Raw genomic sequence first — 493449 nt, 5'->3', positions numbered from 1 at the left:
GTATAGTTAAACCAGTATATCTTTTGTATGCAGATAAACCCTTACATGAGGAATGAAATTTGTTAACAATATGGAGAGTGAATTACCATCATTGGGGGTGTGAGTTAACACCACCTCACTGAGTGAGATTCCTAGATTATAAAGTCAGAAAGGACTCTTGTGATTATCTGGTCTGACCTCCTACATAACACAGGCCAGGGCCTGCCTGAATTAATTCCTGGTTGATGAATGGGGCAGCCCATACCTCTGAGAGCTACTATTTCAGACTCTCTGCCAACATACCAGCTCTTCTGAGGTTTCTTTGCAACCCTAAAATCTAGAGATTTAAGTTTTTGTTTTTTGTTTTGTTTTTTTTTAATGAAAGCTAGCAATCTGACAAAAACGGTAATAATAGATCCATTGATACAACAACATGGCTTATGGGCCTGTTGTGGCTGTTTCCAAGCCTTGGCTAAAATTTGACATGGCTAATCTTAAATGGCAGTAAAATATGTAACATTTTTTCTTTCATATTATATAAGCAATGGGGAGAAGGATTGGAGGGTTTTACACATCAGACTCCCCCCCACCAAAAAAAACCCCAAAACACCCCAACACCTAAAATATAGGTCTTGGTTCAGTCATTGCAAAAGGGAATCAACATAATTTTTTCTGACTTCATGAACAGACCTGTATATTTCTTTCCCACTACATTGGCCCCCTTCATCGCTTTATGTGGTACTGTGATTCTTGTCAACATTTCATTTATTTCCAGTACAAAAAAGTAGAGCAGGCAAGCGCACAACAGTGAGGAAGTGTGTATGAGCTACCAATGGAAAGCACAAGAAGTTTTAAACTGACCCAAGATCCTTATCCTCCTCTCACTCATTGGGACCAGTTATTCTAATAGATGGAATAAACATTTACACAAAAACTCAAGGCACAAATGGCAGTGTGTGAGTGATGACAAGTGATGCGTTAGCAATTGCAGTTCTGACTTTCCTCTGGTTGTTTGGCTGGTAGGTTTTTCGTTTAGACACTTAGCGTTACTTTAGTGTTTGCTTATTTGTTTTCCTTAATGTAATATTTATTTAAATTCCTTAATTGTTAGTATTATTTATCCTAACTAACATCTCCCTTCTCTTAACATTAATAGGACATCAAACGGCGTGCCAGTAGTCCTCCATTACACAATAGGCTTCCATGGTCTTTGATCCATAGTCTGTCATTTGATCAGTGACTGTTTTAAATTAAATGTGAACGATTTTGCATATTAAAATAAAAGCATATAATGCACTGTATTAATGCTGTAGCTATCATATGAATGGGCCAATATCAGACAATGTCTGGACCTGTTGCATTCCCCAAATCCTGCTGAAATCAAATCAGTTCTACATATATCTGGGATCTACTGCACACAATCTGTCACTGGCTGCATGTGACTGCTTACCAAAAGGCTTTTCACAAAATACAAACATGCTTTGGTTTTGTTACCTGCTTCACCTTTTACATTTTAAACAACGCCATAAACAGTAAATCAAAGTTAAGCATAGGATTTTCCTTAGTGAGGGAATTTCCCATTTGGGGTGATCAGCACCTCAAAGAGGCCCCAGTTCAGGAAAGCACTTAAGCAAATGTGTTACAGTTAAGCATGTGCGTAAGTTCCATTGAAGTTAATGGGGTGTACCAAATATCACTGCTGTCCTGAAGTGGGGCCAGGATCAAGGTGAAAATTTGAAACAAGTACTTTATAGCTGTTTCAGAAATAATGTTTAATCAGTTATGCAGCCTGCACAGCTTTTCTTTCCACATATACCCCCTAGCTTTTTGAATGAGCTATGTTTCTTTACATTTTAGAGTAAATGCTTTCAGGGTTAGTTAAAAAAGTGAATGTGTCCTGTGTAACTCCTGGTTCCACTGAATACGGCAAAACTCTCATTGATTCAGTGGGGCCAGGATTTCACCTTAAGCATCCACTTGTTGCAGCTACCAAACCCTTTCCTATGTAAGTGAACTCCCCAAAGTAAATACCAGCTTCTTTTTGATGTCTGTAGAAAATTCACCTCTGATGTTGTGCTGGTCCCTGGCACAATGCGACTTCTAAGGCCTCTCAATAGACTATCAGGAGTTAAATATCAGAGGGGTAGCCGTGTTAGTCTGGATCTGTAAAAGCAGCAAAGAGTCCTGTGGCACCTTATAGACTAACAGACGTTTTGGAGCATGAGCTTTCGTGGGTGAATACCCACTTCGTCGGATGCATGTAGTGGACATTTTCAGGGGCAGGTATATATATGCAAGCAAGAAGCAGACTAGAGATAACGAGGTTAGTTCAATCAGGGAGGATGAGGCCCTCTTCTAGCAGCTGAGGTGTGAAAACCAAGGGAGGAGAAACTGGTTCTGTAGTTGGCAAGCCATTCACAGTCTTTTTTTAATCCTGAGCTGATGGTGTCAAATTTGCAGATGAACTGAAGCTCAGCAGTTTCTCTTTGAAGTCTGGTCCTGAAGTTTTTTTGCTACAGGATGGCCATCTTAAGATCTGCTATTGTGTGGCCAGGGAGATTGAAGTGTTCTCCTACAGGTTTTTGTATATTGCCATTCCTAATATCTGATTTGTGTCCATTTATCCTTTTCCATAGAGACTGTCCAGTTTGGCCGATGTACATAGCAGAGGGGCATTGCTGGCATATGATGGCATATATTACATTGGTGGACGTGCAGGTGAATGTACTGGTGATGGTGTGACTGATCTGGTTAGGTCCTGTGATGGTATCGTTGGTGTAGATATGTGGGCAGAGTTGGCATCGAGGTTTGTTACATGGATTGGTTCCTGAGTTAGAGTTACAATGGTGCGGTGTGCAGTTACTGGTGAGAATATGCTTCAGGTTGGCAGGTTATCTGTGGGCGAGGACTGGCCTGCCACCCAAGGTCTGTGAAAGTGTGGGATCATTGTCCAGGATGGGTTGTAGATCCCTGATGATGCGTTGGAGGGGTTTTAGCTGGGGACTGTATGTGATGGCCAGTGGAGTCCTGTTGGTTTCTTTCTTGGGTTTGTCTTGCAGTAGGAGGCTTCTGGGTACATGTCTGGCTCTGTTGATCTGTTTCCTTATTTCCTCGTGCGGGTATTGTAGTTTTGAGAATGCTTGGTGGAGATTTTGTAGGTGTTGGTCTCTGTCTGAGGGGTTAGAGCAGATGCAGTTGTACCTCAGTGCTTGGCTGTAGACAATGGATCGTGTGGTGTGCCCGGGATGGAAGCTGGAGGCATGAAGGTAGGCATAGCGGTCGGTAGGTTTTCGGTATAGGGTGGTGGTAATGTGACCATCACTTATTTGCACCGTGGTGTCTAGGAAGTGGACCTCCCATGTAGATTGGTCTAGGCTGAGACTGATGGTGGGGTGGAAGCTGTTGAAATCATGGTGGAATTTTTCCAGAGTCTCCTTCCCATGGGTCCAGATGATGAAGATGTCATCAATGTAGAGAAGGGGTGTGAGTGGACGAGAGCTGAGGAAGCGTTGTTCCAGGTCAGCCATAAAAGTGTTGGCATATTGTGGGGCCATGCGGGTGCCCATAGCGGTGCCACTGATCTGGAGATATATATTGTCATCAAATTTGAAATAGTTGTGAGGATAAAGGCACAGAGTTCAGCAACCAGTTGTGCTGTGGCATCATCAGGGATACTGTTCCTGACAGCTTGTATTCCATCTGTGTGTGGGATGTTTGTGTAGAGAGCCTCTACATCCATGGTGGCTAGGATGGTGTTTTCTGGAAGGTCACCAATGCATTGTAGTTTCCTCAGGAAATCAGTGGTGTCACGGAGATAGCTGGAAGTGCTGGTGGCATAGGGTCTGAGTAGAGAGTCCACATATCCAGACAGTCCTTCAGTGAGAGTGCCAATGCCCGAGATGATGGGACATCCAGGATTTCCGGGTTTGTGGATCTTGGGTAGTAGATACAATAACCCTGGTCGGGGCTCTAAGGGTGTGTTGATTTGTTCTGGTGTTAGTGTAGGGAGTGTCCTGAGTAGATGGTGCAGTTTCTTAGTGTATTCCTCAGTGGGATCTGAGGGAAGTGGCCTGTAGAATTTGGTATTGGAGAGTTGTCTGGCGGCCTCCTTTTGGTAGTCAGACCTGTTAAATGATTAAATGGTGCTTGTGCTGTCCCTCTGCATAAGGGTGAATTTCACCCCAGCAGTGCTGATTCTTCTACTTTTACTCAAGTGAGTAGTCCCTTACTACGCAAATAGTTCCACTGATTTTAAACATGAGTAAGGGCAGTACAATCAGACCCACAATAGGGAATACATGTCCGCTGCACATCAATACATGTTTTAGCAGATATTCATTCTGTCCCTGAAATCAAATGTTACAGTACTTCTGCCTTCAAAGATGAAACGTCTTTCATGGATGAAACATCCAGAATACTCTTCTACTGTAGTCGGTTCAGGAGGAAACAAAGTATGCGCAAGTTTATTGTTGTTCCTTTGTTTCAGTGCTGAGAATAACGCTCTAATACTAGGTTTCAGAGTAGCAGCCGTGTTAGTCTGTATCCGCAAAAAGAACAGAAGTATTTGTGGCACCTTAAAGACTAACAAATTTATTGTAGCATGAGCTTTCGTGAGCTACAGCTCACTTCTTCGGATGCATAGAATGGCATCGGAAATTGTTAAAATCACGGTGGAATTCCTCGAGGGCTTCTTTTCCATGAGTCCAGATGATGATGTCATCAATGTAGCGCAAGTAGAGTACGGTTTTAGGAAACGAGAGCTAAGGAAGTGTTGTTCTAAGTCAGCCATAAAGATGTTGGCATACTGAGGGGCCATGCAGGTACCCATAGCAGTGCCACTGACTTCCATCCCACCATCAACCTCAGCCTAGACCAATCCACACAAGCGGTCCATTTCCTAGACACTACTGTACTAATAAGCGATGGTCACATAAATACTACCCTATACCGGAAACCCACTGACCGCTATACTTACTTACATGCCTCCAGCTTCCATCCCGGACACACCACACGATCCATTGTCTACAGCCAAGCTCTAAGATACAACCGTATTTGCTCCAATCCCTCAGACAGAGATAAACACCTACAAGATCTCTATCAAGCATTCTTAAAACTACAATACCCACCTGCTGAAGTGAAAAAACAGATTGACAGAGCCAGAAGAGTACCCAGAAGTCACCTACTACAGGACAGGCCTAAAAAAGAAAATAACAGAACAGCACTAGCCATCACCTACAGCCCCCAACTAAAACCTCTCCAGCGCATCATCAAAGATCTACAACCTATCCTTAAAGATGATCCCTCACTCTCACAGATCTTGGGAGACAGGCCAGTCCTCGCTTACAGACAGCCTCCCAACCTGAAGCAAATACTCACCAGCAACCGCACACCATACAACATAAACACTAACCCAGGAACCTATTCTTGCAACAAAGCCCGATGCCAGCTCTGTCCACATATCCATTCAAGTGACACCATCATAGGACCTAATCACATCAGACACGCCATCAGGGGCTCATACACCTGCACATCTACCAACGTGATATATGCCATCATGTGCCAGCAATGCCCCTCTGCCATGTACATTGGCCAAACCGGACAGTCTCTATGCAAAAGAATAAATGGACACAAATCTGACATCAGGAATCATAACATTCAAAAACCAGTGGGAGAACACTTCAGCCTCTCTAACCACTCAGTGACAGACTTGAAGGTGGCAATTTTGCAACAAAAAAACTTCAAAAACAGACTCCAAAGAGAAACTGCTGAACTCGAATTAATATGCAAATTAGATACAATTAACTGTGGCCTAAACAAAGACTGGGAATGGTTGGGTCATTACACTAATTGAATCTATTTCCCTATGTTAAATTCTCCTCACACCTTCTATTGGCCATCTTAATTATCACTTCAAAAAGTTTTTTTTCCTCCTGCTCATCTCAATTGATTAGACTTTTCCTGTTGGTATGCATACTTCCACCTTTTCATGTTCTCTGTATGTATAAATATCTCCTGTCTGTGTGTTCCATTCTATGCATCCGAAGAAGTGAGCTGTAGCTCACGAAAGCTCATGCTCTAATACTAATTAACCTCTGTGCCACGATAGAAAACTATGTAAACATAACTTAACTCATGTAGCAAAACTAGTTGTACAAGGCACTATCAAAACCCATAAAATATCCAGGCTTCTGCCCAACAGGAGTTCATAGTCTACTTTGTAAAGCTACAGCACAGCTTATTAAGGAGGATGGGAGGGATGGGTGCTGACTCCAAGTGGGAGGAGATCAAAGCTGGACAGCTAAGCACAAGGCAGTTTTAAGAATGGCTGTGAAGTAGGAGAGGGAATTAGCCTTGCACACAGGAAATGGGACATTGCTCCAAGAAGAGAAGAGCAGCCTGAAAAAAAGACATCGTCAGCAGTGGGAAAAGGAGCACCTGGGAGAAAGGTTCAAAGAACATCGGCCTGCAGGAATGTACATGTTTGCACACACCCTACTTCAGATTTCTAAAAATAGAAAATGTACTTGGTTTTCAATGAAACTCACTTCTGCCAGATGCACGCTCAGTACTGCCTTTCTGTTTTCTTAATGGAGTTGTTTCCCATGGGTTTGTCATTTTAAAAAGGCAGGGCCTCACCCAACTGGAAATGTGTATATATAATGATACATCTACAAGCAGCATGTTGTCATCTTGTTGGCATTGCTAAAATGAAAAGTGAACAATAAAAGCTGTTAGGACAGACGTGACAGACACCTTAGCTAAAAAGAAGCTCTATTCAATTTGTCCAAGGTTATTTGACTCTTGCTTAACATTCAGAAGTCCAAGCATAGGACTAGAGTGAGTGTCTATCCCATCTCTTTGTGAATTTGCATGTCACTTAACTGTCTCATTGTATGAAGTAGACAATAGTAAAATAATACTTTTATTTAACTCACAAGCGTGTTGTGATGTATATAATTAGTTGTGTGAAGTGCCTTCGATTAGAAGTGATTTAGTAACAGGAACTTTAAGCATTTTTAAATACATGAGTTTTGTGTCCATGTAAGTGCTACTCTATACTTAAAACACTATGGCAGCACAGCTGCTCTGCTGCACCAATGTAGCCCTTCAGTGTAGACACTACCATTGCCGATGGGAGGGATTCTCCTGTCGACATTGATATTCCACCTCCCTGAGAGGCGGTGGCTAGGTCGACAGAAGAATTCTTCCGTCGATCTAGCACTGGCTACACGTGGACTTAGGCTGTCTTAACTACACCAATCGGGGTGTAGTTATGAGCGATTTAGTTATGCCAACTTAATTTTCTAGTGTAGACTAGGCCTCCATGTGCTTGTTCAGTAGAAACGGTGGCTTTTTGCAGCACTAACCATAGCAGGTTTTGGCTCAGAATTGACAGATCAGCTCAGTAGAAAATGTGCTAGGCCCTGATCTTGAAATGAGACTCCAGTGGGTTTACAGTGCATAAGGTTACACAGAAGTCTTTGCAGGACTGGGGTCCTAGTTTGCAATCAATGTAAATTACAAGAACGCTTTTATTTTTATATATTATTGTCATGTCTACTAACACAAAGCTTTTAGGCAGAAGTAACAGGCACACATGAGAAGGCAAATTGGAAATTATTGTTCCTAAAATATCAGTGTGGCTTTGGCATTGAAAAATGTTTCATAAAATGAGTATAAAAACTTCTATTTTTTAAGACTAGATTTAAAAAAAAAAAAGTACTCCTGATGGCATGGACTCTGTTAGAACCATAACAGATTGTACAGTTTAACACAGTCTCAATAAATCTTAATGATGCATGCCTCAGCAAGAGCAACAGAGAACTCAACAGTTTGAAAGAAAATAGGAAACAATAATCAATTATTTCAAAATAAATAACAGCCGTAACCCTGCTATGTGACTTTGCATTCACGTAACATTAATAGGTGTAGTACCTGTTTGTCGTAGATTTAAATGATTGGAAAATGGAAAAAAAGTTATGCTAATTACTGCCATATATTTTAATAAGAGGTTAAAATATCAGGCTGTGTTAGCTTTTTTTTTTTTATAAAAAGGCTTTTGTTTGTAACAACGTAATGTTAATTTCATTTTCAGTGCTTGGGGTAGCAAATACAATGCAGCTACTTATCGTTAACTGGTACAGAAATACAGTACAATCTGGATTTTTCCAAATGTCATGGGGGATTTGAATAGATTTGGATAATTGAGGGTTTTGATAATTGAGGGAGTTTTCATGTCAGAGGACATGACCTTATTTCAGATAACAGTAAGTTTGGGATAACTGCAGTTCAGATAATCACTGCCGGACTGGATACGGGAAATGCAAGGCTGCTTTTTGGCTGAGGAAAGAAGCCCATTGTTGCCTACTTTTCTATTCATCATTCAGGGCCTGTAAACTTGATATGGGAATTTGTTTCTTTACAAGACTGAGCTGGGTTTATTAGTCTTATCTTCAACCATCCATCCTATCAAGCCTCTATGTCTACAGTATATAGATTCCTATAATGTAAGTACAGTAGTTGCCATTAAATAGACAGCATTAGCCACATTCAGCATTATTCTGTATTCCAAGTATAGTGGGAAACTGCTGTAGTTTAGATACAGTGTCTGAGAACTCTTGGCAAATGTGATCTGAACTGTAGCAGTTTGCCCCTATACTGTACTTAGATTAGGAAATAGCTGTGGTAAGAAGTAAGAAGCATGGTAACTGTTGGCAAAAGTTTACTTTTCAGCAGAAGGCATTGTGAAACATACAGACATTCATTCAATAATATATCATTTTGTTTCCATGTGTGCTTCCCCTAGTTTAACACGTGCTTTTTTAAAAATAACTTCTCTGTTATCTCATAAATTAAATAGTAAGTCACCATTGGCTTTGACCCTCACACATTTTAAGAATTTCCTGAAACTATCTTCTAAAGCAATTTTTGTTCTGCAGAACAGCAGGATTTAAAATTGTTGGTTATATACTGGGACCCAAACCATCTTCTACAGAAGTCAATGGGGAAAATCCCATTGACATGCATGGGAGTGTAGTTTGGTATCAAGCTTTTACTGGGGTGATTTTTGATGTGGATGCATTGTTCATGAACGATGAAAGCAAAAGTGTGTTATGTAGGTCATCCCATAACTGCCCATAAAAACTTTAACTCCCCACTCTATCACGTATCTTATCTATTTAATGGATATTAGAGGAAAGGTATTTTTGTAATAGTTTTAGAGTTTTAAACACTTCTGTTGATACTCATTTTTTCATCCTTCTGCCTGCACAACCTGGTTGCCTTAGTTACCATGAGTTGTAGTAAGTAAAGCGAACCAGCTATACGAGGGGTGGGAAATAGCACAAAAAATAGATTTTTTCTACTGACCGGAATGTGAGTTCAAGGCTGATATTTTGTAACCTGATAGATTTTAGCCCTAAGAGGCAGACCCTCAGCTGGTATACCTTGTCTACGGAGCTATAACAATTTGCAACAGCTGAAGATCTTCCCACAGGCTACATACCATTCAGCTGTGATTCCCAACTCTCTAATGGGATACAGCATTGCATTGATTTGTAGGGATTTCTGGTCCACACCTCACTAAAAATACTTGGGCCAAGAACATCAAACTCAGTATTTAGCCACTGATTTTAATGGGAATTAGGCACCTAAATGCCTTTGAGGGTCTGGGCTTCAGTGGCCCTGACTCTCCTTCTCATCCCATACAAATAACCCCCATTGACTGCTCTAGAAGTTACTCATATTCCTCAGGGCCTGCAGTTTCTACCAGGGTAATTTTTAATCCTTGCTTTCACCTAATCTTCTGCCTATTTAAGACAAAGGATCTGAATTTCCTCTCACATTAGTTTTGTACCTAGTGGAACACCATTGATTGCACTGGAGTTACTCCTGATTGTCATTGGTGTAAGTAAATGGAGAATCAGGCCCAGTTTTCCCCTCATCTCCATTTTTTTTAAAGGGCAGTTGTAGGGGAGGCAGGAGGGAACTGCTCATGGTTTGGAATGATAGAAGTCTCATCTGAGTTAGGTTAGTGGGCACAGTGCAAGTGAGAAGGTTTAAGGTGCAAAGTGAATGCAGTTTATTCCCTGGTTTTCAGTTTATTCCATTCTTGCAGAAACAAAGGTATTTATTCCCTGGTTCACATGGCCAGTGTAGCATAAATAAGCTTGTGTGTGTATGTACACACCTCATCCAGTGCACTAGATGCCCCAATAACAAGCCACTCAGTACAGTCTTGAGTGAACTCTCAGAAAAATGATAAAAGACAAAGACACCTTATCACCCATGGACGACCATTTTTCCCCAAATGATCACTCCATATCTGACCCCTCGGATGGGTCAGGCCTGGGGTTTAAATTCATAACCTTGCTAGATACTAAAAGCCATGGTCTTAATACAGACACTGGATTTACGGCTTTTTATAACAATCTATAAACCCCCAACTGCCCTTTTTGTCCTATGACTGCCAAGCTATTAACTAGCAAGACAAGATGGGTGAGGTAGTATCTTTTATTGGACCAACTTCTTCTGAAGAGCTCTGTGCAAGGTTGAAAGCTTTTCTCTCTCACCAACAGAAGTTGGTCCAGTAAAAGATATTACCTCATCCATCTTGTTTCTCAAAAATCCTGGAACCAACCCAGCTGCACCACCACTGCAAGCTATTAACTGGCCTCTTCAACTTGAATGGTCTCTTACAATATGTTTTAACTACGTATGCTAAACAATCTGTTCCACCTTGAAGGCAGCTATGACACTGAGTGCCTTTTCCAGACCTGAAGAAGAGTTCTGTATAGCTAGAAAGGTTGTCTCTTTTCCTCAACAGAAGCTGGTCCAATAAAATATTCTCACTCTGTATATACACATAAAGAGAGAGAAATGCAGATCAGAGTATGATGGTTGACCTCCTAAGGCTTTTATGTTCAAAACAATATAAGTAGATGTAATATAGACAGGGTGATTTCTGTGAGAGTTGTGAATGTTTGCTAGTAAATAGAAGTCTCTCTCTTTTTTTAATTTCAAGTTAATTAAGGAAAAATCCATTCCAGAATATATCTAAATAGTGTTCAATTATATTTTTCTCATAGATCTTCCCCTTCACAACTCATCTGAAAGACTGCTAGCAGGTGAGGTAGGAGATACTTAATATTTATTTAATGAATACAGTGATTTAAATACTTGTAGACTGAATCTTTTTGGATTTATACATTGCAAAAGTCTGATTTTTGGCATCATGAAAAGGGAAATGACAGCAGTTTATTTGCCCAGTCTCTGAGAAGTTCTCACTCCATACACATCAATGCATTAATCAGCAATATAAAGTAGATCGTATTGCTTAATATATTAATATTTACCTGATATAGATTTTGTCCCTAAACAGTTTTTTAAATGTCTCAGCAAAGCTAACCAGATGTGTGACTATTATATACCGTAAACTGCTACACTGTAATTCAACAGTGAGGTAGGGTTGGGAAGAAATGAGCCATTTCCAGTAAGCTATCCCTTTCTTAGGTGTATAGCTAGATCTTCTTCATGATGTTGCTCAATAATTCTGACATGCGGCTATAGCTTTTGATTAAATTTTTCAACCTGACCACAACCACAGCCTTCAGAGATGACAGAGCTGGATTATGCTGCTTCCCCATGGAATGGGCCACTGACTCTCTATTTATCCTAACAAAAACTAAAAACCTGACTTTCCTTCTGCTTGAAACATGCCATACAAACCCCATAGCCTTACTAATGCTTTCCTAAGATGAACAAGGTATTGTTTTTTTTGCAGCCCCACAGAATACATTGAAAACTTACTCCTGTTTAATGAGATCAGAAAATGATTTAACTGTAGCTCACTATTTTAAAGTGACATCCCAATATGTTTAGTCTCCAAGGCCATGTTTATTCAGTATAAATATTTGGGTACATTTATTTTACAGGAACAGTAATAAACATCTGTGACTTCAGTGCCGGCTTTGCCCTTGACTGCATAATTAGTTCACATTGGTTGAAAATCATGCCAATTGTTTTTCTACAGACTGCTAACTGTTTATGACCGTGGTGTGCTGTCCCGGGTTACAGCTACAGCATTTGCTGGAAATTACTGTAAAACCTGGGCAATGTAGTAATGAGTTGACCGCACATGCTAAATTAAAGACCCCAAACAGTCTGCCCACAGTATTCTTGCCAGCAAGTTAAAGAAGTGTGGATTGCATGAATGGACTATATGGTGGATAAAAAGCTGGCTAGATTGTTGGGTTCAACATGTAGTGATCTGCTTGATCAAGCCATTGAGTGCCCCAGGGGTTGGTCCTGGGGCTGGTTTTGTTCAACATCTTCATTAATGATCTGGATGATGGGATGGATTGCACCTTCAGCAAGTTTGAAGATGACACTAAACTGGGGGGAGAAGTAGATATGCTGGAGGGTAGGGACAGGGTCCAGAGTGACCTAGACAAATTGGAGGATTGGGCCAAAAGAAATCTGATGAGGTTCAACAAGGACAAGTGAAGAGTCCTGCACTTAGGACAGAGGAATCCCTGCACGGCTACAGGCTGAGGATTGACTGGCTAAGTAGCAGTTCTGCAGAAAAGGACCTGGGGAGTACAGCGGATGAGAAGCTGGATATGAGTCAACAGTGAGCCCTTGTTGCCAAGAAGGCTAACAGCATATTGGGCTGCATCAGTAGGAGCATTGCCAGCAGATCGAGGGAAGTGATTATGCCCCTCTATTTGGCACTGGTGAGGTCACATCTGGAGTATTGCGTCCAGTTTAGGGCCCCCCACTACAGAAGGGATGTGGACAAATTGGAGAAAGTCCAGCAGAGGGCAACAAAAATTATTAGGGGTCTGGGGCACATGACTTATGAGGAGAGGCTGAGGGAACTGGGCTTATTTAGTCTGCAGAAGAGAAAAGTGAGGGGGGATTTGATAGTAGCCTTCAACTACCTGAAGCGGGGGGTTCCAAAGAGGACAGAGCTCGGCTGTTCTCAGTGGTGGCAGATGACAGAACAAGGAGCAATGGTCTCAAGTTGCAGTGGGGGAGGTCTAGGTTGGATATTAGGGAAAAGTATTTCACTAGAAGGGTGGTGAAGTACTGGAATGGGTTCCCTAGTGAGGTGGTGGAATCTCCATCCTTAGAGGTTTTTAAGGCCTGGCTTGACAGAGCCCTGGCTAGGATGATTTAGTTGGGGTTGGTCCTGCTTTGAGCAGGAGGTTGGACTAGATGATCTCCTGAAGTCTCTTCCAACCCTAATCTTCTATGATTCTATGAAAGTTATAAAGTTAGCTATCAGTTTTTATTAGCCATGGGTGAACTTCACGATAAGCTCTCAAATAAATGCCTCAAAACTTGGGCACGTATCCAGCCCCTTCAAAAATTATTCCAGCTTCTTGGATTCTGCAAAACTGGGGTGGACATCTCACAGGATCACCAGATCCTGTGAGATTTCTGGGATTTCCTGCTTCTGGCTAGAGATAGCAAAGGAAAAATCTCTCAAAATGTCCACTTTCAGTTGTGGCCAGAACCAGGAAGTGCAGAGGTATATTCTGTCTCTGTTTCCTTTGTCTGCATAGACCAGATGTTGCAAGATGACAGGCCATAGGGATGGTACCCTATTTAATTTTCATTATGCTGCTGCCACTGTACTTCTCTCTTATGTACAGGATATGGTGGTGTGCCATGTGTAAAGAACAGATTTCAAATTCCCCTGTCTCCCTCTTCTCCAAAGTCTGATGCTTTCCTCTTACTTTAATGTACAATCTTCATGCCCATTAGCTGGCTACAGTTTCCAAGCTGCTTTAAGGAACATTTTTATGGCAACAGTTATAATCCTCAAACCAGTCATTTTAGCTAAAAACCAAAGCAATTGAAGTCTCCATTAGTAGAAGGGACAGCTATAGATGCCAGTCAAACTAACTGGCAACATGAAGGGAATGATGGAGTGAAGCTGTTAGTTTCTCAAGTCACACTAGGGTAATCAACATATTTGCTGCTGTGTAGAACAGCTGTTGCAATCAGTGGATCAACTTTAGCAGCTGTCCAGCCAGTGGCAGAAAGTATACAGTCCAAACCAGATTCTAAGGTGCTGTAGAAGCTCAGGAATGGAGCTGACTGAGGTGGGAGCAGAGGTAAATGCAACATTTTTCTGTTTGTTTCCCCCATCACTCCCAAATTTGGATTCCCCCCCCCCCTGCTCAACAAATCACAGTTAGGTGAACTTAATAAATTTGAGCAGTAGCTCTGGCATCTGGCATTTACAAAGTCCAGGTGCCACATATGATTGCTCCTATCCTTTGTCTTTTGTTTCAGACTGTAGGTGGGTAATGCAGGTTTGGCTGCTTTGCATTTACTATGCTAATATTTACTGACAGTGCAACTCAAACAGGTTAGCCCCTTCTTTTTCCTCCTTCAGTTATTCGAATTCTTTCCGAACACCTGGCCCCACCTTGGTAAATAATACAAAAAGCATCTCCAAACATGTCACTGGCTTCAGTTCTGCTGGGTGATCCTAATTGTTCTGATGTAATCCTTAGTAATTTAAGGGCTGAAAAATGTAGTTATCCTCAGTGCTGAGGTTATTCACTTTCTCACAGTCCATGGGATATGTCTCAGCAGAACCTTACTATATATGGGCTGAATCATCTAAGGTGAGGAAGGGACAGTGGGAACAAGTCCTGAAAGGCAGAGGTCACTTTTTTTTGTAAGAAAGGGGAAATAACTGTTAGACGGCCACAGCAACTTAATGATTGAATGTGAATGATTCGAGATCCAAAAGAGCCTGGCTGAATCTTGTATGAAATGGTTTATGTAAAAAAATCAAGACAGACTTTCTGCTTGTGAAATTCTTACGTAGCACCATCCTGCTGCATTTAGAGACAGACCTGTCTCCAGACACCAGAACAGATACCTCCCTATTTCCCATTCCCAAAACAAATATTGGGGAACTTCAGATCTTGATTCAAATTTGGTGGCTGGCAGGCTGGCATACCCCATACCAAAACCCTAGCACTGAACACCTCTAAGCTTTCAAAAAATTCTGGTCCAGATCTAAACTTTGTGGCTCAAGATCCTTTCCTGGCCACTTTGGGACCTGAGGCTGCCTGGGAAACAATATGGAGCACAACCACCCAGTCCCAACAAAATTAACAATTTTTCACTCTAGGAAAGTTTCATAGACTTTGTCAGAAGGGACCATCATGATCATCTAGTCCAGTGGTTCTCAAACTATGGGGTGCGCCTCTCAAGGGAGGCGTGAGCTGTGTGCTTTTTTTTTTTTAAGAACTGCTTTGGCTGTCAGCCCCAGGTGGCTGGGGCTTGTATATGCCCGGCAGGTGGGGATAAAGGAGACAGCAGGAACCCCACCGCTCTGGGGCTGACAGCCAGAGAGCCCCACCACTCAGGCTCTCTCCTCCTCCGACCCCTGCAATCCCTCAACAGTAGGTAGCAGGGCTCCACTTGTCAGCCCTGGGATGGCGGCAGCAGCACAGAAGTAAGGGTGGCAATGGGGCACTAAGTCTGCTGTGAAAAGTGATAGTGACAAATATCAGTTTTCACATCACCATCCAACCTTACTTCTGTGCTGCTGCTGGCATGGTGCTGCCTTCAGAGCTGGGCAGCCAGCCAGCAGCTGCTGCTCTCCACTCTGCCTTGAGAGCCAGTGGCAGTATGGGTACTTGGGGTTTGGGGAAGGTGTAAATGACTACAAACACAAAGAAAGGAGGCACGATCAAATACGTTTGAGAATCTCTGATCTAGTCTGACCTCCTGCACATTGCAGGTCACAAAACCTCACCCCGCCTCCTCTCCTGTAATAGACCCCTAACCTCTCGCTAAGTTACTAAAGTCCTCAAATCGTGACTTAAAGACTTCAAGTTACAGAGAATTCACCATTTACACTAGTTTAAACCTGGAAGAGACCCAGGCCCCAGGCTGCAGAGGAAGGCAAAAAACCTCCAGGATCTCTGCCAATCTGATATGGGGGAAAATTCCTTCCTGACCTCAAATATGGCGATCAGTTAGACCCTGAGCATGTGGGCAAGACTCACCAGTGAGACACTTGGGAAAGTATTCTCTGAGACAGTGAGAAATGTTCCCAGGAAAAATCACCTTCTAGTTAGGATGTCTAGGAAATCTACTCTGAGTGTATAAAAGGGTGTATAAAGCCTGCCAGGCATTTTTATGAATGGAAAAAGATTGTGTCCTTTAATCTGTGATAAAGCAGGAAGGCAATAAACACAGAGGAAATGGGCATGTTAGAAAAATAACCTTAGGTCAGGTTCTGCTCAGATACCCTGGTGTAAATCAAGACTAATCCCCCTGAAGCCGGTGCAATTACTCCAGGTTTACACTGCTGTGACTGACAGCAGAATCTGGTCCCTTGTACTCATGTGGATCTAAACTAAAGTCATTTCTCAATGTCCATCAATTAAGGCTGTAAGTGGGTGGGGAAAACATCAACTGCATGCACTAAAGTACCGAGTCTCAACATTACCCTTTTCTGGTTTCGAAGGTCACACTTACCATGAGCTGCAGCTTTATATGTGGGCGATTTTTCTCACTAATTCTCCCACTCCATAGTAAAAACCTCCCATTTCTGGCTGTGTCATTGGGGCTGATGCATTAACAGTTTTGTCCTACAGAAAACAGTTTTTAGTTTTAACCTTGACCTCTTTCAAACACTACTCATTTAAACCTGACTCTCACTGCAGCTAATTAGAAAATGTGCGTACGGCCTAAAACCATTGATGAATGAAAAAATGATTCCTCAGTGGTGACTAATTGTTCGTAAGAAAGAGGGGGAAAAGGTGATCTTGCGGCACTGAAGTAATACAAATCAAGGACCCAGGCTTTCAGATCTACTGATTTTATTTATTTATTGTGCTTCCATTGACTTCAGTGGGCGTTTGGAAGTCAGAAATGCATGATTGGGCCTCAAATCAGTAAACACATAAAATGTACATATAATGCACCTTTTCCTCTAATTGAGCTTATTGGCAGTATAATACAAAAATGTTAAGACATCTCCTTGCTCTTTAATCTGTGAATACTCCAACAGTTTTCCCTTCATGTCACAAAAGTGCAGATTAACAACCCAAAAGCAATGGATTTTTTTTTTCAAAAGAGGTACAATGTACTTAGTCTGTAAGATCTGTCTATAAGTCTATAAGGGCTGTCTTTTTGTTCAGTATTTGTACAGCATTTAGCACAGCTGAGCCCTAGTCTAGGACTAAGGACCCTAGATGCTATGGTAATACCAGTAATTTCTGTCTCTGGTGGAAACCTAATATAAAACTCTAAGCGGTGTGTACCTGGGTGACTCTGATAGGATTATCCAGGGAAGGAGTCAGGTTTATGTTGGAAAGACCATAACTAGAGAGATTGATCTGAAGGGAAATGTGATACTGTATCAAAGTCCTGACTAGAATAAAGCCTTGAAACTCCAACTACTTGTTTACTCGTCGATCCCTGAGGATCAGAAAGCATTAATATATAGTCCTCTGCTTAGCTGCTCAGTTATCATTAGTGGATGGTGGAACAAAGAATATCCAAGAAGAGCGGAATGAGTTAAGCACCTGTGGAATGTGACTAGAATGACTAAGTAGCATTCTCATTCAGTCATCCTTATTGTAAAAATGATCAGTCATAAAACGGAAGGGACTGGCCACATTGGGAAATACCTATGGGAAACTAATAATCTATAGCTAAACCTGCTGTTCCAGCAGGAATTAAGGAAGATGTGTGCTATGGGTGGGGTGGGTATGAAGGCCGGATGGAAGAGGTACTGAGCCAGCTAAGAAGGCTGGGTCCATGTGATTCAAGTGTTTCAGTGCTCAGGAAATGCCAAATCCTTTTGATCTTTGAGCAGTTTGTGTCTCACTGAAGAGTCGCATTTTATTGAGAGGGTTAGCGGTAGCTGTAATAGCAGGGGAATGTGCATTGGGGTACATGTATATACACACATTTCTGTATCACTTAATTGCATCTCAAAAGACCTTTGGAGAGTCAAGATAAGTTGCTCTATACAGTCCAACTTACCCTTCCTGGAGGCGATTTCTCTACAGTTATATCAGTAATGCAGAATATGTGGCAACACCCAAATGCTTTTCATGTGGCCGCACAGCTGTTTTATCACCTGCAGTTTATGTAACTATGCTATCTTTCTGAACTGACTTGTAGTATAACTGGAAGTTCTCAATGGGCGTTGGCTTGGTCAGATACTGGCAAAAAAGTGTCATTGAATGGATAAGAGAAGGCTAGTCATTTAATATAGCAGTTCAAGATGTCACCTTCCCGTGACTGAATACAGCTCTCCCAAGGCCTGATCCGAAGCCCACTTAAGTTAATGGGAGTCTTTTAATTGATTTCAGTGGGGTGTGGCTCATTTCCCCACTGATCACATGCCTCTGGAATTTTAAAGGCACATCACATTGTGGACCTCACCTTTTTACATATCTTAGTACTATGCAAGCTGATAAGAGAAGGATGCTGACATCTTATCTCTGGTGACTCATTAATTCCTCTGCTTCTCTTATGCTTTAAACCCAAGGTCCCCCAGGTTGTCCTTTGCTGAACCCACTTAAATGCTCTAACTAATAAACACAAGAAGGAAGGTTTGAGTAGTGGGGGATCCTTCCACAGAGCCCTCCCCCGTAAAGATAAAGCAGGTCTCTCTTCATCAGACAAAAATCAGACTCATTCAATGAGTTGCTTATTTATTCTGGACAGCTTCATATGTCCCTATTAGTAAGGAAGGCCTTTTCTGGAACATTTTACCAGTGATGCTGATATAGTGATATTGAGACCTGTATAACACCCTGTGTGGACACTCTTATTCAGGCATTAGAGTGGCTTTGTGTGATTTAGCTTAAAGTTAACCCCCTTCCCAAGTGATATAAGGTAAACTGGAAAATGGCCCCCTTATACCAGAATAAGAATAACCACATGGGAACGGGGGACGATATCAGTAGAACTATTGGTTTACATTTGCCTCTCAAGTTGTACAGAAATAAATGCTTCCATGTAGCCAAGGCCTAAGGCAGCAATTCCAATGATGAAAACTCAGAGGCCAGTCCTCTGGCCTGAGGGGCAGCCTGATGCATCACAATTAGGTGTCCAAATATCAGGGTACTTCATCAGGGCTTGCCCATCCCCACTATGCCTCTAGCACTAGGAAATACAGCCAGATGCTGTGATTAGCAAGCAGGTTTCCCCAGGCATTTATGGTTGTTCTCAATGGAGGGTTAGGAGAAAGGGGGAGGTGACTGAAAGAATGGACCCAGGTTGCATTTCCTATCACTGGGGCTAGGAAGGAAGAAATGCCAAGCCCCTGACTCCAGGAACCCCTGCAGTACAAATAGAGCCTTACTAACCTGTTCCCATGGCATCTACTCTAGTTTCTAGCAGCCAGATTTCAATATCCTTATAGTGAGTACTACCTAATGCGACAAGCAGAATCCCATTTGCAACAAAAGAAGGAACCATAGGTAACAGATTCATGTTGTTTAGAATACTATTGGAAGATGCTCAGATACCATGGTAATGGGCACAGTGTAAGAACCTGAATAGCACAGAACAGAAGTCAATGGGACTAGCTGCAGAGCAAGGTGCCATTCAGTGTGAGTAAGGGTGGCAGAATCTGGTCCTAAGTGACTTGGTCGGCATTGCTATTCCTAGTCACTTCGAATTGGCTTTCAGGAAGATCTCTGACTCTTCTGTGTTCCCTCCTCTCGAATAAGATGCTGCTCAGCTGGCACTCTACTCACAGGGCGCCCTTGTGTTAAACCATTCCTTTGTGTGGTCTTTGGCATTATTTAAATGCTCTTTTTAGTGCTGATGGAAGATGCCAGATGGACACCCTTAGACAATGAAGTGTACATGGCAAGATACAGTGCAAGCTTCTCACACTGCCCCACATACCCTGTGCTGGAGGGACCACCTCTGCTGGGGAAAGGGTAATTCAGTCTTTGCCTTCTCTGCTGAGACAGTGATGGGGTGGGGAGGGTGTTTGGGGGTGTGTGTATGGACCTGTCCAGCAGAAAATGGACTTAGACTGCTGAAAGCTGATATATGAAACAATCTGGTCTAATGGCATTTAAGATGGGCTAGGTTATATGGGAGCTCATGGATATTCATGGCAGTGGCTGGAGCTAGACCTGCTATAGGCAGGCAGCATTCAAATTTTCCCCACACAGCTCTTCCCATGCATTTCAGTCCTGTCCTGCAACATCCCTGTTATTCCAATCTGGCAGCTCCAGTGTAGTCTTTTGAACAAGGTACGCTGGGTCACACAGGCACAATGAGATGTGTTAAGGATAGGTATAAGATCTTCATAGACAAAAATGAATGAGTTGCTAGCTCTGTGGGGCATGGGCTGTCTCTTTGTGGATGTACAGTGCCTAGTACATTAGGAGTCTGATCTTGATTGGGATCTACCATAGACATTATCAGAATACCAGCAATAATAAATAATCAACATCATGGGAAATGTCAGCAGCAGGATACATTTTTTGCCCGATAGGCCTGGAAATATTCATCTTGTACTGGGCTCCACTGTAGCAGAAATCTGGGAAGAAAGATCATTGCAAATCTGAGAATGATGAATATGCTGCTTTCCTGGAAGCTCTGTACATCATCCATAACAATGGCATGTCCATCCAGAATTTTCACACAGACAGTGTGACTCCATTCATTTATTACAAGAATTATTGTTGAGTTGGGAGGCTCACTTTAATGCATCAGCTGCTTGAGCCTTAGATGTGCAATAGTGCCAAAGCATCCCTTACAAGATGACCGCATAACCTAAAATGGTTTCTCTTCAGCAGCAGGAGGTACTCTTCCTTGAAAGGAAAAGAGTGTATCTGTAGCAATCTTTATACTCAATAGGTCAGACATCCTCAATTGGTGTAAATCAGTGTCATGCCATTGCTGAATGGAGCTCCATGCATTAGGTGAAATTTTCCTGGGGTGAGTTAGGTGAGTTCTCCACAGACATTTTCCTCATGCATCTCACATTGCATTGCTGACCCTCAGCTCCTCTCAACCTCAGATCTCCTTTCTCTCTCACACACACACATCCCATTGCAAAACTAGACAGAATGAAACACCATCAAAGGTCAAGTCTCAAGCCCTGGGTGGAGAACAGGAAAATTCAGAAAGCAATACACACACCGTTGTGTTGCCAAGGAGAAATAATACACACCCACACCAGAGAATGCTTGATGATTCATGCCATTTGTACAGCCATTCAGTGCAGTTCTTGCCCTTGGGCTAGGGGTTAGTCATGGAAAGCCACCAGCACTCCAGGAGGTGGTCACAGGATTTTACCATTTACTGGCACAGGGCAGTTTTGCCAGGTGGTGACAGTCCCTTTGGTTTCCTGTGCACAGACCATCATGTAATTCCAGGAGCCAAGCCAACTTGCCTTCCCAACTCACCGCCAGGTGTCTCACCCAAAGGAAGCAGGGGCTCTCCACAGCTGGAGAGCAGCCACAGGGAATGCTCTCACCTACCTAGCAGCCATTAAGCAGTGGCCACCTCTGCAAAATGACCACAGTTGAGTCAATGCCAAAAATGTTTCCTCCTCTTTTCTAAGACATCTATTTATTTAATAGATTTTTTTCACACAGCCACAGCCACACCAGTTTACATCAGCTGAGGACTTCCCATCCCCCTCCCCCTCCCCCCGGCAGCTCCATCAATGCTGTATGCATGGCTTTGTGGAGAGACCACACAATCTTGTTACTGCGTCCACTGTCTCTTCTCCCGCAAACTGACGTGTTGTCCACGTTTCCTTTGGATTGTAACCTTTCCAGCGCAGGGACTCTTGGCTATTTATTTGTAATGGGAGATGCCCTGCTCACTTCTGGACTCTGTAAAATAAAATGATAATCCATCTATTCAAAATTCAGCAACTCATCAATGCAGCAGAATCTGATAGCTAAACCATGATGCTGTGTTCTCAAAATGCTAGAGCAGCAGTTAAACCAGCAACAAATGTGCCACAAACCAAAAGCAACAACAAGCTAGATGGCTTCAGATCCTTGCACAGAATTATTCCCCACCCCAGCAGACCATCTCACCACAACACAATGAGGAGAACTAAGGCAGATGCTCACCAAATATGAAATCAGTGGCCATAAATAAAAGGTGGACTGGGCCTTGTTCTGCCCAGTTTCCAAACCCAGAGAAAGGCAATAGAGTAACTCTGATTAAGAAGAACTTAATACTGATAGGCAAAGGATTATAAGAAAGCTATTCCCTCAGATTATCTTGAATCATAAAAGATATTTCATCACAGAGAAATGAGGAAATAAATGAGCCTAACCCTGGGAGAAAGGAGAGAGCTGTATAACATCATGCTATGGAGCAATGAATCTGCAACTGGTTCAGGACTGGATGGTGCTGCTCAGACCTCAAGCGCAAACCCCAACCAGCAGCTAGTACCTACTACTCACAGACACCAGAGGGGGTGCATTTTTAAGGAAACATGTAAATGGCAGGCAGTGTAGAGAAAGTCTCCTTGAACTGAGTTCATTGTTCCACCAATGTCTTCCCACTCATTCAACCTCTCCCTGGCAGGCAACCACGTGGAATTTGTTCAACACATGGGCAAATCAGTTCCAGTAAAATAATCCCCCACACTGAAACTTTCGTTGCAGACTCAGCCCCTCTCTCTTCTCTGGCACCCCTTTCATTAGTCCCGTTTAAAAATTCATAAAGGAACCCTTCTTGTGACCGGCATTTTAAAATTAAAGATGGGCCTCAGCTATAAAGATTCAGATCTGAACTCCGTCAAAGTTTATTGGTGCTCGGATTTGTAGGCATCGTTATTTGTACAGCTGTTGCTTTAATTTGACCCATTCTAGCTAGGGTTGAAGTCCTGGCCCCAGTGAGGTCAATTGGCATTTTTGCATTGACTTTGATGGGATCTGGATTTCAGCCAGGGATAGTTGTAAAGCTTGAAACTGGATCAAGACCCCAGAACTGAACTTCAAGGTTGGGAGGCATTGGGATTTCAGCTGTTGCATCTGGCTCAGCTCTGAATTTGCTTCCAATCAGATATGAAAAGCAGGTTTGATTTCATGATGATGTTTTAAAAGAAACCCTGCTCCTCCATCTGGCACAAAATTCAAAGTCCAAGTGGCAGGATCTGTATGACTCAGCCCACCCACAGAACAGTTTCTGATACTACTGAAGCTGTGTTTGTATAGCATGTGACTCAGTTATTTCAAGCAAAGTACCTTGTACCTGATTTTTCTGGCTCTGCTTTAATGCTAATCTATGGCTCATATTGGCAATGTAAAATTTAGTTGTTTTATGTGCAGCCTTTTTCAAAGATGATTTACTGAGAACCAGTGATATGCATCTGGATGAAGTGGGAATCAAATTACTGACCCCCTGACTTTCATCAGAGCTCCACTGTGCTAGGCCAAAGAACTTACAGCCTAGATAGGCCTGGCACACTAAGGGCAGATGGGGAAACAGAAGCACACGAGGCCAAGTGACTCCCCTAAGGTCACAGAACAATAGAGTGGCAGACCTGGGAATAGAACCTGGATCCCCTGATTCTGCCCAGTGCCCTATTCACTGGATGAGGACCCCTCTCACATGGGGATTGTGCTGTCAGAATAGCTTCAGGCTCATATACATTTTAAGCCAATGAGTACATGTGATACAAGGAAAATCTTTGTTACTAAGGGCCAGATTCTGCCCTGGGATAAATGCACAGAAAGGGAACTTGTGGCATCTGGCTCTCTCGGAAGAGGTATTTTGGTATGTTACAGGAAGACATATTTCTCCAGCATATTTTATATTCACGATTGGCTGCCAGTGCTGTGCAGCTTCATGGTCTAATAAATCCTGGGATGTCCAAAGTGGCTGTGCCTTGTACCCAACCCCACTGAAGTTGAGGGCAAATCCACCCCTGGCCTCAAAGGGAGGAGACTCAGGCCCTGTGCAGTAGCTTCTGTGAAGGAACTGCCATTGGCACACTGAGGGCGAGGCATTCCAGCAAAGACTCCTTTTATTTCCAAGAGTAGGATGGCATAAAGTGACGACATATTTAATAGCAATACAGGGTGTGGGGAAAAAAAATCCCAGTGCAGGAGAACAGTCACTGGCTGAAGTTCTGAGATGATAAATGTCACGGATTTTAATAAATATACAGCTAGGAGTGGCCTCACTCAGTGAGTGATGGGATCGTTTTTCTACCAGCTGATTATATATATTTTACCAGATAAAATAGTAACAGTGTCAGTTAGTCTGCCAGGGGCAAACTACGGGCAGTACTGCAGGACTGTTTTAAGGGGAAGAAGCAGATTGTCAGCTGGTGTAAATCAGTGTAGCTCTATAAATGTCCAGGGTGCAGCCCTGTTTTACCCCAGTTGGGGTCCTCGCCCTAATTGTGATGCACTGTGTTCTAGAAGGCTTCATTTGGTTTGGGAACATGGATGCAAGCAGGGTACCTCAACGGCAGCCCAGGAGCATACAGCACAGCCTGAGAAGTGGGCTGCAGGGATGCAAAAGGAGCTTTAAGCCACCTTTGTGCTTTCTTGACTCTGGCACAGCTGCATGGTTTGAAGGGGGAGCTGCTTCTCTTCTGCAGCTGAAGCAGCGGGCCAGCTCCCGCTCCTCTCCCTGATTTTTGCTAGCAACACTCCCCTTCCTCCTGCATTAGTGAAGTGAGGACACTGTGTCCTGTTTCAATCTTCTTCAGACTCTGAGAGCTGAGTGCTGGTCTGAAGATCTGCTGGGTAAATTATGCCAGTCAGGGATTGTGGAAGTGCAGGGAAGCTCAACCATGCCCCCTACACACGCACCAGGACTGCAGTGAGGGCAGGTCCCAGACTTTACATAGACTTTAATGTCAGCAGAGACACCACACACATTAGGAGACCCTTCAGCTAGGGTGACCAGACAGCAAGTGTGAAAAATCGGGACAAGGGGTGTGTGTGTGGGGGGGGGGTGGGGTTTTAATAGGATCCTATATAAGAAAAAGACCCAAAAATCATGATTGTCCCTATAAAATCGGGACATCTGGTCACCCTACCTTCAGCTGTAATGCAAGGGAGAATCTGTGCAGTAGGGCCTAACAGAGACAAGATGCTGTGCTTCAGAGATACACAAGCAAGGAACAAATTGACACGAGGAAGTACATTGCCCCCTCATGTTTGGTCTTAAAAAGGTAACACACTGTACCTCTATTAGGGTCAGAAACAACCAGGCCCAAGACACATAAGGAAGAGTTCTTATTTCTGCTGGTTTGAAGTTACAGGACAGAATATTGGTTTTTTAAAGCTGTAGTTTTAAACATGTGCTACAATGCTTTGAAAGAAAAACTTCAGCCACTCAAAGAAGGCTTTGGATTAAAATTATGAAGCCAAATCTTCCTGTCTATCACTAGTCAGCCCTTGCTAGGGGACACAGCCTGAGTGCTCAGGTGGTAATGAGTATAATCTACATGGATTAGCTAGGCAAAATTCTCAGCCTCAGGAATTGTAGCTATGATTACTTAAAGTACATTTTTGTTCAGCCACTAGAGCTGTCAGTTGTAGAGCATTCCAGCCTGGGTGTAGCAAAGAAGGAACCAGGGAGACAAAGCTGGGATGCATGCGGTGTGGAAATCTCTTTGTTTTCATTAATAAACATTTCCTTTTTAAGAAAGCCTATGATAAAATATCATGACAGGGCTTGACTTTCCTTGCCCAAGTAAGGCATGATTAGAAAGCCATGTTTTTTCAAGGCTAATTATTGCTGAGTGAATATATGCACCATGTGTAATGTTTTTAATGACTATACCCGCTTTTTCACTCATGGAGTGTCTGTTTGCCTGAAATATATTTGTTATGCAAGTGCCTTTTCACGTGTTATTTGTTAACGCATGGGTTGATCACAAATCCTCACTATCCTGTGTCTTCACAACTATTTGAGATGGGGTAGAGTGTGGGCAGGAAGGGGAGGAGCGAGGGCAGGTCCTCAGGGGAGAGGTGGCGCTGGGACAGGATGAGGCGGAGCAAAGGTGGGGCCTCAGGGGAAGAGACAGAGTGGGGCGGGTTGGGCCTTGGGACAGCGTGGGGTGGAGCATCCTAGGGAAAACTACACGTCAGTGCCTATTGTCCCGTTCGGGCACTACTGTCCCTCCCTCTGATTAACTACATTTCTCAGGGGAGTGACGTTTTCACATCTGAGCGCGGTAGCTCGGCTGACATAGCTGGTAGTGTAGACCAGCCCTAAGAAAAAAGAACATGGCAGATTATGTGTAACAGCACGGCCTGGTGACACCTGCCATAAGGGTAACAGCTTGTACTAGAGTAACTGGCACCATCATTATGAATAGTGAGATCGGCAGATCCTGAAGCCAAGATATTCAAGCGGGCCTAGTGATTAGGTATGTCCAATTTGAGCCATCAAAGAGGGGCCTGATTTTCAGGAAGTTCTGAGCAGCTACGCTCTGAAATTAGGCCCTTCTAAGGAGACTCAGGGTAGACACCCAAAATCACTAGACTCTTGACCAGTTTGGTCAATAGCGATGGCACCAGCTCAGCCAGGTATAAGTGGTGAGGGCTCAGGGTCTCTGTGCTGCAGGAGGCTGGAGAGCCGGTACAGCTTGCTGCTTCTTGAAGGGGAACAATTCCCAGCCCCCAAAGGCCTAACCACAGCCTGCACACACACAGCTCCCTGTTGGGCTAGGAACACAGTTTAGAGGTGAGGCTTCCCTCTCCCCTACCTCAATCAGACATTGAAATTATTTCATTGTCTCACTTCATTAAAGCAAATTGGAGTCAAGCTGACGGGGAAGAGGCGGCACCTTGTGCAGCTTGCAGGGAAGATGAGAAAGCTCATCACAATTAAGGTGTCGGTTTGCTTTGTCTTAGTCCAACTTTTTAATCAGTGTTGGCTTTGAAATTAGACTCCCGGTTAAATGTAGTTTTCAGGCTTCTTGCTCTCAAGCAACACAACCTACTGGTTGAGCAGGGTCAGCCATTCTCCACCCTGACAGGCACCTCCACCATTGTGGGAAAAGGGGGATGGAGGTGCCTGCTCCCACCCACCAGTGTCCGCTTTGGGCTAAGTTGCTCATCTCCACACATAAACCTTTCCACTGCCCAGGCTAAGGGGCCATCACTTCTACTGGCAGTGCTGCTGATATTGGCGCACAGAATAGTGATGAAAGGCTCCAGGCACACATGCAGGAAAAGCTGTGCGTCCAAAGGGCTTTGCTGGCGTAGAGCCCAGACCCAGCTAGCGAGCACTAGGTTAGTTGTGTGTTTTGGTAGTTTGACTTATGCAGTACTGTGCTTGTCCAAGAAGGCCAGGTTCTGCGTGGCTGAAGGTTTTAGTGGGTGAATTCGTACACAGTGGAGCCAGTTATGTTATGCTCTAACACTGCAAAGGGGCCTTACACTGAGTCCCCCTGAGAATACCCCAGGCCAACACCTCAGCAGATGTACAGTGTAGCTCCATTGCAGTCAACTTACACCAGCGAACAATTTAAGTGCCTGTGTGCAGAGGGCTGGTCAGGGACAGGGTTAGATTATATCGGGCTACAGCTATTCTGTGCTTCCCAGAACACAGTGGGAGTCCTGGGAAGCAAAGTAGGTTAGAATCGTTCTGAGGCTGTTTGAATTTACACAGGGAGCCAGGCAGGAGAGCCACAGAACCCAGAGCAGAAGGATGATCTAAAGGCACCTTCCCCCAGCCCTGCACTTTTCTTGCCCACAAGTGAAGGAATGAAGTAAGTGAGAATCAGGCTCACGTGTTCTGTAATCCCATCTAACCAGGTCTCCTTATGTAATGTAACTGAGTGACCCAGACTCTTGGTACAACCTCAACTGTATAGCGAAAAATACTGAGCAGACTTTTTCCTCCCTAATACAGGGGCATGTAACATAAATTTATTGAGAGAGGCACATTTAATGGCAACTGCTTTCTTTTAAGAAATTAACATACTGTCAAATGCAGTGGACCAGCAGCTAAATTAACATGAGCAGAAATGACACACATCCTGCCTAAAGAAAGCCCCTGGCATTTTCTACCAGATGGAGCAGGGAATCCAGCACCGCCACTGACTCAACATGTGGCCTTGGGCACAACCTGTACGCTCCCTGCCTCAGTTTCCCAATCAGTAAAATGCAGGTAATACTTAGCTGCTTCTGGTGAAGCTTTTAATTAATGCTTGCAATGTGACTTGTGCTGCTCAGATGAAAGGCACAGCAGAAGTGAAAAGTATTACCTGTTTTTATTGGAGTCCACCTGACACAATTATCCACCCTAAATCAACTCCATGTCAGACTACTAAAATAAGGAGTATAACATTCTTGCAATTCCAATTCCTGGAATAATTCACCCCCCCCCCCCCCCCCCCCCGACTTTAGGGTTTGCATAGGGATCATCAATGGGCATGCTGTGAGCTTTTGCTGCTGGCTCCGGGCCTGTGGTCCAGCATTCCCCAGGGAAGGAAGGGGGTAAGGTAAAATTACCACAACCTATTCTAACATCCCAATAGCTTAGCAAGCTGAGATTCCATCAGTTTCAGTATATGATCTGCAAGTGCGAAGAACCGGAGAACCTTTGTGTGAGCGTGGCCATGAGTCCAACAAACCCGGCACTCTAGGTTTTTTTGTTTTGCTGGTGTGGATGTGGCCTGGGTATAGTCAAACACAATGGAAAACCACAAGTCAGGATTTCCTCCATTGTATTGTGTGCTCCAACCTCATTCTTGCCCTTTCTGCTTGTAAAAATTCCCTTCAGAACATTAATGGAATCACTGTTGTCTTGACAAAGCCTTTGAAACCAGTATGAAGCAAAGTAGAGCATGAAATAATTCATAATCACTCCCCTCTTCTTCTCACTGGGGCAGAAAGCCAAATCCTTAGCCTTTATATGCCAACATTATGAAAATATGAACAGTTTTTGCTTAACTTCAGCATCTCAGAAACAGCCACAGTTTACTCGACATCATGTGTGGTTCTTCACTCCCTGTGCAAGAAGACTCCTGGAAACAAAGACTGAAATGGGGGATGTGCTGGACCCAGGCTAAAGGGATTTCTAGCCTGTGTATGAAATGCCTGAGGCTTCTAAGCTGTAAAGCAAGAACAACTTGCCCTTGAAGATGCTGCAGCCTGCTTGTATCATGTCTCAGGGTGAGCACCTGCTAATTCAGTTCCAATCTATTTAGTATATTAAGCTTAGGTTGTGATTTTTGTTTATTTGCTAGGTAATCTGCTTTGAGCAGTTTGCTATCCCTTATAATCACTTAAAAGCTATCTTTTGTAGGTAATACATTTGTTTTTGTTTTAATCTAAACCAGTGAGTGTTGAGTGCTTGGGGAAAATCTCAGTTTGGTTACCACAAGTGTGCATTGTTCTCTTCACGTTAAACCCGTCTACTGGCCAGATTTGACCAGGGCAGGATGGTACTGCTCTCGGGTCTTAGGCTGAGAAGCTGGTGGTTAGAGAGCCTGCATATAACTGTAACTGGGTGTGTCCTTAGCTGTGTGAATGTTGGTGAAAGTGCAGGCTGGAGGGCTTTGCAGCTTGTCACAGCAGCACAGTGTGTGAGGGACCCCCAGGCTTGTGGGGCTCAGTGGTACCCCAGTTCCAAGGGGCACCCGTCACGCTTTTGGCCATCTTCTGTTTTTGGTGAGTGGTATAAAGTGAATTCTTGATAATTGCTGAACGCCATGCAAAACAACATGGAGTTTAACCACGAACTTAAAACTAGAAAAGAACTGCAAAGGTCGTGAAACGCAGAAGACTATGCTTTTAGCAATCATCCTGCTGCATGGCTCAGAAGTTACCTTCCTGACACCAGCCTTTCTAAACCCTGAGCCGAGCAGGTTTCAAACAACAGTTAGCTTAAACAGTACTGCAGGCACAGGTAGGCCTTGTGTACATTTACAGCTGACCTGCACTCAGAACCAGCTCAGGTGCCACTGTTATTAACAGCCACTCGTCCTAATAATGATTCAATTTGCTTGTGTAGAGAAAAAAACATTTTTTTTCTCAAGGTGCTGCTGTTTGCCCTATTTTATTCTACGCATTTGGGTATAAGGCTGAGATTGAAAAAATGCATTTGTTTTTTTTTTTAACCTTTTTGAAGAAGTAAGGTAATGTCAGAGGCAGATATAACTTAATTGGCTTGGCTTTGCATTGCATTAAAATGTCTAGACCAAGTCAACCAGGCCCCATTTGCCCCTTTTTTAGCTAGACATTTCCCTGTATAAATTCATGCTCCTAATGCAGTGGGGTACATTCCATCATTAAGTTTTGTCAATAACTTTGATTAGCCCCCTCCATCATGTCACCTGACCTGGAATCCATCTTTAACCTGGTGTCTTGCCACTGAGAAGAAAGGGGTGGGAACCCAGAGAGGGACAAAAGCTTCCCGCCTTATGCAAAAGATCTATAAAGGGGTGGAACAGAACAAAGGGAGGGGAGGAGCCATCATGAAGAATCCCCCAGCTACCACCTGAGCTGGAACAAGAGCTGTACCAGGGGAAAGGATTGTGCCCAGGCCTGGAAGGTGTCCAGCCTGAGGAAAAACTTACTAAAGCAGCTCTAAGGGTTAAATTATTTGCATATTTTATTTTGCTTGGTGGCTTACTTTGTTACTACTTGGAATCACTTTTATTAAATACAGAGAGTAGGATTTAAATCACTTTTTACTTATTAATTAACCCAGAGTATGTGTTAATACCTGGGGGGGGGAGCAAACAGCTGTGTATATCTCTCTATCAGCGTTATAGAGGGCGAACAATTTATGAGTTTACCTTGCATAAGCTTTATGCAGGGTAAAATGTATTTATTTGGGTTTAGACCCCATTGGGAGTTGGGCAGCTGAGTGTTAAAGCCAGGAACACTTCTGTAGGCTGCGTTCAATCAAGCCTGCAGCTTTGGGGCAAGTAATTCAGACCCTGGGTCTTTGTTGGAGCAGACGGGAGTGTCTGGCTCAGCAAGACAGGGAAAGCAGGGGCAAAAGTAGTCTTGGCACGTCGGGTGGCAGCTCCTGCGGGGGAGGGGGCGTGTTCTGTGCTCTAACCCATCTCTCACACACATTCTATAAAACGAGACCATCTGCTACAAAGCATAGCATATAAGCCAAATGGCAAGAGCCGTACCCAAATAAAGCTTAGTACTTAATGAAATAGGGCATCTGCAGCCCCTTTGAGACATCTGACAGGTATTACTGTTGCACAAATGTTAAAATGCACATAGCAAGCCCAAGGAGAGCACCTATTTAATGGTAGCATCCCTATTGCCATTCGCGGGAAGAGAGATGGAGCTCCATGTGCTAGCATCAGGCTACATTCTCCTTTTGCAAACGTAGTTCTTTTGGCTGTGTGATGCACTCTGCCTATAGTGGTACCTTTTGAAAGGTTATGACTGGGCCCAAGATGGGCCAATTGTTTTGATTGGTGTTGCATAATCACTTGCACCTTTCCTAGACTACAAAGGCAGGATCTTTCAGGATTCCTTTGTGCTTAACTTTTGTTGGGAGCCTGGGCAGGGAGCGAAGCGGATACAGCTGAGGATGGGGCATTTTAAGGAAGCATATATTGTTTGATAGTCTTTTGCAGAGAAAAATTGTCAACAGTTCCTAAGAAATAGTGTGTTACATACAGTCAAGCTGAGAACTGAAGCCCATGCTTGGGGTGCTTTTATTAGTCTGGGTTTGGCATCACAAGCTGTACAGATTCCCACGGTAAAAACCCTAGCGTAATATGAGTTGTGTAAGAGGTGAACATGCTGGTGGGTGGAGAGTAATTTTCTTGTGTAGGAGAGAGGTGAAGCAGCAGAGCAGAAAATTGGGCTACAAAGAAATCTGGCAGTCAATGAACAGCTCACTCTTTGCAAAAAGCTTCATTAGCAATAATTTGTGGGGGGGGGGCGGGGGTTGGCCACTTGTCCCATGTGAGTGACACTTTCTTATTGGAGAGCAGGAGGCTGCCACCTCGCACAAAAAGCACTGCCTTTTGGGACTAAGTTTGGGATGCCTTCCCCTGGCCTGTAAGAGGCTAGAACTATTTGGGATCAGAGCATGGCATGTGACAATAGCAAGTACAAAGACTGCTCTTAGTGCACTATTAATGTTACAAAGATAAAGCATCTAGGAATGCTAAGGCTCTCCAATTTATTTTCAAGGTCTGTCCATGTCACTTTAATTTCTAGTTAAACTTTGTGAGCAATGTGGTTGTGGAGTCGGAAGGTCTCAACTGCTCCAGTGTCTGTTTACATTTTGTAATTTTACATGGCATATTTGCATTTAAATGGTTGATCTGAATTCACTGCTCCATGGTTGTGGACTCACCTAGACAGCTAAAATGTTTGTTTTTATCTGTTCAGACCAATGGAGCATCTAGGCAGATACCCTCTCTGCAACAAGAAAAGGAACAAGGTGCTTCAGACAAAGATGTACCACACTTTAACAGACAATTACATAACATACCTATGAGAAAATTCATCATAGCCTCCGGCAGTCGATACTCTGCTAATATCTTGAAGTATAAACTTGTTTACTCAGCAACAAAGCCTGCCACTACACACATGTGATCCCAGCCATCCACACTGCCCTGGCTCCCTACCTAGTACAGGGTCATTGTCAAGGTTACGGTTCTCTATGTTCAATTCCCTGCATGGAATTGGCCTGAATTAGAATGGTCCTCTCCCACAGGAGGGAACACGTATAGCAGCACCGTTTAATTGAAACACTGGACTCGAGAGATCTTCATTTATTCTTAAAAATTTGAAGTGCTCTTCCTACTAGGACAGGTGGTATAGCTACAAATGTAAATTTAGTCTAGCTCCTGTACCTGGGATTTTTTTTTAATTCCCTACTGAATCTTTTTCTTGACTCTTAAGTTTTTTTGCTTCACTATTATCTGGTTAAAGTTAATGGAACACGCCTCTGACTCCTGGCCCTAGCCCCACTGAGACTAATTTAAACAAAGTTCCATGTACAGTGAAAATGATATTTTTACTGCCATAGTTGGCTGTGCACATAGCTAGCTATTTGTCCGTAGTAGGTAAGCTACTTTAAAATGACTTGAGGATAAGGCAGAACTCTGGTCCCTGCAGTGGCAATCTACAGGTACACAGATGATTACTTATTTTTGTTGAATAGAAGTTTAGAATTCAATAAGCAAATGTACCAAGATGCTGCAACAGGAGATTTTTCTTCATCCACTTTGTTTTTATTGAAAATGTTTATAAGGTGTGTTCAAAGTTGTAGCTCTCCCTTCTGACTGGACTTGGACCGAAGGTCTGATCTGGTCTAGCAATTCCTCACACAGATAGCAAAAACCTCATAAGTCAAGTACAATAGTTCATGGCCCTGTCTCCACCACTGCAGGATTATTCCCTGTAGTATATTTAATGTTTTGCCCATTTGAGATTTTTGTCTTGGATTTCACGTCCAAAGTTGCCCCAGCTGCCTCAAGGAATCCCCAAATCCTTGCCCAGACTCCTGCTGCTAGACAGGACAGTAGATGGGGGCAAAGGCTCTACTAAAATTATTCCCTACTGAATACACTCAGCCAGTTGCATGCTGTAGAACTTTGACCATGTGTTTCAATATTAGATGGGAGAATTGGTCCTCAGAGGACTAGCCTATTCTATGCTTGCAGCTGTTAGCTAGCTGAGTTGCTGCTGATTGTTATTCCTCTCACCCCAAATAACTCAGGAAAAGCAGCACAATATCAAGTAAAAGTTTTCCAAAAAGGTCCAATCTTTCACTGAGAACAAGCATAATTAGTTTTGGCCCTAAATTTAGGCTTTTCAAGGATTAGAGGCTGCAAACATTTTAGAATGGAATTCAGTATACTTAACGTACTACAAACAATGGTAAAATTCCATTTCTCTTTCCTTCTCAAACTCTTAGTGTATCCCATATTAAAAAAATTTTCCCCAAAGAGTTCAAGGCCAGAATGGTTCTTTATATCTAGTCTGACCTCCTGTACCTCAGAGGCCACTACATTTCAGTTACCCTTGAATTGAACCAAACAACAGGTGTTTGACTGAAGCCTATCTTCCAGAAAGGCATCTGTCTTGATCTGAACACAAGCTGGAGAATCGTTTCCCTTGGTAGTATGTTCCATTGATTAAACACCCTCACTTAAAAAATTTGAATGACTTCAATTTCCAGCCACTGACTCATTAGGACCCTTTTCTGGTGGACCTTAATCCCTTTAGTAACCTATTTCCCCCCTATAAAAGGTGCTTTTTAAATCTGCAGACCTGAAAAACTTGCACACAAGAATCCTAAGAGTTGTCTGAGACTTGATAATGTTAAATAAATCTTAGAACACCTAGGAAATGCCTGAAGACTCAAGTGTGCCAGTATTCAAAAGGGGCAAGTGCGATGACCTGGGTAACCATAGGTTGGCTATATTGACCTCAATCCCGGGCAAAATAATGGAAGGGCTGATACAGGATTCAGTTAATAAAGAACTAAAGTAAAAGAATACCGGTAATGCAAGTTAATATGGCTTTAGGTTTTGTCAAACCTGACTTCATTTATTGAAATTATAAGTTTTGCTAAAGGTAACTGTGTTGCTGTAATATACTTAGCCATTAGAAGGTGCAATACTCAAAACATTCTGATTACTGATCTTGTACAGTGCTAATTTAAGCACACACATGGCTTGGGAGCAGGCTAACTGACATCTCAAAGTAGAATGGGAATCATCGAAAGGGAGTGTTTCTAGTGGGGTTCTGATGCTATTCAAAATTTTGATCAATGATCTTCAGAGGAATATAAAATCACTGCTGATAAATTGTGAATGACAAAGGACAGGGGAGTCATACAGAGGGATCTGGATCACAGCATAAGCCACGTCTTTCTCCCCCCCCCCTTTTTTTGTTTTTAATTCAGCAAAATGCACAGTTCTGTATCTAGGAACTAGGAGTGCAGGCCATACCTACAGAATGGAGCCCTGGATCCTGGAAAGCAGGGACTGACCCCTAAAATCCTTGCAGAGTGGACAAGTAACTCTGTATGAGCTCTATGCAGCTGAGACAAAATGCTAATTCAATTCTTTGGATGCATGTACAGGAGGAGGGAGGTGGTTTACACACCTCTGTAGAGGACATGGGTGAGACAGATACTAGAATACTGTGTACATTGGTCTATATTTTTTAAAAGATGGTGCAGAAGAAAACCACAAACAATTTGAGGACTGGGGAAAATGCCTTCCAGAGACTTAGAGGTCAGTCTTAACAAAAATATTTGTTGATAAAATGATTGAGGTGACTGGATTACAGTGTGTAATGTTTGTTCCTAGCAGATATTTAACATCTTATTACTGACGGATAGAAATTACTTCCTTACCTGTATGAGTACATCATCCTGCTTCTTGCCAACCAGAACATTTTCTTTTTTAAAAAAAACCCCATACTTGTGTTTAGCATGAACAATTTTACCATCTCCATCTAGTAATGGCCTAAACCATTTCAGGATTTCTTTTGTTCCTAGCATACTTAAAGATATTAGAGGAAATTCCAGGGCTGGCAGAGATAAGGACAAAGTATTTAAACGTTCTTTTCAATATTTCATAACTTTAATTTTACATTGCTGTTTCTAATTGCAACCTTCACTTTGCCACTCTATCAGGATAGGCTTTTATCCAAAGTTGTCCTACCTTGATAGTGGAATCATGAGGTTTTTTGGGGGCCATCTAATAAATCCTTCTTAAAAGAACTCCCTAATATCTCTCACTCATTTTTAACACAGAAGAACATTTCAACCATGATGAATAAGAAACAATGCTATTGCATGGTTCCTTATTCATTTTTCCTCATGTGCATCAAGTTTGCTCACTTTTGCAAGTAAATACTTCACTTCTAGCCCAGTAGAACTTATCCTGGACTGTGGTGGACTATCAAGCTGGGTTTCCATCTCATGCATCACTGGTAATAAAGTTATTGTGGATCAAATTGTGTCCTCTGGCACCCATGCAACCTCAGTCTATAGTGGGAGTGGACAGGTGATGATGAGAGAATAACTAGCCCTCCAGAGTCTTTCCTGCTGGTGACTGGAAGAAAATATTCAGCTGGCATGTCAGAGCCTAAAGTGAGAGCTCTGGCAGTTAAGAAAAAAAATCTGCAAACTGAGCAAGTTTGATTATGCAAATGAGCAAGACAAAATATAGAACCCTTACAATAGCATGTATCATTTTTGTATCTGAAGTTATAAATATGATGTTATCTGTACTTCAAATGTAGTTACACCTGGGTAACGCCCATTAGAAATAGCCTCAAACCATCTCTAAATATTTGGATTTAGAGTAGGAAGCTGAACACTTTATACCAACTGTATTCTTGCATTAGGTGGTCATAAATTTTTGGCCATTTGGCACATCTCTTTTCATACTGCATACAGAAGCATGTAAAATAGGAAATCAAATGGGTGTGTTCAGTTAATACAGGAAAAATGAACAAGACAGCCACCACTTTCCATGTTTCACAACTTTAATAGAATATTTAACTAGTCTGTACAAATTGAAAACACTGTATTAAGTTACAAATGTGTAAGGTAAGGCTGGAGCACTCTCTACATGCCTGGTCACAGTGTTGATACAGCTGCTATTCAACTGCTGCCAGAGGTTGGCATTGGATGCTTAAACTAGAAATGTGCACCTGAAAGTCTGCACAACATAAGGTAGCTTTGAAGACTTGAGTTTTAAACAAAAGAAGAAACTGTGGAACAGAGTAATTTGAATGTTGCAAGTAAAACAGAACTTCAGATTTACTGAGTTAAATTTTGTTAATTTATATGTTCAGAATGAAAGCCCCTCCCATGCTTTTAAGCAATAAGACTACTGGAAATTTTCTGGTTCTTTGGCTGCAACTTCCATCAACAGCAATAATTTGGCCTATGTTATGATTTTCCCCCAAAAGAGCTGTCATTTTGAATGAAACATGTTCATTTCTTCTGTCTACTACCTTCAGAGAGACCAAATCAAATTTTCCTTGTACAAATACCCATATTTTATGCAAACAGGAAAATATTTTCAAGTATATTAAAAACTATTAAAAAAGCACTAATTCAGTCAAAGTACTTACAAACATGAATAAATAAATAGAAAGATGAACAACGACATAAATCTCGAATGACATCCCCATTAATGAATTACTTCAATTTAATTGGCTTTACTGAGATAATAAATATATTTGAAGCTGCTCAAGCACTAGTCTGATTTGTAGGTTGCAGGAAAATTTTATATTAAAAAGGAGAACTACTAGCAAAAGTCATACTGTTGTATTTGTTTTAGCTATCATAAATTTAATTTAATTTGTTAATTTAAGCTTCTCAGCACATGTGCTATTCCACAATTTCAATGTTTACCAAGAAAATGGATAGTCTTTACTTTGTAGTTTGGACTAGGTCCCTATGAATAGGGCAAAAGGCTCATCAGAAAGCCTACAGACAATTATTTAGCTACAGTGTACCAAAGGCTGTAGAGTGTGCTTTATTTAAACCTCATATTTCCCAAATGCAGTGAAGATACCACTGTACAAGTTAAGCAAAAAATAAGAAAAAAAAGTTAGTGAAAATCATGCACTTGAAAACAAATTAATTTTAAGCATTGTTAATAAGATTGTGCTGCAGCAATGGAATATCCTGAACTGCAGGCCAGGTATCCAAATATATTTATTTGTTACAAGTTGTTCAAATATCACTCTGAAGTGGTATTTCCTTATTATTGTTGTTTGCACTCAGCAGGTTGGCTGGAATCTTTCTGTTTGGAAAGGAAAGAAAAAAGTTAAAGGAAGAATCCTACAATGGTAGTTCACTCAGTGCAATTTGGTCATGCATCCTTTATAGGCAACTAAATAGATTACCGCCACAAAGTGTCTACTGGGGAGGAAAGCTACAGGTAAACATGGGCTAAATCACGAGGTGCTTAACTACAATTCCCATTGACATACAGTTGCTCAGCACTTCACAGATTATTCTATTATACTTATGTTCTTAAATGGTAGATAGAATACAAGAACTGCCAAAGTGGGTCAGACCAAAGGTCCATCTAGCCCATTACCCTATCTTCTGACTGTGGCTAATGCCAGAAGCCCCAGAGGGAATGAACAGAACAGGTAATCATCAAGTGATCCATCCCCTGTCACCCGCTTCTGGCAACACAGAAGAGTTTCAAAAACAAAAATTCTAAATAAGTGGCCTAGTTTTCAAAAGTGCTGGTGTCAATGGGAGATGCAGGGTGCTCACCATTTTTGAAAAAAATCAATTCACTTGTTTTTTCAAGTTTTTGGACGCTCTGTTGGAGATGATGGAATGTATTTAACAGGTTGTGTTCCCCTCAGATGCCTTCTGCATCATTAGCCAATAACTACTCAACTGTTTAACACTCATTCAGGCACTTCTTGCCAAATGTTAATCTGATTTATAAGAGCGTTCAGAAAGTAAAAGACCTATAGCCCTACAACAGCATAGGGAGTGAAACAACCTTGGGGGGGGGCAGTGGGAGAACCCCAACAAGAAAGGTGTGTTTATTAAATGCTCCAACACTACCACATAATGTAGCAGGATATTTTAATCTAAGCACATACTTCCCTTTATTTGTTTCTCTCATTACCTGCATCTACTATAGATACAGCGTTTGTGTTTTTATTGTTTTTTTGTGGTTTTTAACCACACACAAACATGCCTTTGTTGAACTCTACAGTAGGAAGGAAAATAGCTATAAGGAAGCCATCTTTCAAGAAAAGACACCACTTTGACTGTAAAATGATTTATACTTGTTAACGATTCCAAACCTGAACATTTCATATTGTAAAAAAGCAAGCATAGAGAATACATGTTACATTCATTATTCATCATCAGGTGCCCAAGTGCCTCTTCCTAACTATCTGGGTTTCCAAAGGACACCAAAGTTAATTAATCTGCATTAATATAGCCTTAAACATCAGGTGACTATCCTGTCAAGAAGGAATCCTCATACACTCAACACAGCAGCAAAGAAATGTTTTGTTTTTTAAAAAGTCTATTTGACAGATACTACTTTGTAATCACATGGTACTACTGTTTGATTAGATGTGGATAAGAGGGAGAACATGAACAACTTCTTAGCCATCAAAAAAGCCTATTTTTGAAATAAAGAACATTTCATGAAACAACTGCTTTGTAGTTGAGATAAATATCAAGTCAACTGACGGCAGTTTCCATTTCAAATAGACAGCAGAAACATCAGTTAAGAGCAAGATAGATTATGTCATTAATACTATCAGAATTGCAAACTTTGGCTAAATTTAACCCAAACACTTAAATGAGTAACTGATTAATTAAAGATTGTTTACAACATTATAATGGTTTAGAAACTATATTTTAATCCTACTTTAGATCTTTTTAATATAACAGCCTTTAAGCAGGTAGGAAAGGAAATATAAAGTATTGATGGTACTGCTTCCAAGAGGAAAAACAAACAACTATTTTATTTCAGTTTTATTCATGAAAACAAAACCCTTGTGTATTACATTTTCTAATAAAAATTATCCATGTTTTGTACCACTTTACAGCAATAAAGACATTTACAAAAAAAATGCTGTTGCTTAATTTCAACAGGATACATGAAATTGCATACATATTGAAAAGTTCCCTCTGTAGTAAGTTTCACATGTTAAAACGTAGATATTGTTCTACATGCTATACCATCACATTGAAAATCTGTTTGTATATCTCTAGGATAGTTGTTTTTCAATATACAGGAATACAGTGCTTTGGGCAAGGATGTCAAAAGCACCTAAAGTTCACTGAAAGATAGTGAGATATCTTAGGAGCTTAAATCCCATTTTAAAAAGTAGATAAGGTGCTTTTGAAAATTTTACCTGTTAAATGCAATTGAAATATAAATTATCTAAACCCCAGTATTTCACACAGTAAATTGCTTTATTTGCCTCCCTCACTAAACCCAGTCTCCAAGCACAGAAAGAAAAATGAGCGAGAGAGAGAGAGCGAGTGCGCATATGCAGGTGGTTAACAGATGTGGGTCTCCCAGACGAGGAGGTTCCAAGACAATCCCCATTTTCATAGAGAACACCCTGCCAGGAGGGACCCACACCCAAATGTGGGGGAATGTAGGGTTGGTTTAACTTGAGCACTATCTACATCTTTTGAAGTGTCATAGGGAGCAAAGTGATCTCTTAAAGAACCAGGACCAAAAGTATTTAGAGCTTTCCCTTCCTCTTTGAACTCCATCAGTGCAGCCAGTGGTTTGCTCCTGAGCTAAGGCTCTGTTCAGCAAACTGACAGAGATATTCTCCAAGTTTCACTTTCCAAATGGTCTCAGTGTGTGGCCCCACACAGAGAACATTACACTAGTCTAGCCTTGAAATGACAGAGGCATGGATAGCTGTACTAAGGTTCACATAAAACCATCTAAGTTGCACTTGCCTTGTCAGGTGCAGACGGAAAGTGATTTTCGTTACAGATACAGTTGCCTGGGAATCCAGTAGCAGCCTAGAAATCTAACAGTACTCTCAAATTGAGAAGCTGTTACAAATTGCAGCTCTTCTTCCTGCTACTGGTCTGCCCTGAGCCTCCCTTCCAAGTCTGTAGCCCCTTACCTCCTACGTGGTCACTACATGCAGACAGGTTTGCTGGACAGTAGCACCAGGAGGAATCAGTGCTGGCATGTGCTGAGCACTGGTCACAGGGAGGTTTGTGAGGCAGCAGTCAGAGGAGATAAATCCTAGCACCTTCCTTCCCTGGCTGCAGCCTTGAAAACCTGCCTGCTGGTGGCACCTTTCTTCCAGGATAGGTTGCTAATAAGCGGCACACTGCTGCCAATATCCAAATCCTATTAATACAGATGTTAATGGGATGGGATTGATTTCCAGTAAAACATTGCAATTAACCAGAAGTTGCATGGAGCAGTGAAATTGACAAGAATGACAGCCAGCAACCAATGTAAATAATGCACTGTCTACAGAGACACCGCTTAGCCCTAACTACACCAACATGAGAGACGTAGGGTTTGAGTTATGTCGGTGTAGGGCACTTACTTCGGCAAGAGCAAGGCTGTAGCCAATACACTGACATAGTTCGGTTGATATAAGCTGCCATACGTTGGCCTAGCTGTGTACTGTAGATCAGGACTGAGTTAGTCACTGAGCTCTACGTTCAAGGAGTGGTCCTCTGCTGTACTTGTAGCTCCAAATTTGCAGTGTGTTGGGGAAGAGAGGAAAGAACAAGACAGATCCAAGACACTGCAAACTTCCCTGCTCAAACTGCTTTCCCGGCTTCTTTAAATCCCCAAAGCATTGCAGACTAAACGCTTTTAAACTACACCCTTTCAGAACACTGAACTGATAAATTTAAATTCCAGCAAATATTTTAAGTAATGTCTCTGCTCATTAATTATAAAGTTCTGCTAGTTAATGTCAATGCCTCGATTCTCAATCCTTTGATTCATATTAGGAATACGTTTATTCAAAAGATATTACTGACTGTAGATGCTGTCATTCATCTTTCCACCACCGTTTAATGTTATCCTGTCTCAAAACCAATATATGTTGCTGGTTGATTCAAATAATATTCCATTCCTCCTCTCTAAATTTTTACCAATCTGCTTCTGGAAAGCATCCAGTGTAATACAATGGAGTAATCATTTTGTTCCACATTCTAGACTGACATGCATATCTGATAGCTGGTCATCCACTTATTTCTGTACCCTTAACAGCAACCTGGCCACCAAACTATTGTGGGATCAACAAAAGGTAGTGAGCACTAAATACTTGTTGTCAGAGTCAGGCACAGCAAGGAGAAAACCAGGCATTTAATCAATCATTGGAAGCCAGACTATGCATTAGAAGAGTTAACTAGCTCCCCACCATCCTCATAGCTCAGACATCACCTCAAGATGTCAAATCTTGGATGATCCTATTATCCCTCAATAAGTCACCCCAGGTATGATCCTAAGGAATGGAGGAAAAGCAAGCATCACAGCATCAAACAAACTGTAAGTAACTTCACAGTGAAGTGTATGTGAGGAACTGTGCTAGAGTATGGGAGTTCTTGAAGGTTCTGTTCATCCTATATATGGAAGACATCTTTCACAGGTCATCAAAACAGGTTTGCTGCTTAGTAATGGAGGCTTCTGCCAAGGTTGCTTTGAAGATGGAGTATTCTGAAGCATCAACTGTCCTCCTCTCAGGAGGGGAGACTTCAGCCCTGGAGTACTGATAGAACTATGCTTGTTATCTGAATTTAGCCAGTTAGCTATCCTTCTCCCCTCAGTGACATCATACTCACTCCTTCAACCAGTAAGCTGACAAGGGTGCTCCAAGGTACACACTGTACCAGTTACAAGACAACTAATTGGCTACTTATACAGCCTTTCTAAATCTAACACCTTTATACAACACCAACCCTTTGCACACTGCTTTACACAAGTTAAAGTGACATGGTTCTGCCTGAACACTAAATTAGACAAACTTAGGACATGTGAGTAGGCAACAAAAAAAGCAAATCAAAGCAAGAAAATCAAGCATATTCTGATATTTATATAGCAAATGAGCAATGTAAGAAGGGAGGGGTAGACAGGAATGGAAGTCAGTGGACAATCAGGCAAAAAGTGGATTTAGGAGGAGAGAGCTGAAGGAGAGCAAGGATTCTTGGTGCACAGAAATGGTAATGCCTTCCCAGGCATAGAGAACAGAGAGTGAACAAAAAGGAAGGCAGCAAGAAGAGTTGGCCAAGTGAAGGGGATAAGATGGGAGAAATGGAAGATAAATTTTTTGTACTGACAGGATTGGAGCCTTGCCAATCTTAAGTTTTATTCAGAAAGACGGGGTGCGACTGATGGGGAGATGAGAGTTGAGGAGTCCAGGTGAGTGTGAGAGAATACAACATGAATGAGTTTTGGCAGTGGGGGTAGGGGTTGGTTTTGAAAGCAATTAGATTTGTAGAGAACAAATCACAAGATAAGTTCAGTCTCGAAGCTGAGTGATAGTAAGTACAGTGGCGTTATAAATCATAGTCAAATCCAGGGTGTGGGGAGAACGGTAGGAGGAACGAGTCCAGTTTGTCATGTGTTTTGGAAAGCAGCAGGGCAGCTATGAGGAAACAAAAACAGAAAGGCACAAGCCTTAGGAAAGAGGGGGAAAAGGTAGATGAGAGAAAAATCCCATGTGAGCAGACAAGATCACTCAGGGCGAGGGGGCAGAAGGGAGCACCGGAGAACAGGAGAAAGAGGATCCAATGAAAGCGACACCAAAAGAAGGATAAGTGAACCAGGAAAGTAAAGAATCATGGAAGCCCAAGAAAGAAGATGATCTCTTGGAGAAGTGGGTAGCTGTCAGAGACAGCAGAGATTGATTATAGATAAAATACTTAGATTCAGAATAAGTCAGTGACTCATGAGGAGAGTTTCAACCAGAGTTGAGAAGGATTAAACTAGAGGAGAGTGTTAAATCTGTGTTTACAACACACTTGCAATCAATGAAAACCAACTAAAAGTCACACTAAAAAGACACAGTATAAACCCAGATACAAAGGAAAATATCTTTGTGACAAGTCTCAGAGGTATAACTTGTGTCCTGAGAATGTTGTATGTTCAGTATATAATGTTACCTTGGAGTGCTACAAAGTAAGCATAAACTTGCAACAGGGAGGCAAGGAGATAATCTAGATACAAATCTATTCTTAGGATACCATTCATGGGTATCCAGCCACAGATATTTCTACACTTTTCTGAACTGCAAATGAGACCTAAAACCTCAGTTTCGCCTAATTTTTACTTTAAAACCAGAAAGGTAGCTATAATCAAACCACATTGCATGTGCTACACATTGGAAGTTAGGTATGAATGGAATTCCACCTTACCTAGAAATGTATGAATGATAAACAGACTTAAATTACACCTAAATGGAAAAAAAATTGAAAGGAACTGTCAGCATGAAAGAAAGTGAAATGTACAAAATTATACAGGAGGCAACAACCACAATGTTCCGAGATAGCTTAAGACATGGTTCTGCAGAATACCACACTCCACAGGGCATGCTATTGAATACAGATCTACAGTACTGCAAATGTGTATGGCCACTGTCATTAAGAATACAGTGACTGGTATGATTCTCCCCTGAAGTATCTTTGACACCACTACTCCAGTACTAATGATTTTTAATTCTCAGCTCACCCATCATTGCCCTCCAGCTACTCTATTCAGAAGAGCCATGAAAACAGAGTGTGAAATATTGTTTCCACAAGTGCTATTCTTTCCCTATTCAAAGAAATATTTCATCAAGAGTACAGACTTCTTTTAATACTTATTACAAGAGACCGGATTGATTCCTGGCACAGAGGCTAAAAGCATTTAATAGTATAATGTGCTTATTGTGATAAATTCTGCAAGGCCTGGTGTATCAGTCCCATGATCTCAAATTGGAAGTTTTATATACTTATTGCCATTAAAGAAATGGAAAGATGCTACTTTAATAGCAAAATGAATAGAACAGTCTCCTCCCCCTTTTCATTACCTTTAGTTGCTAACTGTCTGGGTGACTGAATTATGGCTGAAAACTAGGTAAAAGGGGGAGCAGTGCCCATATCTTACTGAGTTTTAAACTAAGCCTTATATTTTGTACTAGCTCTCAGCTTTTCTTCTGGTTAAACACAATGACATGATGGCAGTGTGTGGGATTCAGCAAGGCAACCACAAAGAAAAGAGCAGAGTTACTATAGGAGAAAAATAGATGGAGCTAGCAAACAGACTTGTCAAAGAAACATTAATTCATTCTAAAACTAGACTTCAAACTGGTATAAGATTTCTACCTACACATCCTGTAAATTGGTTTCTTTGCAAATATTTAAATATTCACCTTTAATTTTACATAGGAAAGTGGTAAACATCAATCACATCTGCTCCCCAATGTAGATAAGGTAACATGTCTAATAAATACTATTATTTATGCAATTTATAACTTAAGGAGAATATTTAAGAAAACTTGCAGTTCAGAAATTAATTCTCTTCACAATACAAAAAGTGTAAAAACAGGAATGAAGAGAATGATAACATAGTATACTGATACGTTGTTCATGGTTACACTTTGTACAATTCTAATGTACTGTAAGTATATATGCCAAACAAAAAACTAACCTTAGGATCACTCTCTGTATCCTCCTCTTCCTCTCCCTCCTCTTCACCTTCCAATTCCTGTGATAAAAGGAAGAGAGATTAACAGGAATTAAAAATCAGATTAAAACAACTGCTTACGGTGCACAAAGCAAACTATACAGTGCCTTCTATTGCATTCCTGTGTGTGCGTCAGCTGTGGAAAATAAATCTACTTGGATTGGACGAGACAACCAGTCATCTGGTCCAGAAAGTCTCAAATGTCAGTGTGGATCTGAATGCAACATTCCTGTGGAAGTTACTGCAATTGCACAGATTTTTTTTTTTATTTTTTTTATTTTTTTTTAAAGTGCCTGCAACACAATTCTGAGTTTTGTACTTCTGGGAAAAAACAGCTAGTGTATCTGTCTGATTTTGTTTCTTCATTTCAACCCTTATCTCATCTCTTTCTTTGAACAGTCATGTACCCCACACACATGCTTCTTTACTACACCTGGATCCTTTCGGTTCCTCCTCTTGCACATGTCTAACCTCAAGTTGTTGTATCCTGATGGAGGCAGATAGGCTAGCTCTTTCTCATCTGTTTTTACAAGAGTTAAAGCTTTTCGCTGCAAAAAACTGGGACTCCTGTGGAAGCAGGGGAAAAGGAGGCCACCAGTCTAAGAATTGGTGATGTACTGCATTCCAGTACTTGATTAGGTCATATTACCATGGCATTTTCATGAAAAAAAGATTCTCAAGCACGTCATGGTGAAAGGGGCAAAAAGCAAATAATTAATATCTGTCAAAGGCACTGATTTGTCCCCAATGTTGCTTTTATGTTCATTTTAGTGCAGAGATTTTGTACAGAGCTTATCATCACTATGTTTGTGCTCTGGTAACACTGGAAAAAATTGATCACAGTGGTTGCCATAAGGCAAAACTGCCTGTGAACCTAATTAAACCCTTTATAACAATTCTTAATTAAAAGAATGTATTTAATTTGAGAGGACCAAGCCTCATCCCTGGAACAGTTAAAACAGACAGTTCGCAAGTCTTGTCCAGTGTGTCTCCCCAGCGTGTAACTAGGATTGTATTTTCCATTAGCCTTCCTTACAGCCCAAGGTTTAACTTGGTAAACCGGTACACAAAAGATTTTTCAGTGCAATGCAATCTTCACATCTGCCCACAAAACAATTTCAACATTAAGTCATGGTTAAAAAAATGGACGTGACAATCAATTACTCCTTTGTCAAATATTAAAGAGTTGCAACTGTATTTTGATAATACAGCTCTGAGATACTGGACATAATTGGAATGTGTGCTTTTATGGAATATACTTATGGCAAAAATTAGAATCTGTATAGATTTTACAGCTGCTTAACGTTAAGCTATAATGACTATTTTGTAGAGGAGTATGAACATGGCACTATGAAATACACACAGCCGTTTGTCCTATATGGGGCTAGATATTTCTATTTCAGAAAGGAGACTATGGATTAGTGATCTACAGTCAACACAATAGGCATCTCACCTCCTCTTCTCCTTCCTCTCCTTCTTCAAACTAAAACAAAAATAAAACGTTTAGGTTTGCAGAATGTTTTATGCAATTAGCTACAATAGGCATAGCAAATGCAAGCACTTAGAGTACTCTTCAAATAATCTCAAAACATTTTATTTACCTTCTAAAGCACTAATCCCATTTTACAGGTGTGGAAGGGGATACACAGAATTACTTCAAATCCTACACAGAGTTGGTGACAACATCCGAAGTCTATAATCAATGTCTCCCAACTCCCAGTTTATCCCATTCTCCTACTCATTGTAGCCTCTAAACAATGCTGCCTCCATGACAATTACCATTTAATCTTATATCAAGAAAATGGTGACACCAAATCCTGCAATATAGCTTTTCAGACATGTGTCTACTAGTAAGATATGCAGTTTCACTCACAACTTGCCTCAGCTCAGCAAGACAGTGACTGGGGTATAATCAGAAATTATATAGACAGAGAGAATATAAGTAAGTAAGTAAGTAAAGGAGGAGGCATAAGCCCTACTTTTAATTTACAAATTGAACTCATGGAATAAATACAAATAATGAATGCGTTTCTTGGGTAATGTACTTTTTTAACAAACTGAACATTGAAACAGCATTAAGGATAAACTTAAGAGTAAGAAATTTACGAATAAAGGATGCTATTACCATCTTGTGACTAGTATATTTATACTAATGCAAGTTTAAGCAGTATACTGGTGTTCTTTTCTGCTGCATTCATCAGGGTATTCAGCATAAGTGATTTTACATGGTTTTTTAATTTGGCTTTGTTTGAAGACAAGATACTACAAAAAAAATTCTCATTTCATAGCAGCATTTAAAATTATTTGCCTAAACCAAACTGGTAAAGGCAATATAGTTTAGAAATACACACATCTTTAAAGAAAGGCCAATCCTTCCTTAGTCCAGAAGCCTTCTCGTCTGCCTTGAGCTAGTGTTTTAAATGCTGTATCTCCTGTTTCCTCAAAAAAAAAAAAAGTGTGAAGTTGCCCACTCAAGAAAACCAAATTCTAGATGCTATATTGCTTCAGAGTCCAATCAAATGTGCTGCTACAGCTCAGCAAGCACAGTCACGGCCTGGTTCAGTTCTGTGGGCTACAACAATAAAGATACTGTGGTTGTTGCCTTGTCCAAAAGAACCCTCTTCCTGATTTCAGAAGTCCCAGGCAGTCAATGGAAGGGCAATGTGACCCTATTCAGCAAGTTCAGTGTATCTGCTTTTTCATTTATTTCACTCAAGAAAGTAATGGTATTTACTATTTCAGCCACAAGAATAATAGGCAGCTTTTATGTAGAGAAAGACATACAAGATAGGCGAGCAATATACATACGTTATCATCATCCTCTATTGCTTCCCCAGTGAAATAAAGCACAGCACGAGGGACTATCCTTTCACGGAAGAAGTGCCCAATTTCAAAGTCTGTGGCTAAAGTAAACTCTGAATCTTCATCCTGTAAAGCAAGTCAATCGGATTTTAGAGAATTACTACTGGAAACGCAACACTATGCAGACATAAATGCTGTTCATCATGGTTCAGGGATATCCTGTGGCCAACTTGATCTCTTACCAAGAAGGGCTGTTGTAATACAGAGATGCTGGGGATGAAGTGGAAGAATCAGAAGTGGAAGAAATGGGCTATTGGGGAAAGTGCTGGTGCCAATGATGTAAGTATGTTATTTTAAATCAAGCTGTAGCTCAGATTTCTTATTGGGCAAAAGTCAGACTAATGGAGAAATCTGTGTGTGATCACTGATGTATGCATTTGAGTAAAGCCTAGGAAGGGGAGCTTTAGGATGAACATATCGTAAGAGATTTCAAATCTTGTTAAAGTGAGACTTACCAATGACTCTCCATCCCCAGACACTACAAAGAGAGAAAGAGGAAAAAAATTCATGTAACACTGAAAAACCCAGTCCATCTGGTTGCTCAAGCTTGCAGGATGGGCTATGAAAAGTTAGCTATTCATACAAGTGTTGTGTGGATTAGTATTTGTTACATTAGAATTGTAAAGGCTGCAAGTGCTAGGTACTGTTAGCATTACCGAAAGGAAAACAATTCAGTTTCAGTCTAAGACCTTGTCTATACTATAGAGTTTTGTCGACAAAAGTCAGCTTTTGTTGACAAAACAGTGCAAGTGTACACACTACAATGCTCCACCGACGAAACTCTCCTGCTTTGCCGACAGATAAGGAAGCAACAAAGTAGGAGCAAGGAGGCTGTGTTTTGAGAGGTGCTCCAATTCTCAGAAGCCGAAAAACAAGAATGCAGGGCGTGGAGAAAGACGTTAAAAGAAACTTATAAAATAGCCAGGCAGGACAGAAAGGAGAGCCAGGAGTGAATGTTAATGGGCCAGGAGCAGATGATAAAAGTTATGGAGGAGAAAATGGAGATGTTGAAGTCCTTAATCAAACTTCAGGCAGAATTCATGTTTGCTCAGCACCCCCTGCAGCCGATAGAGAACTACTTTCCATGCCCTCTCCAACTCCTCTCACACATTCCTTGCAACTTCCCAACCTGTCTCGGTATCCCGTTCACCCCTTTGGACAGCTTCCAAAATTATAGCAACTACACACAGCTGTAAGAGCCTATACTGCCCTTCATTTGTTTTTCCCTTCCCACCAAGCCTTTTGTGCATGTGTTAATTGGTATTTAATAAAAACATACTCTGAAAGATAACCAATCTTTATTTGTCTCCTACACATGGTGGTTGCTGATGGAATTACTACACAGTGGCAATCTGATCATTTGCTGAGTACAAATCATGGTTAGGAATTAAAGTTTTCATGTAAGGCAGCAAGTTAAGGCATGGTAGAGTGCTGTACAGAAAGACATTATTGGAGCTCTTTGTCAAAATGGTGCCTCAAAGCCTCCCTGGTTCAAATAGCCTCCAATTGTGCCCCTTTAACAGCCCTGGTTTCTGGCTGCTCAAAATCAGCTGTATAGCGTGGAGGTGGATCACATGACACCAGGGGAAACTTTTCACCCATAGCCTCAAACATTATGGAGTGCACAGCAGGCTGTACTCCTGGGGGAATTCTGCGCCAAAAATGAAAAATTCTGCACACATTTTACAATTCTGCATATTTTATTAAAAACAATGTAATCATAGCAGTTTCAATTATTTTGGTAAATTATTTCAAAATACCTGTCAGCAAGTATGTCTGTAAGAACACAGACAACAAAAAAGATTCAGGAAAAGTTTTTTTGACAAATAGATTCCTTACTAGGCATATTAATATAGAACTGAGTAATAATTTAAACTACAGTAGAGAGCCGTATTTCCTGCACCCCTCAGAAGCAGTGCAAAGGCCTGGGGGAGTCAGGGGTAATGGAGGAGCTGAGGGAGAGAGAAGTAACTGCTGGGAAGGAGCCAGGGTTGTTGGGTATGGGTGGGAAAAGTATGAAATAGTTTTTTTTTGGGGGGGGGGGGGGAGGGAGGGATTGTTAGGGAGCATCCCCAATGCAGACCCCTAGCCTCTCCCATTCAGTCAGGCACATCTGCTCCTATCCCCGTGTGTCCCAGCATCCCCCTCAGCCAGTCCCCTTCCCTCATATCCATGTGTCTGTGCCCCCACTCAGCCATCCCCCTTTCCCCTTGTAGCTCTGCACCCTGCTTCCATGCTGATGATGCTCATTAAAAAAAATTATGCGTTAATTAAATTTTGACTGAACTCCTCGGGGAAGAATAGTATGTTTCCTGCTCTGTTTTACCTGCATTCTGCCATATATTTCATGTTATAGCAGTCTCAGATGACCCAGCATATGTTAGTCGTTTTAAGAACATTTTCACAGCAGATTTGACAAAATGCAAAGAAGGTACGAAGGTGAGATTTCTAAAGATTACTACAGCACTTGACCCAAGGTTTAAAATCTGAAGTGCCTTCCAAAAATCTGAGAGGGACAAGGTGGGGAGCATGCTTTCAGAAGTCTTAAAAGAGCAACACTCTGATGCGGAAACTAGAGAACCTGAACCACCAAAAAAGAAAATCAACCTTCTACTGGTGGCATCTGACTCAGATGATTAAAGTGAACATACGTTGGTCTGCACTGCTTTGGATCGTTATCGAGCAGAACCAGTCATCAGCATGGATACATGTCCCTTGGAATGGTGGTTAAAGCATGAAGGGACATATGAATCTTTAGAGCATCTGGCATGTAAACATCTTGTGATGCCAGCTACAACAGTGCCATGCGAATGCCTGTTCTCACTTTCAGGTGACGTAAACAAGAAGCGGGCAGCATTATCTCCCGTAAATGTAAACAAATTTATTTGTCTTAGCAATTAGCTGAATAAGAAGTAGGACTGAGTGGACTTGTAGGCTGTGAAGTTTTACATTGTTGTGAAAGTGCAACTTACAAATGTAGATTTTTTTTGTAGCATAACTGCACTCAAAAACAAAACAAAGACTGCACTACAGTACTTGTATGAGGTGAACTGAAAAACACTACTTTTATCATTTTTACAGTGCAATTATTTGTAAAGAAAATATAAAGTGAGCACTGTACACTTTGATTTCAATTACAGCACAGAATACAATGTATTTGAAAATGTAGAAAAAGTGCGATTAAAACCGATCAATTTTTTAAAATCATGATTAGCGTTAATTGTGAGAGTTAACTGTGATTAAATCAACAGCCATAATATATTTACACACATTCCATGTGCAAGTATTTTCTACTCCAGATATGAACTATGTATTATGAACAGTCTTGACAGAATTCAAGTTTAATTTTCTTTGTATAATTGAAGGTGTTGATTTTTAAGCTTTATTCCCCCAAAATTTTATCGATTTAGATTTTCAGTGGCACAAAATTACAGGGATCAACATCACATATGAAAATATATATTAAACATCCTTGAAATCAAATGCTAAGAAGTTCAAGCATCTTTTTTTACTTTGCCTATTTGTAAATTTCAATCAGTGGAAATAAATGTTTTCATCAGTTTGTGTGTTTACTATGAAATCCATATGCATTGACAAAAATCCAATCCAAGCCTAATTATGAAAGACTTGCAGAGACTATACAACATGTGCTGGTGCTTCCAAGGGAGTTAACCAGACACTTTACAAAACCATACATATCTACCAAAAAAAAAGCTATGATCATTTTGATCAGTGCATCATCTATGAAGTTCACATGATAAACATTTCTCAAACTCACATATTTAAAGAGAAGGTTGGAGGCTGCCATCGTAGACCAATCTCAAATAGTTGGACTCCTGTTTACAATCTAGTTAAGTATAGTTTAAACTATTAACAAATCTACTTTTTTTTTTAATACCTTCCAACTTAAGCAGTCTGCGGCATTAGGAGAATGTATGTGAGAATTATGCATACACTGTACTAAGCAAAATGTGTGCCATTTTCTTTGACCTTACAGCTCATCAGTATCAGTTTGCCAGCACCAAGATTTGGGAGGCATTTGAAGAAGCCACATATTTACTCCAGACAGACAGAATACACACTGGTATAACTTGCAGAAGGAATTTCTCTATGCTAACACAGTTCAAACCATCTTGAATGACATATGTAACAGAATGTAGTGGCCAAACTGGCACCCCAAACTAAATTCTCTTTGAATCATAATAGCACAAGTGAAACTTAAGTTATCCTAAATGAGCCACTGGAAATACTCCTATCATAGGGAAATCCCCTAGAGATAAAGCCAGCTAGCTCTCCACCAGTTGATTCTGCTCCAGAGGCAAGTTTGGGACATGTGGTGACGTAGCTGGAGTGTGTTCCAGCAACCCTGGGGTCAGCAAAATGGTCTCCAAAGCACCATTCCAGCCAGCATAAGTTTAGCACCTCTGTGGCTCCTCTAAATTGCAACAGAGGCCAATGTGGTCTTTGGATACCCACAGGGTCAAAGTAGAAAAGTAGCATAATGCAAAATCTGCACCGTTTTCCAGATTATGGAGCTCTGGCATGCCAAAGAATCTAGACCACTATATTTATATCCCCCTTCATCCCAAATCCAGCTACAACTCAGGCAGCTTGTGACTGTCTTATTTGCAGAAAGTGGATGTTTATATGAAAATAAAATAATTTTTGGTGGCATTTCTATTTACATCCTACATAATGTGATACACTGATGAAAAGCGCCATATAAGAGTAAGATATTATTATTACTCCTATTACTACAGTGGTTTCAAGGTATACAAATAGGTGTTCTAAAATATCAACTAGAGACTAAAAAGGAACATATTACACTAAAATTCTTTAAAGATATGGCAATCATAGGTATGTATTCTCTCTCTCTAGGGCAGATAAACATAACTGCAGAAAAACCCCTGGTGCAAACAGGGCTTAATAACCAGAAAAAGGAAAAGAGCACAAGGCCTCTTGAAGTTCACTAGCAATTTTGCTTAATTTGGTCAGATTAGCATTTGGATACAGTGATAGGCACTACAGCAAACCCTAACATAATTACAGTAGTTACATCCTGTTCACCCTGAAGGCTTAAGCGAGATCAGCCTATTGAACCAACTGAGACTGGATGTGAAATCTTCACACATTACATCTAGAATAGAAGTATAGAGCCACCTTGTGGTAAAAAGTAAACTATCCTTAAAATAGTAATATTCAAAACATGGGACAGCTAACAAAAGGAGTCCTGTCTATACTGTTCTTCTTCATCTAATAGTTCCCTGTAGAATTAGCTGATTATAGCTAGAGTAACTCATTTAACAGTTATAGTCAAGGCAAAATCTGAGTTTAGTTATTAGCAAACAGCTTTTTCGGGCTGATAAATAGCAGTTGTTTCGGGCTCCAGATATCTACACTGTCAAAAGTAGAGTGACAACACCCCATCTGTTTCACTACTCTAAAACTCTCCCAATATAGATCCCACTGCTTAGGACTGATTTAGCCACTCATTTGAAGATGTTTATATGCTACAACAGTCACATCATAAAAGCAGAGTTACGGATAACAGCCTAAATATAGCCAAGGTGAAGAAACTACTTTTATAAAACAGAGTTTGGGTAACTATGCAAATATCCAGATCTTTTTGCTGCTCAAACAAGCTTACCTTTTATGGGGCTGAAGAAGTTAAAAAAAGAGTCATTGGGTACTTGTTTGGTAATTGTTCGAACTGTGCCTCGACCCTTGTGTTTCTGCTTCTTCTTGATTGTTTTAACTGTAACATTTTTTCCTTTCTTCCATTCAATAGTACATCTAAAGACAGCACAAAGAATAAAGGCTTTAATGCAAAAAGACATTTGCGGGAGGAGAGGAAATAAGACATTTAGTGCAATAAAAAAAATCAAGGCAGATTGTTTGCAGTTGTAGAAAATTGAGACTGCTTTACAAAATGCTAAACCTATTTTGAACATATTGAACTTAATGTTGTAGTTACAAGGACTAATGTTTAATGTACAAACCAACATTTTCTTAAATGCAGGAGCCAAATGATCTGTTAACACCCTTTTGCACAATTCTGCCAATGACAAGACGCTATAAACTTTCTGCATCTGGCCAGGTAAGATTTCCTTTTTGTCAGGGAATCCCTAAGGTGGGGAAGTGGGGACATGGCCAGTGTCACTATGCTCCTGGCACATCCTCTTTGAGCTGCAGGCAGCCAAGCATAAGTTAAAAGACAGTTCAATATCTGCTCATACCAGGGATCAGAGTCCCAATACCCTAAGAATCAGGGTACTGTGAAGGAGACAGCCATCTTTACCGTCCCCTGGCCTAGTGGTGTGCAAAGCACAGCTTGGACTAAACAACCAAAGAATTGAGCCCAACGTATACTAAACGAGAAACTGCTTGCTGTTCAGGTCCTTGCTGCCAGAATGTCACCTGACTTGGTTCTCACTGCACCTCAACTGAGACTATATCTAGACGAAGTTTAGTCATGACTACGAGTGCCACTGAATGAGCTGAAAGTTCTGTCCTAACTGAAACAAACCCTTAATTAAAGAAGGTTGCTTGGCACACTCAGCCAACAGTTCAGTGGCCAAAAACATCTTGTTCCACAGATGATGTCTCAGAACAATTTGATAATTAGCTATTACATGGATGGGGTCAATGAACAATTGCTTTCTTGCTCTACTAATCCCAGTAACTAAGCGTGGCATCCATGAACATACTTAGGCATCTAAACCCGACTTTGGCTAAGTCTACACTACCGTGGTAAGTTGAGCAAGTTACACTACTCCAGCTACGTGAATCATCTAGCTGGAGTCGATGTAGCTTAAGTCGACTTACTGTGGTGTCTACACTGCACTGGGTTGATTGGAGACGCTCTCCCGTCAACTTACCATGCACTCTCTTCGTTCCTGGTGGAGTACTGGAGTCAACTGGAGAGTGCTCTGCCGTCAATTTAGCAGGTCTTCACTAGATCTACTAAATCAACCCCCAGTGCACCGATTGCAGCAGCGTTGATCCCTAGGTAGTGTAGACGTAGCCTTAGACACCTAGTCTCCCACCAAGTTCCAGTTTTGGCTCCACTGCGATCCACAAAATGGCCATCAAATCCTGTAGGCACCTAAGCTGATTCAATGCCTACATTTTTCAGAGTCAAAAGTTCCCTACTGCATATATTCCTGCCTGTGAGCATGCACGCTGCTGTCTTCCTTTAGGTATCTAGACACCCATCTCCTGACTAAGTCCCAGAATGATTCACAAACAGGGGAAGACAGGTGTTCAGCTGCTTAAGTCATGTGTAGGACCTGATCCAGTAGGCAAGCTCAGATGTCACCTACCAATCTGGGCCCCATTCAAAATCCAGCTGCAGGATAATCTTATAACTTTTAGTCCAGCAGATAAGAGCACTCATCTGGGATGTGAGAGCCCCACTTCAATTCCCCACTTTCTACCAGAGTGGGAGAAAGGATCTGAACAGAGGGGTCTCCCACCTCTCAGGAGAGTGCTCTAGCCATTGAGCTACGGGATATTCTGATATGACACAGCTCCCTGTTGAAAATGTTGCACTCTGAATAAATAATGAAAGTAGTTGGAGCTGGGGGCCTGGACCCAGGATCTTCCACCTCCCATGTATATGCCAGTGGTTAGGGCAGCAAGTGTCCCTCCTACTTTCTCTTATTTTCACCAGGGGACCCTGCATCAACTGTTTCCAAATACAATGTTTGCTTGCAATATTCTGAACATTTGAGGCACGTTGGCAGGGTGCCTTGGTTTCAGCATGCTTGTCAACATACCTCAATATTCCAGGGACCATCTCTTAAGAAGACTTAGAGGATACTCATATACATGACTAGGTTTGGCCGGATTGACATTTACCAATAAAAATGTAATTTTGCTGCACACGCAAACCAACAAAAAGAATATTGCCACTGATAAATTTACAGATAGCCAAAGAAAGAAAATGCTGCTTGAGAACTCAGTTGGATTTAGGATTTTTAATTTGTTTATTTTGACAATGATGATAATTTTTGCATTGATGGTTATAAAGATTTAACGTTTTGAACCTTAGCATCTACTGTCGATAACTTATTGTCTGGCCCCCCACATTGTCTGATCCCCCCATAATTTCCAAAAACCAAAATTTTAAATTAATAAGAATCAGGAAAAGATGTTTAAAAATAAATACTAATATCCATTTTTTTTTAATATATAAAAATCAAATTCTGCCAGGCCTATAAGTGACTATTGAAATTTTTTTTGCTGAACTTCAAGAATGCTAATTTAATGCCAATTGTGATGGTAGGGTTTTGAGGCAGGCAAATGCCCAATAAGGACTAAACTGAGACCAGCCATTAACTTTGAACCAAAACAACTTTTAACCACTACCTACCTGGACTGAATTTGAAAGACTTGTATCCTCACTACTAATCCCTTGAACTGGAGAGGCACAGTTTTAAATGCATATTATATTCCATCTGCACAGAATAAAACTGTTAGAGTTCACCATCTATACTACCAGTTTCATGCTTTCATCCACAAGACTTTCCTAGTATCAACCATTACCAAGCTAAAGAAAAGAGTCCTGGAGAATACAGACTAGAGGCTCCAAAAATATTTTTAAAAAACAGATTTTCCTTACCCCTCACAATCAACTATTTCAGGGCCTTCAAATGAAAAGGGATCAGTCTTGTCTGGCTCTGACTTCATCTTGTAGGTTTTTGTCAGGACTGAATTAGTAAAGTAGTCATTGGGCTCGAAGTGGAACTCTAATGAGAAAGACTAAAAGAACGTTCCATTATTGTTTTAAATTATACCTGATTTAACAAATAAATAAAACAAAAAACAAACCCAGTAGGACAACCAAATTCTGAACAAATACAGGTAAGAGGAAATTGAAAGAGCATGTGTTAAATACATATCTACTGACTACAGTAATGATTTTTTAAAGTACAATAACAGAAATAGGCTTGGATAATAGTCAAACTACATCAGTAAAGTTGTTTTAATGAAGCTTTTACAAATTATCTTCGTCTTACAGCTTTTAAGTTTGCATTTGAAAGAGACCCAATTTCATTTTATTTTACTGAACTAGGTTTGAAACCAGTTCAAAAGAATGCAGCTAGTCCTTCTGAATCTTTGATATCACACACAAGACTAAAGAATTGAATTTTTAAAAGTTACAAAAATAGTTTAAGATTCTAAATTACACCACCACATGGGAAGACTTCAAAAAGTTCTTCTCTGCTCATCTGGCAAGAGCTGGTGACTTCACAAACTCATGTTTAATTAAGATTACCGTAGTCTGTTAATGGTTTAGAATCTTAAAAGTGAACTGAATTGCTTCTTTAAAGTTAGTTTTTCTTCCTCATGGCATCTACAAATGTTTTTTAGCGGAACTCTTCACTTTAGCATTTCTTAAGATTCTTAGGTGTTCTGTGTCAACATATAATTTAAATAAAATTAAAGGGTGGAAGTACTGCTGATTTTTAACCTTTACCCGAAAAATATGCATTTTGTCTCATTAAGTTATTGAAAATAAATAACTGAAAGGTTCCATAGGAAACATGCAAGCTCCTGTACAAAACATGAATTTTAAACTTACATAGCTTTCTAGAGCCAAAATGTACAAGGCTATGCAATTCAAAATTAAACATGCACCAGTTTAGAAATTAAAAATAAAGTTGTTTAAGTTATGCATGAGCAAAAAGGCAACTAAACCTTAGTTTCTTCCCCATGTTCGGGTAACTCAGAAGCGCTAATATATTTAAAACTTTATCTAAAGATACCTCTGCAATTCCTCCTCTTGCACAGGTGCTCTGGGGAAGGGCTGTAAGATTGGCAGTTTTGGAGATGGAGAGAGTGCTTTTGGGAGTGCTGGGCTCCATGCTCTGAGTTAAGCCCAAGAGTGGATAGTTTATTTTCCATGGAAGCTTTTCCTCCTCAACCATGTCACAACATTCAGATCAAGTTATAAACTTTCTTTTTAAAAAGCAAGCTAGTGTAGTTCTTTGAAGATATGAAGAGTCCTCTTTTCTCTCCACAATCTAGCTCAGGGGTCGGCAAGAATCTTCATTTATTCAATCTAATTTAAGGTTTCGTGTGCCGATAATACATTTTAATGTTTTAGAAGGTCTTTCTATAAGTCTATAATATATAACTAAACTATTGTTGTAAGTAAAATAAATAAGGTTTTTAAAATGTTTAAGAAGCTTCATTTAAAATTAAATTAAAATGCAGAACCTCCGGACCGGTGGCCAGGACTCGGGCAGTGTGAGTGCCACTGAAAATCAGCTCACGTGATGTGTTCGGCATGCATGCCATAGGTTGCCTACACCTGCCCTAGCTTGTCTGCTGCATTTCCAGGATCATCTTTTTAGTGAGATAACTGAATAGACTCCCATTGGCACCAGCTAGTTGTTCATTTGCTAGCGTTGTTAATACATACAAAGGCTGCTTGGGGGGAAGAAATGGAGCAGTCTTGCTAGACCAGGGGAGGATAGAAAGGGAGACTAGAAACTAGACACAGATCCACTGGTTATTTTTGTACTCATGGTGGTTATACTTTGATCCGCTTTTTAAGAGCAACAGGGGTTGCATCTTACTGAGTCTGTAAAACTAAAAAGGAGAGGGGGAGACGTGTAAACTCTGAAGAGTTTATACAAACTCAGCCTGGGCTCTGAAAGTCAAACTTGACTATCACTAGTGATGACTAGAGCTGGGCAAAAAAAATGTTGGCAAGTAGTGAATTTGCCAGGAAATTCCTCGTGGGGGGACACAAACAATCCAGAAATTCACGTTGAATTCATTTAATAATTGTGGCTGAAAAAAATGGGAATGAAGAAATGGAATCTTAAAAAACCCTGTTCATTTCAAAATGAAACATTTTTGTATTTTATTTAGAAATTTAATTAATTTTTAAAAAAAATTGCAATGAATACCTATACAACCCCACTGAATGCAACTCATGTTACACAGGATAACTGATGGCCATCATCTGGCTGACAAAAATCTTTACTATAGTTGATTTGTGAAAACATTTGCAGGGCTGGCAGTGTTGTGCAACTAGAAGCAGAACTGAAATGGAATTAGACAACAATGGAATGCCAACAACACCCTTCCCTCCCCCACAAAAAATGTTAGTTTTCAGAATTACAGAATTAAGAAAGCCAGATATATAAAAAAATAAGAATGAAGTTAGAGCAATACTATTTTGTATGGCATCATTACATCTCTCCAGAATGATAGCTCAGAGCAATATATTAAATGCTCTGACATGTTTATAGTTTGAAACCTTCTCCAATGTTTGTTCAGAAAACCACTTACTGAAGTGATATTCTGAAAGTGAATCACTGTAGCTTGAGAGCATAGCACCTAGCTACAGGATCCTGATGGTCTTCTAGTCTTAACTATCTCCCCTACAAAATGTGACTAATTTTGCTAAATACTGAACATTAAGGTTTATTGAGGTAATTTGTGGGCAAGATGTATCTGACATATTTAAAATAAACTGAACAGAACAAGTTATAGTATGAACATGACTCCTCAGTATCAAGGTTTGATTATATTCCTTTAAAACTGCTTTTCTTAAACTGCAGCAACTATGCTAAAGTCACATTTGGTCAAAAACAAAAATTAATTAAAATTCCATTAATTTGCAGCTTATTGCGTCTGAAGCAGAGAAACTGTTTTATTAGAATCTGATAATTCAGAACATACTTAGGCAGTGAGTACTTTCTGCAATAAAAAGTCCCAAGTACTAAAGTTACACACACACAATGCTGTTCCTGTTACAAACTGGTGAGTCATTTTTCAGAAAGTCACTATTATAAAAGACCAAAGAGCAGTTTTCCTGTAAAGTGGGTAAGAGTTTCAGTGTCTTTTTATTAAGTTTGTCCCCAAATCTAGAAGAGACATTGAGTTCGTCAGTCTTCTATTATTGGATTTAATGTAGCACTGGAATGGAACCCATTACCAGGAAGATACTGTCAACAGGTTACGAACAGTGCAAAAGGCAAGAAAAGAAATCCATTGGTAAAATCTGACCAGCCCTAAAAACCACGTGTTATTGCAATTTTGTTTAAGCTATTTTAAACCACAGAAAATTAAGCTGAGTGACAGTATGATATTATCTACAGAACAGTTTTTATTAACATTCTCTGAACTACACTTTAAGAAATTTGCATAAACAAAATGAGAATCCTTTAAAGGGTTGTCTAGTTTGCTTCTGTGCTCAAACACAACCCACCAACTTTGTGATCTCGTGGTTGTATCTTAGGTTGGCAGGCAACAGATCATTGTGCATGTGGTATTGTACGCCCCTTTGTGACAAACTCACTCTTGCTTGGCATGCATCTTGGACCATTCTCCCTGCTTTGAGAGCACCTTACGTCTCTCACTAAAGTTATTAGCGTTGTCTGCTTCAATTATTGCTCCTTCCCTTATATTTTACTCCCTCAATTAGTCTGAGTTATTGTTTTATTTTACAGAGCCTGGGGCACCTCACAGAAGGAAGTTTGGGAAGGAATACTACATCAAATTATTCTCCAACTATTAAAGCTTTTGGGAAACCATCTTTTTTCCTACTTGTCCTGTAGTGAAGCAAGTCTGGTGTGTACACATACCTTTTATCATGGACAACTGCACTGTCACAACATTCAACAATATAAACAGTCACACAATGAAGTGTGAAGAGAGGCTGTGAGTAGAAGTTAAAATATTTGAGGAAAAAAATTAGACTAAAGTCAGTTTGCATGGATTTAAAAACCCAATGGAGTAATTTATTGGACAAACATCCTAGTGTAGCATTTTCAAACAACAGTAATGTATTAAGGCACAGGAATCAGAAAGACGTTTACTCTGTGGTAGCTGAGAGAAAACAAGATCACTTGTAAATTTGATTTTTCTAAAAATATTCTGACAGGACCCCATGTCTCAGCTACCTAACAAAACACAGCCAGCTCTAAGCTCTTAAGGTTTTTTTCCATTTAAGAGCAGTGATAATAGTACAGGAGACCAAACAAATACAAAAACAAGTTATGGGGTGTTAAGGCACCAAAATGGGATTTCCTTATGGAAACTGAATGCAAGCAATTATGTTTTGCAAATGTTGCTGCCTTGCAGATGTCCATGACAAATATCTTTCAGGCAAGCAGTGCAGGCCACTTCGCTTGATTCAAAAGAGGATTGTCATGACCTACTGTCAAGGCAATGACTTCTATTATAAACTGTCTCAAAAACTGTAGATTTACAGTTGAAGTCCATGAATACTTTCTGGTGTACTTGCCAATACTTCGGCTTCCTGATAACCTAGATGTTTTAAAGTTCAATCATGATGAGCCAGACATAACTGATTTAAGTTAATTTCTGCAGGTAAGTGCCAAATGATTCCCTTTGTGTGCTCATTTATAAACTCCACTAGTAGTTTAGCTTTTTCCTTGCACAGGTAAGATTACATTAGAAGTCTGACTTCACTTTTTTTTTTTTTTTTTTTTTTTTTAATAAAAACAGTTTGTCAAAGTACACATCTACACAGCAGCTCAGAGGTATAATTCCCAGCTCAGGTAGACTTAAGCATGCTAGCTCTGCTTGGGCTAGAAATGACAAATAGCAGTGCAGCCATGCAGCTATGGCAGCTCAGGCTAACCACACAAGTATGAATGCAGGAAGTTGAGTGGGACTATTTAAATGGGCTACTAAACTGCTGTGGCCACCCGGCTATTTTAGGCATTACATGAGCTTAGCTAGTGTGTGTACGTCTATTTGAGCTAGGAATCACTTATCTCAGCTGCTGTGTTGATATTAACTCTAAGGGTATATTTATCTGGAAAAAAATGGTTACTAAGTGCAGTTAAAAAAAATGAAATCTTTTGTTCAAACTTTCTGTATTTTTGCATCTGTACCATATTTTTCATTACTGCTTTAGATTAACAGAACTTAAGTCACGTTGATTTCCATTTTATTTGGGGAAGGTATAGTTTTTCTAATGTGATGAACAGTACACATGATTCTTTTTGAATAATGTTCACTAATTTGTCCAAGTATTAAATATTGCATAAGTAGCTGTTTCAATTTTTCAATATAAAAAATTAGTTCACTCTTTTAAACATAAATAAAGGGAAACAAGGGGAGGTAGAATAGAGTTGAAGGTGATGATAAAGATTGGCTAGAGTACAAGACAATAAAGGGCAACAACTAAAAATCTGTGCTCAGAACCTGAAGCTTGGCATCTTTGGTCAGAAAAGTATGCCCCATGTTTTCACACTGATGGTTGTAGGCAGGGAGGGATCAAAAACACATTGAACCATTGCCCATCACTATAGTGTACTATTTAAAAATAAATAAATAAATAAAATCAGACAATACTTACCATAGGCTGTCCAGGTTCAGAAAATTTCACTTTAATATCCTGCAGGTGTTTTAAGATTGGTTCATCATATTCCTAAACAGAAAAGAAAAAAGTTTGAGTAGGCAGTATTTTGAAAAGCAAATTCTCATCTAAACTTGCTCACTTCAGAGCAATGAACTATGCAGAACCTAATAACTGGATCACAAGTTTGTGATAAATTTGAAATTCAGATCCAAGTTCTTTGAAATTACTTTAAAACTGTCATTTGCCAAATTCTCGTTTGTTGAAATCTGTCATCTTATCTTTGAAGTTCAAGTTGCCATCTCCTGGGGTAGCATGTGACTGAAAATTAAACTTATTGGGAGATGAAAACTCCAATTACTACTCCACTACTAAGCAGAGACATAACATGACAGATGTATAAAAATGACTAGTTTTAGGGGATTATTCCAAAATATTAACAGAAAGTTAATAGGATAAATTATATAAGGGCAGAATGCAACAAAATGTAGCAAATATATAAGTCCAGTCCAATACAGGTACAGCCAGTTTAAGTACTCGCTCAAGATCCTTAAATTATACAACTACCTAAACATGTATGAAATAAAGTAGCAAAAACATATGGGAATAGTTGTTTTGAGAGTAGAATGTGAATATATGCGCTAATGGATACAGAACTAATTGCAATACCAGTTTCCAAACAGCTTAGATCTTATTTATCAAAAACTTTCACTTAGTAACAAGCAAGCAAACTACAAATTATCTTCAAGTGTTTTATTTGATAAAGACCATAAGAACATAAGAACGGCCGTACTGGGTCAGACCAAAGGTCCATCTAGCCCAGTATCTGTCTACCGACAGTGGCCAATGCCAGGTGCCCCAGAGAGAGTGAACCTAACAGGCAATGATCAAGTGATCTCTCTCCAGCCATCCATCTCCATCCTCTGACGAACAGAGGCTAGGGACACCATTCTTACCCATCCTAGCTAATAGCCATTTATGGACTTAGCCACCATGAATTTATCCAATCCCCGTTTAAACATTGTTATAGTCCTAGCCTTCACAATCTCCACAGGTAAGGAGTTCCACAAGTTGACTGTGCACTGCGTGAAGAAGAACTTCCTTTTATTTGTTTTAAACCTGCTGCCTATTAATTTCATTTGGTGACCCCTAGTTCTTGTATTATGGGAATAAGTAAATAACTTTTCCTTATCCACTTTCTCGACATCACTCATGATTTTATATACCTCTATCATATCCCCCCTTAGTCTTCTCTTTTCCAAGCTGAAGAGTCCTAGCCTCTTTAATCTTTCCTTGTATGGGACCCTCTCCAAACCCCTAATCATTTTAGTTGCCCTTTTCTGAACCTTTTCTAGTGCTAGAATATCTTTTTTGAGGTGAGGAGACCACATCTGTGCACAGTATTCGAGATGTGGGCATACCATGGATTTATATAAGGGCAATAATATATTCTCAGTCTTATTCTCTATCCCCTTTTTAATGATTCCTAGCATCCTGTTTGCTTTTTTGACCGCCTCTGCACACTGCGTGGACATCTTCAGAGAACTATCCACGATAACTCCAAGATCTTTTTCCTGACCCATTGTAGCTAAATTAGCCCCCATCATGTTGTATGTATAGTTGGGGTTATTTTTTCCAATGTGCATTACTTCACATTTATCCACATTATATTTCATTTGCCATTTTGTGAGATCTTTTTGAAGTTCTTCACAATCTGCTTTGGTCTTAACTATCTTGAGCAGTTTAGTATCATCTGCAAACTTTGCCACCTCACTGTTTACCCCTTTCTCCAGATCATTTATGAATAAATTGAATAGGATTGGTCCTAGGACTGACCCTTGGGGAACACCACTACTTACCCCTCTCCATTCTGAGAATTTACCATTAATTCCTACCCTTGTTCCCTGTCCTTTAACCAGTTCTCAATCCATGAAAGGACCTTCCCTTTTATCCCATGACAGCTTAATTTACGTAAGAGCCTTTGGTGAGGGACCTTGTCAAAGGCTTTCTGGAAATCTAAGTACACTATGTCCACCGGATCCCCCTTGTCCACATGTTTGTTGACCCCTTCAAAGAACTCTAATAGATTAGTAAGACACGATTTCCCTTTACAGAAACCATGTTGACTATTGCTCAAGAGTTTATGTCTTTCTATGTGTCTGACAATTTTATTCTTAACTATTGTTTCGACTAATTTGCCCGGTACAGACATTAGACTTACCGGTCTGTAATTGCTGGGATCACCTCTAGAGCCATTTTTAAATATTGGCGTTACATTAGCTAACTTCCAGTCATTGGGTACCAAAGCCGATTTAAAGGACAGGTTACAAACCTTAGTTAATAGTTCTGCAACTTCACATTTGAGTTCTTTCAGAACTCTTGGGTGAATGCCATCTGGTCCCGGTGACTTGTTAATGTTGAGTTTATCAATTAATTCCAAAACCTCCTCTAGTGACACCTCAATCTGTGACAGTTCCTCAGATTTGTCACCTACAAAAGCCGGCTCATGTTTGGGAATCTCCCTAACATCCTCAGCCGTGAAGACTGAAGCAAAGAATCCATTTAGTTTCTCCGCAATGACTTTATCGTCTTTAAGCGCTCCTTTTGTATTTCGATCGTCAAGGGGCCCCAGTGGTTGTTTAGCAGGCTTCCTGCTTCTGATGTATTTAAAAAACATTGTTATTGCCTTTAGAGTTTTTGGCTAGCCGTTCTTCAAACTCCTCTTTGGCTTTTCTTATTACACTCTTGCACTTGAGTTGGCAGTGTTTGTGCTCCTTTCTATTTGCCTCACTAGGATTTGACTTCCACTTTTTAAAGGAAGTCTCTCTCTCACTGCTTCTTTTACATGGTTGTTAAGCCACGGGGGCTCTTTTTTAGTTCTTTTACTGTTTTTCTTAATTTGGGGTATACATTGAAGTTGGGCCTCTATTATGGTGTCTTTAAAAAGGGCCCATGCAACTTGCAGGGATTTCACTTTAGTCACTGTACCTTTTAACTTTTGTCTAACTAACCCCCTCATTTTTGTATAGTTCCCCCTTTTGAAATTAAATGCCACAGTGTTGGGCTGTTGAGGTGTTCTTCCCACCACAGGTAAAGGATTCTCAAGAACTGCAAGCTCTTGGTTACTCATGTCTTCCTCAAGTATCATCTAGTAACTGGGGGAAAAAGGCAGGTGAAGTTAGCTTTTTCAAATGGAATTAGCTTACCTGAACTAATTCACTTAGCATATCTACATTTCTAAAGATTGTAAACCAGAAGTCTGGAATTCCTTTGGGATTTGACTCTTCTGCTGCGGCTGCTGCTTCTTTCTCTTCTATTACTACTTTGTTTTTGAGGTCTCCCTATGAAGTAAACATAGAAATGTTTAAGAAAAGCACAACCTCTTCCTAATTAAAAGCCTTCCTCACTTAGTATAAAAAGTACAATAGAACCTCAGAGTTACGACTACCAGAGTTACGAACTGACCAGTCAATCACACAACTCATTTGGAACCAAAAGTAAGCAATCAGGCAGCAGCGCGCACGCGCACACACACACACACACAGCAGCAAATACAGTACAGTACTGTTTTAAACTACTAAAAAAAGATAAAGCAGCATTTTTCTTCTGCATAGTAAAGTTTCAAAGGTGTATTAAATCAACATTTAGTTGTAAACTTTTCAAAGAACTACAATGTTTTGTTCAGAGTTACAAACATTTCAGAGTTACGAACAACCTCCATTCCCGAGGTGTTTGTAACTCTGAGGTCCTACTGCAGATGCTTAAAATGCTGTCAGATTCCTGAAAATCGTGACTTGAAAGTTCATGTTTAGAGATGGTTTTAAACCAAGATAGTCAATTCCACTTACAAATCAAATCAAACAGATCCGAAGTTTATTTACAACTGTCTTTCCATATTTGTAAATTTTAAAGTATGTACAACTGCTGGTAGTTTGGCACTAGTTTAAAGTGCTTTCAATTTCCATGGAATTCTTGACTAAAAGATACAAACATAACTTTCCAATTTCATTTGCTATACTCAGGATTTTTTAAAATACACTAAAATAATAAAACCTAAAGACAGGTACATGCCTAAACTAAGTAGATGTACACCTCTACCCGAATATAATGCAGTCCAATATAACGTGAATTTGGATATAATGCAGTAAAGCAGTGCTCTGGGGGATGGGGCTGCTTTACCGCATTATATCTGAATTTGCGTTACCGCAAGCGGTTCCTCTGCGCGCCCCCATTACTTGCTGTGGCTCTCCCTGGGGCCCCCCACCCCAGCTCCCCTCCGCTCCGCCTCCTCTCATGAGCACACCGCAGCTCTGCTTCTCCCCCTCTCTCTCAGGCTTGCCACGCCAATCAGCTGTTTTGCGCAGCAAGCCTGGGAGGGAGGAGAAGTGGAGCTGAGCAGTGTGCTTGTGGGAGGAGGCGGCGGAGGTGAGCTGGGGTTGGGAGCGGTTCCTCTACCCACCCTTACTTGCTGCAGCCCCCCTGCCCCAGCTCACCTCTGCCTCTGTCTCCGCCCACAAGCGCGCTGCTCAGCTCCACTTCTCCTCCCTCCCAGGCTTGCTGCACAAAACAGCTGATTGGTGCGGCAAGCCTGGGGGGTGGGGGGAAGGGGGGAAGCCGAGCTGCGGCGCGCTCATGGGAGGAGATGGAGTGGAGGTGAGCTGGGGGGGCACAGAGGAACCGCTCCCTGCTCCAGCTCAACTCTGCCTCCTCCCCTGAGTGCACCGCTCCACTCCCCACCCCCTTCCAGGCTTGCTGGGCCAAACAGCTGATTGCGGGGAAGAGGGGGAAGAGAGAAGCTGGGGCAAGGAGCAGTAAAAGCGGTTCCTCTCCCTACCCAGATGTAACGTGGTCTCAACTATAACACTGAGATTTTTGGCTCCCAAGGACCGCGTTATATTGGGGTAGAGGTGTACTGTTCTACAGGGCAAGAACCAGACCAATCCTCTCTTTCTCATTTTCACTGTGCTCTATCTAAAATTTAAATTGGTAGCTTGTGGGGCAGAGACGGTCTTTCCAAGTCTTCTAGGAAACAATGGCTGATGTAATAATGAAAAGTACCTACAGATTATGCTATCCAGGTTCTTCTCTTTGGGGCACAACTCCACAGTCTTCAAATATATTAAAAGATATATGAAAGCTGCTCATTGTAAGTTGAGAAAAAAATTTAATACTGAACTAAAATTCAGCATGGGATTGTGCTAATACATGTCCCTGCTACTATGTCCTCATCCTACAACACAGCAAATCCAGTTCCTGATCATGGAGAATTCTGCTGCTTTTCAGTAGCAAAGGTAGCATCACCAGAAGCACTTAGAATTGCCTCCAACAAGATCTATTATTTGAGTGATGAGTCAAGAGCAGAGAACAGCAATTTATTACAGTTACCAAAGGATTGTGTTTGGGCAATATTTATAGCAGTTCATAAGATTAACTGAACTTGTGTATATACATAAGAATAGGTAAACAGAAAGTCTCAGAAAGCATTACAAACTTCAATTGCTTGAGGACTGCTGGAAGTTACCAAAAAATGGTCCTTAACACATGCCAGTAATGTCATAAACTGCTGCCACTCATCCCATAGATTTAGAAACCTTGTAATTTGTGCCTGTGGTAGTACTGTGGATTACCATCAAAAACAATGAGTAGTAAATATAGACTGAGGGTAGTATTAATTTTGCACAGAGATAAGAATGACTAAAGAAAATGGAGAACAACTCAGGAAGAAAGGAAAAGTGTGTGTATGTATGAGTGAAAAGCACGACAAACTTCTTTAAATTTAAAAAAGTTTCTTCCCCTCAAAGGTTTTGAGCTTTGAGAGTCCCTAAAACTCATTAAATATAAATGGCATGTGCTGAAGCTATAGAAAGCCCTTCTTAAAACTCAGTATTTTCTACTACACACAGAATATATAAAAAGCATGCTGGCTGCTGGATCCTTACTGGAATAAAACTTGCTTTACAATACACTTTCCCGAAGTCTGAGATATCTATTTGTCAAATCTATATTCATAGCACTAAAAGCTAGTTATGTCCCCCAAAATAAAGAACAGCCAGCGAGCCAGTGAGCCAGCCTTCTATTACTTTGGTGATTTATGTAGCACTGGAATGGAACCCATTAGCAGAAAGATACTGTCAACAGGTTACGAACAGTGCAAATGATAAGGAACAAACAACCGTTAAACAGTATTGGTTGATGGCAATATACTGTCAAATTCAGTAAGTTTCTGAAATTTAATTTTAAAATGGCAAATTTGAGGCCAGAAGTGACCACCATGATCATCCAGCCTGACTTCTTGCACATTGCAGGCTACAGAACCTCACCCATCCACTCCTGTAGTAGGGACACAACCTCTGGATGAGTTACTGAAGTCCTCAAATCTTCATTTAAAGACTTCAAAGTTACAGAGAACCCATCATTTACTTTAGTTCAAACCAGCAAGTGACCAGTGCCCCAAGCTACAGAGGGAGGCGAAAAAACCCAAGGTCTCTTCCAATGTGACTTGGGGAAAAATTCCTTCCCAAACCCAAATATGACACTCAGCTATACCCTGAACATGTGGTCAAAATCCAGGACAGACACACATCTGGTAAAGTTACCTGTAGTAACTCAGAGCCCTCCCAATCTGGTGTCTTGTCTCCAACTGCTGGAGACACTGTCTACAATGGCATATGGGCAATCCATGATGGCTGTTCGCAATCTCATCATACCATCCCCTCCACAGACTTATCACCTTCAGTCTTACAATAGATTAAGTTTTTCCCCTCCACAACTCCCTTTAGAAGGCTATTCCAGAATTCCACTCCTCTGATGGTTAGAAACCTTTGTCTAATTTCAAACCTGATTTTACTGTTGGCTAGTTTCTATCTATCTATTTGTTCCTGTGCCAACACTGGCCCTTAACTTAAACAGGAAGGGACAGGAGCTAGGTCTTCTTATCTTAGGTATTTTTGCTTAAGTGAAAAATTAAAAGTAAACTGGATTATAATTTTAGAACACTGAATAAAGTTTGGGTTTGTCTATGTAAACATTTAGTTCACAGCAAGCTAGAGTAAGAATCTATGCCGCACTAGCTTTCCATGGACCAACTATCTGTGTGGACCCTGCTGACACGCATTAACTCGTTTGATAATATACTTTGATCTGGTCCTCTTGAAAAAGGATGATATCAAAGAGAATTAAACTGTTAATACATGTCAGCAAGGTCCACACAGATAATTGGTCCGTGGAAAGCTAGCGTGGCATAGATTCTTACTCTAGCTTGCTGTGAACTAAATGTCCATGGCGGACTAGAATGGGGTAGATTAAATTCACACCCCAACTTGCCAAGAACTAACTGTTCGTGTAGACAAGTCCTATATGTCATTGTGTTCAGTCCAGGCTTGTGCTTATTACAAGAGTTCTATAAGAAATCTAGATTTCAAAGAGATTAGATTTAAGACAGTATCTTTCAGGCTATATAAACAAACAAAATTAGTCCTTTATCAAATTTTCAAACTAATGATTAGCTTGTTTCTACTCACAGCTAGTTTTTCTTCTTCCTCATTTTCACTGTGCCACTCTGACTCTGCATCTGTAGGTTCAGTCTCACCAATGACAAAGTCCCTTCTCTGCACAAGAGAATTATACATTTAAGGGAGAAAATATTAAAGCAGTAATTAAGGTTACTCTGAACAATTCCCTGGGCTGCTATGAAAGGTTGGGCAAAATTACTGCCTCTGGCAAAATACAAAAACTAATTCTCTCGTAATGACTTCCAGCTTGCAAAACAATCCTTAAAAAAAACAAAACAAGGAAAACAATTGACTTACTAATAGGATAGATAAGTATCCCCAATTATTAGGGTAAGAGCATGAAGCTAACAGACAACTTATTAGGGTGGTTACCACATGTATTAACAGTAAGTTGCAACATAAATGAACTAAACAGGACTAGAGATACTTATGTTTAAAGTGAAATCAAAAAAGTGGAAGTCACAATTGTCTGTTTTGTACTTTACTACAATTTCAAATAGATACCACTGAATGTCAGCAAAAAACTTAGCTCACATACTTTGGCTATAAAAACAGTTGTCAAATACAGTTTTATTGTTCCTACTCTTGTATAGCAGTCAGGGTATGTCTGCAAATAAACCACTCTGCTGCTATAGCATTTCTGTGAAGATACTACCTATACTGACAGAAAGGCTTCTCCTGTCGACTTAGCACTGTCTACAATGGGGGTTAGGTTGGTTTAACTGCATAGCTCAGAGGTGTTGAATTTTCACACCCCTAGGTCAGTATAACCGTCACTTAATTTTCTAGTATAGACCAGGCATTAGCTGCACTTTTGCTAGAGACCCTTACACAACAGGGAAGCAAAAAAAGTTCTGTACAAAAGAGAAATCCTCAGCCACAGCAGAGGATCACAGCAATGGAGGAAAAATGGAGACTGCAAATATGGTATATGGTTCACTTTTTCACTGGCTCTGCACCAGACAAGTCCTCAACTTAACTTTGGAGTAGCCTAATGGCTGAGTTACACAGGCTGCCAACACCATCAAGAGGCTGAAAATGCAGCCAGAGACCAGCAGGGCTTAGTAAAGCACCAGCCACACACACTTGGCCAGCAGCAAGGAGAGCTAGTGCAAAACCAGTATACTAGCTCTATGTCACCAGAAGATTCCCCTACACTAGTATGAGCCTCCTTGGGCCAGATTCTGCCAATGCTCCAGAGTAGAGAAGCTGTGCGCCATCTGAGAACCTGTCGCACTATCAAAAACTGCAGTGTTTTTTATATGGTCAATATCAGGAAATTCAGAGTCACGGGTATCAATTGTAGGAGTTCGCAGCAGGCCACAAATACACTTTTCACATACAAGAGAAGTCCAATTACAATCCTATCGATTACACAGAAAAATGCATTAGCTATGCAAAGAAAATGAAGACATGAACAGAGGATGAAATTGTCTCCAAAGAGTTCATTATTATTTATATCTAACACGGTGAATGTTAAAGCTAAAATTTAGGTAAGAACCAAGAGTTGACATTAAAAACAAACAATCTGTTGTACTAAAGAATGTTCTCTACCAATTAAAGGAATTCTTCTGTCAAAGAGAAGAATCTTTGTCTACTTTGTGTAGATGTCTACATTTGAGAAAATGTACACCACCCTCCACCTCCAGAAAGGTTTTTGCTATTTTCTCATTATTGCATGTAAACAAAAGAAAGCATGGCTTATGAATATTGTCATAGCATCAATAGTTTTGTTTGTGTTATGGTTTTTTAAACAATTTTTAAAGTGAGGAGGCTGGGATATAGAAAAGTTGCTAAAATGTACTATCTAGTGCAGTTCTAATAAACCCAAGAGCCCAGGTATAGGATACACTCACTATATACCTTCTTTTACACCCAGCAACAAGTTCAGGGATTTTCAAGGTATTGCCTTGTTTTGTTGGCCCGTTTCATTCCTTTGTGAGGTTTTGTTTATATTTTAATATATAGTCAACTAGTCTGAGTGCCAGGCCTTGCAGAAGACCTAACTGACTGACTGGTGCTGGAGTAGTGATATCAAGAACATGCTTTGGATATGCTATTGCACCAGCTATAGAATCCTGTAAATAGGAAAACTGTCCATAAATCTTGGAGTTTTTAATACATTCAGAGGAATAGAAGAGTGTGCTTTACACAGCTCTCCAACAGTTCCCCTCTTTAGAGTTACGAAAGGAGTAATTAACCCCAGCCTTTATCACTGGAAGTACAGTTTTTACAATATGGAATGTCTGATAGGATGAGAAAAGAACAAGGGCTAGAGTTCTAGATTGGTAATCCAAGCTTCTCTTTAAGGCAGCTGGGGCGGGGGGAGAAGGGGGAAAGAGAAAGGAGAGATAATTTGTTTCTATTTGTTTTTATTTTACTCTTCTCTATTTACCTCCAAACAAAGGAAGTTTGAGAAAACAGCAGTTTTGAAAAAGATCTTTATAGTCTTCCTACCTTATCGAAGAGAGGTTGATAGAGGGCTGCATATTTTCTCTCTAAATCATGAACTTCTTCATAAAATTTAGCTTCTATATGGGCACACTTCACCTGGAGTTGTTTCAAGGCATCAATTCTTCTTTTTACTGCTTTTGGTAACCTAGAAATAAACAGCTCTGTAAGTCTAGAAAGTTAGCATCTTCACATCTAATAGTCATTGTGCATTATCCTGATATTATAGCTATACTATTTAGTCATAGGAAGGGTTGGTTTAGCCTTAACATCCCCCCACACGTTCCTTTTTTAACAGGGCATTTCAAAGCTTTATAAGAATCTTCTCTTATCCATGTTGTCCTTGATACTATTATCAGGGGTCTGAAACTCCTGGCCCGAGGGCCATCTGCAGCCCAAGAACCTCCCCACTGCAGCTGGCGGAGGAGAGATGCAGGCAGCCACGCTGCTGGCAATGTTCGCTACAGGCACCGCCCCACCATAGCTCCCATTCCCTGAGAGAGAGGGACAGAGATATCATCATTAGTTGCCGGGCAGAGTCAGCCATGGAGGCAGCATCATTTTTTCCTCCCACAATGAATATAAACAAGTCAAAATACCAAACAATTATCTGAAGCACACCTTGCTGCAATCTTGAAGGTTTCAACTGCTCAGTCACTGAGGCCAAACATCAACAAACTGACAGAACTGAAGCGTTGCCAGGTGTTTGGCAAACACTAAAAACTGAGGAGTACTTGTGGCACCTTAGATTAACAAATTTATTTGGCCATAAGTTTTCATGGGCTAAAACCCGCGAAAGCTTATGCCCAAATAAATGTTTTAATCTCTAAGGTGCCACAAGTACCCCTCACTGTTTTCGCTGATACAGACTAACACAGCTACCCCTCTGAAACTAAAAACTCTCTGGCAGAGGAAGAATTGTATAAAGTTTATGACAGTTTTATTATTTCTAAGAAATTAGAAATAAAAAATACAATATAAATGTTTTCTTTTCTGAACACCATCTTCAGTGACATTGGCCCGCTAGGAGGATTTGAGGACTGGCACTGACCCTAAGGTAAATAGAGTTTGAGATCCCTGCTATTATCTTCCATCCCCTAAACCAGGGGTAGGCAACCTATGGCACGCGTGCCAAAGGTGGCACATGAGCTGATTTTCAGTGGCACTCACATTGCCCGGGTCCTGGCTACCAGTCCGGGAAGATCTGCATTTTAATTTAATTTTAAATAAAGCTTCTTAAACATTTTAAAAACCTTATTTACTTTACATACAATTTAGTTATATATTATAGACTTATAAAAAGAGACCTTCTAAAAATGTTAAAGTGTATGACTGGCACACGAAACCTTAAATTAGAGTGAATATATGAAGACTTAGCACACCACCACTTCTAAAAGGCTGACGACCCCTGCCCTAGACCACCAACCCCCCATATATTTCAGATGGCAGAAAGTAACTTCTTTTTTCACATCTAAGTTTGTGCAATTACAATTATGTCAACCCTTCTATGGAAAATAATTGTGTATTTTGTAGAGAAAAGCATGTATTCATGGGCTGTACTCTGAAACATATAAATGTATATATTGACCAAACAAGGCCAAATTCCCAGATATGAACCAAACCTCCAAAAGCTTCCCTGAACAGATTAGCCTGTTCTCACACTCTCACGCAGAAGAGAATGTTTCAGAAGTGTCGAATCCTTCACTTTATATCCTAGTACTGACCCTAGAGAACCCAGTTCTAAAACCCAAGCATAATCCAGTGAAGAGAGATGATGACAGAAGCAATCTCAGAGAAGTCATCCATATCCCAGTTAAGGGGAATTGAAGATGGACATAAAGTCTGAATAGTGTTCAGTTTTAACTTACCACTAAACTGAACTACTCTCCTATCAGGATGCAATCTTAGATTAGTAGTTTATGGAACTGATCTAGAGCAATTTGGGTCCTCCTCTCTACAGTGGTGGCCATTGCACCATCTATTAAAGCAGCAACACACCATACTCTGACATTTCCATTTTCTGACTAAATAGTAACTCTGCTCTGTTATTTTTTCGGTCTTGCTGAAAGTGAGATATGCATTGTACTTACGTTTCAATATAGCTTGAAGGAGTATGAGACGAACTGTCAAGTCGCTCCTGCAGAGCTGCCAAGACTTGTGGATTTTGCATCACTTGATCTGCTAGCTTTTCTATGAAAATAAAAACATTCTTAATACAAATCTGAATACGTTTGGATTGATTTGGTGCTATATTTAATATTTTGGTAGCAACATTAAGCAATATTATTGAACCTCTGGATCATAACTATAATCACCACTGTACTGGAGTTTCAACAGCAGCAAAATTGGTTCAGGCTCAAACCAGAAAGAGAGAAGTGATATTGATGGGCAGGAAAATGCATACGGAGAATCCCAGAATCATAGAAACGTAGCACAGAAGGAACCTTAAGAAGTCATCAAGTCTAGTCCCCTGTGCTGTGGCAGGACCAAGTAAACCTACATCATCCCTGACCAGTGTTTGTACAACTTTTTAGAAACTTCCAATTATGGGGATTCCACAACCTCCCTTTGGAGCCTATTGCAGAGCTTAACTATCCTTAAACACAGAACTTTTTCCTAATTTAAATCTCGCTTCCTGCAGATTAAGCCAATTACTTTTTATTCTACCTTCAGTAAACATGGGGGAAAATTGATAATTGTCTTCTTTAACAGTACTTAATATATCTGAATACTTATCAGTCTTTTCTAAAGACTAAAAATGCCAAGGGTTCTGCCCCCCCCCCTCAAACTTTTCCTCATGCATCAGGTTTTCTACACCTTTTAGATTTTCTCTTCCTCTCCTCCAGACTCTGTACACTTTTTCCACATATTTCCTAAGATCTGGCACCCAGAATTGGACACAGTACTCCAGATGAGGCCTCACCAGTGCCAAGTAGAGTGGGACAATTACCTCCAATGTCTTGCATACCCCAGAATGATTAGTCTTTTTCACAGCTGCATCACATTGTTGATTTTCATTCAATTTGTGATCCACTATAACTCCCAGATTCTTTTCAGCAGTACCACCACTTTATTCCCCATTTTGTATTTGTGCAATTGAATTTTTTTTCTTGCTAAGTGAAGTACTTTGTACTTCTATTTATTGAATTTAATCTTGGGGAATTCAGACCAATTCTCTAATTTGTCAAGGTCCTTTTGAATTCTAATCATATCCTCCAAAGTGCTTGCAACCCTGCTTAGCTTGATGTAATCTGAAAATTTTATAGGCATATTCTCCTTTCCATTATCTATTCAGTATTTTCATTAATGACTTAGTTCCAGACCCACAACTGACCCCTTTGGGACCCCACTAGATATGCCATCCCAATTTGACAGCAAACCATTGATAACTAATCTTTGAGTATGTTCTATCCAACAGTTGTGCACCCACCTTATAGTTATTTCATGTAGACCACATTTCCTTAGTTTGCATCTGAGAATGACATGAGGATGCCAACTGCATCTTTTCCAGTTGAGAAGTATGGCCAACCTTTGCAATCAAGGTTCACAGCAGGAGTGATGGGGCATGGTGGATTCATAATTTTCCCTGAAGAGCATCTGGGACTTGCAAGTTCTTCTACCCTCCATTTAAGCCTGGCTCAAGAGCTTGAACTAGTCTTAAACAGGAGGTGGGAGTGGGAAGAACACAGAAAACTACTGTGTTATATTTTTGGCCAGGTTGCAAACTAACTGGGGCTTCCCTTTAAAATGGTCAAAAGCTGTGAGTAATGCAGAATGTAGCAGCCTAGCTTTTGAGCTTGGCAAGGTGCTATGAGCACTGGACTGGCCATTATTCATTTTCAAATACAATTCAAGATTCTGGCTACAATTTACCAGACTCCTCAGATGGTGTGGGAGCCAATTACCTGAAAGATCCTGTTTTCCCATGTCCCACTGTGGGAGTTCAGATCTAACTGCTCCCAAAGTTAAAATCTGCCATGGGAAGCACCAAGAGACTCTTAGTAGAAAAATCTATGCTTTTTATCTCTCTCTCTCGTGGCCTGCTCAAATTTAATAAGCTTCACATATAGTTTAAGACTGCCAAAGCCTTGGAAAGATTTTTGATACAATTTAATAGTAGGGATTGGTAGCCTGATATGAAGCATGGGGTTTAAGCATGCTGGCCTTTAAGCATAAAAGCTGCTTTTTTAAAAATACAGTTTTGAAAGCATTTTAGGTGCTTGGTGCTGGCTCCAATGTATTTCTAAATTTACCAAAAACACCTATGAAAGAAATTTAAGATTGCAAAGTCAAGCACCCAGATTATGCAATGCCAGTATTAAGGTTGCCTGTGCAACCTTAATGCATCCCACCGTGTGAGCACAGATGATGAAGTCTTTAATTTTGAATTTTAGAATCTGTTGAAAGATTCAGCCTAAATTTTTTTCCTGTCTTCACCAACAAAGGACATTCTTTGGCGAACAGATTTCAAGCATGTTCAAAATCCCATATAGTGAAGAACTAATCATAGGACTGGAAGAGATATCGAGAAGTCTTCTCGTCCAGTCCCCTGCAGTCATGGCAGGACTAAGTATTACCTGGGGCATCCCTGACAGATGATTGTCTAACCTGCTCTTAAAAATCTCCACTGATGGAGATTCCACAACCTCCCTAGGCAATTTATTCCAGGGCTTAGCCACCTTGACAGTTAGGAAGTTTTTCCTAATGTCCAGCCTAAACCTCCCTTGCTGCAATTTAAGCCCACTGCTTCTTGTCCTAACCTCAGCGGTTAAGAACAACCTTTTATGTACTTGAAAACTATTATGTCCCCTCTTTTCCAGACCAAACAAACCAATTTTTTCCAATCTTCCCTCATCGGTTATATTTTTCTAGACCTTTCATCATTTTTGTTGCTCTTCTGTGGACTTTCTTCAATTTGCCCCCATCTTTCCTGAAATGTGGCACTCAGAATTGGACACAGTACTCCAGTTGAGGGCTAATCAGCTTGGAGTAGAGCGGAAGAATTACTTCTCGTGTCTTGATTACAACTCTCCTGCTAAGACATCCCAGAACCATGTTCATTTTGGGGGGGGGGGGGGGCGGCAACAGTGTTACACTGTTGACTTATTTAGCTTGTGGTCCACTATGACCCCCAGATCCCTTTGTGCAGTACTCTTTCGTAGGCAGTCATTTCCAATTTTGTGTGTGTACAACTGATTGTTCCTTCCTAAATGGAGTATTTCGCATTTGTCCTTAGTGAATTTCATCCTATTTTCTTCAGACCATTTCTCCAGTTTGTCCAGATCATTTTGAATTTTAATCCTATCCTCCAAAGCACTTGAAACCCCTTCCAGCTTGGTATTGTCTGCAAACTTTATAACTGTACTCTCTAATCCATTATCTAAATCATTGATGACGATATTAGCAGAGCTGGAGATGGAATAGATCCCTGCGAGACCCCACTCATAATGCCCTTCCAGCATGACTGTGAACCATTGATAACTATTCTCTGGGAATGGTTTTCCAACCAGTTTTGCACCCACCTTATAATAGCTCCATCTAGGTTGCATTTCCCTAGATTGTTTATGAGAAGGTCATGTGAGACTAAAGTCAAGCTATACCACGTCTGACTGTTATATATACACACTATGTTAGATATACTATGCTGACTGTTACTTATCACCTTATTATCTTCTGGATGTTTGCAAATTGAATGCTTAATTATTTGCTCCATTATCTTTCTGGGTACAGAAGTTAAGGTGATTGGTCTGTAATTCCCTGGGTTGTCCTTATTCCCCGGGCTGTCCTTATTTCCCTTTTTATAGATTGGAACAGGGCAAATATAGTGCCAGACTTCTGGAATCTCTCCTGTGTTCCATGACTTTTCAAAGATAATTGCTAATAGCTCAGATATCGCCTCAGTCAGCTCCTTGAGTATTCTAGGATGCATTTCATCAGGCCCTGGTGACTTGAAGACCTCTAACTTGAAGTAATTTTTAACTTGTTCTTTCTCTATTTTAGCCTCTGATCCTAGCTCATTTTCACTGGCATTCACTATGTTAGACATCCAACCACCAACAACCTTCTTGGTGAAAACTGAAGCGAAGAAGTGATTAAGCACCCCTGCCATTTTCACATTTTCTGTTACTGTGCCCCGCCCCCACACTGAGTAATGGGCCTACACTGTCCTTGGTCTTCCTCTTGCTTCTAATGTATTTGTAGATGTGATGTGCACAAAAGACTGAACATTTTAAAATGTTTAAAGATATGCAACTAATGATCTTCAAACTCTGAAGAAACTTGCCAGAGCTTTACAAGCCAAGTCTGAAGTTTCTATTTTATCATTTTATTTAGTTGCAAAATGTCCTGATCAAAGATAAGGGTTTTCACATTTGAACAAAATTGGATCAACTGATTTGGTCAAAACTTAGAAATAGCCTCTCAGCCTTAACTACGGGTCACTACTAGAGCCTTAAAGAGACACATGCATACACCATTTTGGATGTAAACATTTTTGTAGTTGTATAGAAAAGGATTTAAGCATACAAGAGAAACAGGAGGCTTACCACTACTAGTATAACCTTATACAGTTACTTAGAATTCACACTTACCTTTTTTATCACTTGCATGTTTAGCAGCTTCCACAGAATCTGATGCAGCATCTTCTGCTTTACTAAAGAAGCCAAAGTTAGATTTACACACCAAAAGGTAACACCGGCTCAATATTTGCTACTACATCTAATTATGAAATCACTGAAAGTATTTTATATTACATATAAAAGAATGCTATTCTTAAAGAATGACGAACAACAGAAGTTAAAAATATGTAGATCCCATTAAAAGACATCTGTTGTCATCAGTACCTTGAGTTCAGATGTCTGAGACCTGGATATCAGAGTTTGGATATCAAGCTAATTGTTTTCTCTCATGAAAGTAAGAAGCTGAGGGAGCTGTAGAGTCAACACCTAACCCCGTTTGGAAGGCTCTCACATCGACTGAGTGACCCTGGAGCTGCATCCATCCTCCCTTGGCCACGAGGATGTTGTGACACGGTATTTGAGCAAGGCTTATTTGATTTTCATCTAAGAGTGGAGAGATACCTCACTATTTAAAGAGTTTGGAAGGAGAAATATAGGTAAAACTAATCATTCAAAGCCTCTCTGACCATAGGAATTAAATCAGAACACCCAAAAAGAACAAGAATTTCAGATAAACATATTTGGGGATTTGTTTATTGAAATTTGGATAACCTGAAATTCAGGAACAATCAGGGTTTACATTTAGAAGGAAAAAATCATATGAACCCATTAAAATCAAGTTCTGGGAGATGTGCTGGCTATAAAAGCTTCCCCAGCAACATAATTTGGACTTGAAGAGATCAAATGTAAATAGGTATGTCTCTTGATACCTGCAGGGCAGACTGGGCTTTGTCAATGGTTCCTTAACTTTAACAGAGTGAACCATATTTTATTAGAAGGTAAATCTGTGAACCATCTCCACTACAATTTGCGCTCATGTAGACTTCCTCACTCATTCACAACAGCATAACAACCTTGTTGCAGCTACAGCAATTACTTACATAGAAAAGTGATACAGAAAAAGGGAAGTATTTTTAGCCATCTTTTACTCAATTTAGCTGCTGTAGATAAAAAGGGCCCAGCACTATGTAGCTGGTCAGCAAGTGCTCTCCAAGCCACTGGTGGTTCACAGACCAGTCTGTGAATCCATTGAACAAATAATCTCTAAATTCAAATGCAAGAAAACATGTATTTTTACAATTTTTCATAAACTATTGTTTCTTAACTAGACTGTAAATTCTTCAGGGCAATGTGTCCGTATACTTGTAATGCACAATATGCAAGGCCCTACTTGAACTGCAGGATGATTATCAAAAAATTGTGGCTGAGTTGCAGACAACCCATGGGTAATTTCAAAAAAGTAATAATGGACCTTATTATTTGTGGTCCATTACTTTTCCACTGTTGGCCACCTGGTGCTCCTACTGTCAAAACTGCAGTGGAAGCCTAATACTGTGGAAATTGCAGATTCCACAATATCGCAAGTTAAGTAGGGCCTTGATACACTAGCACCTATGAAAGTAAAAAAAAATATGCCAGATGCAGTGTTTTATATTATTTCCCTACTCAGATGTAGGGAATATATTTCTAATTAAATAGTCAAAGAAGCCACTCTGATTACCACAGAATAAGAGAAATCTGAGAATCAGATTTGCCCTAAAGATGGTAAAAGGAGAGCTGTTAGGGCAAGTTAGTTAAAGCTGAACCTTTGCTATCAGTATGTGAATTTTGTTTCAGAGACCAGTGTATTTTTACTAAACTCTAGTTCACAAACTTAGTTTTAGAACATTAGATTTTGGTGGAAGCGAAGTCCTTCATGTGTAGGAATAATGTTTTGTGCATCATGTCCAGCTTTGTACAAGATCAAGGTCATGATATGTTCTTTTCCCTGAGGAACTTAAAATATAAGCAACATCTTAGTACAAAAGGGAGTAATTACACTGGGGACTCTCTCCCAATGAGGCAGGAGCAATGTTGGGACTCTACAAAAGTATACAATCCAGAAGAATTAAATACAGCACAGGGCCTCAAAGCTCAGATTATTTCCCTATCCCTGTAAAACCTCAGATCAAGAGGGATTTTTTCTGAATCGCAATAAAAGCAGTTACTTTTAACAAATTAGAAAAAAAAAGTTGCAATTTCAGTTTGTGCTCACCTTGCTCTTCTTAAAAAAATAAGACTAGCTTATCAGCAAACTGAAAAGTGCTTATACCACTTAAACTATTATGTTGATAAACTTTAGATGGACATTTAGATAACAAGGAAGTTATTTTAAGATAACTGTAATATATTTCATTCAGAGTCGAGACAATTACTCCTGGAGGAATTCTGCACCACAGCACATGCACAGAATTTATGTTCCCTGCAGATTTCTTTGCTTCCCTGCAGAAAAAAAGACTTTCTGATGGGGAAACAAAGGGAAGCCACAAGAGTGGTCATGCAACCCTCCCCTGCAGTAAGTTTCAGGTGCCCAGGGCAGTCGGCAAAGAGGTAAATCACCGTGGGGCAGGACTGGGGAAGACCCAGCGGATGGCTCCTACCCTGCGCTGGGCTCATCTGCTATTCCCAGCTGGGCTGGGGAGGAGGGGACTTCCTCTTCCCCTGCACAGCATCCGAGGCTGGGTCAGACCCACCCCCAGATTTCTCCCAAGCTGTAGTAAGCTCTGCATACTCCCCTGCTTCCTGCACTCATCGCTCCTCAGCTGCAGGGAGTGGGATCCCTGTACAGTGAGCTGCTCCCCCATTCGCCCAACCCCCATGCATCCAGACCCCTTCATACCCAGACCCTCCTGCTGAGGATCACCCCCACCCTCCTGCACTCAGAAACGCCCCCACAATGAGCCCCACTTTCCCTGCACCTGGAACACCCTGATGAGCCATCCGCACCCAGATCCCCACCGAGCCCCAACTAGTTGCACCTGGATCCTCATCCCCACTCTTCCCAGCATCTGGGCCCTCCACTGAGCCCCCGACACCCAGACCCCACTACTAAGCTCTTCCCCCGCCTCACCCAGACCCCCCGCACCTTCACCTGGACCCCACTACAGAATCCCATTACTGTTACCCCCAGAACCCTCCAACAAGCCCCTGTGCACCCAGATCCCCTTCCACACTCAGATCTTCCACTGAGTCGCCTGCACACCCCCCCCCCGAATCCTCTCAACGCACACCTGAATCCCCCCCACACTAGGATCCTGCTTTGCTGAGCCTGCCTGCCCACACCTGGAGGGGCCCTGGGGTGTTTCTGTAGGGCTGGCCCTGTCCTTGCACTATGTAAGGGTTGGGTTCAGCCTCACCGCTGAGTCTGGGTGGGTGGAGGCTGCACAGTGATCTCCCACCTCTGTGCAGCCAGTGGCCTGTGCTCCCCAATGCCATGCTGGAGCATCCACATTTATATGACAAATAAAATTGGCAGAATTTTTTAAATATTGTGCGCAGAATGCCCTCAGAAGTAGACAATACTAAGAACAGAGTGATTTTACACATGACCATTTGTGCAACATTCTTAGCTTCCTATGCACCAATTCATCTTCCTTTTTTGTGGGATAAAGCATTAATGATCTGGCTAGCCTTCTCTATTTTTGATTTGCCAAGTTTCATGAAAGAACCACTCACTAAGATACTGGCGAGCTCTGAAGATGGGTAAGTAGCAAACAATTTCTGTTTAGAACAGATATTGAGAGCATTCTGACTTACCTATTATCTGCCATCTGTATGCTTGTATCCTCCTACAAATTAAAATATAAAATGTTTAGGACACAAAATACTGTTCTCATATAAAATTATCAAAATCTGATTAAAACCTCAAGATGCTTGCAATACTAGCTGCAGGATCTGCTAAGGAACAGTTAACAGCCATAAGCAGGATCTTATGTACTGTACATCTTTCACCGGACTGGTCACACCGAGCATCACATCTGAATGTAAGTTTATCAGCAGCTGTTCTAGGATGTGAACTCATGGAGTATTTGTTTTTAAATTGCTAAATAGCTCTTTACATCCCTTAAAAGTAAGTATTTCAGCCTGTAATCTGTTTCTATGGCATCATAAAACCTGAGCTATATACTAAAAACAAGTGTTAAAGCCTAGGTTATGTATCAGTAAGATAGTTCTATTTGATAACCTCCATTTAGGTTCCCCGCTTCTTTTCTAAAACAGGATTTTTTCCTCTTATGTTACCCAGTACTTAGTCATCTCATTTACCTCCTGTCCCAAACAGGAGTGCACATATATATTCTCAAATACAAACATGACAAAGGGCAGTACAACTAAAGAGCTGAAATACTCCTGACTCGGAAGTTTTAATTATCAAGATTTCCCCTTTTTCCACTTCCTAGTCTTTTCCTCCCATACTCTTTCCTAACTTGAGAGGACAGAGAGCATGCAGTATTTCCAGCATTTTCTTCTATCTCTTGCCCCCACACTAAACCTCATACCTGGCCCTAAACACCAGTCTTATTCTCAGTCTCTCTGACCCAATGACTATTTGCATATTCATCCCAAGTGGAATAGCTTCAACAGGAGAGATTTAGAGAGCCCTACATCAGAATATCCCATAACTCAGTGATTAGAGGACTCTCCTGAGAGGTAGGAGACTCTTATTCATATCCTCTCCCTTCATGAGGCCGGGGGAGAGGGGGCGTGTGTGCGCTGAACCCACGTCTCCCACATTCCAGTTATGTGTTCTAACCAATGAGCTAGAAGTTAAGGTGGGCACAACCTCCCTCTTCCTTCTCCAGCAGACAGATTTTGAATTAAACCTGATCTGGTATGCAACCTCTGAGCACACCTACCTGATCAAGCCCCGCATGGGAGATAGATGGGAGAATGCCAATCTTCCCCTGGTTCGTGCACTGATCTGGGGATTAGGTTCAAGAAACCTAAAGTGAGGCAGCAATGCACATGTCCAGAGGCAGAAACTTCTGCACCTAGAGAATGTTTACCCTGAAAATTTAGGCACCAAATTTAGGCACCTACAGAAGTCAGCTGGAGTTTTATCACAGTAGAGCCTACAATTGTGACTTAGGAGCCAAAGGCTGGGATATAGGTGCCTAAGTACCTTTGTGGATTGGGGCCTAAGGCCCAGTTTGACTATTGCCATGTGTCAAGGAAGCTCTGAGGAAGGCCAATCTCCTACATGATAGGTATAACAAATTAACATCAAGACACCAACTGCTGCTGCAATATTCTAGTATCAAGCACTTACGTATCTCCTAGAAATTTGAGGTGTCAGAATTTAGAAGTTTGGGGCATTCACAGAATCCAAGGCCAGAAGGAATGTGACCAGCTAGTTTGATCTCTGATATAACACAGGCCACAGAATTTCCAAAAAAATTCCTACAGCATATTTTTTAGAAAAACTTTCAATCATGATTTAATAGTTATTTGTGATGGAGAACCCACCACTTCCATTGGTAAATTGTTTCAATGATTAGTTAGTCTCACCACTAAAAATTTATGCCTTATTTCCAATCTGAATTGTTCTAGTTTCAAATTCCAGTCATTGCATTGCATTATACCTCTCTCTGCTCCCAGGGGTTCTCAAACTTAATTGCACCACGACCCTCTTCTGACAACAAAAATTACTACATGATCCCAGGAAGGGGGACCGAAGCCTGAGCCCCACCATCCAGGACAGGGGAGGGAGGTGTCCAAAGCCAAAGACCAAGGGCTTCAGCCCCAGGTGGGGGGCCTGTGACCTGAACGCCACCCACTGCTGAAGCCCTGGGGCTTTGGTCTCAGGCCCCAGCAAGTCTAACGCCAGTCCTGCCAACCCAATTAAAACAGGGTTGTGACCCATTATGGTGTCCCAACCCACAGTTTGAGAACTGCTATGCTAGACTGAAGAGTCCATCATTAAATACTTATTTTGTGTGTAGATACTCACAGACTACAATCAAGTCACCCCTTAACCTTCTCGTTGTTAAGCTAAAAAGACAGACTCAATAGCTCAGTCACTAAAAGGTGTGTTTTCTAATCCTTGAACCATTCTCATGGCTCTTCTCTGAACTCTCTCCAGTTTATCAATGTCCTTCTTGAATTTCAAGCACCAGAACTGGACACACTATTCCAACAGCAGTTGTACCAGTGCCAAACAGACATAAAATAACCTCTTTATTCCTATTCAAGATTCCCATGTCTATACCTCCAAGCACTGCAGGAGGTCATGTTAAGTTACTTATCTACCAACCCCCTCAATTCTTTTTTCGGGGTCACTGCTTCCCAAGACAGAGCATGCCATCCTGTCAGTATAGCCTATATTCTTTGTTCCTAGATGTATACATTGACATTTAACCATATTAAACCGACATTGAGAAGCTGTGCTCAAACAAACGATCCAGATGACTCTGTATCAGTGACCTTTCCTCTTCCTTATTTACCACTCCCCCAGTAGTGTGTTATCTGCACACTTCAGTGATTTTATGTTTTCTTCCAGGTCATTAATAAAAGTTAAATAGTGCAGTAGGGCCAAGCACTGATTCCTGCAAGACCCAATAGAAACACACCCATCTGATGATATTTTCCATTTATAATTAAATTTTGAGACCTATTAGTTAGCCATCTTCAAATTCATTTGTGTGCATGTTAATTTTATATCATTCTAGTTTTTAAAATCACAGTGTCATGTGGTCCTAAGTCTAAGTATTACATTAACACTATTATCTTTATCAACCAAACTTGTAATCTCATTAGAAAAAAAGGTATCAAGTTAGTTTGATAGACTATTTTCCATAAAACCATATTGATTTGCATTAATTACATTACCATCCTCAAATTCTCCATTAACTGAGTTTTATATCAGCTGCTCCATTATGTTCCCAGGGATCAATGTCAGACTGACTGGACTATAATTAAGGCTACATTTTAGTCATGGGTATTTTTAGTAAAAGTCATGGACAAGTCACAGGCAGTAAACAAAAATTCATGGCCCGTGACCTGTCCATGACTTTTACTATATACCCCTAACGAAAACTTGGGCGGGGGGCTGCGGGTGCTTTGAGAGGAGCGGGGATGTGTGTGTATAGTCCAGGGGCACTGGCCCAGGACACTGCTGGTGCTGGAGGGTGTGGGGGGACAGGCCATGGCCTGGGACCCCTGCTGGTGCTGAAGGCAGTTGCCAGGGCTGGTAGGGGCTCCCTACCTGGCTCCAGGTGTCCTGGCTGCAGCTCCTAGGTGGTAGATAGAGCATGGGGCTCCACGCACTGGTCCCGCCAAAAGCACCGGCTATGCTGCTCCCATTGGCCAGGAACTGCACACACACTCCCGCCCCAACTCCCTGCCCCATCCCATACACCTAAACTGCTGTGCTTTGAGCCAACACCGGCTGCTGCAGAAGTCATGGAGGTCAAGTCATGGAATCTGTGACCTACAGGACAGACTCGTTGCCCTACCTGTAATTACCCAGGTCATCCTGTTTACTCTATTTAAAATCTGGAATATTAGCTTTATTCTAGTCTTCTGGAACTTTCCCAGTGTTTCAACACTTATTGAAGGGGGACTTTCAAACAGAGCTCTTCCAGTTAGAGAAAACTGAAGAGAAGGACAGAACACAAAAAATAGTACAACTTTTAGAACAAGCTCTTCCTACAGAGATCACAGAATTGCCTGTGAATTCTGGAAGAGTTAAGTATGATAGAGCCAGGTGTTTTCAAATGCAAGTCAGACAACCAATCAGAGTGCATTTCAATGAGAAAGTAAGTGATATCATGGAGTCTCCATGTTTACTGCCATAATTATTTCCATGATAAGTAAGCTCTGTTTACAGTTTTGTAACGGTTGGCACTCAAATATTGGAGCTTAGACTCAAGAGTTATTTCTTGGGCATCACCACCAATAAGCTTTGCAGGACAAGTTGTAGTCTCAGTTACCTCAAGCAAACCATTATCTTCAAATTATGCTATTAGTGACAGAATATTAAAACAAAGAAGAACAAAATAAAAAAAACCCACCCACCTCACTAGTCCTGGGAAACATGGTGTAATTAAAGTCTGCCTGGTGCAAACCAGACACGATATAGGTTAGCTGAAGCAGCATAGGAATGGAAATAATTGGGGAGTAGGGGAGGGTCTCATCCCATGTAGAGCCAAAAAACAAAGGTTCAGCCCCAGAAGGGAGGGCTTGTTCACCCCTAACAGGCACAGCTTTGAAAAAGGTCCTGCAAGCTGAACGTCAGGAGGCACCATCCCACAAGAGGGAATGCATTTTGAAAAAGAAAGCTTTCATTTTGTTTAAAAAATGATTTCTAGTCCTTACAGCTGCATGTAAACCAATACACAGAGGAAGAAACTGAGCCTGCTGCACTGGGAAGAGAGTGGTAAAATGAGGCCGCATCAGGACCAAACCACCCCTCCACTCAGTTAGCCACTGGATCCAGAATTGTGCAGGAGAGAACCCTCTCACTCTGGGTGCACTGGGACTCAGGTGGGGTCTCCCCTCTCCCACCTCACCATGTGGGCTGTATAAGAGTCAGCCCCAGAGACTCCAGCCAGTAGGGCAAAAGCAGCCAAAAAGCCAAAGCATACATGGGGGAAGTCAGGAATGAGAGGAGAGGTTGGATGAGGCAGCAGGGGGCAGTCAGGGGATAGGGAGCAAAGGGATGTGGATGGGGCAGGGGTCCTGGGGGGATGGGTTGGATGGGGCAAGAGTCAGAGGGCGAGAAGTGTGTGTGTGGGGGGTCAGATAGAGGGTAGGGGCTGGGCCACACCTGGCTTGGGGGGGGGGGGCACAGCCTCCCCTAACCAGCCCTTCATATTATTTCAGAAATCCGATGTGGCCCTCAGGCCAAAAAGTTTAGCCGCCCCTGACCTAGCTCAATAAGCCCTGAGTCTTGGTTGGCCCTTAGGCATCTGAGCCATCCCTAGCAACCACTCTGGGCCCCGTGCTTTGGGGAGCCCCACGGGCCAGCACCGCCTCCCCCAGCCTACCCTAAAAACAAAACACATCACAGACCATGAAATGTGGTCGTGTGTGCACTTTTACCCTAGACTATGCCAATCTCATGGGGGAGACCAGTGTGTCTCAAAGTGAGGGAGGGTCCTGACCCAAAAAGGAGTTGCCGGGGGGAGGGAGAAAGAGGTCATAAGCTTATTTTAAGGGGGATCGTGGTATTGCCACCCATACTTCTGTGCTGCCTTCAAGGCTGAGCAGCTGAAGAGTGGCAGCTGTGGGCTGTCAGCAGCCAACCATAGCAATGCCATACCCGTGTCACCCTTACTTCTGTGCTGCTGCGTTCAGAGCTGAGTGGCTGCTGACTGAGGGCCCAGCTCTGCAGAAGTAAAGATAGCAATGCCATACCCGTGACATCCTTACTCCTGTGCTGCTGCTGCTGGCTCTTCCTTCAGAGCTGGACTCCCACACTCCAGCTGCCCAGCTCTGAATGCACTGCCACTGCCTGCACAGTGCAGAAGTAAGAGTAACAGTACCACAACCCCTCCTACAATAACCTTGCCATCCCACCACCACAACTCCTTTTTGGGTCAGGACCCCTGCAATTACAATACCATGAAATTTCAGATTTAAATAACTATAATCATGAAATTTACTATTTTTAAAATCCTATGACCCTGAAATTGACCAATATGGACTGTGAATTTGTTAGAGCCCAGTTCATGGGTAAGCCAAACCACAAAAAAAAGTTATAATGTCTGTGTCAGACCTTTTATACATAACTTTGTAGGCAGCAACCTACTATCAACTTCATATTCCTGCTGTGGAAACTTAAGAGGAATAAAAACAGGGAATGGACAAAAATTCCTTAAGCTGGTTCACATAACCTCTTCTTTGCCCACATTTAAACTCCTTTTAAAGGCCTACTCTTGCCACACAGCAGGCAATAAGTCAAGGTGATTTGGATAATTTAACTGTTTTCTCCTTCCCCTAGTGTCTCTATACCTTTTCCTCTGTCCTTCTGCTGTGAAGGAGTCAACGTGCCAGGCCCAGGCCGCTTGAGGATATGAAATGCAGCTAGCATTTCATAGAGTAGGGTAATAAGACTGTTACGCACTCAGCATGCCTGGGGAGAGGCAGCAGCGTGTAAATGGGGCAGGGGAGTAGAAGAAGTGAAGTCCCTGCCCAGGGCACCCGGAGAAGAGACGAGCTGGCAGCGAGGTGAACAGAGCGGTGGGGAAGGAGCGCCCCCATGGCCCGGCCTCCCCGCAGGGGAGCAGAGCGGAGGCGCGCGGGGCCGGGGACCCTCACGCCAGGCCTACAATCACTGAGACGCCCGCCACAGCCGCCTCGCGAAGCCGAACTTTCCCGGGCCAGCGACAGAAGCTCCGCGCAACGTCGCCCGCTCGGAGCTAGGCCCGTCCGACTCCAGGGGGGAGCCCCGGGCCTCCCACGCCACTCCCGGAGCCCCACCCCAGGCTAGGGAGGCCGCCTCCGCCGCCCCAACCGCAAACAGGGAGGGCGGGCCTCGCCCCCAGGCAAGGGGCCTCCCGCGCCTAACGCTCCCCACAGCCTCCCACCTAGCTACTGCCGGGAAAGGACAAGGAGCTCAGCCCGGCCCCACCGGCCTCACCTGCCCGGGCCTCGCGTCTCCTCACGGCCCCACCAGCGGCGCTCAAGCTTCTCTCAGGCAGACCCAGTCGGGCTGCGCCGCCGCCAAGAAGGCCGCTTCCCATTGGGCGACGCTCAGGCAGCCCGCACAATAAAACCCACCTCGATTGGCCCGCAAGGAGCCACGGCCCTGCACGCGGGCCATGTTGACTATCCGGCGCAGGAGTGCTTAGCCAATCAAGGCGCGAGGGCAGCTTGGTGTGGGCGGGAGAAAGGGGATGGAGAGGTGAGCGCTCGCGGCTGCTCGCGCGCGCGTCCGTGTGTAAGGGGCGGGAGCACTGGCTCAGGGGGAGTTGAGAGCGTGCGCCTGGGTATTTAAAGGGACAGACGCGAGGAAATGGGGGGTGGGGAGAGGGCTTGGAAGTGGTTGTCAATTGCAGCTGTGTTGTGGGTGTTTGTTTGTCCTTGGCTGTGACTCACCCCGAGTACATTTCTGTCCCCAGTGATTGCAAGGAGAAGGGTTCAGGAAAACCCAGGTGAAATAAGGCCCCACATGTGTTATTTTATTGCCCTCAATGTTTGTGGCCTGACTCGGTGTCTTCAGTGGCTGGAGTCCATCAGCCTGAGGGGCTACGACGTCTAACTCCCTTCTGAGCAAGCGCTTGCCTAGCCCCCTCGCTTAGCTGTGGTAGGTAGGTGTGCGTAGCTCCCCTCTTGCACTTCCTGAGTTAACTGTATGCAGCAAGGTGCCTGCACACAGTGCTCCTGTTGTATAGGCCTGCACGAGTCTGAAGCCTCTTTTGATGCTGTGCTAGGAAAAATACAGTATAGTGAATCAGTAGCATTTAGTTACCACAGCTTCTGAGGTTGATGCTGTAAACCCTTACTGCTGCCCTATAGTGAGTACCACCTATGCAGTACCCCAGTGGGAGCACAGACTTCTATGGGATTATAATTATGTGATTTAGGGCTTGTCTACACTACCAGCTGGATCGGTGGCAGCGATGGATCCAATGTTGATCAATTTATCACGTCTAGTATAGATGCAATAAACCAACCACTGCTGAGTGCTCTCCCGTCAACTCTGGTACTTCACCAGAATGAGAAGCGCAAGCAGAGTTGGTGGGAAAGCATCAGCTGTCGACTTACCGCAGTGAAGACACCACAGTAAGTAGAGCTAAGTACATTGACTTCAGCTATACTATTCACGTAGCTGAAGTTGCGTATCTTAGATTGACCCCGTGTGGTAGTGTAGACAAGCCCTAAGAGTCGTCAGGATCTGGTATTTAAAATTTGATATTTAACATTTGGACATTACTTGTTTTTAGTGCAATTTTAATGCATTTCAGTGATCCATTTGTGTCAAGCCACGTGTTAAGATAACCTTATACAAATAGACACCTGCCTTTTGCTGCACCACCTGAATGTGTATGATCATAAAGATAGACAGGAAGGATAATGGTTAAGGCAAGCTCTGTTGCAGACTTCCTGTGTGAGCATGGTGAGCTCACTAAGGGTGTGCAAGTCAGAAGTGCTGATGATCCACAGCTTTACTTTAAGTGAGGGAGAGTCATGTTGGAAATCAGTCCAGAAGGCCTGAATATGACACTGAGAGTCAAGTATTGAACAGTTTGCAAATGCTTTTTAGAGGTGCTGAATACCTGTGCCTTCCATTGATTTCATTAGGAGCGGTCAGTGATCAGTTCCTCTGAAGATCAGGCTGTAAGAGTCTAAAAATTGAACACTCAAAATTAAAGGCATCTAAAGCAACCTAAAACATCCTATGTGTGTCCAATTTTCAGAAAGTGCTGAGCTCCCAATCTCTGAAAAGGAGTCTTCTTTAAGGTGTTTCAGGTTGGGCACCCAAAATCAATAGTCACTTGAAAATTTAGGCTTCAAGCTTTCTGTCTGTTTGTCAATCTGTAAATACAGGTATGATTCTTTCCCGTTGTGAAAATTAATTGGCTCATGTTTGTATAGTGCTTTGCAAGCATAAAGTGCTAAAAGTAATGGTATTAAGTAAGGGTACGTCTTCATTAGCAATGTTAAAGCGATGCCGTGGCAGCACTTTAACATGACAGTGTAGTCACGGCACCAGGGCTGGGAGAGAGCTCTCCCAGTGCTATAAAAAAACCACTCCAGTGAGGGGAGTGGCTACGCTGCCACTTTACAGCCCTGAAACTTGAAGTGCTCAGGGGGGTGTTTTTTCACACCCCTGAGCGAGAAAGTTTCAGCACTGTAAAGTGGCAGTGTAGACAAGGCATAAGTAACACACAAGGAACAATGCAGTTTTGGCTTTATGGGAATCATTTAGAGTTTATAGTAACCCTTCATTGTGTGGCAAAAATATGTAAACCTTAAACATCTGTGGGCCTCTCGCTGGGCACTTCTTTTACAGAAAGAACTGATTCAATCACTCAATCCTTTTGATTAAGCCTGAGGTTTTAGTAATTAATCTCCAGAGTCAGTTACCACATAATATAATTACTGATTAGATAGGTATCTTGGATGAATTCAGTTACTCTAGGGATTTAAAGATACAGCAATAATTGATGAAACTACAGTTACATTAAGTATTAATACTGTAGTTAGACAATGAGGCTAATGAGGAAATTAAATTCAAAGAGCTGAACTACTGCATGAATCCTGTAAGCTTGGGAAAGAGAATTCAGTTTAACGCGGACACAGTCAATCCGGGGGGTGGTGTGTGTGTGTGTAAATAGCACTTCTTTACATCTTTTTCTTCCTGTTCACCCAAACTGACCCTTTCCAGTCATTAACAAGTGTATGGGCCTAATTCTCTTCTCCATTTCACTGGCTTTACTCCAGGGTATTTCCATTCGTGTCATTTGATTTACTCTCAGTTCTCACTGGCATAAGTAACAACAGAATGAGGCCACATGTTTCTCTGACTCCCTGCAAATCTCTAATGATACAGTACTGTACAGAAAGGAGGATCTGGAGAGATCCCAGGTGTTCAGGCATTCACATTTAAAATTTCAGTTGTTTTATGACTCAGGGCTGTTTATGATTCTTCTAGATTTTTATAGCTGTTATTCATAAAAGCCCTGGAGAAGTATCCTCAATACTCTGCTAAAAGCATTTTTCAAATACATTATTTTATGCCAGAGCTTGTTCCCACTGAAGTCAATAAGAGTCTTTCCATGTAGGCTTTAGTGAGTGCAGAATCAGGCTGTTTATTTCTATTTCAATAACATGTCTATGGCTGTTATTCAGATTTTGTTCTAATACTGCATTCCTTGTGGAAAGAATGAATTTGATTGATGTGCAAGGGTGTATTTAACAATAAAGCAGTTACTCCTGTAAATGCTACTACCCCTCCTTTAAATTCCATTTTAGATTGGTTGTTAGACCATCTGTCCACAGCCTAAGTATTGAGGAGGACAGAATCTTGTAATACTTGTACTCCTACAAATGTTAAGCAAACTAATATATTTCAAGTACTTTTTCTCCTTGGGTGGTTTTTTAGTCCTCTCCCTCAAGCTGAGACCCCATTATATATGAATTATTGTACTGACAGCTGCCTAACCTTTTGTAACATGCTGGCACATTCTAGGACTCTGCATGGGGAAGCAAGGTCCTTCCTTCAAGTGATCCTGCATAAACATGTGGAGATACTTTGCAGAGTCACCTTGAGGCTGGAACAGATGTGTCCCGTTTAGATATATATAATATGAGGGCTAGGAGCATTTCTTTGATACAGAAGGGACAGTGGTCTTGCAGGGAAACACTAGCAACAGCCAAGCTGAGAGGGAAAGCACAGGCTGAGTCTTGTTTTACTTCAGTTATCAATAAAGCCAAACTCTAGGAAACCATTATGTTTGGATTTTCTATACAGTGTATACTCTGGTGAAATATGAAAGCAACTAGTGTTACTACCAATCAATTATACTAGTACAGCCCTAGATATTTGGAACTCATTTTTTTTGGATAACAATATTGTTCAGGATCTAGCAATAAACAAATCATAAAATTTTACTTGTATTCTTGTGTGTGCTTTGATCATCACTAAGTCAATGGCCTTAGCCTAATGTCACATCACATACATACTAAGTGGCAGTGATGAACCTGAAGCACTGTCACCTTAATGAGCATTAAGGCCTTCCTTACTGCCATTTGGTGGGCAGCTAGAAACAAACATAAAATGCTTTCATAAATAATTTTAAAGGGGTAATGTTAGAGTACAGACGTTTCTAACACTGTAGGTTCCTCAGCAAGATATGTTTAGCAATGCTTGACAAGGTGTTTCTCATCATGATTATCTATATATGATAGTATAAATTTAAGGTAACCCAATACTCTTGTTGACATTTGTTTGCTGTGCATAAACTAGGCAACATCTGTCTAGATTCACCTTTCTTTACTGGGCTTCTGCCATTGCTGCTGGAAACCTGTAAAACCCAGCACCCTTCACAAGTGATGATGATGGCCTAGGACCATTGCCTTGTATGGGAGAGATTAATTTTGTGGCAGCATGAATGATATGCTGGTTGTAAATAGCAGCCAGTCACATAGAGCTTCTCAGCAAAATTTGACACAATGGACCATGCATAAGATATTGTAGTAGTAACTAAGGGACGTTGCTGAAATGTCTGGCACTGCCTTTCAATAGTACAAGGCATTCCTAGAAGATGGAATCAATCAGTAATAGTGGACATGTGCCTCAAAATACTGAAAAATTCAGCATCCCTCGAGCTATCCTGTAATCCATGTAACAACATAGGAGGTTTACCAAGGGCTTGGCTACACTTACAAGTTGCAGCGCTGGGAGTTACAGCGCTGGTCATGCAGCTGTGGAAGGGCCAGCGCTGGAGTGTGGCCACACTGACAGCTACCAGCGCTGCAGTGTGGCCACACTTGCAGCACTTTCCAGCGCTGTATTGAGAGGTGCATTGTGGGCAGCTATCCCACAGAGCACCTCGTCCCGTTTTGGCGCCGTTTTGGCGCTGAGTATTGTGGGAAGGGGAAGGAAGTGTGCGGGTCATTCCGCTTCCTGTTTGCCAGCGCCCCGTGGTGCATCGCTTCACATCCCAGCATTCACTCTTTCCAGCAGCGTTTGGCGCCATTGTGAGTGTCTTTCTGTTACTCTCTGTGTGAATCGCGATTTCTGTGGCAAATGGAGCCCGATCTGCTGAGGACTCTGCTGATGAGTGTCACCAGCACAACACGTTTGGCAGTCCAGCTATTCCTTCAGCTCCAAAGTGACAGTGAGGATTCCGACGATGATATCAATATGGATTTGCCTGCCGCGTGTGACACTAAAGTGCTTGCGGCATTTACGGAAATGCTCAGCACCGTTGAACGCCGCTTTTGGGCTCGGGAAACAAGCACTGAGTGGTGGGATCACATCGTCATGGAAGTCTGGGATGACGAGCAGTGGCTGCAGAACTTTCGTATGAGAAAAGCCACTTTCATGGGACTGTGTGCTGAGCTCGCCCCCACTCTGCGGCGCAAGGACACAAGATTGAGAGCTGCCCTGACGGTGGAAAAGCGAGTGGCTATTGCAATCTGGAAGCTGGCAACTCCAGACAGCTACCGGTCGGTCGGGAACCAGTTTGGTGTGGGAAAGTCGACCGTGGGAATCGTTTTGATGCAAGTTTGCAAGGCAATTAATCGCATCCTGCTAAGAAAGACCGTGACTCTGGGGAGCGTGCAGGACATTGTGGATGGCTTTGCACACATGGGTTTCCCTAACTGTGGAGGGGCGATAGATGGGACGCATATTCCTATTCTGGCCCCCCCCCACCTGGCATCAGAGTACGTTAATCGGAAGGGGTATTTCTCTATGGTTCTCCAGGCGCTTGTGGATCACCGCGGGCGTTTCATTGACATTTACACAGGCTGGCCTGGAAAGGTGCATGATGCACGCATCTTTCGGAACAGTGGCCTGTTCAGGAAGATGCAGGCAGGGACTTTTTTCCCAGACAGGAAGATCACAGTAGGGGATGTCGAAATGCCCACTGTGATCCTTGGAGACCCCGCGTACCCGTTACTGCCTTGGCTCATGAAACCCTATACAGGGAAGCTTGACAGGAGCAAGGACCGGTTCAACTACAGGCTGAGCCGGTGCAGAATGACTGTGGAGTGTGCTTTTGGGCGTTTAAAAGCCCGCTGGCGTTGCTTGTATGGGAAGCTAGACTTGGGGGAAAGCAGCATCCCCGCGGTTATATGCGCTTGCTGTACCCTCCATAATATTTGTGAAGGGAAGGGTGAAACATTCAGTGAGGCATGGACCACCGAGGTTCAAGTCCTGGAGGCTGAATATGCACAGCCAGAGAGCAGGGCTAATAGAGAGGCCCAGCACAGGGCTACAAGGATTAGGGATGCCTTGAGGGAAGAATTTGAGGCTGAAAGCCAACAATAATGTTTGCTGCCTTGCATGGGAGTGAATTGCACTGCTTACACTGTTATTCTATTATCCATAATAATAATATGATTTGTAGTGCCTCTTTCTTTACTGGGCTAAGGTATCTTTCACTATCTGCTATAATAAAGACTGTTTTCAAAGCCAAGAATTGTTTTATTGAAAAGAAAAAAACTTCCTTGACAGACAGACAGACACACAACATTTCATGAACACAAGAGGGCAGGGGTGTGGGTTGGTGAACTGTACAGTCACAAGTTTGCATATGCCCTGTCTGGATTGCTGTTTAATGAATCCTGCACTTCAGGGTTCATATACTGCATGGTGATGGGGGTTGAATGCAGAGGGTAAGGGTGGTGGTAGGTATCAGGGCTGGTTGGGGAACATACAGGTGTTGGAGGCAGCTGGTGGTGGTAAGAACCTGGATGCTGGGGAAAGGTGGTTTGAGCTGACATTGGGGCACAAGGCACAAAGGACGGGGCGGGTGGGGGAGTAGCACGGTAGTGCTCTGCTTGCATGGCAACGAGTGACTCTATAGACTCCGCTTGGCGCTCCAGGATGCTTAGCAGCCGCTCCGTGGTTTTCCTCTTGGCCACTGCATTTCTCTTGCGTGTCCTGCTTTCTTTCTCTCGCCAATCCTTCAAGTCCTTACTCTCTCGAGCAGACTGATTAAGAACAGTTTTCAGCATGTCTTCTTTGCTCTTTCGGGGATTTTTTCTCAAATTTTGAAGCCTCTGTGATGTTGAACATCTGGGCAGTCCAGTAGTCAAGGTCACTGTAGAAACAGAAATGACAACATTTAACACGGGCAGCATTGTATCCACTATCTCCAGACATGAATTGTTACACTGAGGGAGTGAGTTCTTATTTAAGCATTCTTTTACCCACACGCATAACACTACAGAAGCCACGACATGGTGAGTGAGCAGTGCTTATATGGGGAGAAGTGGGGCTTGGGTGTAAGAGGGGAGCTGGTTGCTTCGGGTAATCTGGAGTGCTAGAGGGGTTGAGTGAAATGCAGATGCAGGGGTGATCTTATCTCCCTATCTCTTCACTAAAGAGTCTCCCAACATTTTTCACAGGACTTAATCCTGGAAGATGTTTCCCTACTGCGAGTCACTAGGGAACAGCGGGGGGCTCTTTTAGAGCAATGTGGATTCCGCCCGGGACCCTATGCGGCTTGCCTGTGTTCAGAAATGGTCCCCCCACCACTGGCAGAAGAGTGGCGCGGACGCGTCACCGTCACTGGGACAAGGGACACAGTGGCTCTGCCTATAAACCTGCGCAGGCATATTGCCCACGCTCTGGATGAAGCTTTTGCTGAGATAACTGAGGCAGATTACCGCGACGTGATAGACCACATCAACGGGCTATTCCACATCTAGAGGCTGGCATGCATGCAGCCTTAACCCCCCTTCCTCTCCAGAAACATTTCACCCAGAAAATAAAAGCCGCTTACCGGTAACACGCTCCTCTGCTTGTCCTTCTGCAACTGCTGGCTGCTGCGATTGGGTGCTTTCCTCCTGGCTTGAGAAGAGCTCCTGGCTGCATGCCTCCAGGGAATCTGCGGTTTCTTCCCCCATGCCAGGAGCTTCACTCGCGGTTTCCTCCCCCCCACACGCCTCCGCCTCCGCCGCCTCCTCCGCCTCCTCCTCCTGTCCCCCAGCCTGCTCAGAAGTGTCCATCGTTATCCTGGGATTGGCAGTGGGGTCACCCCCAAGTATCTCATCCATCTCCCTGTAAAAACGGCAGGTCGTGGGAGCAGCTCCGGATCGTCGATTCCCCTCTCGGGCTTTGTAATAGGCACTCCGCAGCTCTTTAATTTTCACCCTGCATTGTACTGCGTCCCGATCATGGCCCCGATCCAGCATGGCCCTTGATATCTGCTCAAAGATATCGTAATTCCTACGGCCGGAGCGCAGCTGTGCCTGAACAGATGCCTCACCCCAAACACTGATGAGGTCCTGCAATTCACCAGTGCTCCATGCTGGGGCTCGTTTGCCGCGTGGAGGCATGGTCACCTGTAACTGATTAAAACTGATTGCACTCCACACCTGGCTGCAGCAAACAGGAAGGAGATTTTTAAATTTCCCGGGGCATTTACAGGGCGGGTCACCTGAGCCAAGAGCAGTAGAGTGCAAACTGATGTGCAGAGTGGCTGAACAGGAATTCTGGGATACCTCCTTATTCCCTGGAGGACAGGTAAAGCGCTGGTGAGTGTCCACACCTGCTGGGCAGCGCTGGATCACCAGCGCTGCACTCCTTATACCCCTGCCGGGATGGGTTTTCAGCCAGCGCTGCAACCAGGGAGTTGCAGCGCTGGTTGTGCCCTGCAAGTGTGGACGGGGTGTTGTTGCAGCGCTGGAAAGCCTCCACCAGCGCTGCAACTTGTAAGTGTAGCCAAGCCCAGAGATAATGTCTAAATATGGACTAAAATAGCATCAACACAATTGTGTCTCTCTTACTCTGCATTGTTCAAGTTCAGCTTCAGGCATGGAGAAATGCGCAGATGCTGCTGCAAGCTGGGTACATCAGAGTTTCTTCATCCACAGCTCTGGGAAGACAAAAGCCTTTCTACTAGGTAGAAGTTGCTGGATGAGGAGGCACACCCTATAAAGCTTACTCCCTATGGAGGGGACTTGTTTATAGGTAGTGAGTAAAGTTAATACATTGCGGGTATTATTTTATGGAAAGCTGAGAGCCAGACACGGTAGCAGTGTGTTTCACTTGAGCAATCCCCTGTTGACCGCCAAACAGCAACATATATCATTGCAACAGTGAGGACTGAGTATTGTAATTTCCTCTCAACAGGTCACAGCAGGGTATTTCCATCACTTGCAGCTTGTTCAAAATGCAACAGTAAAGTGGCTTGCATGGTATGCAAAACCTGCACTCTTTAGATTGACCTTACGTTGAGCAAACTGGGCCCTACTTACATTCAAGATCTCCTCCTTGAACCTTGTTCTGTTGGATATTTATACTGAACTCTTAAGGCTCCTCAAGCTGCATCCCAAATCAGCAGACAACTGTACCTTTGTCAAAGTGCTCCTCTCTCAACCTCTGAGGTGACAGTGCGTACACAACTTGAAATTTGCATTCTCAGAATGCTAAATTCTCAATCTCTAAAAATCAGAACCCTTTCAGATGTCTCAGGTTGACCACCCAAAAATTGAGGCACCTAATCACTAGTCACTTTTGAACATCTTGTCTGAGCTATAGAATTCACATAAGATGGAATACAGGACTGAAAGTAAACAATATAGGGTGAGTCTTTAAAGACTCAGTCATCTGTTCAGACTTTGCAGTGTTTAACAGTGTTAGATGTCTTTAGTTCAGTAGAGTGCATAACTGCACTGTCCCAGGAGCAAACCAGACAGTGAATTGTAACATTGACAATTTTCCCCTAGCTTCCATGTTGCTCAGAGGAGGTTGAGAGTTATTTCACCCTGTTATGTGGAGCACCTTTGTTCCTCTGGCCAGTGAGAGGTGCGGGAAAAAGAGAGCAGGCCTCTTCCCACTCTCTGGCCCTGTCCATTCTCTCCCCACCCACAGTAAAGAGATGATTGGCCCCTACACTCATCTACATGACTGAAGTCAAGCTGAACTGGGCCAAGCAGGGAGGGACATTCTTGCCCTGTTTGGCCAAGTGAGGGCTGTGACAGTCCAACTTATGGAAATGACTGTTAGCTTATACCACAGATTTGTCTATAATTGGGCTTTTGAAAAACAACAACAGAAGCATCATACCTGAATTATTTATGGTACTTCCTGCCTACGTAATGTCATTGAAATCATTTGAGAAATATTTATGGTTCTTGCTGTGGGACAAATTCATCAGCTTTGCTGTAGGTCTCAGTTCTACTTGTTATGACATTAACTATTCCAAAGCACAAGCTACACTGGATATTAGTTAGCTAAAGAGCGACATGCATGAGAAATTACCCAGGGGCCTGAAGAGGTTATAACGAGCAAGAAACCTATGTGGATTTGCTGACTGAACAGTGTCTTCCCCAAGAGAAGTGTTCAATCTATAATGATTGTGACACAAACATCCTACAGGGTCTTTTTATTTTTAATAATAAAATTTTATTGACACTCTAAACTAGATGATATATTAATCCACGTAAACAAATAGTTTTAGCTTGTCCACAGTAGAACATGTAAACACAATACGAGCATCAATATATGCTCTTTACTGTTCCTATAATAACTCAGCTCTCGCCTTTATTTTAAAAAAGAAGAATGTCCTGGTTTTGTTCTCAATTTGCAGTTCCATTCTGAACCATTTGTAGATACTCCTTGTGAAGTTTTTCCTGTGCTTCATAAAGTTTCTTCAGTTTCTTCATTTGTCCTTTGCTGAGTTCTTTACCTTCTGTATCATGGGTAGGAAATCCCTGGAATATTAAGAACACTAATATCTTAGAAATTTTCATCCAGATACTTTGTTTGCCTTTGGTCAATCTGATAAAATCTAGTCATGAATTTATCATCTCTTTCCACCAGAATTATGCATTATTAATAGAAGGGAGTAACAGCATAATTAATATAAAACATTCTAAATGAATGAACATAGCACCATAGTAGAGGGCTTGTGTAAATCAGGAGTTTTAGGCCATTATTCAAGACATATCAGCTTATTATTAAACCCCAGATTTTAAAGCAAATGCAATACAATATTCCACATCATACTGAGACTGCTGTTAAGTTTCAGCCCAGATCTTATCTCCCCATGATTTGCGAACAGGGAGTCATCCGTGTGCTTGTTACACTTCTGCATGGCAGGGGCTCAGCTACCTATATAGCACTACTCCTGCTTGCCCGTAGAGGGCACTCAAGGGTTCACACTGGGGGGCAATGTATGTTGTCTTAGTGCTGGTCCAGCAGCTGCTACTCAGAAAAGGTAATACAGTTACCTTTCCCAGATAGCACCGGCCTTCACCCTTCAGGGAATGGGCAGAGAGAACCTGTTAGCATGGTCCTATGGAGCTGTGCTGTCAGAGAGAGGGAGAGGGGGCACAGTGGACAGAGGCCCACAGTCTCCATGCAAATGGTCTGGGTCTCCAACAGACCCCCTGAATCTGCCAGGTTTTGGAGTGGGAGGAGGGGGAGACAGGGTGTGTGCACAGTCTTTGCCTCCCAACCAAAAGTTTCTGCAATTTAATCCTTAAAATTTCTCTCTCAAAAGTCATAGAAGTCTTCCCCAGTAGCAGGATGGCCAGGAAGACAAAGACATGTTATGGAACCCCCCTAAAAGTTATGGCTCTTACATACACCCTTACACAGGACATCAGTGTTATACAATTCAGTGAACACTTAAGAGCATAAATCTGCTCCCATGAAATTAACTGATAATGCTCTATTGACTTCAGTGGGGAAATGATCAGGCACTTTAGTCAGTTATTAAGTTCTTACTTTTCAATTAGCATAAAGAAAATTTCCCCATATTTCTTACATTTTCATCGAACTTAGAGTATTTGTCAAGCTCTGATTTAAACATTGCATGTGGTGGAATCTTCATCTTTGCCAGTTTTGCTGCCTGCAATATAAAATATGCATTACAACTTTACAGTTAATTAGCATCCTAATGAATTACACTGTCACTTGTCCTTTTCTGAAAAGCTGTCCCTGAGTGTACATGAATTGATGCACAGAAGATCTAAATTGCAAATCAAGGAGACCCACATCACACTTGTCCATTTTGTGGAGAGAGAGGAATTATCAGTGAGGGACAACTCTATATAAATCTTGAACCTATCTGTCTGGGGGAATAAGTAATTAACTTAGTACTTTGTTGCAACAATTACTCAGTTAGGATCCAATTAAGACAAAAAACAAAACAAAACAAAACAAAAAACAAAGTGCTGTTTCCCCCTACAATAGCTCAGAATAGCCAGCTTATGTGGTGCAGAAGCCACATGTACTTTTTGTTTAATTTGAGCTCTTGTTGTATTTTAGGTACAAACATAATAAGTAAGCTATTTGGCAATGAGCTCATTGCAGATGTTTCCCTATGCCCAAGCAGAAATCCCATTGATTTGAATAGGGCTCCATGCAGGTCATAGCAGGATCAGGGCCCAAAATAACTAAACCATATTAAAGGAAAATTAAACTTTGGTTTTAATGAAAATGGTGGCCTCTCAAAATCATTAAAAGCAATGAAGTCATGAACAATTTAAAAAAGAATGGATAAATATGCTTGGAGATTCATGAAAAGGAAACATTCTATTTACAATTTTCCCTGTAGATCATACTTTGAAGGTTTACTTTCCTGTATTGCATTATTAGTGCGATTTGCATGGAAATAGGAGCTTTGCTCTTCAAGAGAGCATCTGGCTCCTGGTGCTTATTCCTCACCTGAAGTCTTAAGTGTTTGTGCTAATCACAATTAGATGCTATGGAGATGAATGTGTCTTCACAGAGAGTTAGACTTCAGGTGAAGCATAAGCAGCAGGAACAAATGGACTCTTAAGGAAAAAGATGCTGTTTTCATGCATATCTATGCAATAATAAAGAGAGGGAAGAAAATGTAAACGACACAGGCAGAAGCCTCTCTAAGTGAAATGTTCCTTAACTGCCAGAGCTCTAAAACGGTTGTGCATGATGTATCCTACTCACAGCTATGCATTAAAAATGCGCTACAAGATATTTTAAGAAGTACCTACCACCTCTGTTCAGATTTTGTGGTAAGTTTTTTTTATGGTGCCATCAGAGACGTGAACATCTAAGTGACCTAACTTGTAGGCACAAATAACTGTGGGCAAAAAACTGCCCACCCCATTAATTTTCACTCAAAAAAATATTAAATTAAATTAAAAAAAAATTGAGGGCCAGCTAAGGCTGGGCTGAAAATTTAGCCAACAGTGTATTGTTCCCTGCATAAGAATATAGCCATTAACGCACATCTTCAAAAACATAATGCCCATTTTAATGTAAATTAAAAAGATACTTGAATATTTACCTCCTGTTCTTGTTTTTTCCTAGATGCTTCTTCCTTCTTTCTTTTTTTCTCCTCTTCAATCTATAAAACGTCAAATTGAAAAACAGCATTACTTAATCAAAATTAAACCATTGCATTAGGTTATTTATTACTAATGTCAACTAAGTAGCTCTATGTTTTAGATATTTGATTATAGGCAAAGCTGGTAATGACACCTATAATTATGGTTGCTCAATGCATCTATTATAAGACCCTGTTTTCAGTTGCTTATACCTTTGTCAAACCAACTCTTCACACTGAAATTTTCCCTGCCTGGTTTCTGCCTCAGCCGGAATATTTTTGGGAAGTTTCAACAGAAGTGTTTCAGCCATTACTCAGAAAGAGATTAGGGATCAATACATTATTAGGCCCATATTAAATAATCTTTACAATTGTAATTGAGAAGCTCTAGTGTGCCATGCTCTGGCATGCTTTGAAAAAAGGCTTTGAAATTTGGGAGGAGGGTCATCTTTGTATCAGGGATGAGCCTTTTGCTATTCCCATGGAAAAAAATGTCCAAATCTGGCCAAGTTATAAATCTCTGAAAAATCTCAGTTTAGCCAAGCTCAGACTTGTTAGAGTCTGACAGCTAAATTCTCCAAGGATTCTTTCAGTACTGAGCATACTTCAGCAGGGGAGATGTATAGTCTAGCCAGGGAGCCCAGCCCACAGAAAAGCATTAGGGCACAAGGACCTGAACTGCAACTCCCATGTGGCACTATGACATTTCCTAATCAATGTATTCAAATTTTTGGCTGAAAAAAAACTTTCCATTTCTGATATTTTTGCCAGAGAGTCAAAAATTTTCCATGGAAAAAACACAACAAAATTTTCCAAACCAGATCTAGTCAGTATGACGCCAAATGATGGAATTGCCTTCCCCCCCCACTTTATTTTAAAACATAGAAGTTATACACAAAAAATTACGTCAAAAGACTATTAAGGTTGCAAGTCAAACACTCAAAAGTTAAGTATCAGAGGGGTAGCCGTGTTAGTCTGGTTCTGTAGAAGCAGCAAAGAATCCTGTGGCACCTTATAGACTAACAGACGTTTTGCAGCATGAGCTTTCATGGGTGAATACCCACTTCTTCTTGCATCCGAAGAAGTGGGTATTCACCCACGAAAGCTCATGCTGCAAAACGTCTGTTACTCAAAAGTTAGGAAATACTAGAATTAAGGTTCCTATGCAGCATTAATTCAGTCACCTTGTGGGTGTGCATTACAATTCAGTCTTACGATCACATGCTATTTTTTTTCCCACAGGAATCCTGCCTCATTCAGTGCTACGTTAATGAAGACTTAGCAATTTCATTCTGTTTTTATCAGCAGATGTCAAATCAGTACTGCTAACTATATGAAAATATTTACCTTTGCTTTATATTGACAAATATATCAGAATAATTTACTTATAGAAATTATTTTACCAAGGAGATAAAAGCATAAATAGGTCATATTCAGCACATCATAACTGTATAAAGGCTTTTGAAACTTTAAAAGGTATTTAAATCCCCCAAAGCATACTTTCAAGCAATTATCTCAAATTCCTTTTCTCAAGTGCCACTTGAGTTTTGCTATCAGTTTGGGTGTGTTATTTTCCATTTTGTTTGTATTAAAATTGTCATTTTTTACAAATCAGCAAGGAAATATGTAATGTCAGTAAGTACATGTGTTTTACTTTACATGTGCAAAATATTATAATACACAAACTAGTTTAACATAAAAGAATTTAAAACCTTTTTCTTTTCTTCTCTTTCTTTTAGTAAGGTCTCCCTATCTACCAATTTGACCACAGTTGGGAGTCCTGGAGAAACACAGAAAAATAAACACATAGCAGTTCCAACACATACATATCTGGTATCACAAACGATTCTCGAAACACATCCTGCAATAGTCTCTTCAAATTGTATTACTAAGTTAAATGCAAATACCACCAAATGACCATTTAAAAATGACTGAGGAGCTAAGCACCATACAAGGAGATGCAAATATACATTTTATCTGAATGCTTTTAAAAGTTTAAAAACTAAATCTGTTAAACCTCTGTGCATTCAGTAAGTCTGACAAGGATTTCTGATCATTCTTGATCATATTGACATTTTTCAATATCTTAGAAAAGAATTCACCAAATTTTAGCAACAGCTACAATTTACAATACAGACAGACAGTTTGTTACCTTCATGATCTTCAAATCGAACCCCAAGCTCAGGAAGAATGTCATCTCGAAGAGCATCACTCAACTGCAGTACTTCAGTTACTACAATGCACAGAAAAATTAAAAGTTCTGACAAATTTAAAATGAAAATTTATTTCTCTTCCACACTGCTATGTAGTTATATAATGCAAATAAAAAATTACTACAGATAGACCAGTTTCTTTTTTCCTTTTCTTTTCTTTTTTTTTTAAGTGATAGATGTAAGTAAGGTTATACTGAGCCAGAGGAAGAAACAACTTGTAAATCTCTTGACCCTGTGTGACAGAGAAGCATGTTTCTTCTAGATAGACCTGGAATTTGTCACCCCCTCCCAAGATGCTGCTAGTATGCCAAAAAAACAAGATATCTCAAGCTCTGTGATGTAACTGCTTAGAGGCCCAGGAGTCTCACAGTTGCTGTTAAACAGACCTCTAATCATGTGGCATTACAATGCATTATTTCTAGCCCTGAATATAATTCCTCATCTCAGCGTTTTAAGAAAAAGAGATACAGTATTTTGTGAATTTAGCCTCTTGTACCTTGTGAATTTGTCTCTTAAAATTACTTTAACATGCTACTAATGACTTCAACATTCCATACAAGGATGAAAAATAGCACTTTTGGTGTCCGACTTGTTCCTGTAAAAAGGAACATAGGAATTGCTATAGTACAGATTTGAGGTCCATCTAGTCCAGTATACTGCATCAGACAGTGGCCAAAACCAGATGTTTCAGAGAAATGTGGAAGAACCTCACAGTAGGCACTTGTGGGAAAATCTGCCCCCTCACATTAGGTCTCATCCAGGTCTCTAATAGTTAGACTGACTTAAGCTCAGAAGCATGAAGTTTAATATCCTTTCCAAAATGTTGCTGATATAATGACTTTAGATCTTCTTGATATCCATATAAATTGCCCAGTCTCTTTTTAAATCTTGCTAAACTGTTGGCCTCAACGACTTCTTGTGGCGGTGAGTTCTACAGTCTATTTATTCATTGTGTAAAAAATATAATCCTTTTATTAGTTTTGAATTTGCCACCTTATAATTGCATTGAGTGTCTCCTTACTCTTGAGTTCAGAAATCAAGAGACTTCCTCTGTACCTTTCAGTACAGCATATAGTTTGATCATGTCCCCTCATTTCCTTTCTCATCAAAATCATCAAAACCATTTCTTCCTTCACTTGATTAACCATTTAAACAATTTTGTGAAAGTGGAGCTATAATTTGAATACTTTATACACAAAAAGCTATAATCACTATTTTTTGCTAGTTACATCTAATTATCTTCTAGAATGTCAATAAGTATAATTTAAAAAAATCACTGCAAGTTATGTAAAACAATTGGACGTCATGACTGTAAGTCTCTTTCACAGAGGGCTAACTCAACTACACAGGGGTGAAACTGAGGCTATGTTTTGCCTAAATGTCTGATACCATTATTATTTGTAGTGCTGCAAAGCCCCAGTCAAGGATCGGGGCCCTGTTTTACTAGGTGCAGCTTACATGCAATACAACGACAGCCCCAACCCCAAACAGTTTACATTATACCCTAATGACATGACGTAACAGATGGATGAAACAAATATAACAGGTGGGGAAGGAAGGATGGGTTAACAGTACAGACGCGCCTCGGGTTACGCAAACCTGACTTATGCAAACCCGCATTTATGGAAAAAGTTCCATAAGTGGGGTTTGGGTTTGTTTTTTTTTGGTGCATAATTGTCAGGTATACGTCCTTGACTTAACGCAAAATTCGACTTACGCAAGGCGTTCCGGAATGAAACACTTGCATAAGTTGGGGAGTGTCTGTAATATACGTCATAAAGACTTGAAGCAGATCACCTATGTAGCCATTATCAGTTGATCATGTCAGTCAGGGGAAATAATTTAACATGCTTTAGTTTGAATTTAAAAGATTTTTAATAAAGAAATCTTAATTGTTGGAGCCTGAAATAACATTTTTGTTCAAATATATTTTGAATCTCCAGCCCCACCTAATGAAATATATATGAAGGCTCCCCTAATGTCTACTTCCAAGTGCTTAGTCAAATCCTCTAAAGAAACCCTGCTGAAGAATCTAGCAATGGAGGGGGAAAGAAATTTCAAAGACAGGCAGCTTAATGTTTAATATTGATTCACTAATTCAGATAAGACTTTAGCAAATCTTTATAGACATTTAGTTCCTAACACAACATTTTGGAGGTTAGATTAAAAGCATGTTTTTTTCTGGCAGGATTGCCTGAGTTTTAGTTTTGGCTCACAAAACAGGAAAGTGCAATCACTACTGAAAAAAACCAGAACTGACAAGAACAAATGCGACTTCACAGAACTTTATTTTAGCTTTTTGTATATTAAAAATCTCTAGATATTAAGTGCCTTTTGTCATTATCACTGCTTCCTGTCTACTCTCTCTTTCAGGCTGATTGCTAAATGAATGAAAACATGGCTTTATTTCACGGTAGCATTTCTTGGTAGCTCTATTTCCTATACTGAACTGCAGTTTCAGAATTTCTCACAGCAATGTTCCCTAAAGCAGCATTTCCTAACCTGGATGGCATTTCTTAACCTAGTCTATGATGGTGCGGGGCAGAGTGGAGTGGACAAGAAAGGGTTCAAGGCAGCTGGAAAAGCTGCACCCTGCCTGGAGCCACTTGACAGCTCTTTGTGAGTTTACTGCTGTGATTAATGCTCTAGGAAAATAATTGAAACCTCCTTGCTTTTGTGATATGTGGTCCTCTAATAAAAATAGCCACAGGAGTAGGTTGTGTACAGTACTACAGATATAGGAAGCGGTCTGTCACACTAAGCGTTGTGCTTGTCTCTGCTCTTATAACATAGCTCTGCTGCAAAAGCAGGTGTCCCAGCAACACAAAGCTATCAAAAGATGTCTCCTGCCCCAATTAGTTTGTAACTTGCTAGTGAGTGGCAGAATGAGTTGGCAGGGGAAAAATACACTAAAAGCTTCCCCAAGGAAAAAAGTAGAAGAGAATAAAATTGTAAGAAGTAAAGAAAAGGACATCACAAGAAAGGAGGGGATGAGTGGAACAGAGAGAGATGATGAAAAGAGAAAGTAGACAGAAATTAGAAAGGATACAGCAAGGAAGCTGAAGCTAGACAAATTCAGAGTAGAAATAGGGTGCACATTTTTTAACAGTGAGGGTAATTAACCATTAGAACAATGTGTCTAGAGATTGGACAGATTCTCCATCATTTGAAGTCTTTAAATCAAGACTGGCTATCTTTTTAAAAGATAAACAATGGTATGGGCTTGATGCAGAAACTACTTGGTGGAATCCTATCCTGTGTTATGCAGAACGTCAGACTAAATCATCAGAATGGTCCTTTCTGGCCTTAAATCCAGTGAACTCTGCCAAGGCATGGCATGAGGGTATGTAGGGAAGTGCCAGTCCATCTACCTGTTGCCTGAGGATTTCTAATAGGCGAAATCAGGAACCACTGCCCTACTGAATAACATCTATCCCACCTACACACAACAGGACAGTGGAGAAGCTATTTTCCTATATCCTTCTAATATCACACATTTTCAAAGCTGTGCTAAATAAAGGCATTGGCCACTTCTATGGAAAATCTTTCCCAAAGTGCTTTTCTATTCATTATCCATTTCACTCTTGCCTTCTCCAAGTCAGCCACTTGCAAAAGCACTGATTGATTTTAGGAGAATGTGATTTAGCTGAATTGGAAATTGACTAGGACAGCATGGCTAACATCTGTTTTCTTGCAGAAGTGCCATTGGATGTTAATGGCCACAAGTGATCAGGGTCTCAGATTTATCACTCATACAAAAATAGGTACCGATCAAAGACATAAGTAAAGAGAGGAAAAAACCTACATGTATTTACTCAGAGATAAAAGAAAGTGATGAAAAGAGGGAAATACATTGGTTACTTGAGAAGCAACAGAAGTGGTTCACACAACACCAAGAGCAAGTACAGAAATTAGAGCTTCTGGATGTATTTATGTTGCTGGCAATCCAAATTTAGTGTCCTTGTTTGATTCATAGTAAGCATTTTTTCCTAGAGGAGGATGATGGTGACAAGATTACTTGGGTCAACTTATATCTTGAGTTTTTAATAAGTAGGTTCTTCTCCCCCCCCACCCCCAGTAAATTGTTCTTGCACCCATGTTTCAGTAGGTTCAATATACTGAACAATACTTCCAAGTAGTTCTTAGTGGCTATATTGTATAAGAAACACTAACATTTGATGATAATTCTCAATACCTTGCACATACACCTCTACCTCAATATAACATGACCTGATATAACACAAATTCGGATATAATGTGGTAAAGTAGTGCTCCGGGGGGGCAGGGCTGTGCACTCCGGTGGATCAAACCAAGTTCGATATAATGCGGTTTCACCTATAACGCGGTAAGATTTTTTAGCTCCTGAGGACAGCGTTGTATCGAGGTAGAAGTGTACCAGGGAAAGTCTTCAGCATCCATTATGAGGCTTAGATAAGGGAATCAAAGTATCTAATTGGGATAATGTAAGCTATTATTTTTAGAGGGTCTATTTTCTTCAATTATTCACTGACACATATAGGTGCAGATGCACACCCCCTCACTGTCTAAACTACTAAAATCAGAGTCTTTGCCTTTGCTTGGTGTTATGAACCTGTGTCTCATCTGTTCTTTGCTTGAGGAGCTGGAATCAACCCTGGCCTTTGTATGCATATGAAAATGTTCCATTTTAAAAAGAACTGTTTGCTTTAGTCTGCAGCCTATCTCCAGTGAATTGTTTGTTTTTCTTTATCCTGGGTAGGTGGGCACAGCTGACCAAATTCATCTTTGGTGTAAGTCTAACAAAGTCAATGAGTGAGACCAGAGATGAGTTTAGCCCATTATCTGTTAATACTGAAAGGTGATGATGATATCTCGTGCACGGAATTAATATGCTAGATCTACTGACTGTATAATAAAAGCAATGTCTGCTTGAGTTATAAATATTTACCAGTCTGAACCTATGAATAATTAAAAATAAGAAGCAGAAGACGTCCTTCAGGGTAGAGGAGAATGAGGAATTTATACATGAGAAATTCATAATTTATAAGAGGAGGTTATCAACTGGTGCCTCTAGAAGTGTCAGCACAGTGGCTCCAGGCACTACCTTACGGCTGAACTGTGCCAATTCTCTATTTTAGCACCACCCCAGCAAGAGGCTTTAACTGACAGTGAGGAACTTGTTTATGGATCTCAGTCGCACCAACTGTAAATTGTCATTGTCACCAAAGATTGATGTTGTCCACAGAAGGGAATGGATAGGAAAACCAGATTTGGCCCTGTCTCAGTAACACTGCCCAGGTGCACATTGTTGATTAGGATGCTCCTAGCCTATCCATCACATCTGCTGTGAACTTCAAGGTAATGGGTTTCAAAAGCCAAACAGAACTGGGGGCAGGAACTAGTAAAATAAGTTTTTTGGTTGGTTGGTTGGGTTTTTGGGGGGGGGGGCGAGAGAAGAGGGGGGAAGAGAAGAGGGTTAATTCATAAGTCACCCTGAAAGATTAAATGAGCAATATACATTATAGCCAATAGTGAAGATAGAGGATGTACAGTAAAAAGGATGGAGGCGTAGTTCTACTTTTAGTCTATCTAATATATTAGGAAAATGGAGTAGGTTCTCCCAACTCTGTTCTGGCTGTAGAAAAGGAAGACCGCCACTATCTAGTAATACACTGGGACAGATTCCCTAATACCAAGATTTCAGTAATGGAAGACTTTACAGTAAGGTAATAGACTTAGCGGGGATCCAAGAAATAAGAATGAAGTTAAAAATATAGAGGACAAGCAAAAAGTCAAGCATTCTCTATCATTAAGAACCCCTGTGACACAGATCTGCAAATCTGCTATAATGTGTATGGTTTAAGAGGGAGAGATACAGGAACTTTGCAGTTGCCCAAATACTGAAACAAAACCTAAAGGCACATGATGTGAAGTTACTTCACACAATGGGATGAGTTAAAAACCCACCACGTTTCCTGGAAATTATGAAAATCATTTTATTTAGAATAATTTCTGCCCACTGTACACAAGCAAACAACACCATCGGTAGTTTTCTTTCCCCATTTATCATCATCAATAGAAACATTCAGAGGTTAATCAAGATTCCACTAAGAAGGAATAATGCAGGTTTCAGATTCAGATGTCTGCCAGTCTTGTGAAATGGATAAAGACTTCTTTTCACATGATGTTTGAATGTCCTACAATTAGGCCATTCTGGTTGAAGACAGAGTTTATTCAATAATGTTTGAATACACACTTTGTTATAGCTCCCTCTGGTCCTCTGACAAGATTCCCAGATTACAGGTGCTTGGGTTGTGGAATGCTTTGTGGCTTGCCTTACTGGCAAAAAAGTTACATTTATTTTTATAGTTAGTTTTATAAAAGACTCATACCTATTAACGCAAGCCTCTGGGTGCATTTACAAAATTAGAACACAATTATTCATATTAACATTATCCTGCCAGCAATTGGCTATAAAAAAAAAAGAAGACATTCCCTTAACTTACAACCTCAATTAAAAAAAAAAAAAAAGTATAAACTCAGAGGCAACACTCCCAACCACTAATCGAAACCATTTTAAAAGACCTATTTCAGGCAGAAGCCCTGTAAAATTAATAAATCTGAGTTCTGTTGGATCAACAAGGTAAATGAGTTCCAGAACTGGGTTTCTTCTCCTGAAAATATACTACCAGCAGCCCCTTGAGCAGAGGGGGGCAAACTACGGCCCGCAGGACTGTCTTGCCTGGCCCCTGAGCTCCTGGCCAGGGAGGCTAGTCCCCAGCCCCTCCCCCACTGTTCTCCCTCCCCTGCAGCTTCAGTTCACCCCGCCGCCGGCGCAATATTCTGGGCGGCGGGGCTGCTAGCTCTTGCCAGGCAGCACAGCTGCAGAGCTGGCCTGACCCGGTGCTCTGTGCTGCGTGGTGGCACGGCTGGCTCCAGCCGGGCAGCGCGTTTGCCTGTCCTGGTGCTCTGGGAGGCATGGCTGTAGCGCTGCCAGCCGCCGGTGCTCCAAGCAGCGGGGTAAGGGGGCAGGGCCAGGGGGGTTGGATAGAGGGCAGGGGAGTTCAGGGAGCGGGGGTGTGGATGGGGTCGGGGCAGTCAGAGGGTGGGGAACAGGAGGGTTGGATGGGGGCGGAGGGGGGCAGTCAGGAAGGACAGGAGGGGATGGATGGGGTGGCAGGAGGCAGTCAGGGGCAGGTGTTCCAGGGGCGGTCAGGTGACAGGGAGAAGGGGTTGTTGGATGGGGCGGGAGTCTCGGGGGGGGCTGGCAGGGGGCAAGAAGTGTGTGTGGGGTCAGATAGGGGGCAGGGCCACGCCTGGCTGTTTGGGGAGGCACAGACTCCCGTAACTGGCCCTCCAAACAATTTCGGAAACCCGATGTGGCCCCCAGGCCAAAAAGTCTGCCCGCCCCTGCCCTAGATATTCAAACCTCACAACTATTAGAGTGTGAATCGGTTGACCTCAATTTGTGAGGTTTTTTTGCATAAAGAAAAAATAAATTTTATGTATGTTTTCAATAGTAAAAAGCACTCAAACTCATCTTGTGAACTGAAGAACAAACTAAAGTAAATATATAAAACTTGAAACCAGTAAGACTATTTTTAAGATCAACTAGGCCAACATAAGTTTGTTGATTATATCTGAATGATCACATCAATGGAAGCATTTTTATGTTTGTAAGATATTTATTCTGTTTGTTCTGGCTAATACTTTTCAGTATGGGAACAGAATTAGAATTCCCTGCTAACTATTATCAATCTACTCAATCCAAGCCATTTTATTAAAAAAACAATCAATATTTCCTATTTTGCCTTCAAGACTCTCTCTCAGTCATGTATCAGAGGGGTAGCCGTGTTAGTCTGGTTCTGTAGAAGCAGCAAAGAATCCTGTGGCACCTTATAGACTAACAGACGTTTTGCAGCATGAGCTTTCGTGGGTGAAAGCTCTTGCATCTGAAGAAGTGGGTATTCACCCACGAAAGCTCATGCTGCAAAACGTCTGTTAGTCTATAAGGTGCCACAGGATTCTTTGCTGCTTCTCTCAGTCATGAAATTAGTTTCAAGAAAATCAGTATTAAATATATGTTGAAGATGCATAAAAACCCATGGGGAATAGTAGGCAGAACAAGAAATCCATTAGGAGCTCATCAACAAGCGAAAGCATAGAGAAATTAATAGAACAGCATTTGTAACATAATATAGCTCTGCTGCCAATACGCAAAGCAGCATCAAAGCTTCCAAGGAGAAGAAAAAAGTCCACAGCAACCTTCAGCAAACTCCCTATCAATACTTCAGAGAGATCACAAAATGCTATCTGGGGATTTGTGATCAGACTATGCTATCAAACCACAAACAAACAACTCAGCCTGTTTGTACTCAAACTGGTTGAGGGTTCCAATAAAAGGAATAATTACAATTTACACTTTTTACAGCGCGTAAGCCCTTCAGGACAGGGACTACATCTTCTTTTATGTTTGCAATCAACTAGCACACTGTGGGCACTACAGGAAACAGAACATTCACACTCCTCATGTTCCCTCTCCCAATGATATGAAATTCTGAATACTTTAACAATAGGTTAACATGAACATATCGAAAAGCATCAGAAAAAGATAATCATAAATTAAAAGAACATCTGGCAAAGATTTAAAGATTCAAACTAACTCTGGTTTACTTTTGTATACAGATAAGTGTGTATATGTATAGATAAATATGCCATTTTTATTCTCAAAGCAGAGACGCTATTTATGTAAATCAGATAATCAAAAAACAACATTTAATTTTTTCTCCCCCCCCCGCCTTGAAATCAGTTACAATAATGTTAGAAAAGTTAACCCTTACCTTTCTTTTCTCTGGCAATTTGTCGCACTCCTTCTCTGAAATCAGACAACACTTGTAGGTATGGCATCACTGTAGACTCAAGCTGCAGAACAAAATATTTCTATAATTAGTTAATAATTTAAATTCAAGCCATTTTCCTTAACTGTTTCATATGTATGCACTTATGGGGCCAAACTCTGCCCTGTTCTTCTCTGGAGCTAAAAGGGATATAATATAAAGTAGAAGCTAACTCTTCAGGGAAGATCCTCAACTGGTGAAAACTAACATAGCTACCACCATTGACTTCAACAGAGCTATGACTATTTAAAATCAGCTGAGGAACTGCACTTCATGTTTAACATTCTGTATCATTCTTGTAAGAGACACACACAATGTTTATTACGCACTTGAGCTGAAGTTTTTCTCAGACCTTAGGTTACACATACAGTATTTATTTCCTTTGAGTGTCTCCAAGAAAGAGAGATCACTTGCATCATTAGGCTCTGCTATGGCAAGAAAGTAATAGTAAATAAACTCAGATAATACCACTTGCAAAAAAAAACCCCCAAAAAACCAAACCAAAACAAAAAAAAACCACAGGAAGACTCCTGCTTGCAAGGCTAGTGAAGACCAGTGCTCTATCTGGGGAACAAGAGCTGTTGCTGTTCACACAACAGCACTGCACCTGGGCAGTTCTCTAGAAATCCCAAGTGCAGAATCCAAAAGTTTAAGAGAATTATCCTGAATGTTTCATTTCTTAAAGGGTAGGAAAAAAAGAGACAAAAACGTGAGCACATTTATTTTCCATGATATGTCTTCCATTCAGATGTTTCTCCCATCTGTTAAACCTTTTGTAGTCCTGTATATAAAGGAAGAGGTTTGCTGTTTAACTTTGGATGTTTGGTGCACTCAGTGTAGCTTTGCTGTATGCCAAATAAATGAACCTAACTGATGAGACTGGAGGTGAATGGAGTTCTTGGAAATGAGTGGAAAAGGTCTTGGGGTCTTTGTGTTACGGCCCCTACCCAGTTAAAAGGTGGAAATGCCTACGTGAAATGAGTTGATGGGCTCAGTCCAGATCCTCATGAACAAGAATCCACACTACAAAAACCACTATCACAATTGCTGGCAGTCTCAGCAGAAAGACCATGAATGGTGTAAGCCATGGAGAATGAACAACACTCCTGTTCCCACTATCTTTTCCTCACTGAAGCTAGCTTAAGGCACACAAGCAGGGTGGTATGGGGAACCATGCACTGCCACTACTTTTGCGCTATTCTCTTCTGTGGATACTGACGGAGGAGTTTGGCTTCCAGAGTAGCGAACCTGTCAAAAAAATCACTAAATTCACTTGAAAACCTAAGTCTTCCAGAATCTGGGTTTTTCAGATTGCAAAGTGGCAAGGATGGATTTTGAATGAATTACTGAACTGGAATGGGTTAGCATTGGATATATACTAGTCATAATTTTTAAAGTTTTCAAACAAAGATTATGACTTTGTTGAGAGAGTGCCTGTTTCAGTTTTTACTCATCCCCTCATGCTCAGTCATGGAGGAGAAGAATGTGGGCCTGAACAAAAGCCCACTGAAATCAATGGAAAGACTCTCAGTGACTTCAACAGGCTATGGATCAGGTCCCAGATGAAGTTATTGGACATTCAGCTGGATAACTTTGCTAAGAAGAACAAGAAACACCCTTGAAGGAAAGCTGCCAAAAGATTCAAGGAAAGTAGCAAATTTAAGGTGGACACTGTCAAAATCAAATCATTAGTAATATAATGGATGCTGGAAATGAAAGTCTATTTCATTAAAAAACAGACTATAGGCTTGTTCATGTGTGCTTGGCTGATGACTGACATTCATTTTTCATATTTAAAATCAACAGAGAGTGTTTGATTTACAAAAGAAGAGACAAAGAATTACATGGATTTTACAAACAGATGTTAAAACCCCTTCCAAGATCAACCTATTTCAATGCCTACTAACCTTGGCAGTATTTAACAGTTAAAGGCTTTGTTTGTTGTTCTGCACTAATGCCAGTCCTTCTACAAGGCACATTTGCTTTTAGCACTGTGAGGACTGTTTAAAAAATAAGTTTTGAATCTCACTTATGAAAGATTACTAACAAGGTCCTGGCTTTTCTGCTGGAATTTGAGATAATGGTGTTTGCTAATTCTGAACTAAATTAGAAATCCAATATTCATGATTTCTAATATGGAACAGTACCATTTTCTTCACACAGCCCTCTCTCCCATACAGTCTTGGAAAAGAGAAAAAGGTACAGAACTCCTAGTAAATATTTATTTGGACCACTGCTATAGCACTCAGTACTATAGCAATGGGGATCATATAAATACCTAGCTAGACAGAGACACAGTCTGGGTATTCATCATTCATCTGCCTCAACTCCAACAAAGGAAGTTTTTTTTCTTGGTGAGCTATAATGGGTGGCGTAGTTTTGTTTTGTTATTTTATACAAAGCTAGAATATTCTGCGAATGTTTTCATTGCTATTCTTTGGGGGAAAACAGAAAATACCTTTCTAAACGTATTTCTCTTAAATCTGAATGGTCTCATGTGACCATGTTTCGAAATACTGGCATCAGATGTCAAGCTAAAGGAAAAACACTTGAAAGATATAGTGCCATTTTTCAGGTTAGAGTTTGCTTCAGTGCAAAGACCACAATCACTGGCCTCCCCTCACTCTGGAGTGTTACTTCCCTATTGCCCCCCAAAGATTGCTCCTACATGACAGAACTTCATCAGCATCCCCCAGAAAGTATGTCCTAATTGCTCTCAGCAGAAATAGTACTACTGCAGTAGTACTGCTAGATGAACAGAACAAGGCTGCCTATAGAAGCCAGATAAATGTTGTTCCTTTAACTATCCATTAACTAACCATTATGCGTTACAAAGGGATCAGAAAGCGAGACTGAAATCAAAATCCAACTGCCTCCCTCCTAGTTTCTGGTGCACTTCAATGAGCCCTAATCAGTGTAATTTTGTGTTTTTATGTATAAATATTTTTATACATGTAGTACTTGTAATGAGACGTACTTTAGCAAGTACTATATGTAGTCAGAATAAGTTAGTAGAATGTACTCTGTTCTCCACTTACATTTATGTTTTGGCCATTTCCTCCAACAGGGAACCCAAGAGCGTCATCATTTTCTATGGCACCAAAGATCTAGTGAAGGAAAAGGAAATTAAAGACATTCATTCAATAGAAGTAGGCTAACTGAAATCAGACATACTGATGTTTGAAGAGGCCACAAGGCTCATCTGGTCCATATTCCGGCATCCTACTAGGAGAGTGCTCTTTATTCTTAAAGCATCTTAAATAGTTGACAGTCAAATGTTGCCTTAGTGATGTTGATTGTGCAACTTCACTGTCAACTATCCAATTTTCCATGTACTGGTTTTTCTGCCATTCACCAAATGCAAATGAATGTAAAACAAAATGATAAAGAACTATAGTTCCCCCCCAATACATCAAATGTTATGATTTTGTTTTTAAGCAACTGGCTCTTAAGAATCCTGCAAGATCTCCAGATTGACTGTACTGATCCATACATGTTTGGAAAATATTGCTGTAGCAGCTGCATAGTGTGATGGCAACTATTATTTTTTCATTTAATGTAAAATCTCACTATCACTTACCTTTAACATCTGAGTGAGATAAGAACTAATACTTTCTAGCAGCAGTCTATTTGGCATTTGCCTGGCAGTTTTCTTAGCAGCAATATAGGAATTGCTCTGGCTGACTAAAGATCGCATTTCTTCCAAGACAGTGCGAGTGTCAATGTTGTCACACAGTGCTTCATGAATGGCTGCCTTCTTGTCGTAAAAACTAAATCAGAGAAAAGCAGACAAGTTTACAATTTATACTGGTCATTATAACATGTATGTCAAAATTCCTGTGCTCCCATAAGAGGGGCAAAGGTGGGGAAAGATTTCCCTTTCTTTGGTCAGAGTTGATATCTGAAGAAGGAAAAACAGATGATTAAGAGACAGGTGTTGGCGTCCACTATATAGGTGATTTTGATAAAATATTTTACCTGCATAATAAAATATTACTTCTATACTGCTGCCAAAGTCTCAGGGAGGGTGAGTTATCTGACAAGTAATAGCTGACAGGACAAATCAGACCTAGCATAACTTCAGAGCTCACTTTTCTGTATGTTTTGCAGAAGCAGTACAATTCACTTGTTCAGTCTCTTCCCTTTTTCACTGCTTCATTATAGTGGTGTTTACTCTCACTATGTGCCAGCTGAGCGTTGTGTTAAATAAATTCCTATGCAATGCCACTAATTTGGGGAAACTTGTTCTGAAGCTACATGTTATGAAGCCATTCCAAGCAGGTATCATGAATAAGGCTATGATTTAGTTATGGGTATTTTTAGTAAAAGTAATTGACAGGTCATGGGCAATAAACAAAAATCCACAGCTTGTGACCTGTCCATGACCTTTACTATAAATACCCTTGACTAAATCTTAGCTTGGGGCCCCTGGGGTGCTGCTGCTCTGGGGCACTGCTTCTCTGGTGGGGCCCCCAGGGCCAGCCCCTCTGGCTGCTGCTCAGGCAGTCCACAGGGCCAGTGGCACTAGCCCCTGGCTCGGGTGGTTCCTGGGCCAGCAATCAGGGGCCGCTGAGCAGCAGCTGGAGCAGCAGCCCCCGGGTCCAGCTGCACCAGCCACTGCTCGGTTAGCTCCTGGGTCCAGGAGCCGCCAAGCAGCAGCTGCTCTGGCCACCCCCAGGGCTGCTGCTCCAGCTGCCCCCAGGGCCGCTGCTCGGGTGGTCCCCAGGGCCAGCTCCCCGAGCAGCGACTGGTGCGGCTGACCCTGGGGCTGCTCCAACAGCAGCTGAAACGGCTAGCTGTGGGGCTGCTCCAGAAGGAGCTGGTGTTGCTGTCCCTGGGGTCTCAATCATGAATATTTCCATGGAAACACTGTTTAAACTCTTCATGAATTGATTTGTAATACATATGGTATATGTCCCCCATTTCAGCGTCAGGCAAAAGAGAGATTTAAAGAAGTAGGTTTTTTTTTTTTAAACTTAAGATCCAAAAGGCATTATCTACTCGAAAGAGAAGGGAAAGGAGAAAGAAAAGGAGGTAGAGAAAGACAAGAAAAAGGAGGAAGGAAATGCTCTCTTCTCTCACTACTTCTCTTTTTCCTGTTCCTATCCTTTTTCTCCCTCCTGTGTCTAGTTCTCTCCTGTCTCAGGGTACATCCACACTACCCGCCCGGGTCGGCGGGTAGCGATCGACTTCTCGGAGTTCGATATATCGCGTCTCATCTAGATGCGATATATCGAACTCCGAACGCGCTCCCGTCGACTCCGGAACTCCACCACCGCAAACGGCGGTGGCGGAGTCGACGGGGGAGCCGTGGACTTCGATCCCGCGCCGTGAGGACGGGTAAGTACTTCGAACTAAGGTACTTCGAGTTCAGCTATGCTATTCGCGTAGCTGAACTTGCATACCTTAGTTCGAACCCCCCCCCCCCCTAGTGTAGACCAGGCCTCACTATCCATTACTCCACATTTTCTGTTTTGATTTTCTTCCCTTTAATAGTCAATTTGCCCCACCTGCCTGCTATACAAAGTTGAAAATTCAGAAGCAGCATTATCTGCTACTGAGAAACAGGTACCCATCTTTCCAGCACTGGGGACACAATGACTCTGGTAATTCCGAAGGACACGCTTAACTATATGTTGCTTTGACTTTAAAAAGAATCATGCACAAAGTTGTTTAAATTACAGCCCCTGAAGTGGGATTTCATTAAAATGTGAAGGAGGATTATCTAAATGGAACGAGACCATGATGTCAATATCACTATTTTGTTTTACTGGATTGAGGGGAAGGTCAAAAGTCAGAAACTTCTGAGTTCTTTTCTTTGCTCTCTGATTTTGGGCAAGTCACTTAACTTCCATTTGTCTCAGTTTCCCCACAGCACTTTGCATTTTCAAAGGTGTTGTAAGTGCCAAGTATTATTTTATTAATACAGCTGAAACACATTACATCAGCGTGATCTGCCCCTTCTCAGATAGGTGTATACTTAAGAAACTGATAGCCATATAACCTAGAGGAGATTCAAAACAGAAAGAAGTTCCCTTTCAGCACACACATACAAAGTGGCGTTCAAAAATTAGGCACCCAAGTAGCATTAATGTCAATAGAAGCGATGTGATTAATTCCATGTATTATATGCTGAAAAATACCTCATTAAACTGTTGCAAGGTTAAATTCATCAGCTTGTAAAGTGCTTCAAGATTCTCAGTGGAAGGTGCAGTAAGAGCATAAAGTATTATTATTAGATCCATTTTCAAGAAAAGAAAATGCCAGTTAGAAAAATGGGAACCTTAAGTATGCATATAAATGGCTATTCACATAGAAATTAAACGTAGCTCACTCACCTTTTACTCAGCTCTGTTTCTCGAAATTCCCATTTTTGAAACCGGCCTATCAAATCAACAGGAGCCCGAAGGATATCCTTTACATTTAAAAAGAACTCCTAAAAAATAAGGATGCAGTTTGAAATCAGCATAAGTCAGACACAACCTATGCATACTATACCAAAGTAAATTTTCAGTTAGCCATTTTAATACTTGTGCCTAGATACAATTTCAGTAAGGATCTGCTGCTACATACCTCCCAAAATAAGAAAAATACACTTATTTTGCATTATCCACTGTATCATATTATGAGCGTTAAGCTGCTCTTTGTCAAGGTTGTGACCTAACACAACATATTAGACATTATCAACAAACCATTTGCAATTTAATGTATTTAAACTATGATCTTTTTAGTTTGGAGTCCCTGTAACAATCTTGTCAGTTGTGAACAAAATGAGGTAATGATAACTTACACTTGTTATGAATCTCTCCTTTGCTTACTGTATTTCAGGTTGTGGAAATATGAATTGTGTTTTCTGGAAGAAAAGTCTTTTTGCAGTGTTTCTGATTCTAGTACATAATGCCTTTCCTTCTTTAGACTTGTGTATTTCCCTGAAGCAACAATTCATTCTAGTGTTGATGCAGTAAGTAATGTGTATTGCTTAATGCTTTTACAATCACCACAATAAACCGACTGTCATTAGCAGTAATTGATAGACCAAAACTAATTGCACACCACACTTTAAAAAACAAAACAGGGTGTCAAGTTACCAGTCATGAAAAGGCCAGGCTTAGCTGGAGTGATATGAGTTGCTCACAGCGCGCAGGTGCCATGCAAGTTTTTCCAGACAGCTCTGCAAATGCACCTCAGCCCTGTCATGCACCAGTCTTTTTGTCAGTAACTGGCCTGACTCAAAAAGACATTTCCGTTGTGCAGAACTGTGTGGAGGTTCTGAGATGTGTGTAAGTAGCGACAAGGAGCAGATACTGGCAGTGGTACTATTTTTTTTTTTTTAAAATAAAAGACACCAGATATATTCAGCACAACATGTATGATTCTTGTGCCACCTGGATAGCTAATTATCTCTTCACATTTTTCTCACTACTTTAGGTATTATTGGCATAAAAGGAAATGTGTCAGAAATATATGTAAAAAGAGGCAATAGCTAATGTATTTCACTAAGACAGCATTTCTAGAAGCTGTTTGGTTGGTTTTGTTTTCCAACCCACACAATTATGAGGGGTCTCAGATTGCTGCATGAAGAATTATAGATAGAGAGTAGCAGCCTTAACTCAAACAAATGTAAATAACTTATAACTTTAATGTAGTTATACTGGATAATGTGCTACTTTTTTTTTTTTTGATTTTCCATAACACACAAAAAAGTCATCACATTCACTACAGTAATATAAAAATGGGCCCGTCCTGAGAAGTGTTCTGAGCTCTGAGTTTCCACTGAGTTCAGTGGAGTTGAGTGCACTTAGCTCCTTTTGGGACTGGTTTACATTATTGGGGTATAGAATAGCACAAACGTTAAAGAATAAGGAAGAAGAGAGGAAAGCTTGCTTACATTCAGGAATTTCTCATACTGAATAGCTGATTCCATGGTGTTGTTTGAATAATCCAGCGTATCCTTCCAAGAGTGCATCAGGAAAGCCAGCCGTAACTGTCGTGCTATTAGGAATTTTAAGATGCAGATGGAAAATCATCATTATCTAATATACTTATATGGCCCCAAAATGATAGTATCTGAGCAACGCACCATCTTTAATGTACTTATCCTCACAATGTTGCTGTGAGGTATGGAAATACTGTTGTCTCCACTTTACACATTTAGAACCAAGGCACACAGAATCTCAGGGCCAGATTTGTAAAGGTACTTAGCTGCTGAAAGAAGCAGATAAGTGCCTAGTGGGATTTTCAAAGGCACCTTTTAAAATCCACTGGGTGTCTATCTCCATTTTTAAGAGGTTAAATGCCTTTGAAAAATCTGGACCTAAGAGACTTGCCCAAGATCACATGGGAAATACGTGGTGAAGTAGGGACTTGAAACCAGGTCTCCTAAGTCCTAGGATAGTGCCTTAACCATCCTCTCTTACCCACAAAATTGATTTTGCTTGAAATTGATTCCAATGCTCAGTATTCCTAAATGACTGTAGTATGAACTAAAAAGAATTGTTAAACACAAATTCAATTACAAAAAAAAAAAGCCCCCCACAAATACTAAACAACCCAAACTTGCCAATTCCCATTTTAATCAGAAAATGTACACAGTACAAGAAATAATGTTCAATTTATGGCTTTTTTTTTAAATTGCTACTTTTCTTGGCTTAATTTTCTTTAAAAATACATTTTACAAGCTTCATAAAAAAGTGTTTCTTCCACAAATAAGATTTTACCTGTATGTTTCTTCAGCGCATCTTTGATAGTAATGAAGTTTTTTAAAGATTTAGACATTTTACAGCCAGCAATTGTTAAATGACCAGTGTGCAAAAAATATCGAACCCAGTGATCATTTTCAAAGTATGCCTGCAGCAAAACCACAAACAGAAAGGATAAGTTTGTTTAAAAAAACAAAACAAAACAAAAAAAACCCACATACGTCCACACGCATAAGGTTTCTGAACAAGAAAAAATGTAACAAAACAAAAGCAAAACAAAAAGGATTTTCTGAAGGCACATTTCCTAAACATGATCAGGAATCATAAAATGTTACTCTTTTAGAGCAAAAATACTGTTCAGATTATGCCCCTAATTCTACAATTGGATCTGCATGGGCACATGCATCTGCCTGGAGCTCCACTGACTTCAGTGGACTCCAAACAGATGCAGACTCCCACTTGTGCAGATCCAGCTGCAGCATCGGATTCCGTGCATTTACCACATGACTTGCTGCACCCAACCTGAGAGTGAGAACTGTTTTTCTCTGACAATTTGTAACTACTGTAGTTATAAATACCCAAGATTACAGTAACCAAAGAAAAAGGAGGAAAAAAATCTGTTTTTCAGTTTTTTTCCTTTGTGCATTTATCACCACATTGGATATGATCAACTTCACTATTTTGTTGATAGTCACCAGATAAGGGAAACTGTACTTTAAGAGTTATGGGTTTCTGGGCTTTTCTGGTATAATTTTTGTATAATAGAAACTAAAGACAGATGGTGAACATGTCACCTACCTCAGACTGTGCCAATTCATTGTCATGGTGGGGGAATCGAAGATCAAATCCCCCTCCATGAATGTCCATCGACTCTCCCAGAATAGATCCAGCCATAGCAGAGCATTCAATGTGCCAACCTGGACGGCCCTGTTTAGAGATACACAAGTGACTTGAGTACAGATTAAATATTCTTTGTTATTGTTTTTCTAAAGAAACCCTTCTTAGGAGAAACTACTTTCTACCCACTCTTTGTCTGTTTCATTCCCTCATTGGTGTGTCCACTAATAAATACAAATAAATTAAAATGAAACAGAAGTACACATCTACCCCGCTATAACACGACCCGCTATAACACGGGTTCGCATATAGCGTGGTAGGAGCGGGGCTCCAGCGGCGCTTTAAAGGGTCCAGGGCTCTGGCTGCTGCAGGGAGCCCCGGACCCTTTAAATCACCGCCGGAGTCCTGCTGCTGCTACCCTGGGGCTGCGGCAGCAGGGCCCACTAGCGATTTAAAGGGCCATGGGCTGCTGCGGGGAGCCCCGGACCCTTTAAATCACCGCCGGAGTCCTGCTGCTGCTACCCTAGGGCTGCGGCAACAGGGCCCACTGGCGATTTAAAGGGCCATGGGCTGCTGTGGGGAGCCCCGGGCCCTTTAAATCACCGCTGGAGCCCTGCTGCTGCTACCCCAGGGCTGCGGCAGTGAGGCACGCAGGCGATTTAAAGGGCCCGGGGCTCTGGCTGCTGTGGGGCGCCCCGGGCCCTTTAAATCACCGCTGGAGCCCTGCCGCTGCTACCCCGGGGCTGCGGCAGCGGGGCTGGGCTGGCAATTTAAAGGGCCTGGGGCTCCCCGCGGCCGGAGCCCCTGGCTCATTAAATCACTGCTGCAGCCCTGCCACCGCTACCCCAATATAACAGCGTTTCACTTATAACACAGTAGGGATTTTTGGCTCCCCACGACCATGTTATATTGGGGTAAAGATGTATGAGGGAGAACAAATTTTTAATTATCATCCTTGATACGATACAAGAATAGTGTTGAACTTCAAAATCTCCCATACTGTGATAAATCATACATGCCAAATGCATCTATGAGCAGATGAATATACAGAACACAGTCCTGGGCCCTCTAATACTTTCAAAATAAAGTATTGCATTGAGGTAATGGTTTTGTCTTTCTTAACATCACAAGGGAAATTTGCATTTATTCAAGGGGTTGTAAGTCTTGGAACCCTTGCCTTAAAATGAGGCGTTCATTCTTATGCAAACTACTTTCAAATGAGTGGAACCTTCTCCCCATTCATTCCAACAGGCATTTTGATTTGAGTACAGAATACCAAACTGAAACTTTGGAAGGTTAATAATGGGAAAGTGGACAAGGTAGACAGATCCCCATGTCTAGAGGTACATTGATAATACTGATTTAACGGACAAAATTTCTGCACACAGACTTCTATTTGAGAAGTGGCTAATAACTGGCTAAGTACACTGTACAGGATATTATTAAATGAACACAGCAATGCTACTGAACAAAGTATTATTGCAATCTAGACTTCATTAAATGCAAGATGAGGCTGGATCATTTGTTGTACAGGCCAGTACAGAGGATATTCATAAGTTGTAGAATGATTAGCTTCTGTATTACGTGTGTGGTTTGAACACACTGATCCTTACCTTTCCCCAAGGGGAGTCCCATGAGGGCTCTCCTGGTTTGGAGGATTTCCACAAAGCAAAATCATTCGGGGAACGTTTCTCACTCAAACGATCAGCTGAGATACTGAGGTCACCTGTCGATGGAGAAAACTTTGTACACATTTACACTTTCTTTAAACATTAGCGTTACCTACTCCTGGCTCTGTTGTAGCTTTCAATGCAAAAAAACAAAAAACAAAAAAAAACCCACCACACTAAAAATTTACAATTGACAATAGTAATCCTTTGCTTTTTGATTAATCCTTCGTCACTCCTGAGACTACCAACAAAAGTGTCAGTTGTGAAGATTCTTAAGCCCTGAAATATGTGCTTCAACTGCTACTCATTCTCAGCATGCATAATCACAGCATTACAACCCCCAACACACACACACAAAATGTTAAGATTGCAAATTCAAGCAGTCGGAAGTTAGAAAATGCCAGAATAAAGGCCTGTGCAACCTTAATTCAGGTCCCTTTTGCATATGCATTATAATCTGTTCTTTCATTACATGATCACGTACTATTTTTTCCATAGCATCTCTGTCTCATTCAGGAGATGACACAGGATGGATGGTAATAACTGAATGTGTAGCTATTCAATATTTATTTTTATCCTTATCATTCAATGTGTGACCCCATGTACTATCTATTGAAGACCATTAAAACCTTGCACTGAAAATAGAATTATTAATTTCCTCATTGGCATCGTGCTTTGTTGCAAATTTTGGCATCACCCTCTTCCACAAGTTTTAATTAAAAAGGAGGGCTGCACCCATTTAGCTCAGCACAGTAACATGAATATTTACAATGCTAACGACAGTTCTCAATATATAAAAGTAATTTACATTTGAAGCAGGCAAGCTGTAACAAGAGCTGATCCAACCCCATTGCTGGTCACTGATTTCAGGAAAACAGCTAATTTGTAGAGCTGATCGGGAATTGTTCAACTAAATATTTTTACATCAAAAAATTCTGATTAGTTGAAACCAAAACTTTTTGCAGGAAAGGGTCAATTTTGACAAATTTCTAGACTCAAAATTGTTGGAAAAAAGTTTCATAGTTGTTGAAACACCCTATTTCAACACAGAATGAAAGATTCTGGTTTCCCAATTCAAAATGACTTTTTGTTTCAAAATTTAAACTAGAATAATTTTTTAGAATATAAAAAAAGTGGTCGAAATTGAAATGTTTTGACTGATGTAAACTGATTTTTTTTTTCTTTCAGATTTTTGGTTCATAATATGTTTTGAGATTGACTTCTTGTCCTGACTTGGGACATAAATTTGTTTCAAAATCTTAAAATTATTTGCAAGACAGGAAAATGGTTTCCAGCCCAACTCTACTCATTTGTGACACCAAAAATAAAAGAAGTGCAATGTGGAGACTAAAAAAATTTCCATTATGCTAATGGGCCTGAACCACGTCAATGGGAATGACTGATGTTGTGCATGTTGATAGTAACTTAAGTGAATATTGATTTTATTACCTTCACCCTCTTGAAGAGCTTTCTGATCACCTACAGCTTCAGGAACCAACTTAGCATAGGAGTGTTTCTCAGTGGCATCAAACTTCATTGTATCAAAGTACACAGACCCATTTGATACATAACTAGAAGGTTAAAAGAATTTAACAAAAGCTCTATCAATATAAAATTAAAACTCAGCAATAAGCATCTCTATCCACCCTATACAAGATCTTCAGCAGGACTACCTGAGGAGTATGGTACTTGAGGAGTATGTTCAACAGGAGTAAGGATGACAGAATTTGGTCTTAAGTTGTTAAAGTGCATGGTAAAAACTTTAGGTAAAAACTATAAAAAGCCAAGTTAAACAGGAAAGCCAATTAAAATTAATTTGTTAAATAAATGTTTTAGCAAGATATAAAAAGGACACTATTAGATATTTCTCCTTTATAAATGTTAACATTTCCTCCCATCTTTTGATTGTCTGCAATAACGTAACAATTACAAGTTATATTTATTTTCCAGGTTGTTTGCAGTGTTGTTATAACTGTGTTGGTCCCAGGATATTTGAGAGAGAACGTGGGTGAGATTCCTTTTATTGGACCAACTTCTGTTGGTGGAACAGACAGAGACAAGCTTTCGAGCAATGCTGAACTCTTTGGGTCCATTAAAAGATACTATCTTACCTACCTTGTCTCTCATTTATCCAATCAATTTTGTCCTCCTCTATTTAGCCAATTTATTTTGCATTGGCTTTAATTGGTCGTCCTTAGAATTTTTTCCCTCCTTCTCTGTTTCAAAACCACTAGGAGTGTGCAGCAATCAGAGCACAGGGCCAATTTTCCAGCAGACCTATGGCTTGAGCATAGGCACAAATACAGGTTTTGAGCACATGTATATTAGACACCCAATGGCAGTTTGAGCCATAGTGTATGAATTTTCCCTGCTGTTCTAGAAAAAAAAAATTGCTTTTTAAACTGTTCAGAGGTAAGATGTTTTTGTGATGAAAATCCTATCATACCTGCTTAAATCTGTACCTGCTTAAGCTACAAACAGAAAAAATGTTAAGTCGGGAAGCCTGGATATTTAGGCACCTATATAGAAGTGGCTTGATTTTCAAAAGGTACTAAGCAACAGCAAGAGTTGGGGAAGTCAGTGGGAGAAGCAGATCTGCACATGTGAAAAAAATCAAGCCACTTCTACTTAAGTGCCTAAATGAAGATTTAGTGGCCTATTTTACACTTCCATTTCTGAAAATTGTTGCCTAACACTATGGGTAAAATCCTGGTCCTGTTACAGTCAGGGTTTTACCATTGATTAAATGGGGCTGTAACTTCACCCTATATTTTTATGATGTGAAGTCTCCATTTGTAAAAGAACATGAAAACCACGGTAACAAAAAATTTTTTAAATCAGGTTTGAGATTATTTCTTGGATGTGAAGGAACAAGCTGATTATTTTTATCCCAAAGAAACACTGCTTGAATGCAGTCTTTTGTACCATTGCTTATAGAAACAGAGTAAGATGGCTCCACTGTATATTGTAGAACTATTATTTCAGTATTAGAGCTTTGCTTGGTTACACAATAATTGCAGCGATAATTCTGTAATGTTGCACAGAACCCATAACCCAGAATGGCACTTACCCATAACCATTATCCACAATCTTTTGAACAAATGCCACAATTTCCGGTACATATTCGCTGACCCGAGTTAAGACATCAGGAGGTAACACCTATAGATAAAGATAAATAGGCATTTATATATACTGCATTTCATACCACTTTTCATGCCAGAATCTCAATTAAACCGTGTCATCCTTGTGAGACAGGTAATAACTATTTTATAAGATGGAAAAAACTGAGGCAGTTAAGTGACTTGCTCAAAGGAACACAGACGTTCTAATGCCTAGTTTCCTACTCTGGGACTTGAAAGAGCTACTTCTTATCCCATCAGCCAAGTTACTAAAGGTCTGGCTGCTGCAGGAGATGAAAGTTGTTCAATTTGTGGCATCTATGGCTGTGCAGGGATTATTCCCCACCATGTTTCTAAGCTACCTGCCACATAGAAAAATAGCTTTCAGTTATCTGAACCTCCATATAGGCAACAGCATTCAGATACAAAATTCTCAGAGTGGGCTTGTTTATTGCCACCATCGAGTTAGTTAGAATTTCTTAGGCACCCAGTGATGGTGCACTGTCATGCTAAATGCTGATGTTTGTTAGCAGGGCCCCTGGTGGTGCAGTTAGTGACCCCAGCCATGTACTGTACCTCAAATTCCAGACTCAGCCTGGGACAACAGCATGGCGAAAGGCAGAAATTAGCAACATTGGAGGAAGGAAAATAGACCTTATTAATGAGTAAGGGAACGAGACACCCACCCCGATGTGTTTGCCCAGTTCATGTCAAGGGGAAGGGATGGAGTGTAGATATGCAGTATGAAGTGCCTGATCTCCAGATGGCTGAAACTATTGTTAACATGATGAGAAGAGGACAGCAGGGTCTTAAGGTGCTGATTTAATAGCCACCGGTTCATTGCAAGTTAAAGATCATCAATAAGGTGGTGGGCTAAGGCCTTCAATTACAATTGAGTTACTGAATTTTACTTCAGGGCCTTCTAAGGGTGCAGCCAGCAATACACATGCTTGGCACATACAAAGTTCAGAAGATGGAGCAGCTTGTTTACTTACATTGAGGGCTTCCATATCTTTATGATACTCCTCTTCCCAGAACTTTGGGAGGTTAGAGAATATGGAGTTGTCAGTCACCTGACTGCCAAACTTGGTGTCTAGCCACACGGACAGCACATCTTTTGCTTCTTCCAACAATTTCTATGAAAAGAAAATTATATACATAACAGTTCAGTGCAATACAAATCTAGAAAAAGTCTTATTTATGAGCCTAGACTGTAATGCCGTTTAACAGAAAATATGTTTTCACACTGTTAATTTGCCTGGGCATGAATATTCTTGCACCTATAATTCTTGGCAGCCATGTAGCCTTCCATGTGCTTGGAGTGAATAGAAGATGGGTACATAATTTATATCTGGAGAGTCTCAATGGTGTTCTGATAAAAGATACAGAGAAGTGCTGAGGGATTTGCATTTTGCTGAAGATCAAGAGAAATATCATGTAAATGAATAAAGATAATTCAGTAAAAAGAAGTGCACCCTAAATATCATTCAGGCTATTTTCTCTTTAGTTTTCTATTAACACTCTAATTACACCATACATTTTGAGACCAGATATATAGAATCAGCTTAAAAAGAATGCCTACTCCGGTGACATAATAGATTTGTTTTTAAAAACAAAAACATTTATAAAGGCACCCATCTTTTAGTGGCTGGATGAACTTTACATAAGTTGGACCAAAAAGGATTCATTTTACAAAGGCAGGGAGCTCACAGTCTGTGCCCCCAATAGTTATTGCACCAAACAGCTTGAAAGAGAGGCAATACCATCCAGGACTCTAATTACTAAGAGAAATTAGTTACAATATCTATTGTGTTTACTGGGGCTTATCCAAAGGACAATGAAGTCAATAGGAATCTTTCCATTTATTTTAATGGGCTTTGGCTCAGGCCCTCATCCAGAGGACAGATATTTCTGAAATAATTTGGAAACATCAATTCGGTGAACAAGAGGCATAAAATACTTGAGCAGCACAGCAATAAAACTGTCAAAGATATTTGCATATGCACTGTGGACAGATCTGTATGTACAACCATACAGATCTGAATCCCTTCCCAAGACAGAAATTCCATGAAAGAAGGCTAAAGATATATGAGTCCACTATTGTAGGGGAGAAAATCCTTTACGGAAAACTGGAAATAGCAGCTATCAAAAAAGATCATGAGGAGGTTCTGCAATGTCTGAGGCTGCTCTGAGTGGCATACGAAAACTATTTAACTGAGCTCAGTGATACAGTTTTACCGCGTTGAATGTTAAGTATTGGGAAATTCTTATTTATAAAATGTTTCAGAAAACTGTTACAAGCCAATGAGATTTAAAAGCCATTCATATTGACCTCAGCATGTTTGTTGATCTCTTCTCCGGGAAGTTTCTTTTGCACAGCTTCTTCTAGATGTTCCACAGCAGACTTCACTGCATTCTGAATTCTTTCCAGCATCTGCTTTTTATCTGGATCAGTGGTGTCATTTAACATAGCTGAAAAAGGCTACATTAAGAAATGTTCATGAAATAATGTACAGTAAAAAGAAAAAAAAAAATCTATCCAATAACTTTAACTGGATGACAGAACTATAAGCACTTTCTTCATGTTCTGTTGTGCTGCAAGAGCAGCTTATTCAACAGCTGTCTATTCCTCATGTAAAATATGTTCTAAGCACATAATTTCTTACTTGAGATGAGTAGTATGTTCCCCACATGCAGTCAGATTGAAATCTATGAGACTACTCAGAGAATAATGTACTGCTCAACATCAGTAAAGGAGCAATAATAAGGCCATCAGTTTTAACGGTCCAAAAGGATATGGAATATAAAATTCCATTCACATTTGACTGTCTAAATCTGAATTATCAGCTGTATCACAATACGGGTTCCTTGTAGATAGTTACAAAGTTGTAAAGATTAAAAATAACCACTATTTAGTACATTCCCTTAATCTCAACGGTCTCTACAAAGGTGAATAAGCACGATAAGCCCCATTTTATAGATGGGATAATTTTAAGCACAAAAAAGTTAAGTGACAAGTCGGTGACATACATAAAACGCAGCCCCCCCCCCCAGCTCTGTGCTTCAACTCATAAGGTTGAGAATCACTTATCTTTTTTCCAATTCATGACACACAAAAAGGCCAAAAACTCATCCTTAACCTACTGCATTCCCTAAATTGTAGCACCAACAGCTCGATGCTGTCAACGGCACAGTAGGCAGCATAATTCATGTTCCAACTTACTGCATAAAGAAAGTCTACATAAATACTTTTCATACGTGGCCTTTCCTTAAATTTGTGTTTTATTTGTCAGAAGCTCCAGTAATATTGCAGCAAACATCTGAATTTTCCTCAAAATAGTACATACATACATGCAGATTAGTTGTCTGGGGACAAAATTAGGCATGCATTTTGCACATGCAATTTTATGCCTAATGCATCAGAAAAGTCTTGTGTGTATTTAAAAAATGGTCACAAATTCTACAGATGTGAAGATGGCTGTTTATTTCCAGTAATACAGTATCAGAAGTTTTCCTGTGGATGGCCCTGATTCAGCAAGGTACTCTAAGCAAATGCCTAATTTTAAGCACATGAGCAGTCCTACATAGGTCAATGGCACTCCCCACATGCTTAAAGTACCTTACTGAATCAGAGCCTAAGTTACTAGCAGAGGAAAACTATGAGCTCACCTTTGAAGCAACTTGAACATCTTCAAATAGTTGGACTGCAGGTGGCTTCTTCTCTCTATATTGTTCAAAAAGATAATTTTGTCTTGCTCTCTTGATGATCTACAAGGCAAGAATATTAAAACATATTTCTAAAAAAGGCTAAGTCCAAATACCAATGTATTTTCCTACCACATACTTACTACCCTTCTAAATTCAATATACTACAAGAATTACATATCTAATTAACACCACTGAAGCACATCAAAGAAAGTAATCATGAAATTAAATGCATTAATAACCAATAAAATAAGTTTCCTTTGTAAAAAGGACAGATAATCTTAATTGTCTATAACCACATTCACTTACATATCATCTTTGAAGGATTAGATTTTTAAATCAGTATATGTTGGTACTGGTTGATTTCACCATGCACAAGGAAACTGACACAAAGTATTTCCATCCATGATAATCAACGTTTTTTAAAGATCGGCAAAGTAAGAAAAGTGCTGCTTAAGAACTTAGAGTTTGAGTTAAGAGTATTTACTTTTATATATTTTGACATCTGAAGTTGATAATTTTGGTTTTAATGGCTATAAAGCTTCAGCTTTCTGAATTTCAACATTTACTATCATTAAATAATTCTTGCCTGACCACCTCTCATTGTCTGGCTCGCCCCTTCCCACAACTGAAAATTAAAAATCAATAAAAACATTTAAAATGCTTCAAACTCACAATTCTGTACAACTGTGAAAATTTAAAATTTGATAAAAAAGGGGAAAATGTTTAAAAATAAACAGATACTATTCACTGAAGTTATATACAAACATTGAATTCTGCCAAGCCTACTTATACACAAAAGCAGCATGGATCTAAATTACTAGAGGTTTTGCTAAAGTCTAGCCACTATACTAAAACTGAATTAGATCCAGTGACTGAAAACCAATGTCTTTGTCACAGAGATTAGAATCAGGTTACATAGTGCAATTGAAGTTACTAGTCTAGGTGTCTAGCCTTACCAAATTGATAAAAACATACTATATGCATACTGACTCTGAATCCCTGGACTTGGTCAACTTATTGTCGTTTAGATGCACCTTTAAAGACACCTTACCTTATCATCAATATCTGTAATATTTATACAGTAGAAGACATCATATTTAAAGTAATCCCTCAACACTCTTCTCAGGATATCAAATGAGATGTATGACCTAAAAAATTCAAAAGGAAGAACTTACTTTTACTTAATGGATACCTCATATACACATCTATTATATGCAAGAACTATGTTAATGCAGCACTGAATGAGATTTTAAATCCCATAGTGTCAGTAAATTCCCAGCTGAAGTTCCCATAGCAACATTAACTTTTCCCCCACTACAAACAGGCTTTTCATTGCATGATAAATATAAACGGTAATTTTCTTTTTCCACCTTAGAGTACCCGAGTTGTTGTCTAGCAGTATGTCTAACTCACTGTAGTTGGCTTGACATATTCCTAGGGATTTTCAGCTTTGTTATTTAGTTGCTTACAACATAAACTGTTAGCTTTTTATCCAAGGCAGAAACTCTGTGGTACCTGGCATGTCCCATGTGAGAAGCATCATATACTGTTGGGCCACAGCAATACCATGTCACTTTTTTGCCATTCTGGGGCTGAAATACATCCTTAAATGGAAAGGAAGGTACAGTGAGCAGAAGAAATTGAAGACATATGGTCTCAGAGCAGCAACATCAGGAGCACAGGCATGTCAAGCAAATGTGATTATATGAATCTGGATTATAACACAACAATTACACTCTCAGTTTTACTGTAAGAAAAGAATGCTAACTTCACCACAGAAAAGAGATAACATACTTTGTCTTTTTTCCATTAGCTGCAGTCTATAAAATGTGATAAAGTCTAGACAGCCAGATGGGTCAGATCTTCATTTAACCCTTAGCAGATATTACCCATATATGCAAAGGGGAGAGCGAGGCCTAGTTTACATGGAGACTTTTTTCGGTATAACCTGAGGTGAGAATTTAGATCAATGTAGTTACACTAGTATAACTCTCAGTTTAGATGCTCTTATTCCCATATAAAAGAGTGGCTTTTTTTTTAATTTAGCTTATGGTGCTAAAGAATGTTTGTTTAGCTTAAAACCTAATAAACAAAAAAGCTACTCATACTAGAACAACAGTGTCCAGATGGAGCTGTTATATCAATACTGGTAAAACTTTCTCATGGGGACAAGCCCTAATAAGACAAATTCCAATTTGGTTCGGTTTTGTGTATGTTATGTTATGGGCTCTTGGGTGATGGAAGGCTGAAGTCATATATTATACCTGGAATATCACAGCACTTTTTACGTTTACAGACACATTTGACTAAACTAGGTGTCTTTGGCACATATTTAATAAGATTCAGCAAAATAATACATCTATTTTAATATGTCACAGAAACTTGTGAACAGATATGAAAACCATTTTAAAAATGTCAGTCAATTATATTTGTATCTCTACAGAAAACCCTGCAGTTTTTCCCTTCATTCACCTTGTTGCGAGTGAGGCTGTTGTAGAGGCAGAGTTTAGACTGTTTTGTTCCTTCTGGGGAAGACCAGTGGGGCTGTGTACGTTTGCCTTTACCTAGAAAAGAACGTAAAGACAACCTCAAGAATCTTTAAAGAGCATCATAACAGACATGGATAGTAAAGGATTTTCCACACGTTTTCAAAAACATCTACCTTAAATTATCTTAAAAGGAAAAAGTGTTTTTATAAATGTACAGAAACCGCTCCATTCAAAATAGCCCAAACTAATCATATTACATAGACCTTTCCATAGAGTTGGTATAAGGGATGTATTCAATTCCACACAAGTTTATTTTCTACTCTCTTGCTTGCCATCAGTTTATATCCCTTTTCAAATTAAAATCTAAAACACAGGAAAAAATTGCAGTACAGTGTGCATGAAAGCATGTACAAAGATTTTGAAATATAGTCAATCATTGAGGTAACTGTTTTCAAAAAGATCTGTAACAGTTTATCTTTGTGACACCACTGACCTTAATAAGACTGCATATCTTAAAACTCATGCAATATTTAGAAAAATTTCCACAAAGTCCAGAGCCAGTATCAAAGAACAGACATTTAGTGGGAGAAAGAGAAAAGGGCAGACCGCATAGCTTAGAAAGAACTTTGCCCTTTTATCACACATTGCTTCTCTGAACACCTTCATTTATTACAAATACATATCCAAGTGGAGCACATTCAGTAGAAGGCACAATCTGGTCTTTGAAGTATTTATTGCAGGGAGCTGAATCATTATGGTAAAAGAAGACGTATGATAAATTATGAGGCAAAATCCAGCCCTTACCTGAGGGCACTATGTTTTGAGGAAGGAGTGAGGAGGAGGGGGCCAGAGAGAGGATGAAGACCAGTGTACTACTAGCTACAGTCCTAATATTGTGTAGAGTGGGTCAGAAAATGGAATTTCCATACTGTGGGAATCAAGGGAGGCTCTAGCTTTTTTGCCGCCCCAGGCATGCGCTTGGAGTGCTGGTGCCTGGAGCCGCCCGCTGGTAGGAATTTCCAAATTTTAGTAATCTGTTTTCATTTCAAATCAGAATGAAAATTTGAAATTTCTAGTACAATTAAAACATTGAAACATTTCCATAATGTCAAAATACAAAATATTAAATATGATATTCAAATATATAAAATAATTGTAAGTATAAAAGTCAAAACAAAATGAAAATGAAACAAAAAAGTAGAAACACACCAAAATGCCAATATTACATGTTCTCATGTAACATTTCAAATTTCAATGAACTTGCATTTTCCAACAGAAAAATTCAGTAGACATTTTTCTGAGCAGGTCTAATACAGAGCTATCTTGCTTTTAGATAGCAGGATGGTTCAGGCCAAAGCACCGTAATGCACTGCCAGGGAATATTTAAGACTCCTTTAAAAAGAAGCATATCATATGTCCTAGCTTGCAGCATGCCAAGCGGGAGGCGTGGACACACCTCTAAACAGCTGACCATGATTCTTTGAGGATGTAGTGTATGCCCACTGGAGTGCTGGGGTAATAGCTGGGCACAACTCTTAGTATTTGTGAGGCAGGAAGGGTGCCCTGCTGCTTGCGCTGGGGAACTGGAGGGATTAGAAGATCTCACGTACTCCCTTTTCCTTGCCCACCTACACATAAGCACTGAGCAGAACCAGACTCTCTCTTTTCCATTATGTTTCTAAAATTTTTACAATCTTAGGTATTACACCTCTGATGTGCTTAAAAAACAAGTAGCAGAAGAGTATCATCCCCTCCAAGAAGTTGCAGTGTACTGTGCATCTGGCTGCCACTCTCCATACCACCTGGGGCTGTATTTCAGTGATATGAGGTGTGAATATTAAGTTAACACATATTCTTCCAGTTTTGATGCAAGTTAAACAGCAAAACAGAAAACTGAGAGATACAAGAAGTTCTCACCCCATTTACTTCAGTACTGTTGTTAAGAATTTGTATGGGATGCAATTTACTTGCAACTAAAATATTATCCAATTGTTTGTAACTTGTATTGTCAAAATGGCTTTCAAGTTTTGTCTCTTAGCATGCCCATCATTCACTCAGTTTCCCTGGAAACATTTTCCTGTGTGTATTGCAACTGAGAACCACAAAAATCAATTGCAAAAAGTTATTATATATAATCAGTTTATATATAATCCCCACTATCCTTTTGAACAATTGGGTAACTAGAAAAGAGAGGCTTAATTTAATAGACCAGACAAGGATAAAATATTTCATCTGTATTCTGTACACTGAGCTATATCATTAGTTCTAAGTATTTTACTGTAAATGAGATGCAAGTTAACATATACCTCAAGTACAAAACCTGCCTATCCATAAATAAGACCAAATACCAGAAGACAAGTGTTTACTCTTAGATTTACAAAGGTTACAATAACATGGATTACTGTGGTGAACGCAACAACAAAATTAATCATAGAAGAAAAAAAGATCCTATGTGCCAAAGTTGTCAGCTCATGATCCAGGAGCAATGATATATATAGACTATAATGGCAAAGTTCAAACATACACTTCCAATAAGAGATCAATGTACAGTCCCAGCCCATTCATCTATATGCTTCTTCCCATCACTTTGGTCTTCTCTAGGTTGAACCTAAGCGAGTTTGTTCTCATCCACATCCCTATCTCTGTTAGACACTAGGACAATACAAACAGCAATATCCAAGTTCTATGAAAAGGAGATGCAGCGCTGCATCTCCTTATCTGCCTATTGGACACTGTAAGACATAATATCTCACTATCTCACCAGTAGCCAGACATACCGTATTGTTCCGAGTATAGGCCGCTCCTGATTATAAGCCGCACCCTTAAAGTTTGGTGCTATTTTAAAAAAATTAAATTTTTAACTTTTTTTAACTTAAAGAAAATATACACATTAGTAGAACAGTAAAACAGTATTTTATTTAATGAATAGGAAGACATGTACCAGTATTTTTAACACTTTTAACACTTTTGGTAGTCCTGCTTTTGACGGCATATGTTATATACTCAGAAATATTGAAAACTATTTTGTAGTTATACTGTAAATAAAGAAGGGAAAAGGAATGGACAACAAGGAGACTGATGGGAACAGTTCTCACCCTCTCCCCTGCACAACAATCAACAACATTAGCAAATGTTCTTAGGGTTAGGAATCATGGCCACCCCCCCGAACTCCTGCCCCATCCAACCCCCCGCGTTCCTTGACACCTCCCCCCACCCCAGGGACCCCTGCCCCATCCAACCACCCCTTCTCTCTGTCCCCTGACAGCCCCTGGAACCCTTGCCCCTGACTGCCTCCCACCGCCCCATCCATCCCCTGATCCTTTCTAACTGCCCCACCAGGACCTTTGCCCCTATTCAATCCCCCTGTTCCCTGCCCTCTGACCCCCCCAACCCCTATCCACCCCCCACCCCGAACTCCCCTGCCCTCTCTCCAACACCCCCTCCCTGCCCCGTTACTGCGCTGCCTGGATGTGGCTGGCGGCACTACAGTCCGGCCGTGGCTGGAGCCAGGAGCCCCGGGATGCTGGGCCGGGGCAGGAGTCACGCGGACGGAGCCCGGAGCTGGAGGATGTGGCGGGAGCCGGACGGCCAGAGCCAGGTAGCTGGCCAGCCAGAGTAGGGCGGCCGGGAAGGGATGCGGGGCCAGGGCCGGGCGGCGGGGGACGCGGGGACGGGCGATGCGGCGCCGGGGGACGCGCGGCCGGGGCCGGCGGCAGGGGACGCGCGGCTGGGGCCAGCGCCGGGCGACGCGAGGCCAGGCAGGGCCGGCCAGAGAATTCCGGGGGCCCGGGGTCTTCGGCGGGGGGGAGGGGGGGGCCCTTCCATTCTGGGACCTGCCGAAGTGTCCCAAAGACCCGCCGCGGGGCGCCCCCGCCGCCGAATTACCGCCGAAGCGGGACCTGCCGCTGAAGTGCAGCCCGGTCTTCGGCGGTAATTCGGCGGCGAGAGGCCCCGCCGCGGGTCTTCGGGGCACTTCGGCGGCGGGTCCTGGAACGGAAGGGTCCCCCGCCACCGAATTACCGCCGAAGACCGGGCTGTACTTCGGCAGCGGGTCCCGCTTGGGCAGTAACTCGTCAGTGGGGGGTCCTTCCGCCCCGGAGCGGAAGGACCCCCCCCCCCGCAGACCAGGAGCAGAAGAAGCTCCTGCGCCCGGCCCCGCAAGAGTTTTCCGGGCCCCCCAGAGCGAGTGAAGGACACCGCTCCGGGGGCCCCGAAAAACTCTCGTGGGGGCCCCTGCTGGGCCTGGGGGCAAATTGCCCCCTTTGCCCCCCCCTCTGGGCGGCCCTGAGGCTGGGGCCGGCGGAGGCGGGTACACGGGGCTGGAGCCGGGCGGCGGGGGAGGCGGGGACGCGGCCGGGGTGGAGCCGGGCGGCAGAGGAGGCGGGGACGTGGCCGGCGGAGGCAGGTACGCGGGCCTGGGGCCGGAGCCGGGCGGCGGGGACGTGGCCGGGGCTGGAGCCGGGCGGCGTGAGGTCAGGGCCGGCGGAGGCGGGTACGCGGGGCCGGGGGAGGCGGGGACACAGCTGGAGCAGCCCAGAGCCCTCTGAGTCCCGGCCGCGGCTGGGATTTAAAGGGCTCTGGGCTCCCCGCCGCGGCGGGCAGCCCAGAGCGCTCTGATTCCCCACCGCGGCTGGGATTGAAAGCGCTCTGGGCTCCCCGCCGCGGCGGGCAGCCCAGAGCGCTCTGGCTCCCCGCCGCGGCGGGCAGCCCAGAGCGTTCTGATTCCCCGCCGCGGCTGGGATTTGAAGTATTTTTATTGTTTTTTTTTTCAAGTTCCTGATTATAGGCCGCACCCCTAATTTAAAGACTTAAATTAGGGGGGAAAAGTGCGGCCTATACTCGGGACAATACGGTACATCTTTAACAGGAGACCTTGGGAGAAGGCAGATTCATTACCTCCCTGTAAGATTTCTCAGACAGAAAGGCACAAACCTATGGAAGGGCTATCCTATCGCCACCCATAAAACTCTGGGTGAATCAACAAAGCCTTATAGTTAGTGCTATCAAAGACTACTGCCCGAGCCAACAAATCAGCCCAGGAACCTTCATTGTGTCTGTTGGTAGGTGGAAATCAGCCAACAAAACCAAACTTGTCTGTGCCAGACTAACAACTAATACCAGACTGGTAGGCATGCACAACACATATGATGACAGGATGCTACCGGGGTTAATTCAACACCACCTTCTCAATAACCTTGATCAAAAAAGACAGGGTGTTAACATGCAGCTATTGAAAAGCATTGTACAAGAGCTAAGTACTATGAATAATATAATAACTATTACAGGACTTCTTGAGCAGGGACCTCACTATAAAGCATTTGTTTAAGGGCATAGGAAAGCATCAGAGAAGAATGACAAACTCCCAAGAGGTTACACAATAACCTGGATTAACCAGTTCCAATTTCCTCACATGAACAGTAATTGTTTAATTACCAAGGAAAAGCTACATTCTTTTCAGAAATGATCATTTACCCGGTTTATAACACAGTTTACATTACTATAAACTTGTACAATATATAAAATCTATATTTCTGTAACTCTTTGTAAAAAAAATTGAATCGCTCCAATTGAGTGGACCCTCACACGGTCAAAACAAAAACTGTATACATCTCTGACAAAAAATATTACCAAAAAATCCTATTCTATGACTCTTATATAAGCCTCTTTCCCCCTTACTTTGCATTGCTATCCAATGTGGGGGGAAAGGATTACATTTGCTCTCAAGGAAGACTAGGAGACAAAGGGGGCAGGTGGCATGTTGCTTAGCTGTCTGAGTGGACTGAATGGGTTAATACAAACATTGGCCAACGCTGATCGACATCAATGGAAAACCCACAAAAAACAATGGAAAACCCAATCACCAGGACACTGACACCCAGCAACTAACAACCCAGAGGAGGAGGGTTTCCCCCACTTCTCCTGAGCAGAGCCCCAGCTCAAGAACAAAGTACTAAGAGGTGTGACGGGGGAAGGACAAGTGTGGGCTCTGGAAGAAGTTTGGGAGCTCGCTCATCTGGGAACAGACTAAGGAAGGAAGGAAGGAAGTCAGAGAGAAATATAGAGCCTGAAAATGGAGTTCACTACAGCTTGACTGGTGAATTGTGCTGGGCTGACCAGAATGGACTATGGTTTAGTCTTTATATTTCTATGCTAACCTAAGGACTTCCAGAGCTGTGCATCCAGTTGACTAATAAACCCTACTGTTTTGAAACCACTGTTTGAGTGTCACTGAAAATACTGTGTGATGTGCATTAGTCCCTGAAAAACATTCAAGTCCCTAACCCAGAGTCTATCTCAGTTGGACTTGTTCAGAAGGATGTGATGCATCAGAGGTGTGATGCAGAAGCGCTGAAGCCCGAACAGTTCAGTCTCAGGAAATCGTGAGGCTGTATGGCCTACCCTTAAGGAAGAGTGAGAGCCCCTGCGGGCTAGCACATTGAAGGGGTTCCTCCAAGAGACTGATGCAAAGCTTGAGGCATAGCACTGATCCTGTGGATCTATGACAATGTCTTATATCTAATGGTTAGGTTTTTTATTATTAAAAACACTGATAATTGATTTCTGTAACCAGAGAAACTATCAAACAAAACAAATAAGGAAATAGCTTCACTATTTCAAATACCTCTGGGTCCATCAATTATGCCACATTACTAGCTACACCCAGTGTAGAACTTTGTGGTCATTTGCTAATGATGTAATCTGGAGTGTGTGTTACACTGCTAGTGACACATCTCCGATCACCTAGCAGGAACAGATGGAATCACTCTGGAGTGTTTTTACTCCTTTTAATTTGGAAGGACTCAGATGGTAGTGATAGCAATTGTGAGCTCCAAGGGCCCTGTCGCACGAGGTGTTGACGGGTTCCATTTTGTTCTTATTTATGTCAATATAAGGTTACTAGGAGATTTTGTATGGAGCCAAGTGCTATGATATCTTCAGTATACTAATGGAACCCAATTTTCTGTCCATCTGACAGAAACAGCCACATTTATTCTACCATGGACCTTGCCACATTTATCCATGATTTTGCCATCTTGAAACTAGGTTACTGTAATACATTCTACATGGAGCTACACCTTGAAAACATCTGGAAACTTCAGCATCTGTTTAAGTGAAGCCTCATACCAGAAGCACATAACATAGTGCCACTGGAACTGTATGAATTGGCTGTGGGTTTCCAGGTGGAGTTCAAGATGCTTGGTTTCCCCTTTTAACTCCTAAACTCTATGGCACCTAATTATCCAAGGGACCACCTCTTCCACAGTTGTGATCTGCAGAGACACCTAACTTCCGTGATATAAAGGTGGGGGAAACTGTTGGCAAGGTGCTCTCAACTAGCTAGAGACATAAAGGGTAACAAGAAAACATTCTACAAATACATCAGAAGGAAGAGGAAGACCAAGGACAGGGTCCCCTTCCTACTCAATGAGGGGGAAAAACAATAACAGAAAATGTGGAAATGGCAGAGGTGCTTAATGACTTCTTAGTTTCAGTTTTCACCAAGAAGGTTGGTGGTGATTGGACATCTAACATAGTGAATGCCAGTGAAAATGAGCTAGCATTAGAGGCTAAAATAGGGAAAGAAAAAGTTAAAAATTACTTTGACAAGTTAGATGTCTTCAAGTCACCAGGATCTGATGAAATGCATCCTAGAATACTCAAGGAGCTGACTGAGGAGATATCTGAGTCATTAGCGATTATCTTTGAAAAGTCTTGGAAGACTGGAGAGATTCCAGAAGACTGAGAAAGGGCAAATATAGTGCCAATATATAAAAAGGGAAATAAGGACAGCCGAGGGAATTACAGACCAATCAGCTAAACTTCTGAACCCAGAAAGATCACTGGAGATTTTTAAGAGCAGGTTAGACAAACACCTGTCAGGGATGCTCTAGATAATACTTAGTCCTGCCATGAGTGCAGGGGACTGGACTAGATGACCTCTTGAGGTCCCTTCCAGTCCTATGATTCTAACGCTGGAATCTGCTTTCCCCCTTAGTCTGCCAGAGCCCAGATTTGTCATACTTGTGGACACTCTCCAAAGGCCATCCTTTTCTTCCTTGACCATTTGAGGATAAGGGGAGATTGAAGGGTTTATTTGTATACTTGCTGGTGGTTTGATTAGTAGAGCGTGTGCAGCTTGTTGTATGGGATTTAAATATTGTTTTGATATTGTGAAATTTAATATTGTGTAAAATCACTCATTGCATGGATGGGCAACTGTTGAGGTTCTCTGCAATCAAAATATATAAACAAAGTGTCTACTAATCTGTAACTTTCCCACCAAGTCCATGTCACTACTCACTTGTTTGAAGTTTACAAGGTTCAATTTTTTCATTGCTGCCACCATAGATTGCTTCTATGTGCCTATACCACCGAACAACATGGAAATGCTGGTCCATAGGTGGCCTTGAAAACTGTCTGAATACTTCCACATCTGCATGTGAAAATGTGAACCCCTGGATATAACTACGAGTGCTGAGGTACTTGTCCAAAGCCTTCAGCCTGGCTTCCTCTTCTCTAATGCTCAGAATGAAACTGTAGTTGGAAGCTGCAAAGACAGAGGCACAGGACATATGGTCAGAACTAAAGTAAAAAAGGCATATTGTGACCAAAAATATACCCAAAGCTAGTAGGGCAAATAATATCATTGAAACAACCAGATGTATACTAGAAACTGACAGCAAATTTGAGGGAAAATATTTTGTCAAATGTAATGAACAACCAGAAAAGGTTGTTATAAATGGTCTTTAAAAATATAAATATATATATATATATATATATATATATATATATATATATATATATATTATTAGGACTATTGTTTTTCCATGGTAAATTTCAGGGGGAAATCATGGCTCAGAGACAAAGGCACAGACCCAGGTCTTTTGCAGGAAAACAAAAATACAATTTATAACAGTTATAAGAGGATCTTCCATGCCTAGTGGGCTTAATCAGCACTTCACCCTCTTAGTCCACTAAAGCCCTCGTCCCACAAAGATTTACACATGAATGATTAACTTTATGCACCATGAGTAGTCATATTAATGTCAATGGAGTTACTCACAACATATAAAGGTTGTACTTAAATCTATAAAAGTATACTTAAATCTCTGCAGGACTGGGGCTTATGTGTGAGGTCCTAATTTGATGCTCACTTTCCCCTACTTGCTCTGACTGACAAGTGTTTGCAGAATGTTAAATTACAGCTATCAGTGCTACTTACTACCTGTATGTCCCCCGCATCAGTTTCTTTCCTCAAATGTGTATGTAATATGCATTAACATGCAACATGTAATATGCTACAGCTTTTTCTACCGCACCGCATCATTCTTCGGCGGCAATTCGGTGGCCAGTCCTTCCCTCCGGGAGGGACTAGCTGCTGAATTGCCGAAGAGCCGCCAAAGACCCAGACATGTCGCCCCTTTCCCTTGGCCGCCCCAAGCACCTGCTTCCTGTGCTGGTGCCTGGAGCCGGCCCTGTGCATTAAAATGAACAGGAGTTATATTAATTGACAGAAGACATGGTAGACTACCCCACATGTACCCCCATTCTTTCCTATGACTTACTCAGCTCATCTTCCATCATGCAAATGTAAAACAGGCTTTGTTTTATATAGTTTATTTTACAAGCACTAAGTAACTCTTATACTTAAAAGAGCATAGCACATTTACAAAGGGAGAAGTTCTGTGGTTTGAGAGGGACACTCACAATAAGGTACCATATAGCAGAGGTTCTCAAACTATGGTGCATGGACCACCAGTGATCCACAAGCTCCATTCAGGTGGTCCACAGACAGTTCCCTATAAATTGCATGCCTGAATGGCCGCACACAAGAGAATGAAGGGCCACCCACCTAATTAGTGGAGCCGCACAGGTGTGGCTCCACTAATTAGGTGCCTGGACCCTGGAGAAGACCCATATGTAAAGTGAGGTGGTGGCCTTGGGGGAAATAGAGGGTAGGTGGGAGGGGGCAGTGGGGTGAGAAGAGGGAGTGGGTAGAATTTGGGATGTGCAGGGCTGCGGCAGCCACAGAAAGAAGCGACTTTCCCCAGCTCCAAGGCTGCAGCTGCCAGGGAGAGATGGCCCTCCTTCCCAGCCTCAGTTCTGTGGCTGCTATGGCAGTGGAGAGACTCCCCCAGCCCTCCTTCCCAGGCCCAGCTCAGGAGCTGCTGAGGTGGAGGAGAGAGGGCACATCCATCGCATTAGAAAGGGAAGACTACTGATATTAAAATATGAGTTGTGTGCTTTTATTTGTAGAACAAAAAAACATTTATCATTAAGTTATTTTTATATAGTGCTTTTATCCAAAGTGCTTTACAATAGTTAGCTAATGGTACAAACCACATTTGGAAAGATCATTAAGTGGTTCGCTGAGACCTTCAGCAATTTTCAAGTGGTCCATGGAAAAAAAAAAAAGTTTGAGAACCACTGCTGTATAGAAAGCATTGCGATTTGCTCAGTGGCGTTTACAAAATCTGTGCTAGCACTCACATTAATACACAGCTTTAAATCTTTCCCTAACAATTTAGACTTTGTGATGCTTTCCATGTTCAAAACGCCGTACAAACATTAATGAACTGTCTCATGAGGTACGTAAGGGAAAAGGAAAAATCAATATGTACTCGGGATCATACAATGAGTTGGTCTCAGTGCCAGGATTAGAACACATGAGTTCCTGTCTCCAAATCCCATGTTCCAGGCCACTAAACCAATTTTTTACTTCTAAGACAGTATGGTAATCTTGTTCTACAAGGGAAGTTTCCATATAGCTTCTGTAGCACTAAGCTTATTGCCACAGCACAGCTTTTGAAGGGAAAAGCAATAGTTACAAGTGGGTGTAGGAACTCTGGAGGTGGGATTCTTCCAGATGTGTGCAAGTATTATCAGCTGAGACTGAGATTTTGTGTGTGGCCCATTTCCTATGGGGAATGAAATAATTGTTTCGCTTTAATGGAATATTTCATCTGCTCATTTGGTCCCTGCGAATGACCAGAAGCAATGCAGAACAGAGGCAGTTAGAATTATAAAACCAAGAGGAAAATATTAGTCAATTACACTTCTAAAACCATATCTAATACTGTATGTACTGTCTATTTACAACAAGCAACCTTTCGAGAAGACAGTAATATAAAGGGATGATGTATAAATGCTAGTGAGATAACAAGTGTATTTGACCCTTTAAAATATACACAGGATTTAATGCCAGATGTTTAAAGTTTAGTGCAATGAACAGAACCGGTGACAAAAAAAATCACAGTCACAACAGTTGCTTTGCATACTTCACTCTCTCTCTCTCAGAGTCAGCTCAATGCATTAAAAAAATTGCCCTCAAATTTAAGTCAATGCAGTATTATCCATGGTGGATAAGAAGTAAAAAGAAAAATGGATGTGTGTAGTTTTAAGTAGACAATATGTGCAATCTTATAAATGGAATTAAGATTGGCCAATAAACTAAATTTCTCTCTAAATGGTTCATGTTTATAAATATTGGAATATTTATTCTTATCTCTAGTAGATGCTTACAAAATGAAACATTCATTAATGTAAGATGGTAACTGGTCAATCTGTTTGAAATCTGAATCGCCAGATGAGCCCCATGATATATTTATTGTGTGTATGAAAGATCAGGAAAACAACATACATACATCTCAAAAAAACCTCGGAGGCAGCACTCTTTTTGACAAGTATTATTGCAGGTATGAACTTTAACTAATTTAAGGAGACTTGGTAAGTCTGAGTAATGATCTTTTTCCTCCACGCCCTGAAAACTTTTGGAAAGGGAAGTTGTATAGTATCCTGTGTCTTCTGTTTACACAAATGCATCAACTAACTGAGAGATACAAAAGCACATGCGTCCTTCTGAATGCAAGGGAATCTAGATGGCTTAGGGGATTGCTAATAAAATACAATTTTTTACTGTTAGGTTACTGTCTCAAATTCAACTAAAATTCAACAGTCATTACAATCTAATGATAGTTTGCTGACATATAAAATACACTGGTCTCTGTCAGGTTCATCCTGGTGGTCAACAGCTATACCAGAAGTCACCTCCACATTTACTATTCTTGGTGGCAGTCCCAAGTACAAGTGAATTAACACAAAGAATAAAACATCCCTCTCTCAAACTTAGATGTGATCCTTCCAGAACAAGGTTGAAGCATATTAGTGGGGCAGAATCGGAATGATTGCACTGCTAGGTTTCCATGCCATATCTTTTGTACAGATTGCAATCTGAAGTGTTCTGTGATCAGAACTTTTCAAGCAAAAAACAAAACAAACCACCACACCCATTTAAAGCCTGAACTATTTTTTAATTAAAAAAAAATCAGTGTACCAAGTTCAAATTTGATTTATACCACAATGAAAAAAGCTCACCATTCTATTCCCTAATGTATTAATGTCCATATTGAAAAAAAAATCAAATCTATTAAAATTCAACATGATAGGCAGCTTCTTCTCTACAGAAGAAGAAGAATGCTGCAGAAGCACTGAACACAGGATTAATACTCATCTGATTGGAATGATCCATTGGCAATTATTAAGTCACCCAAGGGTTGCTCTCTCTTTTTAAATATATACTTTGAACATCAGTAGTTGAGACAACATAACTTTTTACAAATTCTTATTTTTCTAACTATTAATATGTAGCAAATTTGAAATTTCCCCAATGTTAAAAAGTTTAGCACCACTTGCTTCATTGCAGAGACTAATAAAGCGCTACTTTTTGGTATGCTAATTAATATAGTTGTATGAACCCTCCATGTGATATAATTGTCAATGTGTTCTACTTTCCATATATGGAAAATTATGCCACCTAATGCTATATGACATTGTGACCTTGTATGGAATGTTGAAATAAGACACAAAGCCGATGACTAAGATATATTAGTTTCTACATACCATTTACATGAAAGATTAAAAACAACTACCTTGAAATCTTGTTAAGCAATCCATTAGTTAGATAGCTTTACTTAAATGATACCAGTGTCATCAGTTTCTCACTTTTGTAAGACAAGAATCCCACAAAGTGTATTTTCTCTTTCTCAGGCCTTTCTGCTGTCAAAAGCATTGTCAGCACAGCAGGGACAGAAAGGACATTAGAGAGGAAAAGAGTACCCACCCACAAATATATGGGGATCCCTTACTTCAGTGGAGTACCAGCTATTTTGGGCTCAGCACATTCAATGTCAGTGAACATTGTCAGTGATTTGTACAAGTCAAATAGACACAGTTTGAGAATCTCTGCTACAGAGAAGGTTGCTACAGAGAAGGTTGCTGTCTGCAAAGGCCTGGGCAATAGGAAATGATTACAAATATTCAGACAGATTCATAAAACTCTTATTTTATATACAATAAAAGACACTTTAAAGGTCTGGTTCTCTTATGCATTCTTTAGGGTGATTGGCACTTTAAAAATAGTATTTGTAAAAGTATAATTTGCTGTATTACTAATACCACTTCAGATTACTTGTTCACCATTTCCGCTGCCTGTTTACATTTTGCATATTACTCATCTTGGTCACTGAAAGGATTACAGGAGCCTTGCAAAAATGCTGCTCATCGGAGGCAAGTCATTTCCCCCTCTTCCCTCCCATTATCCTCAGCCATATGGTAAAAGTGGACGAGTAGACTGTGTGTCTGGCTTACTACATTTTCATAACAATTTTGCAACTGCTGGATTAAAGAATGTACACAAATAGAATGGAGGATATAGAAATTCATTCAGACAAACAGACGATATTTCAATGTAAATGATGTATATTGGGGGCATAAACTGTTTTCTGCCAATAGGGATTGTAAGATGGAAGGCTCAAAAAAGCAGGAGCTAACGTAAGTTTTATTTTTGTTTTTTAGTCAGTTTCACTTTCCAATTCTCATGAACTAATACAAAGGTTACCTCTACACTGCACACCACTTACAGCGGCCTGTACGATATGTGCAGTTACATGCCACAGTGAAAAGCTGACCACGTACACACTGCAGTGTGTAGTTACATGCATCGATGAAAGGCTCTGGCAGAGAGGAGGCTGTGGAGAAAGTCTCCCGCAGCTCCCTCACTCCATGCACCTTTCCCTGTGGTAGGAAAAGTCTCTAGCAGCTTCCTGCAGCAGAAAGGGCTCCAGCAGTGGGGAGGTAGCGGAACACTACACCACTAAAAATAGGCCCATAGATAGAGAGGCACTGCTTGGGCTTTAGAGAGTCATGTAGGGATACAGCTGAGTACATACCCACAGGTCTCAGGCATGCCCATACTCCATTTGCCTAAGTAGTGCCTCACCATCTACACTGCTATTTATACCCGTGCTAGGTTGGCAAGTAGTGTATGTATTCTAGACACCACCAAAAGGCATGTGCAGCATAGACTTACCTGAAGTTACAGTACTTTGGTGGAACACGGGAGGAGAATACTTAAATTCAAAACAAAAATTCATGAAAAAATGTTTAATAATATTAGACTATGCAAATATATATTCTGAAGTAAACAAAACTTAAATTTTAAAGAACTCAACAGTGGACTTTTAAGCAATAAGTAATACTGGTAGACCTTATAATAAACTGAACCAAAAGTTTTCAAGAAAGCTCATGCCTTGATATTTCAATTCTTCTTTTTTAAGCTACTGAAAATAAATCAGAAAAAGAAGAGGCCTACTAGCAGCCACTTGGTACATATGAGAATATTATTCTTACTTGTAAAACAGAACTACTGGTAATATTTTCACTAAGTGTGCAGGGGCCATCACTTTGTTTTATGTTTGTACAGTGCCTTGCACAATGGGGCTGCACTACAATATAAATAGTAAATAGTAACTTAAAAGCACAAAACTCTGAATTGTTCTACTAAAATAAACCCTGCTTTTTAAAAAAAACTTGGTGTTTTCAGAAGGATACCAGATGCTCCCCGGATAGAACAACTTCAATTACTCCAAGAGAACCTGAGCTGTTGCTCCCATATTAATTAGCAATGTCCTGCATATCCATGCCCCATATTTAAGCTTAGGCAATCCTACTATGCAAGACTTTTTGGTAATGTTGGCTGAAAAAAAAATTCTTCTTACAAAACCAAACATTTTTATTTAAAACCTTCTCTTGGAGAGGAGGCTTCCTGAAACGTAAGGGGCACAAAAAGTACCACAATATAGCTCACACAGGGAAAGTGTAGGATATATTCTGCAGAACAGGTCTTATGTAAGGGGTCTGGAATGCAGACTGTCACTCCTTCGTTTTTAAACATAATCATGTGTGCCAAGTTTATGCCTCGAACCAAACCCCATATTGCACTGATTCTTATAACCTGTAGAACCCATCATTAGAAGAGTCTGTCCCATTGACATACAGTACTATGATTAATGAACAGGAAAGAAAGCAACTTTAGGAGACAAAGGAGAAGGGACAACATGGGAATGTAAGGATATTTAACTTATATGAAAGGGTTTCCCAGCCACTTAGATATCAGTAATGGTACTTCAGGCTTGTATTGCTGGTATCCCAAGTTTTGCCTTGTACAGTAATAAGTCATCTCGTTGTGCTACCACTAACCCAACACACTTGCCTCAGAAGCTTAGGATCCATATGACTTGTTACACGATAGCATCTTCTCTAACCTTCCAAGGTGCAATTTCAAAGGCACAAACAACAGCTAGGCACCTAGGGTAGTTAGGTAACTAAATGCCATTCGTGCCTTTGAAAGCTGTATCTTTAAATCCAGTATCTTTATATTTCTCAGTCCCAACAACTAACAAGCCTTTGTATCTCACTACTGCTGATTTATATGGCAGGAAGATACCCGAGTGACCTTCACAAGAGCTAAACTAGGTCTTAGAGATCCTGAAACAGCACACAATTCATACTGCCCCTTCCTGACATATTAGAAAAAAAGTAAACATCAGATGTCACAAACCACGGCTAGAACACCTGCCACGGTCCCGGCCTTTGTAGGCTCACCCCAGTTTATAACAGGGCATTCCAGGTACTGCAGGAGCAAGGTGACATCCCAGCACAGCAACGTTTTGATTCGGGGCTAGGACAACACAGAGCTGCCACGGCACATTAGGGCAAAGTTACGCCTCGGGATGACCCAGAGCCGGGCACTGGTGGCACAACACGGTGGCACATCATGACACCCGGCTGCACCAGGAGGCTGTGACATCATGAGCCACGGTGACAGCAGGCGGCGGTGACATCATTACACCCGGCTATGGGTGCAATGACATCACGGCACGTTGCAGCAGCAGCAGGGCACTATGACATCACTGTGCAGCCCCAGCACCGGGCGGCGAGGACGCCGGGACACACGGCTCTGGCAGGGCACCAGGCGCGAGGACGCGGTGACCCGTTGCCATGGCACGGCGGACCTGCCCGACGGGACACCCCCACTGCCCTGCACCTGGGGCGGCCTTAAAGGGGCCGCTCCCGCCCGAGCCCGGGACCCGGCACTTACTGGGCTCCCCGCCGGCTGCCGCCATCCTGCTCCCTCCTCCTCCTCCTACTTCGCTCTGCCGCGTCTAGCCGACTCCTCTCACAGGCTGATGCAAGACCACGTCCGGACGGAAAACCATCGCTCCGCCTCTCTACGCCACTTCCGGTGACCGCAGGGTAACCGGGCAACGGGGAGAAACGCGCCTCCGAAGCCGCCAGAGTCACGTGACGGAGGCGGCCCAGCCGGCGGTACTAGAGCTTAGTGCGCGTGCGCGAATGGGATTGACCTTTCCTGTCTCTCCTGGCTAGCTGCCACCCCCCCCCATCCCGGGGCGGGGCTTGCGAGCTCCTTCCCTCCCTGGCCCAGCTCTGGGAGGCGGGGCTTGTGGGGCTCCTCCCCCTACCTCTGCTTGGTCCCCGCAAAGAGGGGGAGGGGCTGGCAAGGGTTACTGTGCTCCCCCATCCCTGCCTGAGAGCCTCCCCTGCTCTGTTTCCCCGCCCGACTGAGCTAATGGGGAGGGACCTGCACACACCCCAGGACAGGAGGCCATGCTCCCTGCAGGGTGAGCCGTGCTGCCGCCCCTTGGCATGCTGAACACCATGAGTCAGACCCAGGGCCTGTGCAAGGATGTTTCGCGCCCTAGGCGAAACTTCCACCTTGCGCCCCACCCTGCACCCCCACCCTGAGGTGCCCCCCTCAGGCAGCTCCCCACCCTCAGGCAGCCCCCCAGCCCCAGCTCACCCCTGCTCCAAGCACGAGCATCCCGAGCACGTCATCGCTGCTTCACTTCTCCTGCCTCCCAGGCTTGCGGCACCTAAGCTGATTGGCGCCACAAGCCTGGAGGCGGGAGAAGTGAAGCACCCACCGCATGCTCGGGGAGGAGGAGGAGGAGGCAGGGCAGGGGTGAGCTGGGGCAGGGAGTTCCTCTGCCTGCCGCCCCCCCCCCCCCTTATTTGCTGCAGGTGGCCCTCCCCATGCTCCCCTGCCCCAGCTCTGTCAGCCTAAATGCCGGTGGCGACCAGGGTGGCCAAAGATCCGGCCACTGCGGTCACTGCCGAAGAAAATGGCGCCTCCCAAATCCCAGTGCCCTAGGCAACCGCTTAGGTCACCTAAATGTTTGCACCATCCCTGGTCAGACCCCCTCCCTAGGGTGACCAGACAGCAAGTGTGAAAAACAGATGGGGTGGGGGGTAATGGGAGCCTATATAAGAAAAAGACCCAAAAATCGGGACTGTCCCTATACAATTAGGACATCTGGTCACTCTACCCCCTCCTCAGCCCCCAAACCTTGATATTGGCATAAAATAATGAGTTGTAAATAATAAATCGTGGGTTCCCTATATTTGCCTTCTGGCTGCTGAGCCTTAAGGCACCCTCAGGTCACATGTGCAAGGCAGCTTCTCTCTGCAACCACGAAAGCTAGAAACGTGCATGTATTTTAAAACAGAAGGTGGGAGTCTCTCTGAATCAGATGACTCCAGGAGCGGAGGTTTTAAGGAAAACACCAACTATCATAAGAGTTGGGATAAAATCACACAAGAGTTGGCACCACAGAGAATTCGTTTCTATTCATTCAATTTACCCATGCCACCATGGTTGCTATAATAATGACACAGTTGCCGTAAGGAGCTTAAGATAAGAGCTGGTAGAGGCTGAATTGTAGAAGGCACTTGGCTGACTCTAGATAGTTTGTGCACAGAAGAGCACTGTTGTAGGCAGCCCTAGCATTGCAGGAATACTTCAGTTCTGCAGATCCAAGCTGAAAGCCTAGGTTCATATTACATAGCTGCAAATTAATACAGCTAGAAGTCAAATGGATAGATGCACCATAATTAAAATACAGAGGAGTTAGGTGCAGTGCAGCAGGTTTTGCTGCACTCTGAGGGATCCAGCCTGCCAGGGTCATTGCTAGCAAGATACAGACTACTCTGTTCTAGAATGACAGCTTCCCTGTCCTTCTGTGAAAAGTTAAATACAAATCTGGATTTGAATAATCTACTCTCTTCTTCCAACGCATCAAGAAAACATGAACAAGAAATCTAGTTTAGTTTCAGCTTTATCTAAGAAGAGGGTATGATTCCTAGCCAACAGTAAAAAAATTGCTTTCCCTACCCTACCTATACTTGTCTGCCTTGGTAATCAAAGTAAGGAGTAGGCCATTGTTTCAACAGTGCTGATGTTACTTAGTTTCAGCTCTAGCCAAAGCATCACGATAAGCAAGCTAGTGGAGGGAAGCATTTATAAACCTCTAAACCAGTGGTTCTCACCCTATTTACAATTGTGGGCCACATATGCAGCTCTCTGTGTGTTATGCATCCACACAATATACACTACCTGTATGTCTCTGAGGATGTCACATGGGCTGCAGATGTATGTTGATTGGGCTGCAAGCCGCCCACAGGCAAAGGACCACAGCTCTAACCAGAGTATCATACATACTGTGATGTGTACATATACCCAAGGGTTACATTTGTAGCAATTGCCTAGATAGCAAAGGAATCTATTTATTGGATGATGTTACTACATCATTTGTACTACTTTATACCAGTACAATATGCAAGGACGCAGTGATGGAATTCAGATTTGTCTTGCTTTATTTACCCCTTAATAGTGTAACAATTCCTCAATATTGTAGTACTTCAGCAAAGCGAAAGTTAATAAATGGACTGAAACCTGAAGTGCATTAAATTCTGGTCTATCTGGTAACATGCTTTCTCCCTGTGGGCTGAAAAAAAAAAGAGATCCTAGAAGCATTATGAAGCTTATGAAATCTTGCAGCATTAGTGAAATAGTTTTGCACTGGCACAGATACATACATTGGTGCAGCTAAACCAGTGGCTAAAACACTAACGCAGACAGGCCTAAAAAAGAGGCCTTGGTAAAGAATTTGTGAATTTAATCAACAACAAAAAAAAGTCATCACTGAAGGATGTGAGATATTACACACAATCCCATAACCACAAAATAGTCACTAACCACTTCTTCAATTCAGTCCAAGGACAGGAAAAAGTAGATGATTAATCTGGCTACCTCAACATATTTAGCCCCAGAAAACAGAATTGCTCTAATACTACTAATTGCATTATTTTTAAAAGCACAGTTCCCAATTACTAAAAAAAATTCAAAATTAGAGATAGAATATTCATTCATAAATGACAGCACATTTAAAAGAGTGAAAATCTTTTAATAGCAAAATATTATAAAGTACATAAACAGGTTTGAAGTAGAAATTATATTTGCATAATTTTAAGATTTAGATTGGACAATAAAAATACAGCATTTAAATGTACTGTTAAAAAACATTTATAGACTGTTGTATGTATTTATTGCTTTTACTGTTTATTGGTTAGCTGAGCCCATTATAACAAAATGCACTTTGCAAATCCAAATTTCTACATCTAGGAACAAGGAATGCAGACAATATCTACAGAATGGGGAACGGTCTCCTGGAAATCAGTTACTATGAAAAGGATTTAAGGGCCACAGTAAAGAAACAACTGAACATAATCTCCCTGTGTGATGCTGTGGCAAAGGACCACTGTAAACTTTGGAAGCATAAACAGGATAGGGAGTAGAGCAGAGAGGTGATTTTACCTCTGTATACAGCACCGGTGAGACTGCAAAATACTGCATGTAGTTCTCATGTGCACACTTTAAAAAGGATGTTGAAAAATAGGAAAAGTTACAGAAAAGAGCCACAAAAAATATTCAAGGGCTAGAGAAAATGCTTTACAGTGGAAGACTTGAAGAGCTCTTTCTTATCAAAAAGATGAGATACTTGATTCCAGTATCCAAGTACCTTCACGCGGAGAAAATACCAAGTACTTTCTTATTTTGCCTTTCTCTACTAGATGAATCATGTCTAGAAGCTAAAGCTAGATAAATTCAAATTAGAAATAAGGCATAAATTCCTAACAGTGAGCGCAATTAGCCTTTGGAACAAATTATCAAGGGATATGGTGAATTCTTCATCTCCTGCTGTCTTCATTTCAAGACTGGATTGTTTTTTGAAGATACGCTTTAGCCAAACACAAGTTAATGGGCTCAATACAAAGGTAACTGGGTGAAATTTAATTACCCGAGTTATACAGGAGATCAGACTAGGTGGTTTAATGTTCACTTCTGGCCTAAAACTCTGTGAATCTCTTCACATTACAGTGTTCTCATAAGTACATTCTTCACTGCATATAAAAAAAACAACTTAAGATTCTGTTTGGTCCTGTTTATCAGTGCAGATAACAAAATACCAATATGCTTCAAAACCTTCAACACCAACAAATATCACTCCATCCAGTTACTGTGAGGTTCCCTTACACTTCTCATTTCCCAAGACATAACAGAGTTCAAAGTTTATTATATAGTTTAACGTACACTTATATTCTTTCCTCAACTGAACATGAAAAGGGTACCCAACTTTATTTAATGTCTTACAGCTCAGGACACATTCTCAGTGAACAGCTACTTGAATCCTTGTCACGTTTAACTAATGACAAGTAGAGCCTGCAAGAGACATTTGAGACTCGGCTATTCTAGATGACATGAGTTGCAGTGAAGATATCTGAACTCATTTCTCTATTTGTTTTACCAGTAGTTTTTATGCTGATATTTTCAAGTTTTCTTAAATCAACAATAAAAAAAATTGGCACCATGCACTAAAGTAAAGTTGTGTATAGAAACATGGGGGGTGGGGGGGATAGCTCAGTGATTTGAGCATTGGCCTGCTAAACCCAGGGTTGGGAGTTCACTTAGGGATCTGAGGCAAAATCAGTACTTGGTCCTGCTAGCGAAGGCAGGGGGCTGGACTTGATGATCATTCAGGGTCCCTTCCAGCTCTGTGAGATAGGCACATCTCCATTTATTTAGCTATAGAGTTTACAGATTGTTTTGGTTTTGGTTTTTTTTGTTGATAATAGTATACTCATTAGTTTTTGGCCTCTAGTATAGTTATAATATCCTTACTTATTAAATGGTTTACTATGTTTTCATGAGACCTTCTCAGTCCTATATTCCATAGGCTATCTAATAATTTAATAACGGAAGCCTCGTTTCCAAATTTGTTTCTCCAAATGATTAGCATCTGATAATATTGCTCTTCAATATTTTTTGGATGTTCAAACGTTGTTTTAGCAATTTCATTATCTGTTAGATGAGTTCTCATAAACGTGTTCCAGTCGCGTGGTGGCACTTCTTTTATAAAATAATAAAAACTTTCAATTAATGCTGGGGAAAAAAAAAAACCATCAGTGAATATTTTAAAATGACCATTTCTATAGATGCCTATGTACTCTTGAACTGGATTTATCTGAGAACCTATACATCTGCCATTTTACTACCTTTCCCCTTTGTAGTTTAACATTCCCTGGCACACAACAAGAGAGTATTTGAGCAATATACTCCATTTAGTCTCACACTGCATTGCTGGCCTATACTGTATCTGTTCAACCAGCTACTGATAAATTGGGAATACAAATAGAGAGGTATGTTTTACTTCGTATGGTAGCTATCTGTAGAAGATGAAATGCACCATTACATAGACTTCAGGAAACATCTAAAACCTGAAATTTTCTTATGCCATAATAAAATCATAACTAATTTGTTCTAAAGGGAATCATTTTATTCCTTTAATATACAACGTAGGTCTTGTCTACATAGTATGGCACTGTGCAGCAATGGGGTATGAATTGCTCTGTGCACCACCGTATTGCATGCTAACTGGCCCATGTAGATCCTGCTGGCATGCACTTAAAGTTCCTTAGTGTGGGTCAGATTGCACTATGTTGATGTGCATTAGGGACTTTTAGTGTGTGCCAGGAGGGTCTACATAGGCCACTTAGTGTGAAACAGCTGCACTTTAGAACTCACACCCTTCTGGTGCACATTGCTGCACTGTGTAAACAGGCCCCAAGTGTAGGATAGGAGCAGAGAGTATGATTTTAAAATCAAGCGGTACCCATATATTTTATGGAATCTGATTAGCATAACCAGTACTGGTTTGGTTAAAAACAAAAACCTGTGTATACTATTGAAGGTCAATACAATAAAAAGATTCAGTTCAACAGAAATGGTGAAGCCTGTCCTAAGTGAATACCCAAGGAACAGGTAACCAATTGGTTTCCTATTCAAAATAATCTTTTAAAAAGCTCAAAGATATCAATATGCATACTTCAAAGTGGTCTCTTAAAATGGGAGGTAGTCTATTGAAAATGGCCTTTGTACAGATTTCACTGTAGTTTTAAGGTCCTTGTTCACTTTTGATAGCTTTCTGACCACTCTTAGTTGTGTAGATGGATGGATAAAATTAATTGCTATCAGCAGATTTGGTCTGCCAAGGTAAGTCTGATATCACCAGTACTCTCAATCAGAACATGGTTTACTTCCTTCAGTGCCACACAATATACCAGTTCACTGGTATATTTACTGGTATCTGATACATCCTGGCATTTTATCTGTTTGAATGGTAAAGTTGCTGTACAAAAATCTGTTGTCCTTACACGACATGCTACAGATTACACTGCTGGTACATAAAATGGATTTTTTACTAGAGCATGGTTAGCTCTAAAAAGCAACTGTTCCTAAAGTTATTGACACACTCTGAATAGTGATCTTTAACAACATGAATATATGATGGTGGTTGCCGGTGATAGCAGGGAACTGGACTCTATGACCCATAACGTAACTTCTAGTCATATGTCGCATGTCTCTATGAATACATTATGAAAAAGCTATGTCCTTATGTAGATATAATTAATTGCTATGAAGTGTGTGGGATGAGAGAGGAGGTGTTTTGTTTTTAAAGCAATTTCTTAAAAGGACGAAAATAAATAAAATGCAGCAATCTGCAGAAGTGCTGATATAGTAAGCAGGACAAAATGTTTGTAAACATTTAAACAAATTAACATCTATTATTTTCTCATTCAGATGTCCCATAATTATGTACAATGAACTCAAGACAGAAAGTCACATATTGCCCAGTACTCTGCAGACTCTTACCAATTTTAGATCCCTAATAAGGTGGGCTACTTGAACTACTCACCTTCTTGAGAAAGCTCTTTCACTATTATATGAGGCCTGGCTTCAGAATCCCTGACCTGCAAGATAAACACCTATGTTTATTCAAACAGAACAAAACATTCTTTGCTCATTTACAATCGCTATCCTTGATGTGGTGATTTGATTTCACAGTATCTATAAAGGTAGGTATGAGAATTCAAAAGTTTCACAGAATAAACTCAAGTTCAAAAACCTGAATAAAATGTAAACAAAACTGCCCAGCCAGAAAATCCAGCTCTTCCACTAGCTAATAAGGGATGCAGCAGTATATCAGTCATAGTATTAACAAAAAAACACCTATCTTCCGTGTTGGTACTGAGCAGTGGAAAGAAGAGGATAGCAGACACTTAATTAAACAATGTTTCTAGGTTGACTGGATGAGTTACAGAAATTTCTGATACCACTTCAGCAAACATACAAATTTTTCCATACCTCCCTTTTAAAAATAAAGATAATGCAAAAGCATCTTTCATATCCTTCTGGGTGGTGGTGGGGTCTATTTTATTACCAATTCATTCTGTAAGCTAGGATGCTCTAGATGTTAAAAAGAAGAGGCTATTACATTGCTTCCATAAGATTACACAACAAATTTCATGACACGCTGAGCATTTCCCACTTACCATCTGAGATACGGACATCCCACCATTTGACTGTCCAGGGTAAGAGACAAAATTGGGCTTGTCTGGAGGCTTTACTGGTGCTGAATATCCTGCAGCCCTGTGGTAAGACTCTTCCCATGAGTTGTTTTCACCATTTAGTAGTAGGCCACTTCTCTCAGAAAATACAACACTGGTATCCTCAGGCAATTCATTTCTCAGTGCAGAATCAGGACTATTAACTGCTAAAACTAGTGGACTCTGAACAGAGTTTTGGATCTCTAAAATGGGTGCACTAGTGTTAGCATTCTCCATTTCAGGTGCAAAGAAAATTTCAGTGCTATCCTCAGACTCCTGTAAGGGATAAGAGTGATTTATTAAAGAGTGCTAATTAAGAGTGCTTTATTAAAGCATACATAGCTTTGTAGGCAAGCTCTCAAGAACCTTGCACTGGAAGAACATTTCATACATAGTGCTTCATTGCAAGCAAGCCATCCCACATAAAAATTCAGAAGCTAGTGTTAACAAGTGACAAACAGGAGCAGCTTTAATCACTAGACCTTTACAGAATAGCAAAGAAGTTACATGTGAGCTTCTGTAGTTAGGCAAGGGGAGCACCACATCTATTGAAAATAGGATTTATTTATTTTAGCACTAAATTTCACTCTCCAACCATGTAACCAACCCCATGCCAAGTGGGCTGAAGGGCAGGGAGGGGAGCTAGCTACATTTGGTATTAACGCTGAAGTTTAACAATTGCATTTAAAAATGTAAACATTGACTATTTCACTGCTGATCATTTTAACAGAGAGAGATCTGCTCTGGGCCTGCGAGAACATGAGCAGAATAGTTCCCCAGCTCTTACCACTGCCCCAGGTTAACCTGACTGTACTCTTTCTGCATCTTTATTGTAACCTATTTCTTTGCTAAACCTTTACAGAACACACAAAATAGCCCTGCAAGTTCAGAACAAAAACAATGACAAAACACAACTGGGTGCTCAGATAGTTGAGTCACTTACTATGGACCTCAAGTTTCACCCACAGTTTAAACTGACCGACTTTCCTAAGGCATCTTGCAGAATTGAGGGTTGTGGGTTTAAAAAAAAAAAACCAAAAACACTTGTCCTAGGAACAGCAGTTAATAAACAAATATCTTTGAACTATGTCTCTACTTACTATTATTTAAGTAAAAGTCTTTATTAAAAAGGTAGTCAAGAAGGTCTTATCTGTGCCTTCCAATGATATCTAGTATTAAACTTTAATCCAAATATAAAAATTGGAGCTCCTTACATACCACAATTCCCTATGAATTACAATTTTCCTTAAGCAGGTTGTCTTTAAGTAACATGTGCAGTTCTTGGCATCTCAATATCACAGTGATATTTATAATTGCAGGGTTCCAAGGAGAGCAGGAAAAATGATGGGGCTAATATTTGTCACAATACAAATAGGGTCTCCAAACACCAAGCATGAGTCAGGACCCCATACAGAGACTGACTTACGAGCAGAGATTAAGGGTAAAAATCTTGGTCACTTCATGAGTTCTATCAACCTCAAATGAAAACTACTCATGTAAGAACACAAGTTACATTTAATGTGAGAGAAAGAAGCTAAGCATTGACTAATGGTTGGGTGTGGAGGGAAGGATATAACTATCGATATACATTTGAAAAGTGTAAATGCTAATATGTAAGCAGAACTATTTAGGATATCACAAGAGGATATAACTAGAAATAATGGTATGTAGTTAACTTTTTCATTCATTTAATTATCAGGAAAAGCTTCCTGACAGAGCCATATTAGGGCTCTACAATATTCTTCCAAGGGAAGTACTGGAAGCTCCATCATATGAGGCATTTAAAGCTAAACAAGACACTAAAGAATACATTATATTGTAGAGAACAATCCAACATTAACAGGAGATGAACTAGATGACCTAAAAGTTTTCGGTTTTTGTATGAAGTGAAGAAAAGTGTCCCAATATACAACAGCAATCAGGGCAGAGAAAGAGACTAAGGTATGCGTCATCTATAGTTAAACAGATCTTTTAAATTAAAAATTGAAACTAATTTTTATGCAATTAACATACAGGTAAAAGATAAAAATGGCACGTGTCCAAAGGAAACTTACCACATCTTTTTCTGCATCTTTATTTTCTGAAACACACGAAGAATATAAATTAAACTCTCTCTATTAAAGTTATATTGTTTAAATATAGCTGAATTAGTACATTGATTACATTGCATAACTCTCTGACACAGATTCTCAATCTCAATCAGCAGTTTAAATGTAGGTAAGCTGTAGAGTAGACTGAGAAGTTCAAGGAACTGAAGGACTCCCTTCTGGCCAAATCTACTGGAGCACGAATGGATGGGGCATACTGTACATGGTAGATAGATATTAACCAAGAGTTCCATTTGGGGTCTAGTTCCACTTAATCTATTCAGAGTCTATGATCTTTAAAAAATTTTAGGCCTCAGTTCCAAAAGTTAGTCAGAGACCTGGTTTACATCTAAAACTTAGGTCAACCTAGCTATATCACTCAGGGGTATGAAAAATGTCATGCTCTGTGCAACACAATTAGGCCAAGCAAAACTCCCGCTGTAGATGCAGCTAGGATGGAAGCAGGCCCGCTGACAGCAGTTCCGGGTCTCAGGGCAGAACAGTCAATGGGCCCCCAAGCATGCACAAGCCACGCCTACGCGGACGCGGTCCGCCTGACATTTGGGTGGTGCTGCACCTGTGCTGGCTGGTGCCCAGTGAGCTGCCGGTTGCGCTGGCTGGGCGCGCTCTTCTGGCACGCCAGGGCTTCCTCGTGCCTGCCCAGTAGGGTTATCAACTATCTAACTGCACAAACCCAAAGATCCTTGCCCTGTCTCTCTCCTGAGACCACACCCCTGTCCTGCCCAAGGCCTCGCCCCCTGCTCACTCCAGCCCCCCTCCCTCCGTCGCTTGATCTCCACCACCCTCACTCACTTTCACCAGGCTAGAGCAGGGAGTTGGGGGGGGGGGGTGCAGGGTCGGGCTCTGGAAGGGAGTTGGGATGCAGACTCTAGGATGGGGGTTGGAGTGCAGGAGGGGCTGTGGGGTGCAAGCTCTGGGAGGAAGTTTGGGTGCGGGTTCTAGGCTGGGACAGAGGGTTGGGGTGCAGGAGGGGTGTAGGGTTGGGATCTGGAAGGGAGTTTGGGTGCAGGCTCTAGGTGGAGCAGGGGTGCAGGAGGAGGTCAGGGAGTCAGCACTTACCTTGGGCGGTTCCCAAAAGCGACTGACACACCCCTCTGGCAGCGGCTCCTAGGCGGGGGCCCAGTGGGTCTCCATGCGCCGCTGCCCACAGGCACCGCTCCCGAAGCTCCCATTGGCCACAGTTCCTGACCAATGGAGCTGCAGAGTCAGCTCTTGGGATGGGGGCAGCGCATGGAGACCCCCTTCCCCAGGGGCCACAGGGATAGGTCAGTCGTTTCCAGGAGCGGTGCAGAGGCTTGGAGGGAGGGCGGGCAGAAACCATAAAGACAACCTCCATTTTTACTTCATTTAGCTTTGGAAACTTGAGTCTGTATCTCAGGATATCCATAGAAAGGAATTTTAATTACCTTTATTTGTTTTATTATATGATATCCTTTTCTTAAATAAAAGGCACCCAGCCACAAAAGCAATGAACACAACGATGACCCCAGCAATCCAACCTGCAGTAGTTGCAGTCCCTGCAAAAAAAGCAAGCAAGCTTGAAATACTAAAGCCACCCATAAGACAGTTGACTTTGCAGTGTAAGAATGTTGATGCTGCACACAACAATGGAGACAAATGCCTGTGAAATGCAGCAGTTTGTTACAGTGACACTTCTAGTCTCCAGGGCCGCCCAGAGGGGGGGGCAAGAGGGGCAATTTGCCTCAGGCCCCGGGCCCAGCAGGGGCCCCCACAAGAGTTTTTCGGGGCCCCTGGAGCGGGGTCCTTCACTCGCTCCGGGGGCCCCGGAAAACTCTCACGGGGCCCAGGCCCCCGGAGCTTCTTCGCTCCCGGTCTTCGCTGGCGGGGGGTCCTTCCTCTCTGGGATAGAAGGACCCCCCCCCCCCCCCGCCGAATTACAGCTGAAGCGGGACCCGCCACCAGAGTGCAGCCGGGTCTTCGGCGGTAATTCGGCGGTGGGGGCGGGTCCCGCTTCGGCGGTAATTCGGCGGAGGGGGGTCTCCGCCGTGGGTCTTTGGGGCACTTTGGCGGCGGGTCCTGGAACGGGAGGACCCCCCGCCGCCGACTTACCGCCGAAGCGGAGGCCCCCTGCCGCTGAAGACCCCGGGCCCCTGGAATCCTCTGGGCAGCCCTGCTAGTCTCTGCCTCAAGAAAGCCACCATCTCTCAGATATTAATACATCATTAGAGTATCTAGGTGCTGGTCTGTGTCAGTGCAAATTAAAAGCTAGTAGAAGGGAATCTACAGGCTCTACAGGGGAAAAGATTTTCAGATTTATGCCACAATACAGATATTTTTCAGGTTTTAATATTTAACTGAGTATTTGAAGGGCATACTACCTATAGCTTTAAACTGTGTTAATGTGACACCTTGGAAAGGCACGTCCACTATGTAATCCTTTCCACCAAGACAAGTCCCCTGTACTAGTTTAAATATTACCACAAATATTGGTTGGTTACACAATCCACACTTGGAGTCTTTGTCTCCATCTAGTGGCTGCCAGTGTGAATTACGTAGGCTCATCAAACACTTAAAAGTGGGATTTCAAAGCCTCGCTTTTATAATCTGCTTCTGAATTATCTACAAAGAGTCAGAAAGTCATCAGACCTCCCTAAGCATAGTTTATACTGTACCTATGAGAGGATGGCCACACTCCAGGTCAGCTGTAGCATTGCATTTTTGTACAATTTCTTTCCCTTCTGGGCACCTAAAATTGATGATAAAAATATAATTATGTTACAAAATAAAATCTGTACTCATGCTCACTCCTACTCTCATAGGAATAATTTATATACATGGACAGAATGTGCAAATTAAAAAACAAAGTAGTCTGTTCTCACCAGTCACTAAGAAAGAGTACTTGAAAAACAGATGAAGAATAAAGGATGCTAGAAGATTATGTGGCACCACAGCAAAAACATATAAGTCCACGGGGAGAGATTAATGTACACAAATATTTATTCAAAAAAGGAAAAAAATACTGAGATGACGTGTTAACTAATCACGTACATAATTAGCCTCCTTCAATAGTTGGCCCCATGTTATAAAATTCTGGGTAGCTCTACTGACATTAGCTGTCCTAACTGGTAGCCCCCCAAAGCCTATTCAAATGTGGCAGGTGAAGGAATCAGGAAACGTGTTGGGAACATTTGTGTCCAGGCAGAAGCATCAAACAGGACAGCAATACTTATATACATACAGTTCTAAGCACTGATCCTGCAAACACTCAGGCGTGCGTTTAACTTCAAACACATGAGCAGCCCCATTGTCTTCAATGGGATTATTCACATGTCAAAAGGTAAACGTGGGTAAGCATTTAGAGGAGCTAGGTTCTACTTTTTACTGTACTATATGGAAGACAATGGCCTAAATCAGTTTTTGTACATACTTTGACTTGCATCTGTAACACATCTCACAGCCTAGAGTAGGACAGAAATAGCCTGGCTTGCACTGACATTCAGTATTGCTCATCGAAGTGCAGGTGCTCACTGTTACTTGATCTGAGAAAAAGAAGAATCATACAAGTTACATATGTAATCAAACTGAATTTGTGATTTCTTTTCTACCAAGCATAAGTTATTTTTAAAAAAAGAGTAAGTGTTCTTAAATCTATGAAAATAAGCAAGGGGACTGAGGCAACAGATTTTTCTGTGGAACAAAGAATATCAAAGATTTTGCCCACAGCAACCCAAATGTATTTACAGATCAGCCCAAGCTTTGTACTATACCTTCTTTGCACAGTTTACATCGTATGCATTCGTCTAGGCCATTTGCATAAGCAGTATAATCCTCTCCATCTGTGCAAGGGTAACAAATTCCTTCAGTATGTGGAACCTTGCAGTGTTTACTAACATAAGTGCCTGTATAAAGGGAGAAGCAGAAATTCAATAGTATAGCTGTATATCTCAAGTAGTATTAGGATACAGTTAACTGGATTCAAGCGTACTGCAACATGACTCCTTTCAGCCTCTCCTTGCAAGGAGTGGAGCTGAATGAGATTAAGTATACACAACAAAACCAGGAAGAACACTGAGGCTTTGGCTACACTTGCATTTCAAAGCCCTGCAAAGCGCTAAGTGTAGTCAAAGCGCCAGCGCTGGGAGAAAACTCTCCCAGCGCTGTCCGTACTCCACCTCCCTGTGGGGAATAACGGACAGCGCTGGGAGCGCGGCTCCCAGCACTGGGGCTTTGACTACACTGGCGCTTTGTAGCGCCGCAATTTGCAGCGCTGCAGAGGGTGTGTTTTCACACCCTGCTGCAGTGCTGCAAATTTGTAAGTGTAGCCAAGCCCTTAGATGTCAGTGGCCAGATAACATTAGAAAAACAAGTAAATAACTAGTAATGAGAGGCCAATAGGCTTGGGGGGTTTTCCTCCTTTATAGATAGAGGGAAAAATGTTTTACAAAATTTTCCATCAATAATATTTCCCTGTTTTTTTGTCATCTTTCTGATATGCTCTACTTATAAAGATGCCTGTATTTTATTTTTAAATGAAAGGTTTTAGCAATAAAATAACTGTTTCAATGTTTTTCTTAGTTCTATTTGGACACATTCACATCCCTATTTGTTAATAAGTAGTTTGTCATAGTTCAGCACAACGGTTTGTGCTCAGAACAGGCTAGGAATAGATTAGTGAAAGTGCCTCAGGTGAGACTGATGTGGTAGGTAGTGTGTAGGGAAGCTCACACAGCTCTGGCTAATGCTGTCTCTCTCTGAAACCAGTGTAATTAGCTCCTCACATTGAGTGAAATCCACCGCACACGAGGCCTACACTGCACTTAAATCCTACTTGTGGTTCCACTCTTGCAGTTCATACCATGTTGAGAGCACTCAGATAGACCGCTGTGCTCATCTGCTATCAATTGCACAATCAGGGCCTAAGTCCTTAAAACAGAGTTCAAATCACATTGCCTTGTTCAAGGTCTCTGCATAAGGGTGAATTTGATGTGAGTACTAAATTCACTCACAAGATTTAGAAAGCCACAGAGCAAACCTCATGAGATTATAACAAATTGAGGATAGAATGCTCCTTGGCACAAAGCCAAGTGAAAATGGCCCTATAAAGAATGAATGAATTTTACACCCATCTATCTCCAAGATGGACATGCAAATAGTTTACAAAATAAAGGAAGTTTTGCATGTAGTTTTAAAATACATAACATTTCTGCTGAGTGTAGGTATTGAGTGTTTGTATCTGACAAGCATTATTACAATTAGGTGATGCTGGGGGAATAAAACATGTGGTCAGCACATTGGTTCAGTAAGAGTTCAAACAAAGCTGCAGGGTGGATTTGATTTAAATAACTAGTCAGGAAGACTCGATTTAATCATGGTTTTCTTCATAAAAGTGTATTCTTATTGGTTGTTATAACCTTAATACATATTCTGCACAACTCAGAGATAGATGTAGGTTTCATTTTTAGAAAGTACACACTGTACATTTTTAAACTGATTTATTTTCAAAACTTTTCAGATTAGTTTTACAGCTATATCAGAAAACAAATGATTGTTTGGTTATTTCATTTCCCAAAGATAATTGAAGCAGATATTTATGAAGTCACTGGGAGGTGAACTATCTCCAATTCAACAGGTTAATCATTAGTATTTGGAGGATTTTCTTGCCATGTTGTATTAGGAGGAGAACATCAGACAGACAGACATCTAAATTGTTTTATTTAACTAAAACAGTAACGTTAAGTATTCTGGATTTTTTTCTTCAACAGCAAACATATAATATTTTAACAAAACAAGCACATGTCCCTCGCTTCTCACATTTATCTCCAGATTTCTTCTCCTTGTCCAGATCTATTCTGCCCCCAACAATCTTTTATTCACTGAACTTTTTGAAACTTTGCATTTTTAGAGAGAGGTAAGGGATTGACTCTGTGTACACAAATTTGCAGAGGGACAATAGAGTTGAGGTCTGTTAGTTCTCACCTCTATATATTATTTATTTATTTATTTGCTGTTAACAAGCATGTTACCTCTGACATAAATCCACAGTTTGGAGAACTGCAAAACTAAGCATCTCTGATGGGATCCTCTAGACTGAGCACAGAGTCCCATTGGGTAGATAGAAAAATTAACCTAAATAATCTATACAGAAGCCTGTGGAACCCCATAAGATTGAGTCCCTAATCCATGAACTATTGGAACTCATTTACAAAACTTTTCTTAAACATTACATGAATATATTGTCTCATACTACAGAATTAGAATTTATAATCCTTATTCCATGATAAGAGATCTTTGAGCTATAATGTATCTTAATTAAAACTATCTTTAGATATATTTTCTGAGGAAAAACCTATAAAAAATCATATTTAAATTAAAAAAAATCCAGTTTTTTAAATTAAAAAAAATAATTGATTTTTATCCACCCTGAAAAGCTGTAACAGCTTCCTTCAGTATTGACTTGGACTCTGCCTTTTATAGCATGCCCACGTTTCCTGACCGACTGCCAAGATCACCCAGCCACACCCTATTTTGTGAAAAACTGGACACCATTCTGAAGTGAGCTGCATTGCTGAATAGGAGGACGAACAGCATAAAATGGCCCTTAATGGCTTTTGCAACATGTATTGTTCTCTCATTGTTTTTATCTTACAGCACAAATACCAACCAGTACACACATCATCTCTGAAAAATGCTTTGTTAGCCAAGTGAACTTACAGATCATTAAGTGCTTACCAGCAGGACAGTATTTACAGCAGTAGCCTTGATGCAGATATTCTCCATCACCACAGCTGTGGCTGCTTGGTTCTGCTCTACTCTCAGATATTGCTGATGATTCAACCTATGGAAAATACATGGCAATATGTTGAATAAACAACCCCCCCCCCGACATTGTACATTCTCAGTGAGAGGCCTATGAACATATTGGGTTATTCTAAAGACTTCAACAAGAATAGAGGAAACACAAATTCCCTCTTGCTAAGTTTTCAAGTCATGCGTACCTGCAGCGGTTCAGTAAGGGTAAAACAGCATGATAGGGACATGAGCAAAGTAAGTAACAGAATACATTAAAAAAACCACCACCAAAACCCACCACACTGTAATCTCAAGGTGGGCTTTGTTTTTGCAAGAATGCTTAAAGGTGACCTGCAAAAGATTTTTTTTTTTTTTTAAAAGATTAGGCCTGTGCCCTTTACGGCCTATAAAGGAAGCCTGAAAGGAGTTCTGGGGTTTTAAGATTTCCTCCCCTCCCCCAACTTTGGAAGAGCCAGGAATATCAAGTTTGGTCTTTCTTGATTTTGCAGGACCACAGGGCAGGCCTGAGAGCATGTCTATTGTGTGCTCTGTTACCTCAGCAGAAGGCGCAACAGCAGTAACTCAAGTTAAATAAATGTTAAACAAAAGCAAAATGAAAGTGTCTGACGGTGTGATTAGAACTCCACATCTTTCTATTAGTTCACATTACCATTGCTTTAGTTCCCCAGTCTTCCAGCCTACCAAGGACCTCAATTTCCAGTGTGAAAAAACAAGGCAGAGAATTACAAGAGAAAAAAACATATCACAACTTTCAGGCCACCTTCACACAACATACAGCAGCAAAAAAGGCGCAAACCCCCAATTCTCTCCTCTTTACAAGTGACCTATAACACTTCTCCCTGCCTTTTTGTACTAATTATACAGTACACCCACATCTCAGGCCCATAACACATACTCAGAAACTGGATCCCTAGCAAAAGAAAATTAAATTTGTTACTAAATAAAATAAATAATAAATACACACTTCAGTAGTACCTTTCTCCTGAGGATCTACATGTTGACTTTAAAAAACACATTAATTAAAAATCCTTTCAACATCCTAAGCCAGGAGACAAATATGAATCCCTACTTTACAGTTAGGTAAACCGAGGCACTGAGCAATTTGTTTAGCAATTTGTCAATGACTCATGATTTTGATTTTCAAGAGGAAGGATGGCCCAGGAGTTAGTGTTCTAGCCCAGGATTCAGGAGACTGGGTTTAATTCCCTGCTCCAACACAGCCTTCCTATAGAACACTGGACTCAGTCTGTGTCTTGGGGCTGATCTACACTTCAGTATAGGACGCTTCCTACAGGAAGGGTAGTTAATACACCTCCTTGGGAGACAGTAACTAGTTTGATAGAAAAATTGTGTCTCCCTGTCACCTTGTGCTCCTTCATCTGTCTGTTGTATGCATGTATTTGTCTCATCACATATTTAGATTGTAAGCTCTTTGGGCACAGACCTTCCTTTTGTTATGTGTATGTGATGCAGAGCAAAAGGAGTCCCCGGTCCCTACTTGGAGCCTCTACAGCAGTGGTTCTCAAACTTTTGTACTGGTGACCCCTTTCACATAGCAAGCCTCTCAGTGCAACCCCCCTTATAAATTAAAAACACTTTTTAATATATTTAACACCATTATAAATGCTGGAGGCAAAGCAGGGTTTGGGGTGGAGGCTGACAGCTCACGACCCACCATGTAATAACCTTGCGAACCCCTGAGGGGTCCCCACCCCCAGTCTGAGAACCCCTAATTACAGCAAATACAAGCAGCATAGCAAGGCCAAGCTAAATTGTAGTAGGAACTGTAAAAACAGAATTTAGGGAGTTTACATTTAAAACAAAAAACAGGGATCATCCATCCCTGACCCCTTCCACTGAAAAATGCTTTATCACACTCCCTCTTTCTCTGAAAGAGCTTTCCTTTCAGAAACATACAGGATCAAGAGAACTTAGAAGTTCTTCTTTTATCACTGCAACAGCTACGGACACGCAGGAAAGGGCCAGTTTGGCATTCCAGAATGCAGCACAGTGGAACCAGGGGCAGGTTGAGACCAAATTTAGGGGGTTGCTGGTCTGAGCCCACATTGCTTCTGTGACTCAGATGTGCCTGACTTGTGAAAAGGGAAAAGTGTGACTCTGGCCAGTTCCTGGAGCTGGGAGGGCATGCATCGTGTCCTGGCAGGCTAGCACACATCACTGAGGTCTTCTGCAGCTGAGAATTGACTGGGGAATGGTCTGACCATTTGTGATTAAGGGCCAGGCCAGGATTAGGAGAAGCCAATTTCTTGTTTGATCTCCTCTGATTAGCAATCAAGCCAATTCCAGACACACCTTTGCTGTGATTCAGGAAAAAAAACCTAAAACTTTGATCGTCTCTCCTGGTCCCCTATAAAACCAAGCCCACGTGCCACATGACTAAAGTTGCCAACTAACACTCCAGGATAGTCCTGGAATCTCCAGAAATTAATGATTCATCTTTAATTACAGATTATGTCATGTGATGAAACCTCAGGTATTAGATCTCACAAAAATTGGCAACCCTCCCCATGGCATGGCTCCGGGCTCAGCATTTCAGAGATTTAGTTTCTGTTATTCAATAGATTTGAAAAGTTTTTCTTAAAGCAAGAGAGACCATCCCCGCCCCAAACACAGGACAGACTGCACCGGCAGCCGGGAAACACTTGGCCGCAGAAGATTCCTCCTTCCCCCCAACCAAACCCCCTTTTCCGCCCCCAAGCAGCGTCCCACCCCCGGCGCCCACAGCCGGCGGAGGGAACGATCCCGGGAGCTCAGCCAGCCCGGCAATGGGCCGAGGCAGGGGGCTGGGCGTTCCCCCGCTGCTGCTTGCGGGCAGCCCCCCTGCAGAGCTGTGGTGCCCGGCGATCAGCACGGCCCCCAAGGGACAGGACACAGGCGGAGCCGCCCCCCGCGCTGCCCCGCACTCACCCCCAGCAGCAGCAGGAGGAGGAGGAAGAAGCAGCGCCCGGCTCCCATAGCGCGTCCCGGCGAGCTGCCTGCCGGGCCTGGAATCACGGGAAATGGTAGCGGCCGCCCGGCTCCAGGGATGGGTCATGTCCTGGGCGGAGCCTGCGCCTCTCCCGCTGCTGCTCCTGATGCAATTAGTTCCCTTAGAACCTCCCCGCCAGAAGGGCGCTGGGCCGGCGGGGTGGAGCCCGTCCTGCTCCTGCCTCTAGCCCCAGGGACTCCAGCTTCCCCCCCCCCCCCCCGCTGCTTTTCTCTGAATCCGTTAAGTCACGGAGCGTTGAGTGATTTTCTTTGTGGCCTACCCCCTCCTTTGTAACTGCAGCAAACAGGCAAAATTAAGGATTCCCTCCTTGGCTGCCTTCATTTATAGACAGCCCCTCTCCCTCCCCCCCCCCCTCATTCCTAGCTCCTGAGCAGAGGTCTCAAGTTAAAATTGCCTTCCCCTTTTTCCACTATAGATATCCTGGCGAATATAATACACTCCTGGCATAAAAATGGCACCCATGGCTACTGCTAGCCCAAGAACACAGGGTGCAGGGAGCATTTTTTTCCAACATCAGAAATCCTTCTTTGTTAAACAGACCAATAAGTCATCCTAGCTGCTGAGAAAACAGGCTAAATGAGCAGGGTGGTATATGCTGAATTATACACTACCTTTAATGCAGCCCATCATAACTACTGATAAGCCCACAACCCTAATCAGAATAGGGGCATCATCATGCTACATGTTGAATGCACGTGTAGACAGATGCAGTCCCTGACTCAAAACGATGATAGTGTAAAAAGCATGCTGCAGTTGAGTTAACTGGGCCACCAATGCCATGTCCACACTTTAGGAAAAGAAAAAAAAAGTGTTAAAAGAAGATTGTTTATCTGTAAAATCCTAGTGTAGATAGGACACATTTTAGTTTCACTTCAGGGTAGCTGGTTGAAATGAACACGGCTACTTTTCCCTAGTGTAGATGCATCTAGAAATTAAGTCACAACACTGTTGCTGAGATCTTTTCACTAGGGGGAAAAAATGCCCCAAATCCAGATTTTGTGGCACTAAAGCCCAGGGTTACAGCTGCTTATAGCTGCAGTGAATTTGACCCCTGACCTTTAAGGTTGGAGCATATTCACTTAAAAAAAATTCACTAGATACTAAATACTAGCTACTTTTGTCAGATAGCAAGTACCAAACCAGAGACGCAAAGGTATATTGATCTCACATTACCTTGCTATGTGTAAATGGGGGAATGGTCCCGCTATTGCAGGGAACTTTCCTGGCTTCTGCACTATCCCGGTGAAATGGGCTAGCGGAAGGATTTGAGTCCTCGCTCCCACTTCCTTTACCCAGAGGCCTCCCTGCCCTTGAGGACTCCCCTTCCACTCTCATGTCTGGCAGAGTCCTTGTAACCCCAACAAGGCTGGGCCCCAGATTCCTGGGGGGGCTCTGCGGTACTCTCTCTGCACTGGACACTTCCCTGACCCACTCATCATTACATATAGTTTAAATCAAATACAATTTATCTAATCAGCAATTAATTTAAAACGGAATAAGGAAAAATGGGAAAAGTTAAAAGGAAAACATCACCCCGCTCTGTGGCAGGGAACATTACAAACAGTGTCTCTGGAATGTCAGGGCAGTTCAGTCTGTTCCTTGTAGGCCCAAGCCTCCTTCTCAGGCCCTGGCTGTGCTGCAGGGATGCTGTGGGATGGACACTTGCTCTGGTGGTGGCCACATGCTCTCAGGCTCTAGGTGGCAGGACCGTTCTTTCCAGCATTGCCCCCGCCCCATCAGGGTTACAATCCCCCTCCAAGTCAGGCCTGCAGGGCAGCTTGGCTGGGGCATCTCCCTCTGCTGGGCCCACTGCCCAGGGTCCCCCTTGCTCTCCCCAGCTGCTTACCACACCTGGCTCCGGACTGCTCCAGCTCCACTCTGCCTCAGCACGGCTGCTGCTGCTGCTCTGCTTCCAGCTCCCTGGGCTGCTTCTCTGGCCTTGGTTGCTACAGCTCTCCTCCAAAGACAGGTCTGCTCTGCGGGCTGCTTCTGTGACTCTGCTTCCAGCAGTGACCTGCTTCTCTGGCCCCTCTGGACAGGGCTGGCTCCAGGCACCAGCTTAGCAAGCAGGTGCTTGGGGTGGCCACTCCGGAGAGGGGCGGCACGTCCAGTTATTCGGCGGCGGGTCCCTCACTCCCGCTTGGAGCGAAGGACCTCCCGCTGAATTGCCGCAGATCGCGGTGGCTTCTTTTTTTTGGCTGCTTGGGGCAGCAAAACCCCTGGAGCGAGCCCTGTCTCTGGATCTGGCAAGCTCTGCTCAGGCCCCTGCTTTCTCCTTAGCTTAGCTCCACTCTGTCTGACTCAGGCAATTCCAGCTGACATGGAGGACAGGATGCCCCTGGCCTCCTGATTAGCCTGCCTGCCCTGTCAATCAGGCTGACCTGGAGCATTGGCCTCTCCCCATTGTTCCTGCGGACTGTCAGTCTCTGGGTCCTGATTTCCCATCGACCCTTCCCCTTTCTTTTGGCCCTGAGAGTTAGCCCACCAAAACACCCCCAATGAATGTTAGTCCCCTTACCTATGGCCCATGCAACTGTGATGTCTGTGGGAGAGGCCTATGCCCACCCATAAACAGGGTCATTAGAGTACAGGACTCCATATGACCACTTGTCTAAGATACTTATATGGCTCCCATTGCTGGAGGATTTGAATACCTCACAATTCACCATTTTTACAGCTGGAGGGGAGGAAAGAGGCTGAGTGACTTACCTAAAATCATTCAACATTTGTGGTAGAGCAGGGACTTGAACTCTAGTTTCCTAAATCCTGGGTTAGTGCCCTAACCATTGGACCACATTTCTTCTCTTCCTTATACACTTTTAATCTCCTCTTTACAAATTAAAGGCCTAATGCAACTCCTATTAAATTTAATGAGAAATGGCTCAAGCCCTAAGGCCACACATTTTGCAAACACTTAGGCAGAGCCAACCCCACTAGAGGACAGAGCTGTATTCTTTTAGTCCTTTTTGCACATTATCATAATTGTTTATTAAATTCCAAGCAGTTGCACTTGTACATTGCACTTGAAAACAAGGGGACTTCACAGCTGTTATTGATGGTAGGATTTGGCCTGCAAAACTTTTATTATGGATGAGCTGCTTCCCAGTTCTAAACTGCATGAGAAGATAAAAGTACACTAAAATGCCCTAATATTACTTTTCATTTTAAGCAATTCCTCTGGGCATATCAGGCAATTGTGAATCGCAGGAAAGGTGGTAGGCAAGGCATGGTTTCAACTGTGTCCATTTTGCCATTTAATTCGAGGGATTATCCTCTCTGAAGGTGGAATAAGTAGTGTAATATAATGTCATGGCTTTACTCCGATCATGTCTGCCTACAGTGGTTAGCCCCAGAAACAGTAACATCCTGAGATTTAAGGATAAAGGTGTTTCTCCTATAGTTTGTATGGAAGGGGCTTGTACTTTTACTAGAAGGACCTGCATTGGATCCTCATGGATGATCATGACAGGTATTTTCCATCTATGCTATTTACTAAAAATGGCTAATCTCCCATGCCCATATGAATGTTCCCTTTCTGATTTCCATCTACAGCAATTGCTTGTTGATTTTAATCCAGCTGCCGTTTTAGCAGGATGTATGATGTTTTTTCTGTTTATTTCAGTTTAAAAACAAAAACAAAATATTGATCCCATGTGGGAAACAGTGATAGATTTGGGAGACTTCCCCCCCACATCCCCTGGTGACGTGAAATTGGTGTATGTAGGTAACACTTCATTGGTTGCACTGCAAATCTCTTTGCAAGAACCTTTATATTACTGCTACTGGGACTAATAAAAATTAATAATAGGTTCTAATGGAATTCCTTGAGGGTGCATATTGTTTCTTAAAGTGGAAGAGTTCTAACAACTTCAAGCATTTGCTTACTCAGCACCCGCTAATGGCTTCCCAATCAGCACCCCTGCTCTTTGGTTCAGGCTGTTCTTGACATTCTTTTCCAAAACTTATGTCATAATCATATCCTGAAGACATAACACTCCTGCAACAGAGAACAGGTTTCTATCAGCACATTCCTCGCTAATCTAATGCAAGGTCTGGAAAGGAGATAAACACAAAACTATGAAAACATAAGAAAAGGGCACAAACAGCATTGACAGATGGGAGAGGCCAGATAAGTGCCTGCTGCTGAAAACGAAGAGCTTGGAGGCAGGTTGTTTGGAATGAACAACATTGTTTAGAAAGTGGACGCTGGAACTACACCTGTCTGTGAAGCAGCTAAGGCCAAGATTTTCAAGAGTGACTAGTGACCTTGGGAATCATTCAGGCAAGACTGAAACAATTAGTGTATGTCTTTAAACATTAAATATTAAAGCACTGCCACAGCTGTAAAAAAAACAAACAAACAAACAAAAACAAACCCTACCTCCATGAGGGGAGTAGCCACCAGTGCTGGTGCCCTGTCTACACTGGCAAGTTACAGTGCTGAAACTTGCAGTGCTCAGGGGTGTTTTTTCACACCCGAGTGAGAAAATTGCAGCGTTGTAAAGTGGCAGTGTAGACAAGGCCTTAGAGATGCTTGATTTTTGGAAAGCGCTGAGTTCCTGCCCTCTGAAAGCTGGCCTCCCTCATGGATATTAAGGCAAGAAGGGATCATTCTCATCAACTAGTCTGACCTCTTGTATGTCACAGGACATAGAATTTCAGTTACCCCCTGTATTGAACCCAATAACTTGTGTTTGGCTAAAGCATACCCTCCAGAAAGGCTCTAGTCTTGATTTAAAGAGATGAAGAGATTGAGAGTCCACCACTTCCCTTAGTAATTTATTCATAACGTTAAATCACTTAGAATTTGTGTATAATTTCTAATTTGAGTTTGTCTGACTTCAGCTTCCAGCCATTGGTTCTTGGTATGCCTTTCTCTGCTAGATGAAAGAGCCCTTTAGTACCAGGTATTTTCTCCCTGTGAAAGCATTTTTCAAGAAGGTGACAACTACGGTGGATCTTTAAGGTGTTTTGAGCAAGACAGACATCCAAAATTCACCTGTTACATTTGAAAAGCATGGCCTAATCTGAGAGTCAGACAAATATCAGATCATATAATTTTGCTATTCCCATTCCATGCAAGATAGAGAACATCCGCCAAACATTTCCATGAACACCATCCATGAGCTGTTGCTCCTCTTTCAGGGAGGAAGACAACTCATTGTGTCACTCAGAACTTAGCATGGAATGCTTTTCTCTTCTGTGTTCATATGGTAGCCAACTGTACATCTATTACTGTATACTATCTATTGGGAAAGCACGACATAACTCATGCATTGCATGAGTTAACTGCTACAAAATGAGAAAAATCCCAAACACAAATAATCCAAAGAAATTGTCATTGAAAGTTGTGTAATTTTATTTCAACATATCAAGCACGAACAGGTTTCCCCTAACTGGGGAACATGACAAGGAATGTAGTTAAAAATTTGGAAACATTTACATTTAAAGTTTGCCAGTCTGGCACCACCACTAAGTATTTTAAGGCTGTATATATAGCAGTACTTACCAATTGGAACTACTTCAGGCCAGAAAAGAAAGGCTTAGTACTGACTGCAATCTACAGAGAATATTGCAAATCTTTTAAAAAATGGTGTAAAATAGGAAGACTATTAACAGAGTTAACAACGCAGTGGCAAAACCCTTACCCTTCCTGACCTTTAATAATAGATGTGCCTACGATCAAACACATATTTGCTCCCTCTCCAAGGGGGCAATGGGAAATTTTAGAGGACTTCTATACAATTTTTGTGTTGTTATAATATAAAAACAGCCATATAGCGCAAAAAAAAAAGTGACCAAGATTTATAAACAAGCATGTCTGACATTTGACTCAGTGGGTCTAGTTCAGGACATTATCGGCTCTGTAACAGAATGAGGAGCTTTACTGAATGATTCCCTTTTCCTGAAGACGGCAATCGTGCATATTTACAATCTCTGTGCAATGGAGTGTGATGCACATTTTCAGGTCCAACTGTGTGTGTGCGCATGTGTGTCAACAGCAAGATCCTAGGAGAAACTCTGACCGATAACCAAGTGGTTGGATTTTTGGACCGTCGTCTGTTGTTCCCATCCCATAACTGAATGTACCCAATAGACATCTTGAAAATTGGCAATAAGAGCCCTTCCCACCTCCCCCAACCCTTAGAGCTATAAAGCAAGCCAATGGAACCATTCTAAAACCATGTGGATGTTTGCCATTATTGGGGCACCAATACTGCTTGGTAATTATTGATTGCATCAGAAAATGACAAGAAAATGACATAGAAAACAAATTGCACAATTAAAGCTACATTTGGCTTTAGCATTAAGGCCCGTACAGGTAAAGAGGTCCTTGAAGATGTACACGTACAAAGGCAAATGACAATCTGAAGGAACTGAACTCTGCTGGTTCCCTGGGTCCCCTTTTAGCCTGTCTCTTTCTTCCATCTCTGCTGCGTTGGTTTTAAAGTGCTTGGTGCCTCGATGGGCTCCTTGCATGAGTGTCCCCCTCCTGCAGCCAGTAACTTTTATTGCTGCCAAACGTAGTGCTTTTATTTGAAGACATAATTAATGAACAGTTGACATGTAAGAAAGACGCAAATGAGAAACCAACAGCGAGAGTCCAGGAGGAGGTTTTCGGAAGAGGCCTTCCTGTAGAAAGATTTTTTGTTCAGAGCAGTGAGGTTTCTGAAACAACAAGTAGTAATAAATCCATTTGCATGTAGGAAAGAATTTTACAGATATTCTTCCCCGCCCTACTGCACCCCGGACACACGTGAACTCTCAGCTACCGTTCCCAGTCCTGGAGATCCTACACAGGCAAGACTCCCCATGGCTTAAATTTACAAGCCTGTTTGATGAGTACAGGATTGGGCCCACATGCTTCTCTCTTAACAAAGGAATAATATGAATATTCTTTTCTCCTATCCTTTCTCTATCTTTTCTATATAGACCATCAGCCCCTTGGGACAGGGATTGTCTCACTATGTGCATGCAAGAACCCAGCACAATGGAACCCTGATGTCAGGTAGGGTCTCATGGTGCTACTTGTAATTCGAACAAATGACTATAAAAGGGTTGATTCCCATGCAACAGAAACAGTAGGAACAGAATTTTCAGAAGGGCTCAACACCTGGAAAATGCGGCCCACATTGTGGAACAGCCCAGGTCTAGCTTAGACACCAAAATAAATGGCTGGGTTTTCAAGCGATCTCAGCATGGTGAGTGCGGGGCTGTTCAGAAAATCTGGCCCGCTCACAATGGGAACTGCTGGGTGCCGAGCACTTCTGAGGCTCAGTGCCCTCAATTGGGGCCAGGTTACTTGAAAACCTAGCACTAGGAGTGAAAAAGGCAGCAAAGAACAGAGTGCAGTGCAAAATTCAGGAATTGACAACTCGTAAGACACTAAGTTCTGTGTACTTGCCAGGATTTAGTAATTCGAGAACACAGGTTTCTTGGCCTTGTCTACTGAAATAACACAATCTGCTGCATTTTATTCAAGCCTAAACAAACTTATTAGCTTTCCAAAGTCATCAGGAGGAGTATTGCCATTGGAAAAATCTTTACTAGTCTTATCAAACAGCCTAAAACAGAATTAGCTTCCCAAAGAGTGTCTGAATTGTCACTAACCCTCACACTTCTCCCTCTGAGCAGTACTTTTTGGAACCATTCTGATGGACAGAATCAGCCTTCAAAGCCAGATGGCAAGAGGCTGGGAAAGGCAGGAGGGCACAAGACATCTCCTCATTCTTGGATCCCCTCCACCCACAGCCAGAGATAATCCCATTCCCTGGCCTCTCCTGAATGCAGCAACTGGCTCCCTACCAGCCACCCCAAACATGGGAATGAGGCAGTAAGCCTATGGCCTCACCCAGAGGCGCCAACTTCCCTAGTTCCAGGGGGGAGGGGGCTCGACCCCCCCTCCGCACAACCCCCGCTCCACCCCTTCCCTCAAGCTCCCCCCCCCCCTTCACCCACCTCTTCCTGCCCCCGCTCCTCCCCCTCACCCCCAGCACCTCCTGAACGCCATTAAAACAGCTGATCGCAGCTGGCAGGAGGCACGGGGTCCGGGGAGGGGGAGGGGAGAGAGAGGAGACGCTGATCCATGGGGCTACTGGTGGGTGTTGAGCAGCCACTATTTTTTTCCATGGATTCTCCAGCCCCAGAGCACCCGTGGAATCAGCACCTATGACTCCACCCACTTCTGCACCCAGAGACTCTGCTGACCTGGCACCTGTTCCTATCCCAGTGAAGTCAATGGGAACTTTACAGTGGACTTTATTGGACCCAGGATCAACCCCTGGTACACAGGAGAATGAATGCAGCCCCCTATATAGTAGCAGCCATGTTCCCCCTGCATCCCTGGGAGCTCCATTTCCTTATACTCCTGCAGGGATGGAGTGGCAGCACCCTGACCCCAAGGCAAGTCAGAGTATAAGAGCCATAACAGACCCCTGCTGCAAACATGACCATTTCAGAAGGTGCAGCTCCAGTTTGCCAGTGCAGTAACCAGGTGTGATCACCAATCTCTCAAACATGGTCTAAAACAGAGACCTTATTAAAAGCATGAACTGAATCTGCCGAGATCCAATTATAGGCCCTCGGGCCTCTGTTTCTCCTGCAATGACTGAGGCTGTCAGAGGAGAAACAGTGAAAGCAGAGCAGCAAGATCGCTGTGCAGCTCCATCCCTACCTGGGGCTGCAAGTCAAATGTAGGCATGTTGGATTCCTTGACAATTAGGGCCTTCTATGGCCAGCTAGCAATCAGACTTCTAGCCAGTACCCTGGTGAGCTCCCCAGATGTCTGCATCTATGTAGCAGCTTTACAAGCTGGAAGATCTGTAATGCTCCCAGATGGGACTAAGAGAAGATCCTCTCAGTGTTTTATGTGAAGGCTTGCTAAGCCTTTTTTGGATTTTAATACGATACTTATTGTTATATCTTGAAACTGCACCCCTCTGAATTAACCAGACTCCAAAGGCCGGCTCAGAGGAGTTCAACACCAGAGGTTATTTTGGTCCTATTGAGATCATGCTGCTAATGAATGCAAATCGTTACCTGTGTATGTCCTGCTGGGCTTTCTGTAGGGATAAGACAGTCATGTGGATTTCCTTCAGGTGATTCATTTCCTTTCCGCACCGAGTACATGGACTTTCAAAACCTGCGACAAAACATTGCAGGGACAACCAGTTTTACCACACATCTCTGGCGATGGGGAGACCTCGGACACATGCCCCAAAATCCCCCAGCAAGTGAGCAGCTGTATGCAGTGAAGTACTTCAAATAAAGGGCACCGCTAACATGGACCTTAATGCTGAGTGGAATTTTCATCATGAAAACCAAGCCCCGGCGTGAGGCTGATATGAAGTCAGACTGGTATCCTCTCAGCACACAGAACCCCTCCCCCACAAATATCCCCAGCTTCCTCCTTTGTAGGGTCAGTGCAACTATATAGTGGTTTGCAACCCTCCTTCCCTGCTCTCATCTTCAAGGGCACTTTGCTAGCCCCTTCAACAAACCTAACAGGGGGTGGAGAGAGAATGGAGTAGTGGAAAAGTAGGCCTGCTCTCATCCTAAATCTAATGGTATTGAGTGGTCACAGTGCACATTTTTCTACAACGTTTCATGCCACAGAAATGATTGATATTGCTAAGTCAGCCCTTGGGAAGCCCTCAGAAGCGCTACAGCCTGTCACTGACATATGTGTTACTACTAGTGAGGAAGGACAGGACAGAAGACAGAAAAGGCGAGTGAGAGGTATTTCTAATACACTATCAGTAAAACAATGTCAAAGGAAGTCAATGGGCCAGATTCTGACACCTGTAATCAGACTGGGAAATACCTTAGCTCCTCAAAGCAATAAGGTGCTAAAATTTGAGCAAAGGTATTAAATCTGGCACAATGTTTGCCAAATACTTGCCATCATCGTCCGACAGCTCCTGCACAGACTCTGGTGTTGAACAGCTGCTCTCAGTGTTTTGGCTATGGTTGGATGGTTGGTCACTGGTTTTACGACGCCTGCAGTCTTTCGCAGATCTCTAAATCAGTGGGAGTTATTAAAAGGAACACTGTCAAAAATCTGACAACAATTTGACTAAGTGTTATCCAGTCTGGTAGGGAAAATTCTCTGGAGTCTAAGGGTTTGATCATGAGGGGGACTGAACACCTACTCAGAACCTTTCAGGATCAGATCCTAAATATCTGATTTTGAGAGAGAGAGAGAGAGAGAGAGAGGCCCCCCCCCCAAAGATTCCCAAAAGCTAAGATTTGTCAGTAACCACAAAATCCAGCAGGCCAAATTCATCCCCTAGTGTAACTTCAACAGGCTTTTACCAGGGATTAATTTGGCCTCCTGAATTTTGTGGTTCTCTTGCTGGCTCTGAATTATGTTACTAGTGCATAACAGGGATGGGCCCACACCAATAGCCTAGATCTGGATCCAAATCTCATGAGGGAGATTTTCAAAGGCACCCAAGAGATTTTAGGAGCACAAGTCCATTAGGAGTCACAGGTACTCGTGTTCTCATTTCCCACACACTTTCAAAAATTCTACCCCATCTCTCTAGAATAGGAGAACCAAAGCTATATAGCCAGACACCAGTGAACACAGAGTTTGAAATCCCGATCCAAATCTAAACTTCCCCAAATTTCAGAGGTGTTCAGATTCAGGCCATTATAAAAAGGCGTGAGCTATGTATCGAGATCCAGATTCAGGATTTTGGTATAGGCTGTATCTAACTAGTATTTAGCACTTCTATATAGCTCTTCACATTTCAGAAGCACTTTATAAACCATAAATAACTAACAAGAATAAAGCAGGGAGGTAGATATTGTTCCCTTTTGCAAATGGGGAAAATGGATAGACAGATTGCTAGGCTTGTCCAGAAGGAAGTAAGTGATAGAGTCAGGATTAGAATTTGAGTTCCAGGGCCTCAGTCCTCCGCTCAGACCCCGAGATCACATCCAGCCTAAAAAAGTGCTTTGTAAATATTGAACAGTGGAGTTCAGTTCAACCCCATTCATCACCCAACATAAGAAAAGAATCCAAGGTTTTAAAATTGGTAGTGGGGAAGATATTATCTAATACAAAAATCACACAGTGTCAATTAATCAAGGATTCTGATTTTATTTTGGATTAAATAAGAAGTGTTACCTATACCAGGCTCCAGGTGTCCTAGCATGTAATTAGTATTACAACAAATTCCAGCACAATTACAATGATCCCTCAAAACAGGAACTCACCCAGCCAGCCTCTTACCAAAAATATTAGCAGATTAGCACCTGGAGAAGGCACCAGGGAATTATCAGAGGCAAAGTACAGCCAGAGAAACAAGCCTCTAATGTCAGAGGCAGCCCTTGGATTTTGTGGTGTCTAAGAAAACATGGCAAATCAAAGCTGAGCACTTGATCAAAGAAATACAGGTATATGAAGAAAGACCCAAAGAAAAATATTTCCCAGAGAGGGGCTTTCTGGCTGAGTGCTGGTTACCTTGTGTCGTATAACTTGGTTGTTTATACACATGGTTTTGTGGGACGACATCCTTGTGGATAGGTGCCTCTCCATGGTTTGTAGTATCCCATCTTTCTCAAACTGGGCAATGTCATTTAAAGGGTCCCAGGGCCTTAAACTTTGGAAGCAAAAAGAAAATATTAAAACACAGAACTGCTGCAGGTTTATTAAAAGCAATGCATGAATTCCAAACATACAGGAGCAAATATTTAGCCATGGGCTTAACTGGTGTGCTCACAGAACCAAGGTAAGGGCAATTAGGCATTTATGAACAGAAGTTGCTTCCATCCTGGCCCATCTGTGTGTCTCAGCCCTGAGCCAGACACAGAGGTAACAAACCTAGAGCAGGAAGACAGGGAAGTCTTCAGGTTTCTAAGTCCTTGGTTTCTTTTCTTTGCCAAGGCTGCTAACAAGGGTGCTCATGAGAATCAACTGTGGTGGGGGTTTTGCAATATGGATGTGTCTTCAGGAGACTGACAACTCAGATCACAGAAGCTGCTGAACCTCCTGCAGCTGGTAACACACCTTCTCGTCACTACAGGTCTGTCCTCGATTTGGACCAATACACAGGAGATATTCCACTGATCTATCTACTTTCATTTTAAAGGACTGCACATTCAAGTACTCACTGGGGAGAATTCAGGAGGAAGGTTGCCTAGTCATGGTGCTGGGAAGGTGCAATCTAGTCAAGAGCAGGACCAGGTTCCCAAGCATCAGATAGAAGTGCAGCAGGCCAGTGTATGCTGTATGCATGTAGCACCTTCTATTTCTGACTGGACCCCAAGAAGCAATGTCTGCACTTAACCCATTATAGCCACACATATCACTATACATGCTTCGAGACACTCACTCTTCGTATTTGTAGTGCCATTCATTGGTAGCAGCATTGTGTCGGAAGAGCAGCGGCTTCCACTCCATGCCATTCTCCTTCCGCTCCCGTGAAGCATTCCTCTGCTCTTCTTCCAATACAAATTTCTCCTGAGTTGCCTTGTGTTGATCTCCTTTGTTTATTGCACTTGTTACGTGCTGCCAGAGTCTAGAAACAAACAGGGAATCAACTACAACTGCCTCAAAACCAGCACCACACTCAGACAGCTGGAGCCTTAAAAAAAAAAATGTTTGTCTAGTCCACTGAGAGGCACTAGGAGAATTATAATAGGTTTAGTCAGCCTGAGCTTTGACTTAAAATGGACTTTTATCAGGAGGATGAAAATGAATACAGTGTATAATGACTACCTTAAGAACTGTCCATCTTCTCCTCAGGTAAGATCACCTGAACACTGAAGATGGCAGTAATGCGTAGTACGGTAGTAATGCATAGTTGTCTGGGGCCAGTGGTAAGTTTAAAAGGTGACCATAGTAAAAAAGGAAAACCTTTTGCTGAACTGGCCCTTTTAATCATTTAAGCCTAGGAGACGGAGATTTGAGTCAGAGCAGCCTTGCAACCAAGACTAAATTCTAGGAGTTCATGTGGGGGAAAATGCACATGAAAAGGACTGCAGCTGTATATGCAAATTGGATAGTCACACATGAAAATGTGTATGCAGATGGTCTAAATAGACAAATATGTAATTCGCTGATTTGCACTTGCAAACACCATAAACTGAAGGCACAAATGTAGGTGTCCAATTGCATGCATATATTTTCCTGTGCAGAGGGCTTCTAACATACAAGATTTGGCCCTTGATGTTTTATTGACATCTCCCTCCCCTCCCACATTATTCCCTTCACCTTGGAAACACAAGTCAAATTGTGCCTCTCTTTCCACTGGAATCTAATAAATAATTCTGTTGCACTATAAGCTTGAAACAAACATTAGTAAAGGGCTGAATAACACTTAACACACTCTGGTCAGACAGATAATAGTTTATCCATTTTAGCCATCCAAAAACGGCAGGGAATAATCTAGTGATTAGACTTTTACTGTTTCCTCTCTATGTGGGTCTTTCACATAACAACAGGGGAGGGAAAGTTTTGTTTGTTTGTTTGTTTTAATACTACACACACATGCAGGAGAGTGATTCTACAAGCACAAAAATTGGCCTAAAGGCTTCCAGGGCAGGTGCAATATGTGAAGCTACCCATTGTTCTGTTGGGGTTTTTTTTTTTTTCTGGTCAACACAAGCTCTTGCCACGAGGACATGCAAGACCAGCAAAAGCAGCCAAGCATGCAGGTGCGCCACCATTTTAGCAACGGTGACAGGTGTAAGCTAGCAAAAAGTTCTGTCACCAAACTTTCTAGTATAGACATGGCCTCTTTTTCTGAGATGAGTCTATTTTAAACTGAGGGTGTTCTTTAATTTATGTTTGTAAAGCTCCCTGAGATCCTCAAGTGACACAGCATCTGTGTTCTGGAACGGTCCTCAGTTACACAGGTGATGGCACATTGCAAACACCTGGACTAGACAGATGTGCAGTGTTAGGTTTTCTATTTGCTGCTTGATGTGCAGTTCATATGCTGTATTGAGAACAAGTAGGACTTTCAGACAATCATGAGGAAGATGTGAGCATCCTTAGAATTCTGTGGACAGGAGGGGGAACATAAGGCAGAACTCTTGGAATCTGAATCCTATGGTTAGAGCACCCAGGATTCAGCGGAGACAGAGCAGCACACAGCTGAAAGATGCCAGTTGTCTGTCTGCTAGAAGCTGCACAATTACAAGGGTCCACCTCGGGGATTGATGGGTTTGCACCAGATTAGCTAAACAACAAACACTCCTCAAGGTTTTGTGGGATCAGGGCCTTTGTCTGGGTCCTCAGTGAGCAAGGTGCTGTACACAGAGTTTGTAATCTACACAGACTAGACAAAGGGCTGGAGGCACAGAGAGGGGAAGTGACCTGCCCAAAGTCACCCAGCAGGTCAGTAGCAGAGCCAGAAAATGAATCCAGGACTCCAATGTCCCAGCCTAGTGTTTCATCCCTGGGACCATTCTGCCTGTCAGTGGCAACTCAGCCCTGGGTTTCACCCTCTGTATTCTAGATTTCTGTTTGACACTGGCTAAGAAGAGGTACTGGGGTGGTCTGCTCATTTGTACAGAAGATTTGCATAGCAAGTTTTCCAATGAACATATAAGTATTCCTTAGAGTAACTAGTATCAGAGGGGTAGCCATGTTAGTCTGGATCTGTAAAAGCAGCAAAGAGTCCTGTGGCACCTTAAAGACTAACAGACGTTTTGGAGCATGAGCTTTCGTGGGTGAATACCCACTTCGTCGGATGCATGTAGTGGAAATTTCCAGAGGCAGGTATAAATATGCAAGCAAGAATCAGGCTAGAGATAACGAGGTTAGTTCAATCAGGGAAGATGAGGCTCTCTTCTAGCAGTTGAGGTGTGAACACCAAGGGAGGAGAAACTGCTTTTGTAGTTGGCTAGCCATTCGCAGTCTGTTTAATCCTGAGCTGATGGTGTCAAATTTGCAGATGAACCGAAGTTCAGCAGTTTCTCTTTGATGTTCACACCTCAGCTGCTAGAACAGGGCCTCATCCTCCCTGATTGAACTAACCTCGTTATCTCTAGCCTGATTCTTGCTTGCATATTTATACCTGCCTCTGGAAATTTCCACTACATGCATCCGATGAAGTGGGTATTCACCCATGAAAGCTCATGCTCCAAAACATCTGTTATGTCTATAAGGTGCCACAGGACTCTTTGCTGCTTTTACAGATCCAGACTAACACGGCTACCCCTCCAATACTAGAAGCACAAGGTGCATTGCTCTTGCTGAGTTACTGATCAAAGTCTTCCTGTATCCTAGGACTCCCAGCAGCTGAGATGGGAAGATGGCATTGTTCTAAAAATAATGCTACCATTACTCTTGTTCCAATAAGTCAGTGAGAAAAGGAAATGGCCTCCAGCTTTTTAGGACCTTTTACAGGGAAAACTGCCCATTCTTCTGATCTCAGAGAGAAGAACGTCCAGAGTTAGATCTGAACCAGATAGCAATAAGAAGCGAGTTTAAAGCACAAAGAGCAGGGAATCACATCAGTGGAGAGGTGAGCAGCTGTACCCTCTACCTTGTTTTTCTTGTTAGGGAGCCTATTGCAGGCACTGCAGATAAGGGTAACAGAGTGGAGTGGGTGCGGTCCTGACCTGGGAGCTGGAAGACCAGGGTTCTACTCCTGGTTTGGCCACTAACCTGCTGTGCAACCTTGGGCAAATCATTTCACCTCTGTGCGCCTTTGGTGCAGAGACTCTCTCACACTCTGCATTTGTATAGTGCAGTTGTACAGAACAATGGGGCCTCTAGGCACCACGGCTGGCTCCAGGCACTAGCGAAGGAAGCAGGTGCTTGGGGCGGCCAATGGAAAGGGGCGGCACATCTGGGTCTTCGGCGGCGGGTCCCTCAGTCCCTCTCTTTCTCTTTGAGCTGCTACCAATGGGCTTTATTTTTAATTATTATTTCTTTTTTTGCTTCGCTGCTTGGGGTGGCAAAAAAGCTGGAGCCGGCCCAGCTAAGCACCACTATAATATGAATAGTAATAGGTGTGAGCCTGTGTCCAATAGTCTCAGCCTTTTGATGTCTTGCAAAAATTAGGTTTTGGACCATGGTCTCCACTCTGTTATACCAGGAGTATTACTGGTGTAACTGCACCACACATCAATGTAGTGAAGAGTTAGGCCCAGATTTTTAAAGCTATGTAGGCACCAGTGTGCTCAGCATTGCCTAACTTCATTTTAGGAAGAGATTTAGGCTCCTGGGAGTTGACAGTCACGGCAGCACCTAAATAGCTTTAAAAATCTGAGCCTCAGAATAAAGGCATGAAGGGCCAGAAGCAGCAGGAAAAGTGAATTTTGTGACAAGGCCAGTTTTCTCCATCCCCTCAGAGAGCTGCAGATTCTACACAATCTGGGGCTTTTCATACTCTGCTGCACAACAGGATACGTGTCACGGACTGCAAAGCTTTCACATGGGCAGGTTATATTCAGGGCTGTGAGATGAATAACTGATTCAGTATTAGACTGTAATTCATTCATGCAGCCACCACCATAACAGCCGTTCCTCCTGCCCCCAAATACAACATGTTGCACATATTAGCCTTTGGCATGCTGAAGGGAGTCAGCCAGCTAGGCAGCTTTGGTGATACCCTGGTAAATAAAAACTACAAACTATTTGCTCCAAATTCTGAGATATTTTCTTTGTTTTGGGATGCAGGCAAATTATCTTTCACAATTTTTTTTGGTAAAAGTCTATGTTCTTTTGAAGTCAGCTTTATTTATTCAGTATTTATAGCACTAAATATAAGCTGCACGTGTGGACCTTATTGGTACAATACTTTCATTTCACAGATATTCCACTGCAATGGAGGCCTTGATGTACAGATGGCATTTCCTGACGTTCCTGCAAAGTGCATAGGGGCATTCGTTTGCATGCTGCCCCTGTATTTATGTATGCAGAGGTACATTTGCCTGTGTAATTCAGGTAGGCAGTTTCCTGATCAGCATGTTAAATGCTGGGTTTTGGATGAAAAATGGTGCCCCATTGGTGGAGGTCAATTGATGATTTTGGGGCTTACGCCTCTAATGTCTCTTAGATTTTCAAAGCCAGAAGGGGCCATTGTGATCACACAGTCTGTGTGAAATTCTATGGCCTGGGTTATGCAGGAGGCAAGAGATTCCTGTCTCTAGTCTACCAATTTGTGGTTGAAGCAGAGCACTTCTTTTAAAAAAAGATATCCAAACTTGATTTAAAGAACTCCAGATGAAGAATCTATCCTATCCCTTGGTATTCAGTTCCCATGGTTATAACATTTCTTTTCATGTTCTCTGGAGTCCTGAAAAAATTATCTTATTTTACTTGACAAAAGAGTGGCCTCTATCATTTCTGAAATCTATGACTTGGTCATGCTATCATTAATACTCCTCAGAAATAATACATCATTGCTAATACACAAGGAAAAGACAACATACAGCAGGGAAATATGCACAGGTTAAGCAAGGACATAATTCTTCCAGCATCTTGCTGGAGTCTCAGTGCCCTCTTATTTAGTTCCAACTGAATGAAGACCAGCAGGAAGCTCAGCACTCAGCAGGCTGGTTTCCAGCAACCTACCCACCTCTCTGATTCAAAGTCTGTTTGCTCTTCAAATAGCACAATGTGGCGTTTCAGTCTCTGCCTCCGCACTTCACTGGTTGGGTTCCAGAATATTTCAGTGTTCCCATTTTTCAGGTCATTTATATACACCTCCCCATCCTGAGAGGGAAAATGAAAGGCAAGGTTTAGTGACTGTAGGAACACACAGGCAAATAATCCTGAGGAACATTGGCAGAAGATTGGTGCCAGACTGGGGAGCGGGAGTTAGTTCAAAGGTCGGTTCCCTCCCCATCTCCAGACAGGTTCACTAAATGTTTTCTGAAAACTATCCAAGTGGAGCAGGGAGTTTACTGAAAATAAGAAACACTGGCTGAGTTCATCAGAGGGCAGAAGAGAAGGAACCACATTCCCCAGCTGGCCACATGTTCATCCCCACAAGACTATTTATATAGGTGCTAACATGGCCCCCCTCAGTTTAGCATCTGAACACAATTACAGGAGCCAAAGCTCAACATCAGGGAATTTCCTCTCCTTCCTTACCAACACTTTCTCCCTACCATCACTGCTGAAACCCCAAGAAAGTTGCACAGCAGAAACTACAAAACCGCACAGTGCAATTTTAATAGAAATAGGAAATGCACCACCAGCCTTCCATCCACATTCCCTGTCAATTTATTTGGAAACTAACTACTAATAGAGCTCCACCGCTTAGAGACTGATTAGGTGATGTCTTAGTGTCTCTGCCTAACGAAGTGATTTCGTAGGCCTGCCTACAGACAAAGCAACACTCCAAACAAAATGAACCAGACTGGTAATTTACACAGCACATAGTGAACAGCCTGACATCCACTAGGCTGGAGTGAATTATATATTACTGCATTTGCTGAACAGCATGAAGGTTGATGCCGTTCAGCCATCTGAACAAGGTGTGAATATTGTCCAGGCCATGTTTAGATCATGGATAGTTATTTCACCCATCACGGTCTATCCACCTGCCTTCCAGCTGCTTTCCTTCCCACACAATGGACCTTGGTACACCTATAACCTGCCTCCTAGGCTCAGCTTCATACCCACCTTATGCAAAGCTTCCAGCCACTTTCTGTCACAGATCCTCTTTCACCCCACGCTAACTCCCCCAGCCTCCTCCTCACCTTCAGATTCCTTCCAGAACCCTAACCCCTTCCATAGCCCTTCTCAGGTGAGACAAGATCTCAGTCTGGGAACCAATCCCCTGGTCAGGGAAGACCAGAGGAGTTAGTCCCAAGTCAGGATAATAGATCCCCAAGATACGCTCCGGCTGTGGAGCTTGGAGGAGGCAGCCACTAACAGTCTGAATGGCAGGTTTATAAGAGCTGTATCTACAAGTCCATTAAAAAAACAGGTGCATATCTTCTAACATGTGGCAGGTGCTGACAGCTTCCACTTGTACATCATACCCCAGAGCCTAGGGAAGCTTTGGGATTTGCTTCTTGACCCAGAACCAGCTCCTCTCCTTGTCTCCTGGGGATTGTGCTCCAAAGCATGGAATCAGCAGTGGCTTCTTTAAATTATGAGGTGGATGGACAAGAGACAGATTTTGCATAATGCTGGAGCAAAGCAGGCAGAGCTCGGAGAATAGGCTGATATTCTTATTTCCTGAACAATAACATCCCCTTCCCCCATGCCACCCCAACATACACACACATCACCCAAAACCAAAGGGCATTTTGCAGATTTGCTCTTTTGAAGCCATGGAGTTTACATAACACATTGTGCAAATTGTTCCTTGCAAAAGGCAAGGGAGGAACAAATCGTTTCAGGGTTGACGAAACCCAATTACAAACGCAGGAAGCCGAGCGGCATGCAAGTGGATGGCATTAGAGTCTAGGACAGCATGACTGTGTTATGTAATGTAATCAACAGCATTCACAGAAAACAGCATGGAGAATGTAATCTATAATCCAGCACTACTCAAAATTGCAGAGGCGCACACAGTGGTGATTAGAGTTGGAATTGAAAAAACACACCCCGCCCCATGGTGAAGAGTGAATACATTCGGACTAAATTTCAAATACTGCTTAACATTGCATTTGAGGGGACGGATGGTCCAGTGGTTGGGGTGCTAGCCTAGGTCTCTGGCGATCTGGGTTCAATTCCTCTACAGACTCTGGCGTGACCATTGCCAAGTCAGTCTCTCTCTCTCCCTCAGTTCCCCATCTGTGACATGGGGATAATAGCACTACCCTACCTCAGAGGGGTGTGGTGAGGATAAATGCATTAAAGATTGTGAGGCATTCAGAGATGCTGGTAATGGAGGCCAGACAAGTATCCTGATTGGTTTAGGGCTGGCAATTTGCCAGCTCTTGTCTGCTGCCATCAACATCTGCTCTGAGCTGATCCAAAATCACTGAAGTCATTGAAAAGACTCCAATGGGCTCCTAGAAGTCCAGGTACTCAGACTATAGTCACCTGCACTGAAGCCTGACTAGGTTACCAGAGGTAGTCAGGACCTGTTTTATGGCCCATTGAACTCCATCCTCCGCTGTTAACTATGAATGATGTGGGGTAAGGCAGAAATGTTTGTTTGAAATGGAGCCTGGTTCCAAACTATGAGAAAATAACAAAATGCTCTCAAAGTTTGCAAACTGTAATCCTCCCTCCTCCCCATGACCACATACAGTTATTTTAAAAAAAAAAGTTAGCAGTGCAGATTAAGATGCGTTACCCAGTGTCCATCAAGGCTTGCTAACACTTCTTCTCCTGATTTAATCTTCCCAGAGATTTGATTAATGCTTGTGCTGCCACCAAAGAAGGGCTGTTGAGGGGGGAAAAAAAATACAATCTGTCTGGATAAAACTGGAGGAGAGCCAAAAAACAAACAGTATGTAAGAACAAAGCTGAAAACTTGCTAGATTTCCTGTGTCACTGGGAGGAAAGACAAGAATTCCAGCATTTATACATTTACCAGTGTGCCCCATCCTATCTGCCTCTGATACTGAAGTCACTGCAGCAGACACAAGGGAAGGGGGACAGACTTTCAGGTATATTAACATCCAACAATGTCTATGCTGGGAATTTGCCCCAATTTCATCCATTGGTGTCTAGAGCCTGATCTAGCTTCACTCGCCAGTGTAAATTCCTAGTGCAGACCAAGTAAACTCCTCCAAAATTAAGTTTGCAATAGTGCAGCTTAAGCCCCGTGTCAAGCAGGTGTAAACAGCAGCAATACAAATAGTGGTTTTCCCTGTTTATAACAGGGTTTTGAACCAGAGCAACTATATCAGTGTCTGGCCACCAATGGCTGTAATAGGCACAAATCCTCAGTGTAGACAAGGCTTAGGTGGGTAATGCAAAAGGGTATTTCCAAAGATTCCTCAGAACAATAGAAAATTCCTTTTTGCATTGCACCTAGTTAACACAGGAAATGAAGGCAACAGAGTGACCAGCTGCTCCATTTCCACCACCCAATGATATTTCTTCATCAGTTCTAACTGCTGCTTTTCAACATTGTTTGCAAGTTGGAGCTACACAGGATTATTTTATACTGTAAAACATTCATTACTGCATCATCCATGAAAAAGGATTATTTGGTAATTAGTATGGCAGGAACGAACATATGTGATCCACCAGAGAACAGGCAAGCACCCAAATTAACAAGGGCACGAATCACATCTTTAATTACTCATAAGTCTATTGCAAATGTGGCTAAGGCTTTAAGAAATAGCCATAGTATAGTATATGTAAATATCTGACAAGCAAGCTACAGTGACCTCCCCAAACCAGATTTGGGCCATGGCAGACAATTTTTAAGCCAGTAAAGGCAGGGTCTACTTACACACTGAATCATTTCAGGGTCATAAGCATTAAGTTACATCAGGTACTTGGAGTTCAATTTTATATGTAGAGTGCCTGATGCAAAGCCCACTGAAGTCAATGGAAAGACTTTAACTTCAGTCTTTCCATGGGACTGATGCAAAAATCCACTGGTTTGAAACCCAATGGCAGCCCCACTGCTGAAAAGGTATTTGAGGAAGCTGCAGTGAACTGTGTAGCTATGCCAATACAAGTTGAAAACAGTAAAACATCATCCTTCCCTGAATCCCGCAGGGAGAATTTGTAATGGATTCAGCATTGGCTGGAAATCTGTAACAATGCACCAGCTCTGCCCTAAGGGATCTACCCCACCTTGTGAGACTTGCTGCCATCACAACTCTATTCCTTTGTATTTAGTTTGCAGCTAGGCAGAGATTGCTCATCAGAATAGGAAATGAACTGATGCTTTTTAAAAAAAATATTTCAGTGTCCCTGAAAAGTGACAGGCCACTGCCCTCTCCTTTAATCCTTTCTGAATGCCCACTTGTGTTAGGATGCCTACAAGAGTCCCCAGTGTTGCCTGCAAGCCACAAACTTTGACTTCACAGGTGACTTAAACTGCAAGCACAAATAACTGCATCCACAAAAATAGAATCTAGCCCTAAGGGTATGGCTACACTTCAGCGGGGAGTGCGCTTCCCAGCATGGGTAGACACACATGCACTAGCTCTGCTTGAGCTCACATGCTAAAACCAGCCGCGTAGCTGTGGCAGTACAGAGCAGCAGCTCAGGCTAACTGCCTGAATACCCATGCTGCTGCTACTGCACTGCTATGGTGAGCATGTTAGACATGCTGCCGGCCTGGGAAGCACTGTCCCAGCTGCAATGTAGAAGTACCCTAAGTAACTTGACCCAGGTCACACAGCAAATCAGTGACAGAATTGGATGTAAAACCCAAGTCTCCTGACTGCTGGCCCTATGCCTTAAATCACAAGACTACACTTCCTCCCTCAATAGGAACTTCCCATGATAAGATTCTGTGTGTGATTCCCAGATGTCTGGCACTGATAAGAAAGAACCGGAGAGCCTGAGACAGATCAAGGGCATTATGTCTATTACCTTTAGTTTGAACTCCAGCTCTGCCCTGTGGTTGCTTCTCTCACATTCAATAGTAACTTTCCCTCCAAGTTCCATTGTCATGGTACCGTATAAAATTCCTAAAACAAAACAATAGGATGTGATGTTTGCAGAGGCAATGGGCTGGTTTCTAAATGCAGACATTCTTATACATTCATAGATTCCGAGGCCAGAAGGGATCCTTGTGCTCATCTAGTCTCCGTAACACAGGCCACAGAACTTCTCCCAAATAATTCCTAGAGCAGATCTAGAAAAACATCCAAGCCTGACTGTAAAATTGTGACTGATAGAAAATCCCACCACAACCCTTTGGTAAATTGTTCCAATTGTTACTTACTCTCGCCGTTAAAAAATTATGCTTTTTTCCAGTCTGAATTTGTCTAGCTTCACCTTCTGGCCATTAGATTATGATATACCTTTCTCTGCTAGATTGAAGAGCCCATTATTAAATATTTGTTGCTCATGTAGATGCTTACAGAAAGCAATCAAGTCACCCCTTCCCCTTCTTTCTGTTAAGCTAAATAGATGGAGCTCCTTGAGTCTATCACTGTAAAGCATGTTTTCTAATCCTTTAATCTTTCGCGTGGCTCTTCTCTGATCCATACTATTTACACACAATATTGAATAGTAACCTCACTGTGGGTTTGGGCCGCTATTGTACTGTGGAATTCCAATTTCACAAACATTCACCTATACAAAAATGGATTCAGGGTGAAATAAGTAGAGAAGTTAATAAATAATCATAAAAAAAAATCCTCAAGTCTTTCTTAAAAAGCCAGAGAAGGGCATTAATTTAAGCTTTACATTTAAACATCAAAATTTCAATGATAAATACTTAAAAGCCAGGAAGTGTAAAAAGAGAAAATGTTCATTGTCACCTCACAAATAGTGCACACGACATATTCTGCATTACTAATTTCTGCATAGTGTTGATAGAAACATGCAACAGACTAATTCTGCCCTTAGCCATGCTTGGCAACTTCAAATTACTTTAGTGAGAGTTGCCATACCTCTGTAACAAATGAGTGTTGTGTAATCCTGTCACCAGTACAGGGCTTGATTAAATGCATTGATAGTCATAACAGTGTCCACTGACTTCATGTGGGACACGTGAGAGAGCAGAACTACCACAGAACTGACCCCAGAGTCATTAGGATTCCATAATATTATTCTGCATGCTTTCTTCAGACATAATATTTGAACTCAGTTCACATCCTACCTTTACAATGGGCATATGGCATTGTAATGATGTAGTCTTCATCCCTGTTTAGAAATGTAAGCTTGGCTTTCCCATCCAATAACGCAGAAAGTGAGTTACCTATAGATATAGGAGTACAGGTTAGCATACAAGAATATTTGTAAAACAAACGTCTCTGCTAATTCACTCATTTTCCAGTTCTTAAAAATGAGACTTCAATTTAATGTAGGATCACTAATTAAATGAAATAAATAAACCCTATTGATTCAGGGCATAAACCAGCCACTAATTAATGGGAGTGGAAGCCTATTTTAAAATACTCCACTACAGAGATTCTTGCACCTTCCTTTGAAGCAACAGGTACTAGCTACTGCCAGAGAGAGGAAACTGGACTTGGCAGACTGTTGGTCTGCCGTGGTAAGGCAATTCCTATGTTCTTATGCCATTTAGAGCTCAGTGGATTTTTTCTAAAGTCTTTATTATACAAGTTCTTCTAATTATGTATGATCCTGAACAAACCTGCCATAAACACTGTAAGGACAGCAGTGACTGGTCACAAATTCCAGCCAGTGTAACTACTTGATGGATGTTGTGTCATATGACAAGCTAGTTTAAATAATTCCATTATCTTTAGGCCCCAAAGTAGCAGTGTGCATACGAATATCTGCAGATCTGTAGATTCTGTTGTGGAACTTTAGGGCCCCACTCTTAGAAAGTTGAGATCAGAATCAGTTGTGTATTTACACGTGTACACAAGTCAGGTATTTTTTGTGCACTAATGGGTATATGTAAAAAGCCTGATTTGTGAGTACAATCACGGTAATTGCACATGTAAAGCAAGTGCACAACTGAGCACCCACAAATCCCTAAGAACCTTAAATTCTGGAGAAATCAGACCCTTACAGTCCTACAGTTCTATTTGAAAAATGCAGATGTGAAAAAATCTCAGCTGAGATCTCACTGCCAGTCTCATCTTGAAGAATCATTTGAGTTGTGAAGTATTGTGTTGTGGGCTAAGTTCTGTACTCACTTTACATGTACAACCTTGCTGAAGCAAATGGGCTTGTCATGTGTGTGACTGAGAGCAGAATTCGGACTTCTACCTATCGTTCCCTGTGTGGGCAACACAATTGAATGATTTGAATTTTTGCCAAGAGACACCATAGAACATCTGTTTTTGTAGATGACAGGTTCCCCAGAAAGTATCCATCTTGCCCTGCTTGGAGGAGGTAATTGGAAAATCCAGTGGAGCACTGATGACATTTTAGGCTATGCTGCTGACAGACTTTAACTGGGCATTTTCTCTGCTCTTAATCTTCAGTGTACACTGGCATGAGTAAGTCGTCCATCAGAGGAAGCAAAAGAAACCAGCATGTAACCTTAAGGGTGTTTGGGTTTGATATCTTACCATAAAACTTGGACTTGGCTAGAATGCTGCCAGAAATGCAGAAACCATCCTTCCTATTACTGACGTGAAAGGCTGACACTGGTGGGTGATGAGATACCTACAAGGAAAGAAGTGAAACTCTCAGCTTCCTCCATCATTAACAGTGCTCTCTGCATTCTATTCAGAGTGAAAGGTGAGTACCAGCCTTAAATGATGCAACAGTGAGTGTTTGCAGATGGACATTTTAAACCAGATGTCTAGAACAGGCACATTCTTGGGACTCTCTGATCTGCCCTAGGGAAGAATTAGCATTCTTTTTTGGCTTGTGGTGAGAAGGAGGAGGTTCCCACCGTATTATCCCCCTCCCACTACACCTAGTGAATCTAAAGCAATGATACCCAAACTGTGGCTCTAGAGCTACAAAAAGTTCTTTAGGGCTTTAAAAGAAATTCTTACGTAGTCCATGGGCCTGAAGGAAGTGCTTCATGTACTTATCTAGCCGATTAATGGAGCAGCGCTCCAAGTAGTCCCATGGAGGACTACAAATGAGAGATGGGGGGAAAATATTTCCCCCTCTATTTTGTTTCTCTACGTTTTGTATGCGAGATCAGTGTGGGCCAGATTTTTAATGGGTGCAGTGCAAGGTATTTGCAAGAGAGCTCAGCACCCAGCAGCTCCCATTAGAACACTCACAGCCAGATTTTCAAAGCAGTCAGCATCCAATGTGCTGAATGCTTTTGAAAATCTGGCCTTGTGTGTCTAGTAGTTTCTCCCTGTTTGTGCAAGTCTTTTTCATATCACCAGCAAAGAAGAAATATTTGTAGAATAGGCAAGTATGATCATAGGACCACAAAATTTGGCAGGGGGGGCTCAGGGACAGATGTAGTACATGACATTACTTTAAATTCTAGATTTTAAAATTGATATCCCCTCTGCTCCAAAATGCCTAGAAATAATGCTGTTTGCAGTTTTATAGCCATGTTGGTCCCAGGATATGAAAGAGGCAAGGTATGTAAGGGAATATTTATTGGACCAATTTATGTTGGTGGAAGGGACAAGCTTTTGAGTGTCATCACAGTGCTCTTCCTCAGGTATGGAGAAGGTAACCTGAGCATCCAAGGTAAACTCAAGGTGAAACAGATTGTTAAGCATAAGGGGTTCACATATGTTGCAGGAGACCACTGAAAATGAAGTGGGCAATTGGAAATAGTGCAGCTACGCACTGCAGCACAATTCAGAACATTGAGGTTTTTTCTTGTGTATTCATGCCATTGTCTAAATAACCTCCACAACAGGCACGTAGTAGCAAAAAGGTTAGAGATTTGAATTTTGATTTAGTTCTTGCCTATGAGAAAATGCTTCAATTAAGTAGAGAAAAAAAATTAAAGTTTAAAGCAAGTTAGGGGATTTAGATACCCAGTTTGATTGGGGATTCAAAATCCTTTGGAAGCTTTTTTTTTGGGGGGGGGCGGGAGACACAGCCTAGCAGCCTATCTCCTAAAGGGCTAAATCACTTCCATACTGACTGTCTTTCATCCATGAAGAATAAAGGGACAACTCCCCCCATTTACACTGCTGATGTCAGTGGGGCTGGACTGGTGTGAATCACATTGGATCAAATTCTACATTGATTTACAGGGCTGCCCAAAGGGGGGTGGGGGCAAGTGGGGCAATTTGCCCCAGGCCCCTGCAGGGCCTCCCACGAGAATATAGTATTCTATAGTATTGCAACTTTTTTTTATGGAAGGGGCCTCTGAAATTACTTTGCCCCAGGCCCCCTCAATCCTCTGGGCAGCCCTGGTGATTCATACTCTGTGTAGACACAAACCACACTAACTTGAACAGTATTCCATCAATCAGAAGAGAGTGATGTGGCAGGCAGGAAAAGAGGCTTTATAAACAGCCTGAAAGGTTACATGTTGAACTTCTACTGTTTGAATGGCAGCAGCCTGGCCCTGGTTTACACTTCTGAGCCTCTGGTGCCACAAACTAGATTCCCGTTACAACTTGTTCTTTTTCCGGTTCCACTCATCATATTAACAATCAGTATAGAAGGATTTTAGCTGTGAGAATCTCTAAAAAGCATATGGTGAAGCAAATGGCAAGCTAAAGATATCTGGAGAGGGGAAAAAAAAAAGACTAGTTTATGGCCATAACTCATTCTATATCCCTGTGCAAAAAACTCAGTCTCAGAGAAGGAGTAAGAAACACTGTTGCTCACACATGGGTTCAAGCAGTTCTTGTGCTTACAAAAGTCTGGATTGCAAACCAAGTTATTTACCTGTTCCGCGATGTAAAACGTGTGACTGTTTGTTTGTGGGTGAAACCAACAGCAGCGAAAGGTCTCTCCCAAAATGGGGTTATATGGCTTTTTTATTCCCTGTAAAATAAAGACACAAGTCTCATGCACGCACAGCTATGGGAATATTACAGCATGGAATGCATGCCTGGGAGCTGTGTTCTTCTTGGTATGGACATGGCCCCAGGACCCAAAAGTTACTACCAAGGAAAATTGATTATCCAATCTTACAAATGGGAGAAGAACAGAAAGAGCTATCAAGTGACTTTCCCAAGGTTCTACAGCAAATCAAATGGCAAAGTCAGTGACAGAACTCCAGCACGTCTGACTCTCATCCTCTGACTACTCTAACCACTTCCACCTGATCCACAGACTGATCTATAGCCTCTGCTAACTTGGACATTGAAATCTACTGATGAAAAAAAGTTACAGTACATCGTTATTACTACACACAGTAGGTATATGCAGATACAGAGACCTAATATGTTGTTAGAACTTGTGAAGAGAAAAAAGACTCCTGATATTGCACCATAAGAAGTGTTGACCCCAATTAACAGAGTGTTCTCTGTGGCACACAACCAGCCCTAGCTTCCTTTGTCCACTGCAAGAGCTCTGAGCCCATTTCTGATAAACTGCTGCTATTCCCTGGTCCCCCTCCCCCCCATGTCCCACGTAAATTCAGTTTTAAAATTAGTAAAATGCTAAGAACAACAAAAGGAGAAATGAATTATCAAGAGAAAGGCAAGAAAATAAATCCGAACTATACAAGCAATAAGTTTGAATGTTTACTATATCTACAAGGTTTATGCAATGTCTTACCTTTGGCTTCTTATAAAAGCCTGACAAATACCATCTCAAAACTTGCTTGATTCGACTGTATGGATCTTCTTCGAGTGCAGCTCTGTAGGAGAAGGGACACGGGATGTTTACTCAAAATGATTTTTGTACTGTTTACGTGTCTGATTCACCACTGTGTGACTCCAGTCTAATGCCATTGATTTTTCAGCATTGCACCAGCATAAAACTGAAGTAATGCAGCGATGAACCAGGCCCTACATGTCTTGACAAACACTGTGCTGCTTCTATTGAAGGGGAAAGTACACCACCCAGTGGATACTGGTTTCTTAGTGGTGTACGCAAGTCACACACACAAACTGTGGGATTTCTTGGAAGTGACTGGCAGGTACGTGCCCCACTAAAAATCCCAATGCAATAATCTCATCTTTAGGGCAATAATCTGGCTTTAGGGTTGCCACTTGATCCGAAATTGCATAGAGGTCGTAAGATAGTAACTGGTCCAGTCCTATTGCTCAAAATCAACCAACACCTCTAACTTCTTTGGAGAATCAGAAGTTTAGCTCTTGCCTGACCCCTTTAAATCTTCCCAGCTTTAGATGGGTCAGGAAGTGATCATGTGATGAAACTTTCCTCAGTGTATTTCCATTCCTCAGTGTATTTCCAACCTGATACAGAACTGGAAGTCTACTAAGAAGCAACATCCAGACTTCAAGATGCCTATCTGAATAAAACCTCCGACCTTCCTGAGGTTCACCTAGCCATCAGTAATAGCCAGGGTAAACACAGTCACCTAGCAAGCTGCATCTTACAAATGGTGTAACTGGATCTCGACAAATAAACTTGAAAATGCCCCGGGATTTTAAGAAAAGCTGAAAGCAACAGAATAATAAAGCACAAGCCATCCATGTGATGTTATACATGAATATTGCATATTTTCAATTTGTTACAACATACCAAGCATGCCCATTCAAAATATTTATTATTTTCCACTCTACCCTCCAAAAAACTACTCAGTTCAATGAAGTTAGAAGAACCCCTATTTATCTCCAAGTGCCACTAATTATATTGGTTTCAGGTGGTGGCAGGTTTGCTTAAACATATTCTCCTGTAAACTTTGTCCTACAAATCTCTTTCCACAGGTACACCAGAAGGTGGAGTAGTACTATTATTGCAGGCTTATAATAAGTAACAGCATCTCTGTCCATTCCAGCCCGTACTTGAGGGAAGGGTGCATAAGAAGCTTTGTCTAGAGTTTCCCCGTTTTCCTTACTTCCCCCCACATCCCTGGTTTCCACTGGGAACAGTCTGTTTTTAAAGGTCACTGATGTTGACCCCTGAACTAATTTACAGCTACGCAGATCAAACTAGAGACTCATGCATTATTTGGGAGGCTTCTCCAGTGTACAAATGGCCCAGCCAGAACCAGATTAATGCTCGCACACATGTTCACACAGCTGGGAAACACATCCCTGCTAAGCCTGCCGTAAGTGCTGCTTACTGGGAAAGTAGGTCAGCATGGTAGTAATAATCAGAGAGTTTGTTGAGGAAAGAACGTGGCTCCAGGATGAAGGTGGGCAGAACCACTCGGGACAAGTCCATGCCAGGCCGCAGCTGTTTCAACAGAATCCACATCAAGCTCTTGTTTTCTTCCGAGACTGTTTCTGTTTGAGAGGATTCGCCCGTCTAAATGAAAGAAAAAGTCAGCACAGAAGGTGATGGTTTTAGCAAAGCAAATATGCCTGGATGGCCCAAGGGAATTGAGAATGGTAAAATCCTCCATGTCAACAGTTCAAACCTGCCTTAGGTCAACAGGGAGCGAAAGTCATTACAGTGTGTAATGGTGGGTTGCGTAGAATGAGTGGTATTCTCACTCTTGACAGAAAAAAAAAACGGCAAAACCCACCATCTTGTTGACAATCTTAGCAGAGGGACCAATGGCTGAACAGACAATGGAGAGTGGAAGCGGTCCTTCACGATCGAAACATACTAGTGGGGCAAGCATGACACAACTTACACTGCCATGGTCCCTGTTGAGGCAGTCATGTGGAATTAATAAAGAACTATAGCCTGCAGGACTCTGTCCAGCACCTTTCACCACCAGAAGTCAGGGACCACGTACTGGTTTCGGTCACTCAGGTATTTCCCTTGATTTCAATGGAATCGCATGGGGTATCACTGAACAGGATGCACAGCCCACCAAGGAGCAGGATTAAAAGTTACACTGTGAAGTTTAACACTGATATTAGTTATCGGAGCTGGTACCCAAAGGCCACCCTAGGCATTAGAGTTAAATGAAGAAAGGGAACATAATGGTCTATTTATCTCATCAGGATTTGTGCTGCTTTTAGAGCCCCAGGCAATAGATTTCTACACAGGAATGAAATAGGTCCATTTCTGAAAATGCAATTTAGTTCTGGGGGACAATGTGTTTTTACACCCTGCAACAGCCAGCTTCTCAGGTGGTGAAAGTCAGTAGAGCTAATATACACCAGCAGCCGAGACTCTGCTCCCACACCTTCTGGATGCCAATCAGCCACTTACGCTGGCATTTGCTCCTGCCCCCCATAATGCATTACCAAACTCTCTGTACTGAATGCTACTATACAGCCTATCAATCCCTCCTTCCTACATTCTGTACGCGGACATTTACCCATCAGATCAAGCATCGGTTCTTTCCCAAGAGTTGCCCCAAATCTAGCGCTAGATACAGGGAAGCACATGACCTAACATGCCTTGGGAGGAATTATGCATTGATGAATGCCATGAAAACAGAACTTTAGGATGCACGCAACAGATCGGAGTGCAGCATCTCAAACTAGATTTGTAACACGTTATTTTAGTAAGTCACCTCACTTCTTGCATTAGAGCAAGGTTTGGAAAAAGTGAAAAGTAGTATTTTGGAAAATTTAGGAATGAGGAACAGTAAAGCCCTTTTTATTCCACTGATTTTTATGTTACCATCTTTCTGGTGACAGAGATTCATGCAGCTTAAGCCTTAGAGAAGAAATGGAAACCACTAGTTAACTTATTTCAGCAGTGCTAGCTAGGACTTCATAATTCTGGGTCTGTCAGCTTGTTTTTTATTTACCCAGCTTTTCAGGTGTGTATATCTTGGCAATACAAATTAATTCCAGATTGGACTTGATATACAAAGACTTAGCCTGAGAGTGAGTCATGGGGGGGTGGGGAGGAAGGGAGTAGGGGAGAGAAGCTTTCATACGTCTTATCTCAAAGCTTTCCAAATTAAGTTCTTTTTGCTGCCAGTCCATCTTATAAAGATGGGTAATTTTTTATATTATGGGACAAAATTTTGCAAGCATGAATTTATTCCTGCAACTGGTTTTGTGCTGCCGATTTCTAGCACAAACATGAAAGCTTAGTTAAGGCAAAGTTATGTAGAAGTGCATATATACATACCCCTCAACTGAGCTTCCATAACTTTGCTGAAAATTTACATAACCAAAAAAAAAATTATAGAACTTAGGCCATATCATCAAAGGTTTACACATCCTTTGTAGGGTAGAAAGCATGCATATATTTCAGGAGGATTGTGTTGTAAATTGGCTATATATTGGCTCAATCTCTCTGCCAAAGTTCCTCCCCCACTCTGAACTTTAGGGTACTGATGTGGGGATCTGCATAAACACTTCCAAGCTTAACTACCAGCTTAGATCTGGTTTCGCTGCCACCATCCAGATTCCTCAGTCTGGAACACTCCCTTTCCTTCTAAAACCTTCCCCTCCCTGGGTAGCCTTGAGAGACTTTTTCACCAAGTTCCTGGTGAACACCGATCCAACCCCTTGGATCTTAACACAAGGAGAATTTAACCATCCCCCCTCCTTTCCTCCACCAATTCCTGGTGAGTCCAGATCCAATCCCCTTGGATCTTAAAACAAGGAAAAATCAATCAGGTTCTTAAAAAGAAAGCTTTTAATTAAAGAAAGAAAGGTAAAAATCATCTCTGTAAAATCAGGATGGAAAATACTTTACAGGGTAATCAGATTCATATAGCCCAGAGGAACCCCCTCTAGCCTTAGGTTCAAAGTTACAGCAAACAGAGGTAAAATCCTCTCAGCAAAAAGGAACATTTACAAGTTGAGAAAACAAAAATAAGACTAACACGCCTTGCCTGGCTGTTGCTTACAAGTCTGAAATAGGAGAGACTGGTTCAGAAAGATTTGGAGCGCCTGGATTGATGTCTGGTCCCTCTTAGTCCCAAGAGCGAACAACAGCCAAAACAAAGAGCACAAACAAAAGCCTTCCCCCCACCAAGACTTGAAAGTATCTTGTCCCCTTATTGATCCTTTGGGTCAGGTGTCAGCCAGGTTTCCTGAGCTTCTTAACCCTTTAGAGGTAAAAGGATTTTGGTGTCTCTGGCCATGAGGGATTTTATAGTATTGTACACAGGAGGACTGTTCCCTTCCCTTTATAGTTATGACAATCTCAGACCCATCCCATACCAGCGCTGATAATGAAGTGCAGTATTGAAAGGAGGGGTGTACTTTACTCATCAGTGGCCCCATCTAGTTGAGATATTACACCTAGGTCCCTTTCACCTGTTTCAGGTGCAAGTCCAGCTAGAAAAAAGAAGATCAAGCACTCTCTCTAAACAGACACATGAAAAACGGCACCCAATTATCAAAGCAGCATGTGAACTATTTGAGGGCATACTGGGTGCCAAATCTGCTGCCAGAATTTGTCTCATTTTAGGCTACACTCAGCATGAAAGATACCCCTCCATACAATCAAAGTTTATTCCATTGTACTTGTGCTATAGCTTTGGTAGACATTTAAAATTAAAAAGGGCACCACATACTTTGGGCAGGTGAACTCTCCACCAGTGAATTGAGCAATTACAGTAAGTTGGGTCAAAAGTCCACTTCAAGAAGTGCCAAATTATCTACCCTGCTAACACCTTCATGACACTCTATCATGTGACACACACATTTTAGAAATGGTCTAAATACCGATTTCCATGGACAGAGCTAATTTCTCTTTGCTCCTGCTGCATATTCTTACTCTGGAGTCATAATACTTTGTGTAGTAATTGCTTGCTGTACATTAGGATTTGAAGTGAGCAAGACAGCAGGAGTAGTGACCAAACAGAAGAATGGCTGCTCCTGAACAACCTTTTCCACCCCCCCCTTCCAGTCACACCTCCTTAGCCATAAACAAGCGTGGCATGTCTCAAGCCATGAGACAGAGGCCTTGTCTACACTGGGAGTTTGTCATGATTCTGACCACTAGTGTAGCTGCACTGATGCAACCTACTAATATAGATAGGTGCAAATAGTGGTGTTACCTGTGTAGCTTATGTTTGCAAGAAACCAGGGTTAAACTGCACTGGTGCAAGTCACGGCTTGTAGCTATTTACCCCATCTATGCTAAAGGTTTGGACTGCTGCAGCTACGGTGCTGTCTGGCCAATGATGGCTGAAATCAGAGTAAATCCCCAGGGCAGACATCTCTAGAGCAAAATGCTTCTCTGTGATGCATCAACAGGAATCTACTTTCATTGTTTAAACAGTGGGCAACATTCCCATCTCAGCTTTCCTGGTGTAAATCCAGAGTAACACTTCTGGCTGCCAGCCTCCTCCAGCTGACTCTCACCCAATGCTGTCAACTCCATTGCTGTAACAAAGCTGCTCTAACATTATCTTCATCAAAGAAGTCACAGAGACCAAAGTCAACAAAAGTGCTCGTGTTGGACATGAATGCATTCTAATGCTAAACGGTGTGAAAAATTGATTCCTAAATGGCAGTTTCACATAGGAGACCAAGTGGCTCAGATGTTCTTTAGGACATACAAAAAGGTTCATTTTGTGCAACATGAATAAGAAAGAAAGTACCATATTTTGCACCAGGCAATGGACTGAAGCCTCCTAGTTAGTCAGGATACAGGCTTGGAATGATAACTCCCCTCCTGCACTGTAATGAGCTGTGGCAATGCTATATAGCTCCTTAATGCAATGCCCAGTTGAAGTGCTCACTGATCCTGGAAACATGCCAAAGGGCTAAATAGTGGAGCTGCTGTTCATAACACACACAATTGCTGAATAAGGACAATTCAACATAATTTGGCAGAAATCTTCAGATAGCATTACCTGTAAAATATCTGAACCCACAGAGCAGTTTTCGACTGTCCTGCATCAAGGAGGCTGAATACAATGGAGAGATGAACAATATGAACCCAAAGACATTTCAGTGGAATAGATAGAGTTCAGAACATTTTTTTACCTCCCCAAATTCCTCATAGATCTGTTCCATATAGGTCGTCCCTTTCCTTTCCCGGGAGATATCCCTGTGGATTTCAGACTGGTCACTCTCGCTTTCATTCGTCTTCCGGCTGTTCTCCTGAGTTTCATTCTCAGACTCCTCTATGTTGTCTCTCTCAGACTTGTCCGAAAAAGCATCATTTTCCACGTGGTGATTTTCCAGGGCTGATTCATTAAAACTGAAATACATGGTTTGTTACATTGCCTCAGTTTGATTTATGAAGCCAGATGATGAAAAGCATTTTAGCCAATATGAAAAAAGCCCTCATGATGCAAAATAAGGCTTGCAACCAGAAAAAGCAAAGGACAACAACTTGCTGAGTGGTTGGGTCTATACCATGGAAGCGGTAAAACATTTAGGTCACAAGTCTCCTCTCAGTCCACACTGTGGAGCTCCACTGCAGATGTCCATTTGTCCGCATAAGAAACTCCTATTGTCTTCAATTAAAACTCGACATACAGAATGAATGCAGTGACTGCTTCTTCAGACAGAGATCTGCAATGTGTCTCAGAGAAGAGAGATTTTTGCCTGCATAAGAACCTGCCACATGTTATGTGCTACTGGCTAAGGCAAAGGATGGTATAAAGGTATACATTATTTTCATCATCATCACCACCACCGCTACTACTCTATTTCAATAGAGGAAGATGCTAAGTCAAAACAATAAAGGTCAAGGGAACAGTCAATGGCAAATTTAATACTAATAAAAGGAAATACCCTCCCCCCCCTTCTCTGATGCACAATTAACCCATGGAACCCACCAGATATTGTTGAGTCCAAGAGATTAGTGGCATTCAAAACAAGGATTGGACATTTATGTGGAAAACAAGAATATCCAGAGTTATAGTAGTAAACAAAAAACAGGAGTTGGAAACGATACAAGCCTTCCTACTTCAGGGCATAATCCAACCTCCAAATAAAGAGGGTTAGGAGGAAATTCTTTGGGGCAGGTTATCTTATGAACGGCAGGGTTTCTTGCCCCTTCCTTTGAAGAAGCTAGTACTGGCCATAATCTCACAGCACAGATACTTGCTAGTTTGGCAGATCATTTGTTTGTTGCTGACAATTCAGGCTTGATTTATTTTCTTTGGGGTCAACAATCAGCACAATTTGTCAGTGTTCTGCATATGGTAGTTATGCTCCCTTCCCTTGTGAAAATCTTCTCCTTGGGGTGTGTGTACTTGAGAGAAAGGTTCACAATGTGGGCCAGTGTCAATGTTTGAGAAATAGCACATGCTTAATTTAACAGCATTTGTAAAAAGCCCAACTTCTGTTAATTATGATCTTCCTTTAATTTGTGAGAGGATTTAAACTTTCTGCTGGGGCAAGTCTTACTCCTTTTGTACTTCTCTTTCCTAACTAAAAAAATCCTTCTGCAATGACACTTTTCTGATATCTTAGTTATTCCAGAGCAGTGGAACAGGAGGGAGTTAATTCATCTGAAATTCCCCAAATATTAACTCTGCAGTAATTACCAAACCAGCCTGCTACACATCAGACCTCAATATACTCAGAGCTATAGCGCTACTCTGAGGAGCACAAAGGAAGACACATGCTATTTAGAGTGTATATTAAACTTGACAGATGGGGAGAATGAAATGGAGCCACACCAGTTCAAACAGGAAAATTTAAAAATCAGTAAATACATACATTAAAATCAAAAGCCAAATTATGGGTCTGATTCAAAATCCATTGAAATCAATGGAAAGACTCCTGTTGGCTTTCATGGGTTTTGGATCAAATCCCAGTGCAGAGATGTAATAACAGTGTTTAAAGGCAGCAGGAGACCTTTGCTCACTCAAACAAGAGTAAGCCCTTTGTTTCAGGGCTACATTACTGCCCTCCATCCACGTGTACTGTATCAAAGAGCAGTATGTGCATCTGAGCAGCATAGCATTGTTCATGATTTCTACTATGGCAGCGCCTGGGAACCCCAAGCAAGGGTCAAGGCATCATTGTACATAAAGTAAACAGTGTACATTGTACATAAAGTAAACAGTGCCTGTCCCAGAGACTTTACAATCAAGGTGTCAAACAGAACAAACCACAGTTAGAGAAGGCACACAAATGGGGGTGGGGGAAGCAACAACAAACAGACAGGCTTACGCATAGAAACAGAAGTCTCTATGCCTCTTAAAGCCTCATGCTTAACATCAAAACGGACTTCTGCAGGGTTATAGCCACCAATTTCCTACTTATTTCCAGGGAAGTCGAGAGGCTGTGACCCTGCTAGGTGCTTTGAAAGTTCACCCTCTTTCCGATTATTAAATAGATTGATTTCTGTTATTGTTGTCTCCTCTATTTCTTTCCCACCAAGACAGGAACAGAAACAGCCAATGGAAAAACACAGCATTGGCTCAAGAGAAGATTTTCCCCACAAGGGGAGGAATGCCCCCTCAAATATAGAACATCTGTCTCCATTTTATTTTTTGGCAGAGTAGTTTGACTAATTTGAAGATACAGTTAAATGTAATTAACTGGCCCCCTAATAACAGCGTGCCAACTTAATTGGGCAGGATTCCCTGAAGGGAAGGCATTTAATTAGAATGAATGAGTCCCTGTGAGTGGCAAACCAAGAATCTCCTCAACACTTGGATAGCTGGTTTTCCACGTACTCCCCTACCCACCCCATTTTGCACCGCTGCTGCTCTGGGGAATTTTTACCCTCGTTATGTAGCTGCCAAATTCTCCGAGGCTCAAAAAATTTTGAGAAAAACTGAATCCTATAGTAGAGCCACACAACGCACCAGAACTGAGAACAATCTACACTGTGCGCCAGGCTCTGAAGAGGGTTTGGCACCCACGAGTATGGCCTAGGGGCTGAGCTCTTTTGAAATTCTGGCCCTATGGGAAGCTGCTGAGTTCTGTAAATCAGGAGGCCCAAGTAGGGCCTTTAAAATTCAGCCAGTGAGCAGAGAATAGAGTAGCTGTTGTACATGCACGATTTATGTTTGAGTTCGAAGCTTAACGCAGTCTCTTCTTTATCCTATACTTTCTATTAACTGCAACTGTAGGTCTGAATGCACATTCCCAAGGCACCATTCTCCTTTCTGATCCAGACAGACACAGTAGTGGATTTATTTGTGGCATGACATAATAATGGTGCCCCTCAAGAGAAGGGGTAGCATATGGACTGTGAACTATCTAGGGTGGGGCCAGTCTCTTTTACTCGTCTGTACGGCACCTAGCACAATAGGACCCAAACTCTGGTTGAAGCCAGGGGCAGCTCCAGGTTCCAGCATGCCAAGCGCGTGCTTGGGGCGGCAAGCCACGGGGGGCGCTCTGCCGGCGCCGCGGAGGCGGCAGGCAGGCTGCCTCCGGTGGTTTGCCTGCGGAGGGTCCGCTGGTCCTGCGGCTTTGGCGGACCTGCCGCAGGTCCGCCGAAGCCGCGGGACCAGCGGCCCCTCCACAGGCAAACCGTCGGAGGCAGCCTGCCTGCAGTGCTTGGGGCGGCAAAATCCCTAGAGCCGCCCCTGGTTGAAGCCCCTAAGGACTAGTATTATATGAACAAACAAGCACAAACACACCCTCAGCCAAAACTGTAGTAAGTGCCAATAGTATTTCCATTACCAGCACATTGTATCTGATTTTAGTCTCACACAAGATTGGCATATGCACACGTCTGAAAGAAGGCACAAACTCTCTACCACTATATATCTCAGTGTTTCTTTGTACTTAGAACCTTACAGCCAACCCATCCCCATTTAAAGGCTAGCTATACAATACTCATTGGTTCACTACCAACTAAAAACCTCTCAGTGCAGGCACTATTATTTGTATACTTATTCCTAAAAAGAGAATAGGAGATCTGAGACATCAACATCAAAGGACAGACCCGTAAGATAAACACATATACGCACAATTAAATCTGCAAGTCCTAGTAACACATCCGATTTCCTGCTGCTCTGTCCCACCCCATGTTATACCTTGAAAGAACAAAAAAAAACCCAACCAAACAAACAAAAAAACCCACTCAGAACAAATGATCATTTTTTATGGTGCAAATTATAGCTGGGTATCAAAGGAAGTTCTGCTCAGCACTGAAGAACAATGGCATGCATGAAGTGCTGAAAATACAACAGGTCTGCAAAACAAGAGAACTACACATACATTGCTGCTTTGGGTCACCGAGCTTCAGACAAGTCTGTGTCCTGCCTTGTGATTAGCAAAGATACTTTCACATTCTGAAAAGGAACTGGATTCTCCGATTGTTATAATATTCTTATATCCATAGTGTGGTATTGTCTACAGGCCAACATGTTGCTAGTTGCTGCATGTACACATAGCAAGAGACAATCCCTGCCCCCAAAAGCTCACAGTCTTAACAGAAAAGAGAGACAAAGGGTAGGGACAAGACAAACACACAGGAAGGCAAAATGACTTGCCCAAGGTCACTCGACAACTCAGAGGCAGAACCAGGCTGGCTTTATGCCCAGAATCCTATCCGCTAGACCAGAGAGATTTTTAAGGCAACCTATCTAGCTGTAAGGCACCGATAAAACCCTCTGTGTTTACTCCAACAGTCTTTAAAGTGAAGTGCTATGAGATGCTACTGTAATATTACAAGTGTGGATAGGAAGATGGTTGCAGTGTTTTTTTAATGTAAATTTTATCTTATGATGCATTTGGGGAAGAGGCAGGAAACCACGAACCCACCAACTCAGTGGAGACAGCAGTTACGAAACTATAGCCATGGAGCATGTGTGCTCTCCTGAGTATAACACAGTACTACTATTAGCACTGAGAGTACCTCACTATAAGTAAAATCAGACTTGCGGCCATATCTACCAATTGGTGGACAGATGCTAGAGCGAGTAGGTCCAGTTAGCATACTCCATTTGTTGGCTGGACTCACTGGTAGATTGATAACCTCTATAAAGCCTATCCCCACCCCTACCCCAGGGCCATCCCTAGCTATTCTGGGGCCCTACACAGCCCCCCTCCCCCATGGCTGTGGGGGGGGGGTCCCAGGCCTCCACAAGGGTATGGGGGGCTGGCTGGAGGACAAGGGGGAACCAGCCCCCAGCACTCACTGGTGGCACGGCTAGGATCGGGGCCCTGCACTTCCCACTGCTGTGAGTGCAGGTCCAGCCCTGCTGCACATGGGCAGGAAGAGGCAGGGCTGGGACGGAGCAGGGCAGGGGCTTTGGGGAAGGGGTGGAGTGGGTGCAGGGTAGGAGCTGGAGCAGCACGCAGCTGTGCTGGGCACCAGGAAATTTGGTGCCCCAAGTTTCTGAGTGCCCCAAGTTTCCTGGTGCCCTACCCAGCTGTGTACTTTGCATATGGGTAAGGACAACCCTGCCTACCTCCATCAGCTTCAACAGAAGTTTCGCCCAACTAAGGCAAAACGGGTCCTTTGTTATGCACATTCACACAGCTGGAACTCTAACCAAGCCTTTCATAGTTTGTAGGCTATAGGACAACACCCAAAAGAGAGCTATTCCCCATCTCTCCCAAAAGATACCCAGATATTAGTGATCGGTGTGGTATAAGAACCTAGACAGAGACAAGTTAGACTATAGCCCCTCACCAAGCCAATGGTGGCTAGTGCGTATTCTGAAAAAATAATATGGTTAAAATGAGTCATGTGTATGAACCAACCAACACCTTTACATGTACAATAGCTAAAAGCACAGTCTTACTGGAAGAGCTCCTGGTCAGAGATGGTGGCCGTGTGCAACAGGTTATACAGCCCAGCATGTGAAGAATCAGAAGAGCAGTTCAGGTCTCCATCCTTCCCCTGTTTGGAGGCGCTGAGTCGGAAGAGACTGGAGCAACGCAGGGCAAGTTCCAGAGCATCCAACCAACATCGGCCTGTAGAACAACAGGACTTGTCTAAGCAAAGGAGGTCAGAGATGACAGCAAAAATGTTCATCTAAGGTTTCTCAAAAGCTTCTCATTTGAGAGTCAAGAGTTCTAATTAGTTTTCACTAATAGAGACATCAGGCAGAGTACTTTAAAGACATCAGGCACAGCGCCCCCTGTGGCTTGCCGCCCAAGCATGCGCTTGGCGTGCTGGGGCCTGGAACCACCCCTGACTGATAGAGGGCACACCATACTATAACTCACATCAGGCCTAACACGTTCATTGCTCCAACTCATTGTTAGAAACTATATCGAAAAGCTGTCACAGAAGGTATCATATGCAAACTGGTAACACACTGGTCATTAATATTATTGCACGTATATGTATGGGTGGTATACAAAGAATAATAGATGTCTGCTAGAAATACGTTCTTAAAATGTGTTTGGAAATCAGGGCATGAGCCCAGCCTATTCTAGGCAAAGAAAAGCTGTTTCGCCTGCTTCACTGTCTTTTCAGTGTAAATTTAGCAAGGTGAGGCCAGAAACAATGGAAGCACATTTATAGATAAGGTAAACAAAGCAATCCAACTAGCAAGTGGGAGAGAGGACCACTTCACGATCACAATGGGGGATGGAGATTGTTTCAGGAGCCAGGAAGGCTTCCTGGGGTACAGAGACAATGGGCTCTGGGAAATAGAAACAGAAAGCCATTTTTGGCATCCATCACCTGAGGGACACAAGAGGCCACAGCTCTTGAAATCGTAGAGGTGGATCCTTCAGCCAAGGGGGCTGAAGGCTCTGTGAACTGACTATTGTTGAGAAACCCACTTAGACAAAGATTGTAATTTGCTGAAGTTTTAGTCTCTAAAAAGCCTGTTTTGTTCGCAACCTTTCGTCTCTTTTCCACTCTTCCTTGAAATCACTTAAACCTATGTTCTTTGTTAAACTTTTTCTTGTTTTATTACAAAACCATCTCAGTGCTGTTATATTCAAGGGAAGTGTGGGGCTTCAGTTAACCTAACAGGCTTTGGAGGCAGCACACAACTTTTGAGAATGTCCAGTGAGACGGACTGGACACTGCAGAAAGCCATCAGTGGGAAACTCTGGAATTGAAGGGGTAACAGATTGTTCCCTGCAAGGCAAGGTTTGGATTGGTGGAGTCCTGAAGAGTTTGCTGGCCAAGTGGACAAGCTGGTGCACCAGGGAGCTGACACAGCAGCAGCAAAACTCACTCTTCCTGAGCCAAAATGGTAACACAGCAGCTGAGAGTTCTGGGTGACATCAACAAGAGGTCACAGAGGCTAGGACATTGGGCAAATCTGCAGCGCATTCAAGAACTGAGGTATCAAGAGAGGCACTCAGTAATTTTTAACATGTACAACAGAGAGCTTTTTATGCATCTCAAATTACATTACAGAATAATTAAAAATGTATTTGAGAAGCTGTAAAGAAAACAAAGGAGGACATAGCAATAGCAGTGGAAAATATTGTAACACATGAATTTCACGTTTAATTTTACAATGGATCAAATCCCACTCTCAGGATGCACTGCCATGCAGGAAAGCAGATGCTTAATTTCAAGCACACACTTAAATCTCATTGACTTCAACAGCTTTCATAAGCCGAATCTCCACTGGGCAAAATTTCCATTGACTTGAACAGAAACCAAGCCCTGCAGGGGTGGGCAAACTTTTTGGCCTGAGGGCCACATCGGTATTCCGAAACCATATGGAGGGCTGGGTAAGGAAGGCTGTGCCTCCCCAAACAGCCTGGCCCCCGCCCCCTACCACTTCCCACCCCCTGACTGCCCCCCTCAGAACCCCCAACCCATCCAAGGGCCAGGCAGAACAGTCCTGCGGGCTTGATGTGGCCCACGGACCATAGTTTGCCCACCTCTGCCTTAGGAGGACAGCAAATAGAGCTCAAAAAGGTCTGGGTCATTTGTATACAAAGAAATACTTATAACTCTACAAGGTTTCTATGTTTTGATGAATCACTTTTTGTAAAAGGCTACAGAAGGGTAGTAAGAGAAAGAAAGGAATGAAGATCTTGAATTCTAGATTAATACCAAACTGTAAAACATCAGAGCTCAGTAATTTTGTCTTATTTCATCCTTGAAATTCCTTCAGCACTGGCTTGCTGTTTAATAACACCATGCATAATGCTTAATAAATGCTCAGGCAGGGTCAGGACTGCTGTAAAATACAAAATAATATGAAATCAATTACAAGTATTGCATATCAAAGGCTTTACATGCAGAGATTTATTCTCTTTGCGCCACATGGAGGATTTACAAGGATAACTCATCAGTGTTAATGGGTGTTCTGAGCATAAATACACTGCCCCCGCACACACACCTGACTCAGCAAGATGACAATCAATTCAGCTTACTCCATGTGAGGAAAATGCACTGCAATTTAATCTTTTATTCTTCAGTCTTATGGGATGGAAACTGCGGTTTGCATTAGGAAACACTGCACATGCTATATTTATTGTGCATTTTGTTCATGCCAAGATTTTCAAAAATAGAGTTAAAAAGCTAGGAGCCTACATTCAAATATAGACCTTGAATGTGGTCTGGTTTACAAATCAGAAGCTCCCACTGATGTCAATGACACTTATTTAGGCCCCAACTCAGAAAAAAACCCTCTAAAGCATGTATGTAAAACCCACTGAAGTCAAGCACGTGCTTAAGACACATTACAAGATGACATGGCTTTAAGGATTTAACACGCAGTTTTACAAAAAGGTATTTAGACATTTCTGTAGATCCCACTAGGTGCCTCTCTGTACCTTTAGAAATCTGGCCTACAAGCATGAATTTAGCCAACCATTTCTGAAAATCTTTGTCTTAATACTCAAATGCAGAAACACCTAACAGTGTCATTCTTAAACCCAACTCGAAAGAGTATCTACTATAATAGCCCATCCTGCGTTAGCATTCAAACTTGTTACTCGCACACAAAGCATATCAATAATATTCAAAGAATGGCCACTTATTCACTTTAAGCTAAAAGTGCATTCAAGGGAGACCAATCAGGATAAAAGCTATAGCACGGCCCCTTGTCCATCGGGTGGTGGTGTGAATCTAGACTCAAATACCCATCACATAGTTAGAAGTGAGATGCGGCTTTTCCTCTGCAAAGAAGAAAGGGTCCATTCTCTGTAAATTAACCACAACTGTGCGCTAATTTCAGCGCATTACACTGAAAACATACAATCTATAATTTTTAGGACTTGCAGGCTAGTTAAACCTGTTTTATTACTGAAGAGCTGAACAGAACCTGTCATATGGAAGCGATATTACTACTTTTGTGTGCGCGCACATGTGCAATGAAAATGGAAGGTTTCTTTGCATTGACCTGTTTCCAGGTACTGGGTCCAAGCCATCTCACATTGAAATATGGAAAAACAGTATATCATCATGTAATTAAAGACAGAATGATAGTGCATATGCACACGGGGTCCAAATTAAGACTACACAGGCAACTTTAATTCTGGCATTTGCTAATTTTCTAGTGTTTGACTTTGCAACCTTAATAATATTCTTTTAGTGTAGTTATGTGTGGAAGATATATATACACACACACACACAGGGTTGAAGGCCATGAATTGATTCCTTAAGAGAAGCTGGGCCATGTTAGATAATAAGGCTCAGACCGTGACAGTGCTTAAAGGCTAGAGAGGTCTACTTCAAGATTTGGTGCTTTTAAAATTGTAACATGCAACAGCGCAATAAAAGTTTTCTAAAGTCAATAAATAAAATATGCTCTATTGTATTTGCAGTGGACAGTGCTTTGTTCTAAGCACAGGCTAAGATGAAAGACTATTCTCCAACTACAGTAGTTGGCAACATTTTTCATAGGATTTAAATGCAGATTATTAAAGTCCTTGTAATACAACTCCTCCTTTATGATAGAAATTATGCAAAAAGTATATGTTGCTTCAAAAATACCCATATTATCCCTTCTCTGGAGCAAAAGACTCTTTCCCAAGAACTCTCTCAAGAGTCTTGTAAGTGTTCTGAGCTTGATTTTACTTTCATTGAAGTCAATGGGTATTTTGTCAAAGGGCGCTGGGAAAGACCCTGATTGCAGGACCAGTTAGAAAGGATGGATGGAGCTAAAATTCAGTAAAACCATTTGAACCCTGGCCAACCAGGTCCCCAAGTGGCATCCTTAGCACCACATTAATGCACTGAAGCACTGCCACTGACCAACAGCCTTAGCGCTAAAGGCCTACAGCCCTGTAGCAGCCACACCCCAGGCCCCTGATTGGCTGGACAGACAGCACTCTCATTGGGTGCCTGGACTATATAAAGACCCCAACAGGAAGAGGGAGCTGTCTGAGCAACAAGTTGTTGCCTGCTGGTTGCCTTGTCACCTCGCCTCCCCAACCCACTGTCTTGGCCCCTTGGATTGGCTCTTCCAGCTACTGACCCCTGCGAGAGTTCCAACCATTGCCCTGTACTGCCTGTAAAACCAACTGACCTCCCAGCTACCCAACCACCTGCCAGGGTCGCCCAGAGGATTCAGGGGGCCTGGGGCAAAGCAATTTCGGGGGCACATTCCATTAAAAAAAGTTGCAATACTATAGAATACTATATTCTCATGGGGGCCTGGGGCAAATTGCCCCACTTGCCCCTCCTCCAGACGGCCCTGCCACCTGCACACACTTCACTGCTCTGGACAGCCACCCCTAAGCCCACCTCTGCCACCAGGCATTATAAACACAGACCATTCACATACCTTTTCATTCACACCTGAACCCACCCTCCACCCCACCCCACCCAAAAAAGACAGCTACCATAGCTGTATATGTACACTGCAGGTAGAACTGATCAAAACTAGCAACACAATGTCATGAAGAATTTGCCATTTTTTGATAAAATGTTTTTTCAAAATTGTAACCAGATCTGATAGTGGGCAATAAATGGAACAAAAATCCATTCCTGAGAGAAGAAAAATAATTCCCAAAACTAAAGTGTTAAACTCTAAAAACACGAAGGCAAATCTAAGACTACAACAAGTATATTTTGGATAGACACTAATTCACTTTTGAAATTCCAGAACAGTCATTTGCAACCTAAGAGAAGTCCTGGAGGATTACAAAGCACAAAGATGAAAGAAGAGGAATCTCCCTGGACTTCTGGCACTGACCTTACTTACACTCCATCTCTGGCACTCGTGTGCATAATTCTGCAATGGTTGCAGTAAAAACAGTGATGATTAATTAATTGCAATTAAAAAAAGAGCTTGAAAAAAAAACTGCAGTACAGCAAAGGCCCTTTGTTTTCAGTTTTTACTAAAAAATTCTTGGGTTTTTAAAAAAAGCTATTCAGTTTTTACTGGATTTTCACATGAATTTCGGACCACGCCTGAAAATGCTGATTACGTTGAGCAAATCCAGTCCATTGCATTAGGTAGATATCTTTGTGTTAAAATAAGCTGTTAAAGTAACACAATGTAGTGGAAGATGTACATATACGTGTACATACTGTTAATGACCTATTCATGAAATAAACCACAGCATTAAACTGCTTTTACTTTCAGTACACCTTATTTTTCTTTATTTGTTGCTTTTTTCTGCCCTCCTGTCCCCCAGTATTAATGCTGATATTTACCCAGAAAACTGGGAAATTAATATTTTGCACTGATTTTCACCCATTTTAAAATATTTGTAATAGACACTGAGAAATACCTGGGAAATTTTAAACAAAATAAAAACTGAAAACAAAGGATATTGGGTACAGCTATGGTTTTATTTGTATTCCAAACTACTCCCCCTAGTAATTGGGCCTAAGGAAGGTAACATGGGCTTGCATTTATTGCCTTTCCCTGCAATACCACAATTTAAATTTGATGCGAAATATTCTATACATTTCCCCATGCCTTTTGGCTCAGTAGGCGTGGTATCCAGACTAACTCTTAATGTCCATTTGAGACAAGTAATGAAATACAGCCATGTATATTCAGATCACTACCGTCCCCTGTAAAGATGCTCTAGACATAGCCCAGGATGCACTGCTCATATCAGAAGAAAGCTGATGCTACAGCTCTCAAAGCCTGGGGCTATACGTTTGGATGGGAGTGAGCAAGCAGCTCAAATAATCACTGGGTTTTTTTTAATAGGTGGAATGAATGATTAACAAAAACCCAATATCATCCTGAACAGCCCTCTAGCTCTATTCAACTCTTGGTCACAAAACACAGTAGGCATGTCCTAGTCATTCAACAGATCTATAACCAGGCTAATCAGATATCTTATAGGAAGGTCATGCAGTTAGAATATTAGCATCTTTTCACCTCTGAAGTCCTTCACAAACAATCAGCTACTATCAGTCACACAATCAAGATGACCCTAGGTCTTCATGTTTTGCATTATATGATAACAAATGGGATAACAGGTTCTCTCAGTGCTCATCATCAACTCCAATGTAAAAATCTGCTCTAGCCTGCAGCTTATTGCTATGCACTAAAGTTTCAGTCTGGGAGCACTTCCCCCCCCACCCCCCTCCACAAAACTGAGCACACAGGATGGCTGGGCTGAATCCCTTTTCCTGATTTTATTTAGAAGTCCTATTACCAAATGGCCATACAATACTCCAGGGAGTGCATCATGAGAAGAATATCACACTTCTTGGGTGGTTAAAGTCATCCAGTTTCTGGCCTTGTTCCTCACACCTATTTGATTGATGCCTCTAACAATCAGCCAGCAATGTACTGTTATCTGACAACTGTCTATTGTTTACACACAGTTAGGAACAGTGACCTGGCTCTACCCAGACTCAGGAGCCTTAGAGACATGCAGGATCCAGTGGTTGGGTCCACTCAACAGTCTGTACAGAGAGGGGGATTGGGCCATGTTATGACAACTTTTATCAGTACACTAAAGTCACTCACAAGAAGAAATCTTCACTGTGTAGCTTATTTACATAATAGCTAGCCTCCAGAATATAAAATTCCTTTTCCGGAAATGTCAAAAGGAAGACTCATATTTGTAGATGTTGAGCCTTGTGGGCTGTTTTGACCTTCCAGAGGTCTCCAAATACAACCATATGTGAGAAAACAAGGCAGTCAGATTGCTACTGGACTTTATGGAATGTGAAATTTACTGTAGATTAGTGGCACTTCCATGGGCTGTCCATAAGCTAGGGCCTTAAATCCTACCAACAGCCTGTCACAGATGGTGCAGCAGAAAAATGTATTCTGAAATTGTAAAAGGAAAAACAGGACACCAAGCTGCTGATTGTGATGTAGCTGAATGTCTGGACTGTTCGCTAAACCGATCATGTAACTCAGTACTCTAGAAAGTAGGAATTCCTCATGAATTACCATTAACATTACCAAATGTTCTCACTAGTTATTAGCACGAGAGCTGTGTTGAGAAGCACGTAGTCAAGGCTGCATGGAGACTGATTCATGATCCATGGACACACTGTAAACATATACTAATGTTAAGCAATGGGAAAGAGGCCATCTGGGTCTATTCATCTCCCTAGCTTATTTTGCTCTCTTCAAGTGCCTACCTTCTTGACTGGCTTTTATCTGTAGTTGTCCAATGCATTAAACAAAAACTGTTTGTATGCAAGTGTCTCCTAAACCACCTTATGGCCTGGTCTTTTCTTACCTTCAAGTTCATACCCCTTTATATTTTAATCTGTCACCATTTGACCACTGTCCCATAGCTTACAATGATTTAAGCACAATCCTCCTTGCCTCTTTTTAAACTCAGTCCATATTGAAATGAGCATTTCTCCACTGTCTGCCTACTTTGTCTGCCCCATTTTATTCAGGACTCTCTACATGCAATCATTCCCTTCCTTTGTGACACTGACTATACCAGTTTCATGTCATCTGCCAATGTTAATGCAGTGTTGTGTATTACATTTTCCGAATTATCAATACAGAGTATGGATCTTAACAGCGATGCCTTTGGTTATTTATATATCTCCTTCTCAATCCATACCTATTTATCACTGTTCACTGACTTCAGCTACCAAGCCAATATTTTATCCAATTGAAATTTCCACAATCATTACCCTACTCATTAATGTTTCATGCTAACATCTTTTGGTGTGATATTGCATCAAAAGCCTTCACGAAGGCTAATGACACAGATTATGCCTGTGGCTTCACCTCTGCCAACTCTCATTGACACCTCCTTGGAGAAGTTGATGAAATTTGTTAGGCATGACTTCCCTTCTCCAAATCTGTGCCGAGTGCCCTTGATTATTCTTGTAGCCGTACAAGAGCACTCATCTTTCACCCTGAATCACTGTTTCTAGACTCTCTGAATGGAGAGGTCATAGTTCAGGTCTCTGGGTTCTTGCTTTTTCCCTTGATCCCATTTTTAAAGTAAGAGATCACATTAGCTTTTCTCCAGGTCGCATGCACCTGTTGCAAGTGAAGAGGCAAAAATCTCAGGTACTAGCTGTGATTTCACCTGAATGGTGTAGATCTGCTTCCTAAGGGTCCTTACTTAGCTTTGGACTTAAAGATATGCCACAATAACTCACTACTTTAATCCCTTGGTTATCACAAATTCATAATAATTCATTTGGCAGAAAGCTTAGAAAGGATTCTAAACACTGAAAACTCCTCAGGGAGGGGCATTCTGTCCCTTTTATCCCTCTGGCCTACAATATATCAGGGCATATTGTGGGTGTGCCAGAGGAATAGGGCACAACTGGAGCAGTGCTCTAGTCTGGAGATTCCCAACTTCTCGGAGGCCATTACTAGATGGTGTAAGTTAGAGCAGACTCAGGGCTGCTCTAACTTACACATGTAGCCCACAGGAGCCCTAGTGATAAGGGGATCATAAAGATGGCATGCAGGCACCACCCTTTGCCAGCTTGGCCCTAAAATTTGTGTCAGATGTTGAAAAACTTTTTCCAGTTTGAAGTCTTTTTAGAAGAAGACTAAAATGCTAAGAGGTAGTGCCCTGTCAAACAGCAATTTTCCTTTAAAAACAAGCACATGCCACAGAGACCATACTGTTCGCACTGCACATCTTCTAATTAAGTTAATGGAATGGCAAGTAACATTGATCTCTAAGGAAATAGCAGCTTTTAAGGCTTGGATAGATAGTTATTGAAGTCATTCAATTGTCTCAAAAGCCTGAGGAATAGTTCTGTTTGTTTCCTCTATCAGATGGGCTGACAGATTTGAAATGCTTGTATTTTTTGGTAAGCATATTTGAAAGCTTAAAAAAAGGTGTGTGTATGATAATCAACATAGCTGTTTCTACATAGGAGATATTTAGAGTGAGGTAGAATTCTGTATTTCTTTTCACAAATAAGATGTATGAGTGGTAGAATAAGGGAGGAACCAACCATATTCAAAATAAAACCTGCACTCTTTTGGCTTTACACAAATTCCACCTAATTTCACTGCAGTGAAAAAGCACTTCTCCCCATCAAAAATGCCTTTTCTCCCACCATGCATAACCCTATTTTCCCAATGGAAGATAGGACAGCAGGCACAGACCCAAATTAAAAACAAAAGAAATAAACCAGATCTCTGGAATGCCTTCTCTTTGATTTGCTGGTGCACTTAACCATGTTCCAAGTGCACAACCAGAAATGCATTCAGCAGCCCCTGTGCTTCATTTGACACCTATTGGGCTGGGTGAAACTTAACTGAAACAAACTTTTAGCCAAAGGATTGTTGATCTGAAGCCCACTGAAATAAATGAAAAGGCATCCATTTACTTAAGTAGATTTTAAATCAGGCCCAAGGTGCATGGATGGCCACCTGGGTGCCCCTTTAGGGCAGGCAGAAAATGTCTATGAGCAGCAGCAGGGGTTAATTTGATATGGCCAAGAATTACAGTACTTTGAAGGTCAACTGAAATGAAAACATGTTTTTAATCTTCTTATCTACTTACAAACCACTGCTTTTCTGTAGTCATTACAGAGTTAGAGAGATTTTCACATAGCAAGCTGGCATGTTTATCATACATTGACCTACATATACCTCCCTTAGTTTTGTGGATTCTAGAAGAAAGGCAGATGTGGATCCATTGGCGACTATCTGTGCTGATCACATTTATATCCCTGGAACAGTACTTAGGGGGAAGGATGAGTGGAGAGACCTCTCCTCACCAACACATTTTCTTCTTTGGGCCCATGCCTAAAGGAGGATTCAGATGGATGTCCTACAAATTCCCCTCTGTCTTATTTCAAGGACTATCTACAGAAAGAGGATGAATGTATGACCAAGTTTTCTGCACTCCGGAAATTGAGCATTTGGAGCATGGCCCCATGAAACCAACATATGCTTACTTCTCAAAGCTCCAATGAAAGGGAAATTTCAAGATATCTGCCAATCTTAGGCAGGGGATAATCCCTTCCTGATCCCAAATTTGGTGTTCACCTCCCTTCCATCTTCTACACGTCTGCTGACCCAGCACTTTCCCTCCATCTGCAAGAGTGTATCTTGTTCCCAGACACACTTCCAATCAGTCCAGAAAGGTGGCTGTTCAGTGAGCCACCATCACTCAGCAGTAGGTGGAGCATGTTTGTGACCCACCTGAGCTCTGCTGGCCCTTGGTGTGAAACACACTCAGATTCACACCTGTGCCTAGGTTTCCTAAGCCAAATACTATCCATGGGCTTCCAGGTTGGCCAGGTGCAGTAGATTGAAAATCCCACCCTACATGAACAAAGGTGAAAGTCAATGAGAGTTGAGCATTTAATTCCCTTAAACATCTTTGAAAACCCCAAGTATGGTTCTCAGCAGCATCTAGACTGGAGGAAGTTGCACCTTCAGTCGAGTCACAATGTAGTGTACAAACCTTTTATACGTTTGTAATTTTGTTGTAGTACATACATCTTCCCACCTTCTATTCTGGGAAGTAAAGATGACACATCCAAGATATCATGATACATAATGCTAGTAACTCAAATAAATCTGTATTTTGTTACTGTGTGTCGATACAGATGGATTTATATTTGAGCAAATATTTCTAACTAATTATATGACTTAGTACAAAACAAAATTTGGAAGACATGCCTAGAAGAATAAATGCACACGTGAATTAGACTTCAAGCTGGATCCCTCACTGAATCAGTCATGTCAAATCTATTTTTCTTCCTTTAAACATTGGAGAGGCAAATTATTATTTATATTACAGTAGAACCTATAAAGACCAGACGGTGTAAAGTGCATAACACAACAGGGCACCAAAACACATAAGAGTGCCACTGCCCTAGAGATCTTACAATCTACATAGACAAGAATAGGGGAAAAAAAAAGTTATCCCCATTTGAACAGGCACAGATTGTAAATGAGTTGCCTGAAGTTACATGGAGAGTCTATGGCAGAACCAGGAATCAAACCCACGTCCCATCCCTGGCTCTGTCCTGCCTTGCTGAGTCCAAACCTAGTGTCTAAGCATAAAACCTTAGCCACAAAGATCCTTCCCCCTATCCATTCACAACCTTTATTTTCCCAAATAGGAAAGAGACACCAGAGAAGGCACTCGAGCTCCCATGATCAAACTCTTATTTTGGATTCATGATGAACATTATATCTGTGGAAAAGAAGTGAAGAGAGAGGAGAGGCAGATCAGAACTCACCATCTGATTCCGAGGCTGCTCTGAAGATCAAGTAGCTGCTGGGAAGAGGCTGAGTGATGGAACCAACATTCTCTCCCTTTGGACCCTAGGAGTCACACACAAACAAGAAAAAGGTAAGGCAAGGAGGAGGCTGTAACACAGGGGTCTCAAACATGCGGCCCTCGGAGCTCTTCCCTGCGGCCCGCGGAGCTCCCCCAGTTACTTCCTGTCGCCGCCAAACTCCCCTCACCCCCGCCCCCCTCCCCGAGTTATTTTCTGTGCCTAAGCTCCCCGCGCGCTGCTCCCCAATATTTGGGGCCGGGTCTCTCCCCTGGCCCCACCTGCCGCCCCCACGCGCCTCCCCCCAGTGTCTCCCGGCCCCTACTTGCTGCCCCCTCACCGCCCGGGAGCCTGCCCGGGAGCTCACGCTGACTCCACTCCTCCGCTATGCCAGCTTCCGGCATCACCTGCTGCCGCAGGGTCCTAGCGCCCCCCTGCACTAGGGCCAGGGCAGGCTGCCCTTCCCCTGCCCTAGTCCTGAGACTCTCCAATGCCCCGAGCCTCTCCAATGCCTCAAACCCCTCACCCTCAGCCCCACAGCCCTCACCCCTGCACCCCCTCCTATCCCCAAACTCCGTCCCAAAGCCTGCACCCCCACCCCCTGCCGCAGCTTGGAGCCTGCACCGAGCACAGAGCCTGCACTCCAGACCCCCTCCCCCACCCAAACTCCAGCCCAGGGCCTGTACTCCAGAGCCCCTCCCCCACCCAAACTCCCTCCCAGAGCCTTAGGCAGTAAATCTAAGTGCGTGTTTTGTCCTTTGAGTGAGGTGCATTACTGAGTGTATATATTTATTAAAACTGCTTGGAAATGACTGTGTCAAAAAAAAGAACACTCATGGAAGAAAAAAGAGTTTTCCAAGACAAATGGGAGAATTTATATTTTTTCACAGGAGGTAAAAGATAAAATTCAATGCCTTATTTGTCAGCAAACGATTGCTGTTCCCAAGGAGTATAACGTGCGTCGGCACTATGACACGATGCACCGTGAAAAATATGATGCATTCACCGGAAAAATCCGAGAGGAAAAAGTTCAGCAACTTAAAGCAGCATTTGCCAAGCAAAGAAATTTATTTTCAGGGATTAACAAGTCTAGCGAAGATTCAGTAAGAGCAAGTTTTGTGATAAGCGAAATGATAGCTAAATCATCGCGACCTTTTACAGAAGGCTTATTCATAAAAGAATGTCTTATGAAGGCCAGTGAAATTTTATGTCCTGATAGGAAGAAAGTTTTTGAAGGCATAAGCTTGTCTGCAAATACAGTTGCCTGCAGGATAACGGATTTAGCTGATAATGTGCAAAAACAATTGATTCAAATGGCAAAAGACTTTGAAGTATTTTCAATTGCTCTTGATGAGAGTACAGATGTATCAGATACCGCACAGTGTGCAGTGTTCATTAGAGGTGTGGACTGCAATTTGAATATAACTGAAGAATTGCTAGACTTAATGCCACTGAAGGGTACCACAACGGGACGTGACATATTTCAAGGATTGGAAGAGTGCATTGAAAAAGCTGCGCTGCCATGGAACAAACTCGTATCTTTGGCTACGGACGGTGCGCCATCAATGTGCTCTGAAAACATTGGTGTGGTTGGATTATTGAAGACCAAACTGAACAGCCTCAATATACCAGGAATTAGCTTCACCAGTATACATTGTATTTTGCACCAAGAAGCCCTGTGTAGTAAAAGTCTACAAATGAAAGAAGTTATGGATGTAGTTGTTAAAACTGTTAATTTTATACGTGCACAAGGGCTGAATCACAGACAGTTCACTTCTTTTCTAGCAAGTATGGACAGTGAATATGGGGAACTTCTGTATCACACTCAAGTTAGATGGCTGAGTCGTGGAAATGTTTTGAAGCGTTTTTTTGCACTTAAAGAGGAGATTGATTCCTTCATGAAAATGAAAAACAAGGAGGTTCCACAGCTTGCTGATTCCACTTTTATCTGCAACCTTGCTTTTCTAACAGATGTAACTGATCACCTGAATGCACTGAACTTGAAACTTCAGGGTAGAAAACAGGTGATAACACAGATGTATGACAGTATTAAGTCATTCAAAGTCAAGCTTACTTTATGGGTGAAACAGCTGACTGCTGGCAATTTGGTCCATTTCTCAACTCTGAATTCCTTAGGAAAAGTTGAACCCAAATCCTTGAAAGAATATGCAGAGATCATTTCTAACTTACACAAACAGTTTGATGTGTGGTTTAAAGATTTCAAGGCACTTGAACCACATTTTCAACTTTTTTCCACACCATTTGCTGTTGAAATTGACAATGTTGCAGAGGAAATGCAGATGGAGTTAGTGGAGCTTCAGTGTGACACGATTTTGAAGCAGAAGTATACAGATGTTGGAATTCCAGAATTCTACAGGTTTCTTTCACAAGAAAGATTTCCCATGTTATTCTCTGCTTCTGCAAGGATAATGGCAATGTTTGGAAGTACATATATATGTGAACAGTTTTTCTCTTCCATGAAGATTAACAAATCTGTGTTAAGGTCAAGGCTCACTGATGAACATTTGCAAGCAACACTGAGATTGATATCCTGAGACGAAACCAAACCTAATATTGATGCTCTGGTTGATGCAAAACACTGCCAGCTAAGTGGCCAAAAATGAAATGACTGTCAAAATTAGCACTGATGTTTCACATTACAGTTAAAGAAGTTAATAAAAAAGTTAATAAATTGACTTTTAATAGCATACTATATTCTAATACTATACTACTATATTACTCTTCATTTTTTTTTCTGCCTACCTCCAGGCGCTTCCCGCCGCCAAGCCGCCAAACAGCTGTTGGTGGCGCTTAGCACTTTCCAGGAGGGAGGGGGGAGGAGCGGGGAGCCGCGCGCTTAGGGGAGGAGGTGGAGAAGAGACAGGGCAGGGGCGGGGCCTCATGGAAGGGGTGGATTGAGGGTGGGGCCAGGGGCAGCAAGGGGGCGTGTCAGTGATGCCGCCCTCGGGCCAATGCACTAGTCCTCATGCGGCCCTCGGGGTCATTTGAGTTTGAGACCCCTGCTGTAACAGTTCTGTGAATTTTTCCCTTACATGGGCCGAGTGTATTTGTGAGGGGGAAGAAGAGGAACAGATGGAGTAATTTAGAGAGATCCATCAGTAGACAGAATATTCCAGCCACCGCTCCAAAGTAGTAATAAGATGTTGACACAAGTCTGGCTCAGCCCAAAGACTGATTTATTGTCAGTACCACTAGAAATGTAGAAGTATACCCCCAGAACTGAAGAGATTTTGTTCCTTTAGCTTGTGAACAAGCGTACAGAGAAATGGAAGAGAAAAACGTGCAATTACTGCATCTCTTACACAAGACGTTTCAGCACAGCGCTTGCTGCTGAGTCCATCTGCAGTATTGCAACACCAGTGGCAAAAAGCCTCAGCTTTCTCCATCCCTGCAAGAACAGCAGGTGGCACTCACACCTCAGATGGTGGCATCAGCCTTTCCAGCAGGCTGCTACCATGTAAGCCAGTTTGCTCTTAAATTATTTAGTTAGTCCTGCTAATGCCTGTAAAATCACTGTGTGTTATCCCTTCCCTCTGTTGGCTTCTGAGTGCCTTCCATCTCTCTTTCTGCCAGTGTTAGAGGTGGATAAGCTTGGAAGTCAGCAGATGGGGATTGGAATGGCCCAGTGCAGCTCTAACCGGGATCCTTCACTGGCTTCATGTGGCTGACACGGCGGGATACATTCGGGACATTTCAGTGGCAGCTTTTCTGAAAGGCCACATCTGAAAAAAAGAAGGATATGCAGGGCTGGTGCAACCATTTAGGTGACCTAAGCAGTCGCCAAGGGCGCTGGGATTTGGGGGGCGCCATTTTCTTCGGCAGCGACTGCGGCGGCCGGATCTTTGGCCGCCCCGGTCGCTGCCGGCATTTAGGCGGAGTGAGCTGGGGCAGGGGAGCGTGTGGAGGGCCGCCTGCAGCGAGTAAAGGTGGGGAGGCTGGCACGCAGGGGAACTCCCCGCCTCAGCTCACCCCTGCCCCGCCTCCTCCCCAAGCATGCCGTGGCTGCTTCACTTCTCCCGCCTCCCAGGCTTGCGGCACCAATCAGCTTAGGTGCTTCAAGCTTGGGAGGTGGGAGAAGTGAAGCAGTGACGGTGTGCTTGGGGTGCTTGTGCGCAGAGCAGGGGTGAGCTGGGGCGGGGGGGTGCCTCAGGGCAGAGGGGAGGAGCTGCTGCAAGGGGGGGCACGCCTCAGGGCGGCGGTGTGGGGCGCAAGGTGGAAGTTTTGCCTAGGGCGTGAAACATCCTTGCACCGGCCCTGAGGATATGGTGCTCTGAAAGGTGAGCTAGGAGAGGGCCTGAAGGCTTCACTGTAACTAGGTGTTCTGTAGTGCAATTTCTCTAGAAACACCTACCTTAGCGGTTCTAAGAAGAGAATTACTTCAAGGACACGGGGAGGGGTGTTTTTTTTTGTTTTGTTTTTTTTGTTTTTAAAAACACTTTGCAGTCTGCAGCTAGGGGGCAGACACTGACCAGCATTGATCCTCCTTGGGATGGTGCATAAAAAATTCTCAAAGGCAGACTCCGGCTCAGGTTTCCCTGGTGCAAAGGGAAGAGTACATTTGCTGTTACACCCCTTCAGAGAGTGTGGCATTCTCCCATCTGTGATGTACATTTAAGAGCAACAGCTATGCCTGACTGACACACAGGTGTGCAAGGGGTTGGGGTTGGAGGCTACCTCTGCCCTCCACCGATATGCAGCAGGACACAACCTCGCTATGGAGAAGGAGGAGCCTCTCTCCTTCTGGTTTTCTATTTCCAAAGTGACACCCTTAGTCCTCTCTTCCCTCCCTTCCCCACCAATGCACTGCAGGATAAATCACATTGCAAAGAAACAACATAAGCAGAATTCCCTTTGAGAACAAGAATGACAAATAAATTAGTCACTGTGTAGGAGACATCACGGACTTCTGCACGTATTTATTCCACCCTGCAGTTGACCTAAAACAGCTCTCTCCAAGGCCCCATTCAAAGTTGTACCTTTAATTGACAGAAAGCTGTGAACACAGCATTTGAAAAATGTTTTAGCACATGGATGTAAGGTAGCTTTTTCCATCTCTGCAGGCATCTCCTGCCTGATGTAAGACTTCATATCTTCATATCCATATCCCACCCTCTCCTACAAATGGTTTTCTGTTTTCTCGGTGCACCATACTGCACCAATTTTTATCTCAAAAATTATATTTAGTGCGGTGGGCAGGAGGATCTGACTTTTTTCAGTGAGTTAAGGGGGACCCCCTAAGCCCCAAACTCATACTAGAATTCTTCATCATTGCCTGCTACTCTCAATAGCTCCTGTGCATGAATGTCTAGCAGATGGCTTGTGCAAAGTTACCAATTTTGTTTTTTATTTTTAAGCCTTGTTTGTAGGGCTGGGAATGGGAAAGAAGGGGAAGTCAGAAGATGGGAGACATGTGGATCTGGACATGGATTTGACAACATGTCCAGTAGTTTACATTCATTCTCTCTGACCCAAATTTCTAATCTCTGGGATATCCAGGCTCTGCAGAGGCTTCATTTACCGTCTTCCTCTGCCAGGGAAACTACAGGTCTTTATTACTCATCAAAACAGGGAGAGCCAAGAAACACTCCTTTCATGAGATGCTTGAGATTTAGAAACCAAAAACATCTGTATGGAGATTTGATATGCAGGACTGGCAAAGCTGGGATTTGATAAGTGATCCACAGCCCAGCAGCTCAAGACATTACTGTTGACATAAACACAATCAGGCAGCATTCCTTGTGGCATTTTTCCCTTTCAGGAGCTTTCAGCTGAATGAAACATTGGAGAATTATTGATAACACCATAGCATGGATTTTCAATGCACAGATTGAAACCTGCCTTAAAGGGGGGAGCCCATGAACAGATGGTGCAGATCCAGGGTACTGACATTTAAAAGAACAGTAGATGGCACAATGTTTCGAGAGATCTTTATGCAAGTGGAAAAATATTACAGTGACTAAATAATGTCTGTAAGAGACAGATTTAGTAGTCACACGTGGGTAAAAGGATCATGACACTGAGGCCATTCTTACCCCCCCGCCCAACCCCTTAACAATTCTACAGAGTGAAGTTTCCTCTCTGTAAAATAGGGATAACAATCCTTCCTTTCTCCCACCTTTTTTCTGTCTTGCCTATTTAGACTGTAAGCACATCAGGGCAATGACTGTCTCTTACCATTAATGTACAATGCCTAGCACAATGGGCCCCAACCTCAGCGGCAGCTACTGTAATACAATTAATACAGGGAAGTCTTTGGGTCGCTCATCTTCAGGGCACCATCTGAAAAGATATGTTTGTGGTTCTAAAAAAGGACTGGATTTACATTACCATGTCAGAGAGTCAGGACTCAGGAAGAATCATGAAAACTAAAAAAAGTAGTAAGTCGATGCATACGTTGAAGCTACAAACATTTAGTATGTAATTTTTAACTTTATTTTTGCTTTTATCACAAAAGACAGGCATTAAAAGTATGCTAGAGAAGTATCATCCACATGGACGAAAAGGAGCAAAAAAGTTTGGGCTGGATATTAGGACAGTGTGCCTAACAGTATGATCTAAATGATATTAGCGGATTGTAAAAAAGTTTCCCAAGGGAAGTGATAGATGCTCCATCACTTCAGTTACTTTAAAAATAAAATATAAGGGGTCTGTGGGGGCACGTTTGAAACAATGGGTATATTTGTTATTTTATTTATTAATTTCAATTTCACTGGTACCTACACTGGATTATTTGCTGCCATAGATGGGTGCCCGAGTAATTGAAACAAATAAACATTCCCACACTGTGTTGTCCATCCAGTTAAGATAACTCAAATGAAAAAAATCTAAAAAAAAAGTGTTTCAGCACAACAGGATGACCCATTACCACAAACCTAACCATCTGACTGCTATACAGTGCCCTCATACACAACCCCAAAATAATCACCGTACTGGCATTAACTGATACTCTGCAATAGCCTGAACCGGCACAGATCCAAACCGCATTCCCATTATAAAGTGGTTTAAAGATATTGCCAGGATAAATGTGGGGAAGGTCTCTCAGTCACTGCCTGTGCTGTTGATAGAGAACTTAAGATCTTAGTGCTGTTAATTTAGCACCTTTCAAAAGCATGAAATAAAAATGCCCAATCTGTTCTCATTATGAAGCAGGAATGATCACATCCTAGACTAAAAGCAGCTAACTTAGAGAAGCTATTTAGGCTCACAAGCCTGGTGAGCCATGTAAAATGAAGTGAACTCTCTATCCAGGCAAATGATTCTAATTTATAGTGTGGAAGCCAGTCATCTTTATCTAAGTTAATGCAAATCAGGTGGTGCTCTTAAAGTATGGATTACACTAACATTTAGAAGGTGCCCACTTTAATAGTTGCATCTGAAGAAGTGTTTTTACCCACGAAAGCTTATGCCCAAATAAATCTGTTAGTCTTTAAAGGTGCCACCGGACTCCTTGTAGTATTACTGAAGTTACTAAATTCAGTGATCCTTCATCTTAAATACACTGGTAATCAATTGACAGGCACCTTACAGTTTGAGATTCTGTTTTACTTTAAATGAAATGATTGCCCATTAAACTGAGTTGATGAACACGACTATAAATGCTAGTCTAGACAGATCCACAAATATTTGTTCTAGAGCAGGGGTCAGCAACCTTTCAGAAGTGGTGTGCCGAGTCTTCATTTATTCACTCTAATTTTAGGTTTTGCGTGCCAGTAATACATGTTAAAGTTTTTAGAAGGTCTCTTTCTATAAGTCTATAATATATAATTAAACTATTGTTGTATGTAAAATAAATAAGGTTTTTAAAATGTTTAAGAAGCTTCAATTAAATTAAAATGCAGAGCCCCCCGGACCGGTGGCCAGGACCCAGGCAGTGTGAGTGCCACTGAAAATCGGCTCACATGCCGCCTTCGGCACCTGTGCCATAGGTTGCCTACCCCTGTTCTAGAGCTTATGGCCGAGCCCTGGGGTAACCACAAATATTTGTGTCATTAAACAAATGTTCATGGAGCATCCAGACTGGCATTGACAATTGTGTTAACTGGCAATCAATTAACTAGAGTTAAAACCCAACCACAAATTCTAGTCTAGACAATCCCTACGTTTCAGGATCTGTCATCTTGTTTTAACAGGCTGTGGGAATTCTTGGCCACATCTTGGTTCCAGTATTATAGGTAATCATTTTAACTTGGGCTGGAACAAAGAACCCATCTATAATTCATGAGAAACGGACTCTCTTTGCACCATTAGACAAAAACCAATTTACACTAGTAAATGCTCCACTGGTTGCCTTAAAAGTATGCAGTGAAGTGACATAAAACAAAACAGTATTTCTGGCAGCTTCAGCATTTGACTGCTGTCAGAGTGCAAACAGCTCCTTTGACATCAAGCAGTTCATTAGAGGAGGCCTTTTGCTGCTGTTCATCTTGTGGCCCAAAGTGGCTGTGTCACACAACAATCCAACCTGGGGGGTTCCTAATACACATTTCAAATGCAGCTTCCCTAATATCCAGCTCAAGATATTCAAATGAACTACTCTGACTTTAAAACCAAGAAAATCATGAGATACTTGGTTTTCCATAACAGTGTTCAGGAAAATCCTTACACTTTTTAATATGCAAAATAGAATATATGTATTTTATCTGACTCCTTTCTTTTGGGTCAGTCCTGCTGAAGGAAAAAGCATTCTGACATCACAGGATGCTTCCAATTTCAAAACCTTACTACTTTCTAATCAGTCATCTAATCGTTCATTCTCACTGCACTTTTCAGGTGAATTCAATTGACCTCTGTCTGCTCACAAGGAATTGTTGTGGTGATGGACAGCAAATGAATGTCAGCTTTCTTGGGTGCAGGACATGAATCAGATGAACAGAAACTTGAAGGCTGAACAAAAGCCAAGTGGTAAGTGAACTGTAACCCCTCATACACCTTTGGGACAAGAGTGTCTAGTGCAAAGAAAAGCATCAAAGACACAGACTGAGGCGAGGCGAGGCTAAAAACCTTGTAAGGAAACAGTAGCTCTTACTCTTTGTTGCTGAGGTCCATTTAATGTTCCTCCACGAGCTGGATTCATATACCCGTTACCCAGTTTTAGCACAACTTTATTTTACAAATAGTTCCTTTGACTTCAAAGGGACTACCCATGAAGCACAGCACAATTCAATGTGAGTAAGGCTATCAGAATCTGGCCTCATACATCTGTTCTCCCATTTTTGCCAGACCCTTTGGTGCCAGAGTAACAAATGCCATCGGCCCTGGCACATGAATCCTTCCAGGCATCTCTGCTATGCTGGCCTCCCTGCAGTGACACCATAATCAGCAATGCCTTGTTTAGACTGGTAATATTTCTTAGGGAATTTATATCTGTAATAACTCTGCACAGATGCTATTTTTAATAGTGAAACAGAGTCTGAGTAGTTAAGTGCTTTTTCTTCAGGGCAACAGATAGATGTTACTGTCCGTAAGCAGTGGGGGCATCCTCCTTAATCACAGCTAATGGCAAATGCGGTTTCATCCAACCTTAGAGAAATAAATATAGTTCTTTAAAACTTTGAGTTATTGATATTGTAAGATTCCAAAAATGGCACTCTGCATATCACGCTGATGCCTAAAACATCTCCAGAGTCAGCAAAAAGGGATGGGAACAGCTATATGCATGGTTGAGAGCTCTTTTTGTTCAGAATATCACCAGGCTGACTCATCACCGAGTTTTGCACACTGCTACTGTCCAGTTTTTAAAAGTTCAGTGAGTTTGACTTAATTAATTATACCTGTGTGGTGTACAGGTACAGTAAGGCATGCATCTATGCTAAGTCAAGAGTTGAAGATCATAGGGAGATCACATGTAACTCAACCAATCACCACCCTTACTCTACAGCTAATTTGTATGCAATAATTTCATTGGTTATATGAGGGAGACTCAACAGATGGTGGATTACTTGGCCCAAAACTGACACCCACATAAAAAAAACAAGTCTCTCAGCACAAACCCTCTTAGACACAAATCAACACAACCAGCACACGCAATAACCCCAAACACAGAGCCCCTCACCATAGCATGTATCCCTCATTCACCACCCACACAAGTCTCCCAACAGAACCCCTACTTAATAATCCCAAACATCACTTTGCAGCCTAGGGTATCTGCTGAGTCAGCCTGAAGTGATGGGAACAGCAATGAGCATGGATGAGAGCTCTTTTTGTTTAGAATATCAACCAAGTCAGTCACCACTGGTATTCCTGGTCTGCTACCATCCAGTTTTTAAGTTCTCAGCCATTTTTTGGCTCTCAGCCTCCGCATGACTTTATGAATTATACCCATGTGAAAGCACAGCCTTTCAGCTACTAGTTAAAAAATATAAATTGCAGGATCTGCATCTTTCAGATGGGTGGAATCAATTATTGGTAATATAGTGGCACCTAGAAGCCCCAACTGAGATCAAGATCCTGTTGTGCTAGGCACTGTACACTGTCCCAAAGAGTTTGCAGTTTCAATAGGCAAGAGGGACTACGGATGGGAGAAAGGAAGTATCATTAACCCATTTTACAGGTGGGGAACTGAGGCACAAAAGGATTAAAGTCACACAAAAGAAGTTTGTGGAAAAGCCAGGTTTTGAACACAGATCTCCCCAGGCCCAGGCCAATGCTGTAACCACAAGACCAGACTTCCCGTCAATCATAGAACATTAGAGTTGGAAAAGACCGATCAGATCATTCATTCCACCTCGCTTTGCCAGGGCAGATTGTTTCTTGTTCTGCACTGTACAGCACTTTAAATTCTAACGAACCCTCCCACATTCAGCAGATTATTCACATCTAACTGTCGAGGAGCTTTTCCCTGTATTCAGACAATCTTTTCCGCTTTCTTTAATTTCAGTCATGTATCTATGCACTATGAATTACACTTATATAGCCCACCTCAATGGCTCCACATTCTTTTGATCTGGTATTAAAATCAAATTTAATTTAATCAAGTTCCTAATTTGCCTTAAATAATGTAATCTGTTCTACTAGGAAGAGCCAAAGCTGCCCTTGCAGCCTGCTGGGAACCCTGATTCTCCTCCCCTGAGCATATCCCTCTCTGCCTCAGAGAATTTTTTGGGGGGGAGGGCCGGGGGCGGGAAGGTTTCTCAGCTCAGCATGATTCTTACCTTCACAGCCCAGATGGACTGATCCAAGGGGTGGAAGAGTTTAAAACAGAAGCCATCCTTTTTGGAGGGTCTCTCAATCAGCTCGCAGGAATGGAGCAGGATGGTGCCCACCCACTGACCGACCTTTGGTGTTTTATAAATCAGCAGCACTCCTGGTTTCAGAACACACCACAGCTTAGTCCAGCTTTTCAGAGTCCCACGGATCTGGGAGGAAAATAAGCAGAGATAGTTTGGGTATTTTTTTTGTTGTTTTTTTAAATTCTTAAATAAAATATTTTAATCCAGTGCAATATGCTCAGCATGCGCCCCTCTCTCAAAGACAGATTTTGATTCCTTTATTTATGCTGCCTAGCACTGTACTCCTTCAGTAGTCTCGTCAACTTCAGTAGGCGTATTCATGGAAGAAGATATTCCATATGAGTCAGGATATCAGAATCTAGCCCTTACCATTTTGTGAGTTCACAGCCCCCTTTTATTACACAGACACTTATCTTTTAGTTGTCGACCACACGAGAATGATTTGATGACAATGCTGGTGGACATTTCAATTAGGACAGTAAGTATTTAAAAGGTTATGTCTAGGCTAAGGGGCCTTCGACATTACTTTAATGGTCCGCTGTGGGAAACCACAATTAATAGGTTTAATTAAATATCCTCATTTTGTAAAGCACCTTCTCTGACTGGTTTACTTTTCAGTCATGCTCAATGTAAATTCTCTCTCATAGGCAACGCATGAAGCCGGATATCATGTGTTGCAGGTCAACAGATTTGGCTTTAGCCGTTTTGAGTGTAACAGAGTGCCCAAGTGAGACCTAGCTCTTCTTGCCCAACATCACACATGGGCTGAATCTCCATATGCAACCCTTTTGTTGGTGTTGCTGCTGTGATAATACATAATATATGGCTTGTCACTGAGCTGAAGCTGTTTTAACAGCTTCATACTCTTCAGGACAAAACTTTTTGCACAGGAAGACAAATAATAAAATAAATCCTAAATGCTGTACAAAGACATTATTAATTTTAGTTCTCTAGTAGGCTATGCTGCCTCCAGTCGCCTAGAATCCACTGCTGACCATGAACACCAGTTTTTACATTTGTAACAAATATAAATAAATCCTATTGTCTCAAAGTCCATAATTTAAAAACAAAACAACCACACATCACCACCTTTGTTTTATAAATGTCTGAAATTGGGGGTTTATCATGGAAAGGGCAACTGACAATTTGAAGTGTTGTTGTAGCTGTGTTGGCTCCAGAATATTAGAGAGACAAGGTGGGTGAAGTAATATCTTTTATTGGACAGAAGATGGTCACCTACAGTGCCAGGAATCAATGTACAGAACAAGATGTCCCTACGATAAGTCAGCAATGCTACACAAACATGGACATATTCGCTAGTCTCCCGCATCCACACCCCACAATTTCAATCAAATATTTGTTCTGTGGTGTACAAGTTTCAGGGCTCAGTGATAAACTGTCAATATCCATACGTCTTGTCACATTTGTCAACAGGTCCAAAGTTTATTCTGTGTCAATCTAAAAATCAAAAGACAAACTGCTACAAACTTCAAACATCAATGAAAAATCTTGATGGTCCTTCCCTTGAAGTTCTGGCTCCTTTTGTCCGAGGACTAGAATGGAATCCAACACTACTTTTCAATTAGCTACAGGAATTCTCTTCTCCCCTTCCTTGGTTCAATGTGATTCCTGTCTGCATGTGAAAACCTGGACATTTGATTTTCTTTTTCTATCAACTTACAGTTCTGTGCCTATTTGGGACCCAACAAAAGAACTCTCCTGGATTGAGAGAACTTCCAGAGAAGATGTGATTATTTTTTAAACTACAACTCAGGACAGAACTAAGTGAAGTAAGTACTTGAGAGAGGATCTGAAATGTCTTTGTTCCAATTCCAGTGAGGTTGACTGAGTGAAAGTGAGCAAGTCTTCTCCGCTCACTCGAAGGATGATGCTCTTGGTACTACAGCATAAAATCCAAAATGCCACAGGATTTTCTCAACCATTTATTTATCCCTCAACCCTCATAAGTGATGTTTTGCATTAAATACCTTCAGCCAGTCTGCCATAATCACCACACTGGGATCCTTTAGAGCGCTGAAGAGTTGCTTGGTGGCTCTTTTCTTCTCCTGTCTGTAATTCTTCTTCTGTACCTGTTTCAGAATGGAGAAAATAGCAGCTGTAAACATGTCCTTTACTGCATACTTTACTTAGAGAAGGGAGGGAACTGCTTACATAAATGTATCTGGAAAAGCAATTTATTGTGCAGATGGAGCTCTCATGAAACTTACCAGGCCTCATAGGGGTTCCCTAGAAATCAACAAAATTGTATGTTCTAGTGACAAAAGTATAAGGGAACACAGACAGCAGCCAGGATATCAAGTATCTTCATTGATAGCAAAATTCTACAAGAGTTCTTTGATTTAATGGTTTTTCTTATTAAACTTAGTTCTGTCAGTTACAAAGGTTACACAATCTGCTGTCTCCCTGCCTAAAGAGCAATGGAGGCAGACTAGGGAATCCCTGTGAGAAGCTATGCAGAAGCAGATTGGAATTGAGGTGTATATAATCACATTTTCACCTAGACTAAATCTCCTGGAAAGTCATCCCTCATGTACACACATTGAAACCTTTGTATCACACCAGATATAAACTTGGCCACTTGCTTTAAATCAACATGTCAGGCACTCAGGGTGTGACACACCTGTGCAGTGGTGAGCAAGCAGTGGTGTCATATCAATGTCAGTATTCAAGGTTACTTTCATTGTGTGTATCACATAGGTTATACCAGAGGGGCTAGCTCTACCATGTGGGCAGAACTGCCTCTGGCAGCCAAACATTTGTAACCATTTCCAAGGTACATGAATGTAGGGAACAAGGCACTGATACTTCCCAGTTTGCCAAAGGCAGCAAGAAGAGCTCTAAAGCTACTACTGACAATAATAGTAGCCTCTTATGCAAGACTGGTTTTGTGAACCACCTTCTTTACCCAAAAGCACCAGCTGACCTATTGCTTTGAGACAGTGATGAGAACTAACTAGATGGTGTTAGAGCACACTGTGTGTGTTACTAATAAGAGCTAAAATGGATTACATTCCTTCTGTTGGTCAAAGGGCTCTGTGATACATAGATAACTGTTTGGATGCATGGGGATTGTGTTGTTTTGTTCTAATTACAGGATATTAACAACTCTCACATGCAAGACTGGATACAGGAACAAATGGCTCTGAACCTGCAGTGACCAAAAAAGAGTGAGCAGCTTGATGGGTCATGGGAAATAACACTCTGAAGTAAAAGGAGAAGTAGTTTACAAGGAGTTTTTTTTTTTTAACTATCAATATTTTCTAAAAGGAAATAGCTTGGTGACACTGCAGCCCAAGGCAACTCCTATTGTTTTGTACATACCTTCAATGTCTCCTTCTTAGTAAATTTGGCTGTGGGAGACGCACACTCTTTATCAGACCCATTGCAAAGCTTATACTCAGTCTGAAAAAGAAAAGAGGAGGAATGTGTTAATGTTAAAATGATTAAGTGAAATGCTTTAATGAAAAGTTGATTACATCTTCCAGGAATCCACTGAAGGCAGACTGTAGACTTCATCAACACAACATTAGACAAACTCAATCAGGAAGGGCATGTTTGTAGTGTAATCTGTGAACTTCCTTTTACACTTACAATTACTTAGAATTTCCCCCTCCCCCCATGTTTCTACACAATTTCCTACTGCAGATTTCTATCTGTAAACAATCCCATTATTCTCACTCCTGTCTTTGAAAACATCTTGTCCCTTCTTGGATCACAAATTTTAGGACATCTAACATCCTGAAGTAAAAATTGGCCTTTCCTGATGAGCATCAATTTTAACACCACATGTTTTCAATAGTCTGTGTTCAGCAGAATTTCAGTCCTCAAGGAATCTAAGAGGACAGAAACTGCTTGCTTACGCACAAAGTCTCTCCTTCAGGTTAGGATTGCACGCACCTACTTCTCTCCACTGCATGAACACACTTTAGCAACTACAGCCCATGACTTACATTGAGAAGGAGCATTATGGAAGAACTTGAATATTTTATTGCTCCTTTTCCTGTGGTTTAGCTAATGGAAACAAGGAGTGTTAGAACCATGTGCTCAGCCACTGGCAAATGGTCTGCAGATTACATTGTGAGAACTGCTGCAGTAACTAAAACGCGAGGGGTTTGACACCCATCTGGTGTATTTGAAATGCAAATTCCTAACCAGTAACGACTTTCTATAGTGTGTGGAAAATAAGTGCAAAATTTGCAGTTAACAATATGGACAGGAACACTGTATAACCTATTATAGGTTCTTAAATACTTGTTGCTGGTATTCTTCCACTTGAAAAATAAATAAATAAATAATAATAAATAAATACTACACATGACACTTAGAAATGAAAACTTGAGTAGTATATAAAATACCTTTTTTCTATAAATAGGTTTGACCAATAATATTACAAGCATTTTTATTAATTAACCTCACTCGGAGACAATTCCTGTGTAATTTTCAGTTTCTGCCTCCGCACAACTATTCAGTGTTTTAATTTTTCTGGAAGGCCATGTTCTCACTCTCTAGCTGCAATGCAGTCTCCTGCATGTTCTATATTGCCTCCCGACATGGACCACCTTCTGACAGACACAGGATTTACAACAACGACCTCTACTAAAAAACTTAGGTGCACATAACTAGATCATTCAAGGCTGTGAAAAATGTCATGCCCTGTGTGATGTAGTTAAGCCAACGTAAGCCCTAGTGTAGACACTGCTAGGTCAATGGAAGAATTGACCTAGCTACTGCCCCTTGGAGAGGAGAATTTTACTAGTGATGGAAGAGGTTCTTCTGTCGGTATCTACACAACAGAAAGTGGCTGTAGCATTTACAGGGGTCTGTAGACATATCCGTACAGAGAGAATTCTGCCCTTAGAGTCTGTGTCACATTTCAAAGGCCAGTATTACATATGTGAGAGCTACACTGTCACTTTTTTTTTTTAAATGAGAGAACTTCTCTAAGTGCCAGAAGGCTTTTTGGGAGAGAATTATCTGGGATTATAACAACATTATGTTTTTAATAAGTCCAGAGAATTAGCCTCTAAAAATTGTCAGAAGAATTGTATATATTTATTTTGCACCAGTCAGCATGGAAAATGCCATGTTCTTGAGATGCAGTTATGAGCCAAACATTGAGGGAAGTGAAACACAAGGGACTAAGTACAAAGAACACTTCAGCCTGGTCAACATGAGAAAATTAGGTCAGCATAACTACGTCACTCTGGGGGTGAAAAGTCCCCACCCAGGAGGGGCATAGCTAAGCTAACCTAAGTCCCAATGTAGACAGTGCTAGATTGGTGGAAGAATTCTTCCATTAACATCACTACTGCCTCTCTGGGAAGTGGATTACCTACACCAATAGGAATTTGGCTCTTTTGCCATTGTAAATAGGAGGGGAGGTGACCAAAGAGACAGCAACACTTCAAAAGTGACCTACACCATGAAATAGCTTGGGAGCCCTTAATCTAATATCAGATGGAGGGATTCTCTTAGAAAATATGGAATAGCCACATCATCCTCAACAGCACTTAATCGGTGTTTTCCATTTACCATAGCTACTATTTTATATGAAGGCTATTTAAGGGCCTGATCCAAATACCACTGGAGTCAATGAAAAGACTCCCATTGACCTAAATGAGCTTTGGATCCGGCCCTTTAAAAAGCAAGAATGGTCTCATGTTTACACTGGCCTAGGACTCAAATCATCTGCGTTCCAGTGCCAGCCCTGCCATAACCTTCCTGTGTGGCCTTGAGCAGGTCACTTAATCCATGTCTCAGCTTCTTAGTCTAACATACTTCATGGTGATGGTAAGGATAAATTCACGAGAGAGAGAGAGAGAGAGAAGTACTCAGATACTACAGTGCTGAGCACAATAGAAAAGTCGATAAAAAATAAATAAGATGAAGTGGCGGTAATATCTCAGAAAGATCATAATTAAAAGTTTCAAATGTGTTCCACAATAACAGCCCAAAGCATTAAATCCTACAACAATTTAGTTAAACACTTTTCCCCATTACACCAAAGTACTAAAGCAATTATTATAAAGGAGGGTCACTGACACTGGGGCATTCCTGTAGTGTCAATTCATTCCGGGGGGACGGGTTGCACTTTTAGGGATAAAAAGTTAATTTATTGTTAAGTATGGGCCTAAAACAACATCTAATTGTATTACAAGCACCACTGGGAAGTTAGCTACCTTGCGATACTGAATCGGACCGAGTTCTGAATAGAATTCTCAAGCAAAAAAAAAAATACTTTCTCCTCTGCTCGGTGTAGCTTCGGTTTCCAGGTTGAGTTATCAAATTACTTGAGCACATCAGGAAAGCAGGCGTTGAGGGGATGTTGAAGTTAAGGTTGGAAACATGCTTTGTCAAAACCTTATTCAAAATCCTTTTAATTTTAGTAATTCTGCTGCCCTCCCTCAGATACAATAGAGAATGGAAGTATGATCACCATTAACCCCGGGTTACATGATAGTGCTATTGTGGCTGAACATGGAGTTTTTATTGTTTTTAAATAGAAAATTATTTCCATTCAGCAAAGTGCTTAGGAATATTAATAGCTGGGTGCATCTAGATAATGTACTGGTGTTCTCTTGCTTTCCCCACATATGACTTCCTTTTGCCTTGGACACTAACAGCAATATTGAAATCAATGGCAAAAATTCTGTAGATTTCAGTAGCATTAGGGTTTCACCTAAAGTGTTCACAATCACATATCACTGCTTCCACTGGGCTTGCAGAGAATCCGGGTGTGCTTTCTACCACATGAATCGTTATCAGGTATGTCCATATTAGCCTCAACACTTATTCTGCTCAGTTACTTTAGCGACTATTTTTATATTCATGATTTTTAACATTACTTTTCCCCACTTCATTGACTCGTCCCTCTCCACTTTCTTTGCATAGCTTCACTAAGTCAATCTGTGGCTTTTAATTGCTTCTAACAAGCCAGAGAAACTTCCTAAACCACTTGGATTTCTTCTGTTTTCCACCCCAATGCAGGCCTCCTGTTTGCCTGTGTTCTCAGTAACCCACAAGCCATCCCTGACTCACCCCTCCTCCACCCAGCCCTTTTCTTCCCTTCTGACAACTTTCTTACCACTATTCCTGCAACTGCCCCTGCATTCAACACTAGCAAAATCTTCCTCCAGGTCTTCATCACCCTTCTAACTACTACAATCCCCTCCCCAATGGCTTGCCAGAGTCCAAGCAGACTACACCTCCATATGTGCAGAATCAAGCAGCTCACCTTCCCAGAGGAACAGAGAAGCACTACACACAGAACTCCTCCTCAAAAACCTCCACTGGCTCTCCATTTATTTCAGGAGCCACTTAAAAATGGCTTTGCTTGCTTTCTGAACCTTCCATAAACTTGCCCCAGCCCACCTCATGGGCACAGTCTCTTCCTTCTTCTTGGCCCCTCTCCTTGTCTTGCACCAGATTTAGTCTCTGCCTTCTAACTCAGTCTTCCCACTCAGATTTCTCCCCTACAACTTCTGCCATCTAGAATCCTTCTTGCATTGCTCCACCTTGACTCACCTCTTTTTCAAGTTTCATCTGAAAACCATTCTCCTTTCTTGACCAAGTCTTAATCACCCCACATGATATTTATTATTCAGTTCTGCAGTAGTCATCATCCACTCCACAAGAAAGATGCTGCACTGAGACTGAAACTGGCAGAGGAGCCGCAGGAGCGATTTAAGCATGGACTGATGGACAGTGATGGCACCAGAGTGGGACATTCTCTGCCTTGTGCCGATTGGCTGTGTGCTCCAATCCTCTCCCTCATTCTCAGCTCAACCTCACTCCATGCCTCCACCTCCTCTCCCATCCCCCTCATTTCAAATATCATCCTGTCCCTAGGTTTTTCATTTAGCTACGCCCCTTTCCATTCAACCCCACCCCTAATTTTTTTTTTTAATTGTGGCATTAACATGATATTCTCATTAATCACTCTGCTTATGTGCTAGACCCCCTTTCCCTTCCCTTGCCTCTGTCTTGTCCATTCAGACTGGAACATCTCTGAAGTAGGAACTGTCTGTTCCTCTGTGTTTGTACAGTGGCTAGCACAAAGACAGCGGTGCCCCAAGGCACCGCTGAAACACAAAGAATGACTACTAATGTACATACGGAGCGGCATTGTATTCTAATTAGTTCAACTGAGAAAGCTCTCCTGGATGACTGTTAATGTAACAGTTACAATGTGCATGTCGCATTAAAATGTCACATACTGTACCAGGTGGAATCTGAAGGAGTAAGTTATTTCCCTCACCTGGGCATGGAAATTTCATATATAGGAGTAAAGGATGTGGGTGCTGGGGAGGAATAAAACTCCAGGGTTCTTCCCATGTTTTGTCCTGTTTCATTCAGCTTTCAGCCCTTGAGACTTCACACCTGATTTATCTTGTCCAGGTAAGTGAGAGAGCCCACAATGACTCACATCACCTGCCTCCTCCAGTGGGAGCTGGTTTCCTAAATTGCTTGTGACACTGGATTGGCTCATTGTCACCTCTTGTGGCAAAATGCTGATGAAAGGACAGCAGGAGAGAATATACTCAAATCTTGATGGAGGAAGCTATATTATAGCGTATATATCAAATTGTGCACACACACTGCCCACTTTTGCATGTGAACTATTGCAACAAAATGTCAACAAGAACTGTGTCCTGGCAAGAGCGATGTTTGGAATGCTTGGACTCTTCTCTTTTAAACGATGCTCAGGGAGCACAAAGAACGTTTTGTTCCTGGATCCCACATCTATCAGATCTTTCTGCCAGCTGAGTCTGGTCCTGATTTCTTGGTTCACTGGATAAATGGCAAAAACTTTGTAAGTTGCCAGACTTGTGACTGATCTTTTATAGCACTTTTAAGCATAAACGTGGCTTTAATTAACTCAGAAACGTTAAAGGCACGCTGCCACTTGGAACTCAAAAGACTGATTTAAGACAATGTGGGATTTGTAGTGGCTCTGTTAAAGCCAAACTGATATATCATAAACACACACTATTGGTAATTGTATCGCAATTAAAATAAAGCCAGTGGAGGAGGCTTCTAGCAAAAGTTTCAACTCATCTTTCTGACTACAAATCAAGCAATGAAACCAATACATAACAAACTCTCAACATACAAAAACCCCTCACTCCTGCTCTGCTAAGCTTTTTAGCTTTGCTGCCAGCCCCTTTAATACATCACGGTATATGTGACATCTGAACTCATGTCCTATATTAATTGTAGCTGTAATTATGACACTCACATGGTGACTTAACAGGAAAAGGAAACTAGCACTGAAATCCAACTTCAAGATTTTATGGTTAATCCCTTAGAATGAGCAACATTTTAGGTCTTTGCAAGCAAATCATGGGATCTCAACAGATTTCTGTCACTGCCAGTCGTGAGCATTGCCAGTAGGATCACTGATAGTCCAGGATTGTCCTGGAGTCCCCAGGAATTAAAGTTTATGGGGCCCTGATAAAGATTAATCTTTAATTAAATGATTATATCACGTGATGAAACCTCCAGGAATACGTCCAACCAAAACTGGCAACCCTAATTGCCATTGGACAGCAAAGTTAAAAGGCCCTAGGTGAAGATGGGAAAGATGTTTAAAATGTTTTGAATAATTAGAATTAAGAGGAAGAAGATATCATGTAAAAAAAAAGTGATGCCTCTTGTTTTTCCTGCTCTTATTGTTTATAATAGAGCATAGACGCCCCAGCTGAGATCAGGGCCCCATTGTGCTGAACATTGTACAAACACCTGGAAAGAAGCAGTTCTTTCCCCAACTAGCTCACTATCTAAACAGACAAGAAAATGAGTGGGAGAAATGTAGTGAAACCTCCATTTTACAAATAAGGAACTGAGACAGAGAGCCCAAGAAAACCGCTTGAGGTCACACAGGCCACCTGTGGCAGAGATGGAAACCAAAGCCAGGTCTCCCAAGACCCGGTCGAGTGCCCTAACCACGAAGCCATCTTTCTTCTCCTTCGCAGGAGCCAGTGAAAAGGTCAACAAGCTTTGGAAAAGTACATGTGTCACAGTAACTAAGCTGAAGATGCACATATTTGTAATAAAGCCAGTTAAACCTGCTGGTGCAAAATAAAGCCCAAGTATTCACAGCCTCATGTTCTCTGACCAATACTAAGGTTTTTCCTAGGAAAGAGCCTAAGAATGCTCCCTCTCCTGCACTGCCAGAACTGAGGTAGGGTGGGATGACTGCTTTAATTTACTCCAGTCCTATACAACCGATTTCATCCTTGACTCTGAATTCTGTCTGAGAAAAGTGTTGTGACAGAGAAGTAGGGGACTTAATGGGTTGGTAACGACACACAGCCTTTCATGTCTAAGTTAAAGTCATAGGAATAAAGCAAGCAGAGATCAGCAGTAGCTGAAAAGCAGGACCATCTGACTGCTGACCATAGCCTATGTTAATGTGGTCTCAGGGCAGTTCCAAACAGACAGACAGGTGTCCACATCGGATTTGCGCTAACTGGCTGGCCAACTCAGAGAGGCCAAGGATTGGAGACCGAATCTAACTCCTAGAGAATGCACTTTTGCGACAGCCCAGAGGCACAATTATGGGGCAGCTGGAGAAGCTTGCTTCCTGCTGTACCCGTTCCACTGGCCTGCCTACAGTGCTGTCAGGCTGGCACTTTTCACCAGCAGGGAATTCACTTTAAAGATGAAGGAATTAACAGGCTCCTTTCTTGAGCTACCATGCCACAGCTGGGTGTGCTTGGCATAATCCCAACACTGGTATACAGCAACAGCCCCTTTCTACACCATGTCCAATCCTTCTATTTTATCCAGAAAGGCAGGCGAGCAGCTGCCCAATGTGGATGCCAGTCAACTCGCTGGCAGGCAACTTTAGTACAAAAAGGCTGGTGAGCTGCTACTAAAAGCGATTGTTTGAGACCCATTGTGACAGAGTCTCAAGACTTGTCGTAAACTGCTTTGAACACGATTTTAACCTCATCCCTAAACTTCCCCAGACATCCTGTTCATGCATTCAGCCCTTCCGATGAGTGGAGGAAGTGATCCGAATGGCTGATGAGGACTGACACTTCAGGTGTGTATTTTATCATGATTGCAATGGTCAGAAAATATCAGCATGTCTCACATCTACAAACCTGGTTAAATTTGCCCCCTCTGACCAATAGGATTGCCCAAGGGATACATTTGGTTTATTGTCCGTCTCTCTACTCCCATCCAAACTCCCCACTATTTGTGTTTATTTAGTATAATTACTGTAAATCCATGAAAATTACAATTTGGGTTCTAAAAAAGTGTTTGTTTATTGCTGATCCAGATATGACCTAATTAAATAAGCTCTCTTTGACTCACCATAGGTGGAAGCACTATTTTAAACTTAAATATTAAAAAAAGATGCCTATTCCCAGCTCTAGGCACTTTGACAATTAAGAGCTACAATTCATTTGAGACACAGTTTCTAAACAACGCAACACAAACATCTTAGTAATGGACATGGATGCAGTGTGGAATTCACACAGGAAAACGAGAAAAGACACCATATCACCAGTGGGTGAACACTTTTCACAAAGCAATTACTCTATATCTGACCTGTCAGTCCTCATCCTCAGAGGAAACCTGCACAACAATTTCAAAAGATGAGCCTGGGAGCTTAAATTCATAACTTCGCTAGACACTAAAAATCATGAACTGAATAGAGAGACTAGATTTACTGCTTATTACAACAGTCTATAACCCACTACCACCACCCCCCCAGCTGCCTTTTCCCTCTATGTCTAGAGCAGGGGTCGGCAACCTTTCAGAAGTGCTGTGCCGAGTCCTCATTTATTCACTCTAATTTAAGGTTTCGCATGCCAGTAATACATTTTAATGTTTTTAGAAGGTCTCTTTCTATAAATCTATCATATATAACTAAACTATTGGTGTATGTAAAGTAAATAAGGTTTTTAAAATGTTTAAGAAGCTTCATTTAAAATTAAATTAAAATGCAGAGCCCTCTGGACCGGTGGCCAGGACCTGGGCAGTGTGAGTGCCACTGAAAATCAGCTTGCATGCCGCTTTTGGCACATGTGCCATAGGTTGCCTACCCTTGGTCTAGAGGGACATTAACAGAACCTCACCTTTAATAGTCCCTTGAAATGTGTTAACTAGTTATGTTAATCAATCTGTTCCAACTTGTATTTAGCTGTGACACATTTCCCAGACCTGAAGAAGAGCTCTGTGTAAACTCAGAAGTGTCTCCTTCCATCAACAGAAGTTGATCTAATAAAAGATAATACCTCACCCACCTTGTCTCTCTTAGTAATGGAGAGTCAGTCTGCTTACATCATTTAGGTAGGAAATGAAACAGGAAACTAACTACATCTTTCCAGGTCTAGCATGTTCAATCACCAATTTCCAATATTGGGGATGAGCAGAGGTGGCCAGGTTTTGATTTTCACAAACCCTAAGCATCTAAGTTACAGGGGCCCGGATGCACTTCAAAAGGAGTGCTCTCTGTGTGGGTGAAGGAATTCACCTGCCTACCTCCCAATACAGGATCAGGGCCCTGCTTTGGCAAAAGCAGAACCAGGCCTGGGTCTGACCTAGATTCCATATCATCTCAGCCTTCAAGCTGTGGCAAGGGGCTGGATAAGGTTTCGGTTTTGCTCATCTCTATCTAATTATTAGGTGATAAATGCCCCTAACAGCGTATAGGAAAGAATAACCCATCAAAAGTCTGCTTGATAAGCAGCGAAAGCCCTCTGGGTGTCTGAGTGCTCTGCAGCCTTCACCCCTTACCTAGGCACACCTATAGGAACGCAAGTCAGAAAGCAAGCACTCAACCTGGAAATGTACAACAGGGCAATACTCAAATCCCTGCAACATCAATAAATGCATTTCAATGGGGGAGAGGAGGGAAGCACAGGAATGTAACTGAGAAATCAAACTCTGATTTACATGCCATTCTGTTGCCCATTATCTGTAGGCCAGTCCCTTGACTAGCATGAGTGGCCTAACCACAGATAAAAATCAGCTAAGCGTCCCCATCACTTTCCTAAATCATGGGTTTAATATCACAGTCTAGTTGAGTCTTCAAGATGACTGGGATTAAAGAGGGCCCTGGGTTCAGACCGTAGCGATCAGGTGACTGTGGACAAATCACTGAACCTCTTTTTGGCACTATCAAGCTATCTGGGAGCCTGGGTTCAAATTAGGAACTCAGCTGAGAAGCAGAGGTTGGACTGGATCTCAGCTTGTCTAGTTACAGCAATAGTGTATACATATGCACATAAAGCCATTTTGTACTAAGAAAGGTTACTGTCCCCAGTGCTTTTCCACAACAGCATCTCTTCCTGCTGCTTCTTGGTCAGGATTCCACTATGGAAGTGCTTACAATCTTCTGCCCACACTTATAGGGGCATCACAAGCCCTGGGCAAGCCAAATGCATTTAAAGATACACGAAAATGTGCTCTGTATGATAGGAATTCACTTCAACTTCCAGCTGTTTCCTTTGTGCTGTATTTCAATTTCCGATGAAAAACATGATTTCATTTTATAGCTTCGTATCTGAATATATTAAGTTAAAATTATTAAGAGGCTTCTGTTCCTATGTCTAGCTATTCTTCGGAAACAAAATTAAGTAGAGGTCTGCCCAAACCAAAATCCCATGTCCCAATTTCAAATCCAGATCCAGGTTCACAGGTTGATCCTATAGCTACATTGAGTCAATCCCGACAGGCAGAATTTTTTTAGGTTTGGATCCTGATTTTGAACTCCACATTCAGGAGTGCTCAGATCCAGGTTTTCAGCTTGGCTTATGATACAGATGCAATGTTTTGATCTGGGATTTTGGCTCTTATTAATTATTTGTACTGCACTAATGCCCAGAGGTTCCATTGTGGGGAATGCTGAACAACAACAACATAAAAGTCTCAGCTCCCAACAACTAAGCTTTAGGCTCTCCTCCCTGACCAGAAACGTTGTTTCAGGGGATGTCTCTTAAATAGCAACCTTATAGTGATCATTATTAATATCTACATTATAGTAGCCCCCTTGCCTCTCCAAGACCCCAAACAATCATGGTCCTATTGTGCTAGGTACTGTACAGGCATACAAGAAGGCGTTGATTCATCTATATCCTTCTAAGCATGCTCTCTTTCATATAGGGTGACCAGATAGCAAATGTGAAAAATCAGGACAGGGGGTGGGGGGTAATAGGAGCCTATATAAGAAAAAGACCCAAAAATCGGGACTGTCTCTATAAAATCAGGACACCTGTTCACCCTACTTTCATATCATACACATGCACACAGCATTACCCGTATGTACTGCCAAAGATGCTCTCTGAAGGAGTTTTAAAATGGAACAATTGATTAATAACCCACACTGCGAAGAGATGCAAATGAGACTAAGAACAAGCCCCACAACCCCACAGTACCTTACTAATGGAGACTGGAGTCTGTGGAGCCTCATCCTTCAGTGTTGACAGGCTGTTTCCTTCCATGTCTTTTCCTGCAACAGAGCAGTATAAACAAGAAACTGAGAATTTCTGTGGAAAGTCATGGCTACTCCAAGCAATTACTCTAAAAAGACCTCTGCTAACACAGAGCAGGAGAAATTGTTACAGGCGATAGACACAGTAGGGCAGCTCCAGGAAGACAGTGCTGCTTTAAATAATCTAGTCCATATGTAAATTAACTTTGGAAAACATGTTACAGATTTGCTGCAAGAGTTTCAGATAACAAAGGGCACTATTCAAAATGTTTGGTCTTTTCAGTTGTTGCTATTTAAAAACTACATTAAAAACACTAAAAAGTGAGTGTTAAGGTTGCAAAATCAAGCGCTCAAGGAGTAAGAAACGCCAGAATTAAGGCTGCCTGTGCACTCTTAATTTGGCTCCCTATTAATTATGAGACAGTCTTTAACTATATGTTCACATACTATTTTTCCACTGGCCTTCTGCCTCATTTAGAGACAAAATAACCCCCTGGTGAATTAATAAGAAGCTTTTCAATATTTTGTTGTATCCTCCTTGCTCAATGCATGGCCCCATACCTAAATGTATTTGACAGTGTACATTCTTTTCAACAAATATTAACCTTAATTATAAAATCTTATAGAACGAGAACTGTATCTAGATGCAATTAAACAATGAAACAATAAAAGATTACAGGTTTTCTGGAATCAACTATTAAGATCCCCTGACCAAGAGGTTATTGGATACAATAAGAAATATTAACAATAATAGTTAGCATTTATGTAGGGCTTTATATTTTCAAAGCAGAGTACATATATTTCATACATGTTGAATATTTTAATGTTATAAAATATGGAATTCTATTCAGGACAATACAATGTCATTATCTACACAAATTCTGTATTTTTGGTAAATTGTAATGATGTCCTTACACTAAAGGAAAACTTATAACCCATATTGAAAAACCCATTCTATTAGACTAGATTTTCATTTGTCTTGACACTGTTCTTTCCCAAGTCCAAAGTAACTTTGTTTTCAAAATTATTAGTGCTTAGGGGTTCACAGTGCTTGATACAGTAAATAACCACTAAAACTGTTGGCCAAAACTCAGTGACAATGTATTACCACCAGACGTGTTCATAGAGAAATTTCCAAACGCTACCACAGTGTAGACAAGTCTTAGAGACACATAAAAAACACGGGGAAATCCTGGTGCAGCACTACTGAAGCCAATGAGAGTTTTGCCACTAACTTCAATGGGACCAGAATTTCACTTAGAGCATTTTGTGCAGTGGACTGGAAGTCAGGACTTGAAGCTTTATTCTTTGCTCTGCCACAGATGTCCTGTGTGACTTTAGGCAAGTCTTAACACCTCTGTGCCTCAGTTCCTCCATCTGTAAAATACGGATAGTACTTGCCTACCTGATGGGGTGCTGTGGATACATTAATTAACGTTTAGAAGAGCTCCGATACCATGGTGATGGAGAATCATAGAAATTGGACAAGTAGTCCTATATATAGTACCGTTAGTACCATTCTTGGCTTGGGCCAATGAAACAAGAGATATATTAAATAACTGTACAACTGAATCAAGTACAAACTTGGCATGTCAGTAAGAAGTAAAGTCTTAAAAATGCATCTAACAGCCATTTAAGAAGCCAAATGCAATGAGAAAAGCAGGCAGTCAGAAACTTGTGGAGGAAATTAAGTTTCTTATGACATTTTTTCTGTTAACACATTCATTATAAAATGGGTGAGAAAACAATCTGATAAATAATCAGAGTTGTGACTGTAAAGTCGATAGGATCTCACTGGTCAGTATTGTTGAGGTTCTGTGTAGAAAACTGCTGATTACAGTCACTGATCAGCAATTCAGAGCCTCGTCGCCTTAGTTAATAGTATAAATGTCTCAAATTTAATTTTACATTTGCAAAAAGGCTCTCTGGACTCAGGATATCACTGAACTGAGCACCTTCAGCTTCCAGCATCATGGTTAAGTGCCCCTGTGATTTCAGACACGAGTCCCTATGCTTCTCCTGCTGTGCAGTGCAGAGGAACTGACCTAAGAAAGCAAATGCCTACAGAGAAAGGAGAAGATAGGGGGATTTATCTCTATTTTATACATGGGAAACAGAAACACAGAGAGGTTAAGTGACTTACTTAACTAGGAAACTAGTGCCACAGCCAGGAACTGAACCCAGATCTCAGACTACCAATATAATTCCTTAACTATAAACTCATCCTTCCTCTTAACAATCCTCTCTTCCCTTCAGAAAAGGAGGCCAGAATAGCCACTTCATTCTCTGATGGACCCAGCTGCCTCTGTGCTTAGTTTGTCATGTGCACCACTTTCCTGTCATATGCCTTTGAGTTCAATATGCTACCATGGAGCATATCACATCATGCACAATACCACAGACCACAATAATGCACTAAATTCAAACACAGGCATCAGACAAGGCTGAAGTTGGTTCCTTATTCACAGTTCCTTAGCTGTGATACTAGCTCCTTATTCCTAGTTCCCAGCTCCTTATTCAAAGGCAGTGTCATGCCATTTCATATTTAGTCATGCATGCAATTCTATACTTGCATGCAAAATGGCATCCTCCTCACAGCACGACCTCATACATACACTGCGTGCGAGGTCATGTTGTGTGGAGGATGCCATTTTGTCCATGCAATGGGAGGCTGGATGGAGTTGTCCCACAGGCAAAGCTGTTCCTGGGGCATGCAATGCATGCCTTGCATATAGAGACTACACATCACTGAACAAAGGCCAAAGCTGTTTTAAAATAGAGCACTGCAAGATTAAGTTGTTAGACATGTTATCAAATTAGTGATTGTGATAAAAATGTAAGTTACTAATTAATTATATATTAATTAAATAATTACATAAGGAGCTGGGTTTTGACTGGCTGTACATGATAAATTAGATCGCAGGTCACCTCAAGTGACACATCTCTGCAACCATCAGCCTGTTCTAAAGCTGGGACATACCACTTGTTGACCTTACAGGAGTGTTGATACTTGGGCCTACAAATTTCCCCTAATTGTAAACTCAGTTGTAAAAAGTATAGGAATGTTCACAACATGTTAACATTTGTTACTGCAGGTTAATGTAACAGAAAGTCAAGTTGCTTTCGATAACAAGTGTTATAAACAGGCATAAGAGAACCAGACAGAGAGACTAGATGAGTCCAAACAAAAAGGTCATACTGATATAATTCAAGGATTATGCTGAAATTCCTAAGGATTATGGGAAAAGCAGACGATATGGAACCAGAAATTAATGAACCAATTTTGATTCGTTGGATGTTAGGCCTAATTGGTAGACAAAATAATGAGGGGATGGGCTATTCCATCCGTCCTTCCCTCTGTGTGTCCTTAAAGAAAGATTTGGGGAAGAAAACAGAACAGACGGAGGCTAGTAGAACGTGGCAGTCATGAGGGTGAAGCACGTTACCATTTACTGGAACCCCACCCCTTTGTCATCCTGATCCTGAGAGAGGTCCTGACCAGACCAGGCCAGAGAGGGGGAGCCAGATGACACTGCCACCACTATCAGCCCCAGCCCAAACACCACCTGAGATGCAACGGGATTGGACTGTACCACCCGCAGCAACAGCTCCTTATGGTTGCCAACATTGCATTTAAAAAATAAGGGACTGATTTCTTAGCATCCCTGCCACAACCCACCCCACTCTCCTCCAGATATTTATTATTATTGACGATGATGATGATAATAATAAGCAGTGCTCACCTACATTTGCCAAGGGTATTTCTTGCTGCTTTTTGCAGCACTCAGCAACTCCCCATCTTGTTGTACAGAGATGAAAAAATAAGGGATGCCTCTTATAATAATAATAATGGACTGTTGGCAATCCTAGCTCCAGCCCATCTCAACTAACTTCTCTTTTCCCCAAAAGAACAGTGATAACCATCTCTGATACCATCTAAGACAGTGGTATTCAACCAGGGGTACATCAACTCATCTAGATACTTGCCTAGTTTTACAACAGGCTACATAAAAAGCTCTAGTGAAGTCAGTACAAACTAACATGTCATACAGACAATGACTTCTTTATACTGCTCTATATATTATACACTGAAATGTAATACAATATTTATTCCAATTGATTTATTTTATAATTATGCTAGAAATGAGAAAGTCAGCAATTTTTCAGTAATAGTGCGCTCTGACACGTGTGTATTTTTATGTCTGATTTTGTAAGCAATTATGTTTTAGGTACACAAGACAAATCAGACTCCTAAAAGGGGTACGGTAGTCTGGAAAAGTTGAGAGCCACAGATCTAAGAGACTGTCAAAGAAAGGCATTTTCCTTCTAAAATGGAAGGGCCCTCCCATTCCCATCACTTTATCCCCCAACTCTTGTCTCTCATTCCCACCTACTCTTCCATCCCAGTCACATTCATAGAAAGCATGTGCATGTGTAGTTTTTCTTAAAAAAAATAATTTCAGAACTTTCTGAATACTCTGCTGTACTCCGATATTTCCCAAAAATAGTAAAAAAAAAAAAACCTTTGACAGAGGCAGATTGTGTTGGTGCCTGGGATAGCACTTGGATTAGAGAACCATAATATACCCTGGGAGCCTCACAGCTCCTGTGACGGAGAAGTTATTTTACAAATAGTTAGCCTCTTTCTGCACATGCACAGTATAATCCACTGGGTGCGTGGGCCTTCTCAGGCACCTAAGTTAAAAAGAAACTCTTTCAAATAACATTTTAATTTGATTCCCCCAAAGGGCTGGTGGGTACTATGCACTGTTTTGGGAGTAACTCTTGAGCACTGGAGATATTGGTGCAATGATCTGAACCTTGGTTTGATCACTTTTTGTGCACAAATAAACATTGCTAGAATGGGTCAACGTTAAGAAAAGTGGTCTCTTCCCCCACCCCCACCAGGCGCTGTATTTTGGGAAACTCGTGGTCAAACGACCCCAAATTCGAATCACCAATATAGCCCCACAACCCCATGAGACATGCCAAATTTCAAAGCAATTCAAGTAACCATGTGGACTTTAGAGCACTTAGAGTTGAGCTTTAAATAGAAAGCAGGTCTTAACTGCAACAATAACAGAGCTATAGCTGTGCTATAATTAGATCCATAATTTAAGAGTACTCTTGGATTCCTTGCTGACGCTAAGTTCTCACATAGCAGCAGCTACAAGTCATGTTTTCTTGCCATCTCCAGTTGGCTAAGAGACTCCATCCCATCCTCATGGGCAATGACCCGACCGCAATTATTCACGCCTTTGTCACCTCTCAGCTGGACTACAGCCACATTATAAACTTGGGCATGAAGCCTTCAGCATTTGGGAAGCTCCAGATAGTACAGAACACTGCAGGGCACCTCCTCAGCAACACAGGCTACCACAAACACATCACATGTATCTGCAGTTGTTTCCCATAGAATTTCTAAGCAATTTAAAGAACTTGGTCCTTATCTTCAAAGTGCTCGATGTCATTGGGTTCAGGCTATCTAAAAGATTTCCTAAGATGTGGAACAAATACCATGGTCAACAGCTCTGCTCCTCAGGCACAATGTAACTCTACAATATAGAATCATAGAATATCAGGGTTGGAAGGGACCTCAGGAGGTCATTTAGTCCAACCCCCTGCTCAAAGCAGGACCAACTAAATCATCCCAATCAGGGCTTTGTCAAGCCTGACTGTAAAAACCCCTAAGGAAGGAGATTCCACGACCTCCCCAGGTAACCCATTCCAGTGCTTCACCACCCTCCCAGTGAAAAAGGTTTTCCTAATATCCAACCTAAACCTCTCCTACTGCAACTTGAGACCATGACTCCTTGTTCTGTCATCTGGTACCACCAAGAACAGTCTTCATCCATCCTCTTTGGAACCCCCTTTGAGGTAGTTGAAAGCAGCTATCAAATCCCCCCTCATTTTTCTCTTCTGCAAACTAAACAATCCCAGTTCCCTCAGCCTCTCCTCTTAAGTCATGTGCTCCAGCCCCCTAATAATTTTTGTTCCCTTTCACTGGACTCTCTCCAATTTTTTGACATCCTTCTTGTAGTGTGGGGCCCAAAACTGGACACAGTACTCCAGATGAGGCCTCACCAATGTCGAATAGAGGGAAATGATCACGTCCCTCGATCTGCTGGCAATGCCCCTACTTATACAGCTCAAAATGTCACTAGCCTTCTTGGCAACAAGGGCACACTGTTGACTCATATCCAGCTTCTCATCCACTGTAACCCCTAGGCCCTTTTCTGCAGAACTGCTGCCTAGTCATTCGGTCCCTAGTCTGTAGCAGTGCATGGGTAAAGCTTGTGCATGCAGTAGGCAGAACTTTCAAGGGGGGCAGTTCTCAGACTGTGGAATGAACTCCACCGGGAACTCAGGACAATCACAAACTTCACCACCTTCTACTCCAAGTGCAAGGCTCATTTCTTTGACCTCGCCTTCTCTAACACACACATAATAGCAACACGTATTTTTAAATAACAAAACAAACCTAAACAAGACAATCCATTGCACTTGCTTCTATCCCTGGGGGTGGGGGAGGATGAGAAAACAAACACCGAAAAAGAGATGCATAGGCACGTTGCTTAATACACTGCTTCTAGATGCTCAAATACTGCAGCAGTGAATGTGCTATAACAATCTCTCTACAGAAGAGATACAATATACTTTGACCGAGTACTGTATGACATGCTGATTATTGATACTGTCTAGCGCTCACTTTTTAAAGCAAATGTTAAATGGATTAAAAAATGGCTAACTGACCAGTCTCAAATAGTAGTTGTCAATAGGGAGTCATCTCTGAATGGAGGTGTTTCAAAGGGGCTCTGCAGGGATCAGTACTAGGCCCACTCATTAATATTTTCACCATCAGGATAAATCTAAAAATCATTCCTGATAAAGTTTGAGGACAGAGCAGTCCTACAGAGCAATCTGGATTCAAGCAAAATCCATTTTAATTCATCTAGGAACAAGGAATACTGGCCATATCTATCAAATAGGGGGCTGTGTCCTGGAAAACAGTGACTCTGAAAAGGATTTAAGTCATAGAATCATAGAAAAGCAGGGCTGGAAAGGACTTTGAGAGGCCTTCTGGTCCAGCCCCCCTGTTCTGAGGCTGAATCAAGTATATCTAGACCTTCCCTAACAAGTGTTCTCCCAACCTGATCTTAATCTCCAATGACAAGGATTCCGTAACCTATTCCAGTATTTAACAATCCTTGTAGTTAGATTTTCCAAATATCTAACCTAAATCTCCCTTGCTGTAGATTAAACCCATTACTTCTTGTCCTACCTTCCATGGACATCGAGAACAAATGATGATCATCCTCCTTATAACACCCCTTAACGTATTTTAAGACTTATCAGGTTCCCCCTCAGTCTTCTTTTCTCAAGAAAAAAGATGCCCAGTTTTTGTAACTTTTCCTCAAAGGTCAGGTTTTCTAAACCTTTTAGCATTTCTGTTGCTGTCCTCTGACTATCTCCAATTTACTCTACGTTTTTCTTAAAGCATGGTGCCCAGAACTGGGCACAGTACTTCGCCAAGGCTATCCAGTGCTGAGTAGAGCATGACTGTTACCTTTTGGTTTTACATACAACACTCCTGTTAATATGCTCAAGAATGCTATTGGCCTTTTTCACCATTGCACCACATTGTTGGTTCATGTTCATTGTATGATCCATTATAAACCTTAGGTCCTTTTCAGCAGTACTACTGCCTACCCAGTTATTCCCCGTTTTGCATTTGATTTTTCCTTCCCAAGTGAAGTACTTTGCACTTGTCTTATTGAAGTTAATTTCAGACCAATTATCCAATTTGTCAAGATCATTTTGAATTCTAATCCTTCCCTCCTCAGTGCTTACAACCCCTTCCATCTTGGTGTCATCCACAAATTTCATAAACAAACTTTCCACTTTATTTTCAACTTTATCAAGGACTTGGCTAAATAACAGAATGTGAGCTCCCAATGTGATCCTTGGATGTATAAATAGGAGTAATGAATAAGAGCAGGGAGATGATTTTACCTCTGATTATGGCAGTGGCGAAACCAGTATTGGAATACTGTATTCAGTTCTGGTGCCTGCATTTAAACAGGATGTTGAAAAATTGGAGGGGGCACAGAAAAGAGACAAAAAGTGATTCAAGGGCTGTAGAAAATGCCTTACAGTATTAGTTAAAGAGCTCAATCAGCTTAGCTTATTCGAAGGAAGACTGAGATGTGCTTGATTATGGTGGGTAAATACCTCAACATGGACAAAATACTGGGTCGTAACAGGCTCTTTTAATCCAGCAGAGAAAAAGAACTGATGATGGGAAGCTGAAGCCGGAAAAATTCAAATTAGAAAGGTGTGTGCCTCATTTAACAGTAAGGGTGATCAATCATTAGAACAAGCTACCAAGGGAAATAATGGATTCTCCATCCCTTGATGTCTTCAGATCAAGAGTGGGTGCCATCCTAGAAGATACATTTTAGTCAAACACAAATTCTTACTGAGCTCAGCGCAGGGTAAATCGGGATGAAATTCTGTGGTGTTCTACAGGTCAGATTAGATGATCTAATGGTCTCCACTGACCTGAAAACCTCTGACTATGAAACCCTGTTACTGGCCCTTCTGCACACACCCCTTTATCCAAAGTTTCCCCTCTACAAAGATGTTCGGTGCTATGGCTGTGTCCGGATTACAGACTATAAAAAAATCCCCTTATGGGGAGGCAGGCAGCACCTAGTTATGATGCAATTCAATGCAGAAACTAATGAAGAAACTTCCCTTCTGTGCAAAACAGGGTCTTATACAAACCCTTAGATATGCTTAAGTATAGGTATCGCTAGCAATCAGTACTAACAGTAGCAGCAATGGCTCAATTAAAAATTATAATAAATAGCAACTTCTTTACTTATTTTACAATTTCAGAGTCAAAGTACACAAGTGCAATGCATTATGTCAACTGAATATGTCATTTCATTAAGAGTATTTCTTATGCATTACACTTGCAGTTAAGTCTGATCACAGAAACATTCAAATATTTGACTGATTTACATCAGAGATTTCTGTGCATGATCTCAAGTAAGCTGAAAGAAAACAAGATGCACTGCAAACTAGCAACTCCTGTATCTTTTCACTGATTAGAGAAAAATGAAATGCCCTACTTCAGAAAAATCCTTCCTCTGCCCTCTGTAGCTCTTTTCTAAATAAAATGAATATAGCATTAACATTTAAAGTAATGTTTCAAAATACTGGTTAGTTCAATAAGCCATCAAATTATTTTCGAAGCAAAGGTGTTGTCCTTATAGCTACAAAGTTGTCAGAACAACATACAAACACTTGGAACCATTTTGCATGTTCCCACAAACATGGTCAATCTGAGGGCTGGCATTTCTATGATGGAATTTTGGAATTAACACAAAGAAGGTGAAGGTGAAGATATTCTAGCCACAGAGAGAGTTTTCCGAATTCCATTGAAGTGCACCAAGCCACATTGCTGCTGTATGAGTCTCACAGCTCAACTAGCTGCTTCAACTGACAATAGCATAAAGGCATAAGTAATTTGCAAGCACTGTTTTCTGTTTTAGAACCACCAGAAACTACCCAGAGCAGCAGTATGCACTGATTTAGGCCTTGTATGTTTGCAGACAGTTAATAAACATGATTATTGGGAGCTAGCTGTGTCCAAATAGTGCCTTCATATTTATTTTTGTTGTGAAATGAGCAAAAGACAAAACACTAAAATGTTTTTGTATCTGTAGTTTACCCATGTTGCTTGCTCTTAATTCACGTAACAGCAAACCACAGATCCTATAGACTTCATTTGTAACTATCATAATTTCTGTGAAAACATAACTGTATTTTGCAAATTGGCTGAATGTTTTTTTATTATTTATTTTATTTACATACCTATTGTACATTTACAAACAGAGAAAACTCAAATCAACATTGGTGTAATGTGTGTGCCAGAGCAAAATTAAAAGATTCACCTCTGGGAGTGGCATATCCTCATCTCTTCATAATGAAACAACTCTTGCAGGGAAATGTCACTTGTGGTGACCCAATATATATTTTGTCACAGTCAGCCAGTCAAAACCAAACTCCTTGTTCAAGGCCTCTTTACAACACTGAAGTGAAAGGGGGGGGGCATCTGGCAGCATATTATGCTAGAACATAGCCACAGGTCAGTCCCCAACCCAAATGAAATCTCCAAATCCTGTGCCTCCTGACCTCACTGATGCCTTTGTGGACCTCAGTTGGGTTAGCCCCCTACCACACATAGATTTTGGGGGAATTTATACTCAGTCTACCATAGCTTGGAGATCTTCCTGTGAAGTTTTCATATACCTCTGTCCAACCCTGCAGACAGGGTACTCCAAAACCTCACACCCTCAGCGCACACAGAAAAAAGCCACGAGAGGGGGAGAGTACACCGAGCTCAACCATGCAAATGGGAGCCAGAACTCCCACTGATCCCCTGCCCTTGGTACCTTTGCTGGCACTTTCCTCCCCACATCCATACAGGCCTCCCAGACTGGGTGGAAGTTAAAATGCATTCACACATCTATGCAGTTGTTGTACTTAGCTCCGCAGTCTGGAATTCTCCCACAGCTGAATACTTTCCTCTTGTTCACCCTACTAAATAGCATTTATCAGCATGAATCAAATGCTTCTGTGTGTCAGCATCTAGGTTATATTGTGTCCTTCTGCTCTTCATTAATTGCACAGAACTTCACACAGGAAGATATCCGTTTTTCAGGTGACTTTAACTAATGATCTCAAGCAGGCTTCTTGTAACACTGCAGAGCAACAGAAAGCCCTTCTTTTGATGGCAGATTCAAAGGATCTTTGGAAGTTTCCCAGTATCAAACACAAAAAGTGAAAAAAGAAGCAGACCCCAAAAGATAAACCACCTCTACAGCAGAAAGCACATTATCACTCCAGAAAAAGAAAAACAAGCAAATACATAAAAAGGCAAACACTTACCAGCTTTTTAAAAAGCAGCAGTTCCTTCCCCCACCCCAAACACAAAATGACTATATTAGAGCTACAGCTCATTCCCACACAGATTTAAAGGGCCAGCTACTAAGACAGACAGCATGCTGGGAAAGGTTCCTATAAAAGGATAAAGCAAAAGCTTTGAGCTCAGTAATAGCAATGGGTCCAGAAGGAAGATTAATTGATCTTATTGAAAGAGTAATGAAATCCCACTTTTCTGAGTGCTAAAAACATCCTGGAGAAAGCCTGTAATAATACAGTCTGGTTATATACCATATGTTATGCATTTGAGTTATTGATACTTTCTGTTTGTTCTTCTATATAGTTATAATAAATATCCTGATCCTTTCTGGAAAAGTAGCAGCTTTTTTTTCCCTTGAGGCTTACTACCATGTCTTGACCCACAGGCTCAATTTACTTCTCCCTTAGTAAGTGACAATCTAATAAGCATGACTGATAACTACTAGGGTCACTTTCTCTTAACATGAAGCTAAATAAGTGGGGGATAAGGAGTGCACTGACTACCTTAATACAATAGGAGAATTGCTGCTTCATAATCTTTCTGGTATAGCAAATGAATAACCACACAGAAAAACACAGGCTATAACTAACCAGACAGTATGGAGCAAAACTTACACTGATGCCCAGCTAGAGTGATCATGCATGAAGTAGATATTAGGCTGAAATTTAGTTGTGTGTATGGATCTTGGGCCAGATTTACAAAAGTATTTAGGAACCAAAAGATGCACATAGACACCTAGGATTTACAAAAGTGCTTAAGCAGGTTAAGTGCTTAACTCCCATTAAAAGTCAATAGATATTAAGTGCCTAACCCACTTAGGTATCTAGGCATTTCTTAAAGTATCTTTAGGCTCCTTACAGAAGCTTTTGTAAGGCCCTCATCCTTGTTCAGCAACTCATGTAGGCATAAATGGCTTGTTTCCAAGGGGGACTCGCTTTAAGTTGTACAAAGTTCATTCTGTAGGTAATGCTGCTTCCACGTTTCTGCCTGTACTAATCCTCTTGTTCCTTTGTAACTAATAATTCAAAGTGCTCGTTGGTGGTTTGATGCCTGTCGCATATTTAAAGTCTGAAAAGCATTCAGGGACTTAAAAAAAATTTCTATACCAAGTCTTGTTTTCTCTGATTCTGCAGAAGGAATTCTTAGTGGTTTGGAGTGGGAGTTCTCTTAGCCTGCAATTGAGAGGGTGGGCAGATGTGAATCTATCAGAAAGAGCTTTTCATCCAAGTTTTTGTCAGGTGTTTCTGTTAAATAGGTGTTCACAAAATTAAAGAAAAAAATCAGGGTTTTCAACAGCCAGACTAAAAATCCCTTTCTCAATTACTAACCTTTCATTGTTGCTTGTGATGTCATTATCCCATTAGCTCTCCAGTCCTCTCCAAAGTTCTCTGTCAAAGAGAGGACTGATTTTTTTATATGAACTATTTTCAAGCCTTCTTTGTACATGACAAAGAAGTTAAAAAGGGCACAAACCCAATTTGCCTCTCCTTTCACCTTAAAGGGAGCTTGAAAGGTGCAAGGTTTTTAAATTTTTCCCTTAGTTTTCTTTCTATGAGGACTTATTTAGGTAACACTCAAACTGATACTACACACAGCAATAAACTTCCACTGCAAATAGAGTCTGTGTTTTCTGGAGGAAAGTGTTACCCAGAATGCTGGAAATACCAGGGGACTATACTTATATGAACCTTTGGCCCTTTACACCTGCAGGTATGTGCTCTTAGGCATGGCCCATAGCATCTGAGGTGTGAATCTCCAGTGTTGGGGAGACCTATATGTGCCGGGGCTACTCTAAGCTCTGATTTGAGGAGAGAACATCCACCTGAAGTGTAGCCAATAAAAAAAAATGGTTAAAAGTGGTACTCCCCCTGCCAAATTCTGTGGTCTTCCAACCACATCCTACTTTCTTCTAAAAATGGTTTCTCTTCCTTATTACTATGCGGGCAAAAAAACATAAACAAGGGAAACTAATGAAACCGATTCTCCAGTTTGTGTACCTTGTGTATACAGAGAAACAGATCTTCCTCTAAATTATGTCAGCTACAGTAATCAGAAGTGTTCTATGTAACAGTAGGCAAAGAGCCAGAAGAGCTGTTTCAGTTGATCTCCCCCTTAAAAAACAAAACAACAACAGTACTAGTTTCCTCACTTCAGAGAACCTTCCTAATATAGTTTGACAGGAGTGTAAAGTCTGTTACTAACTTTTAACTATATTTATTTACATGTCCCAAAGCCACCCAGGGCTAGTTTTTGGGCTTGTGAAACCTGTTGCCCTAGCTGTGGTAGAGAGCAACAATGACTGATTTGATTCTGTGTGAGAAATAGCTGAACTTCTACTGAGGGTGCGAGGCCACTGCAAGCTCCTAGCCCGTAACGGGGCTGCCTACAACTTACCTTAGTTCCTTCTCTGAGCTGATAATACAGCATCTGGACACAAACTTGGGAAGGGGGAAGAGAGTGATCAGTGGAAAAGCCTTCAGAGTGGACAGAGAGAAGGGAAACCCAGACTTCTTCACAGGATTAGCAGCATCTATCAGAGCCCAGGGGAGGAGGGGAACTAGAAAGGTGATTCCCAGTGAGGAGAGGCACCATATTGACCTTTGGAAAGGAGATAGAATGAGATACAGTAGGAAAAAGGGGAGTAGAAGAAAAGGAGTTAAGAGGAAGCTACAACACACCGTGGGGGAGAGAGGTGAGGAAGAAAGGATTGGGGGTAGGGAGAAAGCAAATACAGGAGATGACAGAATAGAGTCTGTTCTTTCAAAGAAATACAAGGCAAACTTAAGAAGTGTTTTGGAGCTAGAATGAGCTGGAAGGAAAAATAAATGGGATAAAAATCTAAGGAAAGAGGACAAATGTAAGACTCCTCCACCCCCAGAACTCTTAGTTAGAACAATGACTTGTACTAATTTGTGCTTTTTAAAATTGTATCTCTGGCCCACACTCTCCTAACTTGAGGACGGAGGGGATGAAAGGTGGGTGGCTGTTTTCATCACTTATACCAATGTTCCAGGTTCCTCTAGCTAAGCAGAGAAAGACAACAAAAGCTCTAATCCAGCACACTGCACTTGTTATACACACCCAGTGGGTTTAGGCCAGGCTAATTAGACTGCTCCATCTACAAGAAGCAAGGAGAAACAATGTAGAAGGCCAATAAAGAATCAAAGCCTGTGGTAAGAGGAGACTCAATCCAGGATGTGCTGAGCATCTGCTGCAAACCCTCAGCTCTTTTTGGTTTACGTGGGTATTAAAGAGCACTCAACACCTCACAGATGAGCTAATTGAATTTTTGAGACTGTTGGTAATTATTCTGCATGGACCCCATGACAAGCAGCTGATCTCCATTTACCCTGCAGCAGAGGAAGCTGATGACAGCAGGAAAACTCTTTGCCCATGCTCTTCAAAATTTAAGTTTCCTAAAGTTGACAAATAGGCTTTCCAAACTCTAAATGCTAGCCCAGCTCCTGGGCTGGATTAGCAATGACAAAGTAGTCTACTGCAAAGGTTTTTTGCCCTGCCACATATCTATATGGAGTTGTAGTTGTCTGCAGTAAAACTTTTGAAAGTTGGCAAACATATTAAGTGTCTCAAAGTTTAAATGTTCAGGTTGAGAAGCTTGTGGACTAATTTTCAATTGGTCAGCACTGCTCAAAATCAGGCCCAACCTGTCTCAAACTGGACACCCAAAAATCTTTAAATTATTGCCTGGAGCTGGATAGAAATGTGCTGTCAACACATTTTTTTCAAAAGAAAATGCTAGTTTAATCAAAAATCTAAATATTGTAAAAAGGATAGAGTGACAGAAAATTTGAACTGGAAAAAATGTTTTAGAAAATTACTGGGATTTTGGAATTTCATTTTGGATTTCAAAATTTCTTTTGGAATTTTTCTCACATTTATATTTTTACATTATTTCATGACTTGAGAGTTGTAGTAGTGTATAATATGCACTAGTACATCTTGCACGTCAGAATGACATGATAGTTAAAATCCTATTATTTTTATGTTACTTTTAAACTCATTAAGGGCAGCTGCCAGTTAAACTGTTTCATTACAACACAAACAGGAGACATTTTGATCTACAGAAGATAAGATGTTTCAATTGGTACAAAGTCGCAGCTGCCCTTAATGAATTTTACAATAGAACATTATAGCATAATATGACATGTCAGTGGTACTACTAACAACCCTACATTGTTGTGACATATACTGTTAACCCTAAGCTAGCACTACTGACAGGCCATGAAATAATGTAAAAATAAAAATGTAAGAGAACAAAACAAATGAAATAAAATCAAATGAAATTTTGAAACTCAAACAACATTCTAAAATCCTGAACAAATTTTCCAAAACTGATTTTTTTGTTCAGGAAATCCCAATTTAAAGGAATTTTGATAATAGTTATTTGTGTTCTGAACTGGAATTACTTTTGTTGTTGAAAATGTTGAAATTTGCCCCAAACCAAAAATTCAGCATTTCAGCCAGGCCTACGATTGACCCTCGCTTGTCAGCTCTTTGGTTTCAGATCTGACCTTGTTCTCTGTTTGTGAAGCACTGAGGGTGAGATTTACTAAGGGGTTTCTTAGGTGCCTGCTGCCCAGTAGAATTCACAGCCCTGAGTTAGGTGCCCAGGCTCTCCATGGAGACAATTAGGTGCCTAAGAAAGGGAATCAGAAGCCAGAAAGCTGAGCATGGAGTTGCCTAAGCTAGCCAGTAAACAATGCCACAGAGAAGGGCTGGGATAAAGGGAGCTGAGTGCCTAATTCTGGGCCAGAGGAAGGTGCCTCCCTCTACTTGGGAGTTAGTCAGACCCCCCACCCCTTTCCCATGCCTTTATAGCCCTGTTGCTAGGGCAATTACCTGGGACATAGACAGCCTGTTTTCAAACCTCTGCTCTTTCTGATTTGGAGCAAGAACTTGAATTTAGGTCTGCTTGTCCCGGGAGAGTGCCAGAGCTACAGGCTATTCTGGGGTAGGTCTCAATCTCTCCTGTTGAAACTGTTCCATTGAGTATGAATAATTAAATATTCATTAGGCCAAAGAGAAAAGTAGGGCAAGATTGACTGTATATCCCAGTGGTTAGGGCATTCACCAGTGATGTGGGAGAATCAGGTTTGAGTCCCCGCTCCAAATCAGGGATTCAAATTTGGGTATCTCCCATATCTCAGGTGCGTACATTAGGCACTTACACTCATGCCAGCCAGCCTCCCAGAGTCCTCATCTGCTCATCCCTGATGTCTTTTGTGTTAGGTAGGCATGCCAGCAAGATAGGCAAGAAAATGCCTAGTTTGGTAATCCCAGCAGGGCACTAAACAGCTTGGTGGCATCAGGATTCAGGTAGCTTTGCATATGCCCACTGGCAGAAACATAGATGTCTATGGAGTTTAGGCACCTACTTGGGGAGGTGATAGCTGAGCAGTGGTTTTGTGAATGTCATTGGTGCCTAAATGTTGGACTTAGGTGCCTAAAGAGGCAGTTAGATAGATTCCTTTGTGGATCTAGCCTCGAGTACCTTTTTGGGTGCTATATAAATACTAAATATCACCTTTCTTTTTGCAGGTGCTGTATCCTTTTCTCTTGAAATATCAATGTGCTGACAACTTACTGAGGTGCTACTAGACTTGATTAGTAAGTACAGAAATGACAATCACAAAGTATTACTTTGCAAAAATACGATTGCTCCCTCATCTATGGTTAAAGCACATGTTTACAAACTGGATTCTGAAGCACTGTTTGCAGATTGCAATCAGAGAAACATTTTGATTGAGTATTTATTACACACAGCAAATACCAAAACAATATCATGACTTTCATTTCCTGTAGAGCAGATGTTTTCTAGCAATTTTAGACTAAACCTGAAGGAAGTATTGTGAACTCTTGAAGCTGGTGTTATACTTACTGCAGCTGAGCATATTGCCGGGAAAACTGCTGAAGATATTTATGATCATTGGTGAAAGAGAATTTGCATTTGTAATGTTTATTGTGCACCGTAGGGTCAAGTGACTTAAAAGTACTAATCACAATTTGCAAAAGGGGCCGGAAATATTGGGTCCCTCAATTTTTGGGTGCCCATGTGATGCCTTAAAAGGATCTGCTTTTTAGGGTGATCCATTTTAGGTTCCTCAAATTGGGCACCCCAAAACAGAGATACCCAAAATCACTTCTTAAATTTTAGGCCATTCAGTGTTCAACTAGCTCTGAGGCATGAATGCCCTTCATTCCCCACTTAAATCAATGGAAGCGGAAGGCTCATAGCATTTGACAGGAACCACTCAATACCTCATTGGGGGGAGGATTGGGGGCCTCCTTTGCTGAACGAGTTTGATCTCCTGCTCATGCTTCCATATAAAGCTGTTTCTCTTTGTTTCTTGCAGATGCTCTAATAAAATCCATTACACTCACCCACCCAGAGGATTAGTTCAGTAGGTGTGGTACTGTTTGTTTGTGCATATGTGCTGCACTGAGATTTGAGATGATTGAAGATAGGTTGAGAGCAGCATGTGGCACATTCTGAAGCCATGTAGCATGCACTGACCTGGGCTGAGTGGGTAGATCTCATTATCAGCCCCGAAGAACAGATTCCGTGTCAGCTTGCGAGGGTCAATTTTCTGAGGGGTGGAAGAAGCAGGACAGAGAGAGAACCTGCGACGAAGAAAATTCTCCTCCTTCATGGCATGAGCAGTAGGGGTTTTCTACAAGGAAGGGACAGAAATAATAACAGTTAGTGCCAAGATACAAGAAACCAAAGTTTCACACGCAGATGACTCTGCTTCTTCAGAGCTACCTAAACAGAGTGCCGATTCCATTTTTAGAGTGCCAGAGAGCTCTTCAAACAAACTGCTATATTAGTAGGCACAGCCAAATTCCTGTTCTTCTCACTCTTGGCCATCAATGAACTGTGGGAAAGTGGAGTGACACTGCTACAAACTCCCGTTCATGGATCCAGCCAGTGTAACATCCATTCCTTTATGAAGCTCTGAAGATACTTCCTAGTTAATGGTTACTTTCTGGACCTAGCAAGAGCAGAACACTGAATTGCTTTGCTACCTTTTTTAAAAAGAAGGTTCTGGCTTTTGGCTGCAGTCACTGAGATCAGAGTCTAGTCTAAGGTTTATAGAGGAAGATCAGCTGCCAGGATCCTGATATGAGTAACTTGAGCTGCACAGGGAACTAGCACCGAAAAGCCAGTCCCTCCTGCCCGATTTCTTCAAACAGCACATTTGAGCAGCATCACATTTTCTTTCAAATGGCCATTAGATCAGCTTCAAAGTTTGATCGATAGGGGTAAGCTTTTCCCCTTTGTTGGGCTACAGAATAGCATTTATCTTCCTGAAAGCCTCCCTACATCTCAGTACAAAAGCTGGGTAGTGCTGTGCTATTTACCACCACTCCTCTGAAGCACAGATTATCCTGACTAGAATTAAAGGTTTCTTTGATACCTTTCTGACAAGCAGTTCTTTTTTACCCATCACAATTGAGTATTATGATTATCTTCCTGATTTGTAGGCTTTATGCTCCCTCTGATGTGCAACTGGAGGCAGAGTTCTCTTGAGCAGCGATGGGAGTTAACTTAGCCTTCAGGCTTTGCAGAAGGGAATACGTGGTATATTTTCTCTCACAGGATGAATTATTGCACAGGAAAGAGAGCTTGGGGGAGACCCACTGGAATTTCAAGGCACTGCTTCCTGAAAAATGGCCTGTAAGTTTGCCCATCTCTTCGTACTATGAAGAAATAACAGGCCAGCTGTTTGGTGCAGCTGAGGATAACACAGCGGAACCAGCTCCCAGCATAATTTAAAGCAGCCTAGGGGCTCTTTAAATTACACTGGCTGAAGTGATACCACATGGACCACTGTACTGGCTGAGAGTCATGGGGGATGCTGTGCATTCCACCCTGCTCCCGGGAAAACCGCCTCCCTCCAGCTGAAACCCTCCCCACTCCATCTCTGATAGGAGAAGCCTCAACTGCCCCTTCAGGGGAGCTTTTCACTACTGAGGCAGTATAAAGCAGGCAGAGTCGGGGGCAAGAATCTAGTGGAACGTGAGAAAACATCCTCTTGTATTTTGCTAGGGCTGCGTCTCTGGCACCTGCTATGTTGATCCATATAGGAAGCAATTACAATAATAATGTCTTTTGAGTTAAATAGCACTTACACTGCCAAAAGGTAAGTGTGAGCCAGGAATCTATTAGTGCCAGCTGGTAAGGGGCACCAGAGGGGGTGCATGAGAGTTACAGGGATCTTCTGGGTCTGGCATGTACAACCTAGTTCACCAAAGAGTGTCATTTGAGGTCTCAAATAAAAGTCAGTGTCACATGGGTTATAACTGTCATTGTAATTGCAAAATGCATGTATGGATGTTCTGTAAGGAGTTATGTATATACACTGAAAATTATGTTCTTAAGGTCTATGTCTAGGGACTGGTCACCAGAAAAGGTAAAAAGCAGGTTTTCTTTCAGACAAGAAATGTTAATCTATCCAGCTGTTTTACATGTCAGTTAGGTATTGTACGGTTCACAATGGGTCTCCTCTCACCAGTCTGAATCGAATACACCTCTACCCCGATATAACACGACCCGATATAAGGCGGGTTCGCATACAAGGTGGTAAAGCTCTGACACACTGTTCTGAGCAGCATGTTAAGGGTGCCGGGCCAGGCCGGGGCCGAGGGGTTCAATAAGGGGCAGAGGGTCTTGGGGGTGGTCAGGGGCTCCCCCCAAGGGTCTGGGGGGCAGGAGCTGTGGGAGGACACTTTTGGGGGCCCCGCAGTCCCAGAGTGGCCCGGGGGATTAGCAGGGGGCTGGGAGCAGCCCACTCTGCTTCCCTCACCCCGGTCCCAGCCGTGTTGCTTGGAGGAGGGGGCTTGGGGGAAGGGATCCCCGCCACACTCACCAGCAGCGGCGGAAGTGGAGCAGCCCGGCCCCAGCCCGCTCCACTCTGCCAGCTTCCAGCCGCAGCGCTCCGCTTCCCGCCGCAGGTGAGTATGGGGGGGCGTCCTTTCCCCAACCTCTCCGCACTCACCTGCGGCGGGAAGCAGAGCGATGTGGCCCCAGCCCGCTCCGCTTTCCTTGCCCTGGCCCCAGCCGTGTCGCTGGGGGGCGGCTGGGGAAAGGTCCTTCACTCACCTGCCCGGTGGGAAGTGGAGCACCATGGCTGGGAGCTGGCGGAGTGGAGCTGGCTGGGGCTGGGCTGCTCCGCTTCCCGCCGCTGGTGAGTGTGGGGAGGTTGGGGAAAGGATGGCCTCCACACTCACTGGCGGCGGGAAGCGGAGTGATGCAGTCCCAGCCTGCTCCACTCTGCCACCTCCCAGCTGCGGCACTCTGCTTCCCGAGGGGCAGGTGAGTGCGGGGGGGCATCCTTTCCCTAACCTCCCCACACTCACCGGCAGCAGGAAGCGGAGTGCCGCGGCTGGCAGCTGGCGGAGTGGAGTGGACTGGGGCCGGGCAGCTCCGCTTCCTGCCGCTGCCGGTGAGTGCCTGTCAGGGGGTGGGGTTGGGGGGTGGATAGGGGTCGGAGCAGTCAGGGGACAGGGGGGTTGGGTAGGGGGTGGGATCCTGGGGGTGATTAGGGACAGAGGTCTCTGGAGGAGGCGGTCAGGGAACAAGGAACAGGAGGGCCAAAGCAAGTTTGATATAACACGGTTTCACCTATAACACGGTGAGATTTTTTGTCTCCCGAGGACCGTGTTATATCGGGGTAGAGGTGTACTAATGAAGGATTGGGAAAACTTCAAAGAGAAATAGGTCACAGGAAGAAGTAAACAGTGGAGGGGCGGGCGGGGGGTGGGGGAAGGTGTGCACATCAGAGGTCTGCTCGTGTATATTTGGTGGACATAGAAGACATTCTGGCATCCTTCAGCTAGGAAATAAACAGAGTGAGTTTGCTTCATGAAAAAGGGGGTCTCATCCAGGCTTCATTGAAAATGCTGGTGAGAACTTTGGGTGAGATAAGCTTCTTTAGACAGCTAGCTACACTTGTTAGTTAAAGTTTAGTCTCTAGAAAGCTTGTTCTTCTTTATATGTTACCATTTGCTTCCACTATTCATACTCACTATCATTTGAACCTCTGGTTTTTGATAATCAATTTATTCTTGTTTGCACTATAAATATATCTGAGAGGTGTGCGTTTAACAGAGTTTTGTTCCAAGGGATAAGTAGTAAACCATGGTGTACTGTTCCTTTCAGGGAGCAGCAGGCCTGGTAATTCAGTGGATAAGGGGCTGGACACTAAAGGGAACGTTGGGAGGACTTGGGCCTAATGCTCCCCTATAGAGAGAGTGAGGCCTGGAAGGCAGTGCTTGTGTTGCCTGAGGCTGGTGGTTTAAGGGAACTGATGCACAGACCACACTTTCTTAACACTTAGGGCAGATGGTGACGAGGTGTCTCACAATCCTGGGGAGTGTCACAGTATGAAAGATGTTTCCTTTATTCCCCATAGATCAATTTCAGGGCATGTGAACCTAATTTAATATGCACTATTATATGCATTTTTACAGAAGCTAGGGTAGTGTCATCCAGAAGAATGAGTTCAGTGTTCATCTTGAGTTCTAATTCCAGCTCTACCCCTGACTCATTCTGTGACCTTGGCAAATCACTTCACTTTTCTTGCCTTTAGTTTCCCCATCTGTAAAATGGGGATAATGTCACTCACCTCACAGAAGATGAATTAAGGTCTGTACAATGCTTTGAGCATTCAAAGTTCTCTAAAACTGCTAAATATTGTTATTTACCCCTCTGCAAAGCGGATGTAAAATGGTAAGGAGTCACAGTAGCAGCATTTCATTGTGACTACTTTGCACAGGTAGCAATGAAGGCAGTGGAGAATCAGTCCCAGTATTTACTTTTGGGGACAGGACAGCTCAATCTTAGATGGGCCTGAGCCACAAAGTCCAGATCCAAACTGCTCCACAGGTTTGAGAGGGTGCTGAGCCAGCGGTTCAGTTTGGGGCCAATTCAGATTGAGAGAATAGTTGTGTAAATTTCTACGTTGTGACTATACAGTACTTGGGGAGTAACATAAAATTCAAAGTTAATTTAAATAAAAAGAAAAGGAAAATACAACTATTCACTTATCTCATGGAAAAATATTTAAAAATAACACTGGCTTAAATAACTCTTTTTAGAATACTCACACTGAGATATTTTCTGTCTCCATTCCCAGAAAGGCTGTCTGAACTTTGGATTTGCTTTTAAGATGCCATAAGCAAAAGCAGACCCTTGGGATTTTCTCCCCAAATAGCATTGGCCCAGACAGGCCAATTTTATCAAAAATAACTACAAGAAACCATTCAGAAACATAATGTCCACCCCACGGAAAGAGGGCTAGGGAATAAGTTACAAGCTTTGACTCTATTTTCCATCTGTCTCTTATCTCTAGTCCCAATTTTCACTGCAGTCTTTCTCTTTGATTTTTTAAATAGAAAGCTGAGAATGTGCATCTCAGCAATAACACAAGAGACTTGATTCTAAAGCGGTGGGCTTGCTCCATTGAAATGAATGGCAAAACTCCTACAGACTCCAATAGGAGCAGGATAGTGCTCTGTATTTGCTTAGGTCAGGCAGAATACATTTACTTTCAAAGTATTTGTCTACTGTATCTATGATGACATAGTGGCACATCTTTTATACACTACTGTGGTCTTCATTTATTATTTCACATCACTGAGTCACACAAAAAGTCTCATTATTATGAAGTTACTCTCTCTTTCTTTCTTCATCATACTTACTGAGGGGACTTGTTTGCAGCAAGGAACATTGATGTCTCTGTCAGATGTGGAAAGCCACTGGGTGACAGTGTACTAACAGGTTTTCCCCAGTGTACAGTTTGTACAGGCTGTACCCTTATTTATCACATCATAACCTTGCAACAACAACACATGTCCTTGTGACTCTGAAGATTGATTCCTGTTATTCCCTCTAAATAGGGCTCCCTGACGCAGAGCATCTCCATTGCCTACTTGTTCAGAATGCAACAGCACATTTGTCCACTGCTTTGAACACATGTGATCCTATACACACAGCACCCATTCTCTCTGCTGGCCTCCTTTCAAGTAATGGATTGGCTTCACATTGCCACTGTTGGTTTACAAAGCTCTTAAGGGTGTAGTTTGTAGTCCCTGGCTCTATTTGAGACTTCACCCTTGAGCCTCATCCTGATAAGCATCTGTCCTCATGCACCATCCACCTTTTAGTGACCCTCAGTGGGAAAGAGGAGACGAAGGGGGGATATGATAGAGTGATGTGCAGAAAGTGAATAAGGAAAAGTTATTTACTTGTTCGCATAATATAAGAACTAGGGGCCACCAAATTAAATTAATGGGCAGCAGTTTTAAAACAAAAGGAAGTTCTTCATACAGTGCACAATCAACGTGTGGAACTCCTTGCCTGAGGAGGTTGTGAAGGCTAGGACTATAACAAGGTTTAAAAGAGAATAGATAAATTCATGGAGGTTAAGTTCATTAATGGCTATTAGCCAGGATGGGTAAGGAATGGTGTCCCTAGCCTCTGTTTGTCAGAGGGTGGAGATGGATGGCAGGAGAGAGATCACTTGATCATTACCTGTTAGGTGCCCCAGAGGGGGTGAACCTGGCATTGGCCACTGTCAGCAGACAGAATACTGGACTGGATGGACCTTTCGTCTGACCCAGTATGGCCATTCTTATGTTCATCATTGCAACTTAAATTTGACAGGTGACAGGGCCTTTTCTATGTTGGACGCTAAGGTGTAGAAACTCTCTGTGCCAGATTCACTTCTTCCTTATTTTTGGTATAGTATAGAAAACAGATGTGGACTTGGTCTCTTAGAGTATGTCTACACTGCGATTAAAAACCTGTGGCTGGCCTGTGCCACCTGACTCAGGCTTGCAGAGCTCAGGTTAAGGGGCTGTTTAATTGTAGTATAGACATTCAGGTTTGAGTTGCAGCCCGAGCTCTGGGACCCTCCTAGCTTGCAGGATCCTAGAACCTGTACTGCAGCGAGAGCCTGAACGTCTACACTGCAATTAAACAGCCCCTTAGCCCAAGTCCTATTAGCCTGAGTCAGCTCGCATGGGACACCCACAGGTGTCTAATTGTAGTGTAAACATACCTGTAGATTTCATTTCTCAAGAATGTGAAGAGTTTGGTTCCCATGACGCTTCCTTAGCAATGGGCTGAGATATGCAGACTTAACTTGGTAGAGGCAGAGAATTTTACTCCATTCCCAAGTTCAGTGCCCAATGCAGTAGAAAAATCACATGAAACAATTTCGTGTTTGTGTGTGAGAGAGAGAGAACACTTTATTGTTTGGTGTAATTCAAATTCCTTTAGATAGTTGGGATTACATACTGTACTTGTAAGTTTTATAGCGTTCCTGCCTGTTTCTGTCTTGAGTTATATAGCGCTCCTGAGACCTCTGGGTAATACCCACTTGCAGGCACCAGAGACAAAATTTTCAGAACTGACCTGAGTGGGAACTACTGGGTGTTGAGCACATTTGAAAATCAGGCCCTAATTTAGGTGCCTACATTTGGATTTAGGAGGCTAATTTAGTTTTCTGCTTTTGAAAATCCAGGACGGTGCATAAGGAGAACTGAGGAATATTCATGTCAGCTGATTTTGCTGATCTTCTGGCCAAGAACCTTCCACTCATTTGTCCCTAGGCCTCATTTTCACTCCTCCTCAAAACGGTACAGGAAGCCCCTGCAGACTTGTGCCTTGTGCCATGCTCAGGATGTGCGCCTCTTGCATGAGTTCCCAAATTCTGCCCATCCAACAGCAGTATTGCACTGGTTCCTCCATGTATGAGGTGCTTAGCACCCATAGATCCCGAGCAGATTTTGCCCATGAGAAAAACTTTCACATATGGAACTCACTTTGCTTCCCTCAGCTGACATTCCAAACCCATTGCTACTTGAGAGAGGTCAAAAGGGGAATACCAGGTGTGAGGCCCTTTGAATTTCAAGGAGAGTGGCTGGATTTCAATCTCCAAAACTAAACCCATCTCTATTGTTTTGGTTCCAAGTCAGAGCCAACAGTGGAAGAGGCCAGTTTTGTGGTTCTAAGTTGGATGTAGGTGCAATTTCACAAGAACAAGTGATCCTGTAAGATTTCCACCATTCCAGATGACCAAAATCTCATAAAATCAGCTGGTCTCCTGAGACAGGGCAGGGCGTGGGTCCAAGAGGTATGGGTCAATGTCGATTAGCGCACACAGTCCCTGACTTAGCATGTCTTACATAATTTACTCCTGCCACTGTCCAGAATAATCTATATGAGATGGGAGTGGGGGCTATGTTTAGACTGTAACCAATTCAGAACACAGGCTCATATTAATGTTGCCTTTGCAGCACTGCTGTATGACCATCTGGACCCAAAAATCAACTGGGGCCTGAATTTGGCCCTAGGATTTCAGCTAAAGAATATACAACATCAGAAGTGAACGACCAAGCAAGAGCACTCTTGTTTTTGTTAAAGATGGGCCTGAACCAAACACCTTGGATTCGGACATTACATTATTGCTATTGGTTTTATGGGGAGTGGAATTATTTTGAAATCCTAGCCCAGATCTAGATATGTATTTTGGAGCTTACTCCAAGCTGAAACAACCCCCTAGATTTGAAAATATGGAGAGTGGGTTTCAAAATCTAGATCAGGTTCATAGATTTTAAGGCCAAATGGGACCCTTATGAACATAGCCTGATTGCTTGTGTAATATAGGGCGAGGAATTTAACACAGTAATTCCTGCATCAAACCCATAACTTTTAGTTGAACTAGAGCATATATTTTGGAAAGATATCTAAACTTGATTAAAAGACTCCAAGTGACGGAGAATCCACCACATGCCTAAGTAAGCTTTTCTAATGGTTAATTATCCTCACTGTTAAAATGTACACCCTATCTCTAGCCTTAATGTATCCAGCTTTAGTTTCTAGACATTGGGACTTGTCATGTCTTTGGTAGATTAAAGAGTCCTCTACCGTATTTTGTAGGTCAGGCCATCTAAAACATTCTTGGAATTTGCTAATATTACAGATGACAATTTCCTTACTCAAAAAAAGTTGCAGCCAACATGGGAAAATTCTTTATTAGGCCTCATCCGAACAGATAAAGAGGAACTGATCACAGAACTAAAAATTAATGGTAGCTTAGGTACAAGAGATCATGACTTGATCACATTTATAAATGTGTAAGCAGAATAAAAACACACACACACGGTGCTTTACTAGGGCTAATTTCACAAAGCTGGAAACAATTATGAGCCAAATCAGCTGTTAGGAAGAATTTATCAGAAAAATGTGAATAATAATTGGGAATCATTTAAGAACACCTTACTAGATGTCCAAAAATCAGAACTCCACAATTGAGGAAGAAGGCTGTCTTGGTTTAAAAAACCGACCTAGTTAGAGGGGAAATAGAAGCAACAAATGGAAGAAAGGGGAAGTTGAAAGTAAATAATATAAATCAGAAGTCAGTAATTGTAGAAAGCTGATAAGGAAAGCAAAGGGACACAAGGAAAAAATCTATGGTCAGCAGACTGAAAGACAATAAAAAGGAGTTTTTAAAATATATTGGTAACAAAAAGAATCCTGACAATGGTATTGTCCATTACTAGGTGGAAATGGTAGAATTATCAATAATAATACAAAAAAGGCAGAAGTGTTCAATAAATATTTCTGTTCTGTATTTGGGTAAATAGATGGTATAGTCTTATCAGATGGGGATGATAACACTCTTTCCATTCCACTAATATCTTTGGAGGATGTTAAACAGAAGCTACTAAAGTCAGAACTTTTTAAATCAGCAGGTCCACATAACTTGAATCCAAGAGTTTTAAAAGAGCTGGCTGATAGCTTGCTGGTCTGTTAATGTTGATTTTCAATAAGTCTTTGCGCACTGGGGAAATACCAGAAGACTGGAAGAAAGCTAATGTTGTGCCAATTTTTTTAAAACGGTAAATGGAATGACCCAAGAAATTATAGGCCTGTCAGACTGACATCGCTCCTGAGAAAGATAATGGAGCAACTGATACGGGACTTGATTAATCATTAAAAGGGAGTAATGTAATTAATGCAAATCAGCATGGGCTTATGAAAAATAGATCCTGTAAATCTAACTTGATTTTTTAATGAGATTACAAGTTTGGCTGATAAAGGTAATATTGTTGACGTAGTATACTTGGACTTATTTAAGGCATTTGACTTGGTATCACACAACATTTGATTAAAAAACTAGAAAAATTAACATGGCCAAAATTAAATGGGTTAAAAACTGGGTAACTGATAGGTCTCAAAATGTAATTGTAAATGGGGAATCGTCATCAAGCATGAATGTTTTCAATGGGGTCCCGCAGGGATCAGTTCTTGGTCCTATGCTGTTTGCCATTTTTTATCAAGAAAACATAAAATCATCACTGATAAAAGTTTGCAGATGACACAAAAATTGGGAGAGTAGTAAATAATGAAGAAGACAGCTCAGTGATACAGAGTGATCTGGATCGCTTGTTAAACTGCATGCAAACAGCTAATAAGTATTTAAATATAGCTAAATGCAAATATATACATTAAGAACAAAGAACCTGGGCCATACTTACATGATGGTGGACTCTATCCTTGGAAACCGTGTCTCTGAAAAAGATTTGTGGGTCATGGTGGATAATCAGCAGAACATCAGCTCCCAATTTGAAACTGTAGCCAAAAGAGCTAATGGGATCCTAGGATGCATAAATAGGGGAATCTCAAAGAAGATCAGAGAGGTTATTTTACCTCAGTGTTTGGCACTAGTGCGACCATTGCAGGAATACTGTGTCCAGTTCTGATGCCCACAATTCAAGAAGGATACTGATACACTGGAGAAGGTTCAAAGAAGAGCCACAAGAATGGTTAAAGACTCAGAAAACATGTTAAAGTGCTAGACGAAGAGCTCAATCTATTTAGCTTAACAAAAGGAAGGTTAAGGGTGACTTGATTACCATCTATATCTACATTGGAACAAATATTTAAAAATGGGCTCTTCAATCTAGCAAAGAAAGGTCGAACACGATCCAATGGCTGCAAGCTGACGCTAGACAAATTCAGACTGGAAAGATTATATCAATTTTTGACAGGGAGGGTAATTAACCAGTGGAATAATTTATCAAAGGTCATAGTAGATTCTCTATCACTGGCAATTTCCAAACCAAGATTGGATGTTTTTCTAAAAAATACATTCTAGGAATTGTTTCGGGAAAGTTCTATGGTCTCTGTTATACAGAAGACCAGACTAGATGATCATAGTAGTCCCTCCTGGTCTTGGAAGCTATGAATCTCCAGCTTTCCATCATGTTCTTGACCATAAAGATGAGGAAAGAGAAATACAGAGAATATTGACAGCACTTCTCCTAAACAGAATAGTTTTCAAGGTTGCCCATGAGGTGTCAGCAGCTCTTTAAGAGCATCAACATAAAATGTAATGGGAGCTGTGTACTTGGTTCCCAATGACCAGGGCTTGAACAAGAGGAAACACCCCAGTCACCAAATAAACCCACTGAACCAAACTCTTATAAAATAGAAGGCAATGAAAGCCGTGAACGTGACAGGACCTGGTGTGCCAGGTGCTGTCTTTAGTCCATAAATGAGTTCACCAGTAGGTACAAACCAAAGAAGAAGCAAACAAGTAAGAATACTGTATAGGCTGTTCAGAGATGCTGAATGCCCCCAGTTTCCCTTGAACTGAATGGGAGCGGTCAAAGCTCAGCATCTCTGAACAGCGGACCCATTTTGAGTGGCCACAATGACTGCTATATTTATAATAGATAAACAATGGCATACACATGTGCAGTGGGGCCCTCCGTGATGCATGTGGTGCCTTCTGTACCTGTGGAGGAAGATGGCAGAAGGTTTCAGCTTTTAGCATCAAGCTAGGCAGCTCTGTCTTCACACTTTCTGGGTTGCTGATACGTAATTACCAAGCAGCTAGACACTGCACGGACATTATGCTGTCCATACTTTGTGCTAACTGGTGGGTAGATTGGTTTGCTTACTGTCATTTACAGGGTTTAAAATAGATTGGAACTATGCACATCTCTATAAATAGTTAATTAAAGGTCTGGCATAGCCTTTCCCAACTGCGGTAGTGAAAGGGGAGTATTTGATTTTATTCGAGGCTTGTTTCAGGCAACGTTCTCTTTTTCTGGTGATTAAATTTTCTCAGATATTAAATTAAACTGTATTTTGTATTCACAATAGTAACTCAATCTCTAGAATCTGCATTGAAAAGGAAGATGAAATGTAAAGAAGATGACATTTCCTGATTCAATTAACTCTAGGAGGCAAAATTTCCATGTTCAGAAAAGCAGGGCAGATTGTTAGCTTATGCATTTCTGCTATTATAGACCCACCAGAGTGAAGATTCAGAATATTCACAGACCAGAAAACAGCGGGCTATATCCCCAGCTGGTGTAAATCCTCATAGCTGTTATGACTTTAAAATAGCCAATTTACATCAGCTGTAGCAGTGTGACCAATGTTAAATGTCCCCAAATTCCAATTCAGGATGCTATTCCTAAAATATATGTCTAGCTACAGGATAGAAAATTGGAGAAATGCCCACCTAATCACAGCTCAATAACAAGGAAGGTGTAGTACAGTGAATTCTTCCTTCCCAGGCAAATTCTCCTCAATTAATCCACCTGTTTGGGTGGGGCTATGGCAAAGTACACACCTGATGGCAGAAAAAAGAAATCCAGCATACTGCAGATTACACATAGCCTTTTGTAATTCTGTACCATACTTTGGAGACCTGAACAAATAAAGTTTTATAACAAGTTTCAACACAAGCTGCAGCAGGGTGGGTGCAAGTCAGAACATGCCAGCTAGACACCTAAGCTTGCATACAGTATGAGATGCATACCAAGGAGATGAAACTTGTTGATTTTTCAAGCTTGGGATCTAAATTCTTGCATATATGTGAGATTTGTCTATTTGCTGTCTGTGACATGGTGCCACTGCAAACACGCTTAATCAGCCACTGCCATGCCAGCCCCAATCAAGGGGGGTAGACTGAGGCTCGTTGAAAAGATTTATGTCTGCCTGGCTATTGGCAACACCTGTCAGCCTGATAGGCAAGAGTTACAAAGGCTGGAAAGGAGCCAGAAGGAGAGAGGCAGCTAGAGAGAGGGAGGTGGAAGCCCTCTAGTTGGTTACTGACCCAGCCTGTGGTAGGGGAGAAACCTGTAAGGACTGTATATAGCTGGACACTGGTGGTGGGAAAATGCTTAAAGAACAAAGGACACAGGTGTTGCACAGAACTGAAGTCTCCCTGGACTTATTTGGGAGGGCAACCGGGCCCCGAAGAAGAGGGGCCAGCCGTGCACCCCGTGACACTGTCACATACCAACACACTGGATTGTACAAGTAAAACTGCTTTTTCCCAGCTTGGATGTTCAGAGTCATTCCAACAGAGGAAAATTTATAAACAACCAAGGAGAACCGAATCTTTGAGAATGTCTTTTGATCAACACTCCTCTTCTAACAGCAATGGACTACCTTCCTCACAAGTTATCACAATTTAGGAGTTCCTCTTAATACAGATTATACTACTAGAATCCAGGTCAATTAATTACAGAAAACCAGGCCTTCAGCTGGTGTCAATCAGCATAGCTCCATTCCATGACAACTGACCTCAACTGGGGAACTGGCCCATTCTATTTACACTGAGATTATTTTCATTCAGGTAATAAACTTTGCAGATACTTGTAATTATTGCTAACATTCATATATCAGAAAGCAAAACCACAATGGTAATTACATATGACCTACCACGTTCATGTGTAACAGGCTCAATGTTACAGCTCAGGTTGTAACAACACTCGTTTTTTAACAGATGTATAATATTCTTTGGGAATTAGCTCAGTCATCAGATAATTGGGTAGAGACACTTGGAAACTGTTCATGTCTAGTATGGCTTGACCCTGAAGAACATCTTATGAATCACCTCTGCATGGGGGGAGGGATAGCTCAGCAGTTTGAGCATTGACCTACTAAACCCAGGGTTGTAAGTTCAATTCTTGAGGGGGCCATTTAGGGCTCTGGGGTAAAAATCTGCCTGAGGATTGGTCCTGCTTTGAGCAGGGGGTTGGACTAGATCACCTCCTGAGATCCCTTCCAACCCTGAGATTCTATGATTGGATAAACATTTACCATTATTAGGCACTAAACTGATACCAAAGCAATATGGGACTTGGCTTTAGATGACAGAATAGCTTTCCCTTGCCTTTGATTTATCATTGTAGCAGTAGTCTTATTTCTGGTTTCATACTGGGAAACATACTGCTTTTCAAGCTGTCTTTCCACTTGTTCCATCCTACTTTCTGTTCATTCAGACAACTTTTACTCCCTGAACCTCTTCCCTTAGCACAGACATTTTAAATCCAGCTTTAATGATGTGAAGCAGGAAGAGGAAGAAGAGGATAGAAATAACCTCACAACTGTTACTCTTATGACATCTGGTACCACACACCTCCCTAGTCATCCTATCAAGGCCGCCCGGGGGGGGGGGGGGCAAGAGGGGCAATTTGCCCCAGGCCCCGCAGGGGCCCCCATGAGAGTTTTTCAGGGCCCCTGGAGCAGGGTCCTTCACTCACTCCAGGGGCTCAGGAAAACTCTCACGGGGCCCGGGCCCCCGGAGCTTCTTCCACTCCGGGTCGTCGTCGGCAATTCGGCGGCGGGAGGTCCTTCCGCCCCAGAACCCACCACCGGGACCCGCCGCCGAAGTGCCGGAAGGACCCCCCGCAGCGGGGGGTCCTTCCGGCACTTCGGCGGCGGGTCCCGGGGTGGGTCTTCGGCAGCAGGGGCCCCCCGCTGCCAAAGACCGCAGGCCCCCTGAATCCTCTGGGCAGCCCTGCATCCTATGCAGAACAGGGATCCAGTGGCTTGAAGTAATGTCATCAGGAAACATCTTTTGACGAAAACAAAATCAGGGATAAATCCTATGCCCATTTACTTTTGACATGTTTCTGACTAGGTCAGGAGAGCAGCCTAATGCAATCAGTTTTATGAATCTGATGATAGAAATCTGTAAAAAACAGCCAAAAGTGAATCACGCTGAAGACCGCCCATGTGGCATCCCATTTTAAGTATTAATTAATACTTAAGCGGGTGGGATGAAAAGGATGAAGAACACAGCAGCTGACCTTATTTTAAAGGGATCTAATGTATTTACAGTAAATATTAACTATATGATCATCCTTTATTTTGCCTTGAGTTAGTTGCCATTTCCTCAGTGAACATTACACTGGGAGTTTATTGTTTACCGTTTCTGAGAAAGACAGCTGGTTTGGACGGGTCATTGAAATAAATGCTCCAGGGCTTTTACATCCACTTTTTCATTTCCTCTGACCTTTCAACATGTAAATTGATTATTGTACAGAAGCCCATTAATTTAACAAAGCACATTACATTTTTCACTTTCATTATGGGGCACATTCCTGACTTAGCAATTTTACTGGTTGTCCTCTTGCTAACTGCAGAAACCATACCTCACTTATCACAATTAAAGCTAGTACATCTGCATTAATCACTTCTCATAAAAGTGTTCATCTGCAGAGTTCTGCCCTTTAGAATATCACTGACAATACAGCCTGTCTAACAAACTACTCCAGAATGGCAAAGTGGTTTATAGATACCTTTCATTTGACGTCGGTAACAACTTTCTCTATTATCTTTGTTCTACATCCTGCATTTTATTTTTGGCAAATTGAGCTTTTTATTAATCTCTTTCAGGCCCTGATTTAGGAAAGCATTCCTGTTCAAGAAAAAATTAAGCATATGCTGAAGTGCTAAGTCCCAAAACATGATTCATGTTAAGCATGTGCTTAACTGCTTTCCTGAATCAGATCCCTAATTCTTTTGTTCTATGTTATATATTGACCAGAACACAACTAAAAATGTTGACAATCAAACCATTCTCAGTATAAATCATGTATCTGAATATTTATTCATTCTACTCATCCCTTATCCATAGGCTACTGTTTGGCATAAGTTAATCAGTGATCTTAACTTGACTTTTACTTTAAATATACGCAATTTTAATAATCAAAATGCAAATTACTAATGCCCCCCAAAGAAGAGGATATATGAACCACCAAAATAACACAAACAACTAAGAAAACCCATATTGCTATTGGATGAATAATGCAAATATGATCCCAAGCGGTCTGCTACAACTTTACACATTTTTATGGATTCTTGAAAACAGTTTCCAGTAATATGGTTATGCCCGGAAGTGTCAGTATGGTATAAATGTGTGGGGTGTTTTTTTAAACAGCTGTAAACTAATTCACTGTTTCACCACACTTACTGTAGTTATTTGCCCTAGTGCAAAGTAAGTGGGTGTAATGTGCTACAAATGAAGAACAGTAGAGTTTAACACCAGCTTTGCATTCCTGTAAATGATTATGCAAGATGATGGGCAATGGTGAATCATGCCCAGTATCTTAATTTCAGTCAAACATAGATTATCCAGACTCCAGTTAAACTGAAACTCTTGGTTACCCAAAGGTCAGATAAGTCTCCCAAGGTTGAAGTCTGACTCTTGAGAAGTCCTAAATTCCACAACAATGGAATACAGAGCTATCTGGCCTTGGGGAAATCTGCTTTCTGACTATAACTGAGTGAACTGGCCTGTATGATCTGGAATCTGCACGCAGAGTTAGGGAAGCAGGCACATGGATTTCAAAGCTTGTAGGGCCTCAATTGTCTGAACCCCGGGGGACTGTGAAAGTTATCGGAGTCCCATGAAGACTTTTGGATAATCAGATCTGTACTGTATGATATTTCAAATTAAGATGTCTGGAAAAATTAGATTTTATTTTTCTGAAGAATCTATTTATGCTGTATTAGGATACGGATAAATTCACTTAAAAACCTAGCTGTAACTAGCAAAACACTAGTTTTGGATGTAGACGCTCTCTACACAAACATCCCACATACTGATGGAATACAAGCTGTCAGGAACAGTATCCCTGATGATGCCACAGCACACCTGGTTGCTGAGCTCTGTGGCTTTATCCTCACACACAACTATTTCAAATTTGCTGACAATATATATCTCCAGATCAGTGGCACCGCTATGGGCACCCGTATGGCCCCACAATATGCCAATATTTTTATGGCCGACCTGGAACAACGCTTCCTCAGCTCCCGTCCACTCACACCCCTTCTCTACCTACGCTACATCGATGACATCTTCATCATCTGGACCCATGGGAAGGAGACTCTGGAAAAATTCCACCACGATTTCAACAGCTTCCACCCCTCCATCAACCTCAGCCTGGACCAATCTACATGGGAGGTCCACTTCCTAGACACCACGGTGCAAATAAGTGATGGTCACATCAACACCACCCTATACCGAAAACCTACCGACCGCTATGCCTACCTTCATGCCTTCAGCTTCCATCCCGGACACACCACAAGATCCATTGTCTACAGCCAAGCACTGAGGTACAACCGTATCTGCTCTAACCCCGCAGACAGAGACCAACACCTAGAAAATCTCCACCAAGCATTCTCAAGACTACAGTACCCACACGAGGAAATAAGGAAACAGATCAACAGAGCCAGACATGTACCCAGAAGCCTCCTACTGGAAGACAAACCCAAGAAAGAAACCAACAGGACTCCACTGGCCATCACATACAGTCCCCAGCTAAAACCCCTACAACGCATCATCAGGGATCTACAACCCATCCTGGACAATGATCCCACACTTTCACAGGCCTTGGGTGGCAGACCAGTTCTCGCCCACAGACAACCTGCCAACCTGAAGCATATTCTCACCAGCAACTGCACACCGCACCATAGTAACTCTAGCTCAGGAACCAATCCATGCAACAAACCTCGATGCCAACTCTGCCCCGAGATCTACACCAGCAACACCATCACAGGACCAAACCAGATCAGCCACAACATCACCGGTTCATTCACCTGCACTTCCACCAATGTAATATATGCCATCATATGCCAGCAATGCCCCTCTGCTATGTACATCGGCCAAACTGGACAGTCTCTAAGGAAAAGGATAAATGGACAAATCAGACATTAGGAATGGCAATATACAAAAACCTGTAGGAGAACACTTCAACCTCCCTGGCCACACAATAGCAGATCTTAAGGTGGCCATCCTACAGCAAAAAAACTTTAGGACCAGACTTCAAAGAGAAACTGCTGAGCTCCAGTTCATCTGCAAATTTGACACCATCAGCTCAGGACTAAACAAAGACTGTGAATGGCTTGCCAATTACAGAACCAGTTTCTCCTCCCTTGGTTTTCACACCTCAACTGCTAGAACAGGGCCTCATCCACCCTGATTGATCTAACCTCGTTATCTCTAGCTTGCTTCTTGCTTGCTTATATATACCTGCCCCAGGAAATTTCCACCATTTGCATCCGAAGAAGTGGGTATTCACCCACGAAAGCTCATGCTGCAAAACGTCTGTTAGTCTATAAGGTGCCACAGGATTCTTTGCTGCTTCTAGCAAAACACTGGAAAAGATGAAAGGCTGAGTTTATCAAAGGATTAGAGTTGGGTGAATAACAAAAATAATCTTTCAATTTTTTTTAATGAATTTGTTTTGAATATATTTATGCTCCTGCCATCCTTGCTTTCCGCAATACACTTTACTGGTAGAAATGTTCAAAAAAGGCAAATTCCAGTACTGCTACAGCCAGCATGTCCATCCAATCAGGCACAGAAACCATATCATGAGACTCTCATGCACAAACACAACCAAACTATACAGATCAATATAGTACATTTGTGACCCATCAAAAATGTAATTTTTTGAAAAGCTATTAATCAAATACATTTGAATAATTAATACACTTAAGAAAAATGTTTTGCTTATGGGTACTCTGCAAACGAAAAAAAAAGAGGAAAGTGTTTTGAATAAGTTGTTTATTGTGAATTACTGTTCAGCTTTAAAAGAGAGACAATTTAACTTGGGATGGAGCCTAAGGGACTCTGGGAAAGACACTAGACACATTGCAAAATTACTCACCTTTTTAAAGTGCATTTGAATAAACAAACCTGAAAATGGTTTTAGGTAATATAGTTATGCTGGCCAGCATAGATGAGAAATAACTATATTAAATGGTCATTGTAAACCATTCTTGAGACTAGATAATCATGACCTGGTCTTGAGCAATTTTCAGCAACCACTTTTTAGAACATTGTGTCTATGCACACCTATGCCTGTGTTACCTGAAACTATTTTCCAGATATGTTCTTGAGAGTAGCTTAAAGACTCTGCTAACTGATTAGGGCAGATGAAGCTCAAACACGCGGGACCTGGAGCTGTGCCTCTATTGACTTGTTTGGCTAATAACATGTGTTTTGCTTTTTTATTTTCTTAAATTCAAATGACAGAGAAGTATAACACAAGGAATCATATGGACAGTGCAAATGACCTAATGCAATCTGTTTATAAAGGGTCATTACTCTTGCATTGCAACACTCCCACCGACTTCAGTGAGTGCAGGATTCAGACCCATATGTGCTTTCTGAAGTTAGTAACTGAATATAAAAATGACATAAGAGTTGAAGAGCTTGATCCTGCACCAATTAAATAAATAGGCACTTTGCTGATGATTTCCAGGGGCACAGGAGCAGGTCCAAAGTGCAAAGCACTGAATGCATGACTCAGAAAATGTCTTGTCAAAACCTTTTTTTCCATTTGACTTTTTCATGTCAGCACCACTGTTGATAATTCATTCCACTGAGGAAATTATTATTTGAAGTACGTGATGTAAATGTGACACTCAATATTTATTTAGTCCAGCTTTTCCCTTTTCATCTTGGGTGGATTTATTGAATAATTAGCAAGTTTCTGAACCTGATTAACAATATTAATGAGCTGGGTAGCTAGTAAACTACATCCACTTTGACACATTGACCCTTCCAACAATTATCCACGATTCAATATACACATCCATTGGAGACTACCTCTTTTACAGTCCCCAATGCCCTGCATTTGTTACGCCCACTAACAATTATCGGTAGTGTCCACTGTCTTTTAGCAGCAATCCTTTTAAAGAGCCGTTGACTATATAAAAATAGGACCTTCCTACTGAAAAGATCTTATTATTTGTATTCTGGTAGTACCTCAACTGAAATTTGGGCCCCATTTTGTCAACTGCAGAAACATATATTGAGAGACAGTTCAAAACGTAGAGAAATGCTCTCTGAATGTATCACACTCGTCTTAATTTAGGGCCAGACTATGATACGCTTACTCATGCTGAGTAGTACAGTAACTCCTCGCTTAACGTTGTAGTTATGTTCCTGAAAAATGTGACTTTAAGCGAAACGATGTTAAGTGAATCCAATTTCCCCATAAGAATTAATGTAAATAGGGGGGGTTAGGTTCCAGGGAAATTTTTTTCACCAGACAAAAAACTATATATTATATAGATATACACACAGTATATGTTTTAAACAAACAATTTAATACTGTTCACAGCTATGATGATTGTGAAGTCTGGTTGAGGTGGTGAAGTTAGAGAGTGGAAGAGGGAGAGATATTTCTCAAGGAATGCCTTACTGCTAAATGATGAACTAGCACTCAGCTGAGCCCTCAAGGGTTAACACATTGTTGTTAATGTGGCCTCTCACACAAGGCAGCACGAACACGAGGGAGGGGAGACAGCATAGCAGACAGAGCCAGACACACACCTTGTGTGTGTGGGAGAGAGAGAGATGCACACTGCCCCTTTAAGTAAGCTGACCCACTCTTAAGTGCACTGTCTTTTTAAGTGGATCAGGAAGTTGAGACAGCAGCTGCCGCCCCAAGCTCTCTCTGTCCCTCTCCGTCAGTGTCCCTTCCCTGCTCTATATGGAGAAGGGGTAAGTGGGCTGCAGGAGCAGGGGGGAGGGGGACACCCTGACATTAGCGCCCCCTCCCCCTTCCCAGCAAGCAGGAGTCTCTGGGAGCAGCTCCAAGGCAGAGGGCAGGAGCAGCACATGGCAGTGGGGGGAGGGACAGCTGAACTGCCAATTGCTAGCCTGCTGGGCAACTGCAGCTCATGGAATTTAGGGAAGCGGGGAGCTGGTAGGGGGGCTGCCGGTCCACTCTGGTTCCAACCCCCACCAGCTAGCTGCAATGGGCCACTCTTCCTGCAAGCAGTAGACAAAGCAGGCGGCTGCCAAACGACGTTAAAAGGGAGCATTGCACAACTTTAAATGAGCATGTTCCCTAACTGATCAGCAACATAACAAAACAACGTTAACCGGGATGACGTTAAGTGAGGAGTTACTGTACCTTACTCCTCAAGTATTCCATTGACTTTAATGGGATATCCATCGTTTAAGAAGCTACACAGATTAGAATAGAACTCATAGGGTAAGGTGCTATTCAATGTGAGTGAAGGTATCACAATCTGGCCCATGGTAACTATAATACATTTATGGGGGGTTCCTATTATTTATTGTTGTTCCTGTTCTGCTGCAGGGCCAATGCAATTTAAAAAGTGAGCTGGAGTTTATTTCTCCATGTGCAACATCAACAGAATTGTTTATTAAGGGTATGTCTACACTGCAATCAGAGGTATGGTTGTAGCTTTGGTAAATTTACCCATACTAGCTTTAATCTAGCTAAAATTGATAAAAGTAGCAGTAAAGACACAGTGGTAAGGGCTCCAATGCAGGTTGTACAAACCTGTTTATAATCCTGATTACATATCCCCATTGCTAGCTGGCATCTTCACTGCTATTTTCAGCTTTGTTAGCTAGACTAAAGCTAGCATGGGTATGCTGACCTGAGCTGCAATTATTCCTCCACTTGCAGTGCAGACATAGCCTAAGTTTCGAATTTTAACACCAGTGCAAACCCATTGAAGACAACGATGTGATACAGATGTCACTGAAGGCAGAATTTGGCTTTAAGAATAGTTGTTATTAGTGCTGATGATGATGCTTGGGAAGAAAAGAGCCCAGCCAAAGTTGAGTCTGCCAAGCTGGCAATTTGCAAAAATACTTTCAATTTGCAAACTGAACTTGTGTCATCTGGAAATCATTGAGACACAAACATTGAGCGATAATAACGTGGGAGTGGGACCCACAATCCCATTTTCACATGGTCAATTCTCAGATGAGAAATACATTTGAAATCTTGATTGTGATATTACTGCTCCTTTCAGAAGACATTTCACTTGTGGTTTTGCATAGATTTACTGAATGCCTTGGATATAGTCTATGTTTGCATTGTATAGAAGCCTTAGACCCGCTCACATCCATCTCCTCAAAAAGACTGGCTTTTGCGGGCCTAATTCTGTTCTCATTCACGCTGGTACAAATCTGGAGTAACTCCACTGCTATCAATGCAGATTTGCAACAGGGCAACTGAGAACAGAATTGGGCTCTGTCATTTGTGGGAAACGCTTTCCTATTTGGCTGAGTTGTGGCTGGCAGGCTCTTAGAGTAGTGATTGGTAGCATCTGTTCATTGACTTTGTTTAGAAGTTTTCTCTGTGTGGTCATAATTCTGGGTCCAAGACTGCACGCCATTAGGACTACACGAGTGAGTAAGAGTTTGCTGGATCAGGCCCTCTGTTAGTAGCTCTTCAATTCTCATTGACTTCCATGGAGGTTGAATGAGCAGAGCCCCCAGTAGGACAGGGCCCCTGATTAATATAGAGTATAGGTCAAGTGCTGGCTGGGAAATAGCAGATACATAAGTCATGTGGAAATATTTTTTAAAATAACCCAGGAATGACAAATTAACAAAGTTGCTTTATCTTAAACCCATTGAGCTCTTAACCCCATAACAGAACTAACTTTTTCCATCACACAGTTATGTCATTTTCAAGGAGCCCACAACTTCAGGGTCATTTTTGTCTTGCATTTTTCTTTAAAAGAATATATGAACAACATAATTACTGTTACTGCTATCTAAACAACATAATAAGAAATTATCCCCTCTTAAAGGAAGGACCTTACTTTATGCTTTAATGGCACTTAATGAAAACAGAGTACTGCAAGCCTCACTGATGGCTTTCTGCAATACCCACCTTTGCTTTCGTATAATTAAATACACGAGAGATTATGCCTCAAATCTAGGCTCCCAGCACACCATTACTGGGAAACACCAATCTCATTTTAAGACCTGTTTACATGCTTAATAGTGTCTTCCTAGCACCATCCTAGTTGTTGTTTGTAAAGCTCTCTTCCCTTGTAAGAAGTTTATATTCAGAAAAGGTCAGATGTGGACTCTCAAATCCTGTTGACTGCACTAGGATTCGAAGGCGTTCACAGTTTGTAGGTTCAGGCCCAAAGGCAGCAAGGCGGCAGTACAGTGCAAACGCACAGCAGGAATGCTAAAAATATCATGGGGACAACGTTGGAAAAAAAAGAAAGCACAAGTGCTATGCAGTCTCACAAAGATTTCCCAGGGCATAGATCAATTCAGGATCATTCACAGGGATTTTGGCTTGATCTGAAAATATTGCAAGTTATCTCTTGTGGATGTATTTTCCACCAGGTTTTCTTCTCAGGAACTCCCTGTCATACCAAAGTCAAAGCAGCTGAGACAACAGCAAATTTTTAATTATAAATCTCCCCTCAAAGTGGTGCTATGATGTAGTCTATCTAAATGTCCTGTATATTTCATCCATACACCTCACTTCATAGAATCGTAAGACTGAAAGGGACCTCGCACTCATGGCAGGACTAAGTATTATCGTAGACCAGGGGTTGGCTACCTGCGGCATGCATGCCAAAGGCAGCACGCGGGCTGATTTTTAGTGGCATGCTGCTGCCAGCCGGGGTCCTGGCCACCGGCCCCGCTCAGCCTGCTGCCGGCCTGGATTAGAGAACCCCAGACTAGCAGTGGGATGAGCCGCCCAGCCTGCTGCCAGTCTGGGGTTTCGGCCGCCGGCTCCTTGCCAGCCCCGTTCAGCCTGCTTGGATGGCCAGAACCCAGGCCAGCAGTGGGATGAGCGGGGCCGGCGGACGGAACCCCAGACTGGCAACAGGCTGAGCCGCTCAGCCTGCTGCCGGTCTGGGGTTCTGTCTGCTGCCCACACTGCCGGTCTGGCACGTGAAACCCTTTACTGGCACACAAAATCTTAAATTAATGAAGAGTTGGCACACCACTTCTCAAAGGTTGCCGACCCCTGTCTTAGACCATCCCAGACAGGTGTTTGTCTAATGTACTCTTAAAAATCTTCAAGATGGAGACTCCACAACCTTTCTAGGCAATTTATTCCATTGCTTAACCACCCTGACAGTTAGGAAGTTTTTCCTAATGTCCAACCTAAACCGCCCTTGCTGCAATTTAAGCCCATTGCTTGTCCTATCCTCTGAGGTTAAGAAGAACAATTCTTCTCCCGCCTCCTTGTAACAACCTTTTATGTACTTACAAACTGTTTTCATGTCCACTCTCAGTCTTCTCTTCTCCAGACTAAACAAACCCAATTCTTCCCTCATAGGTCATGTTTTCTAGACCTTTAATCATTTTTATTCCTGTTCTCTGAACTTTCTCCAACTTGTCCTCATCTTTCCTGAAATGTGGTGCCCAGAACTGGACACAATAGGCCAGTTGAGGCCTAATCAGCGCAGAGTAGAGCATAAGAATTATTTCTCATGCTTTACTTACAATTCTCCCGCTAATAAACCCAGAATCATGTTTGCTTTTTTTTTTTTTGGCAACAGTGTTACACTGTTCACTCATATTTAGCTTGTGATCCACTATGACTCCCAGACCTCTTTCCACAGTACTCCTTCCTAGGCAGTCATTTCCCATTTTGTATATGTGCAACTGATTGTTCCTTCCTAAAGGGAGTACTTTGCATTTGTCCTTATTGAATTTCACCCTATCAACTTCAGACCATTTCTCCATTAATGATGAGTTATTTCATAGATTTCGTGGCCAGAAGAGACCACTATGATCACCTCTCGACCTTCTCGTTTTTCATTATTATTTATATTGCAGTAGTGCCTAGAAGCCCCAGTCATGAATCAGGGCCCCATTGTGCTAGGCGCTGTACAAACAGAACAAAAACATGGCCCCTGCCCCAAGGAGCATATAGTCTAAGTATAGTCTGACCTCCTGCAGAACATAGGCCATAGAATTTCAACTAATAGTTCCTATATCAAGTCAAATAAATTGTGGTTGAACTAGAGTAACTCATTTAGAAAGACATTCAACCTTTGTTTGAGAGATTCCGGGAGATAGAGAATCCACCATGTCTCTTGGTAAGCTGTTCCAATGGCGGTGAGAATTCCAGTCTCTTGCTTTCTTGTCTCCTCTTTCATATCCAAACAGGCAATCTAAACATCAGGGGTCTTAACAGGGAGGGTTCGATAAGCCAGGCCAAATACATTTGAAGGAAGTGCATCTATTTTTGAAAAGATCCTTATAAGTCCCTGGTCTAGCGTCTCAGATTTCTGGACTCTGTTGTATACAAGCACCCCTTGTAAAGTAGTAGTTTATGTCTGGCACGCCAACTACACTTACTTTGAAGTGGTGACCATCCATCAGATTCAAATGGAGATTAACACGTATATTTTTCATAAGCGTCACTAAAGCATCACATTTTCCCATCCCAGTGGCTAAAGGACCACACTGCAGTTGTTTCAGTTACAGATTTAAAATTACATTTTCTAGGGGAGAAAGGCAGTTATTCCCTACAACCTGCAAAGCACATTTAGGGTGGAATTCATCCTGTATTATCCAAATCTGGAGGAACCGAGCTCTGTGCATGGAATTCTGCAGAGGTCGGGGGGCTGGCATCCTCAGCCCCAGTACAGGCCCTCTGCAGCATACTGGCACTTGCCCTGTTCCAGTGTTTTGAGGCTGCTGCATGGATCTACATAAACTTGGATGTACTGGCCCCACCCTGTGCCCACTCAATCACTCCTTCCACACCAGCCTATTCAGAGCAGATCCAAAGCTCAGCTATGCAGCAGTCAGAGCTAGGGGAAGATTCCCTCTGTGGTGATTTCTCCCCGTACTCCCCAGGGAGGGCCAAAAGGAGATTTCCAGGTGTAGCTCGCACACGCACTTGACTTTGCTGAGAACACAGCAAGTTTTCTAGCTATCCAAATAGTTACTACAATAGCACTATTGCTGTCTGCTCAGTTACTCCAGGAGAGCATCCTGTGAGCGTGCATCCTTGTGCGCCTGCTGTCAGGCTGCTACTTCCATGGAGCTGGATGAGATAAGTCATTGCGTTACTTATCAACCATAAGCAAAAGCCTGGGAGGATCACAGAAATAATGCAATTATAATGCACTGCACATTTTGCTGCTGAATTCATTTAGATGAGAAAGGAAGCTCCTCAAGTGACTTTAATATGCTCTGCACAGATTACAAACTCTTCTTAACAGTATCCAATATATTTCAGTGGTTATCTGGAAACATCCGATACCTAGGGCCTGGATCAGGTTCTCACTTACACCACTCTTATACTGGGGTAACTCTATAGGCTTCAGTGGAGTTACTTCTGACTGACACCAATGTAAGCAAGAGCAGAATCTGGCCCCCGGTCTCTCAGGCAGAAAGCTGGCAATACAACTCCTTAAAACCCACAAAGCTGAAAGCAATGCTAGATTTAGTGGGAGGAGCTTTGATATCACTTTAAAGATTAGAGTCGAGCTATACTGGTCCAGGATTTTTATATAATTAAATGGAAGGATTTAAGCAAAAAAACTGAATAGTACCAATTTTTGCAATCATACAAACCCTACACCTTGGAATCTTTGGGTGTAGGGACCACAGAGCTTCCCTATGCAGGCAGTTGAGGATTATCTGGGAGGAATCCCTGGCTCATGCAGCATAGCATGCTCTAGGTCATCCATGCCACTTCCCCAATCAGAGGGGCGCATGCCAGTGGAGGCAGAGAGTGTGGCTGGAGCGTGCTGTGCTCCTGCAATCCCCAAGAGGCCTGTAGGGGCCACTGTAGCAGGTCATAATTTATGCCATGGGACAGATTAGCCTCCATCACCTCCAGGGGCTAGGAAAAACGCAAAGGGGGTTTGAAAAATTATCTTTGCCTCCCGAACTTCCTCAGCAGTTCTGAGCAGAGCCTTGGCCCAGCCAAGGATATGGTCCTGACCCGTTCAGCTATACTCTGGTTGAAAGGAAGCAAAACACAATGCAGACAGTTACAGAATTCCTTTATCACAACGTAAGAGCAGCTAGACAATGCTTTTCAATACAGATCTCAGCCATTTATCAGAAAGAGATATGAGCTCACAGGAAACTCTTCCATTATCTCCACAGTGAAGAGGAAGCAGTAGGGGGAACTGGTGAAAGATGACAGACAGTTTGAAGTGGAGTCACACTACAGCCACCGGGTGGGTTGCCTGCCTAATCTTTTTTCTATTGCAGGAAAAGGACATTAAGATTACAAAATAGGGGATGGCTGTGGCTGCTGCACTATCACTTTTAGCAGGAACAAAGCACATCAAATGAATATAACAACAGTGATCTAAGGCTAGATCCTGCACGGCTGTAAACTGGACTAGTTCCAAGAACTCCAATAGAGCGATGCTGATTTACACCAGCTGAGGATCGAGCCATTATAGTTGCACTCAAATAATTTGGACCAAAAGGGAACCATACCAAAAAGATCTATAGTGTTTTAATGGGGCTGGGGAGGGCGAAGCTGACAGTTCATTCTGGGGACAATTTCGTCTATATTACAAAAGCAGACCATAGAGATGCTGTTGTTTAACAGTTCCAAACTCAGCACAATTTAGAGTTTATATATACAGTACACACACACGCACGCACACACACAAACACACACGTACGTATGTATTTATAGGCACAAAGATTAAAAAAAAAACACACGACGTGATGGGTTTTGGAGAGAAAAGGGAAGGAAGGAAAGAATAAATAACCCTGGGGTGAAGCAGTCCCCACAGACCATAATCATATTCAGAGTGCCAGAGGGTCTAACCCAGAGTCTGTGGGAACATAGGATTAAGCGCTAACATTACACACCGTCTTCTCTGCATACATATGGCATAAACACAGACCTCTACTACCTGAGCTAAAAGAATCTCCCTTAATTATTTATCATTCCCATCACAGTAGTTAGTGGCAAGTACAGAATTCATGCCTCCTGAGTACTAGTCCAGTGCTCTGTCCACTCTGACATATCATATGCCTCTAAATATTATTCTTACAAAACCCCATAACAAACAACTTGGTTTCAGTGATAGTGCTAGTCACTGTACAAGTATACAGTAAATAGCAGTCCCTGCCCTATTACTGGGGTTATAATAGCCTCCGATACCTAAACAGGCCTGATTCCATTCAGCAGAGGGCAGCAGTACACATACACACCAAAGAAATGGCAAGTTCATTGTGCTGATAGCTTGGGTGAAGCCAGAGAAAGCTGAACAAGATGATACTTTAATTTCATCTTCATCCTCTAGATTCTCAGCAAGAATAATAATGCAGTTGACTCTTATCCTTAAGGAAAGCTCTGGATATACCGTAGCATGTATTGTAACAATAATGGCAGTGCTTTGCACTAATAGGCCCTTTCCTCTGAGGCTGGCAATGTGCTTTTACAGACATTAATGATAGGATTTAGGTACATATTATTGCTATAATATCCATTTTACAGATTGCTAAACTGCGGCAATGAGGGATTAAGAATGAGATTTCCAAAAATGCTCCACTGTTCCCCTACGCTGCTCCAACTGATTTAAAGGAAGCAGAATTAGGCCAACACTGAGCACTTTTGAAAATCCCATTTTATGGGTCCAGATTGCGAACTCAACTGCACGTAAGGGGCAGATCAAGGAACTTAAAGGACTCCTTTACTCCTTGCATGGGCCACCCACATTGCCAGAATCTGCAAGGAGGGAGAGCAGCACCCCCCAGCCTGCCACTGCTACTCCCATCCTCAAAAAAAACAGTTGGGGAATATGCAAGAATGAGCAAGGGGTGGGCAGAACCATAGCTCCATCCTTCAACTGCCAGCCTGTGACTGGAGCCAGGTCAGAGGGGAAAGTTATCTGAACCAGCAAACGAGCTGCAACAGATCACTTCCCTCCTGAAGCACAGAGGAAGCAGCAGAGACCAGACTCACTCTGTTATGCACTGAGCCTTAGTGAGCTGGACTGTAGGGTTACAAACCTGCTACAAATGCCTTGCTTGAAGTCAATGGCTTTGAGCAGTTCTGACTCCCAGTACCCTGCTCTGACTATCAGACCACACCCCAAGTAACATAATGACACATATACAATGTCTAGAAAATATCATCACCACGAGTCAACAGCAAAGATGATCTTTATTTGTGAAGATCCAAGATTTGAATATGGAAATGAACACAAATAATTCTTTTTAAAATGCCTGGTGTTGAGAGAAGGAAAGAAGCTTGGTAAGCAAATGTAAAGAAGTATTTCTAATGGGGAGAGTGCAATACAGTGTGTGGCAAAGTAATTTGTTTACAGTTTGGAAAGTGAAAACGCATTGCTCAGCCATGACCTTGGCTGTCTTGACGTTTTAGCGAAATGTGGTAAGACAGGTCCAGAAATGCAGCCTTGAAATGATAGTAACAGTATGTATATATGTGAATTAAATAGAATAGAGGTGTCACTAACTCAACAAGTGGAATCCATTAGGTTCTGTAAACATTATTTTCCTCACCAGCCACTCGATATAATTATTTCAACCAACCAATCAGCTGATCCCAGTACCATCAGCAACACAGTAAAATGCATCTCCAATAGGACAGCATTGTAGTCATCCAAATGCCCTGTCTTTTCTTCTCCATCACACCACACCTTCCAAAATGTCATAACTTATGTTACTCAGGGGTGTGAATAACCCGCCACGCTGAGCAACGTAAATTACATCAACGTAAGTGCTCGTGTGCACAGCGCTATGTCGGCAGGACAGCTTCTCCCACTGACATAGATTCTGCCATTCGCAGAGGTGATTTTATTATGCCGATGGGAGAGCTCTTCAGACATGCTGCAGCGCTGTACAGGTAGAAGTGACCTAAGACATGATCTACATACAGTTTTTGTAGCTGTATAACTATGTTGGTCAGGGGTGTCATTTTTGACCAAATGTAGTTATACCATTACAATCCCAAGTGTGGATGTAGTTATGCTGATACAATGGTACCTTATACCGGTAGAGCTTATTCCCTTTTCCCATACAGGAATAAGCTCTACCAGTATAAGAACATTTATTGGGGTATAACTGCATCCACATTAGGGGGGTTGTCCTCGTTAACTACAACTTTAAAGTTAAAGCCGTACACTTTGTGTGTACACAAGGCGGGGGCTTATTCTAGGTCTGATTCTGCTTTCCTTGAAGTCATTGGCAAAACTCCCAGTGATATGAGTGGGGGCAGCTCATAGATTTGGGGAAGAACCAGGGCAAAGGAACAGTGGAACTTTTGTCTGAGTAAAAAAATCCCAGAATCAGGCGTAAGCTACTTAAAAAATAAATAACCTCTCTATCCCATATCGACAGCTGGAAATTTACCCAAATTATTTAGAAGCAGAGGGCAGTCACAAGGCCAACCATCTATAACATATTAGCTTAACGACAGTATCAATTAATGAAGCTAATTACAACATACAGCTGCTAGGTATTTATAAATCCCTCATATGCAGTATCTGCCAGTCAAGTTTTCAAAGACAACATTAGAAATGTTCAAAGAACCTGGCTTATTACCATGGTGCTGCATCTGATTTTAAAGGGGAAGGAATGGAAGTAAAGAAAGGAAGGGTGGGTGAGAAAGAATAACTGAAGATTAAAAAAATATGGGGGTGTGATAAATGAAGGGTGGGGGGGGGTAACTCCCTTTGATGGACACCCAGCCAGTCAGTTAGCTGTAAAATCCCTCTTGGTGTAGCTGTTCTCTGCTTGTTTTACCTGTAAAGAGTTAAAAAAGTCCCCCAGGCAAAGAAAAGGGCACCTGACCAAAAGAGCCAATGGGAAGACTAGAACTTTTTAAAATTGGGACAGAAACTTTCCCTTTGTCTGCCGTCTCTCTGGGCTGCAGGGACACGGAGCAGCAATGCTATAAGCAGTAATGCCGTGTAAGGTTTGAACCAGGTATGAAAAATTATCTTCCATACCTAGAAGGAATCATTTGGATAGGAAACATTTAGATAAACATGATCGGGTTTATTTCTTTATTTTGGCTTGTGGATCTCCTATGTGCTAACCCAAGATGCTTTTGTTTGCTTGTAACTTTTAAGCTAAACCCCCAAGAAAGCTATTTTGGGTGCTTAATTTTTGGAATTGCTCTTTTAAAATCTAGCAAAAGCCTAAATTCCAGATTATTTTCTTCCCTTTTGTTTTTAATAAAATTTACCTTTTTTAGGAACAGGATTGGATTTTTGGTGTCATAGACTATCAGGGTTGGAAGGGACCTCAGGAGGTCATCTAGTCTAACCCCCTGCACAAAGCAGGACCAAGAGGTTTGTGCATGTTGTTTGATTAGCTGGTAGCAACAGCTAATTTCCTTTGTTTTTTTCCTCAGCTCTTCCCTGGGGAGCGGGGTGTGTGAAAGTTGGCTTGAGGGTACCCTACAGGGAGGAATTCCCAAGTGTACCTTCCTGGGTCCAAGGGGTTTTTTGCATTTGGGTGGTGGCTGTGTTTACCAAGCCAAGGTCAGAGAAAAGCTGTAACCTTGGGAGTTTAATACAAACCTGGAGTGACAAGTAGTATTTTTTAGAATCCTTGCAGGCCTCCACCTTCTGCACTCGAAGTGCCAGAGTGGGGATTCAGTCCTGACAGGGGGAGAGGGAAAGAAGAAAAGATAAAAGGAAAAGAAGAAAATAGAAAGGAATGAAGGACTGAAGAAAGAAACCTATCAGTTGATCTACACTGAGAAAAGGTGCAAGTGCCATTTGCCAAGCAGCTTGGAAAACATCTTCTAAAGGACAGTTTTCCAAGCATCAAGCGGGACAGACAGTTATAGTGCATAACGTGCACATATCTCAGGAGAAAACACCAATGCCATAGCTTTCAACATAGACCCACTAATGTATTATTATTATATCTTCAAAAATAGTAAAATAGATGTTATTCATTATCTCCCTTAGGAATATATACACAGATTCCTTCAGAAAGCAAGTGTTTTTACATCTCACCCTGCTCTTAACGCATCAGACACTGGAAGTGGTTCAAATTTCCCCCTGCCTGGGGTTTCCCTTTATCACTAACTTAAGTAACAAAAATAAAATGTAAACATAAGCTTTTGTTTGAATGTGGTTGTTCCTAAGGTTTTCCCTGTAGAGCATGTTCCCTCTACCTCAGAGATAGGCTTGAATGTTGGAACTAAGAGAACTTACCTGAACCGATAGAGTAAAACAGCAAAAATAATCCTGCATCTCCATGGAAGATTCTAGCAACCGCCCCCGCAATTACACGACATCTGCAATCAGCCAAAAGGCCTTATTATTATCAATTATTATTTTTGTTTATTATTCTTTGTATGGTGGATGGATGTTGTATTTGTATTGCTGGCTCTTCTGTAAATACCTGCTGGCTTCTCCAGTTGTCATACACCAGCCTATTTGCTTTTGCATCATAGCAAGGTTACATTGAGACACCTTGCATCATGTGATTGGACACAATCTGATCAGAAAAGGTTTGAAAAACTCCCACTTGTTGCACAGATTTCTCATGAATAACCGCTGTTCAAAACTAGGGGAGAGTAAGATAATAACTGTAATAAATAAATAAATAAAGCTAGCATTCCTATGATATTTTATATCTTCAAAGCACTGTGCAAACAAGAAGTAAAGTGAGCATATAAACATCATCCCATATGCTTGTCAGTACATGGTTTGATGAAACCATAGTACCTGTTGAGACAAGAAGATCTTTCATCAAATCAGAATTTTCAGCAATCTCAGAGACTCTTGCCTGGGGATGCTGCTGAAATCCATGTGGGAGGCTATGTTCACATGGAAAGCTGCACAAAAAAACCCCTCCTAGAGTCTAATGACTGCCCCTTGACAGGAAACTATACAAACACGCATGATCCTTAGTCTAGGGGGTTCAGAGCCTGTACCTATTCACTCAACAGAGTACAGAAGAGGGCATGTGAAGACTCTGGGTATGTCTTCACTGCAATCAGAGGGGTGAGTGCAGCACTTGTAGACATATCCAAGCTAGCTTTGATCTACCTAGCTGAAATAACAATAGCAGTGAAGCTGTGATGGTGCAGGAGACTGCACAGGCTAGATGCTTGAGTACATATCCAGACTCCTGGGTGGGCTTGTACGTCCCATGTTCACCTGTGCTACTGCACTGCAGTCACACCTTTGCCTGCACTGCAGACCTACCCTCAGACATTTGTAAATTATTACCACGCTTACACTTGGTTATTAATAAATTATGTAGTTGTCCAAGGTTCAGAAAATAAAAAGGCACAATCCCTATCCATACTTGAAGTAGTTAGACTCACACTGCGTGGCTGGCAACCACAGAAGCAACACAATCAAGAGCTAGACAGGACTTAATTTGCAGCCAGACTGTGGCCTGCCCCATGTATATAACGGAATATATAAACTCCTCACTAGGATGGAAGGGGTTAAGGAGCTGCTTTGGGCTGGAATAGCCCTGCCCCTCCACACCGGCAAATCATGGCAGGACTGAAGGAGGAGTTAAAAGAGAGGGAACCCGAGGAAGGGAACAGGCTGTTGAGCCTCTCCAGCTCTGAAGAGAAGAGTGACAGACTGCAGAGCCCCTCTTAGTGGATACCTGGTGCAGGACTCCTGAGCAGAGGGGGAAAGAGGACTGACTTATAGTGGAACCTCAGTGGCCTCTGAAGTAGACAGTGATATTCCCAGGGTTTTTCCTGCAGGTTTTTTCTTTTCCTTTCTTTTGTTTCACCCCATTTACTTACTGCGGGCTGTTCTGTGGTTTTGCAGGGGACCCCGAGAACGGATGAGACTCCAGAGGCCTCAGTCCGAGGATGGAGCACCAGCCCTCTACAACACCTGCTAGGGTGGGGGATAGTTGGACTCACATGTGTTTACTCCCCATGTAACTCCTAGAGGGGGCACTCTATCATGGACAGCTTTGCAACAAAGCACAATGAGGATTTCTCACCACTGCAGCCCATGCTAGCACTCCTTGGGACATCAGCTACTCTCATGTGGGAAGGAATAGAGATATTTCCATGCAGTGGACATGCTCCCCTAGAGTGTCAGGAAACCCCTGTGGATCCTGTTTAATGACATTAGGCAATAGAGGCTCTCTTTAGTCTGGGAACTAGAAAGCCAGAGAGCACTACAGGGTCCTGTCTGTGTCCAGCAGCCTCAATAGAGAATTCTCTTTTATATTCATTCCAGCGGATTTCTGTCACTCCTCTACCAGGATGGACCCTACAGATGGGAGTACTGCACAGAAGGGACTTCTAGATTGGGAGTCAAAGTATACCACCACCAGCCAGCTCCTCTGGTAGGCTCATCTTTTCACCCAGCCCTCAGGTTGCTTCAGGCCCCTGCTGGTGGGTCCCTAGAAAGCCAAATCTCTACCTGAGGCAGACCCGTGTAAAACGTTTCCCCCCCCCCCCGACCTATTTCTCCAGGAGAGGAGACTGGGTCTACTCTTTTGCCTTCTGCTGACCTAAGTTGCATGAAAGGTGAAGGGAGAAAAGAGGTGAAGGTGCTACTCATTGCAATATCACTCCTTAGACTAGTTGTCTTCTCCATCACACACTCACTACATCCTCAGCTTGTACAAGCCATTTGTTGATGTGCAGAGTTGGCATTATGCCATTCTAGGACAACGACAACCTGTACTGCATCAAGAACTGCATCAGGTGACCATCAAGGCCACTGAAATCTACCAGTGCTCACATGCTTAATGTTAAGCAAATGCACAAGTGTTTGCAGGATCAGGGCCATAGTCTCCCATTCCCAAATCGAGTTGCTCTGTGTGAGTTTATGAATCTTATAAAGATGGAGTGAAGAATGTAGTGATGTCAGAGCAGGGAAATATGGGCCTACTGACATGTGAAAGGAAAGGGGCTGGCAGCATTTTTGGCTTTATCCACAGGGCCGGATTTACACCTTACATGCCCCTAGGCACAGCATCTTCAGCGCCTCGCTGCCTACAACTGACCGTCGTGTTGCACACACTTTTAGAGAGGTAAGGCGCCCCTAGAACGCCGGTGACCCTAGGCACGTACCTACTGTGTCTAATTGGAAATCCGGCCCTGCTTATCCATGAAGAATTAGGCCTTGATCCTGCAGTGGATAATGTGTGCGTGGATTGCTGTGCCCGAGCAGAGCCCCACTGGTTTTACTGGGGCTCCAGGCTGGTACAGCACTATATCCCACATGCTACCAGTTGCAGGATTGGGGCCCCCACAGCTCAATACAATTATTAAATCAAGGAAGGATTTTACAGTTCAACTAAAAATACATGTAGCCATTTTTTGAATAACAATCAAGAAAATTTCATCTTGTACCATCCTGTATAGTTCTAAATCTCACACTGATGTAGATAGTTGGAGTGTTTTGATAGCACAAAGGAGAAATTTAAGGCCAGATCCTCAGCTGGTGTAGCTACACCAATTTATACCATCTGAAGGCCCTTAGATAATAAGATGAAATTGATGTAGAAGTGGGTTGGTTTGTTTCAATTTGGCTTTCTCCACTCTTTCCTTGACAGACACACAAGAGACAGGTGGGAATTTTCAGTTCAGGGACATTGGTCCCACCATTCTCTGAAACCTTTCTGGAAGGTACAGAAACAGAGCCAGACCATAACTAAGCCACAAAAATACCACTCAGGTAACTGCAGAGTTGCTAAAACAATCCAACCAGTGTGCTGCAGCAGTGAGCTGTGGTAGGTACGGCAAGGAGAACAAAACAAACAAAATTCTTCTCACAATTTGGCAACCGGAGTCATTTCTCTTGGAGCCTATAGAGCATGAGAACTGTAAGGCAAAGCAGAGTGATTGTTGCACCCCCAACAACTTAAGATGGAGATCTTGTTATTAACATACTAGACAAGGAGTCTTGGTTTAATTCTTGGGTGTGCCATAGACTTCCTGCGTAACCTTGGACACTGTTTCTCTCAGGCTCAGTTCCCCAGGAATATGGGGATAACAACACTTTTCTCCCAGCCTTTGTCCATCTTGCCTATTGAGTTTGTAAGTTCTTCAAGGCAAGGATTGTCTCTCATTATGTGCATGTACAATACCTAGCATGATAGGGACCAAATCTTGGATGGGGCCTGTAAGTGCTACTGTAAGGTTAATAATAATAATAATAATTAATAATAAATTGCCACTTTTGAACAGCCATGAAATTTCAATGGGAGTTTTTCCTGAGTAAGATCTGTTGCAAATCAGCAGTATTTGACCCATTTAATTACTATTTACTAATCTGCTCCTTTTTTCAAATATAAACTTTTTCAAATATACCCTGTATTCTGATTCTCCATTCCACAAATCTGTGTGAAAGTCATTCCCCTGGTGGCACAGAACTCATCACCAGCAAGCAGCCCTGTCAGTCAGTTTCCATGTAGACATCATAAAACTGTTTGACTAGCTTTAATTTCTAGGTCTCAGTCATGCTACTCCTGTTCCCACAAGTGGTGCTTACACCTACAGGATAGTTATGCCAATGCTCACAGGAGTAACGGCTGCACAAAGCTCCTGGGCTCTGGGCAGCTCCAGGTATGAAATTTCTCATGGATGAATGACAGTTCATTCTCCTCCAATCTCCTCCACAAGCAGTAGCAGAGCTGAGACAAAGGGGCCCATCCACCCCCTTCCCTCCCCACCTCAAGCCCTAGGAGCAAATGGGCTCAGCAGGCTCCTTGTTATTCCCCAGAAGTAACAGATGGGACAACCCCCTCCTCACAAACACAGGAACCCCATTTCCAGGGAAGGTGAGGGAAGCAGCTGGAGGAGATGCTTGGGGAAACTCAAGTTGTTGATGAGAAATTCCAGAGTCAGCTGCATGAGTGGTGGGATGCTGTGCTGTTAGGGAGATGGGATGCCAGGTCGGTCCTGGGGTTACTCTGTGAGTGTGTGTGTGTGGGGGGGGGTGCAAGGGGTGCTTGAGAAGCTGAGTGCATGTGTGGTGAGACGGCTGGAGGATTTTGGGTCAGCTTGCTGGGTTGGGTGCCTGGGAGATTATGGGGCTGAAGCATGTTTTTTCTACTCACCTTCTGTCCTGCCTGCTCTTTCCTGATGCTCACCTGCCACTCCCTGATGGCTATAAGTCACCAAGTGGAGCAGTGGGAGAGGAGACAGAGAGGCCATCTGGTTTTGCTGCTCAGCAGTGATCCCAGGAATCCAGAGGAATCATTGATGGGGAATCCCTGCTGACTTTCTTTAGGCCTGCTGAGTGCAAGAGAATCCACATGGGTTTCCAGGCACGAGTGTCACATGAGATGATTTTCTTAAGTTCTGAGCTCCCACAGCTCCACTTTAACCAGGGGGTGATATGGGTGCTCGGCCTCTAGGAAAATCAGTCTCCAAGTGGTTATTGAGGATATTCAGGGTTTGTTGTGCTTCTTTCAGCATAACCAAAAACAAGCAGTTCTTTAGTCAGGAGTTCCTGTGAAAAGGTGAGGAATTTTTGGTTGGCTGAATGCAGAGGCATCTCTAGGAGTCCCCTGCCTGCCCTTAATCAGATCCATATATGTCAGCCCCTAGCAGCCTGCAGTCACTCTCACAAACAGTTTGGGAATGTTCTGCTGACCTAGGCAACCACAAGTCTTGTCTTTATGACACATCTGGCCCTGGCTAGGTGTGATACAATGATTTCTAATCTGAAAAGGAGAACCAGGGGAGCCTTATTAGCAAATGATGACACCCACCTCAGCTGTCTCAGACATAATAAAATGAGAAGAAATCCTCCAATGTTAGGTTTATGGAGAAATACAGCCTTTGCTAGTTAGATGTGCTTCCTTTCCCACACAAAATGGTTCAGGGTTAAAACCAAAATTGAAACCAACTTCTGTTTAGTCTGTACGTGGGTGCAGTCTCCCGGTTTATAACATTAGATTAGACTTCTGACTTTGAGTCATTGGTGGTTTGCTTGGATCCAGTCCATGTAGATTAAATTTTAACACTGATCTTGGAGACTCTTTACGTACAGAATATTATTATTACTATTAATTTTATTTCTTAGTTTGATTAGGGCCTGTTTCGGTAGAGTACCATTGTACCAGCTTCTTTTATTCTACAAGGGATTTCTGCATTCCCCTGCCATATGCATGTTTACATCAGATGCTTTTCTTTATATGTTTTGTTACATTGTTTGCCATTCCAAAAATTAAGAAACAACTTGATCAAGGGCCTGATCCAAAGTCCTTCAAAGTAATCTTTTCATTGATTTAATCGAATCAAGCCCCCCCCCCAAATGAACAGTGAAAATGACTAATGTTAAACACTGACTTTACTAATATAAAATACTGATTTAGCGAAACACATAGAAGCACTGTGCATTTTTTGCTTATAAATTACTCAATCAGCAAACGATATGGAAACAGGTCTTCAAGTAGACTGACCTGACTGCAGGTCAGTCGGCCTTTTAGAAATTTAGGACAAGAAAACAACTGAGTTTCAAACTTTGATTTATGCACCCCGATATGGTTCCTTTTCTTGTACTTCTAGACTCAATGCCAGTGAACATACTTTCAAAGGCACATTGACCACTGTAAGAAAAAAAGAGAAGACACCACCATACAATGGTTCAAATTTGCTGATTCTTGAGCCCACACCCAGTTCAGTAACATCAGCAGTTTCGGGCAGGGCCGCCCAGAGGGGGGGGCAAGAGGGGCAATTTGCCCCAGGCCCCGAGCCCCACAGGGGCCCCCACCAGAGTTTTTCGGGGCCCCTGGAGCGGGGTCCCTCACTCGCTCCGGGGGGGGGGCCCGGAAAACTCTTGCGGGGCCAGGCGCAGGAGCTTCTTCTGCTCCCGGTCTTCGCCGGCAGAGCGGAAGGACCCCCCAGCTGGCGAATTACCGCCGAAGACAGAGCGGGACCCGCCGCCGAAGTGCAGCTCGGTCTTCGGCGGTAATTCGGCGGCGGGGGGGCCCTTCCGTTCCGGGACCCGCCGCCGAAGTGCCCCGAAGACCCGCGGCGGGGCCCCCCACCCCCGCCGAATTACCGCCGAAGACCGGGCTGCACTTCGGCGGCGGGTCCGGCTTCGGCGGTAATTCGGCGGCGGGGGGGGGGGGGGCCCGCCGCGGGTCTTCGGGGCACTTCGGCGGCGGGTCCCGGAACGGAAGGGCCCCCCGCCGCCGAAGACCCCGGGCCCCCGGAATCCTCTGGGCGGCCCTGGTTTCGGGCCCAGTCCTGCACAGTCTTTCCTCACGTGCGTAGTCTCACAGTAGTCAATAGGACAACTTGCATCAATAAAGACTGTTTACACCAATAAGGGTTTGCAGGATTGGGCCCTTGAACCTTAAGTCTTCAGTTAGTACAGTCTCAATGGTGTATTTTTAGCTTTTAAAATAAGTGACTCTTCTAAATGCCGTGAAATATCCTTCTAAAATACCACAAAGGCAAAAGTGACTCAAGCTTTGAATTTTTTGGTGACCACAGCACCACATACATACAAACAAAAAGAACCTGAATTCAACCCTGCTTTTCTATTGATTGAGAAGCAAGCAGACTTGGGCATAGCTGCTTTGCGCTGTAACCCTTGCTGCATCTTACTGCTGCTTCCAAACTCTCCATTAACTGCACACATTCAGGACTCCACATTCTATAATGACAAAGGAACCAGCAGCTCAACAGTTAGTTGGACCTTCTTGTACTATTCTCAGCCCAAAGTTGGATTAAAAAAAACCCAAACAAACAGCCAAACTTCATTGGGCTATTTTTAAAATTGCTTCTTGTAAGGACACTTACACTTTATAACCAGGGTCCCGCTTACCCTACCATTCCACCAAAAAGTTGTCTCAGATTTCACCCCCTTCTGCAGAACTGTGTTTCAGAAACCAAACTTTCATTTTTTCAAAAAAATATGGGCCTTTATCTGCAATCTTTTAGGACAATCTGCATAACACACTCGGTGACTTTGCTACTTGTGAATAGCGCAGACATTCTAGTCTCACGCTGATAATCACCACCATGAGTTCCATATCTAATCTATCTACCAGATGACTCTGCAGTTTATTATTATATATGATACCACTTCGTATTTGATATATAGCTTCACACAGACAACTTGGGGTGCAATACTGACCCCACTGAAATCAATTGGAGTTTTGGAATTGACTTCAGTGGAGCTAGAATTTCACCCTTGCAGTCTAGTTCCTGTGGATGGAATTAATTAATTATTAGGGGCCTGATTCTCCTCTCACATCAGTTTTACAACAGTCTACCTCCATTGGCTTCATTGGAGTTACTCCTGATTTTGCACCAGGGACAATGAGTTCAGAATCAGGATCTAGAAGTATTATAATACATTTCCAGCCACTGAGATTACTATTCATTGCACTGTGCTATGCCACCATGGATGTATAATAAAAATAATAATGAAAAGAAGGATCAGTGAAAAGAAGCTGAATGCTACATATGGAAAACCTTGCTGCTTCATGTCTGAAGCAATAACATGGGTGAGACCAGGCAGCTTGGCAATATATCATCCTTTCATTATTATGCTAAACCTGGATGCTCAGGGTCCTACATGCGTCTAAAAATTAATTTCTTCCAAATATTACCCTTTCCTCACTTATAAATGAATATGGCCATGGAAGCAGGATATGCACAATAGTGAACCATGCTTGCTGCTTGGCACAGAGTGCATTTTTGACTAGGCTTTGCAATATACAGGTAAAGTTGTCTGTTAACAATTTAGCCTATGTCAAAAAAGGAAACTTTCTAAATCAGAGTGATCTCAATTGCTAACTATAATAACTACTACATTAAAAACAGTGCCCATCATATAACCACACCTGATACAACAAAGGTAGCACAGCTCCACAACTGCAATTCTTAACGAGCACAATCATTCAGTTCTGTGCTAATTTATGTTGTCATGAATTAGTTCATAACACTGACATTCTCCCCACTATGTATTAATGCATGCAACACATTTCCATTTCATTACATAGCCAATCTGTCAGAAGTGCCATAGCCTACTAGCCTTCAAAGGAACTCCACTGCACATACACAGAGAAACACTGTGGTAACAGGATAAAGAAGTAATGATAATGACAGGTATATTGCGCAATTAGTGTAAAAGTATCAGACTAGAGAGGTGCCGGTTTGGTGATGCAGAGATAGATACCTAAGAGACTTCATGAAAAATGAGGGAATTACAGCCAGTATATCTTGCAGTTCTGAGAAACAAGGAGCCCTGCAGCCATGCAGGAGTGTAAGGAGAACTAGTGTGAAAATAACAAGAGTTATCAGAAGGCAACAGAGAAGGGTCAGAGCCCAGAAGGTGTATTGGACAATGATGGAGATGGATTCAGGAGAGTGGCCAAAGGAGTTTCACCACCTTGTCTAAACACCTTGTTAAAGCTAATAAATCACTTCTCTCTGGATGTCTCTGGCTTACTTACGGCCTGATCCCACAAACACTTTCTAACAGGCTTAGTGTTTACTACTGAGTGTGTGGTTGTAAAAACTAAGTCCTTTAGAATGTTTGCAGGATCGGCCCTCTAGGCTCCAATTCAGGAGAGCATGTAAGCATCTGCATAAACTGACTGCTTTTTAAGAAAGCATTTAAACATATGTGCTTAAATCCCATTGACGTCAGTGGGACTTAGCATGTGTCTAAAGTTAAGCATGTCCGTAAGTGCTTTCCTCAATAGGCATGTTTTCCTGAATTGGAGCCTTAGTGAGGAAATATTGCTTTGTGAAACATGTGCTTCATTATAGTGAAATGCCCAAATTATGTACTAAATGACATACTTTGGTCCTGCCTCAGTGCAGGGGGCTGGACTAGATGACCTCTCGCGGCCCCTTCCAGCCCTACATTTCTGTGATTCTATTATTTATACTGAGAATGAATGCCTGTGGCCTGACTCTCCACTGCCTTGCACCTTGCTCCATGCAAAGCGGATGTAAAAAGATACCAAAACTGAACAGCAATGTTTTACACTCATTTTTTGCCCACTCTATACAGGTGTAAATGACTTGGACATGGAGAATCAGGCTCATTTTTCTACTAAAGACAACAATCAAAGTTTATCCACAGCCTTTATACAGATAAATCATCATCAAACATACATTAAATACTAAAAAGCAAAAGCAAACTCCATGGAGAATCTAGGTTAATACGACAACGTGAGACTTTAAATTATTGTAGCTTTATTTTCTTGTTTAAAAAGTGCTTCAGTGACTTAGGAGGCTAAATGCCATTTTCAAAACTGATGCAGGTTCTTAGGAGCCTAAACCTCATTGAAAAATCAATGGGACTTAGCTCCTTACTGTTTAAATCACTTTTGAAAAATGGCACTTAGGCTTCTAGAATGCTGAAGGATTTTTGAAAATTGTACCCATAGGTCTTATGCACGTCTATTTCCCATGACAAGAAAAAAAGTGGGCAAAAGTATTTTTGTTTCCTTTAATAAAAAAGTAAAACTAAGCAATGTCTGACTTTCATTTGAGCTTCCATTTATGTAAAAGCCAATATGAACCACTGAATGACATTTGAACACTACTGTTTACTCTGTCAATTTCAATGTTTCCATTGGACTCCAACAACTGGATAGGCTCCCTCTGGTGGCTAATTCAACACCAAATTCCTTGAAAAAAAAATATAAATCCAGCCATGGACTCAAATCCAGTGGACAGACTGTGGCAGAGATCAGTGAGAGTCCAAAACCCCTTCCCTGTTAGCTGTTCTGCATAGGCAGATCCTGTACTTTTGTGGAATCCCTTGCCCAATTTGAGACTCAGACCTATTGGATGGTTCTGAAATGTTTGGTTAATTACTTTATGTTTTTGCACAATTCTGGACTTCTGGACTCTGACCAGAAACAGAGCCTCAAGGGGATGAAATACTGCAAAAAAGCCTATTTTGCTAAGAGTTTTTAATCCATATTTAGCAGTTTCCAGAGAATCTACAAAGCATCCAGACTTTGAGGTACTTACCCAAACCCTTTTGAGGTTTATCCTTCAGTATACAAGACCTTATGTCTTTGAAGCCAACAGAGTGTGCGTCAGTTATTTTGATGCCTTCTAACATGACACTGATATTTATGTACATTGAGTTTTAAAAAGTGGGTACTTAACAGACTACGTTAACAGTTTACTCTGTGGTCAGGGTTTTCAACCCAGCCTGTGTTGACCTGATGAATGGAACAGGCATTCATGTTACAGTGTTCTGCTTCTGAAGCATAATGCTTAAAGATCAAACCATTCACTGATCAATCTATAAGAGGCTGAACTATTGTTATTAAAACAGAAAGCCAGGAACTCCTATCAAAAGCAAACAACCTTCTCTCTCCTAACACCCTTGTGTTTCATCAAGCTATATGCTTGTTTAGACAGACAAAAGCTGTGTAGAATATTTTAAAATGATGCCAGCACCACAACAGATCAAATGCTAGATCTCTCATGCACCCGGCAGTGAGTAATCAAAGCCAGACACTCCTTAGTTTGTTTACTATTAAACAAAGCCTATGGCTTTAATATATTTTCAGATCCACAATGCTTTTCTCCCCCCACCCCCAAAAAAAACAACACCGACAAAAATAACCCATTAGAGATAGGTATTATTTAGAATATAATGGAAAGTCATTCAATAATGGGACCCTGGTTGAAGGAAGGTCATTGGTGAGAGCTTTTAAGTAGTCATTGCTGGAAAAAACCCACCAGTTATCTGTGGCCCTGGGCACTAACCTGAATGGAACTACACCTCTACCCCGATATAACGCTGTCCTCAGGAGCCAAAAATCTTACCACGTTATAGGTGAAACTGCGTTATATTGAACTTGCTTTGATCCGCCAGAGTGCGCAGCCCCCCTGCTCCTGAGCGCTGCTTTACCGCGTTATATCTGAATTCATGTTATATCAGGTCGCGTTATATTGGGGTAGAGGTGTACGCCTATTTACATCAGCCTTGGATCTGTCCCTTTGTGTTTAGTAATGAATGGGGGCTATTTAAGAGAGGACTGATGTCCTATCCCGTCCATGGAGGTTTATACAGTCTGTTGCTATAGACAGACGGATATCATCTGAAGGAGTATTTGTTTGGGTTTCTAATTCTAAACCAAATAGGGAGTTCTTTAAAATAGAGAGCATTTTCCACAAAACATACCGTTTTAAAAAAATGCAACATAGCATGTATTACAAAGAATTATGCTCTAAAGACATTCCTGCTATGAACTCTTCTGCCAAGAAAACCTTCCTGTGAATTTGAGAAAATGATGTTAGAGATACCAGAGATGCTGTCAAGCCATTGAACTGGCTCTGCTAGTGGTCCAATGGGACTGCCGTTGAGAGGCAACAATTGACTGTGCGGTGAAGGTTGGCTCTTGGATTATTTACTCTTGCATTAAAGAGAGGAAATACATGAATTAATACGAAGGTGGAAGCTGGGTTGGAATTCTATAGGTAGGTGGCAGCTGCTGGGATAAGGGCAAGGAATACAGCATTCCTTTTTTAATCGCTTTGTTGCGAGTGGTGTACTTTTGCAGCTATGAGCAGAGCAAGCAGGAGTATGGTATTTTTAGATGTGCTATTGTAATATATGCCTGCTCTTGCTTTGGCATTGTGCAAGAGTGGGCAGATTTTTAATAATGAGAGCCAAATGCGTTCGCTCGAGGCTTATCATCTTGCCAAACAGCTTGGGAGATCTTGCTCATGAAAAAGAAGAAAATCTTCCAAGTTTTCACCGGCAGCCAAAGCAGGGAGAACAGCAGCGGGTGTGAACCAAGGAAGCTGCCCATCTGACTTAGTGGTAGAGCAGGGATCAGCAACCTTTCAGAAGTGGTGTGCTGAGTCTTTATTCATTCACTCTAATTTAAGGTTTCGCATGCCAGCAATACATTTTAACGTTCTTAGAAGGTCTCTTTCTATAAGTCTATAATATATAACTAAACTATTGTTGTATGTAAAGTAAATAAGGTTTTTAAAATGTTTAAGAAGCTTCATTTAAAATTAAATAAAATGCAGAGCCCTCTGGACCAGTGGCCAGGATCCAGGCAGTGTGAGTGCCACTGAAAATCAGCTCGTGTGCCGCCTTTGTGCCATAGCTTGCCTACCCCTGTGATACAGGAAGCTTTAGGAAGGATCCATACCAAAGTTCCAAACTCCTTGCAGGCTTCCCAGTGTATTAGGGAATTAAAGGTGGCTTCTGAGCTAAATACCTGTATCACAAACAGATACACAATGGCTGCTAATTGTCCACAAAGCAGTCTACTAGTCTGCATGTGTTAAGATGGGTTCCATTCAAAACCATGCTTCAATTCTAAATTAGTGATACTAAGACGACAAAGAAAAGATAAAAAGTGTCCAATCTCATCTTTTTTTTCCAGAAGGACTGTGAACTTCCAGAGTATTAAGTCAATTGAAGATGCCATACCAAGCCCCCCTTCACATGAAAAACTCCACAGTCATTTCCAAATTATGTGAAATTTTATTGGGACAGTCCCAATATTTGGGTCTTTTTCAAATATAGGTGCCAATTACCCCCCACCCCTGTCCCAATTTTTCACACTTGCTATCTGGTTACCCAAGGTACAAGAGGGCTTAAGCCATGATCCACAGCAATATAATGGTTAAGCCTATCAAAAGAACAGATAGTAAGTTGCTTTACTTTTACAGTAGGGTTATCATAGAGAGATCTAAGACAGTTAGTCTACAGCCCTGCCAATGCTTGACTCACTTCATGGAAGTGTCAGGAATACCATGAGTTTTTATTACATTACCCAACTCCCAACTAAGGTATGCAAGGTTTTTATTGTGATAATAAATGCTGCCAACTTCTCACCTTCCTCTCTCACCCCGCACCATCTGTGCTTCCTTCAGAACTAGAATATACACTTCCTCCTTATGGCATAATTCTTGATGGTTCACCCAAGTCTGGGTGGCTCAAAGATTAATAGATAGCAAACATCTGAATGCATTTTTGGTAGCCTATTTTGGTAGCAGTACTGCCAGGCAGTAAAAGTATTGCTTCAAGGTATTGGTTCTTATTTCCAAGGCACTCCTGGCCTGGCACCAGGATCTCTGGTGGAGTCTGTGGCTCATAACTACTTCTGTAGCAGAAGAGAACTTTCTACAATGAGAGTAAATTTGTCTGTGCAGGAGACAGCAGTTTCTCAGGGGCCAGTCCGAGACAGTGGAAAAAAAACTCCCACAAGAACTAAAAAAAAAAAAAAAAAAAATCCCTACCAACTAAAATTGCACACACACTTCTTCCCTTGAGACAGGGATGAGAGAGACAACAAACCACACGACAGATGATACTCACAATTCTTAATTCACTACTGGAAGACACTCAGATATTATGGTGATGCGTGTGGAATAAGAACTTGTAAAGAACAGAATAGAATGGAAATGGGCCTGATTCCCAAAGTCAATGGCTGAGTTTTACCTTTCACCCAAAAGCGCCACATTGCACAAGCCTAGTTGACTTCAAGACTTTGGCTCTGATGATTCTTTTAATATCTCATAGGTTCTTTTGAATTTGTTCGCCTGTTGATTTGGGGCAGTGGGTATGGCAGGGAAACTCCTCTTTCAAAGGGGTTCCCCCATTTTCTGACTGAAGTTTTTTTTTGCTGGTGGGGGGCGATAAAGGAAGAAGAGGCGCATCTGACACACTAACATAGTACCCTTTCCAAAGGGCTGGAAGGATAGCCTTGTGGTTAAGTCACTGGCTTAGTCCTCAGGAATCCTAGATTCAATTCCTCATTCTATCAGTCTTTGATCTCCTTCATTTGTAAAATAGGGAAAAATATTCTTTCCTCCCACCCATTATCTGATTTGGGCAATGGAAACTGTAAGCTCTCCAGGGCAGGAACTTTTATTATGTGCATGTACAGCAGCTAGCACAATAGGGCCCCAATTTTGGTTGAGGCCTCCAGGTGCTATTGCAACAGTATTACTACTAAAATAATCTTTAATATAGAGTAGTGTTATTACGAGATCTTCATCCACTCTCAGTGCTGGAGTTTCTTGCTCACAGTAAATAAGACTAGAGGCATAAGGAAGAAAAGCAGGATTTGGCTCTTAGGGTGGGAATTTCTAAGAACTGGATGCCCAAATCCCTTCGGTGGCTTTGGGAACTGGGAATCCAGTTCCTTTAGGCAGCTTTGAAAATACCACACTTGGCTTTCATGGTCCAAAAGGCATGAGACATGACCTTCAGGCTAGCAAACACCAATTGTCCAGGTGCCTTCTACTATTACATGTATTGGGAAAAACTAAATAAACTTATTGGAAGAGGTGAGAATAGGAAGTCCTGAAAGCACACTCGCCCCTTTGTAGTTGTAAGCACAAGATACATCTTCTCCCTTAAAAACACCTGGATCAGTTCCACTACTTGTTCTTCACCACACAATGACCTCTCTCTTCTAACTCAGGATGGGGATCAGATTGCCTGTCATCTAAATGTTAGCTTCTTGATATGTTAAATGTTAGCTTTAAATAACTACTGTTTACTACCCAGCATAAAAAAATCATTCAAAAGATCTTTCTTCTAGGCCCACTTAAAACTCTCAAAGTCCTGACTCAAATCTTAAGGGCTATTAGCTCAGGATTCAAAATTTGATTCCTGGAGGATTAAATCCTGACTTAACTTAGTTTTATTCACCGACTTGTTTCCTCAGAATGTCTGCCTGTAGGATAACTTTGTGCAAGTTCCTCAGGAGAGTACTTTGTTCACAGCCTCTTTTCTGAAGCTCAAGAAGCTGCAGCAGGTAAAGTAAGTAAACTTGGAAAGACAATCCATGACAAACAAACCCACTCCTTTTATGAAAAGTTTCTGCCTAAAGTCACTAGAGATGATGAGGTGGGAAAATTTTGTTAAATCAAAAACTGATCCACGAGGTACTCACAGGATTGCTTTTCACCCTATATCCCACCAAAGTAATATAGATCTGTGAGGTTGATCTTGCTCATTTTTCTGAGGTTCAAACTAGGTCAGCCTTTCTCGGTGGCAGGCTGTCCTCAGTGAAACTCCCTTCCCTGAGTGTGGTGATTGGATTCCCTTGTGTGGCTATTTTGAGAACTGAAGTCCTAGCATGAGTAATTTTGTTCATGACCATTTATCTTCTCTTGTTTCTGCCTATTCTTCTGCACAGATGGGAAAGGGTGGGGACAGCTGATGTTGAGAACCCTGTACCTCAGCCACTGAACCGGATTATGATTCTTTATTTTATGTACTGCATCTGGTGCCTTTTTGGTGGCAGATGCATGGTAAATAATTGACATAAACTCACAGAATATGGAAGACTGCAAAGCTAAAGCAACTGCTGCCAGTGAAAGCAGAGACCACTTCCATAGGTGCATAAATCTATCAGAAAATGAGGGAAGAATGAAGTCCTCGATACTTTGACAAAAAATATGATAATAGAAGAAGAGGCCAGTGATTTGTGAAATGTTGATCACAATAACATACTGGCCAGGACAGTGAATTAACATACCACCTGAGTTCATAACCTATCATAAGACACAAATGGCAATAAGTTAGGGTCATCTGCTGAAAAAGACCTGAATGGTGCTAGTCTGTTCTCAGTGGTGGCAGATGATAGAACAAAGAGTAATGGTCTCAAGTTGCAGTGTGGGAGGTCTAGGTTGGATTTTAGGAAAAACTATTTCACTAAGAGGGTGGTGAAGCACTAGAATAGGTTACCTAGGGAGGTGGTGGAATCTCCTTCTTTAGAGGTTTTTAAGGCTCGGCTTGACAAAACCCTGGCTGGGATGATTTAGTTGGGGGTGGTCCTGCTTTGAGCAGAGGGTTGGACTAGATGATCTCCTGAGGTCTCTACCAACCCTAATCTTCTATGATTCTATGGATTAGAACAGGCTACCTAACAAATGTCTCAGTACAGTGAGGATGGGGGCAGTGATGTGAGGTTGGGGCAAGTTACTGCATATTTTCCAAACTAAAAAAAAAAAAGAAAAAAAAGGATAAATATAGAAAGTCTAAGTTTTGAGCAAAATATCAAGCTGGTTCTGATTTTACCTCAACTACTTTGCTCACACCCAATGTATACTGACTAACCAACAGAAATTAGAAATGGAAAAGACCTATTAGATCATCTCATCCACCCTCTACCAGAGTAACATGGTTCTTTGGAATATATTTTACAGTGCTTTGTGCAGTCTAGTTTTAAGCATCCCATGTACTGGGGATTCTATCAATGCCTTTGAGAAAGAATTCCTCAGGCTTACACATCTCTCTGGGAATTTTTCCGGAAATTCAGTCTAGAGATTTCTTTTCTTAATTTCATTTTATTTTTCCTAGTTATACCCTAGGCATCACCGTAAATAATTCTCTCCATCCTCGGTTTTTACACCCATCATATATTTGCAAGTCACTGATATATTTCATTAATTATTTAACAATATTTGAACCACCGCTCATAAAAATAAGCAGACTTGAAGTTTAGTCTAATTTGACACATCATTGAAACTGGTGATTTCAAAACACAGGAGCCAGTTCCCACTCCCACTGAAGTTAATGGCAAAACTCGAATTGACTTCAAAAACAGCAGGATCCAGCCCAAGCTAATCAAATGTGAGTGACTATGTGTATTTCAATACACAATGATACATACTCACTGTAAGACAGGAAATTATCCTCTCCTTGCAATGCAGTCTTGCGGTAAGACAACTTTATTTACCACAAGACAAATACTCTCATTTTCAAGTCAGCAAAGCTTTACTCATACAAGTAGCCACTTTGAAGTTAATGAAGCTACTCATTTGAGCAACGGTTTGCAGCATTGGACCCCTGCTTTGTACTCCCTCACATGCCATTATAGTTTTGTACAAAACTGATTTAAAAATAAAAAATAGAATTTGTAGATAATTCCAGTTTGTCAGAAAAAAGATATACCAAAGGGAAGAGCTGTGTGGTATTTTAGAATTGTCTACAACAAGCTAAAAATATACAAGAATGAGAATGTTTACCACTACGTTTATACACATATACATTGTCACAAAATGCAAAATACTTTGTTGGGGATTAAGTGTCACAATTTTTCTTTTCTTATGGAGAAAGATTCTTGCAATGCTACAGAACACTCATCAGTAAGGTACAGTAAAAAGAGGGGTAGGTTTTAGCTTATGAACATGTATTTAAATTTTGACATACTAGAGGTAAACAACAGACAAACCCTGACTGAAAAAAATCTCTCCCTTGCAACTTCTTAATGCCGATTCACAGGCAACACTACAGTTACTCTAGGAACCCATATGAGATAGGAAATTACCCTGCCATGAGCCACTCCAGATGGAGGTGAACTATTGAGGAATAATGGATATCCAGGCTGGAAATATTCAAATTCTTAGTGCTCCCATTAGCTGCTGCATCCTAGCTGGTAGATGAAAAACTCACTTATGTGGACTGGCAAAGGGAGTGAAGCTAAAGTGTTAATATTATCCCATCTTCTTTACTGTTTAGGTCCAGCTGACACCTCGTTTGCATTTTACTTTTTAGTCATGGGAGTTGGAGCTGCTCAGCACCTCTCAGGATTTAGTAGTCCCTAATCCCAACTGTTGATATTATGAAGCATAGGGTGTCAATGAAAGGTTTTTGCATTAGTTTCATAGGAATTAGGTTTAAAGAATAAAACCAATTAAGTCTATGAATAATGCTGGCTGTACGTTCTCCACAGAGAGAGCTACAACTTTATGATCCTAACTTCTGCCAGCTCAAACAGCATGCTACTCTTAATACCCCCGTCTCCGTCTGGAATTGTTATCAATAACACTCTAGTTACTGAGCTGGCAAAGGCTCCTCTTTGATCCTGAGACATCTGTGAGCTTCACTGAGTATCTGGTCCCCAGCAAATCCACCATAAGGAGGCTTTCACGATGAAAAAAAGGGTTTCCCTCCTCCTCTCCCACCTCCCCTCACCTCACTGTCCTTAGATGACATTCATACAAATCAGGACTCTAACTTCAAAGTCACATATCTTCCTGGCGTTTTACTGAGTCAGTGCATCAAGTTTGCTTTATCAATGTGAAGTATTCATAAACAGGAGTAACTTTGCTTGTAGAAAAAAATCAAAATGTAAAACTTAGTCTAATGTTGTGGCAGCTGACTAACTTGGGCCTTTCTGTTAAAGCAAATCAGATAATAATTATAAGCCACATAGGACACAGCCTAAACTCAAATACCATGTTTATTTGTCTAGTGTTAAGAGCTGAGCTTCAAACATCTTAATTTACTCTCATCACAGGACTTAGCTTTTCCTCAAAGCCAAGGCTGGAAATGTATTTAAAGGAAACTAGGAAGTAAGAGACTGTCGGGGTGAACATCTCTCAGCATCTTTGCAAATGATCAGCAGGCAGAACTTCAGCTAATATAAGTTGTCACTATGACAACGTATGCCAGCTGAGGATATGCCTTTAGATCTCTTTCCCAAAAGCATTTAAATACACACAGCTAAGGTAATAACACAGGGCCAGATCTTCAGCTGATGTAAACTGGCATAACTTTATTGAAGTCAATGCTGATTTACGCCAGAAGATCTGAAGGATGCTTGGCTGACATTGGTTGAATATGTCCTGTGATTCCACAGAAAACACACAGAAAAACCAATGATTTCGTAAAACGGGCCAGATTATGATAACCTCATTCCCATTCTCCATGAGTAGTCCCATTGATATCAAGGAGACTATATGATGAGTTAGGTGTCAATGTGAGCAAGGGTGACAAAATCTGCCTTTATTTCTGCATTTAAGAAAGAGGAAGTGTTGCATGAGATGAATCTAACAGCATGTGGGGAGTGGATACATATATTAACTCTGCTTTCATCTTTAAAAATACAGTAATTCTTAAAAGGGTAGATGGGAAAATAGATCCCATGCAGCATTCCTTGAACAGAGTTTAGGATGCAAACAGTTTTTAAAATACATAAACAATAAAACCATTGGGTCCTCTGCTTTTACACTTTTTAATGTGTTTTGTAACACACAAGTTATATATAGTAGATAGCCATATAGATAAAATCCATGATGGTATGGATTTAGATGATTTAGGTCCATGATTTAGTGACTCAGTATGTTATATCAGCTAGTCTCAGACCCTAAACTATTCTGTTTTCTTCACATCAACCAAGAGGCCACTTCCCTTACTAAATGACCATCTCACTCACCATACACACTCTCTGGGACTATCTATATTCAGGTAGCATAACAATTATTAAATGTAAATGTCCACAGCAAGTTTCATAGGAACTGCAGAGAGAGAAAGATGATTCTTAAAATGATACGGGCCATCCGTTTGAGGAAAAAACAACATTTTTTCCACAGGTATTATTCAAATCTAAATACAATATATAATGTACATTAAACATCGGAATAAATGAACTCCCGAAACACTCACTCTCTGACTCTTTTTCCCCATCATAGCATTGACAGTTCCACCAATAGCACACACTGGAAAATAGCACAGTAGATGCTTAAAGCAAGTAGGAAACATTTCCCTCCTGTTTCTTCCCTCTCAGCCTCCTCTCATCTCCAGCCATTGTGGGCTTATCTTCACCAGGGCATTTTAAGTTCAAACATGACTGGGAGGAGTCCACCTAGCATGATGCCAGCTAGTCACAGAGGCACTGTGGTCTTGTGAATAATGTACTGGATTGAGAGTAAAGATACTTCCAGTTCTATTCCTGGCTCTGCCACTAACCTGCTGTGTGACCTTGGGCAAGTAACTTCATCTCTGTAAGGTCTTTGGGGCAGGGACTATCTCTTAATATATGTATATGTATAGCACAGTATGGCTCTGATCTCAGTCAAGGCCTCTAAACTCTACCATTATCTAAATAATAGTTTGGGTTAAACTCTTAAGACTAGGGGTTAACCATGACTAGCTGACAATGAGGTTTTTTGTCTATGATGACCCATCAATTGTGGGCTGGCTAATTATTCCTCACAATCATTTTTAAAACACAGTGAGTTTTCCTAGACAAGCTAAAAGGGAGTCTTCCCAGCTTTTTATTTCCCATCTCCTCTCCCCTCTAGCTTCTTTCCGCCTATCTGAAACCATGACACGCCAAGAGACATTACAAGAGCTCCTCCTACAGTCAGCCTGCCCATTGCTCCCCTTCTGTGCCCCAGCATCTCACATTGCTTTGTGCAACAATAAGAAAAAAATGGATCTGCTCAGTCTAGGAGAATGAGAGGAGTGAACTGGAGAGCAATTGGGAAAACTATCAGCACAATAAAAGAAGGAGGAGGCAGCCGTGGCGGGTCAGATGGCAGCACCAAGAAGTCGCCTACATCTAGAGGAATATTAGCATCAAGAAAACATAGCCAGGAAGGCAGCTTTAGGTTCAAAATCTTGCCTCACTTTTCTTCTCTGGCTTTCTGTTCCATAGAGCCTGACCCAGAACTCGTAACAGAAGCATGGGTAAGAAGAAAGCACTGTGCTTCCAGCACAGATCTGAGACCACAAGAAGAAACATAGGAAAAACATAACACCCACAGTCTGCAGGCCAGACTTTGCTAAACCCTTAATGTGAAACAGTCTCTGACAGGAGCAGCCTCAGACCTGAACAAATACACCATCCCTTGTGCATATATACTGGGAATATATACACAGGGCTTAATTTTGAGTGCAGCAGAAGTCCCGCAGCCAGATTCTGGCATTAGCCAAAGGCGAATTCAGCCCCCGTCTTGATGGTGCTCTAAACCAAGGGTTCCCAAAATTTTCCCCAAGGGCCCCTTTGGCATCTTACTAAACGTCCTGTACCCCAGTCATTTCTGATACTACCAGAACACCCCCGCACAAGAGGTCACGCTATGCGGAGGATGCCATACTGAGAACAAAATGGGGTCCTCCATTCAGTAAACACTGTTCTGGCCTTGGCTCAAGGGTCAGACCCCCACATAAGCCATGGTGGACCCTCAGGAGTTCATGGAACCCACTTTGGGAACCACTACTCTAAATTACGGCCCATCTGCAACATTTTCCATGGGCCTGCACATCAGCCAGGGACTACTGGATGCAATGTACTCCAGCCATGTCCTCACACCATATGTGCTGTGCTTCTTTCCAATGCACCTCCTATGAAAATAATCAGAGAGGGGGTGCCGTACCACTGGCTACACTGTTTCAGACAGCCTTTGCACCACCAGAGTGACACACAGGGGCCAAAGCAGGGCTCAGGTTTGAGACCACTCTCTCTCTAGTCAGGTGACAGTTGTTTGTGGAGGCTTCAGATACAAATCTAACAGTTAGGGATGTGCTCAAACCACAACCTGAGAGCCCAACATCCCCAACATTTGTGGTGTTCAAGCTGCTGGTCCAAATCTTCCATCTGGTCTATTGACCCAAATTCTGCTCCTAGTTACAAGGATGTAAACCTAGAGTAACACCTTTGATTCCACTGGAGTGACTTCCGCTTATATGCAATGCAACCAAAAGGAAGATATGACCCAAAAGCATTTTGGTTGTCTCATCTTATAGCCTCATTCAGTTAATTACCACCATATTCTTCTGGAAAAAGAAAAAAACAAAACAAAACAAAAAACCCACCAGCAGGTTACTTTGCAAATATAATGCTCCCAGAAGAGTCCCAGAAGATTGGAGCAAGAGAAGCATAAAAGACACACAGGCTGACCTGCGTTTAACTTGAGTGATTTCTTGAAAAGGGGTGATGTCTGCTCTATTCCACAGCTGCTGCTGTTAGATAAACAGATGCCACCCAGTAACTTAAAAAAGATATAGCAGCATTCATCTCTGGGTACAACCCTTTTTTGTTTGTTTGTTTTGCAACTATATCACTTTCCTCCTCCTCCTAAATAACTGGTGCCTGTTATTATCGCTACTGTACTAGAGGCTGGGAGGGTCAGTTAACAACAAAAAATATGGTGCCTTTTTAATAAGAGGTTGTCCTTTGGTGCACACAAAACAAATTGTAACACAAACAAATTGCCATTTAAGGCAACGCTAATTAGTGCAAGCTACTGTTGGACACACTGAGAAATGCACTTTTAAACCTATAAATACATTTACTGTGATAACGTCTCAGACAGTGCTATGACAACAGACACTAAATGAATAAATCAATCAGTCCAGTGTCTAAAGGACAGGTGTCCTCAAAAAAAAAAACCACCCCCGTAATGGGTGCTATTTGGCACTCTTGTTGGGTAGAATGAGAGGGACGTTATAGGCGCAACTGGTAGCACCGCCTATTATTAAGGTTGCCCAACACTTCCCAATATAAGGCCTGTTATCAGTTGTTTAAACCTTGCCAGACTTGAACTATTTGTGCTAACATTTTCCATGCTTTGGGATGACTATTTCTGGAAAATTTCAGCCAAGGTACACCAGCCATTTCTGAGAATGAAACTAGGAGAAAATATATTGTTTTGCTCATGTTGAAAAATTCTGACCTTTCCTCTGAAAAGCTTTAGCACCCCCATCGTTTGGCCCAGGGAGTTGCTCAGTAGACTTCTTAGATTTTAATAGCTAAAGTTCCCGAAGATTCTGTCTGCACTAGGCATGCTTCAGTCCAGGGCTGAGCAGGACTTATCCTGAGATTGCCGCTTTCAGCCACTGTGGGTTGTGCTGGGTCCAGGCGCTGGGATTAACAGCAGGGATCCTGTCTCTCCAGTGCTCTCAATGACCCTGTGTTGGGCCCAGGTATCAGTGGAGGAAGAAACTTCTTGATTAGAATGCAGAGGGACAACAGCTAGACTTGTGGGGAGAGCAGATTAGGACAAGGAGCCTGGAGTGGGAGATTGAGATTGGGGGCCAGCAGGAGGAGGAAATGGACTGAGACTGGGAGTTGGAGGTAGACTGGGACTGGGTAAACAAGGAGATCTGGGGAGGGAGGCCTGGAAGCCAGCAAGTGGATGGAGATTAAGATTGGATGAAGAGCGGGGGGGGGGGTGGGAGGGAGCGAGAGAGACTGGAACTGGGACGAAAACCAATATGATAGAACTACCAATTCACAACTAGGACCTGATCCTACTTATGTTGAGCTCAGTGGCAAAACTCCCAATAACTTCAGTGGAGCAGAAGCTAAGTCCTAGTGCCTTAATAACAAATCCACGACCTGTATTCTAATTCCTAGGGTGAGCCTTCCAGTACAAGGCCTGGTCTACACTAGAAAATTAGGCCAGTATAACTTTGTTGCTGAGGGGTGTGAAAAATCCACACCCCTTAGCAGTGTAGTTATGCCAACCTAACTCCTGGTGTAGACAACGCTAAGTTGGCAGAAGAATTCTTCCATTGACCTACCTACCACCCCTCAGAGAGGTGGGTAGGCCATGTGAGAAACCCACCCATCAGTGTAGATAGCATCTACACTGAAGTGCTGCAGTGGCACAGATGTGCCACTGTACATTTGAAGTGTAGACAAGCCCTGAGGCTTGTTAGCAAGGCAGGGTGGGGAAAAGCTTACACCGCTGCCGCCAGTACTGTACCTATTCTGTGAATAAATTGAGAACTCCAATCTTGAGGACTGTCTGTCAGCCCTTTTCATAGGCACTGAACCAATTAATGAATCAATCCATCGGTTAAACTGAAGGAATAACGTACTGCCGTCCATAGTTGTAAACCCAATCTCATAGATACCTGACATATCGCCTTAAACCCCATTCTAATTACCTTCATCCCAGTGCTTTCCATCCTAATACACCGACCGAGATCTCATGGGCATAGTGCCTAGAGGGTCATTAGGCACAAATGGCTAGCTTCTCACAGCAGTGCGCAGAAGGCACATAAATCACATCAGCACTTCTCAAAGGCTCCATTTAGGAGGAAATGATCAATCTGTAACCATTAAGGGTGACTGGGAAACAAGCAAACAAAGCAAAAGCTCTGAATTCTCTTGCAGTAACTTTGGGTTTGGATGGCGGCGGGGGAGGGGGGGATGGGAGCTCTCAATGATAGTATAATTAATAAAGATGTATAACCCTGCAGTAAATGGAGAGAGAAAAGCAGCAAAATATCTACATCACATACTGATATCTAGTACATCTGTTTCAAAGCATACATGTTACCTGTCCATATAAAATGCATCCCAGATAATAGCCTGAAATATATATTCTGAAAAATACTACATTATTATCTAAATTGACAGCAGGACAGTTTGCACATAGAAAGGTGATTGCAACAATAAGACATTTTAAAGGTGGCATCTAGACGAGTTTATTAAACTGTAGGACTATACCTGTCAAAACCTTCTGGGTTTTGCTGCTCATGATCACGAAATCCTTACTCTTCTATTAATATTCATGAGTAGCGTGACTCATGTGATTACTCACATTTTTGAGTCATAACTCATAAATTACTCTTATATGTAGATGGGCCTACATGAAGGGTGGGATTTTCAAAAGCACTCAGCATCAGCTTAACTTTGCTCCCATTCAAGTCAATGGTAAAATTCTCATTGACATCAAAGGACCTGATACAATTCCATTGAAGTCAATGGAGAGTCCATCTACTTAAAGTACAGACTTACTTAAAGTAAAGCACATTTACTCAATGTAAATTAACACACAAAGTAAATGCATTTCTGGGTCAGAGTCGGAGTGCTCAGCACCTTGTAGGATTAAGCCTAATGGGCCTATTCACATGAGTAAAGTACTCAAGTGTGTGTTTTCAAGATTGGGGCCCAATCATACATTTGAGCGCAGAATTCAGACCACTTCATGTGTTCATTTGAAAGTTCTAGTGTGTATACAGCACAGCACAATTCAGAGTTATTTGAATATGTAAGGACTGAAATAAGCACAGAGCTCTGCCTCTTAGAATACTATTAATAGTTTAGTAGGAAACTATTGAGCTTGCAGAGTATGTAGTTGTCAAGCACTTATAACTCTGACATTTCTAAACCAACTCTTTTCAGACATGTCCTAAGCACTTGTCCTCACCGAAATACAATGCCATGTGAACTTTTCTAAATAAACCATTTGTATTACCAGAGTGTGTAAATAAAACACCTGAGAAAATTCAAAACTGATTAAAGGCAACATTTTGTCACATTAAAAAACTCAAAACGGGCTAAATTTGGATTATGCAATTTTTTCCAAAAGTGGACATGTAAACAAACATGAGAAATTCTGAAGTAGTGGCCTTTTGGTTAAGATCAATAGGATGTTAGTTTAATGCAGGGAACATCCTCTACCAGGATCTATTTTGCCCTTGTGAGGAGATGGACTTAATGATCTAATAGTTTTTTTATACCTTTTACTCTTATGATGAACTGTAGCTGTGGCACTGTGTTAACAATGAACTAATCGCACCCTTGGTTTCACAAACAAGTAGTCCATCGGCTTGAAACCACATGCACATGAAGCAATAAAACCAAACCCACATTAATGTTTGTCACGGTAATTCCAAGATGAACAAAATGAGAACAACCACTTCTTTTTAAAGGGGAAATTTAGTTTCTATCATAACAGAAGAAGTCATAATTGACCACAGATGTATATATCTTACAGCAGTGTTTCTCATACTGGGGTATCTGCTTGTGTAGGGAAAGCCCCTGGTGGACCAGGCCGGTTTGTTTACCTGCCGCGTCCGCAGGTCCAGCTGATCGCGGCTCCCACTGGCCACGTTTCCCACTGGCGGCGTGGGCCAAGGGACATACTGCCCACCACTTCCAGCAGCTCCCATTGGCCTGCAGCAGCGAACTGCGGCCAGCGGGAGCCACGATCAGCTGGACCTGCGGACGCGGCAGGTAAACAAACCGGCCTGCCCCGCCCAGGGCCGCCCAGAGGGGGGGGCAAAGGGGGCAATTTGCCCCGGGCCCCAGGCTCCGCAGAGGCCCCCAAGAGAAGAGCGGAGGCTCCTGCCTCCGCCCCTCTCCTGGAGCCTCAGCGCATCAAGCGCCGAGTCTCCGGCCGAGCCCCTGAGCCCCGCCCCGATCCGAGCCACGTGATGAGGGGGCGGGGCTGGGAGCTCCAACGGGGCCTGAGCCCCGCCCCGCTCAGAGCGGCGTGGGGAGGGGGCGGGGCTGCGAGCTCCGGGCTGAGCTCCCAGCCCCGCCCCCTCACCACGCGGCTCTGAGTGGGACGGAGCTTTGGCCCCGCCGGAGGCGCGCTCGGGTAAGAGGCTGGGGCCGGGGCGGGGGGAAGTGGGACCCACCGCCGCCGCCGAAGTGCAGCCCGGTCTTCGGCGGCGGGGGGCCCCTTCTGTTCCGGGACCCGCCGCCGAAGTGCCCCGAAGGCCCGCGGCGGGGACCCCCCCCCCGCCACCGAATTACCGCCGAAGACCGGGCTGCACTTCGGTGGCGGGTCCCGCTTCGGCGGTAATTCGGCGGCGGGGGGCTCCCGCCGCGGGTCTTCGGGGCACTTTGGCGGCGGGTCCCGGAACGGAAGGGCCCCCTGCCGCCGAAGACCCCGGGCCCCCAGAATCCTCTGGGCGGCCCTGGCCCCACCAGGGACTTTCCCTACACAAGCAGCGACCCCAGTTTGAGAAACAGTCTTACAGTAAAGCACTGGACTAATGCCTGAGGGCTTGGCTACACTGGAGAGTTGCAGCGCTGGTGGTGGCTTTGCAGCGCTGCAACTCACTCACCATCCACACTTGCAAGGCACATGCAGCGCTGTATCTCCTTGGCTACAGCGCTGGCTGTACTCCACCTCTGCCTGGGGAATAACGACCGCAGCGCTGGTGCTGCAGCACTGGAGTGCCAGTGTAAACAGTGATTAATCTTACTACGCTGTAACTGACCTCCGGAATTTTCCCATAATGCTTTTAACTAAAGAACTCTCTTTGTTTTGTTATGATGCCTCTCTTTGTTTTGTTGTGAACTCGGGGCTCCCGGAGCTGCTTATCTAAAAAACAAACACAGCTACTGTTTGCTGTGAATGAGGCAGGCAGGGGGATGAATGTCCACAGCTAGTGTTTGCTTGAGGAGAGAAACAGCACGGCGGGCGGGAAGGGGGGAAGGGAATCCGTCGGAGCAGCTGCTTATCTGGTCTGAAGGCTATTTGCATTTAAGAGTGAATGAGGGGTCGGGAAAGTAGTAGGAATTTGCAAGGCAGGGAGCTAACAGTGTCGGCTCCAAAAATCCACTCTCTCTCTCTCCCCCACGCTCCCTGTCACACTCCACCCCACCCCCCTCTTTTGAAAAGCACGTTGCAGCCACTTGAACGCTGGGATAGCTGCCCATAATGCACCACTCCCAACACCGCTGCAAATGCTGCAAATGTGGCCACACTGCAGCACTGGTAGCTGTCAGTGTGGCTACACTCCAGCGCTTTTCCTACACAGCTGTACGAAGAGATCTTTAACTCCCAGCGCTGCACAGCTGCAAGTGTAGCCAAGCCCTGAGTTAAACAGAGCTTACATCAGGCATGATTTTGACCCTATATGCTTACTGCATGACTTGCCTTTTAAAAATGAAAGCAGTGCAAAGCATAAGTGAAACCTTTCTGAGAAATATCCATATATACATGGTGGGCATTTCCAAATGCACAAGTGGTTGTGTATACACAGTGAAATGATAGCTCTAAAATGAAAAGCCTGGTATTTCAGAAAATAAGTGGACATTCCCATAACAACGTTTTGCACAGAATGACGAATTTAAACAAACAGTTGCTGTAAGCTGTTAGATGTGGAAAAATCACTGTGAAAGGTGCTTCCAAGTCACAGCTGAGGGCTGCCGTGGAACAGTAACATGCTGTGACAAAGTTCCTCCTCTACCTTGGTGGGTCCTGCGCTTATTGGTGGATTTGCTTGCCTCACAGATTCACCTTGTGGGTCGGAAAACAGCCCAGAGACCTTCCCCTCTGGTAGAAGCCACAGTCCAGGTTAATTCCTCCTGTGTTTGATCAGGAATTGGAAGGTTTGGGGGGAACCCAGGACCACCCTCTACTCCAGGTTCCAGCCCAGGGCCCTGTAGACTGCAGCTCTCTAGAGTGCCTCCTGGTATGGTTGCGCGATAGCTACAATTCCCTGGGCTAATTCCCCATGGCTTCCTCCCAATACCTTCTTTGTCCTCACCACCAGACCTTCCTCCTGATGTCTGATAATGCTTGTACTTCTCAGTCCTCCAGCAGTATGCCTACTCACTCTCAGCTTCTTGCTCCCAATTCCTCACACACACTTCCTCTCCTCTGGCTCCCCCTTGGCCTGACTGGAATGAGCCCTTTTATAGCATCAGAGGGGCCTTAATTAGAGTCAGGTGCTTAACAGCCTCACCTGACTCAGCAGGTTAATTGGAGTCAGGTGTTCTCATTAGCCTGGATCAGCCCCTGCTCTGGTCACTCAGGGAACAGAAAACTGCTTATCCAGTGGCCAGTATATCTCCCTTCTACTACTCTGCTGTTCACAACTGGCCTGGGTCTATCACAATGCTCACAGTTAAGAGGTTGAGCTTTAGTTTTAAACGTACCTCATGAGCCAAAAAAAGTCCCTGGCGATGGTGAAAGGTATTGCGAGGCTAAAGTGTGGCTTAATATTTCAGATCTCTGTTATGTAGGTATATCATGCTCCCCCTCACAGTCTTCTTTACTATGTCTGTTGATAACTGGTCTAATCCAGAAAGAAAAACCACCGACACTAAAGCCACCTCTCTTACCAGGCTACAAGGAAATAGTTCTCCACATAGTGACTGTATCACCTTCCTCAATCTGTATGGCCCCTGCCAACATGAGGATTGTAAATCTAGTCTGGAGGTATCCCACAAGCCCATGTGAAAACTGCCCAAAACCTGGGCCTCAGAGTGGTGCCAGCAACTTTGGCATACATACCCAGAGGTCAATGAGCCACAACCGATGCAGTGCTACGCCAGCATGGACAAAGAGCCTGTTCCAATGCTCACTGAAGTCAACAGAAAGGTTCCCATTGACTTCAGTGGACTCTGAATCAGGCCAACAGGGCAAAAGTTCCTGGTAATTCAGACTACTGCATCTCTAACTGTTTGAACACACTCGACTGGAGTTGGATACACGGGATTAAACTCTGTCAATGGATATTATACTGGTAATTTTCTAACACAGACGAGGCTTGACACTCTCACCCTCTGCTTCTTTGAGGCAGGCCTAGGAAGAGGTCTCATTACCAAATATAGGGAAAAAACATATCTGGTGTTTGTGTTTAAAATTACCAAGAACTCCTCTGCTTAACTGTAGTGAGGAAAATCAGTTGCTAAAATAAACAAGCCCAATGGCAATATCCTTGATTTGTTGACTAAAAGCTACCTTGCTAGATACAATTGGAAAATTCACACCCATCAATACCGATGCAAAGAGAAAAGAGAAAGTGTTTGGCAAATTAACTGAAACCAAAACACAGCAGCAGTTTGTAGTACATATTCTACACACTAATATATGTGTAGTATACCAATGCTTTATGGACAGTTACCCTGTGGCTCACCAGGTGGTTAAATCTCATGAACCAGGCGCGCTTACAATTGTCTGGGCTACTGTAGACCTCCAGATATATTTGGCTGGAAAGATGCTGTGAACTTTCACTCTACAAACCCTATCAAACTTTGTTTTAGATGACAGTTGTTCTATTCAGATCTCTCAGGTACTGATCTCATTCTTTGCAGGACAGTGAATAATAAAAGCTAGGACACTAATTACGGTGCACTCAAGCTTACAAACGCATCAAGACGGACCCATTGTATACAGAAGTCCAAAACTGCCTGCTGCTGCAGATGACTTGCTTTCTGTACTCCCACTGGCAATATATGAAGATGATTAACTTAGATCCCTTTTGATACCTTGCTTGCTTCGTGACTGCAAGCACTTTCTTCCCGGTTGATGATGTGGCTTTTTGGTTTTGTGTGGATGGAATGTAAAAGGAAGGAGTCATTTCCTCTGAATAGCAGAATGTTTGCTTATTATGACTCATTCTTAACTCAAGTGACTTCAGCTTAATCCAAACAGCATTGGTTACATTCAGAGTTACAACTCTAGTCATTACAAATACCTCTTAAAGGAAGAATCTGCTCCAATTTCACTGGGGCCACCCTCTATGGCATGGCAGGGGGGGACTTGCTGCCACTCGGCTCCCAGCTCCAGGTCCTTCGGTTGGTGGAAATGTTGATCATACAATGTTGTCAGAAATGGGTAAAGTTGGGTCTCATTTGAAAGCCCATTCTCCCATGAATATAATGGCACCAAACATGACAAACCTAGAACAAATTATATAGATATATATTGGAGAAAAATGTATAAAAATCAATTTTTTTTAATTAAACTCTATCAGAGGGATGCATTGCTTACAGCTCTGAAGGCAGCGGCACCGCCAGCAGCAGCAGCGCAGAAGGGTGGCATGTTATGGTATTGCCATCCTTACTTCTGTGCTGCTGTCCTCTGAGCTGGGCCCTTGGCCAGCAGCTGCCACTCTCCGGTCACCCAGTTCTGAAGGCAGAGCAGAAGTAAGGGTGCCAATTTTGTGACCCACTACAATAACCCTTGCAACCCCACCCCACATGGACCCCTTTTGGGTTGGGACCCCCAGTTTGAGAAAAACTGGTCTCCCCCGTGAAGTCTGCATAGTATAGGGTAAAAGTACACAAAAGAACAGATTTCATGGGGGAGATCAGATTTCACGGTCCATGGTGCATTTTTCATGGCCGCGAATTTGGTAGGGCTCTATGTATAAGAGATATGACTAACATCTATCACACATGTCATTTGTTCTTTCTCTCATCCTCTTCCACAGCTACACTGACTTCAATGAAGCTATGCTGATTTAAATCAGCTGAAGATCTGACCAATCTATATACAGAGATATGAGTAGGTTAAATTGTCAACAGTGGGCCTGATTTGCTACCCGGTTACATCAATTTTATGCCAGTTTAACTTCATTAAATCCAAGAACACCATGGAAAAAATCTAACTAATAGAGTGGAGGATCAGGCTCAACAGAGTTTTGCACAAGCAAATTCAGTTAATAGATCTTCATGAGATGCCACATCTGAGGTATTATTTATTCTGTTTCACTTAAATTCAAAGATGAAAATCAACAGCTTGTTAATGACTTTTAGGCCCTGATCCTGCAAAGATTTAGACACATGCTTAGCGTTATTACTGAGTAATCCCAATGAAGTAAATGGGAATACTTGTGTGCATAAAATTAAGCACATGCATAAGTGTTTGCAGGATCAAAACCCTACACATTTTGCTGAAATCCACAAACCTTATCTGTGAAATCTAAAACGACTGCCGATTCAGCATGCAAAGTCAAAGCAAAGCTGAACCCACAGGGAGTTCTGTTAACAGAGTATGTGATCAAAATAGCATCCTTTTAAATCTCAAATATATTGTTGATATTTAGCTCTTGAAGAGTGCCTTTTCTCTCAACCCACACCATATTTAAACGCCGAGAAGGATGTTTATCTCCGTTAAGATCATGTCAGCATGTTTTGATAGATTTATTTAGACAAAAAAAACAGATCTTTTACTTTTGTCCTGGTTACAACTATAAAAAGCAACAGAGTAAGAATCCTGGGGAGAGGGGCTCAAACTTAAAGGAACATTTTCTAAAAACTTCTCAAACCCCCACAGAGCTATACATTGTTGCTGTCTTCCCCCTGAAAACTGGAACTCTCTTTCCCTTTGTGAAAATGATGAATGATTTAATAGCACTGCTACTACCACTAGAATTATTATTATACAGAGAGTTGTGGAGGGGAATTAATAGCATTTTATTTGCAAAGCTATATTTAGGGCTGTGTCAGGACTTCCATTCTAAACCCTTATTTTCAGAGATTTATAACATCTCTGCCTCTCATGAAAAGCTCCTCCCAGGTTGAAACTTAGCATACAGATTCTCAGCATCCAGGTGCTTTAGTATTTCTCTTGAATTTGAAGAAAATGGTCCCCCCCGCACTCCCCTCTCACTCTGTCTATTCATCGGTGTATCTTCACTGTTCATTCACACCGTGGGTCATCACTGGTGAAAATGCGCTCTCCTCTGCTGCTCCTGCCATTGGGAACTGCCTTATGAATGCCCCAGTGACTCATCATTCATTTTAAACCACAGCTTGAAACATCTTTTCCTATTTGCATATACCTCATAATTTCTCCCCTTTGCTATTTATTACTAAACTCTGTTCAGAGAGAGATCCTCAAGTTCCATAAATCAGCATACCTCTTTCAACAGAGCGACACTGATTTACACTAGCTGAGGATCCAGAGAGACCTGTATACATGCATTATGTATTTTAACTTGATATTTAAAGCATTTGGGGATACTGCTCTAATGAAAGACCCAGTGTAAAAAAAAGTTATATTGTAATACATCACATGATTATTTATTGTGAGGGAGATGGGGGCATGTTGGCAAGAACCAAAAAAAAAAGTTACCAATTTTCTATCACCTATGATAGATAGGATCATTTTAAAAACTAAATTGGTCTGGCCCTTGATCTGAACGGAGACCTTTTTCACATTTGAAAGAGGCTGAAATGGGGAATGTTGTGACAGGGCCATGGGGAAGAGGTCCGGAAGATTCTATGGCAAGTGGAAGGCAAGCAATGAGAGGGGGAGCAAGACAAAGTGAGCATGCCTGGGTATCAGTTGAGAGCCACCAGACTAGATGTGACATGAAACAGGCTGCTAACAGAAGCACTAAGGAAAGATTTGGGGTATAATTGCTTCCCTGTAGCTCACTAATTGTGTTGCCTCACTTCCTGAGGAGATTCCAGAGTGTCCAGATGCTGCTACAGCTATGTATAGAAGGCCTGGCTCATAGGGACCTTTTAAGCAGCACACAGATAAGATTCAAGACAAAAAGGGAAAAATCATGAAGGTCTGAGCAGAGAGACAAACGATGCTGCTGTATCGCTTTTAGGGCTGCAGTGACAACAGCAACAGTTAATTCTGCAGGGTAAATAAAATCACAAAATATTCATACCATGTTGTGAAAACCTAACATACTGGTACTAAGGCAAGAACCCAGTCTCTTGGAAGGACATCTGTGCACTCAATTCTGCATGCCCTTGGGATATGGAACTCCCATTGAAGCCAATGGAAATTCTTTGTGGCGATGGTTTTCAGAATTGGGCCCTTTTCTTATCCAGATGAGTGAGATAGCTTTAGCCTGCGCTCCTGACAGCTTTCTAGATCCTGTTTTCTGTAACAACTCCTATCCTTAGTTCATCAGCCCCATTTCCTGCCTGCAAGGATTTTCAGACTTCTACAGAGAGAATCTATTCTTACAGTTCTTGGCATGCCAAGTTCTGGAAGATTTTGGATGCACATTTAGACCCTGTTTTTGAAGTACAATTTTCTTTTGCAAGCAAGTTACCTTTTAATCTAGAAAAGAAACACTGTGCACCATCGCTCAGCAAATAGTATCTTCTGGACTTCATGGTTAGTTGGTTACTTACATTTTCCGCCTTATTATTGAAGACTTTTTAAGGGAAAGAGAGAGTAACATTGCAATCTGTAAACCAAGCAGCTGCAGAGCACCCCCCGGCATAATTTCCTTTTGGGAGAAGATCAAAATAATTTTGAGTGGTTCTTCTTATAAGACCATTTCTCTGCTTGTGTGTGTGACTCCCAATTACTTCAACAGGATCCCCACATGCCTACCTGAATGCCAAACCACAACGTTCACAAATCCATGAGTCAGACCCCAAAAGCTAACGAAATTGGCTTAAAAAAAATCAAGAGATTTTTTTACAATAATACATTTTGAGTTTTTTCATTCCCATTTTGATTATTTAAGCCTATGAAAATTTAAAAGTTTCCAGTTTTTCTCTGCAATCATGAGTGACCCCGTGAATCCTAAAACTGGGGCTTTAAAGTAATCACCAAATATTGTGGGAATCGCAATAAAATTGCAAGAGTTGGCAACATTATCCCTATCTAAGACATGAATTTGGGGCTTGGTCTTGTTCCCATTTAAGTCGATTGGGGTCAGCCACTGGCTATAACTAGAGGCCTCCGCCTTTAGCTGTCTTGCCAACTTCAAATAGGAAACGTGAACATCCCCAGCTCCTTGTTTAGGTCTAATGTAAAGATATACTTGTTGTCACGGGCTTCTAAAGAATCACTGACTCTGCAGAATGTATAAAACTTTAAAAATATCTTAAGATGTCTCTGTCTGATAAGGTGCTCCAGAAGTTTTCATTGTTGTGAGCCAAGTACAATTCAATAAATCTTTCCTATTCTATTCTGGAGGGTGGGACCCTGAATTCTCAAACTACTGTTTTCTGTCCAAAAGGCTGGGAAGGCACAAGCATAGAGCATCATAACTTTTGTTAAACTGTACGAAGTAACAGATCAGAAAAATAAACTGGAACAATATGATGGAACTTCCAGGGCAAAAAAAGAGTCTTGCATTTTACAATGGATAACGGGTAGGCAACGAATTTAATACAAAGATGCTCAAACTGTGACCTGTGGATCGTTGGTGATCAGCCGAGCAACTAGTGGTTTGTAAGGGTTTAGCTCAGGGGTCGGCAACCTCTGGCACGCAGCTCGCCAGGGTAAGCACGCTGGCAGGCTGGGCCAGTTTGTTTACCTGTCGCGTCGGCAGGTTTGGCCGATCGTGGCTCCCACCGTCCCAGGCCAATGGGGGTGGCAGGAAGCCGCGGCCAGCACATCCCTCGGCCCGCACAGCTTCCTGTAGCCCCCATTGGCCTGGGACAGTGAACCGTGGCCAGTGGGAGCTGCGGTCGGCCGAACCTGCCGACGCGGCAGGTAAACAAACAGGCCTGGCCCACCAGGGTGCTTACCCTGGCGAGCCGCGTGCCAGAGGTTGCTGACCCGTGGCTAGCTCATCACATGGTGCTGGCTTCACCTTATCTTCAGCTGCTAAATCACATTAAGAGAATTCTATAAACATATTAAGTAAATGCTTTCCTACGTAAACAATTCCAGTAATTGTCAATAGGATGCAATACTGTCATGAACGGAAAAAGGAGGTGGAGCATGCAACCACAAATGGGAGGGAAAGTGGTCCATGAGACAACCTCCATGGTTAAATGTGATCCATTCTATGAGCACATCTGAGAATTCTTGACTTAATAAAGAATTGTAGTACTAGCTTGGAGATAACTAGAACAGGGAAGAGGTATGGCTGTTGAGTTTTGATTAATATGCAAATGTTTCACAAGTTCCTCAAGAAGACCATGATAATTTTTAGGAATCAGAAAAAACATCTGTGTGTATTTAGATCATATGAGGGAAAAAAAAACAAATCTCAGGGCCAGTGTCATTGCTTAAATTAAAAGGAACATCACTGTTCAAAACAAAATGTTCTGAGCTGAAAAATGTTCACCTCAGAGATAGAGGGCAATAAAGAGAGATCAAAGCTTTTTATTAAATCGGACAGTCCCTGAAAATGTCTTTGAATTAAAAACTTGAAAAATTTACATAGTACAAGAATAGTGTGACAGAATGTCTGTTAGCTTTAAAAACATAACAGCATAATTACTGGCATAAAAAGCCAGGGAAGTTTCTTCTGAACAACTCATTGAAGTTGTTCATTAGGAAATGACCTAAGATAAACGCCATCTCTGCAACTTGTCTGGGGCTACAATTCAGCAAAATATTTAAGCGTACACTCATGTCCATCCCTGTTCAGAAGTATGTGCTTAATTTTAAGTGCATGCTATTATGGACAGTTGAATTGGGATCTACAAGATTAATCTGCAATTCCTACATTCTGCATGGACCCTGGGATAATAGTATAGCTCCTAAACCAAAGCCCATTGAAGTTGATAGAATGACTCCCAGTGATATGAATGGGCTTTAGATTTGTACCACAAAAAAACAGAATGGAACAAATAATTGATTGTAGACAAAGCACAGGAACCTCATCGAGGGCCGTCCATCCATCTGTCTTGCATTTATACCCTCCAACACTTTTCCAAACTAACTTTTTTTTAATAGGTTAGTGGTTATGCATCCACTGGTCTCTGCAACAGTCTGTTCTTTGCCTAAAGTACTTTCTTCCTAAACTCCTTTCTGAAGGGTACTTTCTTACCTTCAGTTTCTGCTCCATCAAGGCCCAGAATCACGAGTGTGTTCAACCCTCCCCTCCCCTTCCCAAGTCATTACAGAGGCTTTGATTTACTTTTAGTCTCCTGTTTCTGATGTATTATGATGAGTACTGTTGTGTTGGCTGGAAAAGTCTATGACTTTTATTATGTTTTATTTTATTTCCCTCCAGTTTGTACAAGCATTGCACAAAGCAGAGTGCCTATTTTTTGTTCCTGGTGCACCCTGCCACATTTTAAAAACACAATTATATAAATAAACTACTCCACCTACCTCCCTTCGCCGAATAAGCAGAATAGATTATAATCCACCAGCCAACAACGTATTTCCCATCTTAATGAATGACATGGTTGAGTACTGTAATAAAGTGACCTTTAAAAATGAGGGACTATGGTAAATCTACAGAAAAGACCTGATCCTGGACCACTAAAGTCAAATAGGATTTTCACTATTGACTTCAAGGGGTGCAAAGATCAAGTCTTAAATGAATATAACCTTGAAGACTGTAGTTTGTAAGGAAACTGGAATGAAAAGATACCACAGTCAAAATTGCAAAGCTAGATGCTCCAATTTAGGATTCTAAACCCACACTTAACCCACCTAAATAAAAGTGGTCTGATTTTCAAAGCTCCTATTGACTTCAGTGGGAATTGCAAGAGCTCAGCACTTCTGAAAACCAGGCTGCTTCCATTTAAAGAAATATGGATGTTGGTCTGTGTTTATGCACCCTGCTTTAAAGATATAGTCTCTTGTTTTTCCTAGTTAAAAGTATTCTAAGATTGGGGTGTTGAAATGTAATATAAGGGCCATCACTGTTATACATTTACAGCATTGTTGACTCTCACGATTTTATTGCGAGTCGCATGATATTTGATGTTCTTCCTAAGGCCACGGCTCCTGGAGTCATGTGATTAGGTGAGCATCTCAGCTTTCATTTGAAAGAAAAAGTAAGTTTATAGCCCTAATGTTTGCACAGAAAAGCCTGAAAACATGAATGGAGTGAGCTCTAAAGGCTCAGAAACTGGAATGAAAATGAAAAATCTTTTTTTTTTAAATCCTCAGATTTTTATGACAATCTCATGATTTTGAGGATCCTGACTCATGATTTTTTGAATGCTTAGTGTTGGAAGGACAGTATTTTCTACTGTAACTGGGCCTGGAAGAAAAAGAGTAAACAGTCTTTATATATTAAAAGAAATTCAATTAAAATACTGTTGTGCTGGAAACAAAACTGCAGGGAAAAAAACCTTATAAAATGAAATATCATTGAGCCCCTCTGCATGCTAATTGTGCTTTTCAGGAGGAGACATTTGGAGAGCGGTAACGTTTGGCATGCTATAAATGGGTGAGGAGAAAATTTACTTGCGCACAAGGCTCAAGGCTTTGGCTGCTGCTACAAACTTGTTCAGGGAGCAAATCTGGCATTTGCATTCCTGGATATATCCAGAGGGAATAAAACATGCTGATAAGACTAAGACGGCAAACAGAAACCAACGTGAAAAGCCTTAAGTCCTCCCCAGAGCGCCTGCATGAGCCATGGACCTGACAGCATAAAGATCAACCCCATCACCATAAAAAGAAAGATAGTCAGATCAGCTGAACATGGGTAAATGCAACAGAGAAACAAATCATATCCACATGGGTTATTTTTTTAAAGGTGACCATTAAGATTTAGAGCAAGAGAGTAATTTTATGAACATTTTTAACAATTGCTCTAATTTTAAAGTACAGTATAATAGCAATTATAGTATCTCTTGCCCTATCAGATAAAGAAAATCTATGGGGCCTAATTCTCATTTAGGATGTCTTGTGCCACTCTGGCAGTGCAAAGAGGACTTAAAGCGAATGTAAAGGTAATTTACTCCCACCGTAACGCCCCTTTGCACAGCCAGAATAGTACAAAGTGGTCTCAGTGTAAGTGAGAATCAGGCCCACTATATTGGAAGGGGACTGAAATGCCTTTAAAATTAAGTACAATGGATAGAAATAAAAATAAAACATTCTATTATGGCCCTTCAAAATCCTTTACAGTAGCTAGTTAACAAGAAAAACTGTATATGGTCACAAATAATGAGCAGAAAACATAAAAACATGTAGATTTATTTGCAAATTAGTATATTTTATAACAAAACACTGTAGCTGAAAATCAGTTCCTTTAGTTACCTACTAAGTTCAGAATTCAAGGTTCTGAGTTTTACCTGCCTCAAACAGGGCTGGCAAAGCAGCTCAGTGGGCTGCTATAAAAGGTATGACGAACCGTGGCCACTGGGAGCTGCAGGGGGCTGTGCAAATGTAAACAAACTGTCTGGCAGCCTGCCAGTGGATTACCCTGATGGGGTAGGCTGCAGGTTGCCCACCACCAGGGCCGCCCGGGAGGGGACAAGTGGGGCAATTTGCCCCAGGCTTCGGGCCCCACAAGCCCTGGCTTGGCGGCGGTCCGGATCTTCGGCGGCATTTCGGCGGCGGGGGGCCCTTCAGTCACTCCGGGTCTTCGGCGGCAGGGGGCCCTTCAGTCACTCCAGGTCTTCGGCGGCATTTCGGTGGTGGTGGGGGCCCTTCGGTGCTGCCGAAGACGTGGAGCAACTAAAGGGCCCCCTGCTGCCGAAATGCCGCCAAAGCCCTGGACCGCCGCCGGGTGAGTACAAGTGCCACAGCTCCCCCACTTTGCCCCAGGCCCCCTGAATCCTCTGGGTGGCCCTGCCCACCACTGGCGTATGGCCTTGACTCTGGCTCCCTCCTCCCCCAACATGTCAGCTAACACTGCTGTTGAGCCAGGGCACTGGGGGGAAGTGATCTATGCCAAGTATAGGTCTTCCTTTCCAGAGCACAGGGGGAAATCAAGGAACCACAATTTGCCCCAGGCAAAACCTCCTTAGAGGTTTTTAAGGTCAGGTTTGACAAAGCCCTGGCTGGGATGATTTAGTTGGGTTTGGTCCTGGTTTGAGCAGGGGGTTGGACTAGATGACCTCCTGAGGTCCCTTCCAACCCTGAGATTCTATGATTCTATGGTTCCAGTCTGTTCTTGCAGTGGTGCAACTACATGCTGCCCTTTGCTCAGGGCTTCCAGCAAAACCATCTGTAGTGAGGCGGCCTGGCTCCCGACGGCCCCTGAGAGAGAGGAACCGGAACAGCCACCTCAGTGGGCGGAGCCACCGCCACCTGTTCCCGCCCCCCGGAAGTTAAGGGGCGGGACAGGAAGTATAAAAGCCCAGCCTCAGCGCTCAGTTGGAGCCCAGCGGCCGGAGAGGACAGACGCTCCTGATCGGGCTCCTGCTGGACCGAGCCTCCCTCGAGCCAGGTACCCTGACGTGGACGGACCGAGCCTCCCTCGAGCCAGGTATCCTGACGTGGACCGACCGAGCCTCCCTCGAGCCCGGTACCCCGAGGTGGACTGGCCGAGTCTGCCCCGAGCCCGGTACCCCGACGAGCCGCCCGAGCGTACCCCTGACCCGAGTCCGGAGGAGCAGCTCGACCTAGACCGCCTTCAGCACGCCGAGGAGCCCATGGTGTGGGACCCCGCTGCCGAGCCCAGCGATAAGCAGGTATCCGAGGAGGGGGAGATGGAGTGTAGCCCGGGGGTAGCCGACCCCTGTCCGGCTGAGGGCACCGACATGCCCATGTCAGTGTGTTGCGGCCAGGATCCCCACTGACTGCAGCGGATTCACGCCGCTGCTAGGGCCCCGGGCTGGGACACAGTGGAGTGGGTGGGCCTGTGTCCCCCCTGCCACCCCACTCACGGGTGGCAGACTACCCCTCCTACCAGCGTTCAGACAGAGAAGCCTGCACTTACCTGGGCTTCCTGAAGTATTGCTGTAGCTCAGCTCCTGCTACAAGGTCCTGAGCCTTGAACTATTGTTTATTGCCCCGCCCTGACTAAGGGCCTGGGCTTCCTGACTTATTGCTGTGGTTCAGCTCCTACTACAAGGACCTGAGCCTTGAACTATTGTTTATTGCCCCGCCCTGACTAAGGGCCTGGGCTTCCGGAACTATTGCTGTGGTTCAGCTCCTGCAACAAGGACCTGAGCTCTGAGACTATTATTACTGCTCAGCTCCTGAGGCAAGGACCTGAGCTCTGAGACTATTATTACTGCTCAGCTCCTGAGGCAAGGACCTGAGCTCTGAGATTATTGCTACTGCTCAGCTCCTGAGGCAAGGACCGGAGCCTTAAACCTAGTACTAAGAGTTGGTGCCCCGCCCTGACTGAGGGCCTGGGCTTGCTAGTGCCCCTGTGTGTGCAGCTCCTGCTGACAGGATCTGAGCTCAGAACTGCTGTGTTACTGCCCCGCCCTGATTGAGGGCCTGGGCTTAGCTTGTTAACTTTGTTGTTGCTCAGCCTGCAGGAAGGATCTGAGCCCCCTGGGCTCTTGGGTGCTGCCCCGCCCTGAGCTAGGGTTTGGGCTTACTGACTTTGTGATTGCTCAGCTCCGGCTGCAAGGACCGGAGCTTAGAACTGGTTTGCCGCCCCGCCCGGACTGAGGGCCGGGGCTTATTGACTTTATTAGTACTCAGCCTGCAGGAAGGATCTGAGCCTAGAACTAGTGTTTGCTGCCCCACCCTGACTGAGGGCTGGGGCTCATTGCAGTGACCGTGTGCCTTTTGTTCAGCCCCTGCCTGAGGGGCAGAACCCCGAGACCTTCCGAACCCGGAGACTGATTTGGGCCATGTAGTGAGGCGGCCTGGCTCCCGACGGCCCCTGAGAGGGCACGGCCCCAACACCGACCTATTACACCATCTTATAGCCATTAATGAGTTGAGATATGATACCATTTTAGTATTCACTGTTTCTTTTTAAACATGTCCACTCTCCGAAATATTTTGGCATTTCAATGTTTGTTTACTGTATTGTATCTGGAAATATTCCTGGTTTATCCCACTTCTACAGCAGTGAAATCACAATTCATTCTACCCAGCATATTTGAAATCTGCAGTAGACACTTACCATAAATCCTGATCACATTTGCCCATCTTCGCTTCAGACACCTTGCAGATTTGCAAGCAGAAAGCATATAAAACATGACTTGTAGGCATAATAGTTAACTAATAGGACAACGAGAAAGGTCTGCTTTAGATCAGTGCAGAAGGTGCTGCACTTAATTGCTTCATTTATGAAAGACTGTTCCTTTGGGCAGCCTGGTAGAGAATCCCTGATAGTTATTACTAATTTGATAAGACATTTAAAACATCAGTCTCTCTACACTGACAGCTTTTGTTGAAATCATCACCATTAAAATTTTCTGATGAGCTTGTGCTCCTCTCTGCAATTTTGAAATAGACCACCACATTAACACAGGGCCGCCCAGAGGGGGGGGGGCAAAGGGGGCAATTTGCCCCGGGCCCCGGGCTCTGCAGGGGCCCCCAAGAGAAGAGCGGAGGCTCCCGCCTCCGCCCCTCTCCTGGAGCCTCGTCGCATCAAGCGCCGAGAGTCCGGCCGAGCCCCTGAGCCCCGCCCCGAGCCACGTGGTGAGGGGGCGGGGCTGGGAGCTCCAACGGGGCCTGAGCCCCGCCCCGCTCAGAGCGCCGTGGGGAGGGGGCGGGGCAGCTGCCTCCGCTCGGCGTGGAGCTCACAGCCCCGCCCCCTCACCACGCGGCTCTGAGCGGGACGGAGCTCAGGCCCTGCCGGCGACGCGCTCGGTAAGAGGCCGGGGCCGGGGAGAAGCTGGGGCCGGGGCCGGGGGGGGGAAAGAAGCGGGGGCCGGGGCCAGGCGGGGGGGGTGAGAAGCGGCGGCCGGGGCCGGGCGGGGGGGGGAGAAGCGGGACCCGGGGCCGCAGCGCAGCCCGGTCTTCGGCGGCGGGGGGCCCCTTCTGTTCCGGGACCCGCCGCCGAAGTGCCCCGAAGGCCCGCGGCGGGGACCCCCCCCCCGCCACCGAATTACTGCCGAAGACCGGGCGGCGGGTCCCTCTTCGGCGGTAATTCGGCGGCGGGGGGCTCCCGCCGCGGGTCTTTGGGGCACTTTGGCGGCGGGTCCCGGAACGGAAGGGCCCCCCGCCGCCGAAGACCCCGGGCCCCCGGAATCCTCTGGGCGGCCCTGCATTAACAGCTTCTGAGACAGATTTAAGCAGCATGAAATAATGCTTCCCTAACAGTAGCAGTGGAATTGTAGGGGCCATCTGAAATGATATCTAAATAATATCATTCATACCTAAACTTCTCTCACAAAAGGACCTGTGTAAAATTAAGTATTGGCAATAAAAATTGAAGTCAAGATTTCTTTGCTTGCTTAACAAATGGCTGGGCTATTACAAATATCTGACAAGAGAAACCTCAATGAAACAGAAATGTGGTGAACTGTAGAAACATACATATTAACAGTATATCCATTTCAATGCCTGCCTACCCTCCTTTTGCTCAATGAAAAATCTGGAAAGTTTACACTGTGATACACATCTGATTGCTGGATAAAAGTCTACTAGAAATTGACATTTTTCCTGCACATAGATATTTCTGAAACTCTTGCTGACAGCCATGTGCATCAGAATCAAGGTTGTGAGATCGATCAATGTAAGGTCAGTATCTAACTGAGGGGGAAGCATTCTCCCCCAAAATCTCAACTTTAACTGAAGAGAGAGGATAAGTTCTGGCCCTTTACAGTGCAAAGAAAATCCAGACAATGGAAACGTATGTCCCTAAAGTTGAAAACCTGTCATGGTGATTTTTCCTATGGTTTATTCACAGTTCCCACAAATGCCAGGAACAGGTCTGGGGTGTAAGTACTCTATTTTTTTTCACCCAGAAGGCCATTTAACAATCTGCAGCTCTGTGGGGTGGGGAGGGAGTGTGGACTAAGTCTAGTGACTCTAGAGCTGCTGCTCAAGGAGAAGAGAGACAATGCAGGGAGCCAGCCAGGGGTTAAAAGATACTGAGGTGCTGAAGGATGGAGAGGCCTGAGAGAGTTATCTGAAAGGAGAAAGTGGGGAACATAGAATTCAATTGGCTCTACTGGGAAGGAGACACCACACCCCCACCTGCTCGGAGAGCACTGCATCCCTGGATCGCTCGACGCTCAAGCCACTGATCATTTGTTCCACCCCCACTCCGCTGCCACTTCAATGTTCCTACATCCTGACAGCCGTCATCTTGTTAAACAAATGCATGGAAGCGCAAATGACTGTCAAAACCAATCTGTCTCCATCATGCTTTAAAGCTCCAACAACCTCACTGCATAACAAAAATAAAACTTGTTGCATTTAAACAGTAAAAACCCCAAAGCCCCATGATTTTGAAACTGGAGTTAGAGAAGGATGGAAATATTATTATTTAACTTTTATATTATAGTAGTGACTACAAGAGAGCCAGGTCAAGTCCTGATTATAGCAGATGTACAAATATATAGTCAGTGACAGTCTGCACCAAAGAGATAAGTAGTTTCCAATTCCTGGCCTGTGTCCGGATACAGCTACCAGAGTCTCTTTTTATTGTGTGTAGGCCCTCTGGAATCCACCCACTCCCTTCCTAATGCCTGCCCTGTCACAAATTAATCACATTTTTCGTGATGCTTGCCAGCAGTACCAATCAGTGCCAATTTTGCTGGTGGTCCGTGTGATGTGGATACCTGGCACCTAGGCAGGAGCCTGAGGATACCAGTTCATTGAATGCTGGCCAGCAAACAGCCAAAGTATGGTTCTTTGTGGTCCCTACTAAACTCGGTTGGGATTTAAATTAATGACCTAGAAATTAAAGACATTTAGCAGCCTCCTGATCCACCCTGATCCCAACCCAATGACTATTTTTATTCAGAACAGAAATCACTAAAAAAATGCCAAGTCCAGTAAAAAAAACAAACTCACAAGTTTGAATTCCAATACACAGTTGTACCAGACAATGGAACAAAATAGCACTGAACAACCACACAAAAGGAGGCTACATCTTTTCTTTAAAGTCAAGATTCAAATTGCCTCTGAAGCTCACCACCCTCTGAACTGCCTCCTACTATTTTATGCATCCTTAAACAAGATTCCTTTCAGCCTCATTTCGCCGTTCACATTCTCCATGAAACATGGCAATTGCTGGTGTTAAGTAACTAAAAAGAAACTGCGGGGAGGGAATGAAAACACAAAATGCAGTAGCATACTAACATGTATAAGGTCTAAGCCAGCAGTGGCGGATTAGCCACTGGGGCAATGGGGCCTGTGCCCAGGGGCCCTGGCCAATGGGAGGGGGACCCGGAAAAATGAGCACCCTGACCTGCTCTGCCTGCCTGGCACTCCTGCCAGGGAGCTGGGCAAGCCCCCGCAGCCCGACCCTGCTCCCCAGCAGGAGTCCCGCCCGGGTGGGGAGGCAGGGCAAGCCCCCATGCCCTCACCCCATTTCCCTGGCAGGAGTGCTGGGGGGGGGCTGCAGGCAGAAGGGGTAAGGAGGGGCCCCCACTTGCTCTGGCCCAGGGTCCCACAAAACTGTCATCTGCCTGTGTAAGCCAGCTATTCTAAAGCAACCTGGGAAGCACTATCCTAACAACCTGAAACTGTTAATATATATAGTATCTGTGGCAGCAGCTCATTTTACTGCAACATAATTCCACCATAAAATTGCATTTTGTGCTGGAAATCACTTAAGTAAATACTATCCTCCTCCTCCCACAGACTCCTGACCCTCTGAAGCAAGCTTCAAATCATATTTCAGTGCTTTCTGGTTATGCCTGTATGTTAGAAAAGTCATGTGAAGAACTGTTGCAAAAACAAAGGTATGTGCACAAACATATGCATGATGCACAAGAAGTCTGAAAGATGCTAATTGTTTGTTACACTGTATTTGTTGGAATTTCCAAAATCCCACCCTAGCAGAGCTCAATAATATACTTTGTGATGGAGTGTACGCCCCACACCGGCCCGGCAAGAGCTGAATTAGGCCAAGAGGGCCCAATCAGCCAATTAAGCTGCAAATGGGGGAGATTTAGGCTGTGTGGACAGAGCTAATTAGAAGGAAGCTCATCTTTGAGGCAACAGACAGGGCTTCTATAAAGCCAGAAGGCCGGCAACAATGTGTAGCAGGGAGAAAGCTGGCAGTCTCACACCTGGAAGTAAGGGGAGAAGCTGCATGGTAGGAAGGAGTCCATGGGTAAGAGGAGTCAGTTTGGTACAGATGCAGTCCTTAACTGTTCACCAAAGGGCCCTGGACTGGAACGCAGAATAGAGGGTGGGCCTGGGTTCCCCTACCAACCACTGCAGAGTGGCATTGCTAAGGGCAGTGGATATGAAGTCTGTTGGAGTCACTGCTGAGCAAGACTGTCAGGGCAGTGGGGTTGAGAACTGCCTAATGCTGCTTGTGGAAAGAACCTTGAAAGACCACCCCGGAAGAGGAAACCACTTAGTGGCCTGACTGGACAGCCGAGTCACGAAGAGAAAGCAGCAGCTCTTGGAGTGAGAGAGGGTTGCAGACACAGAGAGAGAGAGGTGGAGTGCAACCACAGGAAGAGGTGTTGGCCAGGCATTGCTAATCCCCACAGTAGCCAGGAGGAGATGCCATCGAGCAGTGAGCAGAGCACTCTATCATATATTTCTCCATAAATCATGAGAGAGAAATGGAGAGAGAATTGTGAGGTAAAAGAGTTTAGCTAGCTAGACATGAGGCCACCCATGACTGAAGTTTCTAAATCTGTAATATTGATAAGGAAGGTTCCAGTTCTGAAAGTCTAGATAAGCACCTACATATACCAGACTTTCATTTTGTCAGCCATATAGAAGAGAGAGATTGGCTGCATGCATGCACTATTGGTAACTGAGCACTCAGCAAAGGAGACAAGTACAAGTACTAGTACAAGACCCTGATAAACTTTAGAGGTGGCTTTATTCTGTTTAATTCCATGACTCCAAGCCATTGAAGTCTATGAAAGCCTCACAAACAGGGCCTCCGGAAGAAGGCAATCCATGTACCATGTAGCAGCCCGTGAAATGAAGTATATCTGCTAGCTCTTAAAAAAGGGCATTTACCCTAATTTTTATAATTATTTTCTTATGGTTGATAACACAGCCATCTCAGAAGTCAAAGCTGCTTACAGGGAATGGGGTTTAAGTATGTGGCACAGAATATTTTTTAAAGAATTTGGAATTGCAAAGGATAATGTAAGTGAGGAAGTGATAACTTCTAGAGTACAAAGTGCTCACACAGCCTTCACCAGTGATGCTCCCTGAAACTCGTAGAAACATGTCCATACTATCTAAAATAAACACAACCTGCCTCTCGTGTTTGGTGACTGATGAATAAGAATACTTCTAACATTCAAGATTCAAAGCCTTTGGGTCCCATTGTCTAAGAGAATCATATGAATCCCAGAACTAGGGCTGTCAAGTGATTAAAAAAATTAATCGCGCTGTTAAAAAATAATAGAATACCATTTATTTAAATATTTTTGGATGTTTTCTACATTTTCAAATATTGATTTCAATTACAACACAGAATACAAAGTGTACAGTGCTCACTTTATATTTATTTTTATTACAAATATTTGCACTCTAAAAACAAAAGAAATAGTGTTTTTCAATTCATCTAATACAAGTGTTGTAGTGGAATCTCTTTATCATCAAAGTTGAACTTACAAATATAGAATTATGTACAAAAAATAACTGCATTCAAAAATAAAACAATGTAAAACTTTAGAGCCTACAAGTCCAATCAGTCCTACTTCTTGTTCAGCCAATCGCTCACACAAACAAGTTTGTTTACATTTGCAGGAGATAATGCTGCCTGCTTCTTATTTACTATGCCCTGAAAGTGAGAACAGGCGTTCGCATGGCACTGTTGTAGCCAGTGTCGCAAGATAGTTACATGCCAGATGCGCTAAAGATTCATATGTCCTTTCATGCTTCAACCACCATTCCAGAGGACATGCGTCCATGCTGATGATGGGTTCTATTCTATAACGATCCAGAGCAGTGCAGACCAACGCATGTTCACTTTCATCATCTGAGTCAGATGCCACCAGCAGAACGCTGATTTTATTTTTTGGTGGTTCGGGTTCTGGTGGTTCGGGTTTCTGCATTGAAGTGTTGCTCTTTTAAGACTTCTGAAAGCATGCTCCACACCACGTCCCTTCAGATTTTGGAAGGCACTTCAGATTCTTAAACCTTGGGTCGAGTGATGTAGCTATCTTTAAAAATCTCACATTGATAACTGCTTTGCATTTTGTCAAATCTGCAGTGAAAGTGTTCGTAAAATGAACAACATATGCTGGGTTATAATACAAGACTGCTATAACAGGAAATATCTGGCAGAATGCATGTAAAACAGAACAGGAGACATACAGTTCTCCCTCCAAGGAGTTCTGCCACAAATTTAATTAACACATACAGTACTTTTTTTAATGAGCGTCTTCACATGGAAGCACGTCCTCTGAAATGGTGTCCGAAGCATGAAGGGGCATATGAATGTTTAGCATATCTGGTGCGTAAATACCTTTCAATGCCGGCTACAAAAGTGTGATGCGAACATCTGTTCTCGCTTTCAAGTGACATTGTAAATAAAAAGCGGGCAACATTATCTCCCGTAAATGTAAACAAACTTGTTTCTCTTAGCGATTGGCTGAACAAGATGTAGGACTGAGCAGATTTGTAGACTCTATAGTTTTACAATGTTTTTGAGTGCAGTTATGTAACAAAAAAAAGTTTATAAGTTGCACTTTCATGATAAAGCAATTGCACTACAGGACGTGTATGCGGTGAATTTAAAAATACTATTTCTTTTGTTTATAATTTTTACAGTGCAAATATTTTCAATAACAATAATGATATAAAGTGAGCACTGTACACTTTGTATTCTGTGTTGTCATTGAAATCAATATATTTGAAAATGTAGAAAAACATCTAAAAATATTTAATACATTTCAATTGATATTCTATTGTTTAATAGTGCGATTGATCACAATTTTTTTAATCGTGATTAATTTTTTTGAATTAATCACGTGAGTTAACTGCAATTAATCGGAAGCCCTACCCAGAACCCTTGACATGTTGCTCTTCTATTGGAATTAGATATGGACTCAAACAGACCAAGAACTTCGGAGAACATAGGACTTGATGGAGAATGCACCACTTGATGCATGTGTTAAAGAGCTGCAGTTGTTTGTACAGGTTCTAAGAATCAAATTCGTTCATGAACAAAGTGAAAGAGGCACTGAATAAATCAGGCAACTGATAAAAATACAATAGTGTTGCTCAGTTTTATTTTATTAGCCAAACATTAGCTACTAAAAATCTGAAAAAAAAAATACTGTATCCATATATGCCTACAAATACAGACCTGGGGTAATGCATTTACCTTCAAGTATTTCTAAAGGTAACACAATGACAATGTAAGTAGGCTACAAGCTTATAGGGCTGCTGTTAGAGTCGTGCTTTAAGTGGGAGTTAATTTTTGAATGCAGTGACTCTCGCCCAGCTGTTAGATATTGATGCCAAAGGTGCAAAGAGTCATAAAAATACCTTGCAATAGTTTAACTGAGGTTAATCTTTAGAAAAAATCATATCAAATCATTCAGTGACTCTAAAACATATACAAGGGGACATTTGGCCTCCAGAGCTGTATACATAACACTACATATGTCTCTGCCCAGGGCCATTCACTTTCATCCCTTCCCAATCAATCCAGCTCTGGGGCCTGATTATCAACTGCACTGGAATATCTTTGGTGCAGAGAGTTGGGGACACAAGGGAGCCCGTTGTGGCTCCCTGGTTCTCAAGCTGTCCAACCTCTCACATGATGTGAGTTAGAGTAGCCTCAGTGCTGTTCTAACTTACAACAGCTGACTATGGTCCACACCAGTTGAGAACTGCCATAGGAGAGCTCCACTCCACTCTCTTCTTATCCTGTTATGCTTCCTCCTCCTAGGACACTTCCCCTATACCAGGTTGGCAATTAGGATTGGCAACCCTCCCAGTTTCGCCAGGAGTCTCACAGAATCGGGCTCTATCTCCCAGAGGCTGCTGAAGTCAACCCGGGAGATTTTAGGCCGCTAAAATTCTGGCAGCACAGCAGGGCTAAGGCAGGCTCCCTGCCTGCTCTGGCCCTGCGCCGCTCCTGATAGCGGCCAACACGTCCCTGTGGCCCCCTCGGGAGAGCAAGGGCCTCTGTGCACTGCCTGTGCCCCGAGCACCAACACTGCAGCTCCCATTAGCTGGGAACTGCAGCCAATGGGAGCTGTGGGGGCAGTGCCTGCAGGCAGGGGCAGCATGCGGAGCCCCCTGCTCCCCCCCCCCCCCAAGGCCACAGGGATGTGCCGGCTACTTCCAGGAGTGGCGCGGGGCAAGGCAGGCAGGGAGCCTGCCTTAGCCCTGTTGCACCATCACACGGGAGCTGCCCAAGTTAAGTGCTGCCTGGCCGGAGCCCACACTCCTCACTCCTTCCTAAACCCCAACCCCCTGCCTCAGCCCTGAGCCCCCTCCTGAACCCTAACTCCCTCCCAGAGCTTGCACCCCGAAAGTGAGTGAGGGTGTGTGAGAGCGAGCAATGGAGGGAGGGTGGAGTGAGTGGGGTGGGGCCTCGGAGAATGGGCAGGGCAGAGGTGGGGCCTCGGGGAAGGGGCAGGGCAGGAGGTGGGGCAAGGGTGTTTGGGTTTGTGTGATTAGACAGTTGGCAACCCTAGCTGGCATAAGAGCCAGCTGTACCAGCCTTATACCAATTGAGAACTTCCTTTTGCTGGAGGAATTCTCACCCAGCCAGATGACACCAGATTATATTCCCTTTGTGCCCCTTGTCCCTGCTCTGACAACCTTATAAACTATATAACACAAGGCAAATAAACACTAGATAAACCACATGAAAACACTGCAGGTTAAGAGAGAGTGGAGGGATTGTTGGGATTCTTTAAAAGAGGTGGGGTTTAAAGGGATATGAAGGAGAACAGAGAAGAGGACTGGAATCTTGTTCCATACACAGAGGCATCATCATAGAAGTCATGAAGCTGAGAGTAACGAAAAGCAGATGAAAGAAGCAGTTGGGCAAGAGGAGCAGGCAGAACGTAAGGAAGTGAGCATGGCTGGGGCAAAAATATGCAGGGCTTTGATGACAATGAAGGGTTTTATGTTGTCCCTGACTGAAAGCTGCTGCTTTCTGCTTCGGTTTGGACATCACCACAGATTCATTAAGGACTGTGCCTCAGGCATTATAATAGCCTATATTGATTACATTAATAACAAAACAGTCAGCAGCCTTGTATATTTAGGTCTATGGAAGCAACAGTGACGCATACAGTGGCCAGTAAAGTTTGTCGTTGGCAGATGGTGTCTAGATATCCTAAAGGCTGCATCCTAGACCTTGTGTTCCATTTGAAGGCAGAGACCTAAATTTGGATCTGCCTGCTAGTATACCTCTGAAATGAAAGCTCAACACCAAAGATTACTCGTGGGTGCCAGCTGAATAACTAAAAATGAACTGCACCGTTCCAAGGTAAGAAACAGGTTTGCTTTCAGGCTGGCTGGAAAAACACACTGTCATGCCAAGAAAAGGCAGAGGAGGTTTTGGACACCTTCCTTTAAGATCATGGCTGACTGTACTAGAGCTGAGATTTTCTAATGAACGTTAAGAGTTAGGTGCCCGAATTCCTTCTCAATTCACTTAGGCTTCTTGGGAAATCCCAAACCTAGTACTTTTTGGACCAAATTCTACTCAGCTGTAACACCAGAGAAAGGCCACTGAATTCAATAGCATTACTTTGAATTTTCAATTATGTAACAGCAGAATTTGGTCACACAATCTATAAAGCACTATCTGTCTCTGAGAAACCTGAACATGCTGCTGAGTTGTAGAATTTGTATTTTAATTTAAAATTCTAAACATCAACACCTGAAATATTTTACATTTCTCTATAAAAATGAATGAACTTAATTGTAACAGCATGAAGTCATGACTATTTGTCCAGGTAAGAGAAAAACAGTAATAAATAAGCAACAAAGAGTCCTGTGGCACCTTATAGACTAACAGATGTATTGGAGCATGAGCTTTCATGGGTGAATACCCACTTCATCAGTAATAAATAAGAATAATACTAATTGTGACATCATTTCTCTGTCACTCATATGAAATACTATATTCATATGTTTAAAGATATTAAATAAATGAAAAATACAAATGTAAAGAATTTATTTTAAAAATTGAGCTACAGAGCCTGAACTAGTCCCACAGGCTAAGGTGCTGGTTGAGGAAAGTACGTAAAGCACATGCTTAACTTCAGGCACATGCTTAAATCCCCTTGTCTTCCATGGGAGCTAAACACATGGTTAGGTGCTTTCCTGAATGCCTTTGTCAAGCAGCTTGCAATATCTGGTCCCATGTGTGTAATAGTTAGGGAATAGGCCACATTTCAATTCAAACGAATATAATTTTCTAGAGCTTATCACGCAAAATCCTTATATATATATTTCACAGCCAATTATAATCTCTGTGTATAGAAGAAGCCTCATGTGGTCATAGATTAGCAGAGTTTGGCTCTGGCTTTGCAAAAAGTAGCTAAAAATACTTTCTAAACTAAAAAAAGGCAGACATTCTGCTGAAGGCTGTTTCACCTGGAAAAAACATTTCCTAGAAATTATCATCCATTTCTCTGCTAGTCACAAGCCTTTTTCACTCTATAGCTAGAGAGGTGGTGTGCTACGACCGCTGCTTATTCTATTAACCATGAATGTTTCTGGGTTACCCTGCTCCTTCCCCCCATTTGTTTGTGTTATTCACCTGTTGTCTCTCATCATGTGCTAAGATTGCAAACTCTTTGGGGTAAGGGCTGTGTCATAGGTTTCTCCCCCACCTGGAGCTGTTGGGTTCCAAGATGGGGACCTGCATGGACTCCCCTAAACTAAAATCCTAGTTTAGAACTGGTAAAAGCTGCCACCAGCCAATAATGTACGTGTATTGGGACACAGTCCTTCCCCAAAATCCTTGGGGATCCCAAGAGCCCCAAATCCATGGAGTTCTTACACCTAGGAGAAGTAAACCATTCTTCCCTGCTTCCTCCCCCCTCCCTTCTCCTAGGAGAGATACTGGGATTCAACTACAGAGGGATGCCTTCCTCCTCCCTCCTCCCCTTTCCCTGAGAATTTACCCAAGGAAAGATCAACCAAGTCCTTAACAGAAAAGATTTATTAAAGAATAAAAAGAAAGTAAACTGTCTCTGTAATACCAAGATGGAACAATACACAGGGTCTAAACTTATCAATCTCTGGAGAGAATCCCCCCTCCTTTCTTTCTCAGTAAAAGCAATACAGTACAGAATTAAAGAAATTCTATAGCAAAACACACAATTGCAAATATAGAAAGCAACTCAAAAGACTAATCCGCCTTTTTAACTAATACTCACTATACTGGATAGTAGTTGATTGGTCCTCTGGTCAGGTGTTTCTTAGGTACTGCTTGTTAACCCAGTACAGGTAAAAGAGACCTTAACCCTTAACTAACTGTTTATGACAGGCTGTCTTCTTTTTTTTTTAAACTAGGTGTTATACAGTACCTAGTACAATGAAGTTTAGATTCCAGATCAGGGCTTGTAGGCACTACCACAGTATAAATAAATAAGAGTAATAATCCCCTATACTAATAGTAATCTATGTCAGTAGAGCTCTGTTAAGTAGCTGAAACTGACAACTGCATGGCAGAAAATAAACAAAAACAAATATACAGAATGAAATTGAAAGGATTAGAATGACACTGAAATTTCCCCTTGAATATTCCATTAGAACGGACATAAAACTCAAAACTCTCAAGTCTTTGTAAATCATATTTTCTAATATAATTTCTTCTTCCAATTAAGCCATCCATTCCAAGAAGCCATTGCAAAATGCTGATATCTGACCTCTGTCTCTTATCGCATACAGATATTAGTATGTTTCTCTACAGTATAGTATGTATATAGTATGTATGCTGCCTTGTCTGGTAAATGAGCATAAACCAAGAGGGAAAATAACTGAGCATGCAATACTTTTTCCTTTGATTATCAGTAGCCGTTCCATAAACCAACAACAAGCATAAGACAAGTGAGCATTTTTATGGGAGTTTAGGTATGAGCCACTTAGCTATGTCAGTACAGATCAAATCAAAACTCACAAAGTAGTGCAAAGCAAACTGTGTTTCAGAACATGGACAGCTCAAATTCACAATGGCTGTTCTTTTAAATCTAGCACAGCAGATTTCTATGAATCAGCACTTTTCCCTCCCACAAACCATCCCCTGAATGACAGCAATTACTTCCCTCAACCTCTGTAAGAATCTGATCATTACAGCGCTGCAACTCGCCAGTGTAGCCATACCCCTAAGACATCCCCAGGTAATTTAGGAAAGATGTATAATGGTTTTACTTTGGGCTATATTGGGTCATTGATTTTTAAGCCAAACTCTTCATTGACTTCTGTGGGGAGTTCAGTTTAAAAATTCCAATGGTACAATACGGACTACAGTCTCCAGAACCAAGCTAATGACGGGGATGGCGGGGGGAGAGGGGAAGAAGGAGAACATGAGTGAGCCTTGTGTGGTGTTGATTTAAAAGATGAAAAGGGAGCATTTTACTTCATCTATGTAGTGGTGGTAAGGACAAGAGGCAGCTTTCAGATGGCTGCAGCTAACATGCGTGCACAAGGGAGAATTTTGATCAGGATCCATGTAGCGAGTCGGTGTGGCTCCCCTCCGGTCCAGCAGAGGGAGCTCCCTGCCAGACGCCCAAGCGGGCTGAGACACCACTTCCTGTTCCCGCCCCCCGGAAGCCAAGGGGCGGGACAGGAAGTATAAAAGGAAGATGCCAGAGCTCAGTCAGGAGCCAGCAGCCGCCGGGAGCAGACGTGCCGGCGGGAGCTCCTGACTGGGAGCCCTCTAGGAACCAAGGCAGCTGCCCAGACTGGCCTCCGCTTCCCCGCGCCCACTACGAGGAGGAGCCGCCAGAGCTGCCCCGTGACCGGTACTGGGACGAGCCGCCGGACCGCCCCTGCGCCCCCCCCGAAGAGGAGCCGCCGGGGCTTCCCCGGCCCTGCTACCCGGAGGAGCCGCCGGAGCAGGCCTGGCCAGACTTCCCGGAGGTGCTACCAGACCTCCCACCAAGCCCGGACCCGGAGGAGCCGAGGACCTTTGACTGGCCCGAACCTGGTACAAGTGTGCAGGTAGGCCCCGAGGGGGAGATGGAGTGTAGCCCGGGGATAGCCGACCCCTGTCAGGCTACGGGCACTGAGGTGCCCATGTCAGTGTGTTGCGGTCAGGACCCCACTGACCAGCGGCCGTGAGAGCCGCTAATAGGGCCCCGGGCTGGAACACAGTGGAGTGGGCGGGCCTGTGTTCCCCCTGCTACCCCACTCGTGGGTGGCAGTTTCCCCCTCACACCAGCGCTCAGGCACAGAAGCCTGCAATTACCTTTGCTGTTGCCCAGCCCCTGCTCCAGAGGGCCTGGGCTTATATTGACTTTGCTGTTGCCCAGCCCCTGCTCCAGAGGGCCTGGGCTTATATTGACTTTGCTGTTGCCCAGCCCCTGCTCCAGAGGGCCTGGGCTTATATTGACTTTGCTGTTGCCCAGCCCCTGCTCCGGAAGGCCTGGGCGTATATTGACTTTGCTGTTGCCCAGCCCCTGCTCCAGAGGCCTGGGCTTATATTGCCTTTGCGGTTGCCCAGCCCCTGCTCCAGAGGCCTGGGCTTATATTGACTTTGTTGTTGCCCAGCCCCTGCTCCGGGGGGCCTGGGCCGAATTGACTTTGCCGGTGCCCAGCTCCTGCTAGAAGGGTCTGGGCCCAAGGACTGCTGTCCTGCTGCCCGCCCTGACTGAGGGCCGGGCCGTATACTTATTGACTGTGTGCCTTGAGGTCAGCCCCTGCCTGAGGGTCTGAACCCCTGAAACCTTTGGGAGACTGCCACCCGGCCCCTGGATCCAGAGGGCCCGAGGCGTAGGGTTGAGCTAACCCCTGATTCTTGTCGCCCACCATTTAGAGGGGACAAGGAGCGAGTCGGTGTGGCTCCCCTCCGGGTCTGCAGGAGGGTTGAGCCCCGACTCGCCAGCTTACAATCCAGAAGAACTTAGAAGAGCAAGATAGTCATCTTATGGTAAATTCAGGATCTGACTCTCCATCAGCAAAATGTAAATGAGCCAGAACTGCAGTAAGGTGCCATCACCAGACCGATTCCTAGCAGTGGCATTTTGTACACTGTTAATTGGGCATCCAGAGCCAAAGCACCTGATCCTGCTGCTGATGATTTCAGTGGGAATTTTGCCATTGATTTCAATTGGGAGCAAGCTCAGGACCTGATTTTTCAGCCATACTAGGTTAGGTTAAGTATCCAAACTTTGGGGAGTTTATCTGAACACAGCTTCTCTGTTCAGTGCTGATCAGTGCTATTTCAACCCAGAAATTTGTGAGCTTCTTTTGAGGCTTCTGCTTTCCTCCTCCCACTCCACTCCACCTCACATACACACAGAGAAAAAACATTGATAAAACCTCAAGTAAAAATTATTTTCTTTGCTAAAATGCTATTCCCAAAAGACGCTGGTCTCATGTCAAAGGACCTCACTTTCTGAGTAAATGGTTCAGTCTTAAGTGCCGCAGAGGAAGCTGTCTATCTCGAAATGCTAACGGCTGCTTCTTGAAAACCATCCCTACCTAGTTCTCAGGCACTGACTGGATTACGCAACCAAGTGTAATGAATGGAAATGAAGCACAAGAAATGGAAACAGTGGCTGATTGCTTTTCTTTATGCTAGTAATAAAATAAAATATGTATGGGGGCAGGGAACACTCATGTTTCCCCTTTACTTTGTAGATGAACTGTTTTGTTCAGCATTGGCATCCTCAGGGCCTCCTCTATTTACCATTTACCATTATAGAAACTGTTCTTTGGGCAAGGAGCCTCAATTTCTCTGTCCACCCTCTCCCCAGCCCCCGGTTTTTCTTTTGCAAGAATTGTGCACCTTGTTATGGCAAAATATTTTGAATTTTAACATCTACCTTCAAGACCCCATGTTGCAGCTACCGTCTGAGAAAGACTGAGGCCTGGTCTACACTACACAGTTAGGTTGACATAAGCTGCATTACAGCGATCTACTTATGTCTGTCTACAGTACAGTCTTGTCCTGCCAATGTAAGTGCCCTATTACCCCAACATAATAACTCCATCTCCACGAGAGGTGTAGGGCCCAAAGCAGTGTCTTTGGTAGAGTTATTTAAATTGGCTTTCAGCAGAGTGTGAAATTGATAAGAAATTGATAAGAACCTAGCTGCCCCCCATTCCCCTGGAGAGCTGGGTGGCTGGACCCAGCTCCCAGTGGGGAGCTGTGGGGGGCGGGGTGGAGGGAACAGCCAACCGGGATCCCAGAAGCCTGTGGGGCAGCCGGGCTCCCAGCCAGGGAGCTACCAGCGGAGCTGAGACTGGGCTCTCTGCTTCCTACACTGTCCCCTTAGGTTAGTGGGAGTACTCCTGGTGAGGACACACTCTGCCGACCGAAGGAGGCCAGTGTGGACATGCACCTCTAAAGGAATTACTGCAGTGGCTGTATGTCGACCTAACACAGGTCACCTTAAGTTTGTAGTGTAGATGTACCCTGAATGGGACTCCTTCCAGTTAATTCTGTTGCTTAATTGGCTGGAGGGGTTAATACTGAGCAATGCAGTATATCCCGTCCCCGATCCCTGCAGCAGCAGAACACACATATCCCAGCCCCTGATGTTTTAGGACTTGACTGTGCAATACTTATTCACACTGCTGGACAACTTGTGCACATGAGTGGTTCCGTTAGCTTCAGGGGAATTGCTTGCATGAGTAAGTGTGCCTGAAAGAGAGTAAGGGTCAGACAACTAGTTCTTAAAGAACAAGAGACAAGGGGAGTGCGAATTTAATTCACCATCCCTATTATTCTGGGACTTCATTTCCCCCTGAATAAGGCCTTGTCCTCTCCACCTCCTGCATCCTAACAAGCTTACCTGCCTGCTGCTAAGGTACCACCAAGATCAGCTATTAGGAAGAAATGGGGTGAGCATTGTGCAAAATGTCCCCCACTCCAAGAAATGGAAAGAGTCTCATCTGTAGTTTTGCCAGCTACTGCCTAGACTGGAAACAGAAGTCTCAGCATTGCTCCTGTGCTCAGATTTCCTGGGTGGCATCACAACGTGCTACAGGCAATAGCCACTGGGCTGGAAGCTTAAGCATACCTGAACAAAATGAGGAGTATACAGGAAAAGCATTCTGGTCGGGAACCACATGGCATCTGGGATGTAATATGATGTCTGGCACCTGAGGATTATCAAAGGTGTATCTCAAAGCTCTCCATAGCAATATCAGGCTCCAAACACTTACTTCCTACTTCTGAAGAGAGAAAAAAAATCAAGTATTTTTGATGTCACTGCTTAATGCATTTCAACATGTCTGACCCCTGAATGTTTATTAAAGTACATCTCATTTAACAGAGATGCTCCTCCAGATATCACGGGGAAACTACTCTTCGCTCAGCAATTCACCAGCTGTCTGTGTTTCCTTGAGCCATCTTATGGTGACACTGAGAGCTGCCAATAAGGAAGAGGAAGACAGAGAGAGCAAAGCAGGGGCAGCAATGCTCTCTCAAGCTTCCAAGTCGAGTATAGCTCTGCTGATGCCAGACCTTTCATCTCTCAGTACAGACAGGCTCAGTGGTATAGCTGTCAGATTTCCAAGGTTTCCATTAATCATTTCCCCAGGAGTTCCATTCTCGATGGCTTCATATTTCACGTGTGCAGGGAATAGACAATTCAAGCTTTGCAGTACATCTTCATATGGGATCTCTTGCTGCTGATGTGACAATACACACGTTGACTGCTAATTAACCAGGGACCAGTCTGTACCACCGCTAAATACCCTCAGCCTTCAGAAGAAGTTTGGATCTGTACCCAAACTCTGGGGCTCAAGCCCATATGTATAATTAACAGGGTTGCAGTTCTAGCACAAGAGGTCAAACTGTCCATCAAGGTTCTTATAGCGAGTCCATCACCATAGTATGTGAGTGCTTCAATTTACCTCCATTTTGAGGGAGGTGGCGGGAACAAATCAGCTCTCCCTCCTTAGTACCTTTAAGACCTATACATCTGAAACACAGTATTTTCACTCACTGAGCTCTCCTGTCCTGGAAGCCTGGGTCCTGGAAGAGTCCAAATGCACCATTCACTGTGTAAACACACATATTAAATTGGGGTTCCAATCTTTTTTCATTTTATTATATTTTTATGCCCTAACAATATGCTTGATGCTATACAGGACACAAAATGAGGACAGCCTCTGCCCCAAGGAGCTTGCAGTCTGGAGACAGCAGGTGCTGAGAAGCCCCAAAGAAGGGGTTGAGAAATAACAGAGGGTCTTGTTTGATAATGCAGATCAAACAAAAGTAAATTTACTTTTGACAAGATTTCAGTAATACAGACCACAACTAGAGTTGTCAATTTTGGCTGGAGGTATTCCTGGAGATTTAATCACATGACATAATCTCTAATTAAAGATTAATCTGTAATTCCTGGAGACTCCAGGGCAATCCTGGAGGGTTGGCAACTGTAACCACAATAGGACTACGATAACAGAGCAAAAGAAAGCACACTTATGTTGAGGTCTGAGCATAAATAAAGTGGTAAAAGTATACTCCGTGGGCCTGATTTTCAAGGGCTCCATGCCCACAAACGGGACCAGATTCTCACCAGAACTCAGCTCCCACTAAGGCACCTTAATGAGGGCCAGATTTTCAAAACTGCTGAGCACCCTGTAGTTCCCCTGGCAATGCGAATGGCCAGGTTTTCAAAAGAGTACTCAACACGCGGCGCTCAGCCAAAAATCTGGCTCCTGAGCACAGGGGCCAAACCTTTCTGAAAATTCTGGCCTCGGAGTTGCAAAAGTATCATATTCTAGGGCCTATTTCCACTGGCCTTGCCTTTAACCCAAATTTAGAGTCATGTTTTCAATCAGTGTTTGGCTGAACAGTGAGGGTCAAATGGGATAGCAAATGGCTTAGTTCCTTAACTCAGTCTGTGCCACACTGAGGATGGGGCAGTAAGCCGGATGGAGTGAAGTCATACGTTTTCCTGGGTGTTCTGCAAGGCTGAGTTGATGAGCAACAACTCAGACTACACCAGCCTGCTTCAGCCCGGCAGGACTGACTTTCTACTTGCTAGTTGCTGAGGTAAAAAAGGAAGCTATTTAAAACAAAATCAATGCAGATTTAAAAAAATAAGATCAGAGAGTTTTTCCCTCAGCCAGGGCTGCCTGCGGGCGGGGGGGGGGGGGGAAGTGGGGCAATTTGCCCCAGGCCCCGGGCTCTGCAGGTGCCCCCACGAGAATATAGTACTCTATAGCATTGCAACTTTTTCTTACAGAAGGGGCCCCCGAAATTGCTTTGCCCCAGACCCCTGAATCCTCTGGGAGGCCCTGCCCTCAGTGGGTTCAACTTATTGCTTCCTATCTAGACAAGAGCACTATGGAGATGCTCCATCATTATCCATTAGTAGTTCAGTGAAAACCTTGTCATTTGATTAATTGTAAATCAGCTCACATTACATCAGCAATGGGATGTTCTGAGCTTATCAGTCAATGTTACTGCATGTTCTAGTGAAATTTACAATGATTCGGCCTGACCTTAGAAAAATGAGGAAATTCAAGCTGTTGGTAAAACAGAATCTTTTCAAATTACAATAGCACTGAGCTTTCCCTGCTCTGTATGAGAATTTGCTTCTATAGATCCTATCAGTGACACATACAACTCCCTATCAGGTACCAGTCACACAACGCATATGCATAAAATTCTGCTACTGTGGCTAACTGCAATGCACTGGGGCTGACTGATGCAGCAGTCTTTCCATTGACTTCAATTGGTTTTGGATCAAGCCCCAACTGTTGGTGGCATTTTCCCCTAGAGAATCTGCCAGGCTGCAGCACTCACATTCCCCAAAGTAATTTGTCTGTTCCTGAACCCTGCCACAGAAAGGAACACTTTTCCCGAAATTGTTCTCTAACAGCATCATATGTGAGGATCATCTTCCATAAGAGCAGGCACTCAAATACTATGATGATGAGCACTACAGAAAGGCCTGCAAACATACACGCTTTCAGAGAGTCTATGCAAGGTTGTAGAAGTGTAGCTCTGAGCTGAATCAAACAAGATGTGTCAGATGGCTAAAACGCTGTACAGCTCTAAAAACAAATAAGCAAATGGTGAAGCAGTGAATTCCCATCTCAAAGCTAGGGGGAAGAAAAAATGTAAAAATCAAGGAGTTAGAAATTATAGTGCAGTATATTAATTACCTCAAGTATGCTGGCTCTTTTCCTCAGAAACATATTTGCAATATGTGTGGTATTTTTCCTCACTGTAGCATAGGTCTTTTAATCTCTTAGGCTCTGATCATGCAAACTGATCTATGTGAATGGACCCTTACACCTTACAATAGAATTCAATAGGACTCTGCACAGGCATCTGCTCATGCAGATTGGATTGGAGGATTACAGTTGAGACTGTAAACTACGGACTGTGTCTACCTAGCAGAACAGGACCCTGATTTTATAGGCGGTTGCTGAGCACTACTGCAACATGCATAATAAGTAATATCTATCTAGCCAATGAATTCATATCAAAATCAACATAGTACTTCACTAATTAACACACATTAAGCGAATTAAGGTCCATCTAAATGTAGTTTTCATACTGTTTGCACACGGAAAAAAGGTCAGTCTCCAACAAACTCTATTAATTGTATTTGATAGAAAAAGGTCCTCTTTTTGCAGGCCAAACACTACTCAGAAAATATCTTTGTGACACGATGTTGTTTTATTTAGCCTTTTCCCAGAAATATTTGTTCCCCCGCCCCAACACACACACACACACACACACACACACACACACACACACACACACACACACACCCCACTCTGGAAATAGAGCCCTTTGTTCAAATTCCAGTAATTGGAAATACATGCAGATATTTGAAATGGGGACTTGACCAATGTTTCTGAAAATGACATTTCAAATTCAGTCGAAGTGGCCTCTCTCACCTTCCTCTAGGTGTCGGATACCCTGTCATTTAAAATGACACAGCTGCTTTACTTTGCCCAGTGGTTTAAAGAATAGCACAGAGCCGATATTCTGCCCTCTCCCGAAGGTCAGGAAATATACATGTTCAATGGAAATAGGGGTTGGCCATCTTTCCAAGGGAGTGGCACATGGGTGAAAATTCATGGAGCTTGCCTGAAAGAGCAAGGGAAAGGAGAACAGAAAACCTTCCCGCCTGCCCCCACCCACTGTTCTTAAATTAAATCAATTAACAAAATCCGGAAGATCACAAATCTACAAAAGACATGTGTACATGCTTGAATTAGAGATGAAAATCTGCCCTTCCCCTACTTAGCTGCCAAGATCAGCGTTTGGTGTTGTATGTTTCTTCTGCAATACTCGGTGGCATTAATGACACTTAAAGCAGCATAAAGTGTGACACTCTGTATGCTGATGTGGCAGTCGCAAAAGAAGCACAAACATTGAACTCAAGTTTTGACAGGTTAAAAACCTTCCGGTTCACACAGTACATTCTCCAGAAGAAACGTGACAGAGACATACAATGAAACTAACCCAGGGCAGCTGTCAGTTGAGGCCAGACTGTGACCCCTTTACTGACATTGGTGAACAGTTTACTCATACAAGTAATCCCACTTTACTTATATGGTCTATAAACAAACTCTGCGAATGATTCGAGATTAAGAAATTAATTGACAGGACACAGAAGAGGCATTTACACCATGCTACTGAAACCTTTCTCTGTCTTTACAGTCAATATTTCCCCACTAGTGCCTCTCGCTCAGGGGCCTCTCTTGCTCCGGACAACACCACCTATTGAAATGGCCTTGTAGCACCTGCAGACTCCACTACCAGTGCTGCAGAGTCCTCTCCAGATTTAATGATGCGCCAGGACACTAAGGCCCCAATTCAGCAAAGCACTTAAGCACGTGCTTAATTTTAAGCACCTGCTTAATTTCCATGGACATCAAGCACATGTTTAAGTGCTTCACTGAATCTGGACCTTAACCTAGGATTCCTTCCTTCTCTGGGACAATCTTTCCTATAACACACATTGACACCACTCCCTGCCCGCCAGCCAACACAATCCAGATCCAGAAACTGCTCACAGTCAAGTTATTTTAAGTCCCTGAAAGGAGTCTTGAACTGAGGGCACTTACAGAAGCTCAGCTTATGCCGATGTAGACCACACCACGTTCTCACGCATAATCCAGATAAATGTGGGCTACACAGAGGAGCCCTGCAAGAAGCAAGAATCTACTCTACAAATCCAGTTATTTAGAATGACACTACTGCTGTCCCTGGGCTATAGTAGTGGCTCCAACCCCTGCACAGCCCCAATAAAGGGCTCTTAGGCTTGTGGAGCTGCATAGCAGCTGCTCCCCCCCCCATAAAATCCTTGCCACACCCATAACCCTACGATACTGCACTGCATAGCGACACCGTGGAGTAGAATTCCATCCCAGGCCAGGTGAGTGGAGCTTCCTGAGCATTCTCTCAGGGTATGTCTACACTGCAATTACGCACTCACTTCTGGCCTGTGTCAGCTGACTCAGGCTCGTGGGGGCTCAGACTACAAAACTGCAGTGTAGATATTCGGGCTTTGGCTGGTGCCTGTGCTCTGGAACCTCCCCCCATCGCAGAGTCCCAGAGCTCAGGCCCGAACATCTACCCAGCAATTGTATAGCCCTGCAACCCGAGCCATGAGAGCCGGAGTCAGCTGACACAGGCTAGCTGTGGGTTTTTAACTGCAGTATGGACATACCCCAGTGGCCCACTCCACCACAACAATCTGATTGCATCTAAGGCTTCTTTTGTCCACATGTGGGTGGGAAGGAGCATTTAGTCCTTGTTGAGCCCAACCCCTGTGAACTGGCTCCTTCTAGCTCTTTAACCACCCATCCTCTTGTCCCTGGTGGCAATTACACTGTGTGCTCTAAAGAAAAATAAACTTTTTGTGTAGCATGCATGGAAAAGAAGACAAACAGCCTATTTTAGGCAACAAAGGCCTGACATTTCAAAATGATGGATTTGTGGCCTTTGTAAGGAGCTAGCCTTGCTATTTCCAGCCCACATTACAGAGCTGTAGAATTATTCATACAAATTTGCCAGCTCTGGGACTGCATTTGTGTGCTTGGCAGTTATGGAATATTCCAGGATTTCCCAGGGTGCTGAGTGGACACATTTTAGACGCACTTGCGATGTGTGGAAGATAATGACAACCCATTCCTTCGGGGCTTGGGGATGTGCAGATGGTTACTTTTAAGAACAGGAGCACAACAGTGATAGTATTCTTTTTTTTTACGTCTATTCTCTTGTTGAATAGATAACACCCGCCAGGCCAGCAAAATGCAGGGAACAACCAGCTATGCACTGCATGATATTTATAAAGAATTTGACATTTCCTCAAAGCTTTCGTCTGTCTAAAGGATAAAGACCAATTTGTTTGGAGATATGCTTTATCCAATTTGCATTGGCCGCCTTCGTGTTGCATTGGTCACTTCAACCAGGCTACGCCATGCAGTCTGCTTGGACTGTGTACTCTCTGGGGCAGAGGATCTCCAATTTAGTAGCTTCCATAGAGAGATGGCCCATGAGAGAATCTCCCCTTCTGTCATCACCGCACAGGTCACCATCCCTCCCATTCATGATTGCAGAACATCCCTATGACAGCTGATTACACTGAAGAATAATAATAGGAAAATATTTAATGTATTTTAATTCTTTTTTAAAACAAGGCAGAGAGCAAACACAATGCAACTAGCTAGCTCTCTAGGAACCACTAGAAAATGCTCTTCCCCAGTGGTCCATGGACCAGAATTTGAGGATTTCTGATCTAGAGACCAGCAGAAAATGCCTGCAAGGGTCCTCTTTAGATGTGCTGATGCACCACAATCTCAGTAGCAGAGATTGGCTAAACCATATCTCAAGATCCAAACTAGAACTTGTCTCCATAGCGGGCTGAGCTAACGACCTAATATCAAAACACCTCCACTCTTTGAGAAAGCTGGGCTCTGGGACAAAACCTGGATTTTGCACATATCTACTCCATATGTACAGATTGGGCCCATATCTGACCCATATGGTACACTTCAAACCTCTCCTCTGCTCCATACCTACTAGCCAAATGAGACCCTAGTCAGGAAGGGTAGGCCCTATTTATTTTTATTTTTCAAAATGCTTTTCCTTTTAATACACGCTCTCTCCTAGGCTCTTTCTAGAGCAGTGTTTCCCAAACTAGAGTTGCTGCTTGTGCAGGAAAAGCCCCTGGAGGGCTGGGCCGGTTTGTTTACCTGCCACGTCCGCAGGTCCGGCCGATCGCGGCTCCCACTTGGCTTTTACTGAATATAGCACTTTAGATCTTCAAAGCATCTTACACACAGTAATTAATCCCACAACACTCCAGTGATGCAGGGAAGTATTGCCTCTAACTTGCAGAAGAGGAAATAAGAGATACATTAAAATGACTTATGCAAGGCTACACAGAGAGGATAGAATTGTGGCTTTCCCTGGATAGCTAAGCTAGAAAGGAAGAGGGTGCTGGGGCCCTTTCCCACAATGAGCTCACACCAGAGGCATAATTCTCCTGTCCGTGGCATGCTGGAGTACACAGGTGGGAGCTGGGGAGGGCAGAGGCCAGCTGCCAAAGGAGTCAAGCTGCCAGGGTGCAGGTGGCAGGGGGCATCAAGTATAAATGCAAAAAACATCTAGAGCTGGCCGGAAAACAAGAAGTCTGATTTGGAAAAAATTCAAGGTTTCAACATTTCAACATTTCATAGAATCATAGAATATCAGGATTGGAAGGGACCTCAGGCAGTCATCTAGTCCAACCCCCTGCTCAAAGCAGGACCAGTTCTCAACTAAATCATCCCAGCCAGGGCTTTGTCAAGCCTGACCTTAAAAACCTCTAAGGCAGGAGATGCCCCCCACCTCCCTAGGTAACCCATTCCAGTGCTTCACCACTCTCTGAGTGAAAAAGTTTTTCATAATATCCAACCTAAACCTCCCCCACTGCAACTTGAGACCATTACTCCTTGTTCTGTCATCTGCTACTACTGAGAACAGTCTAGATCCATCCTCTTTGGAACCTCCTTTCAGGTAGTTGAAAGCAGCTATCAAATCCCCCTCATTCTTCTCTTCTGCAGACAAAACAATCCCAGTTCCTTCAGCCTCTCCTCATAAGTCATGTGCCCCATCCCCCCCAATCATTGTTGTTGCCCTCCACAAGACTCTTCCAATTTTTCCACATCCTTCTTGTAGTGTGGGGCCCAAAACTGGACACAGTATTCCAGATGAGGCCTCATCAATGTCGAATAGAGGGGGATGATCACGTCCCTCGATAGGCTGGCAATGCCCCAGAATGTTTTCATTCTGCATTGGAACAAAAAGTAGACTCACCAGAGATGTGGGAGACCTAGGTTCAAGTCTGCCTGATTAAGAGCAGGGACTTAAACCTGGCTCTCCCACGTCCCAGGTAAGTGCCCTATAGCCAATAGGCTACAGAGTCTCTCTCTCTTTCCTCCCCTCTCCTCACCACTCCCTGCCAAAAAACAAAACCCCATCAACAATCATTCTGGACATGAGAAACCTTCCCAATCAAGGTTTTGTCAAACTGACACATTTCTGTGAACAGTTTCAGTTTCAACAGATCAGCATTTTCCAACCAAAAAAACCAGCATCTTGTTGAAAAAATTTCCTACCTGCTCTAAGGGCATCCACACAAGACGGCTTTAGGCTCCAGTAGACTTTGATGTCTGTGTTGTTGGGACTACACACCCAACCTGTTCTTCGGGAAGGACAAACCCCATATCTACAGAGAGAATGACTTACGGGGCAAAAGGTTCCCTCTCATACCTCCTTTTGGAAGTTTTCCTGGGAAGGGGGTGATCTAGCCCATGGCATTTTATACATATTTAGGCTATGTCTACACTTAAAACGCTTCAGCTGCACCAAGGCAGCTGTGCCACTGTAGTGCTTCAGCATAGACGCTCACAACAGCGACAAGATGTGTTCTCCCATTGCAGTAGTTAATCCATGTCCCCAAGAGGTGGCAGGTAGGTCAACGGAAGAATTCTTCCATCCACCTAGCACTGTGTACACCTGGAGTTAAGTTCATGTAACTACATCTCTCAGGGGTGTGGATTTTTCACACTCTTGAGAAACATAGCTATACCAACGTAAGTTTCCAGTGTAGACCAGCCCTTAGATTCCATTCCTGTGAGTTAATACACCGGGGCCGACCTCTAGCCCAGTGTGGACCCCATGAACTCAACAATGCTCCATGCGGGTGCAGGAGTCAGTTGAACTTTCAAGATGGAATGTTCTTTTTCATACAAGTACTGTGTCTCTATACGCATACACATGCATTTATACTTCCAATTGTACTACAGAATACAATATGTATTGTGCTATATCACATAGATAAATGTAGTATTTATATTCTATGTTGAATATTACAGTGCTAATATATATGAAAATGTGCCTGACTGAGTACAACCAGAACACTTAGTGGAAGTATAGGGCCTGTGAGGTTTAGGGCCTCTAGCCATAACATATGCTATAGAAGAGCTGGGCATGATATTATCTTCCACAATATGCAATCAACAATGATAACACAATTTACTGCATTTTTTAGAGCACAAAACAGACCATTGATGTTTCTATATGCCCTACACACCAGTAACAGGGGAAACATATAACCTAAATATGAAGTGAACTGAAAATGATTTCACAGGCATTGAACAAAATGCCAGGGGGACATGGTGTCTGGTTAGACAGAAAGAAGGCAGAGATATAGAGCAGAATGACCTTGTTCTGCACAACAGAGTCATTCATATGGATGAGCCAGATCCCCCAAATTACAACTTACTAGGAAAAGAATCGTATTTTGAATGCAGCTCAGCCTCCAATATTATAAGCGCTGAGTCAATTCTATTTGTTAAATGGGAAAAAGTAGATAAAATAAAGCAACTTGTCTTTCTGAACATGATCGTTCTCCATACATGAAAGGTGTGGTGGCGTACTCAGAAACAGCCTCAGGCGGTTTAAATCAACACAGCTCCATTGAAGTGATGGACTTTCCCAGACTTATGTCAGCTGAGGCTCTGGCCCCAAATACTCCTTTGGGGTTACAGGTCATGTTTTCCTGTAATACTTATTTTCCTACAGCATCAACTGTCTAGCCCCAGGGAGCGCTATCTCCTCTGCTGTGTGCGCGCCTGCATGCATTCCATGGGAACTCACTGCTGGGTTATGAAATACACAGAGTTCAGTCCTATCTCTGTACTGCCAAAGATGTAGAAGTAGAGACGCATATACTCTACCCTGGCCTGTCCCCTTTGTATGGCTGAAGGGATGGAATCTGTTCCTATCTCCAGTCTCCCCCAGCAGGTACACAGCCAGAATAGCCTATGTCACCTTCCTTTACAGCCGCTGGTGCGGGGATATATTGTAGCTGAGGACAATCATGTTACTTGTGAGAAAGAGATGCAGTCATAGCACTTTCCTCACCTACTGGACAGTCCCTGGGGAACCACTGCCAGCTGGCACAGATTAAAGCAACTCTCAGGCTATTCTAACCTGTACCAGGGCCAGGTGGAGAAGCTGGGAGTCTCTAACTGGCTTCTCTCCTATCTGCTGCCCCATGGGGTAACTCAGTGCAGCTGACAATCTGGCCCAGAATGAAGGACACCCCCTACTACGGCAGAGGAGCTTGTCAGAGGAGACACGGGGGTGGGGGAGATTTTTTTTTTAAGTTTTACGGTTGCAGCCAGCACTAAGTTGCTCCAGCACATCCGCTTGGATGTGAACTTGGCAGTCTCCTTCCTCTGCCCAGGGAATGTTGGGAACAACAATACGATATATCTACAAAAAGCTATAAAATTGGACATATCAAACCAGCCCAACTCATAGCAGTGTAAATGACTGCACCTCTAGGCTATAATAATTTACACACCTTCCTTTTTTAATGCTGCCACCAACAAAAGTAGTAGAGAACCTCCCAACCCGCAACAGGTCTGCTGTGTCAACACAAATAATCACAGCACAGGATAGTACCAAGGTATTTGACAGATAAAGATGCTTTCCCCTAAGCAGAGAAGGACATCTATGAAAGGCTTGTGAAATACAACAGCAGAAGTTGCCCATTCCCTGAATAAAACAGTATAGCCCAAAACTCACAGAAAATACTTTAACAGCACATGAATTAAGGAAAGTGCTGATACAATCATACAGACAATGAAAATGCTTATCACTCATTCCAGCTATCACCAAACACAGAGCGACTCATTCCTTTTTGAGTACATCCCCCCACTCCTGCCCATCCCCTTGGTCTGCCTGGATAAGAATGATCGATAATTCATGCAATTATTATTATTATTACTCTATATTGCAGTTGTGCCTAGAAGTCCCTGTCACTGATCAGAGTCCCATTGCGTTAGACTCTGCATAAACTGATCCCCAGAAAGCTCACAGCGGAGGATGATAAAAAAGGCAACAGCTGGACTGTCAAATGGGGTTGGATGGGATTGGTGATGCCGTCTGAGTACAATCAGGCACAGCTGCATAAGTAGTCTGAGTAGTCAAAATGGCCACAATTGGCCACCAGTTTAGCTATGGACTTTACCAAAGTTGGCATGCAAGCTGTCAGCCTGATCACTATAGCCTGATTCAGCAAAGCATTTAAACACATGCTTCACTTTGAATGTGTGCTTACATCCCATTGCAATCAATGCTTTAACAAACAGGGATGGGGTTACTCATGAGCTTACAATTAAGAACGTGCTTAAGAATCTGTATTTTCTCTCCTCTCCTCCAAAAAAGGATTTAAATCTAGTCAGATACTTTCTATTAATTGATCAGGACTGGGATTTTTCATGAGAGCCTAAATCAGGCACTCAAATCCCATTGACATTCATTGCTAGTGCCTAACTCCCTTAGGCTCCTTTGACAATCTCAGCATAGAAAAACACACAAAATTTTTTCTGGGTTTCAGAAGCTTCCTCCTTTTCTCCCCACCCTCCTCCAACTCAAAAGCAACGTAAGGGACCCTTACTAATTCACATTAATGACTGGGAGACAGAGATCATGTATGACCAGATGTTGCAAATCAGTGAGTCTGTAAACAAACAATTAAAACAGCTGTGACAGGGCACTGTGAAATGTACTTTGCTCATTTATTTGTTAAGTCTACCTTTAGTTGTTTAGGACAATATCGCCAACTCCAAGGAATCAAAAATCATGAGACAAGGCCTCAAAAACCAAGAGATTGGGTTCAAAATGAGATTTTTTTAAAACTAATAAATGTGGGGTTCCTCTTCATTGCCTGCTGAATTTCAAGCCATTAGTTTACAGCAAAATCACATTTTCATCTATGAGCATCAGAAATTTTTTCTTTTTCATTTTATTTTTTCCCCATGAAAGCTGAAACCCTCATGTAATCCCATGACTCCAGGAGATAGGTTTTAAAGAAAGTCACCAATTATCATGAGACTTGCAATAAAATTTCAAAAGTTGGCAACAGTGAATACTTCACAAAATACTGCTAAATTCTCTGTAGTGTATTTTGTAACAGCCTTGAAGCCTGGACTAGTGCCCTTTGCTATTAAAATTTGGCTGAGAAGTGGGGAAGAGATGCTGGGGGGGGGGTTGTGCAAGTTAGCTAAGTGTGAATTACAGAGGTTTCATTAAAACACACTACTCCTGTGCATAATGCATGTTTTAATGACAGGGGGTTGGACGAGATGACCCTTGCAGTCCCTTCTATCCCGTTGGTTCTATGTCTAGGACACTGTCTCAACCCTGACGCTACACGTTTCTGGTGTAACTCATATTCTTTAAGGTGGTTTTTTAAGCATAAATGTCTGTGTTCTATTGTTTTTAATTCTAAATCCTAACTAGATCTCTTCTTAGCAAGGCAGTTCAAAATTAAATGAATAATATGAACTCTGCTGCCTGTTATAGCAGATTGTATTTAATGGTTTTAGAGGAGCCTCTCCCGTTAAACTTCCATTGATTATGGGTTACAAGCTGGATTCATTTAATTTCTGACAGGTCGTGGCACCACTTTTGCCCCACATAAGGGGGGAACGTGGGCAGAGAACCCATGCAGGGATGCCACAGAAATGGCTTCTGTGCCATCAGTGATCACTCTGGCAGCAACTATCTTTTCATTATGTGTGTGTACAGCACCTAGCAAAATGTGGGCTGTGTTCGGGGCCTCTAGGCACTACGAATAAATAATAATAATAATGAATCCCTATGATGATTAATATGTACTGTAGCACAGAATCTATACACCGCCTATATCCTATTAAAGGTAAAGGGATTCATATGGACACCTCCAGAAAATGCAATACCCAAGAAGATTCTACACTTCATTGCCACCTTGGAACATGATTGGAAGGCAAAAAGTCAAGCACAAATGGAGAAGGGCCCTTTCCTTGAATTATCCTCGATAACTGTGGAGATTGGCAGCTCTTCCCCTGCTGCTGGAGGACATCTAGGTCAATTAAAACTAAGATCCCCCAAAGATCATTATATCTCTTGCAAACTTTGAGAATCAGCAATGTTAACCTGCATTCACTTAGGGTAGCGCTATTGCTGACTGCAGTAGAAATAACTGAAGTCACCATGCACTGTACACGATGTGCTTTTTGGACAAAGAAGAAGAAACAGGTGGGAGATGATTATATTGGAAGAATTGTTCAATGACAGTTAATCCATGTAGAACTAACTTCTCTGTGGTACTGTGCCAAGATCAGTATTCTGTGCTCTGCTCACTGAATGCAGGTCAGCCCTGCAGATTAAAGCTACCTGCTGGAGATCAGCTTTATTACATAATTTGAATCAGAGATATTTCAACTCTCAGTCATTCACATGATAATTTTAGGCAGATAAGCAAGACAGCCTCTTACATCCTGAAGAATTCAAAAGTACCTAACAAATTACATACACACCCAGCACTGAAATCAGCTACCCCTGGGATGGAATGTTGCAAGTATTAAAACAGTACAGACTGCACAACAGGAAGGGAAGAAGAAAATGCAAGACGTACAAAGTAGGAGACCTAAGTGTTTTTTAGACAAAAGACAGATTAGACTATTGTTTGCAGCCCAACCACCAACAATTCAGTGTTCTCCATGCTCCGATATATGGAAGGGTTTGTCTACACAGAGAAATGTATTGGCAGAAGTATACCAGTATAATTATACTGTATATAACTATAGCAGTATAACTCCCTGTGGGCACTAATTCCAGAATAGAAGTGCCTTTTTCTAGTTTAGTTTATGCTGCTTCCAAAGCAACATAAGCAAAATTCCAGAACAAGAGTGTCCATATGGGCATTTATAGCAGCATAATTATAATACGGTTATTCTGGTAAATTTTCCCATTTAGACAAGCCGTAATTCTCCTGATTTACTTCAGGCTGGAAGATAACAGTATTGACACTTAGTGAGGGGGAAACCTTCGGTCAAATTCTGCCCTCATTTATACCCATTTTTCCCCGCTGATGTCAACAGGATTGTATGGGTGTTGTTAAGAGTACTGTAAAGTGCAGCCAGAGAAACCCATTCACAGTACAAATAACAAGATGTATTGGTCCTACAAAACCCACTGCCACCTAACTGATTAACTAACTATTTACATATATGCAGAGAAAGCATTCCTGTAACTGGTATAAGTAAGAGCAACATCCGGACGTTTATGAATTTCTACCACAGCAAAAGACCAAAATAATAAAACTAATTTTGTCATTTCCTCAATGTACATCTCAATCTTGTCCCATGTGCTTTGAGGAAGCTTTCTAGAAATGGGAAAGAAACAAATCCAGACTCCCTTGCAAGTGGGAATTAATAATCCCCACTATCCCTATTCCTCTCCTTCCATTGTGAAATAGGAGCCATTGTAGTTGAATATACTCAACAAGAATAATGAGTCAATGAATTCGTCTGGTTGGAACTGGGCTAAGTTATCTGATGTTTCTGACTTATTGTGCATTTGGGGCCTGAACCCATACTAGGATACGCAAGGCTGCTCTTGGCATAGAAACCTGAGTAGCCAATTCACCCAAAGCTACTCTGAAGAACAGAGGCCACTGTGCATGTCATAGAGTGTTGTGCAAGACTTGTCACATTACAGATGACAGGAAAAGTGGACAAGTCTGAGGTGGAGAATGGGTGAATCAAGGCACTTATGAAGGTACTGCACATGCTGTATGTCTAACCATGCAGTTAGGGAGGGATTTGGGAATCTAGCAGGTACATCACCTCCAGACAGGAGAGGCTACCTTCAGAAAGTTTTCCCCCCTGAGGTCTAAAGACATTGCATTTCCCAAACCTCATTAGGAGTGACTGAGAGAAACTCTCAAGTCTTCTGCTGTAGGGTGCTCTGGGTTGAATAGTGAAGAAGAGGATTGAAACAAGATGTGGATTCAAATGTGTACAAAGATAAGGCACACATATACTTTGGTAACAAGTACAGTATAAGGACCTGATACACCTCCCATTCAAGTCCATGTGAGTCTTTCCATTAGTTTCAATTGGAGCTGGATCAGGCCCTACCTACCTACATATATTAGACAGCAGTAAAGCGTGTATTTCATACAAGTGGGGACCAGAGATACTTTGCCATTCCCTTCGCAGAGTCTCCTGAGAAGCACAGCTCTGAATTTTGGGCAATAACAACACTTATCTACTGGGAAGGTTTGAGACAACACAAAGGGAGAGAGTTGTGAGAAAAGAGTGAGAGGCTGTGGTTTGCTGAAAGTTAACATAATTCTGAATTAACAGTACTTGTGCTTTTTCTCTAGATTTATTACAGCAGAGCAGAGGTACTGAAACATTCTTCGACTTTCATTAACCTCTCTTTTCCCAGTAAAATTGGGACTGACAAGTTATTCAGTCATAACTGGCAGGTTTTCCAGAACTGGCACTGACCATGGCAGTTTCTCACAAACTCAGAGATATAAACACAGAGAAAAAAAATCACCATTTGCTAAAAAAGTCTGAATGGAAAATAATAATTTAAAAACATTAAATGCCATGACACTAGTCTAAATTCCTTTACTGTGGTAGTCAGAACAGTTTCTGATGTTTGCATGGTTATCTAAATATTGTATCAGATAAAAGAGCACTTTTATAAGAGAAGGCAGGAGGAATTATTCTCTTGGACTATGTTTAGGAATGTAGGAGTGCCTGATAAATGCTTTAATGTTTACAATTCAGCAAAGACACATTAAGAACCAATGAAAAAATCATGGAGGGTTGGGAAAACTGGAGGTTGGTAATAATGGTCCCTGCAGCACTGTACCCCATTTTCCCAGTTCTATGGGTCCAAAGTTTGTGTTGGGGAAGGGGACAAGCCACAGAAGTTCCCATGAAAAGAAAATACAGCCTGGAGTTTCATTAGCAAGGCAGGCAGCCAGGGCCGGCTCCAGAGCCCAGCGGGGCAAGCACCCGCCTGGGGCGGCCCTTTCCCGGGGGGGCGGCAGGCTGGGCCGGCGGACCTGCCGCAGTCATGCCTGCGGGAGGTCCATCGGAGCCCCGGGAGCAGCGGACCTGCTGCAGGCATGACTGCGGAGGGGACGCTCGGCCGGCGGCTCCAGTGGACCTCCCGCAGGCATGACTGCGGACGGTTCGCTGGTCCCGCGGCTCGGCTGGACCTCCCACAGGCATGCCTGCGGCAGCTCAACCGGAGCCGCCGGACCAGCGAACCGCCCGCAGCTGCGGGAGGTCCAGCCGAGCCGCGCGACCAGCGGACCCTCCGCAGTCATGCCCGCGGGAGGTCCGCTGCTCCCGCGGCTCGGGGGCACCTCCCGGGCATGACTGCTTGGGGCGGCCAAATTTGTAGAGCCGCCCCTGCAGGCAGCACTGTAGGAAAGAGATCTTTATTGAGCATGCCTAGAGGTCAGTGTTGTATGCAGAGAGGCCTGCATTTATTCCATAGCATCCTGGCCCCCAACTTGCATTCCTGAGCTCTAGAGATGTCACTTACCAACTAGGTCCTCCTGAAACCAGACCCTCTTTCACCAGTCCCACTCATTATACTATATTTGCGTTTCTGGGGGCAGCTGTGACTAGGGAGAAGATGAGGTAGCCCTGGCCTACTGAAGCTCTCTGGTGAGGGATCAACTATATTTTGTGGGGAGCAGCATATCATGGGGAAGTGGAAACAGACTATGGGACAATCAAGGGAATCCTCTTACAGGCTCCCTTATGCAAGAGGGGATGATGTGGGTCCCCTAAAACAGTGGTTCTCAACCACGGGTACATCAACGCAACTGGGTATTTGCCTAGTTTTACAACAGGCTACATAAAAAGCACCAGTGAAGTCAGTGCAAACTAAAATTTCATACAGAAAGTGACTTGTTTTACACTGCTCTATACACTATCACTGAAATATAGGTACTATATTTATATTCCAGTTGATTTATTTTATAATTATATGGTAAAAATGAGAAAGTCAGCAATTTTTAGTACTAGTGTGCTGTGACACTTATGTATTATGTCTGATTTTGTAAGCAAGTAGTTTTTAAGCGAGGTGAAACTTGGTAGTACAAAAAACAAAAAAGACTCCTGAAAGGGGTACAATAGTCTGGAAAGGCTGAGAGCCACTGCTCTAAAACCAAGCTGTCTTTAGAACAGGATGCTTTAAAAACAAATAAATAAACAAACAAACATTTTAACTTCGAATCTTTACGCATTTTCCATTAAGTCTTTGTAAGTGCCCTGTCCCTATCAAACATTTGTTGGATAATGATGACTAACATGTTCATTTAATAAACACACACATACTTATTTTGTAGCAGTAGGATGGACTTTTAAACCATTTAGATATGAATGACTAGTAAAGTAGCCCTGAATGTGAATACTAGTCCCCCTGGGATGCCAAGACGCTGGGACTGCTTTTTCAAGCCTGACACGGATGGGGCATCATTCTAACTACTGTATATTTCGGTGTTTTATAATCCAGCAGCCACTGCCAGAACTGACAGGTGCAGAGCCCCAGCACATATGATGCTACCACTGGAAAAAAAAAAAACCCACTGAGCTACCCAGGAGTGCTTTGGATAAAGTCATTGAAATAGCAAACTGGCACATTTTGAAAGCAATCCATTTTGAGTAGACCTGGCTTCCCTCCGACACCAATTAATAGCGACACAAAATCCTTGACTGCTAAATGTGGAGATTCTCCCCATTGAATTTACACTTAATAACATCTCTCAAGGCTAAGCAATCTCTAGGAAACATGACACATTTATCTCGGGATTATGTATGCTGTTTCCCATTTTGGAAAGAGCTTCTGCTCAGCTGTATTTTGAGGATTGTTTGGAACCACATACAATATGTACGTCTCCTGTTTTCCCCCAGCACCTTTGTGGTGAATGTAGCTTTGTAACTGCTGTCATTTTGTTTTCTGTGTACTGCACCTCGAAAGGCCTAGGAACTTCTCTTGGCTGAGGCAGCTGCCATTTTGTGAGGCCGCATGTTATTGAGCTGACTGCTCCTTCACAAAGACTTTACTTTCGTTCTTTCCCCTTACTTTAAAATAAAAGGCATTCCAACTGAAATAGACTCATAGACTTTAAGGTCAGAAGGGACCATTATGATCATCTAGGTCTGACCTCCTGCACAATGCAGGCCACAGAATCTCACCCACCCACTCCTGTAACAAACCCCTAACCTATGTCTGAGTTATTGAAGTCCTCAAATCGTGGTTTGAAAACCTCAAGCTGCAGAGAATCTTCCAGCAAGTGACCCAGGCCCCATGCTGCAGAATGTATAGTTGCTTTTTTTTTTAATCTAGAAAAACAGAACTCTCATTATGTTCACTTCAATAGTATGTGCAAAAAGGCCACAAACAATCCAAACCTAAACCACTCCCACCTTTACCACGTAAGGCACGTCTCCCTGCCCGCAACTCGCAGTTCCAGCTGTTTGTTCTGCCCTTCTGGATGGACATGGCACATTATCATCTCCATCAGTTCCATCTCCTACTATTTTCAACCCTGTCAGCATAGCTGGTGCTATAACTGAGCTCTAACCCTGTCTCCAGTGCCATAATTTCTGTATCATTAACAGCCATTTGGATTTGAGAGGAAAACATTATGGTAGTTTCAGACTTAGGCTTACATATCTGCCAACATTTCAGAGCTATAAATAGGGATATTTGGGGAGAAAAATAGGGATGCAGCTTTTAATTCCATTGAAATACTGTACTTTGGGAATAAGGGAGCTTTCTGGAAAGACGGCATGGAAAATTATGAATTCACGGCAACCTGTAAACTACAGAGAATAGAGTTAATGCTAGGGATTTTTTAAATGCCTTAATGCCTTATTTTCCAAGCACAAACATTTGCTCACTTCTTTTTTGTTATTGTGGTCACTCTTACTTGCTTTCTACTGGGGATAAATGCAACAAGCAGGCACCATTGCAGCACATAATTAAGAAGCTACTTATGAAACGTGCTGCAAGCCTTATTTGCATTCATTTGAACCATTTACCAGTCTTTTACTGAAGCTGCGGATGGCTGGCACCTTCCTCGCAAGCAAGGCGTGTTTGGTTTAAAAATGGAATATTCAAATGCCACAATTTGTAGGACAGAATTTTTTTCTTGATCTTTTTATTGCCTGCAGACCGTCAGCAGATAATTAAAGTGCTGGAAAAACAGTAAATGAAAGTGAGTACAGAAAATAAAAAACTTGTATTGCCTCAGAACAAACCAACTGTCCAGCCCCTTTCCAGGAAGGTACCTCAGTCTTCTGCAAAGGCTCTGACTTACAGCTCTTGGTAGATAAACAACTGAATTGGACCTCCTCATATGATAACATGGATAAAAAGGGCTAACACAGTCCTTGGATGCACACTGGGAGAATACTCAGCAGGAATAAGAAGATGATATTATCTCGATATGTGGCATTGACAAGTCCATGGCCAAAATACTGTGTGATGTTCACTCTTTAAAAACCATGCTGAAAAATTGGAGCAGGTTCAGAGAAAAGCTACAAGAATAATTCAAGATCGGTGAAACACTTTACAAGGAAAGACTTAAGGAGTTCAACGTATTTAGCTTATTGAACAGAATGTTAACAGGCAACATGATCATGGTCTATAAGTACATACACGGGGAAAAGTTGTTAGATAGTAATGGGCTCTTTAAACTAGCAGTCAAATATCCCATGGCTGAAAATTAAAGCTAGAAAAGGCCAAACTGGAAATAACGTGCATATTTTTAATAGTGGGGATAATTAACCACTGGAACATATTACCATGTGATGCGGAATTAAAGTAGGATGTGTTCCTAAAACAGATGGTTTAGTTCAACCACAAGTTATTGAGTTTTATGCAGGACATGCTGGGTGAAATTCTATGGCCTATGTTATGCAGGCAGTGAAACAAGACGATCGTAATAGCCTCTGACAGTTTTAAAAGCTATTATATTACTTTTGAGAAACACCAGTTCAAATATGGGAGTTCTAGCCTTTCTATTGGTTCTCATTCATTTACAGGGAAAGCATATAAATAGAGTACAATCCTGAGCTCTATAACTCCATTCTCAGGCACAGTTAAGCAGTGCATATAACTCATTGCAAAACAACTGACAGAGCACTCAGTGACGAGGAGGGAGTACTGCTAAAATGGCTGAACATTCCTAGTCCTGTAACACTACATGTATTCGCCACTACCTCTGTTGAACTGTTCCATTTTAAAATTATGCCACAGAAAAACTGCTTTTTAACTTTTTTTATTGTTTCATTTGCTATTATGCATTCCAGTGCTTCATAATAAATGCTATTGTTATTTACAATATTGAGTGTCTCATCTGCAGTGTACCCAGGATACACTCACTCAGCCATAGGTCTACAGACAGCACTAGAAATTGTCCACGAACCAACCTTTAATACAAATCTCGGTCTCCTGAGGGCACCAGATATATTTATAATTACACCTCAACTCATTAAAGAAATGTTATAAAAGCTAGTTTGAAATGTATTTATTTAATTCTCCATTTAGTTTTTACTCACAAGTTTAACAGAATTTATGTACCTGAAGATTTTATCACTAGCTTGAGAGAGAGAGCGCAACAAGTGTATTGTGATGTGAATATCTTGAGCAGACTAAGGATGGATGAATCAGCTGCAACAAGAGGAGACCTGAGCTTTCACTCAGTCCACACAAAAAAACACTGAAAGTCAACAACCCAACAAAACATTTGAATAACTTGTTTTTCCTCCTTACTTTTAAATGGCAAATATCTCTAATCTAATTTAAGTTTATATATATGGCCCCGGCCTTTCCAATACCACAGTATCTGAGCATCTCTCAGGTATTTGTGGATTTACTCTCACAACACCCAAGTGAGGTAGATCTGTTTTCTATTTTTTTTTAATGGGGAACTAAGGCATAGAAAGAAGAAGTGATTTGCCCAAGGTCACAGAGGAAGCCTGTGGCAGAGCCAGGAACTGATAACAAATCTTCTAAATCCAAGGCTGCTGGCTTACCCTCTTCACTCCGTCTGGGACCACATCTACTAAATATGGTGAGGAAAACTATTCTTGGGATATTTCCAACCCATCTAGAAGCAGATCTCAGAAGTATCACAGACAAGCATATGACTACAAGCTTTCCATACAAATATTGCAATCCAGAGAATTTAGGACAAGGATACCAAACTTTTGGTCCTTATCTGAACTGAACCTCTGAGCTTTTTGAAGTTCATCCAGGGCCAATATGGACCTCATAGTAATTAGGTGAGAAGATTTATATTGCTTAAACTTTTTTAGTCTGGGAACTGAAATGCTCAGCAGATTAGTAATGAACTACTGAGCCTTTCACCTCTAGGTGACTGGTTCAAATCCAGTCTGGTGGCAGTCTGTGTGAAATAAGGGAGTGTCCCGAGTACAATTCCTAGAAAACTAGTGTCCGTATCATGAACATCACCATGGATCAAGTTAATGGCAGTCCTGGCAGAGAAGCCAAGTAATGAATGGGCATGGAGAACATTGTAATCCAGTAACTCCTCACTTAACATTGTAGTTATGTTCCTGAAAAATGCAACTTTAAGTGAAACAATGTTAAACTGATCCAATTTTCCCATAAGATTTAATGTAAATGCGGGGGGGTTAGGTTCCAAGGAAATTTTTTTGGGGGGCAGACAAAAGGCGTTATATACTGTACTGTACTGTGGTGGGGAGGTGCCCCTGGCTTACCCCACACAGGCACAGCCCGCTGCAGACAATGAGGCAGGCAAGGATGCTAGGAAGCACCTTGCACAGCAGCAGCTTCCCCCCAGAAGAGCAGGTGCTTACTTGGCCGGGAGATGCTCCAGGCCTGCCTCTTCCAGTCCCTGCTCCATTCCAGGCCCACCTCTTCCCACCCCCACTCCACCTCCTCCCCGGAGCGCGCTGGGTCCTCGCTCCTCCCCCTTCCTCCCAGTGCTTCCCTGCTGCCAAACAGCTGTTTGGAAGCACTTGGGACTTTCTGCGAGGGAGGGGGAACAGCAGAGATGCAGCGCTTCCCCACTCCTCCCCCTCCCACCACCAGTGGCGGATTAACAGTTAGTGGGGCCCTGTGCTCAGCTTCATTTTGGGGGGCCCCCCATGGGGGGAGCTTTCTCCCCCATTTTTCATTCTTTTTTCTCCATTCTACTCCTGGGGCTTAGGGCTGGAGGTGCGGGGCCTGGGGGGGGACTTAGGGTGCGGGGTCTTGGAGGGGGCTCAGGGTAGGGGTGGGGGGTCTGGGAGGGAGTTAGGGTGCGGGATGGGGCTCAGGGTGGGGGGTCTGGGAGGGAGTTAGGGTGCGGGGTCTTGGAGGGTGCTCAGGGTGGGGGTGGGGGGTCTGGGAGGGAGTTAGGGTGCGGGAGGGGGCTCAGGGTGGGGGCGGGGGGTGTGGGAGGGAGTTAGGGTGCGGGAGGGGGCTCAGGGTGGGGGTGGGGGGTCTGGGAGGGAGTTAGGGTGCGGGAGGGGGTTCAGGGTGGGGGCAGGGAGTTAAGGTGCAGGAGGGGGCTCAGGGTGGGGGCTCAGGGTGGGGGTACGGGAGTTAAGGTGCGGGAGGGGGCTCAGGGTGGGGGTACGGGAGGAGGCTCTGGGCTGAGGCAGGCAGGAGGTGCAGAGCACTTACCTGGGGCAGCTCCTGTTGGGTGCAGAGGGGTGTGCAGGTGGCTTTGCACAGTGCGGCACCGCCCCCATGGTTGTGATGCTGGGAGCTGCAATTCTGGGAGCTACCCTCCCCCAGCCCCGGCAGGCAGGGCCACCCAGAATGCAGGGGCTTTAGGGGCTGCAGGGCCGTGGGCTAAGGGGGCCCCAGGGCCCTGGCCTGCAGGTCTAAAGCCCCTTTCGGAATGCAGCCCTGCGAGCACGGGCCGGAGGACTCAGGGAGGAGCAGGGGCAGCTGTGCAGCCAGCGGCCAGAGAGAAGCGGCGCTTTCCCCTTCAAAGCCCCTGCGTTCCGGGTGGCCCTGCCTGCCTGTGGGGGTGGGGGGCAGCTTCCCCGCTTCCTCCCTCCCCTCTCCCAGAAAGTCCTAAGCGCCGCCAAACAGCTGTTTGGCGTCAGGGGAAGCACTGGGAGGGAGGAAGGCAGGGGGAGGAGGCGGAGAAGAGGAACGTGTGCAATGCTCCCTTGTAAAGTAAGCCAAACGACGTTATAAGGGAGCACTGCACAACTTTAAAGAGCATGTTCCCTAATGGAGCAGCGACGTAACTTCAAAACAACATTAAGCAGGAGGACGTTAAGTGAGGAGTTACTGTAATGCAGAGACAAGATACTGTGGTGATCTGCACACTAGAAGTATCAAAGGTTGACAGACAGAGGAGCAGTCCATGTGCTCCCAATGACTACTTAAGCTCAAAAAGGGTTGAATGAAATTTCCCCCAAGTAAACATTTTTAACAACATGAAGAACTAGGCTGCATTTGCAGCAGTTCCTACATCAAAAAACTTAGAACTGAGTTCCTGCCATTTATACTAAACATGAAATACAAAAGCGTATTTGGGATGCAATAACCTGTGATTTAAAAAAAATATAGTTGTGGTCTAAATTGTGATTTGGATTATGCAACCACACAAGGGAATAAAGGATGGGTGGGGTTCTTTTTCCACCTACATCTCTTTGTAAGTTACCTGGACCTTGAGTTCAGCTACACAGGCCTGCAGTGACTACCTAGTTTCCCAGACAAAGCAGATGGTTGGGGACCGGGAGTGGGGGAGAAGAGAAATGAATGGAGCCAACCAAGGCTATACCACCAGCTGTGCTGGAATAGGGGGTCAAGGTGTTGTAACTTTCAACAGCAAATTACAGCTTCCCCTGGAGCAAAGGGGAAAAAGGGAGGGAACTGAGCCTCAGAGATGCCTCTCTGAGGGTATGGCTACACTTGAGAGTTGCAGCGCTGGGAATTACAGCGCTGGTCATCCAGCTGTGCAGGGACAGCGCTGGTGTGTGGCCACACTCACAGCTACCAGCGCTGCAGTGTAGCCACATTTGCAGCATTGTTGGGAGTGATGCATTATGGGCAGCTATCCCAGCGTTCAAGTGGCAGCAACGTGCTTTTCAAAAGAGGGGGGTGGGGTGGAGTGTAGTGTGACAGGGAGCGGGGGAGAGAGAGAGAAAGAGTGGATTTTTGGAGCCAACACTTGTGTATCGGCTCCCTGACTTGCAAAATCAGAAACTTTTTCCGACCCCTTACTCTTTAACTGCAAAAGCCTGCAGACCAGATAAGCAGCTGCCGACTCCCTTTCTCGCTGCTGGTCAAGCAAAAAGCAAACACTCAACCCCTGTGAATCACGCAGGGAGGGGGATATCTCATTTGATTGTTCACAGATTGATCACAGCAAACAGGAGCTGTTTGTTTTTTTAGATAAGCAGCCCGGAGCCGCGTTCACAACAAAACAAAGAGAGGCTGCATAACAAAACAAAGGGAATAATTTAGTTAAAATCATTCTGGGATATCTCCTAATACCCTGGAGGCCAATAACAGCGAAGGTGTGTGGCCACACTTTACGACCAGTGCTGCAGAACCAGCGCTGCAATGCTTATTCCCCAAGCAGACCCAGGTGTACGGCCAGCACTGCAGCCAGGGAGTTGCAGCGCTGGATGTGCCCTGCAGGTGTGGACAGTTACTAATTGCAGCGCTGGAAAGCCTCCACCAGCGCTGCAACTCTCAAGTGTAGCCATACCCTGAGGCAAAGTGCTTCCTGAAGCTATTCCTGGGACAGCACTGCATATGCAGCACCTCTGCTTTTGGGCTGTGCCTGAAGGTATAATCTAACCCTTTAGATCTATTTCCAAAGCCATTTTCACTTTGAGTGCCTGGTGATTTCCCTTTAAAACCTGCCACCTCCCTAGGGCAGAGCACAAAGTTTTAAAAGCAAAAGCTATGTGATATCTTTTGGGAATCAGTGTTGCAGTTTATTAATGGGGAAACTAAGTCCCACACTGGTCCAGGTATGCTTTCACAGCTGGAGAAAAGCACAATGTTCTCCTTCCTTTTCCAGCCTTGGCTACAGTAATACAGCACAACTATTCAGTACCCTCATCATGGAAAGGCCCTCTCAATTTAGTACTTAATATAATTATGGCAAATTAAAAATGTTTAGAAAAGGAAACTGTTTTCTTTCCAGAGCTACTACTTTACCTCTCTCAAACCCTGTCACTTGAAAATGGGCCTACGTATTTAATAGTGTGACCTTTCTTTCTTGTTTCCGCTCAGTGAGTAGACAACTCAGACGTTAGCATGGAGGAGGTTTAAATTCTATTTCTGAATTTAATGTTACATGTCCAAGGGATAACTAGAGAATAGCAGCACAGTGTTCCCCACATAGAGCTAAGAAGGCTTCAGTTCCAACACCGAGACAGCTGTTAGAAGGCAATTTTCATCTCACTTGCATTTGCTCACATTGACCTCAGTTAAGTACATAGAATCATAGAACCAGAAGGGACCTCGAGGGGTCATCTAGTCCAGTCCCCTGCAGTCAAGGCAGGACTAAGTATTATCTAGACCATCCCTGACAGGTTTGTCCAACCTGCTCTTAAAAATCCCCAATGATGGAGATTCCGCAACCTCCCTAAGCAATTTATTCCAGTGCTTAACCACTCTGACAGTTGGGAAGTTTTTCCTAATGTCCAACCTAAACCGCCCTTGCTGCAATTTAAGCCCACTGCTTCTTGTCCGATCCTCAGAGATTAAGAAGATCAATTTTTCTCCCTCCTCCTTGTAACAACCTTTTATGTATTTGAAAACTGTTATCATGTCCCCTCTCAGTCTTTTTTTCTCCAGATTAAACAAACCCATTTTTTTCAATCTTTCCTCATAGGTCATGTTATCTAGACCTTTAATCATTTTTGTTGCTCCTCTCTGGACTTTCTTCAGTTTGTCCACATCTTTCCTGAAATGTGTCGCCCAGAACTGGACACAATACTCCAGTTGAGGCCTAATCAGATGGAGTAGAGCAGAAGAATTACTTCTCGTGTCTTGCGTACAATACTCCTACTAATACATCCCAGAATTATGTTTGCTTTTTTTGCAACAGCATTACACTGTTGACTCATATTTAGCTTGTGATCCACTATGACCCCCAGATCGCTTTCAGCAATACTCCTTCCTAGGCAGTCATTTCCCATTTTGTATGTGTGCAACTGATTGTTCCTTCCTAAATGGAATTATTTGCATTTGTCCTTATTGAATGTCATCCTATTTACTTCAGACCATTTCTCCAGTTTGTCCAGATCATTTTGAATTTTAATCCTATCCTCCAAAGCACTTATTTGAAGAAAGGATTCAAATTTGGCTACCAATAAAAATGTGTATCTTTGCAGTATGAGTAATTTCTGACTAATGATGTGATGTTAATGTGGTTTTCCTTCAAAAGATACAGGGTGATATCCTGGCTCCACTGAAGTCAATGGCCAAGATTTGACCCACAGTATCATTCAGTGAAACACAGAAGCCGAGAAGGGGATGGATATATGTAATATGTTTGTATGCCAGTTAACTGCATGATATTAAACTATAAGGGCTCAAAGGTCCTGCAAACCTTTATTCACATTTGTAGTCCCTACTTAGGGAAGAAAGCCCATTAAAGTCAATGAGACATTCCATGTGAATAAGATTTGTAAGACCGAACTCCATGCTAGTTGGTTTCTGCACCACAGAAGGCTGTGAAAATCCCAAAATGAGAACTTCCCCAGAAGCCCAGCCCATCTTTAAAGCAACTAACTTTACAGCACTATAGGGAAAAGTGATCATTTGCCTGGAAGCAGCTATCCAAGTGACATTCTGATACACGGTGAATTGGTGTTTTCATAAAGAAATAAAACATTGGCTTGTAATATTTGAACTGCTATTGGAAGTATCATTTTTGACACAGTACGTTGATACCTGTCATCATAAGAGGAAATGTCCTTATTGCTACCATTGTTCAACAGTTGAGGGAACATTACCTATAATTAGCAGTGGCTCTCTATTAACTACGCATCTTGTAGATAACAATGAGGTGCAAGTTAACACAATGCAATTACTTGAGGACAGCTTTATAGCAGAGAACAACATATTGTGCTTTCCTGGGAAGGGAAATTTCAAGCACTGCAGGGATTATTTTGGTTAAATTGCTTCTGCGTCACACCATCCATTTGTTGTATTTACAGCGTTGCTCACTTGCTTTTCTCATCTACTCCCTATCTACTTTATACTCCCTCATGAAGATGTACCTGGTCATAGAAAGGGCAAAATTGGAACAGTTGCACAATCTCTCCTCTTATCTCATCGACAGTCATTATCCTGTATTGGGATAACTTTACGGGGTTATTTTTATTAATTTGTGTTACGGTAGCACCTAACGGCCTCAACTGAGACTGAGGGCCCATTGTGCCAGGTACTGGACAGGCACACAGTATCAGACAGGCCAAGCCCCAAAGAGCTTATGTTTAAATACACAAGACAGACAAAGGCTGGGAGGAGAAACAGAGGCATGGGAAGCTGAAGTGACATGCCCGAAAACACACAACGGCTCCAGGGCAAAGCCAGGAACAGAACCCCAATTCCCTATCCACTCCCACACTGCCCTTCCAAGGTCTGAAAGGTTCTTCACAGAAAGAGCCTCTTCAAATCCCAGAACAGCTCACCACTCAGAAGAGCAGGGCCACTACACCTACACTGATGGGGGGTTTCTCATTAACCATCCATTTCCTCCCTTGTGTTAAAGCCAAAACTTGAACATTAATTCAAAATAAATTGTATTAGATGCATGATCCATTTTTTGTTGTGGGTCTGTACAGCACCTAGAACAGTCGTGGTTCATGACTGGGGCTCCTAGGTGCTACCACAATATAAATAAATAATACATAATGATAATAGTGTAGTCAACAGACCTTTCCATGAGTCCAGGCCAGGATTTAGGGAGACAGTGTGTGGTGATATTAGGCAGAGCAGGATGTATTTTCTTCATCTGGGAGCTAGAGAATCAGAAAGAACTACAGGATCTGTCTGAATGTCTACACTGCAAAGAAAAGCTGACAGCACAACGTCTGAGTACAGGTCAACTGACTCACGCTTGCAGGCTCGGGTTGCAGGGCTAAAAATAGCAGTGTAGACATTTGGGCTCGGGCTGAAGCCCAGGCTCTGAAACACTGCTATTTGATAGCCCTGCAAGCCTGAATCACCTGACCTGGGCTCTGAGACTCAGTACCATGGGCTTTTTATCACATTGTAGACAGAGGCTCTGTGTCCAGCAAGCCTGACTGAACAAACCCCTTTTAGATTCATTCCAATCAAATTCTGTCTCTTCTCCATCATGAGGGGCATTATAAATAGTGTAAAATAGATACAGTGAGCCAAGTTAACTGGATTTACATCAGGCAGGAAAACTGGTCCATTATAATCAGAATCACAAACACAAATGTTGTGCTTTTCCAACCCCAAACACCCATGTCCCTCTCTGGACTGACAATAGTAGAAATCTGTTGGGAATGCAGCTCAGATTATTGGCCTGGCCTGCTAATGCTCCAACCAGAATGAGATGAATTCAGTGTTTGGAGAAACCCTTCATAAACCAAGTAAGGAGTTTCCCCTTTAAGAGATTTTTTTTTTAAAGCTGATGTTGTTCAAAGCTGAATTGACTTTGACTCACATCTAAAAGAAAAAGGTCACAGAATCAAAAGAAATCCACATATAAAAGAAAAAGGTCACAAACTTTTTTCCCACAGTGAAGAGGGAGAAAGGTTCTTAATATCAGTAACAGACTTACAATACAGTGTGGGGTTTCCTTTTAAAACAACATGGCAAGAGAAAGCTGAGAGATTAATCTTATAAAATGTATATCTGTTCTACTTGTGCCTATGCCAGGAGCTTATCAAAAGGAACCCACTAGTCCAGTAGTAACTCCAATGGTAATTTCACATCAGACTTCCAGGGATTCCAAGGATCATTCAGCAGCCTTTCCTCAGTGAATTGCAACACATTAGCTAAGATATTAAAAAGCCTTGGATCCTTAGGGTCACATCCCGCTTCCTTAGAAAAACGATTCAGGGTATGTGCCAGACAAATTTTCAAGACAGGGAGAAATTGTTCCTTCTATTTTGCCAAGATTTCCCACAGTGACTAATAGCTAGCCACACCATGCAGTACAGCAGAGTTCCCTAACTCTAGTGAATGAGATGTGTAAATTGTTTACCAAGAGACTAGAGGCCTGTGTCATTACAATCAAAGAAAAGAGCTGCCACACTGGCTTCTGATTTATTTTATTTATTTATTTATTTTGGTGTGCTTTCACTGGCACTTAGCTACAGGTAACAAAAATCACGACATCTTTGTAGCATTGAAGAAAACCCAGCAGCTACCGGAGCTTCTACTGGTGCTGCGTTAGTGTGGGTGTAAAAAATATTTTTAGATTAATCTTGACTTTCAGTCTGAAAAAATAACCAGCTAACAGCGTTCAGATTGTTATCTCAGGATTTTATTTACATGCATTCCTCGAAACTACACATGCTGATCGCTGCTTTTAGCCACATTCTAAATCAAGGACTCTTCTGATGCAGAAGTTACGCAGATAGTTACCACCTTCTGTATCTTTATTTGGGGAGGAGGGTGCTAATTAAGGGAAGAGTTAATTGAAGAAGGATGGGTTTATGGTTAAGGCAATTGATTGGGACTCCGGAGATCTGAATTCAGCTCCCAGTTTTGCACCATACTTCCTGTGTGACCTAGGACAAGTCTTTTAATTGTTCTGTGGCTCGATTCCCCATCTTGTAAAATAAAGATAATAATCCTTCCTTTTTGCTCCCTTTAGTCTGTCTATTTATGTATGCTCTTAGGACAGAGATTGTCTCTTGGGCTATAGCCACACCAGAGAGCTTACAGCAGCGCAACTGTACCACTGTAAACTCACTAGTGTAGCCGTTCTAAGCCCATGGAAGAGAGATATCCCATCGACTTAATCTATCCCCAACAAGTGGCAGTAGGTATTTGGTGGGAGAAGCTCTCCCGCCAACATAGCGCTGTCCACACTGGTGCTTAAGGTGGTGTAACTTATGTTGCTCTGAGGGGGAGGGGTATGGCTTATTCACATACCTGAGCAACATAAGCTATACTGACATAAGTGGTAGTGTAGACATAGCCTTACTATGTGTATATACATCTCCTAGTACAACAGGGTCTGAATCTCAGCTTGGACTTCTAGGCACTAACAAGATGCAAATAATCTAATTACTATTATTTATTGGGGGGGATTTTTATAGTAAATGTATTTGATTCTTCCTCTTTAATTAATCAGTACTGAGCTCCATAAGCGTACCAGTGATTGTCGATGCTAATTAAGGCTACGTAATATTTGCAGTCTTAACACTCCCATTCCGGGGCAGATTGCAGTGTGTGACTTTTATTCAGTAACACAGATACTATATCATTCAAATGGAAACTGAATTGCTGCAAAACTGTCACTACACTAGAGTTGATTTACAAAAGGGCAGAGTTTTGTTTTGAATATATTTCATAAAAATTGAGAAGCCTCCTTTAAGCACCAAGAAAACGTTATTGATCTTGGCTCATAGCAAAGAATCACAAGAGATTTTCATATCTTAGAGAGCGAAAAACTGCATAAGAACAACCTGCACCCGTCAAAGGTGCTGTACCATGAATATTATATTTTATAACTGGAAAAAAAAAAGAATCTCAAGCTAAGACTTTTTACATGTTAGTTTTCAGCCCAGAGCAAAGTTTTGTCTCCACATTACAAAGCCCACAAACCGAAGGGAGTATAATGGAAATATTGACACAACCTCCACTATAGCTATACAAACATAACACAAATACTCTGAGATTTCAGAGCACTCCAAAGGGAAAGCTCCATCTCCAGAACAATGGGTACCTTTTAGTTTCTCTTTATCCACATTGCTAATTAAACAAGTAGCCTGGCAATTCTGCCTTGGAAAAAAATCCTCTTTCATCCTTTGTGAAGGCCTGAAGTCATGCAGAGGCAACATTAACAAACATACCAGTCAGTATCTGGATCCAAATAAAAGTACTATAAAAGGCCTTCAGACAGTATGTGGGAATAACTGATATAAAGTCTTGGTCCCTGGATCCATCTTTAATGAAGCATTCTAAGTCTGGATATGTTATTTCAGGATTTTTTGTTTGCATGTTCTCTCACTTGGAAGCTGGGCAGGGAGGAAAAAAATGTTGCATCCATACATCTTTTTGGCTCCTGCCATCTGCAAAATGGCAGCCTACGGAAATGTTTGAAACAGCCTTGTCAGAATGCTGGCTGGAAATTTACAGTATGCTAAAATGTGTCAAATTATCATCATGGCAGCAGAATGTGAGTAGTAAACTTTGCAGTCAGGAAAACTGTACTTCAGGAGAGTAACTGATTAACAGAGATTCAGAAGCGAGAATTAGGAATGTTTATAAAGTGGACACCAAGATGGCAAAATCAAGGCAGCATGCGTTTCTGCTTAGTGGAACTTTGTTCTCTGGGGTCTCCACTTTAGGAGCTCATCCTACAGAGCAACAGACAAAACGTGGGAAGGTTTGGAAGTGCTGAGCCCTATTCCTTAAGTGCTAAGAAACTTAGCTCAACAGCTGCCCAGAGTGTGCTGAGAAGAGGGTGAAATTCAGCCACACCATTCTGAGCCTCTTACTTTCCCACAAAAATCCAGAGGAATGTCAAATGGCCAGAAAGAACATGTTGGTAGGTGAGGTTGGGTGAGCCTGGTATTTAAGTGCAGTCCCATGCATTTCAGTTAGGTACACAGCAACCACATTGCTCCACAAAAGTTACTACAAACTTCACGTCTAGTACCTTCTTGTAGCAGTGTGTGCTCAGTGTCAGGAGTCACGCATTCTGGAAACTACGATGCAAATCCCAGCACAGGCAGTCTAAAGAGCACCAGCCAGGCGTAAGAACAGCCTCAGTTGGAGACACGAGGGTAAAACAGGCCACCGTAATTCCTTTCCAAACAGACACATTCTGATTGCCAACTGCCATTTCTTAAGATATATCTTGTTTTCCTTTATAATCTCCTTAGTAACCACTGCAGGAATGTATGCACACCTGAAATGTGCTGCAAGAGACATCTCACCACGGAAAGTGGAGCCATGAAAAACAGCAGTTTTCACTGAGCAAATCCTGTGGTAATGCACACAAGGCAGAGAGGCAACACTAATGAAGAAACCCCAAATTAGGCTTTTTGCCCTTTAACTCAGTGACTATAAATTGCAGATACAGTGGCTGGAACAGCTTTCTTCTGGCTTGGTGAATCAGAAGCCGGTAAGCACCATGCCCAGCATACGTGGTAGCGGCTTAATCTGTGCTGCCTCCTAGTTCTAGTTCCAGAGCTTGGCAGGATCTAGCCCTAGAAGAGTGAGGGCCTGGTCCAATAGCCACTGAAGCCAATGGGAGTCTTTTCATTGACTTGAATGGGCAATGAATGGATCACCTAGACAATGAGTCAGTCAAACGCTAAAACAGACTGATCTAACTAAATACTGTAGCATAATATAAAATAAGCAGGACTAAATACTATCCTGTCCTGCTCTTCAGGACAGGTAGTACTGATTTCAAACGGATCCCCCTGGGTATATTCAGGGTCTGAATGTGGCATTAGCCTGAAGGTACTGCAGATTCCAAACCATAAAAGCTTTTTCAGGGTTGTTCAGAGAAACTCATCCTCTCCTATGCTCTGTCCAGTAACGCGCCCTGTTAAACACACAGCCTAGTAATAGAAACTGAAATTCGGTCCCTCTCTCCCACTCAGCTCGTGATTCAGTGTTGCAATAAAACATATGGAAATTAAACGGAGAGGCCATAAAAAGAATACAGAAGCAAATCCTTCCCTCAGCTACGTTTGTGCAACCCACATTGAATAAATCATTCCATAATCTCAGTACATTTACACAGGACTCAGGTCTCCAAGTCTCCAAATGAAACCCAGATTAAGGTGCCTGTTTAAATCCTATTTTGCTGAACCAGACAGAGTTTATCCTTGCAGTCCATGTGGGAACCACAGGGATGTAGCCTCAAGCCAACAAAAGGCCAGGAATACATTGCAAACCCCACAGATTACAGACTCTGTTCAGATATTATCCTCCACCCTCACATTCATTCCAGGGTCCCTCTCACCAACAACGGCAGCGTGGCTGCCATTGCTTGCCCACTCCCAGTGCACTGACAGGGTTTCACCAAGCCTATAGGGAAAGCTCATTCTGCTCTGGGCAGCATTAATGTCTGAGCATTTTGGTGAGAAAAAGCCTACCTGTGGGGAGTGAGGGAAATAAGCTGCAAAGGGCAGCTCTCCCCAGCACTTCCCTTCTCCATTGCCTGGTCATTCCTTCTGAGGATGTGTGTGTCAGGGAGAAAGATGGTGGGGGGGGGGGGAAGGGCACCCCACAGAGGGGAGAATAGTGACTATGTGAACCTCTTCGGCTTTGTTCCCCTTTGCCCTATGCACTGGGATGAAATGTATGGGCCAGCGTGTTGAATTCAAGTTGGGTGACATGAATGTGTTGATGGTAAAGGTTAGCGATTTGCTAGTCCCACACTGACCTCAATTACTAGTTTCAGATTATACAGCAAGTTTAGTCTTCAAAAGCAATTGACAAATATAGGTCCTGATCCTCCAAACTATTAAACACATGTTTAACTTTAAGACCATTTACTTCACTGGGACTAGTGCTGGGTTTAAATTTAAACACAGGCTTAAATATTTGGATCAAAGCCATAATCTACCTACCCTTTATATTACAGGAAGTGCATTGAAAATGGGTCCCGCCAGCCAGACATAATGTATTTTTAAAGGAAACTATGTCACTTACAATAGCTCCCAATTCCTTTTGCCAAAATTGAGTCTGTTCAAATCCACCTCTACCTCTAGTATAAAGGTGCTCTGAGTGCCTGATTGATTAGTTGTTGGAGAAAGAGCTGAACTATTCTGACTTTTCACTGTTCCCACTGCTAAATCCCAAAGTGCAAGAAATGCACTTTAAAAACAGTAATGTGCTCTGTGTGTGCTGGCCTTGGTGAGCCGTTTCACAAAGCGTTAGTAAATTTAGCCACTACGCATTTCAGATCTGAAAGATTTTTGATTATTTCACTAGTTGAGCAGTCCAAGCTCTTCTAATGTATTTCACGTTGTCTCCTTGTGTACAGATATATAGATATAATTTTGTAGGTAGCTAGCCTGTGTTGTCAGAGAACAGGGTATAAACAGCCTGATTTTAAATGAAGAGCTATTGTAACAGTGGACCTTTAGGGTAAACTCATTCAGAAAGGAAACTATTCTCTTTTATATACAAAAGTGACAGCTAGAATGTGTACAAATTTCACTTTCAGCACAAACACAGCCTTTCCTAGGATGTAACAAAACTGTGATCTGGATAAACAGGAAAATTCCATGGTCTCCTGCTTATACAAATAGAACCACCATGGGGTACTGATTCTAAGAACAATTATATTCTCTGGCATATGAATGAAAACAAAAGCAAATGCATATAATTGTGCAGTCAGATAAGATCTCATTTAAAACAAAAAGAAAAGACTGAGTTGTTCCGTAATTATGTTCTTCTTAACACAGTGTCCCAGCTTTCAATGAGATTTTGTTTTCTTTTGTTTTCTGTATATCTTGACTCAGGCAAAATTCCTAGTGATTTCAATGGGGATCTTTGCATGAGTAAGGGATGACAATTCAGTCTCCACAGGAAATGAAACCTCAGTTTACCAAGTGTTTTCTTAGAAGTATGGCTTCTAATTGCAAGCTTGGAACTGTGGAAATTTTATTTTTTTTAAAGACAGCAGTGATGCTATGTTACTATGAATGAAAAAAATGCCACAGAAAAACAAGTGCAACATGCATTTAATGTGTGAAGATAATGGCACCATAAAGCAAGTATTGGTGCATTTCTTGTCTGATTCACTGAGGAATGGATACATTGTGCACGTTATATGCTGTCTAAATGGGCGCTATTATTATGGTCTATTGGATTTTTGTGAAGTGCAACTTAAATATTTGTACCTGTGCCCCAAGCAAAGGATGGGTAGGCATTTCAAAAGTAAAGTATTATACAAATTAATATTCCTGAGGCTTCTTTCCAAATGTTAATTTTCTGTCTGAGGAGGATTCCCATATTTTCAAAGAAATAGATCCCAATGAATGCTGACTGCTCCATTGTGTGGGTGCATTTCTAGAAACGCAGACTCTGAATGTGACGTTGAGTTCACAAGGATTTAACTGTTAGCATTGTCAGGATTCGGTTATTACTACTGCATTAATAAAGAGCGGCGAGACTGTAAAATCTAATCTTCAATAGCACAGGTATTGTTCGCGGGGAGAAGGAAGATCTGCCAGTTCTCAAGCCATAAGAAATCTCAGCAATCTCAAATGCACACACATACACACATTTTCGGCCAGCAGAAAGGATGCCTTACCTTCTCAGAGCGCAATCCCTGACAGCTCGGACCGACAGAGCCACTGCCCCAAATCCTGCCGGAGATCAGTGGAGCAAATTTCCCATGTCCTTACTGCGTCCTCCTCACCATAGTAAAAAGTTCCTCTCAACACATCGCCACCGGGTGTCTGACATGATGCCCAGCTCGGTTGTGGCTGCCAGCCTCCCTCCCCCGCTCCTGGATTTAAAGATCCTTATGTGGGGCCAGGCACGTTTCTCCTTCCTCCGAACTGTCACCGTCACCAAGTCTCCCCCATGCACGGCTCGGTGCCTGGTGGGCTGTGCTGTCAGTGGCAAGCAGCCCCTGCCTTTTGCAAGCAGTTGTTGCTTCCCTTGCTCCAACTCCTTCGGTCAAAACATTGGCTATTTACGCTGCCCCTTCTCGGGCCGATTCGGAGGGAGAGCAGCGGCAGCAGCAGAGAAACACAGCGCGAAGGAGAAAGGCATTTACATTAGAAAGCTGTACAGCTGTTTGAGGGAGTCTGCAGCAGGAAATACCAGAAGACTTATCCAACCACATTAGAAAAGGGGGGGGGGGGGGAGGAAAGGAAGCATATAAAACCTGGGCAAGGATCATCGAATCCTGGATTGGATTTTAACATTGTGTTTGCCCACTTTGATAATTGAATGGCGGGGGAGGGGGAATTACTTTACTTGAAAAACAAAAACAAGACATCAGGACCAGATAAATGTATAGCAACTATTTACCCAAGAGTGCCACAGACTTTATTACTCACAGAATGTGGAGTTTCAAGCACTCCAATAAACCTTCCTCTGCTCTCTCTTCCCCCAGAGTTTGAGATTTTCTTTCTCTTAGACGTTCAAAGCCTGCAGAACAGAAAATGGGAGCAGGCTTACGCAGACAAGGGACATGCTACCCCCTATTGGACAATCAATCTCCAAAAGAGGCATTTAATTAAAATCTGAAACAACTGGGGAGGGGGGAGGCACAGGCTAAAGTAAAAAGAAGCTAATGGTGAAGGTCTTACCATGAACAATAATTTACCTTTGATTTACACACGGTTTTATGAAGTGGGTTTTAGCCCACAAAAGCTTATGCTCAAATAAATTTGTTAATCTCTAAAGGTATGTCTACACTACGAAATTACCCTGGTTTTACAGAAGTCGGTTTTTGGGAACAGATTGTATAAAGTCGAGTCCATGCGTCCACACTAAGCACATTAATTCGGCGGTGTGCGTCCATAGTACCATGGCTAGCATCGACTTCCGGAGCGGTGCACTGTGGTAGCTATCCCACAGTTCCTGCAGTCCCCGCTGCCCATTGGAATCCTGGGTTGAGCTCCCAATGCCTGATGGGGCCAAAAATTTGTCACAGGTGGTTATGGGTAAATGTCGTCAGTCAACCCTCCCTCCGTGAAAGCAATGGCAGACAATCATTTCGCGCCCTTTTCCCTGGATTGCCCGAGCAGACGCCATAGCACGGCAAGCATGGAACCCGTTCAACCTTTTTTCACTGTCACCGTATGTCTACTGGATGCTGCTGACAGACGCGGTACTCCAGTCCTACACAGCAGCAGCTCCTTGCCTTTGCAAGTTAGCAAAGACGGTGACCAGTCATACCATACCATCTGCTGCTTTGCAAGTTGGCAATGACGGTTACCAGTCATACTGTACCATCTGCTGCTGTCATGGGGGCTCCTGGTCGGCCTCTGTGAGGTTGGTCGGAGGCGCCTGGACAAAAATGGGAATGATTTCCCAGGTCATTCTCTTCTTTAAGTTTTGTCGAATGGAGATTGAGTGCTGCCTAGAATATCAGGCAAGCCTACTGACGAACCACAGATACAAGAGGCCGCTCCGGGTTAGAGCCCCAGACATCCCGCAGAAATGATGAGCTGCATGCCATTCTGGGTGCCCATACAACAACCCCACCCGTTGCTTCCCTCGTCCCCCACACCTCCTGGGCTACCTTGGCTGTTATCCCCCCATTTGTGTGATGAAGTAATAAAAAATGCATGAATTTGAAACAACACCAACTTTATTGCCTCTGCAAGCAGAGATCAAAGAGGGGAGGGGAGGGCGGTTGGCTTACAGGGAAGTAGAGTGAACCACCATTCTGCACTTGCTCAGCCTATAGTTGGACTGCTCCTTACTACTGTCCAGGCTTCATGAGCCATGGGAGCAAGGGGTAGGCTGGGGTAGGTGTTTTGGCATTTCATCTTTTGGAACGGAGTTCTGATAGCACGGATTCGTCTCCCCATACAGCAATCAGATCCAGTACCTCCCATACGGTCCATACTGGAGCTCTTTTTCGATTCTGGGACTGCAGGGTCACAGTGCTGATGAGCTCTTTATGGTGACCTGTGCTGATCAGCTCTCCACGCCGGGCAAACAGGAAATGAAATTCAAAAGTTTGCGGGGCTTTTCCTGTCTACCTGGCCAGTGCATCCGAGTTCAGATTGCTGTCCAGAGCGGTCACAATGGTGCACTGTGGGATAGCTCCCGAAGGCCAATACTGTCGAATTGCGTCCACACTAACCCTAATTCGAACCAGCAATGTCAATTTCAGTGCTACTCCCCTCATCAGGGAGGAGTACAGAAATCAATTTTAGGAGCCCTTTATGTCGACAAAAATAGCTTCGTTGTATGGACGGGTGCAGGGCTAATTCGATTTAATGCTGCTAAATTCAACCTAAACTTGTAGTGTAGACCAGGCGTAAGGTGCCACAAGTACTCCTCGTTCTTCTTGCTGATACAGACTAACACGGCTACACCAGTTTGAAACCAGTTTAACTAGTACAGCTTGAAGCTCTCTAGTCCGGCACTCTCTGGTCTGGCAACATCCGTGGTCTGGCATGATTTTATTTTCTGTTTTTTATGCTTTAGCTACTTATTTCCTTGTGCCAATACAGTAAAATTGTGTAACAACACTAACACTTTGTTATGAAGAGAGCCAGTAAGCCTTGGCTAGGCGGCGTTGCAAGAGTTGTTCCGTTTATTCGCCTCAGCGAGATAAAAATAAAAAGAGATCCGCTCTCTACAATATTGACCTCTCATGGTTTGGCAAATTCTCTGGTTAGGCACCGATCAGGTCTTGAGGGTGCTGGACTAGAGAGGTTCAACCTGTAGAATAACCCTGGTGGTGGAGGTCGTGTAATTAGCCTGTAACAGACGTAGTGGTGAAGACACAGCTTCAAGCTATGTGCATTGCGCATAGAAGCCATACACAGCCTGGTAGCAGCATCACCGAAAACTGGCCAAATGACACTGCCTGCCCAGTGCTATCCCACATGGTCTCCTCAGGATATGCAGTGAATCACACTCTGAGAACACACAGGAGTAGTGACAGAATGGCTATTTTTATTCCATCCAATGTAGAACCCTGATTCAGCAAAGCACTTAAGCACGTGCTTAAGTTTAAGCATATGAGTAGCCCCACTGAAGTCAGTGAGGTGGCTTACATTTTTAGGTTAAGCATGTTTGTGTGTTTCACTGAACTGGGACCTAAATGCAGCAGGGCATCCCCAGGAACAACAAAACCTTTTAAATACTGTTACTTAGCTTGTGAGTCAACAGACATATTACTAATCTACAGGCTTTCAGACACAAATGATTCCTTAAAGAACAAATGGAGATACTGACTTATTTTGCAGGGAAGTCAGCAAAGCTCATTGTCTTGAGAGACCTCAGCATCCATGCTATGACACCTCTGATGCTATGGCCCAAAAATCCATACTGGAATCCACTCTAGGTCTCCTACAAGCATTATCCAAATTTATGAATAGAGCTGGGCATACCCTATTCCTAGTCGGATTTCCACTGAATACAGAGGACACAAAAACCACTCCTATGTCAAGGACATAGGTACACATAAGAACTCAAGCCTCAGAGTAGGATGACAGAGTACCATCCTGGTCTACTTCTCATAGATCCCATCTTCTCAAAGAAATCTATGACCAACTGGCCATGTGGAAGATCTGGTGAAACCCTAGAAACATACACGGAGCACAGCTATAGTTACACAGACATATAAACACCACTCCTCTTCCCATCACCCCTGCAAATCACCATGGTTCTCTGATGATAAAGAAGGAGCAAAGGAAATGTGAACATTAATGATGGAAATCACAAGAAGAAACAGACTTCAGCTCAAGGCCTGCCTACAATCCTGCTTGGAGAAAAGAGATCATTTTTTTCCTCAGTCATCACAGTGCCTAAATCATGACCAGCAGAACTTCATGAGTGGAAAATCATTTAATCAACCCTAATGGCCCTCTCACTACCTGGGAAGCTTTACAGTCTGAAACGCTGCCAACCAATTTCATGGAGAAGATACCTGAATCTAAGATGATCGCCCCAGACATCAGGAGGAATAAACCAAAGCCAGAACTATCCTCTCACTTTCCAGTCTTTGGCCCATTCATATAAAAAACAGACCCTAGATGTACTACAGAGAATCAAAACCACCTCATGTGACCAGGTCATGTTAGTAAAAGACACCTGTGATCACTAGAGCCTTCTCCTGACTAGAGCTGAGGGAATAACTGATTTTTAGTTTGGGCCAAACTGAAAAATCCACCCCCCCCCAATTGGTTTGGTTCCAACCTGAACTGAAGCATTTCAGATTTTCTCACCAAAATGAAAAGAATGAAAACCCAGAATTATTTTTTTTCAGTTTTTAAATTTCATTTCCAGTCATTTTGGGATGTTTTTCACCTTCTTTTTAAAATGTAGCTACATTTCTAAATAAAATACCATATTAATATGAAAAGTTGAAATGTTTTGACTTTTGAAATTTTTTTTCAATTTTTTTCAACCAAAACTCTTCACTGAATTCAACTCAAATTCTCAAATAGTTTTGATGCTCTGAAAAATATATTTTTCAGCAAATTTCCTATTCACAGAAAAAATGTCAGTGAGCTCTACTCCTGACAAAGGGCTACATTGTGACTTGCACTATACATACATGCAGGAGCCTACAGCAGAGTACAATCTCCATTTTTACCTTTATATAGACTACCTGGAGGTAATTATGAGCTCTACCCTGCAAAGTATAATGCTCACTGCTTTGAATATCAGGCACCCTGATAGCAAGGGAGTGAAGAGGTCCACCCTTTCCAGGAGTGAAAGACAATTCAGACTCTATTTTAACTCTTTCTTGGTAGTTTTAGTACAAGACAGATCTGTCTTTATGTGCATTGTAAACTATTCAGGGCAGGGCCAGTGCCTTCCTGTTTATTTGTACATTTGTGGATGCTCTTGCAAACAAACAAACATAAGCATGCATGCAGACATGGCATACTAATTTAAGGGTTATTGTTTTACCTATTGGAGTCAATGGCAACATTCCCATTGACTTCAAAGGCAGCAGGATCAAGCCCTTAGGCACAGATAGCAGTTTTGTGTATTGTATAGGAAATGCAGAGAACAAATCCAAAATGAAATCTTAGAAGGAACAACAATTTATTGTGCTTATACTATCCCTTTCTTTCAAGGAACTCAAATTGTTTTCTATACACTAATTAAATAAGCCCTCCAACCTCTTCGAGTTAGGTAATTGTTATTATACATGGTTATATTTACACTTGTATTTGTACCTAGTAATCTCAGTGAAGTTCTGCAAGGGAAATTGTGTGGGGAAATACCAAGAGGACACTGTATGGTACAGTCAGGCTTCTTCTCTTCTCTGGCCCCAACCCGCTCACTCCTAACTTGTTCAAGGCAGGAGGTCCCTTTTTTTCTATTGCTTGGAATGTCTTCTCTCTCCTCCTACACACCTCATCATGTTCTACAAAAGACAGACTTGGGATGAAATCCTGGTCCACTGAAGTTAATGGGAGTTTTGACTTCAGTTTCACCCTTATTGGCTAAAGTGCAGCAACTAAAGAAGAGAATGCAATGCTTGGCACTCTGCAAACATTATCAAATTTATTCTCACAGCAGCCCTGTGAGATGTGGTATTATTCCCATGTTAAAGTTAGGGGAAACTGAGGCACAGATGTGCACTGCCCCATGCTTAAACAGACAGAGCACACAATTCGTTCAGTTCATCTGCTTAAAATTTAATCTTATACATGATTAAAACACTCTCCCCACAGGCTTACTTGCTGATCCCTGTACCTTTTGTCCTTATCTACTCCGTCAGCTCCTTTCCTCAGACTGTCCTCCCACACACACACCCTGGATCTTGTCTGGGTGAAATGCAAACATCCATCTATTTCCGATTGTACACAAGACTTGTATTTTATGCTTTTCTGACCTCACAATGTACCCAATCTGGAACAATAAAAAAATGATTGTGGACACAGTCCTCATCTGTAAGCACACTACAAACTTGTATGTATAATTAAAAAGAGGATTAGAGTCTGTAAAAGTAACCAAATGTAAATATTGTTCCCTATTAAAATGGAATCTGAGAACAATAGCTCTGATGCCATATTTATACCACTATAATTAACACAAGGCCTCTGCAGTCATAACCATATTGATCTGACACCACAGTGGGTCTTGCCAGCAATGAAAGTAATTTGTCCTTAAGCTTATAGCTGATCATGGACTAAAACCAAGAGTCATTTAATCATTTCACTATCCATAACTTTTAAACACAGACATATAAAATTAATGAAACAGAAAGATTATGATTTTACCTTTAAATGTTTCCTGATGCAGAATTCACTGGCTAAAATGTTTAATGCCATACCTGGACAGAGACATCTTCGTTAGCAAATGGTATTGTGCCTCTTCAGAGATCACTAGCAAAAGTGAATACTAGAACTAACACGTTTGCTCATTTTGGAAAATAATGATATTGCTAAATAGGGCTTTAATTGCAAGGTTGCTAGAGCTGTTCTCTGGGGAAGTTAGAAAAAATCCCACAAACAACCCCCTGGAAGCCTCCTGAGACAGAGAGGCCTCTTGCGGCAAAAGGCAGAGGAAAATTTTCACCAGCTGAATGTTGACGAAAACTGGAGCTTTATTTAGCAAGCCACACAGTAACTGACAAATATAGGGAATGCAGCTTTGCAGAGATTCTCTTGTCATACTGCACAGCATAAATGCACCATCGTGGAGACAGCATACCTGGCAACGTGCAGTCATGAAAAGCAACAGAATCCCACAGTCACTTGTGTTTTGATAATAAAGACTGCTATATTGTGTGCGTCTCTCTCTTGGTGTGTGTATCCCTTTGCGATGACAAATTCTGACTGCGCTTTCTCTGGTAACTACAGGACATTTTTCTTAAGTGTTTCATTATTAATAACTCTTCTTCCAACTTGTGTGCTCACATAAATGGTACCACAGGGCAGTTCTTGTTTTTGTTTTCTTTTTACACTCACCCTTTGAGTTGGGAGATGACATAATGTTAAGGTCTGGTTTAAACTTCACTGCTACATCTCATCTATTTTTCCAGGGTTCCACGCATCTAGGTTTTGTGCCTGTAATGGTACCTGAGTGACACATGTTTGTGTTGGCTTGGGGTCAACTTAGAAAATATGGTGCTATAACTGACAGGCCTTGGCAATGTAGCCATTACCCAAAGCTCCAGGTCTTCAACAGAGCAGTCCTGGAGAAGGTGGATTGTGCAAGTAATCTAAGGGTTCTTCTGGTTGAATCACAGCAATGGTCCAGAGTGGCCGTCACCATCTAGGATAGCATTACTTGATTATGAATTGATTACAATGGCCTAACTGCAAAAGGTTCAGAAGTCTGAGATGGTTCTGATATGCCCCTATAGAAAAATCTGAGTTCTGTTTTATGTAGGAATTGCCAGACTGGATCAGATCCAATGTCTATCTGGTCCGGTAGCCTGTCCCAGACAGTGGTCAGCACCAGATGCTTCAGAGAAAGGTGTAAGAGCCCTACAGTAGGCAGCTGTGGGGCAATCACATTAGGTCTCAGCTGATCTCTAATGACTTAATATCTCTTGTGTTAGCATTAACAATTCTAACTCTGAATACTCTTGCTATCCATAGAAATGTCCAATCCCTTTTTTTAACCTTGCTAAGTTCTTTGCCTCAGTGACTTTTTGGGACAATGAGTTCCACAGTCAAATTACATGGCATATGAACCAGTATTTCCTTTTATCCATTTTGATTTTGTCACCCTCTAATTTCATTGACTGTCCCCTTGTTCTTGTGTTACGGAATTGGCAGAACAGACATTCATGATCTAATTTCTCTGTACCATTCATTATTTTATATACATTGATCATGTTCGCATTATTTTATCATGTCCCCTTCCTACAAGCCCTATTAAACTCTAACCTCTTCTCCATGAATCTCAACAGGACTCCATTTCAGCTCCCTCTTCCCAAACCCTTTTTCCTTCTCCTGAATTACAAACAGGTATCTTGTTATGTATCTTCAATGAGACTGAATGGGCAGCAGGTGCTTCTTGTTTCTTGTGTTCTTTCCCTGCTCTGTGCCCTGGCCAGCGCAGTCTTCAAATCTCATGTGTGCTAGGGCTTATGCTAGTGACTTCTGGTTTGAGGGTTAGATTGGTTCTTCTAACATGGTTTGCACAAACATAGAGCTCAACCCTGCTCCCACCAAAATCAAAGGGAGCTTTGCCATTAATTTTAACGGTAGCAGGATCAGTCCTTTTTTTCTTGTTTCTCTTCTGATGACCAGTGAGAGAAAATGAAATACAATTGGTCTATTTTCATTTCTTATAACAATCGGAGATGACAAGTACTGCAGAATGGTGCCAGCAGGGCTCTGGTGTTAACAGGTGGATCAAAGGGTTTGCTGACCATTCATTCTCTCTAGCAGGCCACCCTGTTAACTAATTCATGGCATTGGAGTAGATTGGAGGGCATTGTGCTCCTGCCCTCACAGTAAGAGGGAAAATATTATGATAATTGCTTAATGACATCCTTTCAGAGAAATATAGGGGGTAGTGGATAGCTAGAAAGCAAGGGTGATCCTGGAATCTGATAAATAGTGCAACCCAATCTGGGCCAGACTTCAAGAGCCTTATTGGAAAGATGACATAAAAATGCAAGAGCTTGATATTCCAAAACATTCCAGAGGTTCTTGTTCTCTGTATATTTCGAGTTAATTAGAACTCAAACCAGCTTTAATAAAACAACGATGGACTAAAGAGTATATGGATGTGATCTCCCTGCATAGCTGGATTAGATTTCAACATCAAAATCAACAGGGATAACTAACACGTTCTTGGATGATCCTAGATTAGCTGTTTTCCTAGTACAAAAGGTAAATCTCCATGTGAGGTCAGATTTACAAGACTCTTTTTTTCCCAGTCTATTTCCCCTCCTGCTCCAGAAAAGTTTTAGAGCAGATGCTAACAAGATTAGTCTGTCTGAAGCAAGTACTATTAGAAGAAGCACCTACAGTTAGTTGTTCATAAACTTACGATTTTGGACTATCTTTATAAATTACTTGATTAACAAACCAGATATGTATAGTTTAGTTCTGATTTATTAATCACGTTACTGTCTTTTTAGACTAGCATTCTGATTTTCAAACTATTTAATCTGGTTATTGTCACCTGAGCTAATGTGATTGATGTGTCAATCAGGTCAGAGATTGACAAATCTGATCCATCTCTAGCTTTACAATAGCACTAAGCCATATTTCTGTGTCTGCTGCTGCTTCCAATCATTATTAAATGTGTTCGTTCTTATTTTTGACCCCTTTATCTTTTCTGAATCTTTATTCAGGCACACTGAATTACTGTAACCTCTCACACCTCTTGCACTTGGTCTTTAAATTCATCTTCTGCCTCCAGCAGAGATTAGGATAAGAATCTGCTTTGCTGTTATAATTAATCTTGAGGCTGCTGTATTATTGCTGGTGCCACTCATGAACAGAACCTGCTATTGCCACAGGGATTCAGACGAGCTCAGAAAGATAAAAGTTTCAATAATATTCTCTACAGCCTAGAAAACTGCTGAAGGGCAACTGGCTTACTGGTCCATCTGCATTTGGGGGAGGCCTGTATTATTTCTTAGGATTTATACAGGGGCACCATATCTAAGGTCCCTGCCGCAAATTACAAGCACAAAAATAAAAAATTAAATAGCAGTGCCCAGCCCCGAACAGAACACAAAATTCCCTTCCGCAGCACAGATCTCACCCCATAAAAACCCACCATCAGCCCAAATGGATACACCTTGCCGTGTGCCATGAAGGTCAATAGAGCAGGGCTGTTTTTCACTGGTGGAGGGAGATAATCACAGAGCCAAGAGTTCCTTCCTTTTGAACCTATAGAAATCCATCTTGAGCATCTCCACTGATCATAACTGTGCAATAAAGCACAGGGAGATTGGTAGTCTCTCAAGTAAAAAGACCCCAAACCACAGTTTTCTGGGGATGGCTGGATTTACCTAATACTTGACTCTGAAATAGGGTGGAATTTGATGGCCACTGTAGAATCCTGTAAGTATTTTCTCCATTGCTTGGTAAACAACATTACTAATGTCCCACAGTTTTCAAGCCTGATGCCTTGTACTGCTCCACTGCCATGTGTTGTTTTTCTCGGTCCTTTGTAATAGTGCAACAGCTCTTGCTGTTTTGCATGACTCCTGGGGAAACTCAGATCTGGATCCATTCTAATTTTCTCAGATTGAATGTTGATAAAACTAGGGAAAGAGAGGAATGAATGGGGCATGATCAAGAGGCTGAGTGAGGTATGGTAGGAAGGGGAAATGGTGTTGGGATTCAGGTTGTCAAGCGGAACATCTGTTTTATGTATCTATAATAAACTGTGGGGAATAGTCTTGTATATGTGTGAGTTTGCTTGGAGTCTTTTTAGCCGCTGAATGCTTTTGTTTATTAATGTCTTTGTGTAGTGCCCAGAGCATTGGACGGATGCTTAATAAACCCAGATAAATAAAATAAATATATAGGGAGCATGCATTGACTACCAGAAAGCTTACTATTGGAGCCAATAGGCCTGATTCTCCAGCGGATTACATTGACACCCTTTTTTAAAGTCAGCATTTAGAAGCTGACTTTCATTAAATGTAACGACTTTTCCCCATGCCTTCCACGATAGAGGAGCAGCCATTGAAATCAGATGGATTCCTAAGAGAGGACACCTTCTAAACAAAGATATATACTGTAGGCTGATTTTCTCCTGCGAGAAAATGTAAATGAGATATTTTGAGAGCAGAAAACGTTTGGGTCTCCCAGCATGATTTCCACATACTAGATTGTAAGTGAGGCTGTGAGCCAGGCAGTCATTCAGGCACTAGGGGAGCAAATTTATCTAGAAAACTGTATATTTCCATTCAATGACTTTAACAGATAAAATCCCACTGTACCTTAAAAACTAATTTAAAAAAACCAACAACTATACCTTTTGAGGTCTGAAGATATTTTCTCTCCCTGGAGTTCCCTGGCCTGGTCTTGAGCAATAGACTCAATATTTTTCTTCCTCCATCACTGGAGCTTCAACTGTCAACAGGAGATCAGACCTAGTCCCCTGTCCTAGTCCGTACAGTGAGTGCCCTCCCCCCAAAAAAAAAACCTTTAAAAAGCGTCTCTCCCAGGAAGGGAGCTGGCTCTCTGGGGATCCAGCAGCTGGAGCCTTAGGAGTCTGGTAAGAAGTCCAGCAAGCTAAACAGAAGCTGCCACAACAGCAGGAAATAACAAGGATTTCCAAGAACCCATGAGAAGCAACAGAGATTGGTGCAGGGTTCACACAGCTAGAAAGCTGACTAGCAAAGGGCCTGAATAAGGCTATCAGGAGCACAGAGTCAGCAGCTCTATAAGGGTCTGAAAGGGGCATTTACCTTTAGTAAGTGGTGGCAGCCAACATGGCCCAGACACAAGTATTAGTTTAAGGAAGAGTTTAGTGGATCTGTCTGGGTGCTGGGCCCCCAGTTAGATGAACCATGGCACTGAACCAAAGCCAGTGGGGCCTGCAGGGATGAGAGATTGCTAATTGCTTTTAATGGAAGAATGGACCAAAAGGGGACCTGCTAAGCCCGAGAAGCTTCAGCCTTCTTTTGGACACTTCCCAGAGGGAAGAGTATCAGATCTGTATCAGATTAAGCCCAATTGTAAACTGCAATTCTAAGCTATTAAGCCATTGGGCCTATGGTATTTGTGACCTTTCCTGATGGCCTCCGTAAATTAGCCTTTCATTTCAGCGAAGCATCAGTGACCTAACCCATTGGGCGCAAGAACCTATAAGGCTTAGCATCTAAATTGCTTTCAAGTCGTGGAACACCTGATGCACTGGTGAATTTCTGAGGAGATAAGGGTGCTGTGGCACACCAGAAACCCCATCACATGGGGACATTTACAGCAACCATGACGATGGTGGGGTTGAGCTTCTCCTCCCCATTAGTCCTCTGTGAGCCCAGTGGTAGCTCTCAGTGAAGTCTCTACCATCACATCTAAAGGGAAATACCATGCACATCTGTGAAGAACATAGGCGATATTGATGTTATTTTTATTAATATTATGTGTACTTTTGTTTATTCAATTATTATCATGCTGCTTTACTATATGGGTTCAAAAGAATCAACTCCTGCAGGAACTCACTGCATCAGACAACCCAGTCACCAGTACTCTGCAGACAATACAGTTATCAATGCCTTTGAAGTTTAGCACTGATCACACTGGGCCAAAACCGCTGGCATGGGATAGGCGAGGGGGGCTTCAAGCAGGGAAACTAAAACAAGAAACTGCTGAGCAGATAAAAACCTGAGCTCAAGCACAGTCATCAGGGAAACAGACTGAACCCCAGTCCGTAATAGCAGGTGTACTTGGAATAAATGGGGCCTATCTAAGCTTTGACATAAATGCTAACCTTAAAGTAAAACAGATGCATATAGGCCTGTGATATGCAGAAGGTCAGACTAGATCTGGTGGTCCCTCTGGCCTTAAACTCTCTGACTCCTATGAGGCCTTTTGTTATTTTAATCCTTTTCTCTGAATACTTTGCTTCTGTGGATAAATAAAATAATATTTTGTTTTGACAAAGTTGTTCTGCATCATTGCATTTACCTACTAAATGCAACCAGTGAGGAGTCAAAGGTGCAGCTTACCCTGTAACTGTGACAACATTTAAAAAAAAGTATTAAAATGCCAGGACCAATGGGCTAAATCTTGCCTGGTACTGAGTGCCTCCATTCCTTGCTCTCAGCACCATAAAGGGGCAGCACTGCAACCCCAAGTGTTCACAATAATGAAATTAAAAAAATAATAACCCTTTGGTTGCTTTTCATTTGATTGCTGGTTTCTCAGCCATTAGGATGCACTCATTTCACCTTTGCTAGCTTTTTCCCACAACCACAAGGGCTAGAAACATATTTTTTAAAGAAATGCAGAGAATTTCAAGCAAACTCTTGAATCCAACACCATATATTCCAAGACATGCAATAAAATGACAAGAGTTTGCAATGCTACAGGGAGTATATGGCAGATTGCACCGCTGAGCTCCCATGACCCTGACAACCAAAGACAAGACACACTCTCTGCTAGCTTTGAATGTACAGCTTTTGTATGACAGAGCTATCTCCATGGCTGCTAAGAACCTGGAGTTGTACTAATTGCTCAAGTACATGAAGCATACAAGTTCCAAGTACTATTATTTGTATTTACTTTAATGTAACTGCAGGATAGCTAGAGCGAAGAGGTTGATTAGATGAGCTTCGGAGGAGACTAGATCTCAGGCCATTTATTGATCTCTATGCTGCCCAGAACAAGAGTTGCTTCAGGACTCCATTATATTAAGTTTGTCACAACTGCTGTTCTTTCTCACCTCCCATTACTCTCCACTGGATCCCCTGCTTGCTAAATGCTACAAGGAACAGATTAGAATAAAATCTTTTCATTAAGCTATTTCAGGAGGCAAATAATTACACTTAAATATGCAATCGTAACCTTATCGTGCGTGACAAAACCTTAAGCGACCTTCAGCAAGAGTGGTACAAAAGTTTCAGTACAAAATTAGAAACTAAATGAAATTTACCTGGTCTGGGGTTTGGTCACAAGCTCAAAGTTCATCCCATCTTCATGAAAAGGTTCTTTAAGCTTTGCCAAGGGTCTAAGCAAATCTGAGCCAACTTAGGTCTTGTAGCAAAACTCAGAACTCCATATAGTTTTGCTGCAAAACCAGGTGAAACGCAGTGGTTTTTGAGTCAGCCAGAAAGCTCTTTGGGAATGTCACTGAGTACAGGGTCTCAGCAACATCTTTGCAATGTGGGTTCTATAAAAGTCAGAGTAAACCTATAAATATATATTGGTCTTGAAAAATTCTATTCACCGAGGGCATGAAAAGATTATTTTCAATGGGCAATTAAATGTACGCCCACTCTGCAAACAAAAGGTGTGTTTGTAACTCACATCAGCTAACTCAGATTAAAATAGGAGTGAAGACATGGCATCTCAGTTTGTAATTTGGAATATTAACTTGAGGTCAACCCCCTGGCTCCTGATAGACCAGGGGTAGACAACCTGCGGCACGTGAGCTGATTTTCAGTGGCACTCACACTGCCTGGGTCCTGGCCACCAGTCCAGGGGGCTTTGCATTTTAATTTAATTTCAAATGAAGCTTCTTAAACATTTTAAAAAGCTTATTTACTTTACATACAACAATAGTTTAGTTATATATAATAGACTTATAGAAAGAGACCTTATAAAAACGTTAAAATGTATTACTGGCACATGAAACCTTAAATTAGAGTGAATAAATGAAGACTCGGCACATCACTTCTGAAAGGTTGCCAACCCCTGTGATAGACTTTAACTTGAGCTGCTAACCTGAGTTACAAACAGAGCTGCCATGTCTCCTCTGCTATTTAACCCAAGTTAGCTAATGTGGTTTAAAAACTAACCTTTTTTTGCAGTGTAGACCGACTCTAAAATACCATAGGGCAGATCCTTAATGGAGCTACGTCAGTTTACAAGCTGCTGAGGATCTGGCGATTCTATCTTATTATAATCATGATCTCGCTAAGACTGGGCAAGTAGATTTTGTGACAAGGCTGGAAAATTTTCATGACAATTTTGCAAAACTTTATATATACATATATAATGTACATATATGTCTGTCTACACACACACTCTCACTCTTCCAGAACAAATTCTTATTTGCCATGTCTTATTTTCCATTAAATATGGAATGCATCGTGTGCGCCTCTTCTTCCTTGCATGAATCCCACCAAATGAGGTTCATGCTATTAACATGAACATTGTTTCAAAAAGTGTATTCTGTTAGTCTGTACAGAAACTTACAGCACAACGGAGAGGAAGAATGGCCTTATAAGTAAAGCAACGTACTGGGATTCAGCAAATCTGGATTCAGTTCCGGGTTCTTCTGCAGACTTTCTGTGTAAGAAGGTCTTGCACGCCAGTGATCCCTCCCTGGCAAAGCGCTTCATAGGGACCATTCCTGCCAGAGTGGAGATTTAGGGTGCCAAAAGATGCAGACTGGAGATAGGACTCAGGACATCTAGGTTCAATTCCCAGCTCTGTCACAGTCTTCCTGTGTGAACCTGGGCAAGTCACTTAATGTCTGTGTGCTTCAAAGTTCCTCATTTATAAAATGAAGATAATAACACTCCCATCTCTTGTCTATTTAGATTGAGAGCTCTTTAGATCAATGATAATTTCTTACTTGCAGTACCTAGAACAATAGGACCCCAATCTTGGTTGGGCCTCTAGGCACTGCTATTCTGATATAATTAATAATAAGGAGTTTCACTAAAAGGCCCCTTTCTATCACTTATTGTAGATAGTCTATTTTTGTTTCTGTTTTTCAAATCTCTTTTGCAGGGTTGTCATTTTCTCCAAGTACTAGGGAGCACATATAACAAATGCCCTAATACAGCAGCCTCTGAAACCCAAGGAAGTTGCTATGTGGAAGAGTTGCTTTTAGAGACAGGAAAAACAGCTAGAGAATTCTGTTTCCAGAAAAAGAAACTGCTAGGGCCTTGCAATAATATATTATGTATATTGGTAGAGCCAGTCCCTGGGACACAGTGTGAGAGAGACAACCTTATTCATGATACAGTTCAGCAGCAAAAAATATTAGGGCTGGATATAGCAGCAGTACAATTTTCCTTTTTTTTTAAACAAAAAGACGGGAGGAGTAAGTGTGATAGGAACCTTCTAGAGGAAGAAAGAAATGGTGGAAATTCTAGGTCAGTTTACTCAAAGTGCAGGGTGAACCTCCTCTCAATTGTTCTCCAGCATTTCAGATCTCATTCTTTTTTTAAAAAGCAAGTCTTGACCTGCTACAGTTGCAAAGTTGCAAAGAAAACATTCAAAATGTAGAGTATAAATGATGCAGAGATGGCTACCAGAGGGCTTGTCTATACGGGAGATTTTTCCAGTTACACTGGTCTAATTATACTGTTATATTCATACTGTTATAATTCCACATGGGCACTCTTATTCTGGAATAAGAATAGCTTTTTTCCCCCCATTTAGCTTAACTGCTTTGAAAGTGACAAGCTAAAGTGGAATAAGGTCCTCTTATTCCATGGGAAGTTATACCAGTATAACTATAGTGATTTAAATAGTGATTTATACTTATATAATTTCCCCGTGTAGACAAGCCCTGAGTTTGCAGAGAGTCTGAAACAACACCTGTGAGGTATAAACTCCCTGTTCATTTGAAAAGATGCTAACTCAGAGGTCAACAATAATATTTTAAATGTCAATATTGTTAACTATTTCACTACTAATCAAAATAATGTAAGAAAACTGAGGAAGTATTATATTATGAAGGGCTGCAGCAGCATTTTCTAGAATGTGGGGCATGAAGGACTAGCCAGGGTTGCAGAACATGCATAAATTAAGATATATAGGTCATAACAACATCTGGCAAAGCTGCAAAGTGGTGCAAGTGTTTTTATTTTCTTGAAGGTAGGGCTCAGCTTTCAAAAACTGGGGAAACATTGCTCTAGGTAATACTCACATGCTAGACTGTCACAGTGGCCTGGCAAAAGTGGTTTATTAAACCCAGCAATAGATTTCTTCAGTAGTTGGAATCTGTTTAAAGCACTGAGCGGGGTTTCTAACAAAGGCAACATATGGGTTTGTGTGTGAGGGGGAGAGGAGTAACAACAAAAAAGGAAAGATGAATTGGATGGTCTGCAGAACTTATTGAGCCATACCAACATTACACACTGAGGAAACCATATAACCTTATCTCGATTAGAACACCTTTCAAATGAACATATCATGTAGTACTGACTGTTCTGGGGGACTTATATTCTACTTTCTTTGAGGACATCTGTGGGCAACCTTCTCTGAGATTTGAGAGATTACTTACTCCCGTTTGTGTGAGGATCACCTGACTTGAAGAGCTTGATTAGGAATCTCCACTATATCATGTAGCTCTGAAATAAGTATACCTGGGTGAGCTGATTTTTGCTGTTTTCTCAGTCTGGAGAATAACCATAATCTCACAAAACAGACATGCCATGCCACAGAATGGATTCGCCAACATAGAGGGCACACTTAGAGCACCAGGAAAAAAAGTAAGTCCATCCCACATCCCCAGGAAATGTAGGGCTACATTGTATCCTCCCTAGGGTAAAACTTGAAGGAAATGGTTAAAGGGCCCAGCAAACTCTATGAGGGAGTTTCTGACAAAGGACCCCTGCAGGGGAGGACTCAGGGATACAAAGTCCCCATGTGCATGTGACCATTTACCCCCATGCAGCATTCTGTTGTGTTGGGGGCCTTCTGAAGTCAGCTATCATGGACCACCCAAGGTGCATATTTATGAAGAAATTTGCCTCACTAGTGAGATTCACGCACACACACAATATAAGCAACATTAAGAAATTTGCAAATCACGTCCCCTCAGAGCGCCTCTCAGCAGCAAACTGTCTGCTCTATCTAAACTAACTAGATAGATACAATGCCATCAGAAAATTGCCTCAGTTTGATTATAGGGAACACAAAGAGATACATGAGCTAGTCACATCAAGCATTTTGGCATCCACAGTAGCCTTCCTAGATGAAAGGCAATTTCATTAAAAGAAATGTATGAATTTGACAGTTTTTACTGTCTACATTATAAATCACATGGCTGGACAGAATGGAAACAGCTGTCCATCCACTGGCTCTATTTAAGCGTTTAGCCCAGCATATCTGAATGTCTAAAGTTTTGTGGACCCCAACAGAGTTGTAAAAGAAACACATGTGAGCTTCACTGAACAAAAGGAGATGGATAGCTAGGCAATAACATGGTCCTAAAACTACATGGAAAAGATTTTGATTCTTCTCGTTTCCAGTAGTGTATACCTTCTACCAGGGTGTAACTGGAGAATGAACATGCAAAAACTGAGAAACACAATCCTGACTAAATATTCATGTGCAAACTGTTGTGAGACCCCCAAAATTAGGCTCCTGACCCTAGAAACCCTTAATCATACAAATACATGGACCTCAGTAGAGAGATTTTTTTTTTACCCGAATAAGGATTATTCTCATGAGTAAAGGATTGGCAGGATCAAACTCTAGACCAGGGATCGGCAAGCTTTCAGAAGTGCTGCGCCAAGTCTTCATTTATTCACTCTAATTTAAGGTTTTGCGTGCCAGTAATACATTTTAACGTTTTTAGAAGATCTCTTTCTATAAGTCTATAATATATAACTAACTTAATGTTGTATGTAAAGTAAAGTTTTTAAAATGTTTAAGAAGCTTCATTTAAAATTAAATTAAAATGCAGAGCCTCCCCCCGCCCCCCCGGACCGGTGGCCAGGACCCGGGCAGTGTGAGTGCCACTGAAAATCAGCTTGCGTGCCGCCTTCGGCATGCGTGCCATAGGTTTGCCTACCCCTGCTCTAGACCCATGCTTCAGCAGTCTTTTTGCTTTCCTTCCTGTCTTTAACACAAATTTCAGCTCAATGACTACAAATTTACCTAGCTGTAAAAGCAAAACACTGCTTTCGAAGGGCAAACTAGAACTAAATGTAGGTGTTTTGTTTTTTTAAAAAATAAGAGACTAAAATGTACAAAAATAAATAAATCTGGAGTGAAGGCTGAAAAGTCTATCAATATTTCACTCCTATTGCTCCTTAAATGATTACTGAGTACTATTGTTGCTCCTTAGAATGTAAAAGTAGCTGGATTATAGAAAAATGTTAATTTTAATCAAACTCCAAATGTCATGGAATTCTAGAATCTGAAATTAGAGATGGAAAAAATATATCTATTAATGTGCACTTTGTCCCTCACTCTGCTAGTGCAGGGTTGTTCCCTGGAGGGTATTCTCCAGTATTTTCTCTAGTCTTTGATAAATTTACATCAGACCCCAAAAGAGCCTGGTACGTTATCCATTTGCAGCATAGGATTTCAAGCATTCAGGGCTCCAGTACCAAACAACTGACAGCCCCAGTAACAGAGCTGCTGATGGACCACCCACTTCTCAGATCCCCTAAATCCCTCCACCTTCCTCAGCCATTCTTCTTCCCCGTCCATCTGTGATCTGGTGCAGCATCCCTGGCTTCAGCTGTTTTGAATGCCAGCTAGTTTGTGAATGCCCCAGCAGCCTTTGCATTCACTTGGCAGCCAGGAGGTGAGGGCTGTCATAGTGTGCGAAAGTGGGAGGGGGTAGTCACTGGTCAGGAGAGAGTTAGAAGGGGCCCCACATATCTTACTTCACATAGGGCCTTGCAAATCCTTTGCCACATGCCAATAACCTGCACATTTTCATTTTAATGGAACAAGCAAAGCTATTGGACAGTACCAGGAGCACAGAATGTGCTAACGGCACAAAGAGACTGGAACAAGGAACTATTTTTTTTTCTTTGCACTCCAGTAACCTAAATAAAACAAAAGACACAATTTGCTTTTTAGGTTTTTTTTGGTTTGTTTTTTCAAAGTGTAGACATTTATTTATAGGGCAGTTATAATATAAACTACAGGAAGGAGACATTTCTAATGAAAATGTGATAGGCTTTCAACTCTAGCCACAGTTGCAAACCCCACTATATCATAGTGGAGTTTTCCATTTGGACAGATCTCGAAAGACATTTTTCTGAGACTGTTCAGAATCAAATGTGCATTTAACTCTTCTTTCCATTTCACATTCCATTTGTAGTGATTAATGCTTGCATTCTAGATGGATGAAAACTGAAACAGATGTTATCCAGCGACAATGCCATTCCAATAACCCCAAGCTAAAGGCTGAAATCTACAGCAGATCGGTGGCTGAAATAAAAAAATGGATACATAAAATGGGAGATATGGCTGCACATGCTCTTTCAGGTTTTATTTCCATGAATAACAATGCAGAGTAAGATGAAATGGCAACATTCTAGTACTCAAAACCTACAACATCCTGTTTTCTGGATGGCTGTATACTGCAACAGATCTTTGAACAGAAAGTCACTTTATAGGCTGTATAGTGTGGTTAAAATTGAATGCTCTGGTTTTAAAATAAAATTAAAGTGACAACAATAAAATAATATGCAGCTTTTTTGAAAACTTTATCAAATTAGCCAGAAGATACATTTAGATTTTTATCACTATAAATGTACTTAGTTACAATATGCTGCAACCCGCAGGGATTCAGATAGGAAAAATATTTTGTCAACATTCAGTGGGTTTCAACAATTGAGACACCTCTGAGCAACTTAAAGATGATTGGGGCAGATTTTGCAACTCCTTCCCCATGGACATGGAAGTCTTCAGAGGAAATGAAATTGGCACTCTTCCACCAGGCAGAGAATGAAATACAGGGAGTCCACACAGGCAATGTAATGTGGTACACAATAACCCTATAGGATTTCCTACCATGCTGTCATGGAGGGAAGGCTGGGGCAAGACAAATGGATCTTCTGCTACCTGTCTCTTGCTCCTCTTTGGCACCTGTTTCAGCCTGTTCCTTCACACTATTAAGCAATATTTAAAGATCAATGCCTGGCTTATATACCTAAAAACTCTTATGTCCACTGCTGTCCTCTGAGGCCTGATCCTGCAGTGACAGCCAGTCAGGCAGTCCTATGTACCCTTGGAGAGCCCCACTGTCACATAGGCAGGTCTCATGGCAGGAATAGGGCGTTATCTGTCACCTTCCCCCTCATTCCTTTCTCTCAGATGCCTCCCTCTCTTTTTAAAAAATTGATCGGTGTTCCAGCTTTGTTCTTCTTTGGATTGGTCTTTAAATTAGAGCTGCCTGAAAAACAGGAACAACAATTCCTGAAAATTTTGTTGAAATTTTCCTTCTCTTTAATTGTTTTGCACAACATTTTAAAATGTCAACAAAATAATTAATTGAAATGTTTTCAAGTTTGGATTATTTCTGGTTTTTAATAATGTTTTCATTACAGTGCCACAAGTATGTCTGCAGAAAGGTGAGGTTAGAGGCTCATTCACTGAATTATCCTTGATTCATTATCGCTATAAACCCGTTTGGCACTAAGAGATGTGCTGTATGCAAATAAAAAGGCCTGAAGATAAAGACCCAGATGCACAGCTAGTAGAAATCAGCATCGTTCCACTGAAGTCTGGGGTCTAACACTGCTCTCTTTAAAACAGAGGAATTGCCATATTGGATCTGATCTGAGGTCCATTGCAACCAGTATTCTGTCTCAGACAGTGGCTAAAACCAGATGCTTCAGGGGAAGGTGTAGGAACCCCAGAGAAGACAGATGTGGGATAATCCACCTCCCCCATTAGATCACATCCTGGTCCCACTAGCTAGACAGGGCTGGAAGGGAAATAATATCTAAGAAGCTGCATTAGAAATAAGAAATTTCTAAAGAAAGAAGCCCCTTTCTGCAACCTCCCAAATCTCATTTAGATTTCTTATGCAGCCCATAAAATGACTTAACTGATGAACAAAGCTAGTTTGAAGGACCAAACAACTCATTTCCTGAAGGAAAATCTCCAGATCTTCAGTCAGCAGGTAGCTACTAGAATCCCCTGCTACACTCATGCTTATTCACTTGCCTCATATTTTTGCAGCAATTATCATTAGATTTCAGTTTCTGAAACAAATATTTCATTGTTATTAATTTTCACCTCTTTGCCCTATAGTGACACCTGCTGGGAGAAAATGAACCAAACCAAACTCACTTCTTCCCCAGCTGCTGTTTCAAAAAAATGGTAAAGTTGGATATTTGGGGGTGGCTATTCCCAAGAGGTGCTAAGCCTGTGTAAAAGCCTACCAAAATTAATAACAGTTGCAGGATGCAGCTGCAGAAAGTGTTTATTTCTTAAAGAATCAGTAAATACTGACATTTTTATCACATGTTCTGGTCATTTACAAATTGATTAAAATTGACAATTGGAAAAAAAATGTAGAAATATCCAGGGGTTGGTTGGGCTGCCCTAATGAAAATTACAGAGATGATAGTGACATGTAATAACAAACAATAATACTTTCAACTTCTAAGGACTGTGGCCCAATGCTTGCCTGAGGACCAGTCTTGGAGCTGCCTGTCTCGCACCTCAGCCATAAACTCCAATGATCTATACCAATGTACAGTAACTGAGGATCTGGCCTGAAAATATTAGAAATATCTAACTTTGCTACATGTCCACTACATTTTAAATACACCTAAGGTTGTGGTCTATCAACTAGGAGTATGACACTGTTTAGAATTTTCAGGTTGCCTGGTCTGGAATTATTACACTAAAAACTTTGTAAATTTCAAGTCAGGAGCTTAATTCACCACTGCCCTTTGCCCTGAGTAGCCATGTATAGTAGTGCAAGATGAATGCAAAGTTGTTGTAAAAATGCAACTATTCTGGCACATTAGAGTTTTACATGCACTTCACCCTCATTTTGCACTGGTAGAAATGACTATACAAAGAGCACGGCAGTGGAGACCTAGGCCCTGACTACCCAAGAGAAATTTGCATTGGTGTAACAGTGATATAGTTTCACCAGACCAGACCACTAACATAGAGGGACAGCACCAATGCTGTCAGGACTCCATTGCTCTACCTTACTCCAGTGAGTTACTGAATTAAGCCACCCCAATGCAAATCTCTCAGAGACACTGGTGCAGCACATCTACATTAGAGCCTTGCAGTGGTGTAACTTACACCAGTGAACATTTTCCTACTGTAGACAAGGTCCAAGGGCTTTGGAAATGGCATGACAATTAGAAGATGAAAACAGCAGGGCTTTCCTCATAGAAAAGATCTAACTAGCGTTACGTGTCTGGAGCTTGGAGATGTATTGGTGATAAACTGAGTGTGCTATACAGAAGTAGGGTGACCAGATGTCCTGATTTTATAGGGACAGTCCCAATTTTTGGGTCTTTTTCTTATATAGGCTCCTACTACCCCCTCACCCCGTCCCGATTTTTCACATCTGCTGTCTGGTCACCCTATACAGAAGTGAGAGATACAGAGAGAGTCTGATTGTTAATAATATTACATGATCTGATTTATGGCCATTTACAACCAAAGCAGAAAGCTGTCATTCACGACACCTCATCTAGATGGGTGCATTTATGGGACCTGTTTCTTTCATAAAAGGACTCTAATGTAAACACAAGAAACACATGAATCATGATCAGTTTGGTTTTAAGAAAACCCACAAAACTAGAAATGAAACTATCTGGACAAATACTTTTGCTATTGGCTCCCATCCATTTCTTCCCAGTAGCAGCCAACTGGCTGTACTCTTTGTCCACATGAGGTAGCCCTATTAAGTACATGTACTGAACCTACGAAGTGCCAAATAAACTGCTGAGCACTTGAAAAGAAAAGAAATCCCTTTCTGTGTACGTTTGATTTTATGTATTTCAACAGCTGAGAAACATGGATCTCCACAGTGCTCCTTTATCAGTCAGATGCAGATCTCTGTGTCAGGCCTCAAAGTGCAAAGAGGGAATATCACAAAAGTGATTTACGTATGCATGGGGCTTCTGAATGGGAGAACTCTTGCTGAGTAGCTGGAGTCTGTTTACATCAGTGGAGGATCCAGCCCTGGGTTTTGAATTGTACAACAAGATGAAAGATTTCCTCTTAAAATTTCACTCCTGGTCTTTCTAACTAGAGGATTATCTATCTTCCAATAAACCTGAATCCCCACTATGCATTCTGGGCCCAGTCCTGAATTCTACAGTTAAAGTTACTGGGCATTTTTCCTGGGTAAGAATTTAAGGACTGGGGCCTCTGAGTATATCAGAGCCTAAATATTTTAATATCCAAGCATTGCTTGTCTTCCAGCCTGTGAGGTTGAAAAGGGTATTTAAAATTACATTGCCCCCCAGCAAACAGCCCCTTTTGCCAGGATTATTGACAATGTCGTGGTACTTAGAGCTAAGAGCATGTAGGGAAAAAGCAGCTGGGGTGTAAACTGAAAGCATTTTTTAAAAAAAAATTCCTCCTATGCTGTAGCCATGGAAGTTTAAAGGGAGATGGCCAGATGGTTATTATTAACCATTTATATTACAGAAGCACCCAAAGGCCCCAGTCATCATTGGGGCCCCATTATGCCGGGTGCTATGCACAGAATACAATCTAAAAAATAAGGTAAGCCCCAGATTTGACCTGCTTTGCAGTTGTTATGATCTGGTGAGGAATGTCCTCAGGGGCATCTGCATATATTCTTTTTAATCCCCTTTGCTCAGTTCTCCTGGGAGTGGTCTGATGGAGAGATCACTCCCTGACTGCTGTCCTCACAGGCTAAAAGTACTGGTAGTGCACCCTGGAACCTGAGCTTTCAACACTTTAGGGGCCAAATTATGCCTGCTTTCTATTTGGGTGAGCTAGAGAGAGTATAAGGTGCAGGGAGCCTCTTTCCACTCTTCAGCACATGTGCACAGGAAGCGAGTCACAATTTGTGTACAGAAGCTGGGAACTACAAGCAGGGCTTCCAGAAAGAGCTGCCTCCAGCACTACTGGAGCCAGAGTAGATGTGTGCTGGTGGGACAAGTGCAGTTACCACCAGTTTCAGAGGAGAATCCTGATTTGGTCACACTTTAAGCCCTCTTTGTGCAAGTTGTAATGACTATACCAAACACAAGGCAGTGGAGAATCTGGATCACATGCCTAGTTATTACCACAGCTGGCATGAAATATCACTCACTGTAAGCGGCAGCCAAACCTCAGCCAAAAGCGGCAGACCAAACCTCACATGAAGCACCAACCCTAATAGTACAAAGGAAAACTTGGAACAGGGACTTCAACGTGGGGGTCTCCCAAACCCAGGCAAGTACCCTGACCACCAGGCTATTGGCTATGCTAGGGTCTCACTTGTTTTTCATGAAAACTTCAAAAGGTCTCAGTTTCATTCCACTGTGGAACAGGAAAAACTTTTGAAATTGCACAGACTTTTGTAGGATGGGAAAATCATTACCTACCCAGCTGTCTATATAATGCATGGCATGAGAAACATGGCTGCAACAATATACAGAGTCCTTCTGGAGGGTGAATGGTCTGTCTAAGGCAGGGTGCCAGGGATTCCAAGTCACTGATCTGTGGTGCTGTAGCGGGCTAGACTGTGAACTGTCACACTACTGGTAGTAATCAGGTCATAGGACCAGATCCCATACACACACCCTTCAATAGCCAAGACTCTAATTGAAGTCAGTGGGAGTTTGCCCACACAAAGCAGATTAGGCTCTGTGCCATGGAAAACACTGAAGTAGTAGAAGACTAAAAAAAACATTCTAATGTTGGTGGGTGTTGTGAAACCCCAAAGGTTTAATCCTCTTGTTAGTACAAGTCACTAAAACAGTCAAGCTGGCTGTACTCAGCCCCTGTGAAGAGACATCATCTGGTTCAGACATGTAGAAATCCTACAGAAACTTTGCAACCGGAGTAAATGGCTCATCACCACTAATGATGATGGTTGAAAAACCTTCAAAACATTTAAAGCTTAGGTTTTTCTTTAAACATCAATCTCTTCTGTGTGTGCACAAGAAAAAAGACTAAATGGAGATTTAACATCCAAAAATGAATACTGGCAGATACTGTAGGTCTGGAGAGATGAAAGGGATATTCATGAGATATATACTGTATTTACCCCTTCCTTCAATCTTTGGAAATCTCTAAAAAGGTAGTGGTATGAGAGAAAGAGAGAGAGAGAGAGAGAGAGAGAGAAAGAGAGATGTGCTCACATTCACAATGTCTCTCTCTCTCTCTAAAATAATTCAGTCTTATTCCAACCACATTGTGGGCCTGATTCTCCTGTCATATATACCAGTCAAAAGCCTTGATTCAGGAAAGCACTGAAAGCAAATGCTTAGCTTTAAGCACAGGTTTAAATCCCACTGAAGTCAATAGGACTTAAAAGTTAAACACATGCCTCGGTGCCCCCTTAAATCTGGGTCTAAATCAAGAGTAACACTATTGAAGCCAATGTAGTTATGCCAGCATAAAATCAGTGCAGGAATAAAATCAGACCCTATATGCTGAAAAACTGATTACTGCTTTGAAAACATTATAGCTCTCCTGAGCTGTTTGGATAAGCAGTGTTACCCTTTCTAAATTATATTACACCCCACCTTCATGAAATGAATACAAAGAGAATTTATTCATGCCCACACATTGCTCTGGATTCCTGTGTATAACTCTTACTGACACCAATGGGAGTTCTGCTGCAATCTGAGCCCAAAGTATAGCCATAAATCCAGACAGAAAATCTTAAAAATATGTAATGAAAGGTGGTTAAGTTGATTGAAACAGCCACACACAGCTCCTGATAATTGATAGGAGTTAATTAGCTCACCTGAGATGCAGAACCTCCTTCAGGAAGCATCTGTTCCAAGACATCCAAATAGATGAAGGTGCATGCACAAATCATAAAGACCATAAATCAACATGGACAACTCCTGTTGAAATTAAGGGGCTTCTAGCACTGGTGCTCAGCACCTTCCTGGATTAGGCCTTAGCACTGTTCTTTTCAATGAAGAAGAAAGTGGCATTTTCTGGCACTTACAAGACATTGCATGACATCCAAGAAAACTGCAGTGTTTTTTAAAAAACAAATTACAATCCTGGATCATTCATATACATTGATTTTTCTAACAAATAGCACTGCAATTCATATCAAGGGCATAGGCACATACAAATAGTATTTGATGTATAAATTATAAAGCAAGAACTAAAAAAAAAAAAGAATTAAGGTTTTTAAATGATTTTCCAGTGGAATGCTTATGGCACTGGCATTTTTACTGAACATTGGAACTGGGTCCTGGTCCATGACGAGGGCTCTTATGTGCTACCGCAGTCCAAATAAATACTGATAACATCCAAGATCTTCCCACCAAAATGAAAAGTTACCCCCCCCAGGGTTTGCTCCCTGCTATGTATTTCAGTGTGTATGTGAGCATTGTGACTGTGAGCACATATGAGTGAGGTGAAAGAATGTGATTGTAAGGACAATAACTGTGCAAGACAAGAGACTGTACACGTGAGAGAATGATGCATATGTGATAATACATACACGTCTGTATGTCTGTGAGAAGAATGTATCTGCATGAGTGAAGTCATTGCAGAGGCATATGACAGTCTGAGAAGTACGTGTAAAGTGTGCATAGTCGAATGTTATAGTTAAAACAGCGGGAAAAAATCTTATAGTAAATTAGTCTGCATGTAATTAGTTGATGACATATGTAATTAACTCTGCCCTAAACTCCAGGGAGGAGGGATGGTGGTGCGGTTACAGCACTGCATTGGTATTCAGAAAATCTGGTTTCAGTTTCTGGCTCCACCATTGTCTTCCCGTGTGACTTGAGGAAAGTCAGTTACTCTCTCTGCCTCAGTTCCCCTCTGTAAAATGCCAATAAACAATTCTCCCACCTACGTCTGCCTTGTCTATTTTGATTGTCAGGTCTTTGGGGCAGAGAGTGTCTTTTGATATCTATTTGTACGGCGCTACTGTCGCAAACATAACAACCACCTTTTCAGGCAGTAGTTGGTATTTATTATACAAATTAGTTCTAGATGTTTTAACTTGAGTTGTGCTGCCATTCAGCATGATTTAGAGATGAACAATAAGAGCTGTGCTTTTGAACTGTTCAAACTGGCTTGAGACAGATACCTCAAATATCTTCTTGATATATGCTGTGATCTTCCTTTGTCCTTTTCACAAACCTGACACTTACCTTCTAAAATTAGATATAGTGCTGCTAAAGTGCAGCCAAGTGTCAGAATCAAACAGATTCCCAGTGAGATCAGCTACTCCCAGGGATGGATGTTTCATTTCATGCAAAGCACGTGGAGGCTACCATGGATGGCTCTGATGGGAGATGGGGAGGGACACAAGAAGGCTGCATTGTCAGGGACATGCTGACCTTTCTTTCAAGTCAAGAGGGCTATTGCCTGGCACACCGAGCTGGAAGGATCAGTTTGTCTTCTGCATATGGGAGATGGCAGTTATTGCTTAAAGACTTTATAGATTCCTGAATGCAGAAAGCTAAGTGTAAGCAGGAGAAGAGTATCTGAAACTATACAGACTCAGTGAAGTGAAAGCCATGTCCGGCTTCCAGGCAATACGGGCCAGGGCCAGCACTTCACATGTGACTGCAAAGAGCTTTTGTTCTCTGCAGGGACCTCAGTTTACCAGCCTCCATGACAACCTGCCTCCTTTTCCTCCCAGGAACATATACCTTGTAAAATGAGCTGTGAAATGAAAATGCCTCCCACTTTAGGAACTCCTCTTAGCTACCCCAATACCGAAAAACACCCTGCCCCTTCCTCACTTCCCAAAACTCTCCTGCATCCACCACAATGAAAGGTGCTAGTGGCTGCCAGCTGTGAGTCTTGGATCCAAAAGCAATCACAGACCTCATCAAAGCCAATGGGTGCACCAAGCACTTTCCTTCAGGCTCCGCAGGAGCAATCAAGCACTCTTAAGTAATAAGGACAGTTGCAAACAATGGAGGCTACCACCCAAGGACTAGGCCTCATGGCAGGTCACAGCTAGACTGTGTGGATGGAAATGTTTCTCTAGTTGCCAGTGCAGCAGCTAGGATATCAGTTTGTCATCTGTGTGTGCTGGAAGCAGAAAAAACCTGGAGGATTGCAAGCATGATCCTGAGACGAAGCTAAGAGACAGAGGAGAGCTTCTTGGGCACGGAGCTCACAGAAGTAGCAGGTTCAGAGGATTTCTGAGCAAGGAAACTGCCTAGTGGTGTTTGTTTCTACTGTGTTCGAGGAAGCTGGAGTTTGTGTACATTTTTGGATATACTTTGCTTGTGTCATCGAGTTCTCATCCTAACAGAAACAGCCCAACAAGGCCCCACAAATTGGCTAGCCACTTGAGTCAAAGGGGCAACATTTAACTTCTGCTACCAAACAGTCTCACCCCCTAGATCTGGGCCCCTGCATGTCTGATTCAATCATGGACTTTGAAACCTAAGGCCAGCCCTGTACAGAGATCTCTTCAGGCCAGGGCACTGTCAGGGAACTTTGTGGATGGAGCAGAAGACTCATGATTACAGTCTATTCAAGAGTCTTTTTCTCTTCTCAACAAAGCAAAGCAGGGGCATAGTTGGAACAGGATGGATTTTCTTGTCCTCCTCTCTCTTTTCTCCAGTTCTTCTCCTCCTTCCAGTCTTGCTCACCTGCTCATTCTGCTACAACTGCTGCAAACCACAACAGTCAGGAGCCTATTCAGATCTTTCTGGCTAATGTGCATCTTTGCTTTTGCTGTGAACCACTTCCAGTTCACCGGAGATGCTTTTCTGCACAGCATCCTGTTGTTTGAGTGGGTGAAATGCACAGCTGTAGAAATGATAAAAATCAAATGCAGTGGCAAATTTCCCTTTTATGGTCCCGTTTAGATCCCCACAATTCTCTCTGTCAACAAGCCCACTATGTTTGTTTGCCCATGGAAAAGGAGGAGGTCTTGACACTCTTATGACTGACTATAAGATAAAACTGCCCTTGGGGGGCTAGTGTGCGTAGTCACATGAGAGGACAAGGAAAATAAGCTCTTTTAAGGATTCCTCAGTCAGAAATGAAACATTGAAAGCCAAGAGTGGCGACAGCCCCAGAGACGGCCGTGTAGGAGCACCACAGAGAAGCAACAGCAAAACAAAGGAGGAAGGCCTCACAGAAGTGCATCGGACAAGACAGACAAACAGACCGGAACAACATTACAGGCCCCCCAGTATCAACTCTGGGTGTTTCAGGTGACTCCTAAAAACATTAGTGCAAATCTTGCCTCAAGCGAAGGCATGCCTCTGCTAGCCCTTTTGAGTAAAGGAAAAAAGCAGCACCCTTGGGGTCAGATTCTTATCTGGTGTAAATAGGGATGGCTCAATTGAAGCCAGCTTTACACCATCTGAGGATCTGGCCCTGTGTAAGTCACTGTCTCACTTGCTTATTTCTAAAGGCAAGCCAAAGGGATTTTTCTTGACTCTTATTGATGCCACTCACCCCTGGGTGAGTTCTAGAGCTGGTACCTGAAAGAAGGGTTTTGTTCTTTATTTTTGTTTCTTTGTAACTGCGGTTTCCCAGAGCAGGATGCAAAAAACCCAAGACATTTTTGTCTCTAATACTACTCGGCAGATTCCTCATTTCAGACTGAACCACATTGTGAATGAACCCTTTGATTCCTGTAGTTCAGCTCCGGCAACAGGTACATGGTCTCACCACTATCTGTCACCCACAAATGCGTTCAAGTTGGTGTGTAAAAAGGAAATGAATGCAGCTAGGGTAGTGGACATCTGAAGCTAGTACATTACCAGCATTTTATTCTGCATGGTGAAACCCCCCTACTGGGATCCTTGTTTGTAAAACAAATCTTCCCACCCCTGCATTATAATCTCTTCCCGCAGCCTGAGCCAAACTAGTTAGCAGAAAATAGGACACAAAGAAGTCATCTCTTTCTAAAATAGTAAGGGACCAGGCCAGACCAGTTACTTCCCACAGCAAACAAGATTAGGTATCCAACATGTTTCCATACTTGAGTATTGAGGCCTTAGTACTTTTGTACACACTCTGGCTGTACATACTTTGTACATGATGATATACAGGTTATCCATTAGTATAGTTAATGTCTGTTCAAAAAATCCTATTTAAATATTGAATTTGGGTGGTATTTTTAAGTAGTTCCAGAAAGTCCCCCTAGTATAAGTTGTAGGATCCAAGAGTGAGGTTTGAAACGGCTGTCTTGCCATTTGAACTGGGGGCAATGCCAAAAAACACAGTAATTAATCAGGTAGCCCAATTTATTTAGCACACAAAACTGTATGCGTTGGTAATTAAATACTGATAAAAAAAAATCTCTACACGAAAGTGGGCATCTGTATGTACTACTGGAGCACTTATTTATTCATTAACAATCACTCCCTTGGAGCTAACTTGATAGATTTTACGCTCTGTTGGGTGCAGACTTTGTTTTCTTACCTGTCCATAAATGAACCAATACACTTTCACCACTATAATAATAATAAAATATTGCCCATCAGCTAGGAAGCCTTATTCCCAGCTAGATCTCAGCTTCCTGCTTACTCCTGCACTTCCTTTCTGAACTCTGAGCAATCATAGGATATATAGTTTAATCCCTGAAGCCCACACTATGCTATTGCTAGTCTTTAATAAAACACTCAATACATTGGTCTTCTGTAATGCTTGCCTCCATTAACGCTCTTCCGCAGCCCTGCCATGACATCTTAAGGCTCTTTGCTAGCACACTGCTCTGAACAGTACTTAGATATTCTCTACTATCCTTTACTGTATCTAAAATTACACTTAAATAGCAGATACCTGAGCTCACTGTGGGCTCAGTGTCTACTTTGAAAACTGGAAGACACTGCTCTCCAGAATTCACAACTACTTTGAATTTAGTTTCACTCATTTTACAGCTAAATGCATTGCCAGTAAGCCATGCATAGAGCATTCACATTTACTCTTTGGCAGAACATGTCATGCACTGAAGCAGAAAGCTTTTGTTTTTGGCTGTTTACTGTGGAAACAGCTGTGTGCTGAGGCTAATGTACAGATGGGTGTGGAGCACACACTTGTGCCAAAGATCTAGGGGCCCATTGTGCTGAATTTATTTGGCACCTCTGATACTGAGCCAATAGTGACATACATCTATTTCTGAATATAGTGGCTGAGTGGTGGCAACTTTTGAGGTCTCAAAATGTGTTTTCATTCCACAATGGAAGAAACCCCCCCAAAAATGTTTCAACATTTTAATGAAAAGAGAATTGTGTCGTAGGCAGAGAGGGTGTGTGAGAGTGACACTCTATGGTATTGGTTTTGTAAAGGCACTGCTCAGTTCAACTAAAACAATACTCTGCTCACAGGACTGCAGGGTGGGAACTTGCTGCTTCATTTAACTGCATCACAACAGAGTGGGAGGGGGAAAACTCCCACTTAAAAAAACAGGAAGTAAGGAAGAGTAGAGGATGGCTCCATCCCATAATACTTAGGATGACCCAGTTAATCCTATCATGACCACTTTACTGCAACTGAGCTGAGAGGTGGCAGACCCAAGCTTAAGTCCCTCCTCTAACTGATTCAGAGCAGATATTTCATCCTAGACCAATTCAAATCAAGCAGAGCAAGAACTCGAACCCAGTTTTCCCACATCCCAGTCTCACATCCTAGCTGCTCAATTACCGAGCATGTGTGTGTGTCTCTCTCTGTGTCCCCTCCCCCCAAAACCTTCACAACTAAAGTTTCATGGAAACCAATTTGACAAGACAAGCACATTTTGCCAAAACATCACATCGTGAAAATATTCTGACTATTAGTAACCATCCTTATTCTTGAGATAATGGAAAAGATTGCCTGGTGTTTAGGATGCTGAATTCTATTCCGCAAAATATTTGTGTTAATTATTTATGGTAGCAGTTTCTTTAAGGCTCCAGAACTGCAGTGAGGCTTTGTCGTTGTCTCCACTTGAAACTAAAGCCAACTTTTGTGAAGGCAGTCAATGATTTTGAGTGCCTCAATTTTAAACACCTTGGGCCTGATTTTCAAAATTTCTGAGCAATCAAAATTCCTACTGATTTGTCAAAAGGAGGGTGCTGGACAACATAAGATAAAGTAATCTCTTACCCTGCTTTATTATCTTGCATACGTACTGTTGCTTGTTTTTCTTGCAGGAAAATCTACTATAAACTCACTATAGTATGAAATTCACCCTATGCAGGGGGCCAGGTCAAGACCTATGCACCATTTAAGTTCCACTTACACCCTCTTTTGAAGGCTTAAACAGAGATTTTAAGGGATGCTTAAGTTTTGTGCTGGCCTTCTGCACAGTGTTAAATTTCACCCGATAATACACAGCTCTCTCAAATACAAAAAAACCGTAGCTCCTAAGAACTTGCTTTGAGAGAGGGAGCATGGTATTATTCTAGAATAAATGAGGGCTAATGTAACTAAATCTATGAAATATAAAAAGATAAAACTACATCCCAGTGCTACTAAAGATATAATTAGTTGCTGTCACATGGAATTGTTAAAGAATAGAAACTTTTCAAAAACAAATCCTTGGGCTTTCAATGGATATGCCTTTTCAATCATAGATTCTTTTAAGAGGTGGAAGGGTAAATGATTGCAACACAAATTGATGGAGACCATAACATAGTCACTTAACATTGCTGATATTGATTCCATTTCATTAGCTGGTATGCATTTTACATTAGCCAATAGGTTTCATCCTCCTTTGGGCATTTAATTAAGAGAGCTATAATATAGATAATGCATGTTGGGAGCCTGCCCCTAAATATATTTAAAGAGATTTATTTTCACTTATAGTTCATTTGCCAATATGAATTTTATTAATTTACAAGTAGTGAGAGCAGAATCAGACCACACTATTTATGGAATCTAAAACCATCTGGTTGTCATTGTTAGAAACAGACTCCACTGATGTTTTTGCTACGATCATGTTGTCATCCAAAGAGAATGACAATGAAAGCCATTAGGTTTGCCAAGAAAACATTTACAATCCAAAGAGTGTCAGAATGTGTGTAGCAATTAGAATATAGCACAGGGGTCGGCAACCTTTCAGAAGTGCTGTGCCGAGTCTTCATTTATTCACTCTGATTTAAGGTTTCGCGTGCCAATAATACATATTAATGTTTTTAGAAGGTCTCTTTCTATAAGTCTATAATATATAACTAAACTATAGTTGTATGTAAAGTAAATAAGGTTTTTAAAATGTTTAAGAAGCTTCACTTAAAATTAAATTAAAATGCAAAGCCCCCGGGACCAATGGCCAGGACCCAGGCAGTGTGAGTGCCACTGAAAATCAGCTCGTGTGCCGCCTTCGGCACGCTTGCCATAGGTTGTCTACCCCTGATATAGCAGGACACTTTTAGGTTCTGTTCCCAGGAGTCAGTTTTCCCAGGGTTCTATTATCTGTCTTGCTACTAACTCACTGCCTGACTGTGGTCAACAGGGGCGGCTCTAGGAATTTCGTCGCCCCAAGCAGGGCGGCACGCCACGGGGGGCGCTCTGGCGGTCGCCGGTCCCGCGGCTCCGGTGGACCTCCCGCAGGCATGCCTGCAGATGCTCCACCGAAGCCGCGGGACCAGCGGACCCTCCGCAGGCACATCTGCGGGAGGTCCACCGGAGCCGCGGGACCAGCGGACCCTCCGCAGGCATGCCTGTGAGAGGTCCACCAGAGCCACCTGCCGCCCTCCCGCGGGATGTCGCCCCAAGCGCGCGCTTGGCGCGCTGGGGTCTGGAGCCGGCCCTGGTGGTCAAGTGACATATTCAAAAGTGGACTCTAATTTTGAAGTGCCCAACTTTAGATAGCCAGGGGCTGATTTTTAGAGATGCTGAGCCCCCACCGCCACCATTAACTGTGGGTAGATGCTTCTGTACCTATAAAAATCAGTCAGAAATGGAGGCATTCAAAATTAAAAGGCCATTTTTGAAAGTTTGGCCCTTGATCTCACCTCTCTGTGCCAGTTTCTACACATGTAAAACTGGTATAATGCTCATGTGTAGCAATGGGGTGTTGTGACAATTAAGAACAAATTGCACCTAAAGTTATACCTGTGCAATCCCACTGAAGTCAGTTGGTGTAAGTGAGAACAGAATTTGGCTTTTCTTTATAAAGTACTTTGACATTTTTGAATGAATGGCAGTAATATATAAGATTAACAACAAGAAGCAATGACCAAAGGCAAAGTATCCTCTCTAAGTGCTTGGAATTACTGAGTGATCTTATATAGTAGACAAATGGATATTAAAGTAAAAGAAGAACATTTAGAATTTGTCAGCATTTTGACTATTTCAGGGGTGATGTAAAGGAGTATTGGGGAGGTGTGATGTATTTTAGCTGTAATACGGGAGAGAGACTGGCTGTCAGTACAAACCATTCCATTTTAAAAAGAACTTCTGAATGCTTTTAGGACAGATTGAAATTCTGATAGACATTTTTAATTAAGGAATAAACTTGGATAAATGTATCAATTGGAAAACAGAAGGGTCAATTAGTTTCTAATGACACCTGAGATCTCAAAACACTTTAGAAACATCAGTCAAACTTTGCAACCAATGTATGAGATGGGGAAATATTATCACTGTCATTTAAAGATAGGAAAACTATGGCACAGACAGATTATTTGACTTGACCACCATCATATGGGGCAGAACCAGGAAAAAGAGCACAGATGTTCTCAATCCAGGACCTCTGCTTTGACCAGAGGAACATCTTTCTTCAGGGAATGAGCTAAAAAAGCAAGATCAATCCAATAAAGTAATTATGGGAAACTGATGTAGGCCTTTATGCAAATTATAGTTAATGAGGTCTGTTAAAAAGGAAATACATTAAGATTTCAATACTGATCATTATAGGAATAGGAATTGTCGAATAAATAAGGGAAAATGCTTATTTTTGCTGTTTTCTCACAGTAAAAGGTTGAAATACACACAAGTTAATGTTGTTCAGAAATAAAACCATCCAAGAAATAAAGGAAGTACAATATGGCACATAAGACCATCTACTCCAACATTGTTCAAAGAGACACACAGAGGTTCACCTCCACGGCTCCCATTAGCATCAATAGAACTCACACAACTACTGTGCAGTGCAAGTCTTTGAGATTCTAGTCTGCTAAATCTTAATCATCATAGTCTTGCCAGATCTCAGACACTTCTTGAGTGCAGGTGCAAATGGCAGTGAGGAAAAATAATCCACGTTCTAATTAAATTCAGTGCTAATATGAACTGCAGCTGTGTATTTTTGTTAACAAAAGACTGATTATGCTTAGCCCTTTTTTAAAAGCCTTTTAAAAATAAGTGTATATGTTAAAGAGTAAACAAGTCTCTGGGTAAACTCACTAATAACTTCTATAGATTTAAAATTCTACTGGTAGGATTTTCAGACATTCAGTATTGACCTAACTTTGCTTCTCATGAATGTTTTCATTGGCTTCAATGGGAGCAGCATTAGGCCAATGCCAGGTACTTTTGAAAATCCCACTCTGCAATGTTCCATGTTAAATGTGGAAAGCATGGAAGCTACTACTGATAGCTGGCCATCAAGTGTAAAAGCTCATTGATCTTCAGATCTTCACCTGATGTAAATCAGCATATCTACATTGATTTCATTGAACCTGCACTAGATCACACCATAAGAGGATCCAGCTTATTCATAGTGACCAACGGTCAAATCCGGGCTCTAATAGCTTCCACAGTGAGGAGCTATGAAAAGTTCCGTGGGCCATCTGGATTTCACATCTGCACAAGAGAGCATTTGACCTGAGAGCCATATGTGGCAGAGGCACCTCAAGGATGGAGTCACACAGAACCCAGCCTGATTGCCATATATACTGCCGAGGCACCAAGGGATGCTGTTCAGGACAGTGCTGAATACACAGATAGCCAGCTGAGGAGAGACTGAACAGGCCACGTGGCCTGATTTTGTGTCTCATCTTAGCAGTGGATCTGACTAAGCCAAGAATTTCCTTTCCATTCCCAAAGCCATCAGGAAGGAGCTGGGGAGAGCTCATTCACAAGTCGTGATTAAGAGATTCAGTCCTCATCTCTTTGCCTCCCTCTGTGGAGGCCCATAGAACTGAGACAGGGGCCCTTCAATCCAAAAATCGGGCCCCTTCCATGGTAATATGAAGAGGTGTAAGAATTTCCCAGGAACATCCTAAAATGTGTAATAGATTTTTTCCGTTTCCCCTTCTGCCCCAAGACCCCACCTGGGCACTGCGTGAAGATTACTGCAGACCCTAAGGCTTTAGTAATGCCATTCCCCCAGCAGAACTGAGAGACTGTACCAGAGATGAGTAGGACCACTTATGGTGGGAAGAAAAAACCCTGTGACAGGAGGTCCTTCTCTCCATGAGCAGTTCCAGGCCCTGGTTTCCTCCTCAGATCCGTTGCACACTGGGCCCAACCATCCTCAGGATCAGCCAGTACAGACTACAAGGACTTAGAGACCCCACACTACCACATTAGTTGGAATCAGGATATGGCCTTAATTCATATCTTTTGTTTCAAAATAGAGCTTTGTTACACCCTGCTTTTGAGGACTGAAATATTGCTGAATTTAGCATAATAACTGAGTTTCTAGCATGAGGCTGTAGAGAGAGGAGACTTGCAAGTTTGACTAACAGGGCTAGTGATTTGTTGCTCCATAAAGCAGAGGATATAAACAGAGAAAAGAAGTTTAATTTTAAACTAAAAATATTAGTGCAGTTGGGCCAGCTACACTTATTTACACCAGCTGAGGATCTGGCCTATTAAGTTTATCACAATTGTGGCAGGGAAAGTTATGCTAGAACTGCTTTTGCATGTTTTATTGAAACTAACAGCTATCAAAGTACAGCATTGTCATACTACCACTGTTCACTACAAGGAAACTCAGGGGCAAAAAGCTGAAGTGAAAACTGATGTTTAACATTCCTGGGCAGAGGACCAGTCTAGAAAGGCATGGTATCACCAGCAAAGCTCGAGCAAAAGCAGCTTCAAAGATATACTTCAAATGAACATAAAAGCTTGCATAACTCTCTCCCCCAGAAATCAGTAACCTATTTCTCTTTGCGGTTTCTGGTAGTGCACAGGTTTCTTTTGGTAATAAAGCAACATCTCCACAAGGATAATGCTGCACCTTAACTTTGAATTTTCAACCACTGAAAAAGAGTAGAAAGTAAAAAATAATAATTCAGTTTTCGAAGTTCTCAGTCAAGATATTTTTCGTAGGAATGCACCAGGGGGCTACAATTAGGGAAAGCAGCTGTTTAAGTCTTCTTGACTTCAAGTGCTGTGGAATTAAGTATGCATTTAAGTGCTTATCTCAATCACAGCCCAGGTCCTACATACACAGGAAACTCCCTGGGTGACACTGTAACAGGATCAGCAGCCTCCTGACAGCCCTGTCGTAGCCTGGAGTCACTCTGCAGAACTCTGTCCATTTCCCTCTCTTCAGGGCCCATTAAAAACAGCACAGCCCACTATATTTCAAACAAAATTACCCCTTCTGGATGGGAAGGGTTCTAGTTTATTTAATCTTGCACAGTCTCCAGTGGCCCTCTAGGCCCTCAAACCTTCCCCTCTTCGCTAAGGAAACCCTCAGGGGCTTGGGCTGTCTTCTCCGTGGTCCCTTTGATTTGCCCTTCACCAGTTCCACTCAGGCTAGCAACAACGTCTGCCATGAACAGAACTCAATAGTATCCTTCCCCTAGTAGCCCAAAACAAACGCAAAATCTTCACAACACTTTTAAACTGGGTCCAGTCCAGCCTTTTCTTCCAATGGTGAGGGGTCTGCATTGCCTCCTCTGATTCAGCTCCCACTCCCGCAAGGCTTTACCTACCTGGAGCTCAGTCTTCTAGCTGTAGCTTCCAAATTCCCCTGGAATCAGGATCTTTCCTAAAGGAGCCTCTCTCACTCCTTACAGTTTCCTGAGCTTCCCTATTGAAACTTCCTGCTGCTCTTTCCAGGAAAATCACCTCATTTCTCCCACCTATAACTCATTTCAGTGAGCGGGGGGCAGGGCACAAGCCCAGGCCTTAAGGGGCACGCCACCCTGTTACAGACACATATACATCACCAACCACTCCATGCTGAACGCTCCTTGAAAGTTTCTAGAATCTTCTGGAGCGCCGGATTCATGCCACTCTTCCCAGCCTGAAACTCTGGAAATTTTACCCCCATGCTAACAAAGAGATACTAAGTTGGTGAGGGTCCAGCCCTCCTGATAAATCAGGGCAGTAGTGAGCTGGTGCTCTGCCGCACAAAAACTGAAGTATTTGGTGAAGCAGTGGGCTAAGCAAGCTAATGTACTTTCTGGGCCAGTAGCCACTAAGAAAATTCTGCCCTTGATTGTTCTACGTGTTACTCCTTTTGAAATTGGTGGGTGTTGCATCTATTCAACCCAGAGAAAAATTTGGCCTAGTGTTTTCAAAATTAGCTATCTTTCCCACAGATCACAACAAAAAGGAGGGAGACAAATGATGGAGAGCCAGTAGTGAGAGAGGAAGGAAAAAGATCATGGGCCCAATGCAATGCCCACTGAAGTCTTTCCATTGAGCTCAATGGATGTATGACCAGTATTGTAACTCTAATATACATAATACAGTCGAACCCATTTATGTCGACCTCGGTTAACTTGCCAATCCTGTTAAGTCGACGGTTTACAAGTGGAACCGCCAGACTCCCTCTTTGGCTTATGAGTTTCTCATCCGTTATGTCGATTTGCCGAACCCTAATATCTCGAGCCCGTCCCCGACCCACCGTGTCCCCAGCCGCCGGCTCCCCGGCTCTCCAGCCGCGCGGTTCCGCTTCCCGCGTCCCCAGCCGCCGGCTCCCCGGCTCTCCAGCCGCGCGGTTCCCCAGCCGCCCGCTTCCCGCGTCCCCAGCCGCCCGGCTCCCCGCGTCCCCGACCCACCGTGTCCCCAGCCGCCCGCTCCCGGCTCCCCAGCCCCGCGGTTCCCCGCTTCGCCGCCCGGCGTCCGCCCGGCTCCGCTTCCCCGCCCGCCCCCGTATATCCGGTCCCTGCCTGTCCGCCCGCCTGGCCCCGCATACCTGGTCCCTGCCCGTCCCCGCCCCACATACCTGGTCCCGGCTTCTGGCTCCGCTTCCCCGCCCCATTTAACTGTACATGCATTTTAAAAACTCATCAGTGGTTGTGCTTATGTCTGCTAATACTAAAGATGAGGTCAAATGGGGACTGATTTTTTGGGGAAGTCAGGATTCTGTAATGATTCTGAACAGTGTGACTCAAGCCCCTCCTTCTGTACACAGATCTTTAAAGTGATTTTAAAAGATGTGGAAACATTTATCCATTTTATGCCAAAATAAATGAAGAGCACATTTCTTAGTTACGAGCATTTAACCAATTATTCTGTATTTGTGACTCAGAGCTAGGATTCAGATTTCCTTGGATTCAGCCCCAGAAATAAATGTGCTTCAGGGGGGGGAATTTATATTATACAATAAAAAACCTAAGTAGCATTCGTTCATTCCCCTCCATTCCATTTAGAAAATGAGAAAGTCGGGAGATTAGATGTCTCATTTTGTTCCAACAATGAAAGGGATACTATCTGCACCTATGACGAGGTTGAAATTCAAATATGCTTCCCAACATTAACTGCATTGATTTATGAGCACCATTGATTAATTCACTATGCTCAGACACGAGGGTTTCAGAATGGCATGTGCTGTCGTATTTAACAGGGCTGCTTACTAAAAAAAAAGAGAGAGAGAGAGAGAGAACTTGGGTGTGTATGATTGATAGCTTTGTTGATGTGTAGGGGAAATATATTGGTTGGCTTTTATGGGCAGTTTATTGAGTGTATTTTTGTTAGGTTATATTAGTTTTATTTTGGTGTCCCCAATTATGGAGTAGGCATGGGTTTTGAATCAGAGACCCTTATATGAACTTCTCCAAAAGTTGGAGTTGGAGAAGTTTGTTTTGAATTCTCAATGCAAATCCTGATCTTAAACTAACAACTAGGTCATCTCTGCATAAAGTGCTGAATCAGAAACCCAAATGCAAACACACCTGAACTCCCAGGCTGATTCAACATCTGGATGAATCTAAATCTGAATTTTGCAACCCAGGCTCATCTCTAAGAAAAAGACAAAGAGCTAGTTGAATCCATAGGTGTGGTTTAGCTGTCCTGCTCTCTTCTAATCCTAGCTCTGACAATGACTCCTGCTATGGCCTTGTCCATGTGACATCAACCTCTTTGCTAACTAGCCTCTCTGTAAAATGGGGATGAGACTAACCATCAATTAGTTAATGGAGTTGATTCATCTCCACTGGTGCAAACTGTACACACACATAGCTTGCTCCAGTTGGGGTTGGTCCCCTGGGAGGAGTGCTAGCTGTGTTTGCAATGCCAAACTCCCCCTATGGGTTTTATTAGTGATGTGAAGTTTTAAACTACAATCAGCAGTCTCTCAAGCCATGCTTGTGTTGGTTACCTGAGGATACTCTTGTTATATCCTTGGGGCAGCCGGTGTAGGAAGCAATCACTTGAGGCCAGAGAGCAGACAGCTAACCAAAACCTCCATGTTATTTACAGACACAGAGCGCTCACTCAGCCAGTTGAAACCGGCTGAGCTATCCCTTAATAGTCTAACTCAGTTGCCATAGTAACAAAACCCATGACAACCAAATACACAACATATTCCTCCCCCCCTAATAAGAACATCCCCAAAATAAAACACACACTAAACTAGAGAAGGAGGGTAGACTGCCTCCATTTCCGGCTAAACCCTGGGGATTATTTTGCCCCATAACCGTGGGTTCGCCCTAACTAAAGATCCAGCCGATGAGGAGGCCTTCTGTCTCTAGGTGGATTACGGCGAACTTCTGGTGTTGTTGCACCCGAAAGTACTAGGGGCTCAGGGTCCGCAGCACGAATAGGTGAGGAGGTGGTATCAGCTCGTGCTGGGCAAAGGGGTATCTCAGCTGCCGGCGGTAATGGAGGAGAACAGTCAGGAACAGGTGACTCATGATTCGGTGTCTCACCAGGAGGGGTGAAGTCAGACCCCTCAACTGCAGATGCGTCCTGAAGACTGGCATGACCTGGCAACAGCTGATCTACATGTCGCCGCCAGGTAAGATTCTCTGCAGTCCGGACTGTATAGGAAACAGGTCCTGTTTCAGTGATGACTGTGGCCGGGACCCATTTAGCTCTGGAAGTATAATTCCGAGCCAAAACTGGCTGTCCTGGGCTAAAGGTTCGGTCTTTTGCTCTGGGTGCCCGTCTGATGACTTGATATTGCTGCTGATGTTGCACAGTTTGTCTGGGTTCAGAAGGTTTCAGCAGATCAAAGCAAGTGCGCAGCTGTCGTCCCATCATTAGAAAGGCTGGGGAAGCCTGGGTCGTAGCATGAGGTGTGTTTCTATAGGAAAGTAAGAAGGTATCCAGACGCTTTTGAATGGAGTGTTGTCCCTTTGCTGATTTCAAAGCGTTTTTCATTGTCTGCACAAATCTTTCAGCTAATCCGTTGGTGGACGGATGATATGGTGCTGACGTGATGTGGTGTATCCCATTTGCCTTCATAAAATTTTGAAACTCCTGAGAGACGAACTGCGGTCCGTTGTCGCTCACAAGTTGTTCTGGCAGACCAAAACGACTAAAGAGTCCTCGTAGTTTTTGAATAGTACTCTCTGCAGTAGTGGACTGCATTATAGAGACTTCTGGCCATTTAGAATGGGCATCTACTGCCACCAAGAACATGCTTCCTTCAAGGGGACCAGCAAAATCAACGTGAATACGTTGCCACGGGTTTTCAGGCCAGTCCCATGGGTGTAGGGGTGCCAACTAGGGTGCATTTCTTACACCCTGACATGACATACAAGCTTTTGCCTTCTCTTCAATAGCACTGTCCAATCTAGGCCACCAAAAATAGCTTCGTGCAATTTCCTTCATGCGCACTATTCCACAGTGACCGGAATGTAGCTGTTCTGACATCTGTGATCTCAGGGGTGGTGGAATAATGACACGCCTCCCCCACAACAAACAACCAGATTGGACCGTTAACTCTGTCCGCCTGGACATGTAGGGAACAAGGTCGGGTGAGACCGGAGAGGTTTGTCGCAATTTTCCATGCATCACCAGGTCCATAACTTGGGATAATACTGGGTCAACGCGGGTTGCCTTCTTTATCTGAGTAGCAGTGATGGGTGTATTCTCTACCTGTTCAAAGTAGAAGATTTCCTTTTGGGCACTATCTTGATGTTTGACCGGTAAAGGCAACCTTGAGAGGCCATCTGCATTGCCGTGCAGAGTGGATTTCCGATATTTGATTTCATATGTGTGTGCAGAAAGTATCAATGCCCAATGTTGCATACGACTAGCAGCTAATGGGGGAATGCCTGTGTAGGGTCCAAAAATTGATGTCAGAGGTCGATGGTCTGTAAGAAGAGTAAACTTTCGCCCAAACAGGTACTGATGAAACTTCCTAATTCCAAAAACAATTCCTAATGCCTCACGTTCGATTTGGGCGTAGTTAGTTTCTGCTTTGCTTAGAGTGCGTGAAGCAAAAGCAATAGGTCTTTCTTCTCCTGAAGGCATAATGTGTGACACGACCGCTCCCACTCCATAAGGGGAAGCATCGCAGGCCAATTGCAGGGGTAAGGATGGATCAAAGTGCGTTAGAACTTCAGAATTTAACAATGCATCCTTAGCTTTGTTAAATGCAACATCACAGGCTTCAGTCCACTTCCACGCCTTGTTCTGCCCAAGGAGCTCATGAAGTGGTTTTAGCAGTGTGGCTAACTGTGAGATGAACTTTCCATAATAGTTCAGTAGTCCTAGAAATGAGCGCAGCTGGCTTACATTTCGAGGTGGGGGAGCCTCCACAATAGCTTTAACTTTTGCAGGGGACTTAAGACCTGCAGAATCGATGATGTGTCCCAAATATTCAACAGAGGGCTTGAAGAATTCACACTTGTCTTTGCGAACCCGTAGGCCATACTCTTCCAGTCTTTGTAGGGTAGCCTCTAAATTCTTTAAGTGATCCTCTTCATTTCTTCCAGTGACCAGGATATCATCCAGATAGCACTGAACTCCTGACAAGCCACACAAGATCTGGTCCATAGCCCTCTGGAACAGGGCGGGAGCCGATGTGATTCCGAAGGGTAGGCGACAGTATCGATAAAGCCCCTTACGAGTCACAATAGTCAACAGCTCTTGGGACTTTTCATCGACGTGCATCTGTAAATATGCTTGACTCAGATCAATCTTACTGAACTTTTGTCCCCCAGCCAGGCCTGCGAAGAGGTCATCGATGCGGGGAAGCGGGTATTGCTCTGCACACAACACTGGGTTGACAGTGACTTTAAAATCACCGCAAATCCGGAGAGAGCCATCTTTCTTCACTATTGGAACGATAGGAGTGGCCCATGAGCTATGGGTAACTGGTATTAGGACTCCATTGGTGACCAGGCGCTCCAGGCCTGATGGCATATGGCACAGTTCGGGCTTTCAGATATTTTGGTGGACTGCCAGGTTTAATGTTCAATGTCACAGTGATTCCCTTCATACTTCCCAAATCATCTCCAAAAACAGCAGCATGTTTCCTTAGTATAGGGGTTAGACTGGTTTCTTCTTTAGTCATCCGGTGCACTTCTGCCCAGTTCAGCTGAATCTTCCCAAGCCAAGACCTACCCATTAAGGCTGGGTAGTTACCTCTCACCACAAACAGTGGCAATTTAGCCGCCCGTCCATTGAGCTCCACCTTAACATCAATAGTGCCCAACATGGGCACAGCTTCACCTGTATACGTCTTCAGAACAGTTTTTGTTGCCTTAAGCGGAAGATGCTGTAGCTTTTCCTTATACACAGTCTCAGGAACCAGCGAGACAGCTGCACCGGTGTCTAGTTCCATGCGTATAGGTTTGCCCTCCAATAAGGGGGTTACCCAGTATTCATGTGAGCCCGCTGCCAAAGACAAAACATGCAGTGGCACTTCCTCTTGTGAGGCGGTGTCACCTTGATCATCCTGGGTCTGCTCTAGGGTATGCAAGGTTCCTCTTTTTGTCGGCCAGACCACAGGCCTCTTTTTCTTTTGTTTATAGGCACACTCAATGTGTCCCTTTTTGCCACAGTGTCGACACACCAGGTCCTTACACCAGCATTCTGATGCCTGGTGTCCTGGCTTACCACAGCGGTAACATTCTTGACTCTGCACAGTTTTGTGGGTCGGTTCTTGTGACACTTTTTGCACCCTAGGGGGTGCACCGATGTATTGTGCCTCCCTTGTAGCCAGTTCCATGGAGACAGCAATATCAACAGCCTTCTGTAATGTAAGCTGAGCCTCTGTCAGTAGGCGCTTCCGTATAGCTTCACTGCAGAGGCCACACACTAACCTGTCACGCAGGGCATCATTTAACATCTCTTTAAATTCACAGTGTTCTGCTAGCTTTTTTAAAATGGCTACAAATTGTACAACTGTTTCATTTTCCTTTTGGTCTCTTTTGTGGAACCTATATCTTTCAGCAATTACCAGTGGTTTTGGGGAGAAATGAGACCCCAGGATTTCCACAATGTCACTGTAAGATTTAGTCTCAGGCTTAACAGGGTGTAGTAAGCTGCGTAGCAGAGAGTAGGTTTTAGCCCCTACAACAGTTAAGAATATTGGCACCTTCTTCGCTTCTGTAATGTCATTTGCAATACCAAAAAGCTCAAAACGCTCAGTATACACATGCCACTGCTCTGTATTCTCATCAAAAGGCTCCAGGGGCCTGGTCAGAGTAGCCATGATTTTTAGTTTCACTTTCACAGTCAGTGCAAACAAGCAGCTTTTTTTCTTTGTTTGGTCTTTACCTTGACTTCTACTTCCTTCTGTTACTGGAGCAGCACCAGGATCCCATCCTCATCGCCAGTGTTATATCCTTGGGGCAGCCAGTGTAGGAAGCAATCACTTGAGGCCAGAGAGCAGACAGCTAACCAAAACCTCCATTTTATTTACAGACACAGAGAGCTCACTCAGCCGGTTGAAACCGGCTGAGCTATCCCTTAATAGTCTAACTCAGTTGCCATAGTAACAAAACCCATGACAACCAAATACACAACAACTCTGATTCCGGGCATCCTGTGGGTGCTGTGGCTTCTTTCCCCTTCTCACTTCATCCAGTGTCATCCATGTTGGGGGCTATCAGGCCCCAGCAGAGCAGAGGGTGCACCATCACAGATCTCTCTCAAAGAAGACTGGCTGCCACTACGAAACTTTTTCAGGTGGAATCGGGCATAGCCCAGAGCAGGATCAACTCCAATGTTCTCAATTTGCTTTGAAGATGTAAAGAGCTAACTATTATTATTTCATTTCTGGATTTGCCACACTGGGTCAGAAAGTGGCCCATCAAATCTAATGTCATCTCTCCAACAGTGACCCGAACAGTACTGGATCCCTGAGAGGAAGGTAAAGCCCTTTTCATGAACCTGCAGTACTGGAGGAGCAGGGTAGAATTCCCTCCTGACAGATGAGTTGAGCATTAAAACAAAATCAGAAGCTGTTTAAGAGTTTTGATGTCTAGAGCCACTTTATAATGCAGCAACATATGGTCCAATTAGATAGGCCTGCATGTGCTTCCCACCAAAGGCCTGAGTAGTTAATTGACTCATCTCCAAATTGCTGTATATTTTCAGCAGTTTGCCCTCAGCCAGTCAGCCTTTTTTAAAATTATAGTTTACTTCTTATTTCAGTGCTTAATTTGTGCCAGGGCCGAGGCCCAGCACCTCTGGGCTGGGCAGTTCATAGCCCTGGCACCTCTGGGCTTGCTGCATCAGTTATGAAATTAAAAAAATTGCTTGAGGCCTGGCACCTAATAGCTTGAGCCCTGGCACCTCTTTCATTACAAATTAAGCAGTGCCTTATTTCCCTGTGGCCTAATCCATTCTGTAATCAGCTAGGCCTCCCCCGTCCCTCAGATGGAAAATAAAAAGAGTGGCTCTTGGAGGTTTGCAGAAAAATGACTGTTATTTTTAAACAAATCATGGGATTGAAAATAAAACCAAACATTTTATGTTGCCTGTGGAGAGGCAGCAATTTCTCCATAGTTAATGCTGCATCCAGTTTCCGTTCTATTTTAGCACACTAGAGCTTTGGCTTGGACAACTGATGTTGGCTCCAAATTGCCAGATTTATGCTGAAGGGGAAATGAGAAACTCTCTGCATAATACATATGGTCTTTTTGTGGTCAGATAAAGTATTTATGGGGACTCGCATTTGAGAGTGATCAACAAGTGTCATTAATCTATATATTTATGGCCAGATACTCAGCAGGTATAAACTGGTGTAGCTACATTGATTTTAATGGAGCTACACCAATTTTAACCAGGTAAAATGCTGACCCATAAAGTTTAGGTTTCTTTTTCAAAAGGTTTTGGCTCTTTTTATATTGTGAGATTTCTGCTGAAAACCACTCTGCATTTTGGGTCAAACTTAAGAGTTGGCTTGCTGTGCTGTGGTAAAATGCACATTCTTTATACTTGATCAGAAACATTGCAGACAGTGTCAAATATAGGATGCCTTTAACTAATCCTTTCCTTGCTTTTAAGTGCATTGGTTTTGTAAATTATCTGATAAGTAACTACATGGTCACTTAACTGATTTTTTAAAATAAAAATTTTTGGTTTTTGAATTTCTCAAGGTGTTTTTTATTTTTATTTGTTTTGGGTTTAACATTTTTTCTTCCTTTCTGTAGGTACATGCAGAGAGCCAGATCTACAGCTGGGTTAAATTAGCATCTTTCCTTTGACCTCAGTATGAGCTACAGCCCTCTACAACAGCTTTTCAGCAAGCCCCTTGTGTTTTAAGTAGAACTAATGAAAAATTACATTGTCTTTCATGTTTTTGTCAAAAAAAAAAAAAAGAGTTTTTTCAGCAACCAAAACTTTTCACTTTAAAGAACAGAACCATTCCTGTGTTCAGTGTTTGACAAAACCCCAACATTTTTTGACAATTGACTTTTTCATTAAAATTTCCATTTAATTCAAAAGCCATTTTGCTGATAAAAAAAATTGTATAGATAGGTTACTAGATTCTCAAAAGAATGCTGGCCAAACTGATAATGGTTTCTGCAGCACTCTGCTTTATTCAGTATACACCAAATAGAGTATTTTCATTTCCTGGTTAGCCACACATACGTTAGGTAAAAAATACTAAAAATAAATCAAAGCAAACTAAGGCTCATATCCAGGATTAGAATTTGCATGCATGAATATACAAATCAGATAACTGCCTTTTTTTTAGTCAATGTAGCAAATATATACACCAACAGACCTGCCATAAAAGCTCTGCCAAATTGTAATTTAATCTGACTGGCTCCTATGAGCATGTGACAATCACTTGCTCACCTTCATAACCAGACCCACTCAACAGTAGAAGGGAAAAGATGCAAGTGAAACACTTTGCAGATCATTTTTTTTTCACACAAAAATGTACACCTCTGAACCAGCCTATTACAGAACAACCATAAAACATCTGATTTAAGCCACAAGTGATTTCTACATACTTTACAGAATTATGGAGCAAAACCATGACAAAAAAATAACTTTGTTGCATATAATAAATACATGCAAATGACCGCAGCATGATCCTATCCTATTAAAAAAATTAGAAAGGCATTTCCATGATATCTCTATTTTACTTACTGTTCTTGAGAGATAAACATCACAATTAAAAAAAAAATTCAAGAGATCAGACCATTCTAGACCAGTTGGTGTAAGTCAGCAAAGTTCTACAGAAGCCAGCCAAAGCTATAGCTGCACCAATGCGAATGGCTAGTGTAGACAGGATAAATCACTAGAAGCCATGATTTGCACAGATGCAGGTTAACCCCACTATCATGCAAGCAATCTTGTCTCTGATTGGTCCTCTGGTCAGGTGGTCATCAGGTACTGCATGTTACCTTTACAGGTAAAAGAGACCTTAACCCTTAACTATCTGTTTATGACAGGCTCTTAAAATCAACTTATGTACTCCTCCCCGGCGAGGGGAGTAGCGCTGAAATGAACTTTGCTGGGTCGAATTTGGGGTAGTGCGGATGCAAATCAATGGTATTGGCCTCCGGGAGCTATCCCAGAGTGCTCCATTGTGACCGCTCTGGACAGCACTTTGAACTCTGATGCACTAGCCAGGTACACAGGAAAAGCCCAGGGAACTTTTGAATTTCATTTCCTGTTTGGTCAATGTGGCGAACTCAGCAGCACAGGTGACCATGCAGTCCCCCCCCCGAATTGTAGAGCGTAGACTGTTTCTGCGCTCCCCCTATCATCTCCGTCCCTGAGGTTATCAGAGATTAGAAGGTGAAAAAAACGCACTTGCAATGACATGATTTCCGAGCTCATGCAGTCCTCCCGCACTGATAGGGCACAGCTTAATGCCTGGAGGCATTCAGTGGCAGAGGCCAGAAAAGAATTAAAGTGAGCATGAAGAGCGGAGGCAGGCCGTGATGCTGAGGCTAATGGGGGAGCAAACGGACATGATGAAGCGTATGTTGGGGCTGCAGGGAAGCCAACAAGATCACAGACCCCCGCTGTATCCACTGTGTAACCGCCTACCCTCCTCCCCATGTTCCATAGCCTCTTCACCCAGACGCCCAAGCAGCTCCGGGCACCCAGCCACTCCACTCCAGAGGATGGCCCAAGCAACAGAAGGCTGTCATTCAAACAGTTTGATTTTTAGTGTGACTACAATAAGCAATATGGCCTTGTCCTTCCCTCCTCCCCCACCCCACCCAGGTTACCTTGTCTGTTATCTCATATTTTTTTTAATTAATAAAGAAAGAATGCATGGTTTCAAAACTATAGTTACTTTATTTCAAAGGGGGGAGGGTGGTTGGCTTACAGGGAATTAAAATCAACAAAGAGGGTGGGTTTGCATCAAGGAGAAACACACCCAACTGTCACACCAAAGCCTGGGCAGTCATGAAACTGGTTTTTAAAGCCTCTCTGATGTGCAGCGCGCCTTGCTGTGCTCTTCTAATCGCCCTCGTGTCTGGCTGTTCAAAATCGGCCACCATTTGCCTCAACCTCCCACCCCGCCATAAACGTCTCCCCCTTACTCTCACAGATATTATGGAGCACACAGCAAGCAGCAATAACAATGGGAATGTTGGTTGCACTGAGGTCTGACCAACAGCTCCAGTGAGCTTGTAAACATCCAAAGGCACATTCTACCACCATTCTGCACTTGCTCAGCCTATAGTTGAACTGCTCCTTACTACTATCCCGGCTTCATGAACGGATCTTCCGAGCTCGTTGCTGGGGAGCAGGAGAGCAGAGTTGCAGGGGAAATGATGGACTGTACACCATGCCCTGGAGGTTGCTAGGAGCTGGGCAGGGAAGACGTTCCCAGAACCCCCGGCCAAGCTACATGTCCAACGAGGATGGTTACCAGTCCTACTGCACCATCTGCTGCCAGCAGCATGCAGGAGGACCAGTACAGATCCCCTGAGCTCGTTGCTGGGGAACAGGAGAGCAGAGTTTCAGTCGAAGTGGTGGATGACGACAGTTAGCCGTCTTACTGCATGATCTGCTGCGAAGGCAAGGAGCTGCTGCTGTGTAGCAATGCCAGCTGCTGCAGGTGCTTCTGTGTCGAATGCTTGGAGGTCCAGGTGGGGCAAAGTACCTCGGCCAAAGCAAAAGAGCAAGAGCCCTGGAGCTGTTACATTTGTGAACCACAGAAGTGCTATGAGGTGTTACAGCGCCGACCGGACTGGAATGTACAGCTGTAAGACTTCTTCACCAGCGACAAAGGACAGGAATATGATGCACCTAAAATCTAAAAAGGGCCCGCACATTTCCCAGAGTCACCACCCTTGAGAACGTCAATGATTGCATTGGCTACTTGGATCACAGCAGCCCCTACAGTAGACTTGCCCACAACAGCAGTGGTGATGGTGAGCTGAGCAGGCTCCATGCTTGCCGTGGTATGGCGTCTGCATGGGTAACCCAGGAAAAAAGGCGCAAAACGATTGTCTGCCGTTGCTTTCACGGAGGGATGGACGACTGACGACAGGTACCCAAAACCACCTGCAACAATGTTTTTGCCCCATCAGGCATTGGGAGATTAACCCAGAATTCCAATGGGCAGTGGAGACTGCAGGAACTGTGGGATAGTTACCACAGTGCACCACTCCGTAAGTCGATGCTAGCCATGGAAGTGAGGACGCACTCCGCCGACTTAATGCGCTTAGTGTAGACATACGCAATCAACTGTATAAAATCAATTTCTAAAAATCAGCTTCTACAAAATTGACCTAATTTCATAGTGTAGACATACCCTAAGGGAGTATGTCTATACAGGGAGATTTACTGGCATAATTATAATGGTAGCTAGTTTGAGACACTTTGGAAAGGGTTGTAAGATAAACTGAAAAAAAAGTTCTCATACCAGAATAAAAATGTCCACATGGGAAGTTATACCAGTAAAAGTAGAGCGTTTTAACTGGTATAACTAGTAAAACTTTGCCATGGAGACAAACTTTTATAGTGATGGGCTCCCCCCACCCCAGTCCATCCCCCAGGCACAACATGGAAACTTCATTGTATGAGTTTCACTCTGACTGGAGAGGCAAAAGATCCTTTGCATTTCCCTTCAGGAGTGCTGCCAGGACCTCTATTAACCTCCTGAAGCTTCAGTGGACATTTGTGAATGAGGTCTCTAGTTACCCATAATTTCACTGCCGTAAGAAAATAACTCTAGCAAGACTAAGAGCCAAGGTTTATTTTTTTCTCCCATGAAGTAGTGGCAACATCACTTTTCCCACACCACCTCCTCTCTATAACCAGAGCAGAAGAGGAGGAGGGGGAGGTGATAATCTTTTAGGAGTGCAGCATTTAACACTCATGGGGGAGGTGATAATTTTTCAAACTTCCAAAGGGATTAACACAGTGGAACAGAGTAAACTGAAATTTCACTAGGAGAATGGACATCCGTTGGAGTAAGTTTTAGAGTTTCACTCTGCCTCACTCGTAAGTTAAGTTTTATTACAACTAAGTTCGCGGTAAGCAAGGTTTACTGTATGCCGACAATGCAACATGTTACAAGACACATATCTGTATATTAGCAGAAGAGATGTGCAAGAACACATTTCCCCCCCAAAGATGGGGGATTGCTTGGCAAGCTGGGTGTATGAGAGAGAGGCAGAGAACTGATGGGGGAAGCCAGCAGACAGCTACAGAAGCAGCTGTAAGTGTGGTGCTGAGAGGGAGAAGAAGAACCAAGCTCCTTGGGACACAGGACTGCTGTTTATTTCTACTGTGTTCAGGGAAACAGGACTTTGTTTACAGCCTTTGTAAATAAATGGGATTGGACCAAAGAAATACCTGACTTGTACCATTGATTTCGCCTCCTAACAGAGACAATCCAGCAAGGCCCCAAATACTGACTAATTCAGTGGTTCTCAAACTTTTTTACTGGTGACCCCTTTCACATAGCAAGACTCTGAATGCGCCTCCCCTTATAAATTAAAAACACGTTTTTGTATATTTAACACCATCAGGCCCTCTCAGAGGTCCAGAGAGGCCCAGGCCACTTCTAGCTTTCGAGGCCCCTTTCAACATACACTTGATCCAGCACCAGCCACTAGTAGTGGTTTGTTTATATAATCAGCTGATCTGAGAGGACATGTTCATCGCAGTCTAATCTTGTGCCATCAGAACCGATATATTTTTATTAATATTTATGAACATTTTAATTCTTTAATATGACAAAATCTGTATCAGTTAACAAAAATGTATGTCTTTTACCAAATCACATCTCTTATTTGCTTAAATTTGCAGCTCTAAGCTGAGAGTATGTGTCACATTTTGGTCCGATAGGGATGCATATAAAAACAAGTTGCGAAACTTATCAAATGCCAAAAAATTAACAAGTGTCTAAATTTGAGGCCCCCCCTTTGAGCTTGAGGCCCAGGCCAAATGGCCCTCCTGGGCCCCCCCTCTGATTGGCCCAGAACACCATTATAAATGCTGGAGGCAAAATGGAGTTTGGGGTGGAGGCTGACAGCTCGCAACTCCTCATGTAATAACCTCACAACCCCCTGAGGGGTCCCCACCCCCAGTTTGAGAACCCCTAGACCAACTGCTTGGACCAAAGGGGTCACAGTAATATCACAAAGAATATGAACTATATGGGACATATTTAATTAAATTATCATCCATCCATCCACTCTGACAGCAGATGTAGAAAGGAAGGAAGCGAAGGGAAGCAGAGCTGTAACTGAAAATGTGTAAACTACAGACAATGAAACGCTGAAGGTAATAATGAAAAGTTTTAGCAGGCTGGGCTTTCCAAGTTAATATTCCCCGATCTTACGCATTACTGACTGGGTTTCTTGTTGTTTACTTCTATTTCTAAAAGAAATGGAAGAAATAGTTCCTATATAAAGCAAAACAATTCAACATTAGAGGATTTTGTCGTTATTTTATGCATTTCCTGACAAACTTGAAAATGTAGCCATTAAAAACAAAAATCATCAAGTTGCACTGATTTTTTACTTCAAAAAAAACCCCTTTTCTGGGTGAACTTGTCCATCTCTGTGTAAAAAGTGGCTTCAGTGCTTGACACATTTGTTGTGGAAGTAGCCATTTTGTCACATTTGCTGGACAAGTGTCAAGGTTCCTCCCCCACTCTGAACTTTAGGGTACAGATATGGGGACCTGCATGGACACTTCTAAGCTTAATTACAAGCTTAGATCCGGTAACACTGCCACCAGTCAGAATTCCAGCATCTGGCACACTCCCTGTCCCCCCAAAACTTTCCCCTCCCTGGATAGCCTTGAGGCTTTTCCACCAAGTCCCTGGTGATACTGATCCAACCCCTTGGATCTTAACACAAGGAGAAATTAACCATTCCCCCGTCCTTTCCCCCACCAACTCCTGGTGAGTCCAGACCCAATTCCCTAGGATCTTAAAACAAGAAAGAAAGAAAAAATCAATCAGGTTCTTAAAAAGAAAACTTTTAATTAAAGAAAAAGAAAGGTAAAAATCATCTCTGTAAAATCGGGATGGAAAATATTTTACAGGGTAATCAGATTCTTATGACCCAGAGGAACCCCTACTCTAGCCTTAGGTTCAAAGTTACAGCAAACAGAGGTAAAATCCTCTCAGCAAAAAAGGAACATTTACAGGTTGAGAAAACAAACATAAGACTAACATGCCTTGCCTGTGCTACTTACAAGTTTAAAACATGAGAGACTGATTCAGAAAGATTTGGAGAGCCTGGATTGATGTCTGGTCCCTCTCAGTCCCGAGAACGAACAACCCCCCAAAACAAAGAGCACAAAACAAAGAACTCCCTCCACCGAGATTTGAAAGTATCTTGTCCCCTTATTGGTCCTCTGGTCAGGTGTCAGCCAGGTTTATTGAGCTTCTTAACCCCTTACAGGTAAAAGAGACATTAACCCTTAACTATCGGTTTATGACAACAAGTAAGATTTGAAGGGTGTGAAATCACAATGATATTTGGAGGGGGAAGGAGAAATTTCTAAAAATGACACAGCTCTGATTTGGAATTGTAGTCAGAATCTTTTTTGCAGGTCCTTTCCCCCAAAAGATGTATGTTTTCTCCACATATCGAGCCCTCAGCTTGCTAGGGCACAGGACTAGAAGACTCTGTTCCTCCGTCTTTATATGCAAAAGATTTCCTGATCTCTTCAAGAATCTTCTGGTTCTTCTCCATCATGAGGCTTGGCTCAAGAACAGGAGAATTCTGTTTCCCTCAGAGAGAATCTCCTGTTGAGTCTGAACCATACAATCCTCGATCTCTGTCGGATATCAGATAAAATCACTATAAAGCTCCATCCTGTTCTTGCTGCCTTAGTACTTCTCCGACTTGGCATTGGATAGCGTGTCTGCACATAAACGGAGTTCTCTTTGTTAAGGATTATATTTTGTATCCACCTGCCTGGATACAAAAACATGGAAGTTCTTGGCCTTTGCTTGATTTTCAGCCTCCTCTCCTCTGAATGGAAATTATTTATTATGCATTTATTAGAGGCAGGGCCGGATAAACTTTTTGTGGGCCTGGCACCACACGTATTTGTGGGCGCCCATTGGGGAAATAGGCCATGTGATGTGGGGTGGTCTGCAGAGCGAAGGTCCGGTTGGGGGCAATGAGGTGCAGCACAGTGGGAGTGGTCCCACTCTGCCCAGCACAAGGGCACTGTTTACAAACCCACAACTGCTAGGTGCACACTGGCCCGCCTAGCCCTACACTGTCAGCGTGCCCCTTCCACACTGCCCCCCTGTCCAGTGCCCTGCCCTTATGCCCAGCACCCCGTCACCCAGACTTCCCCCACAGATCCCTGTGCCCAGCGCCCCCTCACCCAGAGACCTCCCCCACAGATCCCTATGCCCAGCGCCCCCTCACCCAGAGACCTCCCCCACAGATCCCTGTGCCCAGCGCCCCCTCGCCCAGACACCTCCCCCACAGATCCCTGTGCCCAGCGCCCCCTCGCCCAGAGACCTCCCCCACAGATCCCTATGCCCAGCGCCCCCTCGCCCAGAGACCTCCCCCACAGATCCCTATGCCCAATGCCCCCGGACCTGCTAGGCCCAGCACCCACTGCCCAGAGACCCCTCCCGCTGACCTCCCACCACAACTGCACAGCACCCTGCACACCATACCCCATGCCCAGCTCCCCCACCCACAGATCCCCTACTGTTCAGCACCCTCTTCACAGTCCCACCATCACAGCTGTACAGCACCCCATATTCCTGAGGGAATTCTGCATCAAATTCTGTGCATGATATTTTAAAATTCTGCCTTTTAAAAAGTCCGCGCTATAAGCAAAATCACGCTACACAGACGCACGTTCAAGCGAGGGTCCACTGTACCTGTAATTTTATTTATAATAAAACTTGTAAATGTTCAATTATTTTAATGATATTTAGATTCATTTTAGTTCAAATGAATTTGTAAAAAAACTAAAACAAGTTCATATGGGACTGGGGGTGGCAATTATTTCAGGGCCTGGGGCGGCAAAATCCTTAATCCACCACTGCCCTGGGATGTTGCTCAGGGGAAAGGGTGGAGTGGGGGCGGGGCTGGAGCAGAGCAGGGGTGGGAAGAGGCGGGGCAGGGGCAGAGGCTTTGGGGAAGAGGCGGAGCAGGGGTGGGGGAAGCTTTCCTGGCTGGCTTAGCTGGCCAGGGGATCGGGCTGGTCAGGGCTCCTTCTGACTCTGGGCCCAGTGCCATGGTAAACCCAGTACTGATTAGAGAGTGAATAATTCTGTTGTCTGGTCGATCATATTTAAAAGAATCTCTTCTTTTTGTCCTTACAAGAAGAGAAAAGTGGCTGGAATTCATGGAGTTTGCTTTGCAAAGGGCCAAGCTAACACATTGCATACCTCGCTGGCAGTCAAACTGAGGGAGCAGAGATGTGGTGAGAGCAATCCCAGCTAGCATTGCAGAAGATCCATTGTACATTGAGGTGCATGGGTTGAAAGAATCATTCTTGGCTCTCTCTTTTTTAAAGCATATTGTAAAACTTCTTTGTCAAAACAAGCAAGGTTTTCTCCACACCATTGGGAAGCTTCTTCCCCTTTTAGGCCCCAGCTGAGGTACTCTACTGATGTGATAGCCACACAGAGGGCCACAATATGTCATCTTGGATCAAATCTTAATACCTGTCTAAAGGCCTAATTCAAAAGCCCATTTTAGTCGTTGGAAGGTCTCCCATTGGATTTAGTGGATATTTGATCGGCCTTAAATGTGACTAATGAGGCTTCAGTCTAAAAAGGGCACCAGGGGATACTTTTTCCCACATAAATGGCATTCTTGACAGGTCCAATTTCAATTTAAGACATACACACAAACCCTGAGGGAATTTCAAAACTAATTTAAAATTAGTGGCCAACTCTGATAGCTGCACACAATATGTTTGTGAAAAGCAACAGAATATACTATTAGGGCTATTTATTAACAATGGAAAATAAATGCACCATGTGTCAGGGTGGCAGTATAAACTGAAAAGTGATATTTCAGTTACTATTCCAGTTATTAATCTGGGCTTTTGGATCACACAAACACACTCCATGTTTCATAGTTTGGCTCCATGTGTTGTGCATTATTCCTGAACTGTACTCACAACACATCAGGCTTCTGAATGAGTATTGATAGTACATGTTTCAAATTATAGCTCAATAATATGCTAGTCACAGATTCACAACACACAGCTTAACAGATCATCTGTTGCACATATATTAATAGAATTATGTTTTTAAATAAAACAGATACATAATTGAAGAATTAAAATCTTTATGAAACAAGATTACTGTTGAGTTACTCTTTAAATGTCGATATCTCCTTTGACCATTTTAAAGTTCCATTCTGTTAAATACCAAAATAATTTGCAAGACTGCATTCTGAACTAACATATTACAAAACTATATTAGATAAAAGAGCCTTTTTAAAGTTCCCAAAGCACAAAATGATGGGACCCTGCCCCCTCAAGATCAAAGACACTGTAAAAGGACCCCTTTTGTTTTGCTCTTTTGTTTAAACTGACCAATGTTCACCATGCTGCAGCATTTGTTTCAGGACTCATCCTCAGTGTGCACCTGGGAAAGACTGAGGGTTGGGAAGAGTTGTGAGTGTTAAGAGGTGGGAATTGTGTTGATTTTTTGATGCTTTAGTACTTATTAGTTAATATTTACCCTTTCCCATATCATATTTTCCTGCTCTGAGTAAAATCCCCTTTGTTATACTATTATTTTTGGTATGTTATTTCTTTTTGGGGGTTTGCGTTGATGTACTTTATCCTGAATTAATTTCATGCATACTGGGTTTTAGACTCCTAGCTGGCAATAGTAACATTAATCATCTTCCCAAGGGACAGCATCCCTTGTGTCCCAGGCACAGTGATGATTAACCTTGGGTGGAGGCACCAGGCATCACAAAAAGAACCCAGGACCCAACCCATGTGAGGAGAGGGGGAGAAGCCAATCCAATTAGCAAGCACCAGGGAGGAAGCTGGAGCCACACCTCAGGGGAGGGGTTCCACTGTAATTGACACACAACAATAAAACACTTTAAAAGACACAAACTTAAAATAAATCTCTGATAAAGCCAGCTTTTTTAAGGACATGTCTACGTTAGAGTTTTCCCCCCACAGCTTTATGGCTGTATTGTCAACTGCAAGAATTAAAAAAAGAGTCAGGCTCTGAAAATCATGAGAAAAAAATCATTTTGTGTTATTTTTGTTTGCCTTCTGGTATTTGAGCCTTCATTGTTCATGTTTCCAACAGTTCTCCACAACCAATGAGTGCTATATAATTTTCGTTTAAAATGAAAGCCGAGGTCCTGATATTCATATGACTCCAGAAGCTGGAGTCTTTAAGAAAAACTCCAAGTATTGTGAGGTGCATGATAGGACCACAAGAGCTTGCAACACTGCTACCATGGTTGTTGTGCTGGTTGTACTTTGACTAGTGGGAGCTCAAGGGTAGATAAAGTTAAAGAAGGGATCATTCTGATCATCTAAGCTGACTGTCTGTATAACACAAGCCACAGGACTTTCCTGAATTAATTTCTGTTTGAACTAGAATATCTCTGTTAGGAAAATATCCAATCTTGATTTAAAATTTGCCACTGATGAAGAATCCTGTGCCAGAAGCTACTGACATATTGGAGCTGCACCAGCAGTAACAACAATGGGGAATTGGAAAATAAAATAGTCTAGTGTGGACACAATAGGAGAGGTGTCATCATTATCATTTTACATCCCACCTAACAAATGTCTGGTTGCTTTCAGAAGCTTCGCATACAAAACTAGAGCTGGTCAAAACTATTTGTTCAAAAACACTTTTAAATGAAAAACGGTCCTTTTCCCCAAAACACAGATTTTAATTTCCTTTAAATTTCTTTTTCCAATTAAAAACCAAAAATCAATTCTATTTCTCCCCATACACCATTTTCTCTGCCTTGTTTCCTTTCCCCCCAGCTCTTATTTTACCACCAAAAGGTGGCAGAGAGAAGCAAAAAGGGAGAAAAAGGTAAAAGAAGTAAGAGAAATGGGAGAAAAGTCTATTTCTTCAATTTTCATTTTTGGATTTTTGTAAAAAAATAAATAAATAAATAAACAAACAAACACAACCCCAAACATTTTCACAGAAGGTTTTGTTTTTCAAAGATGACTGGTTTTAAACCAGGTCTATTTATAAATCCTGCGCGCACAAAACAAAACATCAAGGAAAGGCGTATTTTTGCTTTTACAGATGAGAGAGAGCAAGCGAGGCAGGAATCATCTTTAACTTAAAGGATATTCTCTAATGAATCAGACATTTTATTCCCCTCCCGCAGATTTTATTTTTTCCACTATTTGTAACCAGGGCGTCACTGGTTCAAACAGCACATGACTTAGAAACATTCAGCAACCCCCAAAATATGAGGCAATAACACAAGCTGTGAGCTTCTCAGAACAATGACCTCTTGCGTGGCTGGAAAACACCTAGCGCATTGTGAGTGCTATCATAAGCAAAAATACTGCTATACTAAGGGCCTGATCCGGTGCTCACCGACATCCTTTGAAAAGCTCCCACTCATTTCATTTGTAGCAGAATCAGCACCTTAACAAAGAGAAAAAATAGCTTTTGCCTTCGCTGGCAAGTAGTATTACTTCTTTCCAGGAGCCTCTACAATATACTGTACAAACACAAAAGAAGCCTTCATCCCTACCATGCCAAAGTCCTTACGCTCATAACAACATTCAGAGAAATCTTGAATGTCAGTGGGAGACATTTCATTGACTTCAGCGGGCTTTGGACCAGGCCCATAGTGAGGGAAGTGATAAACACAATGTTTTCCCATGTTCATTTAGCTTTAAACATAAGCGGGGGGAGGAGGGTAAGAGTCCAGACAAATATTATAGAGCGATAAGAACAACTGAGAAAACGCATGTTTACAAAATTAGAAATGACTATGTTACAGGCCCAGTCCTGCCCATAGGAAGGCTATGGCTTCGAAAGTGCCTAAGGGAGCTTGAAATTCAATAGGATTTGGGTGCGTAATTATCTTTGGCTTTTTTGAAAACTCCAGCTAATTAGTAAGTGTATGTGTGGAAATGTGTAGAAAATGGAGCCCATAGTTTTGGACATTTCTAAGGTCCGAGAAAGGAGATACTCAGCAACAAAAGGGTGTCTGGCTGCTTTGGCAATCTCACCTTGCCTGGACAAAATGCAGCTGTCTCCGTCATTTCTGAACTTATAGAGAAATAGGCTGTAGTTTCCTGACAACCTACAGCATTACGATACCAGAGATATCCCAGCTCCACTTCTATACTGCACTTCCTACTACTGGCAAGGGATTGGGCACAACATAGTAATTTTCCAACATGGTTGAAAAATTATTTGGTCTTGTGCGACAGACTGGAGTAAATCATGTTTTAATCCTGTCCCCATGTTGGGCTACGGTGCTGGACTTTAGCAAGGACGTTGCGTGTTTGGAGAGCACTGTTAAACCATGGTTTGCCTATACTGCATGACCGAACCACGTTGCAACAACACGTCCCCACACATGGTAAGAACTAAGAATTACAGTGTAGGTGGGACCCCCAATCTTTCCCTTTTTTCCCCTTCTCAAGGGGTAGCATTGTTATTAATTCTACAGTTAGCAGCTTTGCATAAGAATGCATTTTCCTCTGTTCTCCCGCCTTAAAAATACAAAAGCCAGATCCCGTCCCCTGCTCTTTCTCCTCTAAACAGCTCTGATGGCACAAAAGGGATGAAAAGGTGGTGTAGACAGCCAGCTGTGGATTCCCCAGAAGGTTTATAGCCACTGTAACTGGCCCATGCCACCTGTTCCTGGGTACCTGGTGCAGGGACCTCAGGGCTGCTCTCATTTGCACTGGGAGCTGCCTCCTGGAGCTCTCAGGACCTCCCACACAGGTGCGCCAAGCACAGCTCAAGAGTATCTGAGGAGCTGGCTCAGGATGTTTAGAGATTGTGTGGGAATTCTAGGTCATCTCTGCACTGTTCTCAGCAGCGATTTGTTCATTGAAATGTTTGCACAAAAAATAAATTATGCTCCCCCAAAGAGTAATAAAACCACATTCAGAGCATCTCCTTTTTTACAACGCGAGGTGATAAAAGGTTAATTCCAAGAGCTATCAATAAATCACAGCTTCCAAAACCACTGGCTTTTAGGAGCATTGCAGGCTGTTAGAGTTAAAGTTAATACAAATAGTAGCAATTTTGAAGCAGCAGGTCTGCTGTGTTCTCAGGTTTAGCTGTAGCTTTAAATATTATAAAACTACTGCAGTCTAAAAAGCTGCATTCCTTCAATCTGTTCTAGTGCGTTGGAGCGCCCATCAATTCCTTAGGAAGCAATAGTTTTTGAAGTCACTTCCATAAGGAGAATGGTTTGCAACTAATTTAGGTGCAATGCAGCATCTTGCCACTTTAAACAGAACACATAAATTAAAAACATTTTCTTACTTACTTCTGTCCTATTTTTGCTCAGCTGGAAACCAAACTCGCAAAACCACCCACAGTATCAAACTTCAAAGAAGTTATCCATTTTACAAAAAGCTAAATTAATCAGCAGTTTTTAGAAGATTGCAGAATATATTAGCAAACAGGTAACTCTGGGGTTTCGGTTTTTAATAATAAAAGGCTAAAGCTTAATAAAACATTTTAAAATCATTATCTTGCAGCTGTATTTTTTTTAATGGCAAACCAACATCTTGCAGCAAAGGAATTAATCAGAGGAGGAGACAAATGCAGTATTTCAACTTAGATCATTGCAACAGTAATGGAACATTAGTGATGGCAAGTCATTTATTAAGTACCGTACATTCTCACACAATTAAGCAGTGAATGAGACAGACTGCAGCACCTGCATGTTTCATTAAATATTGCAGCAACAATACTATAAAATATTATAAGTATTCTCTTAATATACTCACTGTACAGCAAGGCATGAGTGCTGTGTTGGTCCTTTAGAGCCTTAGGCAAAGCAACCTTCTTTTCATTTTAATCTCAGGCAATCCAGTGCTAGTGGAAAGTGGCCAGACAAGATCTGATTCATCAGCCAGTAAAATGGTCTAAAGCTGCCATTCCACAGGACACTATTCCTCTATCTGCTTTGACTGTGGGCTCAGCCATCAGCCAGTAAAGAAGAAAATCAGCATCAGAGTGCAGGAAAACACTGCCTGATGCAAAGGTGATACTCTCCAAATATTCAGCCCCTCTCAACACTACTGCTGTGCACAGATGTCCTGCCTAGAAAACAACTTGTACTTGACTCATCTAGTTAAAATGGATGGAGAGCAATTCTGAACAGTAACAGAGATAAAGGACTCAATCAGTCAAGCAGGTGCTTCATGAACTCAGCATGAAAAGGCAATACACAGCAGGCTCTGGATTCATGAGTCAATGCCAGTGTCAGTCACTGTTTGACACAGAAGAGGTATATCAGTTGTAACACCGAGGGAGCGGGGTTAAGAAGTAAATTACAATGAACACAACCCTAAATTATTTTTTGGGGAGGGTAGGAAGCTATTTGGGGTGGGCATGATCTATGTACCATTGAAACATCAGTTTCTTTCTAACTTCGTCAAGCCACCAGTCTCTTATTCTCTGGTAGCTTACTTTGCCTTGTGCTCTGATGGTTCAAAGAAAAGAAAGTGGTTAACAGTAACTGGAGTTCTCTGAGCATATTGCTCCTGCAGATCCACACCACTGGGTGAGTGTGCCCGTGGCAGATACAGTTTCGGCATATCATGTACCTCACCCAGTGCACGGACAGAAAAGGAGCCTCAGCCCCAACAGCTCTCAGGATCATAGTATCAAGGAAGTGGGGGAAAGAGAAGGAGTAAATCTGCATAGGCAATTAATTCCCAGAAAATTCTGGCCTTTGGGAACTGCCTCTATAGACTCCCACCCAATGAGATTGATGAGCAACAGCAAACTCTGAAAAGGAGGGCTGGGGGAATAAAGACTGATGCACAATGGGTGTGACTCTGCAGTGCCCCCAGTGCAGGAGAATGGCTCACTGCCACTATCTGGTCTTTAGAGTCTTCTGGAAGAGGTCCTGTATTCCCTGCATTCTCTGGACTTAAGTTCTATGGTAGTATCACCATGTCACAAAGTGATAGAAAATTTTGTGAAGTTGCATTCAGGCTTGGCTTAAATATCTTGTGAAGCCTGATGCCTTATCTACACTAGGGGAAAAGGGTATGTTCTGACCTGATATTAGCTAATACAAGGTAACATCCTAGTCAAGACAGTCTCATATATATTAACAGGTCAAGAGATACCCTAGGCTATGGCTTCACTGCCAAAAAAGGTGCATTTTGGTAATGAGATAGCAAACTCACATTAGCTATCTTGCTGTAAAATGCCAGTGGAGGTAAGGCTCTGTAGTTTTTACCTCAGCATAGCTAGTCAAGGTAAACCTCAGGGGTGTGTGTGTGTGTGTGTGTGTGTGTGTGTGTGTGTGTGTGTGTGTGTGTGTGTGTGTGTGTGTGTGTGTGTGTGTGTGTGTGTGTGTGTGTGTGTGTGTGTGTACCTCAACTAGCTACCTAAAGATAAAAATTGCCTGTGTCTTATCTGCATTAGGGGTTTAAAGCAAATTAGCTAATTTGTGATAGCTACCTCACTGTAAAAATGTAACCTTTCTGGAAGTGAAGACATAACCCTAGACATCCCCTTAACATTTACCTTAACCAGCTATCATGTGTGTAAGCTACCCACTGCCATATCTTGACTAGACTGTTACCACGTTAGCTAGCACATGGTAAGAACACACCCTTTCCCCTAGTATGAAAAGCTGAGAAAGCTTGGACTTTGCATCTTAAAATAGAGAGAAATTTTTACAAGGGAGCATTTTGTGACAGAAAAAAGATTACAGCAGAACAGCATCAACAGCACTTCCATTAGCAATAGCTGCTCTGTCCTTTCATATGGCACTACCTTTAAGCTTCTGCTTTGATTCTTTGCACAGTTTTCTCCTTCTTCAAGTGAAACCTTTATTCTCTTTAAGGGCTTGTACTGGGCCCCTGCTGGGGAACAAGAGCCAGAGTTCAGCTCTCTTGGGGCTCTGGTTGCAATACAGGGCTTAGGAAACCAGAGGGAAAAGATGAAATGATATAATAGCCATCTTATTTTTAGGAGCACACAAACTGAATCCAGGGGCCTAGGATTTGTAATCTGAACCCAAAGGGTGCTAATTAACAGGCTAAGCATTAGGGGTCACATACTCAGTTTATGTAAATTAGCATAGTCCAATTGAAGTCAATGCTGATTTGCTCCAGCTGAGGATCTGGCTTTCCGTTATCCTTTGGAGAACATGGGAGTTGATTTTTTTAATGCTACTCTACACAACATTCAGTACCAGGACTTTGGAAATAGCATTGCCAACCTAAGGGAGAATATAAAATGGGAGGTACCCCAAGTTGTGTGTGTGTGTGCTGGGTAAACAGGCCTCATTCACAATGCATTAGACAAACAGTACTACACAATGATGTCTCCCCTGCAATTAGGAGCAGGACAGATGCTTGCTAGAAGCAGCTGCTTTAAATGAAGGCTGGGAAGTATAGAAGGGCAAGTATCTTACTTGTTTGGTGCATAAGTCTATGCACCGGGGAGACTGTCACCCTGTGTGCAGAAGATGCCTCTTTATGGGCTCCTGTGAACACCCATGGATCCAACAGCCTCATAGAGAAGTCAGCAGAGGCACAGACATCAGGGCTCTAGCTGCTTCATCTCCTCACTTGCAGTTTGGAGTGGTGTGGTCTCAGGGGCGGCTCTAGGAATTCCGCCGCCCCAAGCAGGGCGCGCCATGTGCGGCGCTCTGGTGGTCGCCGGTCCCGCGGCTCCGGGGGACCTCTCGCAGACATGCCTGCGGAGGGTCTGCTGGTCCCGCGGCTCTTGGGGACCTCCTGCTGTCATGCCTGCGGATGCTCCACCGGAGCCGCGGGACCAGCGGCCCCTCCGCAGGCACGTCTGCGGGAGGTCCACCGGAGCCGCGGGACCAGCGGCCCCTCCGCAGTCATGCCTGCGGGAGGTCCGCCGGAGCCGCCTGCCGCCCTTCCGGCAAAATGCCGCCCCAAGCGCGCGCTTGGCGCGCTGGGGTCTGGAGCCGGCCCTGTGTGGTCTATACCACTTCCTTCAGTTGCTACTTGCCTCCTGCTCTTTCCCCCTGACATAGTCAGCACCTGGTCCTACTCCCTCCATCTTCTCCCTCACCTGTCATGAGAGCTTGGGTCTCCAACCCCTTCCCACCATGCTTTCTCCTGGCAGAGACCTTTGGATCCCACCCCTGCTTTGAAGGGAGACTAGCGAAGATGCTGCTGTCCAGTGTTCTGATCTTTAGGTGCATATTTGTTTTAACCATGGTTACTACTGACCCCTCAGAATGTTAAAAATAACAGCATTTTTAAAATTTAGAGGCAGATTTTCAGCTGATGCAAGGTTGCTTAGCTCCACTCAGTCAATGGAGCCACATCACTTCATGCCAGCTTTACCATCTATAGTGGCCGTTTCCTCTTTTTGCATTTCATTGTGTATTGACTGTTAACTCTTTTTTGCATTTCCCTCAGCCTGGAAAATGAAGTTTAAATTAGCAGGTTTCATTTACAGTTGTCTTTGCTTCCGAGTTCTTAGTGCATCAGCACCATGCTTCAGCTAAACCCTGCAGGGTTGTTGTGGGTGTGCCTTTAAGAGAGCAGATCATGGCCTACAGTGCACGACTCGAAGGGTATGTCTACACTACAAGAGTAGTTCGATTTAACTTAGGTCGAATTTGTGGATTCGACCTTATGAAGTCGAATTTGTGTATCCACACTAAGGACACTAATTCGACTTTGTGAGTCCACACTAACGGGGCAAGCGTTGACATTGGAAGCGGTGCATTCTGGGCAGCTATCCCACAGTTCCCGCAGTCCCCGCTTCCCATTGGAATGCTGGGTAGAGCCCCCAATGCCTGCTGGGGGAAAAATGTGTCGAGGGTGGTTTTGGGTAACTGTCGTCATTCAACCGTCACTCCCGCCCTCCCTCCCTGAAAGTGCCGGCGGGAAATCTGTTCGCGCACTTTTCTGGTCAGTGACAGCGCGGACGCCACAGCACTGCGAGCATGGAGCTTGCTGCGATCATCGCTGCACTTATGGCCGTTGTCAACTCCTCGCACCTTATCGTCCACCTCTTCCACAGTCAGCTGCTGAGAAATCGGGCGAGGAGGCTCCGGCAGCGCGGTGAGGACATGAAGTGTCAGAGTGGCACAGACCTCTCACAAAGCACGGGATCCCGCGCCGCGGAGATCATGGTGGCAATGGGTCAAGTTCATGCTGTGGAACGGCGATTCTGGGCCCGGGAAACAAGCACGGACTGGTGGGACCGCATATTGCTGCAGGTCTGGGATGAATCACAGTGGCTGCGAAACTTCAGGATGCATAAGGGCACTTTCCTTGAACTGTGTGACTTGCTGTCCCCTGCCCTGAAGCGCCAGGACACCCGGATGCGAGCAGCCCTGAGTGTGCAGAAGCGAGTGGCCATAGCCCTCTGGAAACTTGCAACGCCAGACAGCTACCGGTCAGTAGCGAACCACTTTGGCGTGGGCAAATCTACCGTGGGGGTTGCTGTGATGCAAGTAGCCAACGCAATCGTTGACCTACTGCTCTCAAAGGTAGTGACCCTGGGAAACGTCCAGGTCGTCATAGATGGCTTCGCCGCGATGGGATTCCCAAACTGTGGTGGGGCTATAGATGGGACCCACATCCCTATCCTGGGACCAGCCCACCAGGCCAGCCAGTATATTAACAGAAAGGGCTACTTTTCAATGGTGCTGCAAGCACTGGTGGACCATAGGGGACGTTTTACCAACATCTACGTCGGGTGGCCGGGCAAGGTTCATGATGCGCGTGTTTTCAGGAACTCTTGTCTGTTTAGACGCCTGCAGGAAGGTAGTTTCTTCCCGGACCACAAAATAACTGTTGGGGATGTGGAGATGCCTACAGTGATCCTCGGGGACCCAGCCTACCCGCTAATGCCCTGGCTCATGAAGCCCTATACAGGCGCCCTGGACAGTGAGAAGGAACTCTTCAACTACCGGCTGAGCAAGTGCAGAAGGGTGGTGGAGTGTGCTTTCGGACGTCTCAAGGGGAGATGGAGGAGCTTACTGACTCGCTCGGATCTCAGCGAAACCAATATCCCCATTGTTATTGCAGCTTGCTGTGTGCTCCACAATCTCTGTGAGAGCAAGGGGGAGACCTTTATGGCGGGATGGGAGGTTGAGGCAAATCGCCTGGCTGCTGATTACGCTCAGCCAGACACCCGTGCGATTAGAAGAGCCCAGCAGGAAGCGCTGTGCATCCGGGAGGCTTTGAAAGCTAGGTTCCTCAGAGAGCAGGGTAACCTATGACTGTCCAGTTTCTTTACAGAGAAGCTGAACCTGCCCCTGTTTCAGTTACTGTTGACTTTTTTCTGCGGTTACATACCCCGTTCACCAGGTTTCCCCCCTTCCAACACACGTTTAAAAATAAAGTTAATGGAACATTGTTAATTAACAAAGTTTTCTTTACTAATGAATTCGCGTTAAAGGGTTCAAACAGGGACGCAGACTGTGGTGGGTACGGTGTGCAGTGATGTACAGACCGCTTCTACACTCGAGGAATGACAGGCTCCTGCTCCTACAGCGGTCTCTGGGGGGAGGATGGTTACAGGAGGGTGTGCAGGAAGGGGTGGGTTTGCAGGAAGGGGTGAGGGGTGTGTGGGAAGGGTGAGTAGGTGTAGGGGGATGAGGGCTCTGGCTGGGGCTCAGGGCATCGGAGAGGCTCATGGCTAGGGTGGAAGGGCATGGTAAGGGCAGCCTGCCTTGCCATTTGTGGATGGCAGGCGCTAGGACCCTGGAGCAGCATACACCTCCCAGACTGACCTGGGGCAGCAGACACCTCCCAGAGTGACCCGGGTGCCTAGTGACTGCACTCTGTGTGTGACCTGCTGTTGATCCTGCCCCCATGTCTGTACCCTGGTAATGGTGGCTGTCCTATGCAATTAACAAACCCCTCCCCCCCTTCACACAAAGTCTTCTGCAAAGAAACATGACGGAAACAGTAATTAAAAGCAAACTATTTTTAATACTCAATTACACAGTTGGGGGATGAAACTGGGATTTGGGATTGGGTGAGCCAGGAAGGAAAGCACTTCTCAAAATTTAGGGAATGAGAGCTGTTTGGTACATGAGCGCTCTGCAGGGGTGGAGTGACAGTTTTCATGGCCCCTAGCGCCCCTCCTTCTTGTGATTTTGGGTGAGGGGGGGACAGGACTTTGTGGCGGGGGAGGGCGGTTGCAGATACAGTGCAGGGGGGCTCTCTCCTCCTGCCTGCGGTCCTGCAGAACATCCACAAGGCGCCGGAGCGTGTCCGTTTGCTCCCTCATTAGGCCAAGCAGCGTTTGAGTCGCCTGCTGGTCTTCCTGCCGCCACCTGTCCTCCCGTTCGCTGTGTGAGCGCTGGTACTGAGAGAGGGTCTCCCTCCACTGGCTCTGCTGGGCCACCTCAGCTCTGGAGCAGGCCATCAGTTCAGCGAACATCTCGTCCCGAGTCTTTTTCTTTCGCCGCCTAATCTGCACCAGCCTCTGTGAGGGGGATGCCGGGGCAGGTCGGGAAACAGCCGCAGCTGTGTGATGGGAAAAAGGAAGTGATTTCCTTGCAAAGATACATGTTTGCGAACACTGAACACAGTCTAGTCTGTCTCTGTGAACAAGACCATACACGGCACCTATCTCATGCGCTCTCAGGACAAGTTCGAATTTTTGGCCTTCGCTTTCATTGCCTGGGGTCTTGCACTGGAGATCAGACAAGCGGGGCAGGACAGCAGAATCCGTGTAGCAGCCAAGCATGGTAAGCCGTAAACTTTAGGCTGCTTAAAAGTTAATGTATAGCAGTGCCCTCCTGCTGCAGGCAATCCGGAAAGCATAAACTCTGACCCTGTTCCACCCCCTCGCGGCTGTCCCCGGGAAAGATCCCTGTATGCTTCCCCTCTGCAGCCTCCACCACGTGGCTGTTAAACGACGCTTATTGTTATGCAAAGGAAAAGTGAAGCATTCCCAATAGTAACATTACACTAATTCCCCTAATTAGATGCAGCAGTCGCAGGTGAGATCACCCTGAGGCGGGTCACTAAGAGAGACAGAGCGCATGCTGCGTGAAACCCTGCACAAACCAGGGCCCTATGCTGCCATGCTCGTGGAGGCAATGCTCCCACTGTACCTGAGGATAGCCTGGCGCGGAAGAGTGTGCTTCCACGGAGCACCCAATAAGGCACCTCTCCCCAGGAACCTCCTGCGGAGGCTTTTCGAGTACCTCTACAAGAGCTTTCGTGGAACTCTCCCAAGAGGATTTCTGTTCTATCCCCATATGCATTGACCTTCTTTTCATATAGTTTTTATTCCTGTTTTTTAAAAAATAAATGTTTACATGTTTATAGCACTTACCAACTGATCCTTCCCCGATTCAGAGTCCGGGTTAACGGCTGAGGAGGGTTGGTAGGGGATCTCTGTGAGGGTGATGAAGAGATCCTGGCTGTCGGGGAAATCAGTATTGTAAGCGCTTTCGCCTGCCTCGTCCTCCACAAACCCTTCCTCATCTTCCCCATCCGCGAACATCGCCGAGAAACTGCCCGTCGACACTATCCCATCCTCAGAGTCCACGGTCACTGGTGGGGCAGTGGTGGCAGACCCACCGAGAATGGCATGCAGTGCCTCGTAGAAGCGGCATGTCTGGGGCTGGGCCGCTTTGATTTTTTGGTAGCCTTGATTTCCACGCGGCACTGCGTTGCATCCCAGCTGTATCCTCTGAGTGCCATGGCTTTCGAGACCTTCTCGTAGGTCTTTGCATTCCGTTTTTTGGAGCGCAGCTCTGAAAGCACAGACTCATCGCCCCACACAGCGATCAGATCCAAGACTTCCCGGTCAGTCCATGCTGGGGCCCTCTTTCTACTCTGAGACTGCATGGACCCCTCTGCTGGAGAGCTCTGCATCGTTGCCGGTGCTGCTGAGCTCGCCCCGATGTCCAACCAGGAATTGAGATTCAAACTGGCCAGACAGGAAAAGGAATTCAAATTTTCCCGGGGCTTTTCCTGTATGGCTGGTCAGAACATCTGAGCTCGGACTGCTGTCCAGAGCGTCAACACAGTGGTGCACTGTGGGATAGCTCCCGGAGCTACTAAGGTCGATTTCCGTCCACACATAGGCTAACTCGACATAGCCATGTCGAATTTAGCGCTACTCCCCTCGTCGGGGTGGAGTACCGAATTCGAACTAAAGAGCTCTCTAGGTCGAACTAATTAGCTTCCTGGTGTGGACGGTTGCACGGTTAAATCGAATTAACGTTTCTAAATTCGACAAACTCCTAGTGTAGACCAGGCCTAAGAGTGGTCACACAGCTTGTCAGTAGCCAAGCCAGGGTTAGAATCCAGGTCTTCTGACCCCCAGTCCAGGGCCCTAGCCACTTGGCCACACTGCCTCTCACTACTGTCTCATTTTTGGAGATGATTCTCCAAATTCTTGTCTCCTTTTACATCTTCTGGCCCTCTCAAAGGCCCCAGGGTTTAGTGAAGTGCTCTCCAGTGAGAAGGTATGTCCATGGCTCCTTCTCAGGACCCCTCACTTGTCCCTGCTAGGAGAACTTACTACAGGACACTGGAAGGATCGTTACAAACTTCACTTCTCTTTGAGCCAAGATATTTCAGAGCAGTCAAACTGTTTCAAAAACAGACTTTCCCAAGCTAAAGACAGATAGTAAATGTACTTCAGAATGGGCCTGACACTGAGAAACACTGTCTTCAGTGGGAACTGTGGTTACACAGAACCTCGCTGGATTGGGCATTCAGTTACATTTCGAGACCTTCTCGTAGGTCTTTGCATTCTCACAGTAGTGACAGACATTATTTGTTCAGCTTTTTCCCAAAATAGAGCTGCACACTGTGCTAGAAACTGGAAACGTGTGTGGATTTTCTCTGACTCACAGAACAGTGGCCAAAAATGCCCTGAGAGCTTTTAATAGACAATGTTTGGTTAACTCCCCCATTCACCACCCACAAACTATAGCTGTAGATTTTAAAGGCACTGGCTAATAGTGTATTCTGATCTTTCTACACTTAGTCACGGTGTCTTTGGTTCTAATGAATTAGTAACAGACAATTTAGCAATTTCCCTTTTCTCTGTTATGTTTGTGTGTCCCATTTATTTTTAAACAGGCAAAGCCTGTGCAAATCAAGGTAACAGAAGAAGGAAAGAAAGAAAAATCTGACTAAATTAGGAAGCTAACAGGGCATTTTATTATCACTATTGTGCTAGGTACTTTTCAGTTTGGGGTGCTGGCAATCAGAACACTGCTGGCCATGCAAATTAGTGCTTCATTGTAACTTTCAAGAAAACAACAACAACAAAAATCTTTACAAACACTTACTTCACTTGCTGTGGTAACAGATGATCTATTGATTTTTCTATCGGGCATCTAAGGTATTTAGCCCCCCCGTTTCTCTCTCTGGCCCAATGACTGTTCCACTGCAGATAAATACTTAAATAGCCATTGGGACAGAGAGAGAGACACACATACACACACACACACAGTGAGAATGATTCTGTAACAGGGTGGTTATAGCACGCACCTGGGAGGTGGGAGACTCGGCGTCCAGTCCCAAAGCTCCGATCACTCTTTCATTATTAAGCCACAGTAGAAAGCTTAAACAGGAGAGATTGAGAGCCCCAGATCAGACTATCCCTTAGCTCAGGGGGTAGAGTGCTCTCTTGAGAGGTAGGAGCAGGGGTGCTGGAACAATTTTTATGGGGGGGTGGTGCTGAGAGCCATTAAACCCTGTATCTAATGGAAACCACTTCAGGTTAGGGGGTGCTGCAGCACACCCTTCTCCCTCCCCTCCCTCCTCACATCCCTAGTTCCAGCACCTATGGGTAGGAGACCCCTGTTCAAAGCCTCTCTCCCCCTCAGGCAGAAGAGGAAATTTAATCAGGATCTTCTACATCCCTGGTGAGTTCTCTAACCCCTGGGCTGAAAATTATAAGGTAGGCGACGCCACCTCCAGGTTTTGAATGGAACCTGATCCCGTCAGTGGCCCCTAAGCACATCTACTAGATTAGGCCCTGCACACAAGATAGGGGAGCAAACACCTATCTTCCCCCAGTTCCTGGATTACTCTGGAGTTTAGGAGGCATAGAGGCCTGGATGCCTGCAGCAAGATGCTGACCCAAAGGCAGAAAGATAGGTTCCCAGGAAGCTTTTACCCTGAACATTTAGGTGATGAGTTTGTTTAGGCACCTACAGGGTTTGGTGGGAGTTTTGTGGATCGCAGTGGAGCCTTAAACTGGGACTTAGATCCTAAGTTTAGGTGCCTCACTACCTTTGTGGATCAGGCCAAAGAGATTAAGGCTCCTAATTTCCATTTAAATCAATAGGAGTTAGATGCCTAAATACCTTTGAGGATGTGAGCTCAAGGTCTTATCCAAGGTCACAAAGCAAGTCTGGAGCCAGAGGTGAAAGTAAGCCAGTATGGGCTGGTACGGCATACCGGCAAGAGCTGGTACACCGTGGTGGACCTGACCGGCTTCCCCAGGCTGCTGATTTAAAAGGCCCGGGGTTCTCTGCCGCTGCTACCCCGGGGCTCCGGCAGTGGGGCTCGGCCGGCGCTTTAAAGGGCCGGGGGTCCCCACAGCAGCAGGAGCCCCTGGCCCTTTAAATCACCACTGGCGCCTTGCCGCCGCTACCCCAGGGCTCAGGCAGTGAGGCTCAGATGGCGCTTTAAAGGGCCAGAGGCTCCTGCAGCTGTGGGGAGCCCCGGGTCCTCTAAAGCACTGCCAGATCCTGGCTGCCGGAGCCCCGGGGCACTGGTGGCAGGGCTCCGTTGGCGATTTAAAGGGCCTGGCGCTCCACCAGTGGCCAGAGCCCCGGGCCCTTTAAATTGCCCCAGGGCTCCCAGCCGCCTCTGCAGCTGGTAGCTCCAGGGGTGATTTCAAGGCCCTGCCTCTTCTGGTTGAGGCCACGCCCCTGCCCAGGACTCCGGAGTACTGCTAAATCCTTTAACTTACTTTTACCCCTGGTGATCCCTCAGTGTCTAAAACCCAGGAGCTATCTGCACGAAACAAAATTAGGCCACATGGATTTACCCTCTCTAGCAATTGACGATCAGATTCCATACACTAAGAACCTAGCTTTCCCCAGTGAGGCACAGGGTAGGGGAAGAGAGAAGTAACATCTTTGATAATGTAGCAAATTATGCTTTTGGCATAGCAGGAATTTCTAAAGTGGAAATTGAATGTATTACATATTACCTGATACACACTGAGCCTGGCACTCCAGCAGGTGCTGGCTAATTTAGGAACCATTCTGTGACAGCATAATAACCTTCTCTTGATACCTGTGTTTCTAGTAAATTAATGCACTGGAATTCAATCTGAAGCAATTTTGAGGGTGGGAGGTCAACATTTTAGCCCAGGGGCACTAACATTATTAATATAAGAAGTGATATGAACAGGTCTACTAACAATGTGAAAAAGAAAGACTTTATTTAAAAAAAAGCAATCAGATGCTGCAGCATAAGGACCATGCCCTCTGCTAGGCAGCTGCAGAACCATCCATCAGGGAGGCAACCGCTTAAAATATATAAATAATTTACATTGCATCTGCAGCTATTTGGAAGGAGAGTACATTTTATGTATAAGGTCAGAACAGCCAAGTATGTGTCACCATGGTCCCTTGTTTAAAAACTCTTGGTTTTCGTTTAATTATAAATCATTATAACACCCATTTTAACTGAAAGTGCTTGCAAGCAAAATGACAGCATAGGTTTCTGAGTGCAGAAAGGGGTTATTAGAAGAGTTGTGGCGGGAGGGAGCTGATCTGCTGGAAAAAGCATAGGCCTGGGACATAGGAACTGGCTTCAATACCCAGCTCAGTCATACATAGCCTTTCTACCCAAAATAATTAGATACTATAGGGAAGAAGGCCATATAAATAAATGAAAAATATCAGCACACCCATGTTCTAGAATAAATAGTATGTCACATCCCACTTTACACTTGTTAAAATAAACTTTATCCATGCTGACTTTGCTGCTTTTTGGATTAAATGTATCATATATTATTTATATTGCTCCTCCTCAGATTTTTATTATTCATGAATTCCCCCCCCACCCCTTCTCTTTCCACTTGCTTGAGGATCAGTTGACATATTTAATCATCTCTGAGTCTTTCACCATCACCCACACTCCATTAGGCTGGATCTCAGCCCTGCCCTGCTTCATATCTCTAGCTGAACACTGGCCTCTACCCAGCAACTGCCAACCTGTCATTTAGAGAGAGCAAAAATGGAGCTCAGAGCAGACCAGACTGTGGGCACGAAGGATGAAAAATATTTGCTGAAGGCAAAATGTGTCAGAAAGCAAAAAAAACCACACTCCGGTATAAAGCCATACAAATACAAACTTCTTATTTTTAATAGAAATAAAGTCCCAGGGCCAGCTATTCCTCTCACTTTAATTGGTGTCAGTTCCACCGACCTCAATAAAGTTGCACCTGATTTACAATGTAATTGAGATCAGCATCAGAGTGCTGCTATATGGTCAACTTTAAAATATATATATATATATATATATATATATATATATATATATAAATAAAATGAGCCTCACACCCATCCCCCCTTATCACCATAGCCAGGCAGGTGAGGCTAGCATTGTGCCCTGCAAAGCACAACTTGTCCCATCTCAGCTGCTCTCATGATCCAGGCAACCGCTGACCGGTTAGCCTGACCTCAACAGAATGCAGGCTTTAGAACAAATTTTCAAGGAAAGAATTATTAAATACACAGAGGTAAACGGAGAAGTAGATGAAATGAAACTTGGGTTTGCCAAAAGTAGCTCATGCCAGACAAACTTGATATCTTTCTCTGATCAGATAATTGTTTTTTTTAAACAAGAGCAACATGGTAGATCTAATCTATCTAGACATCAATAAAGCATACGATACAGTACCACATGGGATGTTATTAGTTAAACTGGAGAAAACAGGGATTAGTACAAGAATTTTAAGGAGCAGGCTACAGGGGAGATAACAATGGGTTGGGATGAAAAGAGAATTATTGGGCTGGAGGGAGGTTACTGGTGGAGTTCCTCGAGGATCAGTCTTGGGCCAATCTTATTTAATATTTTCATTAGTGATCTTGGCACAAAAAGTAGGAGTGTGCTAATGAAATTTGCTGATGACACGAAGATGGGAGGCATTGTCAAAATGGAGGAGAATTGGAATGTTATACAGGATGAATTATATAGAAAAAGACTTGGGTGTATTAGTTGATTCCAGGATAACTATATGCCACCAATACAATGTGGCTATGAAAAAGGCAAAAATGTGATCCTAGTATATATCTAGTAAGGAAGTTCCAGTAGAAATAAGGAAATATTAATGCCATTGTACAAGGGAAGACCTCATTTGGAATATTCTGTACAATTCTGGTCACCCAAGTTCTAGAAAGATGAATTCAAACTAGAACAGAAGCAGAGAAGGGCTACTAGGATGATCAGGGGAATGGAGAGCCTATCTTACAAGAGGAGACTAAAAGAGCTTGGCTCGCTTGCCCTAGCAATATGAAGACTGAAAGGGGATATGATCCCTCTCTGTAAATACACCAAGGAGGAACAAGAGCTATTTAGGGTAAAGGACAATGTTGGCACAAGAACAAATGGATGAAAACTGTCCATGACTAAATTTAGGCTGGAAATTAAAAGAAGGTTTCTATCCATCAGAAGTTTGAGGTTCTGGAACAGCCTCCCAATAACAGCTAGAGAGGCAAATCACCTAACTACTTTTAAAATGGAACTTGATAAAATGATGAATGGAATTATATGATAGGGTTGCCTGTTATAACAGGGAACTGGACTGATGACCCAGGAAGTCCCTTCCAGTCCTATGACTATCAAGACTCTGGTTTATCCTTTGATGATTTTCATCATCAGACCCTTGAAAAGCTGCTGTGGGGTGGACTCTCAGTTTCTTTTTTTTCCCGTGTTAACGTGCCCATTTTGCTGACTCACTGTTAGCTCGGGGAGCTGTTACTGTGGCTTCATATTTCTTTTAACCTGGTGCTGTAGGAAATGATGTCTGATGAATTAAGAGCCACCCCTGCTTTTCATCAGTTTTGCTCCTGCTTCTCCCCTCCGAAGGTTTGCAGCTGCCAATAGTTTTTTATTATTTTCACATTGCTGACTATTCCCTTGATCTTTTTTCTGCCATTAGGTCTATGAATGGAGCTCCATTATTTATTTATCTTTTCAAGATTTGGTACACGTTTCAGTGGGTTATTGGGGATGGCAGGATTGTTCTTGGAGCATTCATTTGTGACAGTGGCAGCTCTGTCAATTTATCTTTACATTTTCCAACCTCTCAATCCCAGCACAAGCATTCTCTTGGCAGCCTCTGTGGCACCTGTATACAGAAGTGTTCCCTTACTACAGGCAGGTATATTGGTTTAAATAGCAATATTGCCACTGTGTTTTGAGGCTCTCTGTATACAAAGATTTATTGAATCCCCTCCCTCTCTGGTTAATATCCAGCTGGCCCTTAGATTCAGCAGTAGCTGTTACTTGTTGGGAGCTGGATATCTTAATGACTGTTCCAAAGAGTCAGTCAGGGAAATCTTGGCTTTATGTAATTGCTGCTAATATTTAACATAATGGAAAGTTGTGTCTCACATCTTATGGCTGCACTTTGGAGCAGATATGTGCAAGCTCCGCATCTGTTTGCTTGTGTGACCATCCAGCATGTTGCTGCACCAGAGACTCACCTCAGGACACACAGAGGACAGTAGAGAGGCACCACCACAGTACTGCCAATCCCAGAAATTCAAAAATCAGGAGTCAGACACCCAAAAATGAGACTAGCACAAACATAATGAGATTTATTTTAAAAATGGATTAAATAATTTTTGAGCTCTCTCTTCTAACTTTGGAACTTTTCCAGTGTGTGAGAGACAATTAGTGTTGCCATTTTATAGTGAGAAATATGATTTTGGCCACTGAACTCCTACACTGCAATTTCAAGGTGTACATTGTCTGAAAGTGTACAAAGATTCGACTGGTGAAAAGCTTAATTTCTTCCATATTGACCTATCAATGTGAATCATGGGAAATTAATGCTACCATTAAGAAGAAAACTGAAGACTTTGAGACATGGTACTGGCAAGACTCTTGCACATCTCTGGTATGGAAAAGACAACAAAGGCTTATGTTAGAAATATTATTGGAGAGCAGACCCTGCTGGTGGAAATCAACAGGTGGAAACTTATGTACTTTCGCTAGGTGTAGCGATGGAAAGAATCTTGATTGGATAATCAATCTTGATAACTTGAGAAAGTTATCATGGAAGGAATGGTTGGCAGGCCACCTTAGTAGGGGACAACCAGCAAGGAGACGGATGAGCTTCTCGCATCACTGAGAGACCAGCTGTTGAGTGCCTGACACTAGCGATGGAGCTAAAAGGCTTCCTAAAATTCTGCTATGATGTCACCAATATTCAGACATGAATAAATGGATTTTACTTACGTACTCCTACATCAATTAAATTTGTGCTCCATACGCTACATCAACTTTGCACCCCCCCCAATCAGTTAATTTGATGCTTCCTAGTTCTCACATCTGCCCCAGTCCCATATCAACTCTACTCACCCAGTCACACAATAATTCTGCCTACTCCTCCAGCCTCCATGCCCAACCTTGCCCTAGTGTACCTCTGCTTCTCCTGCAGCCGTGGGGGCTCTTCACCCCCTCCCAGCACTGGGGGGAGACAGTTCCAAGGGGGTTCTCTTCTCTCCCTCCCTAGGTGTGGTGTAACAACATGAGAGAGGACCTGACCCACATTTCAGCTGCTGGGCTCTTTTCCTCATTTGAAAATGATAATGGCTGCTCCCTCTCCCCCATCCCATATTCAATAACCTCTCTGTGCTCCTTGGGGGAATAGGAGAGTACTCCTGCAGCAGCTGGGATTGGCTATGCTTTCCCAGGAGAAAGGGAAGTGGGTAAGAAAGCCAGCTGGGGAGATTTCCCCTGGACATTCTCAACCACAACTTCCCTTCCTCCCTTGAATAAGTCAGCTGCTTGGGAGATAATAAAGGGAGGACACCTAGGAATAGGCACTATTCCACTCTTGGGTCATAGGACTGGGGAGGACGCCAGGCTGGGAATCTTCTGTTACTCCATTTTTTGCTTTGGTTAACTTGTTTCCATTTCTGGTTATAGGCCCTGAACCAGCAAAGCACGTAAGCAAATGCTTAATTTAAAGCAGTTGAGTAGTCCCAGGGACCACAGTGAGATTATGTGTGCCTTAGTTATGCACATGCTTTGCTGGATTGGGCCCCTAAAAATCATTCTGTGAAGAACACTCTTGGTGCTTACCTCTGCATTTCTGCTTATATACACCCACATCACATTAAGAATAAACTAGTGAGAGGAATAAACTGTTAGCTCCTGCAGTTTTTATTAGAAGAGTACTAACCTAAATATTTTTGTTTACATTTGGAATTTTCCTTTGACCCACTTATTATCAAAGCTCCTGTTGCCAAACAGTTTGATGTCACCTGGGGCTATTTCTGAACAATAACTTTTGGTATCTTGTAATAACACCAATGTGCTGATTCATGAGTGGGTTATTAGAATATTGTCAACACAGCTCATTTGTTGGCCCGGCTTCCTTACTTGTATTGTATCCAAACTTCAATTAGCACACACATTCCATTGTCAGCATCACCACCAGATACATCAACTGTACAAGTTAAAAGTTCCCCCTCGCAAATCCCCAAGCTTGCATCACATTACTCAGCTGATCTCTTAATTTCCTACATGCAAAATTGAGCTCTATGTTCTACAACCACACATCTTTCATCTGCTGCCAAAGGCAATTCCTGCTGGGTGTTGTGGCTTCCGTCTTATGAAATAAATTCTCCCTATGAACATTAGCGCTCTGTGTGCCCATAACGATATTCAGCCTATCTGTTACCCCTTGGTCATCACAGATGGAGCAAATTCAGCAGCTAAAAATTTTCTACCATTGTGTTCTCCTACTCAGCTTTTCCACAAAAGTAGCTGCAAGAGAGAAAGGCAGCAGAACGAGGATGAGAAGAAAAATCCTGTGGCTGATTCAGGGAAAGAAGGGAAGGTGCTCACCTGATGGCCTTGTATATGTGGGCTGTGGTAGTTTTGTTAAGAGATATTACGGTGTTGCATGCACTAAATAGGTGAATGCAAATCCCGGCCTCAGCTTCCTCAGCATTCCAAGAGCCCTTTGGGATTTGGTCAGTGTCTGTTCAGGGAGTCCAGGACTTTCCTCAAGCCCCTCCCCTACTCCATCTTACCTTCTGGTTCTGGTCAGTGAGAGAAAGCTACTCAGAGTAGACCATGTCCTTTTATAGCTTCCCGTCCCCTCTGTAAGGTGACCTCCATCGTCAACCTCAAACCCCCATCCAGTGATCAAAGTCCACTGTCAGGTGATCCATTGTTTGGTTACCAATCCAGCCGGGAGAGTGGTTTTCCCTGGATAGTAGCCAGTTCTTTGTCCAAGAGTGCAGCCATTTGAATGGAAGGTCATTAAGGTTTAACAACCCTCCATTGTTAGCCCTTTGGTAGGTGCATGAATTTCTCCTGACACCTCCTGTGCACTGCAGCTCATTATGGAGGTTACAAAGCCCAGGTGAAGGCACAGAACACTTCTATACTCAAACTGGCCATCACAAAACAAAATGGAGTTTGCAGAATAATATAGATGCTTCCAAATGTATACTAATCACAACAGTTTTTTTAAATACAACACTTTAGAATATGCTGCATAAAAGACACCATGTCAAGTATTCTGGCTCTTATTAGTCACAGAACCTTTGTCTCCTCATTGTCCATTCTACCTTCCCCTCTGCTGTGTAGTCAGACCTCACTGGGCACTGACTGGACTGTGAGTCCAGCCACCTTGTCCTGTTAGGGCTTTGGGAGACTCTGTGAGCGTTAGTTCACAAGCAGAGACATCTCTTGTCCTTCTCAGAACTGACAAGGTGGCAACCGTTGGTGTACTGGCCAGTCATCGAGGGAAGGAATCAGAACAACAGGGTTTTTACTGCAGCAACACACTTTATTTCACAGCTACACTAAACATGGTTCCTGTATCCCAGCTTCCAGAGTAGTGAGAGAGTCTAGTTCTTTGCTCTAAATATGGAGGTGAGTTTCAGCCCACAACCAACTCTCATGCTTTCTATTGAGGGGGAGCTGGCATCTATTGTCAACCTGTCAACTTTCCCTCGTGGAACTCCTGTGATCCCAAGCCTAATTGCTGTCAGTGACTGAAGGGTTTCTGGATACCTGGGGCAGCATTTTAACCCCTTGCTTTGCAGGCACTCAGGAGTCATCCAGCTTGATACAGAACTATTCACTTGTAGTAGCACACTATGGTTGATAGACACAGACAGTGCCACCAAGTGCCTCAGCTACAGCCAGTGCTGATCTCCTTCACCTTACAAATATAAGATTTATGCTAGATGTACCAAGAAAGGAAATTCCTTAAACAAATTAGCACACGTACATAAATCTCCAGGGATTTAGGGCCGAATCCAAACCCAGTGAAGTCAAAGAGTCCTCGTTGGATCAAGCTCTTAGATTGTTTTAGCACAGGAAGATCTGGAACAAGATCTAAACACAGTTTCAAAAGACTTACTTACCCAGGCTCCTCACCTCACAGAGTCTAGTTTATACAGAATTAATGACCCTCTCCCAGTCTGCCTGTGCTCACTCCAGACTGCTATCAGCTTTGCATTTCTCTGGCCTCTTGGTTGTGTTTCAGAATCATCTTTGATTTATTCAATTAGTAACATATTCAATCAATTTCCCCCACTCCCACCCCATGCTAATACTTAGGCATCCTGAATCTGTAACATCAAAGTACTTCTGTCAGGTTTGTCACTAATAATTAAATTACCTGTACCCCAAGTAAACTGCACTTTTGATCAAAACAACACAATTTACTCCAGACAGCCAAGAGAACAGACTATTCAATCATAGTACAGACAGATACTCTTGTGATCAAGGAAAATTCACTTTGTTACATGTAGAAGCTCTTGTCTTTCCATCAAGGAAACTTAAAACTCAGCTATTAGCACCTTTGACTCTATGCAAGTGATTTGCTGATGGAGTTAAAGGGCCACCATCACTTTGAAATATAGTGCATTTCCATAGATGAGTTGATAATAGTCGGTGATACTACATTTGCCCCTGAATCCCACTTCCAGGGTCTGTGTTTTTACAATCCTGTGTTTAAAATGTTTTTCTCTCCCCTATTTGTGTGAAACACACAAATGGAGGAAACCAGAGCCCTGAACCTGCAAATACTTAAACACATGCTTGACTTCAAGTGTGTGAGTAATCTCATTGTAATCACAGTCTGCCCATGTGAATCCAAATCACTGGATTGGGGCCTTAGATTGTAAATTCTTTGGAGCGGGAAGCAGATCTTTCTGTGGCTTCCATGAAGTGCCTAGAATGCCTTTGGGTGTCCTAAACCAATAAATAGTTTCCTGACTGCACTGTATGCCATTGAACACATCTAATGTGAGCAGAGAAATAAAGCACCAGGTGAATCTGTGATTCTAACACATGTTCTGAAAAGCTTCCAGATACCTAGGTTGAAAGAGTGTATGCAACATACATGTCACCGCCGGCCTCCACTTAGGACAGTGGTTGTGTTGGGTGTCCACAGGGCCGGCTCCAGGGTTTTTGCCACCCCAAGCAGCAGGGAACCCCCCTCCCCGCGATCATGATTGGTGGCAGCTCCACCGCGCCACTTTCTTCTTCGGCGGCAGTTCGGCGGCAGGTCCTTCCCTCCGAGAGGGACCGAGGGACCCGCCGCCAAATTGCCAGATGTGCCGCCCCTTCCCCTTGGCTGTCCCAAGCATCTGCTTGCTGAGCTGGTGCCTGGAGCCGGCCCCGGATGTCCAACCGGATTTATTGTAGGCATTTTACTTCTGGGCCTCGTGCATGACTATCTATGACTAAATCCTACCCTTCCCCAATGTAGTCATGCAAGGTGAGAGGTGGGAGCAGAACAGTGCCACTGCCGGTTCAGTGCAAAAGCTATCCTGCAGGCTGAAGAATGTCCTGCTTTGCTGCTGCTGTATAAAAGAGCAGTGTGTACCCCAGCTGATGCATGCTGTTGTTGGAGCACATGTGCTAGCTAAGTGGGAGATGAACTTGCTATCTCTCTGGGAGACTATACACTCCCCTTTGAGGCTAATGCAGTAAGGAGAGGGCAGGATTTCAGCCATGCAGTTTCCAGAGGTGGCAACTACATTATTGTAGACACAGCATGACACACCACGTGCACATTCAAAGTGGGAAATGCTTTGTGATTCACAAAATCACCTGCTTCTTTGATCAGGGCGGCTCCAGGCACCAGCTCAGCATGCAGGTGCTTGGGGCGGCCAAGAGGAAGAGGCAGCAAGTCGGACACTTCCGTGGCGGGTCCCTCTCGGAGGGAAGGACCTGCTGCTGAAATGCCGCCGAAGAAGAAAACGAATTGCCGCCGATCGCGATCACGGCTTTTTTTTCCCCTGCCGCTTGGGGCGGCAAAAACCCTGGAGCTGGCCCCGTCTTTGATGCTGCCTTAAATCCACAAGTGGTGCTTGCCCACTGCTCTCAGGACACATGGAAAGTCAGCCTTGACAATGGCTATGTAGCCGATGAGCTACAGCCGTTGCTTCTTATGCTGATGATAGTTATTTCCCTGCTAACTTGTGTTCCTCTGAGTCTGGCCGGGGGGCGGGGGGGAAAGCCGCAATTGGCGGCACTTTGGCAGCAGCTCTACTGCTCCGCTTCATTCTTCAGCGGCAATTCAGTGGTGGGTCCTTTGCTCCAAGAGGGACTGAGGGACTCACCGCCGAATTGCTGCCAAAGATCCAGACATGCTCCTTTCCATTGGCCACCCCAGCACCTGCTTTCTTTGCTGGTGCTTGGAGCCGGCCCTGGGTCTGGCTGTTGTATCTTTTTATATATTTAGATTATAAGCTCTTTGGGGCAGTCTTTTGTCTTTTTGTTGTATGTAGAGTTGACTGAAACATTTCTCATGGAACAGTTTTCCATCAGACAATGCAGTTTTGCTAAAATCTAAATGCTTCGTGGGAATGTGTCGATTTCACAAACAAATTGATGGAAAAGAGTTAAAATGAATAATTTTGATTCATTTCAACGTAGAAATGTTTCATTTCAATAGGATAAAAACATTTCATGTTGACTTTGTTGTTTTAATTTCATTTAGACTTTATATTATATAAAGTATTATAATGAAATGTTTTGTTTCAATAATGTCAAACTTCAATAGTGCCAAAGAAATTTTTTCCCCAATTTTTGTTCCATGGGAAATTTTGAAATTTCCAGTTCGGAACCAAAAATTAAATAAAATAAATAGATTGAAAGGTCAGAGCTACCGGCAGAATGGAAATTCTGTCTTCTGACCAGCTCTAGTTCTGTGTGTACCGTGCTAGTACAGTGGGTCCTTGGTTCCTGGCTGGGGTCTCCAGGCTCTATTACTATAGAAATAGGTGCCTTGCTCTAGAGGCAGAATTAGAAAGTGTATGGAAAAATAGGTTCTCTGAAAGTTGCTTCTAAGAACTGAAGAGCTATAGAAGACGAGGTGTCAGAATGATTAATAAAAAGCAAGTCCCTCATTACGATTTAGGAAGATTTAGCACATGATGCAAAAGAAAAATGCAACCATGTAAAGAGAAAGTGAATAAATATTGTCAGGATTGAGATGCCAAAATGGATGACACTGAGGCAGTAACTCGACTCTTGAAATAAGGAAATCTCTGTTAAACTACTTCTCTATTAGACTCAAGGGGATGAAGCTGAAATATAAGGTACTGAATAGAAAGTAGTATTAATGCTAAAAGCAAAAATGCTCTGCTTAAGGCAGGGAAAATATATATTTTTAAAGATTCCCTAGAAAATGTAATAAAGTGTGGAGTAAATCCTGTTGATGGGTGCAGGGAAAGGGAGTTGCTGATGCAGAAAGCCCCATGGTTCTGCGGCTCACCAACTATTCTGATCTGATGGTAGGTTAATCTCACTGCTCCTCTTTTCACTCGGGACTGACTCATGGTCACACCTATCACATCCTCCTCCCCCACAGACACTCCAATTCTACTTCTGCAGCTCAGCATGGGGGGAAAAGTCAAATCAAGTCCCATTTTAGAAGTGAATTGGTTTCTAGCCTATTAGCATTTACTGATGCCTTTCAAATTCAGCATCAGCAATACTGCAAATCTCCATTCAGCCCTGTGTGTTGGAAGATGTGTGTGGAAGGGATCAACTGCATATGGAACCTCAGGAGCTATTCTATCTGGTGGGGTCAGATTATTTATGAATTATTATTTGTAATTCAGTAAGGTTTACAGTCCCCAAATGAGATTAGGACCCCATTGTGCTAGGTGTGAAAACCCACACACTTTAGTTACTGTGTCCTCACTGGTGCTGCACTGATCTGTGTGTGTTGCTAAAACTTCTGAGGGCATAGCCTGTGGTCCTTTGTACTGCAATAAGTTGAGCCGTTCCATGATTCTTTCCCAGAGGCCTGTGGCAGAAGTTGTTTGTTCTTTTGGGAACATGGGGAGAACTGTGGGAAACCATTGGAAGACGATCAGGACTCAAGTGTCCTAGCCTATGTCCTCATTGCAAACTGGGTGGGTTACCAGCCTGAGCAAAAGCAGCACCTGAGCTTTAGCCTACAGTCCAACCAGACCAACGTGCCTGGGTGTAAAGCACCACTATATTCAGGTGAAAAGTTTGTGTGTGCATGTAGACAGGCAGGGTATTAGGAGCAACACCCAGGGAAGAGCCTGAGTTAATGGTGCAGTGAAGGCATACCCTAGGTATTACATTATTTGCAGTGCCAGCTATGGATCGGAGTCAGGACCCCACTGAACTAGGTCCTGTACAATATTGCAGATGGTGCAATATTTTATACGTGGAGAATGACGCCAATGACAAGTGGCTGTCTCTGGCAGAAAAAACTTGACATTTCTGTAATTCTACAGAGATGATCTGCATTACAAATACAACCCATTTTTCCCTTCAGCGAGAACACACAGAGGGCCACAGTCTGCACTGATTTTTATCCTATGCAATTCCATTTACTTCGGCATCTTGAGGCAGCACAGAATTTGGTCTGCAGATTCTGCAGACTCCATCAGAAAAGGTTTAATATTTTCACCAGCAGCAGCTGTACATTGCAAGATGCTCGCAGCTCTTAATCACATCACTCAATGTTTTAAAACGCATCACTCAGAACATTTTAAGATGTCGACTATAAATTGAAAACTTGTTTTGATTCTGTATCATTCAGTAAAATCAAAACGAGTTAATGGTTCTCAAATGTTTGAGATACTCAGTTGGAAGGCGATATCATTGGTAACAAAATGTCCTCAAGATTCAATTATTATCATCACCACCATCACCGTAGCATCTGAGGCCCCAGCTGAGATCAAGGCACCATTAAGTTAGGTGTTGTAAATTCACATAATAAGGGTCAATCCCTGGTCTGTGGCATTTACAATCTAAATAAAGAAGCCAAACAAAGGATGTGACAAAGGCAGTGTTACAAAAATAGATATTCCAGAAGGGGAACTGAGGCAAAGAGAGCTTGAATGACTTGCCCAAGCTCACACAAGAGGTTTGAGGTAGAGAGGGGGAACTCAATCTAGATAATTCAATGCCTTAACAATCAGACCTCCTTCCTCTTCCAAAAGGTACTGAATACCGAAGTCCTAATCTCCCAAAACGAAGTGTTAGCAGTGTTAAATTAGCAATCCAGTAAACCATTACAATGGCATGTTTTGTCCTAATCTACCAGTAATACTAACACAGGTTTGCCAGACAGCCAGGTATTGCACATTCACATGGATTCTGAGGGTGTCTAAAAAAAGTTACAGCATAGTGGTCTCTGTATGTAATAGATGAGTTATTATAGTTACGTTTCAATGGGAACCAACTGGCCATGTTGCATAGAAAAATTATTCAAAGAAGTACTTCTCTTAATATTGTTTGAAGCCAGTAATTTTTTAGCCAGTCTCTTATGGGTCACTTTTTTAAATAAATCTGCCTTCCTCAGAGAGACCTGTAGAATGGCAGCCTGTCCAGCCATGCACAGTCAGACCATGTTGGGATAACTTCGCTAGAAGCAAAAAAATCTTTTCCAAATTTTTCTCCATGTAATGGAAAGCTAAGCACCTAAATGTGTGTTTGATGGATGGCTCAAAGCAGTGCTCTTCAGAAAAAAGCAGATACTTTCCACAACTGCTCAGATTAAAATTCTACCTTAAAATAAATATTACATAAAGAGATTATTCTTATATAAAATGCACATTGATCTATTTCAGTAATACCTATGTGACAGCTATTATTAGTGCTAGCATAATTCATACCTTCAGTCCCACAAAGCCAAGGAAACTGTGTGGGTAGAAGTTAAGGTCACCATATGGAGCATGTTAAAAGGAGCAACTCCAGGCTCAGACGACCCTGCCCATCCACACTTGTAGAGCATGCTCCAGCTGGAGGTAGAGTTTCAGAGGGAGTGAGATAGCTCAGAAGGGGCCTGATAAGGCAGGGAGAGGGACCTACCCTGAGGGCTCCTGAGGAAGGGCACTGCAGGAGAGGAAGAGCCTGCCTGCTGAGCCCAGGGGGGCTGAAGGTTCAACTAGTACCTTTTCTCTTACTACTTTGAGACAGACTTTGACAGGAGAGCGGGTGGTAGGAAGTGGTTCAGGGTGGCAGCCTTAAAGCACTCCTGGGTGCTGGACATTTCGTAACCCTGGGACGGAGTCCAGGCACCTCAACCACTCATTAAGAAGGGCACAAAACCTCTCACTTTCTAGATGCTCCCCCCCCCCCGACCCCACAGGGGAAGGAAGGAAAAGACAAATACCCTCTGGAACCCCTGCAGGGATTGGATACTCATGGGGGCCAATAGCCAAACCTCATATATTCCTAGGAACCCCATCGCCTCAGGGATTTCTAAGACTGAATAAAAGACAGACTGCCACCAGATGTGAAGGTGGCCCCAGGGAAAAAGTAGAGGCATGGTGAACAGAGTCCAACTGCCTGATCATTCAGTGACGCCACCAGCAAACACCTTCCATTACAGTGAGGTTGGCAAAGTCAGCATGTGGGAACAAAAGCATGTGACTTTTCGCCTATCATACCCTGCAAATAATGAACTGTGAACAAGCAAAGTGAACAGTTCATGTGCAGCCCTTAGACTGAGAATTTGTTCACAGAAATTAAGTAGTGAACACGTATGAATAACAAATGTGTGCCCAGAAATTAGGATTGGTTTGCAAACACACACAGAGAACAAAGGGCTGATATCAGAATGAGATTGGTTGGCAAGAAATAAGTCAGTCAGGTACAGCTGAAGGTCAGACTTGAGTAACAAGTGCCACCAAGTTTTTCTCACCAGTCCCCCATCTTATCCAGTCTGACCTCTGTGTTCAGTTTTACTTAAGAAGATATACTGGGAGCATTGAAAAGTGTCTGACTTACCTTTTATTTAAGGTGCCAGACTGGTGGCTCTGGGGACTGAAATATTCCTGTCATCCATAAAATTGGTTCACTGGGACAAACTTCGCTATGCCATCCCCCTAATCTACCTCACCTCTGTTGTCAAGGGACCACCTCTAGTGATAAGGTGAGGGGATGGTTCAGTCTCCATTGCCCATTCATATCCTGGCCTCTTTATTGATGCAGTGCAGGGTGCCAATTATTAGCAAATGTGTTTTCTATGACTTGTGTAGTATGCTAGCGCATAGAAGCCCTGTAGTGCTAGGTACTGTACAGACTGTGGCAGAGCTCTGACCTTGCTCCTGTGGGTCCTGCATGTCTAGGCGGTTTATGCTTAGCCTCAGTGGCTCACTGTGACCCTCCACGTAGCCCTTCTCTCTCTAAGGCCAGGGTTACAGTCTACTGAGCCCTTTTCATCATAGGCTGCAAGGAGGTTGGTGAGAGAACTCCCACAGTCTCTGTTCAGCCTCCTGTCCTGACTTCCCCTCCCAGGAGATGTTCCTGTAGTGGTGGGTTGGGGGGAACCCGGGCCCGCCCTCTACTCCGGGTTCCAGCCCAGGGACCCTAATGGTAGCAGTTGTTGGCAGCCAACCTTTCACTGCCAGAGTTGCTACATTTCCCTGGGCCACTTCCCCACAGCTCTCCTGCTTCTCCCTTCTTCACCCTTACCTTAGGGCTCCTTTAACGATGGTTTGAGGGTGTCTTCAGTAACCAGCCCTTCAGCCGCACTTCCTCTCCTTTGGCTCCCTGACTCCCCTGCCTGATTGGAGTGAGTCCTTTTTATAGTATCAGCAGGGCCTTAATTAGAGTCAGGTGGTCACATTAACTGAATGGCCTCACCTGACTCGTTACAGGTTAATTAGAGTCAGGTGTTCTTAGAATAGCCTTCTGCTATTCTGCTGTTCCCAACTGGCCTGGGTCTATCACAAGACACAAAGTAAAAGCTTAAATTCTGAAGAGACCAAACAAACTAAGGGTGGGGGGAGGAAAGAATTATCCTTCAAATCTTACAAATAGGGAACTGAGGGGCAGAGCTTAAGCCATTTGTCCAAAGATATACAGGAAGTAACAGAGCCAGAAATTCAACCCAGAGCTACTTAACTACAAAACCATCCTTTCTCTCTGCTTGTAGCTTTCATGAAAAGCCCATTTGTCCACCAGGATCTGAACTGTTTCCACCAACTTATTCAAACAGGGCACTGAACAGCCATCAGATGAAGGTCATCAGGTTTTTGAAATTACTCTTTCCCGAGCCACATTCAAACCAACAATAGAGCAAAGATCACAGTGACCTAGTAAAGTAAAGCTGAAAAAGCAGCTGAGACACCATGAACGGGCTACAAGAGAAATGTCGGCCTCTCCCTCAGCATTTCTCACAATGCTCACAAATTATGTATTAGTGGATCAATAAAATGTACTTTATCTTATCATACATAAAGATAAACTGACAGCACTGTAGCACACCGTTCACCATGACATTTTTTCAAAGACACTGAATTACGTTTCCTTGCTCGTAAAACACCTCGACAGCTTCCCAAGACAGAATGGTGCATAGATTAGAGTTGTGGACACTGTACCTTACAGTACTATAGATGCAATATATTTATCATCTGTATTTTATATTTAATCAATTACTCTTAGCATGGAAAAGTCAGGAATTTACAATACCTTAAGTTTAGTAGCTTAGATGGTTAACACTATATAGAGTCCCTTAATGTCTCTGTGTCTCAGTTCTCCATCTGCAACATGGGTGTAATACAGCTTTCTTTCTCTCTCTTCCGTTTGTATGACTTGTCTGTTTAGACTGCAAGATCTTAGGGAGCAAGGACTGTCTCTTATTAGGTGTATGTACAGCACCTAACACAATGATACCCCAGTCTCAGTTCAGACCTTTAGGTGCTACTGTAATATAAATAACAATAATGCCACCTGTTTTACATGCTGTGATACATTTTGATCCTGAATTCAGCCCACCGTTTTTAACTGGTTGAATACAAATGATGAAACATTAAGTCAAAAAGAGGATGTAAAATTAAATAAAAACCCAGGGCAAGTGTCTTCCCCCATCTTTAGTGTGGTATGTCTGGAGCCAAGCCTGCAATAAGGCCTAAGTAGAACGTTTCCTACACGTCCTTTTCCCACTTGTCTAAGACTGAAAATCTATACTGCATCCCTGATGTGCAAAAGAACTTTGGGGATGTGGGTGGAGATTACAGAAGGTTAAACACAGCAATTCCGAGTTAGCTACCATACAGCTGATGCAGCAAACAAAGGAAAATATATAAATAGTGCCTATTAAATGATCTAAATAGTTGGATGTCAGTTTATGCCTTAATAATGACAGAATCCAAAGTCAATTTTGCTGTAAAATGAGACTAAGAGAGCATGTAGAGATGCAGTGGAATGATTTCTTCCTGCAGTCCTCACAAAACAATGTGTAGATGCACAAGAAAATATTAATTAATAAAACTATATAGCAGAGCCTTGGAGTAGCCAATATATAAAAAAAGATCTGCACTCCACTCATGCATTAAAAATACAAAACCTGAGGCAGGAATGGAATGTGTCTGTCATGAGCATTGATATAGTGACCTATTCAGCTAACCCCTCTTCGATCATTGAATACCACACTGTATATATAGCTTCTTGAAACTGCTGACAAAACAAGTGTTTAGAAGAAATCAATCATGTAACTCCCAGAAGATCTTACAGCAACTGCAAAACAGAAAGGTAAATTATCCAGCAATACAGATATTGTTCAGCTGCCATTTACCAAACAATTTAAAGTGGTTCTAAAATAGAGAGCTAGTTGAGTACTTTTAACATTTTATTTGCAAAGGAGTCAAAGAAATGACTTGATTGCATTTTTTTTTACACGTACATTAGTTTGCAATTTTCTTCTCTCTCAGGCTATTGTCCAGCAACTCTCCTGGGCTGGGCACTGCCAGCAAGAGGCGGGAAGAATGTGATTTTAATCCAACCTGTAATTTTGAGTAATAGACAGGGGAGAGGATTATGCAATAGAAGGGTTTTTTCTCACCGGGGTTGGGGAAGGGGCTCATCAGGATACTGTACTGAACAAAGGAGATGCCAATTTCCTTAGGAGGAACAAAAGCTGTTTGACAGTCCTTATTGTGTGTAAAAGGTGGAGGTTTGATTTGGGAAGGAAGGATGGGCTCATGGTTTGGCACTGAGTTAGGACTTGGGAAAATCTAAGTTCAAATTCCCATCTATGCCATAGACTTCCTGTATGACCTTGGGTAAATCACTTAATCTCTCTGGGTATGTCTATCCTGCAGTGTAAGCTCTGACTCAGGCTTGAGCCCAACCTCCCCTTCCAGCTACACACAAATCTCTCAGACTCAGGCTCAGACCTAGAGTCCTAGGAACCTGCAGGGGCAGAGGGTCTGTGCCCATGTCAAGCCATGACCCAGGGCTCACGCCCTATTGCTTTGTAGTGTCAACACCGCGCTGTTTGACTTGGGTCCTGGGAGCCTGACAAAAGTAATCCACAATCCCATGGGCCAACTTCTTTCGTCCTCTCTATCCCAAGAATCTCCAGCCAACTCAGTTGAAAAACAGAAATCTCCCTTCTTGGCGTACAGCAGCAGCTCAGTGAGTCAGTGTTAACCTTTCCATTGTCTTCTGACCACTGAGCTGCAAACACCCCATCAGAGAGCCTCCTGCGTTTGCAATGGAGACTGACCAGAACAAGCCTTTTGCGAAGCGCACTGCTTAATGGTCACGGGAGTACGGCCTGATTTTGGAGAATCTCTGGTGCAAGGCCAGCAAAACTGTGAACTTTAGTAAAAGTACCAGGAATGAACAGGCATAACAGCAGAAAGCAAAGAAGCTGGAAGCTCTGCAAATTTACCAGACCAGTGACCAGTTCAGGAAGCAGATTCAGTGGCTCAGGATTGAGTTCCAGAAGACCAGGGCCCAGAACTGCACCTTGGGCAACTCACCGACATTGTGCCTGATTTATGAGGCGTTTGTCTGGATGCTAGGTACTGTGCCCAGCACAGAGCCTACTGTGGTGCATGATAACCCGGTCAACCAGGATGGTGCCCTGCTGGCCCCAGAATCCAGCATGGGGCTTGATGGGAGCCAGTAGTGGGCACTGAGTGAGAACCATGAAGTCATTCTGGGGCAGAATCCGTTCCCAGAACACACTTGGAAACAGGATCAGGAGCAAATTCTAGGTCCTTGACTCAGAGGAGTTGTTTGTTCTCTCCCAAGGAATGGCCTCCTACTAAGCCTGCAGCAGACATAGAAGGGACAGAAGCCGTCCCTGAGCCCAGTAAGTTTCTGGCTCCAGTTTTATGTTTATTGCTACAGCAACGAGAGGAATTTCCGCTCTAAGAACTAATGCAAAAGTTAGGAGAAGCACAGGCTAGCAGCATGTATCCACTAATGGCAGATTGTATCCCAGTTCCCTGGTGTCCCTCCTCCCCCTTACCGCATGGAGTTCAAAATGGCGACTGATTAAGGCAAAGTAAAGAACATCTGTAAAGAGTATTTTTACCGGAAAGGCACAAATTTTTGCTAGGGCCATTCCTGTTTTTTTTAAAAACAACAATATTACATCGCCACGCCTTTATGTATGCTGCTCAGTAATCACTCAACGGTCTACGTAGCCATCTGGAAACAGTGAACTCTGTGTGCATTTGGGGGGAATGTGATCCATTTTCAAAACTAGTCCATTTCAGTTAACTTTTGTAGCAAAGCTACTGGCCATTCCACCCCTCCACCTCCAACTCAAGTAGATCTGCAATTTTTGTCAAACAAAAACAGCTTAGATTTTTTAACTGACCATTGTCTCTGCACTATTTTAATTGTGATTAACCAGGCTGTGTCCAGGGGGATTCTGTGACCTGAAGCATCCCTTTCACAGTACATTGCAGTTCAGTTTTGAAATGTAACATTTTATTTCCTTGAAATTCCACAAGAATGAATTTTGTGCATCTCCATTGAACTATTTGAGACAATAACCATCTGTGTCTTCTCCTATTGCAGGCCCCGCAACCTCTACTAGCTGCTGTCCCTCCACAGCTTGCCGGTAGTGCAGCACAAACCACAGACCACGTACTGTCACGGACTCTTCCAAGAGGAAGCGTTACTGTGACGAACTGATAGTTGAAATTCTTGAGAGGGCCATCAATTAGGTCCAGTACCAGAAACAAAAGGACTTAAGACTGGAGAAAAGGCATGCCAAGAGGCAGGAGGAAAGGCCGAGGCTCACCACAAAGCCTGAGGACTGGGTTTCAGCACAGGAGCAGACACTTGCTACGCAGTTCCTAGAACAGGAATGGTAGCTAAAGGAGGAGGACAGAGCTCAGAAGAGTGAACTGTTTGAGCAGCTGATATCAATCCTGGCTGCAAGATTACCAGCTCCTGCTGCTTCTCCCTCACCCTCTGATGTACCCTCAGTCCGGAAACAGCTTGGAAAACTCCAGGCCTGGGTCAATGGCCCAGGGCTGCCCAGAGGATTCAGGGGGCCTGGGGTCTTCAGCGGCGGGGGGCCCCGCTTCAGTGGTAATTCGGCGGCGGTGGGCCCCTTCCGTTCCGGGACCTGCCGCCGAAGTGCCCCGAAGACCCGTGGCAGGGGCCCCCTGCCGCCGAAGCGGGACCCGCCGCCGAAGTGCAGCCGCGTCTTCGGCGGTAATTCAGCAGCGGGGGGTCCCCACGGGTCTTCGGGGCACTTTGGCGGCAGGTCCCGGAACGGAAGGGGCCCCCGCTGCCGAATTACCGCCGAAGACCCGGCTGCATTTCGGCGGCGGGTCCCACTTCGGCGGTAATTCGCCGGTGGGGGGTCCTTCCGCCCTGGAGCAGAAGGACCCCCCGCCGGCGAAGACTGGGAGCGGAAGAAGCTCTGGGGGCCCAGGCCCCGCAAGAGTTTTCCGGGCCCCCCAGAGCGAGTGAAGGACCCCGCTCCAGGGGCCCCGAAAAACTCTTGTGGGGGCCCCGGTGGGACCCGGGGCCTGGGGCAAATTGCCCCTCTTGCACCCCCCCGGGCGATGCCCCTCTTGCACCCCCCCTGCGATGGCCCATACGATCTGGCTCCATGAGCGTCTGGGCAGGGAAATTAAAGCCCATGCAGCCCTCCATTTTGACCCCCTCTCCTGTGGATACCTCCCCCAGTGCCAAGTGCACAGAAAATGATGAAAGACGGGAAAAGAGAAAGGGGGGAGCTGGGGACCTCAGCGATAGGGGGTTTATGTCATGTTTTCACTTGTTCATGCACTTCTATTTTTTTTTGTTCTGGAACTGTTCTTTTGTAACTGCTGCTTGGGTGTTGTAATGGCAGCTCGCCTGCCTGACAATGGGTGAACGCTGTCCTGTTTTAATACATTTATAAATAAAGCCTTTTAGTTTTATGTCATCAAGAAAGTTTTTTGCTGTCACTGAATCTCATCAGACAATCATGATCTGAAATAATAAAGCTAAAACACATGATCAGGCACAATTAGGAATTAGTAACCAAACACTATTCCTCTCTACAGATATATTCAGCAATATACACTTCACTCACTTCCTCATATGAATCCATACTGTGAATCATCTCCCCTCAGCCCCACCGTTTCATAAACCGTTGTGTCATTCAGACTTACACTGCATGGCAATCAAGCCCTCCCACCCCAAGCACTGACCTCCCCCCAAATCAATTAGCCTCATCCTTCCCACAAGCAAATTCATAGAGGTACTCTTCCCCATCTTCAACTGGGTCATGCAAGTCCATAATGTGGGAGCACAAAGCATCCCTGACTTCTGTTGCCCAGGTGCATCCCGCTCTTGCTGAGGTAGGTACACTTCCTGGCTGAGTATCCCTATTCAGCAGCCCCTCGCTGTCAGGGGGAAAAGCCACAGTAACCCATACAGCACTGATGACACGGGCATCCAAATGGGCCATGGACATCTATAATGAGATTTCAATCTGCCAAAAGCACATTCAACAGCCATTCTTCACCTGCTGGGAGTGTAATTATACCGTCTTTTGCCAGGGTCTCTGAAATCCAGGTACGGTTTCATAAGTCGAGGCAAAAGGGGGTGTTTGGGGAACCCCAGAATAATGGTGGGGGACAGTAATGCCATTTATGATAATATCATTTGATGGAAATAGTGTCCTAGCCTGTCCATGAATGTAGACTCTTGACTGGCAACCCCCCCGTCTCCCAGCATCATGAACTTTCCCAGTGTGGCCCATGCTAACATTTGTAAATGGACCTCTGTCGTCCATGAGGGTCTGTTAAACCTTTTGTGTTTTATGTACTCATGAGTTCCTTGAGGATGGCAAACTATGGGCACATGTCCCATCAGTGGCCCCAGCGCAGTGAGGAACCCCCATTCTCGCAGAGCTAGCAATTACTTCAGGAATATCTTTTATGCCCACCACCTTGGGGTAAACCACATGCCTGATGGCAGAGATTTCTGAGGCAACCACTTTGCCCACAGTCAACTTTCCAAAACCAAAACAGTTGGCAACAGAGCTGTAGCCGTCTGGGGTAGCCAGTTTCCAGGTGGCTATCACAACCTGCTTCTGGGCTGGCAAGGGTGGCCTCATGCCTGTGTCTTTACGCTGGAGGCTCGGGTCAAGTTGCTGACGAAGCTCCAGAAATGTAGCTTTCTTCATGTGAAAGTTCTGAACCCCCTGCAGGTCATCTCAGGTCTGCCTGATTATGTGATCCCACCAGTCTGAGCTTGTCAGAAGCACCAGTGTACGGAGGGGATCTCAGCAGCTATACCAAGTGTATTGAGCAGCATCAGCCAGTGCAAGTCCACCATGCCAGGAAACTCCTCCGCCTCCTTCTGTTCCATTCAACGCTTTATCAGGTACCTTTGGTGGGTCAGAAAACACCACCAAAATGTTCACCAGCACCTCATGGAAGCTCTGTACCTTTCTTGCCACCAGAGTGAAAGTGCAACCAAGAGAACTTCTTGAAAAAGAGGTCTCCTTCACGTTGCTTGGCAGGCTGTTCAAAATTTCTCTCATGGTCAGGGAGGGCTATCAAGTTTTCCCATAGTGCACCACTGCCAAAGCGCTAGACTGGCCACGTTTTGGGATGGCACTAGGAAGTGTGGGATAGGATTGATTTGCTTCAGGTCTACTGCATGCTGCAGTGTGGACACCAGAACCCCAGTTTCAAGCCTCTTTTAGAAAAATTTTAATGTAGGGGTTAGAAGGCTCTGGATTCTCTAAGATGGATCAGCTGACTAGAATCCCACCAACCCTGGGTTTGCATTACAGTGTATACCTACCCTCCATGCCTCGGGTACTCATCTTCTGCTTGTATGTTGTATTGCTTTGTCTGCCTTGTCTATTGTGGGAGAGATAGCTCAGTGGTTTGAGCATTAGCCTACTAAAGCGAGGATTGTGAGCTCAATCCCTGAGGGGACCATTTAAGGAACTGGGGCAAAAATCTGTCTGGGGATTAGTCCTGCTTTGAGCCGGGGGTTGGACTAGATGACCTCCTGAGGTCCCTTCCAACCCTGATTTTCTATGATTCTATTCTGAGCCCTGGTCGACACTACAAGGTTAGGTCAAATTTAGCCATGTTAGGTTGATTTTATAAGCAATGGGTCTACACAACCAACCCTGTTCCATCGACCTAAAGGGCGCTTAAAATTGACTGCTGTACTCCTTCCCGGTGAGGGGAGTAGCACTAAAATTGACCTTGCTGGGTCAAATTTGGGGTAGTGAAGATGCAATTCGACGGTATTGGCCTCCAGGAGCTATCCCAGAGTGCTCCAATGTGACCGCTCTGGAGAGCACTTTCAACTCCGATGCACTAGCCAAGTAGACAGGAAAAGCCCCGGGAACTTTTGAATTTCATTTCCTGTTTGGTCAGCATGGTGAGCTCAGCAGCACAGGTGACCATGCAATCCCCCCAGAATCGCAAATGAGTCCAGCATGGACCGAACGGGAGACACTGGATCTGATTACTGTATGGGGAGAAGAATCTGTGCAGGCTGAACGCCAATCAAAAAGAAGAAATGCTAATATATGCGCCAAAATTGCACAGGGCATGGTGGAGAGAGACTACAACAGGGACACACAGTAGTGCTGTGTGAAAGTCAAGGAGCTCAGGCAAGCCTACCAAAAGACAAAGGAGGCAAACAGTCACTCTGGGTCACAGCCCCATACATGTCGCTTCTATGATCAGTTGCATGGCATTCTGGGGGGGGGGCCCTACCACTACCACACCATTGTCTGTGGATACCTGAAAGGGAGGAGTCTCATGCAACAGGGAGGAGGATTTTGTGGATGATGATGAGGAGAATGCGCAGCAGGTAAGTGGAGAATCTGTTCTCCCCAGCAGCCAGGACCTTTTCATCACCCTGGAGCCAATACCCTCCCAAGGCGGGTTCCCCGACCCTGAAGCCAGAGAATGCACCTCTGGTGAGTGCACATTTGTAACTACACTACAGGGGTTAAAAGCAATTGTGTTTAATGTTTGATTTGCCCTGAAGACTTGGGATGCATTCAGGCCAGTACAGCTACTGGAAAAGTCTGTTAACGTGTCTGGGGTTGGAGCAGGAATCCTCCAGGGACATCTCCATGAAGCTCTCCTGGCGGTACTCTGAAAGCCTTTGCAGAAGGTTTCTGGGGAGGGCTGCCTTATTTCGTCCCCCACGGTAGGACACTTAACCACACCAAGCCAGTAATCTGGAATCACTGCAGCACAAAGCATGGCAGCGAATGGTCCTGGGTTTTGGTCGCATTCAAGCAACATTCAGTCTATATCTTTCTATGTTAGCCTCAGGAGAGTGATATCATTCATGGTTACCTGGTTGAAATAAGGGAATTTTTGTAAGGGAACAGTAAAAGGACCCTATTCATGCTGGGCTGTTAAAAGGAATCATCCCCAAGAATAGCCACATGGTGGGGGGAAGGGTGTAGGGATCATCCCAGAGAACAGCCATGCAGTGGGGTGGGGGGAAGGTGTGTGCTGCACATCCACCCAAAAACTGCAGCCCTCCTTTTAAACAGCAAACCCAGCTGGCTTTGCTTGCTATTGGAAAAGAGGGCGCTCCAGTTTGAAACCATTCCCACATGTTATGAAGGCAGAAGAAGCCAAACCCGCATACCCTTTGGCTTACCATGGCTGCCTGGAAACCAAATTCTGTTGCCCAGCCGTGTGTGATGTGTCCCCATACTGGCAGGCGCTCAATATAAAAAGCAAAATGCCACCTTGTACCTAAAGCACACGTGCTGTCTGCTGTGAACTGCTTGATTCACTGTGAAAGTCTCCTTTTTGTTCTCAGAAATGTATCTTCTTAAATTCTACTCTCCCTTTTTACCTCCCCTTATCATCTCTGTCCCAGAGGTTATCGCAGATTAGAAGGCAAAAAAACTGCACTTGCGATGACATGTTTTCTGAGCTCTTGCAGTTCTCCTGCACTGATAGGGCATTCAGTGATAGAGGCCAGGAAAGCATTAAGTGAGTGCGATGAGAAGAGGTAGGGGGCGATGCTGAGGCTAATGGGGGAGAAAACGGACATGATTGAGTGTCTGATGGAGCTGCAGGAAAGGCAACAAGAACACAGATTGCTGCTGCATCCACTGTATAACCACCGGCCCTCTTCCCCACGTTCCATATTCTCCTCACCCAGACACCCAAGAATGTGGGGGGAGAGGCTCCAGGCACCCAGCCACTCCACTCCAGAGGATGGCCCAAGCAACAGAAGGCTGTCATTCAAACAGTTTTGATTTGTAGTGTGGCTACAATAAGCAATGTGGCCTTGTCCTTCCCTCCTCCCCCACTCCACCCTGGCTACCTTGTCAGTTATCTCACTTTTTTTTTTAATTAATAAAGAAAGAATGCATGGTTTCAAAACAATAGTGACTTTATTTCCTTTGTCAGCTGTGATCGAAGCGGGGAGGGTGGTTGGCTTACAGGGAATTAAAATCAACCATGGGGGCAGGTTTGCATCAAGAAGAAACACACACAAAACTGTTACACCGTACCCTGGCCAGTCATGAAACTGGCTTTCAAAGCCTCCCTGATGCACAGCACACCTAGCTGTGCTATTCTAATCGCCCTGGTGTCTGGCTGCTCAAAATCGGCCACCATTTGCCTCAACCTCCCACCCCACCATAAATGTCTCCCCCTTACTCTCACAGATATTGCTGCTTGCTATGTGCTCCATAATAACAATGGGAATGTTGGTTGCACTGAGGTCTAACCTAGTCAGCAAACAGCACTAGCGAGCTTTTAAATGTCCAAAGGCACATGCTACCACCATTCTGCACTTGCTCAGCCTATAGTTGAACTGCTCCTTACTACTGTCCAGGCTGCCTGCGTATGGCTTCATGAGCCATGGCATTAAGGGATAGGCTGGGTCCCCAAGGATAACTACTGGCATTTCAACATCCTGAATGGTAATTTTTTGGTCTGGAAAGTAAGTCCCTTCTTGCAGCTGCTTGGACAGCCTGGAGTTCCTAAAGATGTAAGCATCATGCACCTTTCCCAGCCATCCCATGTTGATGTCTGTGAAACATTCCTTCTGATCCACCAGTGCTTGCAGCACCATTGAGAAGTACCCCATGCGGTTTACGTACTGGTTGTCAAGGTGGTCCAGTGCCAAGATAGGGATATGCGTTCTATCACCCCGCCACAGTTAAGGAATCCCATTGCAGCAAAGCCATCCACTATGACCTGCACATTTTGCAGAGTCACTACCCTTCCTAGCAGAAGGTCAGTGATTGCCTTGGTTACTTGGATCACAACAGCCCCCACAGTAGGTTTGTCCACTCCAAATTGATTCCCAACTGACCGGTAGCAGTCAGGCGTTGCAAGCTTCCACAGAGCTATCACCACTCGCTTCTCAACTGTCAGGGCAGCTCTCACCTTAGTATTCCTGCGTTTCAGGGCAGGGGAAAGCCACTCACAAAGTTCCAGGAAAGTGGCCTTATGCATGCAAAAGTTTCGCAGCCACTGAGAATCATCCCATACCTGCAACACTATGTGGTCCCACCAGTCTGTGCTTGTTTGCCGGGCCCAGAATTGGCGTTCCACTGTATCAACCTGCCCCACTGCCACCATGATGTCCCAATTGCCACATCCTGTGCTTTCAGGAACGTCTGTGTCCATGTCCTCCTCACAATTGTCTTCGTGTTGGCAGCTCCTAGCCAGGTTCTGCACATACTACAGGATAATGTGTGAGGTGTTTACTACGCTCACAACAGCAGTGGTGAGCTGAGCGGGCTCCATGCTTGCCGTGCTATGGCGTCTGCACGGGTATAACCCAGGAAAAAAGGCGCAAAAGGATTGTCTGCTATTGCTTTCACAGAGGGAGGGAGGAGAGACTGACGACAGGTACCCAAAACCACCTGTGACAATGTTTTTGCCCCATAAGGCATTGAGAGCTTAACCCAGAATTCCAATGGGCAGAGACTGCGGGGACTGTGGGATAGCTACCCACAGTGCACTGCTGCCTGAGTCGATGCTAGACACACTCCGCCGACTTAATGTGCTTAGTGGGGACATACACAATTGACTATATAAAATCACTTTCTAAAGATCGACTTCTATATGACCTAATTTCGTAGTGTAGACATACCCTAAGTGTAAGCTCTTTAGGGTAGAGACTGTCTCTTGCTATGTGTTTGTACAGTACCTAGCACAATGGCGCCTCTAGGTGCTATTACCATTAAAGGTAGCTCTATACTGCATTCAGAGGGTGTGGCTGCAGCTCAAGTAGACATGCCTGCACTAGCTTTAATCTAGCAAGCTTGGGGACCACAGCAGTGAAGCCATGGCAGCTTGCACGTTCATCCTGGGCTAGCCCTGAGCAGGCAAAACCAGCCAAACTAACTAGTAAATAGCTCCATATATTTTAAGAAAACAATTAAAACCTCTCTAGAGGGTTATGCAAATTTTACTCAAAAATAAAATTGAGCCAGGTGGATATTGTGTATAAAAATGTAACATCTATTTTCTAAAATTGCTTCTTTACTGTTTAGTTACTGAAGCATGAACACACACTTGTCATCTTTATTGACACATCAATTGCATTCAAGAGTGCCATAAATCCATTATTGCTAGGAACAGCTGTGTAGCATATTGATAAGGACTAGAAATACATTCAGGGTGGCTTTTTCAAACAAGGGCACCTAATTCATAGGTTCCAAGGCCTGAAGGGACCGTTGTGATCATCTCAGTCTGACTCCTGCATAGCACAGGCCATAGAACTCCCCCCAGCTAATTCCTAGAACAAAGCTTTTAGAAAACATCCAAGACTGATTTAACAATCGTCACTGACATAGAATCCACCATAACCTTTGGTATATGGTTCCAATGGTTAACTACCCCCACTGTTAAAAATTTACACCTCGTTTCCAGTCTGAAATAAGCTTCATTCTCAGCTTCCAGTCTAGCTTCAGCTTCCAGTCATTGGATCATTTTACACCTTTCTCTGACAGACTGAAATATTTGTTCCCCATGTTGATATTCTAGATGGCAATCAAGTCACCCCTTAACCTGCTCTTTATTAGGCTAAACAGATTGAGCTCTTTGAATCTATGACTATAAAGGTAGGTTTTCTAATCCTTTAATCATTCTCATGACGCTTCTCTGAACCCTCTCCAATTTATCACCACCCTTCCTGAATTGTGGACACCAGAACTGGACATGGTATTCCTGCAGTGGTCACACTAGTGCCAAATACAGAGGTAAAATAACCTCTACTCCTGCTTTAGATTCCCGTTTGTGCTTCCCAGGATTGCACTGGCTCTTTTTTGCCACAGCATTACATTCGGAGTTCACGTTCAGCCAATTAACCTCCATGACCATGACCCTAAAGCTTTTTCAGAGTCAATTCCATACCTAGGAATTTAACTGGAGCTGGGGGTGCTCAGAAACTAAGACATTTATTTCAGATGCTTAAATATTGATTTAGGTTGTCTAATTTTAGGCATCTAAGTTTGAAAATTTTGGCCCAACTTATTATATACCATATCTCTGTTCCTGGCTTTTGCTCTGCAGGAACTTTCACAATGGTGAGCAAGAGAATTTCTGTTTCTAGGTCATCATTTGAATGGCAAACCTCCAACTCCAGATAAAATCAAACTATTGGAAACTGTAAAGAACATCCTATGTGTTACTATGCCTTGGACTCTCATATCTTGGAAGTAATGCCACATTTGACAGCCTGCAATCATACCACCCTGAGGCAGTGATCCTGTTAAATCTGTGATGCTACATGGGATTAACACCATATGCAACTTCAAAAATCTCTAGAATTCAGCAAGACGCTACTCTGAAATAACTGCAGGGGGAAATAGAGTGTCAGACATTGGCGTCCCTGTGATGGATTTTTGATTATGGAGTAAAAGCGAACCTACAATTTCTTAGCGAGTGTAGTAAGTTACAAGCCATCTGAATATTGAGCTTGAATTCTACAGATGAAAGCACAGGTTTGGTTCACACCCAACACCTTCAAAAACTGAGGAAGTTGAGATCTGGATTCCCACTTTGAGCCTGGCTTGTACTGCGACTATATAATGGCCTTGAGTGAAATGGTGGAGCTAAACAGCACATCAAACTTTGTGGCTCAGGCCCATCTCTTTATTTACAGGTACCACCATACCAGAAGGATATTGACAAATTGGAGGGAGCTCAGAGAAGAGCAACAAAAGTGATGGGAAGCTGGAGAACTGAAATGCATACACTTGTGAATAGCTTGACTAAAACTTGGATTAAGTAAATCACTTAAGCACATTCTTAGTTGTAAGCACACGCTTAAATCCCATTGAAGTCAATGAGTCAAATAAGTGCTTATATGCTTTGTTGAATCAACCACTTTGGGCTGGAGAGGAGGCATAACCATCTTTATGAATTTGAAGGGTTAAACCCCCTGGAAAGAGGTTAGTTATTTAGGATGTGGCACAAAGGGAGGTTACTAGAAGAATGTTGGTAGAATAACAGGAAAAATATCCGGAAAGATCTATTTCTGGAAAGAATAATGGTATCATATGCCATCTGGAGGCTAAAACAGAGTTTAGCAGGTTATTTTTCCTCCAGGAGAGAAAGTAAATATTCTTCAGGTAGGCATAGGTCTTCAGTGCTGCTCATTTTAGACCCACCTTTACCATTGTGTGTGTAATGCAAACCTGTTTTCACTGTGCACTTCTGACCTTGGAAATTTCAAGCCATAGACCTGCTGTAATATGATAAAATTGATTCAAAAAATGAATCACAGGTAGTTTAAAGCTTCATTTACATTCCATATTTGCACAGTGCACATGTATTTCATAAGGAAAGTAACTTTATTGAGAACACAAACCATTACCATTATGCTGGGAATATAAACACGGGGACAAGATCTGTGAA

At 42.9% G+C, this 493449-nt stretch overlaps 4 protein-coding genes and 2 non-coding genes across 18 annotated transcripts; all 6 read right to left on the bottom strand.

Annotated features, from left to right (window-relative positions):
• Positions 1 to 36419: 36419 nt before the first annotated feature.
• NAP1L4 (nucleosome assembly protein 1 like 4) lies at positions 36420 to 89517 on the bottom strand. Of its 2 annotated transcripts, XM_045014783.1 has the most exons (16): positions 89366 to 89516; positions 82543 to 82574; positions 78880 to 78941; positions 74380 to 74479; positions 72296 to 72437; positions 69848 to 69934; positions 65534 to 65668; positions 62328 to 62399; positions 56601 to 56740; positions 53625 to 53770; positions 48433 to 48455; positions 47924 to 48043; positions 46569 to 46598; positions 45080 to 45136; positions 43807 to 43844; positions 36420 to 37708 (listed from the first exon to the last, which is right to left on the bottom strand). In XM_045014783.1, exons 2-15 carry the CDS (start codon positions 82554 to 82556, stop codon positions 43839 to 43841), a joined length of 1134 nt encoding a protein of 377 aa, XP_044870718.1. In that variant the 5' UTR covers positions 82557 to 82574; positions 89366 to 89516; the 3' UTR covers positions 36420 to 37708; positions 43807 to 43838. The 2 variants fall into 2 exon arrangements, with proteins under 2 accessions (XP_044870718.1, XP_044870717.1); XM_045014782.1 differs by lacking the exon at positions 43807 to 43844 and having other exon boundaries at positions 89366 to 89517.
• Positions 59849 to 59969, bottom strand: LOC123370574. The gene has a single exon (XR_006579471.1). It is a non-coding gene; the product is annotated as a small nucleolar RNA SNORA54 (small nucleolar RNA).
• On the bottom strand, positions 68352 to 68481 carry LOC123370575. Its single transcript, XR_006579472.1, has one exon. It is a non-coding gene; the product is annotated as a small nucleolar RNA SNORA54 (small nucleolar RNA).
• Positions 89518 to 99800: 10283 nt separating the features above from the next.
• CARS1 (cysteinyl-tRNA synthetase 1) lies at positions 99801 to 150930 on the bottom strand. 4 transcript variants are annotated; one of them, XM_045016844.1, is made up of 23 exons: positions 150775 to 150930; positions 142639 to 142884; positions 134320 to 134411; positions 133363 to 133451; positions 132899 to 132995; positions 131809 to 131907; positions 130472 to 130621; positions 129135 to 129275; positions 128091 to 128179; positions 126470 to 126591; positions 124964 to 125076; positions 123312 to 123440; positions 122532 to 122661; positions 121703 to 121806; positions 120153 to 120250; positions 117395 to 117584; positions 116853 to 116921; positions 113758 to 113839; positions 104878 to 104958; positions 104438 to 104505; positions 102687 to 102746; positions 101181 to 101264; positions 99801 to 100122 (listed from the first exon to the last, which is right to left on the bottom strand). In XM_045016844.1, exons 1-23 carry the CDS (start codon positions 150797 to 150799, stop codon positions 99988 to 99990), a joined length of 2493 nt encoding a protein of 830 aa, XP_044872779.1. In that variant the 5' UTR covers positions 150800 to 150930; the 3' UTR covers positions 99801 to 99987. The 4 variants fall into 4 exon arrangements, with proteins under 4 accessions (XP_044872779.1, XP_044872780.1, XP_044872781.1 ...); XM_045016845.1 differs by lacking the exon at positions 150775 to 150930 and adding an exon at positions 150235 to 150437; XM_045016846.1 differs by lacking the exon at positions 150775 to 150930 and adding an exon at positions 150279 to 150437.
• Positions 150931 to 153931: 3001 nt separating this feature from the next.
• LOC123367894 (tumor necrosis factor receptor superfamily member 6-like) lies at positions 153932 to 170388 on the bottom strand. The gene is made up of 10 exons (XM_045012202.1): positions 170285 to 170388; positions 167276 to 167381; positions 164314 to 164445; positions 163974 to 164085; positions 163219 to 163292; positions 161992 to 162102; positions 160532 to 160557; positions 158424 to 158753; positions 157787 to 157841; positions 153932 to 155973 (listed from the first exon to the last, which is right to left on the bottom strand). Exons 1-10 carry the CDS (start codon positions 170330 to 170332, stop codon positions 155675 to 155677), a joined length of 1293 nt encoding a protein of 430 aa, XP_044868137.1. The 5' UTR covers positions 170333 to 170388; the 3' UTR covers positions 153932 to 155674.
• A 5322-nt stretch (positions 170389 to 175710) lies between these two features.
• Positions 175711 to 391208, bottom strand: OSBPL5 (oxysterol binding protein like 5). 9 transcript variants are annotated; one of them, XM_045015473.1, is made up of 25 exons: positions 390754 to 391208; positions 327864 to 328068; positions 265446 to 265602; positions 260239 to 260298; positions 247862 to 247935; positions 236790 to 236870; positions 235436 to 235537; positions 233370 to 233573; positions 222160 to 222244; positions 221111 to 221233; positions 210416 to 210587; positions 204735 to 204951; positions 199997 to 200181; positions 198520 to 198601; positions 197683 to 197781; positions 195423 to 195519; positions 194036 to 194134; positions 192799 to 192896; positions 190592 to 190681; positions 187910 to 188046; positions 182708 to 182893; positions 181837 to 181975; positions 180268 to 180385; positions 179406 to 179508; positions 175711 to 177035 (listed from the first exon to the last, which is right to left on the bottom strand). In XM_045015473.1, the coding sequence occupies exons 3-25, from the start codon at positions 265579 to 265581 to the stop codon at positions 176900 to 176902; spliced, it is 2823 nt and encodes a 940-aa protein (XP_044871408.1). In that variant the 5' UTR covers positions 265582 to 265602; positions 327864 to 328068; positions 390754 to 391208; the 3' UTR covers positions 175711 to 176899. The 9 variants fall into 9 exon arrangements, with proteins under 9 accessions (XP_044871408.1, XP_044871409.1, XP_044871407.1 ...); XM_045015474.1 differs by lacking the exon at positions 327864 to 328068; XM_045015472.1 differs by lacking the exons at positions 327864 to 328068; positions 390754 to 391208 and having other exon boundaries at positions 175711 to 176999; positions 265446 to 265596.
• Between the last annotated feature and the right edge of the window lie 102241 nt (positions 391209 to 493449).

The sequence above is a fragment of the Mauremys mutica genome, chromosome 4 (assembly GCF_020497125.1).
Source record: "Mauremys mutica isolate MM-2020 ecotype Southern chromosome 4, ASM2049712v1, whole genome shotgun sequence".
Lineage (NCBI taxonomy): Eukaryota > Metazoa > Chordata > Testudines > Geoemydidae > Mauremys > Mauremys mutica.
The sequence above is the reverse complement of the archived record's forward strand: the minus strand, read 5'-3'. Positions and strand labels throughout refer to the sequence as shown.

Bases quoted from the DNA above. Each gene is read 5' to 3' on its own strand.
- OSBPL5 (XM_045015473.1), bottom strand. From the start codon at position 265,581: ATGAAGGAGGAGAATTTTCTTCGTCGCAGGTTCTCTCTCTGTCCTGCT. The intron at 221,234-222,159 runs GTGAGTTCTGAT...TTGTTCATGTAG, and splicing joins AGCAGCCTCGGAATCAGATG to GGTGGGATTTTCAATCTACT. The intron at 190,682-192,798 runs GTAATAGACATA...CCCCCTCAACAG, and splicing joins AGCTGGAGTTCAAACTAAAG to CCCTTCTTTGGTGGCAGCAC.
- LOC123367894 (XM_045012202.1), bottom strand. From the start codon at position 170,332: ATGGGAGCCGGGCGCTGCTTCTTCCTCCTCCTCCTGCTGCTGCTGGGG. The intron at 164,086-164,313 runs GTATAGTACAAA...TCTTTTTCTCAG, and splicing joins ATGTAAACTGTGCAAAGAAG to ATCAAGTAACAGTGAGCACC. The intron at 155,974-157,786 runs GTGAGTAGTTCA...TTTTTTCCCCAG, and splicing joins GAAAGAGCTTTCTCAAGAAG to CATTAATTGAAAGTTTTTAT.
- NAP1L4 (XM_045014782.1), bottom strand. The intron at 69,935-72,295 runs GTAGGAAGACTA...TCTCTTGTGCAG, and splicing joins ATCAACCTCTCTTCGATAAG to AGAAGGGACTTTGTCATTGG. The intron at 62,400-65,533 runs GTAAGCTAATTC...TTTTCTGTTTAG, and splicing joins TGCTAAGTGAATTAGTTCAG to GAATATGATGAACCAATCTT.
- CARS1 (XM_045016844.1), bottom strand. From the start codon at position 150,799: ATGGCGGCAGCCGGCGGGGAGCCCA. The intron at 131,908-132,898 runs GTAAGGTGTCTT...CTTGCCTTGTAG, and splicing joins TTACAGATATTGATGATAAG to ATCATCAAGAGAGCAAGACA. The intron at 117,585-120,152 runs GTGAGTGAGCTA...TCTCTGATTTAG, and splicing joins GAAACAGAGCTGAGTAAAAG to TTTTTACGACAAGAAGGCAG.